This window comes from Typopeltis vanoorti, chromosome 7 (genome assembly GCF_054136105.1).
Source record: "Typopeltis vanoorti isolate ZY-2024b chromosome 7, IOZ_Tvanoo_1.0, whole genome shotgun sequence".
Taxonomy (NCBI): Eukaryota; Metazoa; Arthropoda; class Arachnida; order Uropygi; family Thelyphonidae; genus Typopeltis; species Typopeltis vanoorti.
In genome coordinates, this window is record NC_143555.1 from 45584967 (window position 1) to 46053581 (window position 468615).

Sequence of the window (468615 nt, forward strand, 5' to 3'; positions counted from 1 at the left end):
AGCCTAAGATAATCACTAATTTTAAGTGGCATCCAGTGAAGAGACTGTTGGCAAGAGACACTATCTCAAGGTACTTAATTGTAACATTATATATTTATTGTCTGAGATAATGGGGTTCTTCTACTGTCAACATGCATAAAATGGAGATTATCAAAAAAATCAGCTAACGCCTATGTTGTTCCCGTATAGGGAGTAGGCGGTCCGTTTACCCTATCTAACTTTTGGAGACTGAGTGGGCAGTTCAATCTCCACAGGTAGCCAATCAAAGAGATAGCTGGCCCAAGGCTATCACTGATTCATCGGTACGCAGTGAAGATTATTATTATTATTATTTGTGACACCTCCAAGGAGTCCAAAGACTCATCGCGGGAGGACACCTACTATACAACTCTCCGTCTCTACTACTACACAGAACCTCTACTACTAATCACCTACATCAATGCCATCTACTGCCCACAACCACTAACATCACAGCTAGTATTTTTTTGTCTGTAAATTGCGTGTGTTCTGAAGGGCCGATTGGTTTGTATGCGGGATGAAAAACCCGAGTTTCCGGGAGAAAAAACACTGCTACCTCCGTGTGAAATCTCCTAACTCACTTTCGTTTGAAAAAGTCCATATAAAGATTCCTCGCGTCATGACCAGAATTGAACTTAGGCCTTTTCTAATCGAAGGGCGCAACGTACCGTCGTTCTTCCAGTTGCGCTACGGAGGCGATCGAGATGATCGTCGAAAGCAATTATTAAAACTTCAACAGATATGCAGCAGTTTTAACATGAATATATCAACAGAGAAATCAAAAGGAAAGTACCTGTAAAAAAGCGATAAGATGTAAATTGGAACTAAATTAAACAATACTGGAAAAATATAGTAACCTCAGTAATGCAATTGGAAGAATAGCGGAACATTGTGCCCTTCGATTGGAAAAAACAAGGGTTCGATTCTCGTCGTGACGAGGGGATTTCTTATTCTGTTTTTTCAGTTAAAGGTGAGTTAGCCGATCTCATACGGTAGTAGCAGGATTTTTCTCCCGGAAACTCAGGGTTTTCATCGCGGGTAGAGACAAATCGGCGTTCAGAACATACCCAATTAAAAGACAAAAAGTACTGTTGTTGGTGATGATGATGATGGACGATAGATGCCGTTGATGGTAGTAGTGTTTTAAGAGAATTAAGTGGTAGTGGAGAGGATGATATGTATTTGGCAAAGGAGAGTAGAGTAGAGTAGTGTGCCCTCACATGATGAGTACTTAAACTCCCTGGAGATGTCACAAAATATTAACAATAATAAAATAATAAAATTGAAATATCTAGGAGTGTAATATAACACAGGGGGAGAAAATAACAATCTCTGAAAGCTAATAAAATATAAACGTTTAAATTCAACAATATAGAAAAATAAAAATATAACAAAAGAAACAAATTGTCTGTGTAGCTCATTGGAAGGGGTACCTGCATCCTCTGTGCTAGGCTGCCTAAAGGTAGAGTTAAGTTTTATAGTAGCCACTGACTGAAGAAACGTTATCAAAGCCTTTCTTCCACCAGGTTCCGAGTTTGTCGATCTCTTTCAAAGGCAAGAAAGTTCTCTCCTGGAAACTCTGGTTTTTTTTTTTTTTTTGTCCCATAAAATATTGACCCAAGAACCTACACTATTTCAAAGAAGAAGATGTCCTAAATTAGATACAGCAGCATATGTTTACCAGTCTCTTAATCTTTTCCCATTCAGTCCCCAAAAGCTACATAGGGTTAAAAAAGCCTCGCCTACTCCTTATAGAGAAATAAAAGACATTAGCTGATTTTCTTTATTTTATTTTTTTAGAAAAGAAAAAAATGTAGGAAAATATAAGTCAGTATCCGACCAATATAACGATTACTGAATGCGAAACAAAAAGAGAAAGATAAAATACAACAGAAAAATATATGTAAAATGAAAACATTAAGAAAATTTGATAGAGCAAATTTTTTTAGAAAGGAAACAAATGCAGGAAAATATAAGTGAGTATCCGACTAATATAACGATGTATGCATGCGAAACAAAAAGAGAAAGATAAAAATACAACAGAAAAATATATGTAAAATGAAAACATTAAGAAAATACAGAGCAAATAATGAAACAATTTAATGAAGAATGGCAGTTACAACTCATAACGGATTGGGGAAACCTGAAGATTGGAATGAATGAACATGTTAATAGGATGGACCAAAAAAAGTAAACTAGCAAAAGTTTCAGCAAGTTCTTCGTCTTCTTCTTTTAGCTGTTCATAAATGTTATTTAGACAATTGAGTATTATTTTATATGGCTATATAGCCTGGTTTCGGTATTTTCATTTCTGTATTATTTTTAAAAAGCATTTTGTAAGAATAGCAAAGGAGAGTAACTGGCCTGATATTGATACCCTTTTGAACATCCATTTTTATGTATAAGCAATATTTGACTATTTTCCAATCATTCGGAATAATCCCAGTTAAAACAATATTATTGAGAAGTTTGATGTCAGTTGTTTACTTAGTTCAGGTCCACCATTGTTATTGAGATCTGAGGGGATTTCAATAATTCCAGGTACTTTTGACGATTTCATTTGATTAAGTGAAATGATTACCACTTCTCTAGGATTATTGGTAGGCTGACCATATGTACCGTTTTGAATGGAACAGTACCGTTTTATTTTTCATATTTTCCGGACGTCCCATCGTTTTAATAAAACTGTTAGTTTTGTACCGTTTTTAATATACTTTATGTGTACTAAATAAATATACTTTAGTATTGGTCAATCATAAATTATTATTCATAACCTATAATCGTATATCAATATCAAGGATACCAGTAATTTGTATAACTATGGAGTCCCATTGTTCGATACTAAATATCGACTCTGCAGTGAATTTTTTCAGAGAAAATAAAAAATACATGAAGCAACACTGGCGTCTCAGACGAGGCATCTGTTCTGCAGCTGTCGACTATTTACCAATTGAGATTGCATGTTTTGCAATGAAAGTGTACGAATATTTGAATATATAAGTAAGAGTTGAAGAACTGAAAAATGATTGTGACCTTGCAGGAAACAATTGCACTAAATTGTTAAGATCATGGGAATAAAAGATTTTTGTCCTAGGGTCCATCAATTGACAGAATTTTAAGCATGTTTAATGGACTTCGTTCTTTCTTTCTCAAGAAAAATGCCTTGTTATGTTGTGAAAATTATTTGAAGATCCCTGATTGAAATTGTGGTTGTCATTTGCAAGAAATCAAGTGTTTATGTTCCAAACATACATTAGCTTAATTGAAAATGATAATATTTCAGCTACAGAAGTAGCCAAGAACATTGAATATACTGTAAACAATTTAGAGTCCAGAAAATGTGAAGTGTTACTGATGTCGAAAAATAACTGAAAATGTTAGTAGATTCAGGAGAAAGTAATGAGCCTAAGTTTTTTTGAGGTAGTTGAGAATTTCTCTGAAACCAGCTTAGAATATGTCAATAAGAGGAAGCGCAGTTTAGAAAACACTGAGAAGTTCAAATGGCTGCTAAAAAGACACCTGAATGGAGAGAAATACAGGACAGCCTGAACGTAATACTTATCACACGCACAGAAACAGAAGAAACTCGCGTATTCGATCAGTGGACCCTCATAAATCTATAATTCTGAAGCAGTTGGATGATACATGGAATAAAGAAAACCTTTATGTATCTAATAGATGAGTACAGATTTTTTTCTGAAATGAGCGAAAAATGCCTAGATGTTCAACACACTTGTAATATTGTAGAGTTTGTTCTTTGTCTTCCAGGAAGAACCACACCTGTTGAGAGAATATTTTCTGTCATGAACAGCAGGTGATCAAAGGAGAAATCTAGATTAAATGTTGAGAAAATGAGGGCTATGTATCATGGGCACATAGACGTTTTATGATAAGGTGTTGAAAGACCGAAATTTGCTGCGTAAGATCACTTCAACGGAGAAATATTCTGGTTACGATCGTGGTGGTATACAGTCCCCTTCTACGTCTACAAAAAAAATTTGTATGGGTTCTGTCACTGAAGAATAATGTAAGCTCAATATGTTTATGTAACAAATTTTTAAGGTTTTTTCATGAATACAGAATATTACATAACCAACATCCTGTTTTTGTATCAAAGAAATATAGTCAGCCTAATTATTGGTGCTCCTCCTTTCTGCCTACTCGTTATATGTGGATGAAAACTTTCATCATTAAAGACATTAGAAAAATAATTGGACCTGATGTGTTCCATTTCGGTAATAATTCCAGTTACGTTGTCTTTGAATCTTTCTTGGTGAGAGATGAAGGAAATGTTTTGGCAATCTCTTTAACTGTAGAGTATAACAGAGTAGAGAAATTTGGATTCATGACTTCTGCATATTTGTCTACTTTATCAATCTGTCAATTTATTTTTGCATTTCGGAATATCTTGTCTAGCTAGTTTTGTAGGCTTCGTAATATATTTTATTTTGGTCATTATATAGTATTCTAAGAGGCTGTGTACCTCAGTGGATGTGGCGTTTGCATACCACGGCGCTTGGCCGCACGAAGGAAGACTTGGTTTCGAGTCTAGTCGGCGACTAGAGGAAATTTTTCTAAGTCTTTTTTCGACCGGTTCCCGAGTTAGTCGATCTCTGGCACAGGCAAGCGAGTTTTTCCTCCCGGAAACTCGGGTTTTTCGTCCCGTAAACTCAAGAAAATCGACCGTAGAACCCACATTATTTCAGACATTAAATATATTGTGTTAGGGTTATGGACCACGAGATGGCGGCACATTTGAGCCGTCTCTCTTCACTGTGTACCACTTAATCAGTGATAGACTTGGGCCATCTATCTCTGATTGGTACCAGTGGAGATTGAACTGTCCACTCAGTCTCCAAAAAGTTAGATAGGGCTAAATGGCATCGCCTACTCCCGTATACGGGAATTAAAAGGCGTTAGCTGATTTTTTTTTATAGTTTACTGAGCTATAATTTCAAGTGTCTTTTCTGTTCCCATATCCCCATTATCTCAGGTATTATTTTATTTTATTTTTCTAAAAGTCTCTCAGCAAAGCTCATTATAATATTTTTTCACAAAGTTCCCTTCATTTTCAATATGGCTGCTACTTCCCAGTTTTTCTTTTCTTTACACGTTAGCTGATCATATTTTGATAGGCTGTTTTAATAGTATTCAAATGGAATTTTTCCAGATTTTGTTTGAAGAGCCTTACTTTATTTATTATTGTGGGTGAAATTTTAATTTGAACTTGGAAGCAAAATTCATGATGTCTATCCAGTCTATCTTTAAAGAATGTGACATCTAACACAGAGGATTTTACAGTTTTGCGAATTATCAACCAATCTATGCAGTTTTTAGTAATTGAGTCTAGTGAAGTCCAGGTGCATTTATGAGTAGATCTATGATAAAACACGATGTTTTTCACACTAGTATTTCTTTCCTTTATACGTTGGCTGATATCAAGTTATCTAAGTACAATATATTAGGCATCGTTGCAGCTAAGCCTAATCTCGCTATTGTGACAGCTAAATCTTCTTTGTAGCTACGTATGTAAATCCTTGTGTTAGATATTTTTGGTTATTCATATAATGACGTGTTTGATGAAACATTTTGAGAATGATATGTTATAGTGATCGCGTTCTTGTTGTTAAGCCTAATACTGCCATTCTCTGAGCATATATACTGGATGTTAAATGAAATCTATTGATTATAAGTGTGTAATACTGAGATAATTATTTCAAGCAACGTATGTAAATTTTGTTAGGTATTGTTTAATGTTGTTAAATATGAGTATTTTATTTTAAACTTAGTTCAGAACTCAATATGATAACAAGATCACAGACAATTTGTTTGAAAGGGCACAATCACACACCTAATATATTATCTGTTTTTAATAAATTACTTGCTAGTGAAAGTTTGGTGGATATAACATTATTGTGTGAAGGAATGACCTTCTCACAAAATAGTACTATCTGCAAGCAGCACTCTTCTATACAGCTTATTTTTAGAGAACCCAGTAGTCATCCTGTTGTGACATTAAATGACATGAAGTTCAACGACTTAAGGTTGATGATCCAATATATGTACCATGGTGAAATTAATATTTCATGGGATATGCTTCCATCATTGTTAAAATCTGCAGAGTTCCTAAAAATGAAAGATTTTTTGGAAGTTGCTAATAAGTACAATGATTATGTGGAAGGCATACAGCAGAGCGCTTTAGATTATGATCGTCACGAAGCAGGGAAACCGATCATTGTTCACTTGGTTGCTGAGGGTCAACTCTCAGGTGAAAGTGTGCATACGGGTGTATTGTCTTGTTCAGTGTCTGATGCTACAGTTGGTTCTCACCTAACAGTCACAACCTTGGGTAGTGATGACAACAATCCTTTCATCAATTCAGGTGAATGTGTGCATAACGGTGTGTTGTCGGTTTCTGATGCTGCAGTCACGGTTTTTAGCGGTGATGATGGTCCTTTCATCAATTCAGGTGAATATGTGCATGGCAGTGTGTTGTCGGTTTCTGATGCTACGGTTGATTCTCACCTGCCAGTCACAAACTTGGGTATGTCATCTGAGTCAGCCATTTCTTCTGTGGTTGCTGGTGATGTCAATCCAGATTACTTAACATCTTGTGTTTCTATAGTATCCCCTCTTGAATCTGATGTCAAAGTAGAAACGAAAGACTGTGCAGTCCATTCCACATCTTCTAATATATCAAATGTTTTGCCTGTATTAAGTGACTCGTATGATCGCAGAAGTTTTAATGTAATATATGATGATACATCTGGTTTGACTAATATCCCAAGTTTAAGTGATCATCAAGACTTCGCAGTTAGCTACCATCAGTCACATAGGGAACATACATGTTTTATACAGCCATATCCCAATGCATCGGATAGAAGCATGTGGAGTAGACTGTGTTGTGCAAGTTCTCCTGAAACAAATGAACGGACATTTTTAAATGACTGTAATATATTTTATAATTTTGATCAGACCAAATTGTATAATCTATCTTTTAGAATTCCAATATGTTCTAATATTTTTTATGGAATAGGAATATTTATGAATGACAAAGTATGAGAATGACAGAAGTGAATATGTGCATGGAATAAATAGTGCAGAAATAGATACACACATATTGCTGAGTGATATACTAAAGAATGTGAGACAGGTTCAGGAACAAAAACAAGCATCAGTGGGAGTAAACGATGTCAAGTTAAGAAGAAGCAAAAAAGATGTTGTGCTGTATGGGAATTCTATAATTAAGGGTGTGAAGGATGGTAGAGTAATTAAAGCGTGTTATCCAGGGTCAAAGATTAAGGATATAACTAGGGCTGTGAAATTGCAGAAAGATAGAGTGAGTGAGATTATTGCAGTTATAGGAACGAATGATCTACGTAGCGAAAGATTTTCTGTAAGACGGGATTTGAAGAATTTAATGATTGCAATGAATGCAAAGAGTGAGAGTGGAAAGATCATGAGTGGGCTACCACGATTTGATTGTGATGAAATGAACAGAAGAGCAATTATAGTAAATGGAATGGTGTCCAGATTGTGTAAAAGGTTTTGCAAAGAAATGAAACTGGATGTTCATTTTATGAATGTCTGGGATGAGTTTGATAAAAGGAAGGAGTATTTTAAGAGAGATGGTTTGCACTTAAATGGATTAGGAGCTTGGCATTTAGAACATTTATTGATAAAGGACAGAGTAAAGGGTCATAAGCAGGGAAATGGGATTTGCTACGGAGGCAGGTGATAGAGTTAGCTGTAAATAGTACTAAGGTCATTAATCGTTGTGAAACTGGGATTAATTGTTCGCAGAATGTTAACAGTAAACAGAATGGGGTAATTCGCACACAGGGATATTATGGGAGGAAGGGTGTATTGCAGTTTATGTATACCAATGCTCGAAGTAATAGGAATAAGTGTGAAGAATTTTTGTCATTACTTAGTACAACATGGCCAAAAATTATAGGAATTAGCGAAACTTGGTTAACCAAGAATGATATAGTTATTGGGATTGAATGTAAGGGGTACAGTATTTTCAGGCAGGACAGAGATGATAGAATGGGGGAGGGGTTTTATTAATGATAGACGAAACATTAAAGACAAAAAAGATAGAAGTACCTCACTGTGACAGGTATGTAGAGGGCAGTTCATTAGAGGCTGTTTGGTGTGAGATAGAGATTAACAAGGCGAAATATGTAATTGGTTGTTGCTATAATCCAAGGGGAATAAGGGAGAATGTAGATAGCATGTATTGGCAAATTAGCACGATGAGTAAAGGTCAAGTAATTATTATGGGGGATTTTAACTTTGGGGACATAGATTGGGGGAAGGAATGGCCACAAGGAACAAAGGAAATGGAGTTTATACAATTGTTAAGAGATAATTACCTGAGACAGCATGTGATGGAAGGGACAAGAGATTCTAGAGTGTTAGATCTGGTCATAACATCGGAGAACATATCAATAAGTAATTTAGTTACAATGTCTCCACTTGGGAAAAGCGATCATGTGGTCTTGACCTGGGAGATTGAAAGACGTACTGAATATTCTATTAAGAATGGGTATATGTGGAATTACAAGGCTGGTGATTATGGCAAGCTGAGAAGTCAGTTTTCAGCTGTAATATGGCATGAGAAATTCAAGGGGAGAGATGTTGATGGTGTGTGGGAGATTCTCAAGGAGTATTTGAAGAAAGCTGTATCAGACTGTATTCAGAAGGAGAAGTCAGAAGGAGAAATCAAGTAGGAGTAAAATGGATGACTAATACTATTAAACAAGAGTTGCAGATAAAGAAAAGGTTGTGGAAGACATATAAAGAAAAAGGTGATGAGCGTTCCAATGAGCAATATAAGGTACAGGCAAAGAGAGTAACCTGTATGGTAAGGAAAGCCAAAGCTAATTATGAGAGGAAGCTAGCTGATGAATCCAAAAGAAACCCTAAAGAGTTCTTTCGGTATGTGGCTAGTAAAAGGAAGAAAATCCATGGAAAGATTACTTTAAAAAGTGTTGATGGTAAGGAAATTACTGAAGCTAATCAAATAGTTGAGTTGCTTAGTGATCATTTCGCAAAAGTGTACCATCTTCGTAGTGATAGTGCAGTGTCAGATGTGCCATTGACTGATGAGAGTATAGAGATAGATGAAATTGACGTGCTTAATATATTAAAGAACCTTATTGCTAACACTGCCATTGGGTTATATGGCATATCGGCCGATGTGTTACGAGAATGTGCAAGAGAATTAGCAACTCCTCTAACCAGGATGTTTAATTTAAGCCTCAGTTCTGGTAAAGTGCCAATAGAGTGGAAAGAGGGGGAAATAGTTCCATTGCACAAGGGAGGCTCTAAGACTGATGTTGCAAATTATAGACCAATCAATATATCTGGTGTGGTGGTTAAGATTTTGGAGAAATTAGTTAAAATTAGAATTCAGGACTGGGTGGACAGCAATATGATACTTTATAAGGGACAACATGGTTTTGTGAAAGGTAGGTCTTCCTAAGTAATTTGCTTATGTTCTATAATAAAGTAACAGTGAAGTTGGATAAAGGAAATCCTTACTCAGTGATACTGCTTGACTTTGCAAAGGCTTTTGACAGGATTCCACATGGAACTCTGTTACATAAATTAGAGCAAATGGGTTTGGATCCGAAGATGGTGATTTGGATTAAAGGATGGCTGGCGGACAGATATCAAAGAGTGGTTTACGGAGGACCTGAGTCCAGGAAAAGGCAAGTGACTAGTGGTGTACCTCAGAGCTCAGTTCTTGGTCCTCTATTGTTTAATTTGTACATCAATGATATTGGAAATACCTTGAATGGAAATATCCACTTGTTTGCTGATGATGCAAAATTGGGAGGAGCGATAATCAATTCAAATGATGTGGATATTTTACAGGATGACTTAAATAGGCTGACGCTATGGACTGAGGTAAATGGATGTCAGTTCAACGTGGCTAAGTGTAAGGTGATGCACTTCGGGAGGATGACATCGCATGCTGTTTACTATATTAACGGAACTGAACTGCAGGAAGTTGATGAGACAAGAGACTTGGGAGTTATTGTGGACAGAGAACTTAAGTTTAAAGGGCATATTGCTAAGATTGCCAAAACATCGCATCAAATTACATGGTTGTTAAGGAACACACTAACAAGCAGGGATAGGGAAGTTATTATTCCACTCTATAAGGCATTAATAAGGCCGCATTTGGACTATTGTGCACAGATCTGGTCGCCAGGATTTCTTGGTGATGCGGAAGTGGTAGAGAGGATTCAGAGGCGGGTTACAAAGATTGTTGCAGGTCTGTGGGATGTTCCCTATGAGGATAGATTGATGATCTGTGGGATCCAAAAACTAGCTGATAGACGTAGGAGAGGAGATATGATAGAGGTATTTAAATTGTTAAAGGGATTTTACAGGATTGATACTGATGATATTCTTAAGACCAATGCAGGATGTGAGAGAACGAGGGGCCATCCCTGGAGATTGTGTAAGGGTGTGGTTAACAAGGGTGTTAGGACAGGATTTTTTACTTGGAGGGTTGTGAATGGGTCGAATGCTTTGACAGAACTGGTTGTGAATGCTTCAACTGTGAATGAATTTAAGGAGAGGTATGACAGTTATTGTGTAAATAATGGTTAGTGTGTCAATGTCGGGTCTCCCGCGATGAGTCTTTTGACTCCATGGAGACAACGTTAAAATAATAATAATAATAATAATAATAATAATAATAATAATAATAATAATATTACATTAGATATCAAGGTTCACTTCAAAATCGCAATTCTTCTCTAAGTTGTATTTTCAACTTTTTCTATGTGACCTTTGAACATCAAATTCCTATCCACAATTACGCCAAGATCCCTTGACTTCTCAATTTCTTGTAGCATAACACCGCTAACATAACATGATGCTGGAACTCAAATCACGCCAAAGTGTATAACTTCACACATACTAATATTAAACTGACAGCTATTTTCTTTTGTCCAAATTTCCAGTCTATTCAAATAATTTTGTAATTGCTGAATATCAGTAGCATCCCTGATTGCTACTGCCTATCTTCTCATCATCTGCAAACAATTGCACATCTGATGTTAGACCCTGCCTGATGTCATTAATGTACACATCATAACTTTTATTGATCAATGTCGACAAGCAGTCATTTGAAAAAAAAACTTTCGCCGTGACCCATAGTATCATAAGGAACAGCGCTTCACTTGCTGGAATTTTATGAAAAAAAAAAAAAATCAGCTAACGCCTATTTGTTCCCGTATAGGGAGTAAGCGGGGCCGTTTACCCTATCTATTTCGCTATCACCATCACGTCTCACCATAAACGAGCTAATGTTTTAACTGAAGCTAGAGTATTTTCAGCATCCTTATGTTTCTGGTTATGTAGATGTCGCTTCATCCTCAATGAGCAACGGAAAAATGGACATTATAATGTTGCCATACCACTTTTGTTCCATCACTACACAGCTTGTCCAGTTTAATAAATTTGAATTCTTTCTGGAGATCGTCATTAAAACTGCAGTTTCGCCTCTTTGACATTGCAAGGATAGACATAAAGCTTTATAAAATGAAACTTAAAACTTTAAAAATTATGAAATTTAAACCACCTACTTGGAATAACAAAGCCACCGGTTAGCATACAGACAAAACAAAAACTAACGCTATATCAGAATATACGCCGCATTTTCTCTGAATAAATCACTGCAGATATCGATATTCAGTATCGAACAATGCGACTCCATTGTTATACAAATTACTGGTATCCATGATATTGATATACGCTTATAGGTTATGCAGTACCGTCGACAGGGTGTAGCATAGAGGTAGCCTGTCTCACGGCGCGGTTTAATAAGGGCGTTCGTTCAACCATATTGCTGTAGGCTCCGTCGCTACGTTAACAATTCCTGCTGGCGTAGCAAGGGTGGAAAGAACTTAAACTGATTAAAAATTATTTGAGAAAAGGAATGACCTAAGAATGATTGGTTGGTCTAGCAACTATATCGATAGAGACGAACATAGCTAATAATTTAAATATAGAAGAGCTTAAATGAATAAAAGCAATTTAGAAGAACTGTAATCGTTTTGCATTAATGTTTCTCTTGTAATAAAAACAAAATAGTAACTGAAGATTGGGAGGAATCTTTATCTGAACGATTTTCAATCGAAGGTGATTTAGCCGATCTCAGACTGAGGTAGCAGGGTTTTTTATCCCTCATACAGGCAAATCGACCCTTCAGAACACACGCAATTTACAGACATAGAATACCAGTTGATGTCGAGGTAGGTGGTAGATGGCGTTGATTCGTACTAGCGGTTCGGTGTAGTGGTTGGACAGTTGTAGGTGTCCTCCCGTGATGAGTCTTCGGACTCCTTGGAGGTGTTAGGAATAATAATAATAATAATAATAATAATAATAATAATAATAATAATAATAATAATAATAATAATAATAATAAGATTTTCTTATATTTTTTGTTCATATAATCCATCAGGGGGATATATAATCGTTTGTCTCAAGTCGCGATATAAACTGGCGATGGCCCTGAGGTTATGAATAATAATTTATGATCGACCAATATTAAAGTTTATTTATAGGTTTTTATTAAAAACGGGACAAAACTGACATTTTTATTAAAACGACGGGATGGCTGGGAAATATAAAAAAAAAACGGTACTGTCCCGTTCAAAACGGTATGTATGGTCAGCCTACTTTTATCCAAAAGTAGGCTGACCATACATAATACATGTAGGAACAGCCATGTTGTTCCTTGCAAAGTATAGCTTGTTTTTCCACCCCTTTCTGTCTTCATGTTCTTAACAATTTCTGTAATATCTCTACCACCATTCCAGAGCTACTGATAGTTCACTACTTATATACATCACTCTTTGCACCACCACCGTTGTGTAATGAGATTATCATACTTTCTTTCCATTTCTGTGGGATCTTTCCTGAGCTAAGTCTCAACTTTTATAAACAAGTCAGAGGGCTAGCCAATTCAGCTGAACATTCCTTTAGCATACATGCTGATGTCTCCTCTGTCTCTGTTGCCTAACTGTTATCCAGGTTATGTAAAAGCTCTGGTGGTGTGCATTATGTCACGTACACCAGGTTGATATATCTTGGGAAAGTGGGAACAACAACAACAACAACATAATGTAACAATACCTATTTCTTTTAATCTTTCTTTCAGTTAATTTTTTTAATTGTTTAAACTTTGTTAATTTTTATAAATTTAGTGACAACTGACTCGGATAAAGATAATGAGTTCACAGTGATACTGCTGGACTTTGCAAAGACCTTAGACAGGATACCACACGGAATTCTAATCATTAAACTGCAGCACATTAGGATGGATATAGGATTGGTGAGATGGATAGGAGGGTTGTTAACGGAGAGATATAAGAGATTGGTTTATTCAGGAGTAGAGTGCACAAGAAGGCCTGTGACTAGTGGTGTGTCGCATGGTTCTGTTGTTGGAACACTGCTATTCAATTTGTTCATTAATGATATAGGAAAGGATCTGAGAGGAACTGTTCATTTCTTTGCCAATAATTCAAAGTTGGGTAGAGCAATAGTGAATACATATGATGTCAAAATTTTGCAGGATGATTTGGATATATATTGACATACTGGGCTAAAGAGATTGGATGCAGTTTAATACAGCAAAGTGTAAGGTTATCAGTTTTGGTTTGAAAAGATTATCAACAGTATACCACATTGGTGGAACCGTTTTCCAGGAAATTAATGAAGCCAGAGACTTGGAAGTGTTAGTTGATAGGAATTTGAAGTTTAGGGGGACACATAGCAAAAGACGCTAAATCAGCTCCTCAGATCACTTGGTCACTGAAGAATACTTTGACAAGCAGATTATTGATCATCTTTATCAAGACTTGTTAAGACCTCATCTTGACTGCTGTGTGCAGATCTGCACCCCAGCGTTTCTTGGTGATAGGGAGAGGATCCAGAGGTGAGTGACCAAAATGTCAGGTGGTCTATGGAATGAACCTTACAAGAACAGGTTGGAGATTTCTGGAAACTGGTTGTTAGGCAAAAAATGGATGATATGATTCAGTCATTCAAATTACTCAGGGGGTTTTACAAGATTAATTTAGAGGAAGTTCTCAGGACAGGTTGGTGGCGGGAGAAGTAGATGCCATCCATGGAAACTGAGTAAGAGTGTAGTGAGCAAGGCTGTTAACTAGATGTTTTGCTTGGAGAATGGTGAATGAGTGGAATAGGTTGCCACAGTCTGTTGTGGGTGCTATGACTGTGAACGAAATCAAAGTAATGTATCATAGATACTGCACAAACGTTGAATAGTACATGGCATTATGTTTAGGGCCTCCCTCGACAAGTCTAACAACTCCTTGGAGTTGCCCATAATAATAATAGTTAAACAAATACCTCGGGTCTCTTTTTATGCGTAACTTTTTGATGCGGATTTGAAGTTATGAACCGCATAACTTCAAAACGTATTTATCGTTGTACATAATGAACAGCGTGTTGCAGTTGATTCTGGCGTAACTTGAGTAACGGGCAAGCAGTGAGTGTCCATGAAGTTTAATTTTGCATTACAGAGTAAGTGTTTGTCTTTTCAATAACGAAAGTCTAATTTTTTCTAATTTTCATTCTCAAGATTTAATTTGGCCCAATAGAGAAAAAAAAGCACCAAAGAAAAGCAAATTCTTTGGAAATGAAAATTGCAATTTTAGCTCGCTTATTAAAAGGAGGGGGATCTACAGCGATTGGTAAACATTTTAATTTAGGCGAATCTACTATAAGAGCAATTAAAAAGAATGAAGGCGCAATCCGAAAATCTGTCATTTCCGGCAAAAAACAAAGTGGCAAATTATAATCGTACTCAAGAGATGCTTTATTAGAAAAATGGAACGAGCGCTCGTAATTTGGATTGAAGAATTAACTCAAAGAAGAATTCCTATAAGTGGTTATTTAATTAAACAAAAAGCTCTTCGGCTTATGCACAGATTAAGTAATTGGAGCCGCGTACTTCCGCTTCCCAGGCTGATAAAGAATTTTCGGCTAGAAAAGAATGGTTAATCGGGGTTTATAAAAAGGAATGGTCTTGTGTAGCTCAGTGGATGTGGCGTTTGCATACCACGGCGCTTGACCGCACGAAGGAAGACTTGGTTTCGAGTCTAGTCGGCGACTATTTTTCTAAGCCTTTTTTCGACCGGTTCCCGAGTTAGTCGATCTCTGGCACGGGCAAGCAGGTTTTTCCTCCCGGAAACTCGGGTTTTTCGTCCTCTAAACTCAAGAAAATCGACCGTAGAACCCACATTATTTCAGACATTAAATATATTGTGTTAGGGACCACGAGATGGCGGCACATTTGAGCCGTCTCTCTTCACTGATTACCGCTTAATTAGTGATAGACTTGGGCCATCTATCTCTGATTGGTACCAGTGGAGATTGAACTGCCCACTCAGTCTCCAAAAGTTAGATAGGGCTAAATGGCCTCGCCTACTCCCCGTATACGGGAATAAAAAAAAAAGGCGTTAGCTGATTTTTTTTTTTTAATGGTCTTCATAGGGTGAAGATTATAGGCGAAGTTGCAGCAGCAGAAGAAGCTGCCAAAAATTTTTAAGAGAACTTAGCCAAAGTTATTGAAGATCGTGGATTTGTCCCGAACAGCGTTTAACACTGACGAAACAGGATTGGAAGAAAATGTTTAGTTGAACTTACATCGCAAATTCTGAGAAAAAAAACAAATGGATTTAAAGCAAGCAAAGATCGAGTAACGTTGTTACTTTGTAGCAATGCATCAGGGGATCGAATGTTGAAACCCCTACTAGTAAATCGATCTCTGATACCACGTGCTGTAAAAGGCAAAGATCTAAAACAGCTACAGTTACATTGGCTGGCTAATCCAAACGTAAAAATAAACTCGATAGTAACTGCTGAATTTACTGAATGGTTCAATAATTGCTTTTTACGAGAAATGGAAACATATATGAAGCAAAAACTCTCGATTTTAAAGTTTTATTAATTGTTTACAGTGCACCAATTCATCCGAATTTAGAACATCCAAATATTATTATATTATTATTATTATTATTTTAACGGTGTCTCCATGGAGTCAAAAGACTCAAGGCAAAATTGCTACTTTTAAAAACATATTACGTTAAGCACACTTTTCAATTTATATTGGATAAACTAGAAAATGAATCATTAATCGTAACTGATGTTTGGGAAAAAAAATTTCTATTTTGGACTGCTTAAATCATGTTGCAACTGCTATTGCTGAAATAATCCCACAATCTTTAAATGCCTGCTGGAAAGCAACTTGGCCTGGATGTGTTGCAAACAGTGCCACCATGCAAATATCTACATTATCAGCTGAAATCATCACTTTGGCACAGGAGATTGGTGGAGAAGGTTTTTATACATTTAGCCAGAATGATGCAGACGAATTGCTTGTGGATAATGCCTTAAGTGACGATGATATTATTGGATATCGATTAACTTTAGATATCGTTGAAGATCCAGGAAAGGATAGTGAAAGGGAAGAAAAACTGTCCCCTCACTGTAAATATAATTCGAGAAGGTCTCGAACTGTGCAATAAAAATGGAAAATAATTTTCTTGTTAATGACACAAATTCTGAACGAGCCTTTTTAAATTCCAATGTGAGCTGAAGAACTGTATGTCTGGATATCGCAAGCTGTATAAAAATTAGTAAAATCATCATCGCAAAGTTCAATCACTGATTACATTGTCAGTGAAGGTGAAGCTAATTCTGTTTGTGAAGAATCATTGCTTTTACCATACAGATCAGGTTCGCTGACTATCTCTTCTTGTGATAAAGGGATTTTGCATCAGTTCGCAATCGTTGCCGAATAGATGTGAACAGCTCACAAAAATGAGAAATATCAAAAACATTACCATCAGCTAATGAATTAATTATTAATAATTTTGAAATCTGAAAGAGTGCATATGCTCGAGATTCAAAATTAGAAAATAATTTACTCATTTTTACATATATAATTGAATAACTGCTTTTTCGGCATAATGTAAAATATCTGTTAACATATAACAAACCATGATTGCAGTGCCAGGACTTGTGGCACTGCAATTAGGTTTTACACAATTTGACAAATTATGTAAAACCCTACTTGCCATGCAAAAAAAACAAATGTATTCACCGCAATTTTTTTCAATATGTTCCAATAAACCAATAGTAGTTGCATAAAGTGATCTGCAACGGATTATGTCCTTAGATTTCCTTTGTGTAAGAACCATTCAAAGGAGAAAAAGTCAACAAATAATCTTAAGAATATATAGATTACTTCAAAACAACATTACTGTTATGGGAAAAAAAAAATATATATATATATATTGTTAAAGATGAAAAACTATTTTAAACCTGGTTTTACTCCATTTCCAAAGTAAGCAAACAGACGAATAGGTTAAATTTTGCGCCTGCACGTATTGCAAGTCTTAGTAACCCGCAGAGTAGTGCAAGTCTAGGCAACTCGTGGATGCTGGATGTTAAAAAAAAAAATATTTTTTTTAACATCCAGTCAGCAACCATGAAGTAGTATGTGTTTTATATTAATTATAATAATGACATCTCTTTATTTTATTATATATCGTAATGCACAAATCTTCATTAATTTTTCAGTTTTCCCACCAGAGAAGAAATTACAATATTTAGCCTTTTTTTCATAATCTACATAAATAAAAAAAAAATGCATTCGTTATATGAATTCTCAACACTTTGCTTTCTTATTGATAAATATGATGGTGGTAATATTCAAACAAAACAGTTTTGTTTCAATCTCAGTATCATATAGATACTAAGTAAAATACTTTCTACATCTTTCTCTCATCCTGAGACTTTTATTTAATAAGCTCAAAGCATCTTCTGGCAACTTGTTTAGGTAAAATTTATAAACTATGGATTACTTCAACCTTGTGATTTTTGTATCTGGCCCCCACTGATGAGACCTCAATAAAGGTTGAAACCGGTCTGGGTAGTCACCCTTGCCTTTAATGCATAGCATCATACATTTCCGCAAGAGGATGCGCTTTGCACTAGGGGATATAATAAGGAAAGTGATCGGAGCTAGCTCCACCTTTACCACGAGTTGCCTCAGATCTGAGCTATCTATGTTCAGGCACAAACTTGACTTACTTGTCTGTATATATACAGACAAGTAAGTCAATAACCGTGTCTATCACTAATTAGGGTAGCCACCGATGCAGAGGCTGGCAAATAAGTGGTGCCATCTCTCAGTACTTAACCCTAACAAGATATGTTACTGTCTGAAATAATGTGAGTGCTACGGTCGATTTTCTTGAGTTTACGGGACGAAAAACCCGAATTTCCGGGAGGAAAATCTCGCTTGCCTGCCAGAGATCGACTAACTCGGGAACCGGTCGAAGAAAGGCTTAGAAAAAGTATATATATATATATTAAAAAAAAAAAAAAAAAAAATATATATATATATATATATATATATATATATATATATATATATATATATATATATTAAAAGTAGAATAAGCTCTGATCACTAATCTTAATATTTACCCTTAATGCAAAGCCCATCTCCTGGAGGAGATGTATGATGCTTTGTATTATATATATAGAAAGTTTGTTTAACTTGGGTATTCTATGTTAAAGATAACAAGCAATATTATGAGCTAGGTTTTAATCTTTTTTTCCCAAGTAAGCAAACAGACAAGTAAGTCAAGTTTACTCCTGAACGTAGTTCAAGTCTCAGGCAATTATATATATATATAAAAATTGCTTATATATATATATATATATATATATATATATATATATATATATATATATATATATATATATATATATATATATTGAAGGTTTATTTTTCACTTGGTTAGAGTATAATAAAATTAGTTTAATCCTTTATCCAAGTGTAAGCAAACAAAGTTTGCGCCTGAAAGTATCTTCAGGACTGGGGTAAGGTGGTACAACACCAGGACAACTGGTTGCAAAGGTGGAGCAATCTACCAACACTCCTATCTCAGTATTTCCTATAATGAAAAACACATTTCCTTGCGGATATGTCTAATGTTATGCATTAAGGGAAGGGCACTACCCAGACTAGTTTCGACCTTTATTGAGGTCTCTTCAGTGGGAGCCAGGCCCAAGTGGAGATACCAGGCAAAAGCATTAGCAGGTCATCTCTACCTGTAGGAGTTGCCAAATGGTGTGCCACCCTTTTTTAATAAATTACTCTGGATTTAGAGAAAGATATTGAAGGTTTATTTTTCACTTGGTTAGAGTATAATAAAATTAGTTTAATCCTTTATCCAAGTGTAAGCAAACAAAGTTTGTGCCTGAAAGTATCTTCAGGACTGGGGTAAGGTGGTACAACACCAGGACAACTGGTTGCAAAGGTGGAGCAATCTACCAACACTCCTATCTCAGTATTTCCTATAATGATAAACACATTTCCTTGCGGATATGTCTGATGTTATGCATTAAGGGAAGGACCACTACCCTTACATTAGACCTACCATAACATTAGACATATCCACAAGGAAATGTGTTTTGCATTATAGGATATACTGCGATAGGAGTGTTGGTAGCTTTCTCCACACACACACACACACACACACACACACACATATATATATATATATATATATATATAAATTTTGTGAGTTCAACGTATCTCCTCATTGACCTGAAGAGTAAGATAGTAGGAGAGGAAATAAAGATAGAGTGCATAGTAGTAGAGTAGATGAATGAGGCCTCAGCTGACCTGTTTTAGCTGTTGACCCCCCAGGGGTGCTTCTAAAACGGTCGTTGATTTTTCACTTTTGAAAAGGAAAAATCCTGAAAAGGAAAAAAAATAAGGAGAGACTATGCAAATTTAACAAGTGTAAATATATCTAAAGACTATGTGGAAGACAATTCTATTGAGGAATGAATTTGCCGAGCAAACCCAGAACAGTATAACCAGGAAACGAAGGGAGATGACCTGGCCTGGAAGACCCCGCCCTGAAAAGGGCTTGGGACCACCTCGATGTTGGCCTTCGCAGTCCGGGTTTGTTCAGGTCAACCCCAACCTGGGGACAGAAGAACTTTCAACTGCGAAAAGACTAGACATACCTGTTGGTTAAACGCTGATCAGGAAGGAAGATCGAGATAGCGTCAACACCTACAACTTGAAGGTGTTATAGGTGCAGACACAACCGGACTCCCCCCCCCCCTGTATGATCTGGCAGATGGTTGGCGGGTCGCACCATCTCCTCAGGAACCGCTCTTCACCCTGCAAGTACCTCTCCTGCTCCAGGAAGCGGCGGAGGTAGTCTTAGAGACAGTTCCTAACATGGAGATAGATGCGATCCTCCTCGTTAAGAAGGTATTTTTTCCTGATTTTCCAAATGCGATGTTTGATCACATTTATTAGGAAAATCAGGTGTTTCTTGTTTTTGGTTAATGGGGGAGGAAACTGTAGAAAGACTATTTCGGCGAATGTGAGCGCTGGGATCGCAAGCACCTCAGCCAGTCTGTGCCAAACACGCTGTATTGGCGGGCAATGAAAGAAGAAGTGCCCTACGGTTTCTACCGTGCCGCAGACGTCGCAGAAAGGATTGCACGGTCGCGAGCTGTAGGCTGATTTTACCAGTTTCACCGGGAGTCTGCCATAGGCGATTCTCCAGGCTAAGTCCCGGTGAAATGGTTGTCCCCCAGCTGTTTTTTATGTTGGTGAACAGCACCTCTTCGTTTGTGCCCAGATCGGGCTTTTCCCAGTCAAAGTTGTCGAAAATTTTCCAGTACAGCTTGTTTGGGCTGAGCTGAAGTACTCGAACTCCATCCGTTGCCATTTTTTTGAAAAGTTTGCATATTGTGTAGTACCACTCTGGCACCGTCTCCGCACATGGTCCGGCATGGCAGTAGTTTCGAAGTAGGGTAGAAAAAATTCTAAGAAGTCTTTAATCAGATTGCCGGAAGGGTGATTTGATGCCAGTGCTTTCCGTATGGTCTGAGCAGTGCTAGTTAGGTGGCAGTATTTGAGGATTGGCAGGGTGAATCCCCCTTGTGTGGGGGGAAGATGGAGAAAGACCCTGCGCACCTCGTGTTTCCTGTTGTTCCAGAAAAATTTAGTGATGTGTTTGTGAATGGCGTTGTCTTGTGTGCCTGTGATGTTTGTGAGCTTAATGGTGTGCAGTAACATCGGTTTTAGGACTGTTTTGATAACTGTTGCTCTACCTTCGAATGATAGGTAGTTGGGACTGAAGGGTTTGAGTTTTTCGAGACACATTTCTCTTAAGTGTTGTGTTTGCAACACTGGGGTCTCTAGGAAGGGAATTCCTAGTATTGTTAATGGGCCGGTTGTGGGTTTCAGACCATACTGAAGACTGGCAGGGCCGAATTTTCCATAAATTTTGATTTTTGTTTTTTCGGGATTAGTGTGAAGACCACTGAGCATGCTGAACTCTCGCAGTATGCCGAAGAAGTTGTAAATCGAGTCGGAATCCCGATGGGTTCCGACAATGTCATCGGCATATACGACAGTTTTGCTCTGTTTGGAGCCTAAGGGCAGCGGTATTCTTCTTACTGCGCTCGTCTCATCAATTTTTTTTAGAAGAGGTTCTAGTACTAAAGAGAAAAGAAGGGGGCTAAGGGGGCAGCCTTGCCGAACCCCTCTGCGTATGGGAATGGGTTCTGAAAGAAACCCATTAATCGCAATGTGTGTTGTTGTTTTACCGTACATGCTTTTGATATATATATAAAGATGGCGTTAGTGTATGCTAATCCGCATGGGTGTTTGATCTGTTTGTGTTCCGTAGTATAGTGCTTGAATGATTAAATGTTATGTTTAACCATTAAAAAATGAATGTATGTATGTTTTTATTTTAATTGTGGCTCCCCGTGAAAATGAATGAGCCAGCTTTAAGTTTTTTCTGTCGCTTACAAATGAAATATACGTCAAGGAAGCACTTAATTAATTTATCGCGCCTTGCATGTAATAGAACCACATGGTCATTTTCAACGTCTTCGAAACATTCACTTCCCCGGTTAGATACATCTGAGCTATTTGAGATATCTTTTGACCGCGGGTAAGTAGTTGCACATGTACTTACAGACCCAATTACAAAATCTCTTATACTGTATCATCATAAGTGGATATATATAATAAGGTTGGCACCGAAAGCGGTTAAAGTGCAAAAGTGATTTAAAATAGAGATTGCAATACAAAAAAAGTTATAGTAAAACCAAGATTTTTCATCATTGCAATCTCTATTTTCATTGCTGCTCTGTACATTTAAAATCGAAAGGAATTTAATTTGGAAGTGGAAATAAGTGGACACGAGAAATCACTTAAGTGTGATGATCACAAAAAAAAAACAACAACCCATTATACAGAATAGATACATGCTGGTCTGCTATAAGCCCAAACATTTAGAAAGATAACCCTTTAGAAAACTGGAAATCCAAGTATAACATTCAGTTAACCCTCCTCTCCCATAAAGAACAAATAGTTCTTTATGGCACAGAGTTGGATTGTCAAACTTCCTTTTTAGCCAAAATCTATTCTCTACACCCTTGTATTAAGTTTACCATGGAGATTGAAAAAGACAAGTTATCCTTTTTAGACATCCTTCTCATCTGCTCGCCTTCAGGTATTCAGACAACAACAGTTCACAGAAAATCCACTTTTACTGGACATTACATTTTCAAACAATCTGCCCGTCATCCTTATCAAAAAAACAGGAATTATAAAATGTTTAATTCGACGAGTTAGAACTAATTGTTCAACTTTCCACGAATTAGAAAGAACTTTCAACTATTAAACATCACATGAAATTATGTTATGGTAAATTAGATTCTGCATACCTTAATAATTTCAATTCTAGTAGAACTCCTGTTGATTTCTTACTAAAAGAGAATAGTTTCCCTCTTCCTCTGGTTTGACAAGATCCAAATATCTGAACAATATGAGAATTCACTTTTTTTTTTTTTTTTTTTTTTTGAAATCTACTTTCCAGTCTCTCTTGGAATGAACATATTATAAATATTACCTTCTTATTATCCAAGAAGTTAGCCTCCTCCTTCAGCTCAGGGCATTGTGTCACCTCTGAACAACTTTTAGCGCTGTACAAAGCACAGATCTGTATAACCTAAAAGATAAGAATGCTTCTGTGTTTCTTTTAATTATGATCTCACCACAGGTTTCGTTATTTAAAAAAAGAATACTATTCTTACATTTTAGGTGGTGCTCTTAAAATGTAAGAATAGTCTGTTTAAATGGTCTGTCTTCAAGTTTACTCCATTCACTCCCACACAGGCATTCAGTTTCAGCTTTTTACAATGATTCCCACCCTGTTTTAGGCAAGTCCATCAGCTATTCAATGCTCCTTCACATGTTGATTCCAAGCTCATAGACAAAGATTTTCCTTCTCATTCCTTCCTCTTTATTCATTCTTTCTATTGCTATTCTTTTGGAGCAATCTTGCCTCTCATTTATTTCTTAATGTAATCTACAAGTCTACAGTGGTACTTCTAACTTTCTTCCCAACTACAATACTAATATACTATTAGTTGAATACAAACTCTTGTGTATAGGATTAGCATTAACGAAAAGAAAAAAAAGAAAAACTTATTGCGCATATGCAGTGCTATGCATTTGCTACCCAGCCAGGTTTGGACACTTAGATTTTGCGAATGCTTTTGATAGACTGCCATATGACCAGCTGGTAAATAAACTGAAACAGATGAGATTGGATAAAACTAGTGAATTGGATCAGTGAGTGTATTGGGGCTATTGGAACCATTGTTGTTCAACTTGTGTATTGGTGATATTGTTATGAGTTTTAACTTGTGATATGCAGCTGTTTGTAGATGCCACAAAATTGGAGAGAACAATGTGATGTCAAGCAGATGTTGTGGCCTTATAGGAGGACTTGAATAGAGTATACGAATTGGACACGTAAGTGGAACTGTCAGTTCAGTGTTGTAAAGTGTAAGATTCTGAAATTTGGTAAACAGCAATGGGAGGCACAGTATACACTTGGTGGGGAAACTTTTAAGTCAGTAGAGGAGATGAGAAATCTGCAAGTGGTGGTGGACAAGGACCTGAAGCTCAGGGGCTACATTGCATGAGTTGTGAAGTCATCAGATTGAATAATGGCAATGATGTGTATGATCATGGCATGTAGAAATAAAAAGGTTATGGTTAAGATTTTGTAAGGTCTAGACCAGGTCTCATATGGATTATTATGCACAGATTTGGTCACCTATGTTTCATGATGAGGATATACTAGAAAGGATCCAGAGAAGATTTACCAAGATGGCAACCAATCTTTAAAATGTGGCATGAGTAAACAGAGTGAAAGAATGTAATTTGCAAGGCATCATGAATAGGAGGATATGATTGAGTTGGTCAGGAGTTGTTAACATTGAGTGAGGAGCAAGTTTTTTTGCATGGAGAGTGGTTAGTAAGCGGAATGTAGTGCCTGAGTGTGTTGTGAATGCAGATACATTGATTGAGTTTAAGGTACAATTTGATGAGTTGTGTGTGTGTGAGAGAGAGAGAGAGGTAGTATGTATCTCCCATGATGAGTGTCTGACTTTATTGAGGTTTCATCAGTGAAACTAGTCCAATGGGAATACTGAGCCCAGAAAATTATGATATTAGTTAAAAAAGTTAGGTTTTATCAATAGGTGACTGACTTACAGGTGCAAAATAAGGAATTTGGGATTTCCTGCTTATTATTAAGTGCATATGCTGTTATTTAATATTATGCAATTTATTTATAAATCAAAATTATATTTTTCAGTAGCTTTCCAGTAAGATTTATTATTGTGTAAAATTCATTATGTATCATTTTTCAAATTCCTGGGCAACCTTAAACATTTGGGGCAGAGATGTTGCATCATTTGTATACCTCCTTTTACTTATTTTTTGACTATTTACGTGGTAAACAGCAATGGGAGGCACAGTATACACTTGGTGGGGAAACTTTTAAGTCAGTAGAGGAGATGAGAAATCAGTAAGTGGTGGACAAGGATACAGAATTTTTAAACTGCCAAAGCAGTTTAAAAGAGTCATGTTGTACCTGACTTAAGCTTTGTAACCACTGCATATTGAAGCTTACAGCTTCTATAAAAATAAAGAAAAATTAACTTCTTGGAAATCTAAACCTAATTTTAATAAATGTAGAAACTCTTCTCTTACAAATGGTGGTAGTTCTTTCTGTTTACACCCATCCACTGCAAGGGAGTAACTTTTGCCTATCTGTGTTCTTAACTATTCTGGTTGGCACACTGTATCATCATCTAAAGAACTAATCACTTTTGTGTCATTCTTCTCCACAAACTCCAGCAAAGATGAGTAAGACAAATCTGAAACAGTGAACTGCGTGTATCACTTGTAGTCTTTCACAAAAACAATGGTAGAGGAACCCTTGAACAACCTAGATAAGAAGAAAAAAAGTTAATGATCTGTTCTACATTGTGTCTACATTTTTCATATTCAGCTGGCATCCATACATACAGATTGTCTGTAGAAGGTTGATTTCAAAATGGAAAATGAAAGCCTATCATCAAAGTATCAACCCATTCCTTTTGCCTTATTAGGTCATCTCAAAAATAATAGAGATGATCATTAATAGTAAAGCTCTTTAACTACTAATTAATTGGTAGCCAGTATGAATTTCACACTCTAGACCCACAGAGTTCTCCTGCTGACAGCATCCACTTGTGGACACATGCCATGAAAAGTTTTGGAAAAAACTGATGCAGTCACTCTTGACATTTCTAGGGTATTTGAGTGAGCTTGGCGTAGAGCTTTACTCAGCAAACTGATGTCGTACAGCCTACTTTTCCATCTTTTACCAGTTGTTTACTGCATGCCAGTGTGGATGACCTTGACCTCTTACATACCAATTTACTATAAATACAGAATTGCCTGAGATTTCTGTTTTTAAACCTCTCATTTTTTTCATAATGCATAATCCTAATATCCAATCTCTTACTTCAAATTTTAGCCTCTTCAGCTATTTATATAGATTGAGTTTTTTACTGCTTGAAATATTTTGCCTAAAATATCATAAAGTTGAATTATTTGACATTTTCTTTAGGCAAGTTCTGAAGATTAGTATAGGAAAACTAGCAAAATTTTCAGATGGATGTGCTGTTGCACAGCTTGGTGATACTACTGTGATGTCAACAGCTGTTAGCAAAATGACATCATCTTTTGCAACTTTTATGCCTCTTGTGGTAAGCTTCAGAAAACTTGCTCTTGAGATTTCAAATGCATGTATTATGTTGTTTATTTATACTCTTGAGTTATTTCCATTGATTGTGCTTATTACTTTTGAACCGATTTCTAGTTTAGAGTGCTGTTTGATTCGGTTATCAGTAACTTATGTAATATGAACTCTCTTTTTTGATTTGGTTGAAATTTTTATCTGACCACACACACAAAAGGTCACAAGACTTGTGACATACATGGCACTGATGTGTTGAAAGTTTTTTTCACTTGGTTATGCTATAAATTAAAGATGCCAAGAAATTATATTCTTGGTTTCATCCTTTATCCAAGTATAAGCAAACAAAGTTTGCCTGTGAATATTTGTATATTGAGGCTAATGACTTCACTTGAACTGCCTTAGTATCCCATAATGCAACACACACACACACACTTACAGGCATATATAATGCTATACATTATAGGAAGGGCCATTACTCAGACCAGTTTCAAAACCTTTATTGAAGTTTCATGAGTTCAGTGGGAGCCAAACCCTGAAGTGATACCAAGGTTGCAGTAATGCAGATGTCATATTTCCATATACAAGTAGTCAGAAGTGTCACACCTTGTTACTAAAGTACTCTGGATAGATGTTGGAAGTTTTTCACTTGGTTACACTATAAATTATATGTATATAAATTATATTATTCATCCTTTATCCAAATGTAAGCAAATAAAGTTTGCACATGAAGTAACTTCACGATTGGGCTATTTGTATATAGAGGCTAATGACTTCACATCAACTGCCTTACTATCCCATAAAGCAATGCACATATCCTTACAGACATGTATAATGCTGTGTATTATTTCAACCTTTATTGAGGTCTCATCAGTTGGAGCCAGATCCAGCAGTGATACCAAGGGTTGAAGTAATGCAGCAGATGTCTTATTTTCATATACAAGTAGTCAAAAGCATCACACCTTTTACTGAAATATTCTGGATTAGAGGTAGATGTTGAAAGTTTTTTTTTTTTTCACTTGGTTATACTACAAATTAGCTGGCCTGGTTGGCTGAATGGTTAGCGTATCCACTCTCCAGCCAAGAGGCTGCGGGTTCGAATTCTGCATAGGCATGGATGTTTGTGATTGTCCTCTCCCAATATGGACTGGATCACCATGGGAGTAGTAGTAAACCACAAACCTCCCACAATGGGAGAGGCCTTCATCCTGCAGTGAGTAGAAAAATAGGTGGTTAAAAAAATAAAAAAAGCGTACAAATTTAAGATGCCAAGAAATTATATTCTCGGTTTCATCCTTTATCCAAGCATAAACAAATAAAGTTTGCATGTGAAGTAACCTCACGACTGGGCTATTTGTATATATGACTTCATATTAATTGCTGCCTTTGTATCTCATAATGCAATACATATATCCTTACAGATATGTATAATGCTATGCATTATGGGAAGGGTCACTACCCAGTGTGGTTTCTACCTACCAGTGATGAGACCCTCAATAAAGGTCTCAAAAAACTGGTCTTCGTTGTGATCCTTCCCATAATGCATAGCATTATACATGTCTGTAAGGATATGTACATGGCATAATGTGGAGTCATTAGTCTCTATATGTAATTAGCCCAGTCATGAAGTTACTTCACACGCAAACTTAGTTTGTTTACACTTGAATAAAGGATGAAACCAAGAATATAATTTCTTGGTATCTTTAATTTATGGCACTGATGTGATATAAAAGAAGGATTCTATTGACATACTTTTTAAATAGTTGAAGATAGTTTTGGGAGAAGATGGCATGAGAGAGGTGTTATAAAGAACTGATGTAGAGGGAATGAAAGAGGAAGAAGAGGAGTTCATTTAGTAAATGTAGAACTGGATAGTAAATGGATGCTGACCAAAAGCTGCTCTTGTTCTTACAGTTTTGGAAGAAAGTGAAGGAATGATAGTGGCCATTTCAGCAGACTGTTGTCAGTAAAGTATATGTAGAGGTTATATAACGAAGAAGCAATGTGTGTGTGCGTGAGAGAGAAGTGTGGGGGGGGACATCATTTAAGTGCATTGCATTCTTCAAAATAACATGAAGCATTTTTAGAGAGGGTTTGGAGGCACCATCTCAAATGAGCAGTATTCCATGGTTATGCAGATTTGAGATTTATACAGTGTTAGCACTTATAATAGCCAAAGGTAGTCCAGTGCCTTGTGTAGAAAAGTGTATAGTTTTAGTCAGCTGCTGAAGCTGTGCCTGAGATGTGTGTACACAAAAAAAAAACACCAAAGGGTATAGGTCAGTTCAAGCAGAGATATTTGATCTTGAATCTTAAGTCACTTTCCCTTATCGAAAGGTAAGAGGTGATTTGAAATTTGATAACGTTGTGAAATTTGGTAGCATTGAATCACAAGGTTATCTTCTTAGCCTCATTGAGGAATAGTAAGGAGGTCAGAGTTTAGGGCATTTCTTATGGAAGATCTTGAGGCTTTCATAAGCAATGGAAGCTAACTACATGCTTTTCAAAAGAGGAACGGAATGTACTGTTAGAGCCATAGTGAATGCCATACTTTTTGCACTTCTCCCATAAGGCAAATCATGTATTTGGTGTCCTTGATGAAAAAAAAAAAAAAAGGTAGGTAAAGAATATCAATAATATTCGCAAACAATTTTCTATATGTATATATTATATAAAAGTACAAAACACAATTTGTAGAGTACAGAGTGCATAAATAATAAAAACAACAAAATTTTGTTTGTTCCTTGTGCTAAGAAGTCAATTAATTTATTAGTGTTAAATAGTTTTGCTTTCAGTTTTGGATTTACTTCATTCTGCTGAAGTGTTTCCAAATGAAAACATTAAGAATATTTTCAATAAAATGTCGATATTAAGAAGAACTTCTGTGAGATGACTTTCAACAAGATATTGTAGTAATTCCACTTGGTACATATCTGCTTTGCTGCCAAATTTTATTAAATGTTCTTTTAACTATCCAACTGGTTATGACATGTATACATGTCAAGGTTACCATGGATGTGAAGTGCATATTAAAATTGTAATACCGTTGATATTACATTGAAATATATAATGGATACGAAGTGTAGAGGAGTGATGTATTTTATTCATATTGACAGTGATGTGGTTAATGAGCTTAACTCAAAAAGGAATCAGTGTCATCAGAATAAAGTTCATGTAAGATCTTATATAACATCATAATTTCATCATCATTTGAATTCATTAAGGTTTTTCTTAAATAAAATTTTGAATTGTTTTAAATTTCATTGATTACAATAAACCTATCATTTAATTTGCCTTTAAAGTCAGTACAACTTTTTGTAATTTCATTCTTTAATGACTCCTTAGATAATTTACCTTCTATTCACCTGCTGGCCTGGTTGGCCGAGTGATTGAAACCAACAGATTCCAGGTTTGAATCCTGCTGCAGACTTGGGTGGTTGATTATCTTACCTTGTGTAATGCCTTACCTTTGATATGGCACAGTATGACCTTTGTTCTCCTTGTGCTATTAAAACCATAAATTTATCATTATCTTCTGTTCACCTTTTGAAATACATGTAAATCTTGGCAATTTTATCTCTTCAGAAATGTTCATTTATATTTTTTTTCAGTGCTGTTGATCATCATCATCAAATTCCTGCCATGTACCCACAAGGGGTGTACAGGATATGATAGTACTACATGAAAAAAATTACATCATTACTAACTTCCTATCTACAATTTTCCTCCAAATCAGTCTGTTACTTGTCAAGACTCCAGCATTATCAGATCTTATATTTCTGTCTTCTAAGGCACTTTGTACCCAATCAAACCATCTATATCTTGGTCTTCCTCTGGGTCGTTTTGCTGCCAACCTGGCAGAGAACACTTGTTTTGCTAATCTTTCTTCACCCATTCTGTTAAAGTGACCATACCACCTAAGATTAGCTCTGCTAACGCATTCCTGGATGTTGACAATGTCAAGTTCTTTCCTAATATCCTCGTTTTTAATATGATATTGCCATTGATGCCATCTGTTCATGCCTATAATCGTTCTCAGGACTCTCATATCTGCGGTCTCTAGTCTTTGATCAAGTGTTTTACTTCTGACCCAGCTCTCAGATCCGTAGGTTAAAACTAGTTTGAACACTGTCTTGTATACAGCTAATTTAGTGTTCCGACTAATTTCTCTCTTATTGCATATGAATTTATTCAATTGACTTCCTACCATACCAGCTTTGCTGATTCTGTTGTCTATTTCTATATTTAATTTACCATCTTCAGTAAAAATCGTGCCTAAGTAGCTGAAATGTTTCATTTGTTCCACAGGTTCTCCATTCACAACACAGTTGACATTTTCAATGATTCTGCCTATTTTCATTGTCTTTTTATTCCTGACCTTCATACCATATCTATTACAACAGTTATTCAATTTAGTCAGAGAATCTTGCAGACTTGTAGCGGATTTATTTAGAAGTATAACATCATCCGCATAAAGAAAGAGCTGACATTAACATCTCCAATTTTGATATCATGTTTAATACTATTTTCCTTCATAATGTGATCCATATAGATAATGAATAACAGAGGGGATAATGTACATCCTTGTCTCACACCAAATTTAACATCAAACCATCTTCCTGTACTTCCTTCAATTCTAACTGCTGACTTACAACTCAAATAAAGACTTAGAATTGCTTGATATAATGCCCATTTACACCATATAACTGTAGCTTATTGAATAGCTTCTCTCTTGGCACCTTGTCATATGCCTTTTCCAAATCGACAAAACTTAAATACAGATCTCTGTTATATTCCCATGCTTTCTCGACTATTTGTTGTAAAGTGAAGATATTATCCTGACAGCCTCTATTTGGCTTGAATCCAGCTTGTTCTTCACCAAGCTTTTCTTCCACAATTCTTCTGAACCGTTTCTCAAGTATACTTGCATAGATCTTGCCAGGAACACTCAGTAGGGAAATACCTCTGTAATTCTCACATTCAGTTTTATTTCCCTTTTTATATATGGGTACTATCAGAGCTGTACTCCAATCATCAGGAATTCGTCCCTCTGTCCAGGCTTTCTGAACTATGCAGTGCAGCCACTGTAAGACTCTTATAACACCATACTTCAGCATTTCTGGTCGAATGTCATCTACTCCTGCTGCCTTTCCTCCACATTTCAAGCCTTTGATGGCTTTTTTTCTACTTCAAGTATGGATATGTATTCATGACTGCATGCCTGGGCAGTGTTTTTTTACCACTGTGCTGTCATCACTGCTTGTTTCATTTAGCAGTTTTTCAAAGTAATTACTCCTTTTACAGCACTATTTCCTCCATTCCTAAGCATCTTCAACAACCTCCAGAATATTTTGCCACCTTCTTGATATTTATTTTCTATATTCTTGCCAAAGTCCTCCCATGACTTTTGTTTAGCTAGTTTTACACAGTGTTTAGCATTCTTGTATTTGTTTCCGTATTCTCTAAGAGCATAAGCTGGCTTATTTGACAGGAACTTGTGATATGCTTTCTTCTTTTCCTTCGTTGCCTCTTTAACTTCCTGTGTCAACCAGGGAGTTCTGATTTTTTTATCCTTGCAGGCAACCTCACCACATGCCTGTCTGGCAGAATCAATCAATGTTTTCTTCAGAGTTTGCCACTGAATCTCCAAGGTTTTGTTCCTGTTCTCAAATTTTTCATTTTTTCTTTAATAATCTTTGTGTACTTTAGTTTACAGTTCACATCTGAGAGCTGCTCAACTTTTATTCGCTTTAAAACTTTCTTACATGTTATTCTTTTCAATATGAAATTCAATTTTATCCTGCTCAAGACTAAATAGTGATCACTTCCAATTTCAAATCCTCTGTATACTCTGGTGTCCTGCACCAGGGAGAAAACATCACTATCAACAATAAGATAGTCAATGAGACTTTTCTTATTCCTTGCCTCTTCTCTCCATGTGAATTTGTGCACATTTTTATGTTGGAACATGGTGTTAGTAATAACCAGTCCATGTCCTGAGCAGAAATCCAACACATATTTGCCATTATTATTGGCTTTGCTCTTTTCTCCAAATTTTCCCAAAATATATATTTGTATGTCTCACAATCATTTCCTACTCTGCTATTTAGATCCTCAACAAGGACCAACTTTTCCTTTTTTGATTGTGTCAGTTGCTTTTTTTAAAGCCTCAAAAAATTCCTTCACTTCTACCTTAGTAGAACCTTCTGTGGGACCATGGGCACAAATAAGTCTCATTGTCCAGTTCCCCATTCTCATATTTGTCCACATTACTCTACTTGAGACTGACTACCATTCAAGAAGATTAGCCTCGTATTTTGTGTTGAATACTTTGGCTACTCCTTCTTTTCCTTGATTGTCATTGCCTGAATATAACATTTTGTATTTATTGCTCAGAAAGATCTCACCAGTTTTTGTCTTTTTTGTTTCAGTCATCCCTATTATGTCGATCTGGTGCTCATCTAATTCCTCAGCTAGCTCCATTTCTTTGCCATTCAGGCTTCTTATGTTGATAGTACCGATCTTTAACTCTGGTGATGTTGAGTTGGGGTTTGTTTTCAGATTTGTTCCAGTAGCTGACTTTTCGCTATTTGCCCTGGTTTCCTGGCAAAAACAACGGCGGCCTTGTTTAACTGGGCGACGCTGAAATTTTGGCTGGCCGGCATGAAATTTTGTCATCTCGTACCATCATTTTTTATTTTGGTTTAACCAATAAGAATACAATTTGGTCGGCTAAATCCCAAATTGCCAGCCCATCCTCGTTCATTCAGTATCCTGGTAGATACCCATCAGGGTGCACCACGAGAAGGTGAGGATTGGATATTAGGTCAGAAGCCCTGGTCGGTTCACCGCATTCCTTTAAAGGCTATGTGGAGGTCTCCTCTTAGTTATACAGCTTTGACCCTTAAGCACCCCTTGCTGTTGATCTTAAATTCTAAATGAAATAAAGTGTCACCATCTTCTGATACAATTTTTATACTACAGATTCTTTGTCTTGTTGATTAATCAAACGTAAGTAACCAGAAAAAAGGATAAAAATTATTTGCTTTGTTAATGACATAACATCTAGAGGAAAATTTGTTTAAATGAATTTATCTGTTAAAGGAATATTTTTAAAATGAGATACTGTGTCAAGACTAATCATAATATCTGAAGGTCCTAAATGAAGATTATACATTTTTGTTTTAAAATGCAGAGTTCTTGATATGAGAAGCAGATGTTTCAGTAAAGAAAGATATTAATGTGGACAAGTATTTGCACAGTTGGGGTTCAACAGGCTGGTGGTGATGATGTTATGGTCTGGGGAGCTTTTTCCTGGCACACTCTAGATCCATTGGTTATCATCCCACAAACACTGAATGGTGAACACTACAGGGACCTGCTTGTTCTTTGCTGGTCAAATACATCTGTATCATTATAATGGTTAATAATCTGTTACACAAACATCCTATTGTTCCCAAGTGTTTTTAGCATGTTGAAAATAACAAGTGGCTGCATTCCAACCCTGTGAAGTGCTGTTACAGCTCCATGGTTCACATAATCTCATCATTGCATGTTAACCTGTACAGCTCAGCAACTCTGTCTACTGATCCTGCAAGCCCACAATGTTTGCTCTACTTCTGATAGCCATTCTCAACTTTGCGTCATCGGTGAACAGCTGCAGTCTCCAGTCCCAAATGTCATTAAAGTATAAATTAAACAATAAAGGTCCCAAAACAGATCCCTAAGTCAATCAATGCAAGTAATAGAGATGTGCTTTTCTGCAATAGCATCGTTTTTATTGAGTTTGTTCAAAATTTCTAAAATTTCTGAGTTTATATCTAATAGCTCCTATTGCATTTGTGTAGAGCTTCATTTTGATCAATAATGTTGTCTAACTGAAGTTTTACTTTCTTTCTTTCTTTTTAGTTATTTCATCCCACCTAGATGTTGAACTTCATGAATAACTATAAAATATATTGGCTTTTTTTTTTTTTTTTTTTTTTGAAATATGAGCAGACTTTTTTTTTTTTGTTTGTTTTCAAAACCATGAACACTTATAATAAATTTAGTTTAATCCTTTATCCAAGTGTGTGCAAACAAAGTTTGCGCCTGAAAGTATCTTCAGGACTTGGGTAAAGTGGTACAACACCAGGCGACTCCTTGCAAAGGTGGAGCAAGTTACCAACACTCCTATATCAGTATCTCCCATAATGCAAAACACATCTCCTTGCAGATATGTATAATGTTATCCATTATATATCCAGCTAGGCCCAGCTTGCTCCATCTTTGCAAGGAGTCGCCTGGTGTTGTAGCACTTTACCCCAGTCCTGAAGATACTTTCAGGCGCAAACTTTGTTTGCACACACTTGGTTAAAGGATTAAACTAAATTTATTATATTCTGACCAAGTGAAAAATAAACTTTCAACATCTTTCTCTAAATCCAGAGTAATTTAATAAAAACGTGGCACATCGTATGGCAGCTCCTATAGGAGGAGATGACCTTGCTAATGCTTCTGCCTTGGTATCTCCACTTGGGCCTGGCTCCCACTGAAGAGACCTCAATAAAGGTCGAAACTAGTCTGGGTTATGGCCCTTCCCTTCATGCATAACTGCAAGGAGATGTGTTTTGCATTATGGGAGATACTGAGATAGGAGTGATGTTAGCTTGCTCGATCTTTGCAACGAGTAGCCGGGTGTTGTACTACCTTACCTTACCCTGTACTACCTTGAAGATACTTTCAGGTGCAAACGTTGTTTGCTCTCACTTGGATAAAGGATTAAACTAAATTTATTATAGTCTGACCAACTGAAAAATAAACTTTCAACATGAACAGTATTGGCAGATTTGGGATTAATAGGATTAGGAGTTGTGTAAGAAAGAAGTATTGTCTTGAGAGAATCAATACTGGATTTTTGCAGGCTGAGGACACTATTTTGACATGATTATGCCAGGGAAGGCTAAATGTGAATACCAACTGAAGAAGAAAGAATCTGTCTACAGATTAGAATATCATCATATATAATGGGTAACAAATTAAGGCCTTTCCTCATCATCATCAAATTCCTGACATTCACCTTCAAGGGATATACAAGATATTATGATAGTACTACTAACTTCCTATCAGAAATTAATCCAAATCTGTTATCAAGACTGCAGCATTATTATTATTTTTATTACATGACACCTCCAGGGAGTCCAAGAACTCATCATGGGAGGGCACTACTCTATTTTGCTAAATACATCTCATCCTCTCCACTACTACGTAATTCTCCAAATACGACACTACTACCATCAACACCATCTATCACCCATCATCATCAACAACAGTAATTTTTGTCTGTAAATTGTAATATGTGTTCTGAAGGCCAATTTGTCTGTACACGAGATGAAAAACTCAAGTTTCTGGCAGAAAAAAACCCTGCTTCCACAATATATAATATTGGCTGACTCACCTTATATCTTGGTCTTCCTCTGGGTCATTTTCCTGACAACCTGGCAGAGAACACTTGTTTTGCTAATCTTTCCTCCCCCATTCTGCTTAAGTGACCATATCACCTCAGATTAACTCTACTAGCACATTTTTGAATGCTAACAGTGGCAAGTTCTTTTCTAATATCCGTATTTGTAATATGATATTGCCATTGATTCCATCTGTTCACAACCCTAATCTTTCTCAGGACTCTCATATCTGTGGTCTATAGTCTTTAGTGAAGTGTTTTATTTCTAACTCATCTCTCAGATTCATAAGTTAAAATTGGTTTGAACACTGTCTTGCATACACCTAATTTAGTCGTTTGACTAATTTCTTTCTTATTCCATATAAATTTATTCACCTGACTACCTACGATATCAGCTTTATAATTCTGTTGTGTTTATTTCCATATATTTATATTTCTTGACCAAAAATTCTCAAGTATGGTGGTCTGGTTATTACTAACACCATGTTCCAACATAAAAATGTGCACAAATTCACATGGAGAGAAGAGGCAAGGAATAAGAAAAGTCTCATTGACTATGTTACTGTTGATAGTGATGGTTTCTCTCTGGTTCAGGACACTAGAGTGTACAGAGGATCTGAAATTGGAAGTGATATACCATTTAGTCTTAAGCAGGATAAAATTCATTTTGAAAAGAAGAACATGTAAGAAAGTTTTAAAGCGAATAAAAGTTGAGCAGCTCTCAGATGTGAACTTCTTCTTCTTGTTCTCTTTCGTCTAAGACGGGTTGAGTCTTCTTGAACAGTATCTTCCAGTCTTCTCTATTCCTTCCTGTTTGAAAAAGTTCCTTATATGTTCTGCATCCCGAGATGTTCTTTATTAATTTCAACCAGGTAATTCTTGGTCTTCCGGGTCTTCTTTTTTCACTTGGAAAAGTATTGATTAGCACATTAGGAAGTCTGTCTGCATCCATGCTTACAGTGTGGCCAAACCATCTCAGTTGTCGTTTTCTAATTTTTTCTATTATTGTCTTTTTATACAATAATTCTTGTCTGACTGTGATGTTTGTTTTCTTTTCTATCCAACTTGTTCTATTTATTTTTCTTAAGCATTTCATTTCAAATGCCAGCAGTTTTTTCTCCTCTCTTTTCTTAACTGTCCACACTTCTGCTCCATAGGTGACTGTTGGTATAATTGTTGCTTCATATAATTTGATTTTGGCTTGCTTAGATATCTTGTTTGTTTTCCAGATTTTCTGTAATTTTCCCATGGTGGTCCATCCTATCGCTATTCTGTGTTTGATTGTTTTGAGTTCATCTATTGTTTCTGTTAGTTTTGATCCAAGATATATGAAGTCTACTTGTTCTATTTGTTCTCCATTTAGGGTGACTGAGATGGTAGTTCAGTTCCTCTCTTTTTTTTCATCACTTTTGTCTTTTGTATATTTATTGTCATGTCTATCATGTTTGTTTATCAACTTTTGTAGTTCATTTGGGGTTCTTGCAATAAGGACGAGATCATCTGCATATTTTATATTATTTATGTTTAAACCATTGACCTTGATTCCAGGCTCATTGTCTATTGCCTTCTTTACAACTTCTTCTAGATATGTGTTGAATAGGCATGGGGATAATGGCCATTTGCATTACACCTTTTTGGATCTCTATGGGTTCTGTTGTGAGTGTGTCCTTTTTAATTATTGCATTTGTCTTAGAGAAATATTTTATCAGAAACTGTATTATATATTTGTCTATTGCTTTTTCTAGTAGAATTTTAAGAAGGATTTCTCTGTTGATGCTATCGAAAGCTTGTTTAAAGTCCACAAAACAACAATATGGTCTTCCCAGCTGAACTCTGCTAATTGTGCAATGTGAAAATCTGGTCTATTGTTGAATAGTTTCCTCAGAAACCAGCTTGTTCTATGCCTATCATTTCTTCATAGGTGTTTTTTAATCTATTTTGTATAATTCTTATGAATATTTTATAGGTGTGGGAGAGTAAATTGATTGGTCTGTAATTTCTGCAGTCTCTTTTGTCTCCTTTCTTGTATATTGGGATGATCTTTCCAGTTCTCCAGTCATCTGGGATCTCTCCTGTTTGTAGTATTTTATTGAATAGGGTTGTTAAATATTCTATTGATATGCTGCCTCCATATGACCACAGTTCAGTAGGGATAGTATCAATGCCCGGTGCTTTATTGTTTTTCATCTGTTTTATTGCGTATATAACTTCTTCTTGTAAAATTTTTGGGTGGTCATTATTTTCTTCTATTGTTGGCATTGTGGTTTTGTTTCCTTGGTGGAAGATAATCTTAAAATGGTTTGACCAGATTTTTCTTATATCTTCAATATTCCTGGTTTCAGTCATCTTGTTGTTTATCATTGTTACTGCTTTTGCTGAGAATTCTTTTGTAATTTCTCTTACAGTATCATGTTGATATGCTTCTTGGCATTTCTTAGCTTTTTCTTCTAACCATTTTTTTTTTGGCTTTTTTGCATAAGTTATCAACTTTATTTTTTAGTGTTCTGTATTTTTCTCTATTCTCTTCATTGTTTTGTTGGTTTACAGGTATCTTGGCCTCTCTTTTCTCTTCTGTTGTAGCTACGATTTCTTTGGTTATCCACTGTTTGTTTATTTTGGGTTTGATACCTAGAGTGTCTTTTGCAATTGATAACACTGTTTCTTTTCCTTCTTCCCAGTATTTTCCGCTGTTCTGGAAGATGGAGGGTTTTAATTTCAAGCACATCTGTTCTAAACATCGACTTCTGTTTGAGCTATCTTTTAGTTTTGATAGGTTGATGTTTTCTTCTTTTCTGATATTATTTTTCCTGTTGAATTTTATCTTTACTTTGGCAGTTAATATTTTGTGGTCAATGTCGAAATCAAAACTTCTTAATGTTCGTACATTATTTACTGATCCTTTCCACTGTTTGTTTATGATGATATAGTCTATGCAGCTCTTTATATTACCATCTGGGGATGTCCATGTATATTTATTATTAGGGCGTTGATAAAACAATGTGTTTGTAATCATTAGATCGTTTGCTTTACGGAAGTGGTGTAATTGTTCTCCTCTGTTGTTAAGCTCTCCGTATCCAAATTTCCCCATCACATCTTTTTTGTCTGCTGTGAATTCCATTTTAGCATTAAAATCTCCCATCACTATCATGAGTTCTCTATTTTGGGGATTATCTATTTCCTGTTGTAGTTCTTCATAGAAATTTTCTATTTCTTCCTCTGAATGGTTACTGTCTGGTGCATATATTTGGATTATTTTAATTGTTTGACCTTTTTCTTTTGCTTGAAGTTTGGCTGTGATTATTCTAGGAGACACTGGTTTTATTTCAATTACTGAGTGTGTAAGTTTCTTTTCAGTTAATAATGCAATTCCTTCTCTGTGTATGTTATCTTCTTCCTGAGAAGTAGAGTCTTCCTTCTGGGAAATCCATGAATCCATCTCTGCACCAATGTGTCAAATACAAATAGATATGAACTGTAGACTAAAATATACAAACATTATTCAAGAAAATTGAAAGAGTTTAAAAACAGGAACCCAACCAAATCTTGAAGAAAACATTGATTGATTCAGCCAGAGAGGCATGTTGTGAGGTTGTCTGCAAGGATAGAGAAATCAGAACTCCTGGTGAACACGGAAGTTAAAGAGGCAGTGAAGGAACAGAAGAAAGCACATCAGAAGTTCCTGGCAAATAAGCCAGCTTGTCTCTTAGAGAATACAGAGACAAATGTAAGTAGAGCAAAATACTGTGTAAAACTAGATAAACAAAAGTCATGGGAAGACTTTGGCAGGGAATATAGAAAATAACTATCAGGAGGGTGGCAAGATATTCTGGAGGTTGTTGAAGAAGTTCAGAAATGGAGGAAAGAATGCTGTAAAATGAATTAGAGACGATAAAGGTGATATGAAAACTGGAGAAAAGGATATCATTGAAGTAGGGTTTGTAGGTTTTTAAAAACTGGTTTTTTGGATAAATTTGTAAAATTTGAAAACCTGAAACTAGTTTTAGATACTAGAATGAATATGTAAAAATTAATTATTTATTTAATTAAAAATATTAACGTTTTGACTTGAAATCTCTCGGGCACAAGCGTATTGTAGTAAAACTATCTTCATGAGTGGTGAATGCTATATTTGCAAAATCCACAAAACATTTCAACAAAAAAAAATCTAGTGTAATTCCACTAGCTTCAAAACTTGATATTATTAAGTTATCTGGAAAAAGATTGTCTAGAATTCTTGTATGGAAAAAGATTCCGATGAATATATCGGAGACAGAGAAACTATTAATGACGGCACTGCTATAAAAGAAGCCACAGAAAAATCATTTCATAGGTTTCTTCAGGAACCCGAAGAAATAATATAAAATCCAAAGACACTCAACGCTGATTTTCAGTATTTAAGGCAACCAATAAAAGAACAAAGAATTTAGAATTATTATCTGATGACCTAAAAATGATAACACCAAGTTCAGTAGTCAGTGAGAGAGTATTTTCTATTTCAGGCAATTTTGTATCTAGAATAAGAAAACGATTAGGTACTCGTTCAGTGGATATTTTGTTTCTTGAAATCATATTTCCTGAAGAAACATACCAAATGAAATAAAAATTTACATTTTGTATGGATTTTACTTTTTTTTTTTTATTTTGTTTTGTATGAAGTATTTTTTATTGTGTATTTTTTTAGTTCTATAAATATTAAATAAACTGAAAAATTTTTACATAAGTATAAATCTTTTGTAACTTTTAGTTATATATATATATTTGTAAAAATTCGAAAACTTGTTTTTCAGAACTCAGTTTTTGTAAAAACCCTACCTTGAAGTATGGAGTAATTACTTAATTATTCCATACATTCTTTCATTTAGCGAAAAACCGCTAAATGAAACTAGCAGTGATGACAGCACAGTGATTAAAAACACTGACTAGGAATGCAATCAGGAATACATATCCATACCTGAAATAGAAAATGCCATCAAAAGTCTGAAATGTGAAAGGCAGCTGGAGTAGATGATATTCAACCAGAAATGCTCAAGTATGGAGGTATAAAAGTTTACAGTGGCCGCACTGCATAGTTCAGAAGGTCTGGACAGAGCGACGAATTCTAGATGATTTGAGTAGATATCTCATAGTACCCATAACTGAAATAAAACTGAATGTGAAATTACAGAGGTATTTCTCTATTGAGTGTCCCTGGCAAGATCTATGCAAGTATACTTGGGAAACGGTTGAGAAGAATTGTGTAGAAGAAAAGCTTGGTGAATAACAAGCTGGATTCAGGCCAAATAGAGGCTGTCAGGATCAGATCTTCACTTTACGACAAATAGTCGAGAAAGCATGGGAATATAACAGAGATCTGTATTTAAGTTTTGTCGATTTGGAAAAGGCATATGACAAGGTGCCAAGAGAGAAGCTATTCAATACACTACAGTTATATGGTGTAAATGGGGCATTATATCAAGCAATGCTTAGTCTTTATTTGAGTTGTAAGTCAGCAATTAGAATTGAAGTACAGGAAGATGGTTTAATGTTAAATTTGGTGTGAGACAAGGATGTACATTATCCCCTCTGTTATTCATTATCTATATGGATCACATTATGAAGGAAAATAGTATTAAACATGATATCAAAATTGGAGATGAAGGAAAATAGTATTAAACATGATATCAAAATTGGAGATGTTAATGTCAGCTCTTTGCTTTATGCGGATGATGTTATACTTCTAAATAAATCCACTACAAGTCTGCCAGATTCCATGACTAAATTGAATAACTGTTGTAATAGATATGGTATGAAAGTCAGCAATCATAAGACAATGAAAACAGGCATATGCATTGAAAATATCAACTGCATTGTGAATGGAGAATCTATAGAACAAGTAAAACATTTCACCTACTGAGGTATGATTTTTAGTGAAGATGGTAAATTAAATATCAAAATAGACAACAGAATCAACAACGCTATATGGTAGGAAGTCAATTGAATAAATTTATGTGGAATAAGAGAGAAATGCCTCTATTTGACCTCAGCTTTTTCTCCACTAAACTTCCCTTCCACAATCATTCTCAACTCTTTCTCAAGTACAGTGGTATCTCGCTAATCTGAACTAATAAAAACCGTGCTCGTTCAGATTAGCGAAAAGTTCGGTTTAGCGACTTTTCACCCAAGAGACAACACTAACTAGCGTTTAAGACAAAAATAATCAGATTGTAATGGTACATGAATTTAATTCTGTTAATAAATGAAGTATCTGATTGAAAAAAAAACTACTATACTGTAATGTAAAACTTAAAAAATAATACAGTACACAAGTTTATTTTAGTAAAAAATTTAGTTTGTATGTACCTGTATTGTTGAGGATTCTGATTTAATAAAATTGCATAGTTCAGTACATAACTTAATTTGCATAAAAAATATCACCTTCTTGTACACAACACACAATAAAAGTCTCATAAAATAATGCAAAAAAGTTTTTTTTATTATTTCTTTGTAAAAAAGTTACTGATTTTCTTTTGTTTCTTGGAAGCTAAACTTTTTTCGAATGCTTCTTCTCGGAGCTGCATTAGCAATAAATTTTGTGGAATGGCATATCATTCTGCTTAGCCCATTCTATACACATATTAAAACTGTCAACTTCCTCTTCATGTTTTACTTTTTTTTCCTTCGAGTTCTTTATCGTCATCATCGTCTTCTAATTCATTCGGTGTCCTCATATTTATAATTTCAGGATCTGATTTGATTTCGACACTTTCGGTTCTGCCTGTAATCCATTCCGTAATATCTGTTTGTGAAATTTCAACATCTGGATTTATATTTTTAACCAAATTATGCATGTTTTGAACTTCCTCTTTTTGTATATCACCGTAGTTATCTTGGTAAATTCTAGGCGGCCACAGTTTTTTCAATGACACTCGAATTGCTTCAGGTTCGACGGCTTCCCAGGCAAATGTGAACACACAATAAATCAAAATAGACCTACGGTGTAACTGTACAATCAACAGTATGAAAAAATACTGTACTATAATAATAATAAAATAAATAATAATAGTTAAAATAATAATTATTAAATAAAAATAATAGTCGCAATATAATAATACGTAATAAATAAAACATTTTTTCTTTCAAACTGCTGTTCGGATTACTGGAGGGTTCGGATTAGCGAGTACCACTGTATACTTACATAAATCTTACCAAGAACATTCAGTAGAGAAAACCTCTGTAATTCTCATATTCAGTTTTATTTCCCTTTTTATGTATGAGCCATGAGAGAGCTCTACTCCAATTATCTGGAATTTGTTGCACTATTCAGGCCTTTTGAACTATGCAGTGCAGCCAGTTCAAGACTTTTATACCTCCAAAATTCAGCATTTCTGGTTGAATATCAACTATTCTTGCTGCTGTTCCACATTTCAACTTTTGATGGCATTTTCTACTACAAGTATGGATATATATTCCTAATTGCATTACTGTTGAGGAATGTAATTTTTTTACTGTGCTGTCACTGCTTGTATCATTTAGCAAATTTTCGAAATAATTGCTCCATACATCAAGGATATCTTTTTCTCCAGTTTTCATGTCACCTTTATCATCTCTAATTCCTTGTAAAGTACTATTTCTTCCATTTCTGAGCTTTTTCAACAGTATCCAGAATATTTTGCCACCTTCCTTATATTTATTTTCTGTTTCCTGCAAAGTCTTCCCACAACTTTGGTTTAGCTAGTTTTACACAGTGTTTAGCTCTACTTACATTTGTCTGTGTATTCTCTAAGAGCACAAGCTGACTTATTTGCCATGAACTTTTGATATGCTTTCTTCTGTTCCTTCACTGCCTCTTTAACTTCCTAAGTTCACCAGGAGTTCTGATTTTTCTATCCTTTCAGACAACCTCACCACATGCCTCTCTGACTGAATCAATGTTTTCTTCAGGCTTGCCACTGAATCTCCAAAGTTTTTATCCCTGTTCTCAAACTCTTTCATTATTTCTTGAATAATGTTTGTGTTAGTCTACAGTTCACATCTGAGAGCTGTTCAGCTTTTATTTGACTTAAACCTTCTTACATGTTTTCTTCTCAATATGAAATTCAGTGTTATCCTGCTCAACACTAAATGGTTATCACTTCCAATTTCAGATCCTCTGTACACGCTAATGTCCTGCACAAGTCAGAAGACATCACTGTGAACAATAATATAGTCAATGAGACTTTCTTATTCTTTGCCTCTTCTCTCCATATGAATTAATGCACATTTTTATGTCAGAACATTGTTAAAAATACCAAGCAATTTTAAACCTGGTTTTACTCCATTTCTCAAGTAAGCAAACAGACAAACAAGTTAAGTTTGTGCCTGCAAGTGATGCAAGTCTAGCTGATCCTACAGGTAGTGCAAGACCACGGCAACTCGTGTTAAAGCTGGAATAAGCTCCGATCACTAATGTTAATATTTACCCTTAATGCCACAACACATCTCCAAGAAGGGGATGCATGATGTTTTGTATTCAAGGCAAGAGGCCACTACCCAGACCGGTTTCGACCTTTATTGAGGTCTCATCAGTGGGAGCTAGAATGGGAGTTAATGGCTTTCATCATCGGCCTTTGGAGTATAAAGATTGCTGAGGGTCAGCAGGTAGTAATAGGGGAGATTAAAGAAAGGTAGAGTAGGATAGTAGTAGGTAAAAAGGGGCCTCAGTCAAACCGTTTAGCTGTATAACCCAGAGGTTGTGGCTAAAAGGTCTGTAAAACATCATCTCCTTACACCTGTTCTAAAAATAAACTTTGAAATAAACTTTTCTTATATGCGCTCGTAAAATACTTTTAAATTAACAATTTAAAAGTATTTAAATTGTTAATTTAAAATTTAAAATTTAATGATGACCTCCAAAGACACCAGACCAGGTGTCTTTGGAGGTCATCATTAAATTTTTATCATTAATATATATATATATATATATATATATACACACATACATATACACATATATACACACATACATACATACATATATATAAACAGTAAAAGAACTGGCCAACCTTACACCATGGGAAGAGCAAGATTTGGGGGAAGAATCTGGCCCGAGAGATACCGCTCACAAGGAGCAGCACCGCCTCACTGTAAGCCTTCGCAGCCCGGGTTCTTAGATCTGCCCCCTCCTATATGAACTGTAAGAACTCGTGAAGAGAGAAAAAGAGAAGGGGAAAAAAAAAAACACACAGACAAACATATTTCTTTTTAAAGGAAGAGACACGGTATGATTAAGCCCTGTCTCAGGACACAGAGGATAGGAGGTTTGCACCATTTATTTACAAACCTCCCATCCCCTAGTATATGTCTTTCTTGTGCGAAAAACCTAGGTAGGTAGAAATAGATCCCGCTGAGTATTTTGGCTTGTATAGTGTTTTCATCGCTGATTTGATACTTTTTCCGCACTTTCCAGATGTGATACTTGATTACATTGATGAGAAAAATTGTAAATTTCTGAATTTTCTTGATTGGTGGGGGAAATTGCAGGTACAAGACCTCCTCTAGTGTAAGCGGCTGGATTCCCAGTACTGCGCTTAATCTTTGCCAGACATATCGGGCGGGGGGGCATGAGTAAAAGAAATGCCCCACCGTTTCAATGCTCTAGCAGATGTCGCAGAAGGGGTCGCATGGTCTCGAATTGTATCGGGACATAACCAGTTTCACCGGTAGCTGACCATAGGCTATTCGCCATGCCAGATCCCGGTGAAATGGCTGTCCCCAGCTATTTCTGATATTTTGAAATAGCGTTTCCATGTTAGTTTCTATATTTGGCTTATCACATCCATAAAGTCGAAAGAACTCCCAATATCTTGCTTGTGGCTTTAATTTTAGAATTTCTCTCCCTTCGGTTTTAAATTTTTTAAGCTGTTGGCATAATGGATAATACCATTCTGGCACAACCTCTGCGCTAGCATGTCCCGTGGTCCCGAAGTAGGGGAGAAAATGCCCTAGAAAGTATTTAATTAGGGATCCTGAAATATGGTTAGATTTTAAGGCCTTCCCTATGGTTTTGAGAGTGTTTGCATAGAATAGGCAGTTTAATTTCGGAAATGAGAAACCCCCTTGATTGATTTTGAGTTTTAGATATTCTTTTTTAACCTCATGCTTTCTTCCGTTCCAATAAAAATCTATTAGTATTTTGTAAAGTTGTCCTTCTTGGGTTTTTTTTTATATTAGTAATATTTAAGCTGTTGCATGGGGATTATTACTGTTTTTATTATTACTGTTCTTCCGTAGAAGGAGAAATAATTGGGTTTAAAAGGTTTTATTTTCTTTTCGCACTCTTCCCGCAATTTCTTAACAGGCAGTACCGGGCTTGCCGTGAATGGGACGCCTAGTACTGTTAGCGGCTGAGTTTGCAGGACTAAACCACAAGGAAGGTTATTTCTATGGAAATTTCCAAAAATTTTAATTTTGGTCTTCGAAGTATTAACGCGAAGACCACTGGCCATGCTGAATTTTTGCAAAATGCCGAAATAAATGTAGATGGACTCAGAATCTCTGAGCGTCGCCACTACATCATCAACATATGCTACAATTTTGCTCTGTCTGGAGACTAGAGGTAGCGGGGAGTTATCTATTTTTCTTATGAGGGGTTCTAACGCGAGTGAGAAGAGGAGAGGGCTTAGTGGGCAGCCCTGTCTTACCCCCTTTTTAATAGGAATGGTTCCGAGAGGAACCCGTTGATAGCAATTTGGGTAGAGGCCTTTGCGTAGATGTTTTTGATTGTTTGCCTAAGCCTCCAGCCCACACCTATTTTCTGAAGGATGTCCTGCAAGTACGTGTGTCTGACGCTGTCGAACGCTTTTTCCAGATCCGTAGAGAGAAGTGCCAAAGGGTAATTTTTATTTTTGGCCAGACGGATTAGATCTCTTAAGAAAAAGAGATTTAATTCCATCGATCTACCCGGTATTCCGTAAACCTGGGTGCTTGTTATGATTCTTTCTACACCGCATTTGATGCGGCTGCAGATAATTTTTGCAAATATTTTGTAATCCGAATTAGTTAGGGAGATCGGTCGCCAGCTATCTGCCAAGGTGCGATCTCGATCTTTCTTTGGGATAAAAATTGTGTAGCTTTTAACGAATTCCTCGGGGATATTTCCCAAAGTGAGGAATTGGTTAAATATTTTGACTAAAACTGGTAGTGCGTAGTCCCAGATAGATCGGTAGAATTCTATCCGTAACCCATCTAACCCTGGGGTTTTTCTTGCCTTCATTGTTTTGCAAGCTGTTTTTATTTCTTCAGCAGTTATCGGCCTGTCATGCAGAGTGGTAAGATGCTCGGGAAGACGTGTGATGTCCCACTCATTGAAAACATCTGCGCTCTGCTGATCTGAAAAAGCGCCGAGGTACTGCTGATGGAAAATGCAAAGTATTTCAGGGGTTGATTTTATCACTTTGCCATTCTCTTGGATCTGGTAAACCGTTCGCTCGTCATTTGCCGCCACCCATTGTTGATTGTAGAAAGCGGCGGAAGGTGTTTCTAAATATCTGAGATAGAGTCTCGCTCTAAAATCGAGGTCCTCGACTCTACTCTGCCGCTCTTGATGTAGCTCGATTTCTACCTGTCTGATAAGATCGCTACAGGGAATTCCTCTCCGCTCGTTGGCGCGGTACCAGCCGAGCTCCCTATAGAGATCCCTCAGACGTTGTCTCTGTTGGTGTGCCCTTTCACGCCCACACCACTGAAAGAGTTCCCTTGCCTGCGACTTGAACTGTAGCCAAGTTTCCCAGTCCCAGTTAGTGTCTCTCCATTTGTTACAGAGGTTCTGTAGCTTATCGCTAAAAAGACTGGGGAAATTGGGAGGGAGCCTCCAAGAACCTCTGGCTGTTTCTATTATTTCTGGTATCCTTATTTTTAATAGTACCATTTGGTGGTCTGTTAGCAGACCTCTCACAGCGATATGACGTACCCCAAGAACATGTGGTTCTAAAAACTGGATACATAGAACCTGTTGAGCCTTGTATCTGACCACGACACCACGTTGTTCTGACTTTTAGTGGATTCTACCGTCTCCAGATATCAACAAGGTCGAAGTTTTCGCAGCAACGTTTCAGTGCTGCAAAACCACCAGTTCCGCTGGTAGCATTCCCGCCTATTTTGTCATATCGTGCATCTTCTATACAGTTCCAGTCGCCCGCCACGATTAGGTGTTGTGTGCCTAGAAAATAGTTTTCCAGTGTGGCAAAGAAACCGTTTCGTTGGTGGGGGTTGTTCGGGCCGTAGACAGCCACAAACCGGGTGTTACGGCCACCGTACTTCCAGTCCACGGACAAGAAACGTCCCCTAGCGTCTTTCTGGACATTGAAGAACCCCCCTGCAATTGGGGGGCGAATTATTATCCCCACCCCTCACGAGTGAGCTTCCCCGAAGCACCAGTAGCTGGTGACCAGGTAGCTTCTCGAAAAATTCTCCACGTCCCAGTGTTTGTAAAAGTGGGTTTCTTGCAAGAATAAAATGTTGATATTATGCATTAGCATCAGTCTCCAGACAGCGCTTTGCGCCTGAGGATTGCACAGACCGCTTACGTTTAATGTTGCAATTTTTAAACTTTGGTTCATTTTAGAGGTTGGGGGGGAGATGTTACTTCGTTTACAAACTTCCTGGATTTCTGGGGGGGAGGTGGGGGGGCGGTTGTATTGTTATCCTCCATGTTGCTGTCCTAGAATTTCATATCATCATCAGAATCGTCTTTACCGGGGATCTGGGATTCCAGTTCCCCCGGTTCCCCCATTGTTGTTAGATTTTCCTTTGCTGGTGTTGGGGTTTCACTATTATTTTCTGTTGGATTTGGGCTGCTGGCTTTTGTCCTTTTATTTTCTTCCGTGTCTGAGTCTCTCGTGCGTTTTGCGGCACTGTTTGCTTCCATTTTTTCTTCTCTTGTTTCTGTTTTACTAGTAGGGGTTTCTACCTTTGAGGAGCGCTGCTTCTTCTTTTCTGTTTTCCTTGGTGTGGTTTGTTTCAACAATTTAGGATCTGCTATCAACATCGTGTCAGGTGGTGGCTGTACGGGTGGAGCTGCTTCTTGCTCTGCCATCGCAGGGTTTTCTGTAGGTATTGCGGAGGCAGGGGTTATATTATCTCCTGTTCTTTCCGCTGCTGTTCTACGCGGGCATTCATTTACTTTGTGTTTTGTGTCCCCGCATTTTAAACATGCTTGATCGCATTTATCCAGCCCATGACCTGCTGTCAAGCAGTTTTGGCATTTGCATTTGGGGCAGTCTGCTCCCATATGTTTGAAGGATCCGCATCTGAAGCACTGCTTCTTGACACCAGGGTAATTGATCATTACCCTGGCTGAACCGATAAAGACGAAGTTGGGAACGGGTGTTTTCATCTCCATGGAGACGTATACTACCTCCGACTTCCATTCTGGGAAGTCACTGTCCTGCATTATTCTAACTTCTTTCACTGTTCCCCATTTGGAAAAAAGATTCTTAATTAGAGCGTCCCCGCTTTCTAAATATTCGGCTGGGAATCTGTCTATTCTTATCGTTTTTAACATACTTCCTATTAAAGTAGGGAGGTATTTTTGTCCTTTGCATTGAATTCCTAAAGAGAGTTTTTCTCTCGTTGCTTGTCTTTTATCCGACCTGGAACCTCCCTCCCCCGTACAGGGTAAATCCGAATATATTATTTATCCCTACAGTATCTATTAAAGCTTTCGCGAACGTCCGCTTTTCGATGCTAGATTTTATCTCGAAACCGAGGGTTTTCACTCTAGGTAAGAAGGAAGTCATATCACAAAGTTAAGAATAACCTTGTTATAATTTCCCGAAAAAAAAGGAAGGAACCAGTGGGCCTTCCAGGAAAAAAAAAAAAGAGAAACGCCAAGCGTTCCCCGTCTGCAGAAATCTCCTACTAACAGGCGGAAGACTGACAGACAGGCACCAGGCAAGATCAAAAATAGCAGAGAAAAAACAAGGGAAAATAACAAAATAGGGGTCTTACCAAGTTGACTTGCAGGTATCATGCAGCAGGGCTCGCACAGGATTCTCGGGCTCTGGATCTCAGGGAAAAAACAGCTAGGCTAGAAATACCAAGATTTAGTAATACAGAGCTTATAAGTATTTTACCAGAACAAGTTGCCATAAGGTGTTTTAACCTTATTAAATAAAAATCTCTCGAGGAGATATAAATGTGGAAAGTATTTTACCTTGGGTATATTAAATGTTAAAAATACCAAGCAATTTTAAACCTGGTTTTACTCCATTTCCCAAGTAAGCAAACAGACAAACAAGTCAAGTTTGTGCCTGCAAGTGATGCAAGTCTAGCTGATCCTACAGGTAGTGCAAGACCAAGGCAACTCGTGGTAAAGGTGGAATAAGCTCCGATCACTAATCTTAATATTTACCCTTAATGCCAAAACACATCTCCAAGAAGGGGATGCGTGATGTTTTGTATTAAAGGCAAGAGGCCACTACCCAGACCGGTTTTGATCTTTATTGAGGTCTCATCAGTGAGAGCTAGGCTAGAAATACCAAGATTTAGTAATACAGAGCTTATATGTATTTTACCAGAACAAGTTGCCATAAGGTGTTTTAACCTTATTAAATAAAACTCTCTGGAGGAGATATAAATGTAGAAAGTATTTTACCTTGGGTATATTAAATGTTAAAAATACCAAGCAATTTTAACTCTGTATTACTAACTCTGTATTACTAACTCTGTATTTCAACTCTGTATTACTAAATCTTGGTATTTCTAGCCTAGCTCCCACTGATGAGACCTCAATAAAGGTCGAAACCGGTCTGGGTAGTGGCCTCTTGCCTTGAATACAAAACATCATGCATCCCTTTCTTGGAGATGTGTTTTGGCATTAAGGGTAAATATTAAGATTAGTGATCGGAGCTTATTCCACCTTTACCACGAGTTGCCGTGGTCTTGCACTACCTGTAGGATCAGCTAGACTTGCATCACTTGCAGGCACAAACTTGACTTGTTTGTCTGTTTGCTTACTTGGGAAATGGAGTAAAACCAGGTTTAAAATTGCTTGGTATTTTTAACATTTAATATACCCAAGGTAAAATACTTTCTACATTTATATCTCCTCGAGAGATTTTTATTTAATAAGGTTAAAACACCTTATGGCAACTTGTTCTGGTAAAATACTTATAAGCTCTGTATTAGTAAATCTTGGTATTTCTCTCCTAGCTCCCACTGATGAGACCTCAATAAAGGTCAAAATCGGTCTGGGTAGTGGCCTTTTGCCTTTAATACAAAACATCATGCATCCCCTTCTTGGAGATGTGTTTTGGCATTAAGGGTAAATATTAAGATTAGTGATCAGAGCTTATTCCACCTTTACCACGAGTTGCCTTGGTCTTGCACTACCTGTAGGATCAGCTAGACTTGCATCACTTGCAGGCGCAAACTTGACTTGTTTGTCTGTTTGCTTACTTGGGAAATGGAGTAAAACCAGGTTTAAAATTGCTTGGTATTTTTAACATTTAATATGCCCAAGGTAAAATACTTTCTACATGTCAGAACATTGTTTTCGTAATAACGAGTCCATGTGCTGAGCAGAAATCCAATAGGTAGTTGCCATTATTATTAGCTTTGCTCTTTTCTCCAAATTTTCCCAAAATATTTCTGTATGTCTGACAATCATTTCCTGCGCTGCAATTATCCAACAAGGACCAACTTTTTTTTTTTCATTGCATGTGTTGATTTCTCTAATGCTTCAAGGAATTCATTCACACATTCTGCCTTAACGGAACATTCTGCATGATCATAGGCACAAATAAGTCTCATTGTCCAGTTCTCCATTCTGATATTTGCCTACATCACTCTACTTGATATTATCTGCCATTCAAGAAGATTAGCCTCGTATTTAGTGTTGAATACTTTAACTATTCCTTCTTTTCCCTGATTGTTATTGCCAGAATTTTGTCTTTATTTCATAGAAATGGATTTATTTCTATGAAATAAATCCATTTTGTATTTATTTCATAGGAAGATCTCACCAGTTTTTGTCTTTTTTGTTTCAGTCACCTCTATGATGTCGATCTGGTACTTATCCAGTTCCTCCATTTCCTTGCCATTCAGGCTTCTTATGTTGATAGTACTTATCTTGAAACTCTGATGATGTTGAGTTGGGGTGTGTGTTTCAGGATTTTTCCAGTAACCGACTTTTCGCTGTTCACCCTGCTTCCCTGGCTAAATCAACTTGGCCCTTGTTTAACCAGGCAATGCTCCACCTAACACGAAATTATGTCTTTTTGTACCATCATTTTATTTGTGGTTTAAGCCAATAAGAATACAATTTGGTCGGTGATCACTTTGTATTATAACCTAAATCCCAAAGTTGGCAGTCCATCATCATTCGTTCCATATCCAGGTAGATACCTAACAAGGTGCACTTTGAGATGGGGAGAGTTGGACATCAGGTCAGAAGCCTTGGTCAGTTCTCTGCATTCCTTTAAAGGTTATGTGGAAGTCTCCTCTCAGTTATACAGCTTTGCTCCTTAAGTGCCCCAAGGTCTTTCCTCTAACCAAAAATACTAGATTATGATTTGTTATCATAATTAAGTAGATTATCCTCATCCCCGCTGCAGAGTGGTTAGGAAATAAGTGTTTAAGACATTGCATATAGAAGAGTTTAAAGTTTCGATCATTTGTTCACTATGAGGTTAGTTGAATAAAGTAGAAGAATGGAATGTATATATCATCCTTCCTTTAATGTATAACTCATAGTTTTGCTGATGTTATATATTATAATTGACAAAACTATGGATAGGATTTGAAGCAACTGACAGAAGGTCATTAACATATTAGGATGAAGATTGTTGATGGATGTTTGGGGGATACTCTGGTAGTCTTAGAGAAATTGAAATAGCAGAACCATTCACCATGATATACTGTGAATGACCTAGAAGAAACTGGTGACCCAGTCATGAACAGCAGACAATAGACCATAATTAATATTAAACTAAGACTGATCTTTGATCATAATTAGAATCTTATTTGTCTTTACTTTTCTGATCCTCCAGTTTTAACAAAATTGACATCCAGAATAGTTCATACAATCCTGCTGAAATATAGGGACACTATTCTATTCGAAATGAAGCTATTAAGTTCAGCTATCTCTAATATAGCCAGAAAAGCTGTGCTAGTGACAGTATATTCCCTCTGACAATAAAATTAGCATAAAGCAATATAAGAATATAAAAATGAAATCTTTCTCAGTATTAGTCCTTGGTTCTGAATTTTTATTCTCGCAGTGCGAAAACATTTGTATACATAATTACGGCTAAGAAGGAACTGACTGAGTAGCAGGCTATATACATGCCACTTTATTGACCTTTTGATCACTTTTCCTGGCAGGTGATGATGAGTGACTCTAACAGGTGATAGTCCAGCAGAGTAAGGTTTGGAACGTATTGAGAATGTCATTAGACAATTTGTTGGTGTGTGTAAGGAGATAATTTTTTTATGGTGAGTATGATTAAGAAGAGTACTTCATGAAAGCACAGCAAAATCTTCTTTCTCTGATGCAAAAATTAGGAATATTAGTGATGTTGTCAGAATGCAGAAATGAAAGCTGAAAGAATTGATTGTTTTTGGCTGGCACTAATTCATCACGGTGGTGAGAAGTATTGTGCAGGAGGGTATGGAAGAGTTTTTGGAAGAAGCAAAAAAGAAGAGTGAGAGGGCGAAGTTTGTAAGTCTGCTGCACACTATGATAGTGGCAAACTGAAGAGGGTGATAAAAGCTAATAAATAAATAGCTAAACCAATATGCAGGTTGTGCATTTAGCAAAGAATGATGTAGTTTGTGGACCAATGGTCTGAGTTTGATGGATGGAGGGATTTGTATAATGCTGATGGACTGCACTTGAATGGATTTGGAGTTAGGCAACTGGAGAGCACTGTTCACTGAGAGTATTGAAGTGCAAAGTCAGAAAAACTAAAGAAATTAGAGCAGATGCAAGATGTTATGTATGAATTGCCCATGATGCAAATAGACAAAACATGCATAATCTACTCTGTTTGGCAACGATATAGAATAGGGTAGTCATTTCAGTTTGTAAAGGTGATTGGGGCTTAACCACGTAACCGGCCATTATGGATCAAATATGCATCTTCATACGCTTCGTATCCATCATATATTTCAATGTAATATCAATGGTATTACAATTTTAATATGCACTTCGCATCCATGATAATCTTGACGTCTATAGATGTCTTGGCCGGTAGCATGGTTAGGGGAATGCTAGTTTCTATATACTAATGCTAGAAGTATCAGGAATAAAAGGGAGGAGTTTTTGGCATTAGTTAATGTTTCCTCACCAAAAGTTATTGGCATTAATGATACTTGGCTAACAGCAGATGATGTAGTTACTAGGATAGAATGTGATGGGTCTAGCATTTTCAGGAGGATAAAGTTAGACAGGATGGAGGATGGTGATGATAGCAGATAAATCAGCCATCATAGATTAGGAGTCAGTCAGGCAGATGGCAATTCTTTTCACGCAATCAGGTGTAAGATGGAGACCAGTAGGGCAAAATATACAAATGGTTGCTGCTATATACCAGGGCACCAGGGATCATGTGGAAGACATGCATCAGCAAATCAGCATGATGAGTGCAGGTTGAATAATTATTATGGGGAACTTCAACTTTGGAGACATGAATCAAAAGGAGGAAAGATCACATGGCAGGAAGGAAATGGAATTTCTACACTAATTGAGAGTTCATTAATTGAAGTAGCATATGGTGGAGGTGACTTGGAGTACAAGAATATTGGATTTGGTTATAAGATCAGAAGACCTGTCCATAACTAAGGTGACTACATTGTCTTCAGTTGGGTAGAGGGATCGTGCATTCTTGAGAGATCTTGATTTGGGAGGTGACAAAACGTGGAATTTTCATTTAAGAAGGGGTATATATGGAACTACAAGGAAGTTGAGTATGACAAGCTTAAAAGGCCCCTTGAAGCACTGCTACTATATAAAAATCTGCAGGGGAAGGATGTTTATGCCTGGTGATCAAGGAATATCTGGAGGATGCAATATCAGAATGTATACCTAAATTCAGGTAGGTAAATCAGGTGGGAATTAGATGGATGAGTAGTATTATTAAGCAAATACTGCAAAAAAAAAAAAAATTGCAGGTTTATATAAGGAGAATGGCGACCAGCAAGCTCAAGGATCAGCACAAGGATCAGGCAAGAAAGGTGGTCAGCATGTTAACAGACAAAATCAGATTATGAGAAGAAATTCATCCATCCATCTTCAAGGTCCACCTTTCCTAATTGGGTTGTGGGGGCAGCAGTTGCAGGAGGAACTTCCAATGGTCACGATCCTCCACCATCAAGCTCAGGTGTTCTGCTGGGACTCCCAGACGTGTCCACCCAAAGCTCTGGATATAATCTATCCAGCGAGTTCTTGGCCTCGCTGGATAGATTGAGAAGAAATTAACTGAGAAAATTCCAAAGACTTCCTCTGTAATGTGTAAAGTAGGAAGAAGAATAACTGTGATCTCTCTCAACACGGAGAAACAATGGTTGAGTATCGATAGTTTCCCGAATTGCAGAGCTTCTGACCCTGTCGAGTCTTGTCAGCCCTGCAACCCCTTGAAGGAACCTCATTTCAGCCGCTTGGATTAGTGTCTTCATTCTTTCGGTCATTACCCATCTCTCATGACCATTGGTATGGATGAGGACATAGACTGTATTGAAGATAGTCAGCTTTGCCTTCTGGCTTTACTCCCACTTCAATATTACCGAACGGCCACGCTTCCTCAAATATTGCACTTGCTGAGCCAATCCGAGTATCTAGGTCTACGTCCCACTTTCCATCACTCATGAATATGGACCCAAGGTATTTAAACTTCTCCACCTGCCTCAGTGGGACTCCACTCACATGTAGAGTGCACTGGGATGGATGTCTTGAGACCACAAATGTTTCAGTTTTGGCCACACTGATCTTCATTCAGGCTTCTGCACAAACAGCTACAAACCTATCCAGGATCCGCTGGAGGTTATCTGTAGAAGAGCTAAGCAGACGTCCAATGCTACATCTTCCAATTCTAACACACTCACTGCCTCGGCTGTGCCTATCAATCCAGTCCATAAATATTATGAAAAGGAGGGGTGACAGAACACACCCTTGGCGGAGGCCAATGGAGACTGCGAAAGGTTCAGACTTTGTGCTGTTTACCCTGACACAAAACTCTGGACATTCATACAGAGACTTGATGACAGCTAATAGTTACCATCCACTCCATTCTCCTGTACTACTTGCCACAGCTTATCCCGAGGAACCTGGTCATATGTCTTCTCCAAGTCCACAAAACGTGTAGACATCCTTGGCATTTCCCAAGATTTCTCAAAGACTTTCCTTAAAGTGAAGATTTGATCAGTTGTGCTTCTACCAGGACAAAAGCCACATTGTTCTTCCTGGAATTTTGACTCAACTATGCTCCTGCACCTTCTTTCCAAGCACCTAGCATATACTTTCCCAGGCAGGATGAGCAGATAGATGCCATGATAGTTGCTGCAATCTCTCTCTCTGGTCTCCCTTCTTGAAGACTGGTATTATTATGCCTGTCTGCCATTACTTTGGTGCTTTCCCAGATATCCAAGCAGCCTGACATACTTGAGTCAGCCAAAGAACACTGTCTCGATTTAATGCTATTAAATTGAGCTAAATCGATACTAAAAGCCTTTGACATTTCAGGCCGAATTTCATCATCACCAGCAGCCTTGCCCAATTTTAGTGATTTTATTGCTAAATGGACCTCTTCTGCTGTGAGACTAGTCATCGCCCCGATCTGCACCTCTTAGATGTCCACAACTGCTGGACCACCTGGGTTAAGAAGGTTCTCAAAGTATTCCCTCCATCTGTGGAGGATATCCTTCTCGGTTGTTAACATTGCACCATCAGAGGCTTTAATCGACCTTATGCACGATTTCCTCCCTCAAAGGCGGATGGTCTGCCAGAATACTTTGTTTGCATTTGCATTGGATGAGTCTAATCTTTCTCCAAAGGATTCCCAAGACTTCTGCTTTGCTGTCTTTATTGACTCTGCAACAGCTTTTTGCACCTCAGCATACCAGAAACGTATCTCAGGTGATCCTGACCCTAAGCCATGTGAGGTAGGCCTCCTTTTTTGCCCGAACAGCTTTTTGGACCTCTTGGTTCCACTAAGGTGTCCTTTTCTCACTGCCCGTCGCCACACCAAGCCGCTTTCTGCCACAGCATGAGAGTGCAGAAACAGTGTTCTGAACAGCTCCCACTCCTCCTCAACATCTGCAGTATGTTTGGGAATCTCTTTAAACCTGGAGGAAATGTCATCTGCAAAATTCCTCCTCACAGCCTCATTTTCCAGTGCCTCCCATTTCACTCAGTATAGCTGCTTAGGCCTACCAACGGTGATGGTAGCATCTGGTTTCTGAAGCTGTAGAGTGCAGACAACAAGGTGGTGGTTAGTTGACAGCTCTGCCCCTCTCCTCACACGAACGTCCAGCACTGAGGAAAATAGGTCTGCTGAGACTATAAAGAAGTCAAAGACCTTTGTCCAAGTGTATCCCTGTACCAGGTATACTTATGGACTTCTCAGTGCTGGAAGAAGGTATTCATTATGGAAAAGCTGTTAGTACAGCAGAAGTCCAATAATTTTAACCCATTTGCGTTAAGGTCAGGGTCTCCGTTCCTCCCAACCACACCTCTCCACGTCTGGTCATCTATTCCAACATGTGATTTGAATTTCCTTTAAAATGTTAGTAAATTACTAAGGCATAACTGGTCCCTTCACAAATCATTTTGGCCCTCATATAGTATCATATTTTTATCTACCCATTCTTGAATTTAATTTTTTTGCCAATTTTCTGGTACTTTTACCGCCATGCTTGAGATACTGATTGGGCTATAATTTGCTACTGCAGTCTTAACACCTCTCTTATGCAAAGGAATTCTTTTGCCCTCTTTCCACTCCCTTGGAACTCTACCAGAGCTGAGACCTAAAGAGCCTAGCCAATGGCATTGCCAGTTTCCTTGCATATTCTCACAAAACACTAACTGATATCCCATCTAATCCCACAGCTCCTTTTACATTGAGATTCTGCAATATCCTAAGAACCTCCAATTCATTCACCTCTGTTCCAACATTAGTGTCTGTCACATATGTTAAAGTAATCTCACTAGGATGATATCCCCCTTGCAAAGTGGTCACTCAGTAACTTTTATACATTTTATTTTATTCCCCACCCATCTTTACTTTCTGAATTTACTACCCTATTCAATATTTTTGTTTGAGAGACTAGATTCCTCACTTAGTCATTCTCACACTCACTCGTTTAATGGATGACTTCACACAAACTCACTTGCTTCCACCCTAATTGCTTAGGTTTCCTTGAATTTTCTCTTCAGGATGCTTGGTGAACAAAGCTCTCTCCAGACACCTAACACCAAAACCATTTAGATGCAGTCCATTGTACGAATTCGAGACCATAGATCCATAAATTCTACATCATTCCTTTTGCACAATCTACATATAGACTTATTAGCAATCATTGCCCTCTTCCTTAGTTTGTCTCTAACATAGTGTGGTAGGAGACTTAAATCTTCACCTTCTCGCCCTTCAGTTTTGCCTCTTCTAACTACTTTACATTCTCCCTCATAGAATACTTCTTGCCTCTCAAATCGTTTGTACCAACCAAGGCTGTCATTTCCTTCAACTTATCTTTTTGCACCTGGATGGCATGCCTAATATTGTGAATTTTTGTGCTCAAGTATTTTTGACAGGGGATACCACTTGGAACTCTGCAAGTGGAGATGGATATGAAACTTGTGATATGGATACAAGGATGGCTGACAGACAGATGCCAAAAAGTATTATATGGAGGAACAGAATCCTGTAGAAAGCAGGTGATCTGTGGTTTGCCACAAGCTATGTGCTTGGACCACTGCTGTTTAATTTGTACATAAATAATACAGGAAATAATTAAATAATTTGAAAGAAGATATTCAGCTGTTTGCTGATGATGCAAAGCTGGATAGGGTAATACTTAATCAAAGGAATATAGAGAGCTTGCAGAATTCTTTAAACAGGCTGACATTATGGGCAAAACATAATTAATGTTGATTTAATGTGGAAAAGTGTAAACTTATTCATCTCAGAATAAAAAGATTATAAACTGTCTAGCACATTGAGGGAACTCTCCTCCAGGAAATTGACGAAGCCAGAAATTTGGAGATTAGTGGTAGATAGAGTTGAATTTTAGAAAGCATGTTGCTAAGGTATCTAGGGTAGTTCACAGAATTATTTGTTATTGAAGAACATACTAACAAGCAAAAATAAAGTAGTTATCATTCCTCTTTATAAAGTCTTGATATGACCACATCTGGATTACTGTGGTGAGGGTTGGCTTGGTTTCTTGGTGATGAGAAGCAGTGAAAAGGATCCAGAGGTGAATGATCAAGATGGTGTCTGTGGACACTACATGGAGATTGAGGGTTTGTGGGTTACTAAAGTTAGTTGATAAGTGAAAAACAGTTAGTATGATAGAAACATTTAAGTTACTGAAAGGAATTTAGAGGATGAATACATTGGAAATTTTTAAGAACCTGGCTAGAGGGAGGGACAAGAATTCATCCTTGGAAATTCATGAAAAGTGTGGCTAGCAAGGTGTTTTTTGCTTTTAGCATGGTGAATGAGTGGAATAGAATGGTTTGCCAGAATCAGTTGTGAGTGCTTTATCTGTTATTAGATTCAAGATAGATACAATAGACATTGTGTGTGTAGTTTAGGTCTCTCACAGTGAATCTTCAGACTCCATGGTGATGCCCATGCAATCATTATTATTTAAATATGAGCAATATTCCATTCTTTAGAGATAGGATTGTTTCAGATTGCACACTAGCTATTTTGTATTTATCTAAATTTTCTAATATCACTTCTTCTAGAAAAAAATTGGCAGTAGCTAATGTGCCATCTAAATCTCTAACCGTCTACTTAGTTTCTATTTTTGTGATGTCCTTTCTCTCACCTTCCCAGGGAAATTTCTACTGTGGGTGTTCAGTCTCTACCCCCAGTGGAGATTTCAAAGTTTTAAATTAACACTTTTGCACCAAGCTATGTCTTGCACATCTTGTTTTATTTATTTATTTATTCATATGGCATGAATATCAAAACATACAGTACCATACACTTTAATAACATATAAAATTAAAAGTCAAAAGTAATTTAAAAACCAATAAAATTAAAAGGTAACATCCATATTGGTCAGATAGTTCATAGCTTCGGGTGTAGCACTTAAAAAGTCCAATTTGTCTCCTGAATATGCTCTGAGATAACACTGAGTCACAATATGGTTCACAGTTTGTCTCTGAGCTCCACAATCACAATGCTGGGATGGTCGTTTTACTCCATTTAAAAAGCATGTCCGCACATACATCATGACCAGTTCGTATTCTATTAAGCTGGGTCCAGGATTTTCGTGGGAAGTGTGAGCAAGCATCAAAACTTTCTTGTAATTCATTGAGAGAAAATTTTGTGATGTCATCTGTATGGCTCTCCCACTGTTCTTGCCACTTTTGCTTCAAGTCAAAGTTAGAATGTAGGAGTAGTTGGGCTAATTGTAGTGGTGGATGTCTTGATCTCAATCGTCGTACACTTAAGTCTGGGAGATCTAAATGTATTGGTAGGGCTGTGTTCTCCAAGATTTTCTTATACTCCTGTAAGAGAGCCTTAGTCCTGCGCAGATTTGGTGGAACAATGTTACTAAGAGCCGGAAGCCAGTGTGTGGGCATTGATTTAATTGTGCCAGAAATCAGTCTCATTGTATTATTTAGTTGGCTTTCAACAACTTTAACATGTGTGCTATTTAGCCACACTGGTGAGCAATATTCGGCAACAGAGAAAACTAGACCAAGTTGAGTAATCCGCAGATTATTGGCTGTTGCTCCACATGTCGTGCCTATTAGTTTTTGTAATATGTTGTTACGGGTTCTTAACTTAGCAGAAACGTTTGTTAGGTGTTGCTTGTAAGGGAGCGTGTGGTCCAGGGTAACACCCAAGTACTTTGGAAACGTATTGTGTCGTAGTAAACATCCTTCAAAGAAGATATATAAAGTGACATCTGTCATGTGATTATTAAGGTGAAAGCTTGATACTTCTGTTTTGTCTGGATTGAGCTGGAGACTCCATTTTTTATAATATTCACCTATAGTTTTCAGATCTTGTAAGTACGTCTTCAGCCTGACTCATGTTTTTGTGTCGAATGGCAATTACAATGTCATCAACATAACAGAACTTGCGTGAGATGGTAGCACGCAAGTCATATGTGTATAGGTTATAAAGTAAGGGTGCCAGTTCTGACCCTTGTGGAAGACCATTATTAAGTTTTCGTTGTCGGGACATTTTATTTCCTAATATAACTTGAAAGAAACGTTCAGTGAGTATGGAGGAAATTAAGTGTGCAGTCCGTTTACATGGGACAATGCTAAGAAATTTGTATATAAGACCTTCACGCCATACTGTATCATAGGCTGCTGTTAGGTCCAAGAAGACAGCTGATGTTTTTTCTTGCTTCTGAAATCCAGCTTCTATGTATGATATTAAAGTGAGCATTTGATCACAGCAACCACGTTTTTCTCTAAAACCAGCTTGTTCAATCGGGACATGCTGCATAATTGGTATGGACAATCTATTGTTACAGAAAGCGCTCTAACATTTTATAGGTGCAACTCAATAAAGCAATAGGTCTGTAACTTTTTGCCTCCTGGGGTGGTTTTCCAGGTTTAAGAATAGCAACTATTTTTGACTTCTTAAACTGGCTAGGTAGTCTGCCAGTCAATAATATATCAGAAAAGAATTCACAAAGCCATTTTATAGTATTTGGCCTGCTATTAATCAGAAATTCAGGATGGACACCGTTGAAGCCTGGGGTCTTGCCTGCTTTGATATCTTTTATGACGGCTTTTACTTCATCTATAGTGAAGATTGAGGCATATTGTGAGAAAGCTGGGGCATTTATTTTTAAAGCTCTAAGTTCTTTCTTAACTTTCTTGGTATGTTCACGGTCCCTAGGTGCCCTTGATATATTAACGATTTGATTAGCTATTTTCTCAGGGGGGAGATAATTGTGCTTTTTCTTTTAGGTAGATTAGTTGTTGGAGAAGATTCCAAGCTTTTCTACTTGATTGTTTGAAGTCAAGGTTTTCAACCGCATCAATCCATTTTGTTTTTCGAGATGAGTTCAGGCTATGTAATAATTCATCTGCTATTTCAGGATCTTCACTTTTCAGGAACTCTCTGTAGAGATGTTCACTCTCTTCATTCCATCCAGGGACATAATCTTTTCTGTAACCTCTAGGGATATATTTTTTCGCAGTTGATATGATTGCTCCTACAAATCTCTTGTACTCTGCAACTCTAGCAGGTATCCACCGAACACATTTATCCAATTCATTCGCAAAATTTCTCCAATTTGCTTTTTTAAAATTCCAACGCGGTCGTGGAAAGGATCTTGCTATAGGTAGTGTTGTTGGAACGTACATCCTAGTTTCGAATCCGCCATTTTGTTGTAACGTATTCTTATCAATAAAATCTATTAATTGCCAATTGATCACTAATACAAATATAGAGAAATTTATATTTATACTGCGCCACCCTATAAATAGATTAGTCTATATAAAATAGTAGAATCAATTTTCAATTAAATTAGCAGTCTCCTTACTCATTCAGGCCGAATTCAATATTTTTCACTTGAGGCTCCCGCTAGATTCTAATTATTTATGAACGGTGCAATAAAAAAGAATCAGGCAAACACAGTATTGAAATTAATAAAACAAAACATTTAATGTAAGGTTATATGACAAATACATGAATTCCACTTCTAAAATGAGACATTACAATTAAGTTAGTACATCGGGTCAAATCATTCATATTAATTCAGTCTTCAAAATCTTCACATACAAGTTTCACAGTTTTCTCAATTACAAGATTCCTTACTCAGATTAATACAACAGAATTTCTTATTTAATTAGTTTGCTCATATTTCTCAGTTATACTCCACACTTAACTCTTAGCTGGCACTTATCATATCATTAAACACTCAAATATTATTTCAAGGCAAATTATTTCTAACTTCTAACTTCGGCGATATGCTACAGTAAATGTTAGAATGAGCAAAATGGAACTATCACTCAAGTCTTCATACACAGAAACAAAATAAAATATGACTGTCCTTACCGGAATTAATTTTCAGCACGTCAGATTTGATGTGAGTACATCTTCAAATTATATTTATTACACCTATGGAACACATTTAAAAGGAATTCTTCAAGGTCATAACTAGACTATTATTTGTCACGCTCCACAATTCTCAACGGCAACTATAGGGCAGATTGATATCCTTGTTTACTACTTCACAACAAATTAAGCTCCGTACAATTCTTCCTAAAAGCAATATAGAAATAAGTAGTAATTCTAAGCTAATTGGATCTATTCTGAATCCTTCATTAACCTTCCAGTCCTTTAATTATCCAAATACGGCACCAAATCCCTATTAATGCCACTGCTGACTTTACTTTCAGCTATCTATAAGTTTTCACTTCGTCTTAGCACACTTTTAAATACTACTCTCTTGAATTCCTGCCCTTCAGTCCTTTTTATTTACTTTCACCACCTTGCTTATATCCTTCCTTTTTCTCGCTTCAAAAACTCTCCCCTCCTTACTCTTATATTACTACTCGTATATATATTTTTTCTTCTCTCCTCGTTATCGAAGCTCACTGTCTACCCACGTGCGTTCCATTTTATTTCTCTCTCCATGGCAACGAACAAAACGTAAACATTCGCGTTAATGTTACATAAGGCTATACTTTTACATTGAGTAATGAAAAACCTTAATAAAATATTACAGTTACTTAATTTTCTCTTTCATTTCATTTACAATTAATAATAATAAAATATATGTTACAGTATACATATAAGGTACATTAAATTATATACATATAATTTCTCATAATATGATTGAAGGAATAAAGTAAATAAGATAAATGATATTTATCACTGGGTCCTTCCAATAGTAAAATATACATTAAAATTATTTAATCAAATAATAGCTGATGAAATTCAGGAATAATACATGAAAAATAATTCTTAATCAAGGGATTAACAAATAATTTTTCAACAAGTCATGCTTAATATATGATAGGTTATGTTAAATGTGAATGAAGAACAAAATATACATAAAAATTTCATTCACAGTTTAGCAGTGTCATACCAATTTCCAGTAACACCAGTCGATATTGACTGTGTGGGAAGTTAGAAACATATCGTTTTGCTGGTAATGTTTGTCCTTCTGTGTTTATTGAAACAAAACATAAGTCTGGATTAGACTCTGTTTGCCATGCTGATGATATAAAGGTGTTTCTATCTTTGGTATCAAATACAAGGTATATATTATTTATTTCTGCCCATTGAACGAGGGTAGTCCTGCAGTCATTGTTATCACGGTACTTCCATTCTTCATGATGGCTATTAAAATCACCAATCCATACTGTTGGATGTTGATAAGTAGGTATCACATCTATAGACCATGATGTTAAAGGAGGTTTATAGACATTGACTATTGTTATGTTGTGAATTTTCACACTCACAAGATGGGTATCATTATCACATCTCGTTGTCAGGACAGAAGCATTTTCTATATCATCCTTCATATATGTTGCAATGCAGTAATTCCGGTGGTATGTAGCACCAAGTAGAGTGTAACCAGTTATTTTTCCTCTTCTATTAAGGTCGTCTTCGTTTTCAGCATGTGTTTCTTGAAGAAGCACAACGTCAATGTTATTTTCTTGTAGTATTTTGCAGAAATAGTCACATTTTGCTCTGTTAATTCTCTCGATATTCAGTTGACACATCTTAAGGCTAAATCCCAGTTTTTTGTCAGCATCATCAATAAAATTAGAAAAATCAGTACTGTTTGACTGCATGCCTTAGCCAGGAGAACTAAGTGTTAGACTGGCTGCCAAATCGCTCTAGCTCAATTAGCGTTTACCCAGGGTGCACCACGAGGAGCGAGCTAGATTACACCCCACATCTTGTTAATGTATTCACTTGTTTTGTATCAACATGTGAATATATTAACATATTTGGGTTCATGCTGTAGTAGAAAAATTTGGTGTACTCATTCATATGCTGGACTAAAGTGACTAAAACTAGAAATAGGATACTGATACTGATTTAACTAAAATCTTCTTAACTAAAAAAAAGTATATGTGCACGCTCCTCATACGTAGTTATTAATTCTTTTCTGAACAGCTCGTCATGACGTCTATAGACATTAAGAAAAATCTAGATACAATTTTGTAACACCTATTGAATAACATTGATAAGAAGTGCAATTTGGTATCACTATTTCATCTACAATGGCCGGTAGAAGGTGTTAATTCTTACAAGAGAATTGATTATGTATTTCACTTTGAGAGCACGCCCCTATATTTTTTAGTGAAGAAGACAGATATTATAAAATATCAATTTTAAAATTTCTTTGCTCCATAAAACCACCCCAACTCAATGTCATCAGGGTTCAAGATTGGTACTATCAACAAAAAAAGCTTGAATGGCAAAGAAATGGAGCTAGCTGAGGAATTGGATAAGTACCAGATCGACATAATAGGGAATAGAGGTGACTGGAACAACAACAAAAAAAAAAAAAAAAAAAAAAAACTGGTGAGATCTTTCTGAGCAATAAATACAAAACGTTATATTCAGGCAATGAAAATCAAGGAAAAGAAGGAGAAGAAATAGTATTCAACACTAAACACGAGGCGTGAATGGCAGGCAATTTCAAGTAGAATGATGTGGGCAAATATCAGAATGGGGAACTGGACAATGAGACTTATTTGTGCCTATGATCCCACACAAGGTTCTACTAAGATAGAAGTGGAGGAATTTTTTGAGGCTTTAGAAAAAGCAGCTAACATAATGAAAGATGAAAATTTGGTCCTTGTTAGGGATTTAAATAGTAGAGTAGGAAATGATTGTGAGACATACAAATATATATTTTGGGAAAATTTGGAGAAAAGAGCAAAGCCAATAATAATGGCAAATATCTGTTGGATTTCTGCTCAGGACATGGACTGGTTATTACTAACACAATGTTCCAACATAAAAATGTGCACAAATTCACATGGAGAGAAGAGGCAAGGAATAAGAAAAGTCTCATTGACTATGTTACTGTTGATAGTGATGTTTTCTCCCTGGTACAGGACACCAGAGTGTACAGAGGATTTGAAATTGGAAGTGATCACTATTTAGTCTTGAGCAGCATTTAGTCTTGGATAAAATTGAATTTCATATTGAAAAGAATAACATGTAAGAAAGTTTTAAAGCGAATAAAAGTTGAGCATCTCTCAGATTTGAACTGTTGACTGAAACACACAAACATAATTTTAGAAAAAATGAAAGAGAAAAAGAAACACACGTGGCCTTTATTGATTATGAAAAAGCCTTTGACAAAATTAGTAGACAAAAATTGTTTAAAATATTAACCGATTTAAACATACCAAACCAACTTTTACAATCTATTCAAGAAATATATACAGGAAATAAAATAGCAGTTAAATTAGAACACACCTCAGAATGGAAAGATCAAGAGGAATACGACAAGGATGTACCTTCTCACCTCTGCTTTTCAATATATATATAAATGAAATGTTAACAATCTGGAAGCAGCATAACCCATTTGGTATACAAATGACCCTGCAAATGAAGATAGACACACTACTATTTGCAGATGATCAAATAGTATTAGCTACATCAGAAGATGTAGAATTACAAAGATCATTAAAATCATATCTCAAAGCAATATAATATGACAATATCCCAAAAAAAACAAAAATAATGGCATTCAAAGGAGAAAACCCAATAAGAAGTAAAATAGTGATAGATAATAAAATACTAGAACAAGTAAACACTTTCAGATACTTGGGATGTGAGCTATCATATGAAGAAGAAAAAGACATAGACACTAAAATATCAAACTTTGTCAAAGTAAATGGCATAATAAATAATATATTTAAGCCATCCCTGGTACAAAAACACACTAGAATCAGATTATATAATGTCTTGTCAAAACCAACTCTACTATACGGAAGCGAAACATGGACCATGAAAAGGAAAGATGAAAAACGAATTCAACCAGCAGAAATGAAGTTTCTCAGAAAAACAGCTGGATATACCAAGTGGGACCACAAAACAAATGAAGAAATCTTACAATCCCTGAAAATAAAACCAATTAATTACTACATAAGACAGTATAAACCAAAATGGCTAGAACATTTAAATCGAATGGACAACAGCAGACTACCAAAAATATTATATAGATACAAAATAAGTGGAAAAAGAAGAATCGCAAGACCAAGAAAGAGATGGCATGAGACCGGAACAGGCCACATGGCCTAAATTCCATGTTAGGAAGAAGAAGATGAAAGAGTTTGAGAACAGGAACCAACCTTCGAGATTCAGTGGCAAGCCCTGAAGAAAACTGATTGATTCTGCCAGAGAGGCATGTAATGAGGTTGTCTGTAAGGATTGAAAAATCAGAACTCCATGACAGAAATAGGAAGTTAAAGAGGCAGTGAAAGAAAAGAAGAAAGCAAATCAAAAGTTTCTGGCAAATAAGCCAGCTTGTGCTGTCAGAGAATACAGAGGCAAATGTAAGAATGCTAAACACTCTGCAAAACTAACTGAACAAAAGTAATGGGAGGATTTTGGTAAGAACATAGAAAAATAAATTTCATGAAAGTTGCAAGATATTCTGGAGGTTGTTGAACGAGCTCAGAAATGGAGGAAAGAGTGCTGTAAAAGGAATTAGAGATGATAAAGGTGACATGAAAACAGGAGGAAAAGACATCCTTTAAGTATGGAGTAATACTTTGAAAAATTGCTAAATGAAACAAGCAGCAATGACAGCACATTGGTAAAATACACTGACCAAGCATGCAGTCAGGAATACATATCCATACTTATAGTAGAAAAAAGCCATCAAAAGAATGAAATGCAAAAGGCAGCAGGAGTAGATGATATTCAACCAGAAATGCTAAGTATGGAGGTATACAAATATTACAGTGGCTGCACTGCATAGTTCTGAAGGCCAGGACAGAAGTACAAATTCCAGATGATTGGAGTTGAGCTCCCATAGTACCCATATATAAAAAGGGAAATAAAACTTTACATGAGAATAACACAGGTATTTCTCTACTGAGTTTTCCTGGTAAGATATATGCAAGTATACTTGATAAACGGTTGAGAAGGATTGTGGAAGACAAGCTGGATTCAGGCCAAATAGATGTTGTCAGGATCAGATTTTCACTTTATTATTATTATTATTCAGGCCTCCAAGGAGTCAAAAGACTCATCGAGGGAGGTCCTTCCTAAGACATAAAGTATAACTCCTCCCATAGAGTATGCAGCATCCCATCGATGTTTCTCAAACCTCAAGACCTTACATTTTGCTGCATTAAACTGACACCCCCATTCATTTGCCCATCTATCTAGCTTATTTAAATCCTCTTGCAGGGCTACCACATCTGCACTATTACTAATAATCCTTCCCAGCTTCACATCATCCGCAAACAACTGAATATCCCCCTGCAATCCACTGGCTATGTCATTGATATAAAGGTTAAACAATATAGGTCCTAGTACTGAGCCCTGTGGGACCCCACTTGTAACCCTCTTTACGATAGATAGTTAAGAAATCATAGTAATATAACGAAGATCTGTATTTAATTAGGTATTGTTTCGGGGAAAATTCCCATGCTCTCCTCTTAAACACTATTATTATTATTACGGCTATTATAACCTGTTTTTGTTTAGGAGTGTTCCTTATTTTAAATACATTGACTATTTTTACTGAAAACATTTTTTATATATATTTTAGGGCATTTAGCCCATAATGTCAGCCTGTTTAAATAATTCTGCACGCTCTCTACATTCCTTTGATTAAGTATTATCCTATCCAGCTTTGCATCATCAGCAAACAGCTGAATATCTTCTTTCAAATTATTTAATTATTTCCTGTATTATTTATGTACAAATTAAACAGCAGTGGTTCAAGCACATAGCTTGTGGCAAATTACCAATCACCTGCTTTCTACTGGATTCTGTTCCTCCATATAATACTTCAACACTCACCCATAGGGTGAGTGTTGAAGTATTATATGGAGTATATGAAGTATGGAGTATATGATTATATGAAGTATTATATTCTGCTATAATTGCCTTCAGCACTCACCCTATGGGTGAGTGTTGAAGGCAATTATAGCAGAATAAAAGAGGAGGAAAAATTTTTTGTACATGCCTTGTTTTGATACTAGGATGTCTTCAAATTCCATGTTCATGCTGAAGGTTGTTTAAAACAAGGGGGAAGGGAGTATGTGGGGAGTGTTTTGACGCGGGAAGAATGAATTGGAAACTCGGGTTTATTTTAATAATATATATATATAAATATATATATATATATATATATTATTGTGTTTAAGAGTGCATTTTTTGGGGGGGGAGGGAGGGGAAGGATTTACTTATGGAAAAACTGGGGCAGGGGAGAACGCTAACGGGGTGCTAACCATTTTGGTCGACTGACCATCATCACAACATTTACGGAATGAGTGTAGGGCTATGTCATTACTGCAAGTTGAATATGCCAAATAAGGGCATTTATTGTCGCTAAATGGCCGGAGTTTTTGGCCTGATTTGTAAGTTGTGGATCGTCCAACATTCGGAAATTAGGTAGGGTCGGTGGACATTGATTGAGTTTTCTTCTCATTTTATGGCGGCTGTTTCGGATATTCTAAGCATTGTTTCATTGTCTTGTTTGTCTATGATTATGGCCTTGTCGACCTTCAGCAGGAACATGGAATTTGAAGACATCCTAGTATCAAAACAAGGTATGTACAAAAAATTTTTCCTCCTCTTTTATTCTGCTATAATTGCCTTCAACACTCACCCATAATGCCCTAAAATATATATCAAAAATTTTTTGAGTAAAAATAGCCAATGTATTTAAAATAAGGAACACTCCTAAACAAAAACAGGTTATGGAGACCTTTGAAGAAAAGCCTTAGCCTCTGCCTCACAAAAACCAACCATATGGCTTCGCTACATTGATGCTGTGTTCGCTATTTGGCCACATGGCTCTGAAACACTCCTCTCCTTCTTAACACACTGAAACAACCAGCACCCCAGAAATAAGTTCACCCTGGAAAAAGAGGAAAAAACAGCCTCCCTTTCCTAGACACACTGGTCACCTGCCAGCCTGATGGAACCTTGGTTTTTCTCAGTTTAAAGAAAACCTACCATACAGGTAGATACATTCACTAACAATCCCTCCCTCCCCCTCACAACAATATGGAGTGGTGAAAACACTATACAACAGGGCTAAACTAATCTGTTCTAACAACATGGCCTAAATCCACCAATGGCTACCCCCCCCCCCCAAAAATCCAAAAAATATTAAAACCTACAAACAACAGCCCCCCCCCCCGTCCCCCCACACACACAACAAGGATTACTCTAAATCCATTACCATTCCCTACATCTTAGGCAACTCGGAAAAAATTACCAAAATTTTAAAAAACTATGACCTGATGACCTGCTGTTACTGGCCTTAAAGAAAATTGGCTTCCCTTATCCGCTCCACCAAAGACCAACCACTTCCCCTAGATCTACCTGGTGTATACCAGGTCCCTTGCAGTTGTAAACTGTCTTACTTTGGCCAAACAGGCAGGACAGCGAATATCAGAATTTTTGTACACAAGGACTACATCTGTTTTCACAAGTACAGCCATTCTGGTCTTGCAGACCATGGCCTGGATTCACGCCACAGAATACGGTCAAAGAAAGCTACAGTAATACACCATAGGAAATTCAATTTCAAAAGACTATTTATGGAATCAGGCTTAAGAAACTCTCCAAACCTCAACAAATTTGGTTTTATGCAACTGCCCCAAATTTGGGAGGCTTACATCAGCAGACCTTCAGCCCAACGGCCAAGAACACCTACTTAGTCCACTAGAGGGCACCATCAGGACTTCTAGGAGAATAATACCTTCATCTCTTCATTCTCAGTTACTGTGTTGTAGTGCCTACATGCACGTGCATTTTTTTGTAAGTTCCTTTTGGAAATGGCAACGTGACGTTGCCGAAATATCAGAAATATTTATTAAAGTGTAATTTAATTTATATTCGTATCTACATTGTTCAATGCCTTAAGTGATTTAGTAATGCATAACCAACGCATAAGCCTGTCTACGAGAATTGATATGGATATAGACAACAGTATCAAAAAAGCTGGTATGGTAGGCAGTCAACTGAATCAATTTATATGGAATAAGAGAGAAATTAGCCAAAACACGAAATTAGCTGTGTGCAAGACAGTGTTTAAGCCAGTTTTAACTTATGGATCTGAGAGCTGGATGAGAAGTAAAACACTTGACCAAAGACTGGAGACCGCAGATATGAGAGTTCTGAGAAAGATTAGAGGCATGAACAGATTGCATCAATGGCAATATCATATTAAAAACGAGGATATTAGAAAAGAACTTGCCACTGTTAGCATCCAGGAATGTGTTAGCAGAGCTAATCTTGTGTGCTATGGTCACTTTTAGAATGGGAGAGTTAAGATTAGCAAAAAAACAAGTGTTCTCTGCCAAGTTGGCAGGAAAAAGACCCAGAGGAAGACCAAGATTTAGGTGGATTGATACGGTAAAAAGTGCCTTAGAAGTTATAAATATAAGATCTGATAATTTAAAGTATTCCTATTTGGTCATGAAGTATTAAAATATAAGACTCATTATTGTTTATGTGACCATAGGTTTTTTTTAATTACTATATATGTTCATATAATAACGCCTACCAGTTTCACTAGCAACTGTCTTGCTTTCTCAAGGCTTGAACGGTAAACAGAAAAAAATGATAAATGCACAAAGTATAAGGAATACAAAACCGTTAGTAACTATAAGGTAGCTAAGTTGATATGTTCGCATGACAATGTCAGCATGTATTGCGAATCTTTAGTCCATGTCCTGAACACGCGTTGCATTAGCATGTGTTATATGATTGTTGCCATACTGTAGTTTTGTCAAACTGAGTGAATTGATTAAATTTTTCTAAGTCTCATTCAATATGGCACCTTGGATATAATATAATATAAAATACTTCTATGCCCTTTATAGATGATGATTTCAGACACCGATTATTCAAAGAAGCAACAGTAGTCCTACGATTGGGCAGCAACCTAAACAGAAATGAAGGTGCTATGTTAATGAGACTTGGAAAAATTTAATCAATTCACTCAGTCTGACGGAACTACAGTACGCCAACAATCATATAACGCGTGTTCAGGACACAGACTAAAGATTTGCAATACATGCTGACATCGTGACGCGAAAGTATCAACTTAGCTACTTTATAGTTACCAACGGTTTTGTATTCTTTATACTTTGTGCATTTATCATTTTTTTGTGTTTACCGTTCATGCCTTGAGAAAGCTAGACAGTTGCTAGCGAAACTGGTAGGCGTTATTATATGAACATATATAGTAATTAAAAAAACCTATGGTCACATAAACAATAATAAGTCTCATATTTTAAGATCTGATAATGTTGGAGTCTTGACAGGTAACAGACTGATTTGGAGGAAAATTGTTGTTAGGAAATTAGTAATGATGTAAATTTTTCATGTAGTTCTATCATATCCTGTACATCCATTGAGGGTATATATCAGGAATTTGATGATGATGGCGATGACTGTTCCATTGCTAGGGGTGCTTAAGGGTCAAAGCTGTATAACTAAGAGGAGACCTCACATAGTCTTTAAAAGAATGCGGAGAAACAACCAGGGCTTCTGACCTAACGTCCAATCCTCGCCTTCTCGTGGTTCACCCCATGTTAGGTATCTATCTGGATAGTGAATGAATGAGGATGTGCTTGCAATTTGGGATTTACCTACCAAACTGTGTTCTTATTGGCTTGAACTACAATATATAAACGATGGTACAACATGACAGATTGTCATGCTGGCTGGGGCATCACCCAGTTAAACAAGCCCCCCCCCCGTTGTTTTTGCCAGGGAACCAGGGTGAACAGCAAAAAGTCAGCTACTGGAACAAATCCTGAAACACACTCCCAACTCAATATCACCAGATTTCAAAATCGGTATCATCAACAGAAGAAGCCTGAATGGCAAAGAAATGGAGCTAGCTGAGGAATTGGATAAGTACCAGTGATTGATTGAAATAATAGGGGTGACTGAAACAACAACAAAAAAAAAAAAAGAGAAAACTGGTGAGATCTTTCTGAGCAATAAATACAAAATGTTATATTCAGGCAATGATAATGAAGGAAAAGAAGTAGTCATAGTATTCAACACTAAATATGAGTTTTGAATGGCAGGCAATTTCAAGTAGAGTGATGTGGGCAAATATCAGAATGGTGAACTTGACAATGAGACTTATTTGTGCCTATGGTCCCACACAAGGTTCTACTAAGATAGAAGTGGAGGAATTTTTTGAGGCTTTAGAAAAAGCAGCTAACATAATGAAAGATGAAAATTTGGTCCTTGTTAGGGATTTAAATAGCAGAGTAGGAAATGATTGTCAGACATACAAAATATTTTAGGAAAATTTGGAGAAAAGATCAAACTTAATAATAATGGAAAATACCTTTGAATTTCTGCTCAGGACATGGACTGGTGAGGTCTTTCTAACTTGTTGGAACATTGTGTTATTACTAACACAATGTTCCAGCATAAAAATGTGCACAAATTCACATGGAGACAAGAGCAAGGAATCAGAACATTCTCATTGATTATGTTATTGTTGATAGTAATGTTTTTTCCTCTGGTGCAGGACACCAGAGTGTGCAGAGGATTTGAAATTGGAAGTGATCACCATTTAGTCTTGAGCAGGATAAAATTGAATTTCATATTGTGAAAAGAATAACATGTGAGAAAATTTTAAAGTGAATAAAAGTTGAGCAGCTCTCAGATGTGAACTGTGGACAAAAATACATGAACATAATTGAAAAAAAATGAAAGAGTTTGAGAACAGAAATCAAACCTTGGAGATTCAATGGTAAACCCTGAAGAAAACATTCATTGATTCAGTCCGAGAGGCATGTGGTGAGGTTGTCTGCAAGAATAGAAAAATCAAAACTGTTGGTGGACACAGGAAGTTAAAGAGGCAGTGAAGAAAAAGAAGAAAGCATTTCAAAAGTTCCTGGCGAATAAGTCAGCTTGTGCTCTTAGAGAATACAGAGACAAATGTAAGAAAGCTAAACACTGTGTAAAACTAGCTAAACAAAAGTCAAGGGAGGATTTTGGTAAGAACATAGAAAATAAATTTCAAGAAGGTGCAAGATATTCTGGAAGGTGTTGAAAAAGCTGGGAAAAGGAATTAGAGATGATAAAGGTGACATGAAAATTGGAGAAAAAATGATACCCTACGTATGGAGTAATTACTTTGAAGAATTGCTAAATGAAACAGTCATTGACGGTACAGTGGTAAAAAAACACTGACCAGACGTAGTCAGGAATACATATCCATACTTGAAGTAGAAAAAGCCACAAAAGCCTTAAATGTGGAAATGCAGCTGGAGTAGATGATAGTCGACCAGCACTGCTCAAGTAGTGAGGTATAAAAGTCTTACAGTGCCTGCACTACATAGTTTAGAAGGCCTGGAGAGAGGGATGAATTCCAGATGATTGGAGTAGTGCTCTCATAGTACCCATATATAAAAAGGGAAATAAAATTGAATGTGAGAATTATAAAGGTGTTTCGCTACTGAACATTCCTGGTAAGATCTATGCAAGTATACTTGCGAAATGGTTGAGAAGGATTGCGTAAGAGAATTTTGGTGAAGAAAAAGCTGGATTCATGCCAAATAAGAGGCAGTCAGGATCAGATTTTCACTTTACAAAAATCTGATCAACATATAGTTGAGAAATCATGGGAATACAACAAAGATCTGTATTTAAGTTTTGTAGATCTAGAAAAAGCATATGACAGGGTGCCAAGAGAGAGAGAGAGCGAGAGAAGCTATTTATAACGCTACAGCTGCATTGAATCGGTAGGTCATTATATCAAGCAACACTCAGTCTCTATATCCTGAACATCCTTTGAGGGTACATGTCAGGAATTTGATGATGATGATCATAAAATACTAGTATTGGAAAATAAGGAGACTAATGTTTCAGTCACACATTGGAATTGTGCCTTAAGCTGATTTATATCACAAAACAATTAATGTAATTTTACCTTAGTTTTCTTTAATATAGTACTCATGTGAAGGAATAGAAATTGATTCTTTAGAGACACTTGTGACATTAAGACTATAACATAAAGACACGTTTATGCAAGAATATTATATTTTAATTTGCCAAATATTTCAATCTGAAAATAACAGACTATCTTCAGTGGCTACATAGGAACAGTTTTTAACAAAGTGGAATGCCAACAATTGATCATTGAAAAGTAAAATGAGGCATGTAATGTTATAGCGCTAAGTATTAAAGAGAGGAAAACATTTTTTATCAGAGTAATGATTAAATTAAAGATATTAATTCATAAATTCATATAATAATCTTAATTTATAAATAACATTAGACTAATGTAGGAATTAAAAGTCTTAATTAAAAAAATAAAATTAATGTGTTATCCTGATTAAACTTTCCCAAATTTTTGATGAAGATATACAGTCATTTTGATTCAAGTTAGGGCATTGAAGTAAGGCCTCAGCACTTTCTTTAAATAGACGTTCAAATTTATAGCGACACCTGTGTAGGAGGCAAGTCTTGGACCAGAGGATGTTGTGGTTTGTCTCTATTCTGTGCTGAGCTAATCCAGACATCAGATTTGTTGTGCTGAATGTATGATTGATGTTCTTGAATTCTTTTTTTTTATAATAAAAAGAACTTGATACACACCAGGCAGAGACATAGTTGAGCGTTTATCTTTAGAAGAGGGGAAATAGGTGGATATTTTGTTAATAGGTATATAAGTGACGTTCAAATTTATAGCGACACCTGTGTAGGAGGCAAGTCTTGGACCAGAGGATGTTGTGGCTTGTCTCTATTCTGTGCTGAGCTAATCCAGACATCAGATTTGTTGTGCTGAATGTATGATTGATGTTCTTGAATTCTTTTTTTTTATAATAAAAAGAACTTGATACACACCAGGCAGAGACATAGTTGAGCGTTTATCTTTAGAAGAGGGGAAATAGGTGGATATTTTGTTAATAGGTATATAAGTGGCTGTTAAATCATATTTCTTCAGAATTCTTGAAATTGGTTCTGAAATCCTGGAAATATAAGGAATTGGAACTCGACATATTAAATATTTGCTGTTTTGGATTGGATTGTAAGAATCGAACAGATGTTGTGTACTCTTTTCAGAGAAGCCATTTAGTTTCATGTGATGTTTGATAGTTGAACGTTCTTTCTGTAATTCATGAGGAGTTGAACAATTAGTTATGGCTCGTCGGATTAAACATTTTATGATTCCTATTTTTTGATAAGGATGATGGGCAGATTGTTTGAAAATATAACGTCCAGTGAAAGTGGATTTTCTGTAAACTGTTGTTGTTGTTAGAATACCTGAAGGTGAACAGATGAGGAGGACATCTAAAAAAGATAACTTGTCTTTTTCAATCTCCATGGTAAACTTAATACGAGGATGTAAGGAATTGATTCTTGTTAAAAAGGAAGGTAAGGAATCTCTGTCCTTTTTAGACGTCCTCCTCATCCGTTCACCTTCAGGTATTCTGACAACAACAGTTTACAGAAAACACACTTTCACTGGACATTATATTCTCAAACAATCTGCCCATCATCCTTATTAAAAACACAGGAATTATAAAATGTTTAATTCGACGAGCTAGAACTAATTGTTCAACTTTCCACGAATTAGAAAGAACTTTCAACTATCAAACATCATATGAAATTAAACGGCTTCTCCGAAAAGACTACATAACATCTGTTCGATGTTATGTAGTCTTCGACATATTGATTCTTTAAAGAATCAATATGTCGAGTTTAAATTCCATATATTTCCAGAATCTCTGAACCAATTTCAAGAATTCTGAAGAAATATGATTTAACAGCCACTTATATACCTATTAACAAAATATCCACATATTTCCCCTCTTTTAAAGATAAACGACTATGTCTCTGCCTGGTGTGTATCAAGTTCCTTGTAACTGCAGTTTGTCCTACTTTGGACAAACAGGATGCTCTATAGAAAAAAGAATTCAAGAACATCAATCATACATTCAGCACAACAAATCCAATAAGTCTGGATTAGCTCAGCACGGAATAGAGACAAGCCACAACATCCTCTGGTCCAAGACTCGCCTCCTACACAGGTGTTGCTATAAATTTGAACGTATGTTTAAAGAAAGTGCTGAGGCTTTACTTCAACGCCCTAACTTGAATCGAAATGACTGTATATCTTTATCAAAAATTTTTGAAAGTTTAATCAGGATAACACATTATTTTTTTATTTTAAATTAAGACTTTTAATTCCTACATTAGTCTAATGTTATTTATAAATTAAGATTATTATATGAATTTGTGAATTAATATCTTTAATTTAATCATTAATCTGATAAAAAATGTTTTCCTCTCTTTAATACTTAGCTATATAACATCATGCGACTCGTTCTACTTTTGATTGATCAATTGTTGGTATTCCACCTTGTTAAAAACTGTTCCTATGTAGCCACTGAAGATAGTCTGTTATTTTCAGACTGAAATTTGGCAAATTAAATTATAATATTCTTGTGTAAACGTGTCTTTATGTTATAGCTACTCACAGGTGCACTTATATTAAAATAGCTGTGTAAAACATTAATATCACTGAAAATCCCTTTACTATGCAGGAAGTACAGAGGTATAAAAATATGATAAAAAAAAAAAGCTAAATAAAATCTAATTAAATAAATAATACAGAAATTCAAAAAATAAACTATATTTTGTAAAATATTTCTTGGTTTGCATTTGTTTTTCATATATGTTTATCATTACAATATTTCAGTTTTCTTGTGATGAATTGCCAAAGAATTTTTTCCATGACCTATTCTAAAAATAGTCTCTCACACCTATAATAACTTATTTTCAGCACAGTATTTTTCCTTTTAATTCTGTGTAAAGGAATATCCAGAGCACAGTCTGCCATGACTTTGTTGTACTGATGATCACAAATGTTGTTTATATGTTTCTTCATGGTAGATGTTAACTGATCTATCATCTGTCCAAATTAGGCTAAGTTGTAGGCACAAGAACCATATACACCTCAGCAGGATGCAAGAGGATGAAATTGATACTATGGAGATCCAGTGAAGATAGCTAGCCAACTGTGTGGTTTGAAAATTGTATTGATATTATATTTGCAAAGAATATTAGCTATCTTTTCAAATGTACTCTGAATTTAATAAATGGGAATAGCTTTGCTGTGATCTTATGTGTTGGTTGTAGGAAGGATAGCAGTATTTTCAGATCATCTGTTTTATGTTTGTTATAGCCATTGGCTAAAAAGTGTTGGGAAGGTACCTGAGTTCAGATGCATGGACTGTATCATTTAAACAGTTGATCAGGCTCTGTGATAAGTGTTTTGAGGATAATAACTTATTATAATAACTTACTATAATAACTATAATACTATAATACTATAATACTATAATAACTATAATAACTTATTTTCAGCACAGTATTTTTCCTTTTAATTCTGTGTAAAGGAATATCCAGAGCACAGTCTGCCATGACTTTGTTGTACTGATGATCACAAATGTTGTTTATATGTTTCTTCATGGTAGATGTTAACTGATCTATCATCTGTCCAAATTAGGCTAAGTTGTAGGCACAAGAACCATATACACCTCAGCAGGATGCAAGAGGATGAAATTGATACTATGGAGATCCAGTGAAGATAGCTAGCCAACTGTGTGGTTTGAAAATTGTATTGATATTATATTTGCAAAGAATATTAGCTATCTTTTCAAATGTACTCTGAATTTAATAAATGGGAATAGCTTTGCTGTGATCTTATGTGTTGGTTGTAGGAAGGATAGCAGTATTTTCAGATCATCTGTTTTATGTTTGTTATAGCCATTGGCTAAAAAGTGTTGGGAAGGTACCTGAGTTCAGATGCATGGACTGTATCATTTAAACAGTTGATCAGGCTCTGTGATAAGTGTTTTGAGGATACCATTTGTTCTCAACAGGATCAGCCTAATCCTTTTATACATTCTGAAATGTATAAAGTTACCTGTGTCTGCATCTTAAGAACAGAATGTTAGCACTGTTAACATCTGCCTTGAAGAACAGAAATTACATCCATCATCATTTGTATGGCAAATCAGGACTGGTGAACCTCGTTCCATGGAAGAAGGCATTTGTACTGCACTCCATACATTTTTCAAGAAAAAATGTCAATCTCTTTCTTCATCCTTACTGCACCCCACATATGACACTAATGTGCTTTTGACATTAACTACAACAAGTATGACTACATTAATTTGCCCAGATCTAGTAGACAAGTCCCTATAAAACTACATTTAACCTAACTTCTCAGAATTGACTTTGTTGTTATCCATTTCCTAGAGGCTACCTTGTTAGGACATCAGTTTTTCTTTTTGGTTATAATTTTAGTTGTTTCTAAAAATTCTAATGTTAGGAGTGCAGTGCATTTACCACTATTGTAATTTGTGCTGTGTTAGTATTTTACCTCGCTATGATAAAAATGAATTAAAAAGAAGGGCTATGAAGGCAAACGATTCAGTGCATAGGCTATGTAGAAGAAATGGATGTGAGTTTTTTTTGGATGTGTGGAGTGAGTTAGAGGGAAGATTGGATTTGTATAAGAGAAGGATGGTGTACACCTGAATGTGTTTGGTATCAGGAGTCTGGAAAACTAATAACTGGTATGAGACCTAACACAGAGAGTCAGGGAAACTAAATTATAAAGGGAGGACTGATGTGAATGTGAGTGTAAGAGCGACAATGGTATATAACTGTGTTAATGACAGGAATCGGCTTTGTCATGGAAATGTTGACGAGGTGAGAACGATTTTGGGTTTGTGTTCTTCTTGCTCAGACCCATCGTGTGCAAAGTTGTCTCCATGTGTAAGGCATTGAGATCTGCAAGATGCCCAACTGTGTCAGGCAGACTGCAAACAAGAGTATACAAAAGAACGTGCAGGTAGATTATTATGTCTGTACTCGAATGCTAGGATTATCAGAAACAAAGGTTAGAGTTTGTTGGCTTAGTCAATATGTTGCAACCTCAGATTGTAGGAATTAGTGAGACCTGGCTATCAGAATCAGACATGCTAACTGGTATCGAGTGTTATGGGTACAGTATTTTTAGGAAGGATAGAGTGGATAGAAGAGGGGGGGGGTACTTGCTGTTAATGATATTGGATGGCTTAAATCCAGTTAGAGTTGAGACCTATGAATGTAGTAATACTACTAACAATATTTCATGTGGCAGTGAGCTTGAAACCATCTGGTGTGAGGTGGAATCTAACGAGACAAATTACATAGTGGGGTGTTATTACATACCTGGTGAATCGGTTGCTGGTGATGAAGAAATGCATCACCAAATAGAAAAGGTAAGTGCGAAAAGTGTAATCATAATGGGAGACTTTAATTATGCAGATATTGATTGGGTAGCAGTAGACTCTTATGAGAAGAATGAAAATAGATTTATTGAGCTGTTGCAGGACAACTTCCTCAAGCAGCATGTGACAGAAGGAACTTGAGGTCAAAGAGTGTTAGATTTGATTATAGTGTCACAGGATGTTTTCAGTTAAAAAGTAACTATTCTGAGTTCTGTGGAATGGGATCGGTTGCTGGATGGAAAGAATATCAACAGTGCATGGGAAGCATTTAAACAATACTTAAATGATGCGATATCAGAATGTGTCCCGAGAGTTTGAAGAATAAATAGAGTAGGAGTCAAATGGATGTGTAATCTTATTAAGCAAGAGATTCGTAAGAAAAGGATGATGTGGAAGGAATACCATTTGCATAAGGATGACGTCCGTTATGAACATTATAAGCAGAAGACTAGAATAGTCACAACTGTTGTATGGAAAGCAAAGTCTGATTATGAAAAGAAACTGACTCTGCGTGCTAAAGACAACCCACAAGAATTCTATCGATATGCTGCAAGTAAAAGAAAGAATGAATATGAAAGAATAACTCTTCTAAATCCAGATGGCTTGAGGGTTACACATGCAGAAGAGGTTGTTCAGTTAATGAGTGCCCATTTTGTTAAAAGCTATCAACCTGGTGAACGAAACATTGAGCTCACTGCTACCTTTTCACTAGATGAAGAAATGCAGGTGTGTGAGGGCAAGGTATTAGAGCTGTTGCACAAATAACAATGATATTCTATAACAATGGTAACATTGTTATAGAATGTGAGCAAGTTGCTAAAACATGACCTTCATTGCAAAGTGGATATTCACTGTCAACCCATTTCTGAATGCAGGCCCTAACCAATTGTTCCAAAATCTTCACCACCACTTCTGAGATAGTAATTGGTCGATAGTTGGATACATCGGTCCCTATTGCTGAATTCTTATTCAGCAATAGGGACTGATGGAATATCAGCACATGTGCTAAAAGAGTTTTAAGCAGAACTGACCATTCCTTTGACCGGATGTTTAATATGAGTCTCAGAACAAGGAAGATTCCACAGGAATGGATTGTGATTCCATTGCACAAAGGTGGTGCAAAGACTGATGTATCCAACTATCGACCAGTTAGTATCTTAGGAGTGGTGGTGAAGATTTTGGAACAGTTGGTTAGAGTCTGCATTCAGAAATGAGTTGACAGTGAATATCTACTTTGCAATGAACAACGTGGGTTTACTACAGGAAGGTCATGTTTTAGCAACTTGCTCACATTCTATAACAATGTTACCATTGAACTAGACAAGGGGAATGGATACACCATGATACTTTTGAATTTTGCTAAGGCTTTTGATAGAATACAGCATGGCAGACTGCTGCATAAATTGGAGAAAATGAGTTATACAATATTAGCATGAATAAGAGGATGGCTGACCGACAGATATCAAAGTGTTATACGGGGGGGGGGGGGTATCTGAGTCTGCAAGGTTTAAGGTAACAAGTGGTGTACCACAAGGATCAGCGCTTGGTCCATTGTTATTTAATCTGTACATTAATGATATTGGGAAGAATTTGACAAGTGACATACATTTATTTGCTGATGATGCAAAGATAGGTAGGGTAATCAGGAATGCTACTGATATACAGTCTTCGCAGAATGATTTGAATAGGCTGGAATTTGGGCATGGGAAAATGGGTGTCAGTTCAATGTCAATAAATGCAAAGTCATTCACTTTGGCATGATTAGATAGTCAATGTCATATTATATTGGTGGGATTTGGCTAGAAGAAACTGATGAGGCTAGGGATCTTGGAGTGTTAATAGATAGGAAGTTGAAGTTTAGGGACCATGTGGCAAAGATTGCAAATACAACTCAAAAGATAATTGCAATGCTGAAACGAATGTTCACATGTACAGATAAGGATGTTATTTTGCCTCTTTACAAGGCCTTGATAAGACCTCACTTGGACTATTACGCACAGGTCTAGTCTCCTAGTTTCCTTTGTGATTCTGATATATTGGAGAGAGTACAAAGGAGAGTGTTAAAAACGATATCAGGATTGTGGAATACTGATTATGAAGACAGATCGAGAATTTGTAGACTGCAGACGCTTGCAAATAGCAGAAAGTGGGTTGATATGATTGAGACTTACTTACTGATTTTCTTCCTAGTCTGAAAGAGTCATACAGGATTTCAGTTGGTGGAATTTTTGGAGGGTGGGGAATGGATGAGAGGCATCCTTGGAAGCTGAGAATGAAGGCTGCCAAGAAGGGTGTGAGGGCTAGATTTTTCTCTCAGAGGGTGGTGCATGATTGGAATGGATTGCCATTGGATGTTGTGAGTGCAAGCAGTGTGAATGAATTCAAGAATAAGTATGATAGGTGGTATGTGTGTAGTATGTGGCCTCCCCTTGATGAGTCTCTGCCTCCCTGGTGGTCTCCCTTAATAATAATAATAATACTAGGAAGAAAATTAGTAATGTGAACATCCAGAACTTAACTAGAAAGATATACAGTGCAAAATGTGTGTTTTGATTGTGTACCTAAAGAAACAGGCAAGTCATAACATTAGTTAAATAATAGCATTGGTAGGCAGCATGGATGCATATGGATTTAAAAAAAAAATCCTTTTAACCAGGAATCAAAAAAAAATTTTCACCCAATGTTTTCTAATATACATCTATAATCCATTAATCTTTATAATCCAAAATATGCACTGCATAATATTACTAGTATTACATAAGGTTAAGTAAAAGTATCTAGTTCATTATTTTTCACTTTAGTGCTCTACTTTAAAAAAGAAACAGATTTACATTTTATCTTGCAAAATGTTTTTTTTTTTTTTTTTTTGAGATTTATTATCATTATAAATTATCTTTAAGGTAGACTATAGACAGAAAGCTGCAGCTGCAGGTAGAATTCCCCCAAACTTTTTACGTCGTGAACTTCATCTTACTGAAAAGGAGATTTTGACAAGCAGACTTATAGGCAAGTTCTGCTAGTTTTTCACTTGCATATTGTATTTTTAATTATCATAAATGTGTATAATTGCTATTTAAAAATATATGGTAAGCCCATCCATGAGAGGTTCTTCAACAGTGCATTAGTATGGGCAGAAAGTTGAAGAGAAATAAGAAACTTGTTAATGCTGTATTTGAATGGTTAGATTGTACAATTTGAGAAATTCATATGAAAGAATTATAAAAGATATATTAGGAATGAAAGAGAGGAGTGTTGAAAATTTACAAAATGTGTTTAAACAGATTTAGAAGAGTTGGGAAGGAATTAATCAATTACATTAATACAAACATATCCATGAACATTTTTCATAAATATATTTGTAGAAATGCTAACCTCAAACTGAATGTATGCGTGTGTGTGTGTAATTTGATGAATTTGTGTAGAGGTAATTGCTGATACAGTGTAGGTAAAGTAACATCTTGAGCAGAAGAGAAAACCTAATTTTTTGAATGCTAAAGAAGTGATTGTTATTTGTAATATATTTATGCTAAGAGAGAAAATGATTCAAGGTTACTGGTAATCTTAAGAAGAGAAATCTTGACTTGTCAAGAGATTTGGATGTATTCAAAGTAAGATTGGAAGAAAATGTTTTTTTTTTTTTTTTTTTTTTTTTTAAAGAAATGTAAGAATTTATTTTTACTGGCATTGAAATCTATAAGAATCTCACTGAACAATGGATTAGAAGTTATTTAAGAATTGTAATACTCTGGTAGTTTAGGTGATTTGTATAGTAAATTTTGTCAAATGAGAAACTGGATTTGTTTTATAGTATGTACATAGCTGTCATACTTAATGATAAATTTAGTTTAATCCTTTATCCAAGTGTGAGCAAACAAAGTTTGTGCCTCAAAGTATCTTCAGAACTGGGGTAAGGTAGTACAACACCAGGCAACTCGTTGCAAAGGTGGAGCAAGCTAACATTCTCTCCTATCTCAGTATCTCCCATAATGCAAAACACATCTCCTTGCGGATATGTATAATGTTATGCATTAAGGTAAGGGCCACTACCCAGACCACTTTCAACCTTTATTGAGGTCTCTTCAGTGGGAGCCAGGCAGAAGCATTAGCAAGGTCATCTCTACCTATAGGAGTTGCCAAATGGTGTGCCCACCTTTTTATTAAATTACTCTGGATTTAGAGAAAAATGTTGAAAGTTTATTTTTTACTTGGTAAGACTATAATAAATTTAGTTTAATACTTTTTTAATCTTTACTTGTTTAATCCTTACCCCAGTCCTGAAGATACTTTCAGGCACAAACTTTGTTTGCTCACACTTGGATAAAGGATTCAACTAAATTTATTATGAAAGTTGGCACACCGTTTGGCAACTCCTACAGGTAGAGATGACCTTGCTAATGCTTCTGTCTGGTATCTCCACTTGGGCCTGGCTCCCACTGAAGAGACCTCAATAAAGGTCGAAACTAGTCTGGGTTATGGCCCTTCCCTTCATGCATAACTGCAAGGAGATGTGTTTTGCATTATGGGAGATACTGAGATAGGAGTGATGTTAGCTTGCTCCATCTTTGCAACGAGTTGCCGGGTGTTGTACTACCTTACCCCAGTCCTGAAGATACTTTCAGGTGCAAACGTTTGCTCTCACTTGGATAAAGGATTAAACTAAATTTATTATAGTCTAACCAAGTGAAAAATAAACTTTCAACTGTCATACTTAAAATTTGAAATGGAAAAGAAAACTTATGGGAAAATTACTTTTAATGATGTAAAATTTTCACCTCACTATTAAACACACCTTTAGTACAATGATGATGGAATACAGTTAAATTATAAATAATAGAAGTATTTTTTTTAATAAAAGCCATAATAATTTTCTAATTAATTAAAAAAAAAGAAAATTATATATACATATATAATAAAATTAATTAGGAATTTATGAAAGATTGATATGGTTGTATTTCCCACAAAGTGGATAATGGTAGACTATCAGATCTGTTTAAATTCAGATAATGTAGAAAAGTCTCACAGCTCTCTTTGTATAAATGTTCCATAAGAAATCTGCTTTTATGTAGGCACTTGATTTTCTTCCATAGTACTCTCAGTAACAAATTACACGATAACCACAGTAATTAACTTTAATGAAATGAAAGTACAGATATTTCGTACTGAAACTAACTGTACATCATCAGTGCTTAGAAACAAGCACATAAAGAAATGGGAATATAGGCTACATACACCAATCTGTGGTTTACCAAATCTCATTCAGATTTAGCCAATATAAAAGGGCTTCACAACTTTTTTTCCCTCAAGCTTACACCACAAGAACTTCTCACTATCAAAACTTTAATGGAATTTAATGGTTTCAATCCTAATCAAATCCAGCAGATATTGACTCCTATGTTCCAACACCTCTGGATTCTTCAACAGACTGCAGGGTTTTAGTCCCTTATATTTCTGGTATCTCTGAACCAATTGGTAGAACTTTGAAGAAGTATCACCTTATTCCCACATATTTTCTTATCAATAAAATTTCTCCACTAAAGATAAACTGTCACCTCTATCATTAGCTGGCATTTACCAGATACCTTGTGAATGAACAGCCTGTTTGCCCAATACCTTTGACAGGCCATTCTGTGGAAAAAAAAGAATTAATGAACGTCAGTATTATATTAAATACATGAAACCTAAAAGTCTGGTCTGGCACAACATAGTATTAACACTAAACACAGTATCCAGTGGGATGAAGCTCGTCTTCTCCAGAAGCAGTTTTAAATATGAGCACCTTTTCAAAGAAAGTTGCAAAGCCCTTTTACATAAGCCAAATCTGAATTGGAACAGTTGACTCTTTATCCAAAAGGGGGAGATTCACATTTTATGTAACCATAAAAAATAATTTTAATAATGCAGATATCCCATGATTAATTAATCCCTCGATGTTACCGCATATATCAAAATCGCATTAATCAAATATAATAATCAATTATAAAAATTACAATTCGTCCATGATCAATTACTGTATTAATAATTCATTTTATATGGTACTCTTTTAGGGAAGATAAAAAATGAATGCAAAGTAAATGTTTAATAAATGCTTGTACCTACATCAGCTACTGCACTTTTTTTTATCAAAAAAAGTTATCAAGAGTCGATTTAGTTTTTTTCTTATAAGCATATATTCTACAATAACAAGCAAAATGACTCTCTAGACCTCAGCAAATAAGCATTCTTCGATTAACATCTGGATCCACATCCATTACTTGCTGCTTAAGTGATTCTAAACTACGAAATATTCCATCCAGTTCTTTGATTGTTATCTCCTTTGGAACCTCATCTTCACATTCCATTTGTTCGTTTTCTTCATATGCACATTGTTGTTGTTCAATTTCAAGAAGATTGTTGTCACCGAAATCTTTTGAATTTAAATCCAATAATTCTTTAACATCTTCTGCATCAAAATCAAGGTCTTCACCAATTGCAACGATTTCTTCAACCACGTTATTCACAGTATTTTAAAAACCACCTAAGTCATTAGCCATTCTGCAAAGCATTTTCCAAATTAAAAGACGCTTGCTCCCACTACTCATGAATGTTTTCAGTTGCGTGTTTAATGTTAAAATTTTTCCAAAATTCTTGGAGCCTAATCGCCTTTTCTCCTGTTGTTGTTTCTACTGCCTCTGAGAATGTCTTTTTAAGAAAATAGGCTTTGAACGTTGCAATGATGCCCGTGTCCATGGGTTGTAACAATAATGTCATGTTTGGTGGAATTTTGTTAAATTTTAAAGGTGCGTTAATTAAAACTCTTGCCATTTAAATAAAGTGATTGTCGCAATTAATTTCGCCACATTAATCAAATCCCACGTTAAGCAAGGGATACCTGTATTTATTAATATTCATTTCTAGCATCTGGCAACAGTTTTTAATTGGTAAACCACCAATTGTTGTATGTACCTTGTATTCGAGTTTCTTTGATTTGCTTGTTTCTATACACTGATGATGTACTGTTATTTTCGGTACAAAATATCTGTACTTTCATTTCATTAAAGTTAATTACTGTGGTTATTGTGTAATTTGTTGTTGATAGTTATGCTACAGATACCTTTAAAGATTTCAAAGTACTCTGTGTTTGGTCGAGATAGTATGTTCAACTAAGCCAAATTGCTCAGGTTAATGGTACTGGATATAAGATTTATGTTCCTCATGGTAGATCTACCCAATTGTTTGAATTATGACAAGTCACAGGAGCAAGGGACCTCGTAGACACCACCTGGATAGTTGAGTGGAGGAAGCATGTCTTTAAGAAGTAAGGAAGTTGAATCTTCCTAATAAGACAGAAGAATACTACAGTGCTATACGTGTGGATAGGCTTATGCGTTCGTCAGACATTTTTGTAATAGATTTCACGGTTTGATATGAACACAGATGATTAAGAAAATAACTATTTATTAACTTAAAAGCTATGTAATGCACAGAAGCTTCTACAAGTCAGAGAGGTTGTTCCTGGAATCAACAGAAGCCTTAAAACATACTCCAAACCTTAACAAGTATGGCTGTATAAATCTACTAAAGATTTGGGAGACAGTCATCTTAAGACCAAATTAATATTTATTACTTTTATTTTATTTCATTTTTTCAAACTTTCTAAGACTATCATTTGGCCCTCCTACATACAAAGTTCTAAGTACCTGTTCCATGTTATTATCACTGGAAAATCTACTTCACATAATAAGAACTTTTTAGATTTTAAAAATAAAATTTGTGATAATCATTTAGGCTCTTCAGATACTAACTATACCTCTTTTCACTGACATTCTTTGACAGTACTATTAATTTATTTAAACAGTTTCCTCCAGATATAATCTAACTAGATATAGTTTGATAGCTTAGCTGAACATGCCATCTCCACCAAACACAGAATGCTTTGCAAAATAATCGAGTTTTTACAATAAAGTAGATTCCTAATGGAATGTTTATGCTAGGAAAACTTTGAGATCTTTCTATGAGGGTGGTCTGAAAAGTTCTCAGCCTAACAATAAAAAAAAAACGAATTCATAATTTCAAAATTATTTTAATTTTTCAACATAATCTCTCTTAAGACTAATACATTTATTCCTGTGATGCTCCAGCACCATTATCCCATCCCTGTAGTGGTTCTCAGTAAGATCTGCAAATTACCCCTCTACAGCTGTAATTATAGGGTGGATGTTCCAACAATTCATAGTGCAGATCCCTTAATTTTCCCATTGCTAAAACACCTTTGTGGGCAGGTGTATTGTCCTGATGAAAGGTGATTTTTTTCTTCTGCAAACTGGGTCTTTTCTCACGAATTTTTTCGTCTAGTCTGGTTAAAAGATCGGAATAATATTCTCCAGTTATTGTTTTACCCCTTTTCAAGATAATTAATAAACAAAATGCCTTTAGCATCCCAAAACACCAATGCCATGACCTTTCCTGCTGATGGAACTGACTTTGTCTTCTTTGGCTCTGAACAACCGGTTTCTGTCCACTGTTTTGACTGCTGTGTTTGATTCTGGTGTGTAATGGTGAATCCAACTCTCATCCATAGTAATAAATCGTTGCACAAAATCAGTTTCAATCTTCTTAAAACACTCCAAGCACTGTTCAGAGATTTTCATGTGAGTGCATTTTTGATCTGCTGTGAGCAAGTGCAGCACCCATCTTGAGCAAAGCTTTTTCATTTGCAATTCTTCATGCAAAATATATCCTACACGTTCTTTTGAAATGCCTATAGTCTCAGCAATTTCACACACTTTGACTTGCTGGTCATCCAATACCATATTGTGCACTTGATCAATGATTTCTGGTATCATTCTAATCTTTAGAGGTACTTGTGACATAATAAATTAATAATGGAACACGTATAGACCACAGTAATAACTTTAATTAAATAAAGGTACAAATGTTTCATTCTGAAAGTAACAGTACATCCTCAGTGACAAACAGTTAAAGGAATGGAATACAAAGTACAGAGCAGTCGGTGGATCACCAAATAAATTGTTGCTGTGTGCCAGAAGATTAATTACTAAAATATTATTAAATAATTCTTTAAAGATAATTATTTCATTGATGGTTGCATAAAATAAGAGTCTCGCAAACTTTTGGGGGAGAGAGAGAGAGAGAGACAGTCATTTCGATTTAAATTCGGCCGATGTAAGAGGGCTTCGCAACTTTCTTTAAAAAACGTTCACATTTAAACCTGCATCTGTGGAAAGATAGGCTTTATCCCACTGGATATTATAATTAGTGTCAATGCTATGTTGTGCTAGACCAGACTTATGAGGGTTCATGTATTACAAAATTTCTCACTTGTTGCCATCTACAAAAGACAAACTGTCACCTCTATCATTGGCTGGTGTTTACCAGATACCATATGAATGCAATTTATCATATTTTGGACAAACAGTCCATCCTTTGGAAAAAAGAATGAAGGAACATCAGTATTATATCGAATACATGAAACCTCATAAGTCTTGTCTAGCACAACATAGCATTGACACTAATCATAATATCCAGTGGGATAAAGCCTGTCTTCTCCACAGATGCAGGTTTAAATATGAACACCTTTTTAAAGAAAGTTGCCGAATTTAAATCGAAATGACTGTCTCTCTCTCCCAAAAGTTTGGGGGACTCTTATTTTATGCAACCATCAATGAAATAATTATCTTTAAAGAATTATTTAATAATATTTTAGTAATTAATCTTCTGGCACATGGCAACAATTTATTTGGTGATTCACCGACTGTTCTGTACTTTGTATTCCATTCCAACTGTTTGTTCTACACTGAGGATGTACTGTTACTTTCAGTATGAAATATTTGTACCTTTATTCAATTAAAGTTATTACTGTGATCTATATGTGTTTCATTATTAATTTAATTGATTTTTGGTATTGTTAACACTCTTTGGACGTCCTTCATGTGGATCATCTTTAAGGCTGGTACGGCCACATTTAAACTCAGTAGATGTCGAAAGTTTATGGGCACTCTTCTCCTTTGTCGAAAACAAAGGAGAAGAGTGCCCATAAACTTTTATTAACTTTGAATGAATTTCTTTTGGTGTTAAACCATCTTTTACAGAGAATTTATAACTGCGCAATACTCAGTTTTATCAATTTCAAGGATACAGACAACACTTTTGCTTCAGATAGCTGTATAAAACAAACTACTTGATAGAATGACTTGCAATTTCACATGGATGCTTATGACAGATGTACGAACTTAGAAAAAAAAAATCATGCCGATAGTGTTACCATCTATGATCGAGGCCAAGAACTTTTCAGACTACCCTCGTATTGTCTGCACAAAGAAAATAAGTTTTATGTGATCCTATTTATTTATTTCTTTTATGGAGAGCCCATTCATGAAAGGTTGGTCAACCTATAGTACGTTAGTACCATGGATAAGCAATAAGGAACATATTCACACTTGATTTGAAAAGCTGTGGGTTGTATTCCATGGGAAACACATGTGTTGGTGGAAGGAATAAGCAACGAAGAGCAGAAATTTGTCCTGTGGATTTGGAGTTGGACTGTGAGATGGTGCTAATTCTAAAGAACAGCAGCCATAGAAATATTTATAGAAGATGCAGGCTTCGGAGATTTGAATGCCTGTGTGAAAGTGAGTGGAGTGTATCAGTGAGAACGAGAGAGTGGTCTTCAGTCAATCTAACTGCTGCTCCTTTTTTGTGTAGAATTCAGTATTTTCATGGAGCTCTTAGGGGCACCACCCCAGATGTGAGAGCATTATTCAATGATCAAGTGGGTTTGTGATTTGTATAGGGTTAAGAGCTGTTTAGAGTTATAGTAATGCCTCAATCAAAAGAGAAAGCCAGCCTAATTTATTGGATGCAGAGGATCTATGTTGTGCCAAGCGAGATTAGAGGTTAGAATTATTCTGAGAAGGTGAACCAAATCTTGGATATAGATTTGAGAATTGTCAAGGGTAAGATTGGAAGAACAGGATTATTTTTTGTGGGAAATAATGCAGAGCTGTGTTTTGCTGCCATCAAAGTTGGTAATGTTATCCAAACCCCCATTGATGAATGCTTTGAAGAAAGATCAAATTTAAGGTAGTAGAGGTTAGATTTCTGAAGGTTTTATTTTGTAGAGTTTGTCAAAGAAAAAAGGAGGAGTGAAATATGTGTATCATCATCCAAACTGTGTACTGGATTGGTCAGTACACAGTTTGGATGATGTCAGCTGGAATAGATGGTTTATGTATAGGAAGAGAGTGGGTGCTAGGTCCTTGCAGAACCCTACCACTAGTTGTATAAATAGAAAATATGGAACCATCCAACCAGAAATCTGGCTCCCAGTTGCAGAAGTCATGGGGCAGACTGAATGATGGGAGTTTTTCTAATAGGTCTTTTTGCCAAACTCAGTCAAAAGCCTTGGAGATATCAAGAGCAACCTCTTGATATCGCCAAGTGTTTGTCCAGAGATGGGTGATGCAGGTTATTAGATCCCCTGTTGATCAACAGTGATGGAATCTATACTATCTGTCATTTATTAGATAAGTCTTCCAGGTAGTGTAGGAGTTGGCCATTGATGGTTCTTTCCATTACTTTAGAAAGAACTGAGGTGAGAGAAATTGGATGGTAGTTTGAAGGTAAAGATTTGGCACCCTTCTTAGGAATAGGTGGGAGTCAGTTGTAGGGAACAGACCTTTAAAACAATTAGAGGAATGCCATCAGGACTGGGAGATTTTTTGTTATCCAGTTGGGACAAAATTTTTATGATCTCTTTTTGGTGAAAGATCAAATGCAGCATTGAATGTTGGGTGTTTGGAATGGTTGGGGGGGGGGAGGCATTTACCATGTTCAGCTATTCAAGAGTGAGGAGAAGTAGGAAGCCAGGAGGTTGGCTTTTTCTATGAGTGTAGTAGTGGTGGGAGTTCTGTTGGGCAGAAGTTACAGCTGATAGCTTTGGCTAGAACCCAGAAGGCAAGACTGTTTGGGCAGGATGCACGTTTCCTGCTTTTAGCTCTTTCAAAATCAGTTTTCGATGTGGTGATAATTTTCTTGCAGTTATTCTGGACTTTGGTGGAGGCTGTATAGGAAGATGGAGTTTTGGTTTCCAGCCAATTGTGGTATGCCAACCTCTTCTTTTGTACCAGCTGATAAGATTTCTGCCGAAATGACCTGACTTATGGAATTCGTTTAACAGAAAAGGTTTGTTGACTGAAATACAAGACTTCCAAACATTTTATAGCAATGACATGGCAGAATGAGGTTACATTGAATGCTTATAAACATATTTTGTTAAATAAATGGTTTAACTACTGGCATAGTGTGCAGAACTTTTGAAATTATCATCATATGACTGAATCTTCAGTCTACATTTATATAGCCCAAATAATTAAAATGATTAACTTGTTCAGTTATTCTGCTATTTATAACTTTGATTTCAAATGGATGTTTTTCCTTTGAATGACAGTTTGTAGTTTTCTTCTTTAGAAATTGACATTGTTTTGTTTTATTATTAAATTTAATTTATATATACAGTGGTGCCTTGGTTAATGATGGTAATCCGTTCCAGGAATACCGTTGTTAAGCAAAACTGTCATTATCCAAGGCGCGATTCCCCATAAGATTTAATTGAAAATTGATTAATTTGTTCCGCTCCTCCCCACAACCATAGTACATATTAAAAATGCAGATAGAACTCATTTAAAATGTCATAAAAATATAACAAATATCATTTATTTATTATATAGTTATGTATTTGCTACAAAAAAAATTAACATTAATAAAATGAATTGTTCATGAAAACAGTTTTTAATTATCAATCTTCACCAGAAGGACAATTGGGCACACTTCGGAGTTTTTTGACAAATGGACCTGTAATAAACATGTCTAGGGTTGTTTGCTTCTGCCTCTTTTTTAAAATGTTTCTGAAAAACTGCATGGACTTTTCATTAAATAGATCTACAGTTCTGATAACTTCAAATTTGTTTGGGTTCCATTTCATAGCAACATTTTGAACTTCCTCCCACTTTGCCAAAAAATTTTTGATTTCAGCAGTCGTAATATGTTCTTTCTCTCTATCCTCATCTTCAGATGAAATTTCCATTTCCTTTTCTTCACATTGCTGCTTGAAAAGTTCTTTTAGCTCGTCAGTAGTCAGTTCTCGGTCATGCATCTCCAATAATTCTTCAACATCTTCTTCCTCTACTTCCAAGTTAAGATCATCAGCAATTGCCACAATATCCTTTACCAATTTGTGTTCTTCATCTGAAGTTTCTTCATTACCAAAGGAAGCACACAGTTTCCTCCATGGTGCTTTGAGACATTTCATTGTTACTTCTTGCCAAGCCTTTTCTATTAGCCTGATTGCTATGACAACGTTGAATTCTTCCTTCCGAAATTTTCTTAGGGTTATGTTGGTAGCCTCACACATTTCAAAGCACCTGGTAAAAAGTGCCCTTGTGTAAAGTTTTTTTAAAATTTGCAATTATCAGCTGATCCATAGGTTGAATCAGAGATGTAGTCTTGGGAGGAAGAAAAATCACCTTGATAAAATCTAATTCCTCTGGTAGCTCTTCTTATATGCCCGTTGGATGGCCAGGTGCTTTATCCAAGGTTAAAATGGCTTTTAGAGGCTCAAGATAGGCTTTAACAGTTGGTCCAAACACTTCGCGAATCCAGTCTCTAAATTCTATTCTTGTGACCCAGGCTTTGCTGTTAGACTTCCACAAACCACCGAGATTGGATTTAGAGATATTGAACTTTTTGAATATTCGGGGATTCTCTGAGTGGTAGATTAACATTGGTTTTTACCTTGCAGTCTCCACTTGCATTTGCTGCTAAAAGCAATGTTAACCTATCATTCATTGGTTTATGCCCAGGAAGTGTTTTTTCTTCTTTTGTGATAAACGTCCTGTTGGGCATTTTCTTCCAAAATAACCCAGTCTCATCACAATTGAAGACTTGTTGAGGTAGGTATTTTCCTTCTATAGTTCTTGTAAAGCTATTGACAAATTTATCTGCTGCTGCTGCTTTGTCAGCACTAGCTGCCTCTCCATGTCTGACCGCACTATGAATTTCTGTTCTTTTTTTAAAGTTGTCAAACCAACCTCTGCTACCTTTGAAATCATCATCATCTACCTCAGAACTTGATCCCGAAGTCTTCTTTTTCAAATCTTGATAAATCTGTTTAGCTTTCTGACAGATTGCATTTTGAGATGTAGTATTGCCCACCATTTCTCTTTCTTTGATCCAAATTAGTAATAGATTTTCCATTTGCTCAAAAAGAAGCCCTCTGACATTCAACCTTGAAGTTCCCTTAGCAACCTTAGCTACCATAAGTTCTTCTTTCTTAGCCAAAATGGTTGATATTGTAGAATGACTGGTTTCATATATTCGAACTAGCTGCATAACTTTCACACCTTCATGATGTTTTGCTATTATTTCTTTCTTCTGTTCAATAGAGAAAATTTTTCTGTTTTTTTTTTCCCCTCACTAGCTTTCTTTTTGGGACCCATTTTGTCACATGGCAAAAAAATTCATTCTGTAAAAAAAAGATACGCAAAATACAGTATTATTACAAATTGTGTAACACTAAGATAAGGGATACAAAGAACATATCGTCACCTGAAAATTTAGTGCATTTTGCTTGTAAGGTGACGTTAATATATGACGTTAATACCAGTTAATAATTAAAATGATTAACTTGTTTATTATGAAATGAGAAAATTATAAAATGATTAAAATATTAGATACAGCACATACACTGATTAGCAGCTTATAGATACAATGATTATTATACAGATGAGATTTGATTTTGCCTTTTGATGGCGAACGAACAGTGACACGCACCCACCTGTTTATTGTCTATATGAACCAACACATAAAAAATAAATGCTTAAATACTCATTTTCATCATAAAACGCATTTTTAACCACAAATTTTAAAATAAAGCACAGTACACTACAAAAAAAGAAACAATAAACAGAAAACGTAAACAGCTGGCTATGATGGATCAGACGTATCTGAGCTTCACAGCTATGCCGCGTGGCTGTTCTCTATTCGACAGTGTCTTCCCTCACGTGGCTGAATGCTATCGGAAATTTTTGGTTTTTTAGATCAGATAGAGATTTACATAATCGAGAGTCGTTAACCAAGAGATCGGAAAATTCCGGTTTTTTAGATCGGATAGAGGTTCACATAATCGGGAGTCGTTAACCAAGAGATTTTTTTCTTACAGCCACTCGTCGTTATCTGAGGCCGTTATTAACACCAAGGCACCACTGTATCTAGCTTTTTGCAGATTATTTTTGCTTCTTTAAATATCACTCGGTCATCTCTAAAGAACAAGGTATTCGAAATAAAATCTTTATCCATCTGAATTCCTTTTTTTTTTTTTTTTTTTACCCTCCATTCTTTGATTATTTCATTATATGTATTCCAAGCAAATAGGGAATCTCCTTGTCTAAAGTCATCTTAGTAACAACTTTGAATGTTTTGATTCTGTTTCAACGTCATTTCATGCTCTTTAGTGTTTCTTATATAGACTAGAGTGGCTTTAATAAATTTATAGGTAAGCAGCTCCTTATCTGTTAATTTTATCAAAAGCTTTTTTTAATAATCTGTGAATACAGTGCATTTCTATGTTTGGTATTATTATAGGATCCATGCAAGATATTTATTAATTTGTTCTTCATTTATAACCTTTTTTTTTCAAAGGTAGGGTCAGGTTGATTTTGTTCTTCATTGTCTTTGCATACATTTTATAACCTGTATATAAATAAACCTGTTGTTATTCCAGTTGCTGAGTATTTTACCAGTGTTATTTGGGCTGTTTATTGAAGTAAGAAATTTTTGGTTAAATTGCTTTCTTGAACATTTTATTACTTCTATTAGGATTTTATCTTTGCTTGGTGATTTTTCATGTACATTAATCATCATCATCCTTTCAGTGATTTAGCATGTCCTGGTCTCATTCCATCATTTCCTTGATTGTCCCTGACTTCTATATCCTCCAACTGGATGGTATTGGAGTATTTTTGGGGGGTAGTCTTGAACTGTGCATTCTTTTGATATGTTCAATCCACTTCTTTCAATATTCATATACTTTGACTAATACTGAGCCTATTTTTAGTTCTTTATGTATTTCTGTGCTTCTTCTTTTGTCCCAGAGAGTATACCCTTTGTCCTTCATAGGAATTTCATTTCTCCAGTTTCTATTATTTTTTTTTCTTCTGCAGGTTTTATAGTTCATAATTCACTTCTGTACAGTACAGAAGGTCTTCCCAAAACTTTATAAACTCTTGTATATTTGGTTAGGTTTGAAAATATTATTGATCATTCCTGTTATTTTTAGAAAATTTAAAATGTTGATGTCAATGTCAGCTTCTTTTGTATATGATACAGCATATCCAAGGTATTTGAAGCAATTACTTTGTTCTAATTTTATTTTCAATCATGATTTTACTTCTGACTGGAAATAGTCTTTAAAAGCCATGATTTTTGCTTTCTGTGGTTGATATTTGCAAATTTTTTTGCACTTATGTTTAAGGCATATATTGATTTTTGGAGTTCATCTTCACTTCTTGCTATGATTATTTGGTCATCTGCAAACAAAAGGGGTATTAAATAGAGTTCCATGATCCATTTTAAATGCCAGTTTTATATTTTCCTTCCATTTCTGTGCTAATTCATCTATATAGATATTAAATAACAGTGGTGACATTGGGCATCCTTGATGGATCCCCCACCTCTGTTTATTGATTTCCATTCTGTAACTTTTCATTGATTCTCACAGTTATTTGGTTGTTCTGATGCATGTTAGTTATTGCAGCAAGAAGCTGATTTGGAATGTTTAGATTCTTGAGTATGGTCCACAGTTTGTTCCTTAAGACTGTCAAAGGCTTTCTGGTAGTCTACTAATGCTATATGCATTTCTATATTGTATTTGTAAGGTTTTCCCATTAAGACTTTTAATGTAAAAGCTGGATCAATGCACGGTCATCCTTTTCAGAGGCCATTTTGTTCTTTGCAAATTTTATCTTCTACATATGATTTAAGTTTTGAAGTTAATATTCATGCATATAACTTATAACCAGTATTTAGAAGACTTATTGTTCTGTTTTCACAATTGCACTTATTACCTTTTTTATATATTGGGATGATAATTGCGTTATTCCAACTTTCTGGAGTTTTTCCTTTCTGCCAGATATTGTTAAATAATTTTAAAAGTTGTTGGATGAATAGGATGCCTGCTTATTTTATAAGTACTATATTTATTCCATCTTTATTCCAACAGCGAAATTATCCTCTTAGGAGATTTTAATGTCCACAACATCAGCTGGCTTTCCTCCTCCAGTTGTACAGATCTTGCAGGCAGAGATACTGAAACATTTGCCATCACTAACAACCTTACACAACTTGTTCAGATGCCAACCAGAATACAAGATAATCCAAACCACTCCCCCAAACACCCTAGATCTCTTCCTCACCAATGATCCCTTCCAAATACACAGTGAGCCCCCCCCCCCCTCCTGGGTAATTCTGACCACACAATCCAGTGCTCATCTCCTCCGCCATGAAACAATAGTTACACAGCCACTACCATACCAGAGTAGTTTAGCATTATAACAGTGCCAAGTGGGACTGTTATAATGCTAAAATGTGCCAGCCTCTGCAACCTATGCCACATTCCTATGTTTGGACTATTGCTTTCGGCCTTCTAACCCAAATATATGCACTGAACTTAGCACCAAAGTAATCCTCACCAGCATGGAAACATGCATTCCCCACACTACTCTGAACTGCCATTCTCTAACTAAACCCTGGTTCTCCAAAAGATGTGCCATGACTGTACAAACGAAAAACCAAACATCCTGTAACTGGCTCAAATCAAGACCCCCCCTCATCCTCCTTTAGAGCTTATACTAAAGCCTGAAATAGATGCAAAAAAATAATCACTGAGTTTGAAAGAGCAAAAAGCAATTAACTTGCAGCCTGTCTAAACAGTAGCCAAGCCTTTTTGGTCTCTCAACAAAGCAGTTGGCCGTAACTTCTGCCCAACACTACTCCCACCCCTATCATACACAGATAGCTCTATTGCATCATCACCCACAGAAAAAGTCAGTCTTCTGGCTTCACACTTTGCTTCCAATGCATGCATAATTGACAATGGTAAATGCCCCACAACCATTCCAGAAGCCCAACATACAGTGCTCCCTATATCCTTTTGAGAGGAAGAGATCAGAAAAATACTGTCCAAATTAGAACAAAAATGTCTCCTGGCCTTGATGGCATTTCTCCAATTGTCTTGAAAGTGTGTGCACCAGTGCTGACTCCTATCCTATCCTGTGGCACATATATATACTCTCTTACTCCAGTGGCATCTATCCCACAACCTGAATACTCGCCTATATTCAACCCATTCCCAAGAAGGGCGACAAGTCACTGCCATCCAACTACCAGCTTATCTTGCTTACCTTGGTCCTGTCTAAAATAATGGAAAAAAATCCTCAATTCTAAACTCCTACACTACCTTGAAGGCACCCAACTAATAAACGACCGCAGTATGGATTCCGTCGATGCCGATCAACAGGAGATCTGCTCACATATGTCACCCATCTCTGGACAAATGCCATGGAGAAGTTTGGCAAATCTCAGGTTGCACTTGATATTTCCAAAGCTTTTGACTGGGTCTGGCACAAAGGCTTACTAAGCAAACTACCATCATACGATCTGTCTCAGGACTTCTGTAGTTGGATTGCCAGCTATCTTTCTGCACGAATACTGTGTGTGTGTGTGTGTGTGTGTGTGTGTGTGTGTGTGTGTGTGTGTGTGTGTGTGTGTGTGTGTGTGTGTGTGTGTGTGTGTGTGTGTGTGTGAGTGAGTGAGTGAGTGAGATGGTGGATGGTTCCTTATCCTCTCACCATTCGCTAATGCTGGCTTTCCACAAGGTTCTGTCCTCTCACTAACCCTCTTCCTGCTTCATATCAATGACCTATTTCAGTTGACCTCCAACTAATACACAGAACATCAGCCTACAGCCTACTCAACCTACAGATCATCAACCACCACACTGCACTCAATTCTGATTTCCGAGCCATCCTCCAATGGGGTTCAGATAATCTTATCAATTTCAATGCTAATAAAACCCAGTTCCCTCTTATTTCTCATAAAAAAAGAACCATCTTTTCCCAGTATTCTTTTTTGACAATATCCAAATTTCCAGACAATTTGAGATTTCTCTTCTTGGAATATAGAATTTCAAGAAGATAAATGTATATTCTATCACCCTGACATCAAACCTCTCCTAGCATAAACACATCACAACTGTTGCATCCTCAGCTTCAAAAAACTAGGATTTCTCTTTCACTCAAGACATTGCTTCACCCCTGAACAGCTGTTAACATTATAGAAATAACAAATCTGCCCAGCTATTGAATACTGCTCTCACATATGGGGTGGGGTCCCTGAAAGCTCCCTCAAAATACTTGACTCAATACAGAGGAGAGCAGTTAGACTTATTAATGACCCATATCTTACCAACTCACTCTACCCCCACACACACATAATACACTTTTGCACTTTCGTTTCTGCAATATATATACTACAAGTATTCCATGGGAAATGCTCATCTGAAATAATATCAATAATTTCCCCACTTAGCAATAAGCTCATTGGAACACTCGCAGTTGCTGCTCAACATCCCTTCACAGTACACCTATAAACAAACAGAACACGGTTTGTTTTCCTCTTCCGTCATCCCTGCAACTGCTGTATTGCAGAACAGCACAGCCCCCCCCCCCCGATGTGTTTCCCAAGGAATACAATATACAGTCTTTGAAATCAAATGTAAACAAGTTCCTCCTTTCCCAACCCACTACTCATATACAGTACTAATGTACTATAGGTTAATCAGCCAACCTCATGTATGGGCTCAACATTAAAAAAAAAAAATCTTCTCCAGGGGAGTTTTCCTGATTTGCTCTGCTGTATTGCTTGATGGATTTCCCATAATGTCATTTCTTCCACTGTCAGTAGTACGCATTATGTCAGTTTGTGATTCATTACTATTTTTCCATAAGTTTTGGAAGAAGTCCAGCCAGGTTTTCTCATTGATTATTTCAAATTTCACTTTTTCTTTTACCTGCTTATTCATATTCCTTAGAATTTTGTATGTATTTGGTTTCTTCATTGTAAGACTTTTTCCACTTTTGTTATGAAGTTATCACAATGTTTCTTTATTTTTTTACATGCTTTTTTTGTTATTGTTCTTTTGTATTTATAATTAATTTTTGCTTTTAGTGATTTTGTGTTTATCCATTGTTCTGAGGCATTCTGTTGCTGCATTTTTTAATACATTTTTAAATTATTTTATTCTATCTCTGTATCATCATTTTCTTTTATCACCTCTAGTTTTCCATTTATTCTTTTCGAATAAAGGTAGTTGATAGTTTGATCATCCAAGAGTTGAACTCTAAAAAAAGATTCCTGGAGATTTTTCTTAGCACTGGTTTGGTTAATTTTAAACCATTTTAGGGTATTCTTAATTTTCTTTAAGAGATAATGAACAGATTCTATTTCTGCACTTCTGAATACCTGGCTGTCTAGTATCATATTAGCTGTTACATAGTCTATTATACTTTTTAGGTTTCTTGATTCCCTAGTGAATTTATGGCAATCTTTATGCTTGAAAAAAGTGTTAGTAATTTTTAAGTTATTATATTCAGAAAAATCCATAACCATTTATTCTAATTACACTACTCTTGTATGAAAATCTCTCATTATTAATGGATAATCATTTGTGTTTATTTTATCTTTTATTATTTGTAAATCTGAATAAAAGCCATTCCTCTCTTCCTTCCTTTCGGGCATAGACACCAATAATAGTCAGGACTTATTTGTAATATTAATTCTAGAATTCTCTCACTCCAATATTTGTACTGTGTGAAATTTTTTTAAATTGATTTGTGAATAAAAATCATTACTCCTGCTTTTGCTCTTTCTTTCTTTTTGACTCCACTGTAGATATAGATATAATTATCCATTTTATCTCAGTATCTTTGTTTTTTTTCCTTTGTTTCTGTTATTACTGCCAATTTGATATTTCTTTGTATTAGGGTTTTGTCTAGATCTTGATATTTGTGATGACTTTCCAGATATTCCATGACACTCCTGACATTCCAGATATACTTGTTTATTTTAATTTTTTTTTTCCTTTCCTTATCCTGCTCATATCTGTTAACCTGTCTGAGCCATTTTCCAGTGTAACAGTCTGGTTAGTTCTTTCTTGAAACATTGGAGTAAGAAAAGATTCAGCTGGGTTGGTTACCAGCCATCCACAGCCTAGTTTGGTGGTAGAGCTGCCCCCTTAGGATCTCCAAACTTGCTCTAATCTCCTTTTTCTTGTTTGTACCTGACCAAGCTTCCCACTGGGGTTAGTACCCAATCTTCCACTAGGTTGCTCAAAATTCAGAGTTCACCACATGGGGATGAGAGTTGGATTGGGGAGGAAAGGCTAGGTGATTCTACTTGGGATAATCATATATTGCACATCCATCTCCTTTGAACCCCCCCATGTACTTTAATATTTCATATAATTCTTCTAATATTATGTTATTTGGGAGAGTATTATTCTTCACATTTTTTACAAATCTAAAAGATGATACTGATTATTCATTTCCTTTCCATGGTTTTTAATAATAGTAGCTGTTCTTTTTTTTTATGAAACCTTTATTATTTCATAGAATTTACATTGTAATTTATAAACTTCTTTTTCTTATTTATTGATATGATCATCCCAACTTTTCCTTCATCTGTTTTTGCTCTTGTTCATTTTTGAAACTTATATTTGGTGTTATAATTTTTTCCCCCCTCCAGTTACTTGTCATCATGTTCCATGTTTGGTGTTCTTGTTTTATTTTCCATTTTTTTCTTTTTTCCTATAACTTTTTCTGTTGTTTTAGATATAATTAATTTCATATTTTGCCATTCTTCTTTCCATTCTATTTTTTCTTAGTATTTACTTGTTTTCTTGCTTTATATTATTTTTTCTGTTTGTAATTTATTTTTTGTGATTTTTCTTCTTTACCTGATTTGACAGTGTGATATTTCCTATTATTAAATAATGATATGAGTAACAGTAGTAACCTCTGTAAGTTCTTACAGTGCTTATTAATTTTGTGAGTTAATTATTAGGTATGAAGCAGTTACTTACTGATTTTTGATCTCTAACTGCCCAGGTAAATTTAAAAATGTCTTTGTCTGAAAAGCTATTCATTATTAGAAGTTGTAAGATTAGTTTCTTAATCATTTTCCATTATTCTACTAAATCTATAAATTTATAGAATTTATTATTCCATGAATCTCTGGAGTAGTTATTAAGGTATTAGAAAAGCTGGTGAGAAATTGCATTCAGAGGTAGTAGGAGCATAGCTTTGTTAAAGGTAAGTCTTGTTTAACGAAAACTACTCACATTTTACAAAGTGACAGCAGAGTTGGATAATGGGAATGCATATACAATGATTTTTTTTTAGATTTGTCAGAACATTTGACAAAATTCCACACAAGAGGTTATTATACAAACTCAAAGGGATGGGAATGCAAAAGGCTTGTGGCATGGATATCTGACAAGTATCAAAGTGGCGTATGGAGGAGATGAATCTAGGAGAATGAGAATAATTAGTGAGGGTGCTATATGGCTCTCCTTGAACTCTTTCTGTTTAATTGATATATTAATGACATTGGAGATCATGCAGAGGGAAACATTCAAATGTATGTGAATGCTGCAATGTTTGATGGTTAATAAGGGATATTTCTGATATAGAAACCTTAACAGATTGACTGGACCAGACTGATTCTATGGGCAAATGTTAATGAGTGTCAATTTAATGTTACTCTATGTGGCTAAAGATGTTGCAAACTGATTTTTGTCTAATATGTCTTATTACAACTAATAAAATTTATTTTCTCCATTGCCTACTTTTGTTTTTATTCTTATTTCTAATAAATGTTCATTTCATCATCATCAAATTCCTGCCATGTACCCTCAAGGGGTGTATACAGAATATCATAGTGCTACATGAAAAATTTACATCATTACTAACTTCCTATCTACAATTTTCCTCCAAATCAATCTGTTATCTGTCAAGACTGAAACATTATCAGATCTTATACTTTGCTCTTCTAAAGTACTTTTTACTGTATCAATCCATCTATATCTTGATCTTCCTCTGGGTTTTTTCTGGCCAACCTGATACCGAACACTTGTTTTGCTAATCTTTCCTCGCCCATTCTGTTTAAGTGACCTTACTACCTGAGATTAGCTCTGCTAATGCATTCCTGGATGCTGACAATGTCAAGTTCTTTCTTAATATCCTTGTTTTTAATATGATATTGCCATTGATCATCTGTTCATGCCTCTAATCTTTCTCAGTACTCTCATATCTGAGATCTCTAGTCTTTGGTCAAGTGTTTTACTTCTGACCCAGCGCTCAGATCCATAAGTTAAAACTGATTTGAACACTGTCTTGTATACAGCTAATTTAGTGTTCTGACTAATTTATCTCTTATTCCATATGAATTTATTCAATTGACTTCCTACCAGCTTTGTTGATTCTGTTGTCTATTTCCATATTTACTTTACCATCTTCAGTAGAAATCGTGCCTAAGTAGCTGAAATGTTTTACTTGTTCCAAGGTTCTCTGTTCACAATGTAGTTGACATTTTCAATGATTCTGCCTATTTTCTTTGACTTTTTATTATTATAAACAAGGAGTCCAAAGACATTGAGGGAGGGCACCTGCTCTACAACTCTGTCTCCACCAACTGACTCGAACCCGCAGCCTGTTAGCTGGAGAGCAGATACGTGAACCACTCAGCCAGCCAGGCTGGCCAAGTGGACCTTCATACCATATATATTACAACAGTTATTCAGTTTAGTCAGGGAATCTTGCAGACTTGTAGTAGATTTATTTAGAAGTATAACATCGTCCGCATAAAACAAAGAGCTGACATTAACATCTCCAATTTTGATATCATGTTTAATACCACTCTCCTTCATAATGTGATCCATATAGATAACGAATAACAGAGGGGATAATGTACATCCTTGCCTGACACCAGATTTAACATTAAACCATCTTCCTGTACTTCCTTAAACAACTCAAATAAAGACTAAATATTGCTTGATATAATGCCCCATTGACACTATATAACCAGTGGCGTATTTAGGTATAGGCCTGGGGCCAGAGCGGCAAATTTTGAGGGGCGGTGGAAATTTCCAGGCTCTCATGTTTTAGTTACAACATGTTCCTTATATGCCGCATCTACTCACAAGTAGAGAAATATTTTTCTTTTCCTCATTGTAAGTTTAGTCTGCAAGCATATTGGCATGTAATCAGTGGCGTATTTAGGTATTTGCCGCCCCTCATGACCTGCCCATAGGCAGGTCATGATTCCAACCTCCAGTGACGGAAGTTGCTATAGAATCCCACTCACTTCACGTCACGTAACTCTCTTCTGGTTGGCGTCATTTTCAATTTCGGACAAAGTGAAAATTATTTCCCTCCATCCTCACGAAGACTCCGACAGGCATCGTCACAAGCTGACCAACGAGTAGACAAAGGACATTTGATTACTTTTGCAATAGTTTCCAGGTGCTTTCTTAGAACACTCCACAGATGTGTTGAAGATGTGAAAAACACGTACAGTTTCTGAAGGACATCAAAAAATGCAGAAGAGTATGGACAGGATTCGGCAGCACAAGTACCAATTTGAGACAGAGAATATCCAGCGCACGGTATGAATTCTGCCAATGGATTTATTTCAAGAATTCTTGCTTGGAGTCCTGTGTACTTGCCTGATGTGTTACTAGCATTATCATATGCCTGCCCTCTACAATTTGCTACATCAATTCCAAGCTCGTTTAGTTAAGTCAATACCGCCTCTTGTAACTTTTCAGATTTGTGACTTGCGTTAAGAATGAAACGCAAGAAACGCTCCACAGAAGTTCTATGTTCTTTCATATCATACAATGAAGGACAGCTGATCAACATGAGACAAGTCTAGTGTTGAGTCAACGCTTATGGAATAGTACTACACTATTTTAAGTTCTTCCACAATAAATTTGATTAATTTCTTGCCTGTTATTTTAATAAATTCCTCATGCGTGGCAAAGGAGAGATAGGAAACAAAACTTTTTCCTATTTTTTCTTGATTTTGGCAATGTGTTCAGCAAGAAAGGGACCTTTGATGGGTTTTTTTATTACAGTGCTACCTCGGATTGCGAGTAACTTGGTCTGCGAGTATTTCGCAAGACGAGCAAAAATGTTTAATAAATTTTAACTTGATAAACGAGCGACGTCTTGCAATACGAGTACTGTATTACCTATATGCTTTGTCTGCCGAGCGTCATGTGATCACAAGCCGCTCGGGATTGTGAGTAATTGTCTCGCATGCGCGGTCTCAGTTGGCATACCTCATTCGTATAGTCAACATTCGTGCTAGCATTGTGACCACGTGTGTGTGTGTAAAGCATTTTTTTATTTTGTGTCCAAATGTAGTGACTGTTCTTTATTAACTGTACTACGACAATGGCCCCAATGAAGAAAAGGGTTGAAAGAAGTGGCATCCATAGTGTTGTGAGGTACAGAGAGGCTGCGAGTTTGGACGCAAAGGCAGCTGTGGGGTTTGTTGCCGAGTTTCAGAAGCTCATGGTTTCCGAGTGTTACCTGCCGCAGCAAGTTTTTAATTGTGATGAGACAGATAGCAGTGATTCCAATAGTGACAATGAAAGTCGTCCTACCCAATACAATTAATTGTATTTACTGTAATATGTAATTGTAATGTAATTAATAAATTCGATTACTTTATGTATTTTGTATTAATCATTTTTATATGAATATTTTTGAGTTTTGGAACGAATCATCTGAGTTTCTATTATTTCTTATGGGGAAATTCGCTTTGCTATACGAGTGCTTAAGATTACAAGCACTTTTCCGGAACAAATTATGCTCGCAAACCAAGGTACCACTGTATATGGATATGTATTCCTGACTGTATGCCTTTTGAGTGTTTTTTACCAATGTGCTCTCACTGCTTGTTTCATTTAGCAATTTTTCGCAGTAATTACTCCATACTTCAAGGATATCTTTTTCTCCTGTCTTCATGTCACCTTTGTCATCACTAACTCCTTTTACAGCACTCTTTCCTCCATTTCTAAGCTTCTTCAACAACCTCCAGAATATATTGTTTCTTTTCTTGCCAAAGTCCTCCTATGACTTTTGTTTAGCTAGTTTTACACAGTGTTTAGCTTTCTTATATTTGGCTCTATTCTCTAAGAGCACATGCTGACTTATTTGCCAGGAACTTTTGATATGCTTTCTTCTTTTCCTTCACTGCATCTTTAACTTCCTGTGTCCACCATGGATTTTGGATTTTTCTATCCTAGCAGACAAGACCACCTCACGACAATCCTCTCTGGCTGAATCAATAAGGGTTTTCTTCAAGGCTTGTTTTGAAGAAAACCTTGCCTTGCACTGAATCTCCAAGGTTTGGTGCTTGTTCTCAAACTCTTTCATTTTTTCTTCAATAATCTTTGTGTATTTTAGTCTACAGTTCACATCTGAGAGCTGTTCAACTTTTATTCGCTTTAAAACTTTCTTACATCTTATTCTTTTCAATATGAAATTCAATTTTATCCTGCTCAAGACTAAATAGTGATCACTTCCAATTTCAAATCCTCTGTACACTCTGGTGTCCTGTACCAGGGAGAAAACATCACTATCAACAATAACATAGTCAATGAGACTTTTCTTATTCCTTGCCTCTTCTCTCCATGTGAATTTGTGCACATTTTTATGTTGGAACATGGTGTTAGTAATAACCAGTCCATGTCCTGAGCAGAAATCCAACAAACATTTGCCATTATTATTAGCTTTGCTCATTTCTCCAATTTTTCCCAATATATTTTTGTATGTCTGACAATCATTTCTTACTCTGCTATGTAGATCCCCAACAAAGACCATCTTTTCCTTTTTCATTGTGTCAGATGCTTTCTCTAATAAGTCTCATTGTCCAGTTCCCCATTCTGATATTTGCACACATCACTCTACTTGTGACTGCCTGCCATTCAAGAAGATTAGCCTCGTATTTAGTGTTGAATACAATGGCCACTCCTTCTTTTCCTTGATTGTCATTGCCTGTATATAACATTTTGTATTTATTGCTCAGAAAGATCTCACCAGTTTTTGTCTTTTTTGTTTCAGTTACCCCTATTATGTCGATCTGGTACTTATCTAATTCCTCAGCTAGCTCCATTTCTTTGCCATTCAGGCTTCTTATGTTGATAGTACCGATCTTTAACTCTGGTGATGTTGAGTAGGGGTGTGTTTTCAGATTTGTTCCAGTAGCTGACTTTTTGCTGTTCGCCCTGGTTTCCTGGTGAAAATAACAGTGGCCTTGATTAACCGGGCGACGCCCCAGCCGGCATGAAATTTTGTCATGTTGTACCATCATTTTGTATATTGGTTTAAGCCAATAAGAATACAATTTGGTCGGCTAAATCCCAAATTGTCAGCCCATCCTCATTCGTTCAGTATCTTGGTAGATACCCAACAGGGTGCACCATGAGAAGGCGAGGATTAGACATTAGGTCAGAAGTCCTGGTCAGTTCTCCTTATTCCTTTAAAGGCTATGTGAAGGTCTCCTCTCAGTTATACAGCTTTGACCCCTTAAGCACCCCAATGTTCATTTCCGGAAATAATTATAAATTTATATTTTTTTCTTTCTGTTCTTTCTTTATCCATATTATTAATTCTGATTTTTCTCTTCCAATTTATTGGTATATCTGTACATAATGTTCAGATATAATATACACTCAGGTCTCTTTTTATGCCTATCTTTTTTATGTAGTTTTGAAATTATGCAGTGCATATTTCATGCAAATTCGTGGTTTCCCGTTGTACATAATGAACAACGTGTTGCAGCACATTCTGGCATAACGTGAAGTTTAATTTTGCATGTGAGTAAGTGTTTGTCTTTTGATTATCATAAATCTAAATTTTGCTAATTTTTATTTTAAAGATTTAATTCGGCCCAGTGGAGAGAAAAAAGCACAGAAGAAAAGCAGTTTCTTTGGAAATGAAAATTACAATTTTAGATCGCTTATCAAAAGGAGAGGGATCTACTGCGATTGGTAAACATTTTAATTTAGGCAAATCTACTATAAGAGCAATTAAAAAGAATGAAGTCACAATAAGAAAATCTGTAATTTCTGGCACAAAACTGAGTGCCAAATTATCATCCTACTCAAGAGAAGCTTTGTTAGAAAAAACAGAACGATCACTCGTAATTTGGATTGAAGAATTAGCTCAAAATAAAATTCCTATAAGTGATTATTTAATTAAACAAAAAGCTCTTTGGTTTTATGAACAGATGAAACAACTGGAGCCATCTACTAACAATTCCCAGGCTGATAAAGAATTTTTGATTAGCAAAGGATGGTTAACCGGTTTTTAAAAAGGAATGTACTTCATAATGTGAAGATTACAGGCGAGGTTGAAGCATCCAAAATTTTTCAAGAGAAGTTAGCTAAAATTATTGAAGATGGTGGCTATTGGGTGGAAAGCAGCTGCCAGGTACATTGGATGGCTAATACAAAGGCCTGGGTAACAACTGCTGTATTTACTGAATGGTTCAATAATTGCTTTGTACCAGAAGTGGAAACATATATGAAGCAAAAAGCTCTTGATTTTAAAGTTTTATTAATTGTTGACAATGCATCTGCATTTAGAACATCCAAATGTGCTGGTAGTATTTTTTCCACCCAATACAACAAGCATTATTCGGTCATTTCAAGGCAAAATTGCTACTTTTAAAAACTATTATGTTAAGCACACTTTTCAATTTATATTGGATAAACTAGAAAATGAATCATTAACAGTAACTGACTTTTGGAAAAAATTTCTATTCTGGATTGTTTAAATCATGTTGCATCTGCTATCACTGAAATAAGACCACAAACTTTAAATGCCTGCTGGAAAGCAGCATGGCTTGGATGTGTTGTAAACAGTGCAACCATTCCAACATCTACGTTATCAGCTGAAATCATTACTTTGGCACATGAAATTTGTGGAGAAGGTTTTGATACAATTAGCCAGAATGACGTAGATGAATTGCTTGTGGATAATGCCTTAAGTGATGATGATATTATTGGATATCGATTAACTTTAGATATCGTCGAAGATCCAGAAAACGATAGTGAAGCAGAAGAAAAACCTGTCCTCCTCACTGCAAATATAATTCGAAAAGGTTTTGAACTGTGCAGTAAATTGGAAAATCATTTTCTTGTTAATGACACAAATTCTGAACGACCCTTTAAATTCCAACGTGAGCTGAAGAACTCTGTGTCTGGATATTGCGAGCTATATAAAAAATTAGTAAAATCATCATCACACAGGTTAATCACTGATTACATTGTCAGAAGAAAAAAATCAGCACAGAATGAGTGTGAAGCTAATTCTGTTTGTGAAGAACCATTGCCTTTACCATTCAGATCTGATATGCTATCTCTTCTGCTGATGAAAGTGATTTCACACCAGTTCACAAATGTTGCCGAATATTGTCTAATAGCAATGATAATTCTGATGAAAAATGTAAAAAAAATTGTTACTTTTCAATAAAATTAAATTAATAAAGCTTTAAAACAAACTTAGGCATTCTTATTTTCCTGAATTTTTATAAACTTTTATGCGATTTTAGGTTTATTTTAATTCATTGCTTCAGTTTTAGAAAAGTATGGAACGTATCCCAAATTTTCCAACGTAAGTTAGGTCTTTTTTATGCGAATTTTTATATGCAGTTTTCTGTGGAATGTATCTAAAGCATAAAAAGAGACCCGACTCTACGTTTATAATATATATATTTTTTATAATATTAAATTTATAAATTTATATTATTGTTGTCATTTTTGCCAAATCAGTTCTTGCCTTTAGTTTTGTATTGCCCTCTTCTTTGTTATGTATCATGTTGCAGTTCTAATTTTTCTATTTTTGGCATCTGTAATCTCTTCCTGGGTCTTCACAAAAGCATTGTCTGATTAAATTTCTTTTAAGAGTTTCAAGTGAGATAAAGTTTTTTAGTTGATTATCACTCAAAATAGGTAAGTACTATTAACTCTCCATTCCAGATGTTATAATTATACTAATATTGCACACTTGTTAGCTGAATCCTAGGGTGCTCCGCATGGAAGAGGGCGGGAGATTTGTATTTGTTTGGAAGGGTATATTTTGTTCATTACCAACCTATCAGCAGCCAGTAATGCCAGGTTAATTTCTATTAATATAGCTGAATAGTAACTAATCCTTTTATTTATATATTTTTTGCAGTTTCAGATTTCTAATTCCAGACATCGTTATCATAATTCAGTGTCATTGATGTAGAATAACTTTTAAATCAATGCCTGCATAATAGTTTTAAAAAAGTTAAAAGTTCTCGGAATCGACCATAGATGGCAACACTATCGCCATGATTTTTTTTTCCCCCTAAGTTGGTACGTTTGTCATAAGCATCCGTGTGAAATTGCAAGTCATTTTATCAAGTTTGTTTTATACAGCTGTCTGAAGCAAAAGTGTTGTCTTGTATCCCTTGAAATGGATAAAATTGAGTATTGTGCGGTTATAAAATTCTTTGTAAAAGAAGGTTTAATGCTAAAAGAAATTCATTCGAAGTTCATAAAATTTATGGGCACTCTTCTCCTTTGTTTTTGACAATTAAGAAGTGGGCTTCTGAGATTAAACGTGGCTGTACCAGCCTTGAAGGTGATCCACATGAAGGATGTCCAAAAAAGTGTAACAACACCAGAAATCATTGATCAAGTGCACGATATGGTATTGGATGAACTGCCAGTCAAAGTGCTTGAAATTGCTGAGACTATTGGCATTTCAAAAGAACGTGTAGGATATATTTTGCATGAAGAATTGCAAATGAAAAAGCTTTGCGTAAGATGGGTGCCGTGCTTGCTCACAGTAGATCAAAAATGCACTTGCATGAAAATCTCTGAACAGTGCTTGGGGTGTTTTAACAAGAATAAAACTAATTTTGTGCATTTATTTATTACTATGGATGAGACTTGGATTCACCATCATTCACCAGAATCCAAACAGCAGTCAAAACAGTGGACAGAAGCCAGTTGTTCAGCACAAAGAAGACAAAGTCAGTTCCATGCACAGGAAAGGTCATGGCATCGGTGTTTTGGGATGCTAAAGGATTTTGTTCGTTAATTATTTTGAAAAGGTTAAAACAATAAATGGGGGATAATAAATTTAGTTTAATCCTTTATCCAAGTGTGTGCAAACAAAGTTTGTGCCTGAAAGTATCTTCAGGACTGGGGTAAAGTGGTCCTTTATCCAAGTGTGTGCAAACAAAGTTTTCACCTGAAAGTATCTTCAGGACTGGGGTAAAGTGGTTGTAGCACTTTACCCCAGTCCTGAAGATACTTTCAGGTGAAAACTTTGTTTGCACACACTTGGATAAAGGATTAAACTAAATTTATTATAGTCTAACCAAATGAAATGTAATTTAATAAAAAGGTGGGCACACCATTTGGCAACTCCTATAGGTAAAGATGACCTTGTTAATGCTTCTGCCTGGTATCTGCACTTGGGCCTGGCTCCCACTGAAGAGACCTCAAAAAAGGTCAAAACTAGTCTGGGTAGTGGCCCTTTCCTTAATGCATAACATTATACATATCTGCAAGGAGATGTGTTTTGCATTATGGGAGATACTGAGATAGGAGTGTTGGTAGCTTGCTCCACTTTGCAAGGAGTTGCCCGGTGTTGTACCACTTTACCCCAGTCCTGAAGATATTTTCAGGCGCAAACTTTGTTTGCACACACTTGGATAAAGGATTAAACTAAAGTTATTATAGTCTGACCAAGTGAAAAATAAACTTTCAATAAATGGGGAATATTATTCTGATCTTTTAACCAGACTAGATGAAAAAATTCGTGAGAAAAGACACGGTTTGCAGAAGAAAAATCATCTATCATCAGGACAATGCACCTGCCCACAAAGGTGTTTTGGCAATGGGAAAGTTAAGGGAGCTGCACTATGAATTGTTGGAACATCCACCCTATTTCTCAGATTTGGCTCCTCTGACTTGTATTTCTTCCCAAAACTAAAATTCTTCCTCGCTGGTCAGCGTTTTTCTTCGAATCAAGAGGTGATTGCAGCTGTAGAGGGGTATTTTGCAGATTTTACTGAGAACTGCTACAGGGATGGGATAATGGTGTTGGAGCATCCAGCGATGCTCCAGCACCATTAGCTTTTGAAATTATAAATGGTCTTTTCATTGTTAGGCCGAGAACTTTTCAGACCACCATCGTAGCTAGTGTGGTATGGCAAACTGTTTTTCATTGGCAAGTAATACGCCTTGTCCATCTGAGTTCTGATGCTTAATATTACATGTATTTACAATTATGGTTACTTCATAATTTTTTTGCCTCCTTTTGTTATTTAGAATTTACTTCAGGAGTATTTCAGTAATACTAATTTATAGTATTGTTTCTTGTAGATCGTTCTCTGAGAACCTTGTTTCCTTCTGGTTATTGTTGTGAAACTCAGGTAAGCATTTTGTGTGTGTGTGTGTGTGTGTGTGTGTGTGTGTGTGTGTGTGTGTGTGTGTGTGTGTGTGTGTGTGTGTGTGTTTCTAACTCTGCTTAAATATGTCTATATATTGAATATGACATTAGAGAATTGAAGTTGTCTAACAGTGAGCAGCAACCAGCTCAATTTGTTTTTCTCTTTCCACTTCACTGTGCATGCATACTCTAATGGTCTTAATCTAAGCCTATGTTAGAATAATTAGATTCATCTACTTGAAAAGTATACAACATAGAGATGGCTGCACTAAACATGATATTAAAAGCATACATTGCTAAAGCAGCTGTTGCCCTTCAGAAGTTATAGCCATACAGCTAACTACAAAACTAACTCACTGTCGCTCTTGTTAACAGTTATACAGATGGGACAATTGGACATTCTTAAAGGAAAATGAGAAAAGGCTATTGGCACTTCGAGATGAAGTGCTACAGAATTTTGAAGATACCATACACAGTACATATAACGAATGACGAGGTTAGAAGGAAAATTCATTCCATTGCCAGAACACAAGAAAATATCATCACCAAAATATGTTAAAAGTGGCTCTGGTGACTAGGCCATATGGCTAAATCAGATAGCACTGGAGATCTTGACTTCTGGGTTAAAAAAAAAACAAAAAAAAACAGAGGTTCCCTACCTATAGACTCACCTGGATAGATAATATTATAAAAGGGACTAATTATTCATTTCTCGCCTTGTTAAGACAAACACCCAAAGATACCATGTCAGGACTGTCAGCTTAATAGTGCATTTGCTAAAGCAACTGTTGTCCCTCAGAAGTTACAGCCATTTTGGAAGGATAATCATATGCCGCTAACTACAAGACCACCTCATTGACACCCTTGTTAACTCTTATACAGATGGGAAAGTTGGACATTGCTAAAGGAAAATGAGAAAAGGCTATTGGCACTTTGAAATGAAGTGCTACAGAAAACTTTTGAAAATACCATACGTGGCCACATCACGCATAATAAATGATGGGATTAGAAGGAAAATTCCTTTGCCAGAACACAAGAAAATATCATCACTGGCCATATGGCCAGATTATGTACTTAACCTAAAATAGCACTTTTTGATAACTGGAAAATTTGATAACTAGTCTATCTGTATCATAGACATTAGTACTGATTCTAGAGCGGCTTACCAGTGAATCAAACTTGTGCTTTAACTTATCATGAGAAGCATTTAAAACCTTTAGGTATGAAGTGGATGATATGCACAAAATAGTGTTAAAAGTTTCAGCCACTAATATGAATTTAATAATTCTTTCATCAAATGAACTTTGGGCAGTTTTGGTATCTCTACCTCTTCAAATACAGAAGAAATAACTTGTATTCCTATTCTCTTAGAAACGTCAATCTTCTAACTTAATATTTCTCAAACCTTTCTAAGCCCAAGGACCAGTAAAATGCCTAAAACAATTCTACGGACCACTAAATTATGTATTTAAAAAAAAAAAAAAACCTATGTGGGAATTACCAACATTTGGAAAAAACTGTGCTATTCATAACATATCTAAAAGCATGTTTTGAATACATATGGAAACATAATTAAATTGGAAGTAAACGATTAAAAGTGTATCATCATTGGACAGTTTTAATTTTTATTAAACAAATAAATAATATGATATAATTATGTTACTACTTACTTTTAATGAGATAGTTGAGCTTCTCGGCACTTTCATATTTGCTGGATATCTGGCCCAATATTGGTCAAATTCAGTCCAAGATTGGCACACACACTAAGATGATTTCTGCATTTTGTTTTTATTTGAAGGAGCAATGAAAATCCTTTCTCACAAAAGATAGGTTATAGAAAACTACATGATGATTTTCAATGCTTCTTCAGATAATTCGGGAAATTCACTTCTCTGCAAGCAAGATCCAGAATCAAGCCAAACCAAGATCACGGAATTGCATTTTAAGCCCACTGTCACTTGAAAGCTCAATTAGCTGTTCTTTTATCGATAACAAAAGGGTGTTCTCATGGCTATAAGCCTGAAATGGATTGTGAACCCACAGAAATTTCTTATGAAAGTTATTCGGAAAATATGTTTCAGAATTCTGTTTCAGCGCTTTTGAGGTACTCACAAACCCTTTCCAGAAACTCAGAATCGACAAAAATATAATTTTCCACTAAAAAGGATTCCAGTGTTGGAAAAAGTACAAATTGTCTATATTTTACATAACTAATCCATAACACCAGGTTTTTTCCTCGAATGCCTTTATTTTGCTGTAGACATCAAGAACAGTTGAAGGATTTCCCTGAAGGGGGAGATTTAGTTGATTTAATTTCAAAAAAAAATGTCTGAAAGATAGGATAGAGTTTATAACCATGCTTCGTCAACAAGGAGTGATGCAAAATCAGAATTACATTCATTTAAAACAATAAAACTTCATGCCTTGAAATAACCTTGTTAGTACCTGCCCATGGAAAGCCAGGAAATTTCAGAATGAAACAAAAGTTGTATATATTCAACTGCCCATTTCATCGCAGAGTACTAAAAATAACCTGTTATTTTACAGTAATAAATAAAATTTATTTATTAATAAAATTAACTAGCCTTAAAGCATTGTATAGCACAGTTTTAAATTCTGATACCATTCCTTTGAAAGTTAACGCTTCCCTGTGTATGAAACACTGTACCCATTTCATATCCGGAACTACTTCCTTGACCTTAGAAACAACCCTACTATGCCTGCTTGTAAGGGCACAAGCGCCATCCAAACAGAAGCCCATATGTTTTTCCCACTGAATCCCTTTGTGTATTATATAATTATTGAGAGTGTGAAATATTTCTTCTCCAGTTGTTCGGGATGACAAAGTTCTACAAAACAGAATATCATCATGCGCATATCTTACGTAGCATATTAACTGCGCATCATTTGTAACATCAGCAGTCTCGTCTATTTGTAAAGCATAATAAGCGCTCTTCTTAACTCTTTCGATTAACTGAGATTCTACGCCATCTGCCATATCATTAATTCTGCAACCGACAGTGTCATTTGAAAGAGGAATCAAATCAACATCTTGTAGTAAGTTATTGCCAAACATAGTTTTTACCACATCTTTTGTAGCTGGAAGTAGTAAATTTTCCCTCATAGAATGAGGTTTCCCTGTTTTCGCTATGTGCAAACTTAAGAGATAGAATGCTTCCAGTGTTTTGCTATTATTCGAACCCATGGCCAAAACTGTATCTTTCCCACGATTTAATGTCCCTAAGCATTGCTGAAAAATCAGTTGGCTTATTTTTCACATCACAATGTTTAGTTTCTTATGGTAGAGCACACTCTCCCTAGATGTGTCTTTGGACTCCTTGGAGGTGTCACATAATAATAATAATAAATGTCGTCGGAGTTTCGCAGGTTTCATGCACTCCTTCGACAACACTTCATAACACAAAACACATTGGGGTTTCTATTCACTTTCATGTCCACACCAAGTAAACCTGAATTCCAAATATGAACTGTTTTTTCCTAATGTGTTTTTCTTTGCATCGCTTGTTTCTTCTAAAGGGTGTCCCAAAATTCACGCAAGATTTAAATTTAGCGGCATTTCTGCGGTAAAGTGTTGCCAACGAGAAAAAAAAGACAGCGTAACAGCTGACAGTTCAGGGTTATTAAAAATGGAGCGCTACACGAAAGAGCAACGCATTTTCATTGTTGAGCAATATTTTAAAAATACGGAAGGTTTGGCAGCTACAGTTCGCAATTTTCGTACAAAATATGGTCGGAATAGTGATTTAACTTCATCAACTGTGAAAAGATTAATTAAAAAATTCAAGGAAACTGGATCAATTAGTGATCTTATACACTCTGGCCGTCCTTCAACAAGTCGTTCAACAGAAAACATTGAAGCAGTTCGTGAGAGTGTTGCTGGGAGTCCAGGAACATCAATTTGGCACCATGGTCTTGAATTGGGCATTTCGAGAAGCTCTCTACAGCATATTCTCACGAAAGATTTGCAACTTTATGCTTACAAAGCTCAATTGACTCAAGAACTGAAGCTTACTGACCACACACACAGTGAAGAGAGTTCGTTGAATGGATTATGGAACAACAACAAGTGGATGCTTATTTTTTGAACAAAATCATCTTCAGCGATGAGGCTTGTTTTCATCTTAATGGTTTCGTTAATTGACAAAAGTGATTTTCTGAACCCCCAACATTTGGGGTTCAGAAAATCCACGAGTGATTGTTGAGAAACAAATGCATCCACAACGTGTCACTGTTTGGTGCAGATTTTGGGCTGGAGGCATCATCAGTCCATTCTTCTCTGAAAATGCGGCTGGTAAGGCAATAACAGTTAATGGTGCTCGCTATCACGACATGATAATCCAGTTTTTTGTGCCTAAATCGCAAGATATGGATGTGGATGACATGTGGTTTCAACAAGACGGTGCCACATGCCATACAGCCCAAGAAACAATTCAATTACTGCATAAGTCATTTCCTGGTCGTGTAATTTCCCGTTTTGGTGATCAGAATTGGCCTTCCAGATCATGTGACTTAATGCCGTTGGACTTTTTTCTTTGGAGTTTTTTGAAGTCTAAGGTTTATGCCAACAAGCCCACGACCACCCACGCCTTGAAGGAGGAAATTGAGTGCTGTATCAACGAAATTTAGCCACATTTATGCAAAATGGTCATGGACGATTTCGACAAAAGAGTGCGTATGTGCCAGCAAAGCCGTGGAGGCCATTTACCCGATATGCTATTCCATGCATAACACTATACTGTATACTTTATGAATCAATAAGAAATTACAATTTTTAATTAAAAACCTGTGTTTTCTATCAAAATTACTTCTTGTGTGAATTTTGGGACACCCTGTACTTTAATAGTATCAGATTTACTCGCCATTATGAGTACAGCACATGTATCACAATTAGGGTTAGCATCACCTGTTTCATTTGCCTTTTTTTTCAAAGTCCTAGTTCTAAGCCACTTTTTCCGTTATTTAAAACGTTTCCGAAAAATATAATATATAGCTACTGGGGTTAACGCAAGACACACTTTGTCCAAGTATCACTTAGCACTTCTGAAGATATACTGTGAGCCTTGGTTGAAGGAGGAAAAGCTTCAGTAATACAAATCAATAAATAACAAATAATTGACTAATTTTGATGGTAATATATCAGAACACAAGTAAATAATTATTTATTAACTTATTGCTGATCGCTGATGTTATAACCAGCACAAAACACAGTTTGTCATAGTATGTGAGACTACAACAACATGGTGTAATGGGACTAGTTTGAAAAATTGTAGCAACAACGCAAAGACTAAAGTCCTAATTAGTTATTAAAAAAAAACACAGAAAGATCTCTCATTCTGTGTTTTTAAGCAGGTACTAGTTATGTCTTAAGATGACTGTCTCCCAAATCTTAGGCAAATTTATACAGCCATATTTGTTAAGATTCAGAGAAGGCTTCTATTGCTTCTAAGAACAATCTCTCTGACTTTGTTAAACTTCTCTGCAGTACTTTTGTTTTCTTCCAGTTGATCCTGTGTGCAGGGGTATCCAAAGCATGGTTTGCTAGGCCCGACTTGCCATAGCGATAGTGCCGGACGTATCTTTTATGTTCACTGATGCAGATGTCTACAGTTCTTCCTGTTTGACTGTAGTAAGCTTGATCACACAAGCAGGGGTACTTCGTAGACTCCTGAATGTGATAAAGGAGAGATGCTGTCCTTGAGTGAACGAATGAGAGTTACTAATTTGACACAACATCTGAATACAGTGCGTAGTTGATGTTTATTGAGAATTCTAGATAACTTTTCTGATGTGCCTTTAATGTATGAGATGGTGACGGTTTTGTTATAGTTCTCCGTTGTAGATAGTGGGAGAGGGTTTCTTGGGAGAATTTAGTATTTTGTCTGTCTATGGGGATTATAGCCATTGGCTAGGATGGTGTGGCGTAAATGAGTCAGTTCAGCAGCAAGAGCATTGTCATTGGAACAGATTGCTCTCGCTCTGTGGATTAGTGTTTTTAAGCTACCATACTGTTGAGAAGGGTGATGGTGCAATTGTTTGTGTAAATATCTCCCTTTATGTGTGGGTTTTCTAAAAGCTAAGAATAATGAGCCATCTGGAAGATGTGTGATTAGTGTATTCTGGAAGGGTAGACAGTTATTATCTTCCAGCTCCATTGTAAAGTGAATTTTGGGGTGTTGGCTATTTCACTGCGCTAAGAATGTATCCAATGCCTGAGTCATATGGCCAAATAGCAAGCACATCGTCAACATAAGATAGCCAAATGTTGGTTTGAGAGTGTCTGTATTGATAGCTAGTTTTTCCAGGTGTTCTATGTAGAAGTTGGCTGTGGGGTGGGGGGGGGGGAGGGAGCACATAGCTATCCCATCTAATTGTTTGTATATTTTCCCTTTCCAAGTGAAATATCCTGAATTTATTGTGAATTTAAATAGTTCAAATATATCAGGAGGGAAAGTGTGACTTTAGCAGATCAAGGGTTTCAATTAGTGGTTTGGTGAGCAGTGAGGTGATATTAAAACTCACCATTATGTCTGATCTTTTTAAGGTATGGTGTTCTAAAATACTTTTAGGGTTGGCAGAATTTTTGACAGAGGAGGGAGAATTGTTTATGAGAGCGGCTAGCAGCTTAGCTAAATGTCTAGCCATTTTGTATGCGGGACTATTTATACTATCCACAATAGGGCGTAAGGGTGTACCTTGTTTGTGAATTTTTGGTGCTGCACATATCCTGAGTATTTTAACGTTGAAAAGCTTGAGTTTGTTTACTGTTTCTTGGCCAGGAAGTGACCTTTTTCAGTAATTTATGCACCTTATTCTTTTGTGTGTTTGGTGGGATTGTGATCTATAATTTTGTATGTTGACTGGTCCTGTAGAAGTGTGCACATTTTGTTTTCATATTCTTTTGTATCCATCACCATGGTTGCTTTCCCTTTGTCTGCTTTTGTTATGATTCTAGTAGTAAGACTTATACGTTGGTTAGACATAACTGGTAATTAATTTACGGAATTGACAACACATATAAAGTAAATTAATTAAAGATAACTTTAATGAATCACTTCTATATTTCGGCAATGTCACATTGCCATCTTCGGGAACATAAAGATATGGTATGTGCACTAAGGAACTAACAAAGCAAATGAGGAAGAAAATAAGAACTAATTTTGTTCCTAAAGTCCTAATGGTGCCCTCTTGCAGGCTAATTTGGTAGTCTTGGCAGTTGGGCTGAAGTTCTCAAAATGAAAGTCTCCCAAATTTGGGGCAGTTTCATGCACCCAAATTTGTTGAGGTTAGGAACGTTTTTTAGAGCTGCTGAAGATTCTTTGAATAGTCTTTCGTATTTAAACTTGCTGCGATGGATTATTTTTGTCTTCTTCCAACGAATTTTATGGTGGGTATCTAAGGCATGGTCTGCCAGCCCAGAGCGGCTGTACTGGTGAAACCGGATGTAGTCTTGGTGTTCTGAAATCCTGATATTTGTTGTTCTGCCTGTTTGGCCAAAGTAGGACAATTTGCAGCTGCAAGGGACCTGGTATACACCAGGTAGGTCTAGGGGAAGTGGTTGGTCTTTGGTAGAGCGGATAAGGGATGCCAACTTTTTATATGGTCTGTAACAGGAAGTAAGGTCATATTTTTTGAGGATATTAGTTATTTTTTCAGGAGGTGCCCTGGATGTAGGGGATAGTGATAGACTTGGTGTAGTCTTTATTGTGGAGGGGGGTTGTGGTTTACAGGTTTTAATATTTTTTGGATTTTTTTGGGGTTGTAGCCATTGGCTAAGAAAGTGTTGAGGATGTGGTTTAGTTCCATAGTCAGGGCCTTGTCATCTGAGCAGATTAATTTTGCCCTGTTATATAGTGTTTTTATCACCCCATATTGTTGTGAGGGGGGGTGGTGGGATTGCTAGGCCTTGATCTATCGTCGATACTTCATGACATCTCATGCACATCGGCAAGAAAGGAATTCGAAAAAGTTTCGTAAAAAAATACGAAAACCTGACAAAGACTTCTGCTTCTGTACCCCAGCCACCACTCAACACTGTAGTCAAACTCTCGTCGGCAGTTTTAAAGCCTGAAGCACTCACCGCACTTTCACATGGTCACAATTTCACCCTAGCTCCAAAAAGGATACCTGCTGAAGAAATCATGATCCAAATAGAGCGTGGAATTCGGAACCTGCCTAACCACATCGCCAACAACGTGAGACTGGATGTAGTCGGTGTTCTCACGAAAGCCAAACCTCCAAAATCCAACTTATCCAGAAACGAATATACAGCCCTACAAGAATTAAAAAACAACAAAAAAATAGTAATCACCAAAGCTGATAAGGGAAGCGCCACTGTGGTACTCAATCAAAAAGACTACAAAGGTAAGCTAAATTCTTTAATACGAGACCGTACTACTTACCTCCCCATTGAATATAATCCGACCAACTCTCAGATCAGAACTATCCACAGACTCCTTAAGGAAGTCACTTCTTGGCCTGTGGAAGTCACCAACAAACTTAAACCTTATAACTCTAGACCCCCCCCCGATTATATGGACTCCCAAAAATACATAAACAAAATGTGCCATTACGTCCCATAGTGGATGGCATTGATTCCCCCACATATAAATTAGCCAAACATTTAGCCAAAACGCTCACACACTACACTGGCAACACACCATCACACATAAAAAACTCGGCCCACTTTAAAGCCAGTATAGAAAACCTCACACTCCAACACACTGACATAATGGTCAGTTTTGACGTCTCCTCCCTATTCACTAATGTCCCACTCAAGGAAACCTTTGAGCTCATCCAAGCCAAGTTTCCTCCCGATATCTCAACCCTATTTCAGTTCACAATGAACTCAGGCTATTTCGTTTGGCAAGGAAAGTTCTACAAACAGATAGAGGGGACAGCCATGGGTTCACCACTTTCCCCACCCTTGGCCAATTTCTTTATGGAGACATTTGAAGAGAAAGCCTTAAACTCCGCCCCACAAAAACCCACTATTTGGCTTCGTTATGTGGATGATGTGTTTGCTATTTGGCCACATGGCTCAGATACACTCCACTCCTTCCTAACACACTTAAACAACCAACATCCCAGAGTCCAGTTCACCTTAGAAAAAGAGGAAAACAACACCCTCCCCTTCCTAGACACTTTAATCACCCGCCAGCTTGATGGATCTTTGGTTTTCTCTGTTTACAGAAAACCCACCCACACTGGCAGATACATTCACCAGCAATCCCCCCCCCCCACAACAATATGGGGTGATAAAAACGCTATATAACAGGGCAAAATTAATCTGCTCAGATGACAAGGCCCTGACTATGGAACTAAACCACATCCTCAACACTTTCTTAGCCAATGGCTACAACCCCAAAAAAATCCAAAAAATACTAAAACCTGTAAACCACAACCCCCCTCCACAATAAAGACTACACCAAGTCTATCACTATCCCCTACATCCAGGGCACCTCTGAAAAAATAACTAATATCCTCAAAAAATATGACCTTACTTCCTGTTACAGACCATATAAAAAGTTGGCATCCCTTATCCGCTCTACCAAAGACCAACCACTTCCCCTAGACCTACCTGGTGTATACCAGGTCCCTTGCAGCTGCAAATTGTCCTACTTTGGCCAAACAGGCAGAACAACAAATATCAGGATTTCAGAACACCAAGACTACATCCGGTTTCACCAGTACAGCCGCTCTGGGCTGGCAGACCATGCCTTAGATACCCACCATAAAATTCGTTGGAAGAAGACAAAAATAATCCATCGCAGCAAGTTTAAATACGAAAGACTATTCAAAGAATCTTCAGCAGCTCTAAAAAACGTTCCTAACCTCAACAAATTTGGGTGCATGAAACTGCCCCAAATTTGGGAGACTTTCATTTTGAGAACTTCAGCCCAACTGCCAAGACTACCAAATTAGCCCGCAAGAGGGCACCATTAGGACTTTAGGAACAAAATTAGTTCTTATTTTCTTCCTCATTTGCTTTGTTAGTTCCTTAGTGCACATACCATATCTTTATGTTCCCGAAGATGGCAATGTGACATTGCCGAAATATAGAAGTGATTCATTAAAGTTATCTTTAATTAATTTACTTTATATGCGTTGTCAATTCCGTAAATTAATTACCAGTTATGCTTTTGTTATGATAATCTCGTTATTATTATGTAGCTCTTTTAGAGCAATGATTTCCTTATGTGGGATATAATTTTTGGAAGGTTTAGACTGGATTTGGATATTGGCCACATCTAAACATACGTTATTTGTTGAAATGTGGATAACACATTTTCTTGAAATCTGACAAAACAGCAAGGGAAGGTAGAAGCAATAAAACCATATTGTTCCACTTCACTTCTCTTTTATTACTCACATTCTGCACTACATATTATTATAGCTGCAGAATGTTCATTCCATGAACACTCTGTGGCTACAATAATTTGTAGCTGTTTTACGTATCCATTTTATTTCAATCATTTTACTTACTTATTCATTTTAATTTTTGTTTGGATAATTAAAATATATATTTATTTATTTAATTTAAGTCTGCTTGCTTGTAGATAGGAAGTTAGTAATGATGTAGTTTTTTCATGTAGTACTGTCATATCCTGTACACCCCTTGAGGGTACATGTCAGGAATTTGATGATGATGATGATGATGATGAAGTCTGCTTGCAGGCCCACCTTCGTCGCAGACCACACGTTGAGAAACATTATTCTAACTTAAACAGATCTGTTGGTCTTTGTCTATCCCTTTGTGGGAAATAGTACTTTTTAAATCAGCTAATCTTTCCTAACATTTTTTAATTGTATATATTATTTTATTTATGATTATTAATTAACTTAAGGAATTCACAATGTATGCTAGAATATAAATTAAATTAAACTTTAATATATATTTCCAATATTTCGGCAACGTCATGTTGCCGTCTTCAAAGGAACTTAAAATAAAGACACGTGTATGCAGGCACTATACACAGTAAATGAGGACGAAGCAAGGAAACCATTGTTTCTCCTAAAAGCCAAGATGGTGCCCCCTAGCGGGCTATGTAGGTATTCTTGGCCGTTGGGCTGAAGGTCTCCTGATGTACGTCTCCCAAATTTCAGACAGTCTCATGCAATCAAATTTGTTGGGGTATGCATGTTTCTTAGGGCTGAGGCTGATTCCACGAAAAGTCTTTCAAATTTGAACTTGCTACGGTGTATTATTGTGGCTTTCTTCCACCGTATTCTGTGGCGTGTATCCAGAGCATGGTCTGCAAGACCAGAGTGGCTATTCTGGTGAAAACGGATGTAGTCCTTGTGTTCTGAAATTCTGATATTCGCTGTCCTGACTGTTTGGCTAGTGTACGGCTTATAGCTCAAGGTACCTGGTATACACCAGGTAGGTCTAGGGATAGTGGTTGGTCTTTAGTGGAGTGGATTAGGGATGCCAATTTTCTATATATTCTGTAACACAAGGTCAAGTCGTGTTTTTTTACGATTTTGGTATTTTTTTCCGAGGTGCCTCGGATGAAGGGAATTGTGATGGATTTAGAGTAATCCTTGTTGTGAATGGGGGGGGGGGTTGTAGTTTACTGGTTTCAATATTTTTTGGATTTTATTTTTTTTTTTTGGGGGGGGGGTAGTTATTGGCTGAGAAAGTGTTGAGGATGTGATTTAGTTCAGTGTTTAGGGCATTGTCATTTGAACAGATTAGTTTAGCCATATTGTATAGCATCTTAATAACTCCATAATGTTGTGAGGGGGAGGGGGGATTGTTAGTGAGTAAACTGAGAAAACCAACCATCAGGCTGGTGGATGACTGGTGTGTCTAGGAAAGGGAGGCTGTTGTTTTTCTTTTTTTCCAGGGTGCACTTGATTCTGGGGGTGTTGGTTGTTTAAGTGTGTTAAGAAGGAGAGGAGTGTATCAGAGCCATGTGGCCAAATAGTGAACACATCATCATCAACGTAGCGAAGCCATATGGTTGGTTTTTGTGGGGCAGAGTTTAAGGCTTTCTCTTCAAAAGTCTCCATAAAGAAATTGGCCAAGGGTGGGGAGAGTGGTGAACCCATGTCTGTCCCCTCTATTTGTTTGTAGAATTTTCCCTGATCAAACAAAATAGCCTGAGTTCATTGTGAACTGAAATAGAGCTGAGATATAGGTTGGAAATTTAGCTTGGATTTCCTTGCTCTAAGGTTTCTTTGAGTGGGACATTTGTGAATAAGGAGGAGACGTCAAAGCTGACCATTATGTTAGTATGTTGGAGTGTAAGGTTTTCTATGCTGGCTTTTAAGTGGGCTGAGTTTTTTATGTGTGATGGTGTGTTGCTAGTATAGTGTGTGAGCGCTTTGGCCAAATGTTTAGCTAATTTGTATGTGGGGGAATCAATGCCATCCACTATGGGACGTAATGGCACATTTTCTTTATGTATTTTTGGGAGTCCATATATATGGGGGGGGGTGTAGAGTTAAATGGTTTTAATTTGTTAGTAACTTCTACAGGCCAAGAAGTGACCTTCTTAAGGAGCCTATGGAGTTTTCTAATTTGTGAGTGGTGGGATTGTATTCAATTGGGAGGTAAATAGCCCGATCTAATAATAGAGCATTAAGCTTACCTGTGTAGTCCATTTGGTTGAGTGCTACGGTGGCATTTCTCTTATCTGCTTTGGTGGTTATTATTTCTTTGTTTTTCTTCATTTCCTGCAGAGCTTTATATTCACTATTGGATATGTTGGTTTTTGGTGGTCTTGCTTTGCTGAGAACACAAGTTACATCCAGTCTAATATTGTTGGCGATGTGGTTTGGAAGGTGGCGAATCCCACGTTCAATCTGGATCATTATATCCTCAGCCGGTATTTTTCTGGGAGCAGTGGCAAAGTTGTACTCAATTTCGCAATTAGTACTAACAATGGAGCAGATTTTCCTTCTAATCTTGTCATTTGTTGTGGGACATATTTGGTATCTTCAAATGTTTTCTGTTGCACTTCATCTTGAAGGCCAATAATCTTTTTTCATCTCCCTTTAGCAATATCCAACTCTCACATCCATATAGTAAGACAGAGTTAACAAGAGTATTGATGAGGTAGAATCTTGTAGTTAGCTGTATTTTATTGTCTTTCCACATGACTGTAATATTTGAAGGGTAACAGTTGCTTTAACAATGCATTCTTTAATGTCATGTTTAGACCAGCCATCTCTGTGTTATATGCTTCCCAAGCAGGTGAATCCTTCTACTTCCAGTGTTTCATCATTAACTGAAATTTTCATTGATTATTACATGAAGATGTCATTTTTAATTTATAAATACTTAGCTTAACCCATAATCACTAAATGCCTTAGAAACTCTGTCTGTTATATCTTGTAAATGATGTTAATTCTCTGTTGTTTATTATTTTAACGGTATAATAGAACACAGAAACTAAGTAAATAATTAATTTATTGACTTGATGCTGATATTTCGCTGGTATTATAACCAGCATCTTCAGAGCACAAAAACACTGTTTGTCACAATACGCGAGACTAAAACAACATGGTGTACTTAACCAAAATTGTAGCAGCAACTCTCAACAAATATGGCTGTATTAACTTGCCGAAGATCTGGGAGACAGTCATATTAAGAAAAAACTAGCACTTTTCTAGGACTCTAGTAATATATGATAGCGTTTTTTTTTTTTTTTTTTTTTTTTTTTTTTTTTTTTTTTTTTTTTTTTCAGATAGAGGGCGCCAAAATCAGGACTCTAGTCTTTGTGTTGCTGCTACAATTTTGGTTAAGTACACCATGTTGTTTTAGTCTCGCGTATTGTGACAAACAGTGTTTTTGTGCTCTGAAGATGCTGGTTATAATACCAGCGAAATATCAGCATCAAGTCAATAAATTAATTATTTACTTAGTTTCTGTGTTCTATTATACCGTTAAAATAATAAACAACATGTTCGACGAACACATAAGTCTGTCCACACGTTTAATTCTCTGTTATTAAGTCAATGTCATTTACAAATTGAGATTATTGATTTTTTTGCCACTGACTGTAATTCCAATACTACTATTTTCAAGGCTCAGTTTATTATAGATTCCAAATAAAGGTTAAAAAGCATTAGCAAAACTAAGCACACCTCTTTTCATTTTGAAAGGCTTGCCAACTAATTTGGCTAGAATATAACAGTATAATTATATATATTTATTTATTTATTTTAGTTGGTTAGAATGTTTCAGATTAATATCCATGATGGTATATTGACTTTGAGGATCAATATGTTGTGTATTCTAAAGAATGAAGCTCTGATATATAAAAAAAAATTTAAATATTTACTGTAAACATATATACGCATACAAATTCTTAGTACTTCATCGTATCACTCTAAGGAGATCTGATTACTTATAAAATTAAAAGTACTGAATTAATTTTTAACTTCTTACGACATCCAAATAATTACATGGCCATTCTAAGAATTATTCAGTATGAGTTCAATAAGAATTTCTTGTATTCTGACTCTCACAGTTAAATTCAATACTGAGAGATAACATTAAACACTTTACAAAACAGATTGAATACAGCATTCAGCTGAAAATTCTGTAGTTTCACTTGGAAAACTTACCTTGGAGAGTAATTAAAGTAATTGAAGTTTTTTATGCATCTTTATGCATAAAAAACTTTTCTAAGATTAGAGAAATTAACTCAGTGGTTTATTAGATCTTTCTGGCTCTCCTTCCTTGCATGCCTGCTCTTTTCTGGCTGGCATGCAACAGCTGTTCTAAACACAACTAACACACATGCCCATTACTGAGATTCAAAGTAAAACTCAAGTGACAAAATGGCTATCGTTAATACAGTTCTAGACTGTTATACAGTAATAATAACATACAAACACTGCTGTAAACAAACATACAAATATACGTACAATGTTTTTGTGCTATTTCCTAAGAATTATGACATACGATAAGCAAGTTTACTACTTAATTACATTTACATTTTTTATATCGCTACTGCACTTGGCCCCCTCCAGTAATACTAAGCATATACGATTGCATTGAGAAATGCAAACATATCACATACTTTTAGGTATCTTTTCTATAATAAATATGTATTTCTCATTAATGAATTTTTTTTACTCAGTATATATAAAACTGTAAAAACAAACATAACAAATGTTTATTTTTTAGATGATACATAGATTTATAGATGGGCTGAGTGGGCTGAGTTTTTTATGTGTGATGTTGTCTTGCCAGTGTAGTGTGAGCGCTTTGGCCATATGTTTAGCTAATTTGTATGTGGTGGAATCAATGCCATCCACTATGAGACATAATGGCACATTTTCTTTATGTATTTTTGGGAGTCCATATAATATATACGGTCCATAGACATCATCACACATAAAAAACTCAGCCCACTTAAAAGCCAGCATAGAAAACCTTACACTCCAACATACTGACATAATGGTCAGTTTTGACGTCTCCTCCTTATTACAAATGTCCCATTCAAAGAAACCTTAGAGCTAATCCAAGCTAAATTTCCAATCGATATCTCAGCCCCTATTTCAGTTCACAATGAACTAAGGCTATTTTGTTTGGTCAGGGAAAATTCTACAAACAAATAGAGGGGACAGACATGGGTTCACCACTCTCCCCACCCTTGGCCAACTTTTTTATGGAGACTTTTGAAGAGAAAGCCTTAAACTCTGCCTCACAAAAACCAACCACATGGCTTTGCTACGTTTATGATGTGTTCGCTATTTGGCCACATGGCTCTGATACACTCCTCTCCTTCCTAACACACTTAAACAACCAACACCCTAGTATCAAGTTCACTCTGGAAAAAGAGAAAAACAACAGTCTCCCTTTCTTGGACACACTAGTCACCCACCAACCTGATGGAACCTTGGTTTTCTCAGTTTATAGAAAACCCTCAGAACAATATGGAGTTATTAAGACACTACAAACAGTGAACTTATCTGTTCAAATGACAATGCCCTAACCATTGAACTAAACCACATCCTCAACACTTTCTCAGCCAATGTTTACACCCCCCCAAAAAAATCCAAAAAATATCGAAATCAGTAAACCACAACACCCCCTTCACAACAAGGATTACTCTAAATCCATTACCATTCTCTACATCCGAGGCACCTCGGAAAAAATTACTAAAATCCTAAAAAAAACATGACTTGACCTCATGTTAAGACCATATAGAAAATTGGCGTCCCTTAGCCGCTCCACTGAAGACCAACCACTTCCCCTGGAGCTACCTGGTGTTTTCCAGGTCCCTTGCAGCTGTAAGCTGTCCTACTTTGGCCAAACAGGCAGGACAGCGGATATCAGAATTTCAGAACACAAGGACTATATCCGGTTTCACTAGTACAGCCACTGTGGTCTTGCAGACCATGCTCTTGATACGTGCCACAGAATACGGTGGAAGAAAGCCACGGTAATACACCGTAGTAAATTCAAATTTGAAAGGCTATTCATTGAATTAGCCACATCCCTAAGAAACAGTTCAAACCTCAACAAATTTATTTGCATGAGACTGCCCTGAATTTGGGAGACTTACATCTGAAGACCTTCAGCCCAATGGCCAAGAATACCTACATAGCCCACTAGGGGACACCATGAGGACTTTTAGGAGAAACATTAGCTTCCTGCTTTGTCCTCATTTACGGTGTGTAATGCCTGCATGCACGTGTCTTTATTTTAAGTTCCTGTGAGGATGTCAACATGACGTTGCCGAAATATTGGAAATATAGATTAAAGTTTAATGTAATTTATATCCTGTGTACGTTGTAAATTCCTTAAATTATTTAATAAGCATTTTAAGGAACGTCTGAGCTTTTCTACGAGGATTACTACACTAAGTAAATGAGGCTAAGCATAACAACCATAGCAAAAAAGTTAGCCTAAAAAACCCTAAATAGTACCCCTAGTGGCTAAATTGGGTATTCTTGGCTGTTGGGCTGAATTTATTACGAGTGCTTCCCATCCTAACTTCAGCCCAACAGCCATTTGGGACAGTCCCACAACCAAATGTGTTAAGGTTTGGGTAGTTCCTCAGGACTGAGGTAGATTCTGAGAATAGTCTTTCATATTTATATTTACTGTGATGAAGCAGAGTGGCCTTTTTTCCAGCATATCATGTGGTGGGTGTCCACAACTGGTCAGCAAACTCCAAGTGTCCCTAGGGATGGAAATGGATGTATTTCTTGTTATTCTGCCTGTTTGGCCATAGTGAGATGTTCACAATTGCAAGTAACTTGGTAAACACCTGGCAGGTCTAGGGACTAATTCTAGTGTTTGGTGAGCTGGATAAGCCAGTTTTTTTAAATGGTCTGTAAGTGGATGTATTATATTTTTAGGATTTTTGCTAGTTTTCACATGTTTTCTGAATATATAGAATGGTGATGGATTTGATGTAGTTGCTGTTCTGGAGGAGGGGGAAGATGTTGGTTTTGGAGTTTTATATTTTTTGAATTTGATGAGGACTGAGGATTGTAATCATTGGGTAAGAAAGTATTGAGAATGTGATCAAGTTGAGTGGCAGGGACATTGCTATCAGAATTGATTAATTTTATCCTGCTATAAATGGTTTTAATAATCTTATGTTGTTAGTGAATGTATCTACCAGTGTGTGTGTGTGTGTGTGTGGTGGGGTGGGTGGGTTTTCTGTACTTGAAGAATGCCAGGCATTATAGGCTGGCATGTAATCAGTGATTAGGAATAGAAAAATGTTATTGTTTTCCTTTTCTGAAGTGAACTGGTGAAAAAATGTTGAGAGCATCAGGCCATGTGTCCAATTGGAAAACATGTCATCTATGTATTATCTATATCTACACACACACACACACACACACCATGTATGTATTGTAGTGAATGTGTGTTGGCCAGAAGTTAAGGCTTTCTCTTCGGAGGTCTCCATGAAGTAGTTAATGGTGGGGGGGAGAGTGGAGACCCCATGGCTGTTGTCTCTCTCTATTTGTTCGTAGAATATTTTCCTTGCCAAATACTCATACTTCATTCATGGTGAACTTAAACAGGGTTAGGGTATCAGGAGGAAATATAGCTTGGTTACGGTCTAGGGTATCAGGAGGAAATATAGCTTGGTTACGGTCTAGGGTATCTTCAAGTGAGACATTTGGTGAATAGAGAGGAGACTGGTGCAAATATCTGGTGAAAGGGGGGGTGGGGTGGAGACTAGAATCATATGGCTTTAGTTTATTGGTAACTTCATTTAGTGGTTCTTGGTAAAAAAGGTCACCTTTTGGTCTGTTAAAGAGGATGAATATTTATGTACAACTATGGACCACTATTAGAGAAAATGATTTGTTTCTGATTCTGAAGAAACTAAAGAGCAGATCAGCTCATCCAGGAAGTTGTAGATTGGAATTGGTCGATATTGGAATTGGAAATGGATCTATCAGATAAGAGTTAATCGATTATCATTATTTGAACTGACAATTGATGAGCTAATTGAAATATGGAAGGAAACTCAGAGATAAGGCAAATGAAGACAATGAAAATAGTATGAACCCTTCTACAAAGGCATATTTTTTAACAAACTTCTTTCATATTTTTTAAATCAAATGAATTGGCTTTCAAGACCAGAATAATTACACTTAAATGCCAAACGAAATTCTTGTCTTCAAAGACATTAATCGAGAGTTGGGCTGGCACAAGCAGATGTACTAAGAAATGAAAGATAAAAGTGTTCTATGTAGCTTTCTTTTTGAGACTTTCCTCAAAAAAGTACCTTATGTACGTACTGTATATGTTAAAAAATGCTATACTCTTAATATAAATATAATCCTTTTCAAATTATGTCATTTTTTAACTATCTGTATAAAGTTAATTTATTTCAGAAATGCATTAATTTTTAACAATATATATATATATATATATATATATATATATATATATATATATATATATATATATTCATTATTTTAAATAACTGATACTGAGAGATAAAGAGGTGACATGATTTATTTAAAAAGATACTACTAGTTTACTAGTTTCGTTGAATGGATCAACTTCTTCGGGTATCACAATCAAAGACATATACAAAAAATAACAGAGACTTAAAAATTACATTAACAGTACTAGTACAAAAGACAGGAGTACATTTTGAAAACAGTATTGCGAGCTTGAGTTCCAAATAAAAGTTGACTACGTGTTGTCATGAGTGCGCCAGTATTGAACAGAGGCAACGTGTGCATCAGAGAGATTGAAACTCAGGCTGTTATTGATATGGGAAGAATCTAATGTAATTTCTCTAGATTCGACAATCTTTCAAGTTCATCATAGCACACATGGATATTAGAAGTTTGTGTCCAGTCCACAATGTGTTGGCAGCCTTCATTTGAGTTAACAGAAAAAAGAACGTGGCTAGAGAGAGAGCGCGCCAGCTCTAGTCCTATTGTAGGAAATATCTCTGTGGCGTTCTTCCATACGTAAAAGGATGGATTTGGCAGTTTGGCCTTCCACAATCACATAAAATCTTGTAGACTCCTGGAAACTGAGTGGGAAAATGTTTCTCTTTAGGTTTACTGAGTATGGAGCGAAGTTTTGGACGCGTAGAGAAGCAAGTTCTGAAGTTAAATTTCTTGAGAATTTTAGCTAGTTTTGGTGAAAGAGAGCTGATATAAGGCAAAGAAATAAAGGTTCTGGGGGAAGAGGGATCTTCAGAAGCAGTTGAGTGACGGAGAGAAAGAAATCTATCAATCTTATTAGGAGAGAAACCATTATTATTAAAAGTCTTTTTAAGAAAAAGGAGTTCATTTTCAATTTCTGTTTCTTCCGCAAGTAAAGATTTGGCCCAGTGTCCTAAGGTGGAAATAATACCAAATTTTTGCAGAGGATAGTGATGGGAAGAAGCATGAAGGTATCTGTCAGTATGAGTAGGTTTTCTAAAAATTGAGATTTTAATACTTTCAGAACATCTGGTAAGCTTCAGATCTAGAAAAGGGGAGGCAGTCATCGGATTCCAGTTCAAAGGTAAAAGAGATTTTTTTTATGAAACTTGTTTAGGTGGTCTAAAAATAAATTGAGATTGTTGACACCGTCTTCCCAGATGAGGAATATATCGTCTGTATAACGATACCAAAATTTTGGTTTAAGCGGGAAGGAGTTAATAGCTTTTTCTTCAAAATCGTTAAGAAATATATCTGCGAGAACCAGGGAGAGTGAGCTGCCCATGGCCTGACTTGAGTTTTGTAAGTAGATCTTATTGTCATATTTGAAGTATCCTGCCTTTATGCAATGAGATTTATGTAAAGAGTAAAGCAAAGAGTTTTTTGGATAATTTGTTCTTAGAAGATTGAGGACTTCTTGAGCAGGCACATTTGTTTTCTACATAGATATTTCCTACAATAGGACTAGAGCCAGCACTATCTCTAGCCATGTTCTTTTTTCTGTTAACTCAGATAATGCCTCCAACACATTGTGGACTGGACACAGACTTCTAATATCCTATGCTATGATGAACTTGATAGAAAGATTGTCGAAATCTAGAGAAATTACATTAGATTCTTCCCATATCAATAACAGCCTAAGTTTCAATCTCTCTGACGCACACATTGCCTCTGTTCAATACTGGCGCACTCTTGACGGCACGTAATCAACTTTTATTTGGAACTCAAGCTTGCATTACTGTTTTCAAAATGTACTGCTGTCTTTTGTACTAGTACTGTTAATGTAATTTTTAAGTCTCTGTTATTTTTTGTATATTTCTTTGATTGTGATACCTGAAGAAGTTGATCCATTCAACGAAACTAGTAAACTAGTAGTATGTTTTTAAATAAACCATGTCACCTCTTTATCTCTCGGTATCAGTCATTTAAACTAATTAATAATATTTTCTACCAAGTAAATGAACCATCATAATATATACAGGTAACCCTCGTATAATGCGGTACTTATACAATGCGGTTTCGATATAATGCAGTCTACAAATTGTAGTAGCCCTTTATCTTTTCATATGTTTTTCACTGCACGACTTAAAAATCAAATTTTATTTTCGTTAAATTTGTGTCTGCCTGTATCCTGCGTAATTATAAGTAGCGAATTTATATTAATGAAAATACCCTTTAGCATGCATGTATCTCAATTGTTTACCGTATAAAACGTTTATTATTGAAAATTGTCCTCGTTTCTTCCAGAAAAGTGCATTAATAATCATAAGTGTGTTCATCTCAAGCTGAACACTTTATTTTCTGGTGAGTTATATACAATATGTAATGCTTGCTTTTTTGTGTAAAAAATTATTTTTATAGTAATGGCCGCAAACTGCAACGAAAGGGGAAAACCAAATTGAAAACAAAATTAATTTCTCTCGAAGAAAAATATTCAAAATCTTGGATCGATTGAAAAATGGAGAAAAACCAGGAGTTTTTGCAGGGATTCAGAATTTAAATGAATCAACAGTTCGAACAATTAAACAAAATGAACATAAAATCCGAGAAAGTGTTTATTGCTGGGTCAATGATAAGTGCAAAGCGCGTTGCTCGTGTACGCGATATTCGCGTACACGAGCAACGCGTACACGAGCAACGTGGAGAAATCTCTAATGATTTCAATAGAAGATTGCACCTCAAAAGAAAATTCCTATGGATGGAAATCCTATTAAACAAAAAACTCTCAAAGTTTATAAACATTTATAGTGCAGACCAGGTGTTCAATGCGGATGAATTCGGGTTATATTCGAAAAAAAAAGTGCAAAAACGCATCTATATTTCGAAAAATGAAAGATCAGCTCCTCGATTCAAAGTTTCCAAAGATGGAATTACTCTACTATTTTGTAGTAATGCGTCAGGTGATTACATGACAAAACCAGTGATTATTAACCACTCCTCAAAGTTTCGTGCTATGAAAGATTAAAATATGCACTATTTTATTTTTCCTAAAACATTTATGCATTATGTACAATGAAGTTTAAGTACAATTTGTGATTTTTATACTTTTATACTATGTATTTGTTTCATAGTTTATGTTTTCTTAACTTACATGAATTACCTGAATTAAATAAAAAAATATTTTTGTTAGATATGTCAGTGTTATTTATATAATTAAAAAAAAAAAAAAAAAAAAAAAACGATTTCGAACATAACCCTACTTTTTCAATGTGATCTGAGACTCGCATAATGCGATTTATATGACGCGGCATTTCTGCGGAACCTAACATGCGCGTTATGCGAGGGTTACCTGTATATATATATATGTGTGTGTGTGTGTGTGTGTGTGTGAACATTCAATATAAAAACACTTTTTTTTAACAAACTGTATGTTATTTTCATCCATAGAAAGTTGTCAACTTATTGTCTGTTAGTACCATGGGCAGGCTAAGGAGTTTTTCTCCTATTTTTATTAATTTTTATATTTTTTTGTATTTTTATTTATTTTTACATGATCCAGAGACAAAAAATGGAGCTTCTTGAAGTCACTTCAAGCTTATAATAAGCAGGCAGTGGTCTCACCCTTCAGGTGATCAAATTTATCTCCCACCAAAAGACAGTCATAAGCATCCATGGCAAGATTTTAATGAAGAGCAGATATGCTAACCACTTGACCAACTAGGAAACAAAAAATGACATTTGTTAATTAGGGTACCTATACAAGACTCGTACTTTTATATTAAGTTAAACCATCCAAAAGACTGCTTTACTTTTATGAAACTGCAATTTAACATTAGGATAGCTATAGACCTTAAATTTCATAATAAATTAGATTAAATTAGAATTCCTGTGTGCTGAACTAATGGTTAGCCTACCTTCTCCATAGACTTTATATATGATTCCAGTAACTAACATTAAAAATAGTATATGTGTGGAGATAGTTACCATGTTATCTCAAGGGTAGTGGAGTAGCATCATTAAAGATTGTGAAAGGAATACAATGAGAAATTTGATTATTAGATACATGTATTTACAAAAATAATAATTTATTATTGTAAATCTTTCAGCCTGAAATTAACAGGCCATCATCAGTGCATCAGCATAATCACAGAGTGAAGCTAGAACAAAGAATGTTAATCCATTTTACAGAGCTGAACCACATGTCAGAGTTCCACCATACAATTGGTTACAAAACAAAACTTTGCAGTTAAACTGAAATTAAAATCATTAACTCTGAAATACACCAAATTAGACAAGAATTGGATAAGTACATGAAGTAAAGAAAATGATTGTATAAGTAAAATGAGACGTGATTAATATGCTGATGAACAGACCAAAACGTAAATGAAGTAAACAAAATGATTGTATAAGTAAAATGAGACGTGATTAATATGCTGATGAACAGACCAAAAGGACGACCAGCATAGTAAGGCAGAATCATATCATAAGAGGAAATTAGCCAAGTAAGCCAAAGAATTCTTTCACTGTGTGTGAAGTAATTATGGAAAGGTAACTTTAATGACTGCAGATAGTAAGGAGGTGACAGAAGTGGAAGAAATACTTAGTGCGTGTATGTATATGAGGGTGATCTGAAAATTTCTCGGCCTCGACCATAGATGGCAACACTTTTGGAAAGATTTTTTTTTCTAAGTTGGTACATCTGTCATAAGCATCCATGTGAAATTGCAAGTTATCTTTCAAGTAGTTTGTTTTATACAGCTGTCTGAAGCAAAAGTGTTGTCTGTATCCCTTGAAATGGATCAAATTGAGTATCATGTAGTTATAAAATTCTTTGTTAAGGAAAGTTTAACACCAAAAGAAATTCATTCCAAGTTCATAAAAGTTTATGGGCACTCTTCTCCTTTGTTTTTGGCAATTAAAAAATGGGCTGTCGAGTTTAAACATGGCCGCACCAGCCTTTAAGATGATCTTTTTGGTCGTCCAAAAAATGTAACAACACCAGAAATCATTGATCAAGTGCACGATATGGTATTGAATGACCGGCAAGTCAAAGTGCTTGAAATTGCTGAGTCTATAGACATTTCAAAAGAATGTGGAAGATATATTTTGCATGAAGAATTGCAAATGAAAAAACTTTCTGCAAGATGAGTGCTGCACTTGCTCACAGTAGATCAAAAACACACTCACATGAAAATCTCTGAACAGTGCTTGGAGCATTTTAACAAGAATAAAACTGATTTCGTGCGTCAATTTATTAATATGGATGAGACTTGTATTTACCATTACACATCAGAATCCAAACAGCAGTCAGAACAGTGGACAGAAGCCAGTTGTTCAGTGCCAAAGAAGACAAAGTCGGTTCCAATAGCAGGAAAGGTCATCACATCAGTGTTTTGGAATGCTTGTTTATTAATTATCTTGAAAAGGGTAAAACGATAACCGGGGAATATTATTTCGATCTTTTAACCAGACTAGACGAAAAAATTCGTGAGAAAAGACCCAGTTTGCAGAAGAAAAAAATCATCTTTCATCATGACAATGCACCTGCCCACAAAGGTGTTTTAGCAATGGGAAAACTAAGGGATCTGCACTATGAATTGTTGGAACATCCACCCTGTTCCACAGATTTGGCTCCCTCTGACTTATATCTCTTCCCAGAATACAATATAATAACAAAGTAAATCTTATAAGTAAATTTGAAACATTAAAAAGATTACAAAATAATAGGAACTTCTCAAAACCACACATCAATATTGACAAAGTCGTTATCAACAAATCTTCTTATATACATTCAGATGTAGAAAAAAGCATCCTTAGTAAAAGTCTAAACTTTATTTCTTCCCCAAAATTAATACCAAAGGAGACACTACTTACAAAAATAGAAAAAGCTACTTCTTTTCTCCCTCCACAAGATGCAAATCTTCTACTTATTGAATCTATCTTTATTATCAATAACACAAAACCATCTGCAGACAACATTACTTCAACTGAACACAAAGCTATTAAAAGTTTAAAAAACAACAGAGATATAATTATCCTCCCTGCAGATAAAAACAATGCAACAGTCATCCTTAACTCTGAAGATTACCAGAATAAAATGCTTGAATTACTAAATAATGATACCTACTCAATACTCGAGAGAGATCCAACTCGTGAACTTCAAAATCGTACAAACAACGTATTAAAAACAACAACTGAATTATCCCGAAACGTTCATTTATCTCTACACTCTCTCCATCTGTTAATTCCTCGCATATATGGTGTTCCTAAAATCCATAAAGAGAACACCCCATTATGCCCAATTGTAGAAGGTATCAATTCTCCTACGTACAATCTTTCAAAATATCTTGCCAAATACCTAAACAGTTTTTCAGGCAAGTCACCATCCTTTATCAAGAACACTGTAGAATTTGTTACATACATCAAAGATATTACAGTTAATGAAGATGACATAATGGCTAGCTTGGACATAACTTCTTTGTTCACTAATGTCCCAACAAATGAAGTGCTAACATACTCAAGGACAAGTTATCCAAAAAAATGTTAGCCTTGCTTACACATTGCATCAGGTCCGGTTACTTCAAATTTCAAGATAATATATACAAACAAAATCATGGACTGGCTATGGATAATCTTTTATCCCCTGTACTCACAAATATTTACTTAGAGGATTTTGAAACCAAGGCTATCTCTTCCTTTATTTTAACACCTAAAGTTTGGAAACGTTATGTGGATGATGTCTTCGTTGTTTGGAGCCATGGACATGAATCCCTTATGGTTTTCCTCGAACTTCTCAATAGCCAACATCAAAGTATTAAGTTTACTGCCGAGCTTGAAACGGATAATTCCTTGCCTTTTCTTGATGTCAAACTGACTCGCTCTTCTGGTAAACTCAAAATATTGATATATAGAAAGCCCACACATACCAACAGGTATCTGCACAGTCAGTCCCATCATTTCCCTCCTCATAAGCTTGGAATAATTTCCACCTTGAGACATAGAGCCCGTTCTCTTCTTGATGACCCAAATGAACTGCTTACAGAAATAAACCATCTGAAAACTTCTTTCGAAGTTAATGGATATTCCAAGAAAATCATTGAAAAATTCCTTCTTAATCCTCCTAGACATCACTCAGAAGAAACAAATAGATTCAAAGGCAATATATCTATTCCTTACATAAGTACTGTTTCACATAAATTAGCAAAAGTTCTAAGAAAATACAATATCAGAACCTTGTTCACTCCACTTCCAAAGATCCATTTCTTAATTAGCCACCCAAAACCTTGTCATCATCAACTCAAATACCCTGGTGTATATAAAATATTGTGTGATTGTGATATTCCTTATTTTGGGCAGACAGACAAATATGTCGAATTGCATATGGAAGAACACATGAGGGACATTACTTACAAGAGAGAGCGAGCGAGTGCATTATCAAGTCATATCCTTTTCTCAGCTAATCCTAATGATGAAAACCAAAGTCATAAAGTCTGCTGGGAAAAATCTACTAACATCTTCTATTGCAGTGATGAACTAGAGAGAAAATCATGGAATCTAGAGAAATCATCTTCAATCCTGTTCATCTAAATAACAACTTGAGCTACAACCTCCCAGATAGTCATTCAGCTGTAATCATGTACTGGCGTTCACGTGAGGCTGCAAGCACGCGCCCTCCCAACAATGCAACAAACGAAAGAACAGCTTCAAATACAACTACAACGTTTTCATGCTAATTATGTATAGAGACTGTCTATGTTGTTCATAGTCTTTTAACCTTCAATGTTTAGTGTTTTTTCTTTCTTTTATAATATCACCTGAAGAAGACTGTTACAGGCCGAAACTAGTAGTGTTTTTATATTAAAACCTTTTTACTTAAATCTTGGTTGTAGTCGTTCAATTCTTCATAAAACTCTTTATGTTAACCGAGTTAATGATCATTCGGTCATATATATATATGTATGTGTGTGTGTGTGTGTACGCACACACACACACACACATAGTTGAATAACTGAGTATTACTTACATTGATGTCAGTGAACTGGATGAAGTGCTTGATATTAAATCTTATGAATACAGCCATGAAATTAGTTAAGATAATGATTGTGTGTTATGGGGAAAGTACAAACTGGGAAGCACTAGAAAGGCAGCATCCATGACATAGTTTAATATAAGGATAAGCACTGGTAGAGTTCCAGGGACATAGCTGTGTAGGAAAGAAGATAGCGAGTTTCATTACATAAAGAAAATTTCAAGATAGAGGTATCAAATTATAAATCAGTCAGGAGATGGTTAAGATATATCAGAAAAAAGTAGCTAATGGCAGAATACTGGAATGATCAGGCAAGAATAGGATAAAATGCTTTATTGTGTGTGTGTGGCAGGGAGGGCTTTGCAGAGGTCTAGTTTTGCCTTAGTAATTGCTATGCATGAAATAAAGTGATAAGAAAATGAAAATAAAATATGTTAGAGAAAGGAAGCTATCAAGTCATCCCAAAAGTAATGTCATTTTTAGCATTAAGTTTTCAAAGGATATAAAAAATAAATTCCTTGCTAATTTAATCAAGTATATATATTCTTCATTTGAATCAATAACACTCTTCCAATATTGCGAAAGCTTCATGCCATTTCCATAGATTTCAGGAGGTATGGAGGCATAGAAGTTGCATAGGCTCAATTTCAGTGTCTCTAATGTATCATATTGTTTTTAATTAATGAAATGTTGCGAACTTTGAAATAAGTGGTAATCTCAAGGTACAAAATCAGGAGAATTTATTGAATACTCTGGCATATTTCATTTAATGTTCCACAAACATCATCAGAGAAAGAGAAAAGATCATTAACTAAAATTAAAACATAAATCACAAGATATGAGTCTCATAGCATATGCCATCTTCACTAAAAATTGTGTCTTAACAGCCAAAATGTTTTACTTGTTTTGTAGTAGTAATCTTGTCTCAGTCACAACTGAATTAACAGATCCACCATTAGAGTTCAAAGGAACAAAATGGACAGCTGCTCTGATTCAAAATTAAATGGCTTGTTGAGGATTCCAAAAAAAAAAAAAAATATATATATATATATATATATATATTATGAAGTTATTAGCTATTTTCTAGAACCTTGAAATTGTCGTGGAAACAGAGCAATTGAGATTTGCAGAATGTTGCAAAGTTTCAGTGAATAGACTATCAAATTTAAATCAACTGGAATGAAGAATTTTGGTTTGGATCCAAAAAAAACTCTGTGTCTAGTCAGTGGCATAGCAAGCAAGCCCAGACTGCTCAGATTTTAAAAATTTAGTATAGCCTGGTCAGTGCCTTTTTTCAGGACAGTATGGCATACATGCACCTTTATATTAACAGTCTCATTTTGACCTAAAGTACTTGGTATGCTAGGTAAATGTGTAATTTTTTACACATTTACCTAGCATACCAAGGAAAGAGTACTGGCAACCAATTTTTTTTTTATTTTTTACAAATTAAGCACTTGTCCTGATGTTCTTGACTTCTAATCTTAGCAGAATGGCCTGTCTGTCCAAAATAATGGTTGACACGAACAGGGCTTGATAGGGAGAGAGCTGGTAATTTGTCCTTGGTAGATGGTAGAAAGGAAGACAACTTCTGAGCTGGTTTGAAGGTAGTGTACAGATCATAGTTGCAAAGAATCCATGTGTTTGTTTAGATGTTCCTTTAAGATAGGGTATGGAAATGCTGTTTACATCACATTCTTTGACTGATGGAACTTGTTTCCATATCTATGTCTCCGCTGCATAGGATGGGCACATTTTCACAAATGTCATATGGCATGTTAGTTGCAACTATTTTGATAAAATTTTATTTGTAAATTAGCATTTCTGAATTGTCTTAATGTTATCAAAAATCTTTAATGCACTTTAAACTGCTTTCAAGTTATATATATATATATAATATTTGTATACTTTATTTTCTGTAGAAAATTTGCTTTCTTCACCTACTGTTGTAAACAGGTGTTACCATGTATTTTCAGCACCTGAAAATTTGAAAGAGAATGTTAGGACAAATGTTTTGTGTTATAATAAAATTGTTTTGCTTGCATGTATGCAGCATAGTCTGTGTGAGATGTGTTTTAACTTATGTAGGACTATTTTGATCTAGTTGTCTCTAATTGCACTACTTGTTGCTAAATATAATATGTAGACTGTAAAGTGTCTTTGCATTGTACTATACTTATCGATACAATAAAACCACTTTTTTTTTTTTTTTTTTTTTTTTTTTTTTTGCAGTATACGTCTATGAAAACTTACAAACTGTTTTGGACTGCTTACCAAGTAGAGACATACTGTACATCTTGGGGGACTTAAATGTAAAAGTGGGAAAGAGTATGAGAGTCAGGCTGGAGTGTGGCATGTTTGGTCTGGGTGAACGTAACACCCATGGTGAAAGACTGTTGGAATTTGCCCATGCTAACGGATTAGTTATTACCAATACCTGCTTCCAGAAATATCCGCGATGGACTTATACTTTGACATCTAACATTGATAGGTCAAGGCACCAGATTGATTACATCCTGGCTCTCCAGTGGTGGAAGACAAGCATCTCTGATGTGCATACTTGTCCTGGAGCACATTGTGGTACAGACCATCAGCTAGTAAGAGCCAAAGTAAGACTAAAACTCCGAAAACTTCCAGGTCAGGCACATCCCATTAGATTGGATGTTAGAGTAATTCCTAGTGGATTCACAGAAGAAACATCAACTCGGTTGGATAATTTTTTGGAGACCAATGAGGAGAATTCACCAGAAATGCTTTGGGAAGGAGTCAAGATGATAATACAAGATACTGCGAAGAAATATCTCGGCCCAGTAAGAAGACCAAGAGACCCATGGATATCAGATTCAACATGGGAACTAATCCAAAGAAGGCGGTTGGAAAAACAAAGAGACACAGGGACTGAAGACATAGGAGATTACATAGGGAAGTCAGAAGAGCCATCAAGCAGGACAAGGAAAAGTTCTATACTAACAAATGTGAAGAAATAGAGTTCCAGATGAGAAGGCACAATTATAAAAGGATCTTTTATTTTGTTTGTGACTTAAAGCACAAGTTTAAGCCTAAATTGAATGTGATCAAAGACAAGAGTGGATAATTACTAATAGAAGAGTTGAAAATCAAAAACAGATGGAAAGAATACTGTGAGGAACTGTACAGCAGAGTGTATAAAGAAAATGTGGAGCCATCCCATAAGGAAAATTTTGATTTGGAACCTCGTCCACTTAGGCATGAAGTTGAAAGAGCAGTTAAGCAACTTAACAGCAATAAGGTCCCAGGTGCAGATGAAATCCCAGCAGAGTTAATTAAGGCCACAGGGGATGGAGGAATAAGAGTGTTTCATAGATTGATTACAAGGATATAGGAGACAGGATCATGGCCTGGAGACTGAAAGAAGTCAGTTTTCATACCACTACATAAGAAAGGTGATATGAAGGCATGCAAGAATTATAGAACTATTAGTTTGATATCTCATGCAAGCAAAATTTTATTGAAGATCATGCTAAATAGGATTGAGGCCAAAGTTGAGGCAGAGATGTCCGAGGAACAAGCAGGTTTTAGGAAAGATAAGGGCACCAGAGATCAGATCCTTTGCCTTAGACAGATCATAGAAAAATATAAAGAATTCAGACTGGTAATGTGTTTCTTAAGCTACTCTAAAGCTTTTGACTATGTTGAGCATGTGAAACTGTAGGAAGTAATGAAAAGAATGGGTTTTCCTCAACTCACTATCAGGTTGATAGCCAACTTGTATAAGGAGCAAGAAGCCACTGTAAGAACAGATATTGGATTGACTGACTGGCTTCAAGTTGGAAAAGGAGTTAGGCAAGGATGTTTACTTTCTCCTCACTTGTTTAGTATATATGCGGAGGACATCATGTGTGAAGATTGGATGAGCTCAGGACAGGAATTAGAATAGGAGTTGGATATTGATCAGTAATCTGAGGTATGCTGATGATACAGTACTCCTTTGTAATGATAGGGAAGAACTAGGACTACTTTTTGACAAAGTTAACAAGATCTGATAATAACAGAGGACTTCAACTCAATCCTAGCAAGACAAAGATTATGGTTCTCAAAGGAAACACAAACAGAGAAGCTCTTGAGAAACAAGTGTACCTTAGTGGAGAAAGAATTGAGGAAGTCAACAAGTTTGAGTACCTGGGATCCATTATTAATGTGAAGAATTGCTGTTCAGAAGACGTCAGACAAAGGTTAGGAATGGCTAAAACAACAGTCAGAGACCTGTCTAAAATCTGGAAGGATGGATCTGTCTCCATGGGAACAAAGAATTTTGAATGCAGTTGTTTTTTCAACAGCGACTTGTGAATGTGAGACTTGGAACCTAAAGAAGTCAGATAAGAAATGGATATCTGCGTTTGAGATGTGGTGTTATAGAAGCTGTTGAGGATATCGATACTGAATGGCGTACAAATGAATGGGTGTAAGAAAAGATCAGTAGAACTTTAAGGCATCCTTAAGGATGTTGACAGGAGAAAGTTAAAATATTTTGGACACATGGAAAGAATGGAAGGGGGACTTCTCAGAACAGTAATAGAAGGTTTAGTTCCTGGAAAAAAGAGGCAGTGGTAGACCATCAATGGATGGTGTGTGTGTGTGTGTGGAGTGACTGATCTTCAGAGAATTGAGGCCGCCAGAAAAGCAAACAACAGGACTACATGGTGAGGCCTGGTGTGGTACATCACTAAACATCGGAGTGACCATACGGCATCTGTTGATGCCCAGTGAACATAGTAGTATACGTCTATTGAAGATGATGTTTTTACATTATAGTAACTATACCTATTCTTTCTGAAAACTGGAATTTTCATTCCAGTTTTCAGAAAGAATAGGTGTAGTGAATAAAACTTCATCCATTCCTGAATAAAACTGAATCCTTCTATCTATCAAAAGAAGTGCACTGCATCCATTGATCTCCAACAAAATACCGTCAAATGTGAGATGTTTTTGATGTCTGAAAATAGTGTGGGTTCGAAAGCCGATTTTCTTGAGTTTACGAAAAACTCGATTTCCCAGGAGAAAAAACCTTTGCCCAACCAGAGATCGAGTAATCTGAGAACCAATCGAGAAAAGGCTTAGAAAATGTTCCTCTAGTCGGTGACTAGATTCAAATGCTTTTTGTCATGTGGTCAAGTGCCATAGAGTGCAAACAACACTTCTACTGAGCTACACAGGTTACATGTAATGAAGGTAGGATTTACAAAAGGATGAATAATTGCAATGAGGAACAGATATTATGTATTACTATGCAAAAATTTTATACTGATAATCAGTCATCATCATCCTCATACGTATCAAGGATTTAGGCCTAGTATGGCCTGTTCCGGCCTTAGAAGTCATCGTTGAATCGTTTAAGTGGACGTCCTGGTTTTCTTTTTCCTAATGGCTTGTACTTTAAGGCTTGTTTTGGTAATCTTTCTGTTTTCGTTCTTTGAACGTGTTCCATCCATTTACGTTTATATTTTTTAATTTTTTCAATTACTGGTTCTTGGTTTAATTCTTTCATAATATCTTCGTTTCTTTTGTGATCAAATAGGGTATACTTTGCAGTTTTTCTCATAAACTTCATTTCTGCTGTTGTTAATCTTTGTCTTTTTGTTTTATTGTCCAGATTTCGCTTCCATACATTAAGACCGGTAGGGCTAATGTATTGTATACTTTTAGCCTGGTTTGTTTTTGAACTAGGTTTGATTTAAATATAGAGTTAATTACTCCTGTTATTTTTAAATATTTTGCAATTTTTATGTTTATATCTTTTTCATTTTCATAAGTGATCATACATCCTAGGTAGTTAAATGAATTCACCTGTTCTAAGATCTTGTTATCTAATACTGTTTTAGTTCTTGCTGGATCTTGTCCTTTAAAGGCCATAGTTTTTGATTTTTCCGTTGATATTATCATACCATAATCTTTGGATATCTCATTTAGATTTAAAATAGCTTTCTGTAAGTTATCTTCAGAATTTGTAATTATTATTTGGTCGTCTGCAAAGAGGAGAGTGTTTAAATTAACTGTAGGTGAAAGTTTAATTCCTTGATGTAAATTTTTACTCCATTTTATTATTATTTCATTTAAGTAGATATTAAAAAGAGTTGCTGAGAGGGGACATCCCTGTCGGACCCCTTGGTTTATCTCTCTCGTATATGATAGCTTGTGATTTAATCTTATTTGTATTTGATTATTTTCATATATACTTGTGACAGCTTTTAGGATATTATTTGGTATTTGTTTCTTTTAATATGTTAAATAATATGTTTCTTTTAACTTTATCAAATGCTTTTTCAAAGTCAATAAATGCAATATGTGTTTCTAAATTATATTCTCTTCTTTTTTCTATTATTAATTTTAGGCAAAAGGCTGGGTCTATACATGATCGTCCTTTTCTAAATCCATTTTGTACCTCTAGAATAAAGTTTTCAGAATATTTCATTAGTTTGTTATTTAAGATTCTGCTGTATATTTTGTAACATGAATTTAGTATACTGATACCTCTATAGTTTTTAGGGTCATCTCTATTACCTTTCTTAAAGATAGGAATCACAATTGCTTTTTTCCATTCTATTGGGGGGATACCAGTTGAGTAAATTTTATTTAAAAATACAAGAGTCTTTCTTTGAATCTTGTTCCTGTGTATTTATATAGTTCTGAACCTAGCTTATCTTCTCCAGGTGATTTTCCGTTTCTTGTTTCTTTCAGGCTGATTTCTAATTCTTCTTCAGTTATTTCCTTTTCATTTTCGTTAATTGTTTGCCAGTTGTCTTTTTTAAAATATTAGTCTGTCCATAATTCTGTGTAGTAATTTAGAAATTCTTCTAATTTCAATTCGGTGTTTAATTTTATGTTTTCTTTTATCTGCATTTAAGTGTTTCAAAATCTTATATACATTGGGTCTTATTTTATATCTTATTTTATGTTCTAAATTAGAAACAAATTTATTCCATAATTCTCTATGTCTTTTTCTGACTTCTCTTTTAGCTATGGCTCTTATTCTTTTATATTCTATTTCATCTTCTAATCTTTTACTGCTTAACCATTTGTGATAGGCTTCTTTTTTCTTTTTGATTATTTCTTTGATTGTATCATCCCAGATCTTCAGTTTTTTCCCTTTTATTGAATTTTTTGTTCTTTCCTAAGCTTTCATTTGCTGCTGCATTTAGTATCGTTTTTATATTAAGCCATTCTATTTCTATTTCTTCATTTTGTTTTATTTTATCTAGATACTGGTTAATTCTTTGTTCGTATAGCCATTGTACATTTGTGTCATTCAGTAGTCTAGTTTTATAAACAAATGTTTCAATTTTTCTTTCTGTTCTTGTTACTTGTAGCCATTTAGGTGGTAATCTTAATTTTATTTTAACAAGGAAGTGGTCACTGCTTATTTCATATCCTCTGTGAACTCTAACATCTAGTGAAAATTTTGATGTCTTTTCATTTAATATGAAGTAATCTAATATTGATTTCCATCCTCTTGCTGCCCAAGTATATTTATGTATGTCTTTATGTTTATAGAAGGAATTCATTATTGTTAGGTTATTATAAACTACAAAGTCGATCAATTTTTTACCATTTCTGTTTATAGTGTGTTCTCCATGTATTCCTATATTACTATTAATTTTCGTGTTTCCAATTCTTGCATTTAAGTCTCCTGCTAAAATTATGTAATCATTTTTATTTATTTTATTATATATGTTTTGTAGCTGATTATAAAAATCAATATTATCCTGTTCTCTTCCTTCTTCTGAGGCATATAAACCAGTTATTGTTAAATAGCCTCTATCTATTTTTATTCTAGCTTCTGTTATTCTTTCATTCCATAATTTATAATGTTTTAACTGTTTTGAAAGGGAGTTATGAATCCAAATCATGACTCCTGCTTGTGCTCTTTGGTCTCTGTCGACTCCACTGTATATCACATTAAAATTTTCAGTTCTCTTAGTTCCTTTTAATTTCTTTTTTGTTTCAGTGATTACTGCTATTTTAAAATTTCTTTCATTTAATAACTGGTCTAATTCTATTTCTTTATATGCTATTCCTTTTACATTCCAGTTTGCTATGTGTATTATATTTTGTCGTTTCCATTTTCGTTTTCCCTTTTCCATTCCAGGATCGTTTCCCATAGATTCAATCTGATTATCTTTTTCTGTCAGCTTACAAGTATGGTTATGTTCTCCATGTCAGGGAACTAGCCTGACGATGGAATAGTTCAGTGGTAGGGCTGCTATCTTAAGGCTTCTGAACTCGCCTTCTTCCGAATTTAAACCCATGGGAGGAATAAGGTATATTGAAGGGGAAAGGGTAGATTATAGAAGAAATATAGTAAGGTTTATAGAGAGGACATAGTTGTAAGGCCAGAAATGAAAAGACCCCATGGCCCTCGAGCTAATAGCACAAGGGTCATAAAGTAAGAAGATTTGGCTGATAAGGCCTTATAGGAAAGATTAAAGTAAGTGGGTCTTCCTCAAAGTAGAAGAAGGAGAGGATAGATCCAGCTAAGGGGCCATGGGAGTGCCGCTTCCCTTACAATCAAGATGATTGCCCCTTATGGCCCTGTTGGTCCACGAGTCCTTATTCAGTATATTCGGACCACCCCACCATATATATATATACACACACACACACACACACACACACACACACGCACGCGCATGTACACACACACATGGTGGGCTCCCCTATCTGCCACCCAGGGGACGCGCTCTCTATGGGTTCCCCTGAGAGACTGATAATCAGTGAATAAAAGAAATCACTTAAAAAATAAAGCAAAATATAAATAAAACAGAAATAAATACATAACAAGCAAAAAATTCAACAAGATTTGCTACTCCATCAACCCACACTTGTTCCAGCTACACTTAGAAGAATCACCTAATCAAACATTATTAGTTCATTGGATAATCTCCTCCCTATAATTATGTACTGAGCTACCATTGTATACAGCCCATTTATTATTGGTTAATTATTTATATTTCACAAAAATCTCTTTCTTTCTCCTCATTTCTACGATTTCATGATGACATTCTTCTTTTAGGAAACTGCAAAAAAAACTTCAAGCGATCAATAAATTATATGCAGAAAATTAAAAATAAAGAATATAAACAAAAACAATTTATAATAATTACATCACCAAAAAGCCAGTACAAGTGGAACACCAGGAAATTGATAGAGTAATCTGTTTGGTTGGAAGCCTTTGGAAAACACCTTGAAGCACTTAAAGGAAACATTGTAATCTATCTTAAGAGAAAAATATTCAACAGTTGTATGTTTCCAGTCATGACATATGAAAGTGAAACATGGATATTGACTGAAAAATTGACCAATAAGTTGAGGATTACCCAGAGAAAGGAATGATTATTACTCAGTACTACCATTCTAGATAGAAAGCACAATATTTGGGTTAAAGCTCAGACAAGGGTAAGAGACATTATAAAGCTATTAAAATATCCAAATGGCAAGTCATGTTGCAAGTAACACTCAAAAATAGGCAATTTTTGATGGTATCCCACAGATGAAAAGAGAGCTACAGGAAGACAAAGAGAAGGTGGGAAAATGAGATTAAAGAGATGGCTGGAACTCAGTGGCAATGAAAGCTCAGGGACTGAATTGAGGACTTTGTTCAGCAATGGGCAGAAAATGGCTATTGAAGAAGAATATATTCTGAGAGCTTTTGTAGTTCATTTGGTATAGATGAGCCTTTTTGTTGGAAAGACCTGGGTTTGAATCCCTTCTTAGATGAGAGCAACTTTTAGTCAGTCTCATATGCAGGTGGAGGAATTTTTTCTCTTAGTAACTCGGGTTTTTCATCCCTCGAAACAGCTAAACCAGTCCCATGTATATCTACAGAGATAGGATGCTTCTGCAACATGGAAGAGATTAGAGCCTTGCCATCTTGGTTACACTCAAACAACTTACCATGATATGTGGTGCATCTGCTGATTTGCAATTTGTAGCAGCATGAGATATTTTCTCTCTCCCCTGCTAAAAGATCATGGTCACAGTGAGAGTTTTTCTCTCTCCCTGCTTAAACGTGTTAATAGCAATCACTGTTAAGTGGTCTGCATGGTTAGCCGAGTGGCTATGTGCTTCGCAACCATATGCCTGGGAAAGGAGTGTCCTGGGTTCGTTTCCCGTTGTCGACGTGAGGAGCTTAAGGATCTTTCTCAGACATAGTAGCCAAGTTAGCCAGTCTTGGGCATGGACTGCAAGGTTTTTCTCCCCAGTTTATCTGGGATTTTTCTTCCTGCAAGCAGCCAAACCAGGTCCCGTGAACTCATGCAACTACAGACATAGGACACACTGGGAGGTATAGGTCTAGCCACCTTATCCTCAAGACAGGTATGGCTTAGAAGGGCTAAAGATAGCTCAGGCCGCTATGCATAATACCTGAAGGGAAGAAGACTATTAAGTGACAGCCTAAAGGGGGGGGGGGTACTACTGCTGTACGACTGCTGCTGTTGTTGAGTTCATGATGGTCTGTATTCTAACAACTGACATTCAAACCACCTATGGTGGACTTATTACAAATCAGCCTGCTGTTCTGTGTTCTCATGTTAGGTTTGTTTGTTTATAGGATGAAAAACTGGAGTTATCTGGGAGAGAAAAACCTGCTGGCTTATGTGAAACCAAGTAATTCACTTTCAGTTGAAAGAGCCCTTTTATTCTGAGATGAAATACCTAATGTCAATAGCAAGATTATAAACTCAGGTCTTTTCCAATCAAAGAGTGTCTAGGGTGTCATCTATGTGATTGTACCACATAGGCAGTAAACTTGGTATTTTACATGCCAGCCTGGTTGGCTGACATATAAAATGGCTGAGTGGTTAGCATATCTGCTCTCCAGCCAAAATGCTGTGGGTTCAAATCCCGCTGTGGGCATGGATGTTTGTGATTTTCTGTGAAAATACTAATGGGTGGTGGGTGGTAGATTCTGTTGGTGTATTGCAGTTCATTGTATTTGGTGGATTGAGTGGTGTAGATGGAGAGTTGTAGAGTATGTGCCCTCCCTCGATGAGTCTTTGGACTCCCTGGAGGTGAGTTGTTACACTATTACTACTACTAATAATTTATGCTTTTTCCAGTTTATAAATATTTTTGGCTTATTAATGGCTTATTAATCTTATTAACCTCATGGATTTCTAGATTTTGTATATTTGCTTTATTTTATTACACTTTGTATATGTTTTTTTTTTTTTTTTTGAATGTGCTTGTTCAGAAATTTCAAATGTAATTTTGCTAGTTGCTTTGTATACATATACCAATTTGAAAACACATTTTTTTCTTTTACTTGGTTTTATCACTTTTACCCATCCATTTAAGCATCTAGCTGAGTTGATCTGATTTATTGGAAGTTGCAAAAGCTCAAAAAATGCCCTGTTTGCTGTGCAAAAGTTCATTTATCATGACTCTTCTAAGAGAGATGTGCTGTAGGTTGTGCCCATCCTTTCCAAATAAATAAAGAAAGAAATTGAGGTGAGTAAGAGAAAAACCACCAGCCTGTGTTCATATACTGAACCATCATGAATCATTTTGTGGGTATAGAAAACACTATGATCAGCTTGAAGATAGACTAACAGAAGCTAATTCCATAGCTTAATAACTTAGAAGTGGTTATCTTGGAAGTCTTAAGGCAGAGACTTTCATAGAATAACAGAAGAAAAGAAAAGTTCGACCATTCCTAGAAGTTAAATAGCAGTGTTCTTAAGAGAGAGAGAGTACAGCTATTCTCTGTGTATAGAAAACATTGGATGACAAAGAATGTTTTGTCATAAATGATAGTGGAATTTACTTAGAAATATTAGATAATGGCCGAGTGGTTAGCGTATCCGCTCTCCAGCCAAAAGGCTATAATAAATTTAGTTTAATCCTTTATCCAAGTGTGTGCAAACAAAGTTTGCACCTGAAAGTATCTTCAGGACTGGAGTAAAGTGGTACAACACCGGGCGACTCCTTGCAAAGGTGGAGCAAGCCACCAACAATCCTATCTCGGTATCTCTCATAATGCAAAACACATCTCCTTGTGGTTGCAGATATGTATAATGTTATGCATTAAGGGAGGGCCACTACCCAGACTAGTTTTGACCTTTATTGAGGTCTCTTCAGTGGGAGCCAGGCCCAAGTGGAGATACCAAGGCAGAAGCATAAGTGAAAAAATAAACTTTCAACATCTTTCTCTAAATCCAGAGTAATTTAATAAAAAGGTAGCACACTGTTTGGCAGCTCCTATAGGAGGAGATGACCTTGCTAATGCTTCTGCCTTGGTATCTCCACTTGGGCCTGGCTCCCACTGAAGAGACCTCAATAAAGGTTGAAACTAGTCTGGGTAGTGGCCCCTCCCTTAATGCATAACATTATACATATCCGCAAGGAGATGTGTTTTGCATTATGAGAAATACTGAGATAGGAGTGTTTGTAGCTTGCTCCAACTTTGCAAGGAGTCGCCCGGTGTTGTACCACTTTACCCCAGTCCTAAAGATACTTTCAGGCGCAAACTTTGTTTGCACACACTTGGATAAAGGATTAAACTAAATTTATTATAGTCTGACCAAGTGAAAAATAAACTTTCAACAGCCAAAAGGCTGCGAGTTCAAATCCCACCGTGGGCATGGATGTTTGTGATTGTCTGTGAAAGTACTAGTGGTGGTAATCAGCGGTAGATGGCATTGGTGTCAGATGATGAAGGTTGATGGAGAGTGAGATGAAGAGTTGTAGAGTAGATGCCCTCCCTCGATGAGTCTTTGGACTCCCTGGAGGTGTGATGTAATAATAATATGACAACAGGTTTAATTCACCACTTTGTCAGGCAATGCAGCCCATGGTCCAAACACCTTCAATACAAAAAAGCCACTTCACATAGGAAATCCAGATATCGATGATAATACTAATAAAGTTTTTTTTTTGAGATATTTAAATAAAAATTTATCAAGTTTAAAGATTTGTTTTAAAAAAAAAAATCTTTAACTAAAAATTATTGTAATTTTTATGTAATTTTTATTTCAGTTAATATGTACTCCTGTGGCATATGATGGCTTGTATGATCCTGATATTATCAGTATAAATGCCGGTGAGCAATCATTTTAATTGTATTTGCAGTATATTTAAAAATTATTTATCTAGTGACCGAATATTCTATTTTCATGTAGCATGAAAACACATACATGTGCACTTGTATTTATAATTTGACAGGTAGAATTTTTTTATTAAGATTTAGAACCAATAAATTTAATAACAAGCATATTTATGTATAGGATGCTCTACTTAGATAACCTTTTTGGTTGAAATCATGTAACTTGATGATTAAGACAAATTATCAAATGCTTACTAATATAAATCAAAAATATAAAGTAGAAATTGGACATATTGTATTTTGTTAGCAGTAAAAACATATCTCAGGACTATGTCAAAGATCGCGTGGAGGCAGATTTACAAAATAAAGAAACTAACATATTGAAAACTCATAAAGATACATAAAAAATGAATATAAAAAAACTAATAACATGTGCATTAAAATCTGAAGAATAAAATGTAATAGTTAAAACCACAAAAGAATTAAAAAGATTGGAAAACTTCTTATGGAATAAACAACAGAATGAGAAACATACATACATACATACATCTTCAAGGCACACCTTTCCTAATTGGGTTGTGGGGGCAACAGCTGCAAGAGGAATTTCCAATGGTCACAATCCTCTGCCACCAAGCTAGGTGTTCTGGTGGGATTCCCAAACATGTCCACCCAAGGTTTTGGATATAATCTATCCAGCAAGTCCTTGGCCTCCCACCCTCTGGCTTGGCAAAGAGGACCTGCTGAGGGAGCCTCTCTTGTGGCATTCTGACCAGGTGCCCGTACCGACGTAACTGCGATCCCTCAACACGGAGAAGCAGCAGTTGAGTATTGAGGGTTTCCCGAATTGCAGAGCTTCTGACTGTCGAGTTTTGTCAGCCCTACAACCCCTCGAAGGAACCTCATTTCAGCCGATTCGTGTATGCATTCTTTCAGGCATTACCCAACTCTTATGACCATAGGTGAGGATGGGGACATGCACTATATTGAAGACAGCGAGCTTTGCCTTCTGGCTTAACTCCCGTTTCAGTACTACCAAACAGCCAAGCTCCTGCAATATTGAGCTTGCTAAGCCAATTCTAGTATCTAGCTCTACGTCACACTTTCCATCATTCATGAATATGGGCCCAAGGTATTTAAACTTCTCAACCTGCCTCATTGGGACTCCACTTACATGTAGAGCACTGGAATGGTTGTCTTGAGACCACAAATGTTTCAGTTTTGACCACACTGATCTTCATTCCGGCATCTGCACAAACAACTACAAACCTATCCAGGGTCTGCTGGAGGTCATCTGTGGAAGAGCTAAGCAGAACTAGGTCATCTGCAAAAAGCAGACATCCAATGCTACATCTTCCAATTCTGATACACTCACTGCCTCAGCTGTGCCTATCAATCCAGTCCATAAATATTATGAAAAGGAGGGGGTGACAGAATACACCCTTGGCAGAGGCCAACGGGGACTGTGAAAAGTCCAGCCTTTGTGCTTTTGTGGACTTGGAGAAGGCATATGACACAAAACTCTGGGTATTCATACAGGGACTTGATGGCAGCTAATAGTTGGCCATCCACTCCATACTTCTGTACTACTTGCCAAAGCTTATCCTGAGGAACCCAGTCATATGCCTTCTCCAAGTCCACAAAACATGTGTAGACATTCTTGGCATATTCCCAAAATTTCTCAATGACTTGCCTTAAAATAAAGATTTGGTCAGTTGTGCTTCTACCAAGATGAAAGCCACATTGTTCTTCCTGGAACTTCGACTCAACTATGCTCCTGCACCGTCTTTCTAAGCATCTGGCATACATTTTCCCAGGCAGGCTGAGCAGAGAGATGTCACGATAGTTACTGCAATCCTTCTGGTCTCCCTTCTTGAAGACTGGTATTATTATGCCTGTCTGCCATTGCTTTGGTGCTTGCCCAGATATCCAAGCAGCCTGACACACTCAAGTCAGCTAGAGAACACCGTCTCGATTTAAGGCTTTTAACATTTCAGGCCGAATTTCATCATTGCCAGCAGCCTTGCCCGATTTTAGCGATTTTATTGCTAAATGGACCTCTTCTGCTTTGAGACTAGTCATTGCCCCGATCTCTACCTCTTGGATGTCCACAAATGCTGGGCCACCCGTGTTTAGAAGGCTCTCATAGAATTCCCTCCATCTGTGGAGGATATCCTTCTCGTTTGTTAAAAGTGCACCATCAGAGGCCTTAATTGCCCTTGCTGCGCACGATTTCTTCCCTCGAAGGCAGTGGATGGTCTGCCAGAATACTTTGTTTGCATTTGCATAGGATGAGTCTAATATTTCTCCAAAGGATTCCTAAGCCTTCTGCTTTGCTGTCTTTACTGCCTCAGCAGCAGCTTTTCGTGCCTCAGCATACCGCAAACGCATCTCAGGTGATATACTTTGAATAACAAAGTGACCAGTGGTTCAATTTTAGTCTATTTCATTTAGTAAGCTCCTCCACCTCTCTCACTTTTGAGAATGAGAAAATGAAAATAAATTCATAAATGATAAAATTATAGGATGCGAGTTGTTTCAAACATGGTGTCATCTTTCCTTATGAGAACACTTTTCATAGTTGTTTCTGAACATGGCACCATGCTTGAAACAACTCACATCCATCCTATAATTTTTATCATTTATGAATTTATTTTCATTTTCTCATTCTCAAAAGTGAGAGAGGTGATGGAGCTTACTAAATGAAATAGACTAAAATTGAACTACTGGTCACTTTGTTATTGGTTGAAACTTGAGTGTAATTGTAATATTGCATAGCTGCCAGTTTTCTGAATGTATGTACAGGCAATGGATGGATAGTTATTACTTTATTTTTGATTCTTATAGCTATGGTTTTAGAAATATGTAATTTTATTTCATGGTTTTGTAGATTAAACCTATGATCATTGCTTTATCAGTCTGTGGTATGTGTTTTTGCTCCAATTCATGAATTGCAATTTCAGCTTTTCTGATTACAGGATTTATGTTTTGAGTTTTCTGTCAGTATTACTTACAATTAAGGATATTGGGGATATTGCCGTCTTAGAAATGTTCTTATAAGTATGATCATAGTGATCTAATGGTTAAACTTATGTAAATGAAATTTTGCATTTGGGTTGACATGGAAAAGTGTATACAGTATTATCTATGTTATGATATTGAAATATTTCCTGATTAATATGAATCTTGGGTTTTAAAAGAGTGACTCATTTTTGCTTTCTAGTAAAGACTATATGTTTATAAATGTAAGTTTGTAATCTATATGTTTATAAATACATTTGAATGCTTTGTATATATATTATATTTTTTGCAAAGGGAAAATTTCTTTTGTTTGGGGAGTAATTGTACAGATCCTGGCTATGGTGTTCGTTTGATTAATAAATTGCAGTGGGTATTCATGGTTTATGAAAATTTGTGTCAGTTGTTTAATTTCTCTGTTCAGATTTCTTCTCAGTGGAAAATTTGTATGTATTTTGAGTGAAAGCGTAACTAATTTTTTAATAGAGTATGGATATATGGAACCCAGACATGGAACATCATTACTGATCAAGCATTTAATATCATCAATAGCTTTGAGACAACATGCCTTCGAACAGTATTAGGATATACATGACAAAATCACATTCCTAATACTGTCATGCTTGAAGAAAGCCAGCAAAGATTCCTAATAGAAATGAGATGGTTGGGACACCAACTTAGACATCCACCTTCATCTATGTTCAGTGCTCTTGCACTCTACAGGCCCTTGGTCTTTCTCTGTGTCCAGTGCTCTTGGACACAGAGAAAGACTAAGAAAATAGTTTAGGCAAAACAGATGCAAACTTCTTTTTGAAGATGAGGTTCATGAACCATTTGACATTTACCTTTTGGCACAAAGGAGCAACTTGGCTCACTTTCATCTAGTAGACTTTATCTCTGAGTTTTTTCTATGAACATTTCTGTATATAGTTCTCTATTCATAGATGGATAATAAAATTTAGTAAATTATATATTTAGTTTAATCCTTTATCCAAGTGAAAGCAAACGAAGTTTGCTCCTGAAGTATCTTCAGGACTGGGGCAACTCTTGGCAAAGGTGGACTGAGTTCTCATCACTTTCCTTAGTATCCCACAATGCAAAGCACATCTCCTTGCAGACATGTATAATGCTATGCATTATGGGAAGGGTCACTACCCAGACCTCAATAAATGTTTCAAAATTTATTGAGGTCTCTTCAGAGACCTCAATAAATTCCCCCCCCCCCCTCAAGAAAAAGGAAAAAGCACTACAAAATTTTCCAAAAATCTTTTCTCAATCAAAATTATTATTTTTTTATTTATATTGTGTCGTGTCTTCTATTTCTATACTACTTATGAATTAGCGGTCACATAAGGTGAGAATATCCTATAGTTCTCGGGAATCGCGGCCACTGTTGAACGCGAGGCGAACGAAGTATTGCTCTGTCAGACCAAGCGCTACTTCGTTTGCTCGAGCCAGGCCAAAGGAGATCATGGGTATCATGTATTGGCAATCACTGCAGATGCTCAGTCGTAGGTTGTATGCAATGCATAGTGTTTATTCTCAAATCGTATACTTAACTTGCTCCCCCCCCTCCCCAAGATTAAATCTTGAGTGCCCCACTAATGGATAGAAGAATGTGAGGATGCGTATTTTATCCATAATAGACGGTTAGGTGGTTAAACTAAATATATAATTTATAGTCTAACCGAGTGAAAAAACCTTCCAACATCTTTCTCTGATCCAGAGTAATTTAATAAGGTGTGACATTTTGGCAACTGGCATATGGAAATATTACTTCTGCATTGCTTCAACCTTGGTATCACCTCTGGGTCTGGCTCCCACTGAAGAGACCTCAATAAAGGTTGAAACCGGTCTGGGTAGTGACGCTTCCCACAATGCATGGCATTATACATGTCTGCAAGGAGATGTGCTCTGCATTGTGGGATACTAAGGAAACTGATGAGAACTCAGTCCACCTTTGCCACAAGTTGCCCCAGTCCTGAAGATACTTCAGGTGCAAACTTTGTTTGGTTACACTTGGATAAAGGATTAAACTAAATAGATAATTTATAGTCTAACCAAGTGAAAAAAATTTCCAACATCTTTCTGTAAGAGTTAGTGTTAGTAACTAGTATGTGTAGATATTTTTTATTTCAGTATGATTACTCAGTCTAATTTAGAGTAAAATTAAGGAAGTTTATTGAATTATTTTGCCCTGTGATAAAGGCCAATCAATTGTTGAAATTGTTAACTGAGGTTGGTAATTAAGATACATCCTGGCCAAAAACCTAAGGAAGAACACTATTTCTGAAGACTGCAAATTCAGATGAATCACAGCCTGTGGCAATTTGTATAACTGATGATTTCGAGTAGGAAGCGGGTATACATTCAAAATTTTAAAGCGTACACAAAGGGGTCATGTGATAGTACTCAACAGGATAAAAAGACATAAGTGAATTGTGTTTGGAGGAAGCTCTTTTCATGAAGCAATAAAGTTGCGAACTTGGCTGCACTAAGTGAATTGGGTTTGGAGGAAGCTCCTTTCATGAAGGAATAAAGTTGCAAACTTGGATTTCATATTATGTTTTAAGAACATCTAGATGATTTCACTTGGGGAAGACTTATTAGAAAACTTGAAGAATGCTGCAGAATTATGGATATTAACAGAGAGTTTGGAATCTCACATAGCTTTGTATCCAAGCTCTGGGCAGCATTTCAAATCAATGGAACGTATTCCAGATGTTTGCTTAGTGGTTGCCCTCATTTTACCACAAAACACAAAGATTTTTTGTTATAACAGCAAAATGTAATCAATGCACCATGGCAGGTCAGCTCTATTCAAGCATGGGTATATCAACGAACTGTGGCAAGATGTGTGCTACAAGTAGACCTATGTGCCCAATGGCCTGCAGACTTAGGGCATATACACCTGTGGATTTATTATCCACAGCTCGTTGTAGAGCGCATTTTCAGTGGTGTTATATCCATAAAAATTGGACAAGACACTTTATAATGTACTCTTTACAGTTAAGAGTTATTTCAGTCTTTCCTCTAATTCTAGATGACACTTGATCTGGCATGAAAGTGGTACCACTTACCATCTTGAGAATGTTCTTGAAAGGGATAGATAGGGAGGTGCCCAGGTTATAGTGTAGGGAGGTAGTATGCTTAATGAATGCACTGAGCTACAAGTGCTGGAAAAAGGGACTATGACTGGTGAACAATATTGCAATGAAGTTCTTCAATGTCATGTTTGATTGTTCCATGGTGCTGTAGGCAAAGAATTCATTTTTATGGATGACCATATAGAATATATAAATGAAAACATGACATTGAAGAACTTCGTTGCAATATTGTTCACCAGTCATAGTCCCTATAATTTCAGAATGAAATATATGGAAGTATTATTTATTAAATGTACTGCCATATATTTCAGTCTGAAATTAACAGACTATCATCAGTGGCAATATATTTAATAAATAATACTTTTACTTTGTGTTTTCATTTATATATTGTATAGAACTATGGCACAAGTTTCTCTTGAAACTAGAATGGACGACAGTGCCACACCACATTGTACACGAGTGGTGGAGATACTTCTGAAGACCCAGGATATTAATCAAATTGAGTGGCCAGCATGCTCCGCAGTTCTCAACCCCACAGAATGCATTTGGGATGCAATAGAGAGACACATTGCTGCTCGAAATTCCCCTCCAGAAAACAAACAAATCCTTATCCTTGCTCTGAAGGAGTAGTGGTTCAGTTTGCTCAGGAACTTCTGAATGCATGGTATTTCATTGTGAAAGCTGTATGGCAGTTCTGGGTGAGCCATATTCCATACTGAAATGTCCCTCCACATGGTTTTCTGTAAGCACTTTACATTAATTTCTTAACTACGTCCTTTAGAACTTTTGCCAAAAACATATTGCAATTTAATTTAATTTGTATGAAATTTATAACACATATTTTGTGTAATATAATTTATTGATATGCTGGTAATAAATTATGTCCACATTTGGTTGCAGTCGTGAAAATGTTTTCATATACAGCTAAAAATGGTAAAAATGTAGTTTGTCCTTATCTTTGAGCGCCAGGGTATTTATCTTTCACTTGTATATTCCATAATTTTTCCAATCTTTTTATTCTATTTACTTTTTATTGCTGCAGATTTTAATGCACACTTAACTGATTTTTTTATACTGGTCAGTTACTTGTACATTTCTTTTGAGTTTTACATTTGCTTATTCCTTTATTTTATTATTACTTTATTTTATTACAGAAGAGCAAAGAATAAATTACATATTATTTTCAGCATAGTCCTATGGTATTTTTTTTTACCTAACAAAATATTATTATGTCCATTTTCTGCTTTTTAATTTTGATTTATATTAGTACACAATTGTTAATTTCTATGCCTTAATCACATATTACAACATTTCAACCAGTGATGTTCTCTAATTAGGGGGCTCCTATACATAATAAACTTGCTATTGAAGTTATTAGTAATATAAAATAAGGAGCTTCATGACTGAAATTTAAGAATTATGTCACATTTCCTTTTTAACTTTAACATTTTTGTGATACTGATTCTTTCTTCATAGTTTGAAAAACCTGGGTGTGAATTCAGAGTTGTGGACCTGATGGAATTTTTTCGGAAACTTTTATTCGTAAAAGAATAGGAATAAAGAATATTCCTATTTTTTTCCTATTTCCTATTTGTACCAACCATGTGCATTTAGTTCAGATTTAGTATGACTGGTACATCATATGTAGATCTAAATACAGGTTGAAATATAATTAGCTACATTTTTTCAAACTTTAAACATACCAACCAGATATATAATTTCTTATTCAGTTAATTATACTGTATATGCTAGATGCAGAAATCTTTTCCTTCCTGCATAGCTTTGGTTTCTCTGCAGATCACACATAATAATTTGTCACGTGCTGTAAGATGTGCAAACTAAAAGCAAACTAAACGATTACATCCCACCCCATGGTCAAATATGGTTGATACAATTTGTTCAGTGTCCAGCCTGAACATGTTTAATATTAACTACCAGAGTAAATTTATATCATAATTTTGTATTATAGCTTAAGCCAATGAGAATACAATTTGGTGATTTAAATCCCAAATTGCTAGCCCATCCTCATTCATTCAGTATCAAGTTACATACTTAACAGGGTGCACCATGAGAAGGTGAGGATTTGACATTAGGTCAATAGGAATTATGTTAGTAATGATGTAACTTTTTGATGTAGTATTCTCATATCTCATATCCTGTATCATATCTCATATCATATCTCATCATCAAATTCCTGATATGCACCCCTCTTAGGGGTGCATATCAGGAATTTGATGATGATGTAAATTTATGCAAGTATAATTGAGAAAAGGATAAGAAAAATTGTGGAAGGGAAGCTTGGAAAAGAACAAGCTGAGTTTAGGCCAAAGAAGAGATGTCAGGATCAGATTCTCAATTTAAGACAAATAGATAAGAAATCATGGGAATATAACAAGAATCTTGCCTATAGGAGTTGCCTTAAGGTGTGCCACCTTATTATTAAATTACTCTGAATTTAGAGAAAGATGTTGAAAGTTTATTTTGCACTTGGTTAGACTATAATAAATTTAGTTTAATCCTTTATCCAAGTGTGAGCAAACAAAGTTTGTGCCTGAAAATATCTTCAGGACTGAGGAAAGGTAGTGCAACAACAGCATATGACAAGGTACCAAGAAAAAACAGTTCAAAATGATACAGTTATGGTGTATGAGACAATGCGATACTTATATACTTGAGTTGTAAGTCAGCAGTTAGAATTGGAGTTACAAGAAGATGGTTTAATGTTAAATAAAGTGTGGTACATATTATCTCCATCTACTGTTATTCATCATCTGTATGGATCACACTATAAAGGAAAGTGGTATTAAACCTAATATCAAAATTGCAAATGTTAATCTCAGCTCTTTATGCACATGTAATGTTATATTTCTTAATAAATCCAGTACAAATGTTGAAAGTTTATTTTTCACTTGGTTAGAGTATAATAAAATTAGTTTAATCCTTTATCCAAGTGTGAGCAAACAAAGTTTGCACCTGAAAGTATCTTCAGGACTGGGGTAAGCTGGTACAACACCAGGGCAACTCGTTGCAAAGGTGAAGCAAGCTACCAACACTCCTATCTCAGTATCTCCTATAATGCAAAACACATCTCCTTGCGGATATGTCTAATGTTATGCATTAAGGGAGGGGCCACTACCCATACTAGTTTCGACCTTTATTGAGGTCTCTTCAGTGGGAGCCGGGCCGAAGTGGACCTGGCTGTGGTCCACTTGGGCCTGGCTGTGTAAGTGTAAGCAAACAAAGTTTGCACCTGAAGTATTTTCAGGACTGGGACAACTCGTGGTAAAGGTGGACCAAGCTCTTATCACTACTTGTCTTAGTATTCCATAATGCAAAACACATCTCCTTGCAGACATGTATAATACTATGCATTAAGGGAAGGATCATTGCCCAGACTGGTTTCAACCTTTATTGAGGTCTCAACACTGATGAGGCTGCCAAAAGATTGCGAAAATACTTCAGGTGCAAACTTTTGTTTGCTTACACTTGGATAAAGGATTAAAGCAAATATATAATTGGTAGCATAGCAAAGTGGAAAAAAACTTCCATCAACTATCTCTAATTCAGAGAATTCTAATAATAAGGTGTGACACCTTTTGGCAACTCGTATATGGAAATATGACTTCTGCATTACTTCCACCTTAGTATCACCACCTCTGGATCTGACTTCCACTGATGAGACCTCAATAAAGGTCGAAACTGGTCTGGATAGTGACCCAGACCGATATTCCATAATCCAAAGCACACACAGAGATGTGCTTTGCATTATTGAGTACTAAGGCAAGTGATGAGAAGTTATACCATATTTGCCACGAGTTGCCCCAGTCCTGAAAATACTATAGGCACAAACTTTGTTTGCTTACACTTGGATAAAGGATTAAACCAAATATTTAATTGGTAACATAGCCAAGTGGGGAAAAAATTCCATCTTCATGCTGATTAAATTTGACTTCTTGTATTATTGTATGATGATAAACGGCCACGAGTCCCTTTTATGGGGAGGTACAGCACCATTTCAGTCCCCCCATATTTTATCCAGGCTCGGAACTGGCACTGGCCCAGACCTATGGCTGGGTCAGTATTCCTGATTGTAATCTATGTGTGTTCACTGGACCAGTTTGCCTGCTTGCAGGATGAAAAACCCCAGATATACTGGCAAAAAAACCCTGTTGTCTACACCCAAGACCGGCTAACTTGGCTATGGCTGAGGAAGATCCTTAAGCTTTTTTTGTCATTGACGGGAATCAAACCTAGAACACTCCTTCCCCAGGCATGTGGTTGCAAAGCCACTAGGCTGACTGCATGGACTTGACTGATTTGTATTAGTGTAGTATTCTTAATAATTTATAATATGCCTCTTTATAAATTGCACTTTACAGTTTTTAATGCACTGTCTAATAAATATCTGATGGTAAGATAACTGAGTTATATTTATGTTCAGCTTCTGCAGCACTATCAGTGTCAGACATTCCATGGAATGGACCAGTAGGAGCAGTAAGAGTGGGACTTATTGATGGAGCTACAGTTATAAATCCCACTCGTAGAGAAATGTCACATAGTACTCTTAATCTTGTTGTAGCTGGAGCAGAACATGGGCAAGTTGGTGAGTCATGTGCTAATAGTAAAATATTTTAATGATGTGTATGTATATTGATTTATTCAGTTTTGGCATGTTTTGTTTTTGTTTTTGCAGTTATGTTGCAAGCATCAGCAGAAAATGTATTACAGCAAGATTTTCTGAAAGCAATAAAAAAAGGAGTGAAAGAAACTCAGAAAATAGTATCTGCTCTTCAAACTCTTCAGAAAAAATGTGGTAAACCCAAAAGAGAAATGTCTGTGTCAGATAGCCCATCACTTGAGTATATGGAAGCTGTTAAGATGTAAGCAAACTATTATTGAATTCATTTAAACATGTTTATTTTACTGTATGCAGATATCTTTTATTCATAGGAAAATGAATATGTGAAAGAGCACGTGTAGAAAGGCTTATGTGTTCGTCGTACATGCTGTTTTATTTTTGACAGTATATATCAGAACACAGAATTATAAGTAAATAATTATTTATTGATTTTGCTGATATTTCGCAGGTGTTATAACCAGCATCTTCAGAGCACAAAAACACAGTTTGTCTCAATACGCGAGACTACAACAACATGGTGTAATCAATGGACTAGTATAATAAAATTGTAGCAGCAACAAAAAGACTAAAGTCCTAATTTTAGACATCTTTTAGTTTAGAATTAAAGTCCTAAAATTAGGACTTTAGTCTTTTTTTTTTTGCTGCTACAATTTTATTATACTGGTCCATTGATTACACCATGTTGTTGTAGTAGTCTTGCGTATTGCGACAAACTGTGTTTTTGTGCTCTGAAGATGCTGGTTATAACACCAGTGAAATATCAGCAATAAGTCAATAAATAATTGTGTTCTTATAATTCTGTGTTCTGATATATACCGTCAAAAATAAAACACCATGTGAAAGAGCAGGCAATAGATATGTTAAGTGAAGTATGAATTTATTCAGAAACAAAATTAATAATACAGATAATTTATGTGAAAAATTATTTAATCAATAAAAGTTTTCTCCAGTATAAAATGATTTGAACAAAAATACGTGCACTGTTTCCTGTTATGTGCATACATAACAGGAAAATAAACAATGCAACAGTAATGCAGGGTAGCAATGGTTAATTAATATTAAAGTCCAGATACAATTTTACATACTCTTTTCATAATTAAATTTTACAGAATAAACAATTTTATTATCAGAATAAATTATCTGATTTATTAAGGCATACAAGAACTTTTTGTGTTGTTTATCACTAAAACATATTAAAATAGCTAAATACTAGGAGAAATTTAATATTTGCTATGTTGATTTGTCTCTCTTTTTAACTTTGTCAAAGTTTTTCAAAATAAAATGTTAAGATATGAAGAAATTTATTTATGTATGCTTAGGAGTGAATTGGCAGCCTCCATAACTCAGTCAGTATAGACGAAGCCCTTTTGTCAGAAAGACCTGGGTTCGATTCTTGTCAGTGACGTGAGAAACCGTTATCTGGTCTTTTTCGACTAAAGGAGATGAGAGTTAACCGGTCTCATACAGAGGTAGGAGGTTTTTTCACCCAGAAACTCGATTTTTCACCCCCCAGAACAGGCAAACCGGCCCCGTGAACACACATGGATTACAGTCATGAATACGTCCCAGCTATATGCCGGTCCCTAGCCTGGATAAAATTGGGGAGTTGGGGAAAGCAATGGTGAACTACCTTGTAAAAATCTCACCAGGAATAATTTTGGACAATGTCTACAAAGTCACTTATGGTCGGAAACAACTGAAAGGGAAAAAAACAGTCATGGGAGTGAATGACCAACAATGCAGAAATATGACAGCCTTATAAAAAAACAAAGGAACTATGAAATTATTATGCTTACTTTTGTATTCATTTAAATCACTTCTCTTCATTTTGAATTTGTGAAAACATTTATTGTTTTTCAATTAAGATGTATGCTGCATTATGCGATAGCCATTGTCAGCTTTTTTTTTTGCATTAAAACAGTTGTTTACATGACTGGAAATCTGATTTGTCATGCCAGAAGCTGAGTTACTATCATTCATGTGGTAACAGTGAGAGAGAGAGAGAGAGTGAAGGAGAGAAAAAAGGAGGGGTAAAATTTGTTTTTAAGAATTTTCCTGTTTTCGCAAAGATTAAGAAGAAAATGGTTTCTTCTGATACATTTATCTACATATATTGAAATTGTGAGATAGTAATTTTGATACTGAATTTTTAATAAGAAGACCAGAGAAATAGACAAAATAGAGCTTGCTTTTAAAAAAGACTTCAGTGTGTTCAGAGACAGCCTCCTTAATTTGGAGTTCATCAAGATTGAGACCATTTATGAAAAAAATTCATCCCATGCTTTGTAAAAATTATAATATAATGGCAATTAAGGAAGTCAAGACCAGCAACATTGTTCCGAGTCATTCTAATGTCTATTGTCTATGCAAAGAAAGGAATAATTTTTGTGCTTTATTTCCTTATTTGGAGATAGGAACAATTCTACTTTATAACAGTGTGGAAGTAATGCTTTTGACTAATATTCCTTTGTCACACTGGCATTGAAAAATAAATACTGTTTTTGGAATAGCAATCAAAGCATCTTATTATTGCCTGAAGGAGGTTTTTGGCATATATGTCGCTGACCTGTTAAATTCCTCAGATAAGCTTTGTGGCCTATTTTTTCGTATGTCTAAATCTTTTCAATTACATGTTTAGAATGAGTGGAATGATTGAGTGTATAGAAATTTTATGATCTGTAATTATTCATTGTTGATCTTCCAACCAAAAGATGATCTTTTTTCAACTGAATGTGTGTTAACTGGTTTCATACAGAGGAAAACTTAAGGTTTTTACATCCTGCAAACCAACAAGAAGAATGCACACAATTTATAGACACATAGCAGATGATATTCAAATAGGTTAACTGTACTAATGATACGACAGTTATCCTGTTTAATACATATTTTAGATAGAGGTGTTAGATCCTGAATGCAGAGCTTTACAAGTAAATTCTTTATTCAGGAATTAACATGACAAACAACTACTTATTAAGGAGATATCTGCACATCGGCTAATAATTATAAAGTGTTGTTTTATGTCTTGTAATAATGTATAGTCCATGTGTGCGATATAGTGAGAGTTATTGCTAGGTTATTTGTAATTCCCAAGTAAGCTGTCTAGTACTTTGCGAAATTCCGAGAAAAGTTTATAATAGTAATCCGGAATAATCGCGTATAATCGGTACGAGTCGAGCGTAGCGATGGAGGCTATACCTATGCGGAAATATGACGTCAGAGCGCCTACCTAGAATAATGTAACCGGACAGGTTAGCGAGAGTGTAGGATCACCCAAGGGGCATGAACGATGGGGTTCGTGGGTGAAAATCGCATTGAATAGAGGGCGCCTGAATAGGGCGAATAAAAGACGAAGCACGCCGTTTTAAGGGACCTTTTGATCTTGCAGTGCCAGATTCGAGTTTTAGGGGGAGTTTGTCGGAGGATTCGTAAGAGAGTGGTGAGTTGACTACGGGAATGACGGACGTCAGGTTCTTTTCTTGAGAATGCTTGAAGATTTTCAAGCAGAGCTGATCTCGATATGACGGCCCATGTGGAATCGAGCCTTAGCAGAATGTCCCATTGGAGAAAGTTTCCTGCGGAGCAGTAGACAGCACGCAACAGTCGGAAACGATTAGGAGAAAAAGTGTAGTACATCGCCAGGTGCAAAGACAGCCGAAGAATATGCAGTACAGTAATCCAGACCTACATGAGATGGCGGCATGAAATCTGAAAGGATCCGGTAATGTAAGAGTTTTCGTTCTATGTTAAAATTTGTTTAGAAGAAAAGTAAATTTATGTGTATTGTAACTAAAGGACACTAGTAGAGAACTTTTAGTGAGAATTTGACTGAATTAATTAAGCCCTTGTGGAGCAAAGTAGAGTTGTTAAATAGGCAGTGATTTGTGAATGGCTAGACTTGCTTAGATAAAATTTAGAATTAAGGTAATCATTGATAGAGTATTAATGAAAGTGTTAAATAAGTATTCTGTGAGTAACTTGTGAAAGGAGTTATATAGTAGTAGTATTATGCTTAAACCTAATCCTTTCATAATTGAAGGATTTAATTTGCTCTGATTCATTGTGATTTAGTATAACCCTTAACTTAGAGTGAATTTTGATCCATTGAGTATTTAAACTTAAATAACTGTAAAATGTTTTATGTTTTCCAATAAACATGCTTTGTACCTTATACCTGAGTGAGTTATGCCTGATTACGAATTCAAACCACCATTTATGAAATTGAACCTTTTTGGCGGGAAGGAATTTAGATATAATTGTTTAAGTGAGATTCGGTCTACGACTGCTAACTGAATCTGCACAGCGCTAGCGTGAGATAAATTATTGTGTGTATCCTTTTAATTTTGAGTTATTTCCCTGAACAAGAGTCTCTTCTGTTATAGGATATTGGCTAGCGCAGCGAAATATAAATTTTGCCAATATCCGAGGAGGAAATAAATCTGAATTAGTATTTTAGGAGCATGACAATAGATTAGAAGGAGAGTTATTATAGAGGTAGAATAAGATATAATATAGAGAGATAGCGACATAACAATAGAGTAGCCGGTAGGACTTTGAATGTACACAGTTTTGAGTAAGCAAAAGGATAGATTCTAGAGACAGTAAATTAATGTATAATAAGATTGAACTTACAACTTACGAAATAACATTATATGAAAGTAAGGATATAACAATAACACAGCCAACAAATTTCAGATTTAACAGAGGACTTTAGATCTTTTGTCCGTTGCAATTTGAATTGTTTCACTTACTCATTGTCATGTATATTGTCATTGTCACTCATTGAATACTGCTTCATGATCTAGTAACCATTAAATTTAAGAAATTTATTGAATTGTGTTTTCCTTCATGCTCTGCTCTGTAGTGAAATGCAATGCAATGCAATGATAGATTGCATTTCACTACAGAGCAGAGCATGAAATGCAATGATAGATTGCATTTCATGCTCTGCTCTGTAGTGAAATGCAATCTATCATTGAAGTTATAAGGGATGTTTGCAAATCCAGAATGTCTTGTTTTTCCTCAATACACACGACATCATCAAAATAACATCTATAAAAAGAAATGCTGCGGAAATGGTGGGGGTAATGTTTGACTCCAACTGGGTAGAAATTAGTTAGTGAGCTGACTTAACAAGGTCATTATAATTTGCTTTTTGGTGGAGCGGATAAAAGATGCCAATTTCTTATTTGGCTTGTAACTAGTTGTGAGGTCATAATTTCCACCAAAGATCAGCCACGTCCTGTAGACCTACCTGGAGTATACCAGGTCCTTTGCAATTGTAAACTGTCCCACTATGGCCAAACAGGCAAGACAGAGACAGCCAATAATATCAGGATATCCGAACACTAGGACTACATCTGGTTCCACCAAGACAGCCACTCAGGACTTGCTGACATTGCATTGGACACCCATCACAGAATATGCTGGAAGAAGGCCACTTTATTACACCGTAGCAAGTACAAGTATGAAAGAATCAGATTTATTCCTTGAATCAGCCTCAGCGCTGAAAAACTTCCCAAACCTCAACAAATTCGGGTGCATGAGACTGCCCCAAATTTTGGAAGCTTACATTCTCAGATCATCAGCCCAACTGCCAAAGACAACCCAATTTAGCCCACTAGGGTCACCTTTTAGGACTCTAGGACCAACTTCAGCCTCATTTGCTTAGTGTGAGTGCCTGCATGCATATATAATTGTTTTTGATCCCTGAAAATAGCAATGTAATGCTGAAATATAGGTAATTATTAATTCAAGTTTTTATAATTAATAATTTAGTTTACATTGTCATTTCCTAAAAAATTAGAAGTATGTCTAGCCAACCTATAAGGCTATCTACAAGAATTACGATTATCCATGAAGATTCCATTGCACGTAAGGCCTGTCAATATGGTAAGTTAAAGCTGAAGATTTCAAGACAACTAAATCAATTAGCCTTTCTAAAACACTTCCAGGATAATAATGTGATCCCAAACTGTGTAAAATTAAAACACCGATCTACATCACCAAATGCTCATCTGCATATACAGATTGCTCTTGTTGCTGAAAGTTTATTTTTCACTTGGTTAGAGTATAATAAATTTAGTTTAATCCTTTATTCAAGTGTGAGCAAACAAAGTTTGCGCCTGAAAGTATCTTCAGGACTGGGGTAAGGTGGTACAACACCAGAGCAACTCGTTGCAAAGGTGGAGCAAGATACCAACACTCCTGTCTCAGTATCTCCTATAATGCAAAACACATCTCCTTGCAGATATGTCTAATATTATGCATTAAGGGAAGGGACACTACCCAGACTAGTTTCGACCTTTATTGAGGTCTCTTCAGTGGGAGCCAGGCCCAAGCTGAGATACCAGACAGAAGCATTCGCAGGTCATCTCTACCTATAGGAGTCGCCAAATGGTGTGCCACCCTTTTTTAATAAATTACTCTGGATTTAGTGAAAAATAAACTTTCAACATCTTTCTCTAAATCCAGAGTAATTTATTAAAAAAGGGTGGCACACCATTTGGCAACTCCTATAGGTAGAGATGACCTGCGAATGCTTCTGCCTGGTATCTCAGCTTGGGCCTGGCTCCCACTGAAGAGACCTCAATAAAGGTCGAAACTAGTGTGGGTAGTGGCCCTTCCCTTAATGCATAACATTAGACATATACGCAAGGAGATGTGTTTTGCATTATAGGAGATACTGAGACAGGAGTGTTGGTAGCTTGCTCCACCTTTGCAATGAGTTTCCCTGGTGTTGTACCACCTTACCCCAGTCCTGAAGATACTTTCAGGTGCAAACTTTGTTTGCTCACACTTGGATAAAGGATTAAACTAAATTTATTATGCTCTTGTTGCATTTGTTATCTAGGCCAGACAGGTAGGTCTGGAGAGATCTGCATGTTTCAACCCATAAAAGACATCGAAATAAGAAGAGATCATAAATCAGGCGTGTTATTTATTTTGACAAATACTTTGGCAACAAACAAAAATGTCATATATTGATCATAACTATTTTATAAGAAAAATTAAAGGAGCCTCGCAGATGCTTAGGATTCCTACGCAATGTAATCAAAATCAAGGCTTAATTTTACATCAGGTATGGTCTGCTTTTGTTAAAAATTTAACTGCGCTGACCTAGGATATAACATGCGTGATACCACAGAACATGATAACAACAACTAGCAACGTTCCAACACGCATACAGTGTTTACCATTTATATTCTGATTTATCAATTATATGTTACAAATGTGAAGTTATCAAAAACAAATAATCTGTGTAATTAATTTTAATAGGCTTTTGTTGTGTAAAACTTTTATGTAGTACCCCCCTGATGATGTAAGTCTCACAACTTATGAAACTTGTTGGATTTTAATTGCTTATTTTTTTATCGAACTCTTTATTTACATAATAATCTGGTCTCAATACCAATAACTTCCAACAGAACTTTTGAACCACTGAAACTTATGCTTGCATTCTTCAGACTTTGCCTGGATTTATTTTGAACTATAATATCATCTACATAAAGTAGAGTTGAGATTAACAATCTCCAGTTTTGATATTTGGAATGGAGGAAAGAGTGCTGTAAAAGGAATTAGAGATGATAAAGGTGATATGAAAACTGGAGAAAAAAAAGATATCCTCAAAGTGTGGTGCAATTACTTTGAAAAATTGCTAAATGAAACTAGCAGTGATGACAGCACAGTGATAAAAAAAAAAAAACACTTACCAGGCATGCGATCAGGAATACATATCCATACTTGAGATAGAAAAAGCCATCAAAAATCTGAAATGTTGAAAGGCAGCTGGAGTAGATGATATTCTACCAGAAAAGCTCAAGTATGGAGGTATAAAAGTCTTAGATTGACTGCACTGCATAGTTCAGAAGAATATAAGATATGATAATGTTGGAGTCTTGACAGGTAACAGATTGATTTGGAGGAAAATTGTCGATAGGAAGTTAGTAATGATGTAAGTTTTTCATGTAGTACTATCATATCCTGTACATCCCTTGACGGTACATGTCGGGAATTTGATGAAAATGCATGATGATAATTCATGCATTGATAATGAAGAAGCAGCAATATGATTGCTTTACGGTAGCCTATTATCAAATTTTTATTTTATGCTAATAAATTTAACTAATTATTAACAGTTAATTTTATGCAGTTATAATTTAATACTGCATCTTTGGATTTGTTTACATTTCTCTCAACTGTGAATGATGCCATGTATAGTCTGTAAGTATTTGTGTGCATATGTTTTAATTAATAAATTTTAACTTTTTATAATAGATTTTTTCATATTTTATGTAAGTAAATGATAAAATAGACTAATATCTATATATATTTTATGCATTATGACATACCTAACTTTTTCTTAAAGTGCGGTGCCTAATGGTCAAAGCTGTATAACTGAGAGGAGACCTCCACATCGCCTTTAAAGGAATGTGGAGAACCGACCATGGCTTCTGACCTAATGCCCAATCCTCGCCTTCTCGTGGTGCACCCTGTTGATGAAAGATTATTTTTCACTTGGTTAGAGTATAATAAAATTAGTTTAATCCTTTTTCCAAGTATGAGCAAAGAAAGTTTGCACCTGAAAGTATCTTCAGGACTGGGGTAAGGTGGTACAACACCAGGGCAACTCGTTGCAAAGGTGGAGTAAGCTACATATCTGCAAGGAGATGTGTTTTGCATTATAGGAGATACTGAGATAGGAGTGTTGGTAGTTTACTCCACCTTTGCAATGAGTTGCCCTGGTGGTGTTGTACCACCTTACCCCAGTCCTGAAGATATTCTTGTGTAGAGGCTTAAGTGCTGTGAGGACATTATGTTGGAGGTTTAATGGATTTTTTACAACACTCAAAAAGAATTAAAATAGAATTTAATACTTCCTATATTTCGTCCTAGTCACTAGGACATCAACGGGGATTACAAAGACAATTAATGTAACATGCACACAAAAACTTACAATACTAAGCCCAACCACGTGGGTGACAATGATTGTCACCCACGTGGTTGGGCTTAGTATTGTAAGTTTTTGTGTGCATGTTACATTAATTGTCTTTGTAATCCCCGTAGATGTCCTAGTGACTAGGACGAAATATAGGAAGTATTAAATTCTATTTTAATTCTTTTTTGAGTGTTGTAAAAAATCCATTAAACCTCCAACATAAAGTCCTGAAGATACTTTCACACTTGGAAAAACGATTAAACTAATTTTATTATAGGTGCACCCTGTTGAGTATTACCTGGATACTGAACAATCAAGGATGGGCAGACAATTTGGGATTTAGCCGACATTGGCTTAAACTAAAATACAAAATAACGGTACAATATAACAAAATTTCATGCCGGCTAGGGCGTTGCCTGGTTAAACAAGGTCCTCGTTGTTTTCACCAGGAAACCAGGGCGAACAGCAAAAAGTCAGCTACTGGAACAAATCTGAAAACATACCCCCAACTCAACATCACCAGAGTTAAAGATCGGTACCATCAGCATAAGATGCCTGAATGGAGAAATGCAGCTAGCTGAGGAATTAGATAAGTACCAGATGAACATAATAGGGGTAACTGAAACAAAAAAAAAGACAAACTGGTGAGATCTTTCTGAGCAAGAAATACAAAATGTTATATTCAGGCAATGACAGTCAAGGAAAAGAGGGAGTAGCCATTGTATTCAACACAAAATATGAAGCTAATCTTCTTGAATGGCAGGCAGTCTCAAGTAGAGTGATGTAGGCAAATATGAGAATGGGGGAACTGGACAATGAGACTTATTTGTATCTATGGTCCCACAGAAGGTTCTACTAAGATAGAAATGGAGGAATTTTTTGAGGCTTTAGAGCAGGGGTGGGGAACCCTCACCCGCGAGTCTATTTCAATTCTCCCCTTTGCTGATGTACTCGTATGTATGTACATGTAAATAAAATTTTATAATAATTTAAATTTATTATAATTAAATATACAAAATCAAAAATAACTATATTACATAGTTATTTTTGATCGATCATATTTTGATTTAAAATATGATCATCATACGTCTGGCAACCAACTAATCGTGACCAGCCATTAAAATAAACAAAAACCAGGAACATTTCTCGCAGGCAAAGTTCAGACTTTCTCTTATTGGTTGCTTCCCAATTATCGCCATGACATTTTCCCGGGTGTCAAAATATATTGACTTTTGACTTTGTTTTTCTCATGCAGTACTGTGAGTGCCTTGTAGTGAACCAGTTAACAACTTTATTCAATTTATTTTTTTAAATGACAAGTTGTAGTGAAAAGCATAAAAGAAGTGGTGAATGTGCTCTGTTTTGTGAAAAATGGACAGAACTATACTTCTTTATTGAAATTAATGACAAGCGCATTTGTCTTATTTGTAACGAACATGTTGCAGTTTACAAAAATATAATCTTGAATGACATTATTTGAGTAAGCATAAGAAATATGAAAATTTAAAAGGATCAGAATGTTTAGACAAGATAGCGACTTTGATAGAAAATATAATCAAAAGCCAATCTCTTTTTAAAAGAGCTTATTCAAGAAAGACCATCTGTAACTGAAGCTAGTTACGTGTTGTGTGTACAAATTGCTATAAAACTCAAAACCCATAATGAAGGTGAGTTTGTGAAAGATTGCATCCTTACTGCCATCGAGATTTTATGTCCAGAACAACTGAGTTTGTTTAAAAATATTAACCTGTCAAGAAGAACTGTTTCTGACCATATTAAAGATATCACTGATGACATCCAAACTTCTTTGAAAGTAGATTCAGCAGAATTTGTGTTTTACTCATTAGCCATCGATGAGACTACTGATCTGTCAAATACTGCACAAATAGCTATATTTATACAGGGAATAACTACAGATTGCAATATACGAGAAGAATTTCTTGCTTTAAAATCAGTGAAGGGGACAACTAAAGGTGAAGATTTATTTGAAATGGTCAATTCAGCATTAAAGGATTTGATTTACCTTATGAAAAACTGAGTGGTCTCGCTGCAGATGGTGCTCCATCCATGGTAGGTCGTGAAAAAGGGCTCGTGGCTCTGATTAAGAATGAATTTAAGAAACATCAATTGAACCCAAATACTTTAATTGTGTGCAAAGTCACTCAAAATGAACAGCGTGTGATGAATGTAGTAACAAAGGCCATTAATTTGATGAAAAGTAAAGGGTTGAACAACAGGGAATTCAAAGAATTTTTGCAAGATCTTGAAGCCAAATATGGGGACTTATTGTACTATTGTGAAGTTTGGTGGCTAAGTAGAGCTCAAATGCTCAAGCGATTTTATGAACTTAAAGACGAAGTAAAAATTTTCTTCGATATTAAAGGTGTCCCCATTAAAGAATTGGAGGATGAAAAGTTTCAAAGTGATTTAGCATTTTTAGTAGACATAACTAGTCATTTGAATAATCTAACTTTGAAATTACAAGGCTCCAATCAGCTAATGACCTCTTTGCTCACTCATATCAAGAGCTTTGAATCGATGATTCAGTTATTTCTTACCCAACTGAAAAAAACCGCTTTACACATTTTCCAAAATTAAGAGAACACAATCCAAAATCAACAAGTGAGTATGTTGATGAGTGCCAAAGTGTTTTGAATCAATTTCAAAGGAGATTTGAAGATATAAAAAATCAAAGAATTGAGTTACAAATATTTGAAACGCCTTTTGATATATGCCCTGAGGAAGCTTCCGATTCCTTGCAATTAGAATTGATTGATTTGAAGTGTGATAACACTTTGAGATCAAAATATAGTAATCTTCCTATATTTGACTTTTACAAATCTATTGATTCTAAGAAATTCCTTTCTTTAAAAAATAACGCCTTGAAAATAACTTCTCAGTTTTGTACTACTTATCAATGCGAGCAATTTTTTTCAAAATGAATACTCACAAAAAATCGCCTTCGTATAAGACTCACTGACAAAAATCTCGCCAATGAACTACGAGTAACTGTCTCATCAAGGGCGGCTAATATTTCCAAGCTTTCACAAAACAAGCAGTTTCAGCCTTCTCACTAAAAAGTTTAAATTGTTATAATTATATGCTTGATTATTATAATTATATGTCTACACAATTGTAATTAAAAGATACCATATCAGATGAGAATGTTGCACGTTTACTTATTGAGATATATATTGCACACTACATACACTGTATATTAAAATTTGCCAGTCGCCCGCTGAAGTTTTAAATTATCAATTTTTGCCCTTCATACTAAAAAGGTTCCCCACCCCTACTTTAGAGAAAGTAACTGACAATGAAAAAAAGGAAAAGTTTGTCCTTGTTAGGGATCTAAATAGCAGAGTAGGAAATGATTGTCAGACATACAAAAACATTTTGGAAAAATTTAGAGAAAAGAGCAAAGCTAATAATAATGGAAAATACCTGTTGGATTCCTGCTCAGGACATGGACTAGTTATTACTAACACCATGTTCCGACAAAAAAAATGTGCACAAGTTCACGTGGAGAGAAGAGGCAAGGAATAAGAAAAGTCTCGTTGACTATGTTATTGTTGATAGTGATGTGTTCTCCCTGGTACAGGACACCAGAGTGTACAGAGGATTTGAAATTGGAACTGATCACTATTTAGTCTTGAGCAGGATAAAATTGAATTTCATATTGAAAAGAATAACATGTAAGAAAGTTTTAAAGTGAATAAAAGTCGAGCAGCTCTCAGGTGTGAACTGTAGACTAAAATACACAAAGATTATTGAAGAAAAAATGAAAGAGTTTAAGAACAGGAACCAAACCTTGGAGATTCAGTGGCAAGCCTTGAAGAAAATTTACTCCACCTTTGCAACGAGTTGTCCTGGTGTTGTACCACCTCACCCTAGTCCTGAAGATACTTTCAGGCGCAAACTTTGTTTGCTCACACTTGGATAAAGGATTAAACCAATTTTATTATACTCTAACCAAGTGAAAAATAAACTTTTAATTACTCCATACTTGCAAGGATATCTTTTTCTCCCGTTTTCATGACACCTTTATCATCTCTATTTCCTTTTACAGCATCATTCCTCATTTCTAAGCTTCTTCAACAACCTCCAGAATATTTTGCCACCTTCTTGATATTTATTTTCTATGTTCTTGCCAATGTCCTCCCATGACTTTTGTTTAGCTTTTACAAAGTGTTTAGCTTTCTTACATTTGTCTCTGTATTCTCTAAGAGCACAAGCTGACTTATTTGCCAGGAACTTTTGATATGCTTTCTTCTTTTTCTTCACTGCCTCTTTAACTTCCTGTGTCCACCAGGGAGTACTAATTTTTTTATCCTTGCACACAACCTCACCACATGCCTCTCTGGCAGAATCAATCAATGTTTTCTTCAGAAATTGCCACTGAATCTCCAAAGTTTGATTCCTGTTCTCAAACTCTTTCATTTTCTTTTCAATAATCTTTCTGTATTTTAGTCTACAGTTCACATCTGAGAGCTGCTCAACTTTTATTCGCTTTAAAACTTTTTTACATGTTATTCTTTTCAATATGAAATTCAATTTTATCCTGCTCAAGACTAAATAGTGATCACTTCCAATTTCAAATCCTCTGTACACTCTGGTGTCCTGCACCAGGGAGAAAACATCACTATCAACAATAACATAGTCATTGAGACTTTTCTTATTTCTTGCCTCTTCTCTCCATGTGAATTTGTGCACATTTTTATGTTGGAACATGGTGTTAGTAATAACCAGTCCATGTCCTGAGCAGAAATCCAACAGATATTTGCCATTATTATTAGCTTTGCTCTTTTCTCCAAATTTTCCCAAAATATTTTTGTATGTCTCACAATCATTTCCTACTCTGCTATTTAGATCCCCAACAAGGACCAACTTTTCCTTTTCATTGTGTCAGTTGCTTTTTCTAAAACGTCAAAAAATTCCTTCACTTCTACCTTAGTAGAACCTTCTGTGGGACCATAGGCACAAATAAGTCTCATTGTCCAGTTCACCATTCTCATATTTGCCCACATTACTCTACTTGAGACTGACTGCCATTCAAGAAGATTAGCCTCGTATTTTGTGTTGAATACTATGGCTACTCCTTCTTTTCCTTGATTGTCATTGCCTGAATATAACATTTTGTATTTATTGCTCAGAAAGATCTCACCAGTTTTTGTCTTTTTTGTTTCAGTCACCCCTATTATGTCGATCTGGTACTTATCTAATTCCTCAGCTAGCTCCATTTCTTTGCCATTCAGGCTTCTTACATTGATAGTACCGATCTTTAACTCTGGTGATGTTGAGTTGGGGTTTGTTTTGAAATTGTTCCAGTAGCTGACTTTTCGCTGTTTGCCCTGGTTCCCTGGCGAAAACAATGGGGGCCTTGTTTAACTGGGCGACACTCCAGCCGGCATGAAATTTTGTCATGTTGTACCATCATTTTTTATTTTGGTTTAACCAATAATAATACAATTTGGTCGGCTAAATCCCAAATTGCCAGCCAATCCTCGTTCGTTCAGTATCAAAGTAGATACCCAACAGGGTGCACCACGAGATGGTGAGGATTGGACATTAGGTCAGAAGCCCTGGTCGGTTCTCCGCATTCCTTTAAAGGCTGTGTGAAGGTCTCCTATGAGTTATACAGCTTTGACCCTTAACCACCCCCTGTATGTATTATTCATTCTTAATAATAGAACCATCCTCATCAATGTAAATTAGAGATTTAAAAATACAAAAAATGTACAATGTTATGTCTACTTATCTAGAAATAATCATAATATTTTGAATATATATATATATATATTTTTTTTTTTTAATTTTTATTTAATTTTTTTTTTAAGATGTAGAAAAGAGAAGAGATAATTTCCAATATTATTTGCCAACTTGGCATCAAATAATATTTATTTATCAAATTATTATATTTATTTATTTATATATTTGAAATACTTTTCTAATGGCATTTAAGGACCTTTTTGCTTAACTTCAGGGGAGGAAAAAAATTCTGAGAATATTCCCAATCCTAAATTTCAATAATAAAAATTATGTTCCATTTCAATTTGCATTTCCAAATAATTTTCAGTTATATAGAAATTCTGTTAACTTCCAGTTCTGAATTAACAAGTATTATAGTCACTGTAAATATGAAAATGACATTAATGGTTTAGTATATGATTTGAAGTATCCTTAATTTAAAGAGGCAAATTTTATTTCTTTGATTACATTTACACATTTTAGCAAAATATATATCCAAGCAAATTATAAACAAAAAATTCCAATTATAAAAAACAAAACAAAACTACAGAACCACCAGCAAGTATACAGTACAGTAACTGTTGATTGATATACAGTGTCAATATAAGGAAAATAGTAAAACTTTGTCAGTTTTGAGTTAAAAAGGTTGTGGAATTCATTATTCGTAAAGAATGTATAGGCACTTAACTGCCATTCAGTAAACTTTTCATACAAAATATAAGTTAACTGCCAAATGCAACATTGCATCTCTGAGGTCATAATTGGCACTTGTATGAAAGCATACATTTCTTGCTTTCAGTAACACTTTTCTGTGAGATGCAGCTACAAAAGTTAATAGTTATCCAGTAAATAGTTCACCCTTCCCCTCCTTTTTCCTCATTATTAACAATAGAGAATACATCAGCGATTATTACTCTTTTTGACCACAAGCAAGTCCAGGTGCGGATTTCAGCTTATTAAAAATTGTAACTGTGTTTAAACTGCTGTATACTAATACTGAACCGATTTATATATTTATTACGAAATACTTTTGTAGAATAAAATCTCATTTTTGAGGTTTTTTAATGAAAAAATTCTCATTAATTATTTTCTATTAAAACCAGTTTGATTTAAAAGATAACTAAAAGATAATATTATATTTTCATGAATGCAAAAACCAGTGTAGAAATGATTCAAATCTATATGTGCAATAAGTATGTTTTTAAGTAGCAGCTACTGTACTATTATTGATACGTGTTAATAGATGTTAATTGCTGTGACCATGCAAGCAAACTGTGGGATAATTAACACCACACTCACACACACATGAAATAAAACTCCTCCCGTTTATCAGTTGATAAAAGCGAAGTGCCGTGTGCATTGTTTAATTAACTAAAGCATTTGCAGGTGGGAACACACAAAATGAATTGGAAGTTTGGCATTTACAAAACTATTTGTATGAAGAAGATCATATGAGATATAGAAGTGTTTTATCAAAATATTAACTGCTAATTAAAATGGAAAACATTCTCTCTCTCTCTCTCTCTCTCTGTCTGACTGTTCTGTGGAAGTATAGTGAAAGTGATATTTAAAAAAAAAAAAAAAAAGCAATTGTTAATATAATGCAACTTAGTTTGGGGGGGGGAGAGCCTGAAGATCTGACAGATAATACTACAACTAAACAAATGAATTAATATGTATTTTATTCTTTCTTCCTATGCATTCAAGAATATATTCATTCCATCTAAATGAATTTTGTAACCATTTCTAGTAAATAAAAAATTTTTAAAAATGAAATACTGCTGTGAGAGGGAAAGTGATATATTCAGAAAGTAGATAGGGAGAGGATGTAGATAGAAATGTCCCAAAAATTTGTGAAATTATATTTCTTTGATATAAAAAAAGATTTCAAAAATTATATTGATATTAATAATGTCTTTAATGTTTATTCTTCTTCTTCAGCCTTTTGTTATCTCCCCCATGGTTTTTCCAGACCACTTGGGTTTCTGCTTCTCCCATCCACCTCACTCCTGCAACTTGTTCCAGTTCATCCCTCCACCTTCTTCTCGGTCTTCCTCTTCATCTTGCTTTATCCATTGGTCTCCACTCTTGTTTTTCTAGTCCATCTTCCATCATTGCATCTGGAAATATGGCCGACTCATCTCCACTTAGCCTGTTTAATGTATTTTACAATATCTGACACCTGTTTTGAGATTTATTCAGGTATTTATCTTCCTATTTCTTAATGTTATTTTTAGCATACTGCTCCATGCGATGCTTTGTCAGCATGTCCATGTTTCTAGTTGTGCATGTAATGTTTATTACATACATACATATTCCTTTTGTATACTTTTTATAAGTACACATTTAAATTGTCAGTTTTTCTAATATCATGGGAGCTTTAAATTCATTTCAAAACTTGTAAATAAATAAAATAGAAGCAGTAGGCAATACACACAGACATAATGCTTAACTGAAAAACTTGAACAAAAAAGGATAATAAGAAGCATGGAACACATTTTCAGCAGAAATAAATAAGTCATGTCACTGTTTGTTTTTTGAAGGAATTTTTGGATAGCATGATTTATACACAAAGTAACATCTTTGAAAATGAAACATCAATAAATTTTGTTTTCGGAATGGAATTTACCATACTAATCAGAATTTTATTATATTTGATGTTAAATAACATCAAACCCCAAACAAAATAAAAGAAAAATCATATCACTCTTCATACTTCATACAAATTAAACTATACTTGCAGTATAGTTTAATTTGGAACATTTCTAATATAGAAATGTTATGGTAATTGCACTACCCCTTTTTAGTATTTCAAGAATTTCAGATGGAAATTAAAAAAGTAATCATGTTAAAAAAAAAATTGAAAAGCTGCAATTATCAATATGTCTTTAAACAGCCTTCTTCTTTGAGTGCCATCTCCTATCGGAGGTCGGCGACCACCTTGGCAAATTTTGAGCGATTCTCAGCTATTCTGAGCAGTCTCTCAGAGTTCATATCAGTCCACTGTCTGATATCTGCCAGCCAAGATTTTCTTCGTCTTCCTTGTCTTCTTCTTCCATTTATCTTCCCTTTTATAATCAATTGAAGTATCTTATATTTTTCATTACGAAGTAGGTGACCAAGATATGCAGTTTTCCTTCTTTTTATGGTATCTAAAAGTTCACGTGATTTCCCCATTTGTTTCAGTACTTCCTGATTGGATGTTTGTGCTGTCCATGGGATTTTTAACATTCGTCTGTATAACTACATCTCAAAGGCTTCAAGTCTTTTTATTGATGTTGTCTTCAAGGTCCAAGTTTCTGCACCGTACAGCAGTAAAGACCATACATAGCATTTAACCATGCGTAGTCTAAGCTCTAAGCTTAAACTGCGGTTACACACTGTTGATTTCATCAAGAGAAAATTTTTTCTTGCCATTTCAATTCTAACTTTTATTTCCATTTCTGGATTGCAATCTTCATTTAACCAGCATCCGAGATATTTAAACTTTGCCACTCTTTCTATTTGTTTCCTATTTAAAGAAAGTGCTAAATTAAAAATTGGTTTCTTACTTATGACCATGAATTTAGTTTTGGTGATATTTATTTTTAATCCCATTTTTTCACTCTCTGCATTTATTAGCTCCAAAAGATTTTGAAGATCCTGAATATTGTCAGCCAGAAGAGCTGTACCATCGGCATATCGGATGTTACTGATGATTTCACCATTTACACTAATCCCTTCCTTTCTTCCTTCCAAGACTTTTTGAAATATGGCTTCTGAGTAGATGTTAAAAAGAAGAAGTGACAGCACACATCCTTGCCTTACTCCTCGTTTGATGTTAATGGAGTCTGTAATAATGTCATCAACTTGAACAGATGCCTTTTGGTTCCAATATAAGTTTTCAATGATCCTGATGTCTTTACCATCTAATCCAATTCTTTTTAATAGTACAGTCATTTTAGCATGTTGGACTTTGTCAAATGCTTTCTTGAAGTCGATGAAGCAAATGAATATTACCTTGTTTTGGTCAATACATTTTTGAAATAAGATCTGAGAACAGAAAAGAGCCTCTCTTGTTCCCAAGCCGTTTCTAAAGCCGAATTGGGTATCACTGATGGTGTCTTCACATTTTCTGTATATTCTTTTTTGAATTATTTTCAGAAACATTTTGAGAACGTGACTCATTAGGCTGATCATTCTATAGTCATTACAAGTTTTCTCATTTACTTGTTTAGGTAGCATGATGAAGGTCGACTGTAACCAGTCTTGAGGGATTATGCCTGTATCGTAGATCTTATTAAATAGCTTTACTAATATGTTAATGTTGTCATCTTCTAATATCTTTACTATTTCTGCCGGTATTCTATCTGGTCCTAGGGCTTTACCATTTTTAGCTGAGTTCAATGCACATTCTACCTCTGATCGTAGAATGCATGGACCTTCCATATGTTCATAAGTATTTTCTGGGTTCTGTCTGTCATCAGTAAAGAGTTCTTCTATATATTTCACCCATTCTTGTATTTTGTCATCCTTTTTGGATATAATTTCTCCCTTTTTGTTTCGAAGGATACAGAATTTATTTTTCTTATATATACCTGAGGTCTCTTTCATCTTTTTGTGTAGATTAAAATTGTCATGTTTTTCCTGTAGAATTTCTATTTCTTTACATTTTTCATTCATCCAGATTTCTTTTGCTTTTTTGATCCTGTGTTTAATAATTTTCTGAACCTCTGTATATTTTGTTGGATTATGATTTTTATATGATCTGTGTTGATCCATGAGAGAAAGAATTTCATCGGTCATCCAAACTTTCTTTTTTACTGCTCTATTAGGACATAAGGTATTGGTACATTTCTCTATGAAGACAGATTTCAATTTGTCCCATAATTCATCAACCCTCATGATGTCATCATTCTTGATAAGTACTAGCTCTTGATTCAGATCTTGACTCAATTTGCTTGTTATCTCTGTGTTTTTTAATTTTCCCAAATCAAACCTTTTTTGTTGATGTTTCTTAAGCATAGCTTTCAGTCTAAGTTGTAACTCTGCCACCAGTAGGTTATGATCAGAAGCAATATCTGCACTAGGATAGGTTTTTGTACTCTTTATAGAACTTCGAAATCGTTGATTAATTAGTAAGTAATCAATTTGGTTTCTGACTATATTCCCATTATTATCCTATGGTGATCGCCAAGTATACAATCTTCGCGGTGGTAGCTTATACCATGTGTTTGTGATTATTAGCTCCTCTTCCTGGCAGAATTGAAAAAGATGGTCACCTCTCTCATTTCTTGTGCCCAGTCCATGTTCACCAACTACATCTCCACTTCTACCTTTCCCAACTTTAGCATTGAAATCACCCATGACAATGTTAATATCATGCTTTTTTGTATTTTTCATTAGTTCTTTTAATTGATCATAAAATTCTTCAATCTCGGTATCACTCTTGTCAGCAGTAGGGGCATAGACTTCTATAAGATTAACATCTAGTGGTTGTCCTTTCAGTTTTAATAACATCATCCTATCTGAGTAAGGGATGAAGCTCAACAGTGACTTATTGATCTCTTTGTTTATTATTATTCCAACTCCGTTTTGATGGTTGTTTTCACAACTTCCAGAGTGATACATTGTCATGTCATTGATTTGAGTTTTGCCTGATCCTGGCCACTTAACTTCACTCATTCCTAAAATGCCAATTTCAAGTCTTTTCATTTCTTGGATAGCATTTCTTAGCTTACCTGCTTCATACAAAGTTCTGACATTTCGGGTTCCTAGTTTTACTGAGCGCACCATATTGAGCCCGGGGATTCTTCGCACCCCTGTCCCATTTAAGGGACGCCGGTAACTCGGGGCCATTTGTGTAGATTTGCTCGCCATGGTGGTTAGTCTGGAGAGAGAATAGAGCAGTAGTTTCTCCATTTGCTTTCTGCTCTGCAGTATTACAGACGTACACAATAAACTGTATTGCCATCTGCAGTTTTCTAATCACAAGCTTTACCGTCATCATGAGACTTCAACCTTGTGTCAGTACTGACAAAGCTGCTTCCCTTTGCCAGAGGATTGAATCCTTTATTTTTCCTTGTAACCCTAGGTAGGGGCCCTAACCAGGTACTGATAGCCGGAGCCAGCTGAGCCCAGGTTGTTTATAGAGGTCTGCTCCTCTGAAGATTCTTCCGCACATTTCACTGTTGGGATACAAATCCTCTTCCACTGATTTGTCCATTGTTCTTCACAGAAAATTGAAAATATCAATATGTCTTTAAACAGCCTACATACACAAAACAGATCACAGTTTGCCACCAAACCTAGTGTTTTGCAACCAGTGCAAAACACTAGGTTTGTGTTTTGCACTGGTTACAAAACACAAACCTAGGCATTTCTAAAATTTGTAATTTGGTTATACGAGATATATGGTTAAACCAAACCACATACGAGATATGTGGTTTGGTTTGAATAATAGGGCATTCACCATATTAACATACAATTTTCTGTTCATTTAACACACACACACACACACACACACACACACACACACACACACACACACACACACACACACAGGATGAACAAAATTAAAGTATCCCTGTTTAAAGCCCCTTATGGAGCACCACCCATTGATCAAAACGAGGTAAAACTTTGCAGGAACTGTGCATCATGCAGAAACAATATCTGAAGGAGGAAAATAGTTTCAAAATTCACCACCAGGAGTGCAGTATGGTGTACTTGAATATAGATGTAATTTTTCTCTGTGTGTGTAAGAAGGAGAAAAGCAACATAAATAGCACATTTTTATTCAATTTTGTTATGCATTAATGGGCTGTGCTGTTCAATGTGCTTCCCTTCCCAGTATGCCACAAACTGCATCCTTTGCAAAGTGTGTGTGTTCAATTGTAGAATGCAGTTGGTCAGGACCAGTGTTGTGCACGTGCTGGGTTATGCTGTCTTTCAGTACTGACAAGTTATCAGGATAATCTCGATAAACCCTGTGTTTGAGAAATTCCCATGAAATGATTGAAGAACCTCCTGTATGGATTGACTGATATGTGGAGGGAGCCCCATCCTGCATGAAAATGACTGAATCCATGCAGAGGCACTGCTGTAGCTGTAGCACAACAAAATTGTTTATCATATCACGATACCTCTCGGCAGTAACTAAGCAGGTCACAGAACCCAACTGGTGAATGTCCTCAATGAAGAATAGTCCAATGATAAACGAAACTGTAAACCTGCACCAGACAGTAACTTTGGGTGAATGCAAAGGAGTTTACTTACCCCATACCTGGCAGTTGTGGATATTGACAGCTCTGTTCAAGTGAAATTGAGCCTCACTGCTCAACAAAATCATCCATTAACATGCAGCATCCAACTTCACTAGAGCAAGGAATGTTAAAGCAAATGTCAATTGACTGATGAACAAAGTCCTGCTGGTGCAACTCCTTTGTCATGGGTAGAAATGCAGAATCTTCTATAGAATTATTCCAGACAGTTGTGTAAGGCACATCCATGTCCCTTGATACAGCACATGCACTGCTGGAACCAATGTTGTTGTTCATGGCCTACTTCACAACAGTAACAACTTTATTCAATTGTTGTGACCTGATTGGTTTTTTCGACATCTGCCAATGATTCTGTTTCTTCAAAATGGCTAATCATGCATTGCAGAGCACGTGGAAATAGTGGACCTCTTCAACATTTGTCAGGCGATGAAATTTGCATAGTATAGCAAGAGCATTGCAATTGTTTAGGTATGACGGATTCATGAGCAAAGCATGTTGGGAGCAAGGTTAGTGCCATCACTCTGGACAGTATTAACAACCAGAATGAAGAGTAAAACCCTGTGTCCATCTTTTTAAACCCTTGTGGCACATGCCAAGTTTACACAATATGAAAATTCTATGCATTTGGTGTTTACAATGCCTCTGGTGGTGAATTTTGGAACTTTTTTTTCCATCAGGTATCGCTTTTGCATGACACACAGTGTATTCCTGCAAAGTTTTGCAACATTTGGATCACTGGATGGTACTTCATGAGACCTTAATACAGGGACACTTAAATTTTGATCACTCTGTATTTATATATATATATTGTATTGAACCTTTCACCTCGTTAGTTTTGGCTTTGTTTGAATTGCTCCTTAGTTTCCTAATAGGTTATACTGCTGACCATAGGTAGAAAGAATGCAATTTGTCACATTACCTTTCATTCCATTCTTGCTCCAGATAAGTTAAATTGTTATATGTTTAGCCTGAAGACAGGATGGGATACTCATATTTTCCTATATAATTTTACATGGACATTGCATTCACTGTTTATCAGCTAGTTTTGAAAATTTCTTATAGCTTCATTTTCCAAATTTTAAGCTTTTGTTTTAGTTTTCAGAAATATTGTGTTTATAGATTTTTTAATGAGATATGGTATTGTTACATATGAAAAATTTTGTCTTTCTGACCTGCAAATCTTTTCAATATTTCAGGCTTTGTGAAATAAAAATAAAGGAAATTTTGACAAACTTTGACCATGACAAGGTAAGTGTAAATTCAGTACCCTATTGAAACAATTTAGATGTTTCACTTTTTTTTTAAGTCCTCATTCCACTTCCACATGTAAGTTGCCCTGTGCAGATTTTGGTGCCTGTTTGGATTTTTCGGGGTTGGATGTGGTAGGTTTTTCCCCTCTGTTTTTTTGTCAGGCTGGGTCTGAGTTGGTTTTTCTAGTTTCTTGGATATCAGGTATTCTTTGCATCCTTTGTGGTTGTCATATTTTTCTGGCTCCGTTCTCAATTTCTCACTTATAGTCCTTGCATGATTTTCCCTGTTTGACACAAAGAAACTTGGCCTAACAACAGCATTGTGAATGACCATATGTTTGGCAGCAGCCATTGGATACCCTTTGACATAGAGATTCTGGCTTGAGTTCAAGGATCTCATAATGGTCTTTACTGATTTCAGTCACCACAAGCGGCATTGGCCATTTGTCTGCTCTAAGCATGTGGCATATTTGTCGCTCTAGAGATCGACCATAACTTCTTCAGTTGTTACTGATTCACTGATACCACGCAGCACCACCTTCAGATTTTATTCACTTTTCAAGGTGAAGGTATTATTATTATTATTGTTCCGGGAAACTCCAAGGAGTCGACAGACTCATCGAGGGAGGCCCTAACTTCGTGTCTGGAACAACTATTCAACATTCACACGGTATCTATCATATCTTGCCTTGAACTCATTCACGGTCGTAGCACCCACAACAGACTCTGGAAGCTTATTCCACTCATTCACCACTCTCCAAGTTAAAAACCTAGCTCTAACACCCTTGTCAACCACGCTCTTGCCCAGCTTCCATGTATGGCCCCTAGTCCTCCCACCACTAGTCATATTTTCAAAAATATCTTCTGGATCAATCTTATAAAAACCCTTCAGTAATTTGAATGTCTCAATTCTGCAACCCACAAATCTTCAACCTATTCTCGGGTTGAGTTCGAGGTTATTTCATAGTGTGTAGTGTTCGTGCAAGCTCCTGATAAGATAAGTATTATTTTCAGTTATCATTGATAAAATTACTTAATATTGCGTAGTTTTGTTTGCCTTGCGTATTTTAGTGCGTCTGTTTGTGTGTTTTTGGTGTGTTATAACTTATTATTTGATAAAACACGTTGCAATAATTATGGCACCTGTACGAAGGAAAATGGCGACCAGTAATGATGGTTCGCCATCTTTATCAAAACGGTAGTATAAAAGAAATGAGTCAGTGTACTAGCTGTGAAATGTACGCTTTGCGGAGTGCGGTCGGAGTGTGGATAGATGATAATAAAGGATTGAATGTGTGTAGAAAATGTAGGGAGAATGAGGAATTGAAGTGTATTTCGGATCGTGAGTATGGTATAGGACTATTTTTCATTCATGAATTCGGTGATTGTGTGGTAGTCTATGACTGTCTGCGGTTGAATGCAGATGCCTTCTTTAGTGTTTTTAGCTCTGCTTAACTATTTTACGTAATTTTAGAGCTGACCTAGTGTAGTCCACTGTACCTTATCTCGCTGGATGACTGCTGGTATTCTTTACCTTTTGGTGGTCTCTGCATCCATGGGCATTTTTGTGTTTTCATTATTCATTTCCTTCTGCACTTTTTTTTTTTTTTGTAGCTGACTTTTTCCATCTAATTTTGCATGAAGGGGGGGGTATTCAAAGCATGATCTGCTAGTCCTGACTATGAGGCCAAATGTATTTCTCATGTTCTTCAAGAGAGATGTCAACAGGTCCTCCTCCCTTTCTATAGTAAGATTGATCACAAGTATAAGTCACTTTATATACTCCCAGATGTGGTCAGTAACAGAATTTATCCTTTAGTCAATGGATAAGAGTTGCTGTTGTTGGAAGGGATCATTAAGTGTTTAATCTATGTTTGGAGATTATAGCCATTAGCTAAAGTGTGGTGAAGATGGGTGAGTTCATTGGTAAGAGATCATTGGAACAGATGGCTCTGTGTATTAGTCGTCGTCATCATCAAGCGTATCAAGGATTTAGGCCTAGCATGGCCTGTTCCAGCCTTAGAAGTCATCGTTTAAGAGGACATCCTGGTTTTCTTTTTCCTAATAGCTTGTACTTTAAGGCTTGTTTTGGTAATCTTTCTGTTTTTATTCTTTGAACGTGTTCTCCATTTATGTTTATATTTTTTAAGCTTTTCTATTACTGGTGCTTGGTTTAATTCTTTCATAATTTCTTCATTTCTTTTGTGATCAAATAGGGTATACTTTGCAGTTTTTCTCATAAACTTCATTTCTGCTGTTGTTAATCTTTGTTTGTCTTTTTGTTTTATTGTCCAGATTTCACTTCCATACATTAAGACTGGTAGGGCTAATGTATTGTATACTTTTAGTCTGGTTTGTTTTTGAACTAGGTTTGGCTTAAATATAGAGTTAATTACACCTGTTATTTTTAAATATTTTGCAATTTTTACGTTTATATCTTTTTCATTTTCATATGTGATCATGCATCCTAGGTAGTTAAATTAATTCACCTGTTCTAAGATCTTGTCCTTTAAAGGCCATAGTTTTTGATTTTTCTGTTGATATTGTCATACCATAATCTTTGTCTATCTTATTTAGATCTAAAATAGCTTTCTGTAAGTTATCTTCAGAATTTGTAATTATTATTTAGTCTTCGGCAAAGAGGAGAGTGTTTAAGTTTACTGTAGGCGAAAGTTTAATTCCTTGATGTAAATTTTTATTCCATTTTATTATTATTTCATTTAAGTAAATATTAAAAAGAGTTGCTGAGAGGGGACATCCCTGTCGGACCCCTTGGTTTATCTCTCTCGTATATGATAGCTTGTGATTTAATCTTATTTGTATTTGATTATTTTCATATATACTTGTGATAGCTTTTAGGATATTATTTGGTATTTGTCTTTCTTTTAATATGTTAAATAATATGTTTCTTTTAACTTTGTCAAATGCTTTTTCAAAGTCAATAAATGCAATATGTGTTTCTAAATTGTATTCTCTTCTTTTCTCTATTATTAATTTTAAGCACAAGGCTTGGTCTGTATCTGATCGTCCTTTTCTAAATCCATTCTGTACTTCTAAAATAAAGTTTTTGGATTATTTCATTAGTTTGCTGTTTAAGATTCTGCTATATATTTTGTAACAGGAATTTAGTACACCGATACCTCTATAGTTTTTAGGGTCATCTCTATTACCTTTTTTAAAGATAGGAATCACAATTGCTTTTTTCCATTCTATTGGGGGCGGGGATACCAGTTGAATAAATTTTATTTAAAAATAACAAGAGTCTTTCTTTGAATCTTGTTCTTGTGTATTTATATAGTTCTGAACCTAGCTTATCTTCTCCAGGTGATTTTCCGTTTCTTGTTTCTTTCAGGCTGATTTCTAATTCTTCAGTTATTTCCTTTTCATTTTTGTTAATTGTTTGCCATTTGTCTTTTTTAAAATATTAGTCTGTCCATAATTCTGTGTAGTAATTTAGAAATTCTTCTAATTTCAATTCGGTGTTTAATTTTATGTTTTCTTTTATCTGCATTTAAGTGTTTCAAAATCTTATATACATTGGGTCTTATTTTATATAAATCATGTTCTGAATTAGAAACAGATTTGTTCCATGATTCTCTATGTCTTTTTCTGACTTCTCTTTTAGCTATGGCTCGTATTCTTTTATATTCTATTTCATCTTCTAATCTTTTACTGCTTAACCATTTGTGATAGGCTTCTTTTTTCTTTTTGATTATTTCTTTGATTGTATCATCCCAGATCTTCAGTTTTTTCCCTTTTATTGAATTTTTTGTTCTTTCCTAAGCTTTCATTTGCTGCTGCATTTAGTATCATTTTTATATTAAGCCATTCTATTTCTATTTCTTCATTTTGTTTTATTTTATCTAGATATTGGTTAATTCTTTGTTCGTATAGTCATTGTACATTTGTGTCATTCAATAGTCTAGTTTTATAAACAAATGTTTCAATTTTTCTTTCTGTTCTTGTTACTTGTAGCCATTTAGGTGATAATCTTAATTTTATTTTAACAAGGAAGTGGTCACTGCTTATTTCATATCCTCTGTGAACTCTAACATCTAGTGAAAATTTTGATGTCTTTTCATTTAATATAAAGTAATCTAATATTGATTTCCATCCTTTTGCTGCTCAAGTATATTTATGTATATCTTTATGTTTATAGAAGGAATTCATTATATTTAGTTTATTATAAACTAAAAAGTCAATCAATTTTTTACCATTCCTGTTTAGAGTATGTTCTCCATGTATTCCTATATTATTATTAATTTTCGTGTTTCCAATTCTTGCATTTAAGTCTCCTGCTAAAATTACGTAATGATTTCTATTTATTTTATTATATATGTTTTGTAGCTGATTATAAAAATCAGTATTATCCTGTTCTCTTCCTTCTTCTGGGGCATATAAACCAATTATTGTTAAATAGCCTCTATCTATTTTTATTCTAGCTTTTATTATTCTTTTATTCCATAATTTTTATGTTTTAACTTTGTTGAAAGGGAGTTATGAATCCAAATCATGACTCCTGCTTGTGCTCTTTGGTCTCTGTCGACTCCACTGTATATCACATTAAAGTTTTCGGTTCTCATAGTTCCTTTTAATTTCTTTTTTGTTTAAGTGATTACTGCTATTTTAAATTTTCTTTCATTTAATAATTGGTCTAATTCTATTTCTTTATATGCTATTCCTCTTACATTCCAGTTTGCTATGTGTATTATATTTTGTCGTTTCATTTTTGTTTTACCTTTTCCATTTCAGAGTCGTTTCCCATAGATTCAATCCGATTATCTTTTTCTGTCAGCTTACAAGTAGAATTATGTTCTCCATGTCAGGGGACTAGCCTGACGATGGAATAGTTCAGTGGTAGGGCTGCTACCTTAAGGCTTCTGAACTAGCCTTCTTCCGAATTTAAGCCCATAGGAGGAATAGGGTATGTTGATGGGAGAAAGAGTACATTATAGAAGAATTATAGTAAGGTTTATAGAGGGGGCATAGTTGTAAGGCCAGAAATGAAAAGATCCAATGGCCCTCAAGTACTCTAATAGCATGAGGGTCATAAAATAAGAAGAGTTGGCTGATAAGGCCTTATAGGAAAGATTAAAGTAAGTGGATCTTCCTCAAAGTAGAAGAAGGAGAGGATAGATCCAGCTAGGGGTCCATGGGAGTGCTACTTCCCTTACAATCAAGATGATTGCCCTGTTGGCCCATGAGTCCTTATTCAGTATATTCGGACCATACACACACGCACATACACACACACATGGTGGGCTCCCCTATATGCCACCCAGGGGGCGCACTCTCTATAGGGTTACAGGGTCCCTCCAAGAGAGGGGACCCTGTAACCCCCCCCCCCTCTGTGTATTAGTGCTTTTAGAATACCATGCTGTTAAGCTGGATGATTAATACTGTGATAGGTCATTTAATCCTATCTGCATAAGTTCAAGCTGCTCTGCATGTTTTGTGGGATGAAAATCCTAACTCTTCACGAGGAAAAATTCAGTGACTTTCTTTTATAAGATTGGCTAGCTCTTATAATGGTTCATAGCCTAGATGGAATTTGAACCCTGGTCTTTCCAACTTGATGGTATCGTCACAACTGAACTACACAAGACTCTCTTTATATTGTTATTATTATCACAGTCTAAAGCAATCTTATTTCCAGTTTACATCATCTGCCACTCAAAAACCCAGAATGTTATGCATTTAAATCCATAAAATGTAGGATAGATATGGCATACCAATGATTTGATTCCTGTAATATAATGGATGTATAACTTCTGGTGAGTTAAATCGAATAAACCAGAATACAGATTTCACATAGGAAAACAAATATCATAGCATTTAAAGGCAAAGATCATAAATAGATCAAAAATGGTCATACAAGATAAAATAATGAACAGAACAGTTTAAATAGTTAGGCTACATAATAACATATCTAAAAGACGACAAAAATATAAATGAAAAATTAATAATAAAGTGGTGGCTACTCCCACTCCATTTAGAAATAATGACTGTTAACAAGAAAGATCAAACTGAAATACTGCGGCATCAGAAATGAGATTTTTAAAAGAACATTAAAGGATACTCAAAATTAGACCATATAAAAAAATGAAGACATTAGACGAGAGATATATGTAGAGCAAAACTCTTGCTTTTGCTCTATCAAGACAATCCCTTGAAAGGTATCCAGACAATTTATCAAAAAAATAATTAATTGAATAAACAATTAATCAAAAAACAGTTCATTGAACAACAGTTAATTGAAAAGCGATTAATTGAAAGGCACTTCCTCAAAAAATTAATTTATCGAATGGCAAATAATCAAAATGGCAATTTGTTGAAACCAACATTTCATTAAAAAATCACAATTTACCAAAACTACAAATCGTCAAATGAACAGTTAATAGAAAATGAATTATACGATGTGAAGTGTATTTATCGAAAAGAACTGCAGTTTTTAATAGATTAACTTGTGATGTATGTAGCTTTTTTTTAGGAATATTCCTTTCAATCAGTATATACGTTTCATGTATTTTATAAGTGTTTAACACAATCTGGAAAATATTATGTGAAACATCTTAATTATTATTCCCCCTTATCCTCCTTTAAAACATTGCTACCCCTCCAACCAAATGGTTGGTGGGGTAGCAATGCTCTTTTACTAGTAAATAATTAGAGAACAAGATTGTTTCCCATTGTCTTCTTTATCCAGTAAGTGTTTTATGTCCGTAGATATGCGTGTTCATGGGGACTGGTTTGCAGGATGAAATGCCTGAGTTTCCAGGAGTTAAAACCCTTCATCTCCATATGAGACCAGATAACTCACCCTCAGTTGAAGAGAACAGATAAAAATTATTTGCATCATGCACAGGATTTGAACTCGGGTCTTTTTAAATAAAGGGCTTCGTTTATACCGACTGAACTATAGTAGTATTAGTATGGTGACATCTGTGTTATATGGGATGAATTTTACTCAGATTTGGTTATTTGAACCTTTTACAAAAACTTGTCGTACCATTCCAGTTTTCAGTGCAACTGTATTCAGTGCTACCAAAGGGAAAACAGTCGATATTTTATATTGTAATAACTCTCTGACTTAGTGGAATTCACTAAAAGTCTGGGATAAACCACACAAATCTGTGTCCTTTACTTTTAGTTTCAACAGGATTTCCTTTATAGAAAATTAGGGTAAACAAGTATCGAAATGATATTAATAATTCCACTCTAGCTGGATGAAATTCAATTAAATTTTATAATTAAGATGTATATTAAAATGTGTTAGTTTTGATTTCAATCTGATCATTGTGAAAAAAATTAGGTAGAACAACAAACTTTTTTGTTCAAGATAATCACTATCTACATAATGAATTAACAGGTATGCTTATGGAATAATGTAAAACCCAACAAATAATGTAAAAAATAATTATACTTCTCAGTGACCACTACATATGTTATCTACATCTTTGGTGACATTAGGGATTTTTAATGAACTCATTAAAACAGTAGTTTTCAATAAAATTAATCTTTTGATGAATTCTTTCATAATTCATCGAAAAATTATCCGTGAATTGTTTTTTCAATCAGTTGCATATGTTACAAATTATTGTGCGATGAACTGTCATCCAACAAATTGTTTATTTGATAAATTGCTTTTCGCTGAATTGCTATTCGTTAAAGCGTTCAGTTAATTGTTAATTTGCCGAATTCTTTTTTGAGAAATTGCCATTTGGTAAACTGTCATTTGATGAACGGTTTTCACTGAATTTTCATGGACCTACCTCGTGCAAAAATCCTGTGCTAAGTGAAAGTGTTAATCAAAATATAAGTGAAAAAAAATTTTTTTTTTCATTGATTACTAAATTTTTACTAAAGCTTTACTAAATTTAAAAAAATGCATTTATTTTAATTGCTTTTACTGTCTATAACTATAAAGGATAATGAAATGTTTTAAAAGATTTAAAAACAATAAAATATATTTTTAAAAAATTATCGATGAATTCTTTCATAATTCATCGAAAAATTATCCATGAATTGTCTTTTCAATCAGTTGTATATGCTACAAATTATTGTGCAATGAACTGCCATTCATTAAATTGTTCAGTTAAGAGAATTATTTGAACAAGGTACTTCATACTGATTTTTATTTGATTTTCTGTGTGTACATCTTGTGGTAACAGCTGATAGCTTTGTCTGTATTCCGACAGACTTGCATATTGCCATCCAGATTAGGGTGGCAGTGATTCAAATTTAAAGTTGGGTCTTTTATTGGTATATTTTCTACTGCATCACAGTCATCTTATTATTCACACAAGTTGTTCATCGATGTTAATGAGGTCGTTATCACTCAATTCTTCTGAATGCAAGTTTAATACTTCCTGAACGTTTACTAAATGAGACAAGATTTGCACTGTTGCTTCATTCAATCCAAAAGCATGTGCAACTTTTGCTTCCTTATCACCACACTCAACTCTTTTCACTTATTTTTATCATTGGCACTCACTATTTAACTCTTCCTTTTATGCACAGTCAGTATTGAAGGAAAATTTAATATAAAAATGTTTATAATGAGGCAATTAATCAACACACATGCTTGAACCATTATTTAAGTGTGCTGAAATTATAAGCAACTTTTGGCAAAAACTCTGAATTAATTCACAATGGGATGGTGCCTCCATGTTTCCCTTCAAACAGGGATTCTTTGATGGAATGTGTTATATCCCTTCCACATAAGGCAGGTGCATTTTTACATTTTGATTATAGTATATGGTATGCTAGTTTGAGTGTTTTTGGTTGAATTTTATTTGCAAATTATCTTAATGATATATAACATCTCAAATGTAATTCTGATTTCAAGTTATATATGTAAATATTTATTTGCTTTACATAAGTCATTTGGTGTCTGCACACTACTCATCTTTTCTGCAAACTGAAATTTGACAATGTTAGGACAGTATTTAGTTACATACTTTGTTTGATGCTACAGCAAAATTTTCTTTTGTTGGCATGTATGCAGTGTAGTATCTGTTGGAGAGGAGATGTTTTTACTATGCAGAGATTCCAGTTGTCTCTAAATTGTCTTTGAACTGTATTTAATGATAAGATAATTATGCCTCACCTCAAGGTCAAGAACAATCTGAGAAGTTTCCACCATGAAGGGAATGTGTTAAGTGAATTTTTAAGCCATGTTAAATAAATTATGGTATCAGTTCATTAATCATGTTATTAGATAATTGTGTCATTTGAAACTTTTTCAAGTTAGGGATTCCTGTAGTTTCACTGTTGGGATAATAGAATCCTTTCTTTCATAGTTACATAGTGCTCGGCATTCATTATTGAAAAATTATGCAAACAACTACCGTATTATAGCACAACTTCAGTTTAATATAAACCAGAATAATCACTTCACATTTTGACTTTCATATCAAGGTCATCATCTAGATTATACACATATATACAAAGAAACAAGATTATTATTATTATTATGGGCAGCTTTACGATCTACACAGTATGTTAAAGTCACACTAATTTGGTCAACTGCTAACACTACTGGCCTGACTTCTAGTGTTAAAAAAAAAAAAAAAAAATCTTACTACATCACAGCTAGAGCCCTGTTATTTGTTACAAATCATTACGAGATATATTAATATTAAGTTAAAGAGCAATGTGCTCTCCAATAATGACTCACAGATAATGAGAGCAAACCAGTATAGATGGTGGCCAGTTAGGGCTGAAATTATTGCTTAGAGTCCTAAAGTAAGGGTTTACTGGAGAACTGGAATCTAGAGCATGTTGTTCAAAAGTTTCCATATAAAAGTTAGCAATCAGTGCTGTGGGGGAGGGGGAATAGTGGCTGGCCAATTGCGGTACCTTCTTTGTAGGTGAAAATTATTTTGCCATACTGAGTAACTGGGCAAAGAGAGGCATAATATTGGCAGAAATCACTGAGGAGTCCAGTGATAGAAAAGAAAAGCAGAGTGTTTGATGTCAAAGAATCTGCCAGTTGCATTGAAACAATTATGGCTGGGTCTGCTGTAGCATGGGTAGCTTATTTCACTGGGCTTCAACAATTTTTTACTTTGTATTCTGCAGGATTATGGCTTACATTCTTAATAATGGAATTAGTACCATTTCTGATCACTAAGTTTGGCAATGTCAAAGCTGACCACCAAACTATCATCATATTTGGCTATAATCCTGAAGTTGATCATAACCAAAATGAATGCCGGAGTGGCCTGTTGAAAGCAGTTAACCTTCTCTTCATTTTCTGTTCTTTTTCTAAAATTTTTTTCTTGCTTCTTTGCTTCAATTTCTTACTTTGCAGGTGCCCTGCTTACACTTCCCATTTTTCCCTGTTCAACCATTTTTTTTTTCTCTGTGCCAACAGCAATTCTTTGTCTTCTGGAATTTTTATTATGTCCAAGGCATTGGTATGAACTATGTTGAAGAGACCATCAAGACTCTTTCTACTCATTTTCCTTTTTCATTAATACTTCTGAATTCTTTGCCTTGTTTCTCTTTCCAAAAGTTTCCCATTCCCTTAATACACATTCAACTTCATAGGTATTCTTGCCTTTCTCCAGATTGCCAAAACATCCTGGACTGTGGAATGGGCTGCCTACCTTACTGTTTAATTGTCTTTTTCGTAACGATAAAACAACACCAAGACTTCTTTTGTGAAAGGTGGATCAACTGTTGCACCTTTACAACAGAATTTTCTCTGAGAGCATATTTCCTGATATCTGGAAAAAGGTAGTTATAATTCCTAAGCCAGTGAAGAATCAATCCCAAAATCTCCAAATAAGTGTCATCTAATTGCTCTGATTATCTTCTGTGCATGAGTATGGAAAAAATCGTTAACTCTCATCTTTTATTTTTCTGTAGAGGAGCAACATTTTCTATCCAGAACATAATTTGGCATCCAAAAATATCATTCTATTACCGATCATCTAGTCTGGCTTGAGGCATCCATTACAGATTCCTTCCAAAAAACGAGCATATAGTATCAGTTTTCTTTGATGAAAAAAAGCATACAACACTGTTTGGAGATTTAGAATACTGAAAAACCTATATAATTTTAGTTTTAGAGAGAATCTCTCTTTCTCTCTCTTTTTTTCAAGAACTTCTTATCTAACTGAATCTTCAAGTCTGAGTGGAAACCACCCTCTTCCTACTGTATAACTAAGAGAAGTGGAGTCTTACTACTCGGTTTTAAGTGTCATGCATTTTGCACTCAAGGGCAACTCAATAAGAACTTCCTCCAATAGTAAGCAATCCCTTCTGTGTGGATGACTTCACTATCTTCTGTTGTTCTGCAATATGAGTGATATAGAAAGATAGCTGCAGCAAGCCATCTCTTAAAATGGGCACTTGCAAATGGGTTCAGATTTTCACAGCAGAAGACAGTTTTTGTGTGCATTTTGCTGCAGATGTAATCTTATCCTGACTCAGGACATTGAGCAGGACAATCTCAGTTGCACCAGAAGCCAAGTTCTTGAGGCTCATATTTGACAATAAACATATCTTCCTCCTTCACATAACGTCGGTTACAAGACAGATGCCATAAAACAGTGAAGATTGCATATGCCCTCTCTTCTACCTTTTGGAGGACATTGATAAGATTAAAACTTGATTATGGGTCCCAAGTCTATGCTTCTCTCTAGCTATCGCCAGGTGCTCTTGGCGATAGCTAGACAACATTTGCTATCAAGCCATCAGAATTACAACTGAAACATTTTGCATATCATCTATTCCTAGTCAGTGTGTTGAGGCAAACAAAAAAATCTAATGACATCAATGCGACTTTTGTTGCTTTGATGTCAACAGCTGATTTCCAACGTTGATTTCAAAGCCATGTTGGGATAAAAGAAAATGAGGCTATAGATACCTTCTCATTTCTCAAACACCTACAATCTGTTACTGGGTATCGGACACAAACTTTAATCTCAGTGGCATTCATCTTGGAACAAAGAGAGACTGATAAAAAGCGCTTCCAAATTAAGCCCGAAATCAAATTATGTCAGTCTAGTCTGTGCAGAGTTTGAACAAAGGAAGTTGTACTTGCTCAGCTTCACTTAGATCATGGTCATCTCACACATTCCTTCTTTTTAAGTGAATAATGTGCTTTTGTGTGTTTTCTGATGCTGAATTCGCCATTAGTATTATTTTAGTTGACTCTTCTCATTTCATGAATGAATGTTGTAATTATTTTAGTGATATCCGTGATCTGTCTGAGCCCTATACACTCAGGAAGATTTTATCCGACTCAACAGACATGTCTTTCATTTAAAATTTTTTATGGACGATTAACTTTTTTTTTTTCATATATAGGTACTTTATGCTATTTTTTATTTATACGGTATTGTTTCTTGTATGTACCCTTCTAATATGCGTATTTTTTAATATATACTATTTTAGGATATACTATTTTTAGGAATGACAGAAGAGATTGGAGAGAAGGAGGAGTGGTACTAATGATATCAGATGACTTAAGTCCAGTTAGGGTAGAAATACAAGAAAACAATGATGGTAACAATATCCCATGTAGCAATGAGTTTGAGTCTAATATTTGGTGTGAAGTGGAGGTTAACAGAATGAAATATATGGTGCAGTGTTGCTTCAGACCTGGCAGCTCAGTTGTAGGAGGATGAAGAAATGTATTGCCAATTTAGCCTTATGGGTACCAAGCGAATGATCATTATGGGTGACTTTAATTTTCCAAACATTGATTGCGTAGAAGAGAAATCTCATGATCAGAAAAAAGAGGAATTTATTGAATTGTTGTGAGATGACTTTCTCAAGCAGCATGTGAAAGAAGGAACTCGAGGTCAAAGAGTGTTGGATTTGCTCATAGCATCAGAAGGGATCTCTGTCAAGAATATGGTGTTTTACCACCAATTGGTGACAGATATCATGCTGTTCTTTCTTGGGAAGTATCTACTTGTATTGAAGCTCCGATTAAATCAGGCTACATGCTGATTACAAAGTTGGAAATTATGATCAACTTAGAAGAATGCTATCTTTGGTCCCATGGTATCAGTTACTGAATGGAAAAAATGTCAGCAATGCATGGGAATCTTTGAAAAAGTGATTAAATGAGGTGGTATCTGAATGTGTCCCTAGTGTTCGAAGAATAAATAGGTTGGCAGTGAAATGGATGTGCAGCCTTATTAAGCTAGAGATCTGCAAGAAGAAGATGATGTGGAAAGAATATCATGAGAATAAAAGTGAGAGGAGTTATGAAATATGTAAAGCCCAGACCAGAAAAATAACAAGTATTGTGAGAAAAGCTAAAATGGAGTATGAAAGGAAATTGGCCATGCAAGCTAAAGGCAATCCAAAAGACTTTTATCGTTATGCTGCAAGCAAAAGAAAGAATGAATGTGGAAGAATAACTTTATTGAATGCAAATGGTACACGAGTGTCGGAAGCCAAGGAGATTGTTCAGTTAATGAGTGCTCACTTTGCTAAGATATATCAACCAGGAGTATGTAGCATGGTGCTACTGCTGTGTTGGATGAAGAGTTAGAGGTTCTTGAAAATGAGGTTGAAGAGCTGTTGCATAACCTGGATAAGAATTTGCCAATAGGGACAGATGGAATAACTGCCCATTTGTTATAGGAATGTTCAGCTGAATTGGCTAGGCCTTTCACACATTTGTATAACTTGAGTATCAACTCAGGAATGATACCACAGGAATGGAAGGAATGTATGATAGTTCCATTGCACAAGGGTGATGCAAAAACGGATGTGTCTAACTACCAACCTATTAGTATCTCTGGTGTGGTACTGAAGATTTCAGAGAAGTTGGTAAGAACTCGCATACAGAAATGGGTAGACAAGCATTCTATACTTTGCAGGGAACAGCATGGGTTTACTAAAGGAAGGTCGTTTTAGCAATTTGCTCATATTTGATAACAATGTTATGGCCGAGTTGGATAAAGGGAATGGATACACTATGATAATGTTGGATTTTTCTAAGGCATTTGATAGGATACCACACGATAGGCTGTTGAATATGGGATTGGAACATAATCTATTGACTTGGATCAGGGAATGGTTGATAGACAGATATGAAAAAGTGGTATACAGTGGGTGTGAATCTGCCAATTTTAAGGTGACCAGTAGTGTACCTCAGGGTTCAGTCCTTGGGCCATTATTGTTCAATCTATACATTAATGACATCAAGCAGGATCTATCATCAGATTTGCAATTGTTTGCTGATGATGCAAAGAGAGGCAGGGCAATCAGGGATGCTACTGATATTCAGCAATTACAAAATGATTTGAATAGACTGGAAATCTGGGTAAACGAAAATGGCTGTCAGTTTAATGTTAGTAAGTGTAAAGTTATGCACTTTGACGTGATTAGAGTTCCAGTGACATATTATATATTAGCTGGACTATGCTACAAGAAACTGAAGAGGCAATGGATCTTGGTGTATTGGTGGATAAGAATTTAAAGTTCAAATGTCATATAGCAAAAGTTGCAAATACAACTCAGAGGATAATTGCTATGTTGAAGCGAACCTTGACATGTAAGGATAAGGAAGTAATTTTGCCTCTTTATAAGGCTTTGATAAGACCACACTTGGATTGCTGTGCGCAGATTTGGTCTCCCAGGTTCCAAGGGGATAAAAAAGCTGTGGAAAGGGTGCAAAGAAGCGTTACAAAGATTATATCCAGATTATGGGATTTAGATTTTGAGGACAGATTGCGAGTATGTGGATTACAGACTCTGATTAACAGGAGAAAGAGAGGTTATATGATAGAGGTCTATAAACTTTTGAATGGGTTTTATAGGATATCAACTAATGAAATTTTCCGTTATATGGAAGGTGGGGGAGAGAACACAGGGTCATCCATGGAAGTTAAGGTTGTTCTTAGTCAAGAAAGGGTTAAGAGCTAGGTTTTTCTCCCAGAGAGCAGTTAGTGAGTGGAATAATTTGCCCTTACAGGTATTGAGTGCATCTTGCTTAAATGAATTTAAGGGAGGGTATGATAGCTGGGTTGGGTAATTTACAGCCTTTCTCGATGAGTCCTTGACTCCCTGGAGGTCTCAGATAGTAATATTTAATATATATATATAATGTAGATATGTTCATACTTTTATATACTGACTGAGATCCGAGAATTAGAACAAACAATTAAATTTATTAAATACACAATATGTTTCATCAGAATGGCTGGCTTCTTCAGGTGTTAGAGAACACAAAAAGCGAATAAAAAACACTATAATGAAACATTGAGTTACTATAAATTTGACTATAAACCACAGTTAACTTTGAATTGGAGCTACAGTCCGTGTTGAAGTTCTATTGTTAGATGCCTGTGGCTTCACGAGTGTGTGTGCCTATATCTGACAGTAGAGCTGAATGAGTCCGGTAAATTGTAGCTGAGGTTACTGTTTATATGGAGAAGGTCCATGACAATTTCTTTAGACTCGACTATGCGGCGTTCTGCCTCGTCATGGCATATGAAGGTTTGAAGTTGTTGTCCAGTTTATCTCATGTTGGCGGTCTTCATTATTTGTGTTTACTGAAAACAGGACATGGCTTGAGACGGCACTAGCTCTGGTTCTTTTGTAAGCAATGTCTCTTCGGTGTTCTTCAAGACGTAGGAGGATGGATTTTTCCGTTTGGCCATAGTATGGTTTTTCCACAGTCACGTGTGATTTTGTACACACCTGGGAATTGTAGTTGGTTGTGAGCTTATTTGTATTTGCTTAAACTTGATCTTAGTTTGGGAAGAGTAGAGAAGCACGTTTTTATGTTAAACTTTCCCAAAATTCTTCGTAGTTTCTTTGAGAGCGTGCTGATGTATGGCAAGGAGATATAACCTTTGTGGTTGTCCTGTGTTTCTACGTTGTTTCATTGACGATAGTATAGTTGTTTATTGATAGTTTTTGTAGAGTAGCCATTAAATATATATATCTATATATAATATTTAATATATATATTTTTAATCTTTTAATGTTTTTAATTTGCTTTGAGAACTTTTTACACTTTTTTCATTGATTGTTTTACATCTGCTTTGTATCCATTTCTTATTTACTTATTTTTGTGCACCTTTCTTTTTAAAACTATATATACTGCTTTGATCATTTATTTAATATACTGCTATGTTAATTATCATAGCAGTTATATACTGCTATGATCATTTATTTAATGCAGTATGACCACAGCTGTGCTTGCATCATAAAGCACCAAACATTTTTTATGGAAGGAAGCTTTGAGTTGGGCAAAATGGCTGACATCTGTCCAATAAGTCATATTTCCATTATCCTCAGGATAGTAATGCTACTTGCCATTTTTATGATATAACTGAAGACTTTTTAACTCTGCTCTGTTATGGTTACTTTAATATGTGTAGAGAAAAACAGCTTCAAAATTCAAGAGAAGACATTCAGAAAGATTTTATCAGACTCAACAAACATGTCTTTTGTTTTTAATTTTTTATTAAAATTCTGGTTGCAAACATGCACTTTGTAATTCACTTATTTCAACATGCGAACTTTTCATGCTGTTGCAACTTCTAAATATTTGTTGTTAAAATGGTTACTGCATTTTTACTTTCATGCATTTTTTTTTCATGCAGGCTAAGAAACACACTATTACATAAATAATTAACATATTTGTTTCAATTGTGTTAGTTATAGAGGGTAAGAATTAACCATAGCATTAACAAAAGCTTATAAATTGACCTGCCCAAGGAATAAATGTGTGACTATGATATAATAGCCAAATGTAGTAGCATATGCTTGATGTAACATATCACAAGTGAAGTAATTGCCTGATTTGTAATCCAGCATAAAATTTTTCAAGTCCTGTGTGTATGTGTGTGTATAACTCACATAATCCAGAAACCTTGCTCTATAGACAGAACATAAAAGTTTTGTTCAAGTAAGTTCATACCCCACCTAAAAACATTCACAAATATTCATTGCCACAGTAGGATTCAAAATCTGCAACCTGTTTGAAGAGTGGGCAAGCATGACTGACCAGACTGGTTATGAAAACTTAAGAAGGCTACGAAATCAGCGTATTCCTTTTTCTTACCACTTTATAGAATATGATAGAGGGTGGGAAACAAACATTATCTTCATTCTAATAGATGTAACATCAAGATTTCGTGTTGTACATCCCCTTGAGGGCATGTCAGGAATTTGATGATGATGTTATTTGCATTTGTTGTTATTTGTATGAAGATAGACCAATAGTCCCTATTTTTCTGAGATAGAAACTGGAGAGGTAGGAGTGTGCTTTTTAGCTGCTGTCCATTTCATTTTAGCTGCTATCCATTTTAATGAACATAAAATATTATTTTCATTTTAAACTGGCTTCATCTTAGCAAGTTGTTTGAACATAAAGGTATGTCACTGATACTCTTCTGATCAAGATTTTATTTCTTTATGAATTGAAAATGCTATTATTTGTCATTACTAGTTGGTGAAAGGGACACATGTTAATTCAGAATGCAAATCTAATTTTATTTTTCTACAGATTTCAAGGGACAAGGCATTAACTGAAGTGAAAAATGATATTCTTAATAAACTGAAAGGTATGTCATTGATGGTTACTTGAGTGTTTTCATGGTTTTCATTTATTGTGAAATAAATTTGCTAAAAATTACTGTTTTCTTATCAGATATTATTTGTTTGAATATCTGTTCATAAAAGTTAATTAATATTACTCTTCATTGTATCATGGTAGTCAACTCTTAGTATAGTAAATACTCTTATAACACACTCACTCACTTAAACAGAGTCCCACCCAAAATCTCATACATCAGTATTCTTTTGAAATTCCCAGCATTTTCCATTGAGTTCACTGTAATGAGAATTGACAATATTTGGTTATTCAAAGTACATTCATGATGTGTAAGACTGTGTATTATTATTATCATGATGTGTATTATTTACCTGTTTCATAGTATGTTGATTTTTTAGCATTGCAAATTTAATAGAAATCAACATGCAGATGGTAGAAAAATTGTTCTTTATTAGTGTAACTACTCTTATCATTTAACTATTGTAATAGTGGTTTTATCAGAGAACAAGTATATGATGAAACATGGTCTCTGCCAATATCACAAACACAGTTAATTGCAAAGAACTCACACTCATATTTTCTACTTTCACTAGCTATTAATCTACATAATTACTCAAAATAACACTGCTTTTCTAACTTTTTTTGGTCAGCTAACAATACTTATCATTTTCTAGGTTGACTTATTTAATTTTTTTAAAATCCATTTCAAAAGAAAACTTGTGGAGTAAGTTGGTCTCAAAAGTAATAACATGCATCTTACCAGCATGTTATGACACCCTGCCTGTTGATGACAAAATACACAGACAGACTTTCAATGCATCATATCTTGAATATGACTGTTTCTTTATTTTATTGTCACTTGTAAACGTATTAGTTCCTTTTCTGTTTTCTTGGAAATGCAATGTAGAGATCATTTTAAAGTTTTCTTTTTTCTTTGGGAAACTCACTTCACCCCTTTACACAGAAGAAAAGTTCATTTCCATGTTTAAAACATTTAATCAGAACAAGTTTGCTGTTCATCATATTTAAAAAGAACTATCTGTTAGTTCTTTTTAAATATGATGATAAAAAAGGATTATATAGGAAAAACTGTATAATCCCTTCTTAGCAGTTTTATCCACATTTCAACTTAGATTCCTTTGAAAGAAAATTCATTCAATCCTTTCCATTACATTATATCCCCCCCCCCCCCCCCAATTTTCAGAACATGTTCTGTTCTAATCAACAACTGTTATATTTTTCCTCTCACTTTATTAAACTTCCTATTCGGAAACTTCATTTTGTGCACTAGTAGACGCCTGGTGTGACAAAACAACATGGCATTGAAAATGAAAGCAAAAACATTGCTTTTGTGAACAAGGCTACGGTTCTTCAATGGTGTAAAAATATAGTCAGAAAATTAATACTCCCCCCCCCATCAGAATTAAAAGGAAACAGAGGTGAAGCCTTTATTTTTTGATACTAATAAATATTGTAATCAAATACCTTCTGACATGCCATAGATGTACAAAAAAAAACTAAAACTTTTCCTTTCCTTATTTTTAATAAAAAAAACAAAAAACATCAGCTATTACTAAATTTACAAAATATAAAAAATCTGCTATTACTAAATAGCAGATATTCTACACTTCCAACTGATCAACTGTAAGGTCACTGAGAGCATTCCACCTTTGGTAAAAGCATCATAAATTCATTGTAATTATTCATACTCATTCAAGCAAGAAGCTCATTTAAGTTAGGAAAGAGGGAGCTTAAAACATTGAACATGGATAAGAGGACAAAACAGAAACAAGTATAGCAGTAATTCTAGAAGGTATAAGTACAGTAGTATGACCTATGATATGACTGAAGGTCCTATCATTGTTCATTGTTCAAACAAAACCACTGAATTTCAGTCTGTTTTTCTTTCCTTTTCATTCTGAGCATATTATAGAGTATGTGTGGTATATATTCTATAATATAGAAAATATGTTTCACATATTTTCTTCTCCTGAATATAGTTGCAGTAACCACTGAAGCAGTGAATTTTTTAATATAAATTTTGGGATTAGTTTAAGGGTCAAAACTTAATAACTGGAGCAGATTTTAACATAGAGAATTTGGAAAACTGAAAGTACTGATCTAATGTTGCAACCTTGCTCTACTGTGGTGCCGTTTTATATCCAGATGAATACTCAACTAACAAGAATGGGCTAGCAGTTTGGAGCTTGGCCCAGTGAAGTGTATTCCTTGTTTGCTTGAATCACGCATATTATGAAAGTACAATGCAATCAGGTATTGCCAGCTGAGTGCACAGCCCAGTAAGACAAGACTTCCGATATTTGATTTTTTAACGATACTTGTGACATAATGATTAGAAATATATACACGTTAGCACAAGAATAATGTTTAATTTGCCAAATATTTCGGTCTGAATATTACAGACCATCTTCAATGGCTACATAGGAATAGTTTTAAAAAACAAAGTGGAATACGAACAATTGATCATTCATACATAGAACACGCCGCATGATGTCATATCGCTAAGTATTAGTAAAAGTAAAATCTATGCAAAAGTTTCAAAAAAAAAAATCACTCAAGACAAACCACAACATCCTTTACGGCCAAGACTCTCCTCCTACACAGATGTTACTACAAATTTGAACGTTTATTTAAAGAAAGTGCAGAGGCCTTACTTCAACATCCTAACTTGAATCGTAATGACTGTATATCTATATCAAAAATTTGGGAAAGTTTAATCAGGATAACACATTAATTTTTTATTATCAGTATAATGTTATTTAAGATCATTATATGAATTTCTGAATTAATATCTTTAATTATGTTTTTTTTTTTTAATGTTTACTCTTCTAATACTTAGCGATATGACATCACACGGCGCGTTCTATGTGTGAATGATCAATTGTTCGTATTCCACTTTGTTTTTTAAAACTATTCCTATGTAACCACTGAAGATGGTCTGTAATATTCAGACCGAAATATTTGGCAAATTAAACATTATTCTTGTGCTAACGTGTATATATTTCTAAGACTTCCAATATTTTTGTCAAGGAACCATAACAAACAGTTATAAGTCAGCTACTGAAACAAACTCTACAGAATTGAAGATAGGAACCATCAGCATAAGCAGCTTCATTGGAAAAGAGAGGAAGAGATTGGAATTGGAAGTGATGAGGATCATTTAGTTTTGAGCAGAGTAATAATAAATACCATGCTGAAAAGTAAAATCTATGTAAAAGTTTGAAAAAGCTTGAAAAATTTAAATTAAAAAAAAAAATCACTCAAGCATTGCTCAGGTGTGTGTAACCTTAATATACAAAATCACTGGATTAAAGCAAGAGATGAAAATAAGAAACAAAAACTTAAATGACTTACTAGCAAAATCTGAAGAAAACATTGATTGACTCAGTCATCGAGGAATATGTGAAGCCATCTGCAAAGATAGAAAAATTAGAACTTCTTGCTGACTCAAGTTAAAAACAGCAGTCCTAGAAAAGAAGAAATTGTATAAAAATTCAAGTAAGCCAGCTCTTACAGAATATAAGAAAAACTTATGAAAACTAAGATTTCCTTCATTTTTCTTTATGTTCTGTATGTAAATAAACATAGTTAAACAACTATTCTGAGTGTTATCAAGTACCTTGTTTTTACCAACAGTCATTTTGGCCAAACTGGATAGTCAGCTGAGATCAAAATCCAGAAACATAAAGACTGCATTTTTAAAGTTTCTCTTTGATAGTGCCCTTTTAACAAGCAGTAAATATTAGTGCTAGGAAGAGGAGAAGATATCATTAAGACTTGTAATATGTTAGAAGAAGTTTCTCATTTAGATGGTTTGTTTGAATTATGACTAGAGCAAATAAGGCTGTGATGCCAGTATTGTCTGTTAATTGCACAAGTCAAGCTATTTTGTCTGTTTAGCATGATGAAAAATCCAATATCTAGGTGCTAAAATCTCTAACTTCTATTTGAAACTGGATAAACCTGCAATTGAAAAGCCTTTATAAATAGGTTCAACATGTCCTGGGGTGGGGGAATGAAACGAATGAGATGAATGATCACCAAACCAAAGGTCCTTAGCTACATGAGGATGTTATGATCAGAGGAGAGAAAAGTCAGTTTTGCATGGAGAGTAATTGAAGAGTTTGAATGCAGTCACAGTTCATAGTGATCACATTGACACTGAAAGAATTCAAGTGTTACATGTAGAATAGAAGGATTTCCCACATTGAGTCTAGTGACTTCATGGAAGCCTGGAAATAATAAATTGTCTGACATACACATTACATTAAGAACTCAGCAAGGAGGGAAGACACCAACTTTTTTTTTATTATTATAATCATTGTTGATAAAGGCATTTCAAACAAATTATTTTATGTGAAAAAAAGAAAAATATTTAGTCCAAAGGTTTCTTTCACTCACACATTTTTTTAGGTGTCTTCAGTGTGAACAAAATTGGAACATAAGTGCTTGCATAAATAACAAAAAAATCAACAATTCAAGCATTAAATGAGTTAAACAGAGTTCACAACCTCATTATACTCATTTTACTACATCCCAAAGTTCTAAGCATGTAGTAAAAGAAAAAAAAATTTAGTGAATAAGATGAGCAGTATTACTTCCTACAGTGGGAGAAATGTAATTCTCAGATCTATAGGTTTATAGTCTTCTCCCAAAGAAATTGTGTTAGAACCACTTCCAGTTCACTAATCTTCAGACGGTTAGCTGAAGTTTCTCCCTCTTTCTCAGAGAATTCTTAATGATTTATTTTTTTTTATTCTTATGCTTCCATGGAGTCTAGATGTGCTTGAAGGTGAAAACATGTTCTGTAAGTTTAGTAAAAGTCTGTTCTGCATCCCTGTGCTTAATATAAATTTTTGTGTTCCTCATTTAACTTAGAGAAGAAATCTTACATTTAGAATAGAATATTAAGAGTTCTAAGTATCTTAATGATACATTCAGATATACAGAATGTCCACATGGGGCCTTCCTAGTTTCAAAGAACGGTACAAAACCGAAGTGCAGAAATATTTAAGGTTTAGGTTGTTCAAACATTTCAAAGGCTCTACGAGTTTCATCCAGAATTTTTTTCTGCCTGCAGTGCAGTGCCACTGCTGGACAGGGCTGCCGCAGTTTTAGACATGGCATCAGGGGCTGAGAAAATGCAAGTTGTGTGGTGGTTAGCTGAGCTGAAATCAATCAAAGCAGTACAGTGTAAGTTCCATCAGGTGTACATAAAGGCAGCACCCTAAGATCCCAAGAGCATCCATTTGTGGAAAGAAAATTTCCTAACGACAGGAAGCATTTCAAAACAAAATGGAGGAGGGAAGCAATCAGTATTGGAAGAGAAGGTAGAGAGGATTTGTCGTGAAGCCTGACAAAATCCATTAGGAGAGTGTCACATGAAATACAAATACCCTGCCCACTGTTCACAAGGTCATCCATCATAAATTGTGTCTACAAGCATACAGAGTACAGGTGTTACAAGAAATCAAGCAAAATGGTAAGCCACAACGGGTAATATTTGCAGCTGAAATTCTGGAAATTGACAGGAATCCAGATTTGCTTTTCAGATGAGGCCACTTTTCATGTCAGTGGAAAAGTGAACAAGCACAACGTCAGGATATGGGGGAGTGAAATTCCTCATGGAACACATGCGTGACAGTCCCAAAGTAAACGTCTGGTGTGATGTAATGCCAAACACTATCATTGAACCTTTTTTTTTTGCAGCAATGATTTACCTCGACATGCTGTAAAATTTTGCCTTTCCACAACTCAAAGACTTGCAACTACACATCCTCTTTCAACAGGATGCCCTGCCACACTGGCATTTGGAAGTCCTTGCAACTCTTGACAGCGTCTTCCCTCAGCAGTGGATCAGACATGGAGGACCTATTCCCTAGCCACCACCATCGCTGGATCTTACCCTGTTTGATTTTTTTTTTTTTTTTTAAGTAGACAGCCTAGAGAACCTGAAGCATTGCATTTCTGCTTCTGTGTCCTCCATCACCCCTGACATGCTTTGGGAGAATATGATCAGAGATAGACTATCAACTTGACATTGTATGTGCTAGTAAAAGCACACATGTGGAAGAGTACTGATTTTTTTTACAAAAACTTGGTGACTATTCCTTCTCATATACAATTTGACACCATTGTCCGTACACTTAAGTAGTAGTAATACATTGAAACTAGGGAGGTCCAATGTGGACACCCTTTTTGGTGTCCAAAAGATAAGGATGAACTACATTTTTACCTGTATACGAAAAAATATTTGTGACTACATCCAAATGTGGACATAAATTGATTGCTAGCATACTAATAAATTATGTTACACAAAAAATGTGTCAAAAACATACTGTCAAATTGTATTTGACAGTACATTTTTGGCGAAAGTTACAAATTTCCTAAGGACGTAGTTTAGGAATTAATGTACAGTTTTTACAGAAAGCTATGCGGAGAGAAATTTTAATATTATGGAATATGTCCTGCATTGCATCTCTCACAACATCGGACCATGCTTAGCACCGGGCAAATTAGGAATTTTGAGACCAATTAATGCTTGAAATTCCCTTAGATGAGGCTTTTTTTTTTTTTTTTTTTTTTTTTTTTTTTTTTTTTTTTTTTAATGAAGGGGAATTTCAAGCATTAGTGCTTCTCTATATACATGCACTGTTGGGGATTGAGATCTGGGGAGCATGCTGGCCACTCATTTCGATTAATATCCTTGGTCTCCAGAAGTATCTTCACTGCTTATGTACAGTGTGGTGTGGCATTGTCATCCATAAAAACGAATTCTTTACCTAAAGAACCATGGAATGATCAGGCATGATGTTGAAGAACTTCATTGCAATATCGTTTACCAGTCATAGTCCCTTTTTAAAACTTGTAACTCAGCGCATCCATTAAGCATAATACCTCCCTACACCATGATCTCAGCATCACTGTATCTATTCCTTTCAAGAACATTCTTGCAGTGGTAAGCAGTACCACTTGCATACCAGAGCAAGTGTTGTTTAGAATCGGAGGAAAGACTAAAATGACTCATCTGTACATTAATTGGTGTCTTGTCCAATATTCATTGGACACAACACCATTGAAAGCATACTCTGTGATGAGCTGTGAATAAAGATCTCCAGTCCACAGGCCTTTGGGTGTATAGGACTCCTTGTCGGAGACATCTTGCCACAGTCTGTCGAGATATCCACATACCTGTGCTTGAATAGAGCCGACTTGGCCTGTCATGTTGCATAGATTACATTTTACTGTTGTAACCAAAAATCTGTCATGCTCCATGGTATAGCGGGGGCGACCTCTTAGCAGACCCAGAGCCAGGTCTGTATACAACACAATGTGAGATTCCATATTCTCTTGTAATATCAGTAATTCTACATGCTTCTTCAAGCTTTCAAATAATTCTTCCCCATGTGAAGTCATCTAGATCAGTGATGAGCACCCTGCGGCCCTCCAGCTACTAACCTGTGGCCTGCCTAAACATTGCACTTCATTTAGCTGAAGTGTAAAGATTTTAGACACAATGATATCGATATGAAACACACATTAAAAAGTCACGTGAAAAACAGTTCCTCGCAATGGTAGTTCCCATGATTGTGTCATTCACCTTTGCATTTTCAGTCACGCATGAATAGTTGTACTTTAAAGATATATGAAAGTAGTTGCATTATTCTTGAATAAACTTATTGATACAAGTTCTTTCAAAACCTATGCAAATTATAAATTTATAATGGTAATATAATTTTCATTTTAGAAAAAATTATGGACTTTACAACCGTGTTATAAATAACTATTTTAATTTCCCGACATTTCGACCTTCATATTAAGGTCATCATCTGAAGCACACACAAATATTTTCACTAGCGATCAAGCTGTTGATCAAATCATTGTCTCTTTAGCATACTGTATGAAATGTAACTCAGCTTGTATATTTGTGTGTACTCCAGATGATGATCTTAATATGAAGGTCGAAACATCGGGAAATTAAAATAGTTATTTATAACACGGTTGTCATGTCCATAATTTCTAAAATGAAAATTATATTACCGTCATAAATTTATAATTTGCTTAGGTTTTGAAAGAACTTGTATCTGTTTCATATATCGTTAAAGTACAACTATTTGTGCATGACTGAAAATGTAAAGCTGAATGGCACAATCGTGGGAATTACCATTGCAAGGGAATGTTTTTCACGTGACTATTTAATGTGTGCTTCATATCGATATCATTGTGCCTAAAAGCTTTACACTTCAGCTAAATGAAGTGCTATGTTTCGGCAGGTCACATGTTTGTAGCTGGAGGGCCGCAGAGTGCTCATCACTGATCTGGATGATTTCACATGGGGAAGAATTATTGGAAAGCTTGAAGAAGATTCTGTTTGTTCTTAACTTGATATTACTCTGTTACAAGAGAGTATGGAATCTCACATTGTGTTGTATCCAGACCTGGCTCTTGGTCTGCTAAGAGGTCCCTCGCTTTACCATGGATCATGGCAGGTCATCCTCCAAGTCTATCCTGATAATTCAGAATCTTAAATCTAATATTAACAATTGTCATGTGAAATTAGGACATCATTGTTACTGTAAGAAAACTATCTATATGAAAGAATGTTTCTCTGATGCTATCTTAAATGGAATATAGCTTTGATGTAGTTTCTAATTAATTAATTTTTATTTTTATTTATTTATTTTTTTTTTAATATATATCATATTTTCACTAGAGGTCATACCAGTAGAATAGCTGTTCATCAAATCATTGTCTCTTTAGCAACTGCGTGAAATGTAACTCAGCTTGCCTTTGTATATTTGTGTATATTCCAAATGATGACCTTAACATGAAGGTCGAAATGTCGGGAAATTAAAATAGTTATTTATAACACGGTTGTAAACTCTATAATTTCTAAAATGAATGCTGATCACCATGTAACACTAAAAGAAAGGGTAATATAATTTATTTTTTACAAATAGAACCCTTTGTTTAATCAGTGAGTTTAAAATGTAGAAAACACAAAGTTGAGGATGAAGAGTGTCAGTTTAATGAAAGATGGACATGTGACTATTTTTTTTACTTGCATGAAAGACGATGCTGTTTGCTTGATATGCTGTGAAAAGATATCTCTTCTCAAGGATATAACATCAAGAGGCATTATAAAATTAAACATTCTTCAAAATTTGACAATTTTCAAGGATATTTGTGTGAAGACAAGGTGAATCAACTGCAGAAAACGCAAAATGTATTTAGAGCTGCTTCATTAACTTTAGATACTGCAGTTTGTGAATGCTATATTGTTAGTCAAATTTTGGTGAAAAGAGTAAAATCATTCTCTGATGGTGAAATAGTAAAAGAATGCTTACTAGCTGTGGCAGATGTCACTTTTCCTGATAAAAAAATATAAAGATATAATTTCGAAAATATCAGCTTGTTGCAATTTACAATCGCAAGAAAGATAGACGATCTTTCACAAAGTATTGAGGAAATTTTGCAGGGAATATTTCTAAGTTAGAATGGATTTCTTTGACTTTAGATGAAAGTTATAATATTAGTGATACAGCACAACGTGCTGTCTTTTTGAGAGGAACAGATTCTAGTTTTAACATCACCAAAGAATTTGCATCTTAGTTCCACTGAAGGGAACTACTACTAGAAAAGATATATATATATATATATATATACAGGGAACTGAAAAACTGTTCTTAATCAATTCAATATCCCAATAGAAAAGATTGTTGGTATAACAACAGATGGAGCTTGAGCTATGTCTAGTATGAATGTTAGTCTGTTGGGATTATTATCAAGAGACATAAAAGATTAACAGGGTGCGAAATAATTATTTCTCACTGCATTTTGCACCGAGAAAATTTGAGTACAAAAGTTTTGAAATTGTCCAGTGTTGTTCCACTGATCATTAAAAATGTAAATTTTATTAGATCTTGAGGACTGAATCATTGCGAATTTAAAGAATTTTTGAGAGATATGGAATGCAAATGTGACAATATCCTTTTTAACACTGAGGTTCAATGGTTAAGTCATGGCACAATGTTTAAGCATGTGTATGATTTGAAGAGCGAAATTCAGTTATTCTTGGAGATGAATGACAACCCGTTTCCAGAATTTAATGACAAGGACTGGATGTGTGATTTTGCGTTGGCACTACTCAACATTTGAATGAATTAAATGTAAATTTTCAAGGATAGAACAAACTTATTAATGAAATGTTTGATAAAATAAAAACCTTTGAAAATAAACTAAAAATTTGGAATCGGCAACTAGAATCTAATAATATGGCTCATTTTTCGATTTTGAGAAAAGAAAATCCACCTGAAATGAAAAAAATATGCAGAGGAAATACAGAGAATTCAATTCACGGTTGAAAAACTTACATGAAAATGAAACTAATTTTGATATTTTCTCATCACCCTTTCATATAGACGTTGAAAGAGTTCCCAAAGAATTTCAAATGGAAATAATTGATTTGCAAAGCAACACTGAACTAAAAAATTAGTTTCAAAATGTTAGTCTTATTGACTGTTATAAGACTTACTTTCCATTTGATAAATTTCACTTGCTGGCTATCCATTTCAGGCAAATGATGAGTTTATTTGATATTACTTATCTGTATGAACAACTCTTTTTGAAAATGAAAATTGTAAAAAATTATCGTCAAAATCACTGTGATGACGAACGACTAAAAAATTGTATTAGAGTCACAGTTTCAAACATACTTCCCAATATTGAAAAGCTTGTTGATGAGAAACAGAGCCAAATATCTCATTAATTAAATTTCAGCAGCTATTTAATTTCTTTTCATTTAAAAAAAAATTATGTACATATTGATTGTCTAAATATGTGTATATATTGAAAGTATTACTAATAAAAAGTAAATCAAATTTAAAAAAAAATTAAATGAAAATTTTTTGATTAATATATTAAAGTATTTCATATTGTTTTCATTGTGGTCCATATGGAATATTAGGTTTTCAGTGGTGGCCTACTGAAGAATAAAGGTTGCTCATCACTGATTTAGACAATGTCTTTTAGACATTACAAGACATCCTAGTTTGCAACTTTATTCATTCGCGAAAAGAACTTCCTTCAAACACAATTCTCTTAGTGCAGTCTTCTGCCTTTTATTCACGACTCCATTGCGCTCGAACCAAAAATTTGAATGTGTACTCGCTTCCTACTCGAAATCATCAGTTATAGAAATTGCCACGATGATTCGTCTGAATTTGTGGTTGTAATCTTCAGAAATGTTGTTATTCCTTAGGTTTTGGACCCCAGATAACCATAGAGATGACTTCATTATTGATGAAAGACTTGCTGAAACTATAAGATAAAAAAGTGGATTTGGTAGGTTCTCTTTCTTGAGGCATCATGAACAGAAGGAGCCTAATCGATGAGTTATTATGTTGTCAGTTTACATGGTTGATTTTTAGTTTTAGAGAAAGAGGAATTCATAATTTTCTTGCAGAAAATTGCTGCTAAACTATGATTTGAAGTAGTTCAGGTTTTTATATAGAGCTAACCTACTCAACCTAAACATTAATGAAAGACTAATCCTTGGTATATGTGGTCTAGAATGAATGTTTCCAAGATCTTAAGCAAATTAATGCAGCTATGTTTGTTGGTTGAGAAGTGCTTCGTAACTGATGGTAATTCTAAAATAGACTAGTAGATTTGTTAATAGATGTTAATAAATCTGTTACTGTGTGCTAAGATACAACACATTTATACACATCAGGAGGATAGGGTTGATCCTTCAGAGGACTAGTGAATGTTACTAGTTTGAAAGTGCCATAAAGATTATGTTTATGAAGAATATTAGTTGTCTTTTCAGACGTACTTCATATGTAGGAGGATGGGAATTTTGTTGTGATCTTACAACAAAATTATTCCCATCCTCTACATAGGAGATACATCTGAAAAGGTAGCTAAAGTTCTTAAGTTGTGTGAGGTGTGAGAGGGATGGGAGAGGAATGGACTGTTTTGGAGAAGTTGTAGCCACTGGCTAAAAAAAAGTGTCATGAAAATAACCGAGTTCTGTGGAAAGGACTGTGTCATTAGAACAAGTAACCCTGGCTTTGCATAAGTGTTTTGAGGATACTATAACTCTGGGATTGATAGCGTGTCTGCTTATGTCACCTTAATATGATAGTTGTTTTTTTTTTTTAAAGCTGCACGATTATTGCAATAATCGTGCAGCTTTAAAAATGTTATCATAACATAATATTATCATAACATTCAAAATAACATAATGTTAATTTGAATGTTTTCATTGATTTCATTGTATTAGCTCTGATTATGCCATATTGCAACAAGCATTACTATTAAAATCTGTATTAAATTAAAAGTTTTTTTTTCAACTAAACCATGTTGATATCCATTTTAATCTTTAAAGATTACAGCGATACAGAAAGTGAAATTATAAAGGCATTCATTATTAACTGGAATTTGGTTTTGAGATCTCACTGATTGAAGTTCACATTCCAATTACAAAAGTAACAGTTGTTTCCTTTCTTCGGTATATCATTCTCTTTCATACCCATGCATTCTGTCATATATCTTGCTGTCATAGCCATATATATTTCTCGGAACAGATTAATTTCCATTTAATTTCAAATAATGTACCTACACATACACATATAGACAGGACTTGAATACAGCCAGTCCTTGACTTATGGCATATGCAACTTATGACCACTTGTACTTACGACAGGCATCTCATTAACAGGGTCACTGAATATCACCTCTCTTCTGCAGCCCATAGACCAGTGTGTTACTATTGTCTACAAGGCATGCTATTTAAGAAATATACTATATTGCAGATGCAGCATGAAGTGGGGTGAGGTGACAGCAGAGTATATGAATGGATTTGGGGAAAAGCTGCTGAAAATACATATTCATACATTGACAATATTTGACAAAAGCCTTACAAGAGATTGGTGATGAGATAGTGCTGCTAACAAATGACTCCATGTGAAACACCTGTTCATGGTGGAAAGGTCAGTATGCTACTGATCTTTTCATTCTTCCTCTTTTTCTTTACTTTTCTTCTCATATTCTTTGCTCTACTTCTCCCAAATCTTTTTCACTATCCTATCTTCTGACTACCATCACTGGGATCCAAAGCCTTGCTGCCATGTGGTGTGACCCATGGACATCCGAAAAGGGAGATCCTGGTAGTCTTGCACTACTTTGGCCTCTGCTTCAGCAAGACAAGCAGCCCTGGATAGCCCGGACAGGATCAGTTGGCTAGTGGGCTTGCCTGCAAGTTTTAAGGGTGTTGTGGTAGGCTTCCTTCCCATGGCCTGAGACATGGCTAAGGCTTGCTGTGGTTCTTGTACAGTATCTGGATTAGCCCTGGCTTTACACTCCTGAGTGCAGTCATTGCTTGCCGATTCAGTGGGAGTCCATCTGGAGCTTTGCCATTGAGCTAATTTTTTCCTGAAAATGAATACTTCTTCATCTTCTTGTTTATCAGGGAGCCCCCAACAAGCCTAAGCCAAGTTCAGAAATTATTATCATCAACAGAGAACCAAAGTTAGAAACAAAAAAACACCAGAAGCAGCAATAAATACACACTCTCTCTCACACTGGGCATCTACAGATTCTGTATGGTCACTCCGATGCTCGATGATGTGCCACACCAGGCTTCACCATGTAGTCCTGTTGTTTGCTTTTTGGCAGCCTCAACTCTGAAGATCAGTCACTCCACACACACACACACCATCCATCCATCTCATTGATGGTTTACCCTTCCTCTTTTCCAGGAACTTTACCTTCTATTACTGTTCTGAGAAGTCCCTCTTCCATCCTGTGTGTCCAGAATATTTTAACTTTCTTCTGTCAATATCCTTCAGGAACCTTAAAGTTCTACTGATCTTTTCTAACACCAATTTATTTATTAGCCTTTCAGTATATGTTATCCTCAACAGCCCTCTGTAACACCACATCTCAAAAGCAGCTATCCTTTTCTTATCTGACCTGTTTAGGTTCCAAGTCTCACATCCATAAGTTGCTGTTGGAAAAACAATTGCATCCAAAATCCTCTCCTTTGTTTCCGTGGAGATAGATCCATCCTTCCAGATTTTAGACAAGTCTTTGACTGCTGTTTTAGCCATTCCTAACCTTTTTCTGACATCTTCTGAACAGCAATTCTTCACATTAATAATGGATCCCAGGTACTCAAACTTGCTGACTTGCTCAATTCTTTCTCCATTAAGGTACACTTGTTTCTCAAGAGCTTCTCTGTTAATATTACATTCAGCAGGTGAATGTCCAATTGGAAAAATGTCACTCTTCATCATCAAGGGTTTGGTAGAATCTCCAAAAGTTGTAAAGAAGCTGTGTTCAGGAGATATCATTATTGAAGCAGCTACAGTAGCTCAATCAGAAAAATTACTCCATGCGGCATCTATCAGGAGAATACCGATCACAGTCATTGCGCACAAAATGTTAAACTTTTCTAGCGGTATGATAGCTAAGTGGGAACTCCTTGATATTCCTGATGAAAAACTGTGTTCCAAACTCAAGGATCAAGGATGACAGCCATAAGGTGGGATGATGTTTCCCCACCAGAAACATCATCCTTACCTTGAACATACCAAAACTATCAATATTTGTCAAAGTAGGATATCTTAACTGTTCAGTACAACTCTACATCCCAAATCCCTAACAGTGCTTTAAATGCCAGAAATACAATTTCTCAAACTGTCTGTTGTTGCTCAGCCATCTGTGCCCGGTGTGGCAGTTCAGAACATGATAATAAAGACTGTAAGAGCAAAACACCAGAATGCTCATTTAATCTTAAGTGAGACTACCCAGCATTCTCTGAAGCACGCCAAAGGAAATTCCAAAATGTAGATACAAAAGTTAAAAACAAAGCAATGCATCACATACCAGGAGGTGAAGAGGCAATATACCACAACAGTAGCAACATGTGCTAAACCTTCTTACACTGAGAAGGCAGTGGTAAAGAAAATGTCAGCTGGGACATTGACAAGGATGTCATCAATCCTGCTTTCTCTCAGCTACAACATACCTGAAAGGTATGCCTTGCTTGCTATCCCCTTTGAGCAAATGAAAGAAAGAAAATCATTATGAACTCACTCCTGAAGATATGCCTAAAAGGATCCCATCACATGAAAATCCTCTTATTAAAAAAAATAACGGAATGAGTACCACAGAGGATCAAAGATATGTCTCCAGACCCTTTATTAGATAGCCCGTCAACATATAACTAGGATACCTCTGTTCCTCCTCAGGATGATTTTAAAAAAAATTACTATGTCTAGTGGTCTTAATGGTGTGCAATTTGATGATGTCTTGATTTTTCCAGAGTAAGAAAAAATGATGGAAACTGGCCATCCACAAATCCTGAAAAAAAAAAAAGAAAAAATCCTAGACTAATGAAAACAAAATCATGCATCATAGGAAACATACCTAAAGCTATTGGAAGTTTTTTCACTTGGTTATACTATAAATTAAAGATACCAAGAAATTATATACTTGGTTTAATCCTTTATCCAAGTGTAAGCAAACAAAGTTTGCACCTGAAGTATTTTCAGGACTAGGGCAACTCATACAAGAAAGGCAAGCGATGTGAAGTCTTAGCTTCCTTGTATGAGTTGCCCCAGTCCTGAAAATACTTCAGGTGCAAACTTTGTTTGCTTACACTTGGATAAAGGATTAAACCAAGTATATAATTTCTTGGTATCTTTAATTTATAGTATAACCAAGTGAAAATACTTCCAACAACTTTGTATAATCCAGAGTTATTTAATAATAAGGTCTGACACCTTTTGGCAACTCGTATATGAAAATATGACTTCTTCATTACTTCAATCTTTGTATCACCTCTGGGTCTGGCTCCCACTGAAGAGACTTCAATAAAGGTTGAAACTGGTTGGAAGCTTGGGTGAAGAATGGCACGGCTGTTGCTGTTACTGCCCCCCCCCCCTTCCCCGCCAGATGAAATATGAGCTGAGCTGCTCTGTTCAGTGGTGGGGCGAGCCTGTTACAGGTGGGTGGGGAACAACGCTGAGTTTTGATCCTCCAGGTCACTCATTATTGGGAAATCCCATGAGTTTTTGGATAGTGACCCCTTCCCATAAAAGCATTATACATGTCCACAAGGAGGTGTGCTTTGTATTATGGGATACTAAGGCAAGTCATGTGAGGTCTTAGCTTCCTTGTACAAGTTGCCACAGTCCTGAAAATCTTAGGCGCAAACTTTGTTTGTTTACACTTGGATAAAGGATTAAAATTAAACCAAGTATATAATTTCTTGGTATCTTTAATTTATACCTAAAGCCAAGTGATGATTCGATTCTTTGTAATGTCACTATTATTAATAAGGACGGGAGATGGACTTGCCCGTGGAGAAGTCACCATCCTTGTGGACTACCATATCCATTTCCAATAAATACATATTAACATCAATGTAGAAACTGTTATTATATTTTCGAGAGGAAACTATTCTGCTCATCATCCCTTTTTCACTATGTAAGTGAAAAACTGATGACAACCTATTTGGGAATTATCACTTTCCCATGATATCCACTTTTCTACTCCATGTACTTCATTAGAGATATCATGGTGGAAAATTGAGAAAGCTGTGTGGTCCACACCTTTTTTTTTCATTAGCAGATTTTCATTCTGCAGCAGTCAGTTTATTTCCCATTCAGTGATGCAGTGAAGTATGTAACAATATATTATCACAGCAGCCTCAACTGCAGTTCCTAAAACATCTAGTCATTTCTCATGTTTTCCTAAGTCATAATGGAATCATGATTGCACAGCAGCCAAAGAAGCTCAAAAGAAATCTTGGAGTGTTTTCTGCATTACGCCACAACAACAACAAACTTAATTGGTTTCAAATGTGTACGAGCTTGAGCTTATATCTACCACTAGAATCAGAAGGAATCCCGAATCCAATTTATATCTTCTATATCAAGATCCACCACCAACAAAAAAAACTATAGGAAAAAAATCCAAAAAATTAAAGGTAGTCTATCTTTGATTTGTCTATCCTTGAGCACAATGGTTGCGCAATTGCTGATGGAGCAATGATTGCCAAGACACTCAGGGATACTTTTTTGCAAAAATATTGGCAATATCTTCTTATCCCCGCTTATCCTTTCCCAAATGCAGAGCAGAAAAACAGCAAATCCAATTTTCTTCAAATGGCACAGAATACAGTAGGCTGTTTACCAAAGTAAAACTGAAATATGCATTGCTTAAATGCCTTCCAACTGCTGTTAGATCTGATAATATCCATTATGCAATGGTAAAACTTCAAACATCTATCAACATTGACCATGGATCAGCTCTTGCATCTTTGTAACAGAATTTTCTGTGAGAGCTTTTTTCCAGATACCTGCAAAAGGCAATTATGATTGCATGTCCTAAGCTGGTGAATGATCCAAAATTCCCAGATAACTAGTATCCAATTGCTGTGACCAGCTGCTTGTGCAGGATTCTGGAAAAAAATGTTTAACTTTCATCTTTTATGGTTTCTGGAGAGAAACAACCTTTTCTCCAGAACACAGTTTGGCTTCCAAAAATATCACTATTACTGATCATTTTGTCTGGTTGAAGGCATCCATTAGAGATACCTTCCTAAAATACAAGCATCTAGTATCAGTTTTTTTTTTTTTTTAATATGGAAAAAGCGTATGACACTGCTTGGAGATCTGGAATACTGAAGATTTATACGATTTCTGACAGAGGGAATCTCCCTCCTTTTATCATAAATTCTTGTCCAGTCAAATCTTCCAAGTCTGGAAGATTTGGTTGGGTATTGCCCTCTCCCACCCCTATAACCAAAATAGAGTCCCCACAAGGTTGTTCTGTTTTTCTTTCATTGACCATCTCTCAATGGGAGCTTTCACATGGGTTTAGATTTTCACAGCACAAAGTTTAAAAAAAAAAAAATGGTTTGTGTGCATTTCTGCTGCAAGCATGGTTTTCATCCAAAATCAGATCTCTGACTAGGACAATCACTAATTCCAGTTGAACCACAAGTCAAGTTCTTGAGACTGATATTTGATAGTAAACTCACTTTCCTCCCTCACATACTTCAGTGACAGGACAAGTGCTGTAAAGCAATGAACATTCTACACAAAATATCATCCATTTGTTTGGGTGCTGATCGATGTTTTATTGGCCAGGGAGAGTACACTGCAATGGCTGGACCCTGTTCATAATCAAGCCATCAGAATGGCAACCGGAGTATTCTTCACATCACCTATTCTTGGTAGGACATCAAGACAGACAAACCACCTTTGTTGCTTCAATGCCAACAGTTGTCTCTGGTATGTGTAACTAAAATGAAATCTCTGCCAGAACACCCTCACGTATCTAACTTTCGATCACAATTTGAGAATCTGTACAGCACTGGACTGACCATAAAACCCTTCAGTTTGTAGATAAAACTCTTTTACAAGCTCTAGAAATTGTGGAAGACAACATAAATCCACATCCACCATGGCAATTTTACTTGCTAGCATGTAGCTTTTCTTTCAGCTGCTACCAAAGTTTTCCACCTATGCTGTCGTCTACCAGCAGCAGCAGCTCTTCAAAGCTCATGGAACTGAATATTCTGATTTCGTGCCTCTTTGCACAGACTACACCGCTCGACAATATGGCATTATTAAAACTCTAACTAAGAGAGCCCACAATCTTTGTTCCAGTGGAATTGCCCTTACAACTGAGCTTGACCATATACATAACATTTTCCTCTCCAGTGGCTACAGTGATCACAGTATTAAAAAAATAATCAGTTCCCCCCCCCCCCCTCCATTCTCCAGTCTTCTCTTAAGAAAGAGTTTGGAAATGCCATCACCATACCCTACATCCATGGCACATCAGAAAAAATAGCCAAGATTTTAAAAAAGTACAACCTACACACAGCATTTAAACCCCACCTCAAACTTGCTATCCTTATCCATTCTACAAAAGATCAGCTCCCTCTCCTCTCAGTGCCTGGAATTTATAAAGTACCCTGTTCCTGTAAGCTGGCATGCTTTGGACAGAGAGGCAGATCAGCAACCATCAGCCTGGAGAAACTATAAGTTACATCTGCAACCACGACTATGGTCAGTCAGGCCTGGCTGACCATGTCTTGGATACAACCCACAGGATCTCATGGAAAAAAACCACCATGCTCCACCACAGCAAATTCAAAAAAGAAAGACTATTTTTAGAATCAGCAGCAGCTCTCAGAAATCAACCAAAGCTTAATAAATACGGTTGCAGTAAGCTTCCTAAAATTTGGGAAACACTTATCATCAGAGATTCCACCTTACATTCCAGGCCACCTACAACCGCCCTTAGAGGACGCTCCACCTAGATAGGACTTTAGAGTCACCCACGTGGTTGGGCTTAGTATTGCGTGGTATTTGTGTATATGTTACATTAGTTTTTTGTAATCCCTGAAGATGTCTCAGTGACTGAGACGAAATATAGGAAGTATTAAATTCTGTTTAATCCTTTTTGAGTGCTGTATACAATCCATTAAGCCTCCAACATGATGTCCTCACAACACACAGCCAAAAAAGTTATAAATTATTTATAGAAATTATAAATATATATTAAAAACTTGTGTATAACATGTCAGTTCACACTTCACACACATAAAACAGATGAAGCTCAGAAAACAAAAACAGCAACTCGTGACAAATGACAATTTTCAACTGGATTGCTTCACATAATAACCAGTCACAGCCACTAACAACTTCAGTGCTATTGTCTCAGCACACACCCTACCTCATCTTCTGGGTCTTCTAAAATCATTGGAATGCTAAAGATTTGACGCACTCTGCTATCTGCATGTCTGTTTAAAGGATTCAAAGGGGGGATGTCAGTATTTCTGACAACACACCCGGGCTGTTAACACGAATGTGATGCAATGCTTACATCTTGAAAAGCATACTCTTCATGAAGCATTGATATATTGTGTTTAATTTGAGGAATCACCCGAAGTCAGGAAACAACTGGGGAGTCTTTAACAGAAAAAAAATACAAGATTATAACATCAGTGATATTATATTTATTGATATGATATTTAATCACATTTGATTATTTATTATTTCATATGATGATACCCGTGAGCCCCTTTTATGGGGAGTTATGGCACCATCTCAATGTCCCCTAATTTTATTCAAGCTCAGGACTGGCATAGCTGAAGAATCAGGCAGTTCTTAAGTATTCCTGACTGTAATCCATGTGTGTTCACAGGGCCAGTTTTCCTGTTCTGGAGGGGGGGGGGGGGGACTCACATTTGATTATAATTTTGTTTAGTTTTAGATACTAAACCTTGTACATACATTTTGTTTAATTATTTATATTTTTATAACTATTTTTAATATCTTGTATACACATAACTATTTTATTAATATCTTGTATGACTGGTTTTCCCTTTGAGTCATTTCTGACCATAGGTGACTTTGTAGGCATTGCACACAAAGTATTCCTGGTGTTCACCATTGCTTTCCGAATCCCCCAATTTTATGTGCTTGGGACTGTCATATAACTGGGATGTATTCATGACTGTAATCCATGTGTGTTCATGGGGCCGGTTTACCTGTTCTGAGGGACAAAAAAACCTGAGTTTCTGGATGTAAAAAACCCCCTACCTCCATATGAGACCGGCTAACTCATCTTTAGTCGAAAGAGACCAAATAAAAGTTCCTCATGTCACTGACAAGAATCAAACCCAGGTCTTTCTGACCAAAGAGCTTCATCTATACTGACTGAGCTACAGAGGCTCTAATATCTTGTATAGAGAAGTATTTATTTATACCTTGTATAAATAACTATTTAGTAATACCTTTGATATGTGGATGCTGAATGCTTTGTACATATATTTTATCTTATTCACTGGTTTATCTTCTTTTTGACTGTTTCCTAATACCCTGTGTACTTCTGTAACCTATGTCCTGGAATATTATGACCTTTGCTGTCCTTGTGCCATAAAACAGGAAATTAGTCAAGCTGCTAGCCAAAGAGTTGGAGTTGAAACGGATAGTGAAGACATTGCATTTTGCTGTGAAGAAGAGCTCTCATACTAAGACCTAATGCAGCTGTCTGAGCTGCTGTTTTAATTTACTGTTTTAATCTGCTATTCTCCCCAGCTTCTTCTTTTGCAACACAGAAAGCTGCAAAAGAAGAAGCTGGGGGGGGGGGGGGATAGCAGAACAAGATACAGAAACCAAGTCTCCCAAAAAAAAAAGTTTACAGTGAAAAAAAAATGGCAGAGGCATTTGCCTCCGTTTGTAAAGTAGTTTGCTGTTTGAGAAAATGAATTCAAACATGAGAATATTTAGCAAAGTAGTCAGAATAAGGTGAAATTGCTTGCTACAGAAAAATTTATGCAGAAAAGAAAAGGAAAGCTGTGCAGAATAAGTTGGACATAATTTTTAAAAAAGCCTATCCCTGCTTTCACTTCATCCCCTGGTGATGAGCCTACACTTGAATACTGCTCTCACATCTGGGGCGGTGTAAGAGCAGTATTCAACCCTTCACATTCAATATTCAATTCAAGAGGTTCCTCGAAATACTGGATTCTATGCAGAAAAGGAGACAGTTGGATTGATTAATGATCCTTCTCTCACTAATACATTCCACTCATTTTCACACAGACATTCAGTATTCCCTCAATGTCTGTGTGAAAATTCTTTTCCAAGTGCTTCTCTGGCCAAAGTTAATCTGGATTGGCCTGAGTAATTCCCCCATTCTCTGTCAAACATGTCCAAATGCATGCAGCTGCACATCAACATGCTCCTGCAAGTCAACTCCAAACCCACAGAACAAATTTCTCCTTTGCATTCATCCATTTCTCTCTCTCTCTCTTTAACCTCTTTATTTTAATGTATTATAGGTTCTGAAATTGTGTATGCGCAAGTTTGATATATAAAACTTATTAGTTCTGGTGGATATCAGGAATTACAGGATATGGACTATTGTTGCTTTATACTCCGATATTGTGTTTCCATTTTTTAATCTTCTTTACTGTTATTTCCTCTTTTTTCTTACAAATTTTGACAATCTAAAATCTGTGATTGAATAGATAGAATCTATGATCAGATCACAGAACCTCTGTGATCTGTGTCTGAATTCAATGAAGAATGTGAAAACTTATAATAAATTTAGTTTAATCCTTTATCCAAGTGTAAGCAAACAAAGTTTGCACCTGAGTATCTTCAGGACTGAGGCAACTCGTGGTAAAGGTGGACCAAGCTCTCATCACTACTTGACTTAGTATCTCCCACAATGTAAAGCACATCTCCTTGCAGACATGTATATTGTGTTCCCATTTTTTAATCTTCTTTCCTGTCATTTCCTCTTTTTTCCTACAAAGTTTGACACTCTAGAATTAACCTCTGTGATCTATGCCTGAATTCAATGAAGAATGTGAAAAACTTATAATAAATTTAGTTTAATCCTTTATCCAAGTGTAAGCAAACAAAGTTTGCACCTGAAGTATCTTCAGGACTGAGGCAACTCATGGTAAAGGTGGACCAAGCTCTCTCATCACTACTTGTCTTAGTATCTCCCATAATGTAAAGCACATCTCCTTGCATACATGTATAATGCTATGCAATAAGAAAAGGGCCACTACCCACACTGGTTTCAACCTTTATTGAGGTCTCATCAGTGGGAGCCAGACCCAGAGGCGGTAATAATAAGGTGGAGTAATGGAGAAGTCATATTTACCTATACGAGTTGCCAAAAGATGTCTCACCTTATTATTAAATTACTCTGGATTTAGAGAAAGATGTTGGAAGTTTTTTCCCACTTTGTTAGACTATAATAAATTTAGTTTAATCCTTTATCCAAGTGTAAGCAAACAAAGTTTGCACCTGAAGTATCTTCAGGACTGAGGTAACTCGTGGTAAAGGTGGACCAAGCTCTCTCTCATCACTACTTGCCTTAGTATCTCCCATAATGCAAAGTACATCTCCTTACGGACATGTATAATGCTATGCATTAAGGGAAGGGCCACTACCCAGACTGCTTTCGACCTTTATTGAGGTATTTTCAGTGGGAGCCAGACTTCCAACATCTTTCTCTAAATCCAGAGTAATTTAATAATAAGGTGAGACACCTTTTGGCAATCGTATAGGTAAATATGCGGCAATTCCCATAAGATATGTGCTTTGTATTATGGGATACTAAGGTAAGTGATCAGAACTTATACCACCTTTACCACGAGTTTCCCCAGTCCTGAAAATGTTTCAAGTGCAAACTTTGTTTGCTTACACTTGGATAAAGGATTAAACCAAATATGTAATTGGTAGCATAGCCAGGTGAAAAGCTTCCATCAACTATCTCTAATCCAGAGAATTTTAATAAGGTGTTGACACCTTTTGGCAACTAGTTTATGGTGATATGACTTTTGCATTTCTTCCACCTTAGCACCACCTCTGGGTTTAGCTCCCACTGATGAGACTTGAATAAAGGTCAGAACCAGTCTGGGTAGAGGCCCTTCCCTTAAGGGAAGGGCCACTACCCAGACATGTATAATGTCCCCAAGGAGATGTGCTTTACATTATGGAAGATACTAAGACAAGTAGTGATGAGAGCTTGGTCCACCTTTACCACGAGTTGCTTCAGTCCTGAAGATACTTCAGGTGCAAACTTTGTTTGTTTACACTTGGATAAAGGATTAAACTAAAATTATTATAGTCTAACCAAGTGGAAAAAAACTCCCAACATCTTTTTCTAAATCCAGGGTGAAAAACTTATAGACCTTCTCACCTGAGAGTCCAAGCAAAAATAGAAATCGTGCTTTGTCACATCTCAGTGATAATTAACCACCAAATCAGCTAGAATTGGTCTTCCAACAGATATAATAAAGCATTGTGTGATACAGCATAATTCTGTCTTCCTCTCTATTTATTTCAATCCTGTGTGTGTCATATTTTTGTTTTTTTTATAGGATATGTAAATCATAGAATGATCATATTTGTCTCACACTAAGTACTTTTTTTACTGTTTTAATTTACTTAATTATTCCAAATAAGAAATGATTGTTATATAATCAGTATTTAAAAGAAAGAAAGAAAGAAAGAAAGAAAGAATTAACATCTGTTTAAGAAATTAAATTTCCATATCTAAATAGAAAACTACCCTGATGTAGAACAGAGCATTCTTCTAGAAGCCTACAACTTAACTTTCAAACAAATATTCAAAGATCTTGTATTTAGTACTGAAAAGAGGTGAGTAGTACTGCATGTATGATTTTTTTTATTTTTATATTTCACAACATTTTTGTATTTATGAAATGTTTCAAGGTAAAAAAAAAAAAAACCAAGCATTGCTTATTCAAAGCGCACATATTTCTGGTTATTAAGAAATATGTACTTTTCCTATTTACTTACTAAATAATAAATGTAGGATGTTATATTCAGACAATAATGATCAAGGAAAGCAAGGAGTAATGATAGCATTCAACACCAAACATGAAGATAAATTTCTTGATTGGAAGGCAGTTTCAAGTAGAGTTATGTGGGCAGACTTCAAAATGGGGAAATGGACAATGAAACTTATTTGTGCATATCTTCCCACAGAAAGTTCCAAGGAAGAAGTGAAGGAATTTTTTGAGTCATTAGAACAGGCAGCTAACATAAAGAAAATGGAAAAAGTGGTCCTTGTTGGAGATCAGAGTCAGAAATGAATTCCACTAGGCATACAGGAAAATTTGGAAAAAAGGGCAAAGCTAATAATAACGGTATTTACTGGACTTCTGCTCAGGACATGGACTAGTCGTTACTAACATCATATTTCAACATAAACTTTGTATACAAGTTTACATGAAGAGAAGACACAAGAAATAAGAAAAGCCTCATTGACTATGTCATTATTGATAGTTATATCTTCATGCTTGTATCCTGAAGAGAGTATAGAGGATTTGTAATTGGAAGTGACCATTACTTAGCACTGAGCAAGATAAAATGGATATCACATTGAAAAGAACAATATTTAACAAAGTTTTAAAATGAATTGAAGTTGAGCAGCTTTTACAAGTAAATTGTAGACTCAACTATACAAGCATTATTGGGGGGAAAAAATGAAACAAATTGAAAAGAAGAGCCAAACCTTGGAGTCTCAGTGGCAAACTTTGAAGAAGGCATTGATTGATTCAGCTAAGGAGGTATATGGTGAAGTTGTCTGCAAGGATAGAAAAATAAAAACACCATGGTGGACAAAAGAAGTTAAAGAAGCAGTCCTAGAAAAGAAGAAAGCATATCAAAAGATCTTAGTAAATAAGTCAGCAGATGCCCTAAAAGAATACAGAGAAAAATGTAAGATAGCTAAGCTTAGCTAAACAAAAGTCATGGGAAGACTTTGGTAGGAATATAGAAAATAAATATCAGGAAGGTGGCAAAATGTTCTGAAGGCTATTGAAGTAGCTTAGAAGTAGAGGAAAGAATACTCTAAAAAGACTTTGTGACTAAATCTAAAGGTGAACTTTAGATAAATCTAAAGTCCCATTGTGACTTTAGATTTATCTAAAGCTGAAGATAAGGATATCCTACATGTCTGGAGTAATTACTTTGAAAGACTGTTAAATGAACCAAGCAGTAACAGAACCATACTAGAAAATTTTCAAGAGGTATGTAAAGAGGAGTACATATCAATACTTGAGGTAGAAAAAGCCATGAAAAACTTGAAATGTGGAAAGGCAGCTGGAGTAGATGATATTTGATCAGAAATGCTTAATTATGGAGTTATAAAAGTTTTGCAGCAGCTGTACTGCATAATTCAGATGGGTTTGTCAGAAAGTAGAATTCCCAGTGATTGGAGTAGAGCTCTCATAGTACCCATCTGTAAAAAAAAAAAAAGGGAATAAAACAATGTGAGAATTATAGAGGAATTTCTCTACTGTGTTCCAGGTAAGATTTATGCAAGCATACTTGAAAAGAGGTTGAGAAAGATTGTGAAGAGGAACTTGGAGAACAATAACCTGGGTTCTGGCCAAATAGAGGTTGTCAAGAACTGATGTTCACTTTAAGACAAATAGTTGGGAAATCTTGGGAATATGACAAGGATGTCTACTTAAGTTTTGTAGATCTGGAAAAGTCACATGACAAAGTGCCCAGAGAAGAGCTTTTCAAAATACTGCAATTATATGGGGTGAATGGAACATTATATAGAAAGGAACTAAGCTTAGAATGTAAAAATTATTGAACAGTTGCTTTGACAAGTCACCTTGGTAAAATGATGATAATGATATTGAGAAAAAGATTGCGAACACAATTGGAAGCATACCTTGCAGACAAGCAAGCAAGCGGGATTTAGAAAAGATAGAAGTACAATTCAACAGATTTTGACAATGCAGTTAATAGCAGAGAAAGCTAGGAGAAAAAACAAAAACATATACTTGCTTTGCTGATTTTCAGAAGGCATTTGACAGTATTGACCAGAAAGTGACATTAACAGTGCTAGAATCCTGTGGAATTGATAGAAAATTAATAGCTATATTAAAAGAGGTTTATAAGAATGCAGTTATTCTCTCATAAAGTAAAGAGCTGAGATTAACATCTCCAATTTTGATTTTGGTTTGATACCACTTCCTTGTATAATGTGATCCATATAGATAATGTGCACCCTTGTCACATACCTGATTTAACATCAGACTGTCTTCTTGTATCTCCTTTAATTCTAACTGCTGACTTACAACTCAAACATAGGCTGTGTATTGACCGACATAATGTTCCATTTACGCAATGTGACTATAGTGTTTTGAAGAGCTTTTCTCTTGGCACCTTGATATATGCCTTTTTCCAGATCTACAAAACTTAAATACAGATCCTTATTATAGTTGCATGATTTCTTGACCATTTGCCATAAAATGAGAATCTGATTCAGACAACCTCCATTTGGCTTGAACTCAACCTATTATTCTCCATGCTTCCCTTCCACAATGTTTCTTAACTTTTTTTCTAAAGTATACTTGCATAAATATTACTGTAGGGAAATATCCTCTGTAATTCTTACATTGCTTTATTTCCCTTTTTATAGAATGGTTACTATGAGAGCTCTACTCAATCTGGAATTTGACCCTCCGACCAGGCCTTCTGAATTATGCTGTGTAGTCACTGTAGAATGTCTTTACCTCCATATTCTACTCGCAGCTCCCTTTCCATATTTCAGGTTTTTGATGTCTTTTTCTACTTTTAGTATCGATGTATATTCCTGGTTGCATTCCTATTGAGTGTTTTCCACTTGTGCTGTCACTGCTTGTTTCATTTAGCAATCTTAAAAAATAATCACTCCAGACATCTAGAATGTCTTTATCTTCCGTTTTCATGCTGCCTTTATAGTACTCTTTCCTGCATTTCTGAGCTTTTCTCAATAGCTGCCATGATTTACTATCTTCCTGATATTTTTCTGTCTTGTTACCGAAGTCTTCCAATAATTTTTTTTTTAGCTAGTTTTACACAGTGTTTCACTTTCTTACTTTTTCTTGAATTCTCTCAGAGCACAAGCCAACTTACTTGCTAGTAACTTTCAACATGCTCTCTTCTTTTCCTTTATTGCCTGTTTAGCTTTGAGTTGACTGTGGAGTTTCTGAATAATATTTGTGTATTTTAGTCTACATTTCACCTTTCAAAGCTGCTCAACTTTGATTTATTTTAAAACTTTCTTACATACTCTTCTTTTCCACGTAGTATTCAATTTTATTCTGCTAAAAACTAAACGATTGTCACTTTCAATTTCAAATCCTCTGTATAATCTTGTATCCTAAACCAGCATGAAGATATCACTATCAACAATAATATGATCACTGAGACTTTTCTTATTTCTCTCATCTTTTTTCTGTTTAAATTTGTGTACATCGTGTTGGAACATGGTGATAATAATAACTAGTCCATGTCCTGAACAGAAATGTGGCAGGTACTTATTATTATTAGCTTTGCTCTTCTCTAAATTTTCCCAAAACATTTCTATATGCCTTGCACTCATTTCCTACTCTGCTTTTCTTTTTCATTGTATCAGCTGCCTTCTGTAATTCCCTGAAAATTCCTCAGCTTATTCTTTAATACAACTATTGTGGGACCATAGGCACCAATAAGTCTCACTTCCCCATTTTGATTCAACTACATCATGCCATTCAAGAAGACTATCCTATTTAGTGTTGAATATCATATCTACTTCTCCTTTTTACTTATCATTATTACCTGAATATAGCATATTTTATTTGTTGTTCAGATAAATCTCACCTGTTTTTTTTTTTTTTTTACTTCTTTGTTTCAGTAATGCTTATCATGTCAATTTGGTACTTATCCAGTTTCCCCTTCCATTTCTTTTGGAATTCCATTCCAAAAGAAATGGAATTGCTTTCATTTCTATTGATGCTTCTTATGTTGATGGTGCCAATCTTGGACCCAACAGAATTCAAGATTGGCATTATCGTGAATTGGGATTTGTTCCACTAGGTGACTTTGTGTCTGCCCTGGTTCCATACAAAAACAGCAGGTACCTTGTTTAACCAGATGATACTCCAGCTAGCATGATATTTTGTCATGTTGTATCATCATTTTGCAGTCTTGTTTAAGCCAATAAGAATGCAATTTAGTTGGTTAAATCCCAAATTTCCAGCCCATCCTCATTCATTTACTATCCAGGTAGATACCTACTAATGAGGCATGCACACATGAAGGTGAGGATTGGACATTACATCTGCAGCCCTAGTAGTTTCTTTGCCTTTGTTATGTGGAGGTCTCCTCCCAGTTGTCCAGCTTTGATCTATAAACACCTTCTCTCACTGACATGGAAGCCTATCCACAGAAGAGGAATGAAGTGTACTCTGATTTTACACACCTTATAGTAGCCAAATGATCTAAGTTTCAAGATGTTTCTCACACTGCCTTGTTCTTGCAATGAGGATAGTTTTATCTGCTTCACTGTTACCAAAATACAATCCTGTCATTTTTCTTGCAAAAAGATCATACAGACCCCTTCTTTTCTCTGTCCATCATTTATTTTAATAATTAGTTGTAGTGAGTAAGTTAACTCTATTTGTACTGTATTTTTTAATTTTGTTTATTCATTGGTTAGGATATTTTAGATTTCTACTTGAGATAGTTTTCATTGATTTTAAAAATCAACATGTGAATTCCAAAGAATGAAGCTTATTCTGCTGGGTTCAAAATTGGTGCTATCAACATAGGAAGCATCAATAGAAACGAAAGCAATTCCATTTCTTTTGGAATGGAATTTCAAAAGAAATGGAAAGGAAACTGAATAAGCACCAAATTGACATGATAAGCATTACTGAAACAAAGAAGTAAAAAAAAACAGGTGAGATTTATCTGAACAAAATAAAAGATACTATGGAAATACTTTTATTGGGATTATATTGATCAAGTGCATATAACAACAACTAAGTTATACCAACTAGTTTCACCAACTAAGGCTGTTGGCATCTTCAGGGTACATAACTGATGTATGTCACTAAAAAGTAAAAAACTGTTACAAACTATAATCAACCGATTCCAATTATATTAAACAAAGAACAGAGCGCGTACAATACATTCATAGAGCGTGGATGATATCACTTGTTGTTATACCATGCTCTATGAATGTATTGTATGCGCTCTGTTCTTTGTTTAATATAATTGGAATCGGTTGATTATAGTTTGTAACAGTTTTTTACTTTTTAGTGACGTACATCAGTTATGTACCTTGAAGATGCCAACAGACTTAGTTGGTATAACTTAGTTGTTGTTATATGCACTTGATCAATATAATCCCAATAAAAGTATTTCCAGAGCTTTTTGGTCAAGAAAATAAACGTTTTTTTAAAAGATACTATATTAAGGTAATAATGATAAGTAAAAAGGAGGAGTAGATATGATATTCAACACTAAATATGAGGATAGTCTTCTTCTGGCATGCTGTAGGCGAATATCAGACTTATATTGCTTATGGTCCCACAATAGTTGTATTAAAGAATAAACAGGAATTTTTGAAGAAATTACAGAAAACAGCTGATACAATGAAAAAGGAAAAGCAAAAGATCTAAACAGCAGAGTAGGAAATGAGTGCAAGGCATATAAAAATGTTTTGGAAAAATTTAGAGAAAAGAGCAAAGCTAATAATAATGGTAAGTACCTGCCACTTTTCTGTTCAGGACATGGACTAGTTATTATTATTATCACCGTGGTCCAACATGATGTGCAAACAATTGTGTACATTAAGTTATTCCTTTTATCCTTCTAAGGAAAAGAAGGATAAAAGGAATAACTTCTAAGTTATTCCTTTTATCCTTCTAAGGAAACTTGAAGTGGCATGTTCTTTGTAAAATTAAAATTAGTAAAGATTTATTCTGTATATTTGACTTTTAAATTCTTATTACATATAAAAGGTACATATTCACTTTTGGCATTGCTCGATGAAGTATTATATGTCTATTGTCAGAGCAGTTATGTTCATTCTGACTTCAGGAATTTTAAGAAAATGTTCTACATGAAATTTGCTTGCTAGCAGAAGATACATGTAAGCATAACAGTCAGGTGCTATCTTCAGCATTAAAATCTGTGATCTAAAGAATCTGAGAGATAAACTAAATAATGCAAAAAGAGGTTAGTGATTGAGATAATTCCAAACAAATAATAAAACTATAGAACCTTTAGCCTGTTTTTGTATATTAATTGATATCAGCCATCAGACACAAATTTAATTGTGAAAAAACATTAATGATTTTTTTTCTTTATGACCTCACATGTAATATTTATTATAAAGATTTTTTTTATCTTTATTAAAATATTTAAAAAATCTTTATTGACTGTTATGCTTACATGTATCTTCTGCTAGCAAGCAAATTTCATGTTGAACATATTTCTTTAAATTCCTGAAGTCAGCATGAAGATAAGTGCTCTGGCAAGGCATTCAATATTCAATTGAGCAATACCAAAAGCAATTTCAAAGATGGAGTGTGTTCTTATTTCCAGTTATTTAGAGCACATAGCACTCTCAATGATATATGAAGGCTTGCATTGTGTTATTAATTTCATATTTCTTACTTTGAAGAGTCAGTAAAAATCCTTATAAAATTTTTTTGAGAATTTACTGAATTCAACTACAAGTTTTTTTTTTTTTTTTTTTGTGCTTCTCTCTCTCTCTCTCTCTCTCTCTCTCTCTGGTTAACATTCTTGTTTCTGTGCAGTAGCTGTTCCAAAACTCAAGTGACAATGTGGTTGCCATTACTACAGCAATCATGCATTACAATTTTGGAAAAAGTACTATAACAAAACATAAAATATTATACATATATATACTCTCAACATGAAATTCCCTAAGGATTTCAGTATCAAGGTAAGCAAGTGGACCATTTTAAATATAATTAAATTTCCTTTTATATCATCACTGCTTATTCATATGATAGTATTGGTAATGAATACTAAACATGCTGACTGTATTAAGAAATGCAAACATATTTAAATATATATATATATATATATATATGTGTATGTATGTATGTATGTATATATATATATTATATATATTATATATTTATATATATATATGTATATATATATATATATATATATATATATACATATATGCACACTATCTGATCAAAAGTATCCGGACACTCCTCTGTAATTCATAAACTGACATCTAGATGTCACTATGACCTCACTTACCAGTATAAAAGGAGGTACAGAGCTGTGTGTTGTTCAGTGATAAGAAATACGAGCAGAATGGGTAGGTCAAGGGAGCTCAGTGACTTCAAATGTGGACTAGTTATTGGTTGCCACATCAATAAAAAATCTGTCAGAGACATTTCGACCCTCCTCAAGTTGTCCATGTCAACAGTTGTTGATATGATTGAAGGAAACATGAAGGCACAATCACAACAAAACCACAGTTGGGTAGGCTGCGTTTAATGACAGACTGGGACCATCGAGCAGTAAAGAAGGTGGTTGTCTGGAAATCGCCAGATGTCTGGAAATTGCCAGACATCGAGTGAAACAATTATCTGGGAGTTCCGCAGTGCTACTAACTGTCCATCGAGCACCATGACTGTGGGTTGAGAGGAATGGGGATTCCATGGTCGAGCAGCTGTCCATAAACCAAACATTTTTCCTGTGAACGCTAAGCACCGCCTACAGTGGTGTAAAGAGCGACACCACTGAAAGTGGACAACTGGAAACGTGTGATTTGGAGTGATGAATCATGCTTTACCATGTGGCAAATGCCTGGAAAACAATTCCTGCAAGTGTGTGTAGTGCCAACAGCAAAATTTGGTGAAGGTGGCATTACAGTGTGGGGGCATTTTTCATGGAATGGGCTTGGCCCCTCTCATAACACTACACAGAAATCTAAACATGGAAGGGTACAAGGACATTTTGTCCTGTGGGTACTAGATCTACAGTAGAAGATCAATTCGGTGATGACTATTGTCTGTATCAGTATGACAATGCTACCTGCTATAAAGCAAGGTCTGTGAGGAAATGGTTTGTGGACAATAACATTCCAGAAATGGACTGGCCAGCCCAGAGCTCTGACCTGAATCCCATAGAACGCACACCTTTGGGGCGAATTAGAACTGACTTTGCTCCAGACCCTAGTGACCCACATCACGAACTGCTCTAGTTACAGCTTTTCAGGAAGAATGGGCTGCCATTTCTCCAGAGACATTCCGACACCTGGTAGAAAGTATCCCCAGCAGAGCTAGAGCTGTCATAGAAGCAAAGAGTGGACCCACCCGTATTAATGTCCACTACTGGAAAATGTGTCACAAGGAAAGTCTGATTACAGTTTCGAGTAGCTGTCCAGATATTTTTGATCATATAGTGTGTGTGTGTATATATATATATATATATATATATATTTTTTTTTTTTTTTTTTTTTTTTTTTTCTGTTGTATATCTCAATTGTAGAAGAGTATTCCAAGATTGGGCAGATTTGTGTGGGTTTAATAGGAAAATGACATCACGCTGAGTAGGCTATAGATGTAATATGTCTGTGAAAGGAAAGGCTAAAAGTGTAAGTTGTTTGTGTGTGCATGCACCTTTCCTTTCACTGACATCTTGCATCCATAACCTCCTCAGCCTACTTAGTGGCATTGTCCTTTTTTTTTTTTAATTTTATTTATTTTTTTTGTAAACGTATAGTACATTTTGTAGTGTGGGCTAAGGATTTTTTTCTTTTTTTTATCAATTTTTATATATTTTTTTGTATTTTTCATTAATTTTTTTAAATAGTCTGGAAACCCTTCTTTTGAGACCAAACATGAAACTTTTTCAAGCCATTGCAGGCCTCCAATAAACTAGGCAGTGGTCTCACACCAGGCGATGACATTCATCTTCCACCTTAAGATAAATCACAAACATCCATGCCCATGGTATGATTCGAACCTGAAACCTGTTGGTTGGAGAGCAGGTATGCTAACCACAACCAACCAGGCCAGTTGTTTGGCCCAGTGATTAGCTATTAACCCTATACAAAATCTTAAATCCACTCAACCTATACTCTTCTACATTTGGGATGCACACCAGAAAACTTCCACAGAATCCTTAATGCAATCTAGGAGGAGACATTGCCATTCATTGATTATTTCTTCCCCCCTCCCCACAGGCTCACTCACTCCAAACACTTGACAGATGTGTAGATAAGTAAATAATTTTGTTTATCTATTATTTTGAACTGCATATATCTTTCCTCTAAACATGTAAAAATTTGACTTGCTGCTTGTTGAAGCCTGTTCACAGTCCAATTTCTTAGAATCTACTCTATCATTTCATTTAATTTTTGTCTCTCTCTCTCTCCCCTATGGAACTGTTTTCCATGCATCTTATAATCAGGATTTTAACCTGCTACTATTCAGAAACTACATCAATAAGTTCCTTCTCTCTTCTTGGCTTTGCATGCATGAATGTGTCTCGTGTTTGCAACCTCTTGTGTGGTTGCAAATACTAATAAAATTCAAACTGATCTACTGTGGAAAATGTTAACAGCTTTTCTTAATTAGCATTCTGTATTGTGCTTTGTGGAAATTTTGATTTTAGGCTTACCTATTTGTTTAAAATAGTTTACCTGATTTTAGAATACAGATATAATCTTTATCTGTATTCCAAAATCTTCAGATTTTTTTTTTTGATCTACCTTTTTTCACCAAAATGAGATGTCACATAAACGAGGTATTTTAATTCGGCACAAGATAATAGCTGCAGTTTCTCTTCAGAGATTTTTTTTTTTTTTTTTTTTGACCTTGCTTCTAAGTGATGGTGACAGAAAAACTCCTTTAACCACCATACTGGCCTTGACATGTAAACATTTCCATAATTACCTGGATGCAAAGTGTCTGTTGAAGTCAATATAACCTTTGGATATTATAGAAATAATATGGATACGAAGCACATATTTTATTTTTGACATATTTTATCCATTTGGCAGTTATATGGTCATATAAGAGATGGTAATTTTGTTGACATCAGTTATTTAATAACTTGTTGAATATTCATAAGATTGTAGCTCTTGATATCGAAGATCATCTTGATAATATTGAGTTCATTAGTTTTGTTAAAGCATTGTCCAAGCAATATTGATTCAAGTGAAATTATTGAAGTTTAGATGAGGTTCATTTATTACATGTCAGATGATTCAGTAGAATTATTATGGTTGTAGTAATTACAACAATGATTTCATTATATAATAATCCACAAGGAAGCTGTGTACTTTGTTATACAACAACGTATTTGTTTTTGTATAACAAAGTACACAGTTTGTGGGAATGCCAAGAATGATCAGTGCCATCCTTTATTCCAATATTGTACTTTGTTATACAACAACGTATTTGTTTTTGTATAACAAAGTATACAGTTTGTGGGAATGCCAAGAATGATCAGTGTCATCCTTTATTCCAATATCCCTATACTTTGGGTCAGACTGGAAAAATTGTTTTTATCTTACTAGATTATCATAAAAATATATCAGATTTTTATCACAGGAAAAACATAAGCTAGCCCATTCACCATTTGGTATGGACCTGAATGGTCAGATAGGGTCTTCACTCTGTAATCATGCATTGTAGATTTGCATTCTACAGAACTGTTAATGCATAATATTACGAAGTCTTTGACTTTGCAGAATATAGCTTCTTCCACTCACATACTTATTTTGCCTTCCCATGATCACACCTGGTATTTAAAAAAAAAAAAAAAACTTTTGTGATTTGGTGACCAAGTATCAGTGATAATCTTCATGAAAGGGAAAAGTCATATAGATGCTACAAAGGTATCCATCAGGATAGGAAGCTGTAGGCAAAATTTAAATATAAATACTTAATTTCAATGGTTTTTAAGTCAATTAAATGCAGAAATTGGAGATTCCTGCATTTGTTTGACTTGATAATCTTGAAAATTAGGATATACATCAGCTATTGGAATATTAAAACAAGAAAATTAACACAACTCAGAAAAAAAATATATGAAATTGTCTTCTTGTATGTTAGTAATGTAAGATATTAACACATTAAGTAGAATGTTCCAATTCAGTGCTGCACAACTGAGAATGCATCTTTTGAAGAAAAGGTTAAACTTGTGAGATGTTTATTTTAAAAAAAAAACACTACTTTTTTTTTAAACTGGTTGAAACCTATTCACAGTCCAGCTGCTTATGCTATACTCTTTCATTTCATTAAAATGTGTATGCAAAAGAATAGTTTCTGTAGCAAAAAAGTTTTTCTATATTGACTTTTACTTCTAACATTGATGTTTTGAAAGTCCATTGGCTACTGATTGTGAGACTGTTTTTGTTTAACTAATGAACTGCCAGATAAAAGGGGTAACTCTGAACAAACTAACATGGAGTGGCTAAGAGTAATAAAAAGTTATTTATATACAGCTGTTCCATTGCACTTAATTCACAGTCTTATTAGTCATATAATGATATGATTGTATTATAATTAAAAGAAAAACACATAGATGTATAAATAACAAATAACACTGTATTCATTGCAATCAATAAATATTTTAAGTCATAATAAAATTTTGACTATCATCTTTAATCTGTATGATGCAGTGCTCATTTTACTAAAATTAAAAATTATTACAATAAATTCAACACATTTCCCTTTCAGATTTGTAAATTTATGGAATGTATTGAGTCTTGAACTACTTTTCCTAGGTATTCTTTATATCATTGATATATAAATTAAAGAGCAGTTGCAATAGTACAGAGGCCCATGCACACCATTAATCATCCATCCTTCTCCTAGATTCCACTCCACCATATACTATTCTCTGATATCTGTTGGCCAACCACCCCTTCCCCATCCAGCTTCATATCCATTCGTGTTTGCTCCAACTTTTGTAATAGTTTTCCATGCAGTATTCTGTTAAATGCAGTGGTGTCCAAAAACTAAAGACAAATGACTGCTATATTATTTTAATGACTACAGCCAAATGTGGACATAAATTTATTGCGCATAATAAAACATTATATTACACAAAAATGTATTATAAATTTCATAGAAATTAAATTGCAATACATTTTGGCAAAAGTTATGAATTTCCTAAGGATGTAGTTAAGGAATTAATGTAAAGTGCTTACAGAAAACTAAGTGGAGAGACATTTCATTATCGAATATGTCCACCTCAAACTACGAAGCAGCTCTCACAATGTTGTGCTATGCTAAGCACAAAGTAATTCAGGGGTCCTTGAGGCAAACTGGTCCACTACTCCTTTAGAGCAAGGATAAGGCTTTGTTTTCTGGAGGGGAATTTCGAGAACCAAATGTGTTTTGTGGGATTGAGATTTGAGGAGAATGCTGGTCACTCAATTCGATTAATATCCTTGGTCTCCAGAATTATCTCCACTGCTTGTGTACGATGTGATGTCATCCATGAAATGAATTCTTCGATTAAAGCACCACAGAACAATTGAGCATGACATTGAAGAACTTCATTGCAATATCGTTCACCAGCATATTCCCTTTTTCTAGCACTTGTAGCTCAGTGCATCCATTAAATATAATGCCTCCCCACACCATGATCCCATCACCACCATATCTATCCCTTTCAAGAACATTCTTGCGATGGTAAGCAGTACCACTTTCACACCAGATCAAGTGTCATCTAGAATCGAAGAAAAGACTAAAACGATTCTCATCTCTAAAGAGTACCTTATCCCATTGGTGTCTTGTCCAATATTCAGTGGATACAACACCACTGAAAATGTGCTGTACAATGAGCTCTGGATAAAGCTGCCTTCTAAGTCTGCCATAATTACCAGCTTTATAGCTCAACGAAAACCATTTCTTGACAAAGAACTCTGCCAGAACAAAAATGCATGGTCAACTTCCCAAATCAGAGACAGGACTTCTACCTAGGTTACTAATGCATTTTCTGATGCTATTACATGATCTAACACTCTCAAATCTGGTTCCCTATATAACATGTTGTTTGAGATAATTAACCTTTGGTAACCATGTAAATTCTACAAGAGTGTGCTGAAATGTGATAATCACCACAAAGCAATTGAGATTGAACCATGTAACCTACACGTTATTCTACATATTCCCCACGAAGTGTTATAAACTTATTACAAAGCTGCTGCATCATTTGCAATTCTCTGAGGAAAAAAGTCTTTCCCTTGTTGCACAAATTGGTCTATATTTGTTCTAGATATTTATCAGAACTTTTCATCCCCCCCATACTTCCATTTTGCTATGTTACCTTTGCTCTCTAATCAGTCTCTCCCATAGTTGAAGTAGCCCATAATAATTGCTTCGCAATCAGAAGTGCCCTAAGACTCATTCCCTTGGACAGCTGCTCGGAGTCTGCCAGCTGCTTACTAGACTTCTTCATGACAACAGAATTGACATTGCCATTATACAAGAAACCCATGCAAGCAATGAGTCACAATTACGAGAAAGAGGCTCCATTCCAGGTTTCAATCTTATAGGAGCAACATGCCATCAGATGCATGGGGGTAGCCACCTATTCCCGAAATTCACTTACTAAGGTCCGTTTCATTTCTGCTAGTGATGTTTCAAATATATCTACCATTATTATAAAAGTTAACGACCTAAAAATAATTAATGTCCACAAGCCAACATCTACAAGCTGGCCTGATGAAGTTTTGCCAGCCTTAATGCATCATGCTGTTTATATTGGAGACTTGAACAGTCATCATACCCAATGAGGGTTATAGAGAAACTGATGCAAATGGTGCCAAGCTATCTGAGTGGACAGAGGCAAACAACATACAGCTGATTTTCAATCCCAAGGATAACTGCACTTTTAACTCGGCTAGATGGAATAGTGGCACCAATCCTGATTTATGTTTTGTAACAATCAATCAAAGGGGCCTCCCAGTGCCAGCCAGCCATTGAGTTTTAGGAAGATTCCCACACAGTCAACACCACAACCTTATAACTACCAAAGATTTGTGAAAATAGTAATTTCTACAGCCAAAAAAACACATCCCTGGAGGTGCTTGAAAAGAATACATACCTGGCTGGAGCAAAACCAGCGAAGCACTTTATAAAGACTGTCTGAATAGTGGATATTGCAGATGATCTTATTGACAGCTTAACTGAAACTAGAAAGAACAAATGGATTGACACCATGGAAAGGCTGAACTTTAAACATTCAGCCTTAAAAAGTTGAGTGGTAATTCCCATCGTCCCAATGCAAAAGCTGCTGTTAGTGCCAACTGTATTGCCATTCGGATAGTGAATCTGTCCAGAACTAATTCAGAAAAAACCCACACTAAAATAATTAGAAAGGAATTGACCAGACTTAAAGAAGGTTGTTTTGAAGCGACCAATCTATTGAATCCGTTCACCAAAGAAGAACTTCTAGCTGCACTCCAGGGTGCGAAAACTGGTAAAGAACCTGGATTTGATAATATTCACCCTGAGTTTTTAAAAAACTCTGGACCAAATACAGTGGAATGACTGACAAAATTCTTTTCTAATATTCTACAGAGTGGTAGATTATCAGTGGTACAATTTAAAAAATCAAAGATAATGGCCATCCTGAAACTTGCCAAGCCCACCGATAAACCTGAAAGCTATAAACCTATAGTACTGCTCAGTGTCTGTCTTAAGTTATAGAAAGACTTATTTACAATAGAATTAGTCCTATTATTATTGACACTCTCCCTCATGAACATGCCAGTTTCAGGCCTGGGCGCAACTCTGAAGATCAAGTTTTGGCCCTAATGACACAAATAGAATCGGGTTTAAAAAAGTGCCTTAAAACTGGTGTAATCTTTATAGACGACGGCTGCATGCGCATCATTCTGATATGCTTATGTATATGCTTTTGTTTTACATGAAATTGAGGTGCTTAAAATAAATTTTAAATTTAAGTCATGATCATCAATATCTGATGTGAATTTTCAAGTGGCATACTGGAAATAGTGTTATATCATTAAATTTACATTATGACACCGTATGGAGGAACGGCATGATCTAAGCTCCTTAAAATACTGAAATGTAAAAAAATGACCCATCTGATAAACACTATTCTATCTAATAGAACAATACAGGTAGTTCTAGATGATGATATGAGCAAGCCAAGAACACTTAACAGTGGATTCCCACAAGGGTTGTTCTGCCCCCCCCCCCCCTCTTCTTTTCAATTTGTATATTTCTGACCTTCCAAGGACAGCGTCTAGCAAATTCGCATATTTATGCATCACATTCCAACACCAGAACTTCTGTACTATAGAGCATGTACTAACTAGTGACCTAGAGGAGCTAAACTACTTCTTTGAGAAATGCCGTCTTACTCCAAGCACTACCAAGACTGAAACATGCTGTTTCCATTTGAACAGTAGCATGGCATGAGACATCTTAAGAGTGCCACTAAATGGGAACATACTACTGCACAATTTTAATCCAAAGTATCTGGGCATAACCCTCCCCTTTAATAGACATCTCTCCAATATTGCTGCCAAACTCAGAACTAGAAATAACATACTGCATAAACTTTCTGGAACAATCTGGGGGACTTGTGCTCCCACATTAAGGACATCTGCTCTGGGCCTCGTCTACTCAACTGTTGAATGCTGCTCTGCTATCTGGCTGACCAGTGCACACGTTAAATTAATTGATATTGTGTTGAATCAGGCAATGTGTATTATTTCTGGAACAATAAAGACTACTCCATCATGTTGGCTACCAGTTCTGAGCCACATACAACCGCCACAACTATGACACCAAGATAACCTGATTTGTAAATATAACAAAATTTGCCAGAACTCGCTGCTTCCTATACACTCTGATACTGACAGCTTTACATCACAGAGGCTTAAACCCGCCTATTATAATATTACAACTTGTCACTGAGACAAGTTGTTGTGCCATTATAATGAGTAGATGAGTAGGCTGTTAACCCAAACAGCCCTCCATCAGGGTTCAACCTACCTTGAAAAATAGACCTCCCTAAATAGGGTTTGCACCAACCATGGTAGGTACGGAGCTTCCTTATTTACTTGGGGAATAAGACCAAACTCATCTTGTGACTGTGGTTGAAGATAACCAAACTATACAACATATCACATTTGACTGTCCTCACAGAGCCTTCATGGGACCAGTATCTGACTTTATAACAGTTTCCACTGATGCTGTTGACTGGTTGTCAAACTTAGACATTCAATTTTAATTTTATGCTTATTTGTATATTTTATATGTATACATTACTACAGTGTCACTTCATACTATTGTATTATTTTATTCATTTTTGTGCGTGTGTGGTAACATATGCATGTATTCTTCTTAGCCAAATGCTAAATAAATAAATTGCTTCACATACCTTCATTATACCGATATGCCTTTTCATGCCATCCACATCTTGGTGTGGACCCCTGGTCTATGGCAGTAACCAACAGTATCTTTTGTGTTATTGTATTGGCTTTTCCAATACAATAACCAACTTATTCAGATTTGGAATTATATAACTATAAGTAAATTTTTGTAGTAAATTGTAATCCTAGTGACAGAAATTTTTAATTTTCATTGTGTTATTATGCAGATGTGATGGAAGAGGACTGAAAGATCTTCGTAATATTTCTTGTGAAATAGACTTATATAAGCCTTTACATGGTTCTTCATTATTTCAAAGGGGACAAACACAAGTAAGTATTGTATTGCCAAGAAAGTTGTCAAGATATTTCCAGATATTTATAGGCTTCAGAATTTAATTAGATTATTCTGTAAAGACCATTTACAGAATATTACCTTAAAAATAATATATCTCTGCAAGCGGACAGAAATTAGTATTTTCAAATATGCTGGAAATACTTCTTGATACTTGTTAATATGTAGAATCTAAACCTCACCTTACTTCATTTGTTTTTGCATTATATCCTATAAGAAGTGGACTAGTAATCGAGTTGTGTCATTAAAAAAGTTTATTTAAAGATGTCAAATTTTATAGAAGCAAAGGAATGATCCTTTGATAGCATGTTAAAATAAGTAAATTTGTTATTCACAGTATCCTGATTATCACAAATTAAAGATCTTGGAGAAATTATATACACTTCAATATGTTATGTATATGCTTTTGTTTTACATGAAATTGGGGTGCTTAAAATAAATCTTAAATTTAAGTCATGATCATCAGTATCTGATATGAATTTTCAAGTGGCATACTGGAAATAGTGTTGCATCATTAAATTTACATTATTACTGGCTTATTTGCAACATTTTTCTTGGAAATAAATCTGTTATTTGTCAGGTCTAGAGGCATGTTATTTATATGGCTAACAACAGGGATGTCTAGCAATACAGAATTGCAGACAGAATATCGCAAATAAGTTCCAAGTAAACTTTATGCAAGCATATGCATGGGAGATAGTTAAGAGTCATCTAGAGGAAACAATACACTGCACATGTAACATACCATACATAGGGGAAACAGGGCGAACTATCCCAATCAGACAAGACGAACACAAACGACACATTAAATACCTCCACTTCGGTAAAACAGGCCTTTCTGACCATGCACTCCAAACATACCATAGAATTGACTGGAAAAATACCAAGTCCCTACACCGCACCAAAACCTGGTTTGAGAGAAAATTTAAAGAGTCTTGTGAAATGCTCAAACACAACCCAAATCTCAACAAAAATGATGGCCTCACCATTTCAAGAATGTGGAGGACCCATCTACAACCTGTATAACATCCTAAACTAGCATTAGAAAAATTCCCACTACAAGAAGACAACCTGGTGACCTGGTGAAGTGTTTAGAACATTCAATAACAACTGAAAGAAATCATTTTGTAACTATCCAGAATATTAATACATGAGGACTCTAACAGTTTATTGTAGTTGCATTTATCTATTTATAATATATATATAATTTTTTTTTTTATATATATATATATATATTTTTTTTTTAATATAATTTTATTTCTTTCTTTATTTATTTTTGTTTTTCCTTTCTATCACTAGAGGTCAGGCTAGAAAAAAGATTTATTAACTACGTAGATTTGGTTTACTGATATAGAAAGCATGAGCATGTAGCTTGGTTCTGTATACAGTTGTATTCTTCCGATGATGACCTCGATATAGAGGTCGAAACATCAAGTTTCATTTTATTTGTAATTAATAAAATAATCTGTTCAACACGTGTGTTTTTGAGTCCCTAAATCTACAAATATGAGTGCTGAACACCGTGTAACCCTAAAAGAAAAAAAGAAAGAATATTAAATTGTATACCTAAGGTAATGAGGGTTAATCAGATAGGAGTTAGATGGATGAGTATTATCATTAAGTATGGGCTGCAGAAGAAGAAAATGCTGTGGAAGGTATCTAATGAGAAAGGAGACCAGCAAACTCATGAACAGTATAAGGCTTAGGCAAGAAAGGTGACCAGCATGGCATGCAAGGAAAAATCAGATTATGAGAACAATCTAGCTAAGCAGGCCAAAGGAAATCCGAAAAAGTTCTTTCATTATGTGGCAAGTAAGGGGAAGAATAATGACTAGGGAAGATTAACCTTAATGAGTGATGATGGTCACAAGGAGACAGAAGCAGATAAAATAGTTGAGTTACTGAGTGACCACTTTGCAAGGATGATGATGATGACACTGATGTGGGAACAGAAGTGGATGAATTCGAGGTTCTTAGGATATGCTGGTCATCAAGTAGCATGTAAAAGAAGGAACTTGAGGTCAAAGAGTATTGGATTTTCTCATACCATGAGAAGGGATTGGGTCTCTGTTGAGAATATGGCTATTTTACCGCCAGTTGGTGACAGCGATCATGCTGTGCTTTCTTGGGAAGTATCATTGTATTTGATGCTCTGATTAGAACAGGTTACATGTTGAACTACAAAGCTGAATACTAGTTTTGGTTCCATGGTATCAGTTATTGAATGGAAAAAATTTCAGCAATTCATGGGAATTTTTGAAAAAGTGCTTAAACGAGGTAGTATCTGAATGTATCTCTTGTGTTCAAAGAATAAATAGATTGGGAGTGAAATGGATGTGCAACCTTATTAAGCAAGAGATCCAGAAGTTGATAATGATTTGGAAAGAATATTGTGAGAATAAGAGCAAGAGGATTTATGAAATATATAAAGCTTGGATCAGAAAAGTAACAAGTATTGTGCAGAAAGCTGTTGGAGGTATGAAAAGAAATTGGCCATGCAAGCAAAGGCAATCCAAAAGAATTTTATCGTTATGCCGCAAGCTAAAGAAAGAATGAACGTGAAAGAATAACTTTATTGAATTTAGATGGTACTCTAGTGTCAGAACTAATGAGATTGTTCAATTAACGAGTGTTCACTTTGCTAAGATTTAACAACCAGGTGTATGTAACATGGTGCACAGTGATACTACTGCATTAGATGAAGAGTTAGAGGTTCATGAAAATGAGGTTGAAGAGCTGTTGCCCGGATAAGAATTTGTCAATAGTTGCAGATGGAATATCAGCCCACTTGCTAAAGGAATATTCATCTGAATTGATTAGGCCTTTCACATGTTTGTATAACTTGAGTCTCAGTTGAGGAATGATACCTGAGACTCAAGTTTTACAAACATGTGAAAGGCCTAATCAATTCAGATGAATATTCCTTTAGCAAGTGGGCTGATATTCCATCTGCAACTATTGACAAATTCTTATCCGGGCAACAGCTCTTCAACCTCATTTTTATGAACCTCTAACTCTTCATCCAATGCAGCAGTAGCACTGTGCACCTTGTTACATACACCTGGTTGTTAAATCTTAGCAAAATGAACACTCATTAATTGAACAAATCTCATATCATTAGTTCTGACACTAGAGTACCATATAAATTCAATAAAATTATTCTTTCACATTCATTCTTTCTTTAGCTTGTGACATAAAGATAAAATTTCCTTCCATGAATAGAAGGAAATGTATGAATGTGCCATTGTACAAGGGTGATGCAAAAACTGATGTGTCTAACTACTGACCTATCAATATCTCTGGTGTCGTAGTGAAAATTTTAGAGAAGTTGGTAAGAACTCGCATACAGAAATGAGTAGACAAACAAGCTATACTTTGCAAGAAGAAGCATGGATTTATTAAAGGAAGGTCATGTTTTAGCAATTTGCTCACATTTTATAACGATGTTACAGCCAAGTTGAATGAAGGAAATGGATATACTATGATAATGTTGAATTTTTCTAAGGCATTTAATAGGATGCCATACAAAGGGCTATTGCATTAACTAGAGAATATTGGATTGGAATATAAACTGTTGACTTGGATCAGAGGATGGTTGACAGACAGATATGAAAAAGTGGTATACAGTGGGTGTGAATCTGCCAATTTTAAGGTGACCAGTAGTGTACCTGAGGTTCAGTCCCTGGGCCATTATTGTTCAATCCGTACGTTAATGACATCAGGCTGGGTCTAACATCAGATGTGCAATTGTTTGCCAATGGTGCAATGATAAGCAGATCAATCAGGGATGCTACTGATATTCAGCACTTACAAAATGATCTGAATAGGCTGGAATTTATGCAAATGAAAATGGCTGTCATTTTAATGTCAGTAAGTGTAAAGTTATGTACCTTGGTGTGATGAGATTTCCAGTGAAGTATTATATTAGTAGGGTTATGCTACAATAAACTCAGAAGACAAGGGATCTTGGCATATTGATAGATAGGAATTTGAAGTTCAGAGGTCACATAGCAAAAGTTGCAAATACAACTCAGAGGATAATTTCAATTTTGAAGTGAACCTTGATATGTATGGATAAGGAAGTCATTTTGTCTCTTTATAAGGCCCTTATAAGACTACACCTGAAGTATTGCATTCAGATTTGGTCTCCTGGATTCCAAGGGAATAAAGAAGCTGTGGAAAGGGTGCAAAGAAGAATTAGAAAGATTATATAATCCAGATTATGGGATTTAGATTATGAGAACAGATTGTATGTGGATTACAGACTGATTAACAGGAGAAAGAGGAGTGATATGATAGAGATCTATAAACTTTTGAATGGGTTTTATAGGATATCAACTAATGAAATTTTCCGTTATATGGAAGGTGGGGAGAGAACATGTAGGCATCCATAAAAGTTAAGTTTGTTCACAGTCAAGAAAGGAGTAAGAACCAGGTTTTTCTCTCACAAAGCAGTGAGTAAGTTAGTGGAATAGTTTGCCTTTAGAGGGTAGTGAGTGCAGCTAGTGTGAATGAATTTAAGGGAAGGTATGATAGCTGGTTTGGGTGATTTATAGCTTCCCTTGGTGAGTTCTTGACTCTTTGGAGATCTCAGGTATATAATATTGCAGAATCTCAATGTAAGTACAGCTGGAATTAGATAGGGATCAACTAGGGTTTTGCTCAAATGTGCAAGGGAATTGGCAATGCCTCTAACTAGGCTCTTTAATTTAAGTCTCATCTCTGGTGGAGTTCCAAGGGAGTGGAAAGAGGGCAAAATATTTCCCTTGCTTAATGGAAGTTCTAAGCCTGCAGTATCAAATTATAGACCAATCAGTATATTCGGCATGACAGTAAAAGAACTAGAAAAATTGATCAAAAAGAAAATTCAAGAATGTATAGATTAAGATATGATACTGTATGAGGGTCAACATGGCTTTGTAAAGGATTGGTCATGCCTTAGTAATTTATTAACTTTTTACCAATTACATATTTTGTTTAATCCTTTATCCAAGTGTAAGCAAACAAAGCTTGTGCCTGAAATATTTTCAGGACACTGGGGGCAACTCATGGTAAAAGTGGTATAAGTTCTGATCACTTACCTTAGTATCCAATAATGCAAAGCACATATCCTTATGTGTATGTATAATGCTATGTTATGGAAAGGATCACTACCCAGACCGAATTAAGGTCAAAACTTTCGGTTTCAACCTTTATTGAGGTCTCGTCAGTGGGAGCTAGACCCTGAGGTGCTGATACTAAGGTGGAAGTAATGCAAAAAGTCATATCACCATAAACCAGTTGCCAAAAGGTGTCAATACCTTATTATTAAAATTCTCTGGATTAGAAATAGTTGATGGAAGGTTTTTCACTTGGCTATGCTACCAATTACATATTTGATTAATCCTTTATCCAAGTGTAAGCAAACAAAGAAGTTTGCGCTTGAAATATTTGCAGGACTGGGGCAACTCGTGGTAAAGGTTGTGTAAGTTCTGATTGCTTGCCTTAGTATTCCATAATGAAAAGCACATATTCTTGTGGGAGTTGCCGCAGTCCTGAAAATATTTCAGGCACAAACTTTGTTTGCTTACAATTGGATAAAAGATTAAACCAAATATGTAATTTGTAGCATAGGCAAGTGAAAAAACTTCCATCGACTATCTCTAATCCAGAGAATTTTAATAATAAGGTGGAAGTATCACCACCTCTAGGTCTAGCTCCCACTGACAAGACCTCAATAAAGGTCGAAACTGGTCTGGGTAGTGATCCTTTCCATAATGCATAGCATTATACATACCCATAAAGATATGTGCTTTGCATTATGGGATACTAAGGCAAGTGATCAGAACTTATACCACCTTTACCACAAGTTGCCCCAGTCCTGAAAATATTTCAGGTGCAAACTTTGTTTGCTTACACTTGGATAAAGGATTAAACCAAATATGTAATTGGTAGCATAGCCAAGTGAAAAAACTTCCATTTACTAACATTTTACAATAGAGTAACAGCTGAGGTGGATAAAGGAAATGGCTACAAGATGATTTTGCTAAGACACTTGACAGAATACTGCATGGAAAACTTTGTTACACAAATTAGAACAAATTGGGATGGATATGACACTGGTTAAGTGGATAAGAGGATGGCTGCTGGACAGATATCAAAAAGTGGTATATGGAGGAGCAAAATCGAGGCATAAACAGATGAGTAGTGGTGTGCTGCAATGTTCAGCGGCACACTAGTTTCCTATAAATGACATCAGAAATAACCTGAAAGAAAATTTTCAGTTTGCTGATGATGTGAAATTATGTAGAGTAATAGTTAATCAAGGTGATGTGGAGAGCTTGCAGGATGATTTAAATAGGCTGTGAATATGGGCAAAAGATAATGAGTATCAGTTTAATTTGGAGAAATGCAAGGACATGCATTTTGGAAAAAAAAAATGGATTACAAGCTGTGTATCATATTGATAGCACTGTACTCCAGGAAATAGATGAACCTAGAGATTTAGAGGTGATGGTAAACACAGAGTTCAAGTCTAGCAGAAATATTGATATCTGCTAGACTTGAACTCTGTGTTTAGCAGATATTGTTGATGACCACATTAACAAGTAGAGATAAGGAAGTTGTTATTCCTCTATATAAGACCTTGATATGATATGATAAAAACATTAGCCGACAAAGGTTGGTCGATTGGTAGAGCCTCTGCTACTAATGGCTCAGTTAAGTAAGTTTGAGCGCGGTTAGTAGTTAGAAGGGGACCAATCGTTCGATGCTGTTGGCACACTCTCCCTCGATGAGTCTTTGGACTCCCTGGAGGTGTATAATAATAATAAAAAATAATAATATGCCCACATCTGGATTACTGTGCCCATTCTAGTCCCCTGGGTTTTGTGTGGAATGGGAAAACAGTGAAGAGATTCAGAGGTGAGTGAACAAGATGGTGAATGGCCTGTTCAATGTTTCCTATGAGGATAGATTTAGGGTGTGTGGATTGCATAAGTTGTGATAGGAAATAAAGAGGGGATATGATAAAAACATTTAAGTTGCTTAAAGGGGTTTTATAGAAGAGATGCAGGGGAAATGTTTCAGCACTTGGCTAGAAGTACCAGAACAAGGAGGTTATTCCTGGAAGTTGAATAAAGGTGTGGTTAGTAGGGGTGTGAGGACTAGATTTTTTGCTCAGAGAGTTGTGAATGAGTAGAATGGGGTTGCCAGAGTCATTTGTGAGTGCTTTGTCTGTTAATGGATTCAAGACGAGATATGGTAGATTGAATCTCCTGGAATGAGTCTTCAGACTCCATGGAGGTGCCCATATAATATAGTAATAATATCTGAGAAGAGGCCAGGAAAAACTATAGTAGGGAAACTTGGAGAACAACAAGCTGGGTTCATAAATAAATAAAATTTACAGTTATGAATAGCCAACATATAAGCCTTAAAAGTTGTAAGTCAGCTGCTAATCAGAATTGAAGAAGGTTCAAAAAAACAGTTGTAGGACAGGGATGCATGCTATATTATGAAGGAAAGTGGCATTAACATGGTGTAAAGATTGGTAAAATTCAACTAAACTTTATACAAATAATGTTATTCTCCAGGACTCTTCAATGAAATTGAATAAGTGCTAATGGATATGGTATAAAAATCAGTAAAAAAAAAAATACCTGAAAACATGTAGGACCATGGAAAGCATCATCTACATTCTCACTGGAGAACATATAGAACAAATGAAATGTTTAGTTATTGAAACATAGTTTTTAATGAAGATCATCATGATCATCTGTTCATTGGACATCCACAGATGCCATATGGTCACTCAAATACTTTGTGATGCCCTTGCTAGGTAGTCCTGTTGTATGCTTTCTGGAGGTTTCAACTCTCTGAAGATCAGTCACTCTACACACAATCCATCCATCCATCTATCTCAATTGATGGTCTAACCGCATCCACGTTTTCCAGGAACTTTACCTTCTATTACTGTTCTGTGAGGTCCTCCTTCCATCCTGTCAGTGTGTCAAAAATATTTTAACTTTCTTCTGTCAATATCCTTCAGGAACCTTAAAGTTCTACTGATCTTTTCTAACACCAATTTATTTATTAGCCTTTCAGTATATGTTATCCTCAACAGCCCTCTGTAACACCACATCTCAAAAGCAGCTATCCTTTTCTTATCTGACCTGTTTAGGTTCCAAGTCTCACATCCATAAGTTGCTGTTGGAAAAACAATTGCATCCAAAATCCTCTCCTTTGTTTCCGTGGAGATAGATCCATCCTTCCAGATTTTAGACAGGTCTCTGACTGTTGTTTTAGCCATTCCTAATCTTTTTCACATCTTCTGAACAGCAATTCTTCACATTAATAATGGATCCCAGGTACTCAAACTTGCTGACTTCCTCAATTCTTACTCCATTAAGGTAGACTTGTTTCTCAAGAGCTTCCGTGTCTGTATTTCCTTTGAGAACCATGAGATTATGGTTCTCAAAGGAAATTTAATTTGCCTTCTTTAATGAAGATGGAAAATTAAATTTAAAAACAGATAATAGAATGAACATAACTGGTATGGTGGGAAGCTAATTGAATAAGTTTTTACGGAATAAGAGAGGGATGAGCCAAAACATTAAACTAGCAGTATTGCAGGCTGCTTTGAAACTAATTTTAACTAATTGATTTGAAATTTGGTTTTAAAAATATAACAGTTGATCAAAGAGTAGAGAGCATGGATAAGAGTTTTGAGGAAATCATATTGATAATCATACTGGCAGAATCATATTAAAAAGATACTTGGCATTGTTAGCAATCAATATGACCAATCCTATACCATCTCAGAGTTAATCTTTGGTATAGAATGATCACTTAAATAGAATGGAAAGTAAATGTTAGAGAATAATCAAACCTATGTGGATTGGTGTTTTTAGTAGTTTTAAAAGAGAACAAAATTTATTATCTAGCACTATTGCAAACAAGATAAATAAATATTTAATTTGGAAACAGTTAATGATAGGAAGCTAGTAATAATCATGTAGTACTATCATGGTATCCTGAATACTCCTCCATGATGTATCAGTTATTTTGTGATGATGGAAAAAAATCTACCCAAGTTCTGAGCTGCTTATAAATTTTCAAATGATCAGTAACATGGATGTTTATATCACACTGATTCCACTTGTGAACTTGATAATGTCACTCACCTTTACACAAGTGCTCTTGAATGGTTTTTGGAGAAACTTATTGTTCTTTTTATTTACTGTTTGATTGAATCGGCCTGGGGTGGTTAAGGGTCAAAGCTGTATAACTGAGAGGAGACCTCCACATAGTTTTTAAAGGAATGCGGCGAATCGACCAGGGCTTCTGACCTAATGTCCAATCCTCACTTCTTGTAGTGCACCCTGTTGGGTATCTACCTGGATACTGAACGAACAAGGATGGGCTGCCAATTTGGGATTTAGCCAACCAAATTGTATTCTTATTGGCTTAAACCAATATACAAAATGATGGTACAACATGACAAAATTTCATGCCGGGTGGGGCATTGCCCGGGTAAACAAGGCCCCTGTTATTTTTGCCAAGGAACCAGGGCGAACAGCGAAAAGTCAGCTACTGGAACAAATCTGAAAACACACCATTGGTCAACATCACCAGAGTTAAAGATCGGTACAATCAACATAAGAAACCTAAATTGCAAAGAAATGGAGCTAGCTGAGGAATTAGATAACTACCAGATCAACATAATAGGGGTGACTGAAACAAAAAAGACAAAAACTGGTGAGATCTTTCCGAGCAATAAATACAAAATGTTATATTCAGGAAATGACAATCAAGGAAAAGAAGGTGTAGCCATAGTATTCAACACAAAATCTGGGGCTGTTCTTCTTGAATGGCAGGCAGTCTCAAGTAGAGTAATGTGGGCAAATGTCAGAATGGGGAATTGGACAGTGAGACTTATTTGTGCCTATGGTCCCACAAAAAGTTCTACTAAGGTAGAAGTGGAGGAATTTTTTGATGCTTTAGAGAAAGCCACTGACACAATGAAAAAGGAAAAGTTGGTCCTTGTTGGGGATCTAAATAGCAGAGTAGGAAATGATTGTCAGACATATAAAAATATTTTGGGAAAATTTGGAGAAAAGAGCAAAGCTAATAATAATGGCAAATATTTGTTGGATTTCTGCTCAGGACATGGATGGGTTATTACTAACACCATGTTCCAACATAAAAATGTGTACAAATTCACATTGAGAGAAGAGGCAATGAATAAGAAAAGTCTCATTGACTATGTTATTGTTAATAATGATGTTTTCTCTCTGGTGCAGGACACCAGAATGTACAGAGGATTTGAAATTGGAAGTGATCACTATTTCGTCTTGAGCAGGATAAAATTGGATTTCATATTGAAAAGAATAATATGTAAGAAAGTTTTAAAGCGAATAAAAGTTGAGCAACTCTTAGATGTGAACTGTAGATTAAAATACACAAAGATTATTGAAGAAAAAATGAAAGAGTTTGAGAACAGGAATCAAACCTTGGAGATTCAGTGGCAAGCCTTGAAGAAAATCCTGATTGATTCAGCCAGAGAGGCATGTGGTGAGGTTGTCTGCAAGGATAGAAAAATCAGAACTCCATGGTGGACACAGGAAGAGGAAGTGAAGGAAAAGAAGAAAGCATATCAAAAGTTCCCGACAAATAAGTCAGCTTGTGCTCATAGAGAATACAGAGACAAATGTAAGAAAGCGAAACACTGTGTAAAATTAGTTAAACAAAAGTCATGGGAGGACTTTGGCAAAAACATAGAAAATAAATATCAAGATGGTGATAAGATATTCTGGAGGTTGTTGAAGAAGCTTAGAAATGGAGGAAAAAGTGCTGTAAAAGGAGTTAGAGATGATGAAGGTGACATGAAAATGGGAGAAAAGAATATCCTTGAAGTATAGAGTAATTACTTCAAAAAATTGCTGAAACAGGCAGTGATAGCACAGTGGTAAAAAACACTCAACAGGCATACAGGCAGGAATTCATATAAATACTTGAAGTAGAAAAAGCCATCAAAGGCTTGAAATGTGGAAAGGCAGCAGGAGTAGATGATATTTGACCAGAAATGCTGAAGTATGGTGGTATAAAAGTCTTACAGTGGCTGCACTGCATAGTTCAGAAAGCCTGGACAGAGGAACGAATTCCTGACGATTGGAGTAGAGCTCTCATAGTACCCATATATAAAAAGGGAAATAAAACTGAATGTGAGAATTACAGAGGTATTTCCCTACTGAATGTTCCTGGCAAGATCTATGCAAGTATACTTGAGAAACGGTTGAGAAGAATTGTGGAAGAAAAGCTTGGTGAAGAACAAGCTGGATTCAGACCAAATAATGGTTGTCAGGATCAGATCTTCACTTTACGACAAATAGTTGAGAAAGCATAGGAATATAACAAGATCTGTATTTAAGTTTTGCCAATCTGGAAAAGGCATATGACATGGTGCAAAGAGAGAAGCTATTCAATACGCTACAGTTATATGGTGTCAATGGGGCATTATATCAAGCAATACTTTGTCTTTATTTGAGTTGTAAGTCAGCAGTTAGAATTGAAGGAAGTACAGGAAGATGGTTTAATGTTAAATCTGGAGTGAGACAGGGATGTACATTATCCCCTCTGTTATTCATTATCTATATGGATCACACAATGAAGGAAAGTGGTATTAAACATGATATCAAAATTGGAGATGTTAATGTCAGCTCTTTGCTTTATGTGGATGATGTTATACTTCTAAATAAATCCGCTACAAGTCTGCAAGATTCTCTGACTAAATTGAATAGCTGTTGTAATAGATATGGTATGAAGGTCAGCAATAAAAAGACAAAGACAATGAAAATAGGTAGAATCGTTGAAATGTCAACTGTGTTGTGAATGGAGAACCTGTGGAGCAAGTGAAACATTAGCTACTTAGGCATGGTTTTTACTGAAGATGGTAAATTAAATATGGAAATAGAACAGAATCAGCAAAGCTGGTATATGGAATAAGTGAGAAATTAGTCGGAACACTAAATTAGCTGTATACAAGACATTGTTTAAACCAGTTTTAACTTATGGATCTGAGAGCTGGGTCAGAAGTCAAACACTTGACCAAAGACTAGAGATGGCATATATGAGAATCCTGAGAAAGATTATAGGCATGAACAGATGGCATCAATGGCAATATCATATTAAAAATGAGGATATTAGGAATGAACTTGACGTTGTCAACATCCAGGAATGTGTTAGCAGAGCTAATCTCAGGTGGTATGGTCACTTAAACAGAATGGGCGTGGAAAGATTAGCAAAACAAGTGTTCTCTGCCAGGTTGGCAGCAAAACGACCCAGAGGAAGACCAAGATATAAGTGGATTGATATGGTAAAATGTGCCTTAGAAGATAGAAATATAAGATCTGATAATGTTGGAGTCTTGACAAGTAACAGACTGATTTGGAGGAAAATTATAGATAGGAAGTTAGTAATGATGTAATTTTTTTCATTTAGTACTATCATATCCTGTACACCCCTTGAGGGTACATGTCAGGAATTTGATGATGATGATAATTTTTGCAATGTTATATTGCCATCTTTAGCATAACAAAACATGGATATGTGCATGCAGGTGCTCATAGTAAGCAAATGAGGCTGAAGAAAGGAAACTGAAGCCGGCCCTAGTCCTAAAAGGTGCCCCCTAGCAGGCTAAATTGGGTTGTCTTGGCCATTATGCTGATGATCTTAGAATGTATGATTCCCAAATTTGGGACAGTTTCATGCACTCGAATTTGTTGAGGTTTGGCAAGTTTTTCAGAGCTGAGGCTGATTCAAGGTATAATCTTTTGTACTTGTACTTGCTGTAGTGTAACAATGTGGTCTTTTTACAGCATATTCTGTAATGAATGTCCAGTGCATGGTCAGCAAGTCCTGAGTGGCTTTATTGGTGGAACCGGATGTATAACTTGTCGGATATCCTGATATTGGCTGTTCTGCCTGTGTGGCCGTAGTAAAACAGTTTGCAACTGCAAGGGACCTGGTATACTCTAAGTAGGTCTAGGCCAAGTGGTGATCTTTGGTGGAGTGGATAAGAGATCTCAATTACTTATGTGGTTTGTAACTCATGAGGTCATATTTTCTTAGGATTTTTGTTAGATTTTCTTCAGCCTCATTTGCTTAGTGTCTGCATGCACATAATCATTGTTTTATGATCCCTGAAAATGGCAATATAACACTGCTGATATATAGGTAGTTATTAAAGTTTTTATAATTAATAGTTTAGTTTACAATGTCAATTTCCTAAAAAAATTAGAAGTATATCTAACCAACATATAAGCTTATCTATAAGAATAACACCCAATGGGTTCTGCTATGTAATGCTTGGTTTCTTCTTCAGGGATTACAAGTGAAGTAACTGTATATTATGCAAACATCTACAGTTCCCCCCTACCAAACACATACTGTTAAGTAAGGGTTAGTTTGCAGGAAAAATATCATTGACATTTTTCTTCATTAAATGTATTCGTGCCTAACTTTGAGGGGGACGAGCGCTCAGGATTTAACCTTTGGGGGGGGGGGGTTGAGTTGAGTAGATGATTTGCGAATACACACTACACATCGCATACGACCTAAGACTGAGCAGCTTCAATGATCGCTAATTCATAAGTAGTATAGAAATAGAAGACACGACACGACATAAATAAAAAAAAAAAGGAATTTTAATAGGAAAAGATTTTTGGAAAATTTTCTAGTGTTTTTTCCTTTTCTTTGGGGGATGCCCGGATCCCTTGACCCCCCCCCCCCCCCTAGGTGTGGCACTGATGCCAGGAATGTGAATGAGTTGATTCAGTAGCAGAAACATTTTACTTGCTGAATAAATCAACCCAGAGTCTAATAATGGCATGGAAGTTGATTATATTAATAATAAATGATCATAGATTATAAATGCTGGACAACTTTGGAATGATGTGATATATCATTCCAAAGAATGAAGGCAGCTGTGAACAGAGATTCAGTACTTAGAAAAAAGAATTCAAAGCTAAAATTTTAAAGTAAGTTTTGAGAGATCTCCCCAAAACATGGAAGTAATACTCTAGAATAATCTATGTCGAATACGATAAGAGGTGATATGATAAAGACATTTAAGTCAGTGAGGGGATTTTATCAGATTAAAACAAAGGGGACCATAAAAAGAGTAGAATATAAGAGGAGAAACACCCAGAAGCCATCTCTGGAAGTTCTGTATGAGTCTGGAGAAGAGGAGAGTGAGGAGTAGATATTTTACATGGAGAATGGTTGGGTAAATGAAATGCATTGCTGGAATATGCTGTTAATTCAAGGAGAGTTAAGGATTTCAAGATTTAGTATGATAAATATATGTTGTTGTTAGTTGAATGAAATTCCCATGATAAGTCTGCTAACTCCATGGATATGTGATGATGTTAATAACAATACAGAAGGGAAGAGAAAATCCAGCTCCACCAAAGTTGATACAGTTCTAGATGTGGAATGCTTATACCATGAATATTTCAGTTAATGATTATACCAAGAAAAGAATTCTCTTCATGATGGAGAACTTAAGTAGTATCAAAAGGTAAGGTCAGATAATCAAATTCCCTTTTACAAGAAATAAAATGGAATTGGAGTTTAAAAGTGACCAGATTATCTTTTCCCAACCAGAATAGAAATCTATAATATAAGTAGTAGATTATGTATTTTCTTATTGTAAATAAAAAAATTTCAAGGTTTCTACAATACAGAATTTCTGAAATGAGGAGGAAGAGAAAAGAATACCAGCAAAGATATATATAATATTTATAATTAGCCAAAAATTACCAATACACAACTGAATAAGTGAGTGAAAGAGCAAAATGTTAACAAACTCCAGCATTTATAGAGAAGATGTAAAATAAAAAGACATTCTGTCTTCAAGCAAAGTGAGTGACTGAAGGGAAACAGAGATTTATTCCAGAAACCTTGGCCGATTCAAAGCAAAGAGCTGACATTAGCATCTCCAATTTTGATATCAGGTTTAATACCACTTTCCTTCATAATGTGATCCATATAGATAATGAATAACAGAGGGGATAATGTACATCCTTGTCTCACACCAGATTTAACATTAAACCATCTTCCTGTACTTCCTTCAATTTTAACTGCTGACTTACAACTCAAATAAAGACTAAGTATTGCTTGATATAATGCCCCATTGACACCATATAACTGCAGCGTATTGAATAGCTTCTCTCTTGCCACCGCGTCATGCCTTTTCCAAATCGACAAAACTTAAATACAGATCTCTGTTATATTCCCATGCTTTCTCGAATATTTGTTGTAAAGTGAAGATCTGATCCTGACAGCCTCTATTTGGCCTGAATCCAGCTTGTTCTTCACCAAGCTTTTCTTCCACAATTCTTCTGAACCATTTCTCAAGTATACTTGCATAGATCTTGCAGGAACACTCAGTAGAGAAATACCTCTGTAATTTTCACATTCAGTTTTATTTCCCTTTTTATATATGGGTACTATGAGAGCTCTACTCCAATCATCGGGAATTTGTCCCTCTGTCCAGGCTTATTGAACTATGCAGTACAGCCACTATAAGACTCTTATACCACCATGCTTCAGCATTTCTGGTCGAATATCATCTACTCCTGCTGCCTTTCCACATTTCAAGCCTTGGATGGCTTTTTCTACTTCAAGTATGAATATGTATTCCTGACTGCATGCCTGGTCAGCGTTTTTTACCACTGTGCTGTCATCACTGCTTGTTTCATTTAGCAGTTTTTCAAAATAATTACTCCATACATACTTCAAGGATATCCTTTTCTCCCGTTTTCATGTCACCTTTATCATCTCTAACTCCTTTTACAGTACTCTTTCCTCCATTCCTAAGCTTCTCCAACAACCTCCAGAATATTTTGTCACCTTCTTGATATTTATTTTCTATATTCTTGCCAAAGTACTCCCATGACTTTTGTTTAGCTAGTTTTACACAGTGTTTCGCTTTCTTACATTTGTCTCTGTATTCTCTAAGAGCAAAAGCTGACTTATTTGACAGGAACTTTTTATATGCTTTCTTCTTTTCCTTCACTGCCTCTTTAACTTCTTGTGTCCACCAGGGAGTTCTGATTTTTTTATCCTTGCAGAAAACCTCACCACATGCCTCTCTGGCAGAATCGATCATTGGTTTCTTCAGAGTTTGCCACTGAATCTCCAAGGTTTGATTCCTGTTCTCAAATTCTTCCATTTTTTCTTCAATAATCTTTGTGTATTTTAGTCTACAGTTTACATCTGAGAGCTGCTCAACTTTAATTCGCTTTAAAACTTTCTTACATGTTATTCTTTTCAATATGAAATCCAATTTTATCCTGCTCAAGACTAAATAGTGATCACTTCCAATTTCAAATCCTCTGTACACTCTGGTGTTCTGCACCAGAGAGAAAACATCACTATCAACAATAACATAGTCAATGAGACTTTTCTTATTCCTTGCCTCTTCTCTCCATGTGAATTTGTGCACATTTTTATGTTGGAACATGGCGTTAGTAATAACCCATCCATGTCCTGAGCAGAAATCCAACAGATATTTGCCATTATTATTAGCTTTGCTCTTTTCTCCAAATTTTCCCAAAATATTTTTGTATGTCTCACAATCATTTCCTACTCTGCTATTTAGATCCCCCACAAGGACCAACTTTTCCTTTTTCATTGTGCCAGTTGCTTTTTCTAAAAGCCTCAAAAAATTCCTCCACTTCTACCTTAGTAGAACCTTCTGTGGGACCATAACCACAAATAAGTCTCATTGTCCCGTTTCCCATGCAAAAATGTAGGTAGTTATTAATTAAAGTTTTTATAATTAATAATTTGGTCCTAGTAGGAGATGATTGTCAGACATACAAAAATTCAGGAAAATTTGGAGTAAAGAGCAAAGCTAATAATAATGACAAATACCTGTTGGATTTCTTCTCAGGATATGGACTAGTTATTATTAGCACAATGTTCCATCATAAAAATGTGCATAAATTCATATAGAGAAAAGAGGAAAGGAATATGAAAAGTCTCTCTATGGTATTGTTGATAGGAATGTGTTTCTCACTGGTGCAGGACACTAGAGTATACACAGGATTTGAAATTGGAAGTGATCACTATTCAGTCTATAACAATATTACCATTAAACTAGGCAAGGGGAATATATACAATCATACTTTTGGATTTTGCTAAGGCTTTTGACAGAATACGGCATGGTAGACTTTTGCATAAATTGGAGAATATGGATTTGGATTATAGAATGTTAGCATGGATAAGTGAATAGCTGAATGGCAGATTTCAAAAAGTGGTATATTGGGGATGTGACTGCAAGATTTAAGGTAACCAGTGATGTACCACTGAGTACCTTAAATAATCCATGCTTGGTCCACTGTTATTCAATCTATACATTAATGATATTGTGAAGGATTTGACAAGCGACATACAGCTATTTGCTGATATGCAGTACTTGCAAAATGATTTGAATAGGCTGGAATTGTGGGCATGGGAAAATGGATGTCAGTTCAATGTCAATAAATGTAAAGTCATGCATTTTGGCATGATTAGATATCCAATGTCATATTATATTGATGGGATTATGCTTGAAGAAACTGATCAGGCTAGAGATCTTGGAGTATTAGTATATAGGAAATTGAAGTTCAGGGGCATATAGCAAAGATTGCAATGCTGAAAAGACCGTTCACATGTAAAGAGAAGGATGTCATTTTGCCTCTTTACAAGGCATTGATAAGACTTCATTTGGACTATTGTGTGCAGGTCTGGTCTGATGATTTCTTGTAATTCTGATATATTGGAGAGAATACAGAAGAGAGTGTTAAAAATGATATCAGTATTATGGAATGCTGATTATGAAGACAGATTGAGAATTTGTGGACTGCAGACACAAGCAAACAGGAAAAAGAGGGGTGATAAGATTGAGGCATACAAACTTCTGAAAGGGTCATACAGAATTTCAGTTGATAGCATTTTTTATTTTATGGTGGATGGCCAAAAGACGTGAGGGCATCCTTGGAAGCTGAATGCTAAGAACGGGGTGAGGTTGGATTTTTCTCTCATATGGTGCGTGTAGTATGTGGCCTCCCCTCGATGAGTCCCTAACTCCCTGCAGGTCTCTCTTAATAATAATAATAATAATAATAATATTGAAAAGAGGAACGTGTAAGAAAGTTTTGAAGAGAATAAAAGTTAAGCAGCTCTCAGATGTGAACTGTAGACTAAAATACACAAACATTATTCAAGAAAAAAATAAAAGAGTTTGCCAAACCTTGGAGATTCATTGGCAAGCCCTGAAGAAAACATTGATTGATTCATCCAGAGAGGCAATTCATGTCATGTGGTGAGGTTGTCTGCAAGAATAGAAAAATTAGAATTCCATGTTGGACACTGGAAGTTAAAAAGGCAGTGAAGGAAAAGAAGAAAGCATATCACAATTTCCTAGGAAATAAGTCAGCCTGTGCTCATAGAGAATAGAGAGACAAATGTAAGAAAGCTAAACACTGCAAAACTAGCTAAACAAAAGTCATGGAAAGACTATGGCAAGAAAATCAATATTGCATAGAAAATCAATATCAGGAAAGTGGCAAAGTATTCTGGAGGCTGTTGAAAAAGCTCAGAAAGGGAGGAAAGAGTGCTGTAAAAGGAATTAGAGATGATAAAGGTGACATGAAAACTGAAGAAAAATATATCTTTAATCTGTGGAGCAGTTACTTAAAAAATTACTAAATGAAACAAACAAACGGTGACAGCACAGTGGTAAAAAAACACTCAACAGGCATGCAATCAGGAATACATATCCATACTTGTAGTAGAAAAAGTCATCAAAAGCCTGAAATGTGGAAAGGCAGTAGGAGTAGATGATATTCGACCAGAAATGCTCAGGTATGGAGGTATAAAAGCCTTGCAGTGGCTGCACTGCATAGTTCAGAAGGCTTGGACAGAGGGATGAATGCCTGATGATTGGTGTAGAGCTCTCAAAGCACCCAAATACAAAAAGGGAAATAAACCGAATGCGATAATTACAGAGGTATTTCCCTACTGAGTGTTCCTGGTAAGATTTATGCAAGTATACTTGAGAAACGGTTGAAAATTATTGTAGAAGGGAAGCTTGGGGATGAACAAGCTGGATTCGGGCCAAACAGAGGCTGTCGGGAAAAGATTTTCACTTTACGATAAACAGTTGAGAAATCATGGGAATATAACAAAGATCTGCATTAAGTAGATCTGGAAAAGGCATATCACAAGTTTCCCAGAGAGAAACTATTCAAAAACCGCTACAGTTATATGGTTTCAATGGGGCATTATATCAAGCAATTCTTCTTTCTTCTTATATCAAGCAAGACTTGATCTTTATTTGAGTTGTAATGCAGCAGTTAGAATTGAAGGGAGTACATGAAAATGGTTTGATATTAAATCTAGTGTCAGACAAGGATGTACATTATCCCCCTCTGTTATTATCCATATGGATCACATTATGAAGGAAAGTGGTATTAAACCTGATATCAAAGGTGGAGTTGTTGATCTCAGCTTTTTACTTTATGCAGATGATAATGATGATATACTTTTAAATGAATACAGTACAAGTCTGCAAAATGACCTGACTAAATTCAATAACTGTTGTAATAAATTTTTTATGAAAATCTGCAATAACAAGACAAAGACAATTAAAAATAGGCAGAAACATTTAAAATATCAGCTAAATTGTGAATGGAGAACCTATAGACCATGTAAAACATTTCAGCTACTTAGCCACAATTTTTAGTGAAGACAGTAAATTAAATATGGAAATAGACAACAGAATCAACAAAGCTGGTATGGTGGGGAGTCAACTGAATAAATTTATATGGAATAAGAGAGAATTAGCCAAAACACTAAATTAACTGTATACAACAAGATGGTGTTCAAACCAATTTAAATTTTACATCTGAGAGCTGGGTTAGAAATAAAACACTTGACCCTAGACTAGAGACCACAGATATGAGAGTGCTGAGAAAGATTAGGGGCATGAACAGATGGCATCAATGGCAATATCATATTAAAAATGAGGAATGTAGGAAAGAACTTGACATTGTTAGCATCCAGGAATGTGTTAGCAGAGCTAATCTCAGGTGGTATGGTCACTTAAACAGAATGGCAGAGGAAAGATTAGCAAAACAAGTGTTCTCTGTAGGTTTGCAGGAAAAAGACCCAGAGGAAGACCAAGATATAGGTGTATTGATACAGTAAAAAGTGCCTTAGATGATAGAAAAATAAGATCTGATAATGTTGGAGTCTTGACAGATAACAGATTGATTTGGAGGAAAATTGTTGATAGGAGGTTAGTAATGAATGTAAGTTCTCCATGTAGTACTATCATATTATCCTGTACATCCCTTGAGGGTACATGTCAGGAATTTGATAATCACTAGAAGCTCTCACTCTTTATTATATATGCGCTCTGGTTCTTGGAATTTGTGGTAATAATTTCAAGAATTGAACGATTATATCAATCCAATAGTAAACCATGTTTATTTCATCCTTAGGTGTTTTCCACAGTTGCCTTTGATTCCATTGATAGTGTTCTGAAAACTGATCCTATTTCTGTTATGATGGGGTAAGTGTTTTATCTGACTTTGTATTCTATAATTGCTGAATTATAGAATACAATAATTGCTTTATTATTGTATATTGATAATTGCTTTAGTAAAAAGAATGAGTATATTCAGAATTAATGAAGTTTTTTTTAAATATCTAGACCTTGTACTTATATAAAAAAGGCCTTTAAATTATTCAAGTAGTAATGAATTTGTTGCCTGGGAGTTTTTTTAATGATAATTGCAAACACCAAATTTACTACTACTGCAGCCAACTGAGGATAAATATAAGAAAATTATTAAGAACTGTATGCTGTAATTTTGAGAGATCACTTAAGCATAAAGCTGAATAAGCTCAAACAAATTTCCACTTAGCTTCTAAGCAGTATGAAAAGCTAACCAGTGGCGTATTTAGGTATAGGCCCGGGCCTAGAGTGGCAAATTTTCAGGGGTGGCAGAAATTTCAGGCCTCTCATTTTTGTAATTATAACATGTTCTTTATATGCCGCATCTACTCACAAGTAGAGAAATATTTTTCTTTTCCTCATTGTAAGTTTAGTCTGCAAGCATATTGGCATGTAATCCGATTCTGCATAACTATACAGACCGATATATATATATATTTATATTACGAATTTACGATATAAATAGGTTATGCATGTAAATCAACATCTTCATTAAATGGGGGGGTGGCACTTTTTTTGGGCCTAGGGGCAGGAAATACCTAAATCAGCCACTGCTTCTGACCCAACATTTCAGTCATGACTTTCTCATAGTATGCAATGTTATTACATATATATATACTTAGCAGTAGGTTTGGTGGATACCTAATAAAACAAGGTTGGACTTGCAGTTTTGATTTAGCTATCCACATAGTGTCATGTATTGGCTTAAACTAGAAACAAAAAAATGATGTTACACCACTATGAAACACCATGCAATTGGAGTTATTATCTAGTGAAATGCCGTCTCCGTTGTTTTTGTTAGGGAACCATGGTGAACAGTGAAAAGTCAGGCTGCAGGAATAAACTCAACCTCCTCAGCAAAAATGAAAATATGCACCATTAACATGAAAAAGGAGAGGGACTAGCAGAAAAAAAAAGTAGAAAAGTACATTGTTGACATAATGTTATGGAGATGAAGACCAAAGCGAGTGAGCTAAGGTTTTATGGTCTCAAAAAATTGGAAGAGGTAGTCCTCTTCAGTTTTTTTGAAACACCTGGCAAGTAAGTTAGCATGTACCCTGAGAAAATGTAGAGATAAATGTAAAAATCGGATCTGTATAAAATTTATAAAACAGAAATAATGGCAAGACTTTGTTATAAGAGTATAGACAAAATGTTCTGGTGGTTATTGAAAAAAACTTAGAAATTGAGAAAAATTACTGTAAAAGAAATGAGAGGATAAAGATATTCAGAAGGTATAAAGATGTCTCAAGTAATTTGTAGTCCAGAGAACCGAAATATGAGGTGTGAGGGTTTGGTGACCTTGATAAATAATGAATTAATTTAGAATGAAGTGGTTGATAGGAAGTAAGGTTGCCTGCACTGTGTGTTGTAGATTAAGTCCTTTCCACCTTTGAAAGACATTTCTGTAAAAGGTGATGTGATGTATCGGCACATGCGTTGCTTGGACAGTAGAGAGGAAGAAACTTCTGGTGACAGAAAATGAGATATAGTCTGTCATCTGTTCATGCAGCTTTTTCTCAACTTTGAACTTTGATTGAGAGAGAGAGAGAAAGAGAATAGCTCCCTTACTTGAGGATACATATCAGATTACTGATATGTACGTCAAGTTGTGTATGAGATTCTCTGGTGGCACTATGTGAAAAGTTTACATCATTGCTAACTTCCTCTTGACACTTTTCCTCCAATTAGTCTGTTATCTGCTGGGACTCTAGTATTGTTGGCTGTTATGTTTCAGGCCTCTAGGTTACGTCTAACTGCATCAATCCACCTACTTATTGGTCTTCCTCTGGATCTTTTTTCTGCCATCTTGGCATCAAACACCTGCTTTGCCAATCTTTCCTTTCCCGTTCTGTTAAAGTAGCCATACTACTTAGATTAACCATGCACACACATTCTTGAATGTTAATAATGTCAAGTTCCTGCATAATATCTTTTTTTTTTTTTTTAATATGATTCTGCCATTGATATCATCAATTCACTCCCCTAATTTTTCTCAAAACTTTCATATCTGCAGTCTCAGTCTTTGATCAACTGTTTTACATCTAATCCAATTCTCCAATCTATAAGTCAAAACTAGCTTGAACACTCTTGCATACTGCTAGTTTAGTGTTCTGATTGACTTCTCTCTTACTCCATTTAAATTTGTTCACATGACTTCCCACCATTCAGTTTTGCTAATTCTGTTGTCTATTTCCATATTTAACTTGCCGTCTTCACAAAAAATTTTGGCTAAATTTCTGAAAAAATGTTATACTTATTCTGTAAGTTCTTTTCAGAATGTGGTTGAAGTTTTTTACGTTTTGTTTATTTTCATAGTTTTGGTCTTTTTATTGTTGATTTTCATGCAAAATTTATTATAGCAGTTACTCAATTTCATTAAGGAATCTTGCAGACTTGTTATTTATTTATTTAGGAGTACATCATCATTTGCATAATGTGCTGTGATTAATACTTCCAAATTTGATTTCAGGTTTAATGCCACTTTGCTTCATAATATAATCCATGTAGTGGATAAATAACAATGATGATTATATGCACCTTTGTCTCAAACATGATTGTTACATCAGACTATCTTCTTGTGTCTCCAATTCTAACTGCTAACTTGCAATTTAAACAGAGACTGTGTGTCACTCAGTACATGTTCCATTTACACTATATAATTGTAATGTATTGAAGAGTTATTTTTTTGGAACCTTGACATATGCATTTTTCAGATTTACAAAATTTAAATACAGATCCTTGTTATATTCCCATGATTTCTCAGCTATCTACTTTAAAGTGGAGACCAGATCCTGATAACCCTCTGTTTGCCCTGAACCCAGTATGCTCTTCTCCAGGTTTCTCTTTGACGGTTTGTCTTAGCCTCTTCTCAGATATGCTTACATAAATCCTACCTGAACATTCAGTAGATAAATTCCTCTGTAATTCTCACATTCAGTTTTAACCCACCCCCTCCCACACACACACACACAATAATTGTCAGGACATTCCCCCGTTATGGAACATTCCATGTTTGTTAATAACATAAAAACTGGTGCACAGATTGCAGGGAGCATTATTTCATTGAATACAGGTGGTATGGCAACACGATGTGAACTTGGTGACTTTGAGAGAGGTATCATTGTAGCCTCTCACATTGGTGGCATGTCCATACATGCCATTATCACTCTGGAGAATCCAAAATCAACAGTTGGCGATCAATAACTGGAAACGTTCTGGCATCACTAGTGCAGGAAAACACCCATGGCAACCGCTAAAAATGACTGACAGAGAAAGGAGGATGTTAAAACAGGTGGCACACAAAAACCAGCTACAATCGGCACAGACCATCCATGACAATCTCCATAGAGATTGTCACGGATGGTCTGTGCTGATTGTAGCCGGTTTTTGCATGCCATCCGTTTGCAGGAGGTGATCAAAGCCAAAGGTGGACATACTCAATATTAGGGTTCACCTGCTGAACCTAACTTATCAATTGTAAATTGATAAGTTTGGTTCAGAATTATATAAATATGCAGGAATAAGGTTCAAAGAAAGACTCTTATTATTTAAATTTTAAAAAAATCTCTTCAACAAGCAACCTACCAGTAGAATGGAAAAAAGCAGTAGTGATCCTTATCTTTAAAAAAGGTAGTAGAAATGATCCTAAAAATTAGAGAAGTATAAATATTCTAAATTCCTGTTGCAAAATATATAGCAGAATTTTAAATAACAAACTAATAAAATATTCTGAAAGCTTTATTTTAGAAGTACAAAATGGATTTAGAAAAGGACGATCATGTATAGACTCAGCCTTTTGCCTAAAATTAATAATAGAGAAAAGAAGCAAATATAATTTAGAAACACATATTATGTTTATTGACTTTGAAAAAGCATTTGATGAATCAAAAGATGTATTTTATTTAACATCTTAAAAGAAAGACAGATACCAAATAGTATTCTAAATGCTGTCATAAGTATATATGAAAATAATCAAATACAAATAAGATTAAATTATGAGCTATCATATCTGAGAGAGAGATAAACCAAGTAATCCAACAGGGATGTTGGATTACTTGGTTTATCTTTCAGCAGCTCTTTTTGATATTTATATAAATGGAATAAAAATTTCTATCAAGATATTAAACTTTCTCCCACTGTCAACTTAAACTCTCCTTTTTTTTTCGGATGACCAAATGATACTTACTAATTCTGAAGATAACTTATGGAATGATAATATCAACAGAAAATCAAAAACGATGGCATTTAAAAGAGAAGATCCAATAACAACTTAAATACTAATAGATAACAAGATTTTAGAACAGGTGAATTAATTTAACTACCTAGGATGTATGATTACATATGAAAATGAAAAAGATATAAACCTAAAACTTGCAAAATATTTAAAAATAACAGGCGTAATTAACTCTATATTTAAACCTAACCTAGTTCAAAAACAAACCAGGCTAAAAGAATACAATAAGAATACAATACATTAGTCCTGCCAGTCCTATTGTATGGGAGTGAAATCTGGACAATAAAACAAAAAGACAAACAAATATATCCAATAATAGCTGAAATTAAGTTTACGAAAAAAACTGCAAAATATGCTCTATTCGATCACAAAAGAAATGAAGAAATTATGAAAGAATTAAACCAGGAATCAGTAATAGAAAAAATTTAAAACCATAAACATAAATGGATGGAACATGTTAAAAGAATGAAAACAGAAAGATTATCGATGGTATCAATTGTAAATTGATAAAGTGTCTGTACAATTATTGGTATATAGTGTATATATATATATAAATGGGTACTATAGTATATCTGCTCTAATCTACTGGAATTTGCCCTTTTGAATTATGCAAATTCCAGTATTTTAAAAATTATATATTAAAAATTAAAAATTCCAAATATAAAAGTATTTTATACTTTTATATTTGAACATTTCTGGTTGAATATCTACTCCTTCCACCTTCCCACATTTCAGCTTTTTAATTGCTGTTTCTGTATGGCAAGTATTGATATATTCTCTAGATTGCATTCCTCTTGAATATTTTCTGTCACTTCTTATTTCCTTTAGCTGTCTTTCAAAATAATTACTCCAAACATCTGGAATTCCTTCATTTCTCAGTGTTTTTAATAGTCTCCAAAATATTTTACCACATTTCTGATATTTATCGTCTATATTCTTACCGGTCTTCCCAAAACTTTTGTTTAGCTACTTTTTATACATGCTTTGCTTTTCACATTTTTCTCCATGTTCTCTTAAAGCATCTGCTGTGTTAATTGCTAGAAATTTTTGGTATTCTTTCTTCTTATCTATAAGTATCTCTTCCTATCAGAACCCCATGGGGTTCTGATTCTTTTTTATTCTTGCAGGCAACTTTACCACATGCCTATCCTATTGAATCAGTCGTCAGTATGTTTTCTTGAGAGTCTTCCACTGAGTCACTAAAGTTTAATCATTGTTTTCAAACTCCTTTATTTTTCTTCCAATGATATTTGTATATTTAAATCTACAATGCACTCTTAAAAGTTGCTCAACTCTGATTTTTTTTTTTAACTATCTTAGATATTTTCTTAAGATTTCAGAAACAAAGGAGGGAAGTTTTTGGTGTTGGCCAGCTCGACTTGGCCAAAAATTGTAGGCATCATAGAGATCTGGTAGACAGACAGCATACGTACAGGGTTAGAATGTGAATGATATTATATTTTCTGATAGGATAGAGGGAATAGAACAAGAAATGGGAGTGTTGTTGATGATAGATGAAGGACTTCAACCAACAAAATTAGAAGTTAAAGAAGATTTTATGCTTGAGAGAGCTAGTTCATTTTAGGTTATCTGATATGAGATGAAAGCCAGTAAGACAAAACATATTGTTGGTTACTGCTATGGACTAGGAATCAACAGGATACGAGGGTGGTCTGAAAAGTTTTTGGCCTAACAATGAAAAAACAAATTTATAATTCCAGAATTATTTTTATGTTTCAACATAATCTTCCTTAAGACTAATACATTTATTCCAGCACCATTATCCCGATCCTGTAGTGGTTCTCAGTAAGATCTGCAAAATACCCCTCTACAGCTGCAATCACCCATTGATTCAAAGAAAAATGCTGATCAGCGAGGAAGTTTTAGTTTTGGGAAGAGATAGAAGTCAGAGAGAGCCAAATCTGGGGAATAGGGTGGATGTTCCAACAATTCATAGTGCAGATCCCTTAATTTTCCCATTGCCAAAACACTTTTGTGGACAGGTGCATTGTCCTGATGAAAGATGATTTTTTTCCTTCTGCAGACCGGGTCTTTTCTCACAAATTTTTTCGTCTATTCTGGTTAAAAGATTGGAATAATATTCCTCAGTTATTGTTTTACCCTTTTCAAGATAATTAATAAACAAAATGCCTTTAGCATCCCAAAACACCAATACCATGACCTTTCCTGCTGATGGAACCTACTTTGTCTTCTTTGGCACTGAACAACTGGCTTCTGTCCACTGTTTTGACAGCTGTTTGGATTCTGGTGTGTAATGGTGGATCCAAGTCTCATCCATATTAATAAATTGACACACAAAGTCAGTTTTATTCTTGTTAAAATGCTCCAAGCACCATTCAGAGATTTTCATGTGAGTGCATTTTTGATCTGCTGTGAGCAAGCGTGGCACCCATCTTCTGCAAAGCTTTTTCATTTGCAATTCTTCATGCAAAATATATCCTACACGTTCTTTTTAAATGCCTATAGTCTCAGCAGTTTCACGCACTTTGACTTGCCAGTCATCCAATACCATATCGTGCACTTGATCAATGATTTCTGGTGTTATTACACTTTTTGGACTTCCTTCACATGGATCATCTTTCAAGGCTGTGGTACAGCCACGTTTAAACTCGGCAGCACATTTCTTAATTGTCAAAATCGAAGGAGAAGAGTGCCCATAAACCTTTATGAACTTCGAGTGAATTTCTTTTGGCATTAAACCTTCTTTTACAAAGACCAGGGGATACAGACAAAACTTTTGCATCAGACAGCTGTATAAAACAAACTACTTGATAGAATGACTTGCATTTCACATGGATGCTTATGACATGTACCAACTTAGAAAAAAAAAATCTTGCAGATAGTGTCGCCATCTGTGATTGAGGCCAAGAACTTTTCTTCAGACCACCCTCGTATAAGGCAATGATTTTGCATCTTGACATTCTATCTCGAATTGGAAAGTGACCTGCAGTTTTGGGGAAAGTGACCTGTCTTGTTTTGGGAGGTTGCTAAATGTAGAGTTCTTTGTGAATGGTTTCTGTTGAACTGTAAAGCTGGTAATTATGACAAGCTTACAAGGCAGCTTAGAACAGTGCCTTCTCTTTGGAACATACGTACATTGTTGCATACTCATAGCCTGCAACAATCATCTTATACTTCCTGTTTGCCATCTGTCAGGCATGTGACAAATCACTATGTATACTTTCTAGAGAAGACAAAGTTATGTTGGGGAAAAGACTTTTTGATTTCTGGTTACACAATTCACTAATAATTAAAAGAAATTCTATAGTCATTTGTATTTTTAAATTTCTAATGTATAAGTAATTATATTTCACTCTGAATCAGATTATGAACATTTCTATATGACTGAGAAAGAATATGTATGAATGTAGATTTGTTAGTCAAATAAATATCAGTAATTTATAGTTTTGACATTGTGGGTGGTGCATAAGTTACTCTGGTAGGGTAAAAAATTACATGTCATCCTGTAAACTCTAGTTATGTATACATGGATTTATCAAGAGCATAGTTTAAAAAAATGCAAAATAACTAACCAGTAGAAGTTTTTGTGTATATCATTAGCTTCTTCACAACTACATGGAGAGGTAAATTCAGATCATATAAAATATGATCACATAAGGTAGAATTGATGTCAGTTGCACATATTGAATTTAAAATATGCTCTTAATGAGCATATCTATATGAGTAAAATTTTGTTGGATACTACCATATACAGTCCTTTTATATATATATATATATATAAATATATATATATATATATATATATATATGATTTGTTTCTATTTACTAAGACAAATTTTTATTTGCAATGCAATGAAACTGAATGTAGCAAATATAGCCTCCCCCCCCACACACACACATTACCACTCCCAACTCCACAGGCACAAGAGTTTTTGATGAGCTCACATCTCTTGCTTCTCTTCTTTAACTCCAAGACAGGAAAGACTAGTTTTTTTAAGTTTATTTTCCAGAAATCCCAGAATAGCATGCCAAATATGTAAAAATGTGCCCACCCACCCAAAACAGAAGGCCCAGTTGCTATAGCATGTGAGCTACTGCCAGATGTGCATCTTGTGCGAAACATAGCCTGGCACAAATGTGCTATTGTGAGGTAGGTGTATGCATATTCAAACCATGCTTCCCATTCATTTCCAAACTACTCTATATGACTTATAAGCTATAAAAACTACAAAAGGGCAATTAAGTGACAATAATTTAAAATTTCAGTATTATTATCATTTATGAAATAATGAAATACTTCATTAACCAATGAAAATCATGTGAAATTTCTTGAATTTCAGATTTGGATTCAGCATCTCAAATACATTAGAATTACATAAATTAATTTGTTATAAAACTTTTAATTTGCTGACCAGTATTACTTTTTTCATTTCATTTCATTAATTCATTTTAAATGTATCTTCTTCTTTTAACTCTTTTTATAGCCACTTCTGGCTATATGTTTCTATCCTGAGCTTGTTGATACCAAAGAGTTCCAGTTGTTTTTCTTATATCATCTGACCATTTTTTTCTGATCTTCCAGTTGATCTTTTACCTTCATATGGATGCCACTCCAGTAAAACATTGTCCATCTGTTGTCCTTGAGTCTTGCAACATGTCCTGCCCATTTCCATTTCTTTTGAAGTATGTTTTTTCCAATACCATATTTACTCGAATATACACACTTATTTTCCCAAAATTCAACTTAAAAAATCATGCTGCGAGATATATACAGGGATTTTCGGAAACTAATGTTTTCAGGAAAAAAAACTGAAAATGGATATGACTTACCAAGAATCTCCTATTCACTATTGCTACTTCCAATCTTGAGAGCAATTTCTTTGTGTTCACTGTCAAAGTCATCTACACAAATAGTGCCATCTTTTCTCCCATCCAGGGCATTAGAGATGCCAGGTTTTTAAAAACTCTTCACGATTATTTCTGACAGAATCATTTCCCGAGCTCTCAAAATCCAGTTGCACAACAGTTCTAATGATGGTCTCTTAATCATTCCTGTCCAAGCAGCTCGCTGCCATCCACTCTGGGTTAGAATTTTCGATGTACTGTAGTCCTTGAATGGTTTGTTGACTGATACATCCAAGGACTGTAGACAAGGTGTAAGACCATGGAATAATGGCCACATTGGTTCTCATATCTGAAAGTTGTTTTGTTATTTCAGGTCCTAAGTGTCCACGGAAGCTATCCCACATAAGGAGAGCTTATCATGTCGAAATAAGGCCACTGGCCATTTGGTGATTGGTGCGGTATTAACAAAAGATCGCATGAATCAACAACAAAGGCAAGCTGACAGTTGTTGAGATGAAATGCTGATTCTCTTCAACCGAATTCCAAAATATCTGAAACTGCCATAGCAACATTCACTATATATTTCTTAGTTTTAACACATTCACATGTGTTAAAACTAAGTGTGTGATGTTTTGCCCATATATCGTTCTGATGGGAATTCTCATTACCGTTTGTGTACCGCTTCCACATTGCATGGGTGGGCCCAACTGACACAAAGTTTCAACCCTTCATTTAAATTTTATTGCTGCTTGTTTGCGTGCTGCTTCCACATCAGGCAGGCAGGTAGACTCACTCTCACATTAACTGGCATATTAGTTTCAATTTGCAGGTAGAATTTTATTTGAAGTTATCCTTTGTGATCTGTCTTAATGACATCAAAAATTTCAAATGCAATCGAAGAAATATTTATTTCATGTAATTAAAAATTTGGACAATAGTTTTTAGTTAGACACTGTGTTTGGCAGTACAACATATGTTTTTGCTCAAATCTATCAGCATAGTTTCTGCGGGAGGGGACATATGATTCATTAGTTAAGGCTGTTTTTATCACAGTTATCTGTAATTGCGCTATTTTGTTGACAATATCACACAGGCTGCAAATGTCTCTATACCTTATTCAGTGATAAAACTTTTTAATTTAATATAATTTTTAATATAAACTTTTTAATTTCTTTTTTTGTAAGGTAAAATCACATATAACAGGGGTGCGAGTTATATTCGGGTAAACACGGTATCTAAAAATTTTGTTTGTTCATTTTTGATTTTATTTCTGAATCTTATGTTTAGCAGACATCTTTCCATTCTTCTTTTTTTTTTTTTTTTTTTTTGTATTTTATCTCTTATTTCCTTTTTGATTAGTTAGGTATCTTCTGCTCCGTATGTTATAACAATACACATTGGTTTGAACAGTCTTGCTTTCTCAGTTTTTATTTTGCTGTTTAAAAATCTCTAATTTTCTAAAAGCTGTCCATCCCAAAATTTATCTTAATAAATTTTAAATTTCCTTTTCAGTGCAGTCAAAGAAAAGAACTTCATGCTACATTATGAGGTAAGAAAAGTGGATCTCAACTTTTCTTTAGGATTAGAAACATAATGATTTAAAATGAGTATATGGTGCCATGCTCTGTATACTTATTTTGACAGAACATATGTTCGTATGGCCATAGGTGTGACTTCATGTACTCTAACTTCCAAACAATACTAGTTATACTTTTTTTTATAGAATGAAATTCTGTTGTCCAAAACAGTAGTCTGTGTTAATCTTTAAATAGACTGTGCCATTTAGACTTTAAATAGACTATGCCCCAGTCCTGAAAATATTTCAGGTGCAAACTTCGTTTGCTTACACTTGGATAAAGGATTAAACCAAATATGTAATTAGTAGTATAGCCAAGTGAAAAAGCTTCTATCAACTATCTCCAATCCAGAGAATTTTAATAATAAGGTGTTGACACCTTTTAGCAAAATGGTGATATGACTTTTGCATTACTTCCACCTTAGTATCACTACCTATGGGTCTTGCTCCCACTGACTAGACCTCAATAATGGTCGAAACCGGTCTGGATAGTGATCCTTTCCATAATGCACGGCATTTTACATACCCATAAGGATATATGCTTTGCATTATGGGATACTAAGGTAAGTGATCAGAACTTATACGAGCTTTATCACGAGTTTCCCCAGTCCTGAAAATATTTCAGGTTCAAACTTTGTTTGCTTACACTTGGATAAAGGATTAAACCAAATATGTAATTGGTATGCCATTTATTTTATACAGTAAGTAGCCACGTTTATGTTATAGTTTGACTGCATCAGTTGTGGAGAGTAAGATAACAATATATATAATTTTATTTTCGTTGGTTAGAATGTTTCAGATTCATACCCATGTTGATACATTGACTTCAAAATCAGCATGTTGTGTTTATCCAGAGAGTGACACTCAAGTATAAAAAAAAAAATTTAAATATTTATTGCAAACATATAATTAATATATACAGTGGATTCAATTCTGTGTACTATTTATCTCTAAGGAGACCTGACATTCATATTCTCTATAGAATTGAAATTAGCAAATTTATATCTACTGTTCTATATATATCTAACTTCTTAATACATAGAAAGAATAATTAAATGGCTATTCTAGAAATTGCATAGTATGATCTTAAAATTCTATCACTCTCAGTCGAATTCAGTTCTAAGGAAATAATATTAAGTATCATACCGAACTATACAATATACTATACAGTGAACATAGCATTCAGCTGAAAGTTCTGTTTGCTTAATTTGTCTTTATCTTCCTTTGTTTTAATTACTTACTTATTTTATTATATTTACTCATTCATTCTATCATCTCTCAAATTCCTTAAAATACAATAAAAGTTAAAGATCTCAGCTGACCAATATATACTTCCTTAATGCATCTTTCCTTCATTTTGTTAAAGTAGGTATTAAGAATAATCGCTCAGACAATACATTTGACTCGGCAGTTAAATATATTCCAAATGCACTTCCATTAAAAAGAACTTTACTGTAGATATCTTGCTCTTTGGAACATATAATACTTGCTTTTCATTAAACTCATAACATTTTCATTATTATATGGTTTGATACATTATACTGTCCTTCAGTTATTATTTTCATAGTTTCTCCATACTTGCTTGCTTGCATTTCCATTACCCAGTGACAACTGTTCTGTAATTTGCTGCTAATGAGCATGTCCATTACCAAGATTTAAAGTGAAACTCCAAAGACATTTCTTCTGTTAGTACTGTGCTTGCATATTGTAATAGTGCATAGCATAAGAACACTACTATAAACAAACATGCAATACTATACATGTAATGTTTCTGTGTAAATCCCTAAGGACTATAACACATGGTAAGCAAGTTTACTATTTAAATCTCCTTTGTATGGTTTCCACTTAATCACATGGTGGGTACAGTAATACTTAGTGCACAAATTCATTAATGAATGTGAATAATATATATTTTAGTCTATAATTAAACTTAAGCTTTTGCATGCCGTATTTACACGAATATAAATTGAACTTTTTTCCCCCAAAAATTAAAAAATCATAGTGTGAGATATATGCAGGGATTTTTGGAAAGTAAGGTTTTCAGGAAAAAACTGAAAATGGGTGACTTACCAAGAATCTCCTATTTGCTATCGAGCAAAAAGTCAGCTACTGGAATAAATCTGAAAACACATCCCAACTCAACATCACCAGAGTTAAAGATCGGTACTATCAACATAAGAAACCTGAATGGCAAAGAAATGGAGCTAGCTGAGGAATTAGATAACTACCAGATCAACATAATAGGGGTGACTGAAACAAAAAAGACAAAAACTGGTGAGATCTTTCTGAGCAATAAATACAAAATGCTATATTCAGGCAATGACAATCAAGGAAAAGAAGGAGTAGCCATAGTATTCAACACAAAATACGAGGCTAATCTTCTTGAATGGCAGGCAGTCTCAAGTAGAGTGATGTGGGCAAATATCAGAATGGGGAATTGAACAATGAGACATATTTGTGCCTATGGTCCCACAGAAGGTTCTACTAAGGTAGAAGTGGAGGAATTTATTGAGGATTTAGAAAAAAGCAACTGACACAATGAAAAAGGAAAAGTTGGTCCTTGTTGGGGATCTAAATAGCAGAGTAGGAAATGATTGTCAGACATATAAAAATATTTTGGGAAAATTTGGAGAAAAGAGCAAAGCTAATAATAATGGCAAATATTTGTTGGATTTCTGCTCAGGACATGGATGGGTTATTACTAACACCATGTTCCAACATAAAAATGTGCAAAAATTCACATGGAGAGAAGAGGCAAGGAATAAGAAACGTCTCATTGACTATGTTATTGTTGATAGTGATGTTTTCTCCCTGGTGCAGGACACCAGAGTGTACAGAGGATTTGAAATTGGAAGTGATCACTATTTAGTCTTGAGCAGGATAAAATTGAATTTCATATTGAAAAGAATAACATGTAAGAAAGTTTTAAAGCAAATAAAAGTTGAGCAGCTCTCAGGTGTGAACTGTTGACTAAAATACACAAAGATTATTGAAGAAAAAATGAAAGAGTTTGAGAACAGGAAACAAACAAAATTGGAGATTCTGTGGCAAGCATTGGAGAACACCCTGATTGATTCAGCTAGAGAGGCATGTGGTGAAGTTGTCTGCAAGGATAGAAAAATTAGAACTCCATGGTGGACACAAGAAGTTAAGAGGCAGTGAAGGAAAAGAAGAAAGCATATCAAAAGTTCAAATAAGTCAGCTTTTGCTCTTAGAGAATACAGCGACAAATGTAAGAAAGCAAAACACTGTGTAAAACTAGCTAAACAAAAGTCATGGGAGGACTTTGGCAAGAACACAGAAAATAAATATCAAGAAGGTGACAAAATATTCTGGAGGTTGTTGAAGAAGCTTAGGAATGGAGGAAAGAGGATTCAGTTTAAATAGAGGCTCTCAGGTTATATGGCAATGCAGCATTATATCAAGCAATACTTAATCTTTATTTGAGTTGTAAATCAGCAGTTAGAATTGAATGAAGTACAGGAAGATGATTTAATGTGGTGTGAGACAAGGATGTACATTATCCCCTCTGTTTTTCATTATCTATATGGATCACATTATGAAGGAAAGTGGTTTTAAACATGATATCAGAATTGGCGATGTTAATGTTAGCTCTTTGCTTTATGCTGACGATGTTATGCTTCTAAATAAATCTGCTACAAGTTTGCAAGATTTCCTGACTAAATTGAATAACTGTTTTATTAGATATGGTATGAAGGTCAGCAATAAAAAGACAATGAAAATAGGTAGAATTGTTGAAAATGTCAACTGTGTTGTGAACGGAGAACCTGTGGAACAAGTAAAACATTTTAGCTACTTAAGCATGATTTTTTAGTGAAGATGGTAAATAAAATATAGAAATAGACAACAGAATCAGCAAACCTGGTATGGTAGGAAGTCAATTGAATAAATTCATATGGAATAAGAGAGAAATTAGTCAGAACACTAAATTAGCTGTAGACTGCAGATATGAGAGTTCTGAGAAAGATTAGAAGAGTGAACAGATGACATCAATTGCAATATCATTTTAAAAATGAGCATATTAGGAAAGAACTTGACATTGTCAGCATCCAGGAATGCGTTAGCAGAGCTAATCTCAGGTGGTATGGTCACTTAAACAGAATGGGCGAAGAAAGATTAGCAACACAAGTGTTCCCTGCCAGGTTGGCAGGAAAACAACCAAGAGGAAGACCAAGGTATAGGTGGATTGATACAGTACAAAGTGCGTTAGATGATAGAAATATAAGATCTGATAATGTTGGAGTCTTGACAAGTATAGATAGGAAGTTAGTAATGATGTAAATTTTTCATGTTGTACTATCGTATCCTTTACACCCCTTGACACTACATGTCAGGAATTTGATGATGATGATGACTTCACTAAAAATTGTGCCTAAATAGTGAAATGTTTTACTTGTTCTATAGGTTCAACATTCAGGATACATTTGATGTTTTCAGTGTTTCTGGCTATTTTCATTCTCTTTGTCTTTTTTATTGGTGATTTTCATACCAAATTTATTACAACAGTTATTCAGTTTAGTTAGGGAATCTTGCAGATTTGTACTGGAGAAGTATAAGAACACAGTCGAGAAAAAGAAAGCTTGCCCTACTAACAAGGTTATTGGAGATATGGAGGAGGTTATTGAATATGAATTAACCTCCAAAATAGCAAAATTAAAGCAGATCATCAGAGAGATGATGCGATAATTACAAAAAGTTGAGAAGTATTTAAATGAATATAGGAAAAGAAAATTGAACTGGGGAATAAAAAACAAAGTATAGAAACAGGTTAATCAGGTAAGTGACATTGTTTGTAAAAAGAAGGATGTTATTTGGTATGGTGCTCTATAATAAAATATGCTATTAATGAGTGAATTATAACTTTGAGTTTTCCTGGAGCAAAAAGTAAGAATATAATGGAAGCAATTCAAAAACAGAAAAGAAAAGTCAACAAGATTGTGATTGTAGTAGGTACTAATGAATTAACTAGCAATAAGTTCATTATGATAGAGGACATGAAAGGATTGTTGGAAGAGGAGAGGGTGAAGAGTGAAAAAGTGCAACTAGTAAGTATATTACCTCAATGTAATAAAAATGGCTTAAGAAGGGCTATGATGGTAAACAATTCAATGTATAGGCTGTGTAAATGGAATGGATGCTAGTTATTGTATATGTGGAGGGAGTTTGAGGGAAGATTGGAGTTGTATAAGAGGTACTGTAAAAATTTGATGTAGCTTAATAATGCCAGAAATCCTTACATCAATTTTCACAGAAGTCAAGCCCTGTAAGGATGTTATAAAAATAACCTATATGTCTATGTATATTTAAGACAGTTTGTTAATGTAAATAATTCCTGTGGGAATTGTCCATACTTGCTGCCCTAAAGCAAAAATTCTAGAATGTGTTGAACTAAGGCAATACCTTATCACCAGAAAACCGTATATGTTAGCTCCTTATAAGGACATAAAATTTGTTTGTGAAGTCCGCCTGTAAATACTCAAGGTCAGTGTTAAACGGGCCGAGAAACTTCAGACGAATGTCTGCTGCCCGAAACAAATAGGATTAAAGGAGTACACAAGAAGAACAAAGAAAGCATCAGTGGAAGAACAAGGGACCACGCTGAAATGTTTGGTGTCCCATATCTTCGTGCAGGGATATGAAAGAAGGCGAATAAAAGGTGTTTGCCGGAAGATCGAGTATCGGTTCCAGGAGTTCGTCATCGGTTGTCCAGAAGTCGTTATCGAGAAGTTGCCAGCAGTTGTCCGTCAGATGTAAGCCATCGAGGATGCGATTTCAGGAGAAGTCATGCCAGAGGCCTGAAAGAAAAGATGATAGGAGCCGATCTGCCATGCAACACATAGACTTGATGACAACTCTTCACTGGGAGATATTGTGTCTGAGGAGAAGGAATTTTCGAGCGGGAAAGAATTGCTCCATTACGTTCAATGCGCATGCAAATATCCCTCAAGCTGAGAATCTTCACCCATGCACCAGGAGGACACCATCTCAGAAAGTTGTCAATGAGTCTAACGCCGGCATAAGCAGGGGGAGAAAACCTGACGCGGGAGAAAAAGATCGGGACTCCAGTTTGAAGCCAAGTATGCAGTGGGTAGCAGCCATAAAGTGAGTTGATCCGTTTGTTCAATTTTCTTGAATTATAGGAGAACTTAATTAGTGGACTGTTAAGTTGAGGCTGATGAAATTGAGCAGAGTTATTGGTTGAAAATTAGATGTTTAATAATTAACAGAAATTTATATGGGTAACAGTCAGAGAATAACTGTTTGTCAATGGTGCATTTTGCCTATAGAATTATCTTAGCATCGGAAGGAAAGACCTTTTGCGTGTAATGATATTTTTTTATGTGCATAACAGTTATGAAGTAACAGTTTATTAATAGGTACCATTGCTTAGGGTAGAAACTTGTATTTGGGAGAGAGTGGTTATTTATGCGACATAATTTTCATGAATTGAAAGGGCAATTTAAGCTAATTGTTTTATGTAGAGCTGAACTAGGCAAATTTTTCTTTATTGCAATAATAGTGTAAATTGTTTTATGTAAAATAAAATGTGTTGTTTAAATGTTAACAGAGTGTCTCCTGATACTTAATTTTTTGATGCACTGTTCCGAAAAAAATATTAGAGCCTATTAGCAGGAACCCAGGAGAAAAGATAGTAAAGGATAGATAGTAGACCACGACTGCAGATACTAATTAATCAGGGATAATTTGAATGTAATGGGAAAACTACTGGACGCACTTAACACTTCTTGTTACTAGAAAACGGACATCAGTGGCGCAGCTTTTCAAATAAATTTTCTGGTTACTTAAATTAAGGGGATATTAAATCCCACATAGTTTTAAAACTGAATAAGAAACTCAAAGATTGGAATCAGAGAGTTTCTTGCCGAATATAGTAAACTATAAAGTATCGGCGACACTAGCGTTAGCAAATGCAAGTGATCCTAGTACGTAGTACAATATCGCGCAACTCGTTGCAAAGGTGGAGGGGAAGTTCAGATCGCTATTCTTAGGTATTTTCCATAATGTAAAAATACATTTCCTAGGAAATGTATGCTGTTATTACATTATGGAGGGAGGTCACTACCCAGACCGGTTACAGCCTTTTTTGAGGCTTCATCATTGAGTAGCTAGACCTAATATTATTACTATTACTATTATTACGGGCAACTCCAGGGAGTCATTAGACTCATCGAGGGAGGCCCCAAATCATATTCATCACAACTATTTGACATTCATACAGTATCTATCATACCTCGCCTTAAACTCATTCACTGTCACAGCATCCACTACAGACTCAGGGAGCGCATTCCACTCATTCACTACTCTAAAAGTAAAGAACCCAGCTCTAACACCTTTACTAACCACACTTTTGCCCAGTTTCCATGGATGTCCCCTAGTCCTCCCACAACCAGCCCTGTTCTCAAAAATATCTTCTGAATTAATTTTATAGAAACCCTTCAGTAATTTGAATGTCTCAATCATATCTCCCCTCCTCCACCTATCAACCAATTTTTGCAACCCACAAATCCTCAACCTGTTCTCATACGGTTCATTCCACAGACCTGCTATCATCTTGGTCACTCGCCTCTGGATCCTCTCCACCTCCTCCCCATCAAGAAGAAACCTAGGTGACCAAATCTGAGCACAGTAGTCTAGATGGGGTCTTATCAAGGCTCGATAGAGAGGAACAATAACCTGCTTGTCTCTGCTTGTCAACGTATTCTTCAGCAACCAAGTGATTTGATGAGCTGTTTTGGTCACTTTTGCAATGTGTCCCCTAAATTTCAATTCCTTATCCACCAACACTCCTGAATCTCGTGCCTCATCAATTTCCTGGAGCAGGGTTCCACCAATGCAGTAAACTGCCGCCAATCTTTTCACCCCAAAATGCATAACCTTACATTTTGCCACATTAAACTGACATCCATTCTCCTTAGCCCAGACCTCCAATCTATCCAAATCATCCTGCAAAATTTTGACGTCATCTGCATTCACTATTGCCCTACCCAATTTCGCATCATCCGCAAACAAATGAACTGTTCCTCTCAGATCATTTCCTATATCATTTATGAACAAATTAAACAGCAGTGGTCCAAGAACAGATCCTTGTGGCACACCACTAGTCACAGGCCGTCTTGTGGACTCTACTCCCGAGTAAACCACTCTCTGATATCTCTCCGTCAACCACCCTCCTATCCATCTCACCAACCCTATGTCCATTCCCATATGCTGCAATTTACTGATTAGAATTCCATGTGGAATCCTGGCAAAGGCCTTGGCAAGGTCCAGTAGAATCACCGTAAACCCATTACCCTTATCCAGTTCAGCCGTCACTGTGTTATAATACGTGAGCAAGTTACTGAGGCATGACCTACCCTTCACAAAACCATGCTGTCCCAGATACAGTATCCCATTTTCTTCTATCCAATCTTGTATTTTCCTCTTGATTATTTTCTCTAAGACCTTGACAATGATTCCTGATATGCTAATCAGTCGGTAATTTACAACAGCAGTCTTGGAACCACCTTTATGCAGTGGAACTATTTTCCCCTCTTTCCACCCGCTCGGGACTAACCCAGACCCGAGACTCAAATTAAACAAAATGGTCAAGGGTACTGACATTTCTTTAGCTGCTTCTCGTACAACACGAGCTGGTATACCATCCAATCCCACAGATGTATTGACATTGAGGTTATGCAATAGACTACTCACCTCCACTTCATTAACCACAATTCCCGTATAATCTACTGGTTTATTCGTTTCTGCAATATCACCACCTGGATGATATACTTTTGCAAAGTGCTCACTCAGTAACTCAACTATCTCAACTGATTCAGTTACCTCCCTACCATCGGCATTCTTTAAAATCAATCTGCCATGTACGTTTTTCCTTTTACTTGCTACATATCTAAAAAACTGTTTAGGATTCTCTTTAGCCTGCATGGCCAATGTTCTTTCGTAATCCTTTTTTGCTTTTCTTACCACACTCGTCACCCTTCTGGCCTGCGCTTTATACCGTTCATGTGCCTGCCGGTCACCCTTCTCCTTAATACCAAAGTGTATAGCGAAAAGAACTTATATACTCTGCGAACGAGTTATCCAAACAGGTGCAACCATTAAGTTACTTAAATATAAAGAGCTAATAAGCTTCATTTCGGCAATGAAAACATTTCTTAAATTAAGGGGATATTAAATCCCACATAGTTTTAAAACCAAATAAGAATCTCAAAGATTGGAATCAGAGAGTTTCTTGCCGAATATAGTAAACTATAAAGTATCGGCGACACTAGCGTTAGCAAATGCAAGTGATCCTAGTACGTAGTACAATATCGCGCAACTCGTTGCAAAGGTGGAGGGGAAGTTCAGATCGCTATTCTTAGGTATTTTCCATAATGTAAAAACACATTTCCTAGGAAATGTATGCTGTTATTACATTATGGAGGGAGGTCACTACCCAGACCGGTTACAGCCTTTTTTGAGGCTTCATCAGTGAGTAGCTAGACCTAATACCAAAGTGTATAGCGAAAAGAACTTATATACTCTGCGAACGAGTTATCCAAACAGGTGCAACCATTAAGTTACTTAAATATCTTGCATTGGATCACTTGTATTTGCTAACCGATACTTTATAGTTTACTATATTCGGCAAGAAACTCTCTGATTCCAATCTTTGAGTTTCTTATTCGGTTTTAAAACTATGTGGGATTTAATATCCCCTTAATTTAAGTAATGTTTTCATTGCCGAAATGAAGCTTATTAGCTCTTTATATTTAAGTAAAAATTTTCTGGTGTTCAAAGAATAAGAAGGCAAGTGCAGAAGACAGTATAACTTAATGAGAAATATTGAAGACATAAGGAAAATAATAAGGTATATAAATAAATAGAGATATAAAGAAGTAATCCCCTCCCCCTGTTTACAGTACGGCCTACACCTGAATACATTTGGTATCAGGAATCTTGAAAAACTAATAACTGGTATGAGACCTAACACAGAGAGTGAGGAAAACTAAATTATAAAAGGAGGAATGGTGAGAATATCAGTGTAAGAGTGACAGTGTTATATAACTGTTAATGACAGGAATGGGCTTTATCATGGAAATATTGACGAGGAGAGAATGATTTCAACTTTGTGTTTGTCCATTTCTGACCCATCAAACTTGTGGTAAGTTGTCTACATGTATAAGGCACTAGAGAAGAATAAAGATCTGCAAGTTGTCCAACTGTCTCATGCAGACTGCAGCCAAGTGTATACAAAAGAACATGCAAGTAGATTATTATGTCTGTACATGAATGCGAGGAGTATCAGAAACAAAGGGGTAGAGCTTATTGCCTTGATCAGTATATTGGGACTTCAGATTGTGGGCATTAGAGAGTTCTGGTTATCAGAATCAGACATACTAACTGATATTGAGTGTCAAGGGTGCAGTATTTTTAGGAAGGATATGAGAGGAGTGGGGGGGGTGCTGCTAATGATATTGGATGACTTTGATCCAGCTAGAGTTGAGACCTATGATTGTAGTGCTGCTACTAACAGTATTTCATGTGGCAATGAGCTTGAAGCCATCTGGTGTGAGGTGGAATCTAACAAGATCAATTACATAGTGGGGTGTTGTTTCAGACCTGGTGGATTGCTAGTGATGAAGAAATGCATCACAAAATAGAAAAGATGAGTGCGAAAAGAGTAATCATTATGGTAGACTTTAATTATCCAAATATTGATTGGTTAGCAGTAGAATCTCATGAGAAGAATGAAAATGAATTTATTGAACTGTTGCGGGACAACTTCCTCAAGTAGCATATGACAGAAAGAACTCGGGAGCAACGAGTGTTAGATTTCATTATAGTGTCAGAAGGCATTTCAGTTAAAGACATAACTATTCTGTCTCCGGTTGGTGACAGTGATCATGCTGTACTCACTTGTGACTAAGTTTATGAATGTTCCATTCAGAAAAGGTTACATGCTGAACTACAATGCATGAAATTATGACCAAGTGAGGAGTTTGTCTTATGCATAAATTGGAGAATATTGGTTTGGATTATAAAATATTACCGTGGATAAGAGAATAGAAATTGCTGAATGGAAAGGATATTGACTATGCTTGGGAAGCATTTAAACAATATTTAAATGATGCGATATCGAAGAATAAATAGGGTAGTGACAAATGAATGTGTAATCTTATTAAGCAAGAGATTCGTAAGAAAAGGATAATCTGGAAGGAATACTATAAGGATGGTGTCCATTATGGAAATTATAAGCTGCAGGCTAGAATGATCACAACTGTTGTACAGAAAGCGAAGTCTGAGTATGAAAAAAAAAAAAGACTCTGTGTGCTAAAGACAAACCACAAAAATTCTATCGATATGCTGCAAGTAAAAGAAAGATTGAATATGAAAAAAATAACTCTTCTAAACAGATGACATAAAGATAACAGATGCAGAAGAGGTTATTCAACTAATGAGTGCCCATTTTGTTAAACGCTATCAACCTGGTGTATGCAACACTGAGCTTACTGCTAACTCTTCAATGGATGAAGAAACTGAGGTGTATGTGGATATTTAGAGCTGTTGCACAAACTGAATAAGAATTCAGCAGTAGTGGACTGATAGGATATCAACATGTGTGCTGAAAGAGTGTTCAGCTGAACTGGTATTCCTTTGACCAGGCTGTTAATATGATCTCTAGAAATAGGGAAGATTCCGCAGCAGTGGAAAGAATGCATGGTAATTCCATTGCACAAGGGTTATGCAAAGACCAATATATCCAACTATCGATCAGTTAGTATCTTAGGAGTGGGGGTGAAGATTTTGGAATTGAAAAATTGGTTAGGGCTCACATACTGAAACGAATTGACAGTGAATCTCTACTTTGCAATGAGCAACATGGGTTTACTAAGGGAAAGTCATGTTTTAGCAACTCGCTCACATTCTGTAACAATGTTATCATTGAATTACACAAAGGAAATGGATATACCATCATACTTTTGGATTTTGTTAAGGCTTTTGAAAGAATACAGCATGGTAGACATGCATAAATTGAAGAATATGGGTTTGGATTATAAAATATTAGCATGGATAAGAGAATGGCTGTCTCACAGATATCAAAACATGGTATATAGGGAATGTGAGTCTGCAAGATTTAAAACAACCAGTGGATCAGTGCTTGGTCCACTGTTATTCATTCTATACATTAATGATATTGCGAAGGATCTGATGTGCGACATACAGCTATTTGCTGAGGATGCAAAGATAGGTAACATAATCAGGAATGCTGCTGATACGCAGTACTTGCAGAATGATTTGAATAGGCTGGAATTGTGGGAAAATGGATGTTAATTCACTGTCAGTAAATTTAAAGTCATGCACTTGGTGTGATTAGATATCCAGTGTCATATTATATTGGTGGGATTATGCTTCTAGAAACTAACAAGTCTGGGATCTTGGAGTATTAATAGATAAGAAGTTGAAGTTCAGGGGCCACCTAGCAAAGATTGCAAATTCAACTCAAAAAGATAATTGCAATGTCAAAATGAACGTTCACATGTAAAGATTAGGATGTAATTTTGTCTCTTTATAAGGCATTGATAAGACCTCACTTGGACTATTGTCCAACTTGTCTTCTGATTTCCATTGTGATTCTGATATATTGGAGAGAGTGCAAACGAGAGTGTGTTGAAAATGTATCAGGAGTATGGAATATTGAGAATTTCTAGACTGCAGGTGCTAGCAAACAAGAGAAAGGGGGTGATATAATTGAGACTTACAAACTTCTAATAGTTTCATATAGTATTTCAGTTGATGGAATTTTTAATTTTATGGTGGAGATGTGAGGGCATCCTTGGAATCTGAGAATGAATGCTGCTAAGAAAGGGGGGGGGGTGAAGGCTAGATTTTTCTCTCATAGGGTGGTGTGTGTAATATGTGGCCTCCCTCGATCAGTCCCTGACTCCCTGGAGGTCTCTCTTAATAATAATAATATTGAAAAGAAGAACATGTAAGAAAATTTTAAAGCAAATAAAAGTTGAGCAGTTTCAGATGTGAACTGTAGACTAAAATACACAAACATTATTCAAGAAAAAAATGAAAGAGTTTGAGAACAGGAACCAAACCTTGGAGATTTAGTGGCAAGCCCTGAAGAAAACATTGATTGATTCAGCCAGAGAGGCTGAAGTTTGTTTCAGCATTGTAATGCTGGAACGGATGTTCACATGCAAAGGTTAGGATATCATTTTGCCTCTTTACTAGGCCTTGATAAGACCTCACTTGGACTATTGTGCTTCTGATCTGTTTTTCCATTGTGTTTCTAATACAGTGGAGAGTGAGTGCAAAGAAGTGTGTTAAAAAATGATATCAGGATTGCGGAATACTGATTATGAAGACAGATTAAGAATTTGTAGACCAGACCTAGCAGAGTGTACAAACTATTACACTAGTGTTGTGTACATACCTCTGAAAGTGTGACACAGGATTTCAGTTGATGGGATTTTCCATTTTATAGTGAGTGGCCAAAGGGGGCAAGGGCTAGATTTTCTCTCACACGTTGGTGCGTGATTGGAATGGATTGCCATTGGCTTGTGAGTGCAAGCAGTGTGAATGAATTTGAGAATAATATGATAGCTAGCTCATGTAATATGAGGCCTACCTCAATGAATCCCTGACTCTCAGGGGTCTCTCTTAAGAATAATAATATAACATCATTTGCAAGTAAAGAGCTAAGATTAACATCACCAATTTTTATATCAGATTTAATACAACTTTCCTTCATAATGATCGATATTGATAATAAATAACAGTGAAGATAATGTGTTCACTTGTCACACACCTGATGTTACTTCAAACCATTGTTTTGTGTCTCTTTCAAATTTAACTGCTGACTTAATTAATGTTTAATTTTATTCCTCAATGCTGTGCAATCATTTTACAAAACTGCAATAATATCCATTGATGTTTATGTTTGTGTTTGATGCATTTTCATTATAAATTTTCTGCAGGATAAAATATTAAACGGTGGTAAAAAAAAAAAAAAAAATTTTTTTTTTTTTTTTTTAATTTTAGTTTCCTCCTTATGCAACTAATGAAATAGGAAAAATTGGATCACCTGGAAGGAGGGAGCTAGGACATGGAGCATTAGCTGAAAAAGCTTTGCAGCCCATTTTGCCTAATGAATTTCCTTTCACAATTCGCCTTACTTGTGAAGTGTTAGAATCAAATGGTAAGCAAAATAACTTGTATGCATTCTGCCTGTAATATATGGTTTCTGTTTTTAACTCTTATAATCAACTTCTTCCATTCTCACCACTAATGTCTCACCACAGATCTGAGATCCTTGGCTGGCAATGTACCAAGAAAAGTCAAATCATGTTAAAGGGGAGAAAGAAGTAAGGCGATGTATGAATTTGTTACCAATACACGAAAATGGCTTTATACGTAAAAGTTTCCAACTGTTGTACAAGAAATAGTTACCACTTTAAAAACTAGAATTTTCATAAAAGAAAAGCTAATTTTCCAAAGTATAATAATAAACACTCATCCCATGAAACGCATTGATTACCCTATTATCAGAATGGATTTGCTCTTTTCTGACATATGCATAAGTGTCGAGGGGTCTTGCCTCTGTGGTCTCACAGTACCATACACTAGAAACTGGACATCAGTGTTTGAGCAAGAAGTTAAGGAGAAGGTAGGAATCTCTAGATGTGTTTCTTGAACAGCTGGGATTATAATCATTTAGAAAAATGGCTGAAAAATACCGTCCCAAAATACAGAAGTAGAGAAAGAAATGTTGTTTGTTTAGTATTTTGAAGCTGGACATTAAATGGATGTTAACCTGCTGCTTGTGTTCTTAAAAGTTGAAAGGAAACAAGTCAGGAATGATGGTGGTTAGTTCAGTAGAATATTGCCTATCAAAATATCAGTAGAAAATACATAAAACAACAGATGAAAATGTAATTGGAGTGAAAAGATTTACTTTTAAATATAACTATTGTTGTGTGTGTGTATACATATATGTAGCTTTTTTTTTTTTTTTAACAATAACTATCAGTATACCCATTCTTTGCTGGTAGGAAAAGTTAAAAATTAAAACGATACTGTATCCCTGCATCCATTATGTCACATATTACTGATAACGAAGGTGCCATATGCCATGCCATTGTGTACTGTCCCCCCCCCCTCAAAAAAACTGCGTGCCCAGTTTTTGTGTGTGTGTGTGTGTGTGTGTGTGTGTGTGTGTGTGTGTGTGTGTGTGTGTGTGTGTGTGCTTCTCTGCGCGCACACACACACAAACCCAGTTTCCACTAGGAAATACCAGTAGTTTAAAGCAAAATGTTTATTGAAAAAAATTAAGATACTGCAGTAGCACCAGCATTCTGAATGACAGTTTTAGTATGAAGTTGTTTAATTGAGGTAAATTTGATTATTAGCTTTATATAATATAGGCTTTGCATACATTTAGTCTGCTGTAATTCAGCTGTTACTTTGTGCACTCCAGAACCCCTAGCCACGTATTCTGATTTTTATTTTAACTGTTATTGTGAAGTCACTTTTGATATGTATGCTTCATCCTTTATATGTCACCATAGAAAATAATTAAATTGGTACTTTTCCATTTAACTACCAATTCATGAAATTGCGATTTGTATTTGTTGTTTGTTTCTATGTGGCCCATCTAGGTGCAAAATTATTGCACAGGAGACTCTTTGTGGAGTCAGAAGACCTGTCATAGGAGACCGATCATATTCACACACTGTCGCTATACCTCTTCTTGAATGGAAATGATTGACTCTGGCATCCACTTCCACTCATTCGCCACTCTTCAAGTGAAAAATCTAGTCCACAAGCTTGCTAGCTACATGCCTACTCGATTTCTAGGAATGACCCATTGTTTTGTCCCATTAGCTAGATACTGAAAAATTACATAGATTCCAGTGGCGAATTCTCCATGCTTGCTGTGCAGGAAGAAAAAAATTGAGAAAGAAGTAATATTTATTTGTCAATAAATGCATGCATTTATAAGCATTCCATTTAGGCTTTTATTTTTGTAGACAGAAGACGTTTTAAGCTTGCGCGGCAATAATTGAGCTTAACGTTGTGTATTGAAGGCTGATGCTAGTCAAGCTACCTTCGCTTGCTCGGTTGTGGGAACATGCAGGTCTTCGCTTCAGCACTATGATTTCATACACATGCATGGCCTTTTCTGCTCCCTCCACATCATCTCACCCTGTTGCTTAAACACAGGCCATACGCAGTCAAAGTAGCTCTAGCCAGTGAGCTTCAGCCAGCCTTTACAAGCGTGCGTGTTGCTTGGGAAAATTAAGTTACAACCAACTTTTTTGACGATGTTATTGACCAGTTCATAAAGAAGAACTGTAGGGTAGAATTTGTATTCAAGTAGCTAAATTGAAAAAGAGAGAATATCATTTGTAAAATAAATGTTGTATTTGTATGATTAAATGTACATAAATTTCTAAATACCGGTAACCCTCGTATAACGCGGCACTTATACAACGCAGTTTCGATATAACACAGTCTAAAATTATAGTAATCCTTGTTGAATGCAGTACTTATACAACACGGTTCCAATAAAAACACGGTCTACAAATTGTAGTAACCCTTTATCTTTTCATATGTTTTTCACCATGCGACTTAAAAATCAAATTTTATCTTTGTTGAATTTGTGTGTGCCTGTATCTCACATGTAATTATAAGTAGCGAATTTATATTAGGGGAAATACCCTTTAGCATGCATGTACCTCAATTGTTTACCATATAAAACATTTATTGTTGAAAATTGTCCTCGTTTCTGCCAGGAAAGTGCATTAAAAATCATGAGTGTGCATCTCAAGCTGAGCACTTTATTTTCTGGTGAGTTACATACAATATGTAATGCTTGCTTTTTTGTGTAAAAAAATTATTTTTATAGTAATACCGCAAACTGCAATGAAAGGGAAAAACCAACATTGAAAACAAAATTAATTTCTCTTGAAGAAAAATATTCAGAATCTTGGATCAATTGAAAAATGGAGAAAAACCAGGAGTTTTTGCAGGGACTTTGAATTTAAATGAATCAACAATTCGAACAATCAAACAAAATGAATATAAAATTTGAGAAAGTGTTTATTGTTGGGTCAACGATAAGTGCAAAGCGCGTTGCTCGTGTACACAATATTCTAATGGAAAAATGGAGAAATCTCTAATGATTTCTATAGAAGATTGCACCTCAAAAGAAAATTCCTGTGGATGGAAAACTTATTAAAAATCAAAAAAACTCAAAGTTTATACGAGGGTTACCTGTACATAGTTTTAAATGGTCAGTAATTCATTAATCCGCTAATCAGACTTCAGTCGCACCTCTCATTCCCTGAATGGTAACAAGAGCAAACGTGAATTTCAAGACCAGCATTCGTCCCTGAATGATTCCATAAACCTTTTTAGTAACTTAAGTTTCTATCATGTTCCCTCTTATCAGCCAGTTTCTGCAACCCGCAAACTCTCAATCTTTTGTCATAAAGAGCATTCTATAGTTCACTCACTTGATCCTCTTCACCTCTTTCTCATCTTCAAGAAACCCAGGTGAATTAGGCTGGCTCATAGTAATCTGGATGTGGTATCAAGGCCTTACAAAGAGGAATGATAACTGTCTTATCTCTGCTAGTATTCTTAAGTTCCAAAATAGTATCAGGATTTCTATCAAATATCCAAGAACACTACTGTTTGATGATGCTGTTGAATGCAACAGCTAAAATCTGCATATTGTATTCTCTAAAAGAAAAATGAATCTAGTACTTCTTTGTTTATAAATGTGCATCATATATTCACTCTCTGGAGGAATCTGTGCTCCACCCTCTCTAATTTTATCCCCAACTCTCTCTCTCTCTCTGGTCATTCACTGTGAGTCATAGTGGATCGTTTCTTTTCCTCCAATTTACTCACCAATTCTGGTGTACCACAAGGTTCTGTACTCTTACCCACTCTCTTCCTCCTGTATATAAATGACCTGCTCTCACTTATTTCAAATACTATCCATAGCTTCACAGATGACAATACACTGCATTCCCCCTTTTGACAAATACCCTATAGTACCCAGTGGTTAGAAACCCTCACGATCTGCCATGATTCATGAACTCTGATCTTCTGGCATTTTGATGGGTCAAGGAGAACTTGGCCCTCTTGTATGCTTGAATGTCACCAGAACTCAGTCCTGTCTGATCTCTAACAAGAAACAGTTCACATAGCTTCGTCTAACCTTCAGTAGTAACCTGATATCCAAACTCAATCAGATTTCCCTCCTTGGACTGACCTACACCTCCAGCCTTTACTGACACAATAACTTTTACAACTGCTAACTTTATACAAATCCCAGATATGCCCAGCCATGGAATATTGCACACATATTTGGGGTCATTAAACAAAATCATCTCTAACAGATCCACTTCAATCCCTCACCCACAGACATTCAGTTTCTGCCTATGCCTCTATTCTCCAGAGACTTCCATAAATAATGCCCTGCTGAATTGGCCACTATCTTTCCTGCACTTTCCATCCAGCTCTTGCTCTTATGATTTTTCATAAGAGCAAGAGCTGCTACTAACCAACGCCCATTTATAGTACAGCTTACTTGTCAAACTAACTTCTCCGCTGCCTTCATTTTATCTACTTCTGCTCTGTAGAACATCCTTTCCCACACTGCCTTCCCCCAATGAATGTAATCTTCAGCTGTCATAAGAGATGTGAACTGATTCATCCTTTCGTCTTCCCCTCTTGCCCACACATGATACTGATATGTTATGGGTCATATATATATATATATATAATAAGCTTAGGAATGGAGGAAAGAGTGCTGTAAAAGGAGTTAGAGATGATAAAGGTGACATGAAAACGGGAGAAAAAGATATCCTGGACGTATGAAGTAATTACTTTGAAAAACTGCTAAATGAAACAAGCAGTGATGAAAGCACAGTGGTAAAAAACACTGACCAGGCATGCAGTCAGGAATACATATCCATACTTGAAGTAGAAAAATCCATCAAAGTCTTGAAAGGTGGAAAGGCAGCAGGAGTAGATAATATTCGACCAGAAATGCTGAAGTATGGTGGTATAAAAGTCTTACAGTGGCTGCACTTAGTTCAGAATGCCTGGACAGAGGGACGAATTCCCGATGATTGGAGTAGAGCTCTCATAGTACCCATATATAAAAAGGGAAATAAAACTGAATGTGAGAATTACAGAGGTATTTCCCTACTGAGTGTTCCTGGCAAGATCTATTCTAGTATACTTGAGAAACGGTTGAGAAGAATTGTGGAAGAAAAGCTTGGTGAAGAACAAGCTGGATTCAGGCCAAATAGAGGCTGTCAGGATCAGAACTTCACTTTACGACAAATAGTCGAGAAAGCGTGGGAATATAACAAAGACCTGTATTTAAGTTTTGTCGATTTGGAAAAGGCATATGACAAGGTGCCAAGAGAGAAGCTATTCAATACGCTGCAGTTATATGGTGTCAATGGGGCATTATATCAAGCAATATTTAGTCTTTATTTGAGTTGTAAGTCAGCAGTTAGAATTGAAGGAAGTACAGGAAGATGGTTTAATGTTAAATCTGGTGTGAGACAAGGATGTACATTATCCCCTCTGTTATTCATTATCTATATGGATCACATTATGAAGGAAAGTGGTATTAAACATGATATCAACATTGGAGATGTTAATGTCAGCTCTTTGCTTTATGCGGATGATGTTATACTTCTAAATAAATCCGCTACAAGTCTGCAAGATTCTCTGACTAAATTGAATAGCTGTTGTAATAGATATGGTATGAAGGTCAGCAATAAAAAGACAAAGACAATGAAAATAGGCAGAATCATTGAAAATGTCAACTGTGTTGTGAATGGAGAACCTGTGGAACAAGTAAAACATTTCAGTTATTTAGGTACTATTATTACTGAAGATGGTAAATTAAATATAGAAATCGACAACAGAATCAGCAAAGCTGGTATGGTGGGAAGTCAATTGAATAATTCATATGGAATAAGAGAGAAATTAGTCGGAACACTAAATTAGCTGTATACAAGACAGTGTTCAAACCAGTTTTAACTTATGGATCTGAGAGCTGGGTCAGAAGTAAAACACTTGACCAAAGATTAGAGACCACAGATATGAGAGTCCTGAGAAAGATTATAGGCATGAAGAGATGGCATCAATGGCAATATCGTATTAAAAATGAGGATATTAGGAAAGAACTTGACATTTTCAGCATCCAGGAATGTGTTAGCAGAGCTAATCTCAGGTGGTATGGTCACTTAAACAGAATGTGCGAGGAAAGATTAGCAAAACGACCCAGAGGAAGACCAAGATGTAGGTGGATTGATACGGTGCAAAGCACCTTAGATGATAGAAATATAAGATCTGATAATGTTGGAGTCTTGACAAGTAACAGACTGATTTGGAGGAAAATTGTAGATAGGAAATTAATAATAATGTAATTTTTTTCATGTAGTACTATCATATCCTGTACACCCCTTGAGGGTACATGGCAGGAATTTGATGATGAATATGACGAATAAATTAAAACGACATCTTTTAATAGTTACCCTAAATGACAAATTTCATTAAACAGTATCAAGCAAGAGTGAATTACACTGGCCAACAAAAAAAAATTTTTTTTTCTGCTGATTATGATCTGACACTTGTTTTTTTACTAATTTGGGTGCGCTGATTCCAAATATCAAACCATTTTTCTCTATAACATCAGGTTTTTCCTCTATGGCATTTTCTTTTTGGTAATTTGAAAGTTTTTGATAGTTTTAAGGAGGCAGTACTATTTAGAGGATCAAAAAAGTCGATTTTTTAATATTATTTTCTGAAAGTATGTACTTTTAAAAATCTGTTCCTAACTTTTTATCAAGAAATTCAAAAACTTCCCGAAGATATAGCCTATTATTCAAAGCGGGTGCGCAGATCAGATTCGGAGCGCTCACCACTCTTGCTTGTTAGTAAACGAATAAATGCGTAAGAACCTGCAACGGCATGTACTTTTGAAGTCTTAGTTCATCCATATGTCATTGACGGTATACATGTGTAATAGTCAAACTATAGAGATATATCTGTTTTTCCTTATATAGGAGTATAGCCCATGTGTGATGGCAAGAATATGCAAATCAGTATGTTCTTTCTAAAACCAGGGGTGCCCCATATTTATTTAAAGACTGTGAATATCATTGTGTTAGGTTCACAGATTAGCTGATTCATTATCAAATGCCTGATATGTACCCTCAGGGGGATGCTGATTTATGTACATAAAAAAAAAAGGCTAAAAATTATTCTCTATATGTTAGTAGAATTGAAAATTATATATTTAATGTATCAAATTATGTACACACACACACACACACACTAGGATATGATTGAAATTATACATTTCATCTTCCATACACAAATGCTATAACATACATAGAAATATTTGTTAACTCATCCAACAGTTATTTTCTGTGATTGTAATTTTTTTATTTTATTTTTATAAGGAATGCATAACTAGTGGAGTAATTAAAAACATAGTTTTATTTTATCTATATGGAACACCCTCCAGTTTATTAACCTCTACAAATTGGACATGCAACCATCCATAGAATACCATTATTATATCCCTAGTGGTATCCTTTAGAACAGGGGGTTCCCATCCCTATGCCCGCGGGCACCATGGCGCCTGTCGACCAATTTGTGTGTGCCCGTCGCTGTTCAACCGTGTGCTGTATAGTTTGAAATAATCACGCAACAATTAATGGCATGCTATATGATGCATGCGTTAATGACACATGATGAGTATTAAACGCATACAATGTAAAGTAGACGCGCATTCAAAGTTGTTAATTCCAGTTTAAGAACTGGAATATCATCATATTCTCCTAATTATGAAGCACTGGTCAATGAAATGCAATGCCAAAGATCACACTAACTTACATATATATATTTAAATTTTTATATAATGTAAACTTTTAAGTAATAAAACATTTGATTATAATGTAAACTTTGTATGTATTTCATTTAACAAAAGAATTCAAAAAATTTGCTTGAAAAAATAGATGGTGCCTGTCGCCCTATCGGTATTTTAGAATGTGCTCTAGGAAACAAAAAGGTTGGGAACCCATGCTTTAGAGCTTAAAAATTCTTGATGGTGTGGGAGAAAGAGAGAAAAAGCAATTCATATGATTGATATATCTGTCACCAGTTCACTCTACTGTCTTATTTATAGATGTGTACTTTTTTGTTACATACATTTTATACAAATATAATTCCCTCACTGTCTTCTAAATCTTAAGACACATGCAGTGATGTCTAGCCATGACTGATCCAAAATTCACTTGCACAACTAGACATTTCCTCTTCATTTTCATTTATTCTCTTTTTGCTGTCTTTTGGAAAAATGTATATGTAAAAAAAGTACACATCTACCATTCGACCAGCTTTCTCTGTTTGAGACTATAAAAAAAATAAGAATGCTTGACTTGAAGTTTCTAGGAAGTATAGACTCAATGATTGAATGATTTTTTTGCATTATTAATTGTGAGAATGAGGTTCCCACAGAGGCAAACACGGCAGCAAAGATTGGACTTTGCTGTAACGTAATGATCAGAAGAATTGAGAACCAAGAAATTGACCTTGGTCTCATCAGGTTTTCAGATGAAGCATGCTTTTGGCTTCATGGGTTTGTGAACAAGAAGAACTGATGGGGGACATCTCAAAAAGTAATTCAGATGATTGATATATCTGTCAGCAGTTCACTCTACTGTCTTATTTATAGATGTGTACTTTTTTGTTACATACATTTTATACATATATTACTGTCATCTTCTGTTTACTATACTTGTCATCCGTAATTCCCTCACTGTCTTCTAAATCTTAAGACACATGCAGTGATGTCTAGCCATGACTGATCCAAAATTCACTTGCACAACTAGACATTTCCTCTTCATTTTCATTTATTCTCTTTGTTGCTGTCTTTTGGAAAAATGTACATGTAACAAAACAGTACACATCTACCATTCGACCAGCTTTCTCTGTTTGAGACTATAAAAAAAATAAGAATGCTTGACTTGAAGTTTCTAAGAAGTATAGACTCAATGATTGAATGATTTGTTGCATTATTAATTGTGGGACTGAGGTTCCCACAGAGGCAAACACGGCAGCAAAGATTGGACTTTGCTGTAATGTAATGATCAGAAGAATTGAGTACCAAGAAATTTACCTTGGTCTCATCAGGTTTTCAGATGAATCACACTTTTGGCTTCATGGGTTTGTGAACAAGAAGAACTGATGGTTGGGACATCTCAAAGACAAAGTGTATCAGAACAATTTAAAAACTTTGAACATGAACACACACACACAGTGGTCCAAAATGTACCTATCAAATTTAAAGTTGTCTTATTCCTGAACAAGGAGGCATACGAATCTCATCCAAAGTGTATTAAGGTCTACATCTTATGCCATTTATTTTACAACATGTTCAATACATTTACCTTCAACTCAGTGATCTTCCACAATTGTATCACAGAATTATACACCACCTTGTGGAGGATGTCTGTTGGAATAGCTAAGATTTCATGCTCAATAGATGACTTTAGCTCCTCTAAAGTCTTTGAATTGTTCTGATACACTTTGTCTTTGAGATGTCCCCATAAAAAAAAAATCCAAAGGATTGAGGTCTGGTGAATAAGGTGGCCAGTCAATTTTGCTTCCGTACTGCTTTGGATAATCCAAAGCAATGACATTCCCACTGAAATGCTCATTCAGAATCTGAAAAAAGGATTCTGAATGACGGGGGCAAGCACTTTCATGCATGAAAAAGTGACCCATGAGGCATGAACAAAGAAGAACCGAAGGAAAGGAATGAAATTGTTTTCAAGCAAGTTTTGATATCCCAGTGCAGATATCCCATGATATCCCATGGTTCCCTCTCTAAAAACAGGTCCAAAATTGCCAACTTTTGACAGGGCACACCACACGGTCACATGTTTTTTGGTGAAGACTTGAAGTAACCGAAACATGAGGATTTTCTGATCCCCATATTCATTAGTTCTTCTTATTCACAAACCCATCAAGTCAAAAGTGTGCTTCGTCTGAAAACCAGATGAGACCAAGGTCAATTTCTTGGTTCTCAATTCTTCTGATCATTACATTACCTCAAAGTTCAATCTTTGCTGCCATGTTTGCCTCTGTGAGTGGCTGTTGGGTCTGGATTTTATAGAAAAACAAATGAAGATCTTCCTTGAGAATTCACTGAAGACTGCTGTGTTTGATCCCTGACACCCAAGACGGTCTCCTGGTAGACTTTTTCGGGCTTCTTTCAAATTTTTCCCAAACTTTTTCAATGTTTCTTTCAGTCCTTGCTATTGAAGGCCTGCCACTTTTAGAATGATCGTCTAACACCTACCCAGTCTTGCAAAATTTCTTGATGTGGTTTCATTATTATGTGCTTGTCTGGTTCAACTTTCACACCAAACTTTACCTGAAATGATTTTCTAATCTTTTCAGGGCTTTCTGATGATAGAATGTACTCTTCAATGATGAATACCCACTGCACAGTAGTGTAGGCTGACATTTTTCATATGCTGCAAAATGAAAAGAAAACACAAATGGCTTGATGGCCATAATGTGTTGTTAATTTTTTTTTTTTAATTATACCAGCTAATTGCAGAGAAAATCGAATTTAAACTTGGTAGTACATTTTTAGGCCACCCTGTGTGTGTGGGGGGGGAACAAATTCTAAGAGTCAAAACAAAAACAAAAAGCTGTACAAAAAGATTGTTTTAAAAATATTTTATCTCAAAAACATGAGATCTTTATTTGTGCTAACTTAAGCTTTATTACCTCATTTGCATTAGTGACCTTCAGACATACTCCACCATTCTTACAGTGATTCATTGTTTCACAGATAGCAAAGAAAAACAATTTTTAGTCTGTCTTTGCATTTCTTTAGTGTCTGAAATTGCTGATTCATACACTGACATTTTTGAATGATCTCACAAAAATCAGTTGGGTTTATGTCACTGTCACTGAGCAAAAAACTTGGCTACCAAGGATGGACTGCACAAAATATGTTAGAATTTGTGTAATGCCACTGCACCTAGAATTCACCTACAGCTGATCACCTGTGGTATGACAACAGATGTTAATCAAGAATTGTTTGGTGGCTACTCATGAACTATGTTGATTTACTTCTGTCCACTTACAAATGTATAACTTTGATTCCTCCTGCACACAAAGCTCATGTAATTGGAAATGAATACACATCCTCTGAAGCCAAGGTCTTGGTCCTGGCAGGGGATTTTTTTATTATTATATCTGACCCACACACGAAAACTTATTATTATTATCTGAGACCTCCAGGGAGTCAAGGACTCATCGAGGGAGGCTGTAAATTACCCAACCCAGCTATCATACCTTCCCTTAAATTCATTTACACTAGATGCAGTCGCTACTCGTAAGAGCAAATTATTCCACTCACTCACTGCTTTCTGGGAGAAAAACCTAGCTCTTAACCCTTTCTTGACTGAGAACAACCTTAACTTCCACAGATGCCCACATGTTTTCTCTCCCTGCCTTCCATATAACAAAAAATTTCATCATTTGAAATGCTATAACACCCATTCAAAAGTTTATAGACCTCTATCATATCACTGCTCTTTCTCCCGTTAACCAGGGTCTGTAATCCACATACTCGCAATCTGTCCTCATAATATAAATCCTATAATCTGGATATAATCTTTGTAACTCTTCTTTGAATCCTTTCCACAGATTCTTTATCCCCTTGGAAGAGACCAAATCTGCGCATAGTAATCCAAGTATGGTCTTATCAAAGCCATATAAAGAGGCAAAATTACTTCCTTATCCTTACATGTCACGGTTCACTTCAACATAGCAATTATCCTCTGAGTTGTATTTGCAACTTTTGCTATGTGACCTTTGAACTTTAAATTCTTATCCACCAATACACCAAAATCCCTTGCCTCTTCAGTTTCTTGTAGCATAACCCCGCTAATATAATATGCTGCTGGAACTCTAATCACGCCAAATTGCATAACTTTACACTTACTAACATTAAACTGACAGCCATTTTCGTTTGCCCAGATTTCCAGTCTATTCAAATCATTTTTTAATTGCTGAATATCAGTAGCATCCCTGATTGCCCTTCCTGTCTTTGCATCATCAGCAAACAATTGCAAATCTGATGATAGACCCTGCTTGATGTCATTAATGTATAAATTGAACAATAATGGCCCAAGGACTGAACTCTGAGGTACACCATTGGTTACCTTAAATTTGGCAGATTCACACCCACTGTATACCACTTTTTGATATCTGTCTGTCAACCATCTCCTGATCCAAATCAATAGATTATGTTCCAATCCCATATTCTCCAGTTTACACAACAGCCTATCGTGTGGCATCCTATCAAATGCCTTAGAAAAAATCCAACATTATCATAGTATATCCATTCTCTTTATCCAACTCGGCCGTAACATTGTTATCAAATATGAGCAAATTGCTAAAACGACCTTCCTTTAGTAAACCCATGCTGTTCCCTGCAAAGTATAGAATGCTTGTCTACCCATTTCTGTATGCGAGTTCTTACCAACTTCTCTGAAATCTTCAGTACCACACCAGAGATACTAATAGGTCGGTAGTTAGACACATCTGTTTTTGCACCACCCTTGTGCAATGGAACTATCATACATTCCTTCCATTCCTGTGGTATCATTCCTGAGCTGAGACTCAAGTTATATAAATGTGTGAAAGGCCTAACCAATTCAGTTGAACATTCCTTTAACAAATGGACAGATATTCCATCTGTGCCTATTGGCAAATTCTTATCCAGGTTATAGCTCTTCAACCTCATTTTCACGAACCTCTAACTCTTCATCCAACGTAGCAGTAGCACTGTGCACCATACTACATACACCTGGTTGATATATCTTAGCAAAGTGTGCACTCGTTAACTGAACAATCTCCTTAGTTTCCGACACTCGTGTACGATCTGCATTCAATAAAGTTATTCTTCCACATTCATTCTTTCTTTTACTTGCGGCATAACGATAAAATTGTTTTGGATTGCCTTTAGCTTGCATGGCCAATTTCTTTTCATACTCCGTTTTAGCTTTTCTCACAATACTCGTTACTTTTCTGGCCTGAGCTTTATATATCTCATAACTCCTCTCTCTTATTCGATATTTTTTCCACATCATCTTCTTCTTGTGGATCTCTAGCTTAATAAGGCGGCACATCCATTTCACTCCCAACCTATTTATTCTTCGAACACTAGGGATACATTCAGATACCGCCTCAATCAAGCACTTTTTCAAAGTGCTTGATTGAGGCGGTCCCATGGTATCAGTAACTGATACCATGGGACCAAAGATAGTATTCTTCTAAGTTGATCATAATTTCCAGATTTGTAATTCAACATGTAGCCTGATTTAATAGGAGCTTCAATACAAGTAGATATTTCCCAAGAAAAAACAGCCTGATCACTCTCACCAATTGGTGGTAAAACAGCCATATTCTTGACAGAGATCCTTTCACATGCTGCTTGAGAAAGTTATCTCGCAACAATTCAATAAATTTCTGATCATGAGATTTCTCTTCTTCTCAATCAATGTTTGGAAAATTAAAGTCACCCATAATGATCATTCGCTTGGTACCCATAAGGCTAAATTGGCGATGCATTTCTTCTTCCCCTACAACTGAGCTGCCAGGTCTGTTGCAACACCCCACCATATATTTCATTCTGTTAACCTATACTTCACACCAAATAGACTCAAACTCATCGCTACATGGGTATTGTTACCATCATTGTTTTCTTCTATTTCTATCCTAACTGGACTTAGTCGTTAATATGATATCATTAGTAGCACTCCTCCTTCTCCTCCTCTCCTATCTCTTTTGCTATTCCTAAAAATAGTATATCTATTAAACTCGATCCCACTTACCATATCTAATTCTGATAGCCAGGTTTCACTAATGCCAACAATCTTAGGCCACATCGTATTCAATAAAGCAACAAACTCAACTCCTTTGTTTCTAATGCTCCTGGCATTTGTGTATGGACATAATAAATTACGACCTAGCCTATTCTTATAATTAGATATGCAATGTATTTGGTCTTGTTCTAGATTTTTTTTTTTTTCCTCCCTAGACATGCTTACAAGGTCCGAACCCAAATCATATTTTTCCACTCCTTCGCCACATATATAACCATGTTAGAAGGCATTTATATCTTTATCACGTTTGTATATCATAGCTGAACTTTCGCACACATTTTTCCCATTCCTCCCTTGATGATCTAGTTTCTCTGACTCTCTGCATTAAGTCTCATACCAAGAAGTAATTTCTCCAGGCTTCTGATTCCAAATGAATTCAAGTGCAGGCCATCATTCTTATACAAATCTTTTCTGCCATTAAACACACGTCTAAAAACTCCATCCATATCTTCTACATAGTCTGCACGTGAAATCATTTGCTATCATTGCCCTCCTTAACTCAGTATTATCATCTCTTGGAGAGCTTCATTTTGCTTTCCTTATTTTTGTCCTCTTTACACTTAGAACTTATACAGTCATCTCTCATTTAATGTTCTTTATTGGAGCTTAGTAAATGGATTGTTAAATTAATGTTAACCAAAGAAAAGAAGTAATGTAAATAGGTATTTAAACGATACTAACTTACTCTGTGATAATGTTACATTATTCAAAGAACCAACCAGTGTGTCAAAAGTTATAATGCATTTTTACTAAACTTCATCTGACATACTGTTTACAAAGAAGCATTCTTTGTAGAAAAATTATAATTCTTATGTTTAATAACTTCAAATTAATAACAATGCAGTAGTGATTGGCATAATTTTTGAATATTTGAACTTCTTTTTAGAAGTCTTGAAAGACTATTTATTGAATAAAAGCAGAACTCAAAGGCATTTTTATCTTCACTAAGTGTTAATGTTAATTGAAAGTTTTGTTTTAAGTAAATAGTAATCTGAATCTGAGGCCACATCATGCTTGTGTCCTCAGATTCAGTTTGCTCATTTACTTCGAGCTTCACTGAAGTGTCAGAATTCTTCCTTTACTTTCCAAAACTTCCTTTGGCAAATGAATTTTTAGGCCTTTGTATGTGTTACCACATAATCTTGAACATGATAATTAATAACCAATTCCTTCACCACCTATACACCTGCCAATTAATTAGTGGCCATCCATATAGATCCAGATGCTCTTACTTCACAGCAGCTCTCCTAGTTTATTTAGTCGCATCTAGTTTATTCCTAGCACAAACCCATCTTACCTATAGCTTCCTCAGTCTCCAAAAAAGCATGTCTTCTTTTGATCAAAACACTACTTCTTGCCTGCACAGACAAACTCTTACAAACTCACTTGTGCAAACAAATGCTCTCCAGCTGCTTTTTGTACATGTTCTGTTCTCCTCTGTTAAGTTCTTTTCATAAATATTTTAATGGGTGCTGTTCCACAGAACTGGAAAACAAGTAGCTATGAGTAGCTACTGGTCAACACACATGCACATTCCAGCTCCAAACTTTTTGCACCAGCTTCTCATTTATTTATTTCATTTCATTTTATAATTCCCCCCCCTCCCAAACACCTCTGTTTTTTGGAACAGCCTTTCCCATACCATTAACTCATTATATACAACTTCTCATTCTACAAGAAGCACTTTAATAGATTCTTCCCTCTTTCTCTGTATAGATTTGCCACATATAACAGTGGTGTTAGTTATAGGTTTTGTGACCTCTCATGTATTGAGTTGTAATAAAAGACATAAATATTTTAAAATATAAAAAAGGATAGGCCAAAAATTTATCAGTTAAAAGTTTTACATCTATAAACCTAAAGTATAAACATAAGCGTAAATGATGGTAGAAACATGAAAAATATCATCTGTGTGATACCAGCTAGGTGATAACAATGCGCTGCACACCATTATACAAAATTTACCAAGTGAATTATAGTGAGCACCAGATGGATTTTGCTACACTAAAAGATGCTTGTAGTGGTAAATGATATGTATGAGAAGATTATGAAGTTCATGAAATTCTCTGTTTGCATTACTTATATACTTCTTATGGCTCAGGTTCATCCTCTATGGCATCAGTTTGTGGAGGCAGCCTAGCTTTGATGGATGCTGGAGTTCCTGTCTCAGCCCCTGCTGCTGGAGTTGCTATTGGTTTGGTTTCTAAATTTGATCCTAAAAACCCACGTGAACTTCTAGATTATCGGTTACTGAGTGATATCCTGGTAAGTTATAAATATGATTCATAGCTGATAGTTCTCCATGGTAGATAATTTCTTTTTCTCTATTTCATTAACAGGTGATAGAACTTTTAATAGAATAGCAGTTTATACAGATCTTTTTCTCATTTCATTTTTAACAGAGTTTCACAACTGTGGTTAAAATTTGAAGTATTCATATTTAAAATAGATATCTTATTTGTGTATATGACATAAAATTCCCTGTTCCATCTTCCTCTCTAAAAAGGTAGGGGGGGGGTGTAAATACAAGAGTGTCATTTTGCAGTTCTGTCAAATGTATGAATTTTGTGTTCCATTTTTGAGTTTATGCTGAGAGGGGTTAAGGAAAAATCACAAGGCTGAATTTCCAATTGGTGCAATGCCTTTAAACTTAATTCTTTTAGAAGCCAGGAAATGATTGACTCATGACAAAATAAATATAAATTTAATAAAATGAAACATAAAGGATATTTTATAATTATATAAAATTAGGTAACTTTCAAATGAATAAATATGAAACTATTTTGGATCTGTGGTCTTCTGATTACTGAAATTCAAGATCAAATTTTTATAAACACAGAAGATTAATCATTCATACACTGATTTCTTCTGTTACTAAATTTTCTTACATATTAATAAATATCATCAGCTTTAACCATCAGTCTGCTAGACTGGTGGTTAATGCTGATGATATTTCCCGTCCCTCATAGCAAAACACTACAAAGAATAATTGTTCTTTAAATTGAGTTCTTTATAATTCTTCTTTCAACTCCCATAACATTCTGAAGTTTTTTTGCAAGTGGCATATATATATATTTTTTTTCCAAATTCTTTTACCCTGATCATAAATACTGTCTTACCCGCAAGTAACCTCCAATAGGAAGTGCTGTCTGCTTAGAAATGTCCAGACACCTCTTTATCCCAACTCTTACTCTAATAGGAAAGGCATTAATATGGAGTTGTCCACTCTTTGCTGCTATAACAGCCTTCATTTGTCTGGGAAGGCTTTCCACTGGATTTTGGTATGTTACTCCAGTAATTCCATTCCATTCTTCTAGAAGAAAGGTGAAGCAGCCTGGCTTACGATTGGCATTCCAGTTCTTTTCACATGTGTTCGATGGGGGGGGGGGGGGATGAGATCATGGTTCTGTGCAGGCCAGTCAAATTGTTCAACACTCATCTCATAAAACCATTTCTTCACAGACCTTGCTCTGTGGTCAGAGACATTGTCATGTTGATATAGGAAACGGCCTCTGCCAAACTGTTGTCATAAATTTCAAAACAAAGAATTGTCATTATAGGCCACAGCATTAAAATTTCCCATTGCTGGAATCTTACCCTACCCAAACTATGATGCCTCTTCCAAACCACAGTTGGTACAACACATTCATTTAGGCAGCATTCTGCTGGTATCCACTAAATCCAGTCTCGTTCATCAGACTGCCAGATGGTGAAGAGTGATTCTTTATTCCAGAATTCAATGGCAAGCTTTACACCACCCTACTTGACTTTTGGCATTGCCTTTGCTGATGTTAGGCTTGTGTGTGAACTGCATGGCTATGGTAACCCATGTTCTTCAGTTGCTGACAGACAGTTGTAGTGCTGGCATTGCTTAGAGAGACAGTTTGGAATGCAGTAGCAAGTGTTTCAAATGAGGACAGGTGATTTTTTTTTTTGCACCACATACTTCAGCACTTGGCAGTCCTACTCAATGATTTTATGTGGCCTATCAGATTGCAGTTGTGCTTTTGTTGCTCTCAAGCATTCTCATTTCATGATAATATCACTCACAGTTGAACAGGGCAAAAATTTCATGAACTGAGTTGGTGCAGAGGTGATGTCCTATGATAATGCTATGTCAAAAGTTAGGATCAGAGCTCTTCGTATGGCCCATTTTACTGGTAATGTTTATCTGTGAAGATTGCAAGATTGTATGTTTCCTATACAAGTTTAATGAAGAGATATACAGGTATATATAGTTCTTCATCGATTACTCTACACTACTCTGCTGTTTAGTTTGACTCCTTCACTTGTTTCTGAATAATAATAATTCATTTTATCATATTACTTATGTCCTTGAGACTAGAAATCTTTGTTTTTAGCATATTTTTAAGCATTGAAATAGGTACCATTTATTAATTACTGTTAATCTGCCTGCTACAGATTTCACTTTTTCTTAAAAATTCATTTTCAGAGACACATCTTATATAATTGCAATTCCAGTTTGTGAAATTTTAAAGAAAATCCTCTAGTCTCTAATTCTGTTTTTCTTTCAGAGTGACTTAATTGCCAATAGCTGGCTTAAAATCTGCCATGATTCTTCTCATCAAGCATGTGTAAGGCAAGGATGCATGCCATCTCTGTCATCATTTATATGGATCACATTATGCAAGAAAGTGGATTTAAATCCATTGAGATATTCAGCTCAGCTTTTTACTTTATGCAGTTATCATATTCCTAATTAAATCCAGGTCATGTCTACTTGAATTGGATTTATGTAACTGCTGTAGCAGATTTGCATTAAAAATATAAAAATTAGCAATAAAAAGAAAATTATGAAAATAGTCAGGAACATTGAAATATATTGCATTCTCATTAAAAAAATTTTTTTTTAAACTTAAGCAACTTTTCAAACTTTAAAATATTTCATCTATTTAGGCATTTAATTATATTGGTAAATTAAATATTGAAATAGATAATTGAAGTAAGGTTTGTAATGTGGGGAGTCACCTTCAGTTTATCTCAGAACTCTTATATCTGCAGCAACTAAGGTGTGAAAGTTCTGAGGAAAATTACAGAGTTAAACAGATAGCATTAGTAATAGAGTCATATTACAAATGAAGATATTTGAAGAAAACTAGACATTGGTAGCATTCAAAAATTCACAGACAGATCTGGAGTGGTATAGTGACATGAATAGAATGGGAGAGAAAAGGCTAGCATAGCAGGTTTATGATGCCAAGAAAATGACCCAGAGGAAGATCAGGATCTAGGTGAATTGTTGCAATTAGTTGTGCTTTATATGTTTGAAAGGCAAGATCTGACATAATTGGACCTTACTGATTTGGAATGAAATTGTTGATAGTAATTTGATAATTCAGTTTACATGTTTTATATTAGCATATAGTATTATTATAGTATTCTCTGTAGCCTTGGATACATTCTGATAAGGTTGATAACAAATTAATATCTCAGTTTATTAAATAATTTAAGGAATTTACAACGTACACAGGATATAAATTAAATTAAACTTTAATCTATATTTCCAATATTTTGACAACGTCATGTTGCCATCTTCACAGTAACTTAAAATAAAGACACGTGTATGCAGGCACTGCACACAGTAAATGAGGACAAAGCAGGAAGCTATTCTTTCTCCTAAAAGTCCTGATGGTGCCCCCTAGTGGGTTATGTAGATATTCTTGGCCGTTGGGCTGAAAGTCTTCTGATGTAAGTCTCATGCAACCAGATTTGTTGAGGTTTGGGCTGAGGCTGATTCCATGAATAGTCTTTCAAATTTGAATTTACTACTGTGTATTACCATGGCTTTCTTCCACCGTATTCTGTGGCGTGTATCCAGAGCATGGTCTGCAAGACCAGAGTGGCTGAAACCAGATGTAGTCCTTGTGTTCTGAAATTCTGATATTTACTGTCCTGCCCGTTTGGCCAAAGTAGGACAGCTTACAGCTGCAAAGGACCCGATATACACCAGGTAGGTCTAGGGGAAGTGGTTGGTCTTTAGTGGAGCAGATAAGGGATGCCAATTTTCTGTCTGGCCTGTAACAGGAGGTCAGGTCATGTTTTTTTAGGATTTTGTTAATTTTTTCCGAGGTGCCTTGGATGTAGGGAATGGTGATGGATTTAGAGTAATCGTTTTTGTGAAGAGGTGGGTTGTGGATAATTGGTATTAGTATTTTTTGGATTTTTTTTTTTTGGGGGGGGGGGGGGTAGGCTTTGCCTGAGAAAGTGTTCAGGATGTGATTTAGTTCAGTGGTTAGGGCTTTGTCATTTGAACAGATAAGTTTAGCCCTGTTGTGTAGTGTTTTAATAACTCCATATTGTTGTGAGGGGGGGGGGGGGGGATTGTTGGTGAATGTATCTGCCTGTATGGGTGGGTTTTCTATAAACTGAGAAAACAAGGTTCCATAAGGCTGGTGGGTGACTAGTGTGTGTCAAAGAAAGGGAGGCTGTTGTTTTTCTCTTTTTCCAGGATGAACTTGATTCTGGGGTGTTGGTTGTTTAAGTGTTAGTAAGGAGAGGAGTGTATCAGAGCCATGTGGTTGGTTTTTTGGGGGACAGAGTTTAAGGCTTTCTCTTCAAAAGTCTCCATAAAAAAGTTGGCCAAGGGTGGGGAGAGTGGTGAACCCATGGCTGTCCCCCTCTATCTGTTTGTAGAATTTTCCTTGCCAAATGAAATAACCTGAGTTCATTGTGAACTGAAATAGGGCTGAGATATCGGGAGGAAATTTAGCTTGGATTAGCTCTTAAAGTTTCTTTGAGTGGGACATTTGTGAATAAGGAGGAAACGTCAAAAGTGACCAGTATGTTGGAGTGTAAGGTTTTCTATACTGGCTTTGAAGTCTACCGAGTTTTTTTATGTGTGATGTGTGTTGCCAGTATAGTGTGTGAGTGCTTTGACTGAATGTTTAGCTAATTTTTATGTGGGGGGAATCGATGCCATCTACTATGGGACGTAATGGCACATTTTCTTTATGTATTTTTGGGAGTCCATATATATGGCCGGGGGGGGGGGGTAATGGAATTAAACGGTTTTAATTTTTAGTGACTTCTACAGGCCAAGAAGTGACCTTCTTAAGGAAGCTGTGAAGTTTTCTAATTTGTGAGTTGGTGGGATTGTACTCAATAGGGAGGTAAGTAGTCCGATCTAATAGTAGAGCATTAAGCTTACCTGTGCAATCCTTTTGGTTAAGTACTACTGTGGTTACCTTTTTCTGCTTTGGTGATTACTATTTCTTTGTTTTTTCTACAATTCCTGCAGAGATTTATATTCCTTATTGGATATGTTGGTTTTTTTTGGTGGTCTTGCTTTGGTGAGAACACAAGCTACATCCAGTCTAATATCGTTAGCGACGTGGTTTGGAAGATGGCAGATCCCACGTTCAATTTGGATCATTATATCCTCGGCCAGTAATTTTCTGGGAGCAATAGCAAAGTTGTGGCCACGTGAGAGACTGTTGAGTGCCTCAGGCTTCAAATTAACTGAAGAAAGGTTGACTACAGTGTCAGTAGGAAGTTTTGGTTTGGAGGTCATGTCCTTTTTTAATTTGTCAAATTTCTTGATATGTCGACCTTGTGCTTTTTTAAATTCTTTATCCGTAGCAGTGCACGAGATGTCGTATAAAATTGACCAAAGCTCATGGTTTAACTTGCTGGAAAGCTCTTTTTCGAGTCCCTGAATAGCTAAGTTTGCCTCAGCTAGGAGAAAACAGATGGCGGCGATTTGTTCTCGCTTGGCTGGCGTGGTTATAAATTCGGAGAGCCTTTTGAGAAAATAAACAGTGCTTGAATTTAACACAATTTGGGATGACCTGACTATCCCGGCAGCGTTTTAGGAAGGTCAGGCGGATCAGTTGACTTGATAGCTTCAGCTTCATTTTACCGTAATGGCAGGCCTTGCGTGCGATGGAATCTCCGTGGACGATAGTAATTCTCATAGAAAGGCTTAGATGTTGGTTAAATATGCTTATTAAATAATTTAAGGAATTTACAATGTACACAGGATATGAATTAAATTAAACTTTAATCTATATTTCCAATATTTTGGCAACGTCACGTTGCCAAAATATTGGATGCCATCTTCACAGGAATTTAAAATAAAGTCACGTGCACGCAGGTACTACACACAGTAAATGAGAATGAAGCAGGAAGCTATTGTTTCTCCTAAAAGTCCTGATGGTGCGCCCCCCCCCCCCCCCCCCCCTAGCGGGCTCTGTAGGTATTCTTGGCTGTTGGGCTGAAAGGTCTTGTGATATAAGTCTCCCAAAAATTACCAAAATCCTAAAAAAAAAATTACTTGACATTGTGTTACAGACCATATAGAAAATTTGCGTCCTTTATCCGCTCCACTAAAGACCGACCACTTCCCCTAGACCTACCTGATGTTTACCAGGTCCCTTGCAGCTGTAAGTTGTCCTACTTTGTCCAAACAGGCAGGACAGCGAATATCAAAATTTTAGAACACAAGGACTACATCCGGTTTTCACCAGTACAGCCACTCTGGTCTGGCAGACCATGCTCTGGATACACGCCACAGTAATACACCGTAGTAAATTCAAATTTGAAAGACTATTCATAGAATCAGCCTCAGCTCTAAGAAACAAGCAATCAAACCTCAACAAATTTGGTTGCTTGAGATTGCCGCAAATTTGGGAGACTTACATCAGAAGACTTTCAGCCCAATGGCCCGTTGTATTTGCAATTTTTGCTGTGTGACTTTTGAACATCAAATTCCTATCCACCATAATTCCATGATCCCTACCCTCATCAATTCTTGTGGCATAATCCCATCAGTATAATATGCTGTTGGATATCTCATCACATCAAACTGCATAACTTCACACTTACTAACATTGAACTGATAGACATTATCATTTGCCCACATTTCCAGCCTATTTAAATCATTCTGTAAGTGCTGTATATCAGTACCATCCCTGATTCTCTTGCATAATAGTTGCATCATCAGCAAATATTTAAACGTCTCCTGTCAGAGCCTTCCCAATATTAATATAGAGATAGAACAATGATAGTTCAAGAAGTGATCTCTTGGGTGTAACGCTGGTCACCTTAAATCTAGCAGATTAACCCCCCCCTGTAAAATATCTCTTTTCTTAACTTTATCTTATTCTGGCTTGCTTATCTGTGATCTTACTTAAACTTATTCTTGCTCCCCTTTTTCTGCTGTTAGTTAGACCTCGTGTTGTAAGTCTATCTAACGTGACACTCCCTGCGCAATCGCACAATGTCAATTAAGAAATTTATTTATTCATAACGACTGTGCCATTTAATTGATCTTTTTATGTTTGAAAGTCATGGCGAGAAGATGACAAAAGTTAAGTTAATACCTCTATACAATATCTTTATATGCAAGTCGTGGCTCGTTACTATATTCTTTTCCCACAGGCTCGTTAATATTTTCGGGATAGTGCATTGGCTAAGGAATGAGAACCAGGTAGTTACAAAACAAAAACATATTTATTATCAAACTAAAAGATGTGATACAGAGCACATAAAAGTTAATTAAAGATTAACTTAATCAAAAGCACTTTAACACACAAATTTACTTGCTATCTGAGCAACAGAAACTATATTGCTTTCACTATCAGAAAAACCCTGGTTTGCCTTGATATAAAAGTGTCTTCTATGACACAACTCGGCTTACAAGTATGCATAAGTATTCCATGAGGGATTACATTCAACTTTCTTCCAATATATTCAAAACTTAAAAGACACTAATTCAGACACTATGACAATCAACCTGTGAATTAGACATACTTAACAATACATAATTTTCCGTTATTTCACATTCACTTTTCCCGCTAGTTAACAAGTAACCCCTCTCAATCCTTTACGATTTCAAGTTACATACACATAACATACTGCAACAAATTAATGGCTTACTTGCTAACGATCTCAAGAGGAAAGTCCGACGTACATTCCATTATACACGTTGGAACTGGAACGTCCTTCGTCCGGTCGATTCTCGAGAACTTTTCTTCGTCAGACATGCTAGGGGTTCTGCCATAGCTACTGGGAGCCTAGAGCGAGCTGGCAGCGGTGAACATCGGGCGACGACAGCGGGAAAACAATTCTCCTGGATTGCGAGAAGGAGCTCCCACAGACCTCGTAGGTGAAGAGCCAAGGACCAAAAAGCCCAGAACCATGTGCTGCATTGCCTTTTATTCCTTTTTCCTTCCTTTGTTCTTAAGTAAGAGTATTCCCGGATTAGCCAGAAGTAATGAACGATTTGACGTCATTGCTGGCCGCTTTTACAAACAAGTCCAAAGTGCAGGTGCATTCTAACAGTAATTTATTCTTTTATATTACAACTAAGTGCATTTTTTTCTTATAATTTCAGACAAAAAAATTGTAAAATATTTAGCAAAAATTCTCTAAAAAAATAATTTCTCGCAAGATTTTACACCCCCCTTCCCCCATCTATCATATGTCACTTTCTGATACCTGTCTATCAATTAACCAATTAGCCAAGTCAGTAGTATATATTCCAATCCCCATATTTGCTACTTTATGAAACAGCCTTTTATATGGTATCCTATCAAAAGTCTTAGCAAAATCCAACAGTGTCATAGTGTATCCATTCCCTTTATTCAACTTAGCTGTAACATTATTATAAAATAAGAGCGAATTGCTCAAACATGCCCTCTCTTTAGTAAAAACTCATTCTCTTCCTTGCAAAGTATAGCTTGTTTATCAACCCATATCTGTATGTGAGCTCTTATTAACTTTTCTAAAATCTTTACAGACACTTCAGAGTTATTGTATCTAACTAATGATACTAATATATCATTAGTTAGATACAATGGTTATTGTACCACCCTTGTGCAATGGGATTATCATACATTCTTTCCATTACTGTGGGATCTTTCCTGAACTGAGACTCTGATTATACAAACATGTCAAGGGCCTAGCAAGTTTAGTTGAACGTTCCTTTAGCACATGTGCTGATATTCCACATGTCCCTATTGCTGAATTGTTATCCAAGATATGCAACAGCTCTCCAACTTCCTTTTCATCCAATGTAGTGGGAGCAGCATATTCTGTGTTATATATACTAGATTGATAGATCTTGGCAGACTGAGCCCTCATTTGTTGAACAGTTGTACCTGATTCTGACATAAGGGTACTGTCTGCATTCAGTAAAGTTAGTGTTCCACTTTCTTCTTTTTACTTGCAGCATAATGAAATTCTTCTGTGTTATCTTAAGCCTGCACAGCCAATTTCTTTTCATACTTTGACTTAGCTTGCCATATAATACTCATAATGTTTCTACTACTTCAATAAGTTACCTGCTGAGTTGTATGGCATATAGCTTGCTTGCTTGGAATCAAGGGAAATAAAACTGAAAATGGACTGATAGGTTAGATTCTCTCTCTCTCTTTCTCTCTCTCCAGTTGTTGTTTCAGTACCCTTTATACAGACTGTAGACAGGCAGTTAAAAAAATTAATTTCTCATGGCAGAGAGAGAAAGAGAAGGAAAATTTAATTATAAAATCAGGTTTAATTTAATTTAATTACAAGATCAAGTTTAATTAAAATCAAGCTTGTAATTTAATATTGGCAGTCGAATCACAGAAAGGAAACTATTCCTACTGGGTCCTACATAGGACATTGTCATCTTAATAGCTTTTTTTTTTTTTTTAATTGAGAACCCATCTCTGTATGAGTATTGTAACTTTTATCCAGTCATATCCTGATATCACAATTTTCAGGATTGACATTTGTCCTTTATTCACTTTGATTACTCTGGCTGAGCCATATATTATTATTATTATTATTACGGGTGACTCCAGGGAGTTCTTAGACTCATCGAGGGAGGTCCTAAACATCATGTCCACACAACTATTTGACATTCTCACAGTATCTATCATACCTTGCCTTGAACTCACTCGCTGTCATAGCACCCACAACAGACTCTGGCTGCTTATTCCACTCATTCACCACTCTCTAAGTAAAGAACCCAGCTCTAACACCCTTGCTAACCACACTCTTGCCCAGCTTCCATAGATGTCCCCTAGTTCTCCCACCACCACCAGTCCTGATCTCAAAAATATCCTCTGAATTAATCCTATAGAAACCCTTCAGCAATTGGATTGTCTCAATCATATTTCCCCTTTTCTGCCTATCAACCAATTTCTGCAACCCACAAATCTTCAACCTGTTCTCATAAGGTTCATTCCATAGACCTGCTATTATCTTGGTCACTCGCCTCTGGATCCTCTCCACCTCCTCCCCATCAAGAAGAAACCTAGGTGACCAAATCTGGGCACAATAGTCAAGATGAGGTCTTATCAAGGCTCAGTACAGAGGAACAATAACTTGCTTGTCTCTGCTCGTCAAAGTATTTTTCAACAACCAGGTGAGTTGATGAGCTGATTTAGCCACTTTTGCAATATGCCCCCCCCCCCCCCCTAAACTTCATCTCCCTTTCCACCAACACTCCCATGTCCCTGGCCTCATGAATCTCCTGGAGTACAGTTCCACCAATATGATATACTGCTGCTAATCTTTTCACCCCAAAATGCATAACCTTACATTTTGTCACATTAAATTGACATCCATTCTCCTTAGCCCAGAACTCCAATCTATCCAAATCATCCTGCAAGATTTTGACATCTTCTGCATTCACTATTGCCCTACCCAACTTTGCATCATCAGCGAACAAATGAACTGTTCCTCTTAGATCCTTCCCTATATCGTTAATGAACAAATTAAACAGCAGTGGTCCAAGAACAGAACCCTGCGGCACACCACTAGTCACAGGCTGTCTTTTGGACTCTACTCCTGAATACGCTACTCTCTGATATCTCTCCATCAACCACCCACCTATCCATCTCACCAACCCTATATCCATTTCCATATGTTGCAGTTTACGGATTAGAATTCCATGTGGTATTCTGTCAAAGGCCTTAGCCAGGTCCAGCAGTATCACTGTAAACCGATTACCCTTATCCAGTTCAGCCGTCACTGTGTTATAAAACGTGAGCAAGTTACTGAGGCATGATCTACCCTTCACAAAGCCATGCTGTCCCCCATACAGTATCTCATTTTCATCAATCCATTCCTGTATTTTTCCCTTGACTACTTTCTCCAAGACCTTGACAACGACTCCCAATGTGCTGATCAGTCGGTAATTTGCAACCGTAGTCTTGGATCCTCCTTATGCAGTGGAACTATTTTCCCCTCTTTCCACACCTTCGGGACTAAACCAGACCTGAGACTCAGATTAAACAACATGGTCAAGGGCACTGATAATTCTTTAGTCGCTTCACGTAAGACCCGTTCCGGTATACCATCCAATCCCACAGATGTATTCACATTAAAGTTCTGTAATAGACTATTCCCTCCACTTCATTCATCAGAATTCCTGTATAAACTAATGGTTCCTTAATTCTTTCAATGTCACCACCTGGATGATATACTCTTGCAAAGTGCTCGCTCAGTAATTCCACTATATCAACTGATTTAGTGACCTCCCTACCATCGGCATTCCTTAAAATCATTCTACCGTGTACAGTTTTTCTTTTATTTGCAGCATATTGAAAGAACTGTTTGGGATTCTCTTTAGCTTGCATAGCTAGTTTCTTTTCATAATCCGCTTTTGCTTTTTTTACCACACTCATTACCCTTCTGGCCTGCGCTTTATGCTGTTTGTGTGCCTGCAGGTCACCCCTTTCTTTAAATTCCCTCCACAGTTGTTTCTTTTTTTGCAGCTCAAGCTTAATGGTGTTATTCATCCATTTAACCCCTACTTGTTTTACTATTCAGATCCTAGGTATACAATCAGCCAGAACCTTCCTGTAAATGCTCCTTGACCACTTCCCATGCTCTATCGACATCCAGCCCTTGCTGTTTTACATGCCATGGCACTGAACCAAGTAATCTCCTAAGCTTGTCATACTTGCCAGCACGGTAATTCCACATATACCCTGTCTTAATCGAAAATTCCACGCCTTTAGCCACCTCCCGGGTCAAGCCCTTATGATCACGCTTACCAATAGGTGACAACATGGTCACATGCAGATTTCCTCTCTCTTTCTGACATAACAGGGTGCATGAAATTTTAAATTTTTTTAAATGTCAGATTAATATATTTATAGACAGAAGTATTTATTTTTTATACCAGTTGAATTTTACCATAGGTACTTTCAAAACCACTAACATGGTGCAGTATGGACTCAGTAGCCCATATGCCAATGAAATCCAAACTAACCATTCCTCCTTTAATGCAGTCTCATGGCCCAGACACATTAGATGCATTTTTAATGCATTTAATTACCTGCCTCCAAAAAAACTCAAGACTAAGAAATGAAATCATTCTCTGCTGTTTTCATTATATATTTTCCAAATGTATGACTGCTATTTTATGTATAGAAAATATATATAGAGAAGGTTTATATGGGATGCCTAGGCTGACTGACATAAACTGTAATACCATTACCCAGCAGTATCTTTAAAACAGCTTTAACACAGGACTAATGGACTGTTTATTTCAATGATACAACATTTTTTACTGAAATCAATGTATGCCACACTTTTTTTATCCGATGGCTACAACTCCAATAAAATAGGTGACATATGCACCCCTTCCCAAAAAAAAAAAAAAAAAATAGCACCAAAATTAACTCTGATTCTTGACACACCTATGGGTGTATAAAAGTTATTACATGCTGTGTGTATTTGTTGTGTTATTTTAATAAGTTATTGGTTTTTAAAGTTGGAAGGAGAATATATAAAGTGCTACTTGAATGTGGAGTCATTGGATGGTAATGTATCAGTGAATGAGGGCGGAATGCAGGAACGCAAGTAAAAGAATGACTGCTTATCTTATAGCTAATAAAGATAAGCTTAAGATACAAGAGTAGTGAGTGAACAGAAAAAAGTTCTGAAAAAGGGAGCAAGCGATCTTGTGAAAGAAGACAATGATGATAGTGTGAATTAAACCCAGGTAGACTGAAGGTAAGACAGAACAAATCTGGTATAATAGTAATGAATAACACAGTAGATACTGGTAAGGTAGAAAGAGGAAAGAGTGAGAGACGAGAATAGCAGAGAAACAAAGACTGAATAGTAGAAATTATTATTAGAAATTAAGGGATCTTAGAAATGAATGAATTGGTGAGGTTGAGAAATGAATTAAGAAGGGTGTAAAGTGACATAGGACATTTAGAGAAGAGATAGGTTTTTGAAAGTGTAAAAAGGCAGGCTCCAGTGGAAGAGGAGTCATTGATGACTGCATTGGTTGGCTGAGTGGTTAGCATATCCACTCTTCAGCCAAAAGGCTGCTGGTTCAAATTCTGCCACGGGCATGGATGTTTGTGATTGTTTGAAAATATTAGTGGTCAGTAGATGGCATTGACGTAGATGATGAAGTTCGCTGTAGTTGGTGGATTGAGCAGTGGAGACAGAGAGTTGTAAGAGTAGTTGCCCTTCCTCGGTGAGTCTTTGAACTCCTTGGAGGTGTCATGTAATAATGGAAAGGTACAAAATCTATAATAGAATGCAAGAAATCTTATGGTTGAAGATGTGAAAATGATGTGTTTGAGAGGAGAGAGAGAGAGATGATAAGAAAAGTGGCAGGTTGTGGAGAGGAAAGGAAGTGTAAAAGAGTTGAGTAGAAACAAATGATCTGTATAACAGTGTGAATTCTCCCTCTCAGGGGGAATTTTGAGTGACAAAATTTGAGAGACAAGCCTTGAGTGTGTGTGTGTGTGATATGTGAGATAAATAAGAAGATTGGAGAGATGTTTACTGGGGATGGTTTGCATTTGAATAGGAGCACTGTGAAGCTGGAATTAGCTGTGGAGAAAAGAATTGTGTACGTGCACATGCACACAGGCAGGGGAAACAAAAATTAGATGGTGGGACTATGAGTGAAAACTGTCAGGATCAATGTTATCTCACACTGTGATGTGACGGAATGAACGATAAGAATCCAAGAATGTCTTTCTTCAGAGCAACATAGTCAAAGGGCTTATCAAATGAGACGATGGGGAATTGTAGGAAGGAAAGGAGACTGACCATGGGCATGCCACTATGCAATGCGTATGCACCAATGCAAGGAGTAGTAGGAATAAGGAGACTTTGTATCTTTGATAAAAATTACTCTGCAAATTGTTAGTGTCGTTGGGACATGGTTGACAGAGGATGATATACTGACAGGAATAGAATTATAGTTATATCATTTTTTGAAAAGACAGAAAGGATTGGGGGGGGGGGGTTACTGAGGTGAGCAAGAATTTTAGATATTTAGTCAGGTTGGAAAATGTATAGGGAGAAGATTCTGAAATGTTTAGGTAGATGAGACTGGCAAGTGACAGGGAGGTGATAATAATAGGCAGCTTTAACTGTGGAAGCAAGAAATAATGGGTGAGTAAGGAGATCGAATTCCTTGGGCTGTTTTGAGATAACTATAACTTGTAGGTGAAGCAACACATAGGGCACTAGAGTTGGATTTAACAGTATCATATCCTACAGTGATAATAGAAAATATCACCACGATACCACCAGTTGGGGATTGTGATCATGTGGTTTTGATGTGAGAAGTGGCTGGGTGGGCAAGATTCAGTGAACAAAAGAGTTATATAGAGCAGGAGCCTGTGAAATACATCAACAAACTACTTATTGAACACTTCCATTGGGTCTTCTGTGGATGTGACCTGTGCATCATCTTCATAAAATCAGTTTTCCATATTCATCCTTTCTTCTACTAGCTATAACTGTAGAATTTTCCTGGATTTGCTTTGCTGCCTCCTCCAATCTTTTTTTTTTCATGTCAGGAAGCTCTGGGTATGATGTTATTTACAGGTAGATTTGATAAATGTACTTTGACCAGAAAAGATGGAGTGAGATTTATTATATTGAAAGGACTTCCAGCAGGTAGATGTGATGAAGGATCTTGGTAGATAAGGAGCTGAAGTTGCTGGGACACATTGCTAAAGTTGTAAAAGTGTTACCCAGAAAATTGCTATTATAATTCAATTCAAATAAGTGATAGTTCCATTTCATGCACTAATCAAGCCACATTTTGATCTCTGTGCACAGCTCTGGTCACCTGGATATCTAACAATGTGGAAACATTTGTGTGTGCAGAAATGAGTGACAAAGACTGACTCTGGAATTCTAGTATATGGATAGATTAAGAGAGTGTGGTGTTGCAGATCTTGGTAGAGAGGAGGTGATATGATTGAGACACATAAATTGGTGAAAGAAGCCTATCAGATAGATATAGGAAATTATTCACAGGATAATAGTGGCAGAACAAGAGGTCATCCCTGAAAACTTCATAAAGGCCATATGAGTAAGGAAGTGTAAAGGAAATTTTTTTTTCACGGTGAGTGAATGGATTGCTTTGCCAAATTAAGTAATACTCCATTTGTGGTCCGTAACTGCTTTTTGATGCCTCCTGCAGTGAATTTTCTGACTTGATGGAAGCTGGGAAAATAATGCTACTAATATTTTGTTGTATGCTAATGCTCTCTAAAATAACTGGTACTTTCATCTCCATTTCAGGTACTTTCATATTTAATTTTGTTTATGTAATATCAAAAATTAATAGGACTTAAAAAAAAAAATAATAATATATATATATATATATATATATATATATGTCCTAAACAATAACCACTACCATTAATGATCCCTTCCTAATTCTTAGCATAAAAGTATGGCTCTCAAATATGCAACATATTTGTTTGAAATTTTCAGGGAATTGAAGATTATCTGGGAGACATGGATTTCAAACTTGCAGGGACAAAGAAAGGAGTAACTGCATTACAGGTAAAGCTGAAACTAAAAATATGAACTTTATGAATAATGCTTCACTTTTTTATATAAAAAAATAATGTAAAGGATTACATTGCACAAGGCCAAGAGTGTTACTAAACTCCTAGTGAAAAACTCTCAACTGAAACACCTACTATAATTATTACAGAGAAGCAAACTTATCATCATTCATTTTTCTGAAGACAAAAAAAAAAAAAATTCTTATCCAATGGATTTACTTTTGTCATTATGGCTAAAGTTTAGAATGCAATAAAAAGACTCCCATAGTAAGGGGCATCTGTTTCTTTAGAAGTTTGCCTAAGGAAAAAAAATGAAAATATTCTTTTTTTCATAAAAATGATTTTAATGGCAAACCACTGATATGCAAAACATTATTGAATACAGCAAAATAAATATAAATAATGTGAACCTACTACTATTATAGAGTGTCACCTACATAGTACTAGAAGAGAATTGCACCTAGTAGTCACATAAAAAGAAACAAATATTTGTTTAACAAATTGTTCACCTGAAGTAAAAGAGAAATTATTCTCTAAATGGTCTGTAATATCTAGAATTTAAGAAAAAGATTTTATTCCATTTAGGTACTTATTCCCATTTATGTAATTATTTGTTATAATTATGTGAAGAAATATACGTACTAATAGTTTGTTAATATTGTCCGTTGATATATGAACTTTCACATTTCGTTTCTCGTCTGGAGGCACAAAGTTAATTCCCATATGTTGCACTCTGTCTGTTTTTTCATAATGATCGCTATGATGGCATCGTAGAAAGAAAGAAAGAAAGAACAATAAAGAAATAAAGAATTTCAAATGTGGATGAATGTTTGCGTAAATTAATTAAAAAATTGACGAGCATTTTACTGATAATTAATTTAAATGCATTGAGATTAAGTGCTGTTTCTGAATTATATTAAGTTGTATGCTCGAATGAATAAAAATTCTAATTTTTATAAACCTGAAAGAGTTATTAAACTGCAACAAGGTTTTTTGACATTCAGTGTATATTCCATTATTGGAATGTGGTTATTATTTTCTATATTGAATTAAGTAGAAACTAAAATTCTGTCTTGAAAAAGATAAATTTTGCCCAGATTCAAATTAAAATCACATTTCATAAAGCATAGAATTAAAGAACATGATATTTAGTATCGAAAAATTATTAAAAATTAAGGTTAGTAAATATCTGATAACATTTTATAGCCAAATAGCAAATGTTTGCTGTGAAACTTACAAGGTTCAAGAGCATATAAATTTTAGCACACAGGTTATCTTGGTATTGGGACTATAAATTAAAAATGCCAAGAAGTTATATTCCTGGTTTCATCCTCTATCCAAATGTAAACAAACAAAGTTTGCATGTGAAGTCACTTTACAACTGGGTTACTTGTATATAGTACCCCATAATGCAATGCATATATCCTTACAGACATGTATAATACTATGCATTATGGGAAGGGCAACTATCCAGACTGTTTTAGACCTTTATTGAAGTTTCGTCAATAGAAATTGACTTCACGACTGGGCTACTTGTATATAGAGGCTAATAACTTTGCATCAATTGCCTTGGTATAAGGGTGCAAGCGTAAGCAAACTTTGTTTGCTTACACTTGAGTAAAGGATGAAACCAAGAATATAACTTCTTGGCATCTTTAATTTATAGTATAACCAAGTGGAAAATTTTTCACATCTATCTCTAATCCAGAGTATTTTAGTAATAAGATTTGACACATTTTGTCTACTTGTATATGAAAATATGACTTTTGCATTACTTCAATCTTGGTATCACGGATTAGTGTGGTTTTCTGTAAATACTGCAAATCACAGGGTTGGGTAGTCATGATTGAGACTAGATAACTGCATTCTTTTAGGTTTCACTATTCTACTATTGGAGGTGTTTCGTGAATCTTGCATGGCACTGTCTCCAACCCAGCTTGAATTCCTAGTCTCCTCCTCTGCACATAATGTGTATGAGGTCAATGGCCATGTAGGTCCCGCCTGCAAAGAGGACCAGTGGTGAATATTTGGTTTCTAGGGAGGTAGGTAATTTGTGCTGAGCTAAGTAAGATCACGACATCACCTTCCCCACACACACACACACCATATCACTACAACACGTCTTGATTTCTGCTAGTAGACTTCCCGAGTCTACATGATTATGCTGGCAGGTTCCCGGACCTGTGGGATTTCACTTGTGACTAATCGCACTGTCAAATCATGAGCGAGATTGATCCAGACACCTTCATAGAGTCACTTGACAAAAGGCTGGTGCTCAGCTATTTAAAAAAGCTTCTACAAAAGTTCGAGCTTGAGTGGCTCAGCTTCCTCAATTTATACACTTTGTCCGGAGATGATGATGATGGCGACGAAGACACCGACCAAATGGAGGAGAAACTAGATTTGGTGGGTCTCTCTGCTGTCAGGGTAGCAGAGAGACCCACCCAAATACAGATACAGAGCCACCCAAAGTCATCGGAATGGAAGAAGTCCCATCTCTGATTTCTCTGCCTCCCCTAAAGAGAAGTGCTCCCGATATTTCCCTGAGAGAAACAAAGATGAACATCTTTAAGGTCCACCATGACTAAACTTCAATACCATACACTTCAGCAGAGAATATGATGATGGTGTTAAGATCCAGCCCTCCACCATTATTGATTGCAGAAAATTGACAAAAAGCATTAGACTCCAGTGATAGGCAATACCATGCCTTCTCCCTTGGCTCGGAGAAGAATCTGAAAGTAGGTGTTTCAGAGGACATAACTATAAATGAAATAACTGCTAATCTCTGCTAATAACCAGGATCTGCCATCTATTAAAGTCAGCAGAATGATTAGAGCTGATGAGAGAATGCTTACAAAAGCATTTATGAGTTAAAATCAGTGTGTGGGCTCCAGATTACCCCAGAACCTCTGAGAAAAAGGGCTTCAACTGGGCAGTGCCACAACTGTCAGAGGTTTGGTCATGCTCAGAATTATGTAGAGCGGAGCACAGGTGCCTGAAATGCGGTGAGAGCCACCCCCACTAACACCTGCACCAAGCCAAAAACCACCCCTGCTAGGTGTACTAACTGCAGTTGCCCTCACCATACCAACTATAGAGGATGCACTCATCACCCAAAGAATAGACGTGCTGAGCCAAATAAACAATCTACCCCTTTAGCTAGAATGAGATCTCCAGATGCTCATCTACCACAATCTGAGACTTCCAAGAGATTAAATTCTCATCAACAGTCAAGGACATATGCTGAAGTGGCCTGCTCAAAGAAGACAACACAGGAGCAGAATCAGCCAGTAGCACATTTAAATGTAACATCTATCATCACTGCCTCTCTGGCAAATATGTTACAAGATTACAGCAAATCCAACCCTTCATTGAGCTCAACAAAAAGATTCCTACACAAAACTCAAAATATTGTCACTGCACTCATCGATGAACAGAATTAAATTCTCTCCAGACTCTGTAGATCATTTCGTGGAATGCGAAAGCTACAAAGCTCTCCTAAAAACATCTACACACCCCAATGAACTGGTTCAGCAAGCTGTAGACTTTGATGAAACAGATCTATTCAAACACGAAAGACCAAAAGCCATATTAATTTCCATCAGTGATGCATAAACTCCATGCCCTTTCAGGGCGAGCAGACAGCTCATAAATTTCTTCCCTCACTGTATTCCTATCAGATAGTGGAGAATATAAAAAACATTAGCTTCACTCGTGGAATCAGTAGTGTTCTGCGTTATGTTTAGTATCACTTCTGGGTCTGGCTCTCATTGATGGTAGCTTGCTTCCCGGGGAATAGAGAGGTTCTGCTCGGGGGCTTGTTTTTGCCTGTCACTGGGTGGAACCACTGCTGAGTTTTCTGTCCTAAATCACTCCAGGACAGGAAATTGACAGATGCAGTAGTTAGGTCAACTTATACCTTTTCCATGTACCATTTATCACTCCCTTATACAAACTTCGTCCTTATCTCTGGATAAGGGTAGCCAGCGAGAAGACAGTGAAGAGGTTGTATTTTTTTTTAAAGTTTTGCTATTTTTTGAGATATGCCGTGAACATATGGAATGGTGATAGTATTATTATTAAAGTCCTGAAGATAAGACTCGGGGAAGAATTAGGTGTTTTGCTGATTCTGTAGAAACTGGCAATTAGATAGGAAGGTGTGATATTACAAGGGTGATCTGAAAAGTTCTCGGCCTCGACCATAGATGGCAACACATGATTTTTCTTTTTTTCTAGGTTGGTACATCTGCCATAAGCATCCATGTGAAATTCTATCAATTAGTTTGTTTTATACAGCTGTCTGAAGCAAAAGTGTTGTCTGTATCCCTTGAAATGGATAAAATTGAGTATTGTGTGGTTATAAAATTAATGGCAAAAGAAATTCATTCGAAGTTCATAAAAGTTAATAGGCACTCTTCTCCTTCATTGTTGACAATTAAGAAATGGGCTGCCGAGTTTAAACGTGGCTGTACCAGCCTTTAAGATGATCGTTTTGGTTGTCCAAAAAGTGTAACAACACCAGAAATTATTGATCAAGTGGATGCATGGTATTGGATGACCGGTTAGTCAAAGTGCTTGAAATTGCTGAGACTATGCATTTTAAAAGAACGTGTAGGATATATTTTTCATGAAGAATTGCAAATGAAAAAGCTTCATGCAAGATGGGTGCCGAGCTTGCTCACAGCAGATCAAAAACGCACTCGAATGAAAATCTCTGAACAGTGCTTGGAACATTTTAATATGATTTTGTGCATAGATTTATTACTATGGATGAAATTTGGATTCACCATTATACCAGAATCCAAACAGCAGTCAAAACAGTGGACAGAAACCGGTTGTTCAGCACCAAAGAAGACAAAGTCGGTTCCATCAGCAGGAAAGGTCATGGCATCGGTGTTTTGGGATGCTAAAGGCATTTTGTTTATTAAGTATCTTGAAAAGGGTAAATCAATAACCTGGGAATATTATTCCGATCTTTTAACCAGACTAGACGAAAAAATTCATAAGAAAAGACCCACTTTGCAGAAGAAAAAAAATCATCTTTCATCAGGACAATGCACCTGCCTACAAAGGTGTTTTGGCAATGGGAAAATTAAGGGATTTTCTCTATGAATTGTTGGAATATCCACCCTATTCCCCAGATTTGGCTCCCTCCGACTTCTATCTCTTCCCAAAACTAAAACTCTTCCTCGTTGGTCAGCGTTTTTCTTCTAATCAAGAGGGAGGTGATTGCAGCTGTAGAGGGGTATTTTGCAGATCTTACTGAGAACCACTATAGCAGTGGTTCTCAAAGGGTGTGTCCTAGAAGATTTCCGGGTGTGCCCTGTGGTGTTCCAGAGAAATATGTGTCCAGATATAAAAATAAATAAAGTTACTCTATTATACCTTTTCATTACGGATATACCACTCTTTTTGTCAACACATCATTATTATGTTAATTAACAGCAGTTTTTCTTGCAAAGAATATGGTTTATTCTTGTTGTGTATATTACTTATTTTAAAAGTGTTGGAAGTGGATGTTATGTGCATATTACTTATTTTCAGATAAATACACCCGAATAAAATGGATAGATTTCTCAAAAAAGAAGCGTGATATTGAAGAATCAGATTCTGGAAGTGAGCAAAAGTTAAGTGCAAAAGTATAATGACTGTTTCTGATAAAGCTCAAATCGCTTCTTATCAAGTCTCAGAACTGATAGCAAAAAATATGAAAGCTCATACTTTAGGTGAGTCACTTATTTTGTCTGCATGCAAAAAAAATGGTCATGACAATGCTAGGAAATGAAGCAGCAATGAAAATAAGAGATTCCTCTGTCCAATGATACAGTTCACAGGCGTATTATAGAAATGTCTTCTGATATCGAGAAAAATGTATGCAGTAATAAACTTCAGTATTCAAATTTTGCATTGCAAGTTGATGAGTCAACAGACATTACTAACAAGGCACAACTCTTAGCATTCGTCCGTTTTTATTAATGAAGATCAAATAGTAAATCAGTTTCTTTTTTGCAAAGAATTAAGTGTGTCTACAAAAGGTGAGGACGTTTTTAACATTTTAAATAGCTATCTTGATAAATGGCAGTTAAGGAAGTCGTGTGTAGGAATTTGTACAGATGGAGCCCCTTCCATGGTAGGCTGTGTTAAGAGCCTTACATCTTTTGTAAAAAAACAAAATGAGAATGTTATCGTAACTCACTGCTTTCTTCATAGGGAGGCCTTGATGGCACAAACATTGGGAGAAAAATTAAGAGAAGTGTTAGATCAAGTTGTTCAGATGGTAAACTTTATTAAAACAAGACCTGTCAAATCGCGTTTATTTGAAAAGCTCCGAAAAGATAAACGCGATATGGATTCACAACACAGATGGCTGCTTTTACACACTGAGGTGAGGTGGCTGTCAAGGGGGAAAGTACTTACCCATGTACACAAGCTACGACAAGAACTTCTTACGTTTTTTGAAGAGATGAAACAATTACATTTTTGTAACCTCCTTCGGTGCGAATTTTGGATTGCCAGGTTACAGTATTTAGCCGATATATTTCAGCAGCTCAATATTTTGAATACTAGCATGCAAGAGAAAGAAGAAAATATTCTCACATCCACTGACAAAATGAAAGCTTTTCAGAGAAAACTACAGATTTGGAAAAGAAAAGCTGTTGAAGGTAATTTGGAAATGTTTCCATTGGTAAGTAACACTTGCATAAATGAAACACTTCCAATAATAGTTGAACAATTAACAAGTTTAGAAGAAAAATTGAGTTCTTATTTTTCATCACTTAACACTGAACAATATGATTGGATTAGAAACCCATTTATAGAAACTTCAAGTGATTTTGGTTTAACATTAACAGAAGAAGAAGAACTGGCAGCTATATCCACTGATCGTGGATTGATGATTAAACATAAGGAATTGTCTCTTGAAGCCTTTTGGATTTCTATAAAAGAAGAATGTGTCAATATCTAAAAAAGCTTTGAACATTTTACTACAATTTTCAACATCATATTTATGTGAATTAGGATTTTCTACCCTCACCACAATTAAGTGTAAAAAGAGAGGAACTCTTCAATGTATTGACGAGGAAATGAGAGTTTGCCTTTCAAATATATGTCCAAACATTGAAGCAATCGCTAGGACACATCAAACTCATGTTTCTCATAAACACAAGAATGAATAAACTTAAAGTGTGTTTCATTTTATTTTTTTTTTATTGCATTATTTTTTTTCTGTAATATTTGACCTAATTATTATAACATATTTCTCAGAAATTTGTATATAGTGCGCCTACAATTATTTGTAGGATTTTAAATGTGCCCTGACTTCCGAAAGTTTGAGAACCACTGCACTACAGGGATAGGATAATGGTGATGGAGCATTGCTAGAATAAATATATTAGTCTTAAGGGAGATTATGTTGAAAAATAAAAATCATTTTGAAATTAGAAATTTGTTTTTTCAATGTTAGGCCGAGAACCTTTCAGACCACTCTCAGTTCTGCTGAAAGAGGGCCTCAATCTAACTATTGTTAGTTTCCTTTTCCATTAAAATGGATTCTTGGATGTTTGAAGGAGGAAATAGTCTTAAGGTGTCTGGACCATGAGGCCCAATGAAATACACATTATATATGTATCTTAACAGCTAAAAGGTGAAAGTTATGACTCCATCCCTCTTAAGTGTTCTATTTTGACAGATAGAAGGTTTAAGTTGGACTGTGTTTGGCCTCATAGCCCAGACACGTTAGACTATTTCCTCCTTCACCCCATTAGTTAACATCCAAGAATCCAGTTTATGATAGAAAAGAAGGAAACTAGCAGTAGGCCTAGCCTTCCTAAACAGACCTCAATAACACCATCCTAATGGTAACATTTTCACAGTGTACAGACAACTCACTCAAACAGGCAGATATGTTCACAAAATTTCCCATCATTCCCCTTTTCAACAGTATGGTGTTACAAAACTCCAACCAATAGCACAAACACTTTGTTCTAATGAAATCTGCCATGCAGCACCTTGCTATCATATGGCTGTAGTTTCTACAAAATCAACAAAATAATTCATCCTTCCTCCCAATCCTTGATCTTCTCTTTAGAAGGGCTTTAGTAATGCTGTCATCATTTTATAAGTCTGAGGCACATCTGGGAAAGAAGAAAAAAAAAAAAAGGCACAAATTTAGAAAGAAAAAAAAGAGATGGCCTCTGCACTGTCTTTGAGTCTCACTTGAAACTTCCTAGCCTTTAACCCTAAGAACCAACTCCTTCCTTGTTCTTGTGGCCTACTGAAGATAGATCAGCTACCATCCACATGGAAGAATATAAAAATTGCATCTGCTTTTTATGTTCTGCTAGGACTGACCATATAGTCAGTCCTAGCAGAACATGCTTTAGATATTAGTAACTCACAAAATCAAACTGGAGGGAGGGGGGGGGGGTTGCTATGCTACATTACAGCAGGTTACTCCCTGCTTGTTAGAACCTGCAGCTACCCTTTAAAACCAGCCATAATATCTGAATAAGTGTATGTGGATGCATTAAACTTTCCAAAATATGGCAAATATTAATTATCAGAGATCTCATATTACGAGGCCTCTCACAGGTGTCCAGATATTGTGCCCTACTTAGTTATGACTAGTGTTTTATCTGTTGAGCTTCACTTAGTTTTGTGTTCTCTTTGTGTGTGTGTATAATACTCTCTGAAGATATCTCCATTACTGAGATGAAATATTGGAAGAATTAAACAATGGGCTTAATCCTTTCCTACCAATGTTTTACTCCATTAATCTTCCAACATGAGCTCCACCCAGCACTTAAGCCTTAATGTGTAATGATATATTGCAGGGTTTCTCAACCTATGGTACGCGTACCACTGGTGGTACGTGAGCCACTGCCTTTCTGGTACATCTAATATCTTGAATTAAATATAGTGGTATGCCACTGGAAAAGGTTGAGAACCCCTGATATATTGTATTAGTTAAGCTCTTTCTATGATTAGTTTCTTCAGAACTTTATTCATACCTGGTTACTACAGATATGAGGAACTCAGAGACTTATGTTAGCAAAAAACCAAAGATTGTTTGCTTCATTTATGTGGTTCACTTAACTGAAGTTAGTAAATTAGCAACTAACATGTTATCTTCATTGTTGGCCTAACACATAATGTGCTTCATATCCCATCTCATATCTTTCAGGCTGAAGATTTTGATCAAGATTACATGTTGATAATTGAGTTGATGTTTATTGCATCGAGTTAGAAAGTTCATCATCTTCATAGTTTTTATTGTTAAATATTTCCTTTCTAAGAAACTGTACCTCAATTCAAATAACATTGTGTTTTTCTTTAATGATATGAAAAGTCAATCTTAATATATGTGCTCTACTTTCCTCAACATATTTTTAGCTTCTAATCATGAAAGGTTGTAAACTTATAGTACATTAGTACTATAGGTAAATGGACTAAGGATTCTTTTATTTTTATTAATCTTACCTTTGTTTTGTATTTTTTTAATTTATTTTTTATATAATCCAGAGAGCTTGCTAAAGAACCAAGCATGTAACATTTTCAAACCACTTCAGGCCCCCAGTAAGCAGGGTGGTGGTCTTACACCAGATGATGAAATTCATCTTCTACCTAAAAGCAATCATATACTTCCTTGCCCTTAGCAGAATTTGTACTTGGAGCCTGTTGGTTGGGGGAGCAGATACGCCAACCGCTTGGTCAACTAGTGAAATAGGTTCCAAAATGTGTTTTGCATGTTAAATTTTTTCAGGATGGCCATAGTGATTTCTGTTATTGGAACAACATATACTACTTGATCATCATCATCATGATGCGTATCAAGGATTTAGGCCTAGCATGGCCTGTTCTGGCCTTAGAAGTCATCGTTTAAGAGGATATCTTGGTTTTCTTTTTCCTAATGGCTTGTACTTTAAGGCTTGTTTTGGTAATCTTTTTGTTTTCATTCTTTGAACGTGTTCCATCCATTTATGTTTATATTTTTTAATTTTTTCTACTTGAAATACTACTTGATGCTTTAGTTATATTGGTTGCACAACCAAATTGTGAGAAATTACTGCAATTGAAACACATAATAGACATCTAGAAAAAAATAGCTTATAAGTCAAGATTGGCATGCATGAAAATTCAGAGCTGTGGAGATGATATTCACTTCACCTCATTGCAATAAAAACCAAGCTAATCCTGAACAATTTGTTGAGGATCATGCCATAAGAGACTGTCTAACTCATCTTCAGTTGAAAAACCCCTGAATGTTTTTCATCTTGTAGATGAGAATCATACTCAGATCTTTCTAACCAGCATGCATTATTTTTACCTGCTGATCTATGGAGGATTGAAAATGTAATCTTAATTGTGTAGTATGATTGTGGTATCTTTTACAGCTCTTGAGGATACATATTAAAATTGATGATGGTTAACTAATCTTCATGCTCATTGACCAAGACATTTCATTTTCATATGGGGTTTTCTAACATCAACCTAATGCTGCCAGCAGATAAACTGTGATCATGAAGAGATACTTCTGATTATCAAAAGTGTCAAGTTGGAGCACATGGGTCTAACATGCAAAGACAATCCTCTCTACATCATCCTGACCAGTAGCATTTGTTGTTGCCATACCCTGATCCTGCCATCAATGTGGAATCAGAATTCAGTATTATATTCCTTTGTCTCTAGTTACTTGTTTTTAGTTGACAGGAGTAGAATATGATGAGGCTCTTTACTGTTGCTGTACCACCCCCATCTTACTGGGTCCAGTGCATTGTGCATATGTTCCTTTGCAGCACGTTTTTTATAACTGTGTGAGTCTTGTAAACCTCTGTTAGCCTTTCACAGTAACATTGATCAAAGGAAACCAGAGAATGTAACAGAGTTATGATATCCATTCCATTTAGTTTCAGAACATTTATGATTTTTCTTTTCTAGCATGTTTTTTTGGGATGTAAGGCATGGGTAGTAGAGGGTATCACCTCTGCCTTCTCAGTACTCACATCAGAATTTTTGGTGGCTGGGTGGAATTGGTCCCCCGATGCTTATGCAACTCTCACTTATGGCTCCAGGCAGCTGGTTTGAGTGTGCCTGCTGCCACATCCTGGGACCATGTTTTGACTAGCATTTGCACTTGAAGACTAGAATGGTGAAGTTTACAAATGACCAAATTTTAATTTGAGAATGGTAACAAAGGTATGACAGCAAACTATGTGACAGTCCAGGCACACTCCAAGACAAAACAGAAATGTGCCCAGTCAACATGGAAGAGACAGGAACTTCACAACCTTCCATAGTGAACCATTTCCATAGTGAAACAGAGAACCATGTTGGATTTAAGCAATAGAGACAAAGTTTGACCCTCTGCAACTTTTGTCTCTTGGAAACATTACAGGGAAGAATAGAAAGAAACTTGGGAATGTAAGACAGATACTATGAAAATTACATATGAAGAAGATACTTTAAGTCCTCTGGGGAGGGGTATCTCCTGATCTTTAATGTCTGAAAACCAGAATCTTCTCTTAAGGCTCAACTTGGAATATAAGGACCTTATATGAAGCTGAGAAGTTAGATAACCTTGTACAAGAACTTGGAACAATAAAAATTGCCATTGCTAGTATCAGTGAAGTCAGATGGACTAATAGTGGAAAAATAAACAGAAATAGTCATTCATATTGTATACTCATTTGGAGGCACTCATAGGAATGGAGTAGCATTTCTACTAAAAAATAAAATTGACCAATCCTTACTTGGATTTTGGCCCATAAGTGACAGAGCAATTACATTAAAAATTTCAGCCCAATCTTTTAATATTTTTATCATCCAAATATATGCACCATGAGCGTTAGGCCGGAGTATGGTATGCTTGGTCTGGGTGAATGTAACACCTGTGGTGAAAGACGGTTGAATTTTCACATGCTAACAGATTAGTTATTACCAATACCTGTTTCCAGAAACACCCATGATGGACCTATATTTGGATATCTAACATTGATAGGTCAAGGCACCAGATTGATTATATCCTGGCTCTCCAGCAGTAGAAGACAAGCATCTCTGATGTACATACTTATCCTGGAGCAGATTATGGTACAGACCAGCAGCTAGTAAGAGTCAAAGTAAGACTAAGACTCTAAAAACTTCCAAGTCAGGCACATTCCACTAGACTGTATGTTAGAGTAATTCCTAGTGGATTCACAAAAGAAACATTGACTTCGTTGGATAATGTTTTGGAGACCAATGAGGAGAACTCACCAGAAATGCTTTGGGATGGAGTTAAGGTGATAATACAGAATAAAGCCAAGAAGTATCTCTCCCCAATAAGAAGACCAAGAGACCCATGGATATCAGATTCAACATGGGAACTAATCAAAAGAAGAAGAAGAAATGATTTGGTGGTGTCAGGTTGGAAAAACAAAGAGACACAGCGACTGAAGAATATAAGAGATTATATAGAGGGGTCAGAAGAGAAGAAGTCATGAAAGAAGGACAGGGAAAAGTTTTATACTAAAAAATGTGAAGAGATTGAGTTCCAGATGAGAAGGCACAATTATAAAAGATTGTTTTATTTAGTTTGTGACCTAAAGCAAATTGAATATCATCAAAGATAGGAATGGAGCATTACTAGCAGAAGAATTGGAACTCAAAAACAGTTGGAAAGGTATTGTGAGGAACTGTAAAATAGAGTGGATAAAGAAAATTTGGAGGAATCACCAGGAAATTCTGATTTGGAACCTCCTCCACTTTGGCACAAAGTTGAAAGAGCAGTTAAGCAGCTTAACAGCAATAAGGCCCCAGGTGCAGATGGAATCTCAGCAGAGTTAATTAAGGCCACAGGGAATGGAGGGATAAGAGTGTTTCATAGAATGATTACAAGGATATGGGAGGAGACAGGATCATGACCTGGAGACTGGAAGAAGTCAGTTTTCATACCACTGCATAAGAAGGGAGATATTAAGGATTGCAAGAACTATAGAACTATTAGTTTAATATCTCATGCAAGCAAAATTTTATTGAAGATCATGCTAAATAAGATTGAGGCCAAAGTTGAGGCAGAGATGTCTGAGGAACAAGCAGGTTTTAGGAAAGGTATGAGCACCAGAGATCAGATCCTTTGCCTTAGACTGGTGTTTCTCAACCTTGTTTCATGTGCACCCCATTTTTAATATTAGTTTTTTGTGGTGACCCCTCCACTTTTCCCACTTGCCATTCTTGTATTGAGACACTGACAAAACTCATAAAAGTTAGCAAAGCAAACAAAAAAAAAACTAGGAATTAATTAAAATTTTTAAATATTTATACAAATTTAAATATGTCATCAAATCTTTCGAAAATTCTATAGATCTGGCATCACTGCACAGACTGTTGAATTGTATCGGCCTTTCGGAAACATTTGCGATTTCATCATAGGAAATCTCAAATGTTCTGGAAATGTTTCCACGAGTATAAATAAGGCTTGAAATTGCAAAATTGCAGTAACAGTGACCGATAGTGAGAAGTCGGTGGTCAGCGTTATTTTACTCCTGTTTGCAATGACTGTTTTACACGGTATAAAAGGCAATCTGTTCTAGTGTAGAAAAATGGGTAAATTTTTAATTCGACACAAGCGGGCAACTGATGACTGTGGAGCGCTGACATCACCAAATTCAGGTTCACAGAATATCACTCCAAAAGTAAAATCAAGAAAGTGTGCAGCAAAATATTTAGATTTCTGTTTTGCAAAGACTGAAGTAAATGATAAAGAAAGACCACTGTATGTGTGTTATTTGCTTGAAAATTTTGGCAGCTGATAGCATGAAACCAAATAAACTTAAAAGACATTTGGAAATACTTCATAAGGAATATGTTAACAAACCTCGAGAGGTCTTTGCTGCCAAACTGAAATGTTTTGAAAAGCAAAAATCTAGCATTAAAAAGGCTCTGTCTGCAAAGGCTTTACTAGCTTCTTACAAAGTTGCATATAAAGTAGCTAGGTGCAAAAATCCCCACACAGAATTAGAAGACCTAATTCTGCCAGCTGTGATTGACATTGTGGAAACTATACTTGGAGAAAGTTTTACTAAACAACTACAGTGCATACCTCTGTCAAATGATACTGTTGCTTAGCAAATTGGTGATATATGTGAAGATATGCATTCAAAAACTTTTGTCGAAGAATTGTGACCAATTATTCCAATTCAGCTTGACATAGCAATAGATAACAACAAGGATTGTTCATTTAATTGCTTATGTTCGATTTTGCAATGGATTATCTGCAGTTGAAGAGTTATTGTTTTGTAAACCAATAGAAAGAAGAGCCACAGCACCTGAATTGTTCAAAATATTGGATGATTTTATATGCAAGACAAACATACAGTGGAAAAATTGTATTGGAATTTACACTGATGGTGCTCGAGTTATGTCTGGAAGGTTTAAAAGTTTACAAGACCTTGTGAGGTCTTGTTAACTTTTATAATATATTTCGACACATTGTATTATTCATAGAGAAGCTGTTACTGCAAAGGAAATGAGTCCTGGTCTAAACATTGTGTTAACAACAGTTATAATCATAGTGAATTATATAAAATTGAGATCTTTAAAATCAAGACTGTTTTCTGAACTTTGCAACAACTGGAGCAGAACATCCAGCATTACTATTTTACTGTGAGACAAGACGGTTATCATAGGGAAAATGTTCGCAACATGTTGACAAATTAAGAGACGAAATAGCAATCTTCTTGGAAGAAGAAAATCACGAAGAAGCAGAGAAGTTTAAAATAGACCACTTATTTGTGATGAAATTGAGCTACTTGGTGGACATATTCAAGAAACTAAATATATTAAACCTGCAACTCCAAGAAAAAAATACACATATCTTAGAGATGAGTGACAAAGTTAATGCTTTCTGTCAAAAACTAGAGTTATGGAACAAAAAGGGAAAGCAACAAAAATTAGAAATGCAAATGTGGATGAATTTATCAAAACTCACGAGGCAGAAGAGCAACACAACAAAGTTTGATTTGCAACCATTGAAAATCATTTAACAATGTTGACGAAGAATTTTAGAAACTGTTTTATAACCAACAACAACATAATGGCAATGTATAAGTGGGATTAGAAACCCATTTCAAATTACCTCTGAAGGTTTCTCAGTTGCAGAAGAGAAATAATTTATAGACTTCACATCAAGCGGCAAAATCAAAAGACAATTTGCATCTAAATCGCTGTTTGAATTTTGGGCTGGTGTTGATGATGAATTTTCTGCACTAAAGTCAAGCAGTTTTCATGCACTTTTGCCATTTGCAAATTTCCAACATCTTTTCTTTGTGAAATCGGGTTTTCTGCAGTGGCTGCTTTAAAAACAAAATATAGATCTAAGTTAAATATAGAAAGAGAACTACGAGTGTCGATTTGCAATGTATCTCGATCATATGAAAAGCTTTGCTCCACAACACAGACCCAAGGAAGACATTAATTTTTAGATTATTGTTTAGTTTTAATTAATTGCTCAGTATATTTTGCAATATTGATATGTTCCATAAGCGTAGCTAGTTTATTCAGTATAGTGGATTTTGTTTTTGTCAAGAAATAGTTTCATTAAATGCTTTTGTTTCAATAAAGTAGTTTTTCAGTTTTTCCTTTTCTTCATTCTCCCTTTTGGGGGCATGCTCCATAGGTTGAGAATCACTGCCTTAGACAGATCATAGAAAATTATAAAGAATTTAGACTCCCTCTGGTAATGTGTTTCTTAGGCTACTCTAAAGACTGTGGGAAGTAATGAACAGAATGGGTTTTCCTCAATCAGGTTTATAGCCAATTTGTATGAGGAGCAAGAAGCCACGGTAAGAACAGGTGTTGGATTAACTGATTGGCTTCAGGTTGGAAAAGGAGTTAGGCAAGGATGTTTGCTTTCTCCTCAATTGTTTAGTATATATGCAGAGGACATCATGTGTGAAACATTGGATAAGCTTAAGGTAGGAATGAGGATAGGTGGCAGATTGATCAGTAATCTGAGGTATGCTGATAATACTATACTATACTCCTCTGTAATGACAAGGAAGACCCAGGACCAATTCTTGATGAAGTTAACGAGATCACTAATACCAGAGACTTCAACTTAATCCTAGCAAGACAAAGATTATGGTTTTCAAATGGAATACAAACAGGGAAGCTCTTGAGAAACAAGTGTACCTTAATAGAGGAAGAATTGAGGAATTCAGCAAGTTTGAGTACCTGGGATCCATTATTAATGTGAAGAATTGCTGTTCAGAAGACATCAGAAGAAGATTAGGAATGGCTAAAACAACTCTGGAAGGATGGATCTATCTCCATGGGAACAAAGTTTAGGATTTTGGATGCAGTTGTTTTTCCAACAGTGACTTTTGGATGTGAGACTTGAAACTTAAAGAAGTCAGATAAGAAGATATCTGCTTTAAAGGAACCACAGTCCACAACTGTTAACTCTCCTGATTCCACCAAGTATCCTTACCCTAAAAATGAGATTGAGGATAGATGCCAGAAATGCAGTAAAACAAACAATTCCCAAATTTGAGAAGAAAATGAGTAAACCCTGAATGAATGAGAAGATACTGAAAATGATGGAAAAAGAAAGAAACACAAAAATCGTCCTGAATACAAGAACTTAAACAAGATCAAGAAAAAATGTAGTATTGCAAAAGACCTATGGCTTAACAACAAATGCAAGGAAATTGAGCTCTTGGACAAAAAAATACAAAACCAGAGAAATTCATGAAAAAGTTAGTGAGCTAACTAACAAATATTGGAAAAGGATAGGCTCTCAGTGCATTGAAGATGCCAGTGGAAACATCCTAATGAAGAAAGACAAAATAAGGGATGGCTAGGTAGAGCAGCATTTCTCAAACTATGTTCCACGGAAAGTGAATAAGTGTTACGTGAAAAATTATCAAAATTAATATGAACCAAGAATGATTTTAAATGCAACAAGTTCAAACATGTTCGAAACTCAGGTGCTTCTAACTTTGCGCGTGGATTGTGCTATTAAGGCCAGCGCATGCTGGCCTTGACTCAGCCGCTGGCTGACAGCCTCCTGCATTTAACTTCTCTGAATGCAAGTGAAGTATGGAGGTATCTATTCTAGGAAACATGCGGTCACAAGCAAGGTCAATGCGATACGCTGCAGCCCGGCATGCCTGTAGTGTGTGTGTGTGTGCTGTTGCATTTTTGTAATGGGATACAGCCTGCTGCAGCAATATTGTGCTCTTAGCTTTACATCGAATACGAGACTGATGATACTTGACTCTAACCAAGGTGTTTCATTAAGGATTTGTGAAGTGTTACGTCGTCGCAATTAAAGACAGATGGAATAAAAATGGCGCTAACTAATAAATTACATGTCCCCTCTCACAGAAACTATGCTGTATAGACTTAAGCAAAACCATATGTTGCACCGAAACACGGTATCTAACTAAAAACTATTGTCCAATTTTTCAGTTATGAAATAAGTGTTTGTTTTATTGCATTTGAAATTCTCGATGTCATTATGACAGATCATAAAGGCTAACTTAAAATAAAAGACTACCAAGAATTGAAAAATCCATATAATGAATGTGTGAGTTCGCCTGCCAAGAAGCCATAAAATTCAACCAAGAGTTGAAACGTTTGTGTGAGTTGAGCCACTCAGTAATGAGAAGTTCATCGGAACAATAAATGACACCCTGTTGTGAATGTGTTAAAACTAATAGTGAATGTTGTTATGACAGTTTCAGATGTTATGGAATTCAATTGAAGAGAATTAGCATTTCAGCTCAATGCTTGTCAGTTGCTTTTGTCTTTGGGTTGTACGATCTTTTGTTAATACCGCACCAATCATATGCATGTCTTTATAACTGCTGTCTTGTGTGAAACGAAATTCAGCTTGTACATATTGTAACGATTAAAAAAAAAACTTGAATAATTTATAAGCGCACCTGTAAATCGTTGACATGCCAGCAAAATTCTCAGACATGCCACCTCTGGCATGAGTGCCATAGGTTCGGCATCTACGGTTTACTGTATAAAGGGTTTATTATTGAAAATTGGCTTTGTTTTCTGTCAGGAAAGTGCATTTAAAATCATAAGTGTGTTATTCTCAAGCTGAGCAGTTTATTTTCTGGTGAGGTACATACATATGAAATGTTTTTTTTGTTTTTTTTTTGTAATGGCCACTAAAACTACAAAGAAAGGGAAAAAAACAACATTGAAGAGGAAATTAATTTTTCTCGAAGAAAAAATTAAATTCTTGGATTGGTTGAAAATTGGAGAACCAGGAGTTGTTGCAAGGACTCTGAATTTAAATGAATCAACAATTCGAACGATCAAACAAAATGAACATAAAATCCAAGAAAGTGTTATTGCTGGGTCAATGGTAAGTGCAAAGCGTGTTGCTCGTGTTCGCGATATTCTAATAGAAAAAATGGAGAAATCTCTAATGATTTGGATAGAATTCAAAAGAAAATTCCTTTGGATGGACAGACACCTTATTAAGCACAAAGCTCTCAAAGTTTATAAACATTTAAAAGAACTCGATCAAGATTCTTCAGAAGAAATCTTTCAGCATGGATTTTGTGCCAGTTAGGGTTGGTTCGAAAACTTTAAAAAGCGGTTTTCTTTGTATAATCTTAAAATCCAGGGAGAATCAGCATCAGCAGACGTTGAAGCTGCCTGGAAAAACCCAGCAGAACTTTTAAAAATCATTAAAGAAGGTGATTACAATGCAGACCAGGTGTTCAATGGGGATGAATTTGGGTTATATTGGAAAAAAATGCCAAAATGCACCTATTATATTTCGAAAAATGAAAGATCAGCTCCTGGATTCAAAGTTTCCAAAGATAGAATTACTCTACTGTTTTCTAGTAATACATCAGGTGATTACATGACAAAACCAATGTTTATTAACCGATCCGCAAATCCTCATGCGATGAAAGGGCTCGACAAGTCCACCCTACCCGTTAATTGGCGGGCCAACAAAAAGGCATGGGTTACAGCTAGTATGTTTGAAAATTGGTTTTTCAAGTGTTTTGTACCCGATGTAGAAAGTTATCTAAAATTCTACTAATTTTAGATAACACACCAGGCCACCCAACAAATTTAAGCTAACCCAGGCCCCCCAACAAATTTAAGCTATCCAAATATTAAAATACCCCCCCCCCCTCCAATACTGCTTCACTTATTCAACCACTCGACTGTTGATATTATTCGACCAAGGAATAATATCAACATTTAAGTCATATTATATTCGGCGAACATTTCAATTAATTTTGGAAAAAATGGATTCTAATTCAAACATGACACTGCCTCAAGCAAGGAAAGAGTTTTCAATATTGAATTGTGTAAAAATTATTTCTCTGTCCATTAAGGAATTACAACCCTCTACGCTGAATGCTTTCTGGAAAAAAATATGGCCTGAAGCCATTCTGGAACAAAATTTCGTACCTCTAGTGGATGCCGAGCTACGTCGTATAATAAAGTTGCACACATTTTTGGTGGAGAGGGCTTTTGTGATATGGTTGAAAACGAAAGTAGTGAATTAATTGATGGAGAAACAGATTTAAATGAGGATGAGGAACTGGTACAATTAATAGATGGCGTCGAACCAAACAGCTGGGAAAGTTCTGCCCAAGATTCTGATTGTGATGAATCTGTTAAAGAATTCAGTTTAAAGAAATTAGCAGAAGGATTGGACTTGGCAAGAAAGTTAGGAAGTTATTTTACTTCCTCACTTTCAGTTTTAAGTTATTGAGGTACTTGGTTAATGTATAATAACGCAAGGTAAAAAACTTTCAACACACATACATGTGTGTGAGGGTGTGCTGAAAAGTTGGGATAATCACCATGAAGGAATTGAGGTAGAACCATGTAACTTATACGTTATTTTATATATTCCCCACAAAGTGTTATACACTTGTTTCAATTGCTGCTGCATCATTTGCACTCTGCTGAGAAAAAAAAAAGTCTTTCCCTTGTTGCAGAAACCAGTCCTCAGCTGCAGATATGACTTCATCATGTGGTAAATTTTATTCCCTTCAAGTGTTTCTTTAAATCTAGGAATAGGAAATAATCAGATGGGGCCAGGTCTGGCAAATAGGGTGGGTGAGTCAGATATTGAAAGCCCAAGATGTGTATTGTCAGTTGGGTTTCATGAGCAGTGTGAGCAGATGCATTGTCCTGCAAAAGCAGCATGCCTCTACTCAGTTTCCCATGGCACTTTTCCTTTAGAGCTGTTGAATAAACTGCAGCTGCAACAGTTTCACCTTTATTGAGGTACTTGGTAAGGATTACACCATCCATTTCCCAGAAGACTTTTGGTTTCAGAACTGCTGACCAAAAGTCTTTTGGTTTCAGAACTGCTTTGACCGTGGAGAACCTGTTGTGTTTTTACTCCATTGACTGTTGTTTGGTCTCTGGATCATAGTGATGAAGTTTCATCAACAGTTACAATACGAGCCAAAAAATTTGCACCCGATTTCTCAAAATGACCCAAAGAGATGACAGCACACATTCTCTGTTTTGGTGGACATTCCAACATTTTCGGACCCACCTTGCTGAACGCTTCTGCATATTCAGATGTTGGTGGATAATGACCCCAATTAATTCCCTGGATATCCCCAGAATCTTTGCAATGTTTCTGGCTGGTATTCGTCTATCATCAAGTATCATGGCATTGCGTCGATGTTTTCAGGTGTGATTGCTGTGGAAGGTCTTCCCCCACCTGGGAGCATCTGTTGTCTCAGGATGCCTAGTTTTAAACTTGACTGCCTATCTGGGAGCTGTTGAGTATGTTGGGGCACAGTCCCTAGTTTCACACAAAGTTTGGTGAATCTCAGTTGGAGACTTTTCTTGCATCATGAAAAACTTGATGATGACCTGCACCTCTATGTCTTCAAAACCTCTGACATATCTTCTTATATATCCTAAGAGAAAAAACCCTTTAACTCCCATGTTTCATTAAATTATTACAATTTGATGAAACATGGGGGTTAAATGGTTTTAAGATATGTTCTTATATCAGTTGCATCAGCATCATTTTTGTTGTAGGTGTTTATCAGAACTTTTCAGCTCCCTCGTATATAAAATCAAGTATTTTGAAGCTAGAGACATTAATACCATCAACTCACAGTAGTTTGTTATGCTAGATAGTTTGCTTTAGTGAATTTTTTAACATGGCATTGTATACCTATGGAGATATTTGTCGTTAGTTTTTGGTAGTTTGTTATAGTGGTGTTTGCTTTATTGAAAGTTGACTTGAATGCAAACCATTGACCAGTTGCTTATCACTGTTTCTGAACATTCTAAGTCATCTTCATTTTTTTCACAGTATTTTTTGTCACCAAAATAATTTGATTTAAACTGTTTTTAAAACTGAGAATTTAGAATAATATTTATTTATTTATTTATTATTTATTTTTTAAATTCAGGTTGACTTAAAAATTCCAGGAATTCCTCTACATATAGTGATGGAAGCAGTCAAACAAGCTTCAGGTAAACATAATGTATTTAGAAAAATGGGAAACATGAAAACAAAATGACAGAAATGACCTACCATTTCACACAGTATGTCCATGACTAGTTACCAGTTTTATCTTATTAATCATCTGTAATTTATAATCCTTGAAAAGTAATTTTAGGAATATCTTGTATTTGTTGGCATCATCTTTGTTAACTACCAATAACATAAATTGATAGGAGGAATGTAAATGACAAATTTCTTTAATCTGTGTATAATTTGTTGTCAACCATTTTTTGTTTGTTAGCTTGTTCATTGATTGATTTTCCAAAAGCTTGACAAGCTGGTACAACAGTTACCTAAGGGTTTTGACATTTTTGTGAAGGATGGAAAGAAAGTGACAACACTGTTTCCAGTGGTCAAACCTCATGGGCTCATACCTATATAGATCAGTTTTTATCAGCCACCGAGTACCAGGCCCTGGCATCAATTATACCAAGTCTCAAAAGGTTCTCCTGGAATTTGTTATTTTAGTTTTCAAAGCATTTTTCATGAATAAATATTTTATAGTGGAAATATTCTGAGGAGAATAATATTCGTGAATGTATCGAAAAGCTCAGGCCCAGAACACCTGAGTAACATCTGTGTTGCAAATATCAGTGACCAATCAGCAAGGAAGTATAAAGAAAATTACTGAAATAAGAGCCAACAGGCTTCACATTGGCAGAGTAAAATTATTCAACCTTTTTTGAGGTCATTTACTACGAGTTGCCCTAGCATTGCACTACCAGGTGTTGGCTAACGCTTGTACTCGCCGAACTATATTCGGCATGAAACTCTTAGATTAGATTTCCTATCTTTGAGTTTCTTATTCGGCTAAGAGATAATGTGGTATTCAATATCCACTTAATTTTGAATAATTTTACTTCGCCGAAGTGAAGCCTGTTGGCTCTTATTTCAGTAATTGTATTTGTGCACCTTTTGGCAACTTGTACAGTAAAGAAATAAACTCTGACTATTGAACCCTTAGTATTACATCTAGGTCGAAACCGATCTGGGTAGTGACCTTCTCTCATAATGTAGAACAGTAATACATCTCCTAGGAGCTGTGTTTTACATTATGAGAAAATACTAAGGACAGTGATCAGAACTTACTCCACCTTTACTACGAGTTGCCCTAGCATTGCACTACCAGGTGTTGGCTTACTCTTGGACTCGCGAAACTTTATAGTTTTCTATATTCGGCATGAAACTCTTAGATTACATTTCCTATCTTTGAGTTTCTTATTCGGCTAAGAAATAATGTGATATTCAATATCCACTTAATTTTGAATAAAGAAAATTTTTCCACTGAAATTTAAGATCAAGGCAGTCTGTATCCAGTTCTCAAATCTAGTAATACTGAATACTGTTTCTCTGCAAGTTCACATTGCAGTGTGCAAGTGCTTGTTTCAAAACCCGAGTGCTGTGATTTTTTAAAAGTAATAGGACTACAGATTTAAATTTTAATATGAATGAGACAAGGGACTATGTTTAATTTTGGTGTTAAGAAATCTCGTATTGAAGGTGTTTGTGACACAACAAATATTGAGTATTATCATTCACCTCAAGCCTACAGAGCGATCTCCAGGATGTACAAAGGGGGGGACAACGACCAGCACACAGAAGAAAAAAGTCTGCATTTACTCATAAGTATTATACATGGACAGCTATTTAAAATTTTGTTTCATACAATGCCCTTACACTGACCAATTGCCACGACCTCATGCTACTGTTCTGGGAAATGAAGCTATGAAGCCATCACGTCTTACCGATATCTCAACACAAAACATTCTGATCTAGGCAACAAATCCACCGAATTCTTTATGCTTAAAAGAGATGCACTTAAAATAGAAAAGAAAATTATTTCCGAAGCTTCAACCACTGACACTTCTGATGCCATCCTATTTAATATCATTATAGATAGCTAAATATACAATAAAAAACAGTATTCCATTGGCGAAGAACTCATTAAGCCCTCTTTGATTGTTGCTTGTAATGATTGATTGTTTGATTGTTAGGCCAGTCTGCGGCAAGTATAATGAAAGACATCCCATTATCGAATGATATAGTTGAAAGACGGATATTTGATATGGCAGAAGATACAGAAACGCAACTCATTAAAAATAATTAAAAAACCAAAATTGTTTGCATTACAACTGGACGAATCTACAGATATTCAGAACAATGGCATTTTACTTACGTATGTACAATATATTGATCGTGATGAAAGTTACATGAAGACATTTTAAGTGTTTCTGAATTACCAATGCACACTACCAGCAGTGAAATTTTCAAAGTTTTAAATGGTTTCATTGAAGAGAGAGGTCTCGAATGGAAAAATTGCATTGGAGTTTATACTTACAGCTCTGCCTGTATTACAGGTAGAAATTCAGGTTTAGTCACTAAAATTAAGGATATGCCAGGCAATAATTTATTGTCAATGCATTACTACATTCATAGGCAAAACCTGGCCTCCAAAAAAATGGCACCTGAGCTTAATGAAGTTCTGTCTCAATCTGTTAAAATTATGGGCTCTGATCATCAAAATCTTCTTTTTCATTATGAAGTTCATTAACTTTCCTGCAGTCAAGTTCTCAAGCTGTTATATGAACTCTGAAAGGAAGTTGAGCTGTTTCAAATCGATAAGAAATAGGTAACCAGGTTTGCATATCTCAGTGACATATTTTCTTACATAAACGAGTTGAATTTAAAACTTCAAGATCAAGATACAACAATATTTAATGCTTGGAACAAGATCAAATCATTCTTAAAGAAACTCTAACTAGACTTCCCACATCCTATATAGAAAACTCTTCCCATTTTAAAACCCTAATAGAAAATCTAACCTTAAATAACACAGACATATTGGTAAGTTTTGACATCTCCTCACTGTTTACCAATATTCCCTTAATTGATATCTTATCACTCTTAGAAAATGTTTTTCCTTCTGACATCTTAGATCTCTTTTCCTTTGCCATCAATTCTGGTTATTTTTCTGAAGAACAAAATCTACAAGCAGATAGAGGGAACTGCCATGGGTTCCCCCCTCTCACCTGCTCTTGCCAATTTTTATATGGAAAATTTGGAAACACGAGCCATAGACTCAGCTCCATCTCAAACCTTCTATCTGGCTAAGATATGTAGATGATGTGTTCTCTATTTGGCCTCATGGCCCAGACACATTAGACTCCTTCCTCAGTCACCTCAGCAGCCTACATCCAAGAATCCAGTTTACAATGGAAAATGAAAAGAACAATTATTTACCCTTCCTAGACACCTTAGTTACACACCTTCCTAACGGTACACTTTCCTTCACTGTATATAGAAAGCCTATGCACACAGGCAGATACATTCACAAACTCTCCTACCACCACCACCACCACCCAGCTCAACAATATGGCATTATAAAACTCTAACCAAGAAAGCCCACAATCTTTGTTCCAGTGGAACTGTTCTTACAACTGAGCTTGACCATATACACAACACTTTCCCCTCCAATGGCTACAGCGATCACAGTATTAAAAAAATAATCAGTTCCTCCCCATTCTCCGGTTTTCTCTTCAGAAAGAGTTTGGAAATGCCATCACCATACCCTACATCCGTGGCACATCAGAAAAAATAGCCAAGATTTTAAAAAAGTACAACCTACACACAGCATTTAAACCCCACCTCAAACTTGCTACCCTTATCCATTCTACAAAAGATCAGCTCCCTCTCCTCTCGGTGCCTGGAGTTTATAAGGTATCCTGTTCCTGTAAGCTGGCGTGCTTTGGACAGAGAGGCAGATCAGCAACCATCAGCCTGGAGAAACTATAAGTTATATCTGCAACCACGACTATGGTCAGTCAGGCCTGGCTGACCATGTCTTGGATACAACCCACAGGATCTCATGGAAAAAATTCCACCATGCTCCACCGCAGCAAATTCAAAAAAGAAAGACTATTTTTAGAATCAGCAGCAGCTCTCAGAAATCAACCAAAGCTTAATAAATACGGTTGCATTAAGCTTCCTAAGATTTGGAAAACACTTATCATCAGAGATCCCACCTTACATTCCAGGCCACCTACAACTGCCCTTAGAGGACGCTCCACCTAGATAGGACTTTAGAGTCACCCACGTGGTTGGGCTTAGTATTGCGTGGTATTTGTGTATATGTTACATTAGTTTTTTGTAATCCCTGAAGATGTCTCAGTGACTGAGACGAAATATAGGAAGCATTAAATTCTGCTTTATATCCTTTCTGAGTGCTGTATACATTCCATTAAGCCTCCAACATGAAAATCAATTTAATAATACAGGAATTCATTTTACACTGACTAGTATTATAAATTTTTGGTGATCAGAATGGGATATGTCAGTGAAAATCAGCACAAATTAATTTAATGATGCTGGCCTGAGGAAATTACAATATGCTACAAGATTTCATTAGATTGAACTAATTTAAATGTCATTTTATATTTGTCAACATGCCACACCATATACATAAGTGTAATAATACTCTTTATGATTATGCCATAATTAATTATTAATACTTACGTTAGTTTAATGTATGAAAAAAATTGGTAAAGTAATATGAGTAAAGAACTTTTATTGTTAAAAGACCAGAAGATAAATGATAAAATATACAAAAAGCCAACAAGTTTCACTAGCCACTGTCTAGCATTTTCAAGGCTGAACTGGTGTGAAAACAAATGCATTAAGTTACATGTAAAACATACACTTTAGTAACTGTTAGGCCGTTACATTTGATCATTCGTGTTTGATGGCGTGCATGTGTTCGAATGCTTCAGTCAGAATCCGGTACATGACCACGTGTTGTGTAGTTTTTTGCATATTGTAGTTCTGTTGAACTGAGAGAGATGATGAGATTTTTCCATATGTCTTTAAGAATAATACCTTAATTTCTATTTAAATTATTGCCTGTGTGTAGTACCACAGCTGCTTCTTTTAAAGTTCTGTGTCTGTAGTCATTCTCGATATAAGGCATAGAACTGTTTTTCCAATCTATAACGTGATTTGATGTTGAGAAATGATGAGCTAAAGTAGATGTGATGATTCTGTTATGATTGACATACCCCCACATGTTCCTTCTGTCTTATTTCAAAACTTCTAGAAGTCTGACCAATGTAAGAAAGGCCACACGTGCATGGAATTTCATATACTCCAGGACATTTGAAGAAAGGTAGCTCATCTTTGGATGATCTTAAGATGAGTAATATGAGTAAATTTTTCTCAAAAATATTTTGTTCTTATACTATTATTTTATAAAATGTATTAAGGTGCATATTTTATTGAAGTACATTTTAAGTAGAGTGTGATTGTAAAAGGCCTTTTACTTTAAAAAAATTCACTTATTGAGATTGTGTGTGTGTGTGTGTGAGTGAGTGAATGATATACTGGAGGATGCATTAGAGCTCTTTGCACAAACTGAATAATAATTCTGCATTAGGAACTGATGGGATATCAGCACAGATGGTAAAAGAGTGTTAATCTGAACTGGCTATTCATTTTACCAGGCTGTATAATTTAAGTCTCAGAACAGGAATGATTCCACAGGAGTGGAAAGAATGTATGGTAATCCTATTGCACAAGGTTGGTGCAAAGACCAATGTATCCAACTGTCGACCAATCAGTATCTCAGGAGTGGTGGTGGTGAAGATTTTAGGGAATGTTGGTTAGGGATCACATTCAGAAATGGGTTCACAGAGAATTGCTACTTTGCAACAAACAGTGTGGGTTTACTAAGGAAAGGTCATGTTTTAATAACTTACTCACATTCTGTATTAATGTACCACTGAATCAGACAAGGAGATGGATACACGATACTTTTGGATTTTGCTATGATTTTGACAGAATATAGCATGGAATTGTTGCATAAATTGGAGATTTTGAGATTCGATGATAAACTATTGTCATGGATAAGAGGATGGCTGACTGAGAGATATCAAAAAGTTGTATATGGAGGATGTGAATCTGCAAGATTCAAGGTAACCAGTGGTGTGTCTCAATACCTGTGATATACAGGTATTTGCTAATGATGCAGCAAATATCTGTATATCACATGTCAAACCCTTCCCAGTGTTATTAATGTATAAATTGAATAACAATGGGCCAAGGACTGATCCTTGAGACACACCACTGGTTACCTTGAATCTTGCAGATTCATATCCTCCATATACAACTTTTTGATATTTCTCAGTCAGCCATCCTCTTATGCATGCCAATAGTTTATTATCCAATCTCAAAATCCAAAAGTATCGTTGTATATCACTGCTCATATGCAGTACTTGCACTGGAATTGTAGGCATGGATTAAATATCCAATGTCGTATTATATTGGTGGGATTATGCTAGAAGAAACTGATCAGGCTAGGGATCTTGAAGTTTTAGTAGACAGGAAGTTGAAGTTCAAGAATCATATAGAAAAAATTGTAAATACAACTCAGAGAATAATGGCAATGCTGAAACAATTCTTGAACTATTGAACTCCTCACTTGAACTATTGCATGCAGCTCTGGACTTCTGGTTTCTGTGGTGATTGTGATACAGTGGAGAGAGTGCAAAGGAGAGTGTCAAAAATAATATCAGGATTGTGGAATACTGATTATGAGGAAAAATTGAGAACTTATAGGCTGCAGACACTAGGAAACAGGAGAAAGAGTAGTGATATGATTGAGACTTAGAAACTTCTGAAAGGGTTATACAGAATTTCAGTAGATGGAATTTTTCATTTTATGGAGGATGGGGAAAGAACAAGAGGACATCCTTGGAAGTTGAGAATGAATGTCAATAAGAAGGGGGTGAGGGTTAGAATTTTCTTTCACAGGGTGGTGTGTGATTGGAATGTATTGCCATTGGATGTTGTGTGTGCAAATAGTGTGAATGAATGAATTCAAGAACAGGTATGACAGCTAATGCAAACAGTATGGCCTCCCTTGATGAGTTCTGATGACTCCTTGGAGGTCTCTCTTAATAATAATAATACATGTGTGTTGTGTGTGTGTGTGTGTAAAAATAGGTTAAATGACTGAAAAAAGCCGAGACATAAAAGTAAAAATACTATTTGAATTAAGTAGATAGTATGACTAGTTTTGTGTTCATAGAAAACTTCTTTGGGTGCAGAGGGAACAACTAACAAAAATTGCTAAAGTAGCATATTAACATATGAAGCTGTTCTGTGTATCTCTTCATTGTTTTGCGTGTGCATGCATTCAACATCTCTTGAACGCCAAAGTTAGATGGCAGCACAATGACAGTCTGAGATTAGTGTTGAGATGTACTTGATTCAGGACGATTTCTTTGGGTGCTACATTCTTCTTTCCAGTTCATCATAGCATTGAAAGATATTTTTAGATTTGTCCCCATAAGACTGGAAGAATGTAGTTTTTCCTCATTCGTGTCAACAGAATTCAGGACATGGTTCGACAGAGCACTAACTCTGGTTCTGCCATATGCGACATCTCTTTTATATTCCTTAAGACGTAATTCGATGGATTTTTCTGTCTTGCCAAAATAAGATTTATTGCAATTGCACCAAATTCGGCAAACACTGGGATATTTCAAGTTGTTGTATTTTTGTTGTGTCCTATGAGCAAGGAATGGAATTTCAGAAGAGGAGTTTAAAGAAGTTCAGGTGTTATATTTTTTAAGAACTTTGGCTAATTTTGGCAAAACAGAACTGATATGTGGTAGGGATATGTAATCTTTTTTTACTATTTCTATTTTTAGTGTGGCAAGGAGGCGGATTAAATAGTAACTTATTAATTGTTTGTTTCGAATAACCATTTTGCTGAAAGGTTGTAAGAAGAAATTGAAGTTCTTTGTTAATGTCTTCTTCTTCTTCACAAAGGAGTGAGCAAGCACTTTTGCCTGGCATAGAGATAACACCAAGTTTTTGAGGTGGATAGTGATAGGATTGTGTATGGAGATATCTATTGGTGTGAGTTGGCTTCCTGGAAATAGAGATCTTTAATTTCTCAGAAATGCAAGTGAGTTTGACATCCAGGAACAGAAAATATCCTGGCGTTTACCAAATTTGGTGCAACTGCATTAAATCTTATTTTCGACTGATGGAAAAATCCATTGATTATGTCTTGAGGAACATAAAAGAGATGTCACATAAAGCAGAACCAGAACTAGTGCTCTAATGAGGAAAACTTCATTCATCCAGTCTTATGGAACAAATCTGAAGATATCTTTGGATGCTCTAATGAACTGGAAAGAAGAATTCTAGGATCCAAAGAAATCGTCCTCAGTCAAGTACATCTCAACACTAACCTCAGCTATAATCTCTCAGACTGTTATTGCACTGCCATCCAACTTTGTTGAATGCATGCACGCTCCCAACAATGAAGAGATACACAGAACAACTTCAAATACTAATACTCTAATGTACAGTTTTTTTTTTTTTTTAATTTTTGTTAGTTGTTCCCTCATGTTATGCACCTGAAGAGGTTGTCTATGAAGACGTAATTAGTCATGCAATCTACTTAATTAAAATAATATTTTTACTTTTATCTCTCGGCTTTGTCATTTAATCTATTTTTAAAAATAGGTCTCTCAGCCAAGTAAATCCATTATATCATACACACACACACACACACACACACACACACACACACACTTGGGTCTTTTTTTGTGTGCAGTAGATACGTTCCACAGAAAACCGCATATAAAAAATCGCAAAAAAGATCTAACTTACATTGAAAAATTAGGGATACGTTCCATAATTTTCTAAAACCGCATAAAACCGAAGCAATGAATTAAAATAATTTTTTTTTTTTTACATTTTTTTCATCAGAATTATCATCGCTATTAGACAATATTCGGCAACATTTGCAAACTGGTGTGAAATCACTTTCGTCACCAGAAGAAATAGTCAGTGCATCAGATCTGTATGGTAATGGCAATGGTTCTTCACAAACAGAATTAGCTTCACCCTCGTTCTGTACTGATTTTTTTCTTCTGACAATGTAATCAGTGATTGAACTTTGCGATGATAATTTTACTAATTTTTATACAGCTCGCGATATCTAGAGATACAGTTCTTCAGCTCACGTTGGAATTTAAAGGCTCATTCAGAATTTGTGTCATTAACAAGAAAATGATTTTCCAGTTTATTGCACAGTTCAAGACCTTCTCGAATTATATTTGCACTGAGGCGGATGGGTGTTATTTCCTCTCCACTATCGTTTTCTGGATCTTCGATGATATCTAAAGTTAATCAATATCCAATAATATCATCATCACTTAAGTCATTATCTATAAGCAATTCATCTACATCATTCTGACTAAATATATCAAAACTTTCTCCACCAAATTCATGTGCCAAAGTAATGATTTCAGCTGATAATATAGATGTTTGAATGGTTGCACTGTTTGCAACACTTCCAGGCCAAGCTGTTTTCCAGCAGGCATTTAAAGTTTGTGGTCTTATTTCAGCGATAGCAGATGCAACATGATTTAAACAGTCCAAAATAGAAAATTTTTTCTAAACGTCGTTACAGTTAATGATTCATTTTCTAGTTCATCCAATAAAAATTGAAAAGTGTGCTTAACGTAATATGTTTTTAAAAGTAGCTATTATGCCTTGATCTAATGGCTGAATAATGCTTGTTGTATTGGGTGGAAAAAAACACTACCTGCATTTGGATGTTCTAAATGCGAATGACTTGGTGTATTGTCAACAATTATTAAAACTTTAAAATCTAGAACTTTTTGCTTCATATATGTTTCCACTTCTGGTACAAAGCAATTATCGAATCATTCAGTAAATACAGCAGTTGTTACCCAGGCCTTTGTATTAGCCATCCAATGTACCTGCAGCTGTTTTAGATCTTTGCCTTTTAGAGCACGTGGTCTTAGAGATCAATTTACTAGGAGGGGTTTCAACATTCGATCCCCTGATGCATTGCTACAAAGTAACAGTGTTACTCGATGTTTGCTTGCTTTGAACCACTTGGTTTTTTCTCAGACTTTGCGATGTAAGTTTTTGACTAGGCATTTTCTTCCAAAACAGTCCTGTTTCATCAGCATTAAACACTTGATTGGGACAATATCCACCATTTTCAATAATTTTGACTAACTTCTCTTGAAAATGTTTGACTGCTTCTTGATCTGCTGCTGCAACCTCACCTGTAATCTTCACGTTATGAAGTGCATTCCTTTTTAAAAACCGGGTTAGCCATCCTTTGCTAGCCAAAAATTCTTTATCAGCCTGGGGAAGAGGAAGTAGATGGATCCAGTTGCTTCATCTGTTCATAAAACCAAAGAGCTATTTGGTAATTAAATAACCACTTATAGGAATTTTTCTTTGAGTTAATTCTTCAATCCAAATTACTAGCGCTCGTTCCATTTTTTCTAATAAAGCATCTCTTGAGTTCGATGATAATTTGGCACTTAGTTTTGTGCCAGAAATGACAGATTTTATTATTAAAATGTTAACCAATCGCCGTAGATAGCTCTCCTTTTGCTAAGCGATCTAAAATTGCAATTTTCATTTCCAAAGAACTTACTTTTCTTTGGTGCTTCTTTTTCTCCATTGGGCCAAAGTAAATCTTTAAAATAAAAATGAGCAAAATTTAGAGTTATGATAATGAAAAGACAAACAATTTACTCACATGCAAAATTAAACTTCACCATTACTCAAATAATGCCAGAATGTGCTGCAACACGCTGTTCATTATGTACAACGGAGAAACCCCGTATTTGCATGAAATATGCACTGCATAAAAAAAGATACGCATAAAATGAGACCGGAGTGTATATATATATATTTATTTTATTTTTTTTTATTTTTTTCATCCAGTATAGCGTTCCAATTGGCTTCAGACCACTTGCAATTTACAAACATGATACTCTGTTTGCTTATCATAGCTAAACAGCCAACCCAATCTTTTGTGCATTTTACCTAATTTTTTTTCCACTGGGTATTGAACATTGTTTTGGCATGGAGTCTCATCTGCTTATGTCTTCTACCATGGAACATTGAAGTAGTTGGTGAATTGTGTGGTCCCAGACAGCAGATTTAGTAGGTTAACCATTAGCTGTGTATAGGTGCAGTACTGTCGTGAAATTAGAACAAAATTTCGATTGCTTACACAAAAATATTTATTTGGGATGTCTGTATTGGCATTATGAACCAGAAGCAGGAAATAAATTGGCTAAAATGATTTCTTAGCAGTGCATCTTGCTATCACTTTGGTCTGGAGGTTCTTAGCCATCTAAACCTTTCTATATTGTTGATGTCTTCCATCCATCTTTAAACTCCACAATTTAATAATCAGTCTTCTCCCTGCATACAGAAGCCATCTGCCAGTAAATGTCACATTGTGTGCCATTCGGGGGATTGCAGAAATTGCATGTTGTTGATCCTCCAGGCAAGAGTGAGAGAGGGGGAGACCATACTTGGAATATCATAATAATAGCCGGTAGTTTCACTTACTGGGGGGGGGGGAATACAATAAGGGTTTTTGTATATTCTAAAACATTCCTTTCAGTAGTACATTTTTCAAATAAAAAAATGTTTGCAGAGATTCCTTAGTATGTGTGTATATGTATATATCTTGTTTATGTCAATATAATCTAAAATTGTTGGTTATTGACTCAGAAAGGAGGGGGTTTTTTTGTAGAAGGAAAGTCAAAAATTATTGACATCATGAATCAAACCATTCACAAACCAAGAGAAGAAGGAAAAGACAACTGGCCAGTATCAGGTAGTATTCTTTTTTCAATAAAATGATTAGTAAATATACCACTTTCAAAAAATATATATACATAAGATAATCAATAACATTACATCCAGAATTTCATTAGATTAGCAGATATCATATAGTCACTCCATAGTCTGGTGATATACCACACAGATTTTCATCAGGGATTTCAACAAAAGCCCAGAAACCTCTTCTATGCTTTTGTTGAAGCTCCAGACTCTCTGAAGCTGGAGTTCCAAGCTTCTCTATTGCGTTGAAGTTCTGAGGACAAAATACAAAAGTCATTATCAACTACTAATCAAGTTCTGTTTCTCACTGCAACACTATTGAAACCAAATAGTCCTGGGGAGTGTTTTGTTACATGAAACCTCCCCAAATTCTTGAAGCATTCATCCTCAGAATTTCAGCCCAACATCCAAGACCACCCATAGATCCTGCCAGGGGACATTATTTAGGACTTTAGGCTCAACTTTGGGTGCCATGCTTCAGCACCCAGTTTGCTTGTGTGTACATATCATATTGTACTGTGTTCCCCTAATAATACCCTCCTTGTGGAAACACCCGTTTGTGTTGGAGAAAACCTCCCAGTGATGGTACTGGCCTTTTTCATTCTTCCTCTTTTTCTTTACTTTTCTTCCCATATTCTTCGCTTTATTTCTCCTGCTGCCATCACTGGGTTCTAATGCCCTGCTGCTACCATCGTTTCCATGCAATGTGACCCATGGACATCTGGAAAGGGGGATCCTGGCGCTACAGTCCTGGATGGCCCATTCAGGATCACTCGGTTAGTGGGCTTGCCTGCAAGGGTCAGTGATGTTGCAGTAAGTTTCTCATTCCATGGTCCATGGCCAGGATTCAAGGCTTGCTGTGGTGCTGGTATAGCATCTGGGGTAGCCCCAGCATCCCACTTCATGGCGCAGTCTTTGCTTGCCAGTCAGTGATGGTTCTGTGGTGAGTGAGGAGCTCAGTTGCTGAACCCTGAACCCCTTGAGCATGAATACTTCATCTTCAAACACAAGATATATGATACTAGTATAATTGTTTTTGATCATCCATGCAACAGGATAATTCCAATGGGGAAAAAATCACCCGTCTTTATTCAAAATGGTTTAGAAGGACTGGCAAGATCTCCCAAAACTGTTAAGAGATTACTTTCTGGTCATATCCTTGTACACACATTCATCTCCATGAAACTGCTGGAAGCAGCATCAATGGGTGAATTACCAATGACAGTAACACCTCATAAAACAGTCAACTCTTGTAGAGAAGTGATTTCAGAATGGGATCTCCTTCATGTTCCTGATGAGGAGATATGTTCAGAGCATAAAGATCAGGGAGTGACAAGTATGAGGTGCATCCTGATACTTGGGATTGTCACCTGATTCTGACCAGGAACATCATACTTTTGATACACCTAAACCTCCAACATCAGCAAAAGCAGGGTATCTTAACTGTCCCATTAGAACATAGATCCTTAATCTGCTAAGATGCTTTAAATGCCAGAAATATGGGCATGCCTGTTGTGACTCTACCACCTGTGCCTGATGTAGTAGTAAAAAACATGATAACAAATCTTGCTCTGCAAAAAAAAAAAAAAAAAAGGAAAAAAAAGCTAAATGTGTCATCTCTCTGGGAGATCATCCAGCTTACTCTCATACATGTCAGAAGTAGAAAGATGAAAAAGAAATACAAAAAATTAAAACAGAACAAAACATATCATATCAGGATTCAAAAGGAAAGTTAGCTACCACCATACCTGCTCTGAGATCCTTTTATGCTGAGAAGGCAACGATTAAGAAAGTGCCAACAGCAACTCAAACTCATATGTCTGTTCCATCATCTGATAATTTAACCATACCTGAACTTTATGATTGCAAGTACTTCTCTGTTGAGTGCATCAATCACATAACCTACGGTCTTAGTCCACAGACGACTCCAAAAATGGTTCCATTCAATGAAGAACTCACTTAAAAAAATTATGGCAAAGGTACTTAAGTATAAAGAGCTAATAAGCTTCATTTCGGCAATGAAAACATTACTTAAATTAAGGGGATATTAAATCCCACATAGTTTTAAAACCGAATAAGAAACTCAAAGATCGGAATCAGAGAGTTTCTTGCCGAATATAGTAAACTATAAAGTATCGGCGACACTAGCGTTAGCCAATGCAAGTGATCCTAGTACGTAGTACAATACCGGGGCAACTCGTTGCAAAGGTGGGGGAAAATTCAGATCGCTATTCTTAGGTATTTTCCATAATGTAAAAACACATTTCCTAGGAAATGTATGCTGTTATTACATTATGGAGGGAGGTCACTACCCAGACCGGTTTCAGCCTTTTTTGAGACTTCATCAGTGAGTAGCTAGACCTAATACCAAAGTGTATAGCGAAAAGAACTTATGTACTCTGCGAACGAGTTTTCCAAACAGGTGCAACCATTAAGTTACTTAAGTATAAAGAGCTAATAAGGCTAACGCTAGTGTCGCCGATACTTTATAGTTTACTATATTCGGCAAGAAACTCTCTGATTCCGATCTTTGAGTTTCTTATTCGGTTTTAAAACTATGTGGGATTTAATATCCCCTTAATTTAAGTAATGTTTTCATTGCCGAAATGAAGCTTATTAGCTCTTTATACTTAAGTAACTTAATGGTTGCACCTGTTTGGAAAACTCGTTCGCAGAGTACATAAGTTCTTTTCGCTATACACTTTGGTATTAGGTCTAGCTACTCACCGATGAAGCCTCAAAAAAGGCTGAAACCGGTCTGGGTAGTGACCTCCCTCCATAATGTAATAACAGCATACATTTCCTAGGAAATGTGTTTTTACATTATGGAAAATACCTAAGAATAGCGATCTGAATTTTCCCCCACCTTTGCAACGAGTTGCCCCGGTATTGTACTACGTACTAGGATCACTTGCATTGGCTAACGCTAGTGTCGCCGATACTTTATAGTTTACTATATTCGGCAAGAAACTCTCTGATTCCGATCTTTGAGTTTCTTATTCGGTCTTAAAACTATGTGGGATTTAATATCCCCTTAATTTAAGTAATGTTTTCATTGCCGAAATGAAGCTTATTAGCTCTTTATACTTACGTAACTTAATGGTTGCACCTGTTTGGAAAACTCGTTCGCAGAGTACATAAGTTCTTTTCGCTATACACTTTGGTATTAGGTCTAGCTACTCACCGATGTAGCCTCAAAAAAGGCTGAATCCGGTCTGGGTAGTGACCTCCCTCCATAATGTAATAACAGCATACATTTCCTAGGAAATGTGTTTTTACATTATGGAAAATACCTAAGAATAGCGATCTGAATTTTCCCCCACCTTTGCAACGAGTAGCCCCGGTATTGTACTACGTACTAGGATCACTTGCATTGGCTAACGCTAGTGTCGCCGATACTGTATAGTTTACTATATTCGGCAAGAAACTCTCTGATTCCGATCTTTGAGTTTCTTATTCGGTTTTAAAGCTATGTGGGATTTAATATCCCCTTAATTTAAGTAATGGCAAAGGTATTACGTAAACCATCAGGCACCCCCACAGAAAAAATGGATAAATTAAACTTGCCAGCTGACCATGACACATCATATGTATGGAATATTTTAACAGAGGAAGAGATGGATACTGGCCATCCATAATCCCCAAAAAGTCTATAGTCTATAAATATAAACCTGACGAAGGTAAGCCCTCAACTTCCTGAAAACCAGGCAAATCTGTAAAGCCAAAACAATAGGAAAATTTTTACAATGGAATGTCATGGGTTTTGCTAGAATGTCGATGATATCAAGATTTTGCTGCAGAAACACAAATCTTTCTGTCTACAGGAAACATACTTAAGACCCAATGAGGGGGCCCTACCTTAAGGAATTTCACTGTTGTGCACAAGGACAGAACTGGAGGAGGTCCTGCTCTTGGAGGAGGAGTAACCATAGTGGGCAGCCATAATGTCCAGCTTAATACTTCTCTGGAAGCAGGTAGCGATTCACCTGTCTGTGGGATTTCTTGTCACAGTATGTTCAATTTATTTACCACCGAGTGCTGAGTTAAATGCGATCAATTTTGATCACCTTATCTTGCAAATGCTTGAATCCATACTTTTTATGGGTGACTTTAATGGTCACAATACTCCAATTAGTGCCAACACAAATAGACAAGGTCATTCTTGTAATGGAGGCTGTTGCTGCATTGTTCAGGCAGCAACATCCTCCATTCCAAGAACATTTCAATTGCCATGCTTTCCAAAGCCTTAGTGGAACCCAAATGCCAGGGAGCCAAATAAGATCAACACAGAGCATGATATATATTTCATAGATACTCTACCACATCAAACTTAATAGCTTTTAAGCGTGCACATTATTATTATTATTATTATTTGTCACCTTTAGGGAGTCCAAAGACTCATCGAGGGAGGGCATCCACTCTACAACTCTGCTTCCAGCACTCACAATTCACCAACTGATTACAACTACACCAACACCATCTACTGCCGACCACCATCAGTGTGAGACATCAGAGTCAAAAACAATCTTAGATCCAATTTACTTTATCAATAACCAATGCAAAAATTGTATCGATAAAATAGTCTTAAGTTTCTGATTCCAAAGCTATTGCAGACACTTTGGGATAAACTTTTGCCAGAATCTCAACAAAGCTTCGTATCCTCCTGAATGTTTAATATTGAAAGAGCAGCAAGAGAAACAAAAGCTAAATTTTTCTACCAATGTGCTTGAGCCATACAATAAACCTTTTGTTAAGGAGGAACTCTTTTACTGTCTCATCTCGTCCTAGTGCAGTAGGGCCTGATGACATCCATTATGAAATGATAAAATGCCTCCCATCATTTTCTGTGGATCTCCTTCTCTTAATATACAACAGAATATTTGCAGAAGAGTTTCTGGATTCTCAAAACCAGGAAAGGATCTAACACAAGCAAATAATTATCGACCTATGTTTCTGAGCAGCTGTCCTTGTAAGATAGCTAATGCCAGACTTCTCTGGTATTTAGAAAGCAACAATCTTCTCTCCAATACACAATGTGGCTTTTGTAGACATCGTTCAACTTTAGATCATTTAGTCTATTTAGAAACTTGTAAACATCAAGCATTCATGAAGTAAGAACATCTAGTTTCAGTTTTCTTTGACATGGAAAAAGTTTATGACACAGCCTGGAGATATGGCATATTAAAAGACCTCTGTAACCTAGGTCTCAGAGGACACCTTCCTGTATTTATTAAAAATTTTCTGTCTAGCCAAAAGTCAGAATGGGAAGTTCACTACCAAAGTTAACTCAATCACTGAACAGCTTCTTTCCACAATGACAATGCTCTATATGTTGATCACTTCGATTTATTGTCACTCTTGTGACATGAGGGTAATTTGAAAGACAACTTCAGCAAGCAATTGATCATGTTGCTCTATGGATTCTTAGTGATGGGTTCAGATTTTCAACAGAAAAGAAGTGTCTGTGTATACTTCTGTAGAAAATGCACTCTTCACTCAGATCCTGAATTAAGAATAGGACAAACTGTTATTCCAGTGGCAACAGAAGCTAAGTTCTTGGGACTCGTCTTTGACAGAAAACTTACTTTCCTTGCAAACATTCATCGACTAAGAGAAAAGTACAAGAAAGTATTGAATCCCCTTTGCACCCTGTCCTCTACTTAATTGGTGGGAGATTGATCATCATTGCTGTCTTCATCACACTTATTCAAAGCTGGATTATGGAACTCAAGTCTATGGCTCTGCAAGGCAGAATAACCCGCAGTGGATGGATCCCATCCATCATTAAGGTATACAGATAGCTACTGGTGTCTTTCACACATCAAACACTCGGTCTTTATGATGAAACAAACGAACCAGCTCTATCACTTAGATGGAAACAGTTGTCTCTTAATTATGTCTTAAAGATAAAGTCTCTTCCAAATCATCTTACATGGGCCTAGTCTCTTTTCTCTGCATTGAGAAGCTCAATATCACATGCACGTCTGATTGCTATGTGTCCTTTTGGTATGCCTGTTAAAGAGACTATGCAAGCTGTCAGCATGAATGTTGACAACATTGCCTATGGCAAATATACACCCCCTCCATGGCAGGTTTGCACTCCATTTTATAATCACTTTGTCAACCACAGAAGTCTCATCCACCATCTGTCTACCCACAATTTTTGATGCACACAGAGCAGCCTGTTCTGATTTCTTGCTTGTCTATACTGATAGCTCAAGAAATGACACCTGTGTTGGCTGTGCTTCTGTTTCCTGACATTACTATCTCTAACCAGATCCCACCTGATTGCAGCAATTATACAGTAGAGTTTCATTCCATTCAGTTTCACTTCTGCATATAAAAGAAAACTGCTATCAAAAGTGTATAATTTATACAAACTCATTTAGCTCTTTACTGGCTATCTCCTCTCCTATGTGTAATCCACATCAAGTGCTGTATGAGGTGTTACACCTGTTGTACAAAATGAAAACCCTTAATTTTGATTCATTTGTGCTGGATTTCCAGCCACATTGGAATTAAGGGAAATGAGACTGCAGATGCTGCTGCTAGATTAGTTCATAATTTCTCTACATTCTGTTTGACAGTACCATATGCAGACTGCTGACAGCAGCAGTTTATAAGATCGAAACTAATTGCTCAGTGCCAGTCATCATGACGGGAAGCATTGACAAACAAATTACATGATGTTAAGCCTGAAATTAAGCATTTTCATTCTACTCAACGTAGAAAGAGAAGAAAGCAGGTTGATCTTCCTAGACTGCATAGGTCACAGTCATCTCACACATTTTTATTTACTGAGGGCTGATAACCCACCTGTGTGTGAAAAATTCAATATGCAAAATGCAAAAATGCATATTCAGGTGGAGTGCTAGCACTTTACATGGAAGAAGAATGAAATTTATACCTATTTAGCCAAGCTATTTATGCTCAGGCAGATGTTATCAGACCCAGACAGATTGCATGATATTTTTAACCTTTTCCAAAGAATTAATTTGTACAAACACATTTATTATTTACTAATTTACCTTTGACTATTTATGTACTACTACTACTATAGCCTCAGACCTTGTGTATTTCGGTGTTCTTTGATGTAATTTGTTTATATGTAGCTGTTACATTGCTAAACTTAATATTTGCATGCATATTCTTTACTAATTTGTCTTTGATTATTTATGTACTGCTGTAAATACCTTGCATGTTGCTTTCACCTTTGCTGTAATTTTATGTATATGAAGATGCTGCATTGCTTAACTTAATTTTTGTACACACATATTATTTACTAATCTTTAAAGGTATCTGTGGCATGACTTTAAACAACAAATTACATGATAACCACAGTAATTAACTCTAATGAAATGAAAGTACGGATATTCGTACTGAAAATAACAGTACATCATCAGTGCGCAGAAACAAGCAAATCAAAGAAACAGAAATACAAGCTAAGAACAATTAGTTTACCAATTAAAAACAGTTGTCGTTGATAGAAATTAATATATAATATTAAAACTATTTTTGATGGTTACATAAAATGAGAATTTTCACAAACTTTTGTGGAGACAATCGTTCCGATTCAGATTTTGGCCAATGTAAAAGGACTTCACAACTTTCTTTGAAAAAGCATTCATATTTAAAACTGCTTCTATGGAGAAGACAGCTTCTTACGTGCACAGTCCGTGATAATTTATCAGCCAGTGTTTATCGAAAACCTACATTTACTGGCAGATATGTTCATCAAATGCTGCTCATCACACCTCTCAAAAAAATTGGTGTTATCAAGTCTTTAATTAATAAAACACATAATGTATGCTCCTCTCCCTCAAGCTTACAACTAGAACTTCTCACTATTAAAATTTTAATGGAATTTAATGGTTACAATCCTCATCAAATCCAGTGATGCAGGATTCCAATCCCTTATATTTCTGGTGTCTCTAAACCTATTGATAGAATTTTGAAGAAGTATCATGTTATTCCCACATATTTTCCGATCAACAAAATTTCTCATCTGTTACCATCTACGAATGACAAACTGTCACCCCCTATCATTAGTTGCCGTTTACCAGATACCTTGCAAATGTAATCTGACATACTTTGGGCCGTTCTGTGGAAAAAAGATTTAATGAACATCAGTATTATATTGAATACATGAAACCTCAAAATTATGGTCTGGCACAACATAGTATTGATACTAAACACAGTATCCAGTGGGATGAAGCTTGTCTTCTCTGTAGAAGCAGTTTTAAATATGAACGCCTTTTCAAAGAAAGTTGCGAAGCCCTTTAACATCATCCAAATCTGAATTGGAACAATTCTCTCTCTCTCTCCCCCCCCCCCAAAGTTGGGGAGATTCTCATTTTATGTAATCACCAAAAATAGTTTTTATATTATATATTAATTCCTAGCATGTGGCAACCATTTTTAATTGGTAAACTGATTGTTGTACATACCTTGTGTTCCCATTTCTTTGATTTTCTTGTTTCTACACGTAGATGTACTGTTATTTTCAGTATGAAATATCTGTACTTTCATTTCATTAAAGCTAATTACTGTAGTTATCGTATAATTTGTTGTTTATATTATTTACTAATTTATCTTTGACTGTTGTATTGCTGTAACCTTTGGCCTTGTGTCCTGCTGTAACCTTTGCTTCGGTACAATATGACCTTTGCTGTTTTTTGTGCAAATAATGGCAATATGACTGCCAAAATATCAGAGCAAAATATGGGAGCCAGACCCAGAGGTGGTGATACTAAGGTGGAAATAATGCAGAAGTCATATCACCATATACCAGTTGCTTATTCCTTAGCATCACCACCTCTAGGTCTGGCTCCCACTGATGAGACCTCAATAAAGATCGAAACCGGTCTGGGTAGTGACTCTTCCCTTAATGCATAGCATTATACATGTCTGCAAGGAGATGTGTTTTTCATTATGGGAGATGCTAAGGCAAGTGATTATTCCACCTTTACCACGAGTTGCTCCAGTCCTAAAAATAGTTCAGGCGCAAACTTTGATGGCTTACACTTGGATAAAGGATTAAACCAAATATAATTGGTAGCATAGCCAAGTGAAAAAAAAAAAAAAAAAACTTCCATTTACTGAACTGTTTAAGAATTCTGAAGCCCTGTTACATTTTCCTGAGGTAAATGAGAACAATGGATTATCTGTGCCAGAAGTGTGGGAAATTCTGATCTTAATCAAAAATTAAATTGTATTAGTTCTTAGGCACTATTTTACTATGTCGTTTTAGTCCATTGATAGTTTTACAACAGTGAAATGCATCATCACTGATATTGATCACTTGCCATGCAGTTGATTGCCTTGTTTAAAACTCACTGTTTATTTTTATATTGCCTTTTTTTATTTTATTTTTTATATGAATCTGGTCCACAAAAGGTTGTAAACCTATCACACATTTTATCTGTGTGACTGTATGTGTAAATTTTCATTTTATCTACATCAGTACCATTTTTGTCTTAAAGGTAAATAATCCAGAAACCCTGCTCTAGAGACGACTGAATATGATACTTTTTTTCACTTCAAGTCCTGATTAATCAGGATTTGAGATTGTACTGTTCTAAAATGTTAAATGTTTTAAGTATCAGAATAAGTAAATAGTAATTTTTCTGCTATACATATGTGTATATAAGAACTTCCAGTTTTTTTTTTTTTTTAATGCAAAAACACCAAAGCTGATCATTTATGCAAAGTGTACATTACTCAGTTTGGAAACCCTGTCAGGCTTAGGCTAGGTTAGGTTTCAGAAATAAGATCAAATGCACTAATATCAGGCTTTGGCCTTTTTCAAGAAATATAAAAGGAGATATTGAACCATTAGTCGACTTCTCTACTGAAGAAAGTCTATAGGTTAGAACTAGTATGTGAGAACTATATGCTTGTATCCTAACATTAACCTCAGTTTCTGAAGTGATTAATTGGCATCTTCTCTGTGATTAAAATTTTGCTTTGGAATTGTCATAAAAGTAAAAAACGGTTATTTTTGCTTCATTATTTTATTATTATTACTCCACAAAGCACCTAGGCTCGTTACAGGAGGTGACTCTCCAATTTTCCCAACTTTACTCCACCTATGAAATGCAATTTTTTATTTTAATTTTGTGTTCTCTAGCCTGTTCTTATAATATACACACACAAACACATACATACACTGTTTGGAAAGAAGTCAATGGATATCATAGTGTGAGGAACAAACAGCCTTGGCACCAACCTCAATAAGATGTAAGACCTCCTTTCACTGCGATGACTGCAGCAGTCCTAGAGGTACATACTTTCCACAAAGTGTGTACCTCTAGGTATGTACAAATATAGGTAATGTACACTTGTACAAAGTGTGTACAAGTGTACAATAGTGATCAGTGAGAATTTGGGACCACTCTTCCTGTGGGCATATAATGAGGTCCTGGATTGTTGTGGGGCAGACATCCCTTGACCTCATCCTAAGCTGCAGTTCATCCCACAGATGTTCAATAGGATTGAGATCAGGGTTCTATCGAGGCCAGTTATGTATGGTGATGCTCATATCCACAAACCACACAATTACAGCAGCAGCCTTATGATACAGAGCATTGTCTCTTGCTGAAATAGACAACAGTCTGTTCCATAGAAATACCACAAAGTAGGAAGCATTGCATTGTCTAGAACATAGGTTCCCAAACTTTTTCAGTCCACCGCCCACTTTGCAAGACAAATTTTGTAATGCCCTCCATTATAACAGTTTTCCGCATTCAAGCTGTTTGATATTTTTGACGTAAATAGCAACTAATGATACATTACTGCTTATGCCGTTAAATTTTTAAAAAGAAGTGGCCAATATGTGTTTCATCTTGAACACAGTTATTGCTATACCGATTTTGGTGAAACGTAGCCCATATGTAAAGATTGTAAAATGTATGCTCGAATAACATTATGCACATACAATGGTTTAAATATGAAAATGTGGAATACAATTAAGAGATTGCATTGCATTAGTAAGAATCTTATTGTGATAATTAAAACACCATTAAATTATTACAAAATTGTTTATTTCTAACTTATAAAGTAAAAATACAAAGCAAAAATAACAAATTAATGTGACGTTTCATACAATGGTTTAAATATGAAAATTCGGAATACATACTAAGAGATTGCATTGCATTAGTAAGAATCTTATTGTAATAATTAAAACACCATCAAATGTATTAGATGGTTTATTTCAAACTTACAAAGTAAAAATACAAAGAAAAAATAAGAAATTAATGTGAAGGATGAGCCTAGTGCATTTTTAAAAGTTTGTTAATATCGGGTTCAACTTTTGTTAAAAACAGTCGTAAATCGCCACGCTCAGTTATATGCAATCGGTTCCTTTTCTTAGATAGTAAATTCACTACAGCACTAAACCCACGCTCAGCCAAATAAGAAGATGGAAATGCAATTAAACATTTCTGCACTATTTCCCATAATCCAGGGTACAGTGTCGGTATTGATTTTTGAAGCCAGAACTCTTTGTATCCAATTTTGAATTTTATTTTTAGTTCATTTGTTGTGAGTTCCACTTCTAAATTTGATGATCCTGCTGTGCTTACATGTGAGAAAGGATCTAGAACCCAATTTGGTATATTCATGTTTAGAATATCCTTGAATTGCTCATTGAAATCAGCATGGAGAACCTCCAAGTGTTGGCAGTATGTAAGTAAATCTTCCTTTTTGAGAGACACTGCTGATAAATTTGAAAAGTGGCTATATTCCCCTCGGCCCATATTCCGCTCGAACAGAAGTTTCCCTACAAAAGCGGCAATAACATTTTTTGTTTTAATTAAATTCAATTCATCACCTTGTAGTTGTAGATTGACTTCATTAAATATTTTATAGGGGTCTGTCAAATAATGTCATATTTGGATGTAATCAGGTTGGCCCGCAATCCGTCATCTCTGTTTTATAGGAACTCTAGTACTGAATCAAACAAATTGTAAAATCGATTCAGACAAATACCTTTTGAATGCCAGTGGCCAACTTCTGTGTGAAGCAGCAAATGATTGAAATCTTCATCGTTTTCACTACAAAGTTGGCTAAACAATCTGTCACTCAATGAATTGCTTCTAATCTTGTTGATTACTCTAATAACGTAATGGAGCGACGTGTGCAGGCGTTCACTTAAATTTTTCGCAACCAAATATTGACGATGAAGAACACAATGTATAGCGAGTACATTTGGTACTGCTTGTTTCAAATGCACTATGAAACCCTTGTGGCACCCTGTCATTGCTGGAGCACCATCAGTAGCAGCAGACAAAATATTACGAATAGGAATGTCTTTCTCATGAAAAACTTATTCATGATATTAAACATAGATTCTCCCTTTGTATCTGCTTCCAAGTTTTTAGCAAATAATAATTCTTGACAGACTTTTTCTTCTTTTATGAATCGTACGTATGATAAGAGTAGTGGTTCATTATTTGGGAGAGTTCATTCATCGAGTTGAATGGAAAATTGGCATGTCTTCAAATAATCGTACAATGATTTTTCAACGTCTTCAGCCATTTCATCGATTCTTCTTTGCACTAAATTATTGCTCAAAGGAATTTTCCTGATGATATCTGACACTGGCTTATGAAGCACAGTGTTTATTATTTCTTTTACTGCTGGCAAGATTAATTCCTCACCAATTGTGTGTGGTTTTCCCGCTTTTGCGATTAATAATGAAATATTATAAGAAGCTTGTAATCCGTCATTATCTTGTTTAGTGGATGACGTAAAAAGTTTTGATATCGTTTTTTAGACATTTAAAATATTTTTCTTCTAGTACTTGAAAATAGGACAAATCTTTATCCTTTTTGTCAGCATGCATTTTAGTCAAATGCTCTTGTTGCCTAGAAGGCTTCATTGCTTCATTTGAAAACAGTTTTTGGCAAATCAAGCAAATGGGTAATAATTGGTTCGTAGGAGACTGAATAAAACCATATTTCAAATACTCAATACTGTACTGTCGACATTTCTTCTTATATTTAGACATAATGAAGTAATAAAATTTGCAAAAATATTCACAAAATATAAGATTTAATTTACACTTTGTATGAATCCACTTATCTATCACACTTTCGACTGATGATTGTTGGCAAAGCACACAAAAAATAATGAAACTTATTCCTAAACCACTGGTATTTATAGATTTGAAATCTAGCTCGAATCGACTTGCATGCATTGACTTGTTTGCGATACCATCGTACTCGTGCTTTGAACAAGTCACTGCAAGCACCCATATTCCTGTCAAAACATGCTGAATTGAGTGAATTATCTATGTAATAGTTGACCAACATACTACTAGTTAAGACTCGTCTGCTGCATGAATAGACTAAAGCCTGTATGGTACGATCAATTTTTACAATAGCAAAAAATGAATACATTTTTTAAGTATATAAAAAATAGAATTAAAATATCCTGTGTGACACATTCAATTTTTTATTTTGCACGCAAGCGCATTTTGTTCGTTCGACCACGACATTGTCCGAATAATTATAAATAATAATTAATAAATAAAATAATTACACAAGATATAAACAACAAACCTACAAAACATAACCACAGAAAACAGTATAATAAGTTTCAAATAATATTTGCTTTGTTTTTTCCCTCCAGTTATCAATATAAGTTAGTACTAACTAGGCTAACTAAAATTTACGATTTTATTTCTTTCTTGCCATTATTATTTTTACTTGTAATATTAAATTATATAAAATTCGGTTTATTTTTGTACAAATCAATTAGAAAAGTGGTTTTAATAATAACAGTAATAACACTATCAATAACACTATTGATAGTGTTATTACTGGATCTATTACCGTTATTACCGGACGTCCACTAACAGACTGTGAACGTTTTGTTTTATCAAAAGGACACGATTTCGCTGTTACGCCGAATAAAGTGCCAATTATCGATTTTTTTCATAACATAGACAGGGGTATTCGATCCTTATCCCAAAAAACAGCCAACAGATTACGTTTTGAATGTGCACAAATTCTTTTTCATGCCAAGCCCCTCGTCCTAATCTTTCTTACTCTGAGTTTAAAGCGTTGAAATCACTAAAGAATAACAATAATTTAATTATTATGAAAGCTGATAAGGGGAAGGCTGTAGTGATTCAAGATAGGAAGGAATATGAGAGAAAAATGTCTCGTTTACTTCGCAACTATTCAACTTATAGGCCTCTTACATCGGATCCTACCCGGAGTCAATTGAAGAGACTTAATTCTCTTATAGATAATGTATCTACATGGAATGAAGATCAAAAGAAAAAACTTAAAACCTTCTTCGGTCGTCCACCTAGATTGTATGGGCTTCCAAAAGTTCATAAACCAGGCATTCCGTTAAGACCAGTCGTAGATTGTATAGGTTGCCCCACTTACAAAATCTCAAAATTTTTATCAAATTTACTCTCCTCTTCAACTAGAAGAACTGATACTTATATAAAAAATACTTTGGATTTCAAAAATAAAATTTCAGATCTTCATTTGGACGTTTCTGATATCATGATCAGTTTAGATGTTGTTTCTTTATTTACAAATGTGCCTCTTTCAGAAAGTATTGAATTACTACAACAGGAATTTCCTCCAGACATTGTAAACGTATTTGATTTTGTAATAAATTCTGGTTATTTTTCCTTTAAAAATAAGTTGTATCAACAAATTGAAGGAACAGCAATGGGTAATCCTCTTTCTCCTGCTATCTCCAATTTCTTTATGGAACATTTTGAACAACGTATCTTTGACAACATTTCTCCCAGACCTACTCATTGGTACAGATATGTCGATGACATTTTTGCTGTATGGAATGGCTCTTCTGATGAACTTCAACAATCAAATCCTAGGATCAAGTTTATCCTAGAAGTAGAATCAAATAAACAGTTAGCCTTTTTAGATCTTCTAATTCTTCGCCAACCAGATGGTAACCTACATTTCTCAGTTTATAGAAAGAAGACTCACATAGGCCATTATATCCATGCAGAATCTCATCACCATCCCAGTCAAAAGGCAGGAACTATTAAAACACTGGTTCATCGGGCCCACTCCTTTTGTTCTACAGACGATCTTTTACAGAAAGAACTACAATATATAACTTCTTCCTTTCTATCTAATGGTTATAAGAATTGCTTCATTAAAAGAACTTTGAGTAGTTTTAATATGTCTTCCTCTTCAAACACAGAAGAAATAATGCGCATTACTATCCCTTATGTACAAGGCATCAGTGAACGTATAGCAAAAGTTTTAAAACCACTGAATATTTTTGTTGCCTTTTGACCGTTTAGAAGAATCTCCACCTTTCTCACTTCTCCTAAAGACAAGCTTCCACACCTTAATCATCCAGGTGTCTACCAGATTCCTTGCTCTTGTGGATTATATTATTTCGGACAAACGGGAAGATCTGCCTCTATTCGGCTAGAAGAACACCAATCTTATTTTGAATACTTTAAACCTGAAAAGTCTGGACTTGCAGAACATGCCATCTTCACCAGACACAGAGTTCATTGGAGAAAGACAAAAGTTCTTCACAAAAGTCAGTTTCTCATGGAACGCCTTTATAAAGAAACATGTGAAACTCTACTTCATTCTCCTAACTTAAACAGATCCGATGGCTTACGTCTATCCTCTTTATGGGAGATAGTACTTTACAAATCAGCTCATCTTTCCTAACTTTTTATTGTATTGATTTTTTTTAATTTTATTTTATTTTTTATTTATTTTATTTTATTTTATTTATTATTTATTTTTTATTTTATTTTATTTTATTTTATTTATTATTTTTTTTAAGGAAAGTTATTGACCTTTTTAGTTATCTTACACCAGCTACTTAGGTGGTGCTTTTTGGAATTGTCCGTTATTGTTTAATTTGAGCTTAATGTACTGAAGATGCCTGTGACATACAGGCAAAAATTATACTATTAAATAATCTTTGTACGTGAGTTTTTTCCGTTATTAATTTTGTATCAATATTTAAATTTTAAATGATTATCTAATCGCAAAATCATGAAAATAATTAATTTTTAAATATATATTATTAATTTCTTCTATAAAGAGCCACCGACCCTTAGACCGCCTGAACATCCCCAAATGCTTCTGATCCCACTATAGCCCCCCCCCAGAAGGCTTCAGCACCCACTGAGGGAGCGGTACTGCCCACTTTGGGAACCTATGTCTGGAATATGCTGATACCTCTCGAGTTCAGTGTTTGTGGCACTACAAACAGAATTCCAAGGGCAACCCATGAAAAACAGGGTCATATCATCACACCGCCACCTCCTAATTTCATAGTTGGGGTTGTGCACTCTGGTAAGAGTGCACAACCCCAACCATCCATCTGCTCAGTAGAAGGTGTGACATGATTTGTCTCTCCATAACATAGCTTTCAAAGCTTCTACATCCCACTGTATATGCTCCTTGAACCACTGAAAACTATGCTGCATGTTGGTTCGGATAATGTGGGACTCGTATATTATGGTCGCACCATGTTGTACCTCGATTCGGAATGCTTTTGTGCAGATTCATGTTTATGGTCAATGTCCAGAACTCTTCATTCAGTGTGTCGGCCAACAAATGGCAGTTTTTATATATTATGCTTCTTAACACCCCATGGTTGTGTCCAGTGAGTGTGGTGGGTCATCCACTGTGGGTAGCACTTGCAGCTGACTCCCTGCATTTCCATCTCTGTATGATGTAACTGATTGTTGACCTGGGATGGCCCAATTTCTCAACTAAAAAAATAGGTCTGTAACATGGCATCCTGTCACAACACCTTTTTCAAACTCTGTAAGTTTTCTTCTTATTTTTTCAAAAATTGTTTCGACTAGCATTCCTGAGCTGATTTATAAACATAGCAGTCAAGAAGAAAAAGAAAAACATCCTGCATCCAGTCCAGTGTAATTTCTGTTGGAAGTTTTTCTGCTTGGTTATACTATAAATTATAGATACCAAGAAATTATATACTTGGTTTAATCCTTTATTCAAGTGTAAGCAAACAAAGTTTGCACCTGAAGTATTTTCAGGACTTGGCAACTTGTATAAAGAAGCTATTGACTTTACATCACTGCCTTAGTATCCCATAATGCAAAGCACATATCCTTACGGAAATATATAATGCTTTGTGTGATTGTGAGGGTCACTACCTAGATCGGTTTCGACTTTTAAGTCTCATCAGTGGGAGCCAGACCCAAAGGTGATACTAAGGTTTATATGAGTTGACCCAGTCCTGAAAATACTTCAAGCACAAACTTTGTTTGCTTACACTTGAATAAAGGATTAAACCAAGTATATAATTTCTTGTTGTCTTTAATTTATAGTGTAATTTCTAGAATGAGCATTCCCTTTTTTTTTTTTTTTTTTTGTCAGTTTCACTAGGTAAGACTGACGAAAACCTACAGCACATTAAGTATTGTGCATAAGTAGAGGGTGATCTCTTATTGGTTATTCCTAAATAAATTCAGAAACATTTACAATGGATTCTTCTCCACAGCCTCTTGGCTGAAAAACAAAGATGCTATAATTTGGTTATTTTGCTTTTGGATTTTTCTTTCTTGATATCCCTTTGCAACTTATATTAGCATTACCAAACATTCTCCTTATTCTTGTGTCCTTGTATCATTTTTATAATATGTTCATAATCTTTTGCAGTTAGATATGCAAATATAATTATTGATGTATGTACATATACATTCATGTTTTTTTTTCTCATAATAAATTCATAACTTTTGATAATTTTGTAAGAGGTGTAGTTTATGAAATTAATTCAACTTATACTAATTTACCTCCCAAAAACAGAAAAATTAGTTATTCCAGTTCATAAGAGAGCACGGTTCATTGGATTGGGCGGACATAATTTAAAAAAACTTATATCAGAAACAGGTAAGACTAAAATCATTCTGTCTTCTATTTGTATAAAAACAAAGGACTTTTATATAATAAATTTCAGTGTCCCTATTTTTTCAAAATCTGAAGTGTGAATCACATTTCAGTTATTCAAATCGAAGTGTTACATTCTACAATATTTCTTTAAAAATGTTTATAAATTTAATTTAGATTCCATTTATAATATTCTAGTTGCTATCTATCCTGAAACAATTAGAACATGAGTCAACTCTCACTACAGAGTTGTCAGCACTCCAATATAATGTCATTTCAAGCTTCTAAGTTAATTTCTGACTGAATCAGTCCAACTAGATCGTAGTCTTCCTGAGGGTCTTTTCCTGCTATCATGTTATCAAACACCGGTTTTGCTAACCTTTCATCTCCCATACCACTAGATTAGCCCTGCTCATACATTCTTAAATGTTGATGATGTCATGTTCCTTTCTAATATTTTCATTTTTAATATGATTCTGCTATCTTTTCACACTCCTAATTTTTCTCAACTCTTATGTCTTTGGTCTCTAGCCTTTGATTAAGTGCTTTATTTCTAACCCACCTCTCAGATCCATAACAGAAAATTATTTTGAAAAACTCTTGCATGCTGGCTCTCCACCATATCAGCTTTGCTTATTCTGTTATATATTTCCATATTTAAATTGCCATTGTCATTAAAAAAACGGTGGGTAAATAGATGAAATATTTTACTTATGCTGTTGCTTCTGCATTAAGATTGCAGTTGAAGATTTTTTAAGTTCCTGTCTATTTTCATAGTTTTGGTCTTTTTATTGTTGATTTTCATGCCAAATTTGTTGTTATATTGTTATTCAATTTGGTTAGAGAATCCTCAAGACTCACTAGATGTGTTTATGCAGCATTACCTGCATAAAGCAAAGAGCTAAGTTTGATATCTCCATTTCTAATATCAGGCAGGTTTGATGCCACTTTCTTTTATAATGTGCAATCCACATACATTCAGTGGACAAAACATTAGCGATACCTACCTAATAGAGTGTTAATCCTCCTTTAGCATGAACAACAGCCTATACTCTCTGAGGCATTGATTCCACCAGATGCTGGAGGTAATTCCAGCCATGCCTGTTGCAGCACTATCCACAACTACACTTTAGACGTCAGTCCTGGATACATGAATCTAAAGTCTCCCTCTATTATGGCCCAGAGAGAGATTCGATCGGATTTAAATCCAGGGACCTTGGGAGCTACTGGATGGTCCCAAACTCAGATGAGTGTTCCTCAACCCATGCCTGAGTGGTTGCAGCCCTGTGGGGCAGCATATTGTTCTGATGAAACAGACCCTCAGCTGCAGGATACATGAAGGCCATGAAAAGTGTTTAGGTGATCATCCAGCACATTCTGGCAGCTTGCAGCATTTAAAGACATCTCTAATTGGATTCATCAGACTACACGTCTTTGGTCCACTCTGCAGAAGTCCAGTTTTGATTGTCCTGACACTAGATGAGGTGCAGTGCCCGATGACGAGCTGTCAGCAGTAGTACACGATTAGAGCACATTGACTCCCATATCCCATGGTATGCAGGGTACGCTGTACCATTTGCTCACTGATGCTCTTGGACCTCTGACATTGAGACTGGATGTGATTTGTGCTGCTGTTGCCCTCCTGTTGGTCTGTACAAGCCTGGACAGTACATCGACCTGGGTCATCAATGACATGTGGTCGACCACAACTTGCTCACTGGGTTCTGGTATGTCCATTGATGGTAGACCCTTGATACGGTTATCCTTGAAAACCTCTAGGGTTATCTGCCTGTTTACTATCTGCATTCAGTTTGGGCATGTTTCATTCTGCTTGAGAGATACCAGTGTCAACTTCCAATATCATTATCTCTAATATTTTGTCCATCGAGTATAGATCTTGAATAAGAGTGGAGATAGTATCCACCGTTGTCTTATATCTGATTTTACCATGCCTTTTACCATACCAGACCATTTCCTTTAATTCTAACTACTGACTTACAACTTAAATATAAACCATGTATTGCTCTATATAATGATCCATTTAACCCATATAATTGTAGTGTTTTGAAGAGCTTTTCTGTAAGCCTTTTCCAGATTTTACAAAACTTAAGTACAGATCCTTGTTGATGCAAATATGGATGTTTGGGAATGGTATTGATAACACCCAGCATTGATTGGCTGAGCTCTAGTCACTCAGTATTGTGCTGTTTATAAGCTGACATTTTCCATGATATGGCCCCACATACCATCATCTTGTATATATTTTACTAGTTTTTGTTCCTTTTTTGGTCTGTAATTTGTAGTTTTTAATTTTTTTTTAATTTTCATAATTTTTATCTTTCAAAATCTATAAATCCATTTCATTCATCATCTTTCTTTACAGGTTTTATTCATGTTTCATTTTCAGCTGTTGGATATACATTATTTAAGTTCACATAATTGAGATTCATTTTTATTACCTTTCTCCTATCATACATTTTGCCATCCCTACCTTCTAAATATCTACAACAAGGTATGTCCTTGTAATTACTCTTTTAATGTAAATTAAAAAAAATAATATATATATATATATGTATATATATTATTCAAATCTAGTTTAACCTTTGATTGGAAAGTATTAGCTCCATCACCAAATCAGCTTTGCTGTTTTTTGATATTAGTTTTTATTTATGATAATCTTAAATTTAACTTATCCTTTTGCAGGTGTTCAAATTACTCCCATAGATGAAACTACTTTCTCTGTCTTTGCTCCCAACCAGTCTGTTATGAATGAAGCAACAGAAATAATTCATCATTTACTTGCTGAAGAGGTATATACACATACTGCAAACTAAAATATAAAAATTTTCGTATATTGATTTTAGGCAGTATTCTTTCCATTTGAAGCAATAAGTTATTCAACAAATTGGTCTTGTAGCATCATAATGTACCACATAATCTTTTATGTTTTTTAAACTTTATTATAAAAAAAAATTCAAATATTGACTGATAAATTTGAAATTTCTTTCATTAAGATCAAGTTTAATTTTAGAATGGCACACTTTAAAACTTAAAACAGTTGTCATTGATTTGGAAACTGCTATCATGTTAACACTAATAACTTTAAGTTGCCAATGTTTCAACTTTCTTATTAAGGTCATCTGGGGTATATACAGAGAAACAAGCTACTTTATAATTCAAATAGCATGCCAAAGTATCACTAATTTGGTCAGCCTTTAATCTACTGGCCTGTCTCTGGTGAAAAACAAACCGTACAGCAAAACTAGTCCTGTTTTACATGGCCAGAGAACTAATTCTTTTAACTTTTAATGGTACCTCATTAGTAGCCTAATCAGTGTTTAAAATAAGGACAGGTTGGTTATTAACAAATTAAGACTAAGTCTCCGGAGCCTAATTGTTATGATCTATTACAACAAAAAAATTTATGTGTTGAATATATGCCATCCATATTCTTGATAATTTAAGGCCATCATTGATGTTGAGATTAGGGTAGGTGATTAGAATTTCAGGCTTCTGTAAATATGCACTTATAAAACGTTTTGGTGTAATCTAAAAAAACAGGCTGTTAGTTCTGTGTGATAGGGCATGATCAGAAAGTCCAGATTTTCCATATTTATTACAATTAATGTGTAGTGTGTGTGTGTTCCTTTTCCCAGATAGGAGCCAAGCGTTCATTTTCACCTATATATGGAAATCTACAAATTCATTAAATATGATGCACTCAAAGGTGAGTTGAATTGAATTCAACTCACCTTTGAAGTGGAGGAGTTGAATAGGTTCTTTAATTTTGCAGTAGGTTAAAGGTGGCATTCAGGTTGTTTTTCAGTAGTATTCTGTTTATATTATTTTTATAGCTATTTAGCCTATTTTTGTTTAGGAGTACCCTTTTTTTTTTATAATTTCATTGGCTTTTTACTCAAATTTTAGGGCATTACTGATTTTTTATATGGACAGATATATGTAGAATATATAGGAAGGAAAAAAATATATAGGTAGGAAAAAAAAAACGGACATACCTTTGTGAGATGTTTCTGGCTGTCTTCTTTTTTCAGCAGCATCCCGGCATATGGTGGTATACATTCATTGTTGAAAGAAAGAAGGAAGTATGATGAAAGGGGGGGGGTTGGAAAAGTGGGGCTTGAGAGATGTGGGAGAATTATTGGTGAGGCAAGAGGTGTGTGTGAACTTTTTTTGAAAAACCTGAGCTTTTTTTTTTATTTTTTTTAATATTAAAGGTGGGCAGAGAATACATTGGGATGGGGATGAACAGAAATTTTTTGAAGAAGGATATTATGGGAATAAGATCAGGGGGTGGTTATTCTGTTTTGTTTTTCTTATGAATCTTTAATGTATGAAATGGCTTTTATTGTAATCTGATTTATTTTTATGTTTAGATGTAAGCTTCTCAGATGTGAACTGTAGACTAAAATACACAAACATTATACAAGAAAAAATTAAAGAGTTTGAGAAAACAGGAACCAAACCTTGGAGATTCAGTGGCAAACCCTAAAGAAAACATTCATTGATTCAGTCAGAGAGGCATGTAGTGAGGTTGTCTGCAAGGATAGAAAAATCAGAACTCCAGTGGACAGGAAGTTAAATAGGCAGTGAAGGAAAAAAAGAACGCATATCAAACTTTCCTGACGAATAAGTCAGCTTGTGCTCTTAGAGAATACAGAGACAAATGTAACTAACCACTGTGTAAAACTAGCTAAACAAAATGATGTCGAAGTTGGTGAGTATACTTGAATAATAGTTAGTGATCTGATTGATGTTTTAAATCTTGCTTTAATTATCCTAGGTGAGATAGGATTGTAGGACGATAGAGAGTTTTGAACCTTTGGTTTTAATATAAGTGCTACTCCTTCTTGGTGTTTGTTGTCCTCCCTGCCTGAAGTTAAGATTAAGAAGAAGAAAGAATGAGATATAAATCAATGGATAAGAGAATCAAACAATTATGCAGGAGATTGAAAGAAGAAGAAGAAGAATGGATAAATAACCAATGCGCCGAGATAGAAATGTTAAAAAAAAAAAAAAAAAGAAAAATAGAACAACCAGAGAAGCATTCTTGAAAGTGAAAGAACTTAATGGCAACTAAACAAACACAATCTAACAATATCAAGGACAAAGACAGAAACATAATCATTAATAATGAAAAGATAAATGAGAGATGGGTGGAATATCTATCAAATCTCTGTGGTGATAATGAGAACATGATCGATTACTTACAACACCTTAAGTTATGTGCAACAACAGATATCACTCTACCTACAAGAAATAAAATACAACACATAATTAAGAAGCTACTTAATAATAATCCCCTGGGTGTAACAACATCCCTGCAGAACTACTGAAAACTTTGACAGGTTACAATAACACTTACTTAGTGGACACCATTTAGCACATCTATAAAATGATAGAATTACCAGAATCTTTTACAACATTGCTCTGCATACCAATTCCAAAGAAAAATAATGCACAAAATTGTGAGGATAATAGAACTGTGAGCATAATCTCTCATGCATCTAAAACCATTTTTACCACTGTTAACAAGGAAATTGAAAGAGCCTTAACTGGTGAGCTAAGTGAACAACAGGAAGGCTTCAGAAGAGGAATGGGAACTGATAATACTATCCTGGAACTAAAAATATTTATAGAAATATCACTTAAAAGGAACAGGGATATATATATATATATATATATATCATATGTTTCATGGACTTTCAGAAAGCCTTTGATCAAATAAAATACAATAAACTGTTCAATATTCTAGAAAAATTAGACTTAGAAAATGTTATAAAAAATCTTATAAAAATGACTTACTCCAAACAAAAAATGCAGCTGTTTAAATCTGAGACTTCTGAAGTGAAAATAAAAAAAGGAGTTAGACAGGGCTGCACCCTTTCGCCAAATCTATTTAATATTTACAGTGAGAGGTTAAAATATAACAATCTTAGATACATTGATGATACCGTTCTAATTGCAGAAAACAGAAACAAATTAATCAAATTACTGCACCTTCTAATTGAAGAAAGTAAAGATTTTGGCCTACATTTAAAAGCAAAAAAGACCAAATTTATGAGAATCTCAAAAGAGAATAGATCTTAACCAGAAATTCATAAACAATATAAATATTTAGGTACCTACTTTACTGCAGATGGAAAACAAGATAAAGTTATAAATATAAGAACCGCCATAGCTAAAGATGCCTTCTGGAAAAATAAAGATCTGCTCAGAAGTTCTGTGGATATAGAGACAAACAAAAAAATGATAAGAACATTAGTTTGGTCAGTTTTCACACATGGAAGTGAGACCTGGGTATTCACAAAGAGAGTAAGACAACAGATTGAGGCCTTCGAAATGTGGTGCTACAGAAGACCCTTGAAAATCTTGTGGACAGAGTACGTGACAAACGCAGAGGTACTACAGAGACTGAAAACACAGATAACTTTAGTGCAGGAAATAATCCAGAAACATTCAACTGGCAGGACATGTAATTGAAGGGAACAGAGGATAATAATGATTTTTAGAATGAAAGGTTATGTGAAGAGGATCAAGTGGTAAAAAAAGGACATGGTTTGATGATAATAAGATCATGGACAGAATCATGTGACTATGCTGAAACAAAAAAAAGAGCTGCCAGCAGAGATGGTTGGAAGGACATCATACTACATGATGAAGCATCTATGATGATGATGGAGTAATTACTTTAAAAAATTGCTAAATAAAACAAGCAGTGACAGCACAGTGTTAAAAAATCACTCAACAGGCATGCAATCAGGAATATATATCCATACATGAAGTAGAAAAAGCCATCAAAAGCTTGAAATGTGAAAAGGCAGCTGGAGTAGATGATATTCGACCAAAAATACTGAAGTATGGAGGTATTAAAGTCTTACAATGGTTGCACTGCATAGTTCAGAATGCTTGGACAGAGGGGCAAATTCCCGATGATTGGAGTAGACCTCTCATAATACCCATATATAAAAAGGAAAATAAAACTGATTGTGAGAATTACAGAGGTATTTCCCTACTTAATGTGCCTAGTAAGATTTATGCAGATATAATTGAGAAAAAACAGTTGAGAAGGATTGTGGGAGGAACAAGTGGATTCAGGCCAAATAGAGACTCTCAGGATCAGATTTTCACTTTATGACAAATAGATGAGAAATCGTGGGAATATAACAAAGATCTGTATTTAAGTTTTGCAGACCTGCAAAAGACATATGACAAAGTGCCAAGAGAAAAGCTATTCAAAACACTGCAGTTATATGGTGTCAGCGGGACATTATATCAAGCAATACTTAGTCTCTATTTGAGTTTGTCAGTAGTTAGAATTGAAGGAAGTACAGAAAGATGGTTTGATGTTAACGCTGGTATCAGACAAGGATGTGCATTATCCTCTCTGTTATTCATTATCTATATGGATCACATTATGAAAGAAAGCAGTATTAAACCTGATATCAAAATTGGATATGTTAATCTCAGCTCTTTATTTTATGCTGATTATGTTACACTTCTAAATAAATTCAGTACAAGTCTGCTAGATTACCTGACTAAATTGAATAACTGTTGTAATAAATTTGGTTTGAAAATCAGCATGACTTTAAATTTTTCAGGAAATGACAATATATACTAAAATATTAATTAAAAAACTTTAATCCATACCTTCCAGTATTTCAGCAATGTTAGATTGCCATCTTCTGGGAACATAAAACTATGATATGCGCATGCTGGCATAACAACGAGCAAATGAGGCTGAAGAAAGCAACTGGCGTTGGTCCTAGAGTCCTAAAGGTGCTCCCCTAACAGACTAAATTAAATTGTCTTGGCTGTTGGGCTGATGTTCTTAGAATGCATGCTTCCCAAATTTAGGGCAGTCTCATACACCCAAATTTGTTGCAATTTGGGAAGTTTTTTTAGAGTTTCCAGGAACATTCTTTCATATTTATATTTGCTATGGTGTAGTAAAGTGGCTTTCTTCCGGTGTAGTCTGTGATGGCTATCTAGTGCATGGTCCTCAAGTCCTGAGTGACTGTATTGGTGAAACTGGATGTAGCCTTTGTGTTTGAATATCCTGATATTAACTGTCCTGCCTATTTGGCCATTGTAGGAAAGTTTACAACTGCAAGGGACCTGGTGTACTCCAGGTAGATCTTGGGGAGGTGGCTGGTCTTTGGTGGAGTGGATAAGGGATGCCAATTTCTTATGTGGTTTGTAACAGGTAGTTAGGTCATATTTTTTTTAGGATTTTTTGTGAGCTTTTCAGACATGCCCCAGATATAAGGAATGGTGATAGATTTAGTATAACCTCTGTTATGAGGTGGGGGGGAATAGCTGGTTTTTAGTATTTTCTGGATATTTTGGGGGTTGTAGCCCTTGGCTAAGAAGGTGTTAAGGATATGGTTGAGTTCAGTAGTTAGGGCATTGTCATCTGAACAGATTAATTTACTCCTGTTATATAGGGTTTTTATAATCCCATATTGTTGTGAGTGAAGGGGGGGGGGGAATTGCTGGTGAATGTATCTACCTATATGGGTCGATTTTCTGTAGACAGAGAAAGCCGAGATCCATTAGGCCATGTAACTAGAGTGTCTAGGAAAAGGAGGCTATGGTTGTTTTCCTTCTCTAAGGTGAACTGAATTCTGGAGTGTTGATTGTTTAAGAGTGTTAGAAAGTTGTGGAGTGTGTCTAAGCCATGTGGCCAAATAGCAAACACATCATCCATGTAGCCAAACAGTGGGTTTTTGTGGGGCTGAGTTTAAGGCTTTTTCTTCAAAAGTCGCCATAAAAGAATACATTATGGAAAATTATGGAGACAACTACCGTGTTAGAGCAAAACTTTAGTTTAATATAAACCAAAATGAACACTTGATTTTTTGACCTTCATATCAAGGTCATCATCTGGAGCATACACATATATACAGAGAAACAAGCTGCACTACAATCTATGGTTTGCTAAAGTTACTGACCAACTGTTACAACAATTATTGGCCTGACCTCTGGTAAAAAAAAAAAAAAAAAAAAAAAGCTTTACTACATAAACGTGAGATGACCAAAATTCACTATCAAAAAACTGTGAATTTGTACAATAACATGAAATGAATTTGTGGAAGATTTTAAAGGTATAGTGCCTTGTAGAGCAAACTTTACATCTATAATGAGTTATTTTGACTACATGAAAGCTTGAATAAAAACAATCATAATGAGTATAGACTCCTTGAAACTGTCTCCAACACTCAATAACTACTGCTTTTAATGTTACATGGTGATCAGCATTTGTTATTCGGTAAAATTATGGAGACTACTACAACTTTAAGAGTAACATGAATAAACACAATACTTTGTAAACAAAATTAAGAATGTTACATATGATAAAAATAATTTATTAGTCAGTTCTAGTATATCTGCCCTTTTCACATGTCGTAATCAATGACACAATTCTTAAGCCAATTTCTGCCTGATATCACACGTGGCCACATACTGCATTCTAGTTTATTTCATGAGGCAAAAATGCTTGATACCTACAAACAGAAGTTACTGCTTGAGCTCACCACTATCTTATCCTATTGACAACTTTAATTGAGAAACTTTTTGACAACATGCTGCACATTACTTTAAAAATTCAAATCTGGTTCAGGTTATTTGATGATGTTTTCATTATCTGGCTCTTTGGCCACCAAACTTCAGAAGACCTTCCTCAGCCATCTGAATATACAACATAAATATATACAATTCACCACTGAAATGAAGTCAGAACACACTTCCATTTCTTGATGCACTTATCACATGTCTTTCCTCAGTGCACTGAAAACAGACCATGCGATAAACCTATAGATATTGGCCAATACAATACACGTAAACTCTTATTACCACCTAACACAAAATCTAGGTATCATTAACACATTCAAAAACAGAACTACAAATATCTTCTCTGATGAGCCAGCATCAATTAAAAATTATCAGCAATACTTTTCTAAAAAAAGGCTATAGGAAAAACACCATTAGCAAAATTCTTCACGAGCTCATCATCATCAAATTCCAGACATGAACCCTCACTGGATGTACAGGATATATGATAGTACTACTTGAAAAAATTACATAATTACTAACTTCCTGTCAACAATTTTCCTCCAAATCAATCTGTTATCTGTCAAGACTCTAAAATCATCAGATCTTATATATCTGTCTTTTAAGGCACTTTTTACCATATCAATCCTCATATCTCTTGGTCTTCCTCTGGGCTTTTTCCTGCCAACTTTTGCTAATCTTTCCTCTCCCATTCTGTTTAAATGACCATACCACCTGAGATTAGCTCTGCTAACAATGTCAAGTTCTTTCCTGATATCCTCTGATATCAGGAAAGAACTTGACATTGTTAGCAGAGCTATTTCCTGATTTATATGATATTGCCATTGATGCCATCTGTTCATGCCCCTAATCTTTCTCAAGACTCTCATATCTGTGGTCTCTAGTCTTTGGTCAAGTGTTTTATTTCTAACTCAGCTCTGAGATCCATAAGTTAAAATTGGTTTGAACACTGTCTTGTATACAGCTAATTTAGTGTTAAATTTCTCTCTTATTCCTTATAAATTTATTCATTTGACTTAGTACCATACCGGCTTTGTTGATTCTTGTCCATTTCCATATTTAATTTACCATCTTCACTAAAAATTGTGCCTAAATAGCTGAAATGTTTTAGTTGTAAAATAGCAGGGGTTGGGAACCTTTTTGAACCAAAGAGCCATTCCACCAAAAAAAGTAATTAAAACAAAATTTTGGGTACTGCAACTTCAATTCGATTTTTCCTAGTGACTCAAAATTGCAGTTAGTTCAAACTTAGGTAAATTTGTTTTTAATTCAGTACTTCCAGATATCAAATAAAACATTAATTTTTATTTGATTTTTTTTAAAAATTTGATTTGATTTGATTTTTAATCACAAAACATGTTTAAGTAAGTATAGTATTGCAAAAAAAAAGTCAGAATTTGTATTGCAAATGAATTAGTCCAAACAAAAATACAATATTATGTATTTTAATAGATATTTGATTGTTTTAATTTAAAATTCACTAATGAGACTTTTGATTTTGCATCTTCTCAGCCAATTTACTTAAATCTGGATTGTATGTCGTGCACTTTAACGGTAATTTGGCTTTCAAACTTTCATCAGTCAATTTGTTCCTGTACTTATTTTTAATGTAATTCATTAAAGAGAAAAATTGTTCGCAATTGTATGTTGAACCGAAAAGAGTCAAAACCCCAAAAGCAAGTTGCCTGGCATTTGAATAATTAGTTGGGAAAGAATTCCCACATTTTAATATAATTTCCTGTGGTGTTTCTTCCATAATTTCCTAATTTTCTTCAATTTGTGCTACCATTTCCTGAAGCTTTTATTCTGAATTTCCAGAAGCTCCATTTGTAGTTCTGCAATTGATATTCTGGGAAAAGCTTCAATATCTATTAATTTTAAATTGCAATTTAACGGATGTAATATAAATTTCATCATCTCCTGATGTTTTTTAAAATCCTGAAGCTAATCTGCTTGTAAATGAATCTAAAATTACAGTAATCATTTCAGCAAATATTTCGCAATCAACTTTTTCTTGATTTAAATTCAATCTATAATTTTTTAGATTTTCAAAATATATAAATTTTTCTTCAGTAACATCTTCGAAAAACACTTAGTTTCTGTTCAAAGGTAAGGACTTCTTCTTGTAATTGTAAGGCTGTGTTTCCCTTCCCTTGCAACTTCAAATTTAGCTTATTAAAATGTTTTGTCATATCAAGCAAAAAACAAAAATTTTGTATCCATTCGGAATTACTGAGAAGTTCCATATGATTTACGTTATAATTTTTAGTGGTTAAGAAAACTATTACTTCTTTTAAGCACTGAAAAAACTTTTTAATGCTTTTCCTCTTGATAACCATCGCACAGATGTAAATATCACTAAATCTTTATGTTGTGACTACCTAGTTCCTCTAAAAATGTGTCAAAAAGTCTGTGATTCAACATCTGAAATCAGATGAAATTGATCATTGGCACAACAACATCCATCACTATTTTTAGTTGTGGTAATAATCCCAAAGAATTTGCACCTAAAGCTTCTTGATGCAAAATGCAATGGAATGAAGTAACTCCATGTGGAATATGAGTTTAGAATAATTTAACAAACTCCTTATTTTTCGCAATCATAGAAGGCATGCCATCGGTCGCAATGCATACTGTATTATTAATATTTATATTTTTATTCTGTAAACTTGTTAGAAGGTTTTCTGAAATATCTTGACCTGTAGTGTATCCTTTAAGTGTTAGCAGATCAAGAAGTTCTTCTTGAATACCCGAAGATGTGATATATTTAACCATCATGCAGCATTGGCCCATATCTGAAATATCATTTGATTCATCAACCGCAATAGATATAAAATCGGCATTATTAATATCCATAATTTGCATATTTGAAACTTCTGCAGAAATTGTTACAATTCTGTTCCTTGAGAGTTATAGCCAAAAGAGGTAAATCTTTAATTTTTTTACGTATCTCGTCCTTATTTTTCATATTCTTAAATAGAATTTCAGAGACATTATACATGCAATTTTTTAGAAATTCGCCATCGATAAAAGGTTTTCTCGCTTTTGCTATTTCAAGAGATAACAAAAAACTTTGACGAAGATTTCGTCCAAGTTGACAAATTTCTTTGCTGAAGCAATGTTTTCTTTTGTAATTCTTCAATAGCTTTTTTCCTAATATCACCCTCAGGATATTTTTTACTGAAGTCTAAATGTTTTCCTCAAAAACGTCGTTCAACATTACTTGATTTGCTATTTTGAAGTCATAGATGGCATGTTAAATATTGCGGATTTCCATTTAATTCTATAAATGCAAATTTCTCTATCCACATTTTATTGAATGTTCTGTTTTCTTCGATTATTTTTTTTTTCTTGAACTTATATTAGGAAGGTTATCACAAATTTACCTGCAATTAAAAACACAAATTCATCATCATCATCATCATCATCAAATTCCTGCCATGTACCCTCAAGGGGTGTACAGGATATGACAGTACTACATGAAAAAATTACATCATTACTAACTTCCTATCTACAATTTTCCTCCAAATCAGTCTGTTACTTGTCAAGACTCCAACATTATCAGATCTTATATTTCTATCGTCTAAGGCACTTTGTACCGTATCAATCCACCTATATCTAGGTCTTCCTCTAGGTCGTTTTCCTGCCAACCTGGCAGAGAACACTTGTTTTGCTAATCTTTCCTCTCCCATTCTATTTAAGTGACCATACCATCTGAGATTAGCACTGCTAACGCATTCCTGGATGCTGACAATGTCAAGTTCTTTCCTAATATCCTCATTTTTAATATGATATTGCCATTGATGCCATCTGTTCACGCCTCTAATCTTTCTCAGGACTCTCATATCTGCAGTCTCTAGTCTTTGGTCAAGTGTTTTACTTCTGACCCAGCTCTCAGATCCATAAGTTAAAATTGGTTTGAACACAGTCTTGTATACAGCTAATTTAGTGTTCCGACTAATTTCTTTCTTATTCCATATGAATTTATTCAATTGACTTCCCACGATACCAGCTTTGCTGATTCTGTTGTCTATTTCTATATTTAGTTTACCATCTTCAGTAAAAATTGTGCCTAAGTAGCTGAAATGTTTTACTTGTTCCACAGGTTCTCCATTCACAACACAGTTGACATTTTCAATGATTCTGCCTATTTTCATTGTCTTTGTCTTTTTATTGCTGACCTTCATACCATATCTATTACAACAGCTATTCAATTTAGTCAGAGAATCTTGCAGACTTGTAGCGGATTTATTTAGAAGTATAACATCATCCGCATAAAGCAAAGAGCTGACATTAACATCTCCAATTTTGATATCAGGTTTAATACCACATTCCTTCATAATGTGATCCATATAGATAATGAATAACAGAGGGGATAATGTACATCCTTGTCTCACACCAGATTTAACATTAAACCATCTTCCTGTACTTCCTTCAATTCTAACTGCTGACTCACAACTCAAATAAAGACTAAGTATTGCTTGATATAATGCCCCATTGACACCATATAACTGCAGTGTATTGAATAGCTTCTCTCTTGGCACCTTGTCATATGCCTTTTCCAAATCGACAAAACTTAAATACAGATCTTTGTTATATTCCCATTCTTTCTCGACTATTTGTCGTAAAGTGAAGATCTGATCCTGACAGCCTCTATTTGGCCTGAATCCAGCTTGTTCTTCACCAAGCTTTTCTTCCACAATTCTTCTCAACCGTTTCTCAATTATACTTGCATAGATCTTGCCAGGAACACTCAGTAGGGAAATACCTCTGTAATTCTCACATTCAGTTTTATTTCCCTTTTTATATATGGGTACTATGAGAGCTCTACTCCAATCATCGGGAATTCGTCCCTCTGTCCAGGCTTTCTGAACTATGCAGTGCAGCCACTGTAAGACTCTTATACCACCATACTTCAGCATTTCTGGTCGAATATCATCTACTCCTGCTGCCTTTCCACATTTCAAGCGTTTGATGGCTTTTTCTATGGATATGTATTCCTGACTGCATGCCTGGTCAGTGTTTTTTATCACTGTGCTGTCATCACTGCTTGTTTCATTTAGCAGTTTTTCAAAGTAATTACTCCATACCTCAAGGATATCTTTTTCTCCTGTTTTCACTTCACCTTTATCATCTCTAATTCCCTTTACAGCACTCTTTCCTCCATTCCTAAGCTTCTTCAACAACCTCCAGAACATTTTGCCACCTTCTTGATATTTATTTTCTATATTCTTGCCAAAGTCCTCCCATGACTTTTGTTTAGCTAGTTTTACACATTGTTTAGCTTTCTTACATTTGTCTCTGTATTCTGTAAGAGTAAAAGCTGACTTATTTGCCAGGAATTTTTGATATGCTTTCTTCTTTTCCTTCACTGCCTCTTTAACTTCCTGTGTCCACCAGGGAGTTCTGATTTTTTTATCTTTGCACACAACCTCACCACATGCCTCTCTAGCAGAATCAATCAATGTTTCCTTCAGAGTTTGCCACTGAATCTCCAAGGTTTGATTCCTGTTCTCAAACTCTTTCATTTTCTTTTCAATAATATTTCTGTATTTTAGTCTACAGTTCACATCTGAGAGCTGCTCAACTTTTATTCGCTTTAAAACTTTCTTACATGTTATTCTTTTCAATATGAAATTCAATTTTATCCTGCTCAAGACTAAATAGTGATCACTTCCAATTTCAAATCCTCTGTACACTCTGGTGTCCTGCACCAAGGAGAAAACATCACTATCAACAATAACATAGTCAATGAGACTTTTCTTATTCCTTGCCTCTTCTCTCCATGTGAATTTGTGCACATTTTTATGTTGGAACATGGTGTTAGTAATAACCAGTCCATGTCCTGAGCAGAAATCCAACAGATATTTGCCATTATTATTAGCTTTGCTCTTTTCTCCAAATTTTCCCAAAATATTTTTGTATGTCTCACAATCATTTCCTACTCTACTATTTAGATCCCCAACCAGGACCAACTTTTCCTTTTTCATTGTGTCAGTTGCTTTTTCTAAAGCCTCAAAAAATTCCTCCACTTCTACCTTAGTAGAACCTTCTGTGGGACCATCGGCACAAATAAGTCTCATTGTCCAGTTCCCCATTCTCATATTTGCCCACATTACTCTACTTGAGACTGACTGCCATTCAAGAAGATTAGCCTCGTATTTTGTGTTGAATACTATGGCTACTCCTTCTTTTCCTTGATTGTTATTGCCTGAATATAACATTTTGTATTTATTGCTCAGAAAGATCTCACCAGTTTTGGTCTTTTTTGTTTCAGTCACCCCTATTATGTCGACCTGGTACTTAGCTAATTCCTCAGCTAGCTCCATTTCTTTGCCATTCAGGCTTCTTACGTTGATAGTACCGATCTTTAACTCTGGTGATGTTGAGTTGGGGTTTGTTTTCAGATTTGTTCCAGTAGCTGACTTTTCGCTGTTTGCCCTGGTTCCCTGGCGAAAACAACGGGGGCCTTGTTTAACCGGGCGACGCCCCAGCCGGCATGAAATTTTGTCATGTTGTACCATCATTTTTTATTTTGGTTTAACCAATAAGAATACAATTTGGTCGGCTAAATCCCAAATTGCCAGCCCATCCTCGTTCGTTCAGTATCAAAGTAGATACCCAACAGGGTGCACCACGAGAAGGTGAGGATTGGACATTAGGTCAGAAGCCCTGGTCGGTTCTCCGCATTCCTTTAAGGCTATGTGGAGGTCTCCTCTCAGTTATACAGCTTTGACCCTTAAGCACCCCAAAAATTCAACATAATAAATTTAATTCAACACAAATTCAACATAATAAAATTAATTTGTGCATAACATTACTCCTGACACTAAATTAAACACCAGTTTAGTACCACAATAAATAAGTTAACTAACAGAATATTTATTTTGACAGTTAAAATCCGTATGTATCTAAAAACCATGGTGTTTGATAGGACAGCTGATCAATTAGTTCAAAGTTTAACCATGCTGCTAGTTACCCCAGTCAGGGTTAACATTTAGTGGTATTTGAAATGTAACGTAGTTGTCAGTTGTTCATGTCATAAAATTTCATGAGTAACACACGTCACATGCATACTATCTAGTGCCACGAACAGGCCGTATCAAAAAAACAATATTTAGTTGTTTTTATTAATTATGTATATTTTAATTCAATATAAAAGAGCTACACTTCGTTCAGCCAAGAGCTGCCAGTTCCCGACCCATGTTTTTTGTTCTCCGTTCACGATGCAGTTGATATTTTCAATGTTTCTGCCTATTTTCATTGTCTTTGTTTTGGTATTGCTGATTTTCATAATTCTTGTAGATGAACTTATACATTGGTTACACATGACTTTTAAATTTTTCAGGAAATGACAACGTATACTAAAATGTTAATTAAAAAACTTTAATAAATATCTTCCAATATTTCAGCAATGTTACATTGCCATCTTCTGGGAACATAAAACTATGATATGTTTAACAGACACTAACAACAATCAAATGAGGCTGAAGAAGGCAACTGTCGTTGGTCCTAGAGTCCTAAAGGTGCCCCCCCCCCCCAGTAGGCTAAATTGGGGGAATCCCCTCGGAAAACTTCTTTATGGAAATCCTTTCTTTCATGCATACATGGTGATCAGAATACATTATGAAAAATTATGGAGACAACTACCATGTTAGAGCAAAACTTTAGTTTAATATAAACCAAAATGAACACTCACTGTTTTGATCTTCATATCAAGGTCATCATCTGGAGCATACACATATATACAGAGAAATAAGCTGCACTACAATCTACATGGTTTGCTAAAGTTACTGGCCAACTGTTACAGATGCCTTAAACACATTTTATATCTGAAGAAATTTTGAAATAAAGAATTTCAATTCTTTATCCAGAGTACAAAATTGTGTGAGACATCTAGGTATTTGTTTCATCCAGACATTTCTATGTGCAGAATTTGGCTGAATGGAATTAAATGAAGTTTAGGTGTCAGAATGCACACTAAAATGTGCTCACTTAGCTCAATTATTAGCCCATTTTTATTAACACAATTTGTCAACATGGTGTCATACTAATAATTCCACTCTAGCTAGACAGAATTCATTGAAAATATTTATTTATAGTCTTGACTGGAATTTGTTGAGTGAACTCAGTTTTAGTTTCGTTTGGACTATTTTTAGTAAAAGTTTGCCACTAAACTTTAGTGACAAAACAAAATAATTTCAGTAAATACAGCAAAAATCATTCTGGGTTCAGTTTTTGTCATATGAATTATGTAGCTACACAAAAAATGCTATTATGAAATGCACCTTCTTATGATGTGTGCATAAGATTAGGTTTTGACACTTGTTCGTATGTAGTTTTGTGGCTTAATTCATAACAACAACAAAAAAGGAACAAAATAATAATAAGATATTAGTCTGGTATGGTTGCTTCATTGCTGATTATCACTCATGCTGATGTTTAGTGGAATAAGCATATGTCTATAGATCAAGGGTGGCCACAACATTGCTCGCAAGTCACATGTGGCTCACATCCACATGTCACACGGCTCTTCACGATTTACCAGGAAAAAAATTAACAAAAAGAGAGGATGAGACAACAAAAAAAGAGGAACAAAATAAAAAAAAAGAGATAAAGAAAAACAGGGTTAATAAAAATTACTGCAATAAAAAAGTTTAATTCAAAACACATTAAATGAAGCTTACTTGAAACAATAATTTTAGTTACTTATTTACTAGTAGAGACCTTCCTTGTATCCATTTTCTTAGTAAGCTCCTTAAATATTGTGTGTAATTAGTCAAAGAAGTTCCTACAATCTCACCATGTGCACACTCACTTACTCCCGTACTATCGCATCAGTCAAAGATTGTGACTTTTCTTAGTCTTACCAGAAATTTTTCAAATGGACATGTAGTTGGCTACCCTTTCTATAGATAATAAATACTAACTAAAATTATTTGGTAAAAAAAAAAAAAAAAAAAAAAAAAAAAAAAAAAAAAAAAAAATGTGTTATTTTGCCTTGGTCACCAAGGCATGTACATGCAGGCATGCTGGCAAGAAAATAAACCCAATCTGAGTGGCAGATCCTACACTCCCAAACTTGTGCTTTCTGTGATGCTGATTGTATCATAATGGTCTCTCACATTTTTGGTAACATGAGGCAGCTGAAGGTGTTTCAGTTTGGTGTATGTTGTAATATTGAGGCAGATTCAAGGAATAACCCTATATTTTTGGGTTTATATCTGCTTCTGTATAACAGGGAACGAGTTTTTTACTGAATCCAGTGATTCATACCAGCACAAAAAGAATCTTAAAAAATGAAAGTCCACCATAATCCAGAAATTCAATAATTTTGCCAGGAAAATGTGTAACTCTAATTTTCCTCCAGAACAAATTGTGATAAACTTGTCATCCTTTCAGCTCAACTTTGCCTTAGATCCAAGTACCTAGTCTTCAAATCATAGTAAAAATAGAATGAGACATCTACAGCCTGCCCTAGCATATCACCAATAACATCAAACTGGATGTAACCAGCATTTTAAACTCACCAAAAGTCTCCTAAAAAGAAATCTATCCTATGCAGAACTTACTGCACTTAAAAACCTGCCAAAACTATAATATCATCATCACTAAAGTGGATAGGGCTAACTCTACAATAGTGCTCAATTGCTTTGAAAAATGTTAATCTTACTCATAGATTGATCTACTTACTACTTAAATGATGCCAACTGTACTTTAAAAAAAAAAAGTCACTCCAAAAATTATTAGGCAAAGTTATATATTGGCCTCCATAAACCATTCAAAAGCTTAAACCTTATAATCCTAGGCTATATCTGGATTTGTGGATTATCTAAAATACATGAACACACTCTTGAGACTATAGTGGACAGGATTGTTTCCCATATACTTATAAATTGGCCAAATACTTTAACCCAAGAGTTCTCTCTTGTTACAGGCCTCCTATGTTAAAAATTCTGTGCTCTTTAATTCTTGCTTGGTCCTCCGAGATACTGATATAATGGTCAGTTTTGACATAGCCTCCCTTTTCGTTAATGTGCCCCTAAAAGAAACTTCAGAACTCCTTCTCTTTCTCTCTCTCTCTAACATAGCACGTTATTCTGTTTTACAATGAACTCTGCCTATTTTTCATGAAACATTTCAAAAATATGGCCTTAGAAATCTATCCTATGCAGAAAATCATATAAATAAATAAATATATAAATAAATTAATATTTGGTTTCTTGATGTTGTGAATTAAGTTCCAAAGCTACGTGTGAACAGCTTCAATACCCAACCGTATCCAAAAATCTCCTGATACTTTATGGAGATAATAATGCACTCAACAGAGTAAGTGCTGGAAACAATTTGCAAGGCAGCTGAATAGGTTAGTCTTCTTACAAAAAAGCTGAGACATTAACACCACACATAACTACATCCAATTTTAAGCTGTTCAGTTTGGCCAAAGACAAACACATTTATAAGTGGGCAAGTTTGGCACTAACATGCAAGAAAAATCAGCATTACTTAGGTATGCTTTTGAGAATAAATGTTGCTATCAATGCTATAGATAAGGCACTGCATTAAAATTTAAATCCTGATCTGTGGAAAGTCCTCATCAATTCCAAAACTGCAGAATTAAGCAATTCCCTCCTGCAAAAAAAAAAAAAGATTAAAAGCAGGCACCATAAATAATTTGAAATTACTCAATAGCAGAGAATGAACAGTTTGTCACAGTATTCAACCATTAACAGTCACTTATTAGTGAAAACATTCAGTTATTTGAAGCAACAACTTATCAGTTATTAATTCTGGTGATTAGATTTATACATTGGCTATTCATAACTGTATTTATTAAGGAAATTACAACATATACTAATATATTAACTAAAATGAATTTAATTATTGCTGCCAATATTTGAGCAAAGTCAAATTGTCATCATCAGGGAACAAAATATAATAAGTTACATGCATGCAAGCTCTACACTAAGTGATGAAGATGAAGCATGTTAGCTGAGAGTAGGCTTAAAGTCCTAAATAGTGCCTCCTAATAGGCTAAATTGTGCATCCTTGGCTGTTGGGCTCAAGTACAGAGGACTTGAGCCCAACAGCCAGGGAGCATTTCCCAAATTTGTGACAGTCTCATACAACCAAATTTGTTGAGGTGAGGGTAGCTTCTTAAAGTAGATGCAAATTCATGGAAAGATCTTTTGTATTTATATTTGCTGTAATGAAGTAGAGTGGCTTTCTTCCAGCATATTCTATGGCATGTCCAAAGCATGGTCAGCAATTCCGATGTTAGCTGTCCTGCCTATTTGGCCATAGTAGGATAGTTTACAACTACAAGGGACCTGGTAGGTCTATTTACTGTGGCTGGTCTGTGGTGGAGCAGATAAGGGATGTTAATTTTTTATATGGTCTGTAAGTGGTTGAAAGGATGTATTTTTTTAAGATTTTTGCTAGTTTTTCAGATGTGCCTTGGACCAAAGACCAGCCACCATCCCTAGACCTACCAGATCCCTTATAGTTGTAAACTATTCTGCTATGGACAAACAGGCAGGACAGCTAACATCAGAATTGCTGACCATAAGGATTATCGTAGAGGTGATTTCATTTGCAGCTATGGAAGCACTGAAGAAAGTTGGAGTGTCTTTAACAGATACCCCACAACAACAAATACAATTACTTTCAAATGTGACTGAACTTAACAAGACACAACTGTCATTATAGCCAAAAGGAATTCGGGATCCAATATACATCTGGACCCCCACAGGTGAGCTAAAATCCAGAACAGATATACCACCCACCCACTTTCCATCCTTGAACATAATGGAGGCACATTGCCAGCCCAGCAACAACTGCCATTACTTTCGGGGAGTTTTTGTCAAAATATCAGTAGCGTTTTCTTATCACCTGAAGTTCCTCCCTAAAAACATAAAGCAGAAAAACAACAAACTCTGTTCTCTTTTCAAACAGCATAGAAGACTACAACAGGCCATTTACAAAATAAGAAATAAAAACTGCTTTACTTAAATGTTGGCTAAATGCAATCTGTATAACATCAATTGCAAAATGATAAAACATCTTACCAATTGCCAAGGATTAATTACTGTACCTGTTTAACAAAATTTTTTGTGAGAATTGAGAATGTGTTTCCATATACTGGTAAAAAATTATTGATAATAATAAATTTATAATAATAATAAATATATAATATATAATAAAAAATAAGGGGTGCTTAAGTGTCAAAGCTATATAACTGAGAGGAGACCTCCACATAGCCGTTAAAGGAATGGGAGAACTAATCAGGGCTTCTGACCTAATGTCCAATCCTCACCTTCTCGTGGTGCACCCTGGGGTATCTACCTGGATACTGAACAAATGAGGATTGGCTGCCAATTTGGGATTTAGCTGACCAAATTGTATTCTTATTAGCTTAAACCAATATACAAATGATGGTACAACATCACAAAATTTCATGCCAGCTGGGGCCCCTCGCCTGGTTAAACAGGGCAGCCCCCCCCACACACGTTGTTTTTGCCAGAAAACCAGGGCGAACAGCGAAAAGTCAGCTACTGGAACAAATCTGAAAACGCACCCCCAACTCAACATCACCAGAGTTAAAGATCGGTACTATCAACGTAAGAAGCCTGAATGGCAAAGAAATGGAGCTAGCTGAGGAATTAGATAAGTACCACTTCGACATAATAGCGGTGACTGAAACAAAAAAGACCAAAACTGGTGAGATCTTTCTGAGCAATAAATACAAAATGTTATATTCAGGCAATGACAATCAAGGAAAAGAAGGAGTAGCCATAGTATTCAACACAAAATACGAGGCTAATCTTCTTGAATGGCAGTCAGTCTCAAGTAGAGTAATGTGGGCAAATATGAGAATGGGGAACTGGACAATGAGACTTATTTGTGCCTATGGTCCCACAGAAGGTTCTACTAAGGTAGAAGTGGAGGAATTTTTTGAGGCTTTAGAAAAAGCAACTGACACAATGAAAAAGGAAAAGTTGGTCCTTGTTGGGGATCTAAATAGTAGGAAATCTAAATAGTAGTAGAGTAGGAAATGATTGTGAGACATACAAAAATATTTTGGGAAAATTTGGAGAAAAGAGCAAAGCTAATAATAATGGCAAATATCTGTTGGATTTCTGCTCAGGACATGGACTGGTTATTACTAACACCATGTTCCAACATAAAAATGTGCACAAATTCACATGGAGAGAAGAGGCAAGGAATAAGAAACGCCTCATTGACTATGTAATTGTTGATAGGAATGTTTTCTTACTGGAGTAAGTGCAAGGTGTACAGACACTAGGTGTACAGAGGACTTGAAATTGGAAGTGATCAGTATTTAGTCTTGAGCAGGATAAAATTGAATTTCATATTGAAAAGAAAAACATGTAAGAAAGTTTTAAAGCGAATAAAAGTGTTGAGGATCTCTCAGAGGTGAACTGTAGCCTAAAATATTCAAAGATTATTAAAGAAAAAATGAAAGAGTTTGAGAACAGGAACCAAACCTTGGAGATTCAGAGGCAAGCCTTGAAGAAAATCCTGATTGATTCAGACAGAGAGGCATGTGATAAGGTTGTCTGCAAGTATCGAAAAATCAGAACTCCATGGTCGACACAGGAAGTCAAAAAGGAAGGGAAGGAAAAGAAGAAAGCTTATCAAAAGTTCCTCGCAAATAAGTCAGTTTGTGCGTATAGAGAATACAGAGACAAATGTTAAAAAGCTAAACACTGTATGAAACGAGCTAAACAAAAGTCATGGCAGGACTTTGGCAAGAACATGGAAAATAAATATCAACAACCTCCAGAATATTAAAATATTCTGGAGGTTTTTGAAGAAGCTTAGAAATGGAGGAAAGAGTGTTGTAAAAGGAGCTAGAGATGATAAAGGTAATATGAAAACGAGAGAAAAAGACACCCTTGAAGTATCATCATCATTCAAATTCCTGCCATGTACCCTCAAGGGGTGTACAGGATGTGATAGTACTACATGAAAAAAATTACATCATTATTAATTTCCTATCTACGGTTTTCCTCCAAATCAGTCTATTACTTGTCAAGACTCCAACATTATCAGATCTTTTATTTCTATCGTCTAAAGCACTTTGTACCGTATCAATCCACCTATATCTTGGTCTTCCTCTGGGTCGTTTTGCTGCCAACCTGGCAGAGAACACTTGTTTTGCTAATCTTTCCTCGCCCATTCTGTTTAAGTCACCATTCCTGGATGTTGACAACGTCAAGTTCATTCCTAATATCCTCATTTCTAATATGATATTGCCATTGATGCCATCTGTTCATGCCTATAATCTTTCTCAGGACTCTCATATCTGTGGTCTCTAGTCTTTGGTCAAGTGTTTTACTTCTGACCCAGCTCTCAGATCCATAAGTTAAAACTGGTTTGAACACTGTCTTGTATACAGCTAATTTAGTGTTCTGACTAATTTCTCTCTTATTCCATATAAATTTATTCAATTGACTTCCCACCATACCAGCTTTGTTGATTTTGTTGTCTATTTCCATATTTAATTTACCATCTTCAGTAAAAATCGTGCCTAAATAGCTGAAATGTTTTACTTGTTCCACAGGTTCTCCATTCTCAACACAGTTGACGTTTTCAATGATTCTGCCTATTTTCATTGTCTTTGTCTTTTTATTGCTAACCTTCATACCATATCTATTACAACAGCTATTCAATTTAGTCAGAGAATCTTGCAGACTTGTAGCGGATTTATTTAGAAGTATAACATCATCCGCATAAAGCAAAGAGCTGACATTAACATCTCCCATTTTGATATCATGTTTAATTCCACTTTCCTTCATAATGTGATCCATATAGATAATGAATAACGGGGGGAGGGGATAATGTACATCCTTGTCTCACACCAGATTTAACATTAAACCATCTTCCTGTACTTCCTTCAATTCTAACTGCAGACTTACAACTCAAATAAAGACTAAGTATTGTTCGATATAATGCCCCATTGACACCATATAACTGCAGTGTATTGAATAGCTTCTCTCTTGGCACCTTGTCATATGCCTTTTCCAAATCGACAAAACTTAAATACAGATCTTTGTTATATTCCCATGCTTTCTCGACTATTTGTCGTAAAGTGAAGATCTGATCCTGACAGCCTCTGTTTGGCCTGAATCCAGCTTGTGCTTCACCAAGCTTTTCTTCCACAATTCTTCTCAACCGTTTCCCAAGTATACTAGAATAGATCTTGCCAGGAACACTCAGTAGGGAAATACCTCTGTAATTCTCACATTCAGTTTTATTTCCCTTTTTATATATGGGTACTATGAGAGCTCTTCTCCAATCATCGGGAATTCGTCCCTCTGTCCAGGCTTTCTGAACTATGCAGTGCAGCCACTGTAAGACTCTTATACCACCATACTTCAGCATTTCTGGTCGAATATCATCTACTCCTGCTGACTTTCCACATTTCAAGCCTTTGATGGCTTTTTTCTACTTCAGGTATGGATATGTATTCCTGACTGCATGCCTGGTCAGTGTTTTTTACCACTGTGCTGTCATCACTGCTTCTTTCATTTAGCAGTTTTTCAAAGTAATTACTCCATACTTCAAGAATATCTTTTTCTCCCGCTTTCATGTCACCTTTATCATCTATAATTCCTTTTACAGCACTCTTTCCTCCATTTTTAAGCTTCTTCAACAACCATCAGAATATTTTGCCACCTTCTTGATATTTATTTTCTATATTCTTGCCAAAGTCCTCCCATGACTTTTGTTTAGCTAGTTTTACACAGTGTTTAGCATTCTTGCATTTGTCTCTATATTCTCTAAGAGCACAAGCTTACTTATTTGATGGGAACTTTTGGTATGCTTTCTTCTTTTCCTTCACTGCCACTTTAACTTCCTGTGTCCACCAGGGAGTTCTGATTTTTTTATCCTTACAGACAACCTCACCACATGCCTCTCTGGCAGAATCAATCAATGGTTTCTTCAGAGTTTGCCACTGAATCTCCAAGGTTTGATTCCTGTTCTCAAATTCTTCCATTTTTTCTTCAATCTGTATTTTAGTCTACAGCTCACATCTGAGAGCTGCTCAACTTTTATTCTCTTTAAAACTTTCTTACATGTTATTCTTTTCAATATGAAATTCAATTTTATCCTGCTCAAGAATAAATAGTGATCACTTCCAATTTGAAATCCTCTGTACAGTGGTGGCCTGCACCAGGGAGAAAACATCACTATCAACAATAACATAGTCAATGAGACTTTTCTTATTCCTAGCCTCTTCTCTCCATGTGAATTTGTGCACATTTTTATGTTGGAACATGGTGTTAGTAATAACCAGTCCATGTCCTGAGCAGAAATCCAACAGATATTTGCCATTATTATTAGCTTTGCTCTTTTCCCCAAATTTTCCCAAAATATTTTTGTATGTCTCACAATCATTTCCTACTCTGCTATTTAGATCCTCAACAAGGACCAATTTTTCATTGTGTCAGTTGCTTTTTCTAAAGCCTCAAAAAATTCCTCCACTTCTACCTTAGTAGAACCTTCTGTGCGACCATAGGCACAAATAAGTCTCATTGTCCAGTTCCCCATTCTCATATTTGCCCACATTACTCTACTTGAGACTGACTGCCATTCAAGAAGATTAGCCTCGTATTTTGTGTTGAATACTATGGCTACTCCTTCTTTTCCTTGATTGTCATTGCCTGAATATAACATTTTGTATTTATTTCTCAGAAAGATCTCACCAGTTTTGGTCTTTTTTGTTTCAGTCACCGCTATTATGTCGAAGTGGTACTTATCTAATTCCTCAGCTAGCTCCATTTCTTTGCCATTCAGGCTTCTTACGTTGATAGTACCGATCTTTAACTCTGGTGATGTTGAGTTGGGGGTGCGTTTTCAGATTTGTTCCAGTAGCTGACTTTTCGCTGTTCGCCCTGGTTCCCTGGCAAAAACAACAGGGGCCTTGTTTAACTGGGTGATGCCCTAGCCGGCATGAAATTTTGTCATGTTGTACCATCATTCTATATTTTGGTTTAACCAGGAATACAATTTGGTCATTTAAATCCCAAATTGCTAGCCCATCCTCGTCTGTTCAGTATCCAAGTAGATACCCAACAGGGTGCACCACGAGAAGGTTAGCATTGGACATTAGGTCAGAAGGCCTGGTCGGTTCTCTGCATTCCTTTAAAGGCTATGTGGAGGTCTCCTCTCAGTTATACAGCTTTGACCCTTAAGCACCCCACCCTTGAAGTATGGAGTAATTAATTCGAAAAATTGATAAATGAAACAAGCAGTGATGACAGCACGGTGGTAAAAAACACTGACCAGGCATGCAGTCAGGAATACATAAACCTTATTTGAAGTAGAAAAAGCCATCAAAAGTCTGAAATGTGGAAAGGCAGCAGGAATAGATGATATTCTACCAGAAATGCTGAAGTATGGAGGTATAAAAGTCTTATTACAGTGACTGCACTGCATTGTTCAAAAACTTGGACAGAGGGACAAATTCCCGATGATTGGAGTAGAGCTCTCATAGTAACCATATATAAAAAGGGAAATAAAACTAAATGTGAGAATTATAGAGGTATTTCCCTACTGAGTGTTCCTGATAAGATTTATACAAGTGTACTTGAAAAACGGTCGAGAAGAATTGTGGAATAAAAGCTTGGTGAAGAACAGGCCAAATAGAGGATGTCAGGAAGAGATCTTCACTTTACGACAAATAGTGGAGAAAACATGGGAATATAACAAAGATCTGTATTTAAGTTTTATCAATCTTGAAAAGGCATATGACAAGGTGCCAAGAGAGAATCTATTCCAAACGCTATAGTTATATGGTGTCAGTGGGGCATTATATCAAGCAATACTTAGTCTTTATTTGAGTTGTAAGTCTGATGGTGCCCCCCCCCATTGCCCGCTATGGGGGGGCACCATCAGGACTTTAGGAGAAATAATAGCTTCCTGCTTCTTCCTCATTTACTGTTTGTTGTGCCTGTGTGCACGTGTCTTGTTCTTAAGTTTCTTGAAAATGGCAACGTGATGTTGCCAAAATATTGAAGTATATTAAAATATATTTTAATGTATATCCTAGTGACATTGTAATTTCCTTAAATTACTTAGTAAAAAAAAAAAAAAAGGTTTAATGTTAAATCTGGTGTGAGACAAGGATGTACATTATTCCCTCTGTTATTCATTATCTATACGGATCATATGAAGGAAAGCGGTATTAAACATGATATCAAAATTGGAGATGTTAATGTCAGCTTTATATGGACGATGTTATACTTCTAAATAAATCCACTACAAGTCTGCAAGATTCTCTGACTAAATTGAATAACTGTTGTAATAGATATGGTATGAAGGTCAGCAATAAAATGACAAAGACAATGAAAATAGGTAGAATCGTTGAAAATGTCAACTGCATTGTGAACAGGAAACTTGTGGAACAATTAAACATTTCAGCTACATAGGCCCGATTTTTAGTGAAGATGGTAAATTAAATATGGATATAGACAACAGAATCAATGAAGTTGGTATGGTAGAAAGTCTATTGAATAAATTTATATGGAATAAGAGAGAAATTAGTCGGAACACTAAATTAGCTGTATACAAGACAATGTTCAAACCAGTTTTAACTTATGGATCTGAGAGCTGGGTCAGAAGTAAAACACTTGACCAAAGAGTAGAGACTGCAGATATGAAAGTCCTGAGAAAGATTAGAGGCATTAACAGATGGCATCAATGGAAATATCATGTTAAAACAATTATATTAGGAAAGAACTTGATGTTGTTAGCATCCAGGAATGTGTTTGCAGAGCTAATCTCAGATGTTATGGTCACTTAAACAGAATAGACGAAAAAAGATTAGCAAAACAAGTGTTCTCCGCTAGGTTGACAGGAAAACGACTCAGAGGAAGACATATAGGTGGATTGATACGGTACAAAGTGCTTAGATGAAATAAATATAAGATCTGATAATGTTGGAGTCTTGACAAGTAACAGACTGATTTGGAGGATAATTGTAGATAGAAAGTTAGTAATGATTAAATTTTTCATGTAGAACTATCATATCCTCTATACCTCTTCAGGGTACATGTCAGCAATTTGATGATGATGATGAATAAAAAATAAATATTATTATAAATTAATAATAAATATTAAAAAGGCAATTATTGCCTTTCTTAAGCCAAGAAGGATCCCAAATTCCCAATAAACTATAGAGTAATTGCTTTGACTATCGGCATGTGGAAGATTCTAGTTTAAAAAATGGTGTAATAAAAGAAGCAATAAAAAGTATTTTATTGCATCACAAGAAGCAATAAAAAATATTTTTTATTACTTCTTTTGGAAGAGCATATGACATTACTTGGAGATTTAGAATAATGAATTGCTTAGACAACTTGGGTCTCAGGGAAGATCTTCCTCTCTTTATCTAGAACTTTTTATCCAACTGTGAATAGTCCAAGTCTGGCATACGCTTCAGTTTTAAGTGACATACTTTTTGCAGTCAAGGTTAATTCAATAACTGAACAGCTTCCTCCAACTGTAACTAATGCTTTTTATCTTTCATTCATGTGGTTAAGGAGTCATAGATAGATAGACAGCTGCAGCAGGTCATTGACAGTCTTGCAGATGGGTTCAGATTTTCCCAGATGACACTTTGTGTGGATTTTTGCTGTAGACATGGTCTTCATCCCTACCTAGAACTCAGACTAGGATAAACCCTAATCCCAGTTACATCAGAAGCCAAGTTCTTGGGGCTCATATTTGAAAAAATTAAGTGTCCTCCCTCATGATGGAATAAGTGCCTTGAAACAATGAACATCCTCTGTACTCTATTTTCCACCTCTGATGAGGGGGGGGGGGGGAGTGACAAATGGATATTTTTTGCTTTGATTGTACCATGCACCGATTAGATCACAACTCGATTAATTGCAACTGGGGTATTTCGAGCTTCATTCAATCCCTTTTCTATGTCAAGGCAAATTAACTACCTTTGTTGCTTTGATGTCAACACCTGTCTCTGTTACACACCATGAAATAAAATGTCTACCAGACCATCCACTCTGGCTGACTTTTTTTTTTTGCCCATAGTGGGAGAATCTGAACAGCAGTATCATATCTGCTGTATGATACTGCTAACAAAAACACTCTTAGAAGGTCTAGATATTAGGATAGACAATATTGCACAGATGCCATCAATATACTAGTGGTGCAACATGCATACATACATACATATATTCAGCTTTTCTTTCTTCAGGCTATCCAAATATTCCATCTTTCCTATTGTCTACCAGCAATTCTTTCAAACACATAAACTGGAATATTCTGATTTTTGTGCCTGTCTATACATTTGATTCAAAATCAGAGGCCTTCGTGGTATCTTCTGCAGTATTCCCAGACAGAATAATATCTACTCAGATCCCACTGGAATGTAACAACTTCACTGCTGAGCTGTGTACTATAGAGTTTGCCTTAAACTATATAAGATTGCAATGCTACCAAAGGTGTATTATATGTACACATTCGTTGATCTTCCTACACGCAATAAGAAGTGTAAGACTGTAGCAAAAAAGTGGACTCTCTCATCCAATATGTACTCTCTGTTGTGGAAGCTACATTTGGATGTGCACTTCTGTTGGATTGTAAGCAATGTTGAGATTAAGGGAACCTGCATAGCTAGGTCAGCTCTTTTATTCAAACTTTCACAATCTTCCTGTACCCTACACCAATTACAGACAGATTACCAGACAGAAACTTTTATCAAAATGGCAGTTATTATGGAGTAGAGAGAGACCAATAATGAGCTCCACCAAAAACCTGAAATCAAATTTTGGCAGTCTAGTCTATGCAGGAACCTTAAAAAGGAAATTGTTCTTGCTTGGCTTTGCATGGGTCATAGTCATCTTACATGTTCCTTCCTATTGGGGAATGATGATATGCTGTAATATTTTGAGGTTTCTATATTTTTTTTATTTTATTTACTAATTTTCTAATGTTACTGCGCCTTTGTAATATCATCATCAAATTCCTGCCATGTACCCTCAAGGGGGGTGTACAGGATATGATAGTACTACATGAAAAAATTATATCATTACTAACTTCCTATCTACAATTTTCCTCCAAATCAGTCTGTTACTTGTCAAGACTCCAACATTATCAGATCTTATATTTCTATCGTCTAAGGCACTTTGTACCGTATCAATCCACCTATATCTTGGTCTTCCTCTGGGTCGTTTCGCTGCCAACCTGGCAGAGAACACTTGTTTTGCTAATCTTTCCTCGCCCATTCTGTTTAAGTCACCATACCACCTGAGATTAGCTCTGCTGACGCATTCCTGGATGCTGACAATGTCAAGTTCTTTACTAATATCCTCGTTTTTAATATGATATTGCCATTGATGCCATCTGTTCATGCCTATAATCTTTCTCAGGACTCTCATATCTGTGGTCTCTAGTCTTTGGTCAAGTGTTTTACTTCTGACCCAGCTCTCAGATCCATAAGTTAAAACTGGTTTGAACACTGTCTTGTATACAGCTAATTTAGTGTTCTGACTAATTTCTCTCTTATTCCATATAAATTTATTCAATTGACTTCCCACCATACCAGCTTTGCTGATTCTGTTGTCTATTTCCATATTTAATTTACCATCTTCATTAAAAATCGTGCCTAAATAGCTGAAATGTTTTACTTGTTCCACAGGTTCTCCATTCACACCACAGTTGACGTTTTCAATGATTCTGCCTATTTTCATTGTCTTTGTCTTTTTATTGCTAACCTTCATACCATATCTATTACAACAGCTATTCAATTTAGTCAGAGAATCTTGCAGACTTGTAGCGGATTTATTTAGAAGTATAACATCATCCGCATAAAACAAAGAGCTGACATTAACATCTCCCATTTTGATATCATGTTTAATACCACTTTCCTTCATAATGTGATCCATATAGATAATGAATAACGGGGGGGGGGGGGGAATAATGTACCTCCTTGTCTCACACCAGATTTAACATTGAACCATCTTCCTGTACTTCCTTCAATTCTAACTGCTGACTTACAACTCAAATAAAGACTAAGTATTGTTCGATATAATGCCCCATTGACACCATATAACTGCAGCATATTGAATAGCTTCTCTCTTGGCACCTTGTCATATGCCTTTTCCAAATCGACAAAACTTAAATACAGATCTTTGTTATATTCCCATGCTTTCTCGACTATTTGTCGTAAAGTGAAGATCTGATCCTGACAGCCTCTGTTTGGCCTGAATCCAGCTTGTGCTTCACCAAGCTTTTCTTCCACAATTCTTCTCAACCGTTTCCCAAGTATACTAGAATAGATCTTGCCAGGAACACTCAGTAGGGAAATACCTCTGTAATTCTCACATTCAGTTTTATTTCCCTTTTTATATATGGGTACTATGAGAGCTCTTCTCCAATCATCGGGAATTCGTCCCTCTGTCCAGGCTTTCTGAACTATGCAGTGCAGCCACTGTAAGACTCTTATACCACCATACTTCAGTATTTCTGGTCGAATATCATGAAAGGCAGCAGGAGTAGATGATATTCGACTAGAAATGCTGAAACAAGCAGTGACGACAGCACAGTGGTAAAAAACACTGACCAGGTTCATTTAGCAGTTTTTCAAAGTAATTACTCCATACTTCAAGAATATCTTTTTCTCCCGCTTTCATGTCACCTTTATCATCTATAATTCCTTTTACAGCACTCTTTCCTCCATTTTTAAGCTTCTTCAACAACCATCGGAATATTTTGCCACCTTCTTGATATTTATTTTCTATATTCTTGCCAAAGTCCTCCCATGACTTTTGTTTAGCTAGTTTTACACAGTGTTTAGCATTCTTGCATTTGTCTCTATATTCTCTAAGAGCACAAGCTTACTTATTTGATGGGAACTTTTGGTATGCTTTCTTCTTTTCCTTCACTGCCTCTTTAACTTCCTGTGTCCACCAGGGAGTTCTGATTTTTTTATCCTTACAGACAACCTCACCACATGCCTCTCTGGCAGAATCAATCAATGGTTTCTTCAGAGTTTGCCACTGAATCTCCAAGGTTTGATTCCTGTTCTCAAATTCTTTCATTTTTTCTTCAATAATCTTTGTGTGTTTTAGTCTACAGTTCACATCTGAAAGCTGCTCAACTTTTAATCGCTTTAAAACTTACATGTTATTCTTTTCAATATGAAATTCAGTTTTATCCTGCTCAAGACTAAATAGTGATCACTTCCAATTTCAAATCCTCTGTACACTCTGGTGTCCTGCACCAGGGAGAAAACATCACTATCAACAATAACATAGTCAATGAGACTTTTCTTATTCCTAGCCTCTTCTCTCCATGTGAATTTGTGCACATTTTTATGTTGGAACATGGTGTTAGTAATAACCAGTCCATGTCCTGAGCAGAAATCCAACAGATATTTGCCATTATTATTAGCTTTGCTCTTTTCTCCAAATTTTCCCAAAATATATTTTTGTATGTATCACAATCATTTCCTACTCTGCTATTTAGATCCCCAACAAGGACCAATTTTTCATTGTGTCAGTTGCTTTTTCTAAAGCCTCCAAAAACTCCTCGACTTCTACCTTAGTAGAACCTTCTGTGGGACCATAGGCACAAATAAGTCTCATTGTCTAGTTTCCCCATTCTCATATTTGCCCATATTACTCTACTTGAGACTGCCTGCCATTCAAGAAGATTAGCCTCGTATTTTGTGTTGAATACTATGGCTACTCCTTGACGTAAATCATCAGACCATTAATTCTATATACCAAATAACTATCAGCCCATTTTACAATCTAGGAATTATAATGCTTTGACTAATAAAATCTCCAATTCTAACTTTCACAAAAAGAATGTAACACTCACTTAGCAATCAACCTTTCATACCATTACAATTCTAAATTCTATAATTTTCTTATCAGCTCTTTTAAACCATTTCAATGCAATACAACGTAAGCTTAAACTTTCATTAACATATTTTCAATTATTCTAAAAGCAGATTTACTTCATACGAATTAGTTTTCAATCTATTACATCTTTCAATCCTAAGAATTCAGTCCATCCAAAACAGTCCTTCACATCATAAATTAAGAGAAAGTTTTCAACAAAAAATTCAACTCTCATTAATTCTTTCATAGGCACAATTGCACTTTAATCTTATCTTCTCTTCGGGCTTATTCTGGATCCCCCTCTATTGTCATGGCTTGCTCTTTCGCTTCAGGTGCATCATGGAAACCGTGTTCTCCTCTGGAATTTCTTGCGAGGCTGGAGCTCGATCTTTTGGTGTCGTAGGCACTAGGACGTACGGTCTGACGGTCAAAAGCCTTGTCATCCTGGTCCTGAGTCGCTACTAGCTGTATAAGGTTTCTCCTTCGGTTACCCCTCCACGAATTCATCCGGGATTCCATGGATTGACCTCCCCTTCTTCTCTCTGTGTCACGTCTCCTGATGCACACTAGTTCATTTTTCCCAATCGATGCCTTGTCAGTCCATTGCTGACCTTTTTATTTTGCCTCTCACGGAACCCTGCGCAAAGTTTCTTAGACCCCAAATATTCCCGCACAAACTTTGAACTACGGTCTGAGATCCCCATACCTATCACGTGCTGACTCCTTTCCTTCTAGAAAGTTCCTACTTCTATCTCCCTGAAGTGTAGTTTAATCCCTTTTTCCGCATAGCGTAACAGCTTCTGGTGTATACCGCCCCCCCCCTCTGCTATCGACCTTGATGGCAGTGTCGGACTGCTTTGGTTACAATGGGTTTCCATTCTACCCTATACCAAGTGACACATCAAATATATTTCTGAACTCTAAGGTAATTGCCCCTAAACTTCTATTTTTAGATACTTGTTTACTTTATTGTAGCATGTTTAATTCCTTGGGGTTTCTACAGATGGGCATTTTGTATTACTTATGTAGGTAATTCTAACATACTTCTACTCTCTAAGGGATTTTCTTTTGAAATACACGCTCATGTATCTTCTATCTACAGTATCATGAAAATTTTTCTGGGCTAATTTTATATGGGCTGGTATTATTGTTTACATCTATTATATACAAGTTTACAATTCTTTTAAATTCGGATGTGACTCCTGTAAAATCGATGCAATTAAACATTGTAAGAATTATGATGCTGCATCAAATTTTACAATGCTTATATGAGAGTTCTGTGGTGACAGACTAACCATCATTTATATTTTAATTGACTGTCCTCATTTTGTCAGTGGACACAGTAAATATTTTAGTCATATTCATAATCTGAGTCCTATACACTAAGGCATATGCCAGCCTGGTTGGCCAAGTGGTTAGCATATCTGCTTTCCAGCCAAAAGGCTGCAGGTTCAAATCTCACCATGGGCATGGAAGTTTGTCTGTGAAAATACTAGTAGTGGTGGCTGGCAGTAGATGGCATTGGTGTGGATGATGATTGTAGTTGAGAATTAGGTGGAGACAGAATTGTAGAGTATGTGTGCCCTCCCTCGAGTCTTTGGACTCCCTGTAGGTGTTATATAATAATAATAATAATAATATTTTATCAGTTCTGCAAGTATTATGTTCATTTTTTAATTTTTACAGGGCATTAATCTTTATCGCCCTGTATAAATTATGTATGTATTGTATATATTTGTTTTATTAGTTTAACTTATTGTCTATAAGTTTTTAACACATGTTGATTATGTATTTAGTATTTCTATGAATTTTTTTATACACTGAGTTTTGTACCTGCTTATGCTCTTTTATGTATTTTTGATATATTTATTAACTTGTGTACTTCTCAGACCTGTATTGGCACCGTATGACCTTAGCTATCTTTGCTCCACTAAAACCAGCCAACTAGTCAACTCACTTGGTTTAAGCAACCATATCACCTGAGATTAGCTGCTCACGCATTTCTGAATGCTGTGAAAGTTCCTACCTAGTATCTTTATTTTTAATGTGATTCTGCCATTGATGCTATCTATTCCCTCTCCTAATTTTTCTCAAAACTTTCATATCTATGACCTCTGAACAACTGTTTTATTTCTAACCCAGCTCTCAGATCCATAAGTTAAAATTGACTTAAGCAATGCTTTGTATGTCTGCTAGTGTAGTCTTCTGCTTAATTTCTCTTATTCCATATAATAAAAAAATTACCCAGATTAGTCAAATTTATTCATGTGACTCATCACCATATCTGCTGTGCTAATTCTGCTGTCTGTTTTTGTATTTTTAGGTTCTCCATTTAGAATGTAGCTGAAGTTTAACTTTTCTATGTACCTGCCTGTTTGCATAGTTTTGGTCTATTTATTACAGATTTTTTAACAGTATTTATTCATTTTAGTTATGGAATGCTGCAAACTTGTTCTGAATTTAAAAGTGCAACATCTCCTGTGTGAAGCAAACAGCTGAGATTAACATCTCCAAATTTGATATCAGGTTTAATACCTCTTTTTCCATAATGCCATATATATATATTAGTGATGAATAACAGTGCCGATAGTGTGTACCCATATTTCTCACCTGATTTTATATAAGTTACACAATGTCTCATTGTACAACACATATAATTGTAATGTTTTGAACAGTTTTTCTGTTGGATCCTAGTCATATGCCTTTTCCAGATGTACAAAATTAAAAGCATATCTTTTTTATATTCCCATGATTTCTCTCTCTTTCTCTTAAAGTGAACATCTGATTCTGACATCCCCTGTTTGGCTTGAACTCAACTTGTTTTTCAAGTTTCTCTTCAGCAATTGTTCTTAGCCTGTTAAGTATGTTTGCTTAACTCTTACCTGGAACACTCAAAATTCCTCTGTAAATTTTGCATTGTTTTATTTCCCTTTTTACAGATAGGCACTATATGAGCTCTACTCCACTCATGGGAATTTAGTCTTCTAACCATGTGTTCTAAATTATGCTGGCCACTATAAAACTTTTATAAATTTAATACTTGAGCATTTCTGGTCATATATCATCAACTTCAACTACCTTCCCAAATTTTAGGTTTTTGATGGCTTTTTCTACTTAATGTGGTGATATGTACTTCTAATTATATTCTTCTTGAATGTTTTCTACTACTATTCTCACTTGTTTCATTCAAGTGAGAATTACACCAGACATCTAGGATATATTTACCTTATCACCTTTATCATCTCAGATTCCTTTTATAGTACTCTTTCCTCCATTTCTTTGCTCTTGCAATAGTCTCCATAACATTTTGCTGCCCTCCTGATATTAATCTTCTATATTCTTACGAAAGTTTTCCTAAGACATCTGTTGCACTGCTCTTACAGTGCTTTGCTTTCTTACATTTTTTCTCTGTATTCTCTTGGGCATCTGTGGACTTATTTGATAGCATCTTTCAGTGTGAATTCTTTTCCAGGAATGTCTCTTTTACTTCTTTAGTTTACCATAAAGTTCCAATTTTTGTATTCTTGCATACAACCTCATCATATATCTCTCTCTCTCTGACTGAATGGCTCAATGTTTTGGTTCTTGTTTTCATACTCCAATTTTTTCTTGAATAATATTTGTGTAATTATGATATTTAATTTTATCCAATTTTAAAACTAAATGTTGAACTGAATTCTTCAAAACTATAACTACTTCCAGTTTCAAATCCCTTGTATGCTTTTTTGTCCTGAACTAGCAGGAAGATCGCTATCCTCAGTGGCATTTGTCAATGAGGCTTTTCTTATTTCTTGTATGTTCTCTTCATGTATATTTGTGTGCAACTTTAGGTTTGGGACATGGTGTTAGTTGTGACTAGTCTATCCTGAACAGAAATCTGGTAGTTACTTACCATTAATATTAGCTTTGCCCCTTTTCTCCAAATATTTCTGCTACTTTTTTATATGTCTGGTATTAATTTTTTCCTCTGCTGTTTATATCTCCAACAAGGACCAACATTTCTTTTTTTTCCATTATATCATCTGCTTTCTCTAATGACTTGAAAAATTCTTTCACTTTGTCCTTAGTAGAACCTCCTGTCGGACCATGGGAATATATAAATCACATTTCCAGTTTTACCTTTTGATGTTTGTCCGCATCACTATTTGATATTATTATTTCAATGATTATTTGCATTCTTGGTGTCGAAGAATGTAGGTGTTCTTTTTTTCCCTGATATTTCCTGAATATAACATATTTTTGTTATTATTTAGAAGAGTCTTACCTGGTTCTGGCTTCAGCAACACTAGTTATGTCAATGTGGGACTTCTCTAATTCTTTGTCCAGTTCTGCTTCTTTTCCATTGTTAGTTCTGATGTAACTGTTTTGAATTTGAATGATGCTGAATTTGAGTACATTCTCAGAGGTGAGGCTGATCAAGTCCATGTACATACCAAAAGTATCTATTTTATGTAATAAACTAACTTTCTTAATAGAAAAAATTTGAAATTACTTGTGTACGAAAGATGTTTAATCATCAAAAACTTTAAAATATTGAAATCATTAAGCTTCTATCCCACCGCATGGTTTTCATAATAAATTTGTTACTCTTTCATTATTGCACTATTCTAAATGGTAATTATACTAGCATTATTTAGAGAGGGGGAAAATATTTAATGGTTGATAGAATTTCAAAAGTTGTGAATTTTTATGGAATTCATCATCATCATCATCATCAAATTCCTGCCATGTACCCTCAAGGGGTGTACAGGATATGACAGTACTACATGAAAAAATTACATCATTACTAACTTCCTGTCTACAATTTTCCTCCAAATCAGTCTGTTACTTGTCAAGACTCCAACATTATCAGATCTTATATTTCTATCGTCTAAGGCACTTTGTACCGTATCAATCCACCTATATCTTGGTCTTCCTCTGGGTCGTTTTCCTGCCAACATGGCAGAGAACACTTGTTTTGCTAATCTTTCCTCTCCCATTCTATTTAAGTGACCATACCATCTGAGATTAGCTCTGCTAACACATTCCTGGATGCTGACAATGTCAAGTTCTTTCCTAATATCCTCATTTTTAATATGATATTGCCATTGATGCCATCTGTTCACGCCTCTAATCTTTCTCAGGACTCTCATATCTGCGGTCTCTAGTCTTTGGTCAAGTGTTTTACTTCTGACCCAGCTCTCAGATCCATAAGTTAAAATTGGTTTGAACACAGTCTTGTATACAGCTAATTTAGTGTTCCGACTAATTTCTTTCTTATTCCATATGAATTTATTCAATTGACTTCCCACGATACCAGCTTTGCTGATTCTGTTGTCTATTTCTATATTTAGTTTACCATCTTCAGTAAAAATTGTGCCTAAGTAGCTGAAATGTTTTACTTGTTCCACAGGTTCTCCATTCACAACACAATTGACATTTTCAATGATTCTGCCTATTTTCATTGTCTTTGTCTTTTTATTGCTGACCTTCATACCATATCTATTACAACAGTTATTCAATTTAGTCAGAGAATCTTGCAGACTTGTAGCGGATTTATTTAGAAGTATAACATCATCCGCATAAAGCAAAGAGCTGACATTAACATCTCCAATTTTGATACCACATTCCTTCATAATGTGATCCATATAGATAATGAATAACAGAGGGGATAATGTACATCCTTGTCTCACACCAGATTTAACATTAAACCATCTTCCTGTACTTCCTTCAATTCTAACTGCTGACTCACAACTCAAATAAAGACTAAGTATTGCTTGATATAGTGCTCCATTGACACCATATAACTGCAGCGTATTGAATAGCTTCTCTCTTGGCACCTTGTCATATGCCTTTTCCAAATCAACAAAACTTAAATACAGATCTTTGTTATATTCCCATGCTTTCTCGACTATTTGTCGTAAAGTGAAGATCTGATCCTGACAGCCTCTATTTGGCCTGAATCCAGCTTGTTCTTCACCAAGCTTTTCTTCCACAATTCTTCTCAACCGTTTCTCAAGTATACTTGCATAGATCTTGCCAGGAACACTCAGTAGGGAAATACCTCTGTAATTCTCACATTCAGTTTTATTTCCCTTTTTATATATGGGTACTATGAGAGCTTTACTCCAATCATCGGGAATTCGTCCCTCTGTCCAGGCTTTCTGAACTATGCAGTGCAGCCACTGTAAGACTCTTATACCACCATACTTCAGCATTTCTGGTCGAATATCATCTACTCCTGCTGCCTTTCCACATTTCAAGCCTTTGATGGCTTTTTCTACTTCAAGTATGGATATGTATTCCTGACTGCATGCCTGGTCAGTGTTTTTTATCACTGTGCTGTCATCACTGCTTGTTTCATTTAGCAGTTTTTCAAAGTAATTACTCCATACTTCAAGGATATCTTTTTCTCCTGTTTTCATTTCACCTTTATCATCTCTAATTCCTTTTACAGCACTCTTTCCTCCATTCCTAAGCTTCTTCAACAACCTCCAGAATATTTTGCCACCTTCTTGATATTTATTTTCTATATTCTTGCCAAAGTCCTCCCATGACTTTGTTTAGCTAGTTTTACACACTGTTTAGCTTTCTTACATTTGTCTCTGTATTCTCTAAGAGTAAAAGCTGACTTATTTGCCAGGAACTTTTGATATGCTTTCTTCTTTTCCTTCACTGCCTCTTTAACTTCCTGTGTCCACCAGGGAGTTCTGATTTTTTTATCCTTGCACACAACCTCACCACATGCCTCTCTGGCAGAATCAATCAATGTTTCCTTCAGAGTTTGCCACTGAATCTCCAAGGTTTGATTCCTGTTCTCAAACTCTTTCATTTTCTTTTCAATAATATTTCTGTATTTTAGTCTACAGTTCATATCTGAGAGCTGCTCAACTTTTATTCGCTTTAAAACTTTCTTACATGTTATTCTTTTCAATATGATATTTAATTTTATCCTGCTCAAGACTAAATAGTGATCACTTCCAATTTCAAATCCTCTGTACACTCTGGTGTCCTGCACCAGGGAGAAAACATCACTATCAACAATAACATAGTCAATGAGACTTTTCTTATTCCTAGCCTCTTCTCTCCATGTGAATTTGTGCACATTTTTATGTTGGAACATGGTGTTAGTAATAACCAGTCCATGTCCTGAGCAGAAATCCAACAGATATTTGCCATTATTATTAGCTTTGCTCTTTTCTCCAAATTTTCCCAAAATATTTTTGTATGTCTCACAATCATTTCCTACTCTACTATTTAGATCCCCAACAAGGACCAACTTTTCCTTTTTCATTGTGTCAGTTGCTTTTTCTAAAGCCTCAAAAAATTCCTCCACTTCTACCTTAGTAGAACCTTCTGTGGGACCATAGGCACAAATAAGTCTCATTGTCCAGTTCCCCATTCTCATATTTGCCCACATTACTCTACTTGAGACTGACTGCCATTCAAGAAGATTAGCCTCGTATTTTGTGTTGAATACTATGGCTACTCCTTCTTTTCCTTGATTGTCATTGCCTGAATATAACATTTTGTATTTATTGCTCAGAAAGATCTCACCAGTTTTGGTCTTTTTTGTTTCAGTCACCCCTATTATGTCGATCTGGTACTTATCTAATTCCTTTTTTATGGAATTATACTATCAAATATACATACACATCAACATTTTTTTATATTTTAATGCACTAACATCAAAGAATTTGATTCATTTCAAGAGTTACTTAATGTATGTTTTTTTTCCTCATAGAGGGAGCCAGTATTAGAATTTGGAGCAATATACACAGCAGAAATAGTTGAAGTGAGGTAATGTACTCTTTTTGTTATCAATTTACTGTAAAAAATTAAAAAACAACAACATAAAAACCTATGTATTTTTAGTAAATAACATCCTAAACCACTTCAAGCACTAAAACCTGAATGAAGCTTGACCTTTCATGTGCAGCTGAATACTTGTGTTGTTTATTAGAGATGTTGATGACATCAAATACAACAGTGTATTATGATAACTGCATTTATTTAATTCCAGGATTAGATTTATCCAATTTAATTGAATTCACTAGCTGTAACAGACTGGGTATTAGGTAATTAACATGTGATGCTCTGAAAACTCGCCACAAAATAATAGTGCTCTCCCCCCCCCCCCCTCCCATAAACGTGTGTGTGCGTACACAGGCAGTTCTCAACTTATCTTGGGGTTCCATTCTGATCTGATGATCCTATCGTAAGTCAGAAATCAGAACTCTAATGATATGTTAAAAATTAACATGCCTGAATGCTAAGACATATAGGTCTGTTTGTTATATTTTTATCTAATTTCCCTCTGCTTGTAGAGAAATAATACAATGTGTAAATAATAAAATAAAATTTCTGTTTATGGTAATAAATAATGAAACATGAGTTCTTCTTTTCACGTACCAGTAAAATAATCAGATGGAAACACACATGGAGAAAAAGTAATTCTTCAAAGCTACTGCTTTATTATTTGAAAATTCATCAGATGGCATCAACAATAATAAATAAATACAAAGATAATCAGTTGAAATTCAGGAAAAAAAAAAAAAACATTATGTAAGGATAATTTGCCAAGTGCATGACTTGTAGAAGGTCTAGGCTCATCTTCAGAGAATGAGTTGATTACAGGAGTATGTTGCTTTAAAAATTAGAACATTATGTCTAATTTAGTCTGCAAAGGTTTCCTTTTCTTTTCTGTATAAATTTCTCCATTTTGGGATTCATTTCTTCAAACAAATTGCCTTATTAACAGAGACAAATGCTTTTGCCAGTTTTTTGACTATAAATTTTTTCGGGGGAATTCACCTTTCTCTTGCTCTTATGCTCTCTTTTTACTCTCTCTTCTTCTGCACCTCTAGCTCTATAAGGTCTTTGTTTCAGAGCTGTTCATCTGCAAATTCACAAATACCCTATATCTTCCATGTCAACCTCCAGTTTTTTAGTTAGCAGTCTAACTAAAAAACTGGAGGTTTACTTTACCACTTTCTTGTCACCAATCTCTTGTAAGGATTTGTCTTTTGCAAATCTGTGAATGTATGAAAATATATTTTCAGAAGCTTCCTTCAAACATCATTCATGCTCTTCTGCCACCTCACTCCAAAATTCATATTTCCTTCCAAAACTCAAACTCTGAGGGTTTCTCACCTACAGTAGCAGTAATAGCCTGAGCAAAAGTATTTTTTAAATAATATTCCTTGAAGACAGCAATAACACTCTTGTCCATGGATTTTAGGAGTGAGGTTGTATTCAGTAAACGTATTAATGGGGTGGCATATGTCATAATTTGAGGACTGACTGTATAAACATATAGACGCTTTACTGCACACTGCAAAAGCTATGTGCTTTTTTTTCCCTAAGATATTTTGATTTCATTTGTTTCCTTCTAGCATAGCTATTACTACTATTCTGTTGCTGTAATTTGAAGCAAAGTACCAACATAGCAACTTGATCTAATAGTCAGAAGTTTTGCATAGCATTAAAAGTCATGGTATTCTTGAAAATAACTTTTTTTAAGAGCAAACAGTTTCTAATTAATTTTTTATCAGTTCATGTTATCTGTCATTTATTAGTTTCACAGTAATGTTAAGATGAGTCAAAACAGTTAAATTCATATAATCTATTTTTAATTATGATGAGAAATCAAAATATGCAAAAATTCACACTGATATGGTTTTTTTTATATTGATTCTACACACTAGAGGTCACTAGACTTGAAACAGAAGAGTACCGTGTGTGGACAGGTGGTTAAGGTGTACAAGTTTCCTGAAAAGTTGGAGGTTTATGGTCGCTGTGGAAAATAGTGTGAGAAAGATTGTTCCTGATAATAAAGATAGATGAAAAGAGAGGAGAAGATGAGAAAGTGGTTCAGTAGAATTAAATTTGGATTAGAAGAAAGCAGAGGAATGGTAGTGGCCAGTTTGGTAGAACAGTGTCCATGAAAGTACCTGTTTTTTAAAAAAGGATATAATTCACAAATAGAATACCTATGTGAAAGTGACTGGAGGAAGTCTGTGATGTTTGGGGGGGGGGGGTCACCTATTATTCATGTTGATTGTGTACAATCAAGAATTCATAGGGTTGATTTGGGATTTATAAAGTGTTAGAAATTGAGCAAGAGAGGTAGTGTTTCAAATGATAAAGAATACCAGGTCTTCTCTTAGAGGCTAGCAAGCTATGGATGTGAAAGTTAGCCTAAGAAAGGAAACTGGTCTCGAGTCGAAATTGGAATATTATCAGATATTTTGATAGCATTGAAATCTAGTAAGTTGTCTTTATTCTCACTTTAGTATGGTAAGAAGATCAGTATTTAAGACAATGGGTTATGGAAGATCTTTAAGTTTTAATCACTTGATGAACATTACAGGGCTTCACACATAAAGAAGAGGAATGGGAAGTACTGTCATTGGCAAAACTATGAATAGGATTTGAAGTTTTAGTGAGAGGGAGAGGTCACTGAAGAATGAGATCAACAGTGTGAGGAGATACAGAACCCTTCGATACTCTAGCACTGGTAAAGAATTAGTAATGAGAGGAAGCCATCCACTACGACATGCAGTGAATGACCTGAGTGGGAGTGACCATAAGATGGTTGTTTGTTAAGTAGGCCTTGATGCCACATGATCGCATGCCTTGCAAATATTGAGTTTCTTCAGATCTTTCTATGACCTATTATAATACAGCTATATTGCCTGCTTCAGTTTAGGAGTGCCCCTGTTTAAATGTCATTGGCTATTTACTCATGGGTTCTTAGGGCATTATGAGTGTAGATGTACTAAAAAGTATATGTAGCTTAAGGAATAGAAATTGCACATACCTTTTTCTGGGTGTTGTGGCTTTTCCTCTGTCTGCGATGTCGAGAACTGCAGTGTGTGTGTGTGTGGTGTGGGGGGGGGGGGGTAGGCAGTTTGGTAGAATAAGTTAGAAAAACCCGGGTTTTTTTCGTAATATATAGAAACATATACTTTTATATAGGGTGGGGAAAAAGGTGAAAGGGTTAATTTTTTAAAATAAGGAGGGGGAAGGGGAAAGGTGGTTGACGGGGTGTGGACCGTTTCGACTATTCGTGGTCATCATCGGAACATATTGGGAAAGTGGAAGCTATGTCAGGTCGGGTGGGTGCTTCAGAGGTGTTTGTGTTGTCTCCTATTGGTCGGGATTGTGACCTCAATTTAATGTTGTGAAGCTTCCAAACCTCGGAGATTATGTAGGGCCTGTGTACGTTGATCGAGTTCGCGTCACACTTTATAGCTATTGTTTCCGATATTCTGAGCATTGTTTCATTGTCTTGTCTGTCTATTATGATGGCCTTGTCTATCTGCGGGGTGTGTTTTTGTTCAAGGGCGTGAACAGCTATTTCCATTTTTCCTGTGCTTTGTATACGATTTTTCTTTTTAATGTTGCGTTTTTTAGTGTTTAAATGTTCTGGAATAGGGATGTTACAGTCACGGAAGTGTTCTTGTAGTCTTGCCCATAAAGACCTGATGGTGGAACCTGTGTAGGTGATGTCACAGTCTTTTTGGCAGGGAAATTTATAGACTACATTGTGCTGTTCAAATATATCTTTTTGTGTGTGAGGTTTGGTGGATTTTAGGAGGTTAGCCAGTTTTTGGCTTGTGGTGAATACCAGTTTGTAGTCAGTATGTTTGAAGATGTATTTATAGGCTTTGTATGTGTTTTGGGTGTATGGTAGTTTGATAATTTTTTGTGTAGGGAAGTTCGTTTTGGTACTTGGGTTGTTTTGGCGGTTTTTTGCCGTCTTGTTTGCGTAGTTAATCAGTTGTGTAGGATAGTTACGATTTAAGAAGATCTGTGTTAGTTTTTTTATTTCAGCGTTTAGACTATTTTGATTGGTTGAAAATTTGTGAGCATTTATGAATTGTGATAAGATGACGGATTTTTTTTTTTTTTTTGTTTTTTGTAAAAAAAAAAAAAAAAAAAAAAAAAAAACCCAAGTACCAAAACGAACTTCCCTACACAAAAAATTATCAAACTACCATACACCCAAAACACATACAAAGCCTATAAATACATCTTCAAACATACTGACTACAAACTGGTATTCACCACAAGCCAAAAACTGGCTAACCTCCTAAAATCCACCAAACCTCACACACAAAAAGATATATTTGAACAGCACAATGTAGTCTATAAATTTCCCTGCCAAAAAGACTGTGACATCACCTACACAGGTTCCACCATCAGGTCTTTATGGGCAAGACTACAAGAACACTTCCGTGACTGTAACATCCCTATTCCAGAACATTTAAACACTAAAAAACGCAACATTAAAAAGAAAAATCGTATACAAAGCACAGGAAAAACGGAAATAGCTGTTCACGCCCTTGAACAAAAACACACCCCGCAGATAGACAAGGCCATCATAATAGACAGACAAGACAATGAAACAATGCTCAGAATATCGGAAACAATAGCTATAAAGTGTGACGCGAACTCGATCAACGTACACAGGCCCTACATAATCTCCGAGGTTTGGAAGCTTCACAACATTAAATTGAGGTCACAATCCCGACCAATAGGAGACAACACAAACACCTCTGAAGCACCCACCCGACCTGACATAGCTTCCACTTTCCCAATATGTTCCGATGATGACCACGAATAGTCGAAACGGTCCACACCCCGTCAACCACCTTTCCCCTTCCCCCTCCTTATTTTAAAAAATTAACCCTTTCACCTTTTTCCCCACCCTATATAAAAGTATATGTTTCTATATATTACGAAAAAAACCCGGGTTTTTCTAACTTATTCTACCAAACTGCCTACCCCCCCACACACACCACACACACACACTGCAGTTCTCGACATCGCAGACAGAGGAAAAGCCACAACACCCAGAAAAAGGTATGTGCAATTTCTATTCCTTAAGCTACATATGCTTTTTAGTACATCTACACTCATAATGCCCTAAGAACCCATGAGTAAATAGCCAATGACATTTAAACAGGGGCACTCCTAAACTGAAGCAGGCAATATAGCTGTATTATAATAGTTTATAATGAGGAGTAACATGGGAGTTTTCCCAGAAATAATATACATAAATTTCTATGACCTGTTTCCAAAGGTGGGAAAGGCAACAAGGCTTTTACATTGTTACCTTTGAATGAGTCGAAATTGTAGAAAAACAATAGTAGAATCCATAATCACCAATTAATTATGGGTCTTCACTGCAGGAAGTGAAATAGCTGGTTGTTGACCTTTTCCATCACTTTTGAAAGTACTAAGGTGAGAGCCTGGGGCTGATAATATGATGTCTGAATTTCTTTTGTACCTGTTTAGGAACAGGTTGGATTAAGGCTTGCTCCCATGCCTTTTGAGTAAGGTACAGATGAAAATATAACAGCTTATATGGGAGATACTGGATGGGTGTTCTGGAGCAGAACTTTTGAACGTAACCGGATGGATAAATCTAGATCTATAGGAGACTCTCTTGTGTCCCTGTATTTATGGCAAAAGATCAAAGAAGAAATGCATTCAGCAGTTCATCTTATTGCAGAAAGCGATTTGCCTTGATCGTCTGTGCAAGAGTTGGAGGAAAAGACTGGTGCCTTATCTTTGGATGATGTTGCCATAGTATCATCAAGATGTTTTCATCACATGCAAACTAGGGATTGGATTGAGGTTAGGGCTTTGCAGTAGAGTAAGGAATGAAAACCCTCATTCCAGCAAGGATTATTTCAGTTGTATGGGCAGAGCAGGCTTTTGGATCAGGAGGATGGAAACAGTAATCAGACCCATGGAAAAGAGGCATAAAAATCCAAGAAGTCATCCCACTAAATGCATTGTAGTTCCATGGGTATGAAATTAATCTGCAGAAAAAGAGACTTGAAAACTCGAACCATAAAATTATGGTTGGTGTTTCAAGAGGAAAGCAGGCATCAAGTGTATTTGGAGGGAATGCTGGTTAAGAAAAGATTCAAAGAGTGTTCAAAGAATGATGAGGGTTGTCTGGTATTCTGGTTGATTGCTTAGTTAACTATTTGTGTTAAATTAGGACTGATAGTGAATCATTTGGCTTCCCTGCTGGCTTGATCTGTAAAGTTGATTTTATGAATGTTAAAATCTCCTGGAAAGATAATCTCACAATTCAGATAATTAGACTAAAAAAAAAAAAAAAAATCAGCTAACGCCTTTTTATTCCCGTATATACGGGAGTAGGCGAGGCCATTTAGCCCTATCTAACTTTTGGAGACTGAGTGGGCAGTTCAATCTCCACTGGTACCCAATCAGAGACAGATGGCCCAAGGCTATCACTAATTAAGCGGTACGCAGTGAAGAGAGACGGCTCAAATGTGCCGCCATCTCGTGGTCTCTAACCCTAACACAATATATTTAATGTCTGAAATAATGTGGGTTCTACGGTCGATTTTCTTGAATTTACAGGATGAAAAACCCGAGTTTCCGGGAGGAAAAACCTGCTTGCCCGTGCCAGAGATCGACTAACTCGGGAACCGGTCGAAAAAAGGCTTAGAAAAATTTCCTCTAGTCGCCGACTAGACTCGAAACCAAGACTTCCTTCGTGCGGCCTAGCGCGGTAGTGTGCAAACGCCACATATGAAGTCAACTTTTAGGAGAATTAAGAGACTGGTAAAGGGAGCCAAAGGCTATAAAGTTAGGTAAAGAAATCTTGGATCAGAGCAGATGGATGGAAATTGTAAGTTTTGGCAAGGAATGTCCAAATTGACAAAAGTGCACATTCCTCCTTTTTTATGGAAAGCATCAGTATGATGTTGTTGGGAAAGCCAAAGAGGACAGTTGTCATGGAAGAGGTTTAGTTAGGAATAGTGGTCATATTTTGATGCCTGTAAGTGGTAGCGTGTATCATTATTTGTATTGATGCTTCAGATGTTGGTGAAGTGGAAGTGTGTGTGTGTTTTTTTTAATGAGATTTGCTATTTTGGCGTTTTTATATTTTTTGTTATATTTTGCAATTTTTTGTGATTTGTTATTATGATGCAGGATATGAATTTTGACAAACCTCTTCAAGAAAAAATCCCAAAAATACACTAAAAATATTAAAAATAAAATAAAAAAAAGCAAATTAGCTCGCTACTTCACCAAAATTTTGTTCCCTTCTGTTGTATTCATTATGCATTTTCTCTTTCTACTGTTCTCCAAATTCTGAAAAATCATTCTGATCTGAACATTTTTTCCTGATTCCACTGAATAAGTAATTATGAAAATTGACATCGCTTCAAGATACCAGTGTATTTATTATAAGATGACTTATCATAGATTCATCCATTATCAGTATATCGCAGTGTTTCTCAGCCTTTCTAAGCCCAAGGACCAGTAAAATACCTAAAACAATTCTGCGGACCACTAAGTTACAGAGGCGTAGCTTGGGGGGGGGGGGAGATCCGCACCGTTTTTGCCGTTTATGAAATCTTGCCTTACTGTCTATAAAACAGCAACTGAGTGATGAAATAGACTTCAACAATGTGATCGACTATTTTGAAAACAGAAAAGCAAGAAAAATAACATTTTAGAATGTTGGAATTAAAGTTTTACTTCAAAAATAAACATAGTGTTTTTAATTTATTTCCCTATACATCGTTTTGACTTTTTGTAATTTTTTTTAAAAAACCTATGTAGAAATTACCAACATTTCAGAAAAACTGTGCTATTTATAACATAATAAATCTAAAAGCATGTTTTGAAAGATATGGCAACATAATTAATTAAATTGGAAGTAAATGATTAAAAGTGTATCATCATTGAACAAAGTTTTAATTTTTATTAAACAAATAAATGAGATGATATAATTATGTTACTGCTTACTTTTAATGAGATGGTTGAGCTTCTCGGCCTTTGCAGAGTTGCTGGATATGTAGCTCTATATTGGTCAACTTCAGTCGAAGATCGGCACACACACACTAAGACAATTTCTGTATTTTGTTTTTATTTGAAGGAGCGATGAAAATTCTTTCTCTCAAAGATAGGTTGTAGAAAACTGCAGGTCGATTTTCAATGTTTCTTCAGATAATTCCAGAAATTCACTTCTCATTGAAGACGAGATCCAAAATCGAGCAAAACCAAGATCACAGAATTACATTTTAAGCCCACTGTCACTTGAATGCTTAATTAACACTTCCTTTTTTGATAACGAAAGGTCGTTCTTGTGACTGCAAGCCTGAAATGGATCGCAAACCCACAGAAATTTCTTATAAAAGTTATTCGGAAAATATGTTTCAAAATTCCTTTTCAGATTTTTGAGGTGGTCACAAACCCTTTCCACAAACTCAGAATGAACAAAAATATTATTTTCCACTACAAAGGATTCCAATGTTGGAAAAGGTGCAAATTGTCTGTCTTTTACATAATTAATCCATAAAACCAGTTTTTTCTCGAATGCCTTTCTTTTATCATAGGCATCAAGAACAGTTACAAAATTTCCCTGATGGGAGAGATTTAGTTCATTTAATTTCGAAAAAATGTCTGAAAGATAGGATAGTGTTGATAACCATGCCATGCTTCGTCAACAAGATTCTGATGCAAAATCAGAATTACGAATTACATTCATTTACAAATAATAAAACTTCGTGCCTTAATTGAAATAATTTTGGAGTACTTTGCCCCTGGAAAGCCAGCAAATTTCAGAATGAAGCAAAAGTTGTGTATATTCACTGCCCATTTCATCGCAGAGTACTGAAAATAACTTGTTATTTAACGGTCGAGCTTTAATAAAATTAATAGCTTGACAGTGTTGTATAGCACAGTTTTAAATTCTGGTGGCATTCCTTTGGAGGCTTACGCTTCCCTATGCATGAAACAATGCACCCAATTCATATCCGGAGCTACTTCTTTGACCTTAGAAACAACCCCACTATGCCTGCCTGTAAGAGCACGAGCTCCATCCGAACAGAAGCCTATACATTTTTCCCACTGGATCCTTTGTGTATTATGTAATTATTGAGAGTGTGAAATATTTCTTCTCCATTTGTTCGGGATGACGAAGTTCTACAAAAAGAACATCATCATGAATGTTGTTATCATGCGCATATCTTATGTAGCATATTAACTGCGCATAGTTTGTGACATCAGCAGTCTCGTCTATTTGTAATGCATAATAACGGCTCTTCTTAACTCTTTCGATTAACTGAGATTCTATGTCACCTGCCATATCATTAATTCTGCGACTGACAGTGTCATTTGAAAGAGGAATCAAATCAACATCTTTTAGTAACTTGTTGCCAAACATAGTTTTTACTACATCTTTTATAACTGGAAGTAGTAAATTTTCCCTGATAGAATGAGGTTTCCCTGTTTTCGCTATGCGCAAACTTAAGAGACAGGATGCTTCCAGTACTTTGCTATTAATGGAACCCATGGCTGAAATTATATCTTTCCTGATTTAATGTCCCTAAGCGTTGCTGAAAAGATTCATTTGGCTTATTTTTCACATCCCAATGTTTAGTTTCTAAATGTCATCAGAGTTTCACAGGTTTCATGCACTCATTCGACAACACTTCATAACACATTGAGGTTTCTGTTCACTTTCATCTCCATGCCAAGTAAACCTGAATTCCAAATATGAACTGATATATTTCCTACTGTATTTTTTCTTTGAACTGCTTGTTTCTTCTACTTTAATAGTATCAGATTTACTGGCCGTTACAACACATGTATTACAATTAGGGTTAGCATTACCTGTTTCATTTGCTCTTCTTTTCAAAGTCCTAGTTCTAAGCCATTTCATTTTCCTTTGTTAAAAAAAGTTTCCGAAAAATATATAAATATATAAATACTGGGGTTAACTCATGACACACTTTGTTCAAGTATCACTTAGCACTTCTGAAGATATACTGAGCCTTGGTTGAAGGAAACCCTCAATAATAAAAATCAATACACAACAAGCAATTGGTTGAAATGTGGATAACACATGTTCACTTCATATCTGACAAAACAGCAAGGGAAGGCGGAAGCTATAAAACTACAGTGGTATCGTGCTAATCCGAACCTCTTTAGTCGGTAATCCGAACTGCAGTTTGAAGGGGAAAAAAAAGTTTTATTTATTACGTATTATTATTTTATGCACTATTATTTTTATTTAACATTACAGTACAGTATTTTTTTCATACTGTTGAATGTACGGTTATATTGTAGGCCTATTTTGATTTATTGTGTGTGTTCACGTTCGCTTTTTTATACTGTACAGTACATACTGTATTGTCAGCATGAATCACCGAATTTGAAATCAAGTCGGATGCTGAAATTATAAATATGACACTACAGAATGAATTAGAAGATGATGATGACGATAAAGTACTCAAAGAAAAAAAAGTAAAACATGAAGAGGCAGTTGACAGTTTTAATACGTGTATAGAATGGGCTAAGCAGAATGATACGCCATTCCACAAAATTTTGTTGCTAATGCAGCTCCGAGAAGAAGCATTCGAAAAACGTTTAGCTTCCAAGAAGCAAAACAAAATCGGTGACTTTTTTACAAAGAAATAAAAAAAAACTTTTTTTGTGTGTGTTATTTTGTGAAACTTTTTTTTGTGTGTGTTGTGTACAAGAAAGTGATATTTTTTACGCAAATTAAGTTGTGCTGAACTGTGCAATTTTATTAAATCAGAATCCTCAACAATCCAGGTATGTACAAACTAAATTTTTTACTAAAATAAACTCAAGTACTGTATTATTTTTTAAGTTTTACATTACAGTACAGTGGCTTTTTTTTTCTATCAGTTACATTTAATTACAGAATTAAATTGATGTATCATTAGAATCTTATTATTTTTGTCTTAAACGCTAGTTATTGTTTTCTCTTGGGGGGAAATTCACTAATCCGAACAACCAAGGTTTTTATTAGTTCGGATTAGCGAGATACCACTGTATATTGTTTTTCACTTTGCCCCTCTTTTATTATTCGTCATTCTGCAGCTACAAATTTAGTGGCAGAATGACGAATAATAAAAGAGGGGTGAAGTGAAAAACAATATAGTTTTATTGCTTCCGCCTTTGAATGCTGATGTTATTTGTTGGTTTTTTTTAAGGCTCCATTTGATTTCAATAATTTTTACTTACTTATTCAATTTTAATTTGTTTTGTTTGGATAATTAAAAAATATATATTTATTTAATTAATTTAAGTCTGCCTGCAGACGACTTGTCCCATCATCGTGGACCACAGGTTGAGGAACACTGCTATATCAGATTAACTTCTCTTACTCTCAGTACTTAATCACTATCTTTAGTTTTACTCTAAAACTTATAAAGCTTTACTCTAACATAGTAGTTGTTTCCATAATTTTTATAATGTATTCTGATCACCGTGTAAGCATGAAGGAAAGGATTCTCATAATCCATTGAGATGGTGCTCATGAATGTTGCAATCATTACGGTTAGCTATATGTGTTTCTCTTTTGATCAGTCGCCTGGCTTTTTTGAAGAGATGCAGAGACAGCAATCTTATTCCTAACTACACCAAGCTAATAAAAAGAAATTTACTTCTCCTAAAGCGCTTCCTATCTATTCACATACATAGAAAGCAATCCTCATCATCAAATTCCTGCCATGTATCCTCAAGAGGTGTACAGGATATGATAGTACTACATGACAAATTTACATCATTACTAACTTCCTATCTACAATTTTTCTCTAGATCAGTCTGTTACTTGTCAAGATCCAATATTATCAGATCTTATATTCTATCCTCTAATCTAAGGCACTTTGTACTGTATCAATCCCCCTATATCTGGGTCTTCCTCTGTGTTGTTTTCCTGCCAACCTGGCAGAGAACACCTGTTTTGCCAATCTTTCCTCGCCAATTCTGTTTAAATGACCATACCACCTGAGATTAGCTCTGCTAACGCATTCCTGGATGCTGACAAAGCCAAGTTCTTTCCTAATATCCTCGTTTTTAATATGATATTCCCATTGATGCCATCTGTTTACGCCTCTAATCTTTCTCAGGATTCTCATATCTGTGATCTCTAGTCTTTGGTCAAGTGTTTTACTTCTGACCCAGCTCTCAGATCCATAATTAAAACTGGTTTGAACACTGTCTTGTATACAGCTAATTTAGTGTTCCGACTAATTTCTCTCTTATTCCATATGAATTTATTCAACTGACTTCCAGCTATACCAGCTTTATTGATTCTGTTGTCTTTTTCCATATTTAATTTACCATCTTCACTAAAAATCGTCCCTAAGTAGGTGAAATGTTTTACTTGTTCCACAGGTTCTCCCTTCACAATGCAGTTGACATTTTCACTGATTCTGCCTATTTTCATTGTCTTTGTCTTTTTATTGCTAACCTTCATACCATATCTATTACAACAGTTATTCACTTTAGTCAAGGAATCTTGCAGACTCATAGTGGATTTATTGATAAGTATAACATCGTCCGCATAAAGCAAAGAGCTGACATTAACATCTCCAATTTTCATACCAGGTTTAATACCACTTTCCTTCATAATGTGATCCATATAGATAATGAATAACAGAGGGGATAATGTACATCCTTGTCTCACACTAGATTTAATATTAAACCATCTTCCTGTACTTCCTTCAATTCTAACTGCTGACTTACAACTCAAATAAAGACTAAGTATTGCTTGATATAATACCCCATTGACACCATATAACTGCAGTGTATTGAATAGCTTCTCTCTTGGCACCTTGTCATATGCCTTTTCCAAATCGACAAAACTTAAATACAGATCTTTGTTATATTCCCATGCTTTCTCGACTATTTGTCGTAAAGTGAAGATCTGATCCTGACAGCTTCTATTTGGCCTGAATCCAGCTAGTTCTTCACCAAGCTTTCCTTCTGCAATTCTTCTCGGCCGTTTCTCAAATATACTGGCATATATCTTACCAGTAACACCCAGTAGGGAAATACCTCTGTAATTCTCATATTCGGTTTTATTTCCCTTTTTATATATGGGTACTATCTGAGCTCTACTCCAATCATCGGGAATTCGTCCATCTGTCCGGGCCTTCTGAATTATGCAGTGCAGCCACTGCAAGACTTTTATACTACAATATTTCAGCGTTTCTGGTCGAATATCATCTATTCCTGCTGCCTGTCCACATTTCAAGCCTTTGATGGATTTTTCTACTTTAAGTATGGATATGTATTCCTGACTGTATGCCTGCAGAGTGTTTTTTACCACTGTGCTATCACTGCTTGTTTCATTTAGCAATTTCTCGAAGTAATTACTCCATACTTCAAGGATATCTTTTTCTCCCGTTTTCATGTCACCTTTATCATCTCTAAACTCATTTTACAGTACTCTTTCCTCCATTTCTAAGCTTCTTCAACAACCTCGAAAATATTTTGCCACCTTCTTGATATTTATTTTCTATGTTCTTGCCAAAGTCCTCCCATGACTTTTGTTTAGTTAGTTTTACACAGTGTTTAGCTTTCTTACATTTGTCTCTGTATTCTCTAAGAGCATAAGGTGACTTATTTGCCAGCAACTTTTGATATGCTTTCTTTTCCTTCACTGCCTCTTTAACTTCCTGTGTCCACCATGGAGTTTTGATTTTTCTATCCTTGCAGACAACCTCACCACATGCCTCTCTAGCTGAATCAATCAGGGTGTTCTCCAATGCTTGCCACTGAATCTCTAAAGTTTGGTTCCTATTCTCAAACTCTTTCAATTTTTTCTTGAATGATGTTTGTGTATTTTAGTCTACAGCTCACATCTGAGTACTGCTCAACTTTTATTCGCTTTAAAACTTTCTTACATGTTATTCTTTTCGATATGAAATTCAATTTTATTCTGCTCAAGACTAAATAGTGATCACTTCCAATTTCAAATCCTCTATACACTCTGGTGTCCTACACCAGTGGAAAAACATCACTATCAACAATAATATAGTCTATGAGACTTTTCTTATTCATTGCCTCTTCTCTCCATGTGAATTTGTGCACATTTTTATGTTGGAACATGGTGTTAGTAATAACCAATCCATGTCTTGAGCAGAAATCGAACAGGTATTTGCCATTATTATTAGCTTTGTTCTTTTCTCCAAATTTTCAAAATTTATTTTTGTATGTCTGACAATCATTTCCTACTCTGCTATTTAGATCCCCAACAAGGATTAACTTTTCCTTTTTCATTGTGTCAGATGCTTTCTCTAAATCCTCAAAAAATTCCTCCACTTCTACCTTAGTAGAATCTTCTATGGGACCATAGGCACAAATAAGTCTCATTGTCCAGTTCCCCATTCTGATATTTGCCCACATCACTCTACTTGAGACTGCCTGCAATTCAAGAAGACTAGCCTCATATTTAGTGTTGAATACAATGGCTACTCCTTCTTTTCCTTGATTGTCATTGCCTGAATATAACATTTTGTATTTATTGCTCAGAAGTATCTCACCAGTTTTTGTCTTTTTTGTTTCAGTCAACTATTATGTCGATCTGGTACTTATCTAATTCCTCAGCTAGCTCCATTTCTTTGCCATTCAGGCTTCTTATGTTGATTTTATCGATCTTTAACTCTGGTGATGTTGAGTTGGGGTGTTTTTTCAGATTTGTTCCAGTAGCTGACTTTTTGCTGTTCACCCTGGTTCCCTGGTGAAAACAACAGGGGCCTTGTTTAACCGGGCAACGCCCCGGCCGGAATGAAATTTTGTCATGTTTTACCATCACTTTGTAATTTGGTGTAAGCCAATAAGAATTACAATTTGGTCGGCTAAATCCCAAATTGCCAGCCTATCCTTGTTCATTCAGTATCCAGGTAGATACCCAACAGGGTGCACCACGAGAAATGAGGATTGCATATTAGGTCAGAAGCCATGGTTGGTTCTCCGCATTCCTTTAAAGGCTATGTGGTGGTCTCCTCTCAGTTATACAGCTCTGACCCTTGAGTGCCCCAGAAAGCAATTCTTAGAGAACAAATTCAAGCAGTCTGCAAAAATCCAGCAGTGACCCAAAATCAAGTTTTAAATTTACAGTCTGAACTCTCTCTAGTTATATGAATCTGGATATTTTGAATATGCTTGAAAGAATCAGTGATAATTCAACTAAACATATTCTGGAAAGTAATAAAGACAAACTTGAGTCCAAATGTCATACTTTAAAACAACAGCGAAATTTGAATGCCAATCCTACAAATCTTACCAATCAGGATATCTCTTCCTCGGCAAACAACTCCAACCGTGAACAACAAACATATGAGATGAGGAGCGACCAACCACATGCAAACAATAGTAATGTGATCAACCTATCTAGCCACACCTTAAATAACAGTCAACCTGCATTACATGATAAAGGCCTAAACTTCCCACCTAGAACCGTTAATGAACTGGATGTTATATACCACATAGAAAGAGGCATTAAGTCTCTTCCAAATAATATAGCTGATAAAAATTCGTCTAGAAACCAGCAATGTGTTGAATAAAAAGAAAACCATATGTAGTAATCTTACAAAAACATAACCAGCAGAAATCAAGTCATTAAAAGCTAATCAAGATATAATTATAACAAAATCGGACAAAGGTAATTCAAAGGGTCATCCTTGACAGATCAACTTAGATCCATCAGATGAATCAACTAGTCTCCGATAACAGCACCTATCAGTTTGTGAACTATAATCCGACAAACAGGATAAAGAAAGAAACTGTGAAATTACTTAAGTCCATCACTTCTTGGCCTTTACACACTGTTAAAAAAAACTTATACCCCATTGTGCCCATCCTCCCGGAATATATGGTGTTCCCAAGGTACACAATGACCCAATCATAATGTTCGGCTTCGGCCATTAGTTGAGGGAATAGACAACCCTAATTATCACCTAGCCAAGAAATTAACGTCAGTGCTCAGGGTGTTAGTGGGTCATTTCCTCTCCCCCCCTCCTGTATGGAGGACATGCAGTGCTTTATGAAGGGTTGAAAACATAACACTCGGCGAGATGATTTATTGATCAGTTTTGGCATTTCTGCCCTTTTTTCGGATGTCCCAATCAGTGGCACAGTTCTCCTACTGCAGAGCAGGTTTCCTTGCGACCCTCTTTGTCTGCATACTGCATACTATATGGAGATTTTTGGGCAATGTGCTCTTGATTCCTTTGCTCTGTAGCAATGTCGATAGTAAATTGCATGCACCCAGGTGGACAAGGAATGTATCCAAATCTTGGCGACCATGTGGCCAGACAACAAAAACATCATCAACATATCCAACGAAATTGAAAATCAGAACTCAATCCTTTTCCTGAATTCACTGGTCACACATCTTCCCTCAGGTTGTCTATCCTTCACTGTTTACTGCAAATCTGCACATGCCAGCCAATGTATACATGCTCATTCATATCACTGCTATTTCACAGGAATTTGGAGTCATTGGCACCCTCAGGGACAGTGCTGTGGCAGTTTGCTCTGATGGACAAGCTCTTGAACAGGAATTAAGAATTATTAGTAATGCATTTGTAAATAATGGCTATAGCAGAAATACTATTGATAGGGTTCTTCATAAAACTTCATCAAATAATAATATGGATTATAGTGGAACCATGGCTGTCCCATACATTGGGGAGTTATCAGAGAAAATTGGTAGAATCCTACACCATTACAATCTTAATGCCACTTTTAAACCACCTTTAAAATTAAAAAATGTCACGTTATATTTTTATCTTTATAGTTACTTCAGTGGTTGAGACAGTTGTAGGTGTCCTCCCGCGATGAGTCTTCAGACTCCTTGGAGGTGTCAGGAATAATAATAATATCCATAAGATTGTTTTATTAAAATGGTTTCATATAATTTAGAAAGATATGATAAAGATAAAAGAGATATTGCCACCACACCTTTGTTCTTCCTTCTTATCTCCCTATTCTGTTATAAATCTCCACCCACTATGCAAGCTTTGGTTTTTCAACATATGAAGATAGTCTGAACAAAAGCATATCATGTGTAGCTTGAAACAGAAACATTATCATTGACCTAAATTTGCACTGAAAATCAACAACTGGGTGGGGGAGGGGTGTCTGAATTAGACTTTGAAAGAACTAAATGTAGAAAAGTTACCTTCTCCTCCTGAACAAGCAGGAAGTGACAGTAACTTGATCATCAAATATGACTTCACGTGCATCAGTGATCAAAAGTGTCCAAATTTGTTTTGTTCTTTTGGTGATTTTGTATCATATATCAGTTACTTTCACTACTTCAGTTGCCTAGAAACTAGACACCATGCTCAATTCAATAAGCATGTTGATTTTTTCTATTTGAATAATTTTGGAAAATTCATCAAACAGAAAAGTGGTATTTCAATTTTTTTTATCCAGAGCAAGTGCTAAGAATAAAAATGCACTTTGGATGTTGTATTGAGTGAACGACATAGTAACAAAAATTGACTTGACGCTTTTATGTCTCTTTTTATGGTTGTCTGCAGTTACCTGTTTTCATATTCCATTCTTGTAACCTTTGGACTTCCTCTTCAACACCCTTCTGGAAGCCATCATTCTTCTCTCATTTTCTGGATGTGTCCATACCATTTCGAGGTATGTGCCTCCATTCTCTTCATGTTAGACGCTTCTGCTTCCAATCAAGTGAAGATCCATGTTGCAGCTCTCATCCTTAGTTTGATGTAATCCTTTTCCACAACTTCTTCTTATATTCTTTGAATATCAATGAATCTAACTTACATCCATAAGTCATTATACTCTCTGCAATCATACATTACAGAGACCTTGAAACCTTTCAACTCCATAAAATACTGAAAGTTTTCCCACTTGGTTATACTATGAATTAAAGATACCAAGAAATTATATTCTTGGTTTAATCCTTTATCCAAGTCTAAGCAAACAAAGTTTGCACATGAAGTAACTTCACCACTGGGCAACTCGTATATAGAGGCTAATGACTTCACATCACTTGCCTTCATCATCATTATCACGAATCATGGGCTCACTGCCCATTGATGTCTGATGCCTGTTTCACTATCTTCTTCCACCTTTCTTTGTCTAGTGCACAGTGTTGCAGTTTTTGTACACCCATTCCACACCAGTTTTTTATATCGTCTATCCATTCTCTGTATGGTCTACCTCTTCGGTTTAAACCATCCAAAATACTAAACATAAATGTCTTTATCTTCCAGTCCTCACTCATTCTACAGATGTGTCCAAATAATTGCAGCTTCCGTTTTATAATCTTCTGCATTAGATCCTGTTTTGGTTGCATCTTCTGATAGAGCTCTTCATTGGTGATTTTCTGTACCCATCCTATTCTTAGAATCTTCCTGTAACAACTTCTTTCAAATGACAGAATTCTTTTTCTTGATTCCTTATTTATTACCCAAGTTTCAAATCCGTACAGTACACCGCTGAAGATGCATGTTTCCAATACTCTTAGTTTTGTTTGCAGACTGATCACTTTACTTTTCCAGATGTTATCCATGGCCTTCAGATTTGTTCTTCCCTTTGCAATCCTGATCTTTATTTCTTTTTTACAGTCCAAGTCATATGTCAGTTTACTTCCCAAATATGTGAATTGTTCTACATTTTCTATATCAGCTCCATCCACTTGTATCTTTTGTTTCATGTTCTTCTCAGTATATATGTTTTTGGTTTTTCTCCTAGCTTTCTCTGCTATTAGCCTCATTGTCAAAATCTGTTGAATTGTAGTTCTATCCTTCCTAAATCCTGCTTGCTCGACTGCAAGGTATGCTTCCAATTGTGTTCTCAGTCTTTCTGTCAATATGAACATCATCACTTTACCAAGGTGACTTATCAAGGCAATTGTTCTATAATTTTTACATTCTAGCTTATTTCCTTTCTTGTATTGATTTCACCCACTCCTCTGGCATTTTCCCTTCTTTCCATACCATATTACATAGTTGGTGCATTTCTGTAACCATACTTTCACCACCATATTTAATCATTTCTCCAGTAATGTTATCGTTACCAGGACTCTTGTTGTGTTTTAGCCATCCTGTTGCTTTTTCTACCTCTCCTCTTAAAATGTGCATATCATGCTCATTACCTGGTGGTGATATTGCTTCAATTCTTCAGTGAGTTTCCCAATGCTATCTGAATCTAGTTTTTCTTCATATAACTCACTACAGTATCTTGTCCACCACTGTACAATGTTTTCTTTATTCATCAATACTTTGCCCTTTTCATCTTTAATGTGTGTCTGTTTTGGTTGCCACTTTCTATTAATGGTTCTGATCATTTTGTATACCTCCCTTGTTTTATGCTGTCCATAGTACTGTTCTATATTGTTGCATTGGGCTTCTAACCATTTGATTTTATCCATTCTAACTGCTTTTTTCACCTCATTACACTTTCTTCTATATTGCACTTCTATTTGTTCTGATGTATCCCTTCTTATCTTCAACATTCTTTTCTTCTGTACTGACTTCAGTGTTTCTTGTGTAATTCATTTCTTCTTGATCTTCTCTTCTTCTGGTACTGTTTCTTCAACTGCATCTTCTATCGCCTTCATTACTCTTTTCACTCTTAAATTCGAGTTTTTTTCTTTCTCCACACTTAAGTTTCTCTGCTAACACTGTTCTGTATCTTCTTCCTATTTCTGCTTCACTTATTCGTACTGTATCTCTTCTATTCTGATGTTGGGGTTTATATTTCTTTTTTAATTTCATCTTGATGTTTGCAATCGCTGAACTATGGTCCGAGTCTATATCCACTCCTTGAAAAGTTCAACATTGCTGTACTGATGTTATCCATTTTCTTTTAATCATAATCATATCAATCATGTTTTTGGTTTTCCCATCATTTGATCGCCACATCCATTTTCTACACTCCTTTTGTTGGAATCTTGTGTTACAGATCATCATCATCATCTTGTGGTCCACAGCAAATTCTAACAATTTTTCACCTCGTTCATTTCTTTCTCCGAAACCATATTTTCCCATGACTTTTTCCCAACCATCATTATCTATTCCAACTTTGGCATTCCAATCTCCTTCAATAATTAGCACATCTTGCTTTGGTATTGTTTCTATTGTCTCTGTCAGATCTTTGTAGAATAAGTCAATAGCCTCATCTGTGCTGTCAGATGTGGGTGCATATATCTGGACTATTGATATGTTGAATGGCTTTGCCTGAAATCTTGCTACTATGATTCGTTCATTAACTGGTTTGTAGCCTAACAGTGCCTCTCGAGCTCTTTTGCTGAGAAGAAAGCCAACTCCTGCTTCGTGCATGGTGTCATATCCTGACCATATTACTTCGCATCCATTGATCTCTCCAGATGATGTCCATCTCATCTCTGCCAATCCGACTTCACATCACTTGCCTTAGTATCCCATAATGCTAAGCACATATTCTTACGAGCATGTATAATGCTGTACATTATAGGAAGGGTCACTACCAAGACTGGTTTTAACCTTTATTGAAGTCTCACCAATGGGAGCCAGACCGAGAAGTGATACCAAGGTTGAAGTAATGCACAATTCATATTTCCTTATACCTCAGTGAAGAGCAAGATGAGACCTCAAAGGTTGAAACCAGTCTGGGTAGTGACACTTCCCATAATGCATAGCATTATACATGTCTATAAGGATATGTGCTTTACATTATAGGATACTAAGACAAGTGATATGAAGTCATTAGCCTCTATATACGAGTTACCCAGTTGTGAAGTTACTTCATGTGCAAACTTTGCTTGCTTATACTTGAATAAAGGATTAAACCAAGAATATAATTTCTTGGCATCTTTAATTTATAGTATAACCAAGCAGAAAAACTTTCAGAAGTATTGAGTCTGAAACTGCAAACTTGCACAAAATTTTTTTCATGTACACATGGGCTGGCAAAAATTAGAGAGAATATTGGGCATGGGTTCTAGTAATTCAAAATTCCAGCCTATGTACTTCAAGACTTACTCTTATTAGTCTTTCATTTACTTCTTTCCAACTCTTTATTTTATTATTTATTTTTTTCCTATCTGCATTTTTACAACAATGGATATATTCCAGCTTTAATCCACTCCTCTTGAGCACCATAAAGTTTTTGAATATGAAAAGAGGAGTGGAGAGGATTTTTTAGCAACAAAGCTGTGAATAGGAAATTGGATGTCAGGGAGAGAAGATCATTGATGTATAGAAAGAGTGTATATGACAGCACTAAGCTCTGGAGTACACCAACATTAATTGAAAAATCTGTTGAAAGGAAACAAACCATCCACCATGATTCACAGTGAATGACCAGATACGAAGTTTGCGACCCATTCACAAAGGGAAACAGGAATACCAAATGATGGAAAGTTGGTAAGAATGTCGTGATACCAGACTTGATCAAATGCCTTGGATGTATCAAGAGCAATCACTTTATTTTCTCTGAACTTTTCCATGGCTTGCATCCGAATGTGGGTGTGGTTGGCTAGGAGATCTGCTGTCAGATGAGAATGTGGAATTCATATTGGTGACTCCTAATCAGGAGTCTGATGATATTCCTTACTTGAGCAAAGATACATAGGTGTTGCGTCATCATCTATTGAAAGGATGTAGTAGCAGCATATCATTTCTCATCGCAAATATTGGTCTAACTGGTTGAACCTTGGCAGCGATGGAACTGCATCATAGGAAAGTATAGTAGAAGTATACCATCATGCATAAGTCAACTTCTTCAGCTAAATAGTTGCTTGAGAAAATTAGGACATTGGACAGCACACAGTGGAAATACAGCAGTGAATTTCAAAATTGAGCTCTGAAGTCAAGAATATTTTATCATGCTGCACATTACTCATTTTCTTTGTAAAGAAAGAAAATGAATAATGTGCAGCACTCTTTTGAAAATGATAGATGGCTGTACACATTGTTTGCTAGCAGGAAAAGTAGAATATAAAATGATACCACATCTATATGTCACTTGTCAGTGTTAATAAAGGTGCCGATATGCCATATCATTGCATACCATCTCAAAAAAAAAAAAAAAAAAAAGAAAAGTCCTGGGGATGTACATGGCTCTCTTGAACCACATCAGTCAGGTGGCTTTAATGGCTCTCGAAATTCTTCCTTCTCCCCCCCCCCTAAAAAAAATTCTGGGGAAGAATACTGTTATAGAAAATTCGTGGCAGTGTTATAGAAAATCATGTCTAGCTCCAAATCTGACTTATTTAGCAGAAATTATCTCAGTAAGGTTAAATTTCTCTTTTTAGGGCCTCAGTATAATAGTTTTCATTGTACAATGAAATGTAATGTCAAGTTGAATATCAGTGATGAAAAAAAAAGTTGCATCTCTGATAGTTTTGAAAACTGTTTCATTATGCTACATGATTTTCTTTTTCTAGTAGAAAATGAACTTCACTTGCTTCAGTTAATATGCTGTACATTAAAAAAAAATGTATGCAAATATCAGGAAAAACTTTACTTTACTGTGAGACAGTTATGATTGGATTTGCATTCCCACATGATAAAATTAATTTTTCATTAAAGATAATTACCAACTAATCAAAAGAGAAATTGATTGAGCTCTTTTCTCTGATCACAAACTGTAGAGTACTTTCAGAAATTTTTATGTGACTCCCACCCATGAGAGGTTGTAAATCTATAATACATTAATACTGTGGGTGGACTAAGGATTTTTTTTTTTTCTATTTTTATTATTTTTGTAATTTTTTATTCATGCTTTACCTGGTTTTGAAACCCTGCTCAAGAGACCAAACATTGAAGCATTGAAGAATTTTCAAGCCACTCCAATTTCATGAACAATAATGAACAATTTCATTATTCCAGTTTCACATGGAATAATGAAATTCATTCTTATCTAAAGACAGTCACAAACGTCCATGCCCATGGCAACATTCTAACCCACAGAAAATATGGAACAATAAAAGATATTAAGCAAAGAACTCCATTGGTTGGAGAGCAGATACACTAACTACTCAACCGACTAATCCAGTTTGATTGGAATGGTATGATTTGATTGAATTGTGGCCAAAGCAACTAAGGCTGTGGGGCCAGTATATTATAACTGTTAATTGCATACATTCTCTAATCACATTGACTAGATGACTTTGGACTAGATCCCATTGACTAGATGACTATATAAGGTATACCTTGTTTAAGCCTAATTCAACATTAATATACATTATCTCATAAACATATACACTTGACATACATTCTTGTTCAGTATTATAACTACTTACAATTCTTTTTTCTGCTTGATGAGACTCGTTCCTGTTTTCCTGCTAAATTTCTTCTTTGTCCGAGACGTCAACTCTGCCCTTGTTCTATAGGACCATTAATTTGCTGGCAATGTATAGCTCCTTCCTTTCAAGACGATTGACACAATTCTTCTCATGTGGCATTGGACCCAGGTAGAAGACCTGGAACCCATGATACTTTTCTTTAGACTTCCGATAGCAAACTTGGTGTGATGGTGGACACAGGTAAGAGAAGATTTAGAAAACCCAAAGACAAAATTCTTTCTAGACAACTTGCCTTATATAGGCCTGGACTTCCATTGTGCACATACGCATGTCTTTGGAATTCTCTATCCATGGCAATTCTTAGAATTCTTCACTATGGTCACCTATTGACCTTTGGACATGATGATGTCATTCTTCGCACACGTCTTCGGAAATTTCCATCTATGACAATTCTGGAATTCTTTACTATTTTTATAATTAGACTTACTGATTTAACATGGGTTAATACCATTACATTATGGCATCATGAGCCACATTATTTTAACACAGGCTCATTACAAGAAATTAACATTTCTCTAAGTATTCTCCTAAACAAAAAACATAAAATAAAAAATGAACATGATTACAGTAATCCCTCTATTAATGTGCCCCCGATTAGTATGTCATTTTTTATTGATACCCAAATTCGATTAGTGCGCCTATATACATCTTAAAAATAAATGTTACAGATGTTAAAGATACCAAGCTATTTTAAACCTGGTTTTTACTCCATTTCCCAAGTAAGCAAACAGACAAATATGTCAAGTTTGCGCCTGCATGTAATGCAAGTCTAAGTGACCCGTAAAGTAGTACAAGTCAAGACAACTCGTTGGTAAAGTTGTAATATGCTCTGATCATTATTCTTAATATTTACCCTTAATGCAAAACCCGTCTCTTTGAGGAGATGTATGATACTATGCATTAAAGGCAGGGGGGGGCACTACCCAGACTGGTTTCGACCTTTATTGAGGTCTCATCAGTCATTCTAAACAAGTTACCAAAAGGTGCTTTGACCTTATTAAATAAAAATCTCAGGATGAGAGATAGATGTAGAAATTTTTTACCTTGGGTATAATATATGTTAAAGATACCAAGTTATTTTAAACCTGGTTTTTACTCCATTTTCCAAGTAAGCAAACAGACAAATATGTCAAGTTGGCGCCTGCACGTAATGCAAGTCTAAGTGACCCATAAAGTAGTACAAGTCAAGGCAACTCGTTGGTAAAGTTGGAATAAGATCACTATTCCAACTATTCTGATCACTATTCTTAATATTTACCCTTAATGGAAAATCCATCTCTTTGAGGAGATGTATGATGCTATGCATTAAAGGCAAGGAGCCACTACCCAGACCAGTTTTGACCTTTATTGAGGTCTCATCAGTGGGGAGCTAGGCTTAGAAATACCAAGGTTAAGTTATACAAAGCTTATAAGTATCCAAGGTAAAAAAACTTTCTACATCTACCTCTCATCCTGAGATTTTTATTTAATAAGGTCAAAGCACCTTTTGGTAACTTGTTTTGGTAAAATATTTATAAGCTCTGTATTACTTAACCTTGGTATTTCTAAGCCTGGCTCCCACTGATGAGACCTCAATAAAGGTTGAAACCAGTCTGGGTAGTGGCCCCTTGCCTTTAATGCACAGCATCATACATCTCCTCAAAGAGATGGGCTTTGCATTAAGGGTAAATATTAAGAATAGTGATCAGAGCTTATTCCAACTTTACCAACGAGTTGCCTTGACTTGGACTACTTTGCGGGGCACTTAGACTTGCATTAAATTGGATTTTATGCGGTTATTAAGGGATAACTATCCGCGACAGCATGTAATGGAAAATACTAGGAGTCAGAGAGTGCTTGACCTAGTAATTGCATCTGAGAATTTGGCTGTAACAAATATGACCATGTTGCCACCAATTGGTGAGAGTGATCATAGGGCCTTGACTTGGGAGGTGGCTAAAGGTGTGGAATTTACAATTAAGACAGGGTAAATTGCATGTGGAATTATCATGCTGGTAAGTATGACAAGCTTAGGAGTTTGATTGGTTCAGTGCCATGGCATGTACAACTGCAAAGGCTAGAAGTTGATAGTGCATGGGAGGTGGTTAAGAAGTGTTTGCATGAAGCAATGGCTGACTGTATACCTAGAGTCTGAATAATAAATCAAGTAGGGGTTAAATGGATGAATAACACCACTAAGCTTGAGCTGCAAAAAAATAAACAACTATGGAGGGAATTTAAGGAGAAAGGTGACCGGCAGGCACATGAACGGTATAAAGCGCAGACCAGAAGGGTAACGAGTGTGGTAAGAAAAGCAAAAAAGGATTATGAAAAAACATTGGCCATGTAGGCTAAAGAGAATCCCAAACAGTTTTTTCGATATATTGCAAGTAAAAGAAAAAATTTATATGGCAGAATGATTTTAAAGAATGCCGATGGTAGGGAGGTAACCGAATCAGTTGATATAGTTGAATTACTGAGTGAGTACTTTGCAAGAATATATAATCCAGGTGGTGACATTGCAGAAATGAATGAACCAATAGATTATACGGGAATTGTGGTTAATGAAGTGGAGGTGAGTAGTCTATTTCAAAACCTCAATGTCAATACATCTGTGGGATTGGATGGTATACCAGCTCGTGTCGTACGTGAAGCGACTAAAGAATTGTCAGTACCCTTGACCATTTTGTTTAATTTGAGTCTCGGGTCTGGGTTAGTCCCAAGGGGGTGGAAAGAGGGGGAAAATAGTTCCACTGCATAAAGGAGGTTCCAAGACTGCTGTTGTAAATTACCGACCGATTAGCATATCAGGAATAGTTGTCAAGGTCTTGGAGAAATTAGTCAAGAGAAGAATACAGGATTGGATAGATGAAAATGGGATACTGTATGGGGGACAACATGGTTTTGTGAAGGGTAGATCATGCCTCGGTAACTTGCTCACGTTTTATAACACAGTGACGGCTGAACTGGATAAGGGTAATGGGTTTACAGTGATTCTACTGGACCTTGCCAAGGCCTTTTACAGGATACCACATGGAACTCTAATCAGTAAACTAGAGCAGATGGGGATGGATATTGAGTTGGTGAGATGGATAGGAGGGTGGTTGATAGAGAGATACCAGAGAGTGGTTTATTCAGGAGTTGAGTCCAAAAGACGGCTTGTGACTAGTGGTGTGCCACAGGGTTCTGTTCTTGGACGACGGCTATTCAATTTGTTCATTAATGATATAGGAAAGGATCTGAGAGGAAGCGTTCACTTGTTTGCTGATGATGCAAAGTTGGGTAGAGCAATTGTGAGTGCACAGGATGTCAAAATTTTGCAAGATGATTTGGATGGTTTGGAGGACTGGGCTAAGGAAAATGGATGTCAATTTAATGTGGCAAAGTGTAAGGTTATGTATTTTGGGGTGAGAAGATTAGCAGCAGTATATTACATTGGTAGAACTGTACTCCAGAAGGTTGTTGAGGCCAGGGATTTGAGAATATTGGTGGATAGGGAGTTGAAGTTTAGGGGACACATCGCAAATGTGGCTAAATCAGCTCATCAAATCACTTGGCTTCTGAAAAATACTTTAACAAGCAGAGACAAACAAGTTATTGTTCCTCTGTATTGAGCCTTGATAAGACCCTATCTAGACTACTGTGCCCAGATATGGGCGCCAGGGTTTCTTCTTGATGCAGAGGAGGTGGAGAGGATCCAGAGAAGATTGACCAAGATGATAGCAGGTCTGTGGAATGAATCTTATGAGAACAGGTTGAAGATTTGTGGGTTGCAAAAATTAGTTGATAGGTGGAAAAAGGGTGATATGATTGAGACATTCAAATTACTGAAGGGTTTCTATAAGAGTAATCCAGAAGATATTTTTGAGAATAGGACTGGTGGTGGGAGGACTAGGGATCATACATGGAAGCTGGGCAAGAATGTGGTTAGCAGGGGTGTTAGAGCTAAGTTTTTTACTTGGAGAGTGGTGAATGAGTGGAATAAGCTGCCAGAGTCTGTTGTGGGTGCTATGACCGTGAATGAGTTCAAGGCGAGGTATGATAGATACTGTGTGAATGTCGAATAGTTGTTCTTAACATGATGTTAGGGCAATCCTCGATGAGTCTGTCGACTCCTTGGAGTTGCCCAAAATAATAATAATAATAATAATAATAATTACGTGCAGTCGCAAACTTGACATATTTGTCTGTTTGCTTACTTGGGAAATGGAGTAAAAATCAGATTTAAAATTGCTTGGTATCTTTAACATATATTATACCCAAGGTAAAAAACTTTCTACAACTATCTCTCATCCTGAGATTTTTATTTAATAAGGTCAAAGCACCTTTTGGTAACTTATTTTGGTAAAATACTTATAACTCTGTATTACTTAACCTTGGTATTTCTAAGCATGGCTCCTACTGATGTGACTTCAGTAAAGGTCGAAACCGGTCTGAGTAGTGGCCCCTTGCCTTTAATGCTTAGCATCATATATCTCCTCGAAGAGATGGGCTTTGCATTAAGGGTAAATAGCGATCAGAGCTTATGCCAACTTGACCAAAGAGTTGCCTTGACTTGTACCTTTACAGGTCACTGAGACGCATTACGTGCGGATGCAAACTTGACATATTTGTCTGTTTGCTTACTTGGGAAATTGAGTAAAATCCAGGTTTAAAATAGCTTGGTATCGTTAACATATATTATACCTAGGTAAAAAAAAAGAACCTTTCTAAATGTTACAGATTTTAAAAATTTTCTATCTATACATTTTTATGGCTAACTCTTTTAAAAAATCACTCACTAGAATGAAATAATTTAGTTGGAAGTTTATTTTTAACTTGGTTAGACTATAATAAATTTAGTTTAATCCTTTATCCAAGTGTAAGCAAACAAAGTTTACGACTGAAAATATCTTCAGGAATGAGGTAAGGTAGTGCAACTCAGAGCAAAGGTGGACCAAGCTCTCATCACTCCTTGTCTCAGTATCTCCCATAATGCAAAGCACATCTCCTTACAGGCATGTATACTGCTATGCATTAAGGGAAGGGCCACTACCCAGACCAGTTGCAATCTTTATTGAGTCTCGTCAGTGGGAGGCAGACCCAAACGTGGAGATACTAAGGCAGAAGCTATAGGAGTTGCCAATAGGTGTACCACCTTATTATTGAAATTACTCTGGATTTAGAGAAAGATGTTGGAAGTTTATTTTTCATTTGGTTAGACTATAATAAATTTAGTTTAATTCTTTATCCAAATGTAAGCAAACAAAGTTTGCACCTGAAAATATCTTCAGGACTGAGGTAAGGTAGTGCAACTCCGAGCGAAGGTGGACCAAGCTCTCATCATTCCTTCTCTCAGTATCTCCCATAATGCAAAGCACATCTCCTTGTGGATATGTATACTGCTATGCATTAAGGGAAAGGCCACTACCCAGACTGGTTTCAACCTTTATTGACGTCTCGTCAGTGGGAGGCAGACCCAAATGTTTCTCTAAATCCAGAGTAATTTCAATAAGGTGGTACACCTGTTGGCAACTCATATAGGTAAATATGACCTCTTCTATTGCTTCTGCCTTAGTATCTCCACGTTTGGGTCTGCCTCCCACTGAGGAGACCTCAATAAAGGTTGAAACCGGTCTGGGTTCACTTGGATAAAGGATTAAACTAAATTTGTTATAAATAATGTAGTTACCATTTTAAAACATTTTACAAAGTTATTTTTAATGGCATACTACACTACTTCCATGTACATTATGTATACTATGTTCCAAATTATTACCGCCAAAATTTATGTCATCTGCTATACGCCCACAGATTCGAGACCCTTCGACATTTCTGTGCATGTCACAAAAAAGTAGAATTCATTCCGATAATAGGGTAATCAATCCGTCTTCTGGGATGAGTTATTTATTATTACATGTGGGAAAATTAACTTCTCTTTTATGATCATTGTAGTTTTTAAAGTGGTAACTATTTTGCTTGTATGACAGTCGGGAATTTTATCTATAAAGCACGTGATTTTGCAGGTTGGAGACCGATTCGTACATCCTTCATTTCTTTTTCCCCTTCAATGATAATGTCCAAGAGTTAATTAAATCTCATTCTGAAGAATTGAGTGATTCCGACTTGCTAAATTTAGATGCACAGCGGGAACATCCCGAAGAATATGAAGAAAATTTAACCACTGAGTCGGCCAAAAGAGATTCTTCGATTGTACGAAAAATATTTTCAAATTGTTTCAATTTGAAAATATTTTTCGTACAATCGAAGTTTTTATGCAGCAATGCTTAGAGGCTGACCCTGATGAAGAGAGAAGCAGTAAAATTTGCAGAAAGAGTAGAAGAGGCAATAGGACTGTACCGTCAGTTGTATGAAAAAAATAAACAAAATGCCCGCCCAAACTATATTAGCTCAATTTTTTGTTAAGAAGTAGAATAATAAAATTTATATTCTGAATATGTTTTATTGTTTTTCAGCTTCATGGTTTTGCTTAACTAGGCTCTGAGACATACCTTAATTCTTTTATAAAAAAATTAAGGTTCAAAAAAGAAATTTGAGGAATGAATTATACTTTTTCCAATAGGTTATTATATTCAATTAGTGCATTTTCGATTAATGCGCCTGTTTTAAAGAACGCATTAGGTACACTGATCAAGAGATTGCTGTAGTTATGAAGTCACATATAAGAGAGTTTAGCAGTGTTGTTACTATTTTTTGGTTTTTATGCAAAAACCTATTTTCTTCATGTATATCTCTAAAAACAAAATGTATACTAAGCCAATTCCTGCATTATTGGTGACAGCTGGTCAACATCCTTTTACAGCTTACCTACAAACCTGAACCATCTCTCTGACCTAGTGTCCCTCAAAGGACTACAGATTTCATCTGCTCAGAAAAGAACAACTGCAAAAAATAAATAAATTTATTTATTATTTTTATAATTTTTTAATAATAATAATGAAATAAAAATAATAAATAATAATAAAATAAATAATGTCCTATACTTTCATATATGAGTTTGATATCCATGCACACAGGTGAATGACAAAATTCATTCCCATGAATGCTCATCTTTTTATGGTTTTGTTTATTAATTGATAAACAAAAAAAAAAAAATCCATTCTGTTTTATAAGGATGTGTTTTCACAAGTCAGAATAAATTTTGTGGTGTGGCATCCTGTATGTGTGTGTTCTTGTCACTCCCAACACATAAAAGATTGTGAACCTACTGTGGGTGAGGCGGAGATTTTGTTTTCTGTTTTATTTTATATCTTTTTTCATAATCAAGAAGCCCTTTCTCGAAACCAAACATGGGAACTTTTCAAGCCAGATATGTTGGAGGTATATTGGATGTCTCCTTCTTCTGCATGCCGGACTCCAGCTGTTTGCCTCTTGCCTTTTGTACTATAAAATAATTTTACAGACTTTGACCTATTTCCACTTGGGGTTCCTGCTTTTGCTCTCCCATATCAAAATCTGTTGATAGAAAGAGAGAGAGAGAAAAAAAGAACAAAAAAACTATGGACATGTCTTGTGCCTTCCAGCAGTGGTTAGATTTACATATTTGGACTTCTCAGAAGAAGGCTAAAAGGAAAAACGAAAAAGGCCAAACAGCCTTAAAGGAAGGAAAAACAATATTTGCTGTCCTATCCTATTCTCTCCACCATATGGCTGATCTGGTTAGCTATATGCTACCATACTAGGGAGATGATTATGAGCAGGGTGGTTTCCCGTTGTTGCCTTCCTAGCCATAGTATATTATTTTATGATTGTAGCCATATTTGTGTGTGTGTGTGTGTGTGTGTGTGTGTTCGTTCACTGGACTGGTTTGCTTGTTTTAAGGGATGAAAAACCCGAGTTACCGAGAGTGACACCAGATAAACGTCCCTCATGTCACTGACAGAAATCAAACCTAGTTCTTTCCATCCAAAGGGCTTCGTCTATACTGACTGAACTAAAGGCTCCTGTATCTGCTGTATAAGTACATAAACAGTATAGCACTTGTACCTCATTTGCTCATAGTAATGCAATTTCTCACTGCTGTTTTACATTGTGCAGTAAATATAAAACATTCATAGTTTAAACTTATTTTAGTTTAGCTCAATTGAATTACATATTGAAAATATTATTTGTAAACATAATAATAAATTGAGTTATTTGATGATTGTGAAACTGCTCATCTAAAACTGCTTAAAACTAATTTAATTTTACGCTAGGGAGTCTGGAGTGATGGTGATTTTGTACCCACAAATGCATCCGACTTTGCTTCACAATTCTCAGTTAGATCAAAGAAAGGTCAGTTCTATTTACAAACAAAAAATGTGAAATGAACTATTCATGTTAAAGTTTCAGATATCATGCTATCTGTTTACAAAGGGTGTCCCAAAATTCACGCAAGATTTAAATTTAGCGCCATTTTTGCGGTAAAGTCTTGTCAACGAGAAAAAAAAGACAGTGTGACAGCTGACAGTTTAGGGTTATTAAAAATGGAGCGCTACACGAAAGAACAACGCATTTTCATTGTTTAGCAATATTTTAAAAATAATGAAGGTTTGGCAGCTACAGTTCGCAATTTTCGTACAAAATATGGTCGGAATAGTAATTTAACTTCATCAACTGTGAAAAGATTAATTAAAAAATTCAAGGAAACTGGATCAATTGGTGATCTTATACACTCTGGCCGTCCTTCAACAAGTCATTCAACAGAAAACATCGAAGCAGTTCGTGAGAGTGTTGCTGAGAGAGTCCAGGAACATCAATTCGGCCTTGAATTGGGTGGTCTTGAATTGGGCATTTCGAGAAGCTCTACAGCATATTCTCAGGAAAGATTTGCATCTTTATGCTTACAAAGTTCAATTGACTCAAGAACTGAAGCCTACTGACCACGCACAGCGAAGAGAGTTCGTTGAATGGATTATGGAACAACAACAAGTGGATGCTTATTTTTCGAACAAAATCATCTTCAGCGATGAGGCTCATTTTCATCTTGATGGCTTCGTTAATCGAAAAAAACTGTCACATTTGGGGTTCAGAAAATCCACAAGTGATTGTTGAGAAACAAATGCATCCACAACGTGTCACTGTTTGGTGCGGATTTTCGGCTGGGGGCATCATCGGTCCATTCTTCTTCGAAAATGCGGCCGGTAAGGCAATAACAGTTAATGGTGCTCACTATCGCGACATGATAATCCAGTTTTTTGTGCCTAAATTGCAAGATATGGATGTGGACGACATGTGGTTTCAACAAGACGTGCTACATGCCATACAGCCCGAGAAACAATTCATTTACTGCATGAGTCATTTCCTGGTCGTGTAATTTCCCGTTTTGGTGATCAGAATTGGCTGCCCAGATCATGTGACTTAACGGCGTTGGACTTTTTTCTTTGGGGTTTTTTGAAGTCTAAGGTTTATGCCAACAAGCCCACGACCACCCACGCCTTGAAGAAGGAAATTGAGCACTGTATCAACGAAATTCAGCCACATTTATGCAAAACAGTCATGGAAAATTTCGACAAAAGAGTGCGTATATGCCAGCAAAGCCGTGGAGGTCATTTACTCGATATGCTATTCCATGCATAACCCTATACTGTATACTTTATGAATCAATAAGAAATTACAATTTTTAATTAAAAACCTGTGTTTTTCTATCAAAATTACTTCTTGCGTGAATTTTGGGACACCCTGTACAAGTCTTTGTTGTTTTTGTGAGAGAATAAAGGTGAACAGTGATAGTTCACTACTGGAACCTAAAAAATTGAAGATGGCCATCAGCATAATGCTGATGGCCGTCTTCAATTTATTAGGTTCAATTTATTAGAGCTAACACAGGAATTATACCATGCAAACTTAATTTATGCTGCTGAGACTTATCATCAACAATTGCTCTAGCAGAAACTGTTAGAGGTGTATCAAAGCTCTCCATTTCTTTCTCTCCTCCTATATTCCATCTTCATGAACACTGCTTCAGCCCAAGTTTTCATAAATCTTCTCTTATATGCTTTCTCTACATTTTCTTTAGTCTTCTACTTTTCTCCTCAGTTTTCATTTAATATATCCTTCTTGTATTCTTTGTTGATCCATTTCTTGTAACAATCTACTAGCATTTCAACACTTCCTAATGTCAGTACATTCAGAATAGTCAATTTGGAAAGGAATCCCAGACTAGAGGGAATTTTTATAAATTAATTTCATAATTTCAGGTAAGCTTAAAATTGAATACGTAATAAAATTTACTGTAAAAGTGAGTCGAGTTAATGCAAGAGTTAGGGTAAGCAACACTCAGATATGATAAAGATGATGTGGATGCCTGAATGATTACTTTGAAAAATTTTTAAATGGGATAATGCAATGTGATAGAACAGTCATACAATATATCCAGGAAAAGTACAATTGTGAGAGAATGTGTGTGGTGTATTTGAGGTAGAAAAACCAGTTAGAAATCTGAAACATAGAAAGACAGGTTACAGTTACTTCATATTTTAGCTAACTATTCCATAGCCCAGCTTGATGTTCAACCTGAAATGCTGAAATGTTTGTATAAAATTTTCACAGTGACTACACTACATGATTCAGAAAGCTTAGTTACAAAGTACAGTTCCAGATACAATCAATTCTTGCTATAACCATGCTTATTATAACAAACTACTAAAAACACCAGACCAAACCTTATAGGCACAATACTGTGCTAAATCTATAACAAACAATTTCTGTAGTCCCTAGAAGTTTGCTATAGTGAGAGTAAACTGTAATTTGAGTAAAAAGGAGGAATGAAGTTGAGCATACAAATTGTAGAAGGGTTTTTTTACTAAGTGTTCCAGGAAAGATTTATACAAGTATACTTGAGAAAAGGCTAAAAAAGTGGGAAGAAACAAATTTAGGTTTAGGCCAAATAGTGCTTGCCAAGATCGCTATTTAATCTTTATTAATGGTTGTGAAAGTACATGATGGCACTAAGGAGAACACTGCTTAGAATACTAAATTTGTATGGTGTGAATTGAACCACATTTGGACACAGAAAGATATGCTTAAGTGGCAAATTAGCGGTTAGTATTGGTGGATGCACAAATGGATAATGAAGACAGGGTATCTGCTATGTCCACTGTTATTTATAATTTATGTAGATCACATTATTAAGTTAAGTAGTATTAAAAGCAAATATTCAAATACAGGATATTTATCTTAGATCTTCCTATTAGGAAGAAAAAGAGAAGCAATCGAAATGAATATAAGAAACAATAATATAGAACAAGTAAAGAAATTCACTTACCTAGGCTCAATGAACACTGAAGATCTCAACTGTTTCATGGATAACAATGGGCTGACTACAAAAAATATGGAACAATAAAAGATTAAGCAAAGAACTCAAACTAAAAATATATAAAACAATGATAATTCCCACAGTGCTCTATAGCTCAGAATGGTGGATCTTAAGAAAAAAAGAAATGGATAAACTCAATGCTTTTGAAATGAAATGCCTAAGAAAAACCAATATAACAAGCTGGACAGAAAGAAAAACAAATGAAGTCAGGGAAGAGCTTAATTTTAAAGAAACAATAATTGCAGCACTAAAAAGAGCAACTAAGCTGGTTTAGGCATGTTTCAAGAATGAAACCAGAAAGACTACTACATATTATTAAATGGTAGAATTGAAGGACAGCCCAGCAGAGGAAGACCAAGAAAGAAATGGATTGACAACATTAAAGAAAGCACCTACTTAAACTCCATAATAGAACTACATAAAAAAAACAGTGGACTGAAAGAAATTCCATGATTACATGACTTCTGATTTGTGCAGATGAGAAGAAGACGAATCTTTACTCCATGCAGATAACATTATTCTGTTGAATAAATATACCACACATCAGAAGTATTTAGTCAGATTATGTAATTGCTGTGATGTATTTGATTTGAGAATCAGCAAAAACCAAAAAAAGTCTGAAAATAGACAGAAAAACAGGAAGAAACTTGTACTATGTTCTCGGTAGTGAACTTCATCACACATTTGTTTCATTACAATATTCAGTGAATGTGGCAAACTGAATAAGGAAATATACAATAAAATAAGAAAGGTTAAGGTGATGGGAAGACAGTTGAATAAATTTTATGTAGAACTGGTATGTAATCATCCATACAATCTGGAATATCAAGTAGCAATATAGGAGACAGTATTCAAACCATTCTTGGCATATGGATAATGATTCAATTAGAAATAAAGCATTTGATCAAAGACTACAGATATGAAAGTCCTAAGGAAATTTAGAGGAATGAACAGGTGGCACAGTGGCAATATTATATTAAAATAAAGCTATCAAAAAAACAAAATGATAAAACTGGGTCACCTAAAAAGAATGTGAAATGGAAAATTTACAAAGAACATATTGGAAGCAAAAAACCAAAGGAAGAAATCACAATATCAGTGAATTTGTGCACCTAAGAGTTCCTTGAAGATGGAGAAGTGATTGAATTAGGTAGAACACAAATAATAGACTGATTTGGAAGAATGCTGCTATATGTACATTATACCTGTGGTTTGTATGTGCTGTTCAAATTGTAACAGTATTTATAGCTGGACTAGGTACAGATAGATTGTCAAGTACAAAGTTTATCTATATTGTAATTATCTATGTAATGTCCTGTTTAACATATCATTGATTGGATTATTAGAAAATTTGCAAATGTAAGAAGAGGAATTTGCTGGAATCCTATATCACACTTTGAAAATCTAGATATGCAGATGAACATAAAAGATGATAGAGATTTCATCTGATGAAATCTCTATCATCAGAATACAATGATATGCAAGCAAGATCAGAAGATTTGTATAAAACAGCTGAAATGGTTGGTCATAAAATAAATATGACTAAAACAAAAGTTCTTAAATTACCACAAAAAAGTTAAAATCAATTAACATGCATTAGAAGTTAAGAATTTTACAACTCAGGAGCAAATGTAGATACTGAGGGCGGAATTGATAGGGATATAATGCAAACATTGACAAAAGCTAATACTACTTTCATAAAATTAAATAATATAGAGGTCATCCAAATATTATAACATGAAAATTTTAAAGATCTTCAATAGTAATATTAAAGCAGTATTACATGTATCGGAGACATGGAAACTGGCCAAAATATGATGATTTACATAAGCTCACCGGGCAAAAAAAGTAGTATCATTGATGAAATAAATAAATAAATAAAAACACAGATTGAAATTGGACACACACTGAGAATGGATAGCAGAGAGATTTCTAGTGGCTTTGACAATGATCCAGAAGGGAAAAGGGAAAATTAACTTGTCAGGGAATGACAGAAAAAGAAAGAAGAATGGCTGGCTGACAGAGCTGGAGAGAATCAGAACTGGTGGCTCAGGACAGAGGTCCTGAGTCTGGAAGAAATGGATCTTCGCCTTAAGTGCCATGAGGCCTGAAAAGTCAGTAAATAGTATTAGGGTTGATTGGATTGCTTGATATAGTAAGTGACTAATTTTTTTGTAAACTGTTTTTTCTCTATAAAATGAGCTGCAAAAAATAAAGCTTATGGCAACAGTTGGAAAAACCGAGTGGATCCCATCTTGGATATGAAGAATCTTGTAAGTTTTCTGCTTTCATACATGGCTTCCCCCCCCCCCTCCCCTGGTAACTGGATTTTATCCTCCCACAAAACAGGAAAACCAGAACAAAGATAAGCATTTTTAAATAGAACAGAACTATACAAAGTATATCAGTATAGTATGGTGTAAAGTGGTCTCTTGCAATGAGTCCTCAGACTCACTGCAATTCTTTGGGGCTGGTACCCCCAAAGAAAAAGGGAAAAAAACACTAGAAAAATTTCCAAAATTCTTTTCCTAATTAAAATTCATTTTTTTAAATATTTTTTATTGTGTCGTGTCTTCTATTTCTATACTACTGATGAATTAGTGATCATTGCAGATGCTCAGTCATAGGTCGTATGCGATGCATAGTGTGTATTCTCAAATGTTTGCTCAACTCAGACCCCTTTCCCCAAGATTAAATCCTGAGTATGGACATACTTGAGCATTTCTGGTTGAATATCATCTACTTCTGCTTCCTTTCCACATTTCAGGTTTTTGATGGCTTTTCTACTTCAAGTATGGATATGTATTCCTGATTGCATGCTTGTTTAGTGTTTTTTTACCACTGTGCTGTCATCACAGCTTGTTTCATTTAGCAATTTTTCAAAGTAATTACTCCATACCTCAAGGATATCTTTTTCTCCAGTTTTCATTCACCTTTCCTCCATTTCTGAGCTTTTTCAACAAATTCCAGAATATTTTGCCACCATCCTGATATTTATTTTCTATGTTCTTACAACAGCCTTCCCCTGACTTTTGTTTATCTAGTTTTACACAGTGTTTAGCTTTCCTACATTTGTCTCTATATTCTCTAAAAGCACAAGCTGACTTATTTGCCAGGAATGCTTTCTTCTTTTCCTTCACTATCTCTTTAACTTCCTGTGTCCATCATGGAGTTCTGATTTTTCTATCCTTGCAGGCAACTATACCACATGCCTCTCTGGCTGAATCGATCAATGTTTTCTTCAGGACTTACCACTGAATCTCCAAGTTCTCAAACTCAAACTGGTTCCTGTTCTCAAACTCTTTCATTTTTTCTTCAATAATCTTTGTGTAGTTTAGTGTACAGTTCACATCTGAGAACTGCTTAACTTTTATTCGCTTTAAAACTTTCTTGCATGTTCTTCCTTTCAATATGAAATTCAATTTTATCCTGCTCAAAACTAAATAGTGATCACTTCCAATTTCAAGTCCTCTGTACACCTAGTGTCTTGCACTTACTCCAGTAAGAAAACATCCCTATCAACAATTACATAGTCAATGAGACTTTTCTTATTCCTTGCCTCTTCTCTCTATGTGAATTTATGCACATTTTTAAGTTGGAAACCAATAGATATTTGCTATTATTATTAGCTTTGCTCTTTTCTTCAAATTTTCCCAAAATATTTCTATATATTTGGCAGTCATTTCCTACTCAGCTATTTATATCTCCGACAAGGACCAACTTTTTCATTGTGTCAGTTGCTTTCTCTAAAGTCTTAAAAAATTCTTCCACTTTTACCTTAGTACAACCTTCTGTGGGACCATAGGCACTAATAAGTCTCATTGTTCAGTTTCCCATTTTGATATTTGCCCACATCACTCTACCTTTTTTTTTACTAAATAGCTTAAGGAAATTACAACATATACTAGGATATACATTAAAGTAAATTTTAATACACTTCATATATTTAGGCAACGTCACGTTGCCATTTTCACAGGAACTTAAAAACAAGACACATGCACGCAAGCACAACAAACAGTAAATGAAGACGAAGCAGGAAGCTATTCTTTCTCCTAAAAGTCCTGATAGTGTCCCCTAGCAGGCAATGTTGGTATTCTTGGGCATTTTGGCTGAAGGTCTTCTGATGTAGGTTTCCCAAATTTGGGGCAGTCTCGTGCAACCAAATTTGTTGAGGTTTCAATTGTTTCTTAGGGCTGAGGCTGATTCCATGAAAAGCCTTTCATATTTGAATTTACTACGGTGTATTATTGGCTTTCTTCCACCGTATTCTATGGCGGGTATCCAGTAAATGGTCTGCAAAACCAGAGTGGCTGTATTGGTGAAACCGGATGTAGTCCTTGTGTTCTGAAATTCTGTTATTAACTGTCCTGCCTGTTTGGCCAAAGTAGGACAGCTTACAGCTGCAAGGGACCTGGTATACACCAGGTAGGTCTAGGGGGGGGGGGGGGAGGTTGGTCTTTAGTAGAGCGGATAAGGGATGCCAATTTTTTATATGGTCTGTAACAAGACCTTAAGTCGTGTTTTTTTAGGATTTTTGTAATTTTTTCTGAGGTGTCTCGGATATAGGGTATGGTGATGGATTTAGAGTAATCCTTGTTGGGGGGGGGGATTGATTGGTTTCAATATTTTTTGGATTTTTTGGGGGGGGAGGTAGCCATTGGCTGAGAAAGTGTTGAGAATGTGGTTTAGTTCTGTGGTTAGGTCATTGTCATTTGAACAGATAAGTTTAGCCCTGTTGTGTAGTGTCTTAATGACTCCATATTGTTGCGGGGGGGGGGGGGATTGTTGGTGAATGTATCTACCTGTATGGGTGGGTTTTCTATAGACTGAGAAAAACCAAGGTTCCATCATGCTGGTGGGTGATTAGTGTGCATATAAAAGTTGGCTAAGGGTAGGAAGAGTGGTGAACCCGTGGCTGTCCCCTCTGTTTGTTTGTAGAATTTTCCCTGCCCAAACGAAATAGCCTGAATTCATTGTGAACTGATATAGGGCTGAGATATTGGGAGGAAATTTAGCTTGAATTAGTGCTAAGGTTTCTTTGAGTGGGACATTTGTGAATGAGGAAACATCAAAAGTGACCATTATGTCAGTTTGTTGGAGTGTAAGGTTTTCTATGCTGGCTTTGAAGTGGGCTGAGTTTTTTTTTTTTTTTTTGTGATGGTGTGTTGCCAGTATAGTGTGTGAGCGCTTTGACCAAATGTTTAGCTAATTTGTATGTGGGGGAATCAGTGTCATCCACTATGGGACGTAATGGCACATTTCTTTATGTTTTTTTTGGATGTCCATATATACGGGGGGGGGGGGGGATAGGGTTAAATGGATTTAATTTGATAGTAACTTCTACAGGCCAAGAAGTGACCTTCTTAAAGAGCTTATGGAGTTTTCTAATTTGTGAGTTAGTGGGATTGTATTCAATGGGGAGGTAAGTAGCCCAATCTAATAATAGAGCATTAAGCTTACCTGTGTAGTCCGTTTGGTTGAGTACTAATGGCGAAATTGAGTACAACTTCGATATTGCTCCCAGAAAATACCAGCTGAGGATATAATGATCCAGATTGAACACGAGATCTGCCATCTTCCAAACCACATCGCCAACAATATTAGACTGGATGTAGCTTGTGTTCTCACCAAAGCAAGACCACCAAAAACAACATATCCAATAGTGAATATAAAGCTCTGCAGGAAATAAAGAAAAACAAAGAAATAATAATCACCAAAGCAGATAAGGGAAATGCCACCGTAGTACTCAACCAAACAGACTACACAGGTAAGCTTAATGCTCTATTATTAGATGGGGCTATTTACCTCCCTATTGAATACAATCCCACCAACTCACAAATTAGAAAACTTCACAGGCACCTTAAGAAGGTCACTTCTTGGCCTGTAGAAGTCACTAACAAATTAAAACGTTTAACTCCATTACTCTCCCCCCCCTGCCATATATATATGGACTCCCAAAAATACATAAAGAAAATGTGCCATTACGTCCCATAGTGGATGGCATTGATTCTCCACATACAAACTAGCTAAACATTTGGTGAAAGCTCTCACACACTATACTGGCAACACACCTTTACACATAAAAAACTCAACCCACTTCAAAGCCAGCATAGAAAACCTTACACTCAAACACACTGACATAATGGTCAGTTTTGATGTCTCCTCCTTATTCACAAATGTACAAATATATTTGTGAATAATTACTACGGTGTATTCACAAATACACCGTAGTAAATTCAAATATGAAAGGCTTTTCATGGAATCAGCCTCAGCCCTAAGAAACAATTGAAACCTCAACAAATTTGGTTGCACGAGACTGCCCCAAATTTGGGAAACCTACAACAGAAGACCTTCAGCCCAATCGCCCAAGAATACCAACATTGCCAGCTAGGGGGCACCATCAGGACTTTTAGGAGAAAGAATAGCTTCCTGCTCCTCATTTACTGTTTGTTGTGCTTGGGTGCACATGTCTTGTTTTTAAGTTCCTGTGAAAATGGCAACGTTGCCAAAATATTGGAAGTGTATTAAAATTTATTTTAATGTATATTCTAGTATATGTTGTAATTTCCTTAAGCTATTTGGTAAAAATGCATAACCAATGTCTAATCCTTTCCACGAGAATCACTCTACCTTGTTTTGCCTACCATTCAAGAAGAGTAGCCTCATATTTAGTGTTGAATAGCTACTCCTTCTTTTTCCAGAATGTTATTGACTGAATATAACATGTTGTATTTATTGCTTAGAAAGATCTCACCTGTTTTTGTCTTTTTTTTTGTTTGTTTGTTTGTTTGTTTCAGTCACCCCTGTTATGTCGATCTGGTACTTATCCACTTCCTCTCCTAGTTCCATTTCTTTGCCATTCAGGCTTCTTATGTTGACAGTATACCAAGCTTGAACTCTGGTGATGTTCAGTTGGGATGTGTTTCAACATTTATTGCAGTAGCTGACTTGTTTTTGCTGTTTGCCCTATTCCCCTGGCAAAAACAATGAGAGCACTTGTTTAACTAGTGATTCCAGCCAGAATGAATTTCTGTCATGTTTTACCAACATTTTACATTGTGGTTTAAGCCAATAAGAATACAGTTTTATCAGCTAAGTTCCAAATTGCCAGCCCTTCCTCATTCATTCAGTATCTAGATAGATACCTAACAGAGTGCACCACGAGAAGGCGTGGATTGAACATTAGGTCAGAAGCCCCAGTTGGTTCTCTGCTTTCCTTTTGGAGATCTCCTCTCAGTTATACAGCTTTGACCCTTATGCATCCCATTAATAAAATCATGGATTACTATAAATTTTTGCCATTATCCAAGGAATGTTCATGAAGTCCAAAACCTCATTTCTGGAGACTAGAGAACTAACCTTAATTCATATGGCTGGAATATATACCTTTATATATTCCAGCTTTATTTTATTCCTGCTTTATATCTTTCAGGATGACTGGAATGAGTCTTGCAGATTCATTCCAGCCATCCTGATCAATTAATACCTATACATTGAATTCCATCAACATTAGTACTTTCTCCCACATTCTTAAGTCTGGCAATTTTGTGTTATAAGTAATGTTTACCTACAGAATGACAGGACGGTTATAAGATTTTTATTTTATCTTTCCACCTCACCTGGCTTCCTTGTGAATTACTGATGTAAATGTTTTAAGTAGAAAAGCACCTTTTCCCCCTTAACCACTAGTCCTGTTAACATATGTTATCAAGTTATTTGATTACACAACTGCCTTTAAACTTATTTGTTAGCTACCTGACCAACCATTGTAAGCATAATGCCATTATTTACTATTATTATTATTTAGTTGCTAACTAAAATGATAGCCTTACAACTATCATTCCTAGAAACATAATCATGCATCTGCCTGATCATGATGACTTTTGGCATACTGTTCAGATCACTGAAACAGGTCATTATCAAAGTAGACTTACAGTAGCAAACAAATTAATTTGAACTCACATTTTAAAGAAAAATTTTAATTTCACAAGAAAATTAGTACAAAAATTAAACTCACACTTTATCTAATAATTTATATGTGCTCTTCTGTTCCTAACAAGTTTATTAATTCACTTAAGCATAGACTCATATACACTAACATTTTGCTTATTTCTGCTTCTCAAAACCATACTTATATAATGGATTGTATTAAGTTATCCTTTGTATCACAATTTAATTTTTCAAGTCTCTTTTTCACTATGGCCCACAAATTTTCTATTGGATTAATGTCAAGAGAGTTACCTGCCTACTGAAGCAATTGGATGTTGTGATTTTTAAGGAACTCCTTCACTTTTTTGAAGAGTACTATTGAGGCAGATTTTGTTGAAATATGAATTTTTTGTCTTTCTGGATCTGTAGGACCTCCCTCTTTTCTCCAGTATTTTTATGTATTGGTCACTTTTTATCATACCGTCAATAGGCACAAGTGATCCCAGACCATCATGTGTAAAACAACCCCAGAACATCTTTGTAGCTAGGTGTTTAGGAGTATCATATGTTGCAAACATAGGATACTCACTCTCCTTGGACAAAGAAAAAGTTCTCATCTGAGAATATGACCTTCTTCCACTTCTCAGCAGTGCAATCTTTGTACAATTTTGCCCACTGGAGCCTCTTTTCTGCATAGCCTTTGTCAATAGTTTTTCTTTTTTGGTCTGTGGGCAGTCCTCCCTGCTTCCAACAGTCTTTGACAGACTATCGTGTCAGAAACATTAATACCCCTAGGTGCCAAGTCTCTGTTTAAATTTACAGCAGAAAATCTTGGATTCATTTTGCTTTTCCTAACTGGTAAACAATCTTGAGTATGTACAGTTTTCCTTTTTCACCTACATTTTCCTTTTCTGTCAGAAAAAAAGTACCTGTCTCCCTGAACCTTCTTAAAATCACATTAACAGTACCCAAACCAATGCCTTACTAATTAATTGTCTCTGAGTCATGGATGTGTGATATCAAAGAGAAATATCTTTGAATGCTTTCTTAGAGATGTCACACTACAAATGTCAGCTTGTTTACACTATTAATAAACATTGTAGAGACAGTTAAAACACACAGCACTCACCAAAAGAATGAACTAAACCAAAATTATTGTGAAATGAAACAAAAACCAAAACCAAAATTTTGGCTTGATCGGGTTAATTTGTTTGCTACTGTTTGTTCCAAGAAATTAGGTATTACTAACATGCATATTAATTATGCATTGGTTATTTGTTCAAGAAGAACAGCCCATTACTTGCATAAATAATTTTATAGAATTATTATAAGATTAATTCCATCCTACCTGTGCTTTACAGAAGTTACAACCCAAATTCCAAATACTTTCCAAGAAAGATCAGCAGAGTATTGCAGAAATATTATTATTATTATTATTATTATTTGACACCTCCATGGAGTCCAAAGAGTCATCGAGGGAGGGCACCTACTCTACAACTCTGTCTCCACCAACTGACCACAACTATACCACCACCACTAGTATTTCCACAGACAATCACAAACATCCATGCCCAGGCAGGATTCGAATCCGCAGCTGTTTAGCTGGAGAGCGGATATGCTAACCACTCGGCCAGCCAGGCTGGCATATTAACTAAAAATTATTTTCAGACTCCTACCACCATCAAAATCTTTTAATGTAACTCCATTAAGAATCCTGTCCCCTTTCCCCCAGTTACACCCAATGTCTATAGGATTAAAATTCATGTGTGGTCTTCATACGTAGGAGAATTGGGATGCACTGCTGCTGGATGGTCAAAAGAATATGTGAGTGAATATCACTTCCACACTTCAACTTTTATATTGTTATTCAAATCCCAATGTGGGCATGGAAGTTTGTGAATGTCTTAAATCAGTAGGTAATTTTGTTGCCTGTTGTGAGACCAACACTTGCTTATCAGAGACGTAGAGTGACTTGAAAAAAAAAAAAAAAGTTCCGTGTTCATCTCTAAAGAAAGGTTTCTGGACTAGCTAACTCTTGCCTTACCCACATTTTGGTGCAATAGACTTACATCCCCTTAATGGGTAGGATTCACATTAAAATTACACGAGTGTCCAAAACCTAAAGACAAACACTATCTCTGAAGGTTACTACTGCAGATCAGCAGAGTATAGCAGAAATATTATTATTATTATTTGACACCTGCTCTACAACTCTGTCTCCACCAACTGACCACAACTATACCACCACCGCTAGTATTTCCACAGACAATCACAAACATCCATGCCCAGGCGGGATTCGAATCCGCAGCTGTTTAGCTGGAGAGCGGATATGCTAACCACTCGGCCAGCCAGGCTGGCATATTAACTAAAAATTATTTTCAGACTCCCACCACCATCAAAATCTTTTAATGTAACTCCATTAAGAATCCTGTCCCCTTTCCCCCAATTACACCCAGTGTCTATAGGATTAAAATTCATGTGTGGTCTTCATACGTAGGAGAATTGGGATGCACTGCTGCTGGATGGTCAAAAGAATATGTGAGTGAATATCACTTCCACACTTCAACTTTTATATTGTTATTCAAATCCCAATGTGGGCATGGAAGTTTGTGAATGTCTTAAATCAGTAGGTAATTTTGTTGCCTGTTGTGAGAGACCAACACTTGCTTATCAGAGGCGTAGAGTGACTTGAAAAAAAAAAAAAGTTCCGTGTTCATCTCTAAAGAAAGGTTTCTGGACTAGCTAACTCTTGCCTTACCCACATTTTGGTGCAATAGACTTACATCCCCTTAATGGGTAGGATTCACATTAAAATTACACAAGTGTCCAAAACCTAAAGACAAACACTATTTCTGAAGGTTACTACTGCAAATTCAGATGAATCAGCTTGTGGCAATTTGTATTTTGAGTAGAAAGCAGATGCACATTCAAATTTTTGAATTGTGTGCAAAGGGACTTTGTGGTAGCATTCAAAAGAATAAAAGGCAAAAGACTGTACTAAGTGAGTGGTGTTTGAAGGAAGCTTTTTTCATGAAGGAATGAAGTTGCAAAACTATGTCTTGTAATGTCTCAAAGGCATCATCTAGATGATTTCATGCAGAGAAGAATTATTGGAAAGCTTGAAGAAGGCTGCAGAATTACTGATATTACCTATGGCAATATCAGTAATTTGGGCAGCATTTCAAACCAGTGAAATGTGTTCCAAATGTTTGTTAAGGGGCTACGGAGCATGAAGACAGATTTTTGGTTATAACAGCAAAACATAATCAAAATACCACAGCAACAAAGATGTCTGTGACAAGTATACACCCAAAGGCCTGTAGTTTGCATCCCATTATCCACAGCTCATCATACAGCAGGTTTTCATTAGTGCTGTATCCATAAAAATTGGAAAAGACACTAATGGGCTAATGTACTCTTTACAGATGAGTCATTTTAGTCTTTCCTCCAATTCTAGATGGCATTTGATCTTGCATGATAGTGGTACTGCTTACCATTGCAAGAATATTCTTCAAAGGAATAGATACAGCATTGCTGGGATCATGTGAGGAGACATTATACTTAATGGACACTCAGCTACAAGTGTTAGAAAAAGGAACTGTGACTGGTGAACGATATTGTAATGAAGTTCTTCAACATCATGTTCGATTGTTCCATGATGCTGTAGGTGAAGAATTCATTTTTATGTATGATACTGCCACACCACATCATACATTTTATTGAAAACAACTCATAAAGGTTCCTCATTCCATAGATGGATTCAAACCCAGGTCTTTCCAACCCAGAGGGGCGCGTCTAAATAACTGAGCTATGGAAGCTCATATCATTATTACAGAAGCTAAAAATTTATGTGCCTTGAACTTTGTAATCAAATTTAAATTCTCTGCTTTTGTGTTATACTGTTTATTATAGTATAATATGAATTTATTTCTAGATTGCTCATCCAAGTGCCCTAGGTTTAGAAACAGGACAGAAAATCTCTGTAAAATATTTTGGTAGAGATCCAGTCACCGGGCAGATAAGATTGTCTAGAAAAGTACTCCAGGGAAATCCTTCCAAAGTTATCAGGGATTTGGGTATCACAGCAGAAAATTCCTCAACAGAAGGTGCTAGCTAACAACTATTCCATGTCATTAGTGAAAATATGTAAAGTTTTATGAAATCTTATAATGTTTTACTGATTGAATTAAAGTTGTAGACATTTATAAAAAATAATAATAATAAAAATATGTAATAATGAGGATCTCTTTTGGAACAATATACCTTTGTTACATGCTCACCAGTTACAGTTTACACAGAAGTGGGCTGAAAAGTGACTCCTTATTTTTGAATGAAACCAGGAATACATAAATGGTATTTGATTTATATGACACTAGTTATGATTGATCTTCTATGACCTTCATTCTGGATACATTATTGAAAGCATTAAAAAAAAAAAAAAGCTTGATTGTGACTTGTGAAAATGATACTTTTTTGGTAGTTCATCGTCATCATCATCAAATTCCTGATTTGTACCCTCAAGAGGTGAACAGGATATGATAGTACTACATGAAAAATTTACATCATTAATAACATCCTATCTACAATTTTCCTCCAAATCAGTCTGTTACTTATCAAAACTCCAATATTATCAGATCTTATATTTCTATCGTCTTAGGCACTTTGTACCGTATCAATCCACCTATTTCTTGGTCTTCCTCTGGGTCGTTTTCCTGCTAACCAGGCAGAGAACACTTGTCTTGCTAATCTTTCCTTGCCAATTCTGTTTAAGCGACCATGCCACCTGAGATTAGCTCTGCTAATTCATTCCTGGATGCTGACAGTGTCAAGTTCTTTACTAATATCCTCGTTTTTAATATGATATTGCCATTGATGCCATCTGTTTATGCCTCTAATCTCATATCTCATATCAGGATTCTCATATCTTCGGTCTCTAGTCTTTGGTCAAGTGTTTTACTTCTGACCCAGCTCTCAGATCCATAAGTTAAAACTGGTTTGAACACTGTCTTGTATACAGCTAATTTAGTGTTCCAAACTAATTTCTCTCTTATTCCATATGAATTTATTGAATTGACTTCCTACCATACCAGCTTTGTTGATTCTGTTGTCTATTTCCATATTTAATTTACCATCTTCACTAAAAATTGTGCCTAGTAACTGAAATGTTTTACTTGTTCCACAGGTTCTCCATTCACAACACAGTTGACATTTTCAACGATTCTACCTATTTTCATTATCTTTGTCTTTTTTATTGCTGACCTTCATACCATACCTATTATAACAGTTATTCAATTTAGTCATCTTGCAAGCTTTAGCAGATTTATTTAGAAGTATAACATCGTCCGCATAAAGCTGACATTAACATCTCCAATTTTGATATCATGTTTAATACCACTTTCCTTCATAATGTGATCCATATAGATAATGAATAACAGAGGGGATAATGTACATCCTTGTCTCACACCAGATTTAACATTAAACCATCTTCCTGTACTTCCTTCAATTGATTTACAACTCAAATAAAGACTAAGAATTGCTCGATATAATGCCCCATTTACACCATATAACTGTAGTGTATTGAATAGCTTCTCTCTTGGCACCTTGTTATATGCCTTTTCCAGATCGACAAAACTTAAATACAGATCTTTGTTATATTTCCATGCTTTCTCAACTATTTGTCGTAAAGTAAAGATCTGATCCTGACAGCCTCTATTTGGCCTGAATCCAAGTTGTTCTTCACCAAGCTTTTCTTCCACAATTCTTCTCAACCGTTTCTCAAGTATACTAGAATAGATCTTGCCAGGAACACTCAGTAGGGAAATAACTCTGTAATTCTCACATTCAGTTTTATTTCCTTTTTTATATATGGGTACTATTAGAGCTCCACTCCAATCATCAGGAATTTGTTGCTCTGTCCAGGCTTTCTGAACTATACAGTGCAGCCACTGTAAGACTTTTATACCACCATACTTCAGCATTTCTGGTCGAATATCATCTACTCCTGTTGACTGTTCACATTTTAAGCCTTTGATGGCTTTTCTACTTCAAGTATGGATATGTATTCCTGCTTGTATGCCAGTTGAGTGTTTTTAACACTGTGCTATCACTGCTTGTTTCTTTTAGCAATTTTTCAAAGTAATTACTCCATACGTCAAGGATATCTTTTTCTCCTGTTTTCGTGTCACCTTTATCATCTCTAATTCCTTTTACAGCACTCTTTCCGCCATTTTTAAGCTTCTTCAACAACCTCCAGAATATCTTACCACCTTCTTGATATTTAATTTCTATGTTCTTGCCAAAGTCCTCCCATGACTTTTGTTTAGCTAGTTTTACACAGTGTTTCGCTTTCTTATATTTGTTGCTATATTCTCTAAGAGCACAAGCTGACTTATTTGCCAGGAACTTTTGATATGCTTTCTTCTTTTCCTTCACTGCCTCTTTAACTTCCTATGTCTCCACCATGGAGTTCTGATTTTTCTACCTTTGCAGACAACCTCACCACATGCCTCTCTAGCTGAATCAATCAGGGATAGATTCAAGGTTTGCCACTGAAACTCGAAGGATTTGTTCCTGTTCTCAAACTCTTTCATTTTTTCTTCAACAATCTTTGTGTATTTTAGTCTACAGTTCACATTTGAGAGCTGCTCAACTTTTATTCGCTTTAAAACTTTCTTACATGTTATTCTTTTGAATATGAAATTCAATTTTATCCTGCTCATGACTAAATAGTGATCACTTCCAATTTCAAATCCTCTGTACACTCTGGTGTCCTACACCAGTGGAAAAACATCACTATCAACAATAATATAGTCTATGAGACTTTTCTTATTCATTGCCTCTTCTCTCCATGTGAATTTGTGCACATTTTTATGTTTGAACATGGTGTTAGTAATAACCAGTCCATGTCCTGAGCAGAACTCCAACAGGTATTTGCCATTATTATTAGCTTTGCTCTTTTCTCCAGATTTTCCCAAAATATTTTTGTATGTCTGACAGTCATTTCCTACTCTGCTATTTAGATCCCCAACAAGGACCAACTTTTGCTTTTTCATGGTGTCAGTTGCTTTTTCTAAAGCATCAAAAAATTCCTCCACTTCTAGTAGAATCTTCTGTGAGACCATAGGCACATATAAGTTTCATTGTCCAGTTCCCCATTCTGATATTTGCCCACATCACTCTACTTGAGACTGCCTGCAATTCAAGAAGACTAGCCTCATATTTAGTGTTGAATACAATGGCTACTCCTTCTTTTCCTTGATTGTCATTGCCTGAATATAACATTTTGTATTTATTGCTCAGAAATATCTCACCAGTTTTTGTCTTTTTTGTTTCCAGTCAACTATTATGTCGATCTGGTTCTTATCTAATTCCTCAGCTAGCTCCATTTCTTTGCCATTCAGGCTTCTTATGTTGATTTTATCGATCTTTAACTCTGGTGATGTTGAGTTGGGGTGTGCTTTCAGATTTGTTCCAATAGCTGACTTTTCGCTGTTCGCCCTGGTTCCCTGGTGAAAACAACAGGGGGTCCCTGTTTAACCAGGTGACGTCCCAGCCGGCATGAAATTTTGTCATGTTGTATCATCATTTGTATATTGTTTTAAGCCAATAAGAATACAATTTCGTCGGCTAAATCCCAAATTGGCAGCCCATCCTCTTTCGTTCAGTATCCAGGTAGATACCCAACAGGGTGCACCAGAGAAGATGAGGATTGGACATTAGGTCAGAAGTGCTGGTCGGTTCTCTGCATTCCTTTAAAGGCTATGTGGAGATCTCCTCTGAGTTATACAGTTTTGACCCTTAAGCACCCCTTTTTTGTTGGTTGTTTCAGATATAAAATATCTGAGATTATTAGCCCTCATTGTCCCTGAAGAATGCTGCTAATAGTTTTGTACCCGACCTTATTATTATCATCACCATTATCAAATTCCTGCCATGTACCCTCAAGGGATGTACAGGATATGATAATTCTACATGAAAAATTTACATCATTACTAACTTATTATGTACAATTTTCCTCCAAATCAGTCTGTTACTTGTCAAGACTCCAACATTATCAAATATTATATATTCCTGTCGTCTAAGGCACTTTGTAAATAACAGATCTATCGACCTATATCTTGGTCTTCGAAATACAAAATTAATAACGGAAAAACTCACGTAAAAAGATTATTTAATAGTATAATTTTCGCCTGTGTCACAGGCATCTTCAGTACATTTTAAGCTCAAATTAAACAATAACTGACAATTCCAAAAAGCGCCACCTAAGTAGCTAGTGTAAGATAACTAAAAAGGTCAATAAATTTCCTAACAAAAAAAAATTTTTTTTTTAAATTATGTATAGAATAAAAAGTTAGGAAAGATTAGCTGAATTATAAAGTACTATCTCCCATAAAGGTGATAGATGTAAACCATCAGATCTGTTTAAGTTAGGCGATTGAAATAAAGTTTCACATGTTTCTTTATAAAGCCGTTCCATGAGGAACCGACATTTGTGAAGGACTCTTGTCTTTTTCCAATGACCTCTATGTCTAGTGATAATGGCATGTTCTGCAAGTCCAGACTATTCAGATTCAAGGTATTGAATATAAGACTGGTGTTCTTCTAGCCGAATAGAGGCAGATCTTCCTGTTTGTCCGAAATAAGATAATCCACAAGAGCAAGGAATCTGGTAAACACCTGGGTAATTAAGATGTGGAAGCTTGTCCTTAGGAGATGTGAGAAAGGTGTAGATTTTTCTGAATTGTTGAAAGGCAACAAAAATATTCAGTGGTTTTAAAACTTTTGCTAAACATTCACTAATGCCTTGTACATAAGGGATGGGATAGGAATGCACATTATTTCTTCTGTATTTGAAGAGGAAGACAAACTACTCAGCTCTTTTGATGAAGGAATTCTTATATCCATTAGATAGAAAGGAAGAAGTAATATATTGCAGTTCTTTCTGTAATAGATCGTCTGAAGAACAAAAGGAGTGGGCACAATGAACCAGTGTTTTAATAGTTCCTGCCTTTTGACTGGGATGGTGATGAGATTCAGCACAGATATAATGGCCTGTATGAGTCTTCTTTTTATAGACTGAGAAATTTAGGTTACCATCTGGTTGGCAAAGAATTAGAAGAGCTAAAAAGGCTAACTGCTTATTTGATTATACTTCTAGGGTAAACTGGATCCTTGGATGAAGTGTATTTAACTTAGTGAGAAACTGTTGAAGTTCATCAAAAGAGCCATTCCATATAGCAAAAATGTCATCGACATATCTGAACCAATGAATAATAGGTCTGGGAAAAATGTTGTCAAAGATACATTGTTCAAAATGTTCCATAAAGAAGTTGGAGATAGCAGGAGAAAGAGGATTGCCAATTGCTGTTCCTTCAATTTGTAGATACAATTTATTTTTAAAGGAAAAAAAATAAGTTGTATCAACAACAATTTTTTTCATAACATAGACAGAGGTATTCGATCCTTATCCCAAAAAACAGCCAACCGGTTACATTTTGAATGTGTGAAAATTCTTTTTAATGCGAAACCTCCATGTCCTAATCTTTCTTACTCTGAATTTAAAGCATTGAAATCACTTAAGAATAACAATAATTTAATTATTACAGAAGCTGACAAGGGGAAGGCTGTAGTTATTCAAGATAGGAAGGAATATGAGAGAAAAATCTCTATTACTAAGTGACTATTCAACTTATAGGCCTCTTACATCAGATCCTACCGGAAGTCAATTGAAAAAACTTAATTCTTTTATAGATAATGGATCTACATGGAATGATCAAAAGAAAACTTAAACCCTTCTTCGGTCGTCCACCTAGATTGTATGGTCTTCCGAAAGTTCATAAACCAGGCATTCCATTGAGGCCAGTTGTAGATTGCATAGGTTATCCCAACTTACAAAATTTCAAAATTTTTATCAAATCTTCACACTTCTTCAACCAGAAGAACTAATACTTATATAAAAAATACTTTGGATTTCAAAAATAAAATTTTGGATCTTCATTTGGACCTTTCGGATATCATGATCAGTTTAGATAGTTTCTTTATTTACAAATGTTCCTTTATCTGACAGCATTGAATTATTGCAACAGGAATTTCCTTCAGACATTGTAAAAATATTTGATTTTGTAATACAATCTAGTTATTTTTTCTTTAAAAATAAGTTGTATCAACAAATTGAAGGAACAGCAATTGGCAATCCTCTTTCTCCTGCTATCTCAAACTTCTTTATGGAACATTTTGAACAACGTATTTTTGACAACATTTCTCCCAGACCTACTCATTGGTACAGATATGTTGATGACATTTTTGCTATATGGAATGGCTCTTCTGATGAACTTCAACAGTTTCTCACTAAGTTAAATGCACTTCATCTAAGGATCCAGTTTACCCTAGAAGTAGAATCAAATAAGCAGTTAGCCTTTTTAGATCTTCTAATTCTTTGCCAACCAGATGGTAACCTACATTTCTCAGTCTATAGAAAGAAGACTCATACAGACCATTATATCCTTGCTGAATCTCATCACCATCCCAGTCAAAAGGCAGGAACTATTAAAACATTGGTTCATCGTGCCCACTCCTTTTGTTCTTCAGATGATCTATTATAGAAAGAACTGCAATATATTACTTCTTCCTTTTTATCTAATGGATATAAGAATTCTTCATCAAAAGAGCTATGAGTAGTTTGTCTTCCTCTTTGAATACAGAAGAAATAACGTGCATTCCTATCCCTTATGTACAAGGCATTAGTGAATGTATAGCAAAAGTTTTAAAACCACTGAATATTTTTGTTGCCTTTCGACCATTCAGAAAAATCTCCACCTTCCTCACTTCTCCTAAGGACAAGCTTCCACATCTTAATTATCCAGGTGTTTACCAGATTCCTTGCTCTTGTGGATTATCTTATTTCGGACAAACAGGAATATCTGCCACTATTCGGCTAGAAGAA

General features: G+C 35.7%; 1 protein-coding gene across 1 annotated transcript; it reads left to right on the forward strand.

Moving 5' to 3' along the window:
- Positions 1–21790: 21790 nt before the first annotated feature.
- Positions 21791–461848, forward strand: PNPase (polyribonucleotide nucleotidyltransferase 1). Its single transcript, XM_090395838.1, has 23 exons — positions 21791–22082; positions 26106–26244; positions 83221–83326; positions 112866–112915; positions 152807–152870; positions 163437–163598; positions 163689–163875; positions 186773–186824; positions 204318–204375; positions 228505–228601; positions 245384–245486; positions 266043–266113; positions 276855–276891; positions 290992–291148; positions 307066–307229; positions 322686–322757; positions 344173–344236; positions 355873–355956; positions 373766–373849; positions 376550–376656; positions 415061–415116; positions 446644–446722; positions 461608–461848. The coding sequence occupies exons 1-23, from the start codon at positions 21901–21903 to the stop codon at positions 461788–461790; spliced, it is 2358 nt and encodes a 785-aa protein (XP_090251964.1). The 5' UTR covers positions 21791–21900; the 3' UTR covers positions 461791–461848.
- The last annotated feature ends 6767 nt before the right edge of the window (positions 461849–468615 follow it).

Coding starts and splice junctions, on each gene's coding strand:
- PNPase (XM_090395838.1), top strand. CDS start 21,901: ATGAATGAGCCAGCTTTAAGTTTTTTCTGTCGCTTACAAATGAAATAT. Junction 163,876..186,772: donor TATATGGAAGCTGTTAAGAT/GTAAGCAAACTA, acceptor TCAATATTTCAG/GCTTTGTGAAATAAAAATAA. Junction 307,230..322,685: donor GGTTACTGAGTGATATCCTG/GTAAGTTATAAA, acceptor TGAAATTTTCAG/GGAATTGAAGATTATCTGGG.